The 576,716-nt window shown below is 43.6% G+C and overlaps 6 protein-coding genes across 7 annotated transcripts; 3 read left to right on the top strand and 3 right to left on the bottom strand.

The window, feature by feature from the left end:
- Window positions 1-125,219: 125,219 nt before the first annotated feature.
- On the top strand, window positions 125,220-384,174 carry LOC140186436 (uncharacterized). Its single transcript, XM_072240706.1, has 22 exons — window positions 125,220-125,285; window positions 144,865-144,971; window positions 151,424-151,633; window positions 153,306-153,486; window positions 158,709-158,959; window positions 160,317-160,441; window positions 166,532-166,703; window positions 171,539-172,612; window positions 175,420-175,605; window positions 194,166-194,325; window positions 198,045-198,211; window positions 204,344-204,563; window positions 212,901-213,122; window positions 342,471-342,618; window positions 345,002-345,168; window positions 346,775-346,918; window positions 355,006-355,272; window positions 361,069-361,154; window positions 364,454-364,611; window positions 369,349-370,138; window positions 378,976-379,167; window positions 383,787-384,174. The coding sequence occupies exons 2-22, from the start codon at window positions 144,879-144,881 to the stop codon at window positions 384,015-384,017; spliced, it is 5,244 nt and encodes a 1,747-aa protein (XP_072096807.1). The 5' UTR covers window positions 125,220-125,285; window positions 144,865-144,878; the 3' UTR covers window positions 384,018-384,174.
- On the bottom strand, window positions 215,000-263,331 carry LOC140186157 (RING finger protein 224-like). 2 transcript variants are annotated; one of them, XM_072240078.1, is made up of 2 exons: window positions 263,278-263,331; window positions 215,000-215,793 (listed from the first exon to the last, which is right to left on the bottom strand). In XM_072240078.1, the coding sequence occupies exon 2, from the start codon at window positions 215,791-215,793 to the stop codon at window positions 215,284-215,286; it is 510 nt and encodes a 169-aa protein (XP_072096179.1). In that variant the 5' UTR covers window positions 263,278-263,331; the 3' UTR covers window positions 215,000-215,283. The 2 variants fall into 2 exon arrangements, with proteins under 2 accessions (XP_072096179.1, XP_072096178.1); XM_072240077.1 differs by lacking the exon at window positions 263,278-263,331 and adding an exon at window positions 259,192-260,052.
- Window positions 321,397-324,126, top strand: rnf208 (ring finger protein 208). The gene has a single exon (XM_072240570.1). It carries the CDS (start codon window positions 322,413-322,415, stop codon window positions 323,148-323,150), a length of 738 nt encoding a protein of 245 aa, XP_072096671.1. The 5' UTR covers window positions 321,397-322,412; the 3' UTR covers window positions 323,151-324,126.
- On the bottom strand, window positions 333,579-335,671 carry LOC140186156 (uncharacterized). The gene has a single exon (XM_072240076.1). It carries the CDS (start codon window positions 335,632-335,634, stop codon window positions 334,024-334,026), a length of 1,611 nt encoding a protein of 536 aa, XP_072096177.1. The 5' UTR covers window positions 335,635-335,671; the 3' UTR covers window positions 333,579-334,023.
- A 14,260-nt stretch (window positions 384,175-398,434) lies between the features above and the next one.
- LOC140186151 (cholesterol 7-desaturase nvd) lies at window positions 398,435-440,377 on the bottom strand. The gene is made up of 7 exons (XM_072240072.1): window positions 440,013-440,377; window positions 414,276-414,464; window positions 413,741-413,919; window positions 411,895-412,020; window positions 406,923-407,042; window positions 401,710-401,886; window positions 398,435-398,923 (listed from the first exon to the last, which is right to left on the bottom strand). Exons 1-7 carry the CDS (start codon window positions 440,359-440,361, stop codon window positions 398,762-398,764), a joined length of 1,302 nt encoding a protein of 433 aa, XP_072096173.1. The 5' UTR covers window positions 440,362-440,377; the 3' UTR covers window positions 398,435-398,761.
- A 12,681-nt stretch (window positions 440,378-453,058) lies between these two features.
- LOC140186435 (glutamate receptor ionotropic, NMDA 1) lies at window positions 453,059-554,062 on the top strand. Its single transcript, XM_072240705.1, has 21 exons — window positions 453,059-453,574; window positions 467,063-467,197; window positions 484,317-484,493; window positions 496,884-496,946; window positions 497,527-497,627; window positions 503,403-503,524; window positions 504,418-504,592; window positions 505,154-505,298; window positions 508,038-508,121; window positions 509,523-509,658; window positions 514,283-514,416; window positions 517,092-517,256; window positions 519,207-519,325; window positions 520,272-520,384; window positions 523,293-523,441; window positions 525,650-525,807; window positions 527,410-527,571; window positions 528,942-529,051; window positions 532,376-532,521; window positions 548,919-549,032; window positions 553,994-554,062. Exons 1-21 carry the CDS (start codon window positions 453,059-453,061, stop codon window positions 554,060-554,062), a joined length of 3,093 nt encoding a protein of 1,030 aa, XP_072096806.1.
- The last annotated feature ends 22,654 nt before the right edge of the window (window positions 554,063-576,716 follow it).

The following is a 576,716-nucleotide window of genomic DNA, read 5'->3' as shown; positions in this document are numbered from 1 at the left end:
AGAGGAAGTATTAACTAATTGTAAAATCTGCTCCCAGTCATCCACAGAAATGATAGAACCCGATTCCAGTTCCCAATCTACCCTAATCTTATCAAATGGAGCTTTCCTAAGTTTCATAATAATATTATAAATCATAGCCAATGCACCTTTCTGACATGGATTAAGATTAATTATAGTATCTAAAATGTATGTAGGAGGAAGCATTGGAAAAGAAGAAAGTATAGTACTTAGGAAATTTCTAACTTGTAGATATCTAAAAAAATGTATTCTTGATAAATTATATTTATTAGATAATTGTTCAAAAGACATAAGGGAACCATCTAAAAATAAATCCAAAAACCGTGAAATACCCTTAGTCTTCCAAATTTGAAAAGTACGATCCGTAAAAGAGGGAGGAAAAAATATGTTACCTAAAATAGGAATCGCTAGCCCAAATTGGTTAAGATCAAAAAATTTTCTGAATTGAAACCAAATACGTAAGGTATATTTAACTATCGGGTTAGAGACCTGTTTGAGGCGTTTCAAATCAAAAGGAAGAGAGGAACCTAAAATAGAGCCAAGTGTATAGCCCTGAACAGATTGTAATTCCAATGCTACCCATTTAGGAATGGATAGTATATCCTGGTCAAGTAACCAAAATTTCATGTGTCGAATATTAATTGCCCAATAATAGAATCTAAAGTTAGGTAATGCTAAACCTCCATCTCTCTTAGCTTTCTGTAAATGTATTTTACCCAGTCTCGGGTTTTTATTTTGCCAAATAAATGAAGAAATTTTTGAGTCAACTTTATCAAAAAAAGATTTTGGAACAAAAATCAGTAATGCCTGAAATACATATAAAAATTTTGGCAGAAAAAACATCTTAACTGCATTAATACGACCAATCAAAGTTAAATATAATGGAAACCATTTAGATGAAAGTTGAATAATATGGTCAATTAAGGGTAAAAAGTTAATCTTAAATAAATCTTTGTGACTACAAGTAATTTTAATCCCAAAATATAAAAAATAATTATTAATCAATTTAAACAGAAAGTTATGATATAAGGGAAGTTGTTTATTAATCAGGAAAAGTTCACTCTTACTAAGATTTAATTTATAACCTGAAAAAAGACTAAATTGTGCTAATAACTCTAAAGCAGCAGGGATGGATTTTTGAGGATTAGAAATATATAGAAGTAAGTCATCAGCATAGAGTGATATTTTATGGGACTTTAAGCCCCGAGTTATCCCAGTAATATTTGGAGATTCTCGAATGGCAATTGCAAGTGGTTCTAATGCAATATCAAATAATAAAGGACTAAGAGGACAACCTTGTCGAGTACCTCGAAAAAGAGGGAAAAAAGGTGAGCTTAGAGAGCTAGTACGGACCGAGGCCACAGGAGAATGATATAACAGTTTGATCCAGGATATAAATTTCGAGCTAAAATTAAACATTTCAAGCACCTTAAATAAGTAAGGCCATTCTACTCTATCAAAAGCTTTCTCAGCATCTAAAGAGATAACACACTCAGGAACATTTTGTGAGGGGGTATAAACAATATTTAACAGTGTGCGAATATTATAAAAAGAGTAACGACCTTTAATAAAACCCGTTTGGTCTTCCGAAATAATAAAAGGAAGTACTTTTTCTAATCTGTTTGCTAATAACTAAGAAAAAATTTTAGAATCAACATTTAATAAAGATATTGGTCTATAAGATGCACATTGAGCAGGATCTTTATCCTTCTTTAATATTAGAGAGATTGACACTCTATTGATAGATTCGGGAAGTTTACCAAGTTTTAATGAAGCCTCGAAAACCCTACAGAACCAAGGGATTAATGAAGGTGCAAAACATTTATAAAATTCTGCGGTAAACCCATCAGGGCCAGGAGCTTTCCCCAGGTTCATAGAGGAAATAACATTCTTAATCTCATCAGTGGTAATGGGAGTATCTAGCATAGAAGACATATCCTGTGAAATCTCAGGAAAGTCTAGGTTATCTAAAAAATCATTCATATATTTAGAGTCTCGAGGAGACTCTGATTGATATAAGGAAAAATAAAAATCAAAGAAGGTTTGATTAATCCCCCCATGATCAAGTATCAGTCGATCATTTTGATTGTAAATCTGATTAATTTGAGATTTAGCATAATTAGACTTCAATTGGTTAATTACTTCCCATTTTTCTATTTTCTATTTATGATTTATAATTTAAAATTTTAATATTTACTAATTTTAACTATTTTTAATATTTAATATTTGTAATCCAAGGAGTGTGAAGTGCAGAATCAGATATCGCTATGATGATTGTACGTTCTAGTACCAATTGTTTGGCGACAATAAAGTATAAAGTATTACTCTTTTTGTGTTTGCTCTGTTCATGACATCCTCGTTAGATATTTGTTTTGTCCATGATATTCTTTGCATCCTCCTCAAAAACCACATCTCTGCTGCTTCAAGCAACGCACACAAAATGCTGGTGAACGCAGCAGGCTAGGCCACATCTATAGGAAGAAGTACAATTGACGTTCCAGGTCAAGGGTCTCGAACCGAAACATCGATTGTACTTCTTCCTATAGATGCGGCCTGGCCTGCTGCGTTCACCAACATTTTGTGTGTGTTGCTTGAATTTCCAGCATCTGCAGATTTCCTCATCTCTGCTGCTTCAATTCGTTTCCTCATGTTATTAGATATTGTTAAACATTCTGAGCCATAGAACATACGTAACTGGATAAACGTAACATTTCAGTGCTCTGAGGCAGGTTGTCATGCCTAGTTTAGTGTTGGTCAGTATACTCTTCATTCTCATAAAGGTGTCTTTTGCCATCCCTATTCTTCTTTTGGTGTCCATGTCACACCTGCCAGCTGATGTCACCCAGCTCCCTAAGTAGCAAAAGTTCTGTACGTGTTTTATGGCTTCCCCGTTTATTCTCAGCCTGAAGATAGGATTCTCCTTCTTTTTGGATATCACTATACATTCTGTCTTTTTGCAATTGATAGGTAGACCCATTTTTGCACTTTCTTCAACAACTATATCAATTAAGTCTTGTAGTTCTTCCTCCAACATTGCTTATCTCTATTAAATCCATCAATAACAGTAATCAGCTGGAAAAGTTGCAGCCCTCTCCCCTCCTGTGACCCTCCCACTTTGCCCCCCCCACCACCCCCACTCTGCCCCATTGCCACCATTCCCAGTCCAGAGAACCTGTAAAAACATTACAGCAAAAGACTGAGTGGCGAGACAGAGTTGCAGAGTTGCAGAGCTCCATCCCCCAGCCACAGACAGAACTGAGAGCTGCCAGCAGGGCTGGTTGCTAGGATTAACCTTGAGCCTTTGCCAGGCACATTTTTCAACTCCAAACAAGATTGTTACAACTAATAAATTAAGTTGTCCAAAGAAAATAACAAAAGAACAGAGAATCCTCAATGCTCCAGTGACCGGAGCTCAATTCTGAATTCCCAGAACCACCTGGACAGGGCCCATGACATTATTATAGTCAGTCTGAGGTAACATGGGGTTTGTCAAGGAGACACTCATTTATATTCAAGGCTGCTTTCAGCTGAAAGAGGATTATGCTGCGTTACTGTGACTTGATTTACAATCAGATTGCCGGTTTGATATGACATCAAGGGCCTGCAGGCAGTACTTGAGTAATTTTATGATCTGACTTACTGCGCACAAAGTTTTGATTGTACAGTTAACAGTCTGGCAGGGTAGTTTGTGGTGAAGTCCCATCCAGTGACATCCTAATTCACCTGGAAGGGGTACAGATACTAAGAGACACGTTGGCTCCAGAATAGAAGCAAGACAGCATCTACAACTACGATTCCACTTAGCTAGAGTTTCTAGACAAGACAGAGCTTGTGATCATAAAGTTGGACTGAGCTTTGCGTGGCAACAGGAGTGGGAAACTAGGGGGGAGGGGAACGTTGACTCAGACCATGAGAGGCCAGCGTCGGGCATTTTCATGCCTTACAAGGCGCAGATTGGAAGTCTGTGTGGGGAGCCACTCCTCGCACAGACTAGAGCAACGTGTGATTAAGTGCCTTGCTCACGGGCACAAACACGCTGCCACAGCTGAGGCTCAACCTAGCGACCTTGAGATAACTAGACGAATGCCTTAAACACTTGGCCACGTGCCCAACACTAGGGAAATGAGGTGTAGGGATAATGGCTGTGATCAGGGCAGGCGTAGGGGAAATGACTATCAACAGGGGCAGGAAAAGGGCCAAAGACTGGAAGCAGGAGCAGGGACTGTTTTCTGGTTAAGATGGCGCTGCCGAATGCATGCCAAATACTACCAGACTGGTAGTTCAAAGGGCAAGAAATTACTCTAAAAGTATCACTAAAAACACTTCTTCTGGGGTAAGTTATCACTGCAAACAGTGAGGGAGCAAGCGATGGCGAGGCGGGCTCGGGAGATGAGCTGGGCTGCTGTGCTGCAGAATTGTTGCAGGTGGAGTGAACCATTGGGAGAGGGAAGTCGGGGCTGGGTCGGAGGAGTTCTGATGCCTGTACAACTGGCCTGGGTGTAAGGTTGGATTGCTCTGAGTGCTGAGCTGATCTGAAGAGCTTGAGAGTGCCTTCGGGCCGAGTGACGAAATCTGGGCCTGGAGCGAGTCGCTGGGCAGGGTGGTCTAGGCCCTGAGCACTTCGCAGTGACTGGGTCCGAGTGCAAGGCAAGATCCACTCTTTAGACAGTTTAAACGCTGGCCCAGATCAGGGAAGAAGGCCAACTTTGCTTGCTGTCCTCAATGTTCACTCCTCTTTGCTGGGCACCAGAGCCTTTCACTGCAGTGGCTCCCTGGAACAATGCAAAATACGATCCATTGTTTGGTCAGTTCAAAAGCCGGCCCAGATAGACTGAAAAGGCAAGGTGTCGGGATATGTGCTGAGAGATGAATTTGCTCACTCTCTGCATTGGTCACTTGCCTCTCCATGGCACTGAAGCTATGAAGACTGCTGCGCTCCATGCCCGCTAATATGATGAACTGATAAGTGAGGCTTTGGGCCTACTCCGGGCTACTCCAGGGTTTGGATCTCCGGACTCAATTTGCTTCTGAATGTTGTTGTTTGCTTCAATTGTTTGCATGATTTGTACTTTCCCCCCCTTTCTCTTGCACATCAGGCCTTTTTTTTTATTATTTCTTTAATTGGGTTCTTTCAGGTTTCTTGCTTTGTGGTTACCTATAAGCAAACAAATTTCAAGGTTGTATAACTTATACATTCTTTGATAATAAATGTACTTTGAATCTTTGAATCTTGGCCAGGGTAAGAACCAGGGGCAACAGCAAGAAGCAGGGTTGGGGGAGAAATAGGGTCAGGGGCAGAGCCAGGAGCAAGGCAGGAACCAGGGGTAGAGGCAGCAGCTGGTCCCTTGGTATAAAGTGGAGAGGGACGGGACGAAGTATAATCACACAACAGGTTTAAGTGGTGAGTTGGCTGCCAGTCAAGCTGCCTGGTTTGTCCTGGCTAGTTTTGAACTCCTTGACCTCTTTCTGAACTAGACTCATCTAAGCCAGTAAAGAGTGTCTGATCTCACTCCTAACTTGTTCCTCATTGATAGCAGGAAGGCATTGAGAGGCCAGGAGGTGAGTCACTTGCTGCAGGGCACGCAGTTCCTTGTCTGCTCTTGTTTTATATGGCTGGGAAGTACTGAGTCCCAGGATGCTAATGCTAGGGAAATTGTTGGTGGTGGTAATGCCACAGAATATCAAGGCAACATAGTGAGGTGCCCACTTGTTAGAGATAATTATTGCTTGGCACTTTCATGACACAAACGATGAAGTTATAGAGCAGGGAAACAGGTCCCGTGGCCCAACTTATTAATGCTAACCAAAATGCCTCTCTAAACTAATCCTATTTACCTGTGTTTGATCATATTCCCCTAAACCATTCTTAGCCATGTACCTGTCCAAGAGTATTTTAAACGTCATAATTATACCTCTCTCTATCGCCTTCACTGGATTCTTGTTTCATATCCTCTGTGTGGAAAAATTGCCCTTCAGGTGCCTTTTAAATCTTTCCCCTTACCTTATTCCTGTCATTTAACACCATATGGACCATAAGATAAAGGAGCAGATTTAGGCTACTTGGCCTATCGAGTTGTCCACCATTTCACATTGGCTGATCCATTTCCCTCTCAGCCCTAATTTCCAGCCCTCTTCCTGTATCCCTTCATTCCCTAACTGATCAAGAATCTAACAACCTCTGCCTTAAATATAATGTGTTGGCCTCCATAACTGCCTGTGGCAATGAATTCCACAGATTCACTGCTCTGTGGCTAAAATAATTTCAATCCTGGAATCATTTTCCCTATCTGTTTCCCTATCTGCTTCTTGATATCCCTGGGCGGCCTATAAAAAACACCCAGTAAAGTTATTGACCCCCTCCTGTTCCTGACCTCCACCTACAGAGACTCCGTAGACAATCCCTCCATGACATCCACCTTTTCTGCAGCCTTGACACTATCTCTGATCAACAGTGCCACGCCCCCACCTCGTTTTCCTCCTTCCCTGTCCTTTCTGAAACATCTAAAACTCAGCACTTGAAGTAACCATTCCTGTCCCTGAGCCATCCAAGTCTCTGTACTGGCCACCACATCACAGCTCCAAGTGCTGATCCACACTCTAAGCTCATCTGTTTTGTTCACAATACTCCTTGCGTTAAAATAGACACATCTCAAACCGTCAGTCTGAGCGTATCCCTTCTCTATCACCTGCCTAACCTCCCTCACACACTCTCTCCAAGTTTTCTCTATTTGTGAGCCAATCGCCTCTTCCCCAGTCTCTTCAGTTCAGTTCCCACCCCCCAACAATTCTAGTTTAAACTCAGTAGCCTTAGCAAACCTCCCCGCCAGGATATTGGTCCCCCTGGGATTCAAGTGCAACCCATCCTTTTTGTACAGGTCACACCTGCTCCAAAAGAGGTCCCAATGATCCAGAAATCTGAATCCTTGCCCCCTGCTCCAATCACTCAGCCATTCACTTATCCTCCACCTCATTCTATTCCTATACTCGCTGTCACATGGCACAGGCAGTAATCCTGAGATTACTACCTTTGTGGTCCTGCTTCTTAACTTCCTTCCTAACTCCCTGTAATCTGTTTTCAGGATCTCTTCTCTTTTCCTACCTATGTCATTGGTACCAATATGTACCACGACCTCTGACTGTTCTCCCTCCCACTGCAGGATATCGTGCACGCGATCTGAAACATCCTGGACCCTGGCACCTGGGAGGCAAACTACCATCTGAGTTTCTTTCCTGCGTCCACAGAATAGCCTGTCTGACCCCCTAACTAAAGAGTCAGTCCCCTATCACTACTGCCTTCTTCTTCCTTTCCCTACCCTTCTGAGCCACCGAGCCAGACTCTGTACCAGAGGCACGGCCACTGGTGCTTCCTCCAGGTTGGCTATCCCCCCTAACAGTACTCAAACAGGAGTACTTATTGTCAAGGGGTACAGCCACAGGGGTACTCTCTAGTACCTGACTCTTCCCCTTCCCCCTCCTGACTGTAACCCACTTGTCTGCCTCCCATGGCCCCGGTGTGACCACCTGCCTATAACTCCTTTCTATCACCTCCTCGCTCTCCCTGACCAGATGAAGGTCATCAAGCTGCATCTCCAGTTCCCTAATGAGGTCCCTTAGGAGCTGCAGCTCAACATATCGGGTGCAGATATGGCCGTCCGGGAGGCTGGGAGACAAAATTAGCCACAAAGCCATCAATTCCGTCATCCAAATCGTTGATAAATAATGTGAAAAGCTGGATTCCTAATACCGACCCCTGGGGCTGAGATAAACATACTCCAACATCTATTTTCTAAATGTAAAGAAAATTCGAAAATCAGAGGTGCAGAGGGACTTGTGTGTCTTTGTGCAGGATTCTGCAAAGGTTATCTTTCAGTTTGAGTTGGTGGTAAGGAAGGCAAATACAATATTCACATTCATTTTGAGTAGACTAGAAAATAAGAGCAAGGATTAATGCCAAGGCTTTATAAGATGTTGGGAGCAGTTATAGGCTCCTTATCAAAGAAAAGACGGGCTGGCATTGAAGAGGGTCCAGAGGAAGTTCACAAGAATGAATCCAGGAATGAAATGGTTAACATGTGAGGGGAACTTGATGGCTTTGGACCTCTGCTTGAGGGGAGATCTCACTGAACCTATTGAATATTGATAGAGTGGATGTGGAGAAAATGTTTCCTGTAGTGGGTGAGCCCAGGACCAGAGGGCACAGATTCAGTATAGCGGAACGTCCATTTAGAATAGTGATAAGGAGGAATTTATTTTGCCAGAGGGTGGTGAATCTGTGGAACTCACTGCCTCAGATGGCTGTGGAGGTCATTGAGTAAATTTAAGTATATCAACATCGGAGGTGCAAAGGGACTTGGGAGTTATTGCGGAAGACTCCCAGAAGGTTAACTCTCAGGTTGAGTCTGTGGTAAAGAAGGCAAATCCAATGTTGCCATTTATTTCAAGGGGCATAGAATATAAAAACAAGGAGATAATGCTGAAGCTTTGTAAGACACTGATCAGGCTGCACGTGGAGTATTGTCGACAGTTTTAGGCCTCTTAATTCAGAAAGAATATGTTGTCATTGGAGAGAGTCCAGAGGAGGTCTACGATGATGATTCTGAGAATGAAGGCATTAACATATGAGGAGCGTTTGGCAGCTTTGTACTCACTGGATTTTAGAAGAATGCATGGGGATCTCAGCGAAACCTACCGAATGTTGAAAGAACAAAAGATAAGGTGGATGTGGAGGGGATGTTTCCTCTGGTGGGGGTATCCAGAACTAGAGGACATAGCCTCAAAATTCAGGGCCGACCTTTCAGAACAGAAGTAAGGAGGAATTTTTTTTAGCCAAAGAGTGGTGAACCTGTGGACGTCTGCCACAGACTGTGATGGAGACCAAGTCCATGGGTATATTTAAAGTGGGAGTTTATAGATCACAAACAAGAGAAAATCTGAAGATGCTGGAAATCCAAGGTAACACACACGAAATGTTGGAGGAACTCTGCAGGCCAGGCAGCATCTATGCAAAAGGGTACAGTTGACATTTCGGACCAAGAGCCTGATCGGTCAGGACATCAAGGGATATGGTGAGAGGACAGGTGTATAGGGTTGAATGGGATTTGGGATCAGCCATGATGAAATAGCAGAGAGGACTTGATAGGTGAATGGCCTAATTCTGCTCCTATGAATAATGGTCTTATGGTCTTATATTTAAAGCGGAGGTTGATAGGTTCTTGATTAGACAGGATGTTAAGATTTGCAGGGAGGAGAATTAAATTGAATTGACTTTATTTCTTTTATCACATACATGAGGAATAAAAATCTATACGTTACATCTCTGTCTAAATGTTCAATGTACAAACATATTAATTTATAATAATTTATAATAAATAGAACAGTCAATGTAACATAGAATATACATTCAAATCAGCGTGAGTTAATCAGTCTGATGGCCTGGTGGAAGAAGCTGTCCCGGAGCCTGCTGGTGCTGGCATTTATGCTGCAGTGCCGTTTCCCAGATGATAGCAGCTGGAATAGATTGTGGTTGGGGTGGCTCGGGTCCCCAATGATCCGCATACCTGTCTTTGTAAATGTTCTGAATCTTGGGAAGTTCACAACTACAGATGCGCTGGGCTGTCCGCACCACTCTCTGCAGAGTCCTGTGAGTCCTGTGATTGCAGGAAGTACAATCCCCATACCAGGCAGTGATGCAGCTAGTCAGGATGTCAGTAGGGGTTAGCCCATCTCCATTCCTCCTGTAGTCCATAACCAGCTCCTTTATTTTTGTACGCAAACAACAGGAATTCTGCAGATGCTGGAAATTCAAGCAACACACATAAAAGTTGCTGGTGAACGCAGCAGGCCAGGCAGCATCTCTAGGAAGAGGTGCAGTCGACGTTTCAGACCGAGACCCTTCATCAGGACTAACTGAAGGAAGAGTGAGTAAGGGATTTCAAAGTTGGAGGGGGAGGGGGAGATCCAAAATGATAGGAGAAGACAGGAGGGGGAGGGATGGAGCCAAGAGCTGGACAGGTGATAGGCAAAAGGGATACGAGAGGATCATGGGACAGGAGGTCCGGGAAGAAAGACAAGGCGGAGGGGGGACCCAGAGGATGGGCAAGGGGTATATTCAGAGGGACAGAGGGAGAAAAAGGAGAGTGAGAGAAAGAATATGTGTATAAAAATAAGTACCAGATGGGGTACGAGGGGGAGGTGGGACATTAGCGGAAGTTAGAGAAGTTGATGTTCATGCCATCAGGTTGGAGGCTACCCAGACGGCATATAAGGTGTTGTTCCTCCAACCTGAGCGTGGCTTCATCTTTACAGTAGAGGAGGCCGTGGATAGACATGTCAGAATGGGAATGGGATGTGGAATTAAAATGTGTGGCCACTGGGAGATCCTGCTTTCTCTGGCGGACAGAGCGTAGGTGTTCAGCAAAGCGGTTTCCCAGTCTGCGTCGGGTCTCGCCAATATATAAAAGGCCACGTCGGGAGCATCGGACGCAGTATATCGCCCCAGCCGACTCACAGGTGAAGTGTTGCCTCACCTGGAAGGACTGTTTGGGGCCCTGAATGGTGGTGAGGGAGGAAGTGTAAGGGCATGTGTAGCACTTGTTCCGCTTACACGGATAAGTGCCAGGAGGGAGATCAGTGGGGAGGGATGGGGGGGAAAAATGGACAAGGGAGTCGCGTAGGGAGCGATCCCTACGGAATGCAGAGAGAGGGGGGGAGGGAAAGATGTGCTTAGTGGTGGGATCCCATTGGAGGTGGCAGAAGTTACGGAGAATAATATGTTGGACCCAGAGGCTGGTGGGGTGGTAGGTGAGGACCAGGGGAACCCTATTCCTAGTGGGGTGGCGGGAGGATGGAGTGACAGCAGATGTACATGAAATGGGGGAGATGCGTTTAAGAGCAGAGTTGATAGTGGAGGAAGGGAAGCCCCTTTCTTTAAAAAAGGAAGACATCTCCCTTGTCCTAGAATGAAAAGCCTCATCGTGAGAGCAGATGCGGCGGAGACGGAGGAATTGCGAGAAGGGGATGGCGTTTTTGCAAGAGACAGGATGAGAAGAGGAATAGTCCAGATAGCTGTGAGAGTCAGTAGGCTTATAATAGACATCAGTGGATAAGCTGTCTCCAGAGACAGAGACAGAAAGATCTAGAAAGGGGAGGGAGGTGTCAGAAATGGACCAGGTAAACTTGAGGGCAGGGTGAAAGTTGGATGCAAAGTTAATAAAATCAACGAGCTCTGCATGCGTGCAGGAAGCAGCGCCAATGCAGTCGCCGATGTAGCGAAGGAAAAGTGGGGGACGGATTCCAGAATAGGCACGGCACATAGATTGTTCCACAAAGCCAACAAAAAAGGCAGGCATAGCTAGGACCCATACGGGTGCCCATAGCTACACCATTAGTTTGGGGGAAGTGGGAGGAGCCAAAGGAGAAATTATTAAGAGTAAGGACTAATTCCGCTAGACGGAGCAGAGTGGTGGTAGAGGGGAACCGATTAGGTTTGGAATCCAAAAAGAAGCGTAGAGCTTTGAGACCTTCCTGATGGAGGATGGAAGTGGCCACACATTTTAATTCCACATCCCATTCCCATTCTGACATGTCTATCTACTGTAAAGATGAAGCCACACTCAGGTTGGAGGAACAACACCTTATATTCCGTCTGGGTAGCCTCCAACCTGATGGCATGAACATCGACTTCTCTAACTTCCGCTAATGCCCCACCTCCCCCTTGTACCCCATCTGTTACTTATTTTTATGCACACATTCTTTCTCTCTCTCTCCTTTTTCTCCCTCTGTCCCTCTGAATATACCCCTTCCCCATCCTCTGGGTCCCCCCGCCTTGTCTTTCTTCCCGGACCTCCTGTCCCATGATCCTCTCGTATCCCTTTTGCCAATCACCTGTCCAGCTCTTGGCTCCATCCCTCCCCCTCCTGTCTTCTCCTATCATTTTGGATCTCCCCCTCCCCACCTGCCACTTTCAAATCCCTTACTCACTCTTCCTTCAGCTAGTCCTGTCGAAGGGTCTCGGCCTGAAACATCGACTGCACCTCTTCCTAGAGATGCTGCCTGACCTGCTGCGTTCACCAGCAACTTTTATGTGTGTTGTCTTTATTTTTGTGACATTGAGGGAGAGTTTGTTTTCTTGAGACCACAGTGTCAGAGAGATGACTTCTTCCCTGTAGGCCACCTCGCTATTATTTGAGATAAGGCCGATCAATGTAGCAGATTAGAGCTGTGGGTGGGATTGAGAGGGATAATAAATCAGACATGATGGAACAGTGGAGCAAAGCATGTGCTACCGGGCCTGCGAGGAAACGATATGATTTGGCGATATGAAACGATATGAATCAGCTGCACCTTTCCTCATTCCCTGTCACGCACTGTTGAACTTGAACACCCACCCGCTGTCGGCCAGTCCGCAAGAATATTGTCAATATTAAACTGGTCTGTGGTGCAAAAACGGTTGGGGACCCCTGGGCTAAGTGGTTTAATTCTGCTCCTATCCTGATGTTCTTATGGTAATCCCTAAGTCAAGAGAGTTTTGGAAGAATATGGAGACCAAAGAGCCTGAAAATACTGTAATATGGAGCAACAAAACAAATTGCAGGAGGAATTCAGTAGATCAGGAAGCATCTGTGGAGAAAAACAGATAGTGATGCTTCAATGGAGACCATTGTTTAGTCTCAGCCTGAAATGTCAAACATCCCTTTGATCCCACAGATGCTGTCTCACACACTGACACACTCCAGCAGTTTTTATTGCTCTGGAGGAGTAAGCTTATGGAATAGATTAATGGTCACAAGGCCAGACTAAACTGTGGAGTTCGAGAAGGGAGGCGAGATGACTCAAGGCATTGAGTGTTCTATAACCAAATGGATATCGCTGGAAAAAGACTCTAAAGACCAGAGTCACACCTTGCACAGGGGAAGGTGGCTGTGGATGTTAGAGCATATTTATCTCAGCCCCAAGACATCGGACAGAATCCCTCAAAGTAGTGTACGAGCCTAACCGGATTCAATGACCTTCCTTCCATCACGAGGTCAGAATGGGGATGTTCACTGATGACTTTGTAATATTTCATCCCACTTACAGCTCCTCAGCAAATGAAGAAGCCCACAGGTACATTCGCCAATGCCTGCTCGCCATTCAGCTATCGGCTGACACCATCTACAAAGTACGTTGCAGTAACTTCGTTCAGCCTCTCCGACAGCACCTCCCAGCCATGACCTCTACCACTGAGGAGGAAAAGGGCGGCCAGCCCACAAGAATACCACCAGCTGCAGCTTCACCTCCAAGTCACACGCCATCACAACTTGGAAATACGTCGCCAGGCTTTCACTAGTTCTAAATCCTCTCCGACAGCCCAAAGGCACTGTAGGATCACTTTCACCAGGACTACAGTGGCTTACCGTCTGCTTCCTGAGGGCACTTAGGGATGTACAACAAATGCTAGTTGTGCCAGTGATGTCTAGAAATGGAGAAATGATTAAAAACAAAAACAGACAGCCTCAATCTTCAGGACCACAGGAGCCAAAGCAACCTATAGCTCTTAAACCAATCAATCTCTCACAGGGTGGTGCTGTTATATATGCTGTTATTCTGTCCTACTGAAGAATACATTGATTTCCAGACAATAACTTCCTACCTTATTGAACACTTCTGCACCATTTCCACCAGTATTGACCCTTGAAAACCCTACATAAGGCAGTGGATTTGGCCCAGTACATCACAGGTAAAGGCCCCCCAACCATTGAGCACATCTACATAAAACATTGCCGTAGAAAAGCAGCACCCATCGTCAGAGATCCTCACCACCCAGGCCATGCTCTTTTCTCACTGGTAGGGCTCGCACCATCAGGTTCAAGAACAGTTACTACCCCTCAACCATCAGACTCTTGAACAAAAGGGGATAACTACACTCATTCTACATCTGGTGTTCCCACAATCAATTATCTCATTTTGAAGGCTCTTCACCTTGTTATTTCATGCACTTCTTATTTATTGCAGTTTATTTATATTTCCATTTGCACAGTTTGTTGTTCCTTGATCCTGTTTACAGTTCCTGTTCTATAGATTTGCTAAGTATGCCAGCAGGAAAAGACTCTCAGGGTTGTATGTGGTGACATGTATGAACTCTGATAACACATTTTACTTTGAACTTTTGAACTTTGAACTTTGATGCAGTCTTCCATTCAGTTGCATAAGTATGTGTATGCATGAGTTACACTGAGAAATTTACATGTAGCAAAATCACAGACACATGGTATCATATAAGGAACATTCACAAGAGTGCCATAAACATAAAAAGACAGGTTGTTTTTTTTAATGAGAAAACACAATTAAAACAAATGAAGTCCAAAAGTGATCAGAGTGTTCACAGTCTCAAGAAAATCTGCAGATGCTGGAGAAATAGTAACACACACAAAATGCTGGAGGAACTCAGCAGCTCAGGCAGCATCTATGGAAAAGAGTAAACAGTCGACATTTCGGGCTGAGACCCGTCTTCAGGACTGGAAAGGAAGGGGATTATGATTATGACACGTAGTCCTCTTTTACTGTCATTTAGTAATGCATGCATTAAGAAATGATATATTATTTCCTCCCGTGTGATATCACAAAACACAGGACAAACCAAGACTGAAAAAACTGACAAAACCACATAATTATAACATATAGTTACAAACAATGCACAATACCATAACTTGATGAAGAAGTCCGTGAGTGTAGTAAAGTTCAAAGTTTCTCAAATGTCCCACATCTCATGCAGACGGGAGAAGGAAGAAAAACTCTCCCTACCATGCTGACCACAATCCGATTCTGAGTCATCCGAAAACTTCGAGCTCTGATCAGCTCTCCGACACCGAGTACTGAGCGCCATCTCTGTCCGAACGATTCGACCTCCTTTTCGGTCGCCAAAAGCAAGCAAGGCCGGGGACTTTGAGGCCTACCCTCCAAAAGATTCACGACCATGCAGTAACGACAGCAGCGAACGAGCATTTCAGAAATTTTTCCAGATGTTCCTCTGTGCTTTCACGTCCATCTCCATCAAATCAGAAATGTCCATGGCCTCTATTTAACAGATACAATATCATTTGCACCAGAGAGCTGCGCACGCGCGGCGCGTCGCCATCTTCTCCTCCCGCCTGAGTCAGAGAAGGAAGGCTAAAGAAGGTCTTGGCCTGAAACATTGACTGTTTATTCTTTTCCCTAGAGGCTGCCTGGCCTGCTGAGTTCCTCCAGCATTTTGTGTGTGTTACAAAGTGTTCATAGTGATGTTGAACTATAGCGATTAGGGCTATGCCTGTTGGTTCCGGAGGCAAACGGTTGGGGGGAAGTAGTTGTTCTTGAACCTGGTCAAGGCTGCATCATTATAGAATCATAGAGTCATAAAATCTGGAAACATGCCCTGCCCCGCACTGAATCTGCACTAACCACCGATCACCCATTTACACCAATCCCATTTTACTCCCCCAAGTCCTCACCCTCACCTGCACACTGGGACACCTTGCAGAGGCCAGTTAACCTACCAACCTGCCTGTCTTTGGGTTGAGGGAGGAAACCAGAGCCCCTAGGAGAAACCCCCTCAGTCACAGGGAGAACATGCAACGCTCACAAAGGCTGCACTGGCATTCAGGGCTGAGCCCATGTCTCTGGAAATTTGAATGGAGCTGCTCTAAAACCTGCACCACTATGCCGGCTTTGTGAAGGGGAAATGTTTCCGGCTATCTGAAGCAAATCATTTCCCACTTCCCATTCTCTGTAGCATGAATTGCGACCGACAATTCTATTCTCAAGGCCAAGAGCCCTTCTTTATTAATTTGGAGCTGGACAATATTCTCTAGCCTAGACATTTGTACTCCATCACCTGGATGCTTGTTAAGGTATTTGCAAAGGAATAAACCACACTAGTGTGGGCTTGGGGGCTGTGATAGTAATTCTGGTATCAATTAAAGGAGTCACAATTTTAATTTTTTTAATTTTTATTTTATTTAGAGATACAGTACAGAATAAACCTGCCAGCCCTTCAACAACCCACCAATTCAAACCCAGCCCAATTACGGGACAATTTACAATGACCGTTTAACCTACTAACTGGAATGTCTTTGGATTCAGGAAAATTTCTTCCCCTCTGCCATCCGATTCCTGAATGGACTTTGAAGCTTTGGACACTACCTCACTTTTTTAAATATACAGTATTTCTGTTTTTGCACATTTTTTAATAATCTATTCAATGTACGTAATTGATTTACTTGCTTATTTATTATTATGTTTTATTTTATTTATTTTTTTTCTCTCTCTCTGCTAGATTATGTATTGCATTGAACAGCTGCTGCTAAGTTAACAAATTTCACGTCACGTGCCGGTGATAATAAACCTGATTCTGATTCTGATTCTGACTGTGCAAAGGAACCACAGGAGAATGTACAAACTCCTTACATACAACATCAGGATTGAACTCAGGACTGATGTCCCGAGCTGTGAGAGCATTGTGCTGGGAGATGGGGGTTATTTGGAAGATAGTGGATAATTTGCCTGCCAGTAATCCATTGCCTTACAAGTAACCTGTGTTGGCACGTGGCCAAGCGGTTAAGGCGTTCGTCTAGTGATTTGAAGGTCGCTAGTTCGAGCCTTGGCTGAGGCAGCATGTTGTGTCCTTGAGCAAGGTACTTAACCATACATTGCTCTGCGACGACATCAGTGCCAAGCTGTATGGGTCCTAATGCCCTTCCCTTGGACAATATCGGTGGCGTGGAGAGGGGAGACTTGCAGCATGGGCAACTGCCGGTCTTCCATACAACCTTGCCCAGGCCTGCGCCCTGGAAACCTTCCAAGGCACAAATCCATGGTCTCATGAGACTAACAGATGCCGATAGAACAAGTAACCTCTATCCCTCGACATTATTTCATTATATTCCCTTTTATTTAATTTCCCTGTAAAGTGAATACAGTTTCCATAATCGTTGTAAATAATAATTGCTTACTTCAGAATTGTCACCCCTTTTAAGTCAGTACATGTGACTAACTGCTCCTGTACTGAAAGCACAGGAATGCTAAGAACTGAGAGATATGGTAGGGGTTGGGGCACGATTCTACACTTCCTGAAAGTGGAAACACAGGTGGACAGGGAGGTGAAGAGTGCACGTGGCATTCTTGCCTTCGTCAGACGGGGAAGTGAGAACAAAGGTGAATGTTGCAGCTATAGGAGACAGTGGTGAGAACACGCCGCGATTATCTGTTTGACTTGTTATAGGAAAGATGAGATTAAGCTTGAGCGAGTGCAGAAAAGATTCATAGGGATGTTGCCAGGACTGGAGACTTGAGTTGCAAGGACAAACTGGATAGGGTGTGCTGTTTTCCCTGGCATGAAGGAGGTGACCTTATCAAGGTTTATAAAATCATGAAGGTCATCAATAAAGAGGATGGGTCACAGTCTTTTCCCCAGGGGAGTCTAAAGCCAGAGGGCACGAGTTTGAGGTGAGGGTGGAAAGATTTAAAAGAGGAGCAACCTGCCCCTGAGTGCGAGGAGCAGCTATTCACACTGAGAGTGACTGGTATATGGAAAGAACTGCCAGAGGAAGTGGTAGAGAGGAGTGCAATTATGATGTTTAAAAAAAAATATTTCGTCTAAATGCAGGCAAATGTGGGTAGCTCAGGTGGACACCTTGGTCGGCATGTAAGAGTTGGGCTGGAGGGCCTTTGTCCATGCTGTATAATTCTATAATTCTATTCAGTTTAAACACCTAACCATAGCTGTGGCTATTCAATTTCCTAAATCACTGGCCCTAGCTCTCTTCAAGTAAATTCCGTTCAAGTAGCACAGCTCTCTTTCCCCATTAACTGGAACCCTTTTCACCAATCATAGAGCCTCAGATCAATAACGCAAACACAAGGAATTCTGCAGATGCTGGGAATTCAAGCAACACACATAAAGTTGCTGGTGTCGGCCTGCAACGTCGACTGTACCTCTTCCTAGAGATGCTGCCTGGCCTGCTGCGTTCACTAGCAACTTTGATGTGTGTTGTTCAGATCAATAAGTTCAATCTTTTATCTCATTGACCTGAGCCAGTTTTTTAGATGATTCAGAGTAATCCACTGATTGCTGTCTTTTAATTTGGGCTCAAGTTCTCCCCTCTGAGTCACTGGATGTTTCCGTCCCCTCTCCAAACCACTTTGGATATTGTTGCGGGGGGCTACCCGGGAGAAACAGCAGCAAGCAGGTCTCTGGCACTTGATCTGTGGCTCAGCAGAGAAGGGGGGAAAGAGGCAAGCTGTAGAGACAGGGGGTTTGTTGGTTAGGGGAACGGAAAGGAGGTTCTGTGACCGAGAATGAGATTCCCAGATGGGTTGTTTCCTCCTGGCTGCCAGGATCAGGGACATCTCGGATCAAGTCCATAGTATTCTTAAATCAAGAGTAAGCAGTCAAAGGTTGTGGTCCACGCCGGTACCAAGGACATAGGTAGGTATGGTGATGAGGTCCTGCAAAGTGAGGTCAGGGAGTTGGGTGCTAAGTTAAAGGACAGGAGTGACAGGAGGAGGGGGAAAAGCTTTCTGCCTACATTTTTTGGCTGGAGAGGCAGCTAAATTGCTTTTAGAGGGGCCATTCTGAAGTGGATCAATTAAGGCAGCTGAGGTGGATCAATTAAGAATGGACCAAATAGCGAAAGGCACCCAGTCCCAGAACCTGATCGCTTGGGGTCTCCAACTGTCTCGTAAGACGTGCCCCCCTCCCTTGTTTGTTGAGCAAGTGCACTAGGATTCTTTCAGTTCAAAAGGAAGACCCAAGGTATATCGGCAGCTCCTGCGACCTTCCAGCATGTCATGGAGAAAATGGTGGGGAATATGAACTTGCTTCAGGTATTGGTGTATCTGGATGACCTCATTGCATTTGGGTCCACCTTGGAGGAAGATGAAGCAAGGCTACTGAAGGTGCTGGGCCACCTGAAAGTTGAAGGGTTAAAACTTTCCCTGCACAAGTGCCAGTTCTGCAAAATGTCTGTCAGCTACGTTGGGCACACAATCTCACAGATGGAATAGCTGTAGACCCATCTAAGATAGAGGCAGTGACCACATACCAAGGCCCCAGACTGTGAGTGCTTTGCATTCATTCCTTGGGTTCTGTCGTTACTATCGGAGATTCATGAAGGGGTAAGTGAAAGTGAGTCACTCTTTAAATCAGCTTATGTGTGGTTACCCTCCCTTGGGGAAGAAAGGGAGGAGGACAGAAGGAGAGGAGGGTAAAGAGTATCTTAGCCCTTCGGAGCCTTTTGAAGCGAGGTGGGATGGAAATGTGAAGAGGCCTTTCAGTCGCTGAAGAAGTTGCTGATATAGGCACCTGTGCTGGCTTTTGCAGATCCCTGATTGCCGTATGTACTGCACTTGAATGCCAGCAGAGAGGACTTAGCGGGTGTCCTGTTTCAGGATCAGGGCACCGGATTGAGACGCGTTGTGTTTGTCAGTTAGAGTCTGTCGCCCTCTGAGAAAAACTATCCCACGCACAAGTTGGAGTTCCTGGCATTGAAATGGGCTGTGGTGGACAAGTTGAGTGATTACCTCTATGGTGTCAAGTTTAAGGCGAGGACGGACAACAATCCCCTAACTCCTATCCTGACCTCGGCGAAACTGGAGCCACAGGTCATCGTGGTTGGCGGTGTTATCTGCCTATGATTTCAGCCTGAAGTATCGGCCAGGAAGTAGGGACATTGATGCTTGATGCTTTGTCCTGACATGGGCATGAAGGGCTGGACAGGGACAAAGAGTGGGCGAGCGTTCCTGCCCTGGGAGTGAAAGCCATGTGCCATCACAGTGAAGGCAGAGAGAAGGCAAGGGCAGGATTGAACGGTAGATCAATTGAGAGCTTCTGATGACACCACTCCACAAGCTTAGTGTAACCTGACTGCTCTGGAGACAAGCCAGTTACCAGAATTGAGTCCTGGGGAAGTGGCAGCTGCTCAGAGAGATGACCAAGGCATTGATACCAATTGGTCAGCAGTCGAAAAGGGAGACAGGCCCCAAGCGGAGAAGATGAAACATGATGTGGTGTCTCCATTACTGAGAGAATGGCCCAGATTGGAGTTGAGGAACCAGATCCTATACTGGGTCACATCCCCTCCGGACCGACCTCAGTGTTCCCAGCTGGTTCTGCCACAGGAGTATCGGAGGATTATGTTGAAGTCACTTCATGATGATTCTGGACATTTGCGGGTTGAAAAGACCTATGGATTGCTCAGAGGCCGGTTTCACTGGCCCTGAATGAAGCCAGAGGTCAAAGAATACTGCAAGTCATGCATTCGATGCATATGGAGGAAGATGATGCCTATGAGGGTCGTTCCGTTGTCTCACTTGCAGATTGCGGGGCCCCTTGACCTGGTGTACATTGATTTCCTGTCAATAGAGCCAGATGCCAGCAACATGGCGAGTGTCTAGGTCATCACAGATCACTATACCAGATATGCGCAGGCTTTCCCTACCAAGGATCAGAGGGCACCTATGGTGGTCAAAGTGCTATGGGAGAAGTATTTTATTTATTATGGCCTCCTCAGGTGGATCCATAGTGATCAGGGCTGGGATTTCGAGAGTAGGTTCATCCATGAGTTACTGGGCATGCTTGGAGTCGAGAAGTCGAGGACTATGTCTTATCACCCGCAGGTTTAATCAGACCTTGCTAGACATTTTCAGAACCTTGGAAATCAGCAAGAACAAGTGGACTCAACATACTGGCCATCTGGTCCACTGCTACAACCGTACACAAAATGAAGCTACCAGGTACTCGCCATATTATCTGATGTTTGGGCGCAAGGTGAGGTTGCCATTGACCTTTGTTTTGGGACTGGCGAAGAAGACTTACCACCGAAGGCTTATCTGAGTATGGTGTCTGATATGAGAAGGGAGCTGAAGAGGGCTTATGTATTAGCTGAGGTTGCAGCCGCCAAGCAAAATCAAGGAAATAAGAGGAGGTATGATCAAAAGGTTAGGTTCTCCCAACTCCTGCCAGGAGACCGAATCCTCATAAGGAATTTGGGGCTACCTGGGAAGCACAAGTTGGCTGACCGCTGGGCAGCTATACCCTATGTAATGGAGAGTCAGATGCCAAACGTACCAGTTTTCTGGGTGAAATCAGAGAATGGGAATGGGCCTGTCAGGATTCTCCATTGGAACCACCTTCTGCCTCTGGGAGAAGAGGTGCAGGTTGACCCAGCACCCGACCTGGAACCTACACCTAGAAAGAGGACTCTGCGACAAAGTAGAGCAACTGAAGGATAACAGCTGGAGGGGTTAGGCCGGGCCCCACCTCTGAATGGGATACGAACTCGGAGGATGAGGAAATGGGGGTGTAGTACATGCTGCCTTTTGCTAACTCCCACTGATTAAGGAAGAGATTCGCAACCCTTCTCATGCAGAGTCAGGTGAACTCGGGGAGACTATCTGTGGACAGACTGGGTTTCAGCAGGACCATGAAAGGGATGAAGCGGGGCTCAGTCAAGGGACATAGCAGTCCAAGTTGCAGGAGGGCACGAGTGATAAACCAGGGGCGGCCTCGTCATGAAGACCAGAAGTATCCCAAGGAGTGTCTGAACCTGAAGGAGTAAATGATGGGGTAAGGAGATCTCAAAGAACCAGGAGACCAGCAGGTAGGCTGGCCTATGTAGCACCAGGGGAACAGAGTGTGGCCCCTATCCCCTTAGTGAGCTATGACACTGCCATTTACACCTGGGTTGGACATACGTGCTTTGTATGAAGGGGTGGCAAGTTATCTCAATGTCATGAGGACATGGCCAATTTGGGTGGGGGGAGAGTGTAACACTCTGGGAAAGGTTTCACTGCTAATGCAATGATCTTTCTGTAGAAGCAGTGTTTGGGTTATGGTTAGAGATAACGGGTGCCTTGGAATGTGATCTGTCCAATGAAGGGAGTGTGTTTTCGTGTTGTGTGCCTGACACCGGGGTGAGCTGGGTCTTTAGTTTGGCAGGAGTTGAAGAGAGGAGACGCTGGAGAGAAGTGATCGTAGGAGCCATGATTTGACGAAGCCCGGAGAGATCAAAAGAGGATTGGCGAAAGGAAAACTGTGAGCTCCAACTTGTGCACATCAGACTGTTTCATTAAAATGGGCCCTTTTCTTTTTTTCGCTTTTTCTTTACCAACCCTTTAGTCAAATTAATAACTATAAAGCTAAATTGTTTAATTGTCTGCAGTGTACTGCCTGTTATTTTGTGGCCCTTATTTGTAACAGGGTAATGAATCACGCAGCGTCCACACAAACAGGGGGTTCGGGCTGGGCTCGCACCTCGAGCTCACATTTAGCGGGGCCGGAGATTGTCTTCCCCAGACTTACACAGCCGACGGAACCGGAGTGTTCCAATTGTGGGAATATTGTCTGGGATCTGGTGTTTCGGAGTTGAGTATACAGATGCATAATTCCTCGATATTTTCATAAAGAAACCTTCTGGCACATTGTATCGAGTACAGGAGTTGGGATGTTATGATGAAATTGTGTAAGATGTTGGTGAGGTCTAATTTGGAGTATTGTGTGTCATTCTGGTCACATACCTGCAGGAAAGATGTATATACAATTGAACTTTACAAGGGGTTGCCGGAACTTGAAGACCTGAGTTTTTGGGAAAGGATGAAAAGGTTAAAACTTTTTTCCCTGGAAACTAGAGGATTGAGGGGAGATTTGATAGAGGTATACAAAGTTGTGAGGGGTATAAATAGGGTAAATGCAAGCAAATTTTTTCCACTGAGGTTGGGTGAAACGATATGGGTTAAGGGTGAAAGATGAATTATTTAGAAGGACCCCGAGGAGGATCTTCTTCACTCAGAGGACAGAGAGAGTGTGGATCGAGCTGCCAGCACTAGTGCATGTAGAGATCATTTCAAATTTTAAGAGATATTTAGATATGTATATTGATAAGAGGGGTACGACGGTCTATGATCCAGGTGCAGGTCAATGGTACTAACCAGATTAATAGTTTAGCACAGACTAGATGGGCCAAAAGGCCTGTTTCTGTACTGTAGTGTTCTACGACTCTATGACTGAGTTTTAAATGTCTGTTAAGAACTATTAGTCTAAATTTGTATTATTTCAAAAACTGTGTTTAAACTACTTTGTTAGCTGGAAGTATAGGTTCCCTGCCATGGAGGAGATACTTCCAGCAGTAGGTATTGGCAGCTATATCTTGCTGCAGAGACTAGAGAGGGAAGTAAACTGTCTTTGAAGAGCAAGTTGATACAGTATAACCTCCTTATATTAAGTTTACCTGTAGTTATCTATATTGGGTAGGGCTTAAAGTCTCCTTTTGGGCTTAGGGCTTTGTGGACAATGAAACCAATATCATCATAGAATACCACATGAAGGGTGGCAAGAGCACAGACTGTACCCAGGAGAGGAGACCAGTCCATCACTACGAAAGGATTAGTACTATCACTGCTGTCTCTGTCTGTGCTATTGGACTGCTGGAGATCACAGCTATCAGAGTTGAAGGGTCATCAAGAGGTGTTTTGACTCGAAGGCATGGCTGTAGCTTTAAGTTTGCACCTCTTTAAATTGAGTTGTTCTCTGGGTCTGTGTGGTAGTGAGCAGGAGATTTCTGAAGTTATCTCTCAAACTTATGCAGGATTGCACAATGGTGCTGTGCTGCACTCCTGCTGTGTGAAACTATTCATCTCCTCCCCAACAGGGTGACCCAAAGAAGCCAGCCATGGGGATGGAGCCAAAGTCAGCTCAGAACCTCAGGAACACAAGGGAAGTGAGCTAGCCGAGACATAGATTGTGGACTTCAAAATGGGAGAGATTACCGTCCAAACACAATACATACACCAGCAGGTTAGGGACTCAACATGAAATTGTTAAAACATTTGGTACCTAATTGGAATGCATGGAATAGATCTTTCTGGTCAACGATACTCCAGAGCAAACTTGAGCCAAAGAGAGTGATAATGCATCCATTTGGGAATGGCTGACCTTCCAGTGAATATGGGCCCAGATATTTTTACCACATAAATTAATCCATGTCAGCTTTCCCCTACTCAATGCTCAGTTCATCAAAACTCTTGCAATGCTGTATACACATATCAATTTTGGAACTTATAAATTTAAACCAATCTCAAATTCACTGTGGAATTAAAGAACCTACTGCCTTCTTCCATGCCATCTCCCCACAGATGTTGTTGGACCTGCTAAATTCCTCCCACTGATCGTTCGTCGGTAATGCTTCCAGACAGCTTGGTCTCAGTCAACTCATGAAATGGTCATAACGTGGAAAGAAGGCCATTTGGCGTGGCATGTCCATACTTGTCCCTCTCCTCACAGTGCTGAACTTCATCTCAATTCAGATACCTATTCAGTTTTATTATTGTTACAACTGGACTGCCTCCTATCCTCCCCAGTGGTTGATACCAGACCCAAACACATGCTACATAAAAATGAACTTGGCTCTTTTGCCAATCACCTTCATTCCACATCACCCAGTCCTAACTCTCCAATGATAGTCGCAGGTTCTCTCTGTATGCTCTCCTTAAAACCTTTGTGATTTTAAACCCCTCTTCATTCTCCTTGCAACCTCCTCTGTTCCAAGGAGAACTGCCCCACGACATCTCTTCTCCACTCATAACCAAATCCCCTCAGGTTTGGTAACTCTCTTCTGCACCTTCTCCCAAGCCTTCACAGCTTTCCTAAAGTGCTCTGTCAGAACTGGGCTCAGCACTTGACTGAAGTCAAGCCAAAGTTTCATCAACATTCATCAATACCTCCTTGTTCTTGTGCTCCATAACTTGATTTACGAAGCCCAGGACCTCAAACATTCTTTAACCATTTCTCAATCTGTCCTCCCACTTTCAAAGGATATTGAACCTTGTTTATAATTTTGTCTCCAATTTACATTTCCTCGTTTTCCTTCCTTGCAAGTACGTAATACTTCATATTTCTCAGCATTTCATCTGCCTCCCTAATGCTCATCCCACTAGCCTGTCTATTCAATCCTAGTGGATTGCTATCCACCTGCCAGTGCATGGCATCTCCATGTTTCGTATGTGGCCTCTTTGCCAATAAACATAGTCAGCCTAAGGTCTGCAGTAGACATTTGACTATGCTGGGGCACTTCAGCTGCCACAAATGTCACATCTAAAACTGCCAGGGATCTAATGAGCATCAAGAGGCAGACTTGCATGTGTCTACTGTGAGCAAAACAGCCCATAAATGGCAGCACCTCCTGCAGCAGTAGAGGCTGGTAGCAAATGCTCACTCTTGAGTTGAAATAGATATTTGTGCTGTGCAATGCACTCAGCTAGGACACACTCTGAGCCCAGCCGCACCATGTCCAGGAGCCTGGAGACTAAAAACCCTCACTGAAATTCTAGACTGATGTCTCAAGCTTGTGCTCTCTGAGAGGAAGACAAGGATGCTGCATATGATTCTACACCAGCACATGAGAGACCAGGGGCAAGCAGGGTAAAGGGTAAAGCTGAGAAAGTACAAGATGGAAAGAAAATATAAGAGAAGCAGAATGCTTTGCTGCACGCTTGAGTGCTCGGTGGAGGGTGTAGATGCTTTTTTGCTGGTGGGGAGGGGGAGTTTGTCACTTTGTTGCTGCTTATGCATGGGACGGGGGAGCTGGGGGGCTTTGGGGTTCTAACATTTAACTGCCATTCAATCTTTAGGGCACTCCTCTGTTTTCGTGGATGTTTGCAAAGAAAAAGAATTTCAGGATGTATATTGTCTTCAGTTCTCTGACATTAAATGTATTTATTGAAACCTCAACCCAGGCTAAAGGTAGAAGACAAGCTTTCTCTGCTTTTTGGAAACCAGTGCTTCTGAGCAACTGAAGCAGACGGTGAATGATTCCCTCCCTGGAAAGGAAGGATCAGTTGTTGATGTCAGAATTGTGCCCAGTAACAAATTTGGTTCTCCCAGACTTAAAACTGCGCACGGGATGGATTTGGACCTCAGTGGGAGCAAACTGTTGAAGCACAAACTCAGTGCAGGAAATCAGGCAGTAGGAGAGTAGGGTAAAAGAAGACCGAGGCATTGTATAACATTGTTTTTTAACAAGCTTCCACAGGAGTGATGCAGGATTGTTTCAAAGACATTTTTATTGCTACTCGCCTCAGGATACTTGTCACGGGAACACAAGGCATTCTTTATGTTGCCCTTGGAAGCAAAGGGGCTGCAGAAAAATAGTGATAAAGAAGCAGGGTACTGAGGTCAAGGTCATGGTTCACTCCCCTGGCAGCAGAAATTATTCAATACAAAATGGTGATCTAATGAGACTAATCCCTGTTATGTTTTGTAACTCCAAGACACAGAACTAGTTGCAAGAAAAACAAGGGAACTCAAGAGATGTGTGTCTTAGTTTTGGCTTTACTTTAAGTGAGGTCTATACTTATGACGCAGTGGTGTGATGATGTATGACACATATAATCATAGCATATTATATAAACAACAAAGAATGCTCAATCAAACAATATATTTACGACATTACTTAAATATTAAATACATGACACTGCTTACCCTTGTGAGATAATGTTTTTCCTGACAAGGGGTATCAATCTGCTTGGCAGGTGAGATTTGAGGCTGTAAAACAGTCCTAGGTTCTGGGACCTCCTCTGTGGTGGCTGTGGGAGTTGCCACTGGGGTTGCAGGAAGCAGTTCTGATGCTCTGGACAACTTTCTTCTGGACGTACATGGCAAGCTTCACTGGACGATGTGCGAGTACAGTGTCTGACGTCACAATGCTGGCTCTCCTGTTTTTACCACATAAAAACTCAATGTGGCTTGTTGGATTTTTCATTTCTTTGTTACAAATGTCACTCCCACAGAAATTATCTTTACTCCAGTTTAAGTTCTCAGTTAGATATCTGCAGGCCTCAGTTCATTATCCTTGAAATGCCATTTAAACTTATTTTGTGTATCAGCCAAGTCAGTGTCCAATTCCATTTTAATTAATTTGCCAATCACTTCTGGTGTAAGCCATATTACTTATCTATTGTTAGTTTTCATATCTTAAATCTCAAGGCTTCTTAGTCTTGTATCACATTCAGCATTATCAAATTTTTCATCATCAGCATGCAGATGAGTGCTCTTTTTGAAACTGCAATAACTTTTTATCTTTATCCCTTTCCTGTGCTGTCCATTTAGTTTTGTTGACCCAACATGCACTTTGTATGTGTCCTACTTTGCTGCGTTTTCTGCAAGTTTTATCTTTAAATCAGCCTTGGTCTGGTGTATGTGAGCTCCTGCCACAGTGCTAACACAATTTGCTTGGCCAGGCAGGTTTCTGTTTAGAAGTTGAAATTTTGTTCACACTCATTTTCGGTCCTGACTGCAACTCAGTAAAGTCTCTGTCTGTTGTTTCCATTGATACAGTTATTTCAACTTCTCTTTTAAATGTAAGTATTGTCTCAGTTAGGAGTCACTTTAGAATGCTTTTTTTTAAGATTCCATAAACTAACTGATCTCTCAGTGCATCATTAAGCTCATCATTGAATTAACAAAGTTCAAACAGCTTCTTCAATTCAGCCATGCATGCTGACATGGACTCCATTTTCTTTTGATTACGCTTATGAAACCTAAAGTGTTCTGCAATCAACAATGGTTTTGGTTCTAAATGTTCCTGCATTACTTTCATGATATCAACAAAGCTCATTTCAGCTGGTTTGGTTAGAGCAGCCAAACATCTAAGCAAACTGTATGCCTTTAAACCCAATGCATTCAGCAAAACTAGCACTTGCTTTTTATTGGCTATTTCACTTGCTTTAAAATACTGGTTAATTCGCTTAGTCTACATATACATTTATCTTTTTTTTGCAATTGAACATGTGCTTTCTTCTGATGTAGCCAGCAATTTCTACTTAAAAAAAAGCATGATTATTATCCCCCGGTAATCATTGTTTAGGAACCCGTGAATTTGTCCATTTTCTGCCTTTCTTTTTAACTCGACTGTGTCTGTCCCTTCCCAAAGTGCGGCACTGTTTTTTAACTTGAGTGTTAAACTCGATCTTCTCACTACGTTTTAACAGGTAGGTAGTTGTCTTAGGTTTATTTTAAAATTTCTTGTCATTACTGTTTTGTTTTGTAATTCCAAAACATAAGAACTAATGAAGAGAAAAAGACAGGAGCCTGAGAAATGTGTGCCTTAGTTTCATTTTTACTTTAAGCGAGGCACGCATGATGCAGTGGCCTGGTGACATTTATCATTTACGTACTTCATACTTTCAACCAGAATGAATTATATATACAAACAAAGAAGGCTTACTCAAACAGTGTATTTACAACATTACAAATATTACTGAGTTATTAAATACACAACAATCCCCAATACTAAGTGCTGATTCATTCTGCTGCAGGAATTTGGCTCCCCTTGTAAAATCAGAAGTTACTAGCTTGGATGTCATCCTTTATTCAGACGTCAATTTTAAATCCCACATAAAGAAAGGAACCAGGGCAGCATTTCTACACTTCCAAAATATTGCAAAGGCATGGGCCTTTCTGCCACATAATGATACTGAAAAATTAATTCATGTCTTTATATTGAATAGACTAGATTACTGCAATGTACTTTTCACTGGCCTTCCAAAGCAATCTATTGAAAACTTCAACTCATTCAGAACGCTGCTGCTAGACTTTTAACCAAAACCAGGATGAGGGAACATATCACTCCCATCCTAAGTATACATTTGCTACCTGTATCTTTTAGACTGGATTTTAAAGTTCTCTTGTTTGTTTTTAAAGCTCTCAATGGTCTGGGACTGGAATGCATCAGAAAATCGCTTTTGTATTATTACGCTGCTCGAGCTCTCAGGTCTTCTTCTGCCGGGCTCTTAAATTTAAACAACCTCCCTCAAAAGATAACTGGCTGCACATACAAAGTGCTGAAGGAACTCAGCAGGTCTCTCTGTCTCGATCCCTGGATTTCATTATTTGATTATCATTGTCTATTGTCTATTGTCTATTGACAGTTTATCTACTGATATCTTTTACAAACCCACTGATTCTCACAGCTACCTGGACTATACCTCTTCCGACCCTGTCACTGGTGAAAATGTCATTCCCTTCTCTCAGTTAGTCCATCTTCACTGCATCTTCTCTCAGGATGAGGCTTTTCATCCTAGAGCTAATGAAATGTCCTTCTTCAAGTACAGAGGCTTCCCTTCCTCCACCATCAACGCTGTCTTCAACCACATCTCTTCCATTTCATGCATGTCTGGCCTCACCCCATTCTCCCGCCACCCCAGAGGGTTCCTCTTGTCCTCACCTACCACCCAACCAGCCTCCGCGCCCAGCACATAATTCTCTGTAACTTCCATTATCTCCAATGGGATCTCACCACCAAGCACATCTTTCTATCTCTCCTCCTTTCTGCTTTCCAAAGACATTGCTCCCTACATGATTCCCTTGTCCATTCTTCCCTTTTGATACTTATCCTTGCAAGTAGAACAAGTGCTACACCTGCCCCTACACCACCTCCCTCACTAGCAGTCAGGATCCCAAACAGTCCTTCGAGGGGAGGTGACACTTCACCCATGAGAGCCTGTTGGGGTCACCTACTGTATTCAGAGCCTCCGGTGCGGCCTCCTGTATATCGGTGAGACCTGACATAGATTGGGAGACCGCTTCGCCAAGCCAGAAAAAAACAGGATCATCCAGTGACCACCCACTTCAGTTCTACTTCCCATTCCCATATGTCAGTCTATGTCCTCCTCCACTGCTGTGATGAGGCCGTACTCAGGGTGAAGGAGCAATACCTTATATTCTGTCTGGGCAGCTTCCAACCAGATAGTTTGAACATCAATTTCTCAAACTTTCAGCAATTCCCCTCCTCCCCCCGCCCCACTTCATCATTCCCATTCCCATTTCCCTTTCTCATCTCATCTCCTTACCTGCCCATCACCTCCCTCTGGTGCTCCTCCCCTTCCCTTTCTTCCATGGTCTTTTACTCTCTCCGATCAGATTCCCAGCCCCCCTTCTCCAGCCCTTTATCTCTTTCACCAATCAACTTCCCAGCTCTTTACTTCAACCCTCCCTCTCTCCCAGTTTCACCTATCACCTACTGTCTCGTACTTCTTCCTCCCAGTCCCCCACCTTCTAGCTCTAACTTCTGATCAATTTATCCAGTCACGATGAAGTGTCTCAGCCTAACACCTCGTCTGTTTACTCTTTTCCACAGATGCTGCCTGGCCTGCTGTGTTCCTCCAGCATTTTGTGTGTGTTGCTCAGATTTCCAGCATCTGCTCATTTTCTTGTCTGTGAGCTAATTGGCAAGTCAGCTTTTTTGAACTACACCCCTGAACTGTTGAATTCAATACCTAAAATCATAAGGGATGAAAACTCAGTTGACACTTTTAAACGCCAGCTCAAAACCTATTTACTTAACTTTGCTTTTACTTACATCTTTTTGTCTTTTTTCATGTTTACTTTTATTTTTAATTTTTAGTTTATTCTTATGTGTGTACTTTTAACCCATTGTAAAGCACTTTGAACTATATCATCTGTATGAAAAGTGTTCTATAAATAGTTATTATTCTCTGTCGATATTCTGAACAATAAACCCAAAGGGAAAACAGAAATGATCTGCAATTGTCCTTTGTCAAAGCGACACTGCAGGATTACTGTAGTAGAGCAGTAGCTGGTCTGTGAGAATGGAGAGCCTTGGGTGAGGATGTCTTTCTCACCATTTAAAGTAGATTTCCCCTTTCTATTCAGGGTGGCCTGGCATTTGTCCTGTTTTATTCAGACTTTCATGAACTTGCCTATCTATATCCCCCTCACAGCCCAGACTACCATCCAGTCTTGCGTCAACAAAAAACCTAGATTATATCACGAAATCAGCTTTGTAATCACTGAAACAGACTTTAAACAGCTAGGACCCAGCACGGATCCTTCCAATTCCCAACCCAAACATTGCTTGTTTGTTTCTATTCCCTGTTTCCCCAATCTATGCCAATGAAAATCCACTTTTATTGAATCCATTTATTGAACAGGATCCAAGAATGAAAAGCCTGCAAAGCAGATGCCACGATTCATGCATATTATGTTACAAGAATGCAGTTACACAGCGGATGATGATGCCTTTGGTTGTTCTTGGCAGTCTGATGTTGGACAGCCTGGTCCAATTCGATCGTGATCATGCAATTCATAGAAAACTTATACAAAGGTGATTTGTGCAAATGAGAGAGAGAGATAGAAGATTGAAGATGCCAGTTACATTCCAAATACATGTTTGAGAAGGGCGTTATTGGCCAATATGAGGATTCAGAGGAAGATACAACAAAGGTCCAGTGAGACTCTGGGGAATGTCGAGGAGGGTGAGAGGACGGGGGGATGGAGGTCTAAGGATCAGGCAGACTACACCAACCTTGATACAGAAGTTTGAGGAAATGCCAAGACTCATAAAATGGTTAAAACTGTAATTAGAGTTGCAAAATATGGACACATTGAGCCTGCTTTTCACTGACACACTTGGCTGAATATACAGTAACCAAACAACCTGTCTAACCTAATATCTATGGGAAATGGGAGGAGCACCCCGAGGAAACCCGTGTGATTCCAGGGAGAACATACAAACTCCACATAGAGAGTTTAGAATTGAACGTGAGTCACTGAAACTGTAAGGCAGTGGCTTCACTAGCTGTGCCAGTGAATGATATTGTGTGAATGCTCTTCTAATTTTGCTTCCCCTTTCAAAACAAGTTGTGGCGCGTTCAGTTTTACAGAACCTGTGGCTTTGAGGATGCTACTTCATTAGCTACAGAAGTATTAGATCAATTGTTGTCAGGCGAGCATCACTTTCCACAGGGATTTGCTGAATTAATCTGGAGAATCCCTTGAAACAAACATTGTGTGTTGAGCCTTAGGTCCTAGTCCCTCACCTACAGTGTTTTCCAAGGAACCCAGCACACGCGGTTAGCCTCAGAGTTTCCATGGTAAAGAGGTAGAGCTTCATCTTCAAAATTCACTCCTCATCAAAATGTGTGGAATTATTGTCATTCTGAACAAGATATACTCCCACTGGATTAGGCAGCTCAAAATTAACCAACCAATGGGTTACAAATGAAGGAAATCTTGAGCAACACACACAAAATGTTGGAGGAACTCAGCAGGTCAGGCAGCATCTATGGAGGGAAACAAGCAGTTGGTATTTCGGGTCAAGTTCCTCCAGCAGGTTGCTTGCTGAATGCAGGGCAAAGTGCATGAATAGTCATCATTCGCCACTGCTTTCATCCAGAAATCCACCTTGTCTCTCTTGGCAGGGCCTCCGACTAGCACTGGAACTAAGCTTCAGCCAATTCAACAGATTCAATGGAGCAATGGAAACAACAAAGGCTGTGGGACTGGGTAACATCCCAGCCATAGTGCTGATGACCTGTGCCTCAGAACAAGCTACACTTCTTGCAAAGCTTCTATGGTACAAAACCCCCATCTACCCCACCAAGTGGAAGATTGTCCAGGTATGTACTGTTGTTAGTACAAAAAAAGTCTAGTCTTCCTTAGTAATATCCAATCAGGCTACACCAAGTAATCACCAAAGGATGGAAGGTGTCTTTGATAGTGTCAACAAGCTCGATTTACTCAGATGGATCAGGAGCTTTACTGGGGTTCCGGAACTCATCACATCCTTGATCCAAACACAAACCAAAGAACTGAATTCCTGAGGTAAGGCAAGAGTGACCTGCCTCGATATTAGTCAGGAGTGAGATGGAATTCTCTCCATTGGCAGGATGAGTAGAGCACCGATGATGTTTAAGCCCAACTCCGTTGTGGAGAAAGCAGCGCTGCCAACACGTGCCCCTTCATCATCCTACACATTAGATCCTCAGCAGTAGGTGCAGTATTCAATATGCACAATAGTTATCCCCCAAAATCTGCTCTGACAGCACCTCCCAAGCTACATCTTCTGTGGCTAAGGATGACGGCAGCAGACACGTAGTGGTTTAAGAAGAAGGTTTATCATTCTCTGTTAATGGCAATGGGAATATTCAACAAATACTAGCCTTGTTGGCTAGTCTCCGTAAATAAATGAAGAAAGAGAAGGCCAGTCTGCCTTAATAAATGCCAGGTGCTTATCATAGGCCCAGAATTCAGATAGATGGCATTTTTCAACAGGCCCAACCCTGACAGTGTGTCTGATCTGATACTGACTTTCCTTGGGCTGGACTGTCCCAGTGTAGAGATCCAAACGAGTAGCCTAATGGTGCCTTACGTTTTTATGAGTTTCTCTCTGATTGGATCTGTCCTGCTGAAGGGTCTCAGCCCGAAACATTGACTGCACTCTTTTCCATTGATGCTGCCTGGCCTGCCTAGTTCCTCCGATATTTTGTGTGTGTTACTTGGGTTTCCAGAACCTGCAGATTTTCTCTTGTTTGAGCTCGGATTGGATGACTTGGGATGGTTCACATCATGAACCACACCTGGGCTTAAGCAGAAACAAAAAGCTGCTTCCCGGAAGACTAGGCAGTTCTAGATGATAAGAGGGGTTGTCTAAGCATTTATAGGTTGGTCAGCGCAGTATCATTATTGGCAAATAATCAGCAAAAAAATTCTGGGGGAGCAGTGGAAATGTACAAAAACATATAAAGCTGAAGTAAGCCATTCAGTCCCTCAAGCCTGTTTTGTTATTTGAGGTGAGCAACTCCTTCCTGCACTAAGACACACATATCTTGATTATTCAATATCTAAAAGTGTATCAGTTTTCATCTTGACTATAATCCAGGTTGGAACCTCCATTGTGCCCTTGGGAAGACGGTCCCAAAGATTTACTACCTTCTCGATGAATTTACCTCTGTCCTGAGTGAACAAGCATTTGTTTTGAGATGGCAGCATCTGGTTTTGTACAGAGGAAGCATCATCCTTGCATCTACCCTCCCAAGTCTGTTAAGAATTTTGCATATTTTAAGCCAATCAACACTCACTGATCCAATCTCTCGATATTATAGACCCAGTTTGTTAATCTGTCTCCATTTGGTAAAGGCATCTCTGACCCGGGAATCAACTGGTGAACTTTCATTCCACTCCCTCTACTTGCAATAAAGCATAAGTTAGGGATAGAGACTGCACTCCTATAACAATATCCAGTTTCACCAGATGCTATGCAATGCTCATAAGATATCGCTAATCTTGCATTCAATCCTCTCACAGAATAGGCTAACGTACTATTTGCCTTCCAGTCCTGAACAACCGTCTCAGCCCAAAATGTCGACTATTTATTCATTTCCATTAATGCTGCCTGTCCTGCTGAGTTTCTGCAGCATTTTGTGTGTTGCTGTGCCTGCAAGTTAGTGACTCCCAGTCACCAGCACCTTTCATTATCTCACCACTTAAAGATAATCTGCCTTTCAATTTTCACCATCACACTGAATAGTTTCACACTTTCCATATTGCACTCCACTTTCTATGACTTCATCCAAGCATTTTGTCTGTTCACAATCTCTGGAGGCTCTCTGCAATCTTCGTACAATTCACATTACCAGCCAGCTACATTTCATCTGCAGACTTAGATATCTTATTCTCCATTCCCTCATTTAGGTTGTAAACAACTGGGGCGCCAGCACAGAAACCTGGGCCAAATCACAGGTCACAGCTCCCATCCCTAGAATAACCCATTTCTTCCTCCTCTCCATCAGTTAATCACCAGTCAACACAAAGACTGTACATCAGCCCCAATCTCATGTGCTCTAATTTTAATTTAATAAACTCTGCTTGAAGATATTGCATTTAGAAAGGTGGTCTAATTAAGTATTTGTTTGAGAATGTTCACTTTGGATTAACTTGAATAAATAGTTTGTGGAACCAACAGGGGAAGTGAATTAATTTATTATATTTGATACAGCTGAGGCAGTGGGGTTTGAGAAAGTCACTGCGGATGATAGTAAAAGCCCATGGGAACCAAGGTGGATTCCTAATTAGCCAAGGGGTAGAAAGTAAGGAATAGCCACTGAGTGCTTGCCATGGAGATTCCTGAGGTTCAGTGACAGGACCCTTGCTGCTCCTGGCACTGTTGAAAGACCTGGGACCTGGATTATAAAAACTGTAATTTGATTTTGTTTACTTTGGTCGCTTGTCCTGGGATACAATGAAAAGCTTTGATTTGCATTCTATCTGACAGATCATTGCTGAAGTAAATACACTGAGGCAGAGCAAAGAGGAAACAAATAGTGTGCGGAGTAGAGTGTTACAGTTACAGAAATCGTACAGTTCAAGTAGGCAAATGAACTTCAAGGCTGTGCTGAGGTAGATCTGCTGGACAGTGGGGGAATCTCATCCACTGCATACAACTCTTGTGGGGAAGCAAATCTGCCATTATTATAAGACCATAAGGCATAGCAGCAGAATTGGGCCATTCAGCCCATCATGTCTGATCTGCCACTCGATTAATTTACCCTCTCAACACCATTCTCCTGCCTTTTCCACGTAACCTTTGACATGGCTACTAATTAAGAACCTATCAATCTCTACCAACATGGTACCGGGATCCTCTACAGCTACGCTGACAATCCTCTGTACACTGCACAGCGGATTGCCAATGTTGGTCATGTGCTTCAAAAAACTAGAGGCATTGTCTCATCGAGTTGATTGGAGACCAAATTTGTGAAATAGCTTTGCTAATCCAGTCTTGGACTGCACAATGGTTGGTTGTTTGTGTGTCTGGTCTCATACTGGATTGTGTCACTCTGGCAGAGCTGTATCTAGACAGGAAGCTGTGGGTGTGCCAAATGGTTCAAAACCTAGGATGTTTTCCAGTCTCTCCAACTAAAAGCTGCTGTGACATCAGGCCAAGACTCGATCACAGGCTGCACTTGACGATACTCACAACTCTCTCCCGACACATCCCCCCCAGTCACATCACTAACTTGTGAGCCACATACTCTCCAGCAGGACGTTTGGATAGTACTGTGGAGTCTGCAGGCATTCTCCTGTTCACCGTCACATATGTGTCGGTGCAGCAGAATGAGTACTAAACTAACACTCTGCAAGTTCCAGAGTGAAGCTAGTAAACATCATCGTTAGGGGTTATTGGAGAAACATTCCCTGCTGGGAAAAGAGGAAGGGAGAGGGGGGGAGAGGAAAGGAGAGAGAGAGGGGGGAAGAGGAAGGGAAAGAGAGGAGAGGAAGAGAGAGAGAGAGAGGGAGGGAGGAAGAGAAAGAGAGGAGGAGGAAGAGAGAGAGAGGAGGAGAAAGAGAGAGAGGGGGAGGAGGAAGAGAGAGGGTGGGCCTGTACTCACTGGAGTTTAGAAGAATAGGGGGGTGGGGGAGTCTCATTGAAATCTACTGAATAATAAAAGGCCTAGATAGAATTGATGTGGAGAGGATATTTCCAGCAGTGGGTGAACCTAGGACCAGAGGGCACAACCTCAGAAGAGAAGGGCAGAGATGATGAGGAATTTCTTTGCCGGACAGTAAATCCATGGATTCACTGTCACAGATAGTTGTGGAAGCTATGTCACTGGGTATATTTAAAGCAGAGGTTGGTAGGTTCTTGATTTGTAAGGGTGTCAAAGGTTGCAGGGAGAGGCAAGAGAATGAGGTTGAGATGGAAAATAGTCAGTCATGATCGAATGGCAAGCAGTCTTCATGGGCTGAGTTTTGCTCCTATATTTTATGATCTTATGGCCTTATAATATGTCTCATGATGTCAACTGAGGGATAAATGTTGACTGAGGAAACCTCCCCTGCTCTTTTCCCAGTGGTATCTGGAGATCCATTCCATCCACCTCAGAGGGCCGAAGGAACCTTGGTTTAAAATCTTCTTTTAAAGCCAGTGAATTTGTCAGTGCAGTAATTCTGCATCCCAAAAACTTCATTCACTTCTTCAAATTATTCCATACTCCTTACATTCTGTAACACAAGAGATTCCACAGATGTTGGAGATCTTGAGCAACACACACACACAAATTGCTGGAGGAAATCAACAAGCCAAGCAGCAACTATGAAGGGGAATAAAGAATCAGCATTTAGGCTGAGTCCCTACTGGAGTATCTCAGCCCGAAAAGTCAACTGGTTATTCCTCTCCGTAGATACTGCCCGACTTGTTGTGTCCCTCCTGCATTATTGTGGGTTTGCTCCTTCCACTCTATATAATTTCAAGATACAGTAAACTCCAAAATCCTAGTTCTTAATTGTTGAAAAATACTAATGATTTGGAATCAGGATCACTCATTAGTCTACATTATGAGCCTGGACTCCGAACGTTGAGGAGCTTGGGATCTGAATTACAGAATGGGTAAGTAGCTGGATTCACGATCAGGGTTGGGGTCAAGAAAACTAGGAGTCAGGACTATGTCTAAGGTGCTTGCAAGTTTCAGCTTGGTTTGACCAATTTAAACTTGATGGGGTCCATTTCCTGTCCACTTTGAACTTACTGGGCTCATTGAAAAATTCATTATTCTTTAGTGGAACACGCAAAGCAAAAACTGCTTCTGTGCTTTATAACCTTATGACTCCAAGGCATTGTGTAGAGTTTGGCTCTTCTTCCCTAAAGAAACAGTACAGCGTTGATTAATTGGACTCACTCCTGGAGTGAGGGTTATCTCACATGGGAAGTCTTCAACTCATTCCCATCCAAAAGGATGAGAATTATTGAAATTCTGAGAGGGATTGGAAGGGATTGGAAGGCTGCTTCCACAGGCTGGACACTTCAGAACTTAGCAGCAGAATCTCTGAACAAACAATTTCTGTTAGACCCTTGACCTAAATATATTTCTTCACTTGGAGACGAGCAAGATTTTAGAATATTTTAGCAGTCACTTAGAATACAAGGTAGATTTATTCAATGTGGAGAACATACCTTTGGCACTCATTTTTGGGATTGAGAGGTAGAAAAGGGAAGTCAAAGACTCAGAGCAACACACACAAAATGCTGGAAGGACTCAGCAGGCCAGGCAGCATCTTTGGAAAAGAGTAAACATTGAAGTTTCAGGCCAAGACCCTTCATTAGGACACCTAAAGAATACTCAGTCTTTTTTCAGTTCAAACCTTTGATTTAGAAGTAAGGAAGACTTACTGCATTGTACAAGAGGACTGTGGACATTGTACAAGGCTTTGGTGGACTGTACCTAGAGTACTGTGGACATTGTACAAGGTTTTAGTAGGGCTGTGGACATTGTACAAGGCTTTGGTAGGACTGTACCAAGTGGACTGTGGACATTTACTCTTTCCTTACATAAAAGGACATGTTTATCATAGCAGGCGTGCACTAGGGAAAATGGCTATGTTCTATAGGGAGAGAATGAGTAACTGGGACAATGTTCTTCAAATCTTTGAAGAATGATAAGAAATTTCTTCAAGGCACACAAAATTCTTACAGGGGTTGACAGGCTGGATGCAGGGTGGGTGTTCCCCAACTCAGGGTCTAGGATAATGTAAAGAGTCTCAGGATAAGGGCAGGTCATTTCAGATTGAGGGGAGGAGAAGTTTCCATCTTGTCCCATTCATCCATGCCAACCATGAAGCCTATCTGTAGTAATGCAATTTTTTCACAATAAGTCTTTGTCATTCCTATCTGAGTACCTTTCCAAATGCTTGCTAAACATTGCATTTGTATCTGCCTCCATCACCTCCTCTGGCAGCTTGCTCCAGATATTCATCAACCTCTGTTTGTAAAATTTACACCTTGATCTCCTTTCACTTTCAACCTGTGCCCTCTATTTCTGGACTCTTGAGCCTTGAAAGACAGATTCAAATTATATCCTATTTATGCCTCTCATAATTTTTATAAACTCTGTAAGGTCGTCCCGCAACCTACTATGTCCCGATGAGAGTAAACCCAACCTATCCAATCTCTCCTTATAACTATAGCCTTCCATTCCAGGCAACACGCTGGCAAATCTCTTTTACATTCTCTCGAGTGCTACCTCATCCTTCCCGTAGGGTGGTGACCAGAACTGTACATAATGCTGTAACTGCAGCCTAACCAATGCTTTGTATAGCTGCAACAAGATACCCAAGTCTTACACTCGATGCCTCAGAGTATGAAAACAAGCACACCAAACATCTCCTCTTTACCCTATCTACTTGCATTACCATCAAAGAGCTATGGGTTTGCATCAGGGAACTATGTACTGTTTCTTGTAATCCAGCAACTCTTCCCCCACCCCCCACCTTCCCACCTATATAAAGACCAAGATACTTTGTTTTTTTTAGTCCATTATGTTTTACATGTTGGTGTCTACTGATCTGTACATCACATTTCCTAGTCCCTCATCATTTTAAGGATATTCCAGTTGTGTTCCTCTGACAACGGCAAATAACCTTATGTTTTCTTACATACTTTAAAACTTTGAGTTTTGTCCCCATGCACCTAAATGTTTCAAATTAACAGAGAACTTTGGCTAGAAATTGGAGCCATTTGCTCCATTTTTATAGGTGGATTATGTAGAGAAACAATACTTTATTCCAGTTTTGCTTGCTTGCTCCCATTTACTGCTAACCAAGAAATCATACTGGGCGTTTCTGATCTGAATGAAATTGCTAATCCACACCCCACCCCCACCTCGCCATTTGTTGTGCATGTTATTCTGTCATCACAATGCATTGGACCATTGGATGCAGTTAATTATCAACGTTCATAACCTACATACAGGTTATTTTTTAAACTTCCAATAAAACAAGAAGTATAATATGCCTCCCTGACAGTCATACATCAAACACGTACTCATGGGAGCGTAGAAACATATGAAGTAAAAGCGGGTAAAGACCATACAGTCCTTTGTAGCTGCTTTCCAAAGTCGATAGAATCCCAGTACTCTTTGAGCTCAGCACCACTTTTCTGCACAATTCCTTGATTGCCTTAATATCTAAAACCCTACCTAATCTCAGATTGTTTGTGTAATTTGTCAGTTTCCTGAACTCAATCATTTTATTTTGTTAAAAAAAAATTGATGGCTGCACTGAGTGCAGATGGAAGCTGTTGAGTCTTGCTATCAGCAGGTCACAGTAGCTCCACTGGTTTCTGTCCAAGGGGAACTGTAAATGAAGCTCCGTGTCCCAGAGCTGGTCTCAATCTGGAGACCTGTATCACATTACCTAGTTACTCCCACCTCCCAACATCTATCCCCTCCATTTTATACTCATTTCCAAAACTGTAGAGAATAACATGGCAGCCACCTGCTGAATTGACTTGACAGTTTCCAAATGAAAGGAACCGTGCTAATTATCTAAAAGCAAATCCAACTTTGCCATTCTTTTGGTGAGCCTGATTTAACACCAAGACAAAAGATATCGACTGCTAATTGCACCAAAACTGGCTAAATATATTTTTAGGCATTTTTGTCAATATATTTGTACTCCCAACCAGCTGTTTATTTCTGGCAAACTTGAGTACTATGCATTCCATCAGCTTTTCTAATTCCATCACCCCTGTGCAGCCAATGCAGTTTCTAAATCAGGGGTACATGAGATCATATCATATTGTATGCAACATTTCTTTTGAAGTATGGCAGTAAACTGTCACAACTTAACTAGATTTTCATAATGATTAGTACTGCGGAAATTAATGGAACTGAAAACTGATAAATCCCACGGCACCTGATGATCTGTAACCTACAGTTTTGAGGGAGGTGCCCATGAAGGTGGTCTTTCAGAGTTCCATAGATCATAGAACAGCTCCTGTAAATTGGAAGGCAGCAATATCCATTCCACTGCTTATGTGGGGAGTGAGAAAAATACAGGGAACTACAGGCCAGTTAGCCTGATGCCAGTGGGAGGGAAAATGTTGGAATTTATTGTGAAAACTATACAAAAACTATTGTTTAGTGTCTTCATCATTTAGGTGGTGGTTCCCAACCTGTGGTGTATTATACACTGCAGGGGTGAGGCAGTGGTGAATGCAGGTCCTTGTGATTTTAATGATACAGTATTAAAGTAAAGTTCACAGAAAAAAAACCTGACTGAATAGTTCAGTTTGCCATCTGATTCAGTCATACTGCTGCTCACAGTTCCTGAAAGCTCCTTGTCAACTGTCTAAGCATGTTGTAGCCCTTGGGATTCAACATTGAGTCCAACTATTTCAGATCACCTGCTTCTTCAGAATAGGTCTGAACTGACAGTTCTGCTGTGAGTTCATCCACCTGGTGACATTAATTCTGTTTTCCTCTCCCTATTGTCGTTTCCAGATCAGCTAAGTTTTACCAGCATGTCATGCTTTTTTCCCCTCATTTGCTATTTTTCTCTCTCATCTGCTCTCTGTCTGTCTGCAATCCATCCACTCAGGTTAGCTGCCAGTACAACCCTTCACCCTTTCTCTGTCATGATGCATGCTGGCAAATGACTGTGTGGCTAGGTATAGCTCAAATACCACCTATAAATTTGCTGATGATACAACCATTGTTGGTAGAATCTCCCCATAAGGAGCAGCCTGAAAAGGTAAGCCTGTTTCTCTCTCTCCTGATGCCGCCTGACCTGCTGAACATTTTCTGTCATCTGTATGGACACAGGCCTCAACGTTGCATTTCAGAGCGTCCCCTCCCAAAACTGGGCATCCCTGTGAAGAGATTGACAACGACTCGTGGGAACTACTGGGTAGATCAGATGATTCATTGTGGAGCCTACCACACATTATCCCAAGGCAATTTGCAAAAGAAGCATAAAATTTTCCTTGGGGTGGTAATCCCAAAGGGATTTCCACCAGCCAGAAGGTCTGTTAGTTTTAAGAACCTTCATAATATACAGCACTGATGGTCCAAGGAGCTCAGTACACCAACTGATAACCTGGTGAAGAGTCGCAATAACAAAAAGTTCAAGGCACACTGAGCATGGCTAAGAGTGAGAGGCACTACAACCCTGGAAGAGGGTGTTTGCAGACACAGGTTAAACGATACTCTCCAAGAGAATTGTAGATTCAGCCTCCAAGTAACTGGGTCCACGTCGAGGTATCTGAGCCAGGCAACCTGTCTGCTGGAGCGGAATAACAATACCTCTCTCTACAGGCCTTTCCAACCCAAGGTGCAACAGATTCATCAAGTCCTCAATAATGAAAAAGAGGAGTGTGTGAAACAGTAAACACAAGAGATTCTATAGATGTTGGAAATCCAGAGCAACACCGGCAACTTGTAAGAGGAACTCAGCAGGTCAGGCAGCATCTATGGAAAGGAATAGACAGTTAATGTTCCAGGCCAAGACCAAGGTTTATTCCTTTCCATAGATGTTGCCTGGCCTGCTGAGTTCCTCCGGCATTTTGTTAGTGGGATAAACAGAATGTGCTTAGTAAAGACGAAGGAGTGGATTGAAACTTACATCCATTGCAAGTCCTCATGTAGAGCATCAGCAAGAGTATGATAAAGACACTGCAGCTCAAAAGTCGAAAGTAAATTTATTATCAAAGTACATATATATCACTATATGCAACCCTAAAATTCATTTTCTTGTGGGAATAAACAGTAAATTCATGAAATCCAATAGAATTAATGAAAACCATACCCAATAAGATGGACAAACAACTAATATACAAAGGACAATAAACTCTGCAAATACAAAGTAATAATAAATATATGAGCAATAAATATCAAGAACATGAGATGAAGAGCTCTTGAAATTGAGTTCAAAGGTTGTGGGGACGGTTAAGTGATGGACAAGTGAAGTTAAGTGAAGTTATCTCCTCCGGTTCAAGGGTACTAACTGTTTTTGAATCTGGTGGTGTGGGTCCTGAGGCTCCCGTACCTTCTTCCTGATGGCAGCAGCGAGAAGAGAGCATGGCCTGGGTGATGGTGATCCTTAATGCTTTTCTGTAACTGCTTCATGTATATATGTTCATTGATCGGAAGAGCTTTACTCATGATAAATTGGGCCATCACTACTGCTTTTTGTAGGATTTTCCATTCAAGGGCCATGAGCGACCAGTCAATATATGCTCCACCATGCATCTATGGAAGTTTGTCATAGTTTTAGATGACATGTTGAATTTTCTCAAACTTCTATGGAAGTAGAGATGCTGCCGTGCTTTCTTCATAATGGCACTTACAAGCTAGGCCCAGAACAGTTCATCTGAAATTATAACAATGAGGAATTTAACATTGCTGACCCTCTCCACCTCTGATTCCCCAGTGAAGGCTGGCTTATAGATCTCCAGTTTCCTCCTCCTGTAGTCAATCATCAGCTCCTTGGTCTTGCTCACATTGAGTGAGAGGTTGTTGTTGTGACACCACCACCCAGCCAGATTTTTAATCTCCCTCCTATATGCTGATTCATCACCACTTTTGATTTGGCCAACGAAAGTACTGTCATCGGCAAACCTGAATACGGCATTTGAGCCGTGCTTACCATCACAGTCATAAGTTTCAAGCGAGAAGAGCAGGAAGGCTAAGCACACAGTCTTGTGGGCACCTGTGCTTAAGGAGATTAAGGGGGAGAAGACTTTGCCAGTCCACACTGCAAGTGAGGAAATCGAGGACCCAATTGCACAAGGAGGTATTGAGGCCAAGGTCTTGAAGCTCATTGATTAATTTTGAGGGGGTGATAGTATTGAATGCCAGGCTGTAGTTGATAAAGAGCATCCTGATGTACGTATCATCACTGTCTAGAAGTTCCAGGGTTGAGTGAATGAAAAGGCATCTGCTATGGACATATTATGATGATAGACAGATTGGAGTGGATTCAAGTCACTTCTCTGGCAGGAGTTGATATGTTTCATCGCCAGCCTTTCAAAGCACTTCATCACTATGGATTAAGTGGTCCTGGATGATACTCATCGAAGCAGGTTACCATGTTCTTCTTAGACACTGGAGTAATTGAAGCAAGTGAGCACCCCAAACTGCCAAAGGGAGAGCTTAGAGATATCACTGATATTGGTTGACCAGCACAGATCTTTAGTACGCAATCAGGTACACTCTATCTAGGCTGGATACTTTCTCTGGACTCACACTCCTGAAGGACGTTTTCACATCAACCTCAGAAACTGAAATCACAAGGTCAATAGTAACTGAGGGAGTTGGAGAAGATTCCTATATGTTTTGCCGGTCAAAGCAAATGTTGAAGGCGATAAACTCATCTGGAGGTGAAGCCCTGTTGTCACCGACAGCAGTTGATTTCACTGTAAGTAGTAATAACATTCAAGCCCTGTAACACAGCTGCCAAGCTTCCTTCATTGATTTAAGTTTAGTCTGGAATTGCCATTTCGCCCTTAAGATGGCTTTCCAGAGAATGTATCTGGATCCCTTGTACCTTAATTGGTCACCAGACCTGAATGGCTCTGATCTGGTCCTCAGCAGATTGTGGATCTCCTGCTTCATCCAGGGTTTCCAGTTGGGGAAGGCTGAATGAATTTATGAGAACATGTTCATCTACAACATTTTTTTTTTATAAAGTCCGTGATATTCACATCCACTGATGAATCCTTTAATATGGCCCAGTCCACTGACTTGAAGCAATCCCATATTTGCCCCAATGCCCCCTCAACCACCTCTTTGTTGGCCTAATCTCTGGAACCTTGCACTTTAGCCTCTGCCAGTATGCAGGTCGGAAAAGGACAGCCAAGTGATCAGATTTTCTGAAACACGGTCTAGGCAAAGAATGGTAGGCATTCCTAATCATAGTATAGCAGTGGTTTAGTGTGTTGGGACTTCTGTGCTTCAGGATGATCACTGGGCAGAAATTTCTTCAAACAAGCCTGACTGAAGTCCTCAACCAAGGTTTGAAAGGTGTCAGTAGGCAGTTTCTTGTTTGGTGATGGCAGCATTCAATATCTCGAGTGTCTGTTTAACGCGGCTTTTAGCAGTGTGTAAACTGTAGTCAGGATCACAGAGCAGAACTCTTGGTTGCACTTAATCATTTGATGTTCCGGTCAGGGGAATAAGAGTCTGAAAAGACCACTGTGTCCAAGCACCTCAAAGAGTTTATGAGACACAGACCCCCACCTTTTGCCTCTCCGAATCAGCAGTCCAATCCATCCTGTGCATCAAGAAGCCCTCGGGTCTTACTGACATATCCAGTATGTCCAAAGTGAGCCATATCTCCATGAAACACTGAATGCAGCAATTCCTCATTTCTCTCCAGTACAACATCATGTCTTTAGTCCTCAGTCTTGTTCTCCAGCAACTGCACATTTGCCAACAAGATGCCGGGTAGAGGAAATTTCATTTCTCAGCATTTCAGTCAGGCTAGGAGTTCTCCCTTCCTTCCTCTCCTTCGGCCATGATGTTGTACCTTCATCCGTTTAAAGGTTGCATACTCACACGCTTGAGAGTTAAATCTATTGAGTCCTTCAGAAGATCGTCAAATTTTTAGTTCATTAAGATAGTTCAAAAATATGTTGCTTAAAGGGAAATTACAGGCTGCAGATTATAGTGAGATTAGTTCTGAAGAAGTGTATTTAGAAGTTTTGAAGGCAGCTTGCAACTCGTCATCATCTTGCCTTGAAGCTAGACAGTTCAATCTGCCCAACCAACTGTATCCTGAAAGCCAAATCTGTTCATGATGTCTCTAATCCATGCTTGGCCTCTCAGTTGGGTTGAAGCCTCACTCCTTGACCATAAGACAATAAGACATAGGAGCAGAATTGGGCTATTCGGCCAGAGGCTGCTCTGCCATTTCATCATGGCTGATCTCCGATCCCATTCAACCCCATTCACCTGCCCTCTCACCATATCCCTTGATGCCCTAACCAATCAGGAATCTATCAACTTCCACTTTGAATATACCCACGGACTTTGCCTCCACCGCAGTCTGTGGGAGAGCATTCCACAGATTCACCACTCTAGCTAAAAAAATTACTCCTTACTTCTGTTCTAAAAGGTCACCCCTCAGTTTTGAGCCTGTGCCCTCTAGGTCAGGATACCCCTACCAGAGGGAACATCCTCTCCACATCCACCCTAGCTAGTCCTTTCAACATTCAATAGATTTCAATGAGATGCCCAAGCAATCTTCTAAATTCCAGTGAGTACAGGCCTAAAGCTGCCAAACACTACTTACATGTTAACCCCTCATTCCCCGAATCATCCTCATGAACCTCCTCTAGACTCTCTCCAATGACAATATATCCTTTGAGATAAGGAGCCCAATACTATTGACAATACTCCAAGTGCAGTTTGACTCATGTCTTAAAGTTTCAGCTGTATCTCCTTGTTTGTTTTCTATTCCCCTTGAAATAAATGCCAACATTGCATTTTCCTTCTTTACCACAGACTCAACCTGTGAATTAACCTTCTGGCAGTCTTCCACGTGGACTCCCATGTCCCTTTGCACCTCTGATGTTTGAACCTTCTCCCCATTTAAATAATAGTCTGCACTATTGTTCCTTTTGCCAAAAAGCATTATCATACATTTCTGAGCACTTATTCTATCTGCCACTTTTTTGCCCACTCTTTCAACTTGTCCAAGTCCTGCTGCAATCACATTGCTTCCTCAGCACTACCTCCCCTCCACCTATTTTCTCATCCTCTGCAAACTTTGCCACAAAGCCATCAATTCCACTGTTTAAATCATTGACAAACAATGTGAAAAGTAGTGGCCCCTGAGGAACACCACAAGTCACCAGCAGCCAACCAGAAAAGGCTCCCTTTATTCTCATTTGCTGCCTCCTGCCTGTCAGCCATTCCTCTATCCATGCTCGTATAGTTCCTGTAACACCATAGGATTTTATCTTGTTAAGCAGCCTCATGTGAGGCACCTTTTCAAATGCCTGCTGAAGATCCAAGTAATTGACATCCACTGCCTCTCCTTTGTCCACCCTGCTTGTTACTTCCTTGAAGAATTCTAACAGATTTATAAGGCAAGATTTCCCTTCACAGAAACCATGCTGACTTTGACTTATTTTATCATTAGTCTCCAAGAATCTTAATAATGGACTCCAGCACTTACCCAACCACTGAGGTTAGGCTAACTGGCCTATAATTTCCTCTCTGTTATCTTCCTCCTTTCTTAAAGAGTGAAGTGATATTTGCAATTTTCCAGTCCTTCGGGACCATGCCAGAATCAAGTTTTTCTTGAAAGTTCATAACCAATGCTTCAGTTATTTCTTCAGCAATCTCTTTCAGGACTCTGGGATGTAGTCCATCTGGTCCAGGTGACTTATTCACTTAAGACTTTTCAGTTTGCCTGGCACATTTTCCTTTGTAGTATTAATGGCACTCACTCTTGCTCCCTGACACTCACAGACCTCTGGTACACTGCTAGTGTCTTCCACAGAGAAGACTGAAGCAAAGTACTTATTAAGTACATCTGCCATCTTTCCCCCATTACTACCTCACCAGCATCATTTTCCGGTGGTCCAATGTCAACTCTCACCTCTCTTTTATTCGTTATATAACTGAAAAAAAACTTAGCATCCTGCTTTATATTATCAGCTAGTTTGCTTTCATATTTCATCTTTTCCCTTCTTATAGCTTTTTAGTTGTTTTTTGTTGGATTTTAATAGCTTCCCAATCATCCAACTTCTCACTCACTTTTGCTACCTTATATGCCCTTTCCTTAGCTTTTATGCAGTCTGTAACTTCCTTATCAGCTATGGTTGCCTACCTGTGCCATTTGAGAACAACTTCTTCTATGGGACATACCTATCCTACATCTTGTGAAATAGTCCAAGAAACTTTAGCCATCTCTTCTGCCCCACCTGTCCACCTGGGCAAGCCCTCTCCCATGCCTCTGTAATTATTCTTTTGTGATACTAATACACATGACTTATGCTTCTCCTTCTCAAATTGCAGTATAGATTCAATCACTGCCTCCTAAGGTTTCTTTACAATAAGCTGACTAATAAAATCTGGGTTATTACACAACACCCAATCTAAGATAGTCTTTCCCCTCGAAGGCTTGAGCACGAGCTGCTCTGAAAAGCCACCTTGTAGGCATTCAACAAATTCCCTCTCTTGTGGTTTTCCCAATCCCCTTGCACTCCTGACAGACCCTGGTGAGTGGAGATTTGAATATGACCTGTGCCCTTTCAAAAAAAAATGCCCTCCTGTGTATTCTTTCCAGAAACACATTCGCAGATGGTTGGGTCTTGATTACCCTTGTTAGTATGCTTTGAATACTGGGTTTACACCCAGATGATATCCTTGCTCACTTGACACTTCCCGTAACATCTCCTACATATTCCTCCCCTGCTCACATGCTCCAAATTAGGAGGGTCTCTTTTGGACTTCAGTCTGTCTGGAAGGCAATGTGACAATAAAACCTGTGACAATCAAACCTGCGACAAAGTCAATAGGAAACCTCATTATCTGCTTTTCTCCAGTCAATTATTTTACAATCCCTTGTGTGAGACTATAGATAGGATTACAAAAATTAGACAAATGGAAGTCTTCATTAATGTGTTTAATTATTTTGTGTTAATCTCTATAATTGACATGCCATTGTCAGCCCTCAGACCACTTCAGTGAGATATAGGAAGAAACAGGAGATTGCCCCAGAGGTAGTGATGAAATTAGGGAAAGAAATTTCAGAAAAAGGTATTGGCAGATGTTCAGTGAATGAGAATGCTGGCCTTGAGCAGCTGTTGCATAAATGTAATTAAACTTAAATACATATTATACGTATTTACCTTCTGTCCTCTAAATACTTGCAGGGGGCGTGTGTTTGGAAGAAATGATGATTGCAGTGACACCAACAATAGGTAAGGGGCAGTGAGAAGTAGCTAGAATGGGCCAGTGGTCAGCCTCGCGCACACCCTATGTGTGCTGTGTCCCTCTCTCAATTTGGTACCATGTTCCTCTTTTACAGCGCCGTGATCCTCCTCAAAGGCATTCTAGAGAAATAGGAGCATAGCAAGAAATGCAAGTGTACACTTGCAGCTACTTGTATCTTCAGCATAGGTATTTCAATAAGCCTGCTTTCATTTCATTCTGTCTTAAATATTCCAGAGTAACGCTTACAAACATTACTTTTATATTTGCTGCCATTCTGTTCTCCTTGACTCACTGTCATTCTCTCTCTGCCTCATCTCCACCATGTGTACTGGCCAATGGGTGGGTACAGCTGCTAGTAGTTCATGGAATGCAAGATCTATTCAGTCCTGACCCCCACATTGGTTCATCCTGTGTTTAGGGGGTTCTCTGTCCTGCTACCAGTTTACTCCAAAAATAAAATACTGCCTGAGAAAAGCTTATCAGACAGTGAGAGACAGCAGCCAAACACATCGCACAGTGTGATCCAACTACATCAGTCAGTACATCAAGACTGTGCTTCAGTCTCCATCCAGCCATGCGCTTTTGAGCAGAGGGATATCATCATTTTTACATATTAATTCCATTAATCCACCTCCCTAAAAACAGAACAAAATCTATTTGCCCTGCTGTACTTTCCAACCCTTTGTTCTCAGGCCCACTTTTCCTCTTCTCTTGGGATTTACCTGCGAACTGCTCCCAGGGAATGAGAAGTCTGGAATCAGGGAATTCCTGGTAACCTGACTCGGTGCTAAAGAGTTAAGGGGTTTTGAAGACTTCACTAAATGACCTACTGCTTTGTGAAGTATAATTACCTGACAATACCTCACAGAGAGAGGCAGGGGGGCACTGTTGCTTAGCAACACTGGCTACATCCAAACAGTGCGTTGCTGCACTGATCCTGATAAGGAGTAGAGAGACACATTTCGGACATGCACCATTATTCAGAGAATGCTGAAATAGCCAATAACAATGACTAGGGGCAAGAGAGACTGCAGATGCTGTATTCCCGAGTGAGAAACAAGCTGTTGAAGGACACATGAGATTCTGCAGATGCTGGAGTTCTTGAGCAACACACACACAAAATGCTGGAGGAACTGAGCAGGTCAGGCAGCATCAATGGAGGGGAATAAACAGTCGACGTTTCGGACCAAGCTCCTTCGGCGTGACTAGAAAGCAAGGGGGCAGTGTAAGAAGGTGAGGGGAGGGGGAGGAATAGAAGCTGGCAACTAAAAGGCAAGACCAGGAGAGGGGGAAGGTAGGGAGTGATGTGAGAAGGAAGCGGGGGGGGGTGTTGGTGAATGAAATAAAGGGCTGAAGAAAGAATCCTTTAGGAAAAAACAGTTGACCATGGAATAAAAGGATGGAAGTGAGAACCAGAGAGAGGCAACGGGCAGGTCATGAGGATGGGAGAGGAGAAGAGAAGGGGTGAGAGGGCCAGCAGAAGTGTTGGAGGAACTCAGCAGTTCAAGCAGCATCTGTGAGCAGAAAAGGAATTGGTGGCTTTTCAGGCCAAGTAACTCACAAGACCACCTGAGTGAGATTGTTCAGGAGGATCCATCCAACACACACTGCTGACATCCATGGGAACTGGTGATTCTGATGCAACTGGACCAGTTTCTGAGAGGCTTCTGTGTCAGTGGATAGAGGTCAGGATGGTTCTGATGAATGTGCATTGGGTCATGCAGTTATCCATGCCAGTGGACAGGACTTGGAGTGGGCCTAGTGCCCTGGCTGAACAGCCCGGTATTTAGAAGCACCCTCGGGTTTCCAAGGAAAACAGTAATCAGGTTTGCATCTCTGAGCATAAAAAAATGGATGTGTGACTGAGGGGTTACACCAATTAAATCTTAAATAAGCTGAAATGCCGTGATTAGGTCACATTATAATCATCCATCATCACCCTCCTCTGTCTGGCAGAACTGGTCTTCACCCTCAATTTCTCCTCCAGGTCCTCATAATTTCTCCAGACTCAAGAGTAGGCATGGGCACCCACACGGGCCTCAGCTAAGCCTGCCTTTTTGTTGGTTATGTGGAACTGTCCATGATCGAATCCTTCCCTGGTAATGCTCCCAACTCTTTCTGCACTACATTGACAACTGTATTGGTGCTACTTCATACACCCATGATAAGCTCATCAATTTCATCCAGCTTTCACCCTGCCCTTAAATGCACATGGTGCATTTCTGACAGCTCTCTCCCTTTCTCGATCTCTTTCTCCATCTCTGAAGACAAACTGTCTATGACATCTTCAATAAACCTACTGATTCCCGTGGCTATCTTGACTATACCTCTTCCCACCCTGTCTCCTGTGAAAATGCCATTCCCTTTTCTCAGTTCCTTCATCTCCACTGCATAGGTTCCAAGGATGAGGTTTGTGTATTTATTAACATAATACTTGAGCACTCTTATTTCAAATGATGCACTGTGGATTATTAGTAAAAGTGCATAAATGATTTACATCAGCATGCCACCACATGATATGTGCGCGCCTCACTGGAAATAAAAATGAATTACGTCTCACATATTTTGGCTCCCTTGTTTTTCTTCCAATTAATTTTTTTATGTTTTGGAATTACAAAACAAAATAGTGATGACAAGGAAGTCTTAAGTAAACCTGAGGCAACTACCTACCTGTCGAAGTGCAACTTTACGCTTGAGTTACGAAAAAAGCAAGTGAGAAACGGCTGAGTGAAAAAAACAGCACAGCACATGTTTCTTTTAGAGGGACAGAAACCGTCAAGTTTTTAAAAAAAGCAGAAAACAGAAAAACTCATGGGTACGTAAACAGTGGGTACTGGGTGAAAATAATCATAATTTTTTTTTAAAAATAGAAATTGCTAGCTACATCAGAAAGACTGACATGTTTTGTTGCTCAAAGGACAACTGGTTCATGTATACTTAGCTAACTGAGCAGCATTTTGAAGCAAATGAAAAAGCCAATGAGAAGCAAATGCCAATTTTGCCTAGTACATTGAGTGTAAAGGACACAGTTTGCTTACCAACCAAACCAGCCAAAGTGAGCTTTGCTGATATCATGAAAGTAATGTAGGAACATTTAGAATCAAAATCATTGTTGATTATGGAATGCTTTAGTTTTCATAATCAGAATCAGACGGAAGGGGAAGACATTTCAGTGTGCATGGCTTAACTGAAGAAGTTCCCTGAGCATTGTCATTTCAGTGATGGGCTTAATGTTGTACTGAGAGATCATTCAATTTATTGTAATCTTACAAGGAAATGTTCAAAGACGGCTCCTAACTGAGCACAACTTGCATTTAAATGTATCAATGGAAACAGCAGAGAGAGATGCAACTGAGTTGCAGTCAGGAACGAAAGTAAGTGTGAACAAAACTGCAATGTCTAAACATAAACCAGTCTGACCAAACAAATTACGTTACCGTTGCGTCAAGGGCTCACATACACCAGCGCAATGCACATAAAAGGTGAAACTTGCAAAAAATGCAACAAAGTAGGACACATACAAAGAGCACGTCAAGCAGACAAGAGTAAACGGACTGCACAGAGAGGGGTAAAATTAAAATCTGTTGCTGTTTCAAACAGAACACTAATCTTCATGCTGTTGATGAAAAATCTGATGATGATGATGAGAGTGACAGAACTGAGAAGCCTTGAGATTTGCAAAGTGAAAATTAACAGACAAACAATATAGCTTACACCAGAAGAGAACAGCAAATTAATTAAAATGGAATTGGACACTGGCTTAGATGTTTCAGTCATTCCACAAAATAAGTTTGAATGGCATTTCAAAAGCACCAAATTGAAACCCTACAGATATCCAACTAAGAACTTATACTAGAGAAAAGATCCCACTGTGGGAATGACATTAGAAATGGTGAAATACAAAAACCAACAAGCTACATTCAGCTTATGTGTGGTAAAAACAGGAGGTTCAGCATCATGGAGGTGTGAGTAGCTGAGACAATTTAAACTTGACTGGAGATCCATCCACCATTTGCATGCCACATCCTCTGCAAAAGAGTCAACTGAAAGTGAATTAATAAAGGTACTGGATGATGCCACAGCAGTATTTAAGGATGGCATTGGGAAACTCAAACATATCAAGGAGAAAAACATGTTAAATTAAAATACCACACCCAGGTTTTACAAAACTTGTCCGGTTGCTTATATTATTTGTGATAAATTAGCCAGTGAACGCGATTGCATGGAGTGAAGCCCATGAATAATGACGTTGGTCCCAGTAGCCAGGATGAATGGGTCTGTCAGAATTTGTGGTGTAATTAAGGCCACCATCAACCCAGTACTGAAAGAAGTTCAATGCCCTCTGCCCAGGATAGAGGATATCTTTGCAAACCTTTCTGGAGGGAAACACTTCAGCAAAGTGGGCTTAGCTGAGGTCTACCTACAGATGGAGATGGAAGTGTCCAGGATGTTTCTCAACATTCACAAAGGGCTTTATCTGTATAGTAGGCTTATTTTTGGAATTACATCTGCATCTGCACCCTGGCAGAAAGCTATGGACCAGATACTGCAGGGCTACGCAGGCACTCAGTGTTACTGGGATGACATCATTGTTACTGGTAAGAACAACAAGGAACATCTCCAAAATTTCAAGACGTTGTTTAAAAAGATTAGAAGATTATGGGCTCAGAGCAGAACGCAACGTGCGAATTGTTTAAACCAAGCATGACTTACTGTGGTCACACACCACTGACACACAAGCATTACACAAGTGTGCTGAGAAACTTTAAGCAGTGGTGGATACACCAAGGCCAAAGAATGTGTCACAGTTGCGGTCTTTTTTAGGATTTGCCAATTACTGCCAAACCTGGCTACAGTGCTCCACCCCTTGAACTCATTATGACAGATTGGCAAGAAGTGGTAGTGGACAAAGCAGTGTGAAGTAGTATTCCAAAAAGCAAAGGAAATGGTGACATCAGACACTGTACTCACACGTTACGATCCATGTTGTCCAGTGAAGCTTAACAGAGATGGAGTTCCACTTGTCCTCACCTAGCATCCTGAGCCTCTGCATCCAACACATCATTCTCTCCAATGGGATCCTACCACCCACTCCACTTTTCACAGGGATTGCTCCCTCCGTGATTCACTTGTCCACTTGTCCCTCCTGATTAATCTCCCTCCTGGTATGTATCCCCGCAAGTGAGAGAAATGCTACACCTGCCCATTCACCTCCTCCCTCACTTCTATTCAGGGCCCCAAACAGTATTTCCAGGTGCGGCAACATTTTGCCCGCAAATCTGCTGGGGCCATCTATTGTACCCTGTATTCCCGAGGTGGCCTCCTCTACATTGACGAGACCCATGGTAAATTGGGCGACTATTTTGTCAAGCTTCTCTGCTCCAGCTGCCAAAAACAGAATTTCCTGATGGCCAACCAATTTAATTCCTATTCCCATTCTCTTTCCAACATGTCGGTCCATGTCTTCCTCCTCTGCCACAATGAGATCACTCTGAGGGTGGAGCAGCAACATCTCTTATTCCATCTATATAAGCTCCAAACTGGTAGACATGAACATTGATTTCTCCTTCCAGTAATTCTTTCCCTCTCCCTTTCTTTTCTCTTCCCTCTTTTTCTATTCTCCACTCTCGCTTCTTTCCTCTTCTCACCAGCCTTTCATCTTCCCCAGGTGCCCTTCCTTCTTCCCTTTCTCTCATGGTCCACTCTGCTCTCCCATCAGATTCCTTCTTTTCCAGCCCTTTACCTTTCCCACTCACCTGACTTCACCTATCACCTTTTAGCTTGTCCTCCTTCCCCTCCTCCCATCTTTTAACTTTAATGTTTTCCCTCTTCCTTTCAAGTCCTGATGAAGGATTTTGGCCCAATACATCAACTGTTTATTCATTTCTGTAGATGCTGCCTGACCTGCTGAGTTCCTCCAGCATTGTGTGTGTGTTGTGCCATTTGTTGTGCCTGTTTCGCACAATCGAATTTCCCAAGTTAACCTTTACTCTTTTAGTGAAAATTCTTCGCTCTTTTCACCTTCTGGTGTTACAGGAAATATCAAGTGCTAGCCGAGCTGCCAATATTTGAGTTCAAATAGCCTAATCTCAGGAATCTGTCTGATAAACAAACTGCTGAGGGCATAGAGAGTACAGATAGTATGAAACATTTCTCTGAGATGGTGTGTCTGGAGTGAGAGGGCACAGGTTTAGGGGTAAAGGGTAAATGAGCAGGGGTTTACAATCTTTAAAGCTTTAAGTTCCTCAGCATAAACATCACCGAGGATCTCAAGTGGTCTGTACATACCGGCTGTGTGGTGAAAAAGGCACAACAGCACCTCTTTCACCTCAGACGGTTGAAGAAGTTTGGTATGGGCCCCCAGATCCTAAGAACTTTCTATAGGGGCACAATTGAGAGCATTCTGAGCTGCATCACTGCCTGGTATGGGAACTGTACTTCCCTTAATCGCAGGATTCTGCAGAGTGGTGTGGACAGCTCAGAGTGTCTGTAGATATGAACACTCACTATTCAGGACACTTACAAAGACAGGTGCGTAAAAAGGGCCCGAAGGATCATTGGGACCCGAGTCACCCCAACCACAAACTGTTCCAGCTGCTTCCATCCGGGAAATGGTACCGCAGTATACCACCAGGAAATCATAGAAACCATAGAAAAACTACAGCACAGGCCTTTTGGCCCTTCTTGGCTGTGCCGAACCATTTTCTGCCTAGTCCCACTGACCTGCACACAGACCATATCCCTCCATACACCTCCTATCCATGTATCTGTCCAATTTATTCTTAAATGTTAAAAAAGAACCCGCATTTACCACCTCGTCTGGCAGTTCATTCCACACTCCCACCACTCTCTGTGTGAAGAAGACCCCCCCTAATGTTCCCTTTAAACTTTTCCTCCCTCACCCTTAACCCATGTCCTCTGGATTTTCTCTCCCCTTGCCTCAGTGGAAAAAGCCTGCTTGCATTCACTCTATCTATACCCATCATAATTTTATATACCTCTATCAAATCTTCCCTCATTCTTCTACGTTCCAGGGAATAAAGTCCTAACCTATTCAACCTCTCTCTGTAACTGAGTTTCTCAAGTCCCGGCAACATCCTTGTAAACCTTCTCTGCACTCTTTCAACCTTACTAATATCCTTTCTGTAATCTGGTGACCAAAACTGAACACAATACTCGAGATTCGGCCTCACCAATTCCTTATACAACCTCAACATAACATTCCAGCTTTTATACTCAATACTTTGATTAATAATGGCCAATGTACCAAAAGCTCTCTTTACGACCCTATCTACCTGTGACACAACTTTTAGGGAATTTTGTATCTGTATTCCCAGATCCCTCTGTTCTACTGCACTCCTCAGTGCCTTACCATTTACCCTGTATGTTCTATCTTGGTTTATCCTTCCAAAGTGCAATACCTCACACTTGTCTGTATTAAACTCCATCTGCCATTTTTCAGCCCATTTTTCAGCTGGTCCAAGTCCCTCTGCAAGCTTTGAAAACCTTCCTCACTGTCCACTACACCTCCAATCTTTGTATCATCAGCAAATTTGCTGATCCAATTTACCACATTATCATCCAGATCATTGATATAGACGACAAATAACAATGGACCCAGCACTGATCCCTGTGGCACACCACTAGTCACAGGCCTCCACTCGGAGAAGCAATTCTCTACTACCACTCTTTGGCTTCTTCCATTGAGCCAATATCTAATCCAATTTACCACCTCTCCATGTATACCTAGCGACTGAATTTTCCTAACTAACTTCCCATGCGGGACCTTGTCAAAGGTCTTACTGAAGTCCATGTAGACAACATCCACTGCCTTCCCTTCATCCACTTTCCTGGTAACCTCCTCGAAAAACTCCAATAGATTGGTCAAACATGATCTACCACGCACAAAGCCATGTTGATTCTCCCTAATAAATCCCTGTCTATCCAAATACTTGTAGATTCTGTCTCTTAGTACTCCCTCCAATAACTTACCCACTACTGACGTCAAACTTACCGGCCTATAATTTCCCGGATTACTTTTTGATCCTTTTTTAAACAATGGAACAACATGAGCCATTCTGCAATCCTCCGGCACCTCACCCGTAGACACCGACATTTTAAATATATCTGCCAGGGCCCCTGCAATTTCAACATTAGTCTCCTTCAAGGTCCGAGGGAATACCCTGTCAGGTCCTGGGGATTTATCCACTTTAATTTGACTCAAGGTAGCAAGCACCTCCTCCTTTTCAATCTGTACAGTTTCCATGATCTCACTATTTGTTTCCCTTAATTCCATAGACTTCATGCCAATTTCCTTAGTAAACACAGACGCAAAACCCATTTAAGATCTCTCCCATTTCTTTTGGTTCCACACATAGCCGACCACTCTGATCTTCAAGAGGACCAATTTTATCTCTTACAATCCTTTTACTCTTAATATACCTGTAAAAGCTCTTTGGATTATCCTTCACTTTGACTGTCAAGGCAACCTCATGTCTTCTCCTGATTTCCTTCTTAAGTATTTTCTTGCACTTTTTATACTCCTCAAGCACCTTATTTACTCCCTGTTTCCTATACATGTCATACAACTCTCTCTTCTTCTTTATCAGAGTTGCAATATCCCTTGAGAACCAAGGTTCCTTATTCCTATTCACTTTGCCTTTAATCCTGATAGGAACATACAAGCTCTGCACTCTCAGAATTTCTCCTTTGAAGGCTTCCCACTTACCGATCACATCCTTGCCAGAGAACAACCTGTCCCCATCCATGCTTTTTAGATCCTTTCTCATTTCTTCAAATTTGGCCTTCTTCCAGTTCAGAAACTCAACCCTAGGACCAGATCTATCCTTGTCCATGATCAAGTTGAAACTAATGGTGTTATGGTCACTGGAAACAAAGTGCTCCCCTACACACACTTCCGTCACTTGTCCTAACTCGTTTCCTAACAGGAGATCCAATATTGCATCCCCTTTAGTTGGTACCTCTATATACCGATTTAGGAAACTTTCCTGAACACATTTTACAAACTCTAAACCATCTAGGCCCCTAACAGTATGGGAGTTCCAATCAATATGTGGAAAATTAAAATCCCCTACCACCACAACTTTATGTTTCCTGCAGTTGCCTGCTATCTCTCTGCAGATTTGCTCCTCCAATTCTCGCTGACTATTCGGTGGTCTATAATACAACCCCACTAATGTGGCCATACCTTTCCTGTTTCTCAGCTCCACCCATAAGGACTCAGTAGACAAGCCCTCCAATCTGTCCTGCCTGAGCACCGCTGTAACATTTTCCCTGACAAGCAACAGGCTCCGGGACAGCTTCTTCCACCAGGCCACCAGACTGATTCATTCATGCTGATGCAACTGTATTTCAAAGTTATATTGACTACCCTGTTGTACATAATATTTATTATAAATTACTATAAATTGCACATTGCACATTTAGACAGAGATGTAACAAAGATTTTTACTCCTCGTGTATATGAAGGTTGTAAGTAATAAAGTTAATTCAATTCAATGTGGAGCACTCTGTCTGAGTGGCAGAAACAAATCCTTTCAGGAAAAACCTTTTATAAAGCTTTAGTATTTGGACAGGCACTGAATCACAAAGGCATAGAAGGCTATGGACCAAATGCAGGTACATGGGATTAACACTGATGAGCAATTGCTGACTAGTATGGAGATCGTGGGCTGAAGGGCCTGGTTATGTGCTGTGGGTCTCGACAACCCATTGGTAATACAAGACTGGAACGTCAGGTACACAGCGTTGTTTTCAGAAACTGATTTTTTTTTAATGGGTAGAGCACAACTTTGAGTCTCTCAGAAAATCACGTCCTTTCATCTGTTGCCCTCATGACAGTGTGAGATGACATAATTCACCAGGCAATCTTTTGAATATTCTTTGGGCAAACTGAACCACACTGCTCGAAGAGCTGGAATGCCTGACCTTACATGGTTAGCTCCTGAAAACCAACCTAGGCCACCCATGGTTAGGTGCTATATTTGACTAACTGCCTGGTACCCACCCCTGCATTAAAACCAGCCTCCATCCTCCCTCACAACGCCTGATCTCCAGGCAACACCCTATCCCATCTTTGGGCCTCTGGTCTTTGCACCTCCTCCAATTCCCAGTCTCCCGACACTTTCACACCCAATACAACGTTGCCAATGCAGTCATATCCCTCTTCACACCTTCTTCATCACCCTCCTACACCACCAGGGACCCTCCTCCATCCTCACGCGCCATCCATGAGGCCAGAATAGCAAGTCAGATCTGGAGCTCCCCACTGTGAGCAGATTTAGAGAACCAAAGACAAAAAGGGGACTCTCATGTGTGACTCTCTGAGCTTAATCTAATATTAGCATATAGGCCCACCAGAGATTATATTAAAATGGAAACAAAGAAACCAAAATGAAGGAAACAAATCCTAAGGTGTTTAAAAAGCCTTTTACCTGCCTCATTGATTCTCCATCTTTCTAATGCTATCCATCTTCTGTAGCATCCTGTTGAGGCCTGGGGTTGGGGAGCAACACTTCATCTTCTGCCTGGGTATGGTGCAGCCCCATTATTGTTGGATTGGACAGTGTTGGATGGTTTGCTTTCTCGATTTGTGTCAGAGCTGACCATTCCTGTCTCAGATTCTCCATCGGTAGTGTTGGCCTGGATTTCCTCTCTCCATTAACACAGCACAACCTGCTTAGTATCAGCAACTACTTCTTCCTTGAGTTTTTACGGCACTTGGCATCCACACTGTTGCATTACTGCCAACTACAGGATTTATTGTCCCTCATTGCCCATTCACTTTAAAGCCGTTTTTCCAGTCCCGTCGCCCTTAAAAAACTGAACAACCATTTCCTCCCCGATCACTCTCCCCACATTCCAATAAACCTTTAACACTGTTCTCTACCAGTCCTATTTTGCGTAATTGTAACATTTGTTGTCTTTCCTGTGCAAATTTCCTGCATGAAATAAGGATATGCTCTACTGTTTCAGTCTCCTGACATAGATCGCAAAAACCTGTTGGATGTTTATTTATGATGGCCAGAGTACCATTAAGGTTGCTGTGCCCAATTCTCAGTCTACTTATAATTGCTTGCTCTTTCCGCTTTACTCCCCTACTTCTTCCCATATCTACTCTGTTCTGAATTGAATGTAAATGTCTTCCTTTTATTGCTCTGTCCCAGTGCTGCTGCCACTGTTGATTTATCCTTCTCCACACTATGCTCTTCCCCTCTGATTTTGATAGTTTAATATTGACCTCTATAGATCCTTTTTTGACGGCTGCTTTTGCCAGCCTATCTGCTGTCTCATTTCCCATAATACCCGAATGTGCTGGAACCCACATGACCACGATATTTTTGCCTTGTCTAGCCAGTCTTGAATTTGCAAACAGGATTTCATAAAGCAGATCCTGGTGACCTCTAGCTGTACCCGCCTTAATGCTTGCAAGGGCCAATACAGAATCGCTACATATCATAATATTATTACAATCAACCTGCTCACTCCATTCTAGTGCTAACAATATGGCAAACATTTCAACTGTATATACACTCGAGCAATCAGGCATTCTCTTGCTAATTTCCACTTGATCACTTGGCACAGCAATTGCAGACCCTGTTGCACCTGTTTCTGGATCCTTTGATCCATCTGTAAAAATCTGTATGTCTTTATATTTACATTCCCTATAACTATGATATTCACTGAGTATACTAGCCATCTTATTACTGTGTTTAATCTTAAGCAATTCCGAATCTACAGAGGGATTTCCTAATACCCAAAAAGGTCTGACAGGCCAAACCACACTTGGACAAAACCCTTTATCGCATACACCCATATCTTTTGCTGTTTGAAACATAGAAACATAGAAAATAGGTGCAGGTGTAAGCCATTCGGCCCTTCGAGCCTGCACCGCCATTCAGTATGATCATGGCTGATCATCCAACTCAGAACCCTGTACCAGCCTTCCCTCCATACCCCCGATCCCTTTAGCCACAAGGGCCATACCTAACTCCCTCTTAAATATAGCCAATGAACTGGCCTCAACTGTTTCCTGTGGCAGAGAATTCCACAGATTCACCACTCTCTGTGTGAAGAAGTTTTTCCTAATCTTGGTTCTAAAAGGCTTCCCCTTTATCCTCAAACTGTGACCCCTCATTCTGGACTTCTCCAACACCGGGAACAATCTTCCTGCATCTAGCCTGTCCAATCCCTTTAGGATTTTATACGTTTCAATAAGATCTCCCCTCAATCTTCTAAATTCCAATGAATGTAAGCCTAGTCGATCCAGTCTTTCCTCATATGAAAGTCCTGCCATCCCAGTAATCAATCTGGTGAACCTTCTTTGTACTCCCTCTAAGGCAAGAATGTCATTCCTCAGATTAGGAGACCAAAACTGCACGCAATACTCCAGGTGTGGTCTCTCCAAGGCCTTGTACAACTGCAGTAGTACCTCCCTGCTCCTGTACTCGAATCCTCTTGCTATGAATGCCAGCATACCATTCGCCTTTTTCACCGCCTGCTGTACCTGCATGCCCACTTTCAATGACTGGTGTATAATGACACCCAGGTCTCGTTGCACCTCCCCTTTTCCTAATCGGCCACCATTCAGATAATAATCTGTTTTCCTGTTCTTGCCACCAAAGTGGATAACCTCACTTTTATCCACATTAAATTGCATCTGCCATAAATTTTCCCACTCACCTAACCTATCCAAGTCACCTTGCATCCTCTTAGCATCCTTCTCACAGCTAACACTGCTGCCCAGCTTCGTGTCATCCACAAACTTGGAGATGCTGCATTTAATTCCCTCATCTAAGTCATTAATATATATTGTAAACAACTGGGGTCCCATCACTGAGCCTTGCGGTACCCCACTAGTCACTGCCTGCCATTCTGAAAAGGTTCCGTTTATTCCCACTCTTTGCTTCCTGTCTGCCAACCAATTCTCTATCCACATCAATACCTTACCCCCAATACCGTGTGCTTTAAGTTTGCACACTAATCTCCTGTGTGCGACCTTGTCAAAAGCCTTTTGAAAATCCAAATATACCACATCTACTGGTTCTCCCCATCCACTCTACTAGTTACGTCCTCAAAAAATTCTATGAGATTCCTCAGACATGATTTTTCTTTCACAAATCCATGCTGACTTTGTCTGATGATTTCGCCGCTTTCCAAATGTGCTGTTATCACATCTTTGATAACTGACTCTAGCATTTTCCCCACAACCGATGTTAGGCTAACTGGTCTATAATTCTTCAGCTTCTCTCTCCCTCCTTTTTTAAAAAGCGGGGTTACATTAGCCACCATCCAATCCTCAGTAACTAGTCCAGAATCTAAAGAGTTTTGAAAAATTATCACTAATGCATCCACTATTTCTTGGGCTACTTCCTTAAGCACTCTAGGATGCAGACCATCTGGCCCTGGGGATTTATCTGCCTTTAATCCCTTCAATTTACCTAACACCACTTCCCTACTAACATGTATTTCCCTCAGTTCCTCCATCTCACTAGACCCATGGTCCCCTACTATTTCCGGAAGATTATTTATGTCCTCCTTAGTGAAGACAGAACCAAAGTAGTTATTCAATTGGTCTGCCATGTCCTTGTTCCACATAATTAATTCACCTGTTTCTGTCTGTAGGGGACCTACATTTGTCTTAACCAATCTTTTTCTTTTCACATATCTATAAAAGCTTTTACAGTCACTTTTTATGTTCCCTGCCAGCTTTCTCTCATAATCTTTTTTCCCTTTCCTAATTAAGCCCTTTGTCCTCCTCTGCTGAACTCTGAATTTCTCCCAGTCCTCAGGTGAGCCACTTTTTCTGGCTAATTTGTATGCTTCTTCTTTGGAATTGATACTATCCCAGCCATGGGTGCACTACCTTCCCTGATTTATTCTTTTGCCAAACTGGGATGAACAATTGTTGTAGTTCATCCATGCGATCTTTAAATGCTTGCCATCGCATATCCACCGTCAACCCTTTAAGTATCATTTGCCAGTCTACCTTAGCTAATTCACATCTCATACCTTCAAAGTTACCCCTCTTTAAGTTCAGAACCTTTGTTTCTGAATTAACTATGTCACTCTCCATCTTAATGAAGAATTCCACCATATTATGGTCACTCTTACCCAAGGGGCCTCTCACGACAAGATTGCTAATTAACCCTTCCTCATTGCTCAATACCCAGTCTAGAATAGCCTGCTCTCTAGTTGGTTCCTCGACATGTTGGTTCAAAGAACCATCCCGCATACATTCCAAGAAATCCTCTTCCTCAGCACCTTTACCAATTTGGTTCACCCAATCTATATGTAGATTGAAGTCACCCATCATAACTGCTGATCCTTTATTGCACACATTTCTAATTTCCTGTTTAATGCCATCCCCAACCTCACTACTACTGTTAGGTGGCCTGTACACAACTCCCACCAACGTTTTCTGCCCCTTAGTGTTATGCAGCTCTACCCATATCGATTCCACATCCTCCCGGCTAATGTCCTTCTATTGCGTTAATCTCCTCTCTAACCAGCAATGCTACCCCACCTCCTTTTCTTTCATGTCTATCCCTCCTGAATATTGAATATCCCTGATTGTTGAGCTCCCATCCTTGGTCACCCTGGAGCCATGTCTCTGTGATCACAACTACATCATATTCATTAATAACAATCTGCACTTTTAATTCATCCACCTTATTGAGAATGCTCCTTGCATTGACACACAAAGCCTTCAGGCTTGCTTTTACAACACTCTTGGCCCTTATACAATTATGTTGAAAAGTGGCCCTTTTTGATTTTTGCCCTGGATTTGCCAGCCTGCCACTTTTACTTTTCACCTTACTACTTTTTGCTTCTACCCTCATTTTACACCCCTCTGTCTCTCTGCACTTGTTCCCATCCCCCTGTTGTGAACTAACCTCCTCTCTCCTAGTCTCTTTAATTTGATTCCCACCCCCCAACCATCCTAGTTTAAAGTCACCCCAGTAGCCCTCGCAAATCTCCCCGCCAGGATATTGGTTCTCCTAGGATTCAAGTGTAACCTGTCCTTTTTGTACAGGTCACACCTGCACCAAAAGAGGTCCCAATGATCCAAAAATTTGAATCCCTGCCCCCTGCTCCAATCCCTCAGCCACGCATTTATCCTCCACCTCATTGCATTCCTACTCTCACTGTCGCGTGGCACAGGCAGTAATCTCGAGATTACTACCTTTGCAGTCCTTTTTCTCAACTCTCTTCCTAACTCCCTATATTCTCCTTTCAGGACCTCTTCCCTTTTCCTACCTATGTCATTGGTACCTATACGTACCACAACCTCTGGCTCCTCACCCTCCCACTTTGCTCTCCTGTCCAGCCAAAACTTTCTTTTTGTGTCCTCTCCTTCTCCCAGCATGTCTGCAACACCCTTTTTGTAGGATGGCTATCACCATGCCCCCTTAAATTAATCCAGTAATTGGCCTCCAGCTGATTACGCCGCAGCCCCAATGGCATTTCATTTGCTTCAACTTGGAGTGCATACATTGGGGAAGTTCTAACCGCTCCCAAACACAGCCTTAGGCACCGAGCTTGCACGATATCCAGTTCTGCTAGCACAGATTTTGCTGCTGACCCGTATACAATACTTCCATAGTCTAATCTTGATCTTAATAACGCTACATAAATATACTTCAGTGATGCAAAATCAGCACCCCATTCCAATCCAGCAAGACACCTCATGACATTTATCACATTTTACATTTAGTAACTACATATCTAACATGTTCTCTCCATGTTAATCTCAAGTCAAAGTGCACTCCCAAAAACCGAAAACTTTCAACTCTCTCCAGGTTACTTCCATACAGATTCAAATTAAGTCCCCTGAGCTTTTTCTTTGTAAAGAACATGGCTTTTGTCTTCTCCACTGAAAATTTAACACCCCACTTTGTCCCCCACTCTTCAACTTGATTAATTCCATCTTGCACTTTCGTAACTATATGTTCAATATTTCTCCCTCTTTTCCACAAAGCCCCGTCATCAGCAAACAATGACCTCCCCACTTCCATTGGAATGTTTACGAATATATCATTTATCAAAATGGAGAATAAAGTTGGACTCACTACACTCCCCTGAGGCGTCCCGTTTTCTACAACATACTGGCTTGATAGCTCTAATCCTATCTTCACCTGAATAGTTCTCCCGTTTAAAAAGTCCTTAACCCTTGAACATCGCCCCCCCCCGCCAATTCCCATTAAATGTAGCTTGATTAGGAGCCCCTCTTTCCATAACGTATCATAAGCTTTCTCAACATCAAAAAAAAATGCAACCACTTTCTCTTTATTTACTTGAGCTTTTCTTATTTTGTCCTCTAGACACAACACTGGATCCATAGTATTCCTTCCTTTCCTGAATCTACTTTGATACGTAGCCACCATACCTCTACTTTCCAAGAGGTGCACTAACCTCTCATTTATCATACGTTCCATAAGTTTACATACATGTGATGTCAAGGCAATTGGTCTGTAATTTCCTGGCCTGCTGGCATCTTTTCCAGGTTTCCTTATTGGAATAATTATTGCCTTTTTCCAGCTCCCTTCAATTCTCCCTTCCTAACTTTGTTATACAGAAGCAGTAGTTTTTCTAGACTTCCTTCACTCAAGTGTGTTGTAATACTATAACATATTTCATCTTTACCTGGTGCAGTCTTTCCTGTTTTATCTAGTGCCCTTCTTAATTCTCCCATGCTGAAAGGGACATCTTGCTCACCGTCAAGGTTAGTTTTCCTACATAAAGCCTCCATATTTTCAGCTTTTGTTCTCTCTCTACCTCTTCTTCCCTTCTCAGATAGATTATTCTTATTTGTTACTGCAGTCACATTTCCATCAACCAGAACTGGGTACCTCCACTCTCTCCTGTCCCCTCCTATTCTTTTTATCATCCCCCACAAATCTCCTACTTGAGTTGTGTTTCCGATTGAATAGCAATACTTTCTCCAGTACGTCCTTTTAGCATGTCTTATTGTCCTCCTTACTACTGCCTGAGCTTGTTTGTACTGAATCATATGTTGGAAGTTCTTTTAACCAGTTTAAATGCCTTATTTCTATTTCTCACTGCTTCCTTACAATTATCATCCCACCATGGTATTACTCTTTTCTTTGCTCTTCCTTTACTTTTAGGAATGGATTCTAATGCAGCTGATATTATACCTTGTTTTAATATGTTGTCAAGTGTTTCTATGTCCATTCCATCACTGACCTAACTTAGATATCTATCACTTTTTTCCAGAAATTTCTCCCGATTGGCTTTCTCAAGGATCCATTTCCCACCTGTATTCTCTGTGACCAATGAGGCAGAAATATTTATCTTGCACCAGATTGGGTAATGATCACTCCCTACAGTTCCTTCTTGGTGCACTAACCAATCACACACTGATGCAATGGAGTTTGATACTAATGTAAGATCAAGCACAGATTCTTTACCTGTATTAACATCAATTCTAGTACTACTGCCATCATTTAGGCACACTAAATACTTCTCATCCAGCAACTCCTCTATAACTTGACCATTGATGTCTGTTCTGTCACTCCCCCATAATACATTATGTCCATTAAAATCACCACACCAAACAACGTTACTATTATTCTGCCCTTCTATCTCTTCAAGCTTGTTTAACTCTAGTCTTTTGCATGGATTATAATAATTCACAATCACCAACTTTCCTTTCAGCCCATACTTTTACTACCACATACTCTTGTTCACTTCCTATACCTAGTATTCTATAAAGAATACCTTGCTTTACATAAGTTGCACATCCTCCTCCTCCCCCCTCTCTCCTGTCTCACCTTACTGCCTCATAACCATATAAAACAAAATCTAAATTAGGTTTTAACCAGGTCTCCTGGATACACACAATATCTGGCTTTTCTTTCCTACTAGCTATAAACTACTTGAAATCTTGTCCGTTAGCAATCAGGCTTCTTGCATTCCATTGAAGAAGTAAAATTATTAGTAATATCAACCCACACATACTGCCTCTTGACTTGACTGTACCCTGTGTTCATCGTTTACTTCTTCCCATTTTAATCCTATCATACCCAAATGGTGCTCTGCAGCTTTCACAATAATCTGAATCCTTCCAGTTTTAGATTTGATCTCATAAGTTGCGTTTACCACTCCTGCCATAAAGGTCACCAATTTCTTCTTCTCTATCTATGCACTATTCTTATCTTGTCTTTCTTTAGCTGCCGATTGCTCTTTGCTACACCCTCCCTCATTCATTTTCTTCTGTCCTGCCAACCTGACTGCCTCAGCATACTAGACTTTTTCCTTCACCCTTATCTGCTGCACCTCGACCTCTTTTTTCAATACTTCACATCGCCAGTACGCTACACTATGGTTACCTCCACAATTACAGCACTTTGGTCTCACTCCCTCTCCACATTTTCCATATTCATGTTCCCCACCACACCTTGCACATCTTCTCTTTCCTTTGCACACTTTGGCCACAGGCCCAAACTCCTGGCAATTGAAACACCTCATAGGTTTTGATATATATTCTCTTACACTATATCTTAGGAATCCAAAATATAACTCCTTTGGAGGCACCTTATCCTCAAATTCTACCAGAACAGTTTCAGTCTCCCTTTTCTCTGCTCCCCTTGTCATTCTTTTCACACTCTTCACTGAACTATTCCTCACCCTCGAGTTCTCCACTAGCACCTTCATATTAACACTGAGGGGAACCCCAGAGATCACCCCCTTTCAACCATTGACCCTTTGTGCTCCAACTCTTACAACCCTGGACACTTTGACTTTCCCAACATTAGTCATCTTCGTTGCCTTCTCCATCTGCTCTTCGGTTTTACATCCTATCAGCAGGTTTCCATCTCCTAAAATTCTCACATGGTTCACTTCCCCTACTTGCCCCCTGATGATTTTTGTTAGCTTAAGTGGATCAATTTCCTTTACTCCCCCTTCCCCCTCAAATCTTACCACTACATTTAGCAATTTTGCCCTCGGGTCCTTCTCTTCAACTTCTCTTTCCTCATTTTCCGATCCACCTACACTAGACCAACCTCCTTTCTTTCTCTTCTGACCCTTCACCTTCCTGTTCTTAGTCCCTCTCCCCACCTCTTCCCACTCAAACTCTCTGTTGTTGCTGTCACCATCAGTCTCCCTCCCTGCCATCCTATCAGAGTTTGCAAGGAACCGTGTACGAATATTGTTCCGGACCTATACAGGCCGTCGGTCAATATTCCCACAGAATGTCCCCCACAACACCCCACGCCAGCCGCAGCCCTCTTCCCAGCACCAGAACCAAGAGCCGCACCCTCCCGCCCACCGACCCTCCATCAGCAACTACTCTGCATTTCACAGCCTTTATATTCCATTGCTTGTGCTTTCTCTCAAACTAATCTCATTGGCTCATTAACCAATAAGTTAATGAGTCAATGAATTTGTGGAATTTATTACTACAGGCAGCTGCGGGGGCCAGGTCATTGGGTGTATTTAAGGCAGAGCTTGATCAGTTCTTGATTGAACATTGCATCAAAGGTTACAGGGAGAAGGCTAGGGAGTGGGGTTGAGTGGGTTGGGGGGGGAAGAAAAAAGAAGGATCAGCCATGATTGAATGGCAGAGCAGATTCGATGGGCCAAATAGCCTAACTCTGCTCGTACGTCTTATGGTATTATGGTCTAACTTCATTGGCAATACCCACACTGGCCCTGGCCCTGGCTATTGGAGATATTTCCTTTGCCCTGTCCATTCCTCTGTGCAACTTGAGACTGGCTTGTTTTCTCTCTTTCCCTGTTCTGGCAAGAGGTCTTTAACATGGGATGTTTCTCTTTTCACATATGCTGCCTAAATTTCCAAGCATTTCCAGTGATTTATGTTTGTCTTTTAGAGGCATTTTGAAATTTATATTTAGCATTACTGTTCATTTCTCATGCTTTATAAGTACTTGGAATTCAGAAAGAGATATGTAGAGTACAGTACACAAAATGGTTTTGCGCTCTTGTTATAGTAACAGATGGCCATGATAATCTTTCAGAATGGGTTGGTGATTGTAAATGAACTGAAATGGAAAATTATGAATTGCAACATATCATAAGAGGCGAGAAAACCACCTCCTTCTTGGAAAGTAAGAATTTAAACAGTGTAGCATATGGACTGGGTGTATAAGTTACACAACTGGCCAATGGTGGCAGATAGATCGACAGAGCCAGTGGGGTGGAAGGATTCGTTGAAGAGGGGTGGTATTGAAAAGCAGAGATCTCTTCAATATCTATCAAACCTTCACAGAATTTGAAAAAGATCATCTATCATATGTTTATGGAAAATGATAAAAAGACACCACAGAATCTGCAAAGAAGCTTTATCAAGTGGGGTCTATAACTGTCAGGAAGGATAGAAGAGACTGGTCTACCATATGCTATTATGAGAAAAATTATTCTGCTTTAAATTTTTATTTGTCTTTAAACCTAGTTTACACAGTACCTGTGTGCTGTACAGCAGCTTCACTATCAATGTGATCCTTGAGCTTGATGGTTTTTTGCAAGAGTTGAAATACTTGGTTCAAGTTGTGACAGCAAAAGCCTTAAGTCCCCACATGTAACAATGTCCAAGCAATCTCCAAACTGATGGCATGAACATTGACTTCTCAAACTTCGGCTAATGTCCCACCTCCCCCTCGTACCCCATCCATTATTTATTTATATACACACATTCTTTTTCTCTATCTCCTTTTTTCTCCCTCTGTCCCTCTCACTATACCCCTTACCCATCCTCTAGGCTTTCCCTCCCCCCCCGCTTTTTCTTTCTCCCTAGGCCTCCTGTCCCATGATCCTCTCATATCCCTTTTGCCAATCACCTGTCCAGCTCTTGGCTCCATCCCTCCCTCTTCTGTCTTCTTCTATCAATTTGGATCTCCCCCTCCCCCTCCCACTTTCAAATTTCTTACTAGCTCTTCTTTCAGTTAGTCCTGACGAAGAGTCTTGGCCCGAAACGTCGACTGTACCTCTTCCTAGAGATGCTGCCTGGCCTGCTGCATTCACCAGCAACTTTTATGTGTGTTGCTTGAAATTCCAAGATCTGCAGATTTCCTCGTGAATGTCCAAGCAGTTTCTGTTTTTTTGTCAATATGTGGTTCACTGCATTGAAGCCTCTTTCAACAAGGTAGGAGGATGGAAGCACAACAAAAACCAGTTTGGTTCTTCTACAAAGACCAGGAAACTTTGTATGGCGGTGTAGCCATATACTACAAAAGCCAACATTTTTGAAAAGCATTTTGCTTCTCCATCATTCAGAATTTCGATAATTTCTTCTTGCAAGCTCTCTTCTTGTTCTTCCACCTTGCAAAGAAATGGGTTAATTACCCAATCTGAAATTTCCAGATCGTTCAAATCCTTGAATCAATTCTGAAAATCTTTCTTCAATGACTGCAGATGTAAGCAGTACTCTTGCAGATCACCTTCTGTGAAAGAGAACGCCATACTTTCCATGCAAGGAAACTGTGAGAACATTCATGTCCCAATGTTTTGCTTATATATTTCCAATTTTCCAATAAAAGTGCACTTTTTGCCAGAATTAAATTGAAATTCTCACCTGGCAGTTTCATATTTAGAATGTTCATTTTGTCGTACAGGTAGGCTATGTATGCCACAACTCCACATACAAGTTCAATCTTGTTTCCCAAGCTCTTGTCGACTTTGAACAAAAATTCAACCACAGTGCCAAAAAGATCAAGGAAACTTTTTAAGCAACAGCCTTTTGACAGGTAACACACTAAGTGTGAAGAAGCAAGCATTCATCATTATCTTGGCATAACTGGCAAATATTCTGTTATTTAATGGATGAACTATAATTTTGTTGATAGCAGGTATTGCATGAGTCATGCTTGAGAAAATCCGCTGGCTGAGCTTTTTGACTGCAAGACATTGATGATAAATTACAGAATGCATTGCAAGCAGACTTGGAATTTCTTTTTTCATGAACCAGCATGGCGACCTGTCATATATGGTGCTCCATCTGTCACACAAGAAATCATGTTCCTAATGGGAATGCTTTTATCCTCCGTATATATTTTGAGCTTGTTGTAGATTGATTCTCCATTGATCTTTGTTTTTAACCTTTTACAAAAGAGAATCTCTTCATAAACTTTTCCATTTTTGATAAACAATACATATGCCATTTGTAATGCCTCATTGTCTCTCTCAGTTGATCCATTCAATTGTATCCTAAATTCTGTTTTTTGTAGCTCTGTGCATAGTTGATACTTGATGCCTTCACTTATTTCTCAATAGAACAAGCAACAGTGTTATTACTCAGAGGGGTTGATTTTAACGGCCGATGTGAGGAAAACTCTATGCAGGGTCAACCCACGGAAGGCTGCTGGACCAGACAATATTCCTGGCAGAGTGCTCAGAGGATGTGCAGACCAGCTGGCAGATGTTCTCACTGACATCTTCAACATCTCCCTGAGCAGCACCATAATTCCTATGTGCTTCAAGGTTGCCACCATTGTACCCGTGCCAAAGAACTCTTCAGTGTCCTGCCTCAACGACTACCGTCCCGTTGCTCTCACATCGGAATGTTTCGAGAGGCTCGTCATGAGGCACATCAAGACCCTGCTGCCCCCCTCACTGGTCCCCTGCAGTTCGCATATCGTTCCAACCGTTCAACAGATGACGCCATCGCCACCACCCTCCACCTGGCCCTCACCCACCTGGACAAAAGACACACACGTTCGAATGTTGTTCATAGACTTCAGTTCAGCATTCAATATAATCATTCCTCAGCACCTGATTGGAAAGCTGAAACTGCTGGGCCAGAACACCTCCCTCTGCAACTGGATCCTAGACTTCCTGACTGGGAGACCTCAGTCAGTCCGGATCGGGAGCAGCATCTCCAACACCATCACATTGAGCACAGGGCCCCCCAGGGCTGTGTGCTCAGTCCACTGCTGTTCACTCTGCTGATCCATGACTGTGCAGCAATACACAGCTCGAATCACATCATCAAGTTCGCTGATGACATGACCGTGGTGGATCTCATCAGCAAGAACTACGAGTCAGCATACAGAGAGGAGGTGAAGCGGCTAATAGACTGGTGCAGAAGCTACAAACTGTCTCTGAATGTGAACAAAACAGAAGAGATGGTTGCTGACTTCAGGAGGACATGGAGCAACCACTCTCCGCTGAACATTGATGGCTCCTCTGTTGAGATTGTTAAGAGCACCAAATTTCTTGGTGCTCACCTGGCGGAGAATCTCACCTGGTCCCTCAACACCAGCTCCATAGCCAAAAAAGCCCAGCAGCGTCTCTACTTTCTGCGAAGGCTGAGAAAAGTCCATCTCCCACCCCCCCCCCCATCCTCACCACATTCTACAGAGGTTGTATCGCGAGCACTCTGAGCAGCTGCATTACTGCCTGGTTCAGGAATTGCACCGTCTCAGATCGCAAGACCCTGCAGCAGATAGTGAGGTCAGCTGAGAAGATCATCGGGGTCTCTCTTCCTGCTATTACAGACATTTACACCACACGCTGCACCCGCAAAGCTAACTGTATTGTGAAGGACCCCACGCACCCCTCATACAAACTCTTCTCCCTCCTGCCATCTGGCAAAAGGTACCGAAGGATTCGGGCACTCACGAACAGATTGTGCAACAGTTTCTTCGCCCAAGCCATCAGACTCCTCAATACTCAGAGTCTAGACTACATCATTTATTATTATATTGTAATTTGTCCTCTACTGTGCCTATTGTCCTGTTTATTAATTATTGTACTGCTCTGCACTGTTTTTAGCACTTTATGTAGTCCTGTGCAGGTCTGTAGCCTAGTGCAGTTTTTATGTTGTTTTACGTAGTCTAGTGTAGCCTTGTGCTGTCTCACATAGTCTAGTGTAGTTTTGTGTTGCTTCATGTAGCACCAAGGTCCTGGAGGAACGTTGTTTTGTTTTTACTGTGTACTGTACCAGCAGCTTATGGTTGAAATGACAATAAACTTGACTTGACTTGACTTAAAATTCTGGTACCAATTTTGAGAACAATGGTGAGCACTCCTGATGCAGCAGGCATTATTAACGTTTCACCAATTGTATGAGATTTTCCACACTCTGCTATCATTTTGGAAATGTTATAAGAAGCAATGAGACCGCTATGGTCATTTTCAGCTTTCTTGGCGAATGACTCGAGTGTACAGCGTGTTTCAAGTGCTTCTTTCATCTTCAAGTGTCTTTTACGGAAGTGTTCCTACAATCTTCATTAGACAGTACAATATTACAAGTAAGACACATGGGGCATCGTTGATCAGAGGGGAATGGAATAAAAACCATACTCCAGGTGTGTCACATTGAATTAGATTAGATTAGATTATGAGGACACACAGTCCTCTTTTATTGTCATTTAGTAATGCATACGTTAAGAAATGATATAATGTTTTTCCAGAATGCTATCACAGAAACACATGACAAACCGACTTAAAAACTAACAAAAACCACATAATTATAACATATAGTTACAACAGTGCAAAGTAATACCGTAATTTGATAAGAACGTACCATGGCACGGTAAAAGTCTCAAAGTCTCTCGAAAGTCCCATCATCTCACGCAGATGGTGAACCTCCAGCGCCACCAACTTGCCGATGCAGCATACTGGAAGCATCAACTCTGAATCCGCCCGAAAACTCCGAGCCTCCAACCAGTTCTCCGACACCGAGCACCATCTCTGCTGAGCACTTCGACCCCGGCCACGGCAACAGGCAATAGGCAAAGCCGAGGATTTGGGGCTTTCCCCTCCGCAGATTCTTGATCACACAGTAGCAGCGGCAGCGAAGCAGGCATTTCAGAAGCTACTCCAGGTGTTCCTCCTTGCTTCTCATGGCTGTCTCCATCAAATCAGGATTGAGCACGGCCCCCTAGTTAACACATATCGATATCAATTCGGAACGGCCGCACGCGCTGTATTACGCCACCATCTTCTCCTCCCCGACTATTGACGCACTTTCTGCAGTTTCTGTTTCTTAGCATGATTAGAATTCAAGGCTTCACCACCTTCAGACTCATCGAGATCATATGCATTTATCCATCATTAACAGGGCTAAATTAAAATAAAAAATGAACACAAACTGGGAATGCCTCTCGGATGTTGATGATGGCAGCAAGTAGTCACGGTCAGTCAGGTCTCGTGCATCAGGTTAAGGTGATGCTTACCATCCCCTCCCCCCAAGAATATTGAATGCCACCCCAAAGACTTCTATTTCCCCTAATACCTCTTAGGACACATAATCACCCCACTTTAGGAACTACTGGTCTAGCCTGTTAGGCATATCCCACACTCTTACTAATTCAACATGTTATACTGCCTTTCTAGCTCAATATGCTGGTAACTTCCCTCCTTAGCCCATTTGATCTCACCCTATCTGAGGTAGTCCCCTTTTATACCCATCCCTTCCCCATTATCTCTATCACTGAAAGCAAATCTGTTTTTTTCCCCAAGTTCAAATGAAGGGTCCGGATTTGAAATATAAACTGTCTCTCTCCCGTAGATGCCACCTGACCTATTGAGACTTTCCAGCATTACACACACAGAATACTGGAGGAACTCAGCAAGATAGGCAGCATCTATGAAAAGGAATAAACAGTCAACCTCTCAGGCTGACACTTGAAACATTGACCGTTTATTCTTCTCCATAGGTGTTCCCTGTCCTACTGAGCCCCTCCAGCATTTCATATGTGTTACTCTGGATTTCCAGCATCTGCAGAATCTCGTGTTTATAATTTCCAGAACTTCCTATTTTTTATTCAGATTATTCAGTCTGCATATTCTTGATTTTCTTGTATCGGATTTAAAATTGGCTTCCTAGTGGCAAGTAAAGGATTATGATGGACTTGTGTTCTAAGACCAGATGGTCTGGGGTCCTTTGTAACATACAGTGGATTCCAGTAATTGGGACATGGGGACCAGTACATTTTGGCACCTGCCCCAAAAGTTTCATGAAAATAGTTTAAAAGGTATTAAAAGGACAAACTATCATTTAACTGAGAAACAAATTATTCATTTAAATGAAATATAGAATAAATCAGAACACTACCAATTTTATTAGTGGATGTCCATCACATCCGACTATGATAGGAAACTGTGTGGGAGAGTTTTAAAGTGGAAAAGCCATTTCACTGGGGCAGTTCCACTCTCTTCACCTCAGAAGTCCAGGTCCAGTGCTGTGAGTACATATCACATCTGGGTCTTTCCTGTTTGCAGTGGAGGACCGTGACTTCTTCTGTACCTCATCATGCCCTTTGCTCTCCACGGAGCATTGCAGAACCACCTTCCTGGTCATAAGACAGCCATATCCTTATCTCTCCAGGATATGAGACCTGCCGGCTACCCTCACCTGCTTTAGCCAGCCTGTTGAAGCAGGTATGGCTGCTGTCGCATAAACAAACAGCTACTTGGAACCACAGGTGAAAGCTGAGCGTCCAGTGGGGTCCACAAGTAACATTCAAAATAATTGTCGATACTTTCAAATACTTTGTAGTTCCCAACTTGTTAAAGTAGTGAAATCATTTCATTCTCACTCTCGTCCATTTCTGACATTTCCAAGCCTGAATGTTTGAAACTGCAGTGAACAAAATAGTTTGAATTGTCTTACTGCTTATTTTTTGTCAACTGTCAGTGACAAATATCACTGTTTTTTTAACACAAACACACACTATTTAAAAACTGTTTGCTTTCAGCATGGTGCAGTGTCTAGCAGCCACACAAGCACATGAGACTGATGCTAGTTAAACTGTTCAGCAACAGTCTCCTGTCTCAAATAAGTGGCACCATGTCCCAAATAAATGAAGAGAATCCCGGCTATTTTCCCAATTAGTTTTCATTCTTTAAAAGTTGTCCCAAATGAATTTTTGGACAATGTTCTGATGGCCAATTAATCAGAATCCACTGAATATATTAATGATTTATGTAAAGTTTATTAAAAAAGATAGCAAATCATACAAGATAACAGGTTCAGGGAAGCCTGGCTGACAAGTCATATCAAAGCTTTGATAAGGGAAAAGTAGGAAGTGTACGTTGTGTTAAGGCAGTTAGGTATGAATGATATTTTACACTGGTGAATATAAAAAGTTTAAGACCAGGCTTAAGAGGGAAATCAGGCAGGGAAAAAGAGGCTATGAGGTGGATTCAGCAGGCAGGGTTAAAATTAAAGTGGGAGGAGGTATTTGCAGCCTTGGAGTGCATTAAGGTGGGCAAATCCCCTGAGCTTCACCAAATGCAACCTCCAACCTGATAGGAAGACAGGAAAGAAATTACAAAGACTCCTAGAGAGATAATTGCTTCATTAGCCACTGATGAAGTTGCAGAAGACTGGAGGGTGGCTAATGTTATTCCATTGTTCAAGAAGAGTAGCAAGAACAGGCCAAGGAAACATAGGCCGATGAGTCTGACTTCAGTTGTAGGGAAAAGTTACTGGAGGGAATTCTTAGGGACAAGATTTAGTGTCATTTGGATAATCCAGGAATAGTCAGTATGGTTTAGGTGTGAGAACTCATGCCTAATCAACGCTCTGGAGTTTTTCAAAGAGGTAACTAAGGGGATAGGTGAAGGATGTTGTCTATGTGGACCATTCAGTGAAGGCTTGGCAGATTGATCTGGATAGTTAGCTCAAATGGGATTCAGGGTAAGTTAGCATGGTGGATTCAGAATTGGCTCAACAATAGGAAACAGAGGATGATGGTTGAAGGTCAGTTGGCTGACTGAAGGCCTGTGAGTAGTGAGGTGCTAGAGTGGTCAGTGTTGGGACCTCTGTTGTTCATTAGTTGCGTAAATGATTTGGATATGAATGTGCATGGCGTGATCAGCGAGTTAGCTGGTGGTACTAGATAAGGGGGTCTTGTTAAGAGTGAAGCAAGTTACAGTGAATTGTGAAGAGATCATGATCAGTTAGGGAGATGAGCCGAGGAATGGAAAATTGACTTCAACTTAGATAAGTGTGAGGTGATGCCTTTTGGACAGTCAAATCAGGGTGCGACCTATACAATAAATGGCAGGTTATGATAAGTGTTGTGGAAGAGAGGAGCCCAGGTGTACAAGCGCACAGTTTGCCGAATGTGGCCACGTAAGAAGACAGGGTGATGAAGAAGGGGTTTAGCATGCTGGCCTTCATCAGTTAATGCTGGTGAGGCTGCACTCAAATTATAGTGTACAGTTTTGGTCACCCAGGCTGAAGAGGGTGCAGAAGAGATTTACAGGAATGCTACCCACACTATAAGGCCTGAGTTAGAGGGAGAAGTTGGCCACCCTGGATCATTAATCCCTGAAGAACAGAAAAATGAGGGGCAAACGCACAGAAGTTTATAAAATTATGATGGAAATAGATAAGGTGATCATCATTGACTTTTCCCCAGGGTTGGTGAGCTCAAAACGAGAGAGCGCAGATACAAGCGAAGCCCAAGGGGTAACTTCACACAGAGGGTTGTGAGTATCTGAAAGAAGCTGCCCGAGGAAGTGGGTACAATTGCAGCATTTAAGAGGCTTGTGGCTAGGTACTTGGAAGGGGAGGGGGTTGGAAGGACTGGGGCCAAACAGAGGTAACTGGGACTAGCATGGACCATCAGACCAAAGGGCCTGTTTCTGTGCAGTATTAATCTGTGACTCTAGGCTGTGTCAGAGGAGAGAAATTTTAGACTGCAGGAATGTACAGGTGACTGCAAGAACTTAGAGGTAATCAGCTCAGTTGGGGAAAAAGTGGCAAATGGATTTTAGTCCAGAGAGGTTTGCGATGCAGCAAGGTAATAGAATGTGGCATTGGGAGGCACAGTGACTAAAATATCAGAGGGTACACCCAAGAATGGAATTTACACCCAGTAACCATAGTGCGTTTGATGTGGGATGAAGTTCTTTACATTCCGGGTGAGGCAAACATCAGAGAAGTTTCCCTTTGATTGAGCTTTGTGATGCAGTCCCAGGCAGATTTGCGGAGTAAAAGGGTGGGAGTTGTTAGCTCACAGTTGCCTAAACATGTTAAAAATAGCTACAAAGGAGAGTGAGCTTTTTTTTAACCTGCTCTTTTTCCATATCAGATGAACACCAGCCCAGTCCTTTCCCCATTCCATGAGGCACTGGCTGTTGAGTTCTGGGTTTGACAAATATTAACAACTAGAAGAAAGAATTGAAGCCTTCCTGCCTTAAGCATGGCATGCCATATGATAAAATTACAGTGGATCCTGCTTCTCTTTCCTGCAGTTCCCACCGCCTGATTCTATGGATGTCCAAACGGTTAGCAATTCTCAGTGAGTGAGGGTCCTTAGGTTTCCAAGATAAAGTAAATCAAAAACTAACAACATTCTGCACAGCTCCTCAACTCCCACAGCTACCTTGACTACACCTCTCCCACCTTACCACTGACAAGGACACTGTCCCTTATTCTCTGTGTCCCTCCCATCTGATTTCAAGATGAGGCATCTCCTCAGAGTCATCACCTGTGGTGCTCTCCTTTTCTCAGCCAACAAACCTTTTTCCACTGTTATTGATGGAGCTGTCACCCAAATCTCTATTTTCTAGGTCCAGCACCAACCCCTCAGGAAGTACAGGGATAGAGCTTCCTTTGCCCTCACCTGCCACCCCAGCAGCCTACACATCCAGCATATCATTCTTTGCGTCTTCCACCACGTACAACAGGATCCCAGCACCAACTCCACTCTCTGTGAGGATCACTCGCTCTGTGACTCCTTGATCCGCTCGTTTCTCCCCTCTCCCCTCCCTGGGAACTCTGCAACACCATGTGGTGAAACACCCTGCCCTACACTTCCTCCCCCACCACTATCCAGGGCAGGGCAGGCCAGGACATCCCTTCCAAGTGAAGCAGTCTTTCACATACAATTCCCCTGGAGCTGTTTATTGCATCCAGAGCTCCTGTCATGGTCTCTTGTAAATCAACGAGGCCAGATGCAGATTGGGAGATTGCTTCACTGAGCACTTGGTCATCAAAACTGCCTAGATCTCCGTGTTGCCCATCACTTTACTTCCCCCCATTCCCGCACCAACCTGTGCCATCTTCAGCCTCCTTGAGCGAGGGCACCACCCCATCCCGTGTAACCATCAACCTAGCAGCATGAACAATGAGTTCTCAAATTTCTAGAAACTTCTCCTCCTCCATCTCTCTCCTCCAGATCACCTTGCCCACCGCCCCCTCCATGACCATGTTTCTTTCCACACCTCCACCCTCTCCATCTCTGCCCTCCCCACTGGTCCGCACTGCCCTCCACATCTCCCTCCATTTACTCCATGCTTCTTCTTCCTCATTTCTCCTGAACTTGGTTCAGTGTCAACACTTGTTTGATAATGTCTTTTTGATGCCCGAGAGACCCTGCTCTGTGAGAAGTGATATAATATTAAAATTGTTAATATGATTCTTTACAAAGAGTAAAGGAATACTATTAATGGATTATTGGCGCTCCTCCTTGAGGGTGTGGTGATAATAGTCATAGTCATAGTCATAGTCATACTTTATTGATCCCGTGGGAAATTGGTTTTCGTTACAGTTGCACCATAAATAATAAATAGTAATAAAACCATAAATAGTTAAATAGTAATATGTAAATTGTGCCAGGAAATAAGTCCAACACCAGCCTATTGGCTCAGGGTGTCTGACCTTCCAACAGAAGAGTTGTGAAGTTTGATGGCCACAGGCAGGAATGACTTCCTATGACGCTCGGTGCTGCATCTCGGTGGAATGAGTCTCTGGCTGAATGTACTCCTGTGCCCACCCAGTACATTATGTAGTGGATGGGAGACATTGTCCAAGATGGCGTGCAACTTGGACAGCATCCTCTTTTCAGACACCACCGTCAGAGAGTCCAGTTCCATCCCCACAAAATCACTGGCCTTACAAATGAGTTTGTTGATCCTTTTGGTGTCTGCTACCCTCAGCCTGCTGCTCCAGCACACAACAGCAAACATGATAGCACTGGCCACCACAGACTCGTAGAACATCCTCAGCATCGTCCGGCAGATGTTAAAGGACCTCAGTCTCCTCAGGAAGCGGTTGGGGGGAGCAATGGAAAAAATCGGAGTGAGCATTTGCCAGAATGATAACGGTAAGACAAGTCAGTGAGTATCAGACTGGGTGGCAGAATCATCCATTCTAGGACTACTCCAGGTCTGATGTTTCTAGCTTAATTTCTTTTTTCCTTCCAGGGAAATAGTTTTGTGAAAGCTTATTACTCTGTGGTTAACCTGGTTTCCTGGTCTAAATAACTGTTCTAAAGCGAGTTGGTCCAATAATGTGCTCTGTGTAGAATAATTCAGAAGGCAAAGCAACATGCATTACATCCAGTCCCACTGTCAGCAGCTGGGCTGGATTGTAAAGTAATCTCAAAACAACATGACTCCGAAACTCACATGGATTAGACTTTATGGGGGCGGAGGGAGTACCCAAGTCTGAATCAGTTACTTACAGGTGTTGCCTTAGATTCACAGCAGAGTTGATTTTTTAAAATAGATCACTCACTTTTAAATTATTGTTTTCACTGAGTCATGCATGACATAGGATTATCTCTGAGCAATTCACAAGTCTACAATGTGGTTATCCACATCTTGGAAGCACCTTCTGGTCCGCAACCACTACTGCTCTGGGCCTGTACTCTGTGAAATTTAGAAGAATAAGTGGGGGGGGGGGAGGGGGGGGATGTCGTTGAATCGAATGTTGAAAGGCTTCAATAGAGAAGATTTGGAGAGGATGTTTCCTATGGTGTGGGAGTCTAAGACCAGAGGACACAGCCTCAGAATAGAGGGACGTCCTTTTAGAATAGAGATTCTTTAGCCAGGGAGTGGTGAATCTGTGGAATTTGCTGCCAAGGGCAGCTGTGGAGGTCAAGTTATTGGGTATATTTAAGGTGGAGGTTGATAGTTTCTTAATTAGTCAAGGCATGAAGGAATACAGGGAGAAGGCAGGAGATTGGGGCTGAGAGGGAATAGATCAGCCATGATGAAATGGCAGAGCAGACTTGATGGGCCAAATGGCCTAATTCTGCTCCTATATCTTACAGTCTTATTACATGGCACTATGTTGTATTAGACCTTTTTAGCATTAACGTAGTCAGTCAGTTTGTGGATGACACCAAAATTGGTGGTATAGAGAAGTTAAGGTTTATCTAAGAATACTACAAGATCTAAATTATCTGAGAAAGTGAGCTATGAAATGGCAGATAGAATTTAACTCAGACAAGTGGTAAGTGGCAAGACTCTGAAGAGCAAGGGGTACCTAATTTCACCTAATTTCTCGGTAGTGGTGTCACAGGGTAGTGAAGAAGAGTTTGGCACTCCTGCCTTCATTGGTCAACACATTGAATACAGGAGTTGTACAAGTCCTTGGTGAGACCACACATGGAGTGTTTGAACATGTCTGGTCATCCAGCAATAAGAAAGATGAGATTAAGCAGGAAAGGGTGAAAAAAACATTTACAGGGATGTTACTGGGGCCAGAGTGCTTAAGTTATAATCAGAGGCTGAACAGGCTGGGACATTTTTTTTTTCCCTTGGAGCATAAGAGGCTGAGGGGTTATTTTATTCAGGTATATAAAACGTTAAAAGGTGTTGATAAGGTTAATTTCCTTTTTTCCTTCCATGGATAGACACAGTCTTTTTCCCCAGAGTAGGGGAGTCTAAAGCTACAGAGCATAGACTTAAGTGTGACGGGAAGGATTTTAAAGGGGGGGGCAATATTTGTATACAGAGGGCAGTGGGTCTGTGGAAAAGCTTTCAGAGGCACGCACAGTTACAGTGTTTAAAAGACATACGAACAGGTAGGTAGATGGATGTTGGCCAAACACAGGTAGATGGCACTAGTTTGTATGGACATATTGGTCGATTGTATGAATTGGGCGAAAGGGTCTGTTTCATTCTATAAACAGTTTAAACAATGTAATAACATAATTAATACTGACAGCATTCGATCGCCATACAAATTTCCAAACTGACAACATAAATGCAGAGCGAGTCCAGCATTACATCTGTGAAATGTTTGGTTGATACATCAACTCCTGGGCTTCAGGTCATGTCATTATTCTCACATTTCACCATCTTTCATGCTGTCATGGTTGAATTCTAACCAAATGATGTAGCTGAAGAGTGGCATCTCCTTTCTGTTCTTGTTATAGCAGTAAAGTTTTGTTTTTCTCTCTTTTCTCTGCTTACTCCTGCTGGAACTTTAGAGCAGCAACCCTGCAGTTGTTGTTTTTGCTCAGCGGCTCACTGTTCCCTGGGCTAAGGTGGGAGGGAGGCCTCACACCAGTGCTCCAGAGCCTGAGCTATGGTCAGTGTGCAGGCCTCTTCTGACTGTCTTACTCACCCTTGAATTAGGTACAATGTGATGCTCAAGCTATAGGAGTCGATTACCATTTCACCACAACTTGCAAAGATTGACAGCAAATGCGTGCTGTTACTTTTTTTTTTAACAATGAAACTGGAGTAACGTATCTGGCAAACTGAGCTTTCACCTTGTGGGTCATGGTTCCGTCAAGGCTGCCTGCTTCCACAAAGTTGTTACAATAAATAAGACATCACCATGTCAGCTCAGGCCTTAATCACCAGAAGATCACCAGCCACCTTTGTTTGAGGTTCACAAGGCACCTTGCATTTAAAGGCTCCTTCAGATCCTTAGCCTGCAGAGGTTTGCGTACATCATGTTCTTCACTTTTGATGCCAAAGGTCCATTCCGAGTATCCAACTCACTGAACCTCGTTTTCAAATCCATTCATTCTCAGGATGAGAACATCACAGACAATGTCAGCACTTCTTCTCCATCCTTAACTGCACCTAAATCGAGAAGGGCATTAATAGTGAACTATGTTGGTGGGTCAGGACTGAGTGGGTTTCCTTGACTGAAAGAAATGAATGAACCAGATGAGATTTTACAACAATCTTATGGCTTCATGTTTATAGTTACTGAGATCTGCTTGTTAATGTTATCCCAGAGTTGCTGAATTTCCTGAATTTAGTTTCCATCAAATGTCTCTTGCTCAAAGGTGCAAGTCATTGGTTTCTACTCCACTAACTTACCCACTTCACTGATCAAACAGGATATCTTCAAGTAATGGTCCCTCTTTTAGTGCCTTTACTCAGACCATACAGATCCCCAGCTCTGGAACAAAAAACTGCCGATCCAGAGACACAGTACTGAACAAGTCCTTCTAGCCCAATGAGACACTCTGCACAGCAACCCATCTAATTAACCCTAGCCTAATCACAGGACAATTAACCACGATCAATTAACTGACTAACCAAAACATATTTGGATTGTAGGAGGAAACCGGAGCTCCCAGAGGAACCCCACATGCTCATGGGAAGGATGTACAAACTTCTTAAAGATAACATTGTAACTGAACTCTGAACCCAGACGCCCCAAGCTGTCATAGCCTCACGCTAACTTCTACGCAGCCGTGGTGCCCCACTTGACGCTGGATATCTGAAACAAAACCAGAAGCTGCCAAAAGGACACAGCGGGTCAGGCAGCATTAGTGGAGAGAGAAATTGATGCAATGTTTTGGATTAAGGATCCTTCACCAGACTTGAAAAAGTGCGAAAAGAAGCATGCTCAAGTTTCAGAAAGGTTAAGTGATGATGAGAGTTAAAGGAATGTTTTGTGATGGATTAGGGATCAATGTTGTTATCAGAACAGTGGGTAATTAGAGGTGCGTCAGAAAGCAGGAGACAAATTGAAGTTGATACATGAGTAGGAAGAAAACAGTTCGCTACCTGAAATCGCTGAACTTAATACTCAGCCTGGGACTACAACAAGATAAAGTGCTGTTCCTCAAGCCAACGATGAGCATCAGTGCAGCAATGAAGGAGACTGAACACAGATTCTGAAATGGGAATAGAGCAGAGAATTAAAGTTACAGATGAGTGTGAGCTTAAGGTCATTCTTGTGGACTGAGCAGAGATGCTGTGCAAAACAGTCATCCAACCTGAATTTGGTTTCTCCAGCGAGGAGGAAGTCTCACCATGAATACTGCAGCAGGTCACCAGATCACCTGGAAGCAGGGATTGGGCCATGGATGGTGGGAATGGAAGAGGGGAAAGCACAGGTCCTCACGTGGACTGTGTGGTGATCACTTCTACCAAGATTAGCGTGGACAGGTGCAGCTGCTATAGGTGGATTGGTGAGGATGCGGTCAGGTAGGTTTGTCCCTCATGCTGGTTCACTTGCTCCCTGCTGCAGACTGAGCCTTGTGCTTATGTCCTTCAACCTCAGCCAGTGTGGTCTGTGAGTTAGTTACCACATCCCAGTATGTGTGGGTCTTGTTCTTTCCTACAACGCTTTCAAGTCTCAAAGGCTATTGATTCATGGAGGGGTGGGGAGGGGGATGTCCCTGATAAGTTAAAACCAGGGTGACACAAGAGACTGCAGATGCTGGAATCTGGAGCAAAAATCAAACTGCTGGAGGAACTCATGGGTTCGGCTGGATCTGTGGAGGAAAATGGACAGGTGAAACCCTCCACCTGGACTGAAAGAAGGAAGGTTGCTAGCATGAAGAAGTGAGGGGAAAGGGATGAGGCATTATCTGGAAAACAATAGGTGGATCCAGGTGAGGAGGGGAAATAGCCAGATGGAGGAGGGAAGTGTGGAAATTTCACCTGATGCTGCAAGGTGACAGGTGGAGGCAACAACGGGCTGCTGATGATGGAATCTATTGGAAGGTGGAGCATGGAACCAAATAACGGAGGTGGGGTGAGGAAATGCAAACAGCGGGGGAAATGTGGTTCATGGGTGGATGGATTAATAGGAAGAGGAAAGAAACAGGGCATTTGGGGGCTGGGGAGGGAGTGGAAGAATTGGGCAGATCAGGAGAGAAATGGACAGCAGGGAGCAGGTTACCTGAAATTGGGGAAGCCAGGGTTATTATGGAGTTAAACACTCAACACTCAATGATTCAGGAACAACTTCTTCCCCTCTGCCATCCAATTTCTGAAAAAATATTGAACCCATGAATACTACCTCACTACTTTTTTTAATTTTTGCACTATTTATTTAACTATTTAAAATGTATATACATAATTAATGTAATTCAGTTTTTTCCTCTGTTACTATGTATTGCATTGCACTGCTGCTGCAAAGATAACAAATTTTACAACATATGCCAGTGATATTAAACCTGACTCTGAACTAAAAATAAGTGTATTTGGTCAATGAGTGAATGGGAGCAGTTAGAGCGTGAGAACATGGACAGAAGAATGTAGAAGCTATGAAGTGCAGAGCCGGAAGTAATGCTCAGCAGGTTGGTTTGGCTGGTCCTCCACTCCCAGAGAAAGGAAAAGAAACAAGCTGATGTAAATTCATGAATGACAAGTTCAGACAGAGCCATCAATTCACCTAAAATTGGTACCTACTATCTATCCGACCTATCCACCTCATAATATTGTTCACCTCTATTAGATCCCCTCAGCCTATTCCACTCTATGAAAAGCAAACCCAGCCTATCTTCATAAATGAAACCTTCTATCCCAGACAACATCCTGGTGCCATCCCTCTGTACCCTCTCCTGTGGAATCCTATCCTTCATAAAGCATGGTAACCAGAACTGTATACAATTCTATCCCTTACGATCCTTTTGCTCATTACATATCTATAGAAGCCCTTAGAATTCTGCTTCACTTTGTCTGCTAGAGCAACCCCATGCCTCCTTTTTTCCCTCCTGATATGGCAGTTCCTTCTCAGCCCTGCTCACCAGACCTGGAAATTCTGGCAGTCAAATTTCATCCTTTTTTATCTACTGAGGGAGTTTTCCACCATCATCCTGGTAGTAGTAGACATTCCACCTCAGGTTAATGTCAGGCAGACACTGGAGGAGCTAAGCATCATAATCAGCTGGCACGAAACAGCGCACCCTGATGCCTTCCCTATTTTTGCAGGGACTTCAACCAGGCCAGCTTGAAGAAGCCTCTGAACAACCACCACCAACACATCACCTGTGGAACCAGAGAAGCCAACGCACTTGACCACTGTTATACCACCGTCAAGAATTCTTACCATGCCATCCAATGCCAACACTTTGGAAAGTCCAGTCACCTGTATGTACTTCTACTCCCAGCATATAAGCCAAATCTAAGGACCGCAGCACCAGTGGTGAGGACCAAGAAGGTATGGTGTGGAGGAGTGCTTAGAGGACTACTTTGAGTTGGTGCATTGAGCAATGTTCAGGAATTCATCTTCAAACCTGAATGAATATGCCACAGTTGTCAGCAACTTCATCAGGACCTGTATGGATAAGTGTATGCCTTCAAGAACATACCAAATCAGAAGCCGGGGATGGGATGAACCAGGAGGTTCATAGTCTGCTGAGGGCCAGATCTGTGACATTGAAGACCAGTGTTGTGGAACTATACAAGCAATTCAGGTATGACCTACGAAAGGCTATTTTAAGAGTGAAAAAGCAATTCCAATTGAGGTTAGAGACAGAATAGGATGCATGTCAGCTCTGGCAGAGTTTGCAGGCCATTACCTCCTCCAAGGCAAAACCTAACATCATGAATGGCTGTGATGCTTCACTCCCAGATGAGCTCAACACCTCTTAAGCATGCTTTGAAAGGGGGAATAAAACTACACCAGTGCTAACTGCTGCAGCATCTGGTGACCCTGTGATCTCTGTCTCAGAGGCCAACATAAAACATCTCTCAAGAGGGTAAACCCTCACAAGGTGTCAGGCCCTGATGGTGTACTTGGTAAGGCTCCGAAATGCTGCACCAACCAGTTGGGAGTGTACAAGAACATCTCCAGTCTCTCACTGCTGCAGTCAGAGGTTCCCACCTGCTTCAAAAGAGTGATAATCATACCAGTGCCCAAGAAGAGCAGGGTGAATTGCCTCAATAACTGCCTTCCAGTGGCACTCACATCCACATACTATGATGAAGTGTTTTAAAAGGTTGGTCATGACCAGAATCAACTCCTGCTTAAGGAAGGATCTGAACCCACTGTAATTTGCCTATCCCCACTATAGGTCTACAGCAGATGCAATCTACCTATTGTCCTCTCAGCTTTAGATCACCTGGACAGTAGCATACCTACATCAGGGCTGCTGTTTATTGATTACAGCTCAGCATTCAACACAATCATACTCTCAGTTCTAATCAACAAGCTCCAAGGCTTGTGACTCCCTCTGCACCTGGATCCTTGACTTCCTCACCACAGTCTGTGCAGACTGGAAATAACATCTCCTCGCTGACTATCAACACTGGCGTACATCAAGGATGCATGCCTAGCCCACTGCTCTATCCTTTCTGCACCCATGACTGTGTAACTAGGCACAGGTCAAATGTCATCTATAAATTTGCCAATGTCATAACATTATGTTGGCAGAATTTCAGATGGAGGCATATAGGAGTGGGATAGATCATCCGTTGAGTGGTGTTGCAATATCAACCTTGCACTCAACGTCAGTAAGGCCAAGGAATTGATTGTGGACTTCAGGAAGAGAAAGTCAAGGGAACACACACCAGTCCTAATTGAGGGATCAGCTGTGGAAAGGGTGAGCAGCTTCAAGTTCCTGGGTATCAACATCTCTGAAGATCTATCCTGGGCCGAACATATTGATGCAATTACAAAAAAGGAATGACGGTGGCTATATTTCATTAAGGATTTGAGGAGACTTGATTGGCCACCAAAGACACTTGCAAATTTCTACAGATGTACCATGGAGAACATTCTAACTGGTTGCATCACCACCTAGAATGGCGGGGCCGCTCCACAGAGTCAGAAAAAGCTGCTGAAAGTTGCAAACTCCATCATGGACACTAACCTCCCCAGCATTAAGAACATACTTAAAAGGTGATGCCTCAAAAAGGCAGCATCCATCATTAAGGACCCCCATCACCCAGGACATGCTGTCTTCACATTGCTATATATATATATTTACTGTAATTTTAGACTCTTGAAAAAGGAAGATAATTATGCACACCTATTGAGGTGTTCCCACACGTGATGATCTCACTTTAAGGACCCTACATCTTGTTATTTCACACCCTCATTATTTATATTTGCATTTGCACATTTTGTTGTGTTCCATGTTCTTGCTCTTTCAGTCATCCTGTTTATAGTTACTATTCTATAGATTTGTTGAGTATGCCTGCAGGAAAAGAATCTCAGGGTTGTATATGATGACATATATGTACTCTGATAATAAACCTTACTTTGACTTTTATAGTATTTTTATTGCTCTGTTTTGCAATGTATTGCTGCCGCAAAACAACAAATTTCACGAAATATGCTAGCGATATTAAACCTGATTCTGAATCACCCTTTTGAACTTTCTTTCCATTTCAATACTAATCTGCATTTTGATTCCTCTTACAGAAGTGCATTAAATTGTTAAACTCTACTTGCCAAATTCTGGCCCACTCAGTAAATCTGTCTATATCTCTTTGCAGTCATAACATTCTCAATATATCTTGCCTTTCCAGTTTTCATCATTGTATCAGAAAACCTGGAGTTGCTTGCTCCTCCACCTCCTCTGTGTCTATAGCATATAGTACACAATGCATGAAAAACATTTTGTATATTCTGTTACGATCTATGCTGCAGATTTTCTTTATTAAAATAAAGTACATCATGTCACGTTCTCTGGTCATTACTGTAGAAGATTATTTCTGGGCGCCTTACAACACAACTGAATGTTGAAAGGACTATATAAGGTGGATGTGGAGAGGATGTTTCCTGTGGTGGGGGTGTCCAGAACTAGAAGGCACAGCCTCAAAGCTGAGGGGCGACCCTTCAGAACAGAGTTCAGGAAGATATTTTCTCAGCCAAAGAGTAGTGAATCTGTGGAATGCTCTGCCACAGATAGCTGTGGAGGCCAAGACGATGGGTATATCTAAAGGGAAGATTAAGAGTTTCCTGATTGGTCAGGGCATCAAAGGATAGGGCGAGAATGCAGGTGTGTGGGGTTGGGGAGTGGGATCTGGGATCAGCCATGATGGAATGGTGCAGCAGACTCAATGGGCTAAATGATCTAATTCTGCTCCTGTGTCTTGTTGTTTTATGGTCTTCCATCATGGCAACACTGTCTGTCCTGTGACATTTAATGACTACCATGTCACCATAACACTCGACAACACTGCATCTCAAATAATAGAGAGAGGAGAATTGGGAGGAAACACAGAGTGAATGGGATAAGATGCTTATTTAGAAACCTGCTACTATAATACTTAATACACACACACACACATATATATATATATATATATATATATATATATATATAGTAACTAAACAGTAGGTTTAATCTTGCAGAAAATATCAGAGATCACAATTCCACAACCACAATAGCTCTGGTTAACATAGTGTTATCAGCACAGGCACGCAATGACCATTTCAACTAATGGACTGCAAATGTCAATGTTCTAATCCCCAAGATCACGATGAATGTTATCGTTAGCTTTTTTTATTCTGTACACAATAAGGCTTTTTGTATGTGTGATTATGCAAGCATCCTTTGAATTGCAGAGTGCTGTTCTAGGGTCTTTCGATGTCGCTTTATACAATTACTGATAGTGTTCTGACACATAAAAGATGTCTACTTTTTCAGGCAGCTGATGTCAACTTTTTGCATCGTGCATAGATCTAAATAAGAACATAATTCAAAGCAGTTAATTATTTTGCCAAGATGGCAAGACTGAAGTGGCAGAGATCACTAAATCCACAACCAATGAGTTGCCGATTGTAGGTTTCCGCAAATAAAACAAAGTGAGGCGTTTTATGTTGGACGAAACGTGTAACACATTTTATTGAACACCAAAACCTGCAGAACAAAAGTGTGCTGAAACTCTTTATGTAAAAACATCATCACATCAGACCAGCCACTGAAACCCCAACTCGGTGTCAGTGGTTATGAACTATGTACATTTCTCCCAATTACATTACCCTGCGCAATGACTTGAATCACAGGAGTTGCAACGTTTGGACAGAACTCTTTAAGTGACCCCTTAAAAGCAGAAGCAGATTGCTGAATTGGATGTTGAATGGTGCAGCAGATCTAAAGGGCTGAGTGGCCTACTCTTGCTCCTGTTTCTATGATTGTACTTTTATTTACTAGTTGAACAATTAACCCTATTTTATGCACAAAGTGATAGATTAATAAATCTCCACTTTGCCTTTTGCAAAGTTAACACTATCCTACATACCACATCCTAATGTTGAAAACAATATTTCAAAGTGAATATCATTAACTTTCTAAACAGCTGCCATTATCTGATTAATGTGAAGTTTTCACTTTAACATTTTTTTACTTTATTTATTGGGAATGTGATGCTGCTGAACTCCTAAGTCATATGACAAATAGTCAAATGAAATTTTTGTTTCTTGTACAATAGCAAGACTGTTGTGCAGAGAAACAGCAGGTCACAGATGAGGCTTCCTCGGGGAATAGAATCAATCCATACCATCTGAAAACTTCTCCATTCATTGTTCATCTCATTAAGGTCATTTGGTAATCACCACAAATATCCAGAATGACGGTAAGGTTTTAAGGAGATCGGGGATTTAGAATGCTAGAACACTACACCACAGGAAAAGGCTGGTGTGTGCCAAACTATTAATCTGCCTAGTCCCATCAATCTGCACCCAGACCATAGCCCCCCACCCCCCCATGCTTCTCCCATTCATGTGCTTCCCAAATTTTTCTTAAATGTTGAAATCAAACCTAGATCCATCACTTCCACTGGCAGCTCGTTCCACATTCCTACCACCTTCTGAGTGAAGAGTTCCCCTTAAACATTTCACCTTCCACCTTAGCTCTATAGCCTTTCCCCATAACTCAGGTCCTCAACTCCTAGCGACATCCTTGTAAATTTTCTCTGTATGCTTTCAGTCTTATTTATATCTTTCATAAAGGTAGGTGACCGGAACTGAGCACAATACTCCACATTAGGTCTCAACAATGTCTTATACATCATCAACATAATATTTTAACTCCTGTAATTAATACTTGGATTTATGGCCAATGTGCCAAAAGCTCTCTTTATGACCCTACCTACCTGTGACACCACTTTCAAGGAATTACGGATCCATGTTCCCAGATCCCTCAGTAGCTTACAGCTCACCGTGTAAGTCCTACCCTGGTTTGTCCACATAAAGTGGAATGCCTCACACAAAGTTTTCTAGGCTTCCTTTGGGCATTCCCTTAGTTGACGTTCCCTTCCTTTGGGCTCTATAGCATGGAACAGGCTTTTCGGAGCAATTTGTCTATGCTGACCAGGGTGCCTACCCAAGCTAGTCCCAGTTGCCCGTGCTTGGCCCATCAGACCATAAATAAGACCAAATAAGATTTGCAAGGATGGTCAATGATAGACTTGGCTATATTGGTGAGAGCTATAGATGAAAACAATAACTGATATACTGTATATTTCACTGTACACCCATGATTGTGTAGCCAAGTTTCCATCAAACTCAATTTATAGTTTGCTGATGACACAACAATTGTAGGCCGTATCTCGGGTAATGATGAGTTTGAGTACAGAGAGGAAATTAAGAACCTGGTGGCATGGTGCGAAGATAATAACCTGTCCCTCAACGGCAGCAAAACTAAGGAATTGGTTGAAGGAGTAGCAGACTGCACGACCCAATTTACATTAGTGGTGCTCAAGTGGAACAGGTCAAAAGCTTTAAGTTCCTCGGGGTCAATATCACAAATGACCTGACTTGGTCCAATCAAGCAGAGTCCACTGCCAAGAAGGCCCACCAGCGCCTTTACTTCCTGAGATAAACTAAAGAAACTTGGCCTGTCCCCTGAAACCCTCACTAATTTTTATAGATGCACCGTAGAAAGCATTCTTCTAGGAGGCATCACAACCTGGTATGGAAGTTGTCCTGTCCAAGACCAAAAGAAGCTGCAGAAGATCGTGAACACGGCGCAGCACATCACACAAACCAATCTTCCGTCCATGGACTCACTTTACACCGCACGCTGTCGGAGCAGTGTTGCCAGGATAATCAAGGACACGGCCCACCCAGCCAACACACTTTTCGCCCCCCTTCCCTCTGGGGGAAGGTTCAGGAGCTTGAAGACTCGTACGGCCAGATTTGGGAACAGCTTCTTTCCAACTGTGATAAGACTGCTGAACGGATCCTGACCCAGATCTGGGCCGTACCTTCCAAATATACAGATCTACCTCTCGGTTTTTTTGCACTACTTTACTTCCCATTTTTCTATTTTCTATTTATGATTTATAATTTATTTTTTTTAATATTTAATAATTTAAACTATTTTAATATATTTAATATTTAATATTTGTAATCCAGTGAGTGTGAAGCACAGAATCAAACATCGCTGTGATGATTGTACATTCTAGTACCAATTGTTTGGCAACAATAAAGTATAAAGTATATAAAAGTATATTTCATATGTAATAAGCTGCCAGTGGAAGTGACAATAACAATTACAACTTATAAAGGCATTTTGTAAGCTCTCCATCTGCCGAAAGCAGAATTTCTCAGTGGCCAGCCATTTTAATTCCTATCCAATTCCTGTCTTGACATGTCGGTCCATAGCTTCTTCTTCTGCCATGATGAGACCACTGCTAGTGTGGAGGAACAACATTTCATTTTCTGTCTCAGTATACCCCAACTGGATGGCATGAAAATTGATTTCTCCTTCCAGTAATTTTTTCCCTTCCCCTTCCCTCTTTTTCTATTCATCAGTCTGGCTCCTTACCTCTTCTCCTCACCTGCCTATCATCTCCCCCTGGTGCCCCTCCTTCTTCCCTTTCTCCTGTGGTCCACTCTCCTCTCTTATCAGATCTCTTCTTCTCCAACCTTTACCTTTTCCACACACCTGGCTTCAACTTTCATCTTCTAGCTAGCCCTCCTTCCCCTCACTCATCTTTTTATTCCGGCATCTTCCTCTTTCCTTTGCAGAACTGAAGAAGAGTCTCGACCCAAAACATCGACTGTTCATTCATTTCCATAGCTGCCTGAACTACTGGGTTCCTCTAGTACTTTGTATGTGTTACAAAGCATTTGGACAGGCACTTAGTTCAGAAGAGAGTTGGATACGAGCCAAATGCAGGTAAATGGGATTTGCATAGGTAGTCATCACAGTCAGCATGGATGCTGGGCCAAAAGGCATATTTCTACACTGTACAGCTCTGTGATCCTATGACACTTCATTGTTGGATGAGGCAGCACATGCAGTAGTTAGGCTTATCAATATCAAGTTCCCAGATTATACAACTGTAATGGTGGTGTACTAATCTAAGACTAAACAGCATATACAGCACAAACATGAGGAATTCTGCAGATGCTGGAAATTCAAGCAACACACATCAAAGTTGCTGGTGAACACAGCAAGCCAGACAGCACCTCTAGGAAGAGCAACACACATCAAAGTTGCTAGTGAACGCAGCAGGCCAAGCAGCATCTGTAGGAAGAGGTGCAATCGACGTTTCAGGCCGAGACCCTTCGTCAGGACTAACTGAAGGAAGAGTGAGTAAGGGATTTGAAAGTTGGAGGGGGAGGGGGATATCCAAAATGATAGGAGAAGACAGGAGGGGGAGGGATGGAGCCAAGAGCTGGACAGGTTATTGGCAAAACGGATATGAGAGGATCATGCAACAGGAGGCCCGGGGAGAAGGAAGGGGGGGAGGGACCCAGAGGATGGGCAAGGGGTATATTCAGAGGGACAGAAGGAGAAAAAGGAGAGAGAGAGAGAAAGAATGTGTGTATATAAATAAATAACGGATCAGGTACGAGGGGGAGGTGGGGCATTAGCGGAAGTTGGAGAAGTCAATGTTCATGCCATCAGTTTGGAGGCTACCCAGATGGAATATAGGGTGTTGTTCCTCCATCCTGAGTGTGGCTTCATCTATACAGTAGAGGAGGCCGTGGATAGACGTATCAGAATGGGAATGGGATGTTGAATTAAAATGTGTGGCCACTGGGAGATCCTGCTTTCTCTGGCGGACAGAGCATAGGTGTTCAGCAAAACAATCTCCCAGTCTGCGTCGGGTCTTGCCAATATATAGAAGGCCACATCGGGAGCACCGGACGCAGTATACGGCCCTCTAACTTTGGATTCCAGACCTAATCAGTTCCCCTCTACCACCACTCTGCTCCGTCTAGCGGAATTAGTCCTTACTCTTAATTATTTCTCCTTTGGCTCCTCCCACTTCCTCCAAACTAAAGGAGTAGCTATGGGCACCCGTATGGGTCCTAGCTATGCCTGCCTTTTTGTTGGTTTTGTGGAACAATCTATGTTCCAAACCTATTCTGGTATCTGTCCCCCACTTTTCCTTTGCTACATCGATGACTGCATTGGCGCTGCTTCCTGCACGCATGCTGAGCTCGTTGACTACATTAACTTTGCCTCCAACTTTCACCCTGCCCTCAAGTTTACTTGGTCCATTTCCGACACCTCCCTCCCCTTTCTAGATCTTTCTGTCTCTATCTCTGGAGACAGTTTATCTACTAATGTCCACTATAAGCCTACTGACTCTCACAGCTATCTGGACTATTCCTCTTCTCACCCTGTCTCTTGCAAAAATGCCATCCCCTCCTCGCAATTCCTCTGTCTCCGCCACATCTGCACTCAGGATGAGGCTTTTCATTCCAGGTCGAGGAAGATGTCCTCCTTTTTTAAAGAAAGGGGCTTCCCTTCCTCCACCATCAACTCTGCTCTCAAACGCTTCTCCCCCATTTCACACACATCTGCTCTCACTCCATCCTCCCGTCACCCCACTAGGAATAGGATTCCCCTGGTCCTCACCTTCCACCCTACCAGCCTCCTGGTCCAACATATTATTCTCCGTAACTTCTGCCACCTCCAACGGGATCCCACCACTAAGCACATCTTTCCCTCCCCCCCACCCCCCCGGTTCTCCACAGGGATCACTCCCTACGCGACTCCCTTGTCCATTCGTCCCCCCCATCCCTCCCTACTGATCTCCCTCCTGGCACTTATCCTTGTAAGCGGAACAAGTGCTATACATCCCCTTACACTTCCTCCCTTACCACCATTCAGGGCCCCAGACAGTCCTTCCAGGTGAGGCGACACTTCACCTGTGAGTCGGCTGGGGTGATATACTGCGTCCGGTGCTCCCGATGTGGCCTTTTATATATTGGCGAGACCCGACGCAGACTGGGAGATCGTTTTGCTGAACACGTACACTCTGTCCGCCAGACAAAGCAGGATCTCCCAGTGGCCACACATTTTAATTCCACATCCCATTCCCATTCTGATATGTCTATCCACGGCCTCCTCTACTATAAAGATGAAGCCACACTCAGGTTGGAGGAACAACACCTTATATTCCGTCTGGGTAGCCTCCAACCTGATGGCATTAACATCTACTTCTCTAAATTCCGCTAATGCCCCACCTCCCCCTCATACCCCATCCATTATCTATTTATATACACACATTCTTTCTCTCTCTCCTTTTTCTCCCTCTGTCCCTCTGACTATACCCCTTGCCCATCCTCTGGGTTTTTCTCCCTCCCCCTTTTCCTTCTCCCTGGGCCTCCTGTCCCATGATCCTCTTATATCCCTTTTGCCAATCACCTGTCCAGCTCTTGGCTCTATCCCTCCCCCTCCTGTCTTCTTCTATCATTTTGGATCTCCCCCTCCCCCTCCCACTTTCAAATCTCTTACTAGCTCTTCCTTCAGTTAGTCCTGACGAAGGGTCTCGGCCCGAAACATCGACTGTACCTCTTCCTAGAGATGCTGTCTGGCCTGCTGTGTTCACCAGCAACTTTGATGTGTGTAGCATATACAGCAATGACTTTTCAAGATAACAATCTCTTCTTCTAAGATTTACAGAAGATATTGTAGGATACAGTGCTCATGGGGAACTCCCGTTTGGAAGGTCTATGTTTCAATTATGACACTGTGTTAACTGCAAGTACAGAGGAAGAGATACAAAACCTATTGATATAGTTGTTGAAAAAAGTGCAAAAATGGGTCTACCTATCAATCGCAAAAAGACAGATTATAGGGTGATATCCAAAAAGAAGGAGAATCCTATCTGCAGGCTGAAAATAAATGGGGACAACATAAAACAAGTACAGAACTTTTGCTACTTAGGAAGCTGGGTGACATCACATGGCATGTGCGACATTGACATCAAAAGAAGAATAGGGATGGCAAAAGACACTTTTACGAGAATTAAGAGTATACTGACCAACACTAAACTAGGCATGACAATCCACCTCAGAGTACTGAAATGTTATGTTTATCCAGTTATGTTGTATGGATCAGAATGTTGGACAATATCCAGTAACATGAGGAAACGAATTGAAGCAGCAGAGATGTGGTCTTTGAGGAGGATGCAAAGAATATCATGGACGAAACGAATATCTAACGAGGATGTCATGAACAGAGCAAGTACAAAAAGAGAAATAATGTATGAGATCATGAAAAGGCAGCGTGACTTCATTGGGAATGTGATTAGGAAAGAGGAGTTAGAATGCACAATAATTATGGGAAAGATTGAAGGGAAGAAAGCAAGAGGAAGAAGAAGACAAATGATGGTAGAGACAGCGGCCAAAGAACTGGAAATAAATACCAATGAATTGATCCACTTGACCCGAAACCGGAGTGTGTGGGCCATGGCAGTTAAAGCTCGGCACTTGATGATGATGATGATGTTTCGATTCTTGCTTAACTACATAAAAGCTCTGTTTCTGATGGTAATTTGTTGAAAAGCTATATGTGACAAGGTATTGTTGCATCCCTCAGAGTTTGTGCTGAACTAATTAAGCTGATAACAAATAATTAAACTAATTCCTTCTGGTTGCATTTGATCCATACATCTCCATTCTCTGCACATTCATGTGTCTATCCGAGTCCCTCTTAAATGACAGGCTCTTAAATCATATCTGTTTCTACCAACACCCTTGTCATGCATTCCAGGCACCCATCACTCCCTGTGTTAAAAGAAATCCTGCCCCATACATTTCCTTTGAATATAGCCCCTCTCACCTTAAATTCATGCCCTGTTATTGATAAAAGATACCAGCTGTCTACTCAGTCTAAGGCTCTCATAATTGTATTAACTTGTATCTTGCCTTTTTCACTCCAGAGAAAACAACTCAAGTTTGTTCAACCTCTCTTTATTGCACATGCCCTCAAATCCAGCGAGCATCTTGGTAAACCTCTTCCAGATCATTTTAGGTATTGAGTTCTACAGTTTAGGAGCATAGTTAAATAAAAAATGACCTGCCAATTTTCTCTTGAGGGAGATTGTTCAAATTTAAGAGATGAGTGGAAGAAGACCGAAGATCTCGAGCAGGATTATAAAACAAAAGCATTTCCGTGATGTACTCCAGTCCCAGAACATAGAGACCTTTAAATACAAGTAAGAGAACTTTAAAATAAATTGTAAGAGATACACGAAGCCAATGTAAGGTACTTAGGACAGAATTTATCCTGACTTTAGTAGTATTCTGAATGAGTTGAGGTTTATTAATACATTGCTTTGGAAGACCAATAAAAAGCACATTTCAGAGTCTGCAGTAGTCTATTTGATACAAGGGCATGAATTAATTTTTCTGCGTTATTACATGACAGAAACAGACATACCTTTGCAATATTTCTTACGTAGAAATGCTGCTCTGGTATTGAAATTTAAATTTGAATCAAGGATAACACCCAGGCTTCTTACTTCTACTTTTACAAGGGGAGCCAATTTCCCAAGTTTATCAAGAAATTATCTCTTTTGGCTTTAGGACCAATTAGAAGTATTTCAGTTTAAACTTTATTTGATTTTCGGAAGTTATTGGGTTGGCCAGAAAGAACTAGAATCTGCAAATCAGCTAATAGGAATGAGGCAAGGCCAGTGGAAACAGACAACGCAAAAGTCTTTGTTCTTGCATATGGTTGCAGTGATGAAAGCAGCCATTTTGTGAGACTGTCTTTGCAGCTGCCATTTTGTGAACTGCTTGGTGAACTGGTTCCTGGTCAGGGATAGATGAATTGGAGCAACTGAATGGGGACACAACGAGTTTCTGCTAATGATCTATTAAACCTCAGACCGTTTTCAGCTAAGAAGCTATTTATTATGTACAATAACAGGCTTGTAGAAGGAACAACCTGTGATCTGGTTATCTCAGTTCAATGCTTGGCTGACCTGGTTGGACTGGTTTGAACTGGACTGTGTTGGAAAGAACCAAAGACATGACCTAGGGCACAAGTCTGGAGGAAACAGCCATAAAGCAATACTGCTTGTAGCCTTGGGCCACATTCAATCAGAAGCACACTGGGCCACATGTCAAATGAGCTTCAGCAAACAAAATTGAAATATTATAGATTGATCTAATAAGGAAAAGAATAAGAATGGAGAACTTCAGGAGAATAGGCAACAACAACTCTGTGGGGACCAACCATCACTGAAGTGGATGACCCACATAAGAAATCTGGAGATTATGTCAGAATCAAGGAGAATGCCTGACCAGTGTAGATTTCTTTTCCTAGGTATTACCTTTTCTCTTCTTTGACTGTTCATAGAGGGTCAAGGACACCTAGTGGATGTGCACACAAGTATCTAGTTTTGTAAATTCATGTGTTTGTTAATTGAGACAATAAAGGTACTTGTCAGTAAATACAGATTCTCCCTGTGCCTAACTGATCATTATTATTGAGGATTAATACTTGCAACGATTGCACATCCATTTGTTTATTGCAGCCACACGAGAAGTCAGAGAAAATAGGGTGTTATCATCATCAGGCTTGACCAAGATATACAACTGTGTGTCATCTGCATAACTGTGGGAATCAGGTTTATGCCCTCTAATGGGGAACATGTATAAGGAGAAGAGTAGTCGATCAAGACAGCTTCCCTGAACAACACCAAAAGTACATCATATCTCTTAGCAAAATGGTTTCTAAGACAGACAAAAAAACTTCCCTCTGAGATATGTGGGTAAAACCAATTAAGGGCATTACCAAAGAGGCCTACCTGGTTCTCAAGGTGATCCAGGGGAATGTTGTGGTCAATTGTGTCAAAGGCAGTACTTAAATTTAGGAGAATTAGACTTGAGACCTTTTGGCATCAGTGCTGAGCATAATGTCGCTGACAATTTTGGTAAGGACTGTCTCCCGTCCCTTAGAATCCTTTCCAATAACTTCCCCAATACAGATCCAGGCTGACTGGCCTGTAAAGGATGTCTCCTGTCCTTTCCATCGCTATCTTAAAACTAATAGAATTTTGGTCACAAGAGCCAAGTGCTCGCTGATTGCTTATTCCTTTCCCCATCTTAAAACTTAGAGTTGCGATCAATTGTTTCACAATGTTGTCCCACTGTAAGGTCAGTCACTGGGCATACTCATTTCTGACTACAAGTTCTAGCATGGCCTGCTACATACTGTTTTAAGAAACTCTCTTGTTCATACCTAACAAATTCTATCTCATCTAGCTCTCTTGCACTAAGGAGGCCCCAAGTTATATTGGGGAAGTTGAAGTCACACACTACAACAACCCAGTTGTTTTTGCATCTTCCCCTAAACTGCCTGCATATTTGTTATCTGCTCCTCACTGTCTAGTGGCTTAGCTGTGGCATTGGGGAGTCTGTAGTATAACCCCATCAGAGTGATTCCACCTTTCTAGTCCTTGAGTTCTATTCATATGGACTCAGTGGATGAGCCTCTCATTTTGTCTCCTCTGAGTCATCTGTGATAATGTTGCTGATTCATCATGAAAATTCTCTTTTATTATTTTTATCTCTCTCTGTATCTCCTCTATACATCAAAACCCTGGAATATTAAGCGTCCAGTGCTGCCCTTCTCTCAGTCAAGCCTCTGTAATTGCCACATCTTCTTAATTTATCTTGGACTATTGATCCATACTCTAAGTCAAAGGTTACCAACCTGGGGTCCATGGTCCCCCTCAGTTAATGGTGGAGGCCTTTGGCATTAAAAGAAGTTTGAAACCCTGCTCTAAGTTCACCTCCCTTATGTACACTGCACATGATCTCGTCCATCTTTCTACCAATGTCATTGGTGCCAATGTGTACCACAACCTCTGGCTGTTCTCTCTCCTTGAGAATACTCTGCAGCCATTCTGAGGCATCCTTGACCCTGGCATCTGGGACACAACACACTATCCTGGCATCCCTTTTGCAGTCACAGAATCTCCTACCTGGCCGCTTAACTAAAGAATCTTCTCTAATTGTTGGCCTGACTCCTCCTTTCCTCACTGAACCTCAGAACATGCCACCATGCCGCCAACCTGGTTGCTGCTGCTCTGCCCTGAAAGGTCTTCCCAACAACCAGCAGTATCCAAAGGGGTGTTCCTATCACTGAGGGGAATGGCCACTGGCAAACTCTGCACCACCTGCCCTTACCTTTTTATCCTCCCGGGGCGCCACGTTAGCACAACACTTTACAGTACAGGCACCCTGGGTTCAATTCCTGCCGCTGCCTGTAAGGAGTTTGTACGTCCTCCCCGTGACGGCGTGGGTTTCCTCTGGGTGCTCCCACATTCCAAAGACATACTAGTTGGTAGGTTAATTGGTCATTGTAAATTGTCCTGTGATAAGATTAGAATTAAATCGGGGGATTGCTGGGTGGCTTGAAGGGCTGGTAGGGCCAATACCATGCTGAATCTCAATAAATAAATAAAGTAGTCACTCAACTACCTGTCATATCTAAATGTTGCTATAAACTTGTGTATCTCATTGTTAAAATACTGCTTTGATCTTGAGTTTTGATGTTAGTTGTTGGTTGATGGCTGTAGGCACTCCCAGACGGAGGGACTATTAATGTGGCATGTATTAGCACTTTGCCATGGTAAGGATATGGAGAGACCCGCGAGGACTGAAACTATATTTGTGGCTGATCTCTACATGGCTTGTGTAAATGTAATACAACTGAGGGATCCGTAATCCACAATGAAAACCACAGGCTACAACATACAGTACAACTATGTCATAACAACAAATCCTGGTGTCTTGCACCCATATATATCCATTCAAGTGTAGTGATGACCAGCAAGGCTGTGACAGAGAATAAGTTGCTGGGCTACATGGAAATGAAGGGAGATTAATAGGGATAGCATAAACCTGATGGGCTGAATGGCCCCTTGTGTGTATAGGGAAGTCTGAAAATTAATCCTACAGTTTTAAACAATTGTGTATTTAAAACTATTTTCAATACTTAGCTATAATTCTTTAGCATTATTTCTCTCTAACATTCAAAATTTCCTCTTTTCAGTCGATCTAAAAAATTCCATAGAGATGAATTCTGGAAACAACTCAGAAAATGTGGAATTAATTCTATCTTAATTTTTTTCAAAATCAGTTCCTCGATGGACTTTTTGTGTGGCACCAGCTTTAAAACATTACGTAGTTTGAAGTCTGAGAAAGCCCTGATCTTTCCAGTTTACTCCACCCACATACAATGTTGTTTCCAATGTATCTGGGAGGTAGTTCCAAAACTGTTCTGTCATGAAGGAGACTACATTCTCCAAATTCCAGGACCATTTACCTCTGGGTACAAGAGCTACCTGGAATTGAATTAGAACTCCAGTGTCACATTACAGCTGTGCAAATGCCAAAAGGTAATAAGCTCATTATTTGCTTCTTACAACTAAACCTCCGCACACCTCCGTGCAGCACGTTTGCAATGTCTGAGCTTTGTACACGTGTTTGTGGGTGAGTGAATGGAACAGGAATAATATGTATACTACGATGCTCTTTACTCTTTCCTTTGTCCTTGCAAATATGCAAGCCCAAAGAAAACACAGCACAATTCAACACCGCCGTTTGCTTGCTAACTCATCTATTATTGTTAGCTAAATGCTACAGCTGTTTCCTCTAATATATTACTAATAGAGAAGGGGTTAAGTGGAAATTTGACTATAATGTGGATGTAAACGATAACAGTAATAGTTTCCATCAACTTGATGTGACCACAATACTCATGCTGGGTCAGTCCAACAGCAAGCAAAGTTGAGTGGTTTGTTTGCAATAGCTGCTGCATGATGATAATATTTGTTAAGTATGCATACAACTGAAGCCTATTTATCTGCACAGTATTTTGTTCCATTGAGATTAGTGGCAATGACTAAAGCTCTGTTGACATAGCTACCTCTATGATCGTCCATGGTTTCTGTTGTTAATGTTGACCTACAGCTCTGTCACTCCTCTGGCCAACGAACTATCTCATTTTGCTTGCGATCAGTTGCTTCTTTGGCAATTTTCATTCTTTTCCGGCCAGAAATATTTGTTTTAAAATTGAATAATGGCTATTAAATCACAAAACTATAAACCCAGTAATCTATGATAGGAAATCAATTTGCATTATCATGTCTTTTGGTACATCACAATCGGCATTTTTGACACATTGCCACTACTGTAATTAGACAGCCTCTAGCAAATGAGGAGGACTTTCTTCCACTCCAGTTCTGAAATGTTTAACGAAGGGGCCATAGACTCTTCCACAGATGGGGCTGGGGGTACTGATGGAGTGGGTGAATGAGTGAGTAGTTAGGCAGGTGGATCAGTTCCTCTGTTATGCTATTTGCGCTCAGATATTCCATGTGCTCTCTGTCCTCAAGGGATCTGCGTTCAGTGTCTTCTGGGTTCTCTTGCTGCTTTTTGAATAGTCATCAGCCTGGAATTTCCAATAAAAGGTTACTGTTTTTCAAGAAGGCTTTGAGAAAATTCTGGAATCTCCCCTGTCCACTCAAAAATCTCTTGCTGTGACAGAGCTCAGGACACAATATTTGTTTCTGGTGCCTGGTATGGTGGCCAGTGAATTCCAGCTTTCAGAGCTAATAGAGTGTAATTACAGCCTCATTTCTGGGGATATTGGCTTAGGAGAGGGCAGTAATATTTCGTTTAGTTATTCTGCTAGTGAATTTGAAGGATCTTGCAGTGATAGTGTTGCAAAGTGTTGAGGTTCCATATCTCTGAAGAGTACAGAAGGGCAGAAATTCTTACAGACCAGTAGACCATGAGTTGGGTCTTAAATACTGATATTTGAAAGCCCCTTCCCTCAGATGGCCAAAGGCTGTAATGGTGCACTGAAAGTTTCCTGATACTAACTAGACAGTCGGTCAAGATAGTGAAGAAGGCATACAGCATACCTTCATCAGCCAAGGTATCAAGTACAAGATCTGAAATGTCATGTTACAGCAGTAAAGGATGCTGGTGGCTCTGTGGCAGTGGACTCACTTTCTGGGACGTTGCAACTCATGTTAGCTGTATTATTTTCTTTTTTTTATTGTTTGCATGGTTTGTTCTTTTATCGCACATTGGATGTTTGAAGGTCTTTGTTGTGAAAGGTATTTTGGGGATTCTATTGCGTTTCTACTTTTGTGGCTGCCTACAAGTAGATGAATCTCGAAGCTGTGTATGGTATACATACTGTTACGTACCCCGTAACTGCGTTGCCAAACCAGCAGAAATGGACCACTCAGTTGGAGTCTGGATTACTGGAACTAAGAAAGTTTTATTAAAGAAATAAGCAACATAGTACTCTAATCAAAAGGATAATAAATGCAACAGTTCAGCAATGATAAACACACATGTACACAGAACTAGGATAGTAGGATCAATCAAGCTCTATTGTCATCTAGGGGTAAATGACCAGTTTCAAAGTGACGCAAAGTTCAGTTCAATTGAGTTCAGTTTAGTTCACAGTAATCACCGCCGTGCCGGTGGACGGGGTGGGGGGGGGGGAGGAGAGAGAGAGTGAAAGCGAATGAATATTCAAAACGGCTTCCACACAGACCTTCGATATTCCTCACAGTCAGCTTTCGGGTGAGCCCTTTGTAATGTCTTCTGAGGTCACCGATTGTGACCCCTCCGTTTCAGATACGATCGTTCCTCTGCAGTGAACCTGGCACCCAGGCAAGGGCGGACACACACCAGGTTCCCGCCGATGGTACCTCTCCACCCTGTGCGTCTATGGCTTGGTCCCACGAACAGCCCTCCAAAACTCCCTTGTGGGAGGTGCACCGCTTCCAGGGTCTCGTTACCTTGTGGTGTCGTGTGTGTCCTGCCTTAGCGAACCTGTCCCTTTTTATCCCCCTGCTGGGGTATTGCCTGTCCATCACACTTCAAACAGTTCAGGGTTCAAAAAGGAGCCGATCTTGACAGTTCTCAGACCGGTGTCTCCTTCCGTTAAACTCTCTTGTCTCTTCATTAACATTTCCAAATGCTGCTCCATTGTCTTCCTTATTTCTCTTTCTCCTGAAGACAGGTGGCAGATCAACTGCTGATCCCACTGGTGCTAGCACAGGACAGTTAACATCTTAGTCTATGTGTACTTTTTGTAACCCTCTTTCGTCACAATACTTAGATAATAAAGTTACTTTGAACTTTGATAAAGGTCACACATGGAATATTAAATGCAGTTCTAGTCGCCTAGTTATAGGCAAGGTATCATTAAAATTTAAAGGGTGTAGAAAAGATTTTCAAGGATGTTGTTAGAACTAGAGGGCTTGAGTAAAAAGGAGTTGTGATAGGTCAGGATAATTTTTTTTCCCCTGGAGTGATGGAAGCTGAGAAGTAACATTATAGAAGTATTTAAAATCATAATGCACATAGATAAGGAGAAAGCCACAGCCTTTTTCCAAGGGTATGGGAGTCTAAAACTAGAGGGCAAAGATTTGTGAGAAGGGAAAGATTTAAAGAGGACCCAAGAAGCAGGTTTTTCCACACAGAGGCTGATGGTCATATGGACGGAATTGTCAGAGGAAGTGGTAGTTCAGGTACAATTACAACACTTAAAAGGCATTTGGACAAGTTCATAAATTGGAAAGGTTGGGAGGAAAATGGACCAAACTAGCTCACACAGGTAACTTATTCGGCATGGACAAGATGGGCTGAAGGGCTGTTTCAATGCTGTGTAACTCCATAAAGGAAATGATAGATTTCATCATCAATCCTTCATTACTGAGAGGTGGCTCCTGAGATATGGAGCCTGATCCAGGTATTCCAAAGTTATTGGTAGGTTGGTGCTGTGCAGTGGGAGCAGGTAGAAAGAGAACCTTTATTTTACACATATTTCAGGTAAAGCATGTCCTCTCATAAGCATCAGTGAACAAGTCAGTAAATTAGAACTTGGCCTCCAAGTATGAACGTACACAACTATCATCCGTGTCCACAACTCAGTGACTGAAGTTGGATATCTATGGTTCTGGAATGGAGGTGAGAAAGATATCTGCTTGCCACGTCAGTTATTCGGACTCCATTGGTGTTGGAGCTGAGTTGAATTTGGCAAGGAAGACTGAGCAGAGGTTTGTGGCAATAAGTTAGCCTTGTTTTACCTGGGATTAGATCTGCAGATAGATCACAGCTAGAATACTGAGGACTTTCTGAAAGCAGCAAATTTCAGAAGGATTATCAACAACATTTCTCAGTTGCCAGGGTCAAAGGCTTCAAAAAGATCCAAAAAAAAGATAGTAGTTGATACTGCGCTCCTCATGTCTGCTGGAGATATGAAAATGTGGCAGTCCACAGTTAGCAGTGGGAGAATAATCAGATAAAAATTTTCACTAATATTGGCTGAAGGACAAATAATCACCAGGCAATAATCTTCGCCCTAGGTTTTCTTCTTGGGTGGTGAGGTGGAGTTAGTCTCTACCAAGGAAGTGTAAGGCACTTCCTCATTCCGTTAGCCTGCAGGTCACCCTTGAGCAAAGTGTATCACCTGCTTATCCCCCTCCGATCAGGGTCATGTGAAGCCACAGGAGCAGGTGGTGGGTTGCATATCACAAGTCCTGGTTATGCAATCACATATGCCAGCAGGCAGTCTCTGGAGAGTACTGATAATGGCTGGGATCAGCAATCTTGTAAAGACACTGCCCAGAAGGAAGCAATGGCAAACCACTCCTGTAGAAAAATTTGCCAAGAACAATCATGCTCATGGACCTTGATCACCCCTGTGAGATGCCACAGCACATAATGATGATGACGATTTTTTTCTTCAAATAGAGCACTATGAGTGAAGTCTCGGGAATCTGTGACCTTTTGAGAAAATAGTTTCAGATACACTGATGACAGAAGTCTCAGTCTCTGAGGTTCTATTTCTCTATCTAGCGATGCTCATCAGTGGAGCTACTTATGGCAAGTTAGTTCTTTGTTTATTTGTCATGTATACATTGATAATCAGACTTGTGTAAAGGAACAATGTGATCTTTTTTAGATCAGAATGTGGTGAGAAAGAATTTAATCCCTGCACAATCCGAATAAACAGAACATTAATACCACATGTATATCTGACGATATCATCTGGCATTACTCTATTTGACTAACTGAGTGGCAACTCTACTAATGTCATCAAATAAGGAGATAATGTCTGTGCTCTCTCTAACAGCATCTTCTGCGTTGCTCTACAAATATTCTTCTTAAAAGGAAGTAGTGAATTCCCTTTTGAACAATGATTATTAGTTGGCATTTACCATCCTTTTGGACAGCATATTCCCCATCACAACTCAATACTAACCAACTTTGTTCTCCTTGGCTTGCCAGATCACAACGCCAGGTCAAGGTTCCCTGTCTCTGAGGTCCCACAATGAGATGTCATAACATTTTAGGAAGATACAACACCAAAACGATCCCTTTGACCCACTGAATCTGTACTTAATATCAACTACCAACTTTTACACTGATCCATTTTGCTCTCTCCACATTCCCATCAAGTCCTTCCCAGATCTTACTACCCACCTCCATACATTCTAGGGACAATTTACAGTTAACCCATTCACCTACCTATTTTGCGACCTGGGTGGAAAGCCACAGTGTCACACAGGGAACACACAAACTCCTCACAGACAGACTAGTGTTCAGGATTGAAACTGCGATGCTGAAACCATAAGGCAGAGCTTTACCAGCTACACAACTATATCAGTGAAGGTGTGAAATGAAAATGTCAGACCAGCTGTACTTTCTGGCCTACAATGAACTGGAAGCATATTTGGAAAAGAAGGAAATGATAAAATATGAAGAAAGAGGAAGAAAGAGCAAGTAAGTGAATCCAACCAACTACCTTTCAAAGAGTCAGTGTAAGAATGATGGGCTGGATGGCTTTCTTTTCGGATGTAATATTTTGACTCTGTAGTACAGGTGCAGGGCCTTTGGGGTGAGGAGCAGAAAACGATCTCTGAATTAGTGCACATCTATCCTTCGCTATTTGGCTCCCTCCAAGGGAAGGCCTGATGGCACCTGGAATTAGTAAAGAAAATCTATTATTGTTAAAAAAAAGAGATTCATTTTCTTGTTGGCATTCACAGTAAATTTCAAAAGAACAGGACAGAATCAATGAAAATTCACACACAAGACAAACGAACAACCAATGCGCAAAAGACAACAAACTATGCAAATACGAAAATAGATAACAATTATAATAACATCCTGTAGCATTTTAACTCAATTTGATCACTTAAACTAGCACAGTAAAATGGCAAATATCCTTTATCAAAATCTTTCTTTATAATACAAACTCATAAAAGAAATCACACCCTACTATAAATACAAACCACATCCAGTTTTAGAGTCAGAATACCACAATTTATATTATGCCCAATCAGCTATTACAGCTAGGACAATGCATAATAACTGTCCAGATATAATAATACAGGATAAACAAGCAAGAGCAACTTATTTAATAGATATAACCATTCCAAATACACATAACTTACAGAAATCAACATGTGAAAAATGCCAGGAATATGCTGAATTAAAAGAGGAAAGTGAAAGACTTTGGAACATGAACAAGGTATACATTGTCCCGAAAGTAATATATACAACTGGTGTTATCCCAAAGTCACTACACAATAGCATTAAACAATTAGGGCTACACAGTAATAACTGTGTAAATCTTCAGAAAGCTACAATGCTAAACATCACTAGAATAGTCTGAAAGCCCTTAGCAACTGAGAAATGAGAGTGCTTGGCTATGCCTGTACCTTAGGTTTTATCAGCTTGAGCTGAGAAAATATAAATAATCATAATAATCAAGGAAAAACTTTCGACACAATTTACTTTAAGGCTGAAGAAAATCTGCCAAACAGAGCTCAACAGTAAAAATATAACAAAGGCAATACGCACTTTTTCTATACCCATATTAACGTATTCTTTTGGCATAAAGTCTTGGTCTGAAACCAATCTGGAAACTTTACAAAGAAAAATAAGAACTGAAATGATAAATTTTAGAAAATGCTATGTACACTTGAAAGTACTTAGATTAACATTACATAGGATAGAAGGATGAAGAGGAATAACAGACAAAAAAATTACACAACATTCGGATAAAATTTCCAAGGATACAGTTTCATCAATAGAAACAGGATTCAGCACGCCTCATGAGTATATGCAATTCTCATAAGAAGCACACACCACTAAACTTAAATAAAAACACAACCCAGAAAAAATTAAGAAATTATCACTACAGAAGAAAAGAAACAGTGGTAGAGCATGACCCTCCACGGAAAATATTCCCATGACCTGAGCAAACTAGATGGTGACAAGGAAGCATCGAACACCTGGCTCGGAGTTGGAGATCTCTTCCTGTGGCAATACAGGACCAGGTGGTTAACACAACAAATGATCAAAAATACATAATAAAAGACCAACAAATTCAAGACAATAAATGCATAAAATCCCAAGAGAAACCAGAAAGAATCCCACACATTACCGATCCTGCAGCAGTTTAACTCAATCTGATTACTTACACAGGCACAATCAAGTGACAAACATCATTCACCAAAATTTTGCTTTTTCTCAGCTTGAGTATAAAAAAAAGTAAAAATAAAAATAATAATAATAAATACATAAGCTGCAAATATCAAGAGTATGAGATGAAGAGTCCTTGAAAGTGAGTCCATACATTGTGGGGACAATTCAGTGTTGGGGTAAGTGAAGTTGAAAGAACTTATCCCCTCTGGTTCAAGAGCCTGATGGCTGAGGAGGAATAATAATTACACAAGAAAATGGCTGGCTCTTTGAGATCCCAGAACATTATCAATACCTATAGGATTATTTTGACCTCCCTCCCCTATGACTCTAGTTGAAATGTTGCTTATTCTGGGCATGAAGAAATGTCTCCACATATCAGACTTAAATTTTGAGTTGGAGGTTAAGTTATCAAATTATGAGTGCAGATTGTCTGAATTTACACTATTTTTTTCCTGAACTTCAAAGACTGAAGAAGCATTATTTATATTAAAAGAAAGCAGACATAAAGGATCTATTTCTTTGATGGTGGAATTAAGAACATGGGGGTATTACCTTCTGACAAGATGTGGACCATTCAAGTGTGAAAGCAGGAAATAATGTTCCACACAATGTGCAGTAGAAATTCAAAATGCTCTTCCTTAAAAGGCCAAAAATTGGGACTTAGATGGAAGTTTCAAGACAGATCATTAACTCTTTTATTGAGTTAGCAAACCAGGACATGTGAAACAAAGGCTTGTAAGGAGAAATGAATTACAAATTATCTGTGAGCGGATTGAATAGTGAAACAGAGTCAAGGAGATCCTGCTTCTATAAATCTCTGCCTCCTTGATCTCATTACCTTATTTATTGCCTTTCTCCTTTCCACACCTCTGTGATATCACCTTAGTGGTTCCCTATAAAGAAAGAAGCCTTCAGTTCTCAATGGGCTCTCCAATGAATGGAGCTATGTGAGCCTTTGAACAGGAACTCTTTAATTAGATGAGAAGATGGTGTAAGGAGAAGATAAAGATCAGGTGGACTGTCTTACTTTTGATTTATTGAACCGTAAAATTTACTGCTGGTCAAGATGGATCATCTGATCAGCAATTATTTCTGAAATAGCTGTAAATACTTTAATCTCCACTTTTGCATTCATTCACTGAGCTCCACCATGGTTACAGGGTCGGAATGTTTATGAGAAATCCTTCTGCTGGAATTTAGTGTTGCAGAAAAGTCAAATAGTTCTTCCAGCCCAGAACATCATTTAATTAGATCAATGCTGATCAGCACTGTAGTTACATTTATCCTGAATAGTTCTACATCCCTCAACATTTCAACAAAAAATGTGACACTCGGGCTTTAAGTACTCAACACCAATATCCTGAGCCTGTTTTGGGAAGAGAGATTTTCATATCTCCATGGGCCTTTGTCTGATGTGCACTGAGTGCAGATATCAGACATTCTACATTGTGGAGAAACAGTAATCCTCATACTGAGTCAGTGAGCTACAGGGAGATTGGTAGCTTCCTAGTCACACCATGCCAGCCTGGCTTTCATTCATAATGATTAACTGATCTCTGAAACTCTCAGCAAAAGAGTATGATACCATTGTGCAATGTGGTAGCCTACCCCTGGATATAGTGATTGGGAGAGGGATCTTGGGGTGTAATTTATTTTCCAGATCTGATAATACTAGAAAAGTTTTGAGGAATTTCACAATGGCTTTGATCCCTTATTTACAAAAACCCACTTGCCCAGAGTCATTCAACATCAGCTTCATGAGTGTTGGGGGCCCCAGCTGGATCTGACTCAACTGAGAGCCCACAAGCCTAGAATGAACAACTCAAACTCCATAGTTTCAAAATACAACAGCCCAAGACCCATTAACTAAAAATCCACCAATGTAGGTCTGGGAGCTCAGAGGGATACAGAGTGACAGAGTCTATGTTAAGAGATGTGGACTGATACAATGAGAGGTTAAGAAAATAGAAGGGGTAATAGAAGATGGATAAATAGCTAGACTGAGAATGCAATGAGAGAAATAGATAGGAACCAATGTAAAGGAAACTGCATAAGCATCAGAGCAATATAGTACATTGAAAGATTACTAGTGTGCAATTGATAGCCCCCTGTTCTGTTATGGTAGAGGGAAAAGCATGGTCACAGAAAAGGAAAACTACTTCAGGACATTGGTTTGGAAAACATCATCAAAGCAGTTAAATGGAAATGGAGAAAATGAGAGAATGGAACGTTCTTACAGGAAGCAGAGTGGGCGAAGGTGTAATTGAGATACTGATGGAATACGGTGGGTTAATAATGAATGTTACATCACAGAATCAAGAATAATTCAAGAAATAGGCTTTTTAGCCCATGTGTCTATGCTGATTTTTACACTAGACCCATTTACCAGCACTTGGACTGTAACCTTTTGTTCTTGGTAACTGAAATACTCATGTTGATACTTCTTAAATGTTGTGAGATTTCCTGCCTTTGACACCATCTACATTCCAAATTCCAAATAACCTTTGAGTGAATAAGGTCTCTCAGAGCCCTCTAAACCACTACCCTTATCGTAAACCTCTGCCCTTTAGTTTTAGACATCTCTGTTATGGGGGAAGAGTTGCCTGCTAACCACTCTATCCATTCCCCTTTTATGGTCCATCCCTTCTTCTTTGCTTCAAGAAAAACAAATCATCCAACGTCCTAGGGAAATTCCTGTACACTCTTCTGTGAAATCACATTCTTTTTGTAATTTGGCAACTGTAACTGTTCACAGTACTCCAGCTGTGGTCTAACCAATGTTTTAGAAGGTTTTACTATAAGACCATAAGACATAGGAACAGAATCAGGCTATGTGGTCCATCATGGCTGATATTTTTCTTCTCCTCCTCAGTCTCACACCCCGACCTTCTCCCAATAACCCTTGATGCCATGGCCAATCAAGAACCTATCTATCTCCGTCTTAAGTACACCCAATGAACTGGCCTCCACAGTTGCATGTGGCAACCACCCTTGGCCAAATAAATTTCTCCACATCGCTGTTTTAAATGAAGACCCTCAATCCTGAGGCTGTGCCCTCATGTCCTAGACTCACCCACTATGGGAAACATCCTTTCCACATCTACTCTGTCTCGGCCTTTCAACAATCAAAAGGTTTCAATGAGATCTCCCCTCATCCTTCTAAATTCCAGAGAGTACAGGCCCAGAGCCATCAAATGTTCTTCATTTGATAACCCTTTTATTCCTGGAATCATCCTTGTGAACCTCCTCTGAATCCTCTCCAATGTCAGTACATCTTTTCTTTGATGAGGAGACCAAAACTGTTCACAATACTCAAGGTGAGGCTTCACCAGTGCCCTGTAAACCCTCAGAATCACATCTCTCCTCTTGTATTCTAGACCTCTTGAAATGAATGCATTTGCCTTCCTCACCATCAACTGTGCCTGCAAATTAACCTTTAGGGTGTTTTGCATAAGGACTCCCAAGTCCCTTTGCATCTCAGATTTTTGGATTTTCCTCCCACTTAGAAAATAGTCTGCACATTTATTTCTTCTACCAAAGTGCATGACCATGCATCTTCCAACATTGTATTTCATTTGACTCTTTCCTGTCCATTCTTCTAATTAAAGTACGTCTGCAGCCTTCCTGTTTCTTCAATACTATCCGCCCCTCCAACAATCTTCATATCACTTGAAAACTTGGCAACAAAACCATTTACTCCATCATCTAAGTCATTGATAAACAGCATAAAAAGAAGCGGCCCCTGCAGAACACCACTAATCACTGTCATCCAACCAGAAAAGGATCCTTTTATTCCTACTCGCTGCTCCTATCAATCAGCCAATGCTCTAATCATGCTAGTAACTTCCCTGTAATACCATGAGCTCTTAACTTGGAGTGGCACCTTGTCAAAGGCCTTCTGAAAATCCAAATATACAACATCCACTGCATCCCCTTTATCCATCCTACTTGTAATCTCCTCAAAGAATTCCAACAGGTTTGTCAGGCAAGATTTTTCCTTTAAAAAACTGTGCAGTCTTTGTCCTATCTTGTCCTTTGTCACCAAGTACTCCATAACCTCATCCTTAACAATTGACTCCAACATCTTCCCAAACACTGATGTCAGGCTAACTGGTCTATAATTTCCTTTCCACTACCTCCCTCATTTCTTACAGAGTGGAGTGATACTTGCAATTTTCCAGTCCTCCAGAACCATGCCAGAATCTAATGATTCTTGAACGATCATTTCCAATGCCTCCATAATCTCTACTGTTATCTCTTTCAGAACCCTAGGGTGTAGTTCATCTGGTCTGGGTGACTTATGTACCTTTAAGTCTTTCAGCTCTGTGAGCACCTTCTCCCTTGTAATAGTAACTGCACTCACTTCTCTTCCCTTACACCTTTCTACACCTGGCACACTGCTAGTATCTTCCACAGTGAGGACTGACGGAAAATACTCATTTAGTTCAACTGCCATCTCCTTGTCCCCCGTTATTGTTTCTCTGGGCTCATTTGCTGGCAGTCCTATATCCACTCACACCTCTTTAATTTTTTATATGAAAAAACTTTTTCTATCCATTTTGATATAATTTGCTAGCTTATTTTCATATTTCATCTTTCGCCTTTTCTGTTTCCTGTTGTAATATGTGGTCCACATCCCAGCTACTGTTTGGAGGCCTGTATATAACTGCCATCGGGGTCCTTTTTTTTTACCCTTTCAGTTTCTTAACTCAATCCACAAGGATTCAACATCTTCCAATCCTATGTCACATCTTTCTAATGATTTGATGCCATTTTTATCACCCCCTCTGCCTACCTTCCTATCTCTCAATACAATGTGTAGCCGTGGACATTCAGCTTCCAACTACAACCATCCTTCAGCCACGTTCAGTGATGTCCACAGCATCATACCTGACTATCTGTAAAAGTGCAACAAGATCATCCACCTTATTTCTTATACAGTACTCTGGGCTTTGAGATATAACACTCTGAGTACTGTACTTGCTACCCTTTTTGATTCTGCATCCCTAATGCACTGATACTCAGTTGCTGGCTGCAATTTTGTCCTGTCATCTGCCTGCCCCTTCTGACAGTCTGACTGCATGCTATCCTTGCTTTTTAACCATCCATCCTACCCTGAGTCCCCTCACACTGGTTCACATCCCCCCACCAAATTAGTTTAAACCCTCCCCAACAGCTCTAACAAACCTGCCCATGAGAATATTGGGCCCCCTTGCATTCAGGAGCAACCTGTCCCTTTTGTACAGGTCATACCTGCCCCAAAAGAGATCCCAATGATACCATAACCTCCCTGCTTTTACATTCCATGTCACAACTAAGGAAGGAAAGAATCCCATATGCCTTCTTCGCCACCTTCTTATAACAATCATTACAGCTTTTCCATTTATTATGTATTCTTAGGCTTATTAGTCCTCCTGGAGTGTATCACCTCACTCTTATCAGTATTAAATTCAATCTACCATTGCTTTGCCCATTCTACTAACTTATCAATATCTTCCTATAACCTATGACTACTTTCTTTACTGTCAAAACACCACTAAATTTTGTGTTATCTGCTACACCACTAAATTTTGTGTTATCTGCAACTTAGTAAATTCATCTTGAACATTCAGATTCAGATTCATTCATCAGATGTCTCTACCTCCACCACTACCCTTGGCAGAGCATTCAAACCACCCAGCACTTCGTTGTAAAAGACTTTGCTTACACGTCTCCTTTGAATTTACCCCCCTTATCTTAAATACATGTCCTCTGCTATTCAACATTTCAACCTCCAGATAAAAAAGATACTGGCTATCTACTTTATCTATGCCTCTCATAATCATATAAATCTCTATCAGATCTCCCTACATCCTTTGCTACTCTGGAGAAAACAACTCAAGCTTGCCCAACCTCTTATAGTAAATGCACTCTAATTCAAGCGGCATTCTGGTAAATCGTTTCTGCACCCTCTCCAAACCCTTCCTATAACTGAGTGACCATAACTGAATGCAATACTCCAGATGCAGCCTGTTACCTCTTTGAAAAATTCATTCAATTTGATTTTACAGGGCCTCCTCCTATAATAGGAATGGAGACTTTCCAAATGCACTATCCTCCTGTCCCTCAGAATTTTTTTCTAATAACTTCCCTGGCAGTAGACCCACTGTCCAGAATTCCCACCTTATCTCTGCTGCCCTTCTTGAACAAGGTTAAAGATTTGTTGTCTTCTTCACTGCCCTGTGAGCCTCTGCATCCTCTTTTTGTCCTTTCACCTTTCCAGCTCTAGTCCTGGAATTATTCATGGCTGCTTTCTTCTGCCTCCTCACTTCAATCTTGTGCAACATTTTAGCTGAGATCCATTCTTCCTGCTGGTTCTTTTTGGCACCTAGTTCTATTATGAGAAAAACCTTCAACAGTATAGGCAGAGAGACCCTGTGGAGAATCCTATGGCACTATGGAGTATCAGGCAAGATGGCCAGGCTAATCAAGAATTCTTACGAGGGAATGTCCTGCAGAGTCAACCGCAGCAGATAGTTCACCAGCAGCTTTCAAGTTAAAATCAGAGGCAGACAAGGGTGCCTCATGTTCCCTTTCCTGCTGCTTTAGGTAATAAAATAGATCATGAAGACATCTACACCACGGAAAAGGAATGGGATCTCATAGACGCTGTGGAAACAGCTGGATGGCCTGGACCTCTGGTGATACAGCTCTCCTGTCCCATACCCACAAACAGATGCAGGAAAAAGCAACAGACCTGGCAACCAAATCAGTGCAAGTTGGCCTTAACATCCACAAAGGGAAAACTAAACTCCCCAAGATCAACTTAACCTGTGTCGACCCAGTCACCCTCGAGGGAGGTTGACTTGAGGATGTAGAAGCATTTACCTACCTGGGTGGTGTCATTGACAGACAGGGCACCATTATGGATGCCAAGGCAAGGATCGGCAAAGCTGGGGCAGCCTTCATTCAGCTCAAGAACATCTGGTCCCCCAAGGGGCTGTCACAACACACTAAGATCAGGCTGCTCAACTCCAACATGAAGTCAGTTCTTCTGCACAGGTCACAGACCTGGAGGACAACAAAGACTATCATCAGGAAAGTGCTGACTTTATTAATAGCTGTCTGAGAAAAACCCTCTGGATCCGCTGACCAAAAGTATCAGCAACACTGATCTATGGCAGAGAACAAACTAGCTATCAGCAGAAGAAGAATTAAAGAAAAGATGGGGATGAATAGGGCACATGTTGCTTAAGCAAAGTACCAATGTCACTAGGCAAGTGCTAATGTGGAATCCCCAGGGAAAGTGGAAGTGAGGCTGGCCAAGGAACACCTGATGACACAACCTTGAAGCTGACACCAAGAAGATGGGCTGCACCTCAGGACAATTTGAAAGACTGGTCCAGAACAGAGGACCCTAGTGAGCTACTGTCAGCGGCCTATGCCCCAGTAGGGTAATGGGCTAACTAACTAACTATAGATCAGTTACAGATATGGATAGGGAAGTGGAAGATGGAGTTCAATCTGGGCAAATGTGAGGTGTTACACTTTGAAAAATCAAATGAAAGGAGAAAGTACACAATTAACAGTACGCTCCTTAATAGCATTCAGGTACTGAGGATTTTTGGATTCCAGGTTCATAGTTCACTGAAAGTAGTTAAACAAGCAGATACGCGGGTAAAGAAGGTGTAAGGAACCCCTGCCTTCACTGGTAGGGGGTGTTGTGAGGGATATGGATGATACACAGCAAGACATTTAGTATTAATTGGCACTGAGTGGCATAACAATACAGACTGAGAGGCTGGCCCAGTGCTATACTGTTCTATGTTCTTATCCAGGACACACACATCCATTGAACAGGACACATGTAACCCCCAGGTACTGCTGAGGAAACCAGTGGCCCACTTGTCCCTGAACCACAACTGTGATACACTCATCCTGAGCGTACCTGTGGCCAACTCATTGCTGAGGATTTTCATGGCCTATTGATTCCCGAGGATATCTGCAGTCTGATTGGATCATGGTTTAAGAAAATGCAAAGGGTCTGGTAAAAGTCCTGCTGCAGACATACTGAAAGAGAGATTACTGTGACTGGGTATCTTCAAATTGGCTAATAGATTTGGGAAAATGAGAAGTTTAAGGATGTGGCTCATGTAGAAGGGTTTCCATACATAGATTTATATAACAGAGATGGCCAGTTGGCCAAAATATATAGATTCTTTACTATCCAAATTAACCCTCTGCTATAATATCATTTTGACCTATCAACTTTACCGTCTGATCCTTTCTCCCTCATGTATTTATCTAATTGCCTTATACATATCCGCTTATTTTCCTCAACCATTCCAGGGATAAATACCATATTCTCACCACTGATCCATTGGGATTGTCATGTTGCAGATCAAGGGAAAAGATTAAATGAGCTGTGCAGGGCAAGACAAGTCACACACCAGAGTAAGCATAGGCCTAGACTTTAGTCACAGTTCAAGAACTTCCTCTAAATAATTTTAAGCCAAGGCCTCATTTGAGCTCCTTGGGGAATATGAAAGATTCCACAGCAGTGTTGGAAATGATCCCAATGTCCTGGCCAATATTTAAATCTCAATCAATCCCTAAAACAATCAACAGGTCAATCTTCGGGAGATTTCTATGTTCTAATATCTAACTAGTACAATAGTGGAAAGTTGGTAGAAGATCTTTATCTCATGGATATTGATAATAAGGCCTGTCCTCTAATATGCTTTAGTGAACGAGTATACACACTACTGAAAATCTCGTGGCAAAATGCTGGAAAATGTGAACTACTTCTCATATCTTAGAAATCACCTCTCAGCAAAGGTAGACATTGATGATGAAGTTCATTTTCACTTTCAGAGCACTAGTACAGCCTTTGACTGATTGAGGAAAAGACCAGGTCCCCAAGCCTGATCATTCAAAGAGGACTTGTAGTGCCCGAGAGATGTCTGACATTTTGGTTTGAGACACTGTACATCAGGGTCTCAACCGAATAATTTACTAGCCCTGTACCTCCACAGATACTGCCTGACCTGCTGAGTTCCTGCAGCAGTTTATTGCTCCAGTGTCTAGAATCTGTAGTATCTTGTGTCTCCACTCCAAGTAGATTTTGGAATTCACAGAAATGGAAAGAGTGCAAATCAGTGAATCCTCAATCCCAAAGCATTGCCTACAAAGAGGATTTCACAAACACACACAGTGTTTTTGCACTGATTCACGTATTAATTGCTTCAACTACATATATTAACAGATCATGCTGGAGTCCTCCACCATCTTTTCTTCTTTAGTATTGTAAACTTAACTTGTAAACTTAGCACAGTGCGACATACAGGGCAATTGCTCCATCTCCTGGCCATTATCTGTGCCTTCATACAAGTTACCACTGAAAGAATGCTGGGGAGAAATTGGACTGCACTGGTGAAACATATAATGGATTTAGGCTCTGATTCCCTGTATCCATTTGATGTGGGGCATTATATCCACCTAACTCAGAATTAAAACTGTCAGCAGATATTTTGTTATCTGAAAAGGATATGATCATTTTATTGAGAAAACCAACTCCATCTCTTCCACAAGGAAATCTGCAGATGCTGCGATTTCAAACAACACACATAAAAGTTGCTGGTGAACGCAGCAGGCCAGACAGCATCTCTAGAAAGAGGTACAGTCGACGTTTCGGGCCGAGACCCTTCATCAGGCCGAAACGTCGACTGTACCTCTTCCTTGAGATGCTGCCTGGCCTGCTGCATTCACCAGCAACTTTTATGTGTGTTGCTCCATCTCTTCCATTAACTTTGCATAAAACCTTCCTGGCTCTATTCCTGCTGCTATGATAATGACTTTGACGTATCACTGAGGTCAATATGATCCACCAAAGCCTTTATCAAGAATACAAGATTTCCTTTTACTGGAGACACAAGGAAGACTGTTGATGCTTCAAATCTGAGCAACATGCAACACCGGAGGAACTCAGTGGTTTGGACAGTATCTATAGGAGGATTTTTATTTCTGTACTTCAAAATGAAATTTTATTCATAATAAAAACATATACTAAAGAAAAGAACAGTAGCATTGGCAGCATCAAGAGGTAGTGCATTCCTCAGCACATACTCCTGCAGTCCGGATTGGAAGCAGCATCTCCAACACCATCACACTGCGCACGGGGCCCAGCAGGGCTGTGTGCTCATCCAGTGCTGTTCACTCTGCTGACCCACGACTGTGCTGCAACGCACAGCTCAAACCACATCATCAAGTTCGCTGATGACACAACCGTGGTGGGTCTCATCAACAAGAACGATGAGTCAGCAAACAGAGAGGAGGTGCAGCAGCTAACGGACTGGTACAGAGTCAACAACCTGTCTCTGAATGTGAACAAAACAAAAGAGATGGCTGTTGACTTCAGGAGGACACTGAGCGACCACTCTGTGCTGAACATCAACGACTCCTCCGTAGAGATCGTTAACAGCACCAAATTTCTTGGTGTTCACCTGGCAGAGAATCTCACCTGGTCCCTCAACACCAGCTCCATAGCAAAGAAAGCCCAGCAGCGTCTCTACTTTCTGCGAAGGCTGAGAGAAGTCCATCTCCCACCCCCATCCTCACCACATTCTACAGAGGTTGTACTGAGAGCATCTTGAGCAGCTGCATCATTGCCTGGTTCGGAAATTGCACCATCTCGATCGCAAGACCCTGCAGCGGATGGTGAGGTCAGCTGAGAAGATCATTGGGGTCTCTCTTCTCGCCATTAGAGACATTTACACCACACGCTGCATCCGTAAAGCAAACAGCATTATGAAGGACCCCACGCACCCCTCATACGAACCCTTCTCCCTCCTGCCATCTGGCAAAAGGCACCGAAGTCTCACGACCAGACTATGTAACAGTTTCTTCCCTCAAGTCATCAGACTCCTCAATACCCAGAGTCTGGACTGATACCAACCTACCACCCTCTACTGTGCATATTGTCTTGTTTATTATTTATTGTAATACCTGCACTGTTTTGTGCACTTTATGCAGTCCTGGGTAGGTCTGTAGTCTAGTGTAGTTTTGTGTTGTTTTACATATTTCAGTGTAGTTGTTGTATTGTTTCATGTAGCATCATGGTCCTGAAAAATGTACTTCAGTGTGAGGCACCTGCACACGCCAGGTAATTCCCAGGATGCGCTGAAGGCAGCTTATGTGGAAGCGCTCCAAAGACTTGATGTGACGGCTATAGGTTACCCAAGCTTCACACCTATAAAGGAGGGTGGTGACACAGACCGCTTGGTATACGGCGACCTTTGTGGAGGGATAAAGGCTCCTGTTCTGAAAGACTCTACGCTGAAGTCTCCCAAAGGCAGCTGATGCCTGTTTAATGCGGCCCTGGATGTTGTTGTCAATGCCGCTATCCTCAGAGAGAATGCTCCCCAGATATTTGAAAGATGGCACTCCTGACAGCTTTTCATCACCAACAGTGAAGGCAGGTAGAGTGGGTGGGACACTGGTACTCCATTGGCAAACCACTTCTGTCTTGGTGGTATTGACAGTCAGCCTCATCCTGCTGTACGCTCTCACCGCCACAGCAAGGACAGTCTGAAGATCCTCTGGAGTATGGGCCACAAGAGCACAGTCGTCTGCATACTGCAGCTCCAGGACCCGCTCTCTATGGAGTTTGGTGGTTGCGTGGAGCCTCCTGATGTCAAACAGGTTGCCATCTAATCTGTCGTCCACTGCCACACCAGTGCTGTCTTCAATCTTGTTGTGGAGAAGCTTGGTAACACACAAGAGGAAGATGTTAAAGAGCACTGGAGCTAGTACACCCCAGTGCATACAAAGAAGGGCTCAGACTCTTGTCCTCCTATGTGTCACCCAAGCAATCATCCCATCGTGGAACTGGCGGAGGGTGTTAACAAATTTATTGGGACAGCCAAACCTAAGGAGGACATCCAATAAGAACTCTCTTTGCACAGTGTCGAATGCTTTGGAGAGGTCGACAAAGGCCATAAACAGCTCCTGATGTTGCTCCCGGCACTTTTCCTGAAGCTGCCGGGCTGTAAAGATCATGTCGATATTGCTCCTGTTCTTCCTAAATCCACACTGCAATTCAGGAAGCATTGACTCAGTGATGTTGCTAATGAGTCTCTGAAGCATCACCTTAGCCAGGATCTTTCCAGCAATAGGAAGGAGTGATATGCCCCTACTATTGCCGCCCTTGCTTTTATAAATGACAATGATGTTTGCATTTCTCCATTGCTGTGGGATGTTCTCATCAGTCCAGGCCTTGGTGATGTACTGGTAGAGGGTGTGCATACACATGTACCTTCCATTCTTCAGTAACTCAGCAGGGATATTGTCAGTGCCAGAGGACTTGTTGTTCTTAAGGGAATGGACAGCTGATAGAACCTCCTGGAAGGTTGGTGGTAGACTGAGGTCATGGATAGGAGGAAGTTCAGGCAGTTCGTCCAGGATGGTGGGGTTTGCGTCAGAGTCCTGATTACACAGGGTGTTAAAATGCTCAGCCCACCTCAGCAGAATGGTATTCTGATTCTTCAGAAGTGTAAGACCATCTGCTGTTTTCAGGGGAGTAACGCAGGGACAGGGCAGTAAAACCAGGGACAGGTAAACAAACGTAGTGACAATTGGTGCCCATGTATTTTGGGTCCACATATCAACTGATAGAGCCACGGGTGAAGGTGAGCATCATCATGAAGACATGTTGATACACTTTAGATGAGAACGCATATTTTGGGAACAGTTTCTACCATGCCACCATCAGCTATCTGATCCTATGAACAATACTTCACTATTTTGCTCTCTTTTCGCACTATTTATTTTTTATATACTTCTTGTAACTTACAGTATTATAATGTATTGCACTGTACTGCTGCAGCAAGACAAATTTCATGACAAATGTCAGAAATAATTTTGTCTGGAAACTTATGCATTGTGATCTGCTTAGTCTTCACAGACGTCTACAAGAAATAGAAGAACCCAAAAGAATGAAGCAGCAGCAGAGCATCAACACATCAACCTCCCCCCCAAAAGAGCGTCAGCACCCACCACCCTCCAAGCAATAGCAAAGCACCCAAAAAGAGACCATGATCTGCAACAGAAACTATTGATCACTCGACAGTTGGACTAACAAGAGACAGAGAGATGTCCCCCATTTCACAGTGAAAAGGGAGACTAACGGTCACTATTATGATATTACAGTCTGCTGTGTCACTTTTAGTTCCGAGATTCTCTGACTTGAGAATCCGCAGTAAACTCTCCCCACCAGAGAAAGAGAGAGCGTGGGATTGCTTGACTAGAGACCTCCGTCTGTAGATTCGTGACAGCGAATCCTGATGTTCCTTCTCCCGCAACGTCTAAAGGCTGATTTATACTTCTGCGTAGTCTCTACACTGTTGCCTACGCAAATGGCCCACGCCGTTGTGAGCATTTATACTTGTGCGTTGGTGTGTCCGCGTCGCTCTGCAATCCACCGCCAAAACGCTAGTTGGCGGTGGGGTTTCCATGCCACTGTGTTGAGTTTCTTTGTGTACTTCAAACAATGGCGACTGAAACTGAGCGCATCACGTTGGAGTTGGAGCTAATAAATGTTGAACAATAGTTACTTTTATTGAAATTACTGCAACGCAGAAAAGAGAGAAGACATTGGAGGAGATACTGTGTACAACCATTGAACGGATTGAGGCAGAAGGAGGGTGAATTTTCTGTGCTTGTCTGGCCACTGAGAGACATGGACGAGGAAATGCATTTCAAATATTTTTGGATGCCGCCAGGTAGATATGACAATTTGATGAGAAGAAGCAAGCGGAAATGCGTAGGAGGAAATACGATGCTACCAAGTGGACCCATCACAGTTGTTGCGGTCTGTGTCGCCACAACATGTAGTTACATCTTTGGGGAGGTGTGTGTCAGGCTACGGGGTAGGGTACGCGGCTATGGCGTAGATTTGATGCAGAAGTATAAATTGGCCTTAAGTCAGCAACACCGGCCTGGAATCGGTCGTTCACAGGGAGGAGTCATCTTCCAAATTGTGCCAAGAGAATGTCGGAAAATGATCAGCCATCGAGCTCCAGAAGCGGGAAGCTTATCTGCTGTAAAAAAAATGCAGTTTGAGTGCCAATGGAGATCAGGACCTCGATAGAACCCCAGCCACCTTGAAAAGGAAACAAAGAGATATTAAAGATAGGATTTAAGCTGTTTCTGCAGATGAACTCAAAGAGGTAGCCATCTGACACCATCTTAACTCTCTCCAGAAATCATCTAACCTAACATAGCTAAAAAGTTAGGCGGACAGTTCAAAGTACATACACTATCAAAGTATGAATACCATATACTGTACAATTTTGAGACTTGTCTCATTACAAGTAGCCACAAAACAAAGAAATTGTGCAAGCAATAAAAGTAAGCAAATAACATTCATTACTGAAGTTCATGAAAATGAGTCCACAGCCTCAAAGTCAGTCATTATTGCAGCCAATCCAGAAGCCCGTTAGTTGCAGGCCACAGCCTCATTTCAGACAGAAAAATGACAGTAAACCTTGTGGAGCATTGAGCTAAACAATGGCCCATCCCTCTCCTCCAGCCCCAACCCCCTGATCTTTTCAATCTGGCTCGTTGCTTCAATGGGCCAAACCTTGTTCTCAGATCCGGGCCCTGTTGCTTCAATTTACTCATGGGCCCGGGCCTCAAAGTACCTGACCTTTCCAATCTGGCCTGACACTTAAAAGGTGTTGACATTTTGGACTGAGGCTCTTCATCAGGACAGGAAAGAAAGAGGAGAGAAGAGGTGAGGGGGTGGAGAAAGAGCTGTTGGGTGATAGGTGTATCCAGGTGAGAATTAGGCAGGTAGGGTTGGGGGGTGGTTAGTAGGAATGATTATATTAGTTGGGACATGATAAGTAGCAGTGGCAAAAGCTTAAGAAGATGGAATCTGAAAGGAGAGGACAGTAGACCATGGAATATGGGAAAGGAGGTGGGAGATGGGTCGATTGAGAGGGGGAGGAGGGGAAATAGATTGGGTGAAGGCAAACAGGCAGACTGAACTGCCTGATTCTTGCACTAAATATGGGAAATCAGCTAACATAACATACTGTAGTTAAAAAGTCAGAAAATTTTAAAAAAGCTATTGAATTTGTAGAAGCATATTTTTACTTCTTTGATCAATTTATCATCAGTTTGTCAAGCATGATGCTAAAGACCACATAAGCTACATCAAATTAACTATCCACATCAACGAGCTCTCTTTAATTTTCCGTTCATTGGCTGTGATCAGAGGCTGAAATGATCAATGAGATAAAATGGTGCAATAAGGATCTTTTCTACAAATATTTTTACTGTTGCACGATGCCTCTCAACCCTATGTCCCCATCATGAAAGGTGGCAATGGGTAAGAGTTTGCGCAAGGCTGGCGCTGGCCAACAGGGCTATGGTGAAATTGTACAGGTGTCCCCTGTCCAGTGGATACAATGGAATGCAGAAACATCGATGAACTCCAACCATATCATCAACTTTGGATGATGGAGAAGGGAGGTTGTCAATGGCCTATGCTCCACTAGGAGCTAAGGGCCCAAGAAGAAGAAGTGGAATGCAGTAGACATTTAATGTCCATCCCTATTTGTTCAAGAGAAAATTATGAATCCTTTTCTTGCACTTCAGCCCTGGTGAATACACTTACTGAAGGGTGTACAGTGTGAAATTCCAGACATTAGACCAAGCCTTTTGTTAGAATGATGTTCTATTTCCCAGTCAGATCAATGCACAATTTGGAAGGGAACCTTTAGACATAAGATCCTTCTTGAGATTTGGCAGCCCAAATCCTTCTGGCTGACAAGAGATTCTGAGTATGAAAAATGCTCCTTAGGAAATGTTGGCATGGACTTCAGTGTACTCTGTACTTGGTGCACACTTAAGCCATGGTACGCTGGTGGAGTGGCTAGGAACGATGGAAAACGTGCCACTTAAGTAGGCTGTGGTGTCTTAAATGGCATCTTGGATATTGAAGAAGTGTACTGCAGTTCCATCATGGGCCACATCCCTTCCGGCCAGAGGTCATCGTCAAGTGGTGATGCCCCAAGAAGGCAGCATCCACCATTAAAGACCCTTACAATCCAGGAAATGCCCCATGTTGCTACTATCAGGGAAGCGAAACTTAGGCCTGAAGACCCACTCAACATTTCAGACATTGTTTCTTCTCCTCTATCAGATTTCTGAACACTCCCTGAACCCATCAACACTACCTTATTGTTCAAGTTTGCACTATTTATTCTATATGTAACTTATAAATTTTGTATTGCACTGTACTGCTGCCACAACACAACTAATTTCACAATATTAGTGATAGCAAGCCTGACTCTGATTATGAAAAGCAGTATGTCACAATCTTAGCTTGTACTTTATAGTGAAAAGGGTCTGTAGGGTGCATACTTGCCATAGAATGCAGAGTTCTTGCTGGTATTTATGTGCCTGGTGTAGTTAACTTTATGTTCAATACTGCTCCACAAGGAATAAGTCTCTTTTTGACTTCTTTCTCTTGTTGACTTTTCATAACCACTGTTGATGCCTTCAGAAGTGGCTTGCACCTCAAGGGCTGCTCTCATCTCTGGGCGTGGGCAAAAACCTTGTGTGCTCGTGTCAGGGTGCCTCTGTGTGCATTTAAGGAGCTCCCTCAAAGTGAGTGTTGAAGAGGGAGGGGTTGGGATATTGAGAGCGGATTCGGGGACAGGAGTTTAAAGGGATGATGAAGGAGGAGGTTCGGGAACAAAGGGAATTGACGCTGAGAAGGATCGGTGAACTGTAATAAAAATGATGGTCTCCAATCGCTACGTAAAGTGTAATACTAGTCTGGATTATGGCAATAACCTATGACTGGGCGGCTAGCGTTTAACCTCAACTCATTCCCCTTCGGTGTCCTCACCACTTTCGCTTCGCGCGCTCAATTCCAGCCATCTCCCGCCGCCGCACAAACGTGCTCACTGATTGGACAACGCTCCGAGCGCTCGTCTCATTCTCGACGCCCACCGGTGACGTCACCGCGTTTCTGCGCTCCAACATTACCGCCGGTTGCCCTGGCGACGAGGCCGCCGCGTCCACACAAGTGTGAGGCCACAGGTGGAGAGCGGTGAAGCCTCAGGTGAGGCAGGGTCCGGGAAGCGCTACTCCCACTCTTTACATCGATCCTTAAAATCAACTGTATCTGTTTAGTCTTTTGGGTGATATAATAGAAATAAATCCTTGGCAGTGGTTTGTCAGGCAATTTTGATTTTACTAGGCTTGGGTTTGCATGAACTGAGTGGTCGATTGCAAAGTGGGTGAATGCTTTGTAATTGAAAAACGTTGGATGTGATGGCGCATCTTTTCTTCGGTTAGGTATAGGAAGAGGCCGTTTGCATCGGTTTTACTCCGCTGGTTATAACCTCAGGGCATTCCCATCCACTTGCAGTAACCTTTCACCTTCTTTGTTAAGTTTCTATCTTTGCCTTAAAATGTTCAAATTTTCTGTTTTTACTGCCCTTTGAGGTGGGGTATTCCAAACAGTCACGACTTTGAAAAAATAGATAAGGGTTTATCACTTTCTTAATTAAAAACGGGACGGGATGTATCCCAAACAACAGGAATTCTGCAGATGCTGGAAATTCAAGCAACACACATCAAAGTTGCTGGTGAACGCAGCAGGCCAGGCAGCATCTCTAGGAAGAGGCACAGTCGACGTTTCAGGCCAAGACCCTTTGTCAGGACTAACTGAAGGAAGAGTGAGTAAGGGATTTGAAAGTTGGAGGGGGAGGGGGAGATCCAAAATGATAGGAGAAGACAGGAGGGGGAGGGATGGAGCCAAGAGCTGGACAGGTGATTGGCAAAAGGGGATACGAGAGGATCATGGGACAGGAGGTCCGGGAAGAAAGACAAGTGGGGGGGGGGACCCAGAGGATGGGCAAGGGGTATATTCAGAATGGGAATGGGATGTGGAATTAAAATGTGTGGCCACTGGGAGATCCTGCTTTCTCTGGCGGACAGAGCGTAGATGTTCAGCAAAGCGCTCTCCCAGTCTGCGTCGGGTCTCGCCAATATATAAAAGGCCACATCGGGAGCACCGGACGCAGTATATCACCCCAGTCGACTCACAGGTGAAGTGTTGCCTCACCTGGAAGGACTGTTTGGGGCCCTGAATGGTGGTAAGGGAGGAAGTGTAAGGGCATGTATAGCACTTGTTCCGCTTACACGGATAAGTGCCAGGAGGGAGATCAGTGGGGAGGGGTGGGGAGGGATGGGGGGTACGAATGGACAAGGGAGTTGTGTAGGGAGCGATCCCTGCGGAATGCAGAGAGAGGGGGGGAGGGAAAGATGTGCTTAGTGGTGGGATCCCATTGGAGGTGGCGGAAGTTACGGAGAATAATATGTTGGACCCGGAGGCTGGTGGGGTGGTAGGTGAGGACCAGGGGAACCCTATTCCTAGTGGGGTTCCTCTAGGAAGAGGTCCAGTCGACGTTTCGGGCCAAGACCCTTCGTCAGGACTAACTGAAAGAAGAGCTAGTAAGAGATTTGAAAGTGAGAGGAGGAGAGGGAGATCCAAAATGATAGGAGAAGACAGGTGGGGGAGGGATGGAGCCAAGAGCTGGACAGGTTATTGGCAAAACGGATATGAGAGGATCATGCAACAGGAGGCCTGGGGAGAAGGAAGGGGGGGAGGGACCCAGAGGATGGGCAAGGGGTATATTCAGAGGGACAGAAGGAGAAAAAGGAGAAAGAGAGAGAAAGAATGTGTGTATATAAATAAATAACGGATCAGGTACGAGGGGGAGGTGGGGCATTAGCGGAAGTTGGAGAAGTCAATGTTCATGCCATCAGTTTGGAGGCTACCCAGATGGAATATAGGGTGTTGTTCCTCCATCCTGAGTGTGGCTTCATCTTTACAGTAGAGGAGGCCGTGGATAGACGTATCAGAATGGGAATGGGATGTTGAATTAAAATGTGTGGCCACTGGGAGATCCTGCTTTCTCTGGCGGACAGAGCATAGGTGTTCAGCAAAGCAGTCTCCCAGTCTGCGTCGGGTCTCGCCAATATATAGAAGGCCACATCGGTAGCACCGGACGCAGTATATCACCCTAGCCGACTCACAGGTGAAGTGTACTTCCTCCCTCACCACCATTCAGGGCCCCAGACAGTCCTTCCAGGTGAGGCGACACTTCATCTGTGAGTTGGCTGGGGTGATATACTGCGTCCGGTGCTCCCGATGTGGCCTTTTATATATTGGCGAGACCCGACGCAGACTGGGAGATCGTTTTGCTGAAAACCTACACTCTGTCCGCCAGAGAAAGCAGGATCTCCCAGTGGCCACACATTTTAATTCCACATCCCATTCCCATTCTGACATGTCTATCCACGGCCTCCTCTACTGTAAAGATGAAGCCACACTCAGGTTGGAGGAACAACACCTTATATTCCGTCTGGGTAGCCTCCAACCTGATGGCATGAACATCAACCTCTCCAACTTCCGCTAAGGCCCCACCTCCCCCTCTTATCCCATCTGTTACTCATTTTTATGCACACATTCTTTCTCTCACTCTCCTTTTTCTCCCTCTGTCCCTCTGAATATACCTCTTGCCCATCCTCTGGGTCCCCCCCCATTGTCTTTCTTCCCGGACCTCCTGTCCCGTGATCCTCTCATATCCCCTTTTGCCAATCACCTGTCCAGCTCTTGGCTCCATCCCTCCCCCTCCTGTCTTCTCCTATCATTTTGGATCTCCCCCTCCCCCTCCAACTTTCAAATCCCTTACTCACTCTTCCTTCAGTTAGTCCTGACGAAGGGTCTCGGCCTGAAACGTCGACTGCACCTCTTCCTACAGATGCTGCCTGGCCTGCTGCGTTCACCAGCAACTTTGATGTGTGTTGCCGGGATGTATCCCAGTTTACTACAGGAAGCGCGGGGAGCGATTACTGCGTCTTTGCACTGATCTTTGAGTCCTCACTGTCCGCAGGACTAGTTCCTTGAAGGATGGCAAATATTATTCATTTATTTCATGAAAGGTTAATAGGGAAATAATGACTAGTGAGTTTTGCATCAGTGGTAGACAAACTATTAGAGAGGGTTCTTAGAATCAACGTTTAGAAGCATTTGGAGAAACATAATCTGAAGGGATAGACAGCATGGCTTTGTGAGGGGCGGGTCATGCTTCACGAGCCGGATTGACATTTTTGAGGAAGCGACAAAACAAATTGATGAAGGTAGAGCAGTGTATGTGGTATATATGGATTTTAGTCAGACGTTTGACAAGATTCTCTGGCAGGCAGAAAATCAGGAGGCAGGGGATTCATGGAAACTTGGCTGCGTGGGTGTCAGAACTAGTTTACCCATTTGTCCCTAATAAGGAAGGCAAATGCAATGTTAGAATGCATTTTGAGAGGACTCGAGTATAAAAGTAAAGACGTAATGCTGAGGTTTTATAAGTCATTGGTCAGATCAGGCTTGGAGTTTTGTGAGCAGTCTTGGACTTCTTAACTAAGAAAGGATATCTTTGCTTTGGAGAGTGTCCATAGCAGGTTCATGAGAATGAGCCCAGAAATGAAAGGGTTAATGTATAAGGAGCATTTGTTGGCTGTTTCCCACTGGAGTTCCGAAAAATGATAGGGGATATCATTGAAACCTATCGAATATTGAAAGACTCAGATAGAGTGGATGTGGAGAGGATGTTTCCTGTAGCGTGTGGACCTAGAACCAGAGGCTACAGCCTCAGAGTAGAAGAACCACCTCTTTTGAACAGATTTCTTCAGCCAGGGGATGGTGAATCTGTGGAATTCATTGCCACAGATGGCTGTATAGGCCAAGTCATTGGATATCTTTTAAAGCGGAGGTTGATAGGTTCTTGATTAGTAAGAGCATCAGCATTTCTGGGGAGAAGACAGGAGAATGAAGTTGAGAGGGATAATAATCAGTCATAATGGCTGAGCAGACTCGATTGGCTAGATGGCAGAGAGGTTGTATTGATGGAGAGTATTCTGCCTGGAGGTTGGTGCCAGTGGTGTTCCACAGGAATCTGTTCTGGGACTCATGCTCTGTGTGATTTTTATAAATGACTTGGATGAGGAAGTGGAAGGATGGGTTAATAAGTCTGCAGATGATATGAAGGTTAGTAGTGTTGTGCATAGGGTTGTCGTAGGTTACAACAAGATATTGACAGGATGCATAGCTGGGCTTAGAAATGGCAGATGGAATTCAATCTGGAAAAGTATGACATGATACATGTTTGGAGGTTGAACTTGAAGGCAAAGTACAAGGTTAATGGCAGATTCTTAGCAATGTAGAGGAACAGAGGGATCTTGGGGTCCCAGTCTATGGCTTCAGTTACCATACAAATTGATGGGGTGGGGGAGTTAAGAAGGCAGGTGGTGCATTGGTCTTTGTTAGTTGGGGATTGAATTCAAAAACCACAAGGTAATGTTGCAGCTCTTTAAAACTCTGGCTAAACTACACTTGGAGTATTGTGTTCATTTCTGGTCGCCTCATTATAGAAAGAATATGGAAGCTTTAGAGAGGGTGCAGAGGAGATTTACCAGGATGCTACCTGGATTAGAGAGCATATCTTTTGAGGAAAGCTTGAGTAAACTGAGGCTTTTCTTTTTGGAGCAAATGATTATGAGTGGTGACTTGATAGAGATGTATAGGATGATAAGAGACACATTTAACACCTTTTTCTAGTATTGTAATGACTAATACAAGAGGGCATATTTTTAAGGTAATTGGAAGGAAGTATGGGCAGATGTCAGGGGTCGGTTTTTTACACAGAGAATGATAGTTACATAAAACCCACTGCTGGGTTTTGGTAGAGGCAGATACAACAGGTATATTTAAGAGATTCTTAAATAGGCACACGGATGAAGGACATATGGAGGGCTATGTTGGAGGGAAGGGCTAGATTGATCTTGGAGGAGGTTGAAAGGTTTGTACAACATTGTGAGCTGAAGGGTCTGTATTGTGCTGTACTGTTCTATGTTCTATAAGTAACATTTGAGGGATGCATCATGGCTTGGTATGGCAACTACTATGTCTGTAACTACAAGAAATTACAGGCAGTTGTAGACACAGCTCAACACATCATGGAAATCATCCTCCCCTCCATGAACTCTGTCTAATACTTCTTCCTGCCTTGGCAAAGCAGCCAACATGATCAAAAATTCCACCCACCCCAGATACTTCTTTTCTACCTGGATGTGGGCGTAGAAGGGTGGGTTGGCAAGTTTGCAGACGACACAAAGGTTGGTGGTGTTGTAGATAGTGTAGAAGATTGTCAAAGATTGCAGAGAGACAGTGATAGGATGCAGGAGTGGGCTGAGAGGGGGCAGGTGGAGTTCAACCCGGAGAAGTGTGAGGTGGTACACTTTGGAAGGACAAACTCTAAGGCAGAGTACAAAGTAAATGGCAGGATACTCGGTAGTGTGGAGGAGCAGAGGGATCTCGGGGTACATGTCCACAGATCCCTGAAAGTTGCCTCATAGGTGGATAGGGTAGTTAAGGAAGCTTATGGGGTGTTAGCTTTCATAAGTCGAGGGATAGAGTTTAAGAGTCACGACGTAATGGTGCAGCTCTATAAAACTCTGGTTAGGCCACACTTGGAATACTGTGTCCAGTTCTGGTCACCTCACTATAGGAAGGATATGGAAGCATTGGAAAGGGTACAGAGGAGATTTACCAGGATGCTGCCTGGTTTAGAAAGTATGCATTATGATCAGAGATTAAGGGAGCTAGGCCTTTACTCTTTGGAGAGAAGGAGGATGAGAGGAGACATGCTAGAGGTGTACAAGATGATAAGAGGAATAGATAGAGTGGATAACCAGCACCTCTTCCCCAGGGCACCACTGCTCAATACAAGAGGACATGGCTTTAAGGTAAGGGATGGGAAGTTCAAGGGGGATATTAGAGGAAGATTTTTTACTCAGAGAGTGGTTGGTGCGTGGAATGCACTGCCTGAATCAGTGGTGGAGGCAGATACACTAGTGAAGTTTAAGAGACTACTAGACAGGTACATGGAGGAATTTAAGGTGGGAGCTTATATGGGAGGCAGGGTTTGAGGGTCGGCACAACATTGTGGGTCGAAGGGCCTATACTGTGCTGTACTATTCTATGTTCCCCATGCCTTACTGGGCACAAGATAGAAAAAAGCCTAAAAGCACATGTCACCTGGCTCAAGGGAAATTTCTATCCAGCTGATATAAGAACGGTTTCCTTGAAGGAAAAGGTGGGCTCTAGACCTTACAATCTACTTTACATTTCATTGAAGTCATTCCTCACTCTTTCTAACTGCAGTGAATACAAGTCTAGCCTGTCCATTCATTCCTGATAAGACATCGCCTTCTCTTGTCATTCCAGCTTTATGTCAGGTGAACCTTCTTTTTACTGACAGTTTAACATCCTTCCCTAAAGTAAGCAGATGAGTACTGCAGAGGTCTCATCCATACCTTACATAGTGAAAACATAATCCTATTTTTGTAATCAATCTTCTTAACCCAGATGGCCTGCCTCACAGCATGGACAATAAAATGTAATAACCTTTTTTCTTGTGCATTTTCTCGGCTTGCTGTGACAGCAGTGATAGAATATAGAAAAATATGAGCAGCAGTTGGCTGTTCTGGCCTGCTCAGCTATTCAATATAATTGCAACCAATCCTTTATCTCAGTACCACATTCCTATTGCTCCCTCTTTGTGTCCAGAAATCAATCTATCTTTAAATATAAACAATAGGAATTCTGCAGATGCTAGAAATTCAAGCAACACATATCAAAGTTGCTGGTGAACGCAGCAGGCCAAGCAGCATCTGTAGGAAGAGGTGCAGTCGACGTTTCAGGCCGAGATCCTTCGTCAGTCCTGACGAAGGGTCTCGGCCTGAAACGTCGACTGCACCTCTTCCTACAGATGCTGCTCGGCCTGCTGCGTTCACCAGCAACTTTGATGTGTGTTGCTATCTTTAAATATATTCAGTGACCTAGCCTGCACAACTATCAGTGAAAGACAATTACACAGGTTCGTCACTTTTAAGTGAAGAAATGTATCCCCGTTGCAGTCTTAGATGTCTTGTGCCATATCCTCAAATACTGACACCTAATTCTCATTGTCCCAGTCAGGGCAATGTCCTCTTCTGTATGTTGAGTCCAGTCAGAATGTTTTACGATCCAGTGAGAGCTCCTCTCATTCCTCTACTTTCTCAGTGAATACCAGCTGTTGACCTAAAATTAATATATAAAACATTGCCGGTCACTCAACACGGGGGGTCATCTGGGTCTGTACAAATGTCTCACCATCCTGGCTATCAGTCAGTGAACCTTCCTGATGAGTACTGTATAATATCTTTCCTTATGTACGGAGACCAAAGCTACACAAGTATGCTGAACTTGGTCTCCCTAAGGTCCTGAACAACTTTAGCAAGATAATCTTGATCCTCTACTCATCATCTCATGCAATGAGTGGAGTGTCAACATGCCATTTCACTTTTTAACTACTTGCTGCACTCATTAAACTTGTATAAATCACCTTGATGCTCTTTGTATCCTCCTCACAACTCTCAATTCCTCCCATTTTATGTCATCAGCAAAATTAGAATCATTACATTTGTTACCCTCGTTGATAAAAATTGTGAACAGCTAGGACCCAAGCCCTGATCATGAGGTACATCACTGGTTTCCTGTCTGCTGACCAGTTTTTAAACCATGCCATACATTACCTCTGTGGGACATTATCAAAGGCCGCCTGATAATCCAAATTCACCACACCCACTTGTTCTCTCCTATTTATTCTATCAGTTAAATCCTTCCAAAAGCTCTGATTGACTTGACACAGTACTTTCTTTCTGTAAATTCATGTTGATTTGTCTAATCCCATTGATAGTTTTTGTGTCCTGTTATCATCTCATATGAGGAATAGATATGCAGGCAGATTAAGGAAAAGTGTAAAAGCAGAAGGGTTGTTGTCATGGGCAACTTCAACTTCCCTAATCTATACTGGGACTTTCAAGAGGTTTAGACGAGGCAGAATTTGTTAGGTGCATCCAGGAGGTTACTTAAGTCAATTTGTAGGTCGTCCAACAAGAGGAGGGGTGGCGTTAGACCTGGTGTTGGGTAATAGTCATAGTCATAGTCATACTTTATTGATCCCGAGGGAAATTGGTTTTCGTTACAGTTGCACCAACCAAGAATAGAGTATAAATAAGGCAATATAAAACCATAAATAATTAAATAGTGATATGTAAATGCCAGGAAATAAGTCCAGGACCAGCCTATTGGCTCAGGGTGTCTGACCCTCCAAGGGAGGAGTTGTAAAGTTTGATGGCTACAGGCAGGAATGACTTTCTATGACGCTCAGTGCTGCATCTCGGTGGAATGAGTCTCTGGCTGAATGTATTCCTGTGCCCAACCAGTACATTATGTAGTGGATGGGAGACATTGTCCAAGATGGCATGCAACTTAGACAGCATCCTCTTTTCAGACCCCACCATTAGAGAGTCCAGTTCCATCCCCACAACATCACTGGCCTTATGAATGGGTTTGTTGATTCTGTTGGTGTCTGCTACCCTCATCCTGCTGCCCCAGCACACAACAGCAAACATGATAGCACTGGCCACCACAGACTCGTAGAACATCCACAGCACTGTCCGGCAGATGTTAAAGGACCTCAGTCTCCTCAGGAAATAGAGACGGCTCTTACCCTTCTTGTTGACAGCCTCAGTGTTCTTTGACCAGTCTGCTCAGGTGATCAACTTTTCAACGGTGAGCAGTTAGGGAACAGTGACCACAGCTCCTGAAGTTTAAAGATAGCAAGAGATAAGGATAAGTATGAAGCTTAAACTGGAGCAGGGCAAGTTACAAGCGCATTAAGCATGAACTAGGGAGAGTTAATTGGGAACTGCTGTTTTCAGGCAAGTCCACATGGGACAAGTTGAGGATGTTTGAAGACCAGCTGCACAGAGCACAGGACAGGTGTGTTCCAGTCAGAATGAAGGACAAGGATGGCAAGGTAAGAGAAGCTTGGATGCCAAGGGAGGTGATGAAGTTAGTCAAGTAGAAAAAGGAAAAGTATAAAAAGCGTAGGAAACTAGAGTCTAACAGAACTCTTGAGGAATATAAAGAAGTCAGAAAAGAACTCAAGAAAAGAATTAGGAAAGTCAGGATGGGGCATGAAAACTCCTCGTCAAGTCAGGTTAAAGAGAATCCCAACTTGTTCTATATATACATCAAGAGCAAGAAGATATCTAAGAGATGGGGTAGGACCACTCAAGGATAAAGGGGGGGGGGAATCATTTACTCTGATGGAGAGGATGTGGGTTAAGTCCTTAATTAATTCTTTTCATCGGTACTTACCAAAGAGAAGGACATGGAAAATAGGGAGATCAGTGCCCAGCATGTTAATATACAAGGGCATTTTGAGGTAATGGAGGAGGTACTGTTGTGTCTGTCAAAGAACATTAAGGTGGATAAGTCCCCAGGGGCTGATGAGATGTACCCCAGGTTATTGAGACAGGTAAAGGATAAAATTGCTGGGGCCTTAACCAGTATCTTCATGTCTTCTCTAGTCACAGGTAAAGTTCCCGAAGACTGGCAAGTAGCTAATGTGGTTCTATTATTCAAGAAGGGAAGCATGGAAAACTTGGAAACTATAGACTGGGTGAGACTTACATCATTAGTAGGGACGTTAATAGAGAGAATTCTTAGGGATAGGATTTATTAGCATTTGGAAAACCATGGGCTGAGTTGGGAAAGCAAGCATGGATTTGTGTGAGGCAAATCATGTCTTACTAACTTGATTGAATTTTTTGACGAGGTGATGAGGGTGGTTGATGAAAGTAAAAGGGCGGATGTTGTCTGCATTGATTTCAGTAAGGCTTTTGACAAGCTCTCCCACAGGAGGCTCATCCAGAAAATTAAGGTGCATGGGATCCATGGTTAATTGGCCATTTGGATTCAGAACTTCGATCAGTGATCGAAGAGACTTATTCGAGCTGGAGGTCTGTGATTAGTGGTGTTCTGCAGGGATCTGTGCTGGGACCTCTGGTGTTTGTGATATATATAAATCACCTGGATGAAAATGTAGATGGTTGGGTTAGTAAATTTGCAGATTGGTGGTGCTGTGAATACCATAGAAGACTAGCAAAGAATCATCATCATCAGGTGCCATGCCCAGTTTGAGCTTTGACTGCCATGGCCCACACACTCCTGCTTCAGGTCAAGTGGATCAATTCATTGGTATTTATTTCCAATTCTCTGGCTGCTGTCTCCGTCGTTGTTTGTCTTTGACTTCCTCTTGCTTTCTTCCCTTCAATCTTTCCCATAATTACCGTGCATTCTAACTCCTCTTTCCTAATCACATGTCCAATGAAGTTACATTGCCTTTTCATGATCTCATACATTATTTCTCTTTTTGTGTTTGCTCTGTTCATGACATCCTCGTTAGATATTCATTTCGTCCATGATATTCTTTGCATCCTCCTAAAAAACCACATCTCTGCCGCTGCAATTCGTTTCCTCATGTTACTAGATATTGTCCAACATTCTGAGCCATATAACATAACTGGACAAACATAACATTTTAGTACTCTGAGGCGAGTTGTCATGCCTAGTTTAGTATTAGTCAGTGTACTCTTCATTCTCGTAAAGGTGTCTTTTACCATCCCATTTCTTCTTTTGATGTCCAAGTCTCACCTGCCATCTGATGTCACCCAGCTCCCTAAGTAGCAAAAGTTCTGTACTTGTTTGATGTCTTCCCCGTTTATTCTCAGCCTGCGGATAGGATTCTCCTTCTTTTTGGATATCACCATACATTATGCCTTTTTGCAATTGATAGGTAGACCCATTTTTGCACTTTCTTCAACAATTATATCAATTAAGTTTTTTAGTTCTTCCTCTGTACTTGCAATTAACACAGTGTCATCTGCGTATCTGAAATTATTGATGTTTTCATGGCTAACTTTGATACCCAAGATGTCTCTTATTTTTTGTAATATTGTTTCACTGTACACATTAAATAAATCGGGGAGAAAAGACACCCTTGTCTAACGCCTCTCTTGATTTTCGTAAACTGACTCATTTCTCTATCTATCCTTACAGCGGCAGTTTGTTCCCAGTACAGATTTCTGATTAGGCAGAGGTCTTTCGAATCTAGATCTAGAGCTTTCTGTAATATTTCAAATAACTTATTGTGCTTCACTTTATCAAATGCTTTTGTGCAGTCGATAAAACAAACAAACCTTTTTGCACTTGAATAGCTCGTTCTGATGGTATCCTTAACATCAATATTGCGTTTCTTGTACCTTTGTCTTTCACAAAACCACATTGTTCTTTGCCTGTTTCAGCTTGTATCTTACTTTTAGCTCTTGTCATCAAAATTCTTAGAAGTATCTTGGTGATATGACTCATTAAACTTATGGTTCTATGTAATTCACAATCTATTGCTCCAGGTTTCTTAGGAAGAGTGATAAATACTGATTTTTTTCATCTCTTCTGGTATTATTCTAGTCTCATAAATGTCATTGATTAAATCAGTAAGTTTTTCGATTCCATAATCTTCAAGGGCGATAATTTGTTCTATTATTAATTCATCAGGACCTGCTGCCTTTCCTTTCTTCATCTTATTTATTGCATTACGAACTTCAGGTTTTAAAATACTTGGACCTTCAATGTTTTTCTTAATTTCTGGTTTTTCGCCTCAATCGTCTTCAAACAATTCCTGAATATACTCAGTCCATCTGTTCATAATCTCATCTTTTTCCATGATAATGGTACCATCCTTTGCTTTCAAACATCCACCTGAAGAACAGAGGAGCTTTTTACCAGTGATATTCTTGATTTCTTGATGTAACCTTTTTGGATCAGTAATAGGGATTCTTTCTATCTGCTCACATTCCTGGTTTAACCATTCTTCTTTGGCTTTTTGACATAAGCTTTTAACTTTTTTATCTAAGGACTTATATTCTATAGGATTTGCTTTCTTCTGTCTCCTTTCTTCCATTAGATTTTTGATTTCACCTGTCATCCATTTATTCTTTATACTTTTTTTCTTTTTTAGGAATCACTGACTTTGCTGATTCTACCAAGGCATCCTTTAGAGAGTTAAATTTCATTTCTACATGATTGCTATCATCTTCAACAGATTCTATTTCTAGACTTTGAAATCTATTCCTTACTTCAATTGTAAATTTTTGTCTTAAGTTTTCTTCTTTAATTAATTGAAAGTAGTCAAGGGTTGCAGTTTAGAGTCATACCCAGGACTATAGCAAAGAATACAACGGGATATTGATCAGTTGCAGATAAGGGCAGAGAAATGGTAGATAGAGCTTAACCTGACCAAATGTGAAGTGTTGCACCTTGTAGGTCAAATGAAAGAAGACAGCACACTGTTAAGGTCAAGACCCTAAACAGTGTTGAATGACAGAGGGATCCTGGGGTACAAGTTCATAGCTCCCTAAAAGTGGCTACACAGATTGATAGGGTGGTTAAGAAGGCAAATGGCATGATTGTCTTTACTAGTCATGGCACGTTGATTTTAAAAGTCAGAAAGTTGTGTTGCAGCTGTATAAAGCTCTAGTTAGGCTACATATGGAGTATTGCATACAGTTCTGTTCACTCCATGATAGAAAGGATTGATGTAAAAGAGGTTTACCATGCTCTGTATTAGAGGGCATGTGCTTTAAAGAGAGGATGGACAAACTTGAGTTGTTTTCTCTGGAGTGGCACGTGCTGAGGGGTGATCTGATAGAGGTTTGTAGGATTATTAGAGACATAGATAGAGTAGAAAGACATTTTTTTGCCAGGGTTGGAATGTCTAATACCAGAGACCATGCATTTAAGGTGAGAGGCAGTAAGTTCAAGGGGCATTGTTCTTACACAGAGGGTGGTGGGTGGTAGAAGCAGATACATTAAGGACTTTTCATAGACCTTTAGATAGGCATATGAATGTGAGGGAAATGGACATTGTGTAGGCAGAAGGGATTAGTTTAGTTATCCATTGATGACCAATTTGATTTCTTTGGCACAATATTGTGGACTAAAAGGCCTCTTCCTGTGCTGTACTGTTCTATGCTCTATATTCTTTATTACATTTTCCTCACTACCGTTCGTCTTTCTAGTCTGTAGCTCTCTGTTTTCTAAATAGAGAGGGTACATTTGGCATCCTTCAATATGTAGGACCTGTTTTACTAATTGTATAATTTTGGAATATGGTAACTAATAACCCATTATATCTATGTTTATTTTATTTGAGTACGTACAAATTATCAGGTCATGGGGATTTATCAGATTTTAAAGCCATTAATTTCTCCAGCACTCTCCTTTAATTCCTCCTGTTTCCCCAGCATTTCTCTTATCTGTGTTATCTTCTGTGAAGATCAAACCAAAGTATTTGTTTAATTGCTTTGACATTTTTTCCCATTTCCTCCCAGTTCAAAATTCAAAGATCAAATTAATTTTACTATTACAGTACGTCTGTGTCACCATATACTATGCTGAGATTCATTTTTGCATGCGTTCAAGGTAGAATAAAGAAATACAATAGAATCAATGAAAAACTACTCACAAAGACTGACAAACAACCAAAGTGCTAAAGAAGTCAAACTGCAAATACAGAAAAAAACCCCACCAAAAATAATAAATAAATACATAGATATTAGTGAGAATATGAGTTGTATGTGGGCACGTGGCCAAGTGGTTAAGGTATTGGACTAGCGACCTGAAGGTCGTGAGTTCGAGCCCCAGCCAAGGGAACGTGTTGTGTCCTTGAGCAAGGCACTTAACCACACAGTGCTCTGCGACGACACTGGTGCCAAGCTGTATTGGCCCTTGCCCTTCCCTTGGGCAACATTGGTGTCGTGGAGAGGGGAGACTCGCAGCATGGGCAACTGCTGGTCTTCCATACAACCTTGCCCAGGCCTGCGCCCTGGAGGGTGAAGACTTTCCAGGTGCAGATCCATGGTCTCGCAAGGCTAACGGATGCCTTTACTTTTATGAGTTGTATAGTCCTTGAAAGTGAGCTCATAGGTTATGGCAACACACATCAAAGTTGCTGGTGAACGCAGCAGGCCAGGCAGCATCTGTAGGAAGAGGTGCAGTCAACGTTTCAGGCCGAGACCCTTCGTCAGGACTAACATAGGTTATGGAATCAGTTCACTGTTGAGGTGAATGCAGTTGTCCATGCAGGTTAAGGAACCTGATGGTTGAAGTTCCTGAACTTAAGGCTCCTGTACCTTCTCAATGGCAGCAGTGAGAACAGTGATCTGGCTGGTGGGGGTGGTTGATGATAGATGCTGCTTTCTTGTGGTAGTCCTTTTGTAGATGTGCTGAATGGTGGGGAGGGCTTTTCCTGCTCTGACTATAAGGGACGTACATATGCCTTCGCATTTTCTTTTTAGGAACTTAGAGAAGCTTTTACAGTCTAATATTCTTTTCAAGTTTACTAGGTTTTTTTTATAGCTCTCTTTGCCAATCTCTTGGTCCTATTTTGTTTTATCCTAAAATGCTTCCGATCTCAAGCTCGATTTTTTCTGGTAACCTTCTAACTCCTTTTCAGATCTGGTCCAACCCTTACTGCGTTCTGTTAGTCATGTTTGAATAATCATTCCTTTTGTGTTAGAAAGGAAATACATTTACTTTAGTCCTTAAGTGATAACATTGTCTGGTGACCCTCATGTCTTTCAATGTGCTGTAGCTCTACAAACTATCAGACCAACCAACTGACTGCACAGACTTTCCTAATTTCCTTTGTTTAGATTTTGGATCCTAGTTTCAGATCGAAGCACTCCAATTAAGTCTTAATGAAGAATTCACTCATGTTGTAGTCACTCTTTTCTAAAGGACCTGAGACAGCAAGATGACTAATCAACCCTTCTCGTTGCACAATACTCAATCTAGGATCATCTGTGGCCTAAGTGGCTACAATAGGTATTGGTCTAAAACAAACATCCTATTCACATTCCAGAACTTTATCCTGTCCAGTATTATTACTATTTAGATTGACAAGTAAAATCAACCATGGTTACTTTTGTTACACACAACTCAAATTTCTATTTTCATTCCATTTTCTTCTGTCTGGAAGCCTAAAGTCAGTTTTCTCTGCAATTGTTCCATTCAATTCTAATTCAGAATAAAAATAAAGTAGCTAAGCAACAAATGAATTGATTTCAAGTGCAAGGTTCTATTTAATGTAATTGACGCATTTGCCCAGATTTTGTGTTTTTTTTTAATACTGTCTCATAATATACAGAGCTGTTCAAAAGTCATAGGCGCATATATGTAGCTAGGGTGCTTAAGACTTTTGCACAGTACTCTATTTGTCAATGTGGAGAGGAGAGCTAGTTTGTAAGTCTGGCAGGAGCAACAGATGCTGGGAATGGCGAGGGATGGGTGTGGGATAGGTGGCAGAGAAGGAGTGCCAGGGATGAGAGGTGGCACGGGTACAGATACACTCAGCCTTGAGACACCAAGTAAGGTCACTGGATTCCAAACACTTGGTTTATTGAACATTGCAGAATCTCTCTTTAGTGCTTCTCGGTCCTTCCCCTCTCCCTCCCCTTTTTATCCAACCACGATTCCCCTCTCCCTGCCCCCTTCCCATGCTCAGTCCACAACAGAGACCCACATCAGTATCTGGTTTATTATCACTCACATATGTCATGAATTTTGTATTTTTTTTTGCAGCAGTACAATGCAATGCTAATAATTAACTGTGCAAAAGTCTTCGGTACCCATGTAGGGATGGAGCAGGTAGAACTTTTGATTGGAAATTGGTATCTGAATTTGGAAAGGCAACTGGAATTTGGAAATTTATGGAGAATGCAGAAAGACATTAGTTTTTATAGGATTAGCTCTGCAGTTAAGAACAATGTTCACCGTGACCCAACAGAGATCTCTGGATGATACTACCTCCCCTTTCACGTTGGAAATGAAGCTCATCCTCAAATCAAAGCATGCCTTGGCTGCAAGCAATGTTCCTCTAATTTGTAATGACAAGAGTGCGCAAAAATCTTCTACTGTGCAATTTTTTGCTCAGTGACAACAACATGTGCGTACTGAATTTTGTACAGAGAGGTATTCATTTTAACAGCTAGCAATACCTGTCAATAAGAACTTTGATCTCTGGGTTTGATTATTTTAGCTCTGGTTCATCTGCACTTTCACAAAGCATACATAGCAGGCCTGTAGAGGGTAGTGAAGGATTTTCTCACCAGAGCTTTTGCACACCATCCATATGTGATTTGCTAGCTAAACGATGCTTTAAAAAGTCAAGTTTCCAAATGTCACTCCACTTCTCCCCACTTGAAAATTCTCCAGCAACTTTTGCATCGCAACAATATATGCAGGTAACACCAGTTTCTCTATTATGCATAAATATTCCTTGCAGCTGCACACTCCTGACCTCATGAGCTTTCGGTGTCACAGTGTCTACTCTTTCATCAAGCCATTCTGTTTTAAATGAACTAACAGTTCTTTTGCACTTCATACCCTTTGCTTTTTTGAAATTCAACGTAGTGAATCAATAATTTCTTCAAAAAAAACAGTATAGATAAGCCAGTTCCAAAATCCGCAGAAAAACCTTCTGTGCCAAAACTGTCCGCATCAGAAACCGGAAAAGGAAATGTGATTGTACATGATCGTGAAATATACTTAACATGCCAACAAAGTAGAAGGTGACAACCTTTTGTTCACAGTTTTAATTCCTTTGTGCGCTAGTAGCAAAAGATATGTGCGTGTGCACATGCGTGCACTTTAGAGGGAACATTGGCTGCAAGGTGATGGGTACCCATAATGTATACAAAGTGACATAATTCCTTTATACGTGGTTGGAAACAGTATCAGGTGCAAGGCAAATAGCTAATTTTTGCAAACATTTCCATCAAGTACTCATATTATTTGGGCTATATTTATTTCCAATCCACAACTGCTTTGAGAGTACAATTGTTTTAGGCCTTTTCCCTAAATAATACAGTATTCCATTAGATAACGCATGATCAGTTTCTTATAGGTTGTCATAGCCAGCGGAGGTAATGGAGATAAGCTCCACTACCCATTAAATGCTCACAATGGTGTGCATCTCTAATAGCCTCTGACAACCAGTCCAGCTCTTGGACTTCATGTGTGACTTAACTACTAATCCCAGTGGAACTGTTTCTACTGTCAGGAGAAGGGGCAAAGGCATGTTTCCGGTGCCTTAAGAACAGTTGCTTCAGTCAGATGGAGCTCATCAACCATGGTTGGCAGCTCATCTAGGAGAAGGAAATTTCTGATCTCAAACATCCACTCTTGTACTGTATAAGATAATTTGGCTCCCACCAGAAAGCCAAGAAAATCTTCCAATTTTAACAAGAAGGGAATGTGCTAGTTCTCATGCACTTAGTTCCATTTCCTTTTAAGACATAGATAACATTTTCATAACTTATTTTTATAAATTTTAACACGTTTTTAGGCAAGCCTTGAATTTCAACCATGAAAGAGAACGAAATAAATTCAAAGAGTAATTGTACATGTAAGTCAATGAAATAAGTAAACTAAAGCCCTTATGTACATAGTTAATTTCAGTCATATTTATCTCTCTCTCTCTCTCTCTGTCACACACACACACACACACCTCCACCCACCCACCCTCTTTATTTCCCTCTCCCTCGCTCTCTCTCGCCCTCTCTATCTCCCCCTCCTTCTCTATCTCCCTTTCTAGCTCCCTCTCCCTCTCCGTCCCCCCTCTCCATCTCCGTCCCCTGCCTCCCCGTTTCCCCGCCCCCCCATCTCCCTCTCTCCCTCTATTTTCTCTCTCTCTCTTTCTTTATTAGGCCTTCAATCCCCAGCAATGAGATTCCTAACTTTCAGTGTTCTATCACTTCCACGTTCAACTATTATTCTGGCATTTTATGTATACCAGATGCCCATCACCTCTTTCCATGCAATAGGTGCATGCTTTATGTGTTGCAAAAAATGACATACTCTTTAATATATTCTATTTCTTTGCATTGTTGCTCAAAGCTCAAATTTCAAAATACATTTATTATTAAAGTATGTAGGTATACAACCTTGAGATTCATCTTCTTGCAGGCAGCTACAAAACAAAGAAACACAGCAGAACCCACTAAAAAAACCCACACAGCAAATACTTAATGTGAGAAAAAAAGTACAAGTTATGCAAACGATAAAAAAAAACACAGAACATGAACTGCACAGTCATCAAAAGTGAGTCCACAGCCACAAGGCCAATTCAGCACTGCAGATTGTCAAGGAGCAAATGGCTGCAGGCAACATCCACAGAGCCAGTTCAGCACTGAGGTGAGTAAAGCCTCTCAGAGTAGTGAGCAGAACACTGGTTCATCTTCAGCAGACTAAACATAGTTTGTAGTCTATTTTCGGGACACCTTTGTTCTGTTGCGTCTGTAAATGTGATCTTGAGCTCCCAAACCATACCATAATGCTGCATAGAAGTTGGATCATACACCTTTGTTTTATTGTAGTACCATGAGGTCAGTATCGATGTAACCTGGTGTAAATTGCATTCGCAGTCACTTCCTGCTGAAGCTACAAGACTGAACAAGGAGTTTCCTGGCAGGGTTCACACTATGGTAGCCAAAATTTTCCTAGTGTCAGACACACACCTAGTGATGTCAAACATCTTCCAATGTATGTTTGAGCCTTTATGACTTAAACTGGAGCCCAAGTCCAGAAAATGACAGTCACAAGAAACAAGGAGCACAATTCATTGAGTTATGCATTTAAACACCATTTAAAATGCCACTGGCTTCACAATGGAACATTCACAAGGCAGCCCCAAAGATCACTGAAGTGTGTTCACATGCCTCCAAAAGAGCTACGATTGTTCAATCTATCAAAGAGAGTTTACTCTTGGATGTTATTGCAGAAGGGTCTTGGATCTGAAATGTTTGCTGTTTCATTTTCTGCCTCACCTATAGAGTGGTTTCAATATTTTCTGTTTTCAGTGCATACAATATTTTGCATTCATTAAAAAAAATACAAATTCTGGGCAAAAGTCTTCTGCCACTTTGTAATCTGACCACAGTCTTTGTTTCGAAGACCAGCCTAAATTTCAAAATTTTATCCTCCTGATCATCAGTATACAAACTTCTGCTGTGGGAATTTAATGAATACCATTTTCATCTTGTCATCCCCTTCCATATTAGGCTTGTGTCTTCCTTTTTACCTGTCCAACTCACCCCTTGGAAATAATCTTTCTGTTACTCACATGTAACTCATCTGCTTATAAGTTTTGTGATTAGATATTGTGCACCTCATTTGTTCATTCCTATAAAAATACATGCATTTCTCCCAGTTTCCACCCTTACAAACTTAAAGTATCTTTTAATATTATAATCCTTGTATTTTCTTCTATGTACAATCAATGCCATTCTTTCATGTTAATATTTATTGTACATAAAAACAGAAAATGCAGGGATTACTTATCCTAGTCTAAGTGTGTAACAATACATGTCTTGGAAGCAGCTTAATATATAATGTATAGACAGCATTATAGTGAGGCCATATACAGTCTGGTTGTTGAAAAGAAATCATGAGATGTGGTCTAACAATACCCTGTTGTCTCTTGCACAAACTTGCATCTCCCATACTAAGCCTTTGAGCATACTGCCCCGTACTCTTGTAAATGCTGGCGATGCTGAGGACAGGAGTTGAAAACATGAAGTGTATCTTCTCAGAATTCTGCGATTGAACTTGTTTTTTGATCCCACAGACCCATGAGTGAGGATGATTGTGACTGTTGACCAGACCAATATGCTAATGGATGCTCCCCATAGTCAAGACTTGCCTTCTGGAAGCACAATCACAGACTCTCAAAAGGTAGGTATCATATATTATTCCATTAAATGACAGGACTAATTGGATTTGTCCTCAATGTTGCGTGTTTAATAAAATCAGGTATGGACATTATAGGATTAATTTTGCACACTGTGTGGTTTCAATCTTGTGTCAGGCCTCTAGGACATAGTATTGGAAACACGAAGTGACCCAGTGACATGTTGCAATCAGTTGATGAGTCTATCTGAGAAATGTTAGCTGGTGGGAAAGGAGCCAGGAATCACTTATTGCTTGCTTCAGTTGCAGAATCACAGAGTCAGAGAGTTAGAGCACAGAAATGGGCCCTGCAGCTTAGAGTCTGAACTACCATCAAGCGTCCATTTAACTCTTTCCAAGCCATTTTATTGTCCACATGTTTCTACCAGCACTCCCGAATTTCTACCACTTTACAGAGGCCAGTTGCTGTACCTAGTTTGTAATATGGAGGGGGGAAACTGGGGGATTTTGCTGTGGTCATGAGGAGAATGTGCAAATTCCACATCAACAGTACCAAAAGTCAGGACTGAACTGGGCTTGTAAGGGACCATTCCAGCATTAACTAGATATCAAAGGATCTCTCTACTCATACTGACATCCATTACGCTTTCCAACTACTGAATGTGACATAAGCTTGATGTACAAACTTCTAGTCGCACATTAATAATTGTTTCTTGTAAGCAACTTGCTTTTCTTCTCCCTGTCTCTTGTCAGAACCTGATCACACCATTTTTGTCAGTTACTATTTCGATTCAGTTTTATCTTTTTCTTATGTATAGTCTGGTCTGCTGAACATTCCCCACAACAACAAAGCGTAATGTGTTGTTACTAATCTGATCCTATCAGTCAGTCTACTGCTACATTTACTCATTTAATTTCACCCTGAAATAAATATTCACTTCCACTCATCCTTCCACCATTTACTTTGCTGCTGAAAGCAAACTTGTTTTCTGATTAAGAGTCCTGGACCTGAAACATTAACCGTTTCTCTTGCCTCAGATGCTGTCTGACCTGCAAGTGTTTCCAGCATTTTCTGTTCTTATTTCGAACTTCTGGCATCTGCAGGTTTTAATTTTCTTTCCTTACATTGCCCTACAGCAGCAGCAACAACAGTTAATACACAAAGATTTATATTTACACAGCGCTTTTCATTATCTTAGGATAACCCAAGTGCTTTGCAGCCAGATAAATGCCTTTGAAGTAGAAACATAATACCCAATTTAAATATAAAGGAAGACCTCGTTAGAAACTAGCAAATTCCTTGGTTTATGAATGTTGACTGAAGCATAAGTATTGGCCAGGACACTTTGAAAGTTAATTTGCTCTTCTTTGTTTCATGCTCTTGGATTTTTCCCGTCTACTTGAATGGGCAAACTGGACATTGGTTTAATATCTGGTCTAAAGGATAAGTGCAACATTGGATTAGTCCTAAACTGGATGTATACTGGATGCAGGCTCAAGTCTCAGGAGGAATTTGATCACACAGCCTTCTAATTTTGAGCTGTAATGATTCCATCTGTGTCTCAACTAACTCTAATCAATTAAAGATAATCTTCTTACGGATTGTGATTTTTTTTGGAGTCTGTTTTCAAATAAAAGATCAAAGGTTCAAAGGGATCTCCAACAAAAGTGGTTTAACCTTTAACCTGCCAAATTAGATTAAAGATTCTTTCAGTCAGAAATAGTAAAACTAACAGTTATTGTAAGTTTTAGTGACTGGGGATTTGGATGCAGTGGCTTTTCCTGGCACATTAGAACAAGACCCCTTGCGAATAAACTCTTCTCGGGCATCCAGCCAGGTACAGGTATTGCTTACGACAGACGTTTCGATGACAAACTCCACCATCTTCATAAGGAATGAGGGTGGAGTTTGTCATCGAAACATTGGGTATAATAGATACCTGTACTTGGCTGGAAGCCTGAGAAGAGTTTATTCGTCATATACACAGGGAAAAGAATAGATCCTTTTTCAAGACCCTTTGCCTTTCCTGGTATTAATAAATTATTTGGATTCAAATATCTGGGTGATGATTAAGAAGTTTGCTGATGCTTCAGTAATTGGCAGTATGGTTGAAAGTTAAAGTTCTTGGCTGCAGGAGCACATCAATAGGCAACCACAAGGCTATGAGCAAAGAACTTGGAAAATGCACTGAATGGCATATTTCTGAGTTAAAATTACAGTTTTTCCAAATAAGCAGTGTTTAAGACCAAGGAATCAATATAACATTCAAAATGCAGGAATAAGAGAGCTATCAGTAGGTGGCATATTGATGACTATCATCACATGGCAGGAGCAACACTGAGAGATCACACTTTCTATGATTTTCTGAGGTTTTTTTTAGTGAGCGTTCAACTGACCTTACTTATCCTGGAATTGGTGTACAACAGTTACCAATAAAACCCTACATTAGATATAGAATAGTACAGCACAGTGCAGGCCCTTTGGCCCACAATGTTATGCCGACCCTCAAACCCTGCCTCCCATAAAACGCCCCATCTTAAATTCCTCCATATACCTGTCTAGTAGTCTCTTAAACTTCACTAGTGTATCTGCCTCCACCACTGACTCAGGCAGTGCATTCCACGCACCAACCACTCTCTGAGTAAAAAACCTTCCTCTAATATCCCCCTTGAACTTCCCACCCCTTACCTTAAAGCCATGTCCTCTTGTACTGTGCAGTGGTGCCCTGAGGAAGAGGCACTGGCTATCCACTCTATCTATTCCTCTTATCATCTTGTACACCTCTATCATGTCTCCTCTCATCCTCCTTCTCTCCAAAGAGTAAAGCCCTAGCTCCCTTAATCTCTGATCATAATGCATACTTTCTAAACCAGGCAGCATCCTGGTAAATCTCCTCTGTACCCTTTCCAATGCTTCCATATCCTTCCTATAGTGAGGTGACCAGAACTGGATACAGTACTCCAAGTGTGGCCTAACCAGAGTTTTATAGAGCTGCATCATTACATCGTGACTCTTAAACCCTATCCCTCGACTTATGAAAGCTAACACCCCATAAGCTTTCTTAAGTACCCTATCCACCTGTGAGGCAACTTTCAGGGATCTGTCTACATGTACCCCCAGATCCCTCTGCTCCTCCACACTACCAAGTATCCTGCCATTTACTTTGTACCCTGCCTTGGAGTTTGTCCTTCCAAAGTGTACCACCTCACACTTTCCTTTCTTTCTCTTCGTGAACTTTTTCCAACTTTGAACTTTTTTTAATCTTCATAGTCACTACTTACTGCTGACTATTCCAGCATTTTCTATTTTTGTGTCCAATTTCCAGCATCCATTTATTTTTCTATAAAATAGACTATATAATTATATTCATACTGACTTTACTGTATGTGAACTGACTGTGGGAATTTTGGCTTCCAGCTTTCTAGTAACACTTACAGTTCAAAAGTATTCTGGAAGGTACAAAGTACTTTGGCATATCATCAGGTTGTGGAAGTTTCTGTTTCATAGAAATCATTCACTCACCGGTATCAGTCAAAATACTGAATTGGTTAGATCATATTACTTGTTTGAATAACAAACTGGAAGAAAATTTTGATGTAAAAGCAAGTTTGAGAATGTGAATTTTGAATCACAACCTCTCTCAGAAGTGTGCCAGGTCCTACATAAGAACCCATGATTTTCAATGGATTTAATAGATCAATTAGTTTTTTTGTCACATGTACATCAAAACATTGAAACCTGCAGTGAAACGTGTCATTTGTGCCAAATCAAATTGGTGAGGATCGTACTGGGAGCAGCCCACAAGTGTTGCTATGCTTCTGGCTCCAACATAGCACGCCCACAACTTATTAACCCTAACCCTAACCATACATCTTTGGAATCGGGGAGGAAACCAGAGCACCCGGAGGAGACCCACGCAGACAAGGGGAGAATGTGCAAACTCCTTCCAGACAGTGGCGTGAACAAAATCTCAATCGGTGATTGCACTAACGTAAAGCGATTGCACTAACCGCTACACTAATATGCCTGCCTCCCACATTTCAAGTCAATTATAAAGGCTCTCTACCTGAAAAAAGTATGAAGACTAAATAAACACAGAACAATTACCACATGGAGGAGGGCACTTGGGACCTCTAGTTGGATTTTACTCCATGCCCTTTTTTCCAGTCCTTGTAGGGGTTTTTTCTTTTGATCCTTGTCCAGTACCCTTTGAACACTACAATTGAATGGGCCTCCACTCCTTGTAGACGTGCATTCCACACCCTAGCCACTGTAATAAAGTTGCCTCCTGACACTTGTGGTTCTTTTGCAACTTGACCTGTTGTCTAGTTCTTTACCCTTCTGCCAAGAGATAAGTCTCTCACAATCTACTCAATCTCAATCTGCTGCTACTTCAGAAATATTTCGGTCTGCTCTGCTACTGACAGTGTCAATGCACATATCTCCCCAGATCTCTATCTTCTTTTACAAAATGTAATACTTCACCTTTCTCAGGATTAAGTTTCAAATGTCATCCATTCTATCAGCTTGTCAATTTCTCCTTAAAGTTTATGACTAAGCTCCTCACAGTTCAGTGCACCTTCAAGTTTGTGTTTATCTGTAAATCTGGAAAACATGTCATGTACACACAGGTTGATGTGAAATATATAGCTGAAGAAAGTAAATGTTTCTTTTACTGTGGTCTAGGGAATTCAGTACACACATTCTTTCAGTTTGAAAAACAATCTTTTGCCTCTGCTTCTGCTCAGTGGCCACTTCATTAGTTACACCTGTACACCTGGTCACTAATGCAAATATCTAATCAGCCAATCATGTGGCAACAACTCAATGCATAAAGGAATGCAGAAATGGTCAAGGGATTGGTTGTGGTTTAGACCAAACTTTAGAATGGGGAAGAAATGTGATCTAAGTGACCTTGACCATGGAATGATTATTAGTGCCAGATAGGATGGGTTGATTATCCCAGGAAATGCTGATCTCTTGGGATTTTCCTGCACAACAGTCTCTAGGTTTTACAGAGAATGGTGCGAAAAACAAAAGCATCCAGTGAGTGGCGGTTCTGTGGGTGAAAACACCTTGTTAATAAGAGAGGTCAGAGGAGAATGACCAGACGGGTTCAAACTGACTGGAAGACAACAGTAACTCAGATAACCACATTACAACAGTGGTGTGCAGAAGAGCATCTCTGAACACACAACATATTGAAAAACACACTGGGTTCCACTCCTGTACCTAAGAAAGTAACCACTGAGTGTATGTTCCTGTTATATAGTTAATTTTCTACTCAAGTTATTAGAGCTCATGGTCTTCAATCTTGATGACAAGCCTGTTCTCTATCAATTCATCACATCTTTTGAAGTACATACAGTGTATGATACATTAATGTTACTCATTAACTCTTTCAATAACTTCATCAAAAAATTGTATCAACAGATGCACTTTGTCTTTAACAAACTCATGCTGGCTTTTTCTAATCAATCCACACTTATCTAAATGGCTGATATTTAACATTGTAAATCAGTGAGTCGTTTGTTATGTCTCCCCTCTCGCTGTGAAATGGGGACATCTCTTTCTCCCTTATTAGAGAGAGCCAGTGGTATGTCGAGCTGCTGGGTGAACAAGTAGTTTTTGGAGTACTGCAAGTCTGTGTGTTTTTATTGCTGCTCGCTGCACGCTTGAGTGCTCGGTGGAGAGCGCTGATGCATATTTGCTGGTGGGGTGGGGGAGCTCATTGCCCTCTGCGTGGGATAGGGGGAGTGGTGGGGGGGGCTTTGGGGTTCTAACATTTTAACTGTCATTCATTCTTTGGAGCACTCCTCTGTTTTCGTGGATGTCTGTAAAGAAAAAGCATTTCAGGATCTATATATCGTATACATTTCTCTGACATTAAAACCTATTTTTTCCTGAAAATTATTTCTAGAATTTTCCCCGCTACCAAGGTTAAATGACTGATGTGTACATTTCCACAGTATTTATTTAAGATGACTCCCTCAATACAGGCCAGAGTGCCAGTGCTTGTTTGTCACTACCTTAGCTAAAAAATGGTCCCATATGTTCCTTTCAGATCTGCTGTGCTCTAATCAGTGATCTGTAAAAGAGTTGCCTGCAGAAAATGAAATCACTTATTTCAACTTTTGTTCCTGCAGAGCATGTGTGTGTACCTTTCTAACACAGCAAGATCAGTGAGCTGCTGGCAGCCCAAGCCTGAGACTGACTGCTTGTGTATTTTTTAGGGTGTGGATATGATGTGTGCTTGAAATGTATCTGATATTTGGAATGTGTTGTCATGTTTTCCTTGATTTTTTGGCTTGAATATTATATAATAACCTCTTTTCATGAGCAGTACAGTTTAATTATTGTATATACTCTGTGTAGGGGCTGGTGTCCTTCAGCAGGACATAAAGGTTGCTTGTAAACAGTTGGTCCTCCAGCCTTTGGCCAGAGATTTTGCAAGTCTTCTGCTGAATACCTGTTGCTAACCATGTGTTTGTTGCAGGTTGCGTGCCTGCAGGTGCAGGGAGATGAAGCGTTGAAGAAGGCAAGTTACCAGGAGGCAGTGCATAGCTACACCCAGGGTCTCATGTTGGATCCGAAGAACTGTGAGCTATTATCCTGCCGGGCAGTGGCATTCATCCAGGTGAAGCAGTATGAGGATGCAAGATCTGACGGAGAAATCCTGATTCAAATCCAGCCTGACGTTCCACAGGTAAAGCTTGTGGGAAAACCCACCCATGCAATCTAGCCAACTCAATACTGGGGGGTGGGGGGAGAAGTCTACTAATAATACTGAGTGTGCAGAAATAAAAAAACACATTTATTTCTCTTATATCTTGGACTTAAAAGATCTGTCTAAATGTCTTTATTTACCAGTACAAGGAGATTGCAGTTATTTGTAGCAAACCACATCCACAATGCCATCAACAGAGTGGTCATGGGTTTGGAAATTAAACTGCCCCTATAAACATGCACTCTAATAAAAGAATGTTCGGGATTCTCACAGACTTTTCCAATGCCATTAGTGTATGATGTTTGTACTGCTGTATACTCAGTCGGTACCAATCGTGTTGGTAACCATTAACTGCAAATAATCTATAAAGGTCAGCACAGCTGTTGAAGTTGACCCTAGCTAACTGACAACATGCCAGTAACCCTTGAAGTAGAAGTGACGACTGAATCCCGCCACTGCTCGAGGAGAAATGGCGACAACAATGGAGATACAGAAGCAGGCATCCCATTTCACCGTTGTCAACCTCAGCATCTGCTGCAAGTGGTAGGTATCAGAGACAGGACTTCAATATTCGGGAACTCAAATAACCACCAAAAGATAAAATGAACATCAAAGAAGAGCACGTGCTAGAAATCTGACTGAAGTTCTGGATTAGATAGGATAGAAAATGATTTCATGATTGTTGCATGAAGTACACTGAAATGATCAGTTGCAGAAAGGCAGTGTATCACAATTATCAATAAGAGATTCTGCTGGGATATCAGCATTTGCTACTCAGTCCTAATAAGGCTGCTGAGGCATTCACTTACTGACCTGTTACAGTAATTATAGTGAGGATTTGCTGACATTATGTGGACTGGTCAATGTAAGGAATGAACACACACACCCATACAGGAAAGGGAACTAAAATATAATAGATGCTGGAATCTGAAAGCATTCAGAAAGAAAAACTGAGATTGATAATGTTACTGGCCAGTTCTAATATACACTCACTAGCCACTTTATTAGGTACATCCATACACCTGCTCCTTAATGCAGTGGTGTGCAGAAGGGCATCTCTGAATGCATGATACATCAATCCTTGAAGTGGATGGGCTGTAGCAGCAGAAGACCACAAAACATACACTCAGGAGGTACAGGGAGCACCTAATAAAGTTCCACTAAGTGTAAAATATCAAGGCTTGTTATCTTAATTGTTGACTTCCATATTACGTCCCAAGGGCTGCAAGCTAATTTTGCTTAATTTTCGGGATCTACCTGTCATCAACATAGCCGGCATTCATTACTCAGCCCCTTTCGCCACTTCCACTTTATTCAAGTGCTGAAGGGGGAACTTCTGCCTGATCCCTCAGACCAGAGGGCCTGAGAAAACCAGCTGCAAAGCACACGCAGACCACAAAGGTATTTGCTTCCATTCTTGCAGAAGACCTCCAAAAGTTCTTTTAAATCCTTTGCCTTATTTATTAAGTGTTTGGTGTTTCGCAACTTGGCTCATTAAAAATCTGAGGACTGCACATTGGGAAGGCGAGGAGGGAAACAGGTTTAAGTAACAATGAGAAGATCTCTGTAGTTGAAGACGGGGGAGTTAAATGAATAGTGAAATTCGTTGTGCTTTGTTGTGCTAAAAATTGATGATTTTATTCCATTACAGAATTATTACTTGTTATCTCTGGCTAATGGGTGCCTTGGTAATTTCCATAAGGCTTTCTGGTCCATGCTTCATTGTCTGGAACGTGATCCAGTGCATCAGAATGATCTTGTAAAAGAACTTTACAAGATCACCAAGAAACTATGTAACAATGAATCGGAGGAGAATTACTGTGATGACAAAGGTACTCCATTTCCAAACTCCTGTTCTAAAGAGCCCTTAAAGCCAGAATCTTTCACTTAGTTTTCCACTCTCTGCCTAAATTTACAAAAGGTTGGCAATTGACTTATTTGTGCAAAAGTCTCAACCAGTGGTGCAATGAACAACAAGAGACCAGTATTTACCTACCTGTGGTGCTATACCTTTATTTCAAATTGAACAATTACAGTACCCTAATGGAGCAGCTGGCAACATCTTTCTTTCTCTCCCTACCACTCTATGCAATGAGATGAGCAGAGACACAGCAGTGTTTCTATGGTATCTCATTGTTTGCATGCTTAAATGCTCCTCTAGTGATGTTTCACTGAATAGACTTTGATTATTACCATCTCCAAAGGCTTTGACAATAAAGACCACATATCTGAAGCTACAGAGTGTCAGAGAAGTAAAGACATGATTAAAATTACAGCTCTCTCGTTTCAAGTCTATTGTCATAGGAAGCATACAAAGAGGATAAATATTTTGACAATTTTTTTGCAGTAGCAGCACAGTACATTATTAATATGACAAACATGATTTAATATAAATTTAAGTTAACATAAATTTTATGTAACTTTCATGACAAAATAATCATAACCTTAGTGTAAGTTTAACATGCTGGCATATTAAACTTTCAGTCAATAGTCACATTCAGAACATATTGGCCACCAACTGCTTTCTCTGTACAGTTACCAGGTCCTGATAATGTAGGTACAGATAGAATTCTTTCCTACAGGTATGTCTGGCCACAACAATGCTTTCAACATGTAATGGTACAAGGACAAAATTAAAGATAATATCTAGCAGAATATTGAGGTTAGGTTTTACTGCTCAACTCTGCAGTACCAGAAATAAATTTTCACTGTCTATGAAGGATTGTACAATATTTTCAATATAGAAAGATTTGTCTTTGAACTGAGAAAATATCCTTCTGTTTTAAAGCTCATTGTAATTAGTTTACTGTAAAGGGTTCACTGTTGTGCCCAGAAATTGCATTGCATGGCACCATATTCTTTAGCACCATGCCACTGAATTTCAGTGAAACAAAAAGGAAAATCAAAGGTTTACTCCTACTGCTCCAGGTGCAAGATTTTTGTTCTAGATTAATGGTACCTGTGATGTAGTAATCGTACATGGTAGTGTCGGCAGGCATGCTTTACACACTGGGATACAGTACTACTTTGGCATTTTTGTGTACCAATGCATGAGTTACTCATACCGGCACAAGGCTTACGGGTTCTGCTTCATCCTTATTGACAGTGGGCCTATCTGAGCAGATCTTGCCTGGAAACCTTCCTCAGCTGAGTACATTTATGTTTTACTTACCTGTGTTTCTATTAGATACTCCACTGTCTGTATCATACCATTCTATCAATCCTCAGTATAGTTTTTTTCTGACTTCCCTATTAACTAACTGAGCAGAATTTCATCCTGATCCCTGTTCTAAATCCTCTACTGATATCCCAGCCTGACCCCATTTCCAGTCCTAGCATGACCTTCCCTTACCATTCCAGCCTGTTGTCTCCATTTCAACCTGACAATCCCAGTTGCTCATCCTCTTGTCCACCCCAGTCTGATGTTCTTTCATTCTCTCTAGCCAATGTCCTTAACATGTTTCCTCACCTAATCCAACCCCAAATCACCTTGCGTAATCTGCTGTCTTCTTACTTATTCTAGTCCATAATTTTACCCATCCCTAGCTCAACCATCAAGGCATATTCTCTGCAATCCTTTCTCTCCTAATGGAAATGTTCCCCTTCTACTGTAATTCTTCGATTCCATCTAGAGATGGAGAAAGGGTTGCATCTCTACAAGAGACAGGGTGGAAAGAGGTGCTGTGTAGTGCCTGTGGGAGTATGTGGGCTTATAGTAAATGTTAATGGATAGTTTGTCTCCTGAGATGAACTCAGAGAGATCCAGAAAAGGGAGAGAAGTGTCAGAAATGGTAGTAATGAAGATAATAAGATTGGCAAGTTCTGAATGGGTGTAGGAAGTGGTGCCAATTATCATACACCTTACTGTTTCCCAACTCCACCCTTACCCCACTCTTCACTTAGCAGCAACTGTTTCTTCCCTCCTCTGTTCACCTGGCACCCACCAGACCCCGTCTCATCTCTCCCTCTCTCATCTTTATACTGGCTGTCTTCCCTCTCCCCTCTCAGTCCTGAAGCAGGATCTTGACCCAAAATGTTGACAGTTCTCTCTCACCACAGATGCTGTTTGACGCTCTGAATTCCGCCAGCGGTTTGTTATTTTGTAAATTTATTTACACAATTAAATTATGCAGCTGGTTAATACTTAGATTATTATAGGTTTCCAAATTCAAACAATATAACAATTCGATCTTTTGATATCTTTGCAGCAAGCTGTGCATGATGTTCCTAAAACGGCCTCTCCAAGCTCTAGTAATTCAAATGGATCACTTTTCTAGTTCAGTCTCATGCACATTTAGCCTTGCCTTCTGATTTTCAATTGTTGCTTACATAAAATTACCTTATGATTTTAAGTACACTATACTCATTCTTCCTAATCACTATCTTCTCAGCTACTTGTATTCTGTTACAAAATCAGCCTCTTTGACTTTTTTTTGTAATTGTTTAAGTCTGTCATGTCTCACACTTCGGCAAGGCTGAATAGTCTCTGTTTTATTATTTTCTACATTATTGTTGCACACTATTGCAAATTATTGCTCATTGGTAAATTATTATTATGTATATTGTTATTCTGTTCTTTATTATTAAAGTCTACACACTGCTAAGTGTGTTTTTAAATGTTGCTTCTGTGATGAAAGAATTTCCCACTCGGAATCAATGGAGTATTTATTATTATTATTATTAGGTTGATATGAATAGCTCTAATGCCAGCCAATTAATGGATAGCATAGATTTAGAGAGATGTGGGCTAAATGAAGGAAATTGGGGGTTAGATTAAATAAACATCTAGTTTGGTATGGATAAGTTGTACCCACAGACCTGTTTCTCTGCTATATATCTCTCTGAATCTATAATCCTTCAGAGGATCGTCAGAGTTTTGGTTATGACCTCACAATTCAAGGCTGCTCCCTCTTAAAGCATTCAACTTAATGTGTCAAAGTTGCTGGTGAACGCAGCAGGCCAGGCAGCATCTCTAGGAAGAGGTACAGTCGACGTTTCAGGCCAAGACCCTTCGTCAGGACTAACTGAAGGAAGAGTTAGTAAGAGATTTGAAAGGTCTGGATAGCCTCCAACCTGATGGCATGAACATCGACTTCTCTAACTTCCGCTAATGCCCCACCTCCCCCTCGTACCTCATCCATTATTTATTTTTATACACACATTCTTTCTCTCACTCTCCTTTTTCTCCCTCTGTCCCTCTGACTATACCCCTTGCCCATCCTCTGGGTTCCCCCCCCACTTGTCTTTTTCCCCAGACCTCCTGTCCCATGATCCTCTCATATCCCCTTTACCAATCACCTGTCCAGCTCTTGGCTCCATCCCTCCCCCTCCTGTCTTCTCCTATCATTTTGGATATTCCCCTCCCCCTCCCACTTTCAAATCTCTTACTAACTCTTCCTTCAGTTAGTCCTGACGAAGGGTCTCGGCCTGAAACGTCAACTGTACCTCTTCCTAGAGATGCTGCCTGGCCTGCTGTGTTCACCAGCAACTTTGATGTGTGTTGCTTGAATTTTCAACATCTGCAGAATTCCTGTTGTTTGCGCAACTTAATGTGTGTTTGATTCAATAATTCTGTTAATAACAAGGGTCATGTAGATTGTGAATTGTTCACTAGAATTTGTGAGAATATTCGCTCTTTTTACATGAGATTCGTATTTGTATTTCATGTCTTTAACCACCATCCAATATCTGATTGGCCCTACTACCAGCAACAAAATCACATATTACCTCATTTTCCTGTTCTGTGTCCTTCTCCAGGAATCAATGATGTCACTTCCTCCTATGAAAATTTCCATTCTTTTCACATAAAGGGCTAGATGGGCTAGACTGCTTGCAATGTTCACCTCAAGCCATTGTCATTTCTTTATCTAAAGAACCCCATTCTCTATTTTCTTTGTACTTCCTCGAGAAAAATTATTGCATCTTCATCGTCCATGTACTATCTATAAATTTCTTTCTGTTGCTAGTTGTATAAGCAAATAAATAGAGGTAGAACAATAAACAGAAGGTAGTTAGTCTCAGCAACCTAGGGTCGAGTGTTACCGATGGAAGAAAAACTCATTCTAAGTATTGGTTCCTCTTTATAAAGGGAAGCCACAGGGAACTGTGAAGGAGGAAAAAACTAACCTTAACCAAGAAAATTGTTTCTTCCCTATTCCTTTGATCTGGAATGTTAATATTCCCAAAAGAAAAAGTGAACAGAGGCTATAGAAATGGGTCAGATCTCCAGGCTAACTACAACTAAAAGGAATAGTTGAAAACATTATCAATCATTTACAAATGTATGAATCCAACTAGGATGCTATGAAAACTACGACTGAAATCGAGGGAGGGGTGGCTTTTGCTATTGCCTCCCATGACCCTCTCTACCCCACATTTCCTATGCCCACTTGGGTACACCTTTGGGAACAAGTCAGGCCTGGCCCCAGGGATCAGACTAGGCTTGGTTCCTAAGAGAAGACTGGATCTTGCTTCTCCAGTCCGTCCGGGTCTCTATCCTGAGAACATGCTTGGCTGATTCTGGGAACCTGACGTGTATGTTATTTTGAAGGATTTTCTGATAAAGCTGATACTTCAAAGTACAGTCACTCAAGATAGACCAGGAAGAAATTCCTATGCGAGATCAGTAGAATTGTACAAAATTTTGAGACAGATACAATTTGTTGGATAGATAGTAAGAATTTTTTTCTCTCTCGTGGTTGGAATGCCTAAAATAAGAGATAAGAGGGAGGCAGTTTAGTGAGAATCAGAGAGAATGTTTTCACAGAAAGGCTAGTTGGAAGATGTTACCTGATAAGATTCTATAAGAGTCATTTGAATTTCCAAAACAAATGAGAAACAATCTTTTCAAAAAGTATTCTTTCATTCATGAAACGCCTAATTCTGATACCTGGAGCACTAATTCTGTTTCTCTATAGATGCTGCTTGACCTGATGAGTGTATCCAGTACCTTCTGTTTTTATTTTAGATTTCCAGCTCAGCAATTTTTTGTTTTGAAACTTTTGAATTACGACAGTCTTGACGTTGTTAAGGTAACCATATATCTACTGTTTAGGATTGGATGAGGTGCTTCTCAAGATTGGGACACTGCTGTTTGATGCATCATTGTATGATCTCTGCATTCAGTTGGCCAGCTCAGCCATCCAGCTTTATAATTCAACAATGAGCGATTCGATCAGAATGCAGTTCTACCTGATCCATGCTAATTCTTATTCAGCACTCAATGAAAACAACATGACCAAAACAGCCTATGAAAACTGTCTAAGATTAGCAACGAAGCTGAGCAGCACTGAAGTAAAAGTCAAGGTACAAAACAAGGCAATGTCGGCCTTCAGTTTTTCCTCCTGATTTATCATGGGATGCAGTAACATAGGGAAGGGCAGGACCCAGCATTGTAGCCAAAAAGCACGCATTCACTGCCAAGGTCATCTAGCCAAACTAGATCAGTTGTGAATTTCTATTCCCAGGAATTGTGATCATGCCAATTGGCAAGAATGTTTCTTGTATACAGTACTGTAATAGATGTAGTAAAATTAATCAGCAAGAGCTGCACAATTATTATACCATATTGTTTTAGCCTTCACTGGTGTTCTGAGGAGAATGTCTGATGTTCTGTCACTTCCAGGTAGTCAAGTCCACAGTTACCTGGGCTGGTTGTTGGTACAGGGTGTGCTGCGTAACACTTGAACTCTGATCCATTGCTGGACCATATAGAGTCCAACAACAGAGCCTGTGCAGAGTGGAGTCCTATCTCAGAACAGAGACTCCTGGCCTAGAGATTAGGAGGAAAAAGTGTTAATCTATTGCTAACTAATTTATCTTTAGATTTTAATCATTAAATTATTTCTAATTTTAATGCTTTTACTCATTTTCAGTAATTTTAATAGGTTCTTAATGCCCTAAAATTAAAGGCATATAAAAACTGTAAAAATGTTAAAAAATACCCTGGAGATTTTACAGTCTCCAAGTTTTTACCTCCAGTTTTGCTTCCTATTGAGGACATCTGGATGCTCCACCAGCAGGGGCTGAGGCCTTGCTATACCTTGATGGAATTCTCCCAACAGTAAAGGGTCAACTTGATTAGCCTCTGCACCTGGCACAAGGGACCTGCCAGGTTGGGATGGTGAGCCACATCCAGTTCAACCAGCACAACGTCTTACATTCAAGTAACAATCAGATAACAGTAGTATTCTAAAATGTATTTATTATGAGATGGCAGAGGACCAATTATAACAGAGATGCACTGAAGGAGAATGTAGGGATTACACAAATATTCTGACAGTGCAGAAGGGAGAATATGTATCATCCTTAAAATGGACACCTGGAGATCAAGTCCCAATGCTTGGTGTTTCAGTATATCACATTCAATGTAAGAGCATTGCTTTACATCTCACATGATGTAGCGCACCAGGATGGCTCTTCGCCCATAATAATAAACCAGAAAATGCTGGAAATAGTTGCAGGTCAGATTGCATCTTATTTCAGACTTCTGCAGTTCTATTGATTTATATATTAGTCCAATAAATAGACACTTTAGTTAGTGTACAACAATGAATTTCCCCATGCTACCTTCCCAAGTTGAAACCTATTCTGGTCTTAAATATTAAAGTTTTTGTTTGAAATTGAAGAGTTGTGTAAGATGTTGCTTGGGTTGTCATTGCAGTGCTGTGAAGGTCTGGCAGAGCTACATAGGAAAATTGGATGTCCTGAAGAAGTCATCCGGTACCTCCTTGAACTACTAGCGATTTGGGAGCAAAGTGAACAACAACCAGATAACTATCAATCCAGGTATGAAAGGCAACCTTTATCTACAAGGTAAATCACTGAAGATTCCTCATTGGATTAAAGGCAGGCAAGTAGATATAGAAATAATTAATACAGATTGAGTACCCCTCATCTGAAAATCCAAAATCCAAAAACCTCCAAAATCTAAAAATTTATTTGAACGCTGACATGACGTTACAACTAGAAAATTCTACAAGGAGTAGAGAACATTCTAATAAGTTTGCTGATGACGGGTTAGTAAGTTTGCTGACGACATAAAGGTTGGAGGTGTTGTGGATAGTGTGGAAGACTGTCAGAGGTTACAGCGGGACATCGATAGGATGCAAAACTGGGCTGAGAAGTGGCAGATGGAGTTCAGCCCAGATAAGTATGAAATGGTTCATTCTGGTAGGTCAAATATAATGGCAGACTATAGTATTAATGGTAAGACTCTTGGCAGTGTGGAGGATCAGAGGGATCTTGTGGTCCGAGTCCATAGGACACTCAAAGCAGATGCGCAGATTCACTCTGTGGTTAAGAAAGCGTATGGTGTATTGGCCTTCATCAATCGCGGAACTGAATTTAGGAGCCGGGAGGTAATGTTGCAGCTATATAGGACCCTGGTCAGACCCCATTGGAGTACTGTGCTCAGTTCTGGTTGCCTCACTAGAGGAAGGATGTGGAAACCATAGAAAGGGTGCAGAGGAGACTTACAAGGATGTTGCCTGGATTGGGGAGTATGCCTTATGAGAATAGGTTGAGTGAACTTGGCCTTTTCTCCTTGGAGCAACAGAGGATGAGAGGTACCTGACAGAGGTGTATAAGATGATGAGAGGCATTGATCATGTGGATAGTAAGAGGCTTTTTCCCAGGGCTGAAATGGTTGCCACAAGAAGACACAGGTTTAAGGTGCTGGGGAGTAGGTACAGAGGAGATGTCAAGGGTAAGTTTTTTGACGCAGAGAGTGGTGAGTGCGTGGAATGGACTGCCGGCAACAGTGGTAGAGGCAGATACGATAGGGTCTTTTAAGAGACTTTTGGATAGGTATATGGAGCTTAGAAAAATAGAGGGCTATGGGTAAGCCTAGTAATTTCTAAGGTAGGGACATGTTCGGCTCAAGTTTGTAGGCCATAGGGCCTGTATTGTGCTGCAGGTTTTCTATGTTTCTATGTTCCCAAGCGATGTGCAAGTCTCTGCACACTACAGACAGTTCAGAGAAGTAACCTCACATATGTGATGAATAGAAGTTAATGAAAATAAAGCACGGCATAAACTGAAAAAATGAAGATCTTACTCATGTATTGAAAGAGTGGATTTGTCAGCACTGGAGTGAACACATGATGCTTAATAGTATGCTGATCATGAAACCCACAAAGTTTATCATGGTTAACTGAAAATTGAAGATACTATAATTGTAGGCTGGTTGCATAAATTTCAAAAAAAGGCCCGGCATTAAATTTTTAAAGTGTCTGCTGATCAAAAATCAGCAGAGAAGTTCATTGAGCTTATCAAGATCATCGCTGATGAAAATCTAACATCAAAACAAGTCTGCAATGCTGACTGATTTTATATCTTACATAAAAACTAAAAAGTGTAAAATACAAATACAGTTTACTGGAACCTTTTAATCAAAACATGGCAAGTTGGGTAGAGACTGAAAGTCTGTTGTTGTTTGTTGTTATTCGACAGCTGATTGGGGTATTCTCCCGATGCTGCTGTGCTCATTCTGTTACCCTGCACACATTATATTCTCATTATATAAATGGTATGTAATAGTTTTTACTGTTAAGTACATATGTGTGACGGCAAGCGTAAGACAAAGATTGCTAAAATCAGAGTCAGAAATGATGGTGATCTCAAGCTATCTCATTATATATTCCGAAATCTGAAATGCAAAACACTTCCATCCCCAAGCATTTCTGACAAGGTGTACTCAACTTGTACTGTACATTTTTATCTTCACTGCATTCAATCTTTAACACCAATGTCTTTCCTTTGTCTTTCCATTTGTACGAAAGTCTTTCCTTTAACTCCATTGTGTGTCCTTGCCCCAACTCCAGCATGCTTCCTTTAGCAGACTGCAACCTTGGCTTGCTTGCAATGTCTACTCTTACTCTCATTGCATTGTGTGTCCTTGTTTTGACTGACATGATTGTTTGTCTAGGTGAAGCTTATGCCCTTCGTATTCCCGCCATTTGCTTCACTATCTTTAGCTTTTGCTTTTCACTTCACAATAACATGTAACGTCCATGGTACTGTACCTAACCCTTTCCAAAATGTAAGGATCCATTTCCCCCTCTTGACACTGGTCTATCAATGAGAGCATGAATTTAGATAGATAGATAGATAGATATACTTTATTGATCCCGAGGGAAATCGGGTTTCATTACAGCCGCACCAACCAAGAATAGAGCATAAATATAGCAATACAAAAACCACAAACAATAAAACAACAAAATACAAACTATGCCCGATGGAAAATAAGTCCAGGACCAGTCTGTTAGCTCAGGGTGTCTGACCCTCCACAGGAGGAGCTGCAAGTTTGATGGCCACAGGCAGGAATGCCTCCTGTGCCGCCCTGTGTTGTATCTCGGTGGAATGTGGCCGAACTCCAACAGTAAAAAGTTCAATATCCGGTCTACAAACACGTACCTCGATCGTAATATGACCTGGATTTAAGTTAAAAGCTGTAAGGATTAAATGAAAGTAAAACTAAAAATTATTTCACATAAAGATTGGTGTAATTTGGAAGACAATTTATGGGGATTGAAACTCTCCTCAGGTATGAGAAGTGTTTTAATGAGCTTTTTACGTGCTGCAACATACGAGGGGTGATTGATAGGTCCGTGGCCTAAGGTAGAAGGAGTCAATTTTAGAAAACCTAGCTCATTTATTTTTCAATATAGTCCCTTCCTACATTTACACACTTAGTCCAGCGGTCATGGACCATACGGATCCCTTCTTTGTAGAAGTGATCCACAGCAGGGGTGATTGATAAGTTTGTGGCCTAAGGTAGAAGGAGGTGAGTTATACAGCTCTTGTTACACACACGTGCAGTTCAACTAAGTTTGAAGTTTCTCCTCATCTCCTTCTACCTTAGGCCACGACTTATCAATCACCCCTGCTGTGGACCACTTCTGGAGGTCCAAGACACTGACTTCTACAAAGAAGAGATCTGTACACTCCATGACCGCTGGACTAAGTGTGTAAATGTAGCAAAAACTAAATGTGCTAGGTTTTCTAAAATTGACTCCTTCTACCTTAGAACTTATCAATCACCACTTGTACAAGCTATTGACCAGGAGTTTGCAAGTGTGATCAGCCTGAATATTGCTCTTTGTTTCCTCAAACTGTCAATTGAATCTACTTCTGTGTTGAACTTCTAAAAAATTCTGTAGGAATTTTGTTAACTGAAGGTTCAGGATCATAATCAGGTTTAGTATCACCGGCATATGTCATGAAATTTGTTATGCAGCAGCAGTACTTTGCAATACATAGTAATAAAGATTGCGAATTACAGTAATTAAGTAGGTGGTGCAAAAAAGTGAGTTAGTGCTCATGGGTTCAATGTCCATTCCGAAATCGAATGGCAGAGTGGCAGAAACTATTCTTGAATTGTTGAGTGTGTGCCTTCAGGCTCCTGTACCTCCTCCCTGATGGTAGCAATGAAAAGAGGGCATGTCCTGGATAATGGGGATCCTTCGTGATGGATACTGCCTTTTTGAGGCATCGCTCCTTGAAGCTGTCCTGGATGCTAGGAAGGCTAATGCCCAAGTTGAAGCTGACTGAGATTACAACCTTCTGCAGGTTGGGGGAATTTAGGAAGGTAGGTGTATGACATCTGATCACTGGTTAGCTCGGAGCGTATTGAACGACAGAACAGAATCAAGAGTACCACAGTGGTGTAGTTGGCAAATCCACTGCCTTACAGCCCCAGAGAACCAAGTTCAATCCTGTCCTTGGCCACTGTCTGTGTGGTGTTGCACCTTCACCCTATAATTGAGTGGGTTTCCTCTGGCTACTCTGGTTTCCTCCCATATCCCAAAGACACGTAGGTTGGTAGACTAATAGGACTACTGTAAAGTGTGCCTGATGTTTAGATGAGTCAAAGTATCTGGGGGAATTGATGAGACTGTGGCAGGAATAGAAATGGGATTCATATATTTAATATTTTTAACTGCATCAATAGATCATAATATAATAATATGTAGTTACAGTTAATAACATTAATATCTAGTTCATAATAAATTAGTGTAATTAGGTGACACTTTCAGTTTCGGCCCTCACCCCATCCTCCCGCAACCACAACAGGGACAGAGTTCCCCTTGTCCTTACCTACCACCCCACCAGTCTCCGGATCCAGAACATTATCCTCCGCAACTTCCGCCACCTTCAACAGGACTCCACCACTAAGCATATCTTTCCCTCTCCACCCCTCGCCGCTTTCTGCAGGGATCAGTCCCTCCGTGACTCCCTTATCCGCACGTCCATCCCCACGGATCTCCCACCAGGCACTTATCCCTGTAAACATAAGTGCTGCACCTGTCCCTACACCTCATCTCTTTCAACCATTCAGGGCCCCAAACAGTCCTTCCAGGTGAGACAACACTTCACTGTTGGGGTCACCTATTGCATCCAGTGCTCCCGGTGCGGCCTCCTCTACATCGGTGAAACCCGATACAGACTGAGGGACCGCTTCGTCGAGCACCTCCACTCCGTCTGCCACAACAGACAGGATCTCCCGGTAGCCACCCACTTCAACTCTGCTTCCCATTCCCATTCAGATATGTCCATACTTGGCCTCCTCTACTGCCATGATGAGGCTAAACTCAGGTTGGAGGAGCAACACCTCATATACCGTCTAGGTAGTCTCCAGCCCCTTGGTATGAACATAGAATTCTCCAACTTCGGGTAATTTCCTCCCCCTCCCTTTCTCTATCCCTATTTCACTCTACCCCCTCCCCCAGCTCCCTCATGGTTCCGCCTCCTTCTGCTACCCACTGTTTTCAGGGCTATAACATCAATGCTTCCCCTCCCCCACCCCTTTGTCTTTCAAATTACTGGTCTTTCAACTGAAGCTACAAGCATTCTTCAAATCCTTCCCCATCTTTCATTCTTCAGTCCTGACGAAGGGTTCCGGCCCGAAACGTCGACTCATCACTTCTAACTGATGCTGCCTGACCTGCTGAGTTCATCCAGCGTACTGAAAGTGTTGCTTTGATCACAGCATCTGCAGATTATTTAGTGTAATTAGGTGGTTGGCGGTTAGCACAGTAGGCCTAAGGCCTTTTTCTGTGCTATGTGCCTCTATGAGAAGCCAAATGGTCGGCTGGCTGGCGGCGCAATGACATCAGCGCCGGACCCCGGAACGAAGGTTCCCGGGTTCGAATCCAGTCGGGTCCACTCCCGAGTACGCTTTCCATCCGTGCCAGGTTGAGTGTCGAGATCGCAACTTGACCTCGTAAAATAAAGGGAAAAAATACTGCGAAATGTCTGTGGGAGGAGTGGCGCGCCACACAGTCATTCTCTCTCGCTACGTGCCTTGTAAAGGCATGAGAAAAGACATCGTACCGCCAACATCGCACACTCACGCACACAGATGCACACACACGCACACGCCAAAAAAAAAGAGAAGCTAAATGTTCTACACCTGTTCCTAAGTTCCCATGTCAGTCACTTTTACAGATGGTGGAAGTGTTACATAGGGTTGGATATTTTTGTTCCAGAGACCAAATTTCTCTGGTGCACGGTGAAAACCTCCTTGCTTTTAAGACTTGCCCCCTCCCAGAAGTACACTAATATGTCAGCCATGCTTTGTGAGCTCAGGATCTGGAGAGGGGCTGAGGAGCTTTGCACCCTCCCCCCCACCCGACTCAAAATGAGCATACAACAAACTGAGCCAAACTGTACTCATTCTTTCATGAATTAAATGACTTATGTAATTGTGGATTACTGAAGTTATCCAATGGTAAGATGCTCTTGATATTCAGTTGTAATGCTTGGCTACCACATCAACCTTAGTTGCTCTTGAGTCTACGGTTTTTTTCCTAATGAGTTATGTCATTGCAATAAATCAGTGTGATGCTGACTTGCCCTGTTGTTTCCGAGCTGCAGAGAGTTCTGGAATTCAGAGAGCAAAAAGGCTGTCTACTTGAACCTGACTGAAGCCTATTGCGTTATTCATCAATACCAGAAAGCACTGATATTTGCGAAGAAGTACCTGGAACACTTACTAGGGGGACCACCTAGTGACTGCAGACAGGCTATTACACATGCTTATTATCAGGTGGGTAGATTTTTAATGGAAAATATTTACTCATTGTTGTAATGTAATGGCTCCATCTGTCTAAGTAGACAGTGGATGCGCCCAGCTTAGGACTCAGTTTGGTTTTGCTGCTTAATGGCAGCACCGGAATGAACCCTCCGGGGCGCCGACCTGGGCGATGAATATGAAGATCCTGGGCTGCCCAGACATCAAGATCCCCCTCTCGGCCTTGCAGATGTGATCCAAAGGAATGCGAAGCAGTACATTTGGCATCAGCTTGGCTGCAGGAGCTGCTGGGAGGTGACGTGATACGTCATCCAACCGCCTTAGGGGCTCCACTCCGGATTAATGTAGGGTTTACTCCTTAGCCCTTTCTTCTCCCGAAGATACTCACAAGGCGGTGGGATTTGTAACCCTGGATAGGGGCCCATACCGGGTACTGTCAGCCAGAGCCAGCTGAGCCTGGGACTCGTGTAAGGAAGGGTCATCACACCCTGTAGTAGTGACATATGGAGCCACTACCCACTACCCACACTCATTGTTGAGGACTGAGAATAATCTAAACACTGCAAGATATACAGGCCCACCCTCGTTCGTGTGTTGTTGAGCCACGAGTGGCTGAAATTCCTGCTGTGGGAATACAATCAACTTCAGTCACAGGAGTTTCCTGCAGAAGGTTACGTGGTGGAGCTCAAAATAGTTAACAGGAATTGCTAAAGAAGGGTTAAATGTTAAACCAATGTAAATGCTTTTAAAAGCAGGGAGCAAACAATATCCTGTGGTTAATATGAGGAATTCTGCAGATGCTGAAAATTCAAGCAACACACATCAAAGTTACTGGTGAATGCAGCAGGCCAGGCAGCATCTCCAGGAAGAGGTACAGTCGATGTTTCAGGCCGAGACCCTTCGTCAGGACTAACTGAAGGAAGAGCTAGTAAGAGATTTAAAAGTGGGAGGGGGAGGGGGAGGGGGAGATCCAAAATGATAGGAGAAGACAGGAGGGGGAGGGATGGAGCCAAGAGCTGGACAGGTGATTGGCAAAAGGGATATGAGAGGATCATGGGACAGGAGGCCCAGGGAGAAGGAAAAGGGGGAGGGGGGGAATAAAGGGTTTCAACTTTCATTTTTATAAGCTCCATGGAGTACAGGCCCAGTGTGCTTATTCTATTGTCACACGACAAGCTAGCCGCACAGGGAATCCATTTGGAGAAACTTTGATGTACTTCCTTTATCATGAGTTAAATGGTGTTTATCTGTTACCTGCTATAGAAACTGCTACCGTAGATCTTAATATCATAAGAGATTGTGCCATACTGGTTGTGTCATACCTCTATTTCATTTAACCATGCTCAAAGTAAGTATCTAAGGAAAAAGGAATAGAGTTAATGTTTCAGACAGGTGAGTATTTGCCTGAACAGTTTAGTTGAAGGGTCTCAGAGCTGAATCTTTTAACTACTTTTCTTTCCACAGATACTACCTGATTGGCTGACGGTTTACAACATTTTTGTTTCAGATTTCCAATGTCTGCAATAGTTTTATTTTCCTTTAAATTAGTTCAATTTAATCATGTCCCGATTCTTGACTGGCCAGGGCATGAATGGATACAGGGAAGAAGCAGGAGATTGGGGCTGAGAGGAAAATTGGATCAGCCATGATGAAATGGTGCAGCAGAATCGATGGGCCTAATCCTGTATCTTGTGTCTTATGGTCTAATAATAATAATAAATACTTTATTGATCCCAAGTGGGGAATTCTTTCGTTACAGCAGCAACATTTAAAAAACACTTAGCAGTGTGCAGACATAACTAATAATAAAGTACACGCTAATAATATACACAATAATTTACCAATGTGAAATAGTAATCTACGAAATAATAGAGACTGTTGTATCATGATGCGTGTTCTCCTGTTGCACAGAGATGAACTGTTGTATATGCCTATTGCATCTGGTAGGAAAAATTTTCCATAACGATCCTTGTGACAGTGGAACGGAGTGAGTCTGTTCGAAAGGGTGCTCCACTGCTTATTTAGTAGGTCATGGAGAGGATGTGCCTGATTGTCCATAATGGATAACAGTTTGTTTAGTGACCTCCTCAAAAGAGTCCAGGTGGTAGCCAAGGATGGATCCAGCCTTTTTGATGAGTTTATTTAGTCTATTTGCATCAACAGCACCGATGCTCACCCAACATAAAGCATCAAAGAAGACTGCAATCGCTACAACAGACTGGTAAAAGATCTCCAACCTACTGCTGCACACTTGTAAGGATCTCAGCTTCCCTAGAAAATAGTCTGCTCATACCCTTCTTGTAAACAGCCTTGGTGTTGGTTTTCCAGTCAAGTCTGTGTTTATTTTATGCTCCTTCTAATGTGTAAGAGTGATATCAGCTTGGGAGACCAGTTCAGGTGAGCAACTTGGAATATTTTCCAGGCTATGTCACTATTTAGAAATGAAATTAGGTCTGTCCTGGTTTTTCAGTCCATAGGAATAGTACCTTCCTTGACATAAATCATTTATATTTCAACTAGAAAGCAGAAGACCCCGACTTAATTTAACGAATAAGCACCTAACACTACCGTTATTGAGTTGTAATCTAATAGTCTCACGATATAGCTTCAAATTACTAATCCCACACTCCATACCTTTACAATAGAATACTACTCAGACACAGCACAACACAAAATGTGCTTTGTAACTGGTTTGGACTTTCCTGTAGCCTTTGGGTTTACAACCCGCTTGTGTCTGTATTACAGCAGCCAGAACTAGAACTGGGAGAAAAGCTACATTCTGGCTACTGCTGAACACTGGTTTTCGATCTCAAGCAATGCCGTTACAATGATGCAAACATGAGGAAATCTGCAGATGCTGGAATTTCAAGCAACACACATCAAAGTTGCTGGTGAACGCAGCAGGCCAGGCAGCATCTCTAGGAAGAGGTACAGTTGACGTTTTGGGCCGAAAGCCTTCGTCAGGACTAACTGAAGGAAGAGCTAGTAAGAGATTTGAAAGTGGGAGGGGGAGGGGGAGATCCAAAATGATAGGAGAAGAGAGGAGGGGGAGGGATAGAGCCAAGAGCTGGACAGGTGATTGGCAAAAGGGATACGAGAGGATCATGGGACAGGAGGTCCGGGAAGAAAGACAAAGTGGGGGGGGACCCAGAGGATGGGCAAGGGGTATATTCAGAGGGACAGAGGGAGAAAAAGGAGAGAGAGAGAAAGAATGTGTGTATAAAAATAAGTAACAGATGGGGTACGAGGGGGAGGTGGGGCATTAGCGGAAGTTAGAGAAGTTGATGTTCATGCCATCAGGTTGGAGGCTACCCAGACGGAATATAAGGTGTTGTTCCTCCAACCTGAGTGTGGCTTCATCTTTACAGTAGAGGAGGCCGTGGATAGACATATCAGAATGGGAATGGGACATGGAATTAAAATGTGTGGCCACTGGGAGATCCTGCTTTCTCTGGCGGACAGAGCGTAGGTTTTCAGTGAAACGATCTCCCAGTCTGCGTCGGGTCTCGCCAATATATAGAAGGCCACATCGGGAGCACCGGACGCAGTATATCACCCCAGCCGACTCACAGATGAAGTGTCACCTCACCTGGAAGGACTGTCTGGGGCCCTGAATGGTGGTGAGGGAGGAAGTACACTTCACCTGTGAGTCGGCTGGGGTGATATACTGCGTCCGGTGCTCCCAATGTGGCCTTCTATATATTGGCGAGACCCGACGCAGACTGGGAGATCGTTTCGCTGAACACCTACGCTCTGTCCGCCAGAGAAAGCAGGATCTCTCAGTGGCCACACATTTTAATTCCATGTCCCATTCCCATTCTGATATGTCCATCCACGGCCTCCTCTACTGTAAAGATGAAGCCACACTCAGGTTGGAGGAACAAAACCTTATATTCCATCTGGGTAGCCTCCAACCTGATGGCATGAACATTGACTTCTCAAACTTCCGCTAATGCCCCACCTCCCCCTTGTACCCCATCCGTTATTTATTTCTATACACACGTTCTTTTTCTCTCTCTCCTTTTTCTCCCTCTGTCCCGCTCACTATACTCTTTGCCCATCCTCTGGGTTTTTCTCCCCCCTGCCCTTTTCTTTCTCCCTAGGCCTCCTGTCCCATGATCTTCTCATATCCCTTTTGCCAATCAACTGTCCAGCTCTTGGCTCCATTCCTCCCCCTCCTGTCTTCTCCTATCATTTCGGATCTCCTCCTCTCCCTCTCACTTTCAAATCTCTTACTAGCTCTTCTTTCAGTTAGTTCTGACGAAGGGTCTCAGCCCGAAACGTCAACTGTACCTCTTCCTAGAGATGCTGCCTGGCCTGCTGCATTCACCAGCAACTTTGATGTGTGGTCCCTTACAATGATGTTTCTTATTTCATTAATATCTCCAGCCCACAAAACCCTCAAGTCTCTGCTCCTCCAGTTCTAGCCTCCTGCACATCCAAGTGCTACACTGTCTACACTTCAGTCATCAATGGTCTATTCCCCTTAAGTTATTGCCTCTTCACATTTTTTCCTTTCTTTCCTCCTTACAATCTGTTCCTCTCTGGAGTTTTATCTTAATTTCTGCTTAAGTGGATTGGTGTCAAAATGTACTTGCCAACATTTTAGTGAAATGCTTTGGACATTTTACTACAATAAAAAACTAGAACTACTAACTGTTACTCTCAAATCTTGGGTACACAATAAGGATATAGAGGAGGTTTTGTGGGACTGCAAGCCATTCTCGAGTTAGGTTTTTGATGATGCAAAAAATCTTTCCAATTTTTCCATTGCTATTGGTTTTTAAATTAGATTGGGGGTAGGTGGGAGTGTCAGTAAAAGATGATAATTCACTGTGTTTGTCTTGCAGGTTGCCAAACTACAAGAGAAGCTGGGGCTTTACAATGAGTCTGTGAACAATTACCAGCAGTATTGTGATTTAAGCAAGGTACTGGGCAACAGCATAGCTGCAGCTGAGGCCCATGGAGCAATGGGTTCAATTCATGCAGCACTTGGAAATTATGACCTTGCCATGAGTAATGCTCTCCAGGGCCTCAATTTGTCCAGAGCTGTCGGAGACCGACAACTTCAATTAGCAGCACTAATTAGACTTGGCAACGTAAACAGGATGATGGAGAGTTTTGAGGAGGCAACAAGTTGGTATGAACAAGCATGGGATCACAACAGGATGGGAGATGAGCCCAAACTGAAGTGTCGGACTGCACTAGGTTTAGCGGAGGTTTACGAAGGGACAGGTCTTTGTCAGCATGCCTTGTACTTCTATGAGCAGGCACTGGAGGCTGCAGAGGAGATTGATGAAGATGAGCAGATCTACAAATGTAAATTCAAAATTGCATGTCGCTGTCAGTTTTCCTACTCAGAAAGGGAACTGAAGAAAGGATATGAAGCCTTTAAGGATGTGATAACGCATTACCATTGGCTTAGTAGGAAATACAGAGTGGAAGGAAATGTGCTACCTGAAGAAATCACTGATGTTCTTCTGGAGAGTTATGATGGGATCCAGGCAATCCTTGAAAAAATGGGTGACCATTTAAAGGCACTACAGTATGCAGAGGCCGGGAGGAGACACAGATTTCTAATGTATACATTCATGAAAGGGGAACACTCAGCAGGGAATGGTGTGATGGATCAGACATTGTTATCAGCCATCCCAAGCCTGGAGGAACTTTACAGCATCCTGGATGCCATCTCTGGATCTGTGTTGTGCTACTCATTGGTGGAAACAGGCCTCTTTGTCTGGATGCTGAAGGCAAAGGAAGGACTAGTTTATTTTCATGCTACCAACAGCGCTGTGTCAGAAGCTGTCCATGAGCAGATCTACCAGTTCCTGCACCTACTGAAGAACAAGTCACTGCTTTATGAGACTGAAGCCAGGAATATCCCAAAAAGGCTGAAGCAAAACACTATTGACAAACAAAGCAAGGTAATCTTGCATTGGAGTGTGCACTGTGGCCGACTGGATATGTGTTTCTTCTCCTTCATTGGCTATCACTGTCAACCCTAAATCAGAAAGCTATAGTTCAGTGTCTTTCCAGGGACTTGTGTATACAATTTAGGAAGACATTTGAGTGTATCGTGACAATTTTCTGTCTGAATCTTAGTGCGGCCTTGTAGCCGCCTGTTACGTTGCTGGCTTTTAGGCCAGCCGTGAAGGTCCTCCATCTCTGTCTGTCCATACCATCACACCCAGATATAGAAGGATCCTTCATTGCTGTTTCCATAACAATTTTTTTACTAGTCAGGGTTGAACCTGACTAGTAAAAGCTGAACCTCAGGATCTGGAGGACCAGTCGGCCACTCTTAGTTTGTCCTCTACCTTTTGACCTGTTTGGCATGGATGACCCTATCACGAGCCAAAGCACAATGCCCTGACTTCAGCCAACATAGCTCTCCAGGTCATTGAGGCACACAAGCCTCCAAACCCTACAACAATTTTGTTGTCCTCTTGGAGGTTAGTGCAGTCTTATAGATAACATATTGAGCCAAGACCATGCCTGACCTTTCAGGCATCTATAAAATATCCAATGACACTATTTCAAAGTAAAATGGGGAGTTCCCCTGCATCTTCATTGGTGCTTGTTCCTTATGTGACTTCACTGAAACAGGTAGTTGGCTCATCATCTCACTGCTGTTTGTGGAACTTTATTGTGCACAAATGGACTTTATTCAATCCTGATACAGGATGACACAGGCCAAGGCAAGCATTGCCTGATTGCACTTGACAACATTCGGGATTGATACACCACCTTGTAGAGCTGCTGCTGTGGTTTTGGAACAAGTGATGATAGGGATGTACTTCAGGTTCATGAAGGTGTGTTATTTGGAAGTGAGCTTGCAGGTTATGTCTCTACACTTTATTAACTTTGTTGATCTGGATGATACAGCTGAAATATCTGGGGAATACTTAGTGAGTTGTGGCCATACATTTTGCTGATGGTGCAAGACATGCTGAAAAAGGAAGTGGATCTTTAAGCTGACGGTAACACAAGACACTGCAAATGCTGGAGTCTGGAGTGAAAAACAAACTGTTGGAGGAACTCAGCAGTATCTACAGGAGGAAATGGACAATTGACGTTTTGTGTTGAGATGCTTCGTCTGGACTGAATGTAGAGGGGAGGGGGCTGTTATAAAGGGGTGAGGGAAACGGTTAGCGTAAGACCTCAACGTGGATTCAGGTGAGGAGGAAGGAAAGGTGGAACTAGTGGCAAATACTGGGAGGAGAAAGGTGGAGGCAGATGGTGGAATCTGGTGAGGAAAGAAGCTGCAGCATGAATCCAAATAACGGTGAGTAGATGGAACAGTGAGGGAGAGGACTGATTGGGAAGGATATGTGGATGATTGGCAGGTAGATGGGTGGAGAAAGAAAAACAGATTGGTTAGTATGGGGCTAGGGGTGAGGGCTTGTGTATGGGGATCTGGGTAGACCAGAAGGAGAGAGAGAGAGAGAGGGACCAGGTTACTTGAAACGATGATGGATGGATTGGCTATAAAGTGGACTGCTTTGTCTAGTCAATTTTGAGCTTGTTGATGTCATTACAGCTGTTCTCATTCAGGCAAGTGGAAGGTATGACTGGATCCAGACTTTTCAACTAGTGGTAGCTGTGGGGAGTTAAAATGTATGTCAATTATCAACCTCAGAGTTGTTCTTGCAGCCGTAATGTGGAAGTTGATGGTGAAAATAACGATAACACAAATGAATATCGAGGTAAAGTAGTTATACTCTCTCTTGCTGGCAGGTGAGTACTGAAGTTAAAGCAGTAGAGTTCTCGTTAACCCAAAATAATTTGAAGTGTTCCAGAGGAGTATGAAAATTGTATTGCAAGTTAATATGATGAAGTGTCCAATGGTCACTAGCATAATTAGTTACTAAGTGTGCTAATGAGCTATGTTGTTAGGGCTGACCAGAATTTCCTTGGGCTTGAGAGAAGTACGAGCACTCAAGATTTTTATTTCCAATTGATCCAAAATGCATAGGCCTGTATTTGCTGAACGAAACCTAGCATGGGCACTATAGATAGTCACTTAAAAAAACAGAATTGTATTTACAAAGTCATAAATTGCATTATGAATCTCTCCTCTACGACTCTGCATTTTCCCAAGAAATAGTTTAGCTTTTATCAGGCGTCTTTTTCTAGTAGTTTGAAAGTGAAATCTCAAGATAAATTTTGTGTAGTGTTTAAATTGGATGTCTATTCTGGTTGATCCTATACAAATCCCATTCCACCTCAACACATTGGGACATTGGGAGATAATGATGAACATACACCTGTTGAAATTAGAGATATGTGGTCATTTATCATGGAACCAGGATATGCCAACCACCTCTGCACCAATCCCATTTTACTCTCCCCCACATTCCCCTCGACTCCCCCCTACCCTCCCAATTCTCAACTCCACACCAGGATCAATTTGCAGTGACCAATCAGCCCACAAACCTACATTTCTTTGGGATTTGGGAGGAAACTCAGTGAACCCAGGGGAACAGAGAGGGCATGCAAACTCCACACAGACAGCACCGGTGGTCAGGACTGGACCCCGGCTTTTGGAGCTGTGAGACAACAGCTGTACTAACTAAGCCTGTGCCACCCAGATAAGGAGGAACTTGAATAAAAGTAATGCATTCGTAAATTAGACTATGGAATGTGAATAGTTTTAAATTCAGAGCTGATGCCTGCATCTAATGATGATTAAATCTCACTCATCTCATACTCTGATGTCCTTTTGCTGCAGAGGCTGTGGATTTCCCATTCATCACGTAAGAATCCTGGGGCAACCTGCAGACTGCCAGAGGATGAGGAAGAGACTGAACTCTGGAAGCAGATGTACCTGCTGCTGTTTGGACCTGTGAATGAGTTGCTGGATGATTTACAACAAGGCAGCACCATTTTGATTATACCAGACAAGAATCTCATCCAGGTGGGTTTGAGCAAGGTGGGGCTGTTGAAATGTTGGAGCAGATGGGATTGTTTGAAATTGTAATCAGGAGATTCTATAATAAAATATCTCTGAAAGTTATGATATTGTTGGAGAGGGGATTATGAAGGGCATAGACAAATTAGGAACCTATATAAATATGTGAAAGGAAAAATATGAAAGTATATGGGTGAAATATGGGACTCGCAAATTTGCTCCTGCACTGAGCTGACATACAATGAACTGAATGGCCACCACCCAGCTGGATCATTCTGTGATTTTGTAGCTGAGGAATCACATGGAAGTAATGCACACAATACAGTGAGTATCTGCTAAATAGAATAGCGATAGAAATTTAGTGGGAATGGGAATTCAAAGCGAAGATGGAAGGGTAGGCAGTGCACTTGAAACCAAGGGGCAGGATCATGGACACAATCAAAGTTATTTGGATGTATAAAACAAGCATTAAAATAGAGTAAGAAGATGGAATATTTAAAAGATCAATACTGAATTAAACAAAAAAAGTATATGTACATAAATAGAAAAATAAGAGATTTTAAGATACCAAAATTAAAGCATATGCCAAATAAGATTTTAAGCATTAAGTGAGCAGCTGACTATAATCATTCAGGATCCTTCAGTTTTCCTGGGAAACTGAAGCACATTATTTCAAAGTTCAAAGTAAATTTATTATCAAAGTACATAAGCAACCCTGAGATTTGCTTTCTTGCGGGCATACTCAGTAAGTCCAAGAACCATAATAGAAACAATGAATCCTAAAGGGTACGGAGGAAATGCCTTGAGTTACTTAATCTCAGACTCAGGTTTCTGAGTTTAAGAAGCAATAAGAAATGGAGCAAATCATATGGGAAGCTGGAGACATCTTGATTCTGGTCACATAGAAGAGTTCAAATGAACATTATTTAATGTAGATAGCAGGATACAAAGAGACACCTAGCACAGAAATCCCCCAAAACTGCAGTACTCTGATAATAATTATGGGTGCTAAAGCTGACAGCAGTTTGAGCAGAGTGCAGTCTTAAGTATGTTGATAGTACTGTGGAACAATGACTGTACAGATAAGCACAGTGCAGAAATATGGTGATTACAGAGTACTTTAGAACAGGGTGACAGGCACTCATTGATACAATTCCCACATTAGTTCAAAGTTCAAAGTAAATTTATTATCGAAGTATGCAAATGTCACCATATACTACCCTGAGATTCATTTTCTTGCAGAAATACTCATAAATCCAAGAACCACAATAGAAACTATGAAAGATTGCACCTAGCAGAACAAAATAACAGTGTGCAAAAGACAACATATTATTCAAATAAAAAAGAAAAACATAATAATAAATAAATAAGCAACAAATACCAAGAACATTTTAGCCAGAGGGTCGTGGATTTATGGAATTCGTCGCCACATACAGCTGTGGAGGCCGGATCATTGAGGGTGTTTAAGGAAGAGATTGATAGGTATCTATTTAGTCAGGGTATCAAGGGATATGGGGAAAAAGCCGGAAATTGGAACTAGATGGGAGAATAGTTTAGCTCATGGTGGAGTGGCGGAGCAGACTCGATGGGCCGAAGGGCCTAATTCTGCTCCTTTGTCTTGTGATCTTGTGAACATGAGAGAACTTGAAAGTGAGTCCACAGGTTGTGGGAACAGTTCAGTGATGGGGCAAGTAAAATTGAGTGAAGTTATCCCCATTGGTTCAAGAACCAGATGGTTGAGGGGTAATAACTGTCCTTGAATTTGGTGGCGTGAGTCCTGAGGCTCCTGTACCACCTTCTTGATAACAGCAGCAAGAAGAGAGCATGACCTGGGTGGTGGGCGTCCCTGATGGTGGATGTTGCTTTCCTGCGATAGCGCTCCATGTAGTTGTGCTCAATGGTGGGATTGGGCTTCACCCATGAGGAGTCCATCACCTACTACTTTTTGTAGGACTTTCTGTTCAAGAGCATTGGCGTTTCCATACCCTGCCCTGATGCAGCCAACCAATAGATTCTCCACCACACATCTATAGAAGTTTGTCAAAGTTGTAGATGTCATGCCAAATCTTCACAAACAGAAGTAGACACGCTGCTGTGCTTTCTTCATAATTGATCTTATGTGCAGGTTCTCTGAAATGAAATCTCTGAGAAATTTAAAGATGTTGTTTCCCTGACACCAAGATCTAAACTGTCGGGTAGAGGGAGCAGATGTTTTAAGAAGGGTAAAAACAACAGGGAGAAAAACCCTGTATTCTGTAGGGAAATAAGTCATTTGGAGGGAATTTCAGGAGCTTTAAGGGCTGACTCAATGTGCTATATCTGATAAATTTAGGAATGGTAAGGTAAAGTTGGTTAACAAGCAGAAATGATACAGGAAAGAGAAATTTCTGGCTTCAATGTTTCAAGCAACCATTAGACGTTCTGTACTGATAGTGCAAATAGTTCTTTAGAGAAAAGTAATTATTATCTGATCGATTTTCCCTGTAATTAGAGGCAATTCAGTCAGAATCTTGAACAAAGACAAAATCAAGTATGAAGGTGTAAATTTAAATTTAAAAAAATAGAATATACGTTTGTAGATATTGCTAAAAATTCCACAGTGGTTAAGATAAATTTAGATTAATAAAAGGAACTTATAGTGTTGCCAAAGGTCAGAGTAGAGAATAGGGAGAGTTACAGGAACTGACAATGATTAACCAAAACAATTGGTAAATTGAGAGATAGTTTGTTATCAGAATACATTAGTAAGAACACAAGAGCTTCCACAGCTTTGGAAAAATGAGAAGAGTAACAAAATTAATTTATCTATCTAGCTATTTATATCTCTGCTTTTTTTTGCATTGCACAGTTTGTCTTATTTTGTACATTGGTTGTTTGTCAGTCTTTATGTATGGTTTTCATCGATTCTGCTTAATTTCTATGTTCTACTGTGAATGCCTGCAAAAATGAATTTCAGGGTAGTGTATGGTGAGGTAAATATGTACTTTGATAATAAATTTACTTTGAACTTTGAATTATTATGGAGCACAAAGAAAAAACAAATATTAAATATTTTACACCACACTTTACAGCAGAGGGCAGTATTGTTGCATACCAGCTGATTCTGCAATCTCTCAGCTCCAGTGGCCCACATTTGTTCCTGACTGATGCTGTCTGTCTGTGTAGAGCTTACACATTCTTGTGACTACGTAGATTTCCCCTGGGTGCTCTACTTTGATCTGCATGAACAGCATTTAAGACAGGCCTTTCACTGTATGTCAGTACATGTGACAACACCCAATTCCAAGTCGAATTTAATGGAAGGTTACTGTAAATTATCCCTTGTTATGTAGGTGGGTATTAGGAGGATCAGGAGAGAGTTAGTGGGAATATGCGAAAGAATAAGTTACAGGCAAATCAGGGGAAAAGTTATTGAGATAGATTTGTTCTGAGAGTCAGCACGGATTTGACAGGCCAAATGCTACTTTCCATGTCATAAGACAATATGGAAATGGAACATAATAAATGGTACACTAAAGAAGGTAAAGCAAAGGTCTGATAGTACGAGCGAAATGAAGAAAATTGATATTGCTAAAATAAAATGGAAAATACAAGCAACTGAAGCCCATTAAATAACGCAAATTCCATTTTCACACATCCCGTAATTATGAAAGAAATAGCTACGGAGACGGCAAATGCATTAGTAACTATCTCTCAACAACTTATTAGATGTTATGAGAGACCCAGCAAATTGGAAGGTAGTGAATATAACACTACTACATAAAAATGAAGAGAAAAAATATAAAACTGGGCTAGTCATCCTGTCATTGGTTGAAAAAATGCTGTAATCTACCCTTAAGAACATAGAAACAAGGCATTTAAGTTTTATAATAATGATTAGAAAGGGTTTTTCTGAAAGGAATATCATGTTTCCCAAATTTTATAGTTACTTAATTATATAGCTAAACAAGTGGGCAATCATTTGAGGCATTATATGAATTTTCAAAAGATATTTGATAAGATATTAAATAAATTATGTCATTTCAAAAGAATCCTAAATGCTTCCAAATGACTAAATAGATTAAGAAAAATGAATTTGGTGCACAGTTAATTCAAACTACAATGATGAGGAAAGAGGAAATCGAAAGATAGAGGTCTCAAGATGAAGATAGATTTGGAGATGAGACAGAAATAGGAAGATCATTACAAGTGTAATGCAGCAGAAACTAGGCTGAATATTGAAAATACAGAGGCAATATAAAATAGAGAATAAAAGAGCAAAAAGCCATATTTGATAATGAATTTGTTGTCAGCATTGAATGGAATTGGAGAAAGATAAACAGGTGAAGGATTTACCAATTGGAAAATCTTCTTGTAGAGGCAGAGGGCATAGCTATCCAACTAAATGAGCACTTTTCATTACTCTCTATTAAAGGTGTTGCTAATGTTGCATAAAATAAGAGGCATTTGTCAAATTGTACAAGGTAGAAATAGATCTAGAAAAGGTACTTGAAAGGTTGGTAATCCTTAAAGTAGGAAATTTCCTGGGTCCAAAGGGGATGCATCGAAGGTTGCCTAGTGTGGAAATCTTGGGAGCTTTGGCTACAATTTCACAATTTTTCCTGGATATAGAGGTAGGGCCAATGAAATGGTAAGTAAAGGCATCCATTAGTCTTGCAAGACCATGGATCTGTGCCTGGAAAGTCCTCACTCTCCAGGGTGCAGGCCTGGGCAAGGTTGTATGAAAGACCAGCAGTTGCCCATGCTGTAAGTCTCCCCTCTCCAAAACACCAATGTTGTCCAAGGGAAGAGTGTTGTTGCAGAGCAATGTATGACTAAGTGCCTTGCTCAAGGACACAAAACGTTGCCTTGGTTGGGGCTCGAACTCACGACCTTCAGGTTGCTAGTCCAATGCCTTAACCACTTGGCCATGTGCCCATATGGTAGATTTGAAATATTACATGCCTGCTTAAAAAGAAATGAAAGATGATCCTGCTTAATGTCAATAGTAGGGAGCTTTTAGAGAACGATTTGAGGTAAAATAACTGGCTTATTATAATAATTGTTCGTCCCATTTGTCTTAGTGGTGATGGAGGACTTTAATAATGTAATTAAACAGACTGATTTTCAATATAGTGATACAAGCTCAAACATTTTTGAGGAAGTGCCATTTAATAGACTTTTTGGTAAAATTAAAAGGCAGTGGCAACTTGGATGCAAAAGTTGCTAAGCTTTGGAAAGTGAGCTGTTGATTTGCTAAAGAATTGTTCTTTCTTGGTTGGAAGATAGTGTATAGCAGTATTTTGTGGGGTTCCTGTTGGAAGATATATAACAACAACTTATATTACCACTCTTTAAGAAGGGAGGGAGGCAAAAGAAAGGAAATTATAGGCAGATTAATCTAACCTCAGTGGTTGGTAAGATTTTAGTGTTCATTACTAAGGAAGACATTTTGGGTTACATGATAAAATAAACAGAAGTCAGCATGGTTTCTTTAACGGAGATCTTGCCTGATATTGGTTTCTGGTGTTTAAAACCAAGATTGTTTTAGAAGTCAGGAACAAGGCACAAAACTTGTTGCTTCGTGATCATTTTATACGAGTTGAAAGAATAAAGATAACAGGTGGTCTTGCTACTTGAAGAAGAGAGGATCTAAAGAAGGCGCTTAGCATAAAATATCTACTTTTATAACTCAAAAGGTAAGAAAATTCCATAGATAAGAGACAACCAATTAGAATATACTTATTCAATCCTGAATTAAAAGGTTAACCAATGAGAAAAACACTTATTTACTTAGTGGAACAAAGCTTACAGGATTATATTTTATATAGCCACTAGAGGCATGTGGAACTGATATATATATAAACACGAGGAAATCTGCAGATGCTGGAAATTCAAGCAACACACATAAAAAATGCTGGTGAACGCAGCAGGCCAGGCAGCATCTATAGAAAGAGGTACAGTCGACGTTTCGGGACAAGACCCTTCGTCAGGACTAACTGAAAGAAGAGACAGTAAGAGATTTGAGAGGTGGGGGGGAAGATCCGAAATGATAGGAGAAGACAGGATTGGGAGGGATGGAGCTAAGAGCTGGAAAGTTGATTGGCAAAAGGGATATGAGGCTGGAGAAGGGAGAGGATCATGGGATGGGAGGTCTAGGGAGAAAGAAGTGGGGGGGGGGTAGCCCAGAGGATGGGCAAGGAGTTATAGTGAGAGGGACAGAGGGAGAAAAAAAACGGGAAAAGAAAATAATAAATAAATAAATACATACATACATACATACATACATACATAAGGGATGAGGTACAAAGGGGAGGTAGGGCATTAACAGAAGTTAGAGAAGTCAATGTTCATGCCATCAGGTTGGAGGCTACCTAGACGAAATATAAGGTGTTGTTCCTCCAACTTGAGTGTGGCTTCATCTTGACAAATGTGTGGCCACACATATTAATTCCACGTCCCATTCCCACTCTGATATGTCTATCCACGGCCTCCTCTACTGTCAAGATGAAGCCACACTCGCGTTGGAGGAACAACACCTTATATTCCATCTGGGTAGCCTCCAACCTGATGACATCAACACTGACTTCTCTAACTTCCGTTAATGCCCCACCTCCCCTTCGTACCCCATCACTTATTTATTTATTTATTGATATTTTTTTTTCTTTTCCCTTTTTTTCCTCTCTTTTTTCTCCCTCTGTCCCTCTCACTATACTCCTTTCCCATCCTCTATGCTTCCCCCCCCCCCACCTTTCTTTCTCCCTAGGCCTCCCGTCCCATGACCCTCTCCCTTCTCCAGCCTCGTATCCCTTTTCCAATCAACTTTCCAGCTCTTGGCTCCATCACTCCCCCTCCTGTCTTCTCCTATCATTTTGGATCTCCCCTTCCCCCTCCCCCTCCCACTTTCAAATCTCTTACTATCTCTTCCTTCAGTTAGTCCTGACGAAGGGTCTCGGCCCGAAACGTCGACTGTACCTCTTCCTAGAGATGCTGCCTGGCCTGCTGCGTTCACCAGCATTTTTTATGTGTGTTGCATATATATATATATATATATGGACTGCTTAAAATACAAGCAGACAGCTGATTGCCAAGCTGCAAAGAAAATGTTAATTAAAATTAAACAGTCAGGTCCAACACTGACAAATCTGTTGGAATTCTTTGAGGAAGTAACAAGCAGGATAGAGTATGTGGATGTTGTTTACTTGGTTTTTTCAAAAGGTCTTTGACAAGGTACTGCACATAAGGATGCTAAACAAGACAGGAGTCCGTAAGTACTAAAGAAAAGGTACTAGCATGGAAGGAAGATCGACTGATTGGCAGAAGGCAGAGAGTACAATAAAGGGGACCTTGTCTTCTATTCCGCCAGTGACTTGTGGTGTTCTGCAGCAGTTGGTGTTGGGTTTGCTATTTTTCACACTATATACTAATGATCTGGATGATGAAGTTGATGGCTTAGTGGCCAGTTTTGCCAATGGTACAGCGATAGGTGGAGGGGTAGGTAGTGTTGAATAAGCAGTGAATTTGGAGAAGGACCTATACAGATTGAGACAACGGGCAAAAAAGGAGCAGATGGAAAACGGTCTAGGGAAGTGCACCCACCCTGCTCATGGATCATCTGCTGCATTTCCATCAGGAACATCCACACCAGGACCACCAGGACCACAACAGTTACTTCCCTCAAGCTGTCAGACTGATCAACTCATCCACCCACTAACCCATCCCACCACACTCCCCGCCACCACTACTCTATCGTTTCCTGTCAGAGTCACCGTATGTACAACCACTCCTGTACTTAGCATCACTTTATGTACATACAATAAGCTAATCTTATGTATGTATATTATTGTGTTCTTTATGCTTATTGTACTTGTTTATGCTGCATCAGGTCTGGAGTAACAATCCTTTTCTTTTACACTTGTGTACTAAAGTATACCAATAAACAATCTTGAATCTTGAATCCCCATCAAATCCCTCCAGATCAGGGGTTCCCAGCATTTTCATGGCATGGACCAACACCATTAAGCAAGGGATCTGTGGACCTCAAGTTGGGAACCCCTAGTCTGGATTCTATCACTCTAATAGTGGTAATTTACAGTGGCCAATTTGCCTTCAAACGCACATCACATTGGCATGTGTGAGGAAACCAGGGCACCTGGAGGAAACCCATGGTATTGCAGGAAGAATTTTCAAATTCCACGCAGACAGCACACAAGGTCAGGTTTGAATCTGGAACTCTGCACCTCTGTTCTGCCCGTAATTGTAGCAGGTATTTTTGTGTGTATAACACATTAGCACATAGAGGTTGCTCAGTACGTACAATAATGTTTAGTGCCATACACCATTCATTAAAGGTCACTTGTGAAATTCTGTGACAAACATCTGGCACAGAAAGGGGCAGGCCTTGACACTGAATCAAGTCTTAATTGAGGATGAGGTCTGCTTTGACCTGATCTAGGTCAGGCATCCGAGGAGTTCCAGATCAATGTGTTTTGTAACTTCTCTCCCCTTTAAATCAGGTTCCTCTTACCCACTTAGTTGTTGATGGCCTTGGAGCATGCCCTTATCACTTACATGCATTGCAACCAACATAATTAATACGCAATAGACAGAGTTAAACAATTCCATAACTGATAGATCAGTTTAAAGCTCTCTGGCCCTGCCCAGCCACATCTAGCCAAAAGTGGTGAAGGACCATTAACCAGATTAAGGGAGAAGGAGCTGAGAATTACTGACCTTGATATTAAGGCAGTACTTGATCAACTGTGGAATCAGGAGTAGCTTGAATTGAAATCCATGGATAATAAGGAGAAAGCACTCCATATCTGGAGTAATTCTGTGCAAAAAAGAAGTTGGTTGTGATTGCTGAAAGTCATTCATTACTAATGATCTTGGAATTGAAAAGGTTAGCCTATAACATTTGATGACTCTGGGCCTATACTCACTGAAATTTAGAAGAATATTGGGGGAGGGGAGTTCTCATTGAAACCTATCGAATATTGAAAGGCCTAGACAGAGTGGACGTGAAGAAGATGTTTCCTATAGAGGGGGAGTCTAAGATTACTAGGCATAGCCTCAGAATACAAGTACATCCCTTAGAACAGAGATAAGGAGGAGTTTCTTTAGCCAGACAGTGGTGTACCTGTAGAATTCACTGTCACGGACGGCTGTGAAGGCCAAATCCTTGGGTATGTTTAAAGCGGATAGGTTCTTGATTAGTAAGGATGTCAAGGGGTGCAGGGGGAAGGAAGGAGAATGGGGTTGAGAGGTATAATAAATCAGCCATGATGAAATGACAGAGCATAGGCCAAATGCTGAATGGTCTAATTCTGCTCCAATGTCTTAGTCTTATGGTTTAAGACATTACCATGTAAGTTCTTCAGAATTTGTCATAGACACAAGTTTCAGCTGCTTCATTGGTGGCCTTCCCTGAATAAATTCAGAATCAGAATGTTTATTGTAGATGGCTCAGTATTTGTTCCATTCAGAACTCTTCAGCAAATGAAACAAGCAGCAAGACCAAGACAACATTGAGCCAGGGGCTGATAAGTGGCAAGTAACATTTATATAACATATAACCATATAACAATTACAGCACAGAAACAGGCCATCTCGGCCCTTGTAGTCCATGCCAAACTCTTACTCTCACCTAGCCCCACCGACCTGCACTCAGCCCATAACCCTCCATTCCTTTCCTGTCCATATATCTATCCAATTTAACTTTAAACAACAACATCGAACCTGACTCAACCACTTCTCCTGGAAGCTCGTTCCACACAGCTACCACTGTCTGAGTAAAGAAGTTCCCCCTCATATTACCCCTAAACTTTTGCCCTTTAACTCTCAACTCATGTCCTCTTGTTTGAATCTCCCCCATGTTACAAAATCATGTTACAAATTCATGCTACAAAAATATCAGGCAGTGACCTTCTCTAACAAGTGAGAGTCTAAATATCCATGCCTGATATTCAATGGCATTACTATTGCCCAGTCCTTCACCAGCAATGTCCTCCTGATCAATATGACCAGAAACCAAGTGGGCCCACTGTATTTATATGGTTACCCTGATGCTCCAAAGCTTTTGCACTACTTGTCCTTGTTTCAAGTCGTTGAGACCCTCAACAGCCCATGCCTGAATATGATCCAGATCTTACTGCATGTAGCCATGGTTGCTTCATTTTCTCTTGAGTTGTAAATGGACCTGAATTTTCAGCAATTATCAGTACGTATCACATTCATAAACCAATGGAAGGGAGGCCACTGATGGAGCAGTTGAAGATTTTGGGCCTAGGATACTGCACAATAAGTTCTTGCAACAGTCCAGAGATTGAGATGATTGACCTCCAATAAGCACAATATTTTCCTTTGTGTGATTGGCCAGGTTAGATGTGTTACTTTATGTGGATGGAGTACACCTGAAATTCTTCCACACTGTTGGGTTCTACCAGTGTTGTCACTTTAATTGTACAACTTAACAAAGTCTGCTGGAATACAAAACATACTTCCAGGATAAGTTGCCTCTCTGATGCTAAGGTCAAGGATATCACTGAGTGGCCAAGAACATTTTGGAGGAGTGGGAAGGGTGAACAGATTATGTCCACTTCAGCTCTAAGAACATAAGTTAAAAAAAAGGAAATTGTCTTTTAAACTCATGAGAGAGCATAGGCCATCAACTTTTTGCTGTTGATGTTTCTGTAGCAGGCAATTTATTTTTTACAAGGCCGAGTTGCTAGCTCGACGCTCAACCCAGCACGGATGGAAAGCGTGCCTGGGGAGCCGGCTGGGTTCGAACTTGGGAGCCTTCGCTCCGAAGTCCGGCACTGATGCCACTATGCCACCAGCCGGCCTAAGAACATAAGTAAAAAGGGTAAAATTCTGCAGGCAGATTTTAAGGAGTTAGGAAAAGGATTAAGAAGCAGGAGCCCAAATATAATAATAATAATAGGCATCCGTTAGTCTTGTGAGACCATGGATTTGCGCCTTGGAAGGTTTACAGGGTGCAGGCCTGGGCAAGGTTGTATGGAAGACTGGCAGTTGCCCATGCTGCAAGTCTCCTCTCTCCACGCCACTGATGTCATCCAAGGGAAGGTCACTAGGGCCGATACAGCTTGGCACCAGTGTCGTCGCAGAGCAATGTGTGGTTAAGTGCCTTGCTCAAGGAAACAACATGCAGCCTCAACTGAGGCTCGAACTAGCGACCTTCCGATCACTTAACCACTTGGCCACACGCCAACATATAATAATATAATATAATAATCTTCATATTATTCCCAATGCCACACTTCAGTCAGTATAGAAGCAGGAGTATAATTTAAGATGAGTGTATGTCTGGGGAGATAATACAGGAAGAGGGGCTTGAGGTTCCTGGGGCATTGGGACCAGTTCTGGGGCAGCTGGGACCTGCAATACAGACAGGATGAACCTCCAGAGGGCTGGGACCAATGTTCCTATGGGCAGCTTTGCTAGTGCTATCATAACAGTGTGTTGGAAATAATTTGAGGTCAATCTTCTATTAGACTGATAAATAGATTAACAGCTTCTGTAATTTTTTGTTTCCCACATTTTCTAGGGTGTTTGGAGAGGATTTGTAGGGACAGGGGCAATCAAAAGCTGAGTAAAGATTAGGAAAGGAGACAAGCAGAACTGGAAAAGAAAGGCAGAATATTGGTGAGGAATGCAAAGAAAATTAAGGTTAGGAAATGGACAGAAACATAATCTGGCTGTGCTAAATTGTGCACGTACACCAAACAGCTAATGGGTATTAATTCATGATTATGTTTTTTTTATTTCATTTCAGATTTCCAGCATCTAGAATGTTTCTGATCTTCATTTTCTGATAAATAATGCAGTTGAGCTGAAGGCACTGATGTACCAAATGAAGAGTGATATTTTAACTGCTGCCAAAATATGTCCTAAAGAAAGGCAGGAGGTCTAGCTTAATGTTTCTGGTTATGAGGCTTTCAGATGAGATAAAGACTAGGAGATAAAAGAAATATCAGATTGGCTGAAGGAACAATCACAAGTAACACGAAGGGAAAAAGTGCTCTGTCCTGCTGACAGATTTTAAATAGTTAAAAATTAATATTTGCAGGTATGCTTGAATAGTTAAAGTAAAAGAACAATAGAGTGGCATGGCAGTGTTGAAGTGTGCTATTGATGTCCAAACACTCCTATGGTGGTAAAAGAGTAGGTCTCTTATGAATATTTCTGACAATAGCCAAGGCACTAGGGTATGAATCAGGGAAAGTTTTTAATTATCCTCAAATCAGCTGGGTTAGTAAGTTGAGAATTCTCGACAATGGCGATGTGGAGAAGACATTTCTTTAATGGGTGAATGTAGAACTAAGTGTCACTGTTTAATCAACACACAAGAGATGCTGGAGGAACTCAGCAGGCCAGGCAGCATCTACGGAAAAGGGTACAGTTGATGTTTAGTCTGAGACCTTTCTGCGGGACGTCCTGATGAGGGGTCTCGGCCCGAAACGTAGACTGTACCTCTTCCTAGAGATGCTGCCTGGCCTGCTGCGTTCACCAGCAACTTTGATGTGTGTTGCTTTCTTTTCTATAGATGCTGCCTGGCCTGCTGAGTTCCTCCAGCACTTTGTGTGTGTTGCTTGGATTTCCAGCATCTGCATATTTTCTCTTGTTTGTCACTATTTAATACTTCAGAGATTAGGTGAATTATTTTCTTTCAGATAGTTATAAATGTTTGGAGATCCCTCGCTCAAAAGTGGTTGAGGCAGTGTTTTTCAACCCTGTGACACTGTTTCTCTCATTTCAGAAAACTGACTTCCTAAGTAAAGGTTGGGTTTATGTCTGAGCAAGTGCATGAATGACAAGTGGTCCTCAGATCTGGAGACCGGTTCATAGGGGCCCAAAATAAACCACATGGTGACATAGCTGGGATGTACGAAAGTTGTAGGTTTTAGAAAGTATGACATGTTGCATTTGCAAAGTTGTAAAAGCATGGTAAATCAAAAGGTGTTCCTTAGAGCTAGAACATGATTGGCACACAGAAAAATAAAATGGAAGATCAATGCAGGTGGCAGAAACAGCACAAGTGGGATATGTTGGAAAGTCTGGGGGACTGTGCAAGAGGCACAAAGCATTTATGTGGCACTTGTACATACTTTTCAAAGCTAAAAATATTATAGATGCTATCAGTGACGATCTTGCAGAATAAAGTATCTGTGAGCAGAAGGCAGCCATTTTATAAGAAGTGGGCATTGACACTTGCGTAATGTTAGCGAACTTGTTATCACTATTGAGTGTGATGAGATGTCCCTTTTGATAAAATTATTGCAAAACTAAAGTACACCACCCCAGCAGCAATTAAGGTATTTCAGAATGATGTTACACATAACCAGATGCCATAGTAGGTATCTGGGGATTACAATGTCTGAAGGACTCATGTGAACAGTTTAATTTTTAGAAAATTCTTGAGCTACAGGCTAGATTAGTATGTGAGCCAAGTGACAAAAGAAACTCCAAACCTGTTTATGTGCAGAAGGTGATGAAAACTGTGATTTTGATGGAAATGTATCTGAGAAACAGAGTTTGGGAAACTCGTAGTGGAGATGTGAAGTTGTCAGGCACAGCTAAGAGGCTGTAACGTTGACAACTACCTTGTCTTTTCCACCTGGACCTGCTTACATGGATGATAAGAACAATTTTGATGGGAACAACAGGTTAACCAATAGATGTTGTTACTCCTCTAGTTATACAGGGAGGTTTTATGGGAAGTGGATGACTTACATTGGACATTTTGTCTCAGAGGGAGCAGTCCCTTCAGATTGCTTACAGGGAAGCGTAACGGTGGGACCGGTATATTTGGAAAATTTTAAGTCAATGACATTTCATCATTGATGACCTAATATTGTCCTTGCTATTTCAGTAGTAGTAGTAGTCGTAGTAGTAGTCATACTTTATTGATCCCGGGGGAAATTGATTTTCATTACAGTTGCACCATAAATAATTAAATAGTAATAAAACCATAAATAGTTAAATAGTAATACGTAAATTATGCCAGGAAATAAGTCCAGGACTAGCCTATTGGCTCAGGGTGTCTGAACCTCCAAGGGAGGAGTTGTAAAGTTTGATGGCCACAGGCAGGAATGACTTCCTATGATGCTCTATGTTGCATCTCGGTGGAATGAGTCTCTGGCTAAATGTACTCCTGTCCCAACCAGTACAGTGTGTAGTGGATGGGAGACATTGTCCAAGATGGCATGCAACTTGACAGCATCCTCTTTTCAGACACCACCGTCAGAGAGTTCGGTTCCATTCCCACAACATCACTGGCCTTATGAATGAGTTTGTTGATTCTGTTGGTGTCTGCTACCCTCAGCCTGCTGCCCCAGCACACAACAACAAACATGATCTCACTGGCTACCACAGACTCGTAAAACATCCTCAGCATCATTTGACAGATGTTAAAGGACCTCAGTCTCCTCAGGAAATAGAGACGGCTCTGACCCTTCTTGTAGACAGCCTCAGTGTTCTTTGACCAGTCCAGTTTATTGTCAGTTCGTATCCCCAGGTATTTGTAATCCTCCACCATGTCCACACTGACCCCCTGGATGGAAACAGGGGTCACCGGTACCTTAGCTCTCCTCAGGTCTACCACCAGCTCCTTAGTCTTTTTCATATTAAGCTGCAGATAATTCTGCTCACACCATGTGATAAAGTTTCCTACCATGGCCATGTACTCACCCTCATCTCCCTTGCTGATGCATCCAACTATGGCAGAGTCATCAGAAAACTTCATGTGGTAACTAGTAAATATTAGAGAGATCCAGACTGAAATCACCTCCTTGATTTGATTCAATATCCCATCTTACTGGGCATTTATCCGCTGAGCAATTGGAATAATAGCTTTGCATTCCTAAAACCAAATAACATATAAAACCATATAACCATATAACAATTACAGCATGAAAACAGGCCATCTCGGCCCTTCTAGTCCATGCCGCACTCTTACTCTCACCTAGTCCCACCGACCTGCACTCAGCCCATAACCCTCCGTTCCTTTCCTGTCCACATAGCTGTCCAATTTAACTTTAAACGACAACATCGAACCTGCCTCGACCACTTCTGCTGGAAGCTCATTCCACACAGCTACCACTGTCTTAGTAAAGAAATTCCCCCTCATGTTACCCCTAAACTTTTGCCCTTTAACTCTCCACTCATGTCTTCTTGTTTGAATCTCCCCCACTCTCAATGGAAAAAGCCTATCCACGTCAACTCTATCTATCCCCCTCATAATTTTAAATACCTTTATTAAGTCCCCCCTCAACCTTCTACGTTCCAAAGAATAAAGACCCAAGTCGTTCAGCCTTCCTCTGTAACTTATGTGATGAAACCCAGGTAACATTCTAGTAAATCTTCTCTGTACTCTCTCTATTTTGTTGACATCTTTCCTATAATTTGGTGACCAAAACTGTACACAATACCCCAAATTTGGCCTCACCAATGCCTTCTACAATTTCAACATTACATCCCAACTCCTATGCTCAATGCTCAGATTTATAAAGGCCAGCATACCAAAAGCTTTCTTCACCACCCTATCCACATGAGATTCCACCTTCAGGGAACTATGCACCATTATTCCTAGATTATTCTGTTCTACTGCATTCTTCAATGCCCTACCATTTACCATGTATGTCCTATTTTGATTAGTCCTACCAAAATGTAGCACCTCACATTTATCAGCATTAAACTTCATCTGCCATCTTTCAGCCAACTCTTCTAAATGGCCTAAATCTCTCTGCAAGCTTTGAAAACCTACTTCATTATCCACAACTCCACCTATCTTAGTATCATCTGCATACTTACTCATCCAATTTACCACCCCATCATCCAGATCATTAATGTATATTACAAATAACATTGGACCCAGTACAGATCCCTGAGGCATACCACTTGTCACCGGCCTCCAATCTGACAAACAGTTATCCACCACTACTGTCTGGCGTCTCCCATCCAGCCACTGCTGAATCTATTTTACTACTTCAATATTAATACCAAACAATTGAACCTTCCTAACCAACCTTCCGTGTGGGACCTTGTCAAAGGCCTTACTGAAGCCCATATAGACAACATCCACCGCTTTACCCTCGTCAACATTCCTAGTAACCTCTTCGACAAATTCAGTAAGATTTGTCAAACATGACCTTCCCCGCACAAATCCATGTTAACTATTTCTCATTAGACCCTGTCTATCCAGATAATTATATATACCATCTCTAAGATTACTTTCCATCAATTTAGCCACCACTGACGTCAAACTCACAGGCCGATAATTGCTAGGTTTACTCTTGGAACCCTTTTTAAACAATGGAACAACATGAGCAATACACCAATCCTCCAGCACCATCCCCGTTTCTAATCACATTTGAAATATTTCTGTCAGAGTCCCTGCTATTTCCACACTCTACTTCCCTCAAGATCCTAGGAAATATCCTGTCAGGACCTGGAGACTTATCCACTTTTATATTCCTTAAAAGCACCAGTACTTCCTCTTCTTTAATCATCATAGTGTCCATAACTTCCCTACCTGTTTCCCTTATCTTACACAATTCAATATCCTTCTCCTTAGTGAATACTGAAGGGACCAATTTTATCCCTCACTATCATTTTGCTATTAATATAACTGTAGAAACCCTTGGGTTTTATTTCCACCTTACTTGCCAAAGCAACCTCATATCTTTTTTTAGCTTTTCTAATTTCTTTCTTAAGATTCTTTTTACATTCTTTATATTCTTCGAGCACCTCATTTACTCCATGCTTCCTATATTTATTGCAGATATCTCTCTTTTTCCGAACCAAGTTTCCAATACCCCTTGAAAACCATGGCTCTCTCAAACTTTTAACCTTTCCTTTCAACCTAACAGGAACATAAAGGTTTTGTACCCTCAAAATTTCACCTTTAAATGACCTCCATTTCTCTATTACATTCTTCCCATAAAACAAATTGCCCCAATCCACTCCTTCTAACTCCTCTTGCATCTCCTCAAAGTTAGCCTTTCTCCAATCTAAAATCTCAACCCTGGGTCCAGACCTATCCTCCTCCATAATTATATTGAAACTAATGGCATTGTGATCACTGGACCCGAAGTGCTCCCCAACATAAACCTCCATCACCTGACCTATCTCATTCCCTAACAAGAGATCCAAAACTGCCCCTTCTCTAGTTGGTACCTCTATGTATTGCTGCAAAACACTATCCTGCACACATTTTGTAAACTCCAAACCATCCAGCCCTTTTACAGTATGGGCTTCCCAGTCTATGTGTGGAAAATTAAAATCTCCCACAATCACAACATTGTGCTTACTACAAATATCTGCTATCTCCTTACAAATTTTCTCCTCCAATTCTCACTCCCCATTTGGTGGTCTATAATACACCCCCTTAAGTGTTACTACACCTTTCCTATTCCTCAAATCCACCCAAATAGCCTCCCTAGACGAGCCCTCTAATCTATCCTGCCAGAGCACCACTGTACTATTTTCTCTGACAAGCAATGCAACACCTCCCCTCTTGTCCCTCTGATTCTATCACACCTGAAGCAATTAAATCCAGGAATATTTAGTTGTCAATCACACCCCTCCTGTAACCATGTTTCACTAATAGCTACCACATCATACTTCCAGGTATCAATCCATGCTTTAAGCTCATCCACCTTTCTTATAGTGCTCCTAGCATTAAAATAAATGCATTTAAGAAATTTTCCACCTCTTACTCTCTGTTTATCACTAATGGTGCAAACAACTTCAATATTTTCTTTATCTTCCTTCTCCCCTACACCTGTTCCTACACTCTGTTTCCCCTCCCCCTTGTATCTAGTTTAAATCTATCGGAGCCTCTCTAGAAAACCTAACTGCAAGAATATTTGTCCGCCTCCAGTTCAGATGTAAACCGTCCCACCAGAATAGGTCCCACCTTCCCTGGAAAACTGCCCAATTATCTATAAATCTGAAGCCCTTCCTCCTGCACCATGTCTTCAGCCACGTGTTGATCTGCGCTATCTTACTATTTCTAAATCCGCCTGCACGTGGCACTGGTAGCAATCCTCAGAATGCTATCCTGGAGCTCCTGTCCTTCAACTTGGCACGTAACTCCCTAAACTCACCTTTTAGGACCTCCTCATACTAACAGAAACTAAACTTGGTTAAAACATAGCAACACACACAAAATGCTGGTGGAACTCAGCAGGCCAGGCACCATCTATGGAAAAGAGTACAGATGACTGTGTCCTGCTAAAGGCTCTCGGGCCAAAATGTTAAATGTACTCTTTTCCATAGATGCTGCCTGGCCTTCTGAGTTCCACCAGCATTTTGTGTGTATTGCTTGGATTTCCAGCATCAGCAGATTTTCTCTTATTTGTGATTGGTTAAAACATACTAAACTCTAAATATAGCACCCTTTATAAGTTACAGTCATATGTTGCGCATTCTGCAGAATCTGTCAGTTCATTTTCAGTTGGTGAGTTTACCCTGCAATAGAGGTTATTATAGCTTTGCTTGTTTTTATCTAGCTCCCTTACTTCCTGCTTTCTAAATCTGATGGAAATCTTTTTTTTAAATCCAAGATTCCCTTTGCAAACCTGCCGGATTTGAAGAATAAAACGCTGGGAGAGAAGTTTTGGATTACCCTTGCACCATCACTGTTTGCTGTTGAAGTTATAGCTAATTTAGTTGAAGTTTCGAAGAATAAAACAAAAAGTAAATTTACTTCAGATGTAAGATCAGGTAATTAATTTCTTTATGCAACAATTCCAATACCTTATATCACACTTCATTTAATATATTACATTTCATTTATTTAGCTTGAGAATACTAAATTATGTCTCTCCCAAATATCACTGATTATACCTCCAAGAAAACACATCTCTTCCATTGTAAATGTCATAAACACATTCAAAAGACATATTTGTCATGGCTCAGTGGCAGGTCACCTGTTTCAAAGTCAAAGAGGGACATTTTTTATGACAAATGTTATAAGTTGGTCTCTGATGCAAACAAGCATATTAATGGGGCAAGTTGTGCTACAGAATTCATTAATCAGGGCCAACAGGTGGTCAACTGCTGCCCATTGGAAATCTGGGCAGTTGCAGATTCTGGTGCCAATAAATGTAGGTGACATTGTTAACACTGGATTGATTTAACAGAGAAGGACGCCACTCACTCCATTAAATTGGTACTATTTCTTTGAAAGATAGTTCCTGTTATTCTCTCCCTGTCTATCACTTCAACATTTCTTCCTCAATCACTTATCCAACTCCCTTTTGATATCTGATATTGAATCTGTATTCCCTATCCTATCAGCCACTGAACTCCAAATTCCATATTTCACAATAAAGTAATTCTTTATCTCACCTCTGATTCCATTGCCCACCTGTGCTTTCTGATTGTGAACCCTTTGGTTATTGGGATGTGGTATTCCTTACTCAATTTATCAAAACATGGCACAACTTGAAGGGCATAGCTTTAAGGAAAGTGGGACAAAGTTTAAAGGACACGTGCAGGGCAAGTTCTTACAAAGAGTGGTGAAACCTGCTGACAGAAGATGCTGGTGGAAGTAAATAGAATTGGATAATGGTTTTCAGATAGGCAGAAGAATATGTAGTGAATGGAGGTATATGGTCATGTGCAGGCAGAAGGGGTTAGATTAATTTGGCATCTTGTTCAGCACAAACCTCATGGGCTGAAGGGCTTTTTCTTATTTGTCTTTAATGAGCACAACCCCAGTTTCCACAGACAATCTACATCACAAAAAAAATCATCTTGAGAGCCGTTCTAGTTAGCCTTTCATAAACTCTACAAAGATCTACTTTATGCTAACAGTATACTAACCAGGCCAAACTTGAAAATTTTAAAAAGGTCTGAAGGTTGATGCCTGAGGGGAGCTGACATAGAAACAGGTCCTCAGAGGGAACAACCACGATCATAATGAATGGGGCAGGCTTAAGGGGCAAGATGGTCGACCTTTTTCCTAGCTTCTTGTGTTCAATTCTCATTTGTTTAACAGCCAACCTTTTTCCTAGCTTCTTGTGTTCAATTCTCGTTTGTTTAACAGCAGATATCTTATTTGATTCATTGATTGCTTTATTAATCTGCCTTGCTTCCTTCAATAATGTGAGCAAGGTACCCCCATTGAAATAGATCCATTTAACACGTATTAACATAGGAATGCTGTTCTGCAGAGCATTCTGAGCAGTACATAATTGAATTTTATCAATACAATATTGGCTACATCATTCAGTTTAGTTTGGTCTTTTATGCCTAAGGCATACAAGTTATAAAATACTTGATTTATGCAGCAAAGAAATGGCCCTTTCAACCCATTTCATACATGCCAATCATGATGCCTATCTAGACTCTGCAGTTGAACAAATGTTTTGTACAGCTTCAATATAATATCCTACCTCTTATTCTCAATACCTTGGCCTATTAAAAGTAACATTGATGTAAGGCTCTCAGTTGGTAGTCTACAGGCTTATCTCTACTGCTTTCATTGAATAGGGGGGCATTAGTGATCTTTCAGTGCATCATCCATGGCTAGCAAAGATGTAAAAATCTCTTTCAGAGCCCCAGTAATCTCCTCTTTTGCTTTCCTAAGCAAAATAGAATAGATCCTGAGCAATGCACACAAAATGATGGGGACAAGCAACACACATCAAAGTTGCTGGTGAACACAGCAGGCCAGGCAGCAACTTTGAAGAGATACAGTCAACGTTTCGGGCCGAGACCCTTCATCAGGACTAACTGAAGGAAGAGATAGTAAGATATTTGAAAGTGGGAGGGGGAGGGGGAGATCCAAAATGACAGGAGAAGACAGGAGGGGGAGGGATGGAGCCAAGAGCTGGGGGAACTCAGCAGGTCAGGCAGCATATATGGAGGGGAATAAACAGTTGATGTTATATGCCAAGATCCTTCCCAAGCATTTTGTGTATGTTGCTCAGGCTTTCTGGCATCAGCAGAATTTTGTGTTTATGTCTGGGATGTATTCTGTAAGGCCTTGGAAACTTTCCACCCAAATGTGCTCCAGAATTTCTCTTCCTGCTTACCATCAGTTAGGAGTACAGAAGCCTGAAGGCACACACTCAGCGATTCAGGAACAGCTTCTTCCCCTCTGCCATCTGATTCCTAAATGGACATTGAACCCTTGGACACTACCTCACTTTTTTTTAATATACAGTATTTCTGTTCTTGCAGGATTTTTAATCTATTCAATATACGTATACTGTAATTGATTTACATATTTATTTACTACTTTTTTCTTCTATATTATGTATTGCATTGAACTGCTGCTGCTAAGTTAACAAATTTCATGTCACATGCCGGTGATAATAAACCTGATTCTGATCTGATTCTGATTCTGATGTACTCAGGAATATGAATGTGCCCCCCCCCCCCTTAACTCCCCAGCCTGCCCATCCTTCTCCCTGGTGAATGCTGACATGACCGTTCATTCAGTACATTATTTACATTTCCTGGCTGCACACATAGATTACCTCTCTGGTCTATCAGGGGACTTATTCTTTCTTTAACAACCCTCTTGCATCTAATATACTTTTTAAAGATTTTTGGATTTTTCTGAATACTAATTGGCTAGGTCATTTTGCCCTCCTTTTTTCTTTCTTACATTCTCTCCTATATTCCCTATAAACCTCAAACGACTCATTTGATACGAATTTTCAATACGTGATGCAACGATTTTTTCTTTTCCCCTGATCAAATCTTCAATATACTTTGTTAACCAAGGTTCCCTAATCTTACCACCTTTGTTTCTTACTCTTACAGGGACATGCTGACTCTGAACTCTTTGTACCTTGCTTTTAAATGCCTCCCACATAATGAACACACATAAAAGTTGCTGGTGAACGCAGCAGGCCAGGCACCATCTATAGGAAGAGGTACAGTCAACGTTTCGGGCTGAGACCCTTCGTCAGCACTAACTGAAAGAAATCTCTTACTATCTCTTCTTTCAGTTAGTCCTGACGAAGGGTCTCGGCCCGAAACGTCGACTGTACCTCTTCCTATAGATGCTGCCTGGCCTGCTGCGTTCACCAGCAACTTTTACTTGTGTTGCTTGAAATTCCAGCATCTGCAGATTTCCTTGTGTTTGCCCACTTAATGAATGTTGTTTCCCCTCCAGCAGCGTGTCCCAGTCTACATCCATAAGGTTCTGTATAACACTTTTGAAATCCACATTTATGCAAAGGCCACTGTACATGCATAGTGATGTTAATTACTGAGCCAATAAGTCTTTGTCACGGCCGTATTTTGATCAATTTTAATGAAAATTAATAGAAGTTTTGGACAAGTGTGCTTTGCATGTTTTGAATCATGCTCTCCATCTTGAGGACAGACTCCTGTCAGTTTTAAAACACTAAGCTTTGCTGCCGAAGTTAAATCCTTCATTTGCTTCCAGTTTTCCAGGATTTCTCTTTTTTTCTGTGATTTAGGGTCTGTTTCAACAATGACTATGTTGGAACATATGGGTGGTTCTCAGCAGGAACTTTGTGGTTTGCAGAAGGTGGGACTCATGGACACTGTGAGTCACCTGGTTCACTGCACGTCCACCAACACAATTGTTGCCAGCTCACCATACATCATTCTTCCATTCAAGCAGGCAAGTATGTGAACAGAGGCTGTATTACCTTTTAGTCTGGTTCTTGATATTAACCCAGTAAGGTTTTGTTCAACATTGAATGAAATTTGGTTTTTATTTAGAGAAAGTTGTATTTAGACTATTTTACAATCACATTCTGTGCAGACTATACTTTAAATAGCAAACCTTAAGCCTCACATAAAATAACAACAGTTTTGGAGAGAATGGGGAACGGTAATAAATTAGAATTAGTAAGAAAAGAGAGTTGGAAAAGTGAATTGATTTGAATGCCAACTAATCCCCAGGATCTGCAAAATGACAAGTTCAAGTTCAGTTTATTATCATTCATCTGTACACATATATACCTCCAAAGGAAACAACATTCCTCCGGACCAAGGTGCACAACTCAGTACGTATAACTCACACACATAACACATACAGTAATGTTACCACTAGTAAATTAACAAATAATAAAGTGCATTTATGACACAAGCTTCAGAAGTAAACAGTATCATTGTACTGGTTCTGAGTCCTGGGCAGCGGTAGAGCGTTCAGCAGTCTTATGGCATGGGAGAAGAAGCTGTTTCCCATTCTAACAGTTCTTGTCCTAATGCTATGGAACCTTCTGCCTGAAGGTAGGGGGGGTCAACGATATTGTTGGACCTATGGGAGGGATCATTGACAAAGCTAAGGACTGTGCATATGCAGCACTCCTGATACACCATGGTAGCGTAACAGTTGGCACATCACTATGACAGCTCAGGCCATTCCGGACTTTGGAGTTCAATTCTGAAGCTCCCTGTAAGGAGTTTGTACGTTCTCCCTGTGAGTGCATGGGTTTCGTCCGAGTGCTCCGGTTTCCTCCCACAGTCCAAAGACGTACCAGTTAGTAGGTTAACTAGTCATTGTAAATTGTCCTGTACTGTGATTAGGCTGGTGTTAAATATAGATGGGCTGCTGGGTGGTGCATCTCGTTGGGCCGGAAGGTCCTGTTCTGTACAGTGTATCTAAATAAATAAATATCTCTTATGGGAAGATGAGAGACTCCGATAATCCTCTCAGCAGTTTGGAAATACTTTGTAGGGACTTGCGGGTCAAACGCCTTGCAACTCCGGTACCAGATGGTGATGTAGCCAGTCAGAACATGCAGTTATGAAAGATTTGGCAATTAGATAAAAAGCTGAAGATGCTGGAAGTCTGAAATATAAAATGCTGGGGAAACTCAGCAGAACAGGCAGCATCTGTGAAAAAAGGAATAGATAACAATTCAGGTGCGAAGAGTAGCAGAAAAGATGATGGATGCACTTGCTGTCATCTTCCAAAATGCAGATGAAATGCTGAATGGAATGTGTTATTCCCTACAACCTGAATATGATAAGGCTTCTAGCAAGAAAATTTATCCACAGATCTAGAAGCTCTTTGCATTTGTAAAGGACAAAGGCGCCAAGACCAGAACATAGAAGTAGGAGCAGGACATCTGCCCTTCGTGCTCCTGCAATAAGATCATTGTTGATCTTTCACTACAGTGTAATTTTCCTACAACAATCTCCTATGCCCTCAGCACATCCTTGGGTATGTTGGTTGTAAATGCAAACTCTGCATTTCTCTGTATGTTTCGATTTACTTGTGACGGATAAATGAATACGAATCTGATTTAACATCTAACTATTTTTACAACAATCAGAGGTAGGGAAGCTATTTGTAGAATTCTTGGGACTGTATGAGCCTTTAGAAAGCCATGCCCTAATTAGGAACAGTTAGCATAGCTTTTGTGCAGGGCAAGGAGATTAATGAAGGTACTGTTGTGGATGTTGTCTACAAGAAATTTAGTAATCCCTGATGAGAGGTTTATCCAGAAGACAATGATGTATGGGATCCACTACTGTGAATTGGCCATTGGCCATTGGCCATTCAGATTCAGAGCTGGCTTACTCATTGGGAGACAGAGGGTAGGGTCGATGGGACTTTTTCTAGCTGGAGATCTGTGACTAGTGGTTTTCCACAGAGATCTGTAGTGGCACCTCTGCTGATTGTGATAGATATACAGTTGAAGTCAGAAGTTTACATACACCATTTAAACTCAGTTTTTCACAATTCCTGACATTTAAACCTAGAAAACATTCCCTGTCTTAGGTCAGTTAGGATCACTGCTTTTATTTTAAGAATGTGAAATGTCAGAATAATAGTAGAGAGAATGACTTATTCTGGAGGTCTGGAGGAATGGAACAAAATTCCAGCAACTTGCTGTGAGAAGCTTGTGGAAGGCTACCCAAAATGTTTGACCCAAGTTAAACAATTTAAAGGCAATGCTACCAAATACTAACAAAGTGTATGTAAACTTCTGACGCACTGGAAAAGTGATGAAAGAAATAAAAGTTGAAATAACTCATTCTCTCTACTATTAGTCTGACATTTCACATTCTTAAAATAAAGTAGTGATCCTAACTGACCTAAGACAGGGAATGGTTTCTAGGCTTAAATGTCAGGAATTGTGAAAAACTGAATTTAAATGTATTTGGCTAAGGTGTATGTAAACTTCTGACTTCAACTGTAAATAATTGAGGTGAAAATATAGATGGGTGGGTTAGTGAATTTGCAGGTAATATGAAGATTGATAGTGTTGTAGATGGCTAAGAATACAGGAAAAGGATACAGTGGGATATAGATCATTTGTAGATATTGGTGGAGAAATAGCAGATGGAGTTTAACCTGGCCAAATGTGAAGAGTTGTACTTTGGGAGATAAAGTGTTAAGACCCTTATCAGTGTTGATATGCAAAGAGATCGTGGTTGCAAGTCCAGTGCTCCCTGAAAGTGGCTACACAGATTGGTAAAGAAGGCTCAGGATGGTAAAGAAGGCATACAGCATTTAGTCAATAAAAGGAGTTCAAGAGTCAGGAAGTTAAGTTAAAGCTTTATAAAATTCTAGTTAGCTTGCATCAGGAGTTCAAGTTTAATTGGCATCAACCATATATGTGTATACAGCTAAATGAAAAACTAGAGTACATACAGAACACAGCACATATAGTTATGATAGCAGATGTAGTCACAGAATTATATTAGTACAACTCCCTGAGTGGTTTGGCCTGAAGCCATGTTTCTGCAAGAGCAAGCAAGCAGCAGTTCTTCAGCTTGTGCTGGGTCAGCTTCAGACAAGGGCAATGCAGCTTGTCTTCCAGGAAGCGAGTATTAAAAGGCAGTACCGACAGGAGAGCCGGCCTGCAGGGACCAGCCCTAACCCAGCACGGATTCCAGCGCACCCGCAACGCCTCTGTTGTCTCCCACACCACCTCCCCGGGCAGCTGTAAGACATGATGCCACTGCATGAGGGTTTGGTTCATGCAACAACCAAAGCCACGCAGCTCCCCCGAGTGTTGGTCCCGACAATGAACCAATGAACTGGACTTGCGATATTTTGTATTACCAATGTCCAATAGGATCTTACGATCAAAAGAAAAACATTTAAGACAAACTTCTGTACTACTTGTTGGATCCAGTCGTCCCATTATGGGAAGCTTTGGAGAGGGTGCAGAAGTGCTTTACCAGGTTGAGGCCTGGATTGCAGGACATGTGCTATAAAGAGATGGGACAAATTGGGTTGTTTTCTGTGGAGTGACAGTAGCTGAGGGGAGATCTGATAGAGGTTCATAAAATTATGAGAAGCATAGAGTAGACAGCTGGTTTCTTTAACCCAGGGTTGAAAAGTCTAATACCAGAGAGTTTGCATTTAAGCTGAGAGGGGGTAACTTCAAAGGAAGCATGCAGGTCAAGTTTTTTTTACACAGAGTGATGGGTGGCTGGAAATCAGGGCTGGTGGTGGAGGCAAATACTAGGCTTCATATGAACGTGCAGGAAAATGGAAGGATATATTTGGGAATTAATTACTAATTTAATTACTTTGGCACAACATTGTGGACCAAAGGGACTGTCCCCGCATTCTACTGTTCTGGGTTCTTATCAACATATACTGTAGACAGGTTATCTGCTCATTGCTTGTAGAGGGACCTTGCTGTGTATAATTGGCTACTGCTATTTCATGTGTTAGTTGTGATTACACTGTAAGAAATTTTATTTGCTGTAAAGTGCTTTGGAACATCATAAGTTTGAAAGCTGCTATAAACATCCAAAAGCAAAATACTGTGGATGCTAAAAATATGAATTAAGTGCCAAAATAATGCATAAATACTAGGGTAATCAAGTTCAAGTTTAATTATCTTTGAACCATACATGTAGGCATGAACACAGCCAAACAAAACATCATTCCTCCGCGGCCGCAAGTCAAAACACTGTACAGTCACACACAGCATAATGCACAGATAGCACATATTACAGGCGGTTTCCAGGATGCAGGGCTGGGCAAAGTTGTATGGAAGACCAGCAGTGGCCCATGCAGCAAGCCTCCCCTCTCCATGCCACCGATGTTATCCGAGGAAAGGGCATGAGGACCCATACAGCTTGGCACCGGTGTCGTCGCAGAGCAATGTGTGGTTAAGTGCCTTGCTCAAGGATGCACACGCTGCCTCAGCCAAGGCTCGAACTAGCGAACTAGCACATATAAAATAGCAAGTAAACATAGAGTCACACAAAAAATATATATGCGTGACAGGCATGATCTATGAAGAGAGAAGCAGAGTGATCATTTCAGTTGTTAGTATTTTATCTGAATTTACCTTACAAATGGTCATTGATCTGAAACTGACCAAATTCTCTCTCCACGGACTCTGCCTGAAATTTTCTGCTTTATGTATACACAAATCTCATTATTGCCTTCCTTCAGTAAAAGCTGAACAGACATATCTGATTGGGATTGAAGGTTATTGACGTCTAATTTACTGATTGGAAATCTGTTGCAGTAATGAAATCTGGTGCAGTAAAAATAATGTTTGACAGAAAGCTCTTTCTCTGATAAACCTTAAATAGCTTTAAATTCTTTGGCATTAGCGTATCCAAAGACCTCTTCTGGGACCAAATGCTAAAAAGAAGGCATGGCAGCTCCTCTTATTTCCTAGAAGTTTGCATAGATTTGGCATAGCACCTAAAATTTTGACTAACTTGGATAGATGCACAGTGGAGAGTATCCTAACTGGTTGCATTATGACCTGGTATGGAAACACCAGTGCCCAGGAATGGAAAGATCTACAGAATGTGGAGGATACAGCTCAGTCCATCACAGAAAATGCCCTCCCTACCATTGAGCACGTTTACATAGAGTGCTGCCACAAAAAATCAGCATTCATCATCAAGGAACCTCACCATCCTCTCTTCATGCTACTACCATCAGGCAGAAGGTACAGGAGTCTTTGGTCCCACTTCGCCAGGTTAAGGAACAGTCATTACCCTACAACTATCAAGCTTTTCAACCAGTGTGGATAACTTCACTCACCACAACTCTGAATTGATTCCATAATCTACAGGCTTGCCTTCAAGGACCCTACAATTCATATTAGACCATACAAAATGATCAACCTCCACTTTAACTATACCTAGTGACTTGGCCTCCATAGGTATCTGTGGCAATGAATTCTACAGATTCCTCTGACAAAATGAACTCCTCTTTATCTCTGTTCTAAAGGAACATCTATGTATTCTGAGGTTGTGCCCTGCAGGAGGACTCCCAAGTTCCTTTGCACCTTTGATTTCTGAATTTTCTCTTTGTTTTGAAAATAGTCCGCACCTTTATTCCTTCTACTGAAGTGCATGACCATACATTTCCCTACACTGTATTCCACCTGCTGCATATTTGCCCATTTTCCTAATCTGTCTAAGTCCTTCTGCAGACTCCCTGCTTCCTCAACACTTTCTCCCCCTCCACTTATCTTTGTATCGTCCGCAAACTTGGGCACAAAGCCACCAATTCCATCATCAAATCAATGATATATAATATGAAAAGAAATAGTCCCAACACAAACCCCTGCAGAACACCACTAGCCACCGGCAGCCATCCAGATGTTCACAGTATTATTTGTTTTCATTTCCAGAATTTGTCTTCTTTTTCATGTTGCTTGTTCGTCAGTCTTTGTTTATGTATAGTTTTCATAAATTCTATTGAATTTCTTTAGTTTCTTGTAAATGCCTGCAAGAAAATGAATCTTAAGGTAGTATAGGGTAACGTAAATGGACTTTGATATTAAACTTACTTTGACTTTCTGTTCAGGTGTTTGGGAGATCTCAGGCTCTGGTTGTGGGAAGTCCACATTTCCCTTCAGCTTTGTCCTTGTGGGGAAGCACTTGGAAGCCCTGGGGCCCATTAGTTGGAGCTCAGAAGGAAGTTATCAAAGTGGCCGAGTACCTGCAAGCAGAGGCTGTCATGGGTGAACAAGCTAATAAGAAACATGTTCTCAGCGAACTTCCACGGCTGACTGTGGTGCATATTGGTAAGTGGGCTTTCTGTTGTGCTGGGGCAAATCACAAAACTGGTTTGTACATATTGTGTTGACAATCAGATGGTGACCTGTATATGATTTGGTGGGTTTGACTCCTTTGCTAACTGATATCAAAATTCACTCAGGACTAATATCTATGCTTGTGCCCTGGATAAAAATACTTCTGTTTATGCTCAGTACAGCACCTCAGGAGCTGTTTGAATGATGTTGCAAAGATGGTAATAGAGTCATAGAAAAGTACAGCGCAGAAACAGGCTCTTCAGCCCATCTAAGCTATGGCATATAATCATATAACAATTACAGCATGGAAACAGGCCATCTTGGCCCTTCTAGTCCGTGCCAAACTCTTACTCTCACCTAGTCCCACCGACCTGCACTCAGCCCATAACCCTCCATTCCTTTCCTGTCCATATATCTATCCGATTTAACTTTAAATGACAACATCGAACCTGCCTCAACCACTTCTGCTGGAAGCTCGTTCCACACAGCTACCACTCTCTGAGTAAAGAAGTTCCCCCTCATGTTACCCCTAAACTTTTGCCCTTTAACTCTCAACTCATGTCCTCTTGTTTGAATCTCCCCCACTCTCAATGGAAAAAGCCTATCCACGTCAACTCTATCTATACCCCTCATAATTTTAAATACCTCTATCAAGTCCCCCCTTAACCTTCTATACTCCAAAGAATAAAGACCTAACTTGTTCAACCTTTCTCTGTAACTTAGGAGATGAAACTCAGGCGACATTTTAGTAAATCTCCTCTGTACTCTCTCAATTTTATTGATATCTTTCCTATAATTCGGTGACCAGAACTGTACACAATATTCCAAATTTGGCCTCACCAATGCCTTATACAATTTCAACATTACATCCCAACTCCTATACTCTATGCTCTGATTTATAAAGGCCAGCATACCAAAAGCTTTCTTTACCAGCCTATCCACATGAGATTCCAACCATTTAAACTGCCTCGTCCCATCGACTTGCTTCTGGACCATAACCCTCCATATCCCTGCCATCCATGTACCTATCCAAACTTCTCTTAATTGTTGAAATCTAGTTCTAGGTTTAGACTGACACAGTGTTAGAATGGAATGGAGTGATTGTAGTGCTTGTTCCAGGGAGATAAAGACCAAGAAAGGAACAAGTGTTTAGTTACTAATGGAGCATCCACAGCAAACAAACTAACATTACTAGTTGGTCTCTTAATATGAGATGTGTGCATATTTGTTGTCAGAGTACACAAAAGGGGTTCTTGTCGCTGTGATCACTGGAATTGTAACGGATTGACTGCTTTGTCAACAGCTGAGAAGTGGGAGGGTTAGAGCTAATAAAGAGAATTTATTAATAAACTGTGAAAGGATGGAGATAACAAAAAACTGAATTAGTAGACAGTGTTAGGTCAACTAAGGGAGAGTTATTTGCAGTTGAACTGTCTGCAGGAGGTAAACATAGGGAGATGATCTGGATAGAGAAACTTGCTTAACATTTAATTCACCATTCTGTTCCCATTCTGATTTTTATGCCATTGATCTCTTAGCTTGTTCTAATGAATCCTAATTTAAGCCTAAAGAACAGCATCTTAACTTGCATCTGGAAATGTAATAGTCCATGGGACTAATTTAATTTAACAATATCAGAGAATAAGCCTTTCCAATTTGTGTGAGAACGGGCTAATGCCTCTGATCTAAAGTTATCAGCCTCAAATGTCAGTTGTTTCTCTTTCAATAGATGCTGGTTTACTTGTTGCGTATTTATAGCACTTTCTCTTGTTATTGTCCGGGACTGTTTTAGGCTTCTTGTGTTTAGTTGGAACTGCACTTTCAGAAAGAGCTGTGTATCGGTTACGTTCCTGACATACTAACATATGAATTACTCACGTAAGTAAAGCACTTGTCTCTTTGAGGCTACTCCACCATTTGATTACATCATGGTTGATCTCATTGCAACCTCAAATACTGTAAGTAGTATGCAAGATATTCTAAAAAAATTCTGAGGAAGTGGATTAATAATCATTTAGGAAGCAGGGACTACTCAGAGCAGCCAACATAACTTTGTGAAAGGCAAATTAGATTGAATTCTTTAAAAAGGTAACAAAGTGTATTGATGAAGTCAGCACCGTAGATGTTGTTTTTGCAATTTGATGCCCATGACTACTGGTGTCCCATAAGATTCAGTGCTGTTACCCTTGTTGCTTGTAATCTTTCTGAATGACTTGGATGTGAGTGTGGGAAGCAAGATCAGCAAATTTGTTAATGACACAAAGAACGCCAGAGTAGTTGACTGTGTGGGCTGCAGAGTGATATCAATATATTGCTGAAACAGGCAGAAAAGAGGCGGATTGAGTTGAATCCATGTGTGAGGTATTGCATTTTGAAAGCACTGATGAGGCCAGGGCGTACACCAGGAATGATAGAGCCTTAGGGAGTATTAAGGAACAGGGGAGCATGAAGATTCTAACACGTTTATATAATATGGTTAAGAAAGCACATGGGATACTGGCTTTCATGAGGTTACGCTACAACTTTATTAAACCTTGGTCAGACCTCAGCTAGGTTTGTCCTTCCTGGACCAAAGGAAGTTAAGAGACAACATGTCTGAGACACATAGATTTTTGAGGGGAAAAGATAGATAAACTGCAGGAAACATCCCATATCATGGGCACATGAACCTAGAGAACATAGGTTTAGGGAAAGTGGGAAGGAGGTGAGAAGAGAGTTGAACGGGACCTACTTGACTCAGAGAGTGGCAGGTATCTGGAACACACTACTCGAAGAGAGTGACTGAAACTGTATCGCTGACAGTATTTGACAAGTGTTTAGATGAGCACTTCAATTGGGAAGTCATGGAACACTATAGACCAAGTTCAGGGTTGGGATTCAAGTAGAAGAGTGCCCACGGGTTGATGTGGATGACCTGGACCTAATTGTTCCACACTGAGTGATTTTATGAACATCTGAATCCTGTCTACCCAAAATAATCTTCCATCATCTTACTCACCAAGAATCGTTCCACCTTTGCCTTATAAATATTCAGAGACCTTGATTCTACTATTCTCTAAGGAAGTGAGCTCCAAACACTCATGACCCACTGAGAGAGAAAAACTGCTTATATTTATTAAAATAGTGGCCTCTAATTCTAGAGAAACATTAAACATAGAAACATAGAAAAACTACAGCACAATACAGGCCCTTTGGCCCACAATGCTGTGCCAAACATGTACTTACTTTAGAAAATATCTAGGGTTACCCATAGCCCTCTATTTTTCTAAGCTCCATGTACCTATCCAGGAGTCTCTATCATATCCGCCTCCACCATCATCGCCAGAAGCCCATTCCACGCGCTCACCACTCTCTGCCTAAAAAACTTACGCCTGATATCTCCTCTGTACCTACTTTCAAGTACCTTAAAACTGTGCCCTCTCGTGATTGCCATTTCAGCCCTGGGGAAAAGTCTCTGACTATCCACACGATCAATGCCTCTCATCATCTTATACACCTCTCTCAGGTCACCTCTCATCCTCCGTCACTCCAAGGAGAAAAAGCTGAGTTCACTCAACCTATTCTCGTAAGGCATTCTCCTCAATCGAGGCAACATCCTTGTAAATCTCCTCTGCACCCTTTCTATAGTTTCCACATCCTTCCTGTAGTGAGGTGACCAGAACAGAGCACAGTACTCCAAGTGGGGTCTGAGCAGGGTCCTGTATAGCTGTAACATTATCTCTCAGCTCTTGAACTCAGTCCCACAGTTGATGAAGGTCAATGCACCTTATGCCTTCTTAACCACAGAGGCAACCTGCGCAGCAGCTTTGAGTGTCCTATGGACTCGGACCCCAAGATCCCTCTGATCCTCCACACTGCCAAAAGTCTTACCATTAATACTATATTCTGCCATCATATTTGACCTACCAAAATGAACCACCCCACATTTATCTGGGTTGAACTCCATCTGCCATTCTCAGCCCAGTTTTGCATTCTATCAATGTCCTGCTGTAACCTCTGACAGCCCTCCACACTATCCAAAACACCCCCCAACCTTTGTTTCATCAGCAAATTTACTAACCCATCCCTCCACTTCCTCATCCTTTATAAAATTAAGGGAAACATTATTCCATATCGCCTTGTCAAAACCCCTCATGATCCTATAAGACAAACAGATCAATCGTGGATGCCTTTTCCATCACTCTCCACATTGTACTGGAACATCTGACGCATAAGGATACCTAGACCAGAATGCTTTTTATCAACTACAGTTGTCTTCAACACCATACACTCCAACAACTTGACCGTTAAACTACACAATATGGCACTGAATAAATCAATTCACTCTGGATTCTGGACTTTCAGACCATCACGTGGAGCAATCAACATGATCTTCACAATGCGACAACTACAAGAAAAATGCTGTGAACAACTTCAACCTTTGTACATGGCATTCATTGACCTCACCAAAGCCTTTGACTCGGTATCAAGGGAAGTCCTATGGGATGTCCTATCCACCTACAGATGCCCTGAAAAGTACATTCAAATCCTGAGACTCCTCCACGATGGCATGCTTGCCACAGTCATGGTCAGCAACAGTAACTGTGAGCCTTTTCAAGTTAGATCAGGAGTAAAACAGGGGTGCGTGATTGCCCCAACTTTGTTCACCATCTTCATTGTGACAATCATCCACATTATCAAGGACGACCTACCCCAGGGATCGAAATTGTCTGCAGAACAGATGGCAGACTTTTCAGTCTTGCCCCTCTCAAGTCCAAAACAAAGACATCCACGAGTTCCGTCATCGAGTTCCAATATGCAGATGACAACAGTGTTGTAGCTCTTTCAGAAAACCACCTACAACAAATTCTGACTGCCATCAACTGTGCATACACGAAACTTGGACTTACCATCAATTCCAAGAAGACTCAGATCATCTATCAACCATCACCAATTGAGACAAATTGGATAGAACCATCAATTCAACTTGGCGAAACAACCTTGGAAAACGTGGACCACTTTCCATATCTTGGAAGTCACCTCTCCTCCAATGTCAACCTTATTGACGAGATCCAACATTGTCTTAAATGCACTGGAACAGCTTTTGGATGTCTCTGAACAAGAGTCTTTCATGATCGTGACATCCGAACAGACACCAAAATGTTAGTGTACAAAGCAGTGGTAATCCCAATGCTCCTGTATGCATCAGAAACCTGGACAACATACCGATGACATCTGAAGGCACTTGAAAAGTTCCATCAACGCTGTCTTCGAAACATCTTAAATATCAGCTGGCAAGATAGAAGAACCAACGTCAGTGTGCTAAATGAAGCAAAAACAATCAGCATTGAAGCCTACATCATCAAGAACCAACTAAGATGGAGCGGTCATGTTGTTCGGATGAAAGATGAACGTCTGCCGAAACAAATCTTCTACTCCCAGCTTAAAGAAGGCAAACGTAAAAGAGGCGGACAACAGAAGAGATTCAAAGACATCTTAAAAGCCAACATGAAGAAATGTAACATCGACATCAACAATTGGGAAACCAATGCCAAGGACAGGAAATTCTGGCGAGCCATCATCCAAGAAGGAACAGCAACTTTCGAAGCCAACAGATGTGCAGTATTAGAAGAAAAGAGAAGAAAATGGAAAGAAAGGCAGCAACAACCAAAGCCCGATCTGCCACATGGAACTACCTGTCCTGAATGCGGAAGAACTTTCAAAGCTAAGATTGGACTCATAAGCCACTTGGGAGCCCATAAGTAGATCAACAGAACGAAAACCATCATCATCGACCTCAAGGGATAGCCACGACGATGACAAATTGAATCGCCAGTATGTTGTTTTGCACTGAATGGAGTAGCACTGTAATCTTGTTGTCCTCAGCAATGACAATAAAGCTCTAACTAACTAGCTAATTTACTTTCTTTATCTACGTACTTGCCTTTTGTGAACCAGGCACTAGGCCAGTCAGTTCCACCAGCATCTTAGAGCTTTGCAGTCCCTTTCCATTTAAATAATGTTTTATTCTATATTTCCTGTCAAATTGGGCTATTTCATAATTTCCATTATTCTCTCATACCTTTTCGTTAGCATGGAGATGTCAGAAGGTAAATTATTTGGCACAAAAGATCCTTAGTCTAGTGTTTACTTGTAGTGTGGTGCATGTGGTTGTCCCAGCAATGGTGCCAATTAATATTAAAACTTCTGTACAGAGTTCAGTGATAGAGAATCAGCAATAATGAATTATATCAAAAAAGAGACCATTTAATTCCAAAAACAGTCCTTTTCAAAAAGTGAAACAATTTTAGAAATAAGGAATCTTACAAATGTTTCCTGCTGGTTTTCATCACTGCTTTTATTGCCTAATAGAGTCTGTTGTTGATAATTGAAATGATTTTGATGTGCGGGAACTCTGTTATAGTTCGGGTAACTCTCAGGATGTGAAATAGATAGATTTTTTCTTCATCTAATGTTTTTCACCTCTACAAGAGCTTAATGGAACACATTTCACTTGTATCTCCAACAACACTCAATCCCATCAAAGCGAGATAGTCTGCTGGTCTGGCATACCATCTACCTGGTCTTTAGTCATTCACCATCTTCTGAAAGGCAATCAGAGATGGACAGTAAATGCTGGATTGCCATAATACACACATGTCTGAATATGTTTAAAAACATTCATTTTTGCTTATAAAGCATCTCTATTACAAATCTCAACTATCAGAAAGTGAAAAACAATTAAAGGAATAATTTTGTTCTGGTTTACTGAGTATCTGACAATGCCAATATATTCTATTACCTTCTTTACATCTTCTTTGATAGCTACCATCACCATTATACTGTCCCTTTATCTAGTCCACTCTGTGTGCTCTCTCCAGATGTTCTGATGTCTAGAGATATTGGGCATGGGTCCACCCAACCAAGCTTTGTTAGCCGCAGACTGTGCTGCTTGAAATTAACAAACCAAAGATGCACAAATTACTAGAGCAAGAATTGGCCAACTTTCTGAGGTTTGTTGAGATATGTTTATCCTCCACATTGCAATTAGGTCTGCCTGTATTTCTGAAGTGGTACAGATTTATTAGTAAACAAGGCCAGCCGATCTGTTCTCAGCAATATCTACTAGCAGTCCCATCTCACCTACTGGATTATTAAGGAGATTGATTCAGGAAATTGTTCATCCAGTCCTATCAGATGCACATTAACCACAAATTTAATTCCAGTTATGTCTTCTTACCCAATCAAGGTACTCACAGGTTGGTAATTAACTAACAAATCTGATATTGAGCCCCATAACTGGCCAGGGATAGATGATTTTTCCATGGGCATACACATTTGATCTTAAACGCAGGGTACAAATTGTTTAAAAAGAATAAAACTCTTTACTCACAATCACTCAAGCTAATCACAGACAGCTTCAATCAAGTTTTTGAATAAGTGACTGAAATAATTTACCCCAATCCTGTACTGCAGCTTTTAGGGTTACATTCTTCTCCAGGCACTAAAATTCACTTCTAAGCCATCTCCAGTTGGAACATCTAATTCATTATCAATCTACCATAAACCTCACCTTCCTTACAGCAATTAAGATTTTCACATGTAATGATTACACCTTCCAAGCTAATGCCCTGATACCTAATAATGGCCTATAATAATCCCATTAACTTCATTATTGTTGGCCAAAGGAAATGAATCTTAAACTTGAGTACACCTAGGCACAAATCTCCATTCCTCACCCTTAAACAACCACCAACATCCTGATCATAGCAAAGGCACATATGTCTCTGTGCAAACAAGTAAATGTGTGTGAATTCACTCACAGTTTCTTGCTTCACTGTTACCCAAAACAACATGATCCCTAACTGGAGGTGTGTGCCATGATCTCCTAATCAGCTCAAATAGTAATTTCAAGTCATATAATTTCCTAGACATCAAGATCTAATATTGTGTCCTTCAATCTACTTAACACAGATCCGGATCCTTGTGTAAGTGACTTAGTAAAAATATGTTGCAATAGTACAGCTGGTTCATGGGCTCAAAGTGACAGACTGGTATAGTCTGTAAAGAAATGGATAGAAATTGGAGGTTCTAAGTTACTGGGCAATTCCATCACCCCAGTGAAAATAAAATACTCCATTATTGTACAGTGCAGAGAGATCTTTATTGTGTATCTATCTTGTGCAGTACCTATATTGACAGAGGGTAGAGCAAGCCTTACTCTGTATCGAACCTGTGCTGTACAAGACCCTGGGAGTGCTTGATAGGACAGATGCTTTTTATCAATATAAAGGATATTTCAACAGTGAAAAGGCAACCTGCCAATGATGAACTTTTCTGACTTTGCAGCAACTTATGGTAGCTGGGAAGAAGGTGTTTTGCTCTTTACTCCTCATCCATATCCAGCTGCCGGAGAACTTGTGGAGGAGCGTTCCTATTTACTGACCATTCCTGAGATCCTTGAGTTGAACCTGAAGGCCAAGGTTGTAGTCCTGTCTAGCTGTGGAGATGGAGGTACTTCCCAGGATTCTGTGCCACCTCTGATACTGCCCACTGCCTTCCTTAGAGCAGGTAAGCGTATGTTACTTGGCTGACATTTCAAAATTAAAGCCAACTTACGAGTTGACATCTGCAATTGCCGCAGTAGGGTGGGAATTCTAAAGTGATCTAGACCTCTGTGTGGAGTGTGGAGTGCTGAGTGGATGTCTTTGATGTGAAAAGAAATACAAACTCTGTGGGACAAAACGCACAAGGTAACTATATATCAAAAATTTGTGACATATTATTCCTGGATCTCATGCAAAAATGCACAGTAGGATTGGAGACCACATTCTTAATCTGAACAAGGTTACTGGACTAATAAATATTATACCAAGGTACAGGACAAATATAGGATAAACCGTGGAGTCTGCAGGCTGAAGGCTAGTCCTGGAGCTGGAGGACAATCCATGTAGGTAGGTGGCTGGGAAGGAAGAAAGGGACTTGTTTTGTTGCTTATTTCTTTCTTTTGTGCTCTGTTCTGTATTGTTCTTCCAAGCATTGTTTGCATGCCATGCTGGCACCGGAATATGTGGCAATGCTTGCGGGCTGCCCCCAGCACAACACGAGGTTGTGTTGGTTGTTAACGCAAATGGCCAATCTCACTATGTGTTTTGATGTACATGTGATAAGTAATTCTGAATCTGAATTCCATTTCATTTTAGTCCTGCAAACTTGAAGTTTTGTTATTTATATACATTAGCACAATATCAGTGATTTATTAATGATTACTAGACAGTAAAAGGATTCCAGACAAAGGTGCTCATTTATCAGGTTGTTGCAGAAAATTAAGATTAAAGTGTTATAAATTATGAAGAATATGTCAGTGGAGAAAATTGGTTTAGCAAAAGTAGTGAATATAAATGCGGTAAAGCAAACATACAGTCTATCTGGAGAAATATAAAACTATGGGGATGTCAGAGCATCTTCTGGTGCTGGGAGGACTGAAAATTTAGTGTGATTATTTAAATATCTTGCATCTGAGGCCCACTCTAACCTGCAATTTTGCACAAATTGCCCATCAACAATATCAAGTCTGTTCCACACAGGCTCAGATTGTATAGCCAACTCCCACTTCGCAGCTTTCTGACCTCTCTCTGCACCCCTGCTGGGTTGCTGGGTGTGCACACCATCCAATTTCTGTACTGTACAACTCTACGACTCTAATGGTTAAAGGTTGTAAAGCCATCTCATCACCTGTGTTTGAAATTATCCACCAACCCCACGGCTCTTACCAGCATTTTCAACTACCCATCCAACATCAAGATTTACTTGAGTCAAGATTTTTGGGAACTTGATCCCAAACTCTTGAAGCTCCCACAAATACCTGAAGACTTTTGATCCTGCACAGTCTAAAGCTTGAATCAGACATCTAGCACATTGGCATACCAGATCAGATTCTTTCCCTCAACCAATCCATCACTGCTTTCTTTCAGCACTATAACAGTCCCTAGCACTGTTCCTATCTTGATACTAATATAGTGAACCTATCACCTCTTCTTTGCAGTGACTTCCCAATCATATCTTCGTTAGGGTCCCAAATTCCACCATTCAAACACCACTAATCATTTGACTGCTATGGCACCATTCTTATTGACAGTGACGCTCACATCGTGATCGTCTTTGTTATTGCTGGGGTATGCTCTTCCACATATTCATGTGCCTTACTTGCGAGATTTCTAAAGGTGAAGTGTACTCTGTACAGAACCACACTCCAAATCACGTTTCCAGTGGAGGAATCCAAGTACAATTGATACTCCCAAAGTAGAAATTCTCCCTCCAATTGACACTCCCAGAGAGAATCACACACTGAGAAAAATACCCATCATGTTGAAGAGTATAATGAAGTTTGCATTAGTTTACATCAATTGTTTATTTTTTTACTATATTGTTTTCAAAAACCAGTGCAATTCAATATTGTTATACTGTCCATTACTTAGCAATAATGACAGGTGCCAGTGTAACACGCTGTTACGCTCACCCAAATCCCCTTATAACACACAATCTAGTACATGGAGTCCCCTTTGTGGCACACTGTCCATTTATAATGCTTCTGGATATCCATTTGTATTGACGTCAGATAAGGGACAGTGTGATGTGTAGCTTTCAGTGATGCATTGTGGTGACCATCCGAAGTTATGTTGGTTTCCTCTGTTCACGTCCATCGATTACCGTATTCTCACGAGCAAACAGGTTAACCACAGCAGCAGCCCGCACACCAAGTACAGCAGGGACTTCTGGAAAAGTGAGGTTCTTGTGGGGTGTCTTGACATAGAGCTGCAGGCTGCTCAGTGATAATCTGTGAGCCGAACTGCCCTTTGGATTTATGTTGTAAATCCGTGTCAGGTCTCAATGCTGTTTTTACCGACTCTGTTTCTGCTTTAAGAACCAAAAAAATGCCCAAGTCTAGTTCAAGCATGACGACACCACCACGAGGGCATGGGGTATTCTGACGGCACTGAGGGCATGGGATCCATTTCTGCCCATTTAACATGGTATCTAGTCTCTGCAGGCAGGCCTGGCAGAAGGTATGCCCGCAATAAAGCTTCCGAGGCAACCTGTCAGTTAGGTTATAGCTAGAGTAGCAGATAATGCATTCGGTATTCTTATGGTGAGTTGGAATACAGCCTGATAAATCTCCGTCCGTGGTGTGACTCGTATCCTTATGGTGGGTAGCCTCAGCTAGATCCTTCCTACAGAACATCTGAAGAGAGGTTAGAAAGACACAGCTCATTAACTTTGAAACAAAATAGGTCTCGAGTTACATAGCCACTTTTCTGATCCAATTAAGTAGTTTAGAATAGGGAAATACAGCAGCTAATTCTGCCCATGGCAAACTCTCAGAGGGATAATAATGAGGTAATTTGTTTTTGGTGATATGCACTGAGGAATAAATATTGGCAAGGATTACAGTGACAACATCTCTACCCTTGTTCAAAGTGCTGCCCTGGGAATTTTTATATTTCTCTCAGAAGGCAAAAGTTTTACTAATTGAAGGTACCTACAACTTTACTGTGCTGCTGAGCATATGGTCATGTCCCTGAACACAATATACATACATGGATAACATACAACATGGGCTTTTCAGGTGAACTATTTAGATCAGAGAGTGAAATGGAACTTGTGGAAATAAAACTTAATACCATAATTGCTATACTATGCTTCTGCTCAATAATTAGAGCGCTCTACAGCAGGGGTGCCCAACCTTTTTTGCACCGCGGACCGGTTTAATATTGACAATATTCTTGTGGACCAGCTGACCGGGGGGGGGGGGTGGTGTTCAAGTAGGGTTAAACTCAGTGGGAGTCGGCTGGGGTGATATACTGCGTCCGATGCTCCCGATGTTCCTCCTATATATTGTCGAGACCCGACGCAGACTGGGAGATCGTTTCACTGAACACCTACGCTCTATCCGCCAGAGAAAGCAGGATCTCCCAGTGGCCACACATTTTAATTCCACATCCCATTCCCATTCTGATATGTCTATCCACGGCCTCCTCTACTATAAAGATGAAGCCACACTCAGGTTGGAGGAACAACACCTTATATTCCGTCTGGGTAGACTCCAACCTGACGGCACGTACATTGACATCTCAAACTTCCGCTAATGCCCCACCTCCCCCTCGTACCCCAACCATTATTTATTTATGTACGCACATTCTTTTTCTCTCTCTCCTTTTTTCCCTCTGTCCCTCTCACTATACCCCTTGCCCATCCACTGGGCTTTTTTCCCCCCTCCCCCTTTTCTTTCTCCCTAGGCCTCCTGTCCCATGATCCTCTCATATCCCTTTTGCCAATCACCTGTCCAGCTCTTGGCTCCATCCCTCCCCCTCCTGTCTTCTCCTATCATTTCGGATCTCCCCCTCTCCCTCCCACTTTCAAATCTCTTACTAGCTCTTCTTTCAGTTAGTCCTGACGAAGGGTCTCGGCCTGAAACGTTGACTGTACCTCTTCCTAGAGATGCTGCCTGGCCTGCTGCGTTCACCAGCAACTTTGATGTGTGTTGCTTGAATTTCAAGCATCTGCAGAATTCCTCATGGTTATGTCTTTTACAGTTAAGGTTGCCAACTTTCTCACTCCCAAATAAGGGAGAAAAGTAGCAGTCAAATCTCGGGACACTTTACCCCAGGAAAGACTACCATGACCATGAAGCCTTGCACGGGCACCTGTGTGCGCATGCGCGTATGTGCTGGTCCCACAAATCGGTTTTGCCTTCATCTTCCCGACTACACTGTACACACATTATTTCTACTTTATATAGGCTGTTTATTTATCATATCATTCCTGTTTTTACTATATGTTAGAGTTATTTATTTTTAGTTTTATTTGTTATTTGGTATGATTTGTTCGGTTATTTTTTGGGTCTGGGAACGCTCAAAAATTTTTTCCATATAAATTAATGGTAATTGCTTCTTCGCTTTACGCCATTTCGGCACGAAAGGTTTCATAGGAACGCTCTACCTTAGTGGGGGAAATACGGGACAAGGGCGGTCCCATATGGGACAAACCAATTTAACCCAATATACGGGATGTCCCGGCTAATATGGGACAGTTGGCAACCCTATGTTCAAGTTCAACAGTGCGTGACAGGGAATGAGGAAAGGTGCAGCTGACTCATATCGTTTCCTCACGGCCCGGTGGTTGGGTCCGCTGCTCTACAGCACATTTTCCTAGTACAAATTTGTCTTGATTTCCTCAGGCAAATAGCTCAGACCCATTGTACTGGCAGTGACAAGTCATGGGTGGTCTGAGAGGCTTTTTCTGGAGAGGTGCAATGGTTTCCAACCTAGGGGCCACATAACTAATGGTATTGGTCCATGGCATAAAAAAGGTTGGGGAACCCCTGTGTGAAAATAAAATTTGATGAAAATAGAATTAGATTGATGGGGAGTCAGGTTCATCAAAGTCATGTAAGTTTTTAAAACACAAAGCTGCATTGAAAAGCTTCGTTCAGGCTTAGGGGAGTGATAGACAGGAGGGCTATTGATTTGTTCCAAGTGAACTAGGGTTACTGCATTACACAGTCTTTTTATTTAATATTTTTATGCAAAATCAAGATGTGCATCCTGAACAAATTGAGCTGAATCCTGTTTATATATCAATTTGTTCTGAAACAATGCAGCTCAGTTGTTCATAAATGGCTTGTCTTACCATTATTTAGTGACACAGTGTGGAGTAGGCCCTTCTGGCCCTTCGAGACATGGTGTCTCAGCAATCCCCAACAAACCCAAATAATTCTAACCTAATCATGGGATAATTTACCTGGTATGTCCTTAGACTGTGGGAGGAAATCGGAGAACCTGGAGAAATCCCACGCATCCCATTGGGAGGACACACAGAGGCTCCTTACATAATGGTGCAATCTCTGAGGTAACACATTGGCAATGGTCTCACCAATAGCCCATATATCTGAACAAAGCCTCCCTAGTATTATATTCGGTTCCTTTAACAATAAACAACAGCATTATGTTTGTTCTCCTAAATCTTAGCTGCACCTGAATACTAGTCTTTATTGAATCAGGCTCTTGAACTCTCAGATCCTTCTGCATTTCAGAACTCTGCAATTTCTACCCATATTGACAGTATACTTCTATTTTTATGTCCAAGTGGATATTTTCACATATTCACACATTATACTGTGTTTGCCAGATCTTTGCCCAATCACTTAACCTATCAATATCCCTTTCTAACCTCCTCATGTCCTCTTCACAATTTGCTGTCCATCATTGGCAGATTTAGCATCCATATGATCAATGCCTTCACCCAATTCATTTATCCCAACACCAAACTCTACACCACTCATTATATCTAGCAACCATTTCCTGTTAGCCAGACTATCTCCTCTTCACACCAATGTACACTCTGCTTTTATTTTCTGCCATAATCTTTGATACAGCAGTTAATCAAATGCTGACTGGAATTCTAAGTATCATACATCCATCCCTCCAATAAATTGGTGATACATTATTATCTTTTCACAAAATCACTCTGACTTTGCTTGATTATCTTGCATTTCTTAGTGTTTTTCTAATATTATCTAAAACAACATGTTAAGCTAACCGCTTATAGCTCCCTGCTTTCCTTTGTGAATAAAGGATTGCATTTTTTATTTTCTAACGTAATGTGACGACTAACCAAGTTATCAGAAGATTGATGCTGATGAGAAAGAGATAAGGGAGACAATGGAGGAACGTTCAAAATGTTAATGAGAGAGAAGAGAGAGATAACAGAAAAGAAACACAGTTCAGAATATTGACAGACCGGTTGCTTTGAACCTGAACTGTTTGAAGTTTGATGGACAGGCGATACCCCAGCAGGGGAATAAAAAGAACAGGTTCGCTAAGGCACGACACACACCACGAGATCACGAGACAACCAGACCCTGGAAGAGCGGTGTGCCCCCACAAGTTGGTGGGAGTTTGGAGGTCAGGTTCGAGGGAACCGACCATAGGCTCACAGGGTGAAAAGGTACGATCGGCGGGAACCTGGTGTGTGTGTCCGCCCTTGTCTGGGTGCCGGGTTCACTGCGGAAGAACAGTCGTATCCGGAACGGAGGGGTCACAGTCGGTGACCACAGAAGACATAAAAAGGGTCCGCCCAAAAACCAACTGCGAAGAACATCAAAGGTCTGCTGAATCAGATTTGCATATCTCTCTCTCTCTCTCTTCAATGGCACAACAGCGATTACTGCGAACTGTACTAAGCTGAACTGAACTCTGGATCATTTTATCCCTGGACTGCGATAGAGCTTGAATGATTCCTATTATCCTAGTTCTGTGTGCATGTGTGTTTCATCGTTGCTAACCTGTTGCATTTATATCCTTACAATTAGAGTACTGTGTTACTTATTTCTTTAATAAAACTTTATTAGTTTCTGTTAAACCAGACTCCAATTAAGTGGTCCATTTCTGCTGGTTTGGCAACCCAGTTACGGGGTACATAACAATAATTAATCTTAACTATTTGATGAGGTGTCATTGACCTGAAATACTAACTCTGTTTCTCTTCCTTCCAATGCTGCTTGACCTGCTATATATTTACACCACTTCCTGTTTTCAGTATCTACAGATTTCCAGTATCTACAGTTTTTCTCTTGAATTTCATCAGCAAGCCTTTAGGTCTCTTCTTTTCACACCAGGAGATGCGTAAAGCCCCCAGCTCCAATGATTTGTTTGGTATCACTTGTTTAATGATTATAATCTTCCTGAGTTTCTTCCTCCCTTCCAATTCCCAGTTCACAGCTGTTTAGTGCTTTACAGCATGGAAAAAGTTCCTTCAGCCCAGCTGGTCCATTCCGGACTAATATGCCTTGTCCAAGCTCATCCTATTTGTCCGTGTTTTGGCCCATAACCTTATAAACCTTTCCAATTTATGTACCTGTCCGAGTGTCCCTTGAAGGTTGTTATTGAACCTTCCTCAATCACTTCCTCTAGCAGTTCATTCCACATAGATACCACACTTTGTGTAAAAAAAAAAAGTTCCTGAAGTTCCTATTAAATCTTTCCCTTCTGACCTTAAACCTATGCTCACTAGCTATTGATTCCCCAGCTCTGGGTACAAAACACTGGGTGCATTCATCCTACCTATGCTCCTTGTGATCTTTTAGAGGTGCATAAAATCATCTCTCAGCTCTCTTTCCAAACTGTTACTTGTATCCTCTGTAGTGAAGACTGATGCAAAATAATGTTGAATTGGACAATAAGACATCGGACTAAAATTAAGCCATTTGGCCCAATAAATCTGCTTTGCCATTCCATCATGGCCAGTTTATTATTTCTATCAATCCCATTATCCTGCCTTCTTTCCGTAACCTTTGACGTTCTTACCAATCAAGAATCTATCAACCCCAACTTTAAATATACCCAATGAATTTACCCTGTGGCAATGAATTTCATAGATTTCCCACTCTCTTGCTAAGGAAATTCTTCCTAATCTCTGTTCTAAAAGGAGGATCTTCTATTCTGAGGCAGTGCCCTCTGTTCCTAGACTCCCTTACCATAGGAAACTATGTTTTGTTAGAGCTGTTGGGAAGGGTTTAAACTAATTTGGTAGAGTGAAGGGTTTCAGGATAGGACAGATGGTAAAAAAGCAAAGATAGCATGTAGTCAGACTGTTAGGGAGGGCAGGCAGATGATGGAACATAATTGCAGCCAGCAGGGTGAGTATCAGTGCATTAGGGATGTAGAATCAAAAAGTGTAGCAAATACGGTACTCAAAGTGTTATATCTCAATGCAGGGAGTATAACAAATAAGGTGGATGATCTTGTTGCACTATTACAAATTGTCAGCCATCACTGAATCGTAGCTGAAGGATGGATGTAGTTGGGAGCTTAATGTACAAGGTCACACTTTGTATCGGAGGGATAGGAAGGTAGGCAGAGGGCTGGCGTGGCTCTGCTGGTAAAGAATGGCATCGAATCAGTGGAAAGATGTGACATAGGATCAGAAAATGTTGAATCCTTGTGGATTGAGTTAAAAAACTGCAAAGGTAAAAGGACCCTGCTGGTAGTTATATACAGGCCTCCCAACAGTAGCTGGGATGTGGACCACAGATTACAACAGGAAATAAAAAAGGCATGTCAAAAAGGCTCCCATAGTCATGGCAGATTTCAACATGATTGGGAAAAGCAGGTTGGAAATGGATCTCAAGAGAACGAGTTTGTTGAATGCCTAAGTGATGGCTTTTTAGAGCAGTTCGTCATTGAGCCTACTACGGGTCATCTATACTGGATTGGGTGTTCTGTAATGAACAGTGGGGGTATGATTTGTGATAAGGTAAAAGAACCCTTAGGAAACAGTGAGCACAGTACGATTGTGTTCAACTTGAAATTTGATAGGGAGAAAGAAAAGTCTGACATAGCAGTATTTCAGTGGAGTAAAGGAAATTACAGTGGTATGAGATAGGAGTTGGCTAAAGTAAATTGGAAGGAGATGCTGGCAGGTATGACAGTACAGCAACAATGGTATGAATTTCAAGGAAAAATTAGGAAGGTGCAAGATAGATGTATTCCAAAAACAAAGAAATACTGAATGGCAAAATTGTACAACCGTGGCTGACAAGGGAAGTCAAAGCTAATGTAAAAGCAAAAGAGGGAGCATACAACGAAGGAAAATTATTGGGAAGACAGGGGATTGGGAAGCTTTTAAAACCCTACAGAGAGCAACTAGAAGAATCAATAGAAGGGAAAAGATGAAATATGAAAGCAAGCTAGCAAACAATATCGAAGTGGAGAGTGAAAGCTTTTTCAAGTATGTAAAAAATAAAAGAGAGATGAGAGTGGATGTAGGACGTGACAAAATGGGGTCAGAGAAATAATAACGGGAGCCAAGAAGATGGCAGATAGACTAAATGAGTATTTTGCATCAGTCTTCAATGTGGAAGACAGTAACAGTGTGCCAGATGTTGAAGGTTGTGAGGGAAGAGAAGTGAGTGCAGTTACTATTACAAGGAGAAGGTGCTCAAAAGGCTGAGGGACCTAAGGGTACACAAGTCACCCAGACCAGATGAACTGCACCCTAGGATTCTGAAAGAGATAGCAGCAGAGATTGTGGAGGCATTAGTAATGATCTTTCAAAAATCATTGGACTCTGTCATGGTGCCAGAGCACTGAAAAATTGCAAATATCCCTCTACTCTTTAAGAACGGAGGAAGGCGGCAGAAAGGAAATTATAGACCAGTTAGTCTGATCTCAGTGGTTGGGAAGATGTTGGTGTCAATGTTTAAGGATGAGGTTATGGACTACTTGATGACACAGGACAAGATAGGACAAAGTCAGCATGGTTTCCTTAAGGGAAAATCTTGCCTGACAAACCTGTTGGAATTATTTGAGGAGATTACATGTAGGATAGATAAAGGGGATGTAGTGGATGTTGTATATTTGGACTTACAGAAGGCCTTTGACAAGGTACCATGCATGAGGCTGCTTACCAAGTTAAGAGCCCATGGTATTACAAGAAAGTTACTAACATGGTTGGAGCATTGGCTGATTGGTAAGGGGCAGCAAATGGGAATAAAAGGATCCTTTTCTGGTTGGCTGCCAGTGACCAGTGGTGTTCCGCAGGGGTCTGTGTTGGGATCACTTCTTCTTATGCTGTATTTCAATGATTTAGATGATGGAATAAATGGCTTTGTTGCCAAGTTTGTGGATGATATGAACATTGGTGGAGGAGCAGGTAGTGTTGAGGAAACAAGTAGACCATGGAAGGACTTGGACAGATTAGTAGAATGGGCAAGAAAGTGGCAAATGAAATACAATGTTGGAAAATCCATGGTCTTGCACTTAGGTAGTAGAAATAAATGTGTGGACTATTTTCTAAACGGGGAGAAAATCCAAAAATCTGAGGTGCAAAGGGACTTGGAAGTCCTCGTGCAGAATAACCTAAAGGTTAACTTGCAGGTAGAGTCGGAGGTGAGGAAGGCAAAGGCAATGTTAGCATTCACTTCAAGAGGACTAGAATACAAGATCAGGGATGTGATGCTGAGGCTTTATAAGGCACTGGTGATGCCTCACCTTGAGAGCTGTGAACAGTTTTTGACTCCTCATCTAAGAAAAGATGTGCTGGCATTGGAGAGGGTTCAGAGGAGGTTCACAAGGATGATTCTGGGAATGAAAGGGTTATCATATGAGGAACGTTTAATAGCTCTGGGTCTACTTTTGCTGGAATTTAAAAGGATGAGGGGGGAACTCATTGAAACCTTACAAATGTTGAAAGGCCTAGACAGCTGATGTGGAAAGGATGTTTCCCATGATAGGGGAAGTCTAGGACAAGAGGGCACAGCCTCAGGATAGAGGGGTGTCTATTTAAAACAGATATGCAATGAAATTTCTTCAGCCAGAGGGTGGTGAATTTGTGGAATTTATTACCACAGGCAGCTTTGAAGGCCAGTTCATTCAGTGTATTTAAGGCAGAGCTTAATAGGTTGTTGAATGGACACGGCATCAAAGGTTACGGGGAGAAGGCCAGGGAGTGGGGCTGAGGAGGGGAGAAAAGGATCAGCCATGATTGAATGGAGGAACAAACTCAATGGGCCAAATGGCCTAATTCTGCTCCTATGTCTCTGGTCTCAGGGAAACATTCTCTCCATGATCCTTCAATATTTGATGGGTTTCAATGAGATCCCACCGATTCATCTAAACTCCAGTGAGTATATGCACAGAGCCATCAAACGCTCCTCAGATGTTAACCCTTTCATTGCCGGGATTATTGTCGTAAACCTTCTTTGGGCCCTCTCCAATAGCTGCACAAACTTTCTGAGATAAGGGGACCAAAACTACTCACAATATTCCAAGTGCAGTCTGACCAGTGCCTTATGAAATCTTAGCATTACATCCTTGCTTTTATATTCTAGTCTTTTAGAGATGAATGCTAACATTGCATTCATGTCAGCACTAGGCTTGTATCCTCTTACTCCTTTCCTCTCTAATGCTTTGTAATGTGTTTGTTACATGCATTCTGACAGATCCTTCTTATACATTAGCTACTGCATCTTAACTAGATTGCCAGATGAGGGGTCTTGACTAGAAATATTAACTATCCATTTCTTTCCATGGATGCTGCCTGACCTCCAGCATCTTGGGTGTTACTTCAATTAAATAGTGATTGCTGCTCTCCAAGGCTGGTTTGACAATGAGGTCATTAGAAAGTCCAGTATTGCTCTGCGTAATCAAGTCTAGTATAGCCTGGTTTCCAGTTGGATCTAAGAAGCTATCCAAAAGTTTACCATGAACTCCTCTTTTAGGCTTTCACTATTTCACTTTTGATATTACGGTGATATAAATCTTCACAAATTCATTGGAATGACATTTGTTTTCATGTAATGCACAATCTCTCTGTCTCCCCGTGGATTGTTTCACATATATCCGAAGTGGGCCATGCACAGAAAATTGGGTCTAACCAAAAAAGGAGAAGTGTTCTCTAGCTATTTAAAGGGATTATAAATTACTTGCAGCTTTGCCATGATAGGTTTATGTAAACATTAGTAACTGCAGCACATCTTAAAATTGTGAGTATTTTGGAAGAGAAGCCTTAATGTTTGCTTGCTAAAATGAGCACTTTAATCATGGGCTTATCAGATTGACACAAACAGGAAAGGGAGGAGAAGAGCCAAGATGCCTCTTTAGCAAAGGAGTATAAAGAAAAGGAGATATGCTCTGACCAAAATCGTCTTTATATTTGGTTCTCGTTCTTTCCAAGATGCAATGCATCCAGAAACTACTTTCTATGCTGATGGTGGCAGAGGTTTGCCACTTTTTACAGGCAGAGCTCCAGCTGCATAGTGGGGGTTAGGTTGCTCAGCAGGGTTCTCAAGCATGCAGGACTTCTATCAGGGTGCCCATTCCTGGACTTGTTTGGCTTTTTCAAGTGCTCTCTGAGCTGCACAACTACTTCCAGGAGCGAATGCTACAAATACCAACCTCCCTTTTAAAGGCCGCAGAGACACTACCTCTAATATGATATACTATAGAAGGAGCATAATTAGATCATTTGGCCCATTAAGTCTGCTCTGTCATTCAGTCATGGCTGCTTTTCTTTACCCCATTCTCTCATATTCTTCCTGTAACCCTTAGCCCACTGTCAATCAAGAACTTATCTGTCGTGCCTCAAGTAAATTAAGTGACTTGCTCTGTGGCAATGAATTCCACAGATTCACCACCCTTTTGACTTAAGGGTGGGTACGTGACTAAGTGGTTAAGGCGTTCGTCTAGTGATCTGAAGGTCGCTAGTTCGAGCCTCAGCTGTGGCAGCGTGTTTGTGTCCTTGAGCAAGGCATTTAATCACACATTGGAAAGCAAAGAGTGTCTGTGTCTGTGCGAGGAGTGGCGCCCCACACGGACTTCCAATCTGCGCCTTGTAAGGCATGAAAATGTCCGACACAGGCCTCTCATGGTCTAAGTCGACGTTCCCCTTCCCTCTGACTTAAGGGATTTCTAATCTGCTCAGTTTTAAAGGGACATCTCTTTATTCGGAGATTCTAGAGTTGTCTACCAATGAAAACATTCTCTTCACATCTACTTTATTGAAGCCTTTAAGTTTTTGATAGGTTTCATTGAGATTCCCTCCCCCCTCATCTTTCTGAACACCATTAAGTATAGGCCCAGAGATGTCAAGTGCTTTTTATATTTTAAGCATTGCATTCCTGGGATCATCCCTGTGAACTTACACTGAACTGTCTCCAGCCCAGCAGATCCTCCCTAGATACAGGGACCAAACTTGCCAGTTTCCCAAATGGGATATGACCAATGCCTTAGAAAGCCTCAGTAGTACATCATTGCCTTTATATTCTAGTCTTCTTGAAATTAAAGCTAACGTTGCATTTGCCTTCTTTATTACCAACTCAAACTGCAAGCTAACCTTGAAAGAATGCTGAACCAGGGCTTTCAAAAGTTTTTGCATCTTTGATTTCCAAATTCTATCCCCATTTAGAAAATAGTCTACACCTTTATTCTTCCTACCAAAGTGCATAACCCCATACTTCCCTAAATTTTATCCCATCCGTCATTTCTTTGCCCATTCTCCTAATCTGTCAAAGTCCTTCAGTACACTTCCTGCCTTGTGACTCTACCTGTTTCTCCACCTATCATGATAGTGTCTACAAACCTGATGATAAAGCCATCTATTCTGCCATCTAGATCATTAACATATAAAGTGAAAAGTAGTGGACCGAACGCCGACCCTGGAAACCTCCACTAGTCAAGGCAGCCATCCTGAAAATGTCCATATCATATCCACTCTTTGCTTTCCACTATCAATGCTGAGACTTATGCTGTAATACCATGGGCTCCTATATTATTTAGCAGCTGTGTGTGAGATATGTTATCAAAGGCCCTGTGAAAATCCAAGAAAATAACATCCACTGACTCTCCTTTCTCTAACCACCTCCTCAAAGAATTTTAACAAATATTTCAAGCTAGATCTCCCTTTGATGAAACTGTGCTGACTTCATCATATTTTTCATGTACTTCCAAGTACCCAAAAGTTTCAGCCTTAATAATGACACTAAAATCTTACCAACCACTGAGGTCAGGCTAACTGGCCATTAATTTCTTGTCTTTTCCCTCCCTCACTTCTTCAACAATGGTGTCACGTTTCTGATTTTTTGCTCCTCCGGCACTATACATGATTCCAGTGATTCTTGGAAGTCCACAATCCTTTCAGCAACTTATTTCAGGACTCTAGGATGTTGTCAATCTGGTCCAAGTGATTCATACACCTTCAGGCCTTTCAGATCCCTCAGCACCTTCTCCTTAGTAATGGCTCCTACATTCCCCTCTGCCCCCAGCTCTCTTGAATTTACTCGTGTCCTCCAGTGTGAAGACTGATGTAAACTACTTACTTAGCTCCTCCACCATTTCCCAGTTCCCTATTACTAGTTCGTCAGTTACATTTTCAAGCAGTCCAATATCCACTCTTGCCTCTCTCTTACACTTTCTGTATCTGAATACATTTATGGAATTTCCTTTATATTATTGTCTTATTTACCCTTGTATTTCATCTTCCCCTTCATTGTAGTGTTTTTACTTGTCCTCTGTTGGCTTTTAAAAGCTTCCTAATCTTTCAGCTTCACACTAATCTGTCCCATATTATATGCTTTCTTTGTTTATGGTGGCCCTGCCTTCCTTGTCAGTCATGGTTGCCTCCTCTTCCCCCATGTGCTTTTTCTTCATTGGAATGAAATTCTACTGTGCCTCCTGAAGCTCCTGCCATTGCTGATCCACTGTCTTCCCTGCTAGGGTCCCTTTCCAGTCAACTTTGGCCAGTTTCTCTCTCATGCCTCTATAGTTACCTTTACTCAATTGCAATACCGTTACATCAGATTTCAGCTTCTCTTCTCAAACTGCAGGTTGGATCCTACCAGATTATGGTCACTGCCTCCCAAGGATTCCTTCACCTTAAGCTCCCTGATCAAGTCTGCCTCATTATACAACACCAAATTCAGAATTGCCTGTTCCTCAGTGGGCTCTACCTCAAGCTGCTCTAAAAATGTATGTGCCTCTTTAAATGATCGGGCAAGTCATACACTGTGGCACTGGAGGAAACTGCCTGGATCCACTGCTTCAAACTGTTTCAGCTCATCCAAAAAGCCAATTGATTTCCAGGTCCACCTGTCAGATACTCAGTCCATATTTATGAATCTTTATCACTACTGTACACAAGAGTATATTCAGAATATAACTCTAAAGCTGTAATGGTTACATCAGTCACAATGTTTATCACTTAATTATTTATTTTGTTTTTACTTAGAAGTACTGAGTGGAATAGGCCTCTTCCGGTTCTTTGAGCCGCACTGCCCTGCAACGTCCAGCAATCTGATTTAAGCATAACATAATCACGAGACATTTTATAATGACCAGTTAACCTACCCCGTATGTCTTTGGAGTGTGGGGGGGAAACCGGAGGACCCAGGGAAAACCCACGCATTTCACATCGAGGACGTTCAGAGACTCCTTACAGAGGACACCAGAATAGAACTCCAATGCCCCAAGCTGTAATAGTGCCACACTAACCGCTACACTACCATGACAGAGTAGTAAGGATTTGTTTAGACTTTAGTTGTCAATACTTGCCAGTAGCAAGCAGATAACTGTAAACTTTTTACAAAGTTTGTAAGTTAAAGACACATCTTTGACAATAGAAGATTTAGTTTCTTGTTGACAGTTGTGCAAGGTCTGAAATTATTCTGCATTAATAATTCAAAAATGCACTTGCATAAAAAATTAATATGCAGCCATACGGTAACTTTAGAGAAATGTTATCTTGAACTACAGCTATTAATGTAGCTTTAACAATGGTATGAAGTTGGAAATTCTAGGACCTTTACCCTGTGATGATAATGGAAAACTAATGTATATTCATGTCAAGAACTAGTACAATTCTATTGCCAAGATCTCTGGGGTGGGGAAGGTTTCTGGTTTGGGAGGTCTGATTGCTGCAGTTCTGTAGATAATATGGGATTAGAATAAGCACTAGAAAGTTTTGAATGTGTTACCCTAGTTCATAAAGGATGGAAGGCAAAAGCAAAGGTGACTTTAGGTCAGTAATGTCTAATGTCCATTATTGGGAATTGTTAGAATTGACAATTAAAGAAGATAATTGAACATTTGGAAAGTAACAATTTGATCAAATAGGTCAACATGGCTTCATGAAGGGGAATTGATGGCAAGATGGCGCTATTTGTTGTTTTATTCGTGCGTTGGGTGTTTGGTGTTTTCTTGAACGGGTTCCATGGCATTTCTTTGTTTCATGGCTGTCTGCAGAAGAACAAATCTCAGACTTGTATTCCATATACATACTTTGATAACAAGTGTACTCTGAATCTGTAAAGCTTGACAAATTTATTTGAATTCTGTGAAGAAATATTAATGGGAATTGTGGAAGTGGTAGATGTAATATAAATGGATTTTCAAAAGGCATTGAACAAATTGCCACATATAGACAACTTTGAAGGATATGAGCACATAGTGAAGGAGGTAATCCAGTAATATGGATGGAAAATTAGCTAGGTAGCAGGAAACAATAAGTAGAAACAAGAAGATCACACATGCAAAATGTTGGAGGAACAAACAGTTGATGTTTTGGGCGAAGATCCTTTTATGAATCACTTTAGGTTTGCCTGTGGGAGGTCACAAACCTGTAGCCACTTGTAATAAATATGAGTGATTTTGTAAAATGAAGCAAATATACTGTAACCAATTTTGCAGATGGTATTAAAGTGGGGGGAAGGTAATCTGAGAGAAAAATATTGAATGATACAATCAGCCGAATGGCCAGATTCTGCCCCTTTTGTTTTATGTTCTTGTAGACAGAAGTAGACAAATGGAACATAATTTGAGAAAATGGCTTACTTTGGAAGAAAAAAAGACAGATTATTAGATAAAGAAAAAACTAAGGGATTTGGAGACTCATGAAGCATAGACCTGTCTGTGTGCTAGGTCTTCATGGTGTTGGAGGCAGTCTGAACACTGCCGGTGTGAGACCCAGTGCAATAATACCTCATAATTGCCTGGGTAGTCTCCAATTCAATGGAATGAACATTGAATTTTCCAATTACAGATAACAGATGTAACTCCTGCCCCCTGGAAGCAGGGGCACCAGTGGAGAAATGGGGAAGAGCAAACAGAGAAGGGAAAATGAAAGAATAGGAGGGTAGTTGGGACAGAAAGAATAAAGGAAAGGGGAGAGGGAGAAAGAAAAAGAGAGTCAGAGAAGATGTATTGCCCTCTTTTCCTTTCCATTCTCCTTTCTTCTTGTCCCTTCCCCCATGTCTTGGAACCATAGACCACTACAGCACAGAAAATGAGAGTCTTAATGAGAGTATTTTCCTTTTACACTAATCAAAAATATTGGGGCATTCATTATAATTAAAAATGCAAGTGAAATGGCAATTAAGTTAACTTTGTAAATGTTATTTTTATAAAAGCAACATATTTTATTGATTTGACAGTCCTAATTATGTTTTAAGGATGTTAATGGTTAGCTTTTGTTGAAATATTAGCATCTGAGACAATGTTTTTGCAGATAACTATTGCTGCAGTTTTATATTTTTACTATTTTTATACCATTATTTTGTTATTGTTATAATCTGTTTAAAGAGTTGGAAACCATGCATAAAGTTGAGAAAATTCTTGTATAAGGTTTGGCATCTGCTGCACTGCTGCTCATCGTGAACCAGCAAGAGAATGCTAGGTATGCATACAGATTTTGCCCAGGGTTTCATTCCTGAGAACTGTTCAAACCTGAAATACAGCCATCTAGTAATATATATGAATAAAATAAGCCAACCAAGGGCAACATGTACCATTTAATAATTATTCATATTTCTTTGAAAGATGCAATGATATTGTCATAAACTGAATTAATGTGTGGCAGAAGATGGCTGCAGCTCCACACAACATGCAAATCTATCTGGCTGGTCTCCCAAATAATTGTTCTTATATACAGACTGTTCATGAATTGTCCCTGTTTGTAACCTGGAGAGAATAAGTGTTGATAGGAATGAGGTACTAGGGGCTGTTTCATTACTACAGGTCTGTACCTAGGTTCATGAGGTGAGATGCATGGATGTTAAAACAACTGGGCAACTAAATCCTACATGGACACTCTGCTGTGCAATTGTGATGCCTTGATTGTATTCACTTTAATGAGGTCTTTCATTGACATTGAATGAACAATGGCCCACAAAGATGCCCTATGAATTGCAGTTAGAGAGTGTTTCTAATGTGGATGAGGGCCAAAGAGTTTCTCAAATGGATGCTGAACCAAGGCAATGTGATTGAAGTGTATTGGAAGGGGGCAGTAATATGAGAGTGATAGGGGTAAAAAATATCATCGCTTTGGCACCAGTCACTAACAGCAATTGCACCCTGTGCCTGAAAGTTTGCACCTGTTTTGGTTGGAAGGAAAATGATGTTAAACTATCCAGGAAGGGCAGCCTGAGGCAGGTTTAGAACTAGCCAGTTTATTAATACACCCTGCCAGCCTCCACACCCGCAAACACACACACAGTGTATTCATAACTGAACTGTTTTAAATTTATTAAGTTGGAAACAATTAACCCATGCACCTTTCCAATAGTCTATGTCTACACCTTCAGCAAATGTAGGAGGGAGCTAATTTTCAGAACAAAATGGGAAGTTGTTCAACCTACACTGTAGAACTAATGTTACCAAACCAAAGTGTTTGAGCTGCAGAAGGACAATCAGTCACTGTACAGTTTTCATTATATAAACTCCAGTATTTAACACTTTAACATTGTGATTACTCTTGAGTAGCCTGCCTGTTTGAATTACACAATTATAGAATAAAAATTGAAGCATATGGGACTGTAAGACAGTAAACCATTCATACTCTTTGTGGTCCTGAACTTCACCACCTTTACCTCTGAGTAATGTATTTCCTTCCGCCACTGCTCAGAATGTGGGTGATACTCACTCCTTTGCACTTTATCTTCAACGCTTGTTACTGTTGTGTGGCTCATCACAAGGTGCAATTCACATGGACTATACGGCTGCCGGCTGTACAGTTTTACTCTCGGTGTAATTGCAACAGTCAAGGCTTGCAGACAAACTTCATGGTCGCACATTAGAAGTAGTCACCGGCATTTGCCATTATGTGTGATCCAAGAAACTAATATTTTGTAATAATTCAGCCCTTGGAACGTGGCACTCAGCATTCATGGTTCTAGTACCAAAGTGGAACCTCTCAATCTGTAAATCCTGTTATAACCATGGCAAAGTAGAAGTTAGTTCCAATCGTGAGCATTATCGGAGAAACACTCTTCGAAATGTGATCATATTGCAGTTTATAAACTAATGCTCTAGTTAGAAAGCAATGATTCTGATCCAGCTTGCCAGCAGGAGTGCATTCATCTATTTACATTCTCTATCTATGCCTTTGTGTCCCTTTTTGTCTCTCAGAGATAAGGGTTTCAAGTTTCTTTTTAACTGTCTTTTGTACCATTGTTCCCCAGCAGCTGATCATGGATTCCTGGTGTTGGATAACAGCCCTTATTACATCAACAGCAGAGAGCCAAATGCATTGGAAAGAAAATACTGTGACTCTGGGTTAAGGAGGAGTATAGTATTCATTATGTTAACTTCAGTGTTTAACCCTTTAATGTCATGATTACTCTTGAGTGGCCTGCCTGTTTGAATTACACAATCATTGAGTATTTACAGCACAGCAGCTGTACACAAAAATAATCCACCTAGTCACTTTCCTTGGTATTCACCCCTTAGCCCCGCAATTTCTTTCAGGCTTTAATTATACCGGTGTCCAAGAAGAAAGTGGTAACCTGCCTCAGTGGCTATTGTCCAGTAACAATTACATCCACGGTGATGAAGTGCTTTGAGAGGTTGGCGATGAAACATATCAACTCCTGCCTAATGAGCATCTTGGATCTGCTACAATTTGCCTACCGTCACAACAGGTCAAAATCAGATGTCATTTCATTGGCTCTTCACTCATCCATGGAACATCTGGACGGCGAAGACACATACATCAGGATGTGCACTGACGACAGCTCTGCATTCAACACTATCATCCCCTCACAACTAATCAATAAGCTCCTAGACATAGGCCTCAATACCTCCTTGTGCAACTGTATCCTCAATTGCAGACCCCAGTCAGTTCAGATTGGCAACAACATCTCCTCCATAATCACCATCAGCACAGGTTCACCACAAGGCTGTGTGCTTAACTCCTTGCTCTACTTGCTTTTTACTTATGACCGTACAATTCCAAAGCTATATATATGTTTCCCGACAACACCACTGTTGTTGGCCAAATCAAAGGTGGTGACAAATGCAGTAGCTAAGAAGGCTATAGCAGTTACTTGGAAATCTGATTCGTATTTAAGTGTGAATCGTTGGAACAATGAAATGGCTAGTTCTATTCCACTCGAAAAAATTACTTATAATTTAAGAGATAAATATGAAACATTTTTGAATATTTGGCGCCCTTATTTACAAAAGATAGGATGGCATATTTAGTTGCTCCGATGATAAAGATCTTGGTCCCTTGGGGAAAGTAACGAATAAATATACTAAATTTATTTTGAATCCCATGGAGCATGTGGAAACCTTCCAATATCCAGGCGGTTCTTCTTTTTTTTTCTTCTTTCTTTCTTTTCTTTTTTAGGTAGGAGTATATATGGGAGGCGAGGGTTAAGGGGAGGGGGGATGGTAGATATTATCTTTCCATGTATTCACTTTGAAAACTTAATAAAAATTATCTTATAAAAAAAAGGTGGTGACAAATCAGCATATAGGAGGGAGATTGAAAATCTGGCTGAATGGTGCCACAATAACAACCTCTCACTCAATGTCAGCAAAACCAAAGATTGATTATTGACTAAAGGAAGAGGAAACCAGAGGTCCATGAGGCAGTCCTCATCAGGGGATCAGAGGTGGAGAGGGTCAGCAACTTTAAATTCCTCAGCATTATAATTTCAGAGGAGATGTCCTGGGACCAGCATGTATCTGCCATTACAAAGAAGGCATCACAGCACTTCTACTTTCTTAGAAGTTTGCAAAGATTTGGCATGTCACCTAAAACTCTGACAAACATCTGTAGATGTACATTGGAGAATATGCTACTGTCTTTGCGGCAGCAGTGCAATGCAATACATAATAATTGAGAAAAACTGTGAATTGCAGCAGTGCTAGCATGGTGCGAAGAAAATAACCTATCCCTCAATGTCAGCAAGATGAAGGAATTGGTTGTTGACTTCAGAAGGAGTAGCGGATTGCACGACCCCATTTACATCAGTGGTGCGCAAGTGGAACAGGTCAAAAGCTTTAAGTTCCTCGGGGTCAATATCACAAATGACCTGACTTGGTCCAACCAAGCAGAGTTCACTGCCAAGAAGGCCCACCAGCACCTTTACTTCCTGAGAAAGCTAAAGAAATTTGGCCTGTCCCCTAAAACCCTCACTAATTTTTATAGCTGCACCGTAGAAAGCATTCTTATGGGGTGCATCACAACCTGGTATGGAAGTTGTCCTGTCCAAGACCGGAAGAAGCTGCAGAAGATCATGAACACAGCCCAGCACATCACACAAACTAATCTTCCATCCTTGGACTCACTTTACACCACAACGCTGTCGGAGCAGTGCTGCCAGGATAATTAAGGACACGACCCACCCAGCCAACACACTTTTCGTCCCTCTTCCCTCCGAGAGAAGGCTCAGGAGCTTGAAGACTCATACGGCCAGATTTGGGAACAGCTTCTTTCCAACTGTGATAAGACTGCTGAATGGATCCTGACCCAGATCTGGGCCATATCCTCCAAATATCTGGATCTACCTCTCGGTTTTTTTGCACTACCTTACTTCCCATTTTTCTATTTTCTATTTATGATTTATAATTTAAGTTTTTAATATTTACTATCAATTTGTACTCCAGGGAGCACGAAGAGCAGAATCAAATATCGCTGTGATGATTGTACGCTCTAGTATCAATTGTTTGGCGACAATAAAGTATAAAGTATATATAAAATAGATAAGTTAAATAAGTAGTGCAAAAATAAAAATTTAAAAAGTAGTAAGGTAGTATTCATGAGTTCAATGTCCATTCAGAAATTGGATGGCAGAGGGGAAGAAGCTATTCCTTAATCATTGAGTGTGTGCCTTCAGGCTCCTGTACCTGCTCCCTGACAGTAGTAATGAGAAGAGGGCATGTTCTGGGTGATGGGGGTCCTTAATGATGGATGCTGCCTTTCTGAGGCTTCACTCCTTGAAGGTGTCCTGGATCTTATGGAGGATAGTGCCCATGATGAAGGTAACTAACTTCACAACTTTCTGCAGCTTCTTTCGATCCTGTACAGTAGCCCCCCCCCATACCAGACACTGATGCAGTCAGTCAGAATGTATCGATCTATATCAACCAAGAAATTGAGTAATTCAATTAGATCTCCATACAGCCTCACACATCAAAGTTGCTGGTGAACGCAGCAGGCCAGGCAGCATCTGTAGGAAGAGGTGCAGTCGACGTTTCAGGCCGAGACCCTTCGTCAGGACTAACTAGTCCTGACGAAGGGTCTCGGCCTGAAACGTCGACTGCACCTCTTCCTACAGATGCTGCCTGGCCTGCTGCGTTCACCAGCAACTTTGATGTGTGTTGCTTGAATTTCCAGCATCTGCAGAATTCCTGTTGTTTCCATACAGCCTCTTTTTTTTTCCAAAGGAGAACAACCTCAGCTTCTCCCGTGCATCTCAGAACTAAGGTTCTTCATCCCAGATAGTTTTTCTCTGCAACTTCTCTGAAGACTTTAATCCTTCCTAAATTGCAGCTCACAGTACTGGTCAGGAGATGCCAGTTGTGTCCAAATCAGTGCTATACAAAGTTTCATCACGACTTCCTTGCTTTTGTATTTGCTTCTGTTTACAAGTTCCAAGATCCTGTGTGCATTTTAACCACTTTCTCAACTTGGCCTGCTAAGGAATATGCATAAATGTGTCCCAAATCTCTTTTCTTGTACTTTTTTTTCCAGAATTGTGCTGTCAGATTTATATTGCTGCTTCTCATCCTTCCACCAAAATGTAATCCTTCACATTTCTCAGAATGAAATTTCATCTGTCTCCCATCCACCCACTCCACCCGCTTTCATTCCTTTCCTAAATATTTTATTGCAATCATCCTCTCTGTTCACTGCTTTTGTGTCATCATCAAACTGGAAATTGTGCCTTGTACATCCAAGCCCACATAATAATTATGTATGGAGAAAAGTATTGGTCCTTGTATCAATCCCTAAAGATTTCTAGCATACACTTTCCCTCTAGTGCTAAAAAAGCCTTATACTGCTGACCTGTATTTCTTGATATGTAGGTAGTTTTTTTTCCTTGCTATGTGACTCTCTCATTCATTCCATGGTCATCAGTTTTAGAGGATACCAAAAGGCCTTTTGGAAGTCCAATTATGCTACATCAACAGAATTTCTCTCATCAATTCTCTCTGTTATTTCATCAAGAAGCCCCATCTATGAAAGGCAGGGGTTCCCAGATCCCTTGGTTAAAGGTAGGAGTCCATGGCATTAAAAATGATTGGGAACCCCGATCTATAGCTAGCCATGATGTGCCTGCTTTTTCTAATCAATGCACTGTCCAACTGACTGCTATTTCTCCATCACAAGACAGAACTGACAGGACTTATCCCTATTTGTTCCTATGGTTGTCATTAGAATGGACATAGTCAGAGTGGAGATCTTAAGGCTTTGGCTCTTGGAGGTTTCAGTAAAGTGGGGCTTCACTCAGAGAAAGCAAAGGAAAGAAAAGCTCAAGTATTTTTTTTCCCTTCTCTTCTTTATATCTGCACAGCTCGGACAGTAGAGGTGCCAGGCAGGATGGTGAAATGCTCCCCTTACGGGATGTGGGAAGGCAGGGAAATCTCCAGTGTCCCTGATGACTACAACTGCGAGAAGTGCATCCAGCTTCAGCTTCTAACAAACCATGTTAAGAAGTTGCAGCTGGAACTGGATGAACTCCAGATCATTTGGGAGGCTGAGGGGGTAGGACATATAGAAATCAATTACACCCAAGATGCAGGACACAGGAAACTGAGTGACAGTCAGGAAGGGGAAAGGGGTTAAGGAGCCATTGCAGAGTACCCCTGTGGCCATCCCCCTCAATAACAGTTATATCACTTTGGATGCTATTGGGGGGGGGGGGGGGTGGTGACCATAGTCTGCCTCTGTGACTTAGAAAGGAAAGGGGGAGAAGAGGCATGCTGTGCTGATAGGGGATTCATTAGTTAGTGGAAGAGACAGGAGGTTTCTGCGGGCGAGAACAAAATTCTCAGATGGTATGTTGCCTCCCAGGTGCCAGGGTCAGGGATATCTCAGATCAAGTCCTCAGCATTCTTAAGTGGGAGGGTTATGGTCCATGTAGGTACCATTGACATGGGTAGGATGAGTGATGAGGTTCTGCATAGGGACTTCAGAGAGTTAGACATAGAAAACATAGAAAACCTACAGCACAATACAGGCCCTTCGGCCCACAAAGTTGTGCCTAACATGTCCCTACCTTAGAAATTACTGGGGTTACCCATAGCCCTCTATTTTTCTAAGCTCCATGTACCTATCCAAAAGTCTCTTAAAAGACCCTATCGTATCCGCCTCCCCCACCTTTCCTGGCAGCCCATTCCACGCACTCACCACTCTCTGCATAAAAACACTTACCCCTGACATTTCCTCTGTACCTACTCCCAAGCACCTTAAACCTGTGCCCTCTTGTGGCAGCCATTTCAGCATCTGACTATCCACACAATCAATGCCTCTCATCATCTTATACACCTCTATCAGGTCACCTCTCATCCTCCATGGCTCCAAGGAGAAAAGGCCGAGTTCACTCAACCTATTCTCATAGGGCATGCTCCCCAATCCAGGCAACATCCTTGTAAATCTCCTCTGCACCCTTTCTATGGTTTCCACATCCTTCCTGTAGTGAGTCAACCAGAACTGAGCACAGTACTCCAAGTGGGATCTGACCAGGGTCCTATATAGCTGCAGAACTACCTCTCGGCTCCTAAATTTAATTCCAATTCAATTAAGTGCTAAGTTAAAGGGCAGAACCTCCAGGGTTGTGATTTCATGATTGCCACCAGTGCCAAATGCTAGTAAGCCCAGAACTAGGAAGATTATACAGTTTAATATGTGGCTAAGGAGTTGGTATAGCAGGGAGGTCATAAGATTTTTGAATCATTGGGCTCTCTTCCAGGAAAGGAGGAACCTGTACAGAAGGGACGGTTTGCACCTGAACTGGAGGGGGACTAATATCCCAGTGGGAAGATTTGTTAATGCTGCACTGTGGGGTTTAAACTGGAGTTGCAGGGGGTGGGAACCAGAGAGCCAGAACAGGCAGTGGAAAGGTTGTGGAGGCAGATGTTGATAAGACCTCAGACAAAGTTAGGAATCAAAAGGTTGAGCATGGTGTGATACTGAGCAGCCTGTATTTCAATGCAAGAAGCATTGAAAGAAAGGTGGATGATAGTGATGAAGATGAGGTTGCTGGTTTACAAACAGAGGCAATGTGTAGTGAGGAGAGGATGCTGATAGGGCAAAATTGCAGTCAACGGGATGAATTACAATATACAAGGCGGACAAAATCAAAGAGGGTGAATACAAGACTGAAGTTTTGTATTTGAATGTGCACAATTTACGGAATAAGGTAGATGAACTTGCAGCACAATTGAAGATTGGCAGGGATGATGTTGTAGGCATCTTGGGAAACTGAAAGGTCTGAAGGAATGCAAGTCAACTGGACCAGATGGTGTACACCCCAGGGTTCTGAAAGAGGTGGCTGAAGAGATTCTAGAGGCATTAGTAATGATCGTTCAAGAATCACTAGATTCTGGAATGGTTCTGGAAGACTGGAAAATTGCAAATGTCACTCCACTCTTCAAGAAGAGAGAGAGGCTGAAGAAAGGAAATTATAGGCCAGTTAGTCTGACCTGAGTGACTGGAAAGATGTTGAAGTCAGTCATTAAGGATGAAGTCTCAAGGTACTTGGAGGCACATGATAAAATAGGCCGTAGTCAGCATGGTCTCCCCAAGAGAAAATCTTGTCTGACAAATCTGTTAGAATTCTTTGAAGAAATATCAACCGAAAATCGGCTGATGTTGTGTACAGTACTTGGATTTTCAGAAGGTCTTTGACATGCTGCCGCACATGAGGCTGCTTAACAAGCTACGAGCCCATGGTATTACAGGAAAGATCCTTGCATGGATAAAGTAGTGGCTGATTGGCAGGAGGCAAACAGTAGGAATAAAGGGAGCCTTTTCTGGCTGGCTGCCAGTGACTAGTGGTATTCCACAGGGTTCTGTGTTGGGGCCAATTTTTTTTACTTTATATGTCAGTAGTTTGGATGATGGAATTGATGGCTTTGTTACGGTTTGTAGACTATATGAAGGTAGGTGGGGGGGCCAGGTAGCTTTGAGGACATAGAGAGACTACAGAAGGACTTAGATTAGGAGAATGGGCAAAGAAATGGCAGATGGAACGCAGTGTCATGAAGTATATGGTCATGCACTTTGGTAAAAGTAATGAAACAATTGACTATTTTCTAAGTGGAGAGAAAATACAAAAACTGAGGTGTAAAGGGACTTGGGAGTGCTTGTGCAACATTCCCTAAAGGTTAATTTGCAAGTTGAGTCTGTGGTAAGGAAGGCAAATGCAATGTTAGCATTCATTTCAAGAGGACTAGAATATAAAAGCAAGGATGTAATGTTGTATTGTGAGCAAATTTGGGCCCCTTAGAAAGGATGTGCTGAAACTGCAGAGCATTCAAAGGAGGTTCACGAAAATGTTTCCAGGATTGAATGGCCTGTCATATAAAGAGCATTTGATGGCCCTGAGCCTGTAGATTTCAGAAGATGAAAGGTGATCTCATTGAAACCTGTCAAATGCTGATGAAAGACCTTGATAGAGTAGGTGTGGAGAGGATGTTTCCTATGGTGGGAGAGTCTAACACCAGAGGACACAGTCTCAGAATAGAATGGTGTCTTTTTAGAACTGATATGAGGAGGAATTTCTTTAGCCAGAGGGTGGTGAATCTGTGGAATTCTTTACCACAGGCAATTGAGGAGGTCAGGTCTTTATGTATATTTAAGGCTGCAGTTGATAGATACTTGATTGGTCAGGGCATGTAGGGATACGGGGAGAAGACAGGAGATTGGGGCTGAAAGAAAATTGGATCAGCCAAGGTGAAATAGCGGAGCAGACTTGATGGGCCAACTGGCCTAATTCTGCTCCTGTATCTCATGGTCTTGTGGGTTTTTTTCGAACAAAGATGTAACATCTGCAATTTTCCATTCCCCAGCATAATTTGCTCCATTGCTTTCCTCAGTAACCAGGGGGTTTTATTCACTCTATGCGTAGCTAGCCTTTCTAGTACCTTTTCTTTGTTGATTTTAGCCCATCCAGAATCCTCCTTTGTGTTAGAACTCCAGAATCAGCCTCTTGTTGAAAATTGAGCAAATATCACAGCCACATCTTTGTCTCCATGTGTACCTGGCCTCATAGCCTTGATGATTTCCAACCAAACAGGCTGTGTTTACTTTCCTTGGAGCAGAGAAGATTGAAGGGAGAACCGATATAGATGTACAAAATTATGAGAATCTAAGATAGGCTAGATATTAAAAAATTATACCCCTGACAGACCAAGCAACAGAGGTTTAAGGTGAGGAGCCAAAGATTTAGAGGAGATCTGAGGAATAATTATTTCACTCAGAGGATATTTGCAGTCTAGAACACAGTGCTTAAGAAAGCAGGTTCCTTAAGAAGCTTCTGGACAAGCACTTGAATCATATTAATTGTGGACCAAGAGTTGGTAAATGGGATTAGTACAGATAAGTACTTGACGTCAACATGGACAGTAGGCTGAAGGATCTGTTTGTGTGCTACATGACTCTATGTCTCTATAAGTTGATTCTGGGAACTAGGGACTTCTTTGGAGAAGTTACGGTGATTGAATGTAGTGTTATGCAGTGACCTTCCTGTCATTCACTGACCTTACTGCCAGTGTTTGCCTGTCTGTGCTTAGCACGTTGCTCTGTCTGCCACTCAGTACCATTGTCTGTCACACCACTACCTTTACTACTCATTTATTCGCTGCATTTCATTGAACTTATTCCAGTGTTTTCTCTTTCTTACAATCAGTGATGAAAAACCAGCATATGTTGTGTCAAACTCACTGCCCATCCCGCTGGTCTACACATTGAGCGTCTTTCACTATCTATTAATCAATGTATGTATTGTCTGTCATGCACTGGCCTTACTGCCGATGTTTGCTTGATCTATTGCACACTGTTCTTCCTGTTAGTATATGTACCATTAAGAGTCATAGGGTCATACAGTAAGGAAACAGGCTAATTGGCCCAACTCACCCATGTCGACCTAAGTGCCTATCTGAGCTAGTCCTATCTGCATTTAGCCTGTATTCCTTAAAAACCTTTCTTATCCATGAGCCTGTCCTAATGTTATAATTGTACCTCCGTATGCCATTTCCTCTTGTTCCACATACCCACCACCTTTTGTGTGAAGTACCTGCTTCTCAGGTCTCCTTTATATCTGTCCCCTTTCAGCTTAACCCTAAGCCCTTGGTTTTAAATTCTGGGAGAAAGAATGTGACCATACACATTATCTTTGCACCTCATGAAGGACATCATTGCTCAGCCTCCTAGGCAAGACAGCTGCAGCCTATCCTCTTTCTCCTCATAATCCAAGTCATTCAGTCCTTCTAACATCCTTGAGAATCTTTTCTACACCCTTTCCATCTGGAAAAACATTCTTCCTACAGCCAAATGACCAGAACTGCATGCAATACTTCAAGTCCAGTTCCTTAGTCTGGTCTCCCTCACAAGTGGAAGTATGTTCTGCATAACTACTTGTGTTTTATTTGTCAGTTGGTGAAACTAGTGTGGTCCCATATTCAAGTCCCATTTCAAAGATTTGAACACAAATCCTCAGTGAAGGCTCCTGTGCAGTACTAAGGGAATGCTGCAAGTTGATGCAAATTGCCCTGTGAAACTGCCTTGAAAAGAAGTGAAGTTGAAGTTGAAATTCATTGTCCTCATTATCAAAAGGTAACAGGTTCTGCTAAGAAGTACTTCATGGTTGATGTAGATTAAGGAGGCTGGTCCCTTGTGACGTGAGAGCTGTACTTTACAAATGATTGCTCAATGAACTGGAATGAGCGTCAGAGAAAAGGCTCATTGTAATATGCAGTTCATCAAGTGAGAATCAGACAACTTCACTCTAGTATCAGTTATAAGGTGCAGATCCCAAGACTTATGCTTAAATCATCCATTTTCCCACATGTCTGAATCATAAGATACAGGAGCAGAATTTGGCCATTTGACCCATCAAGTCTGCTCCACCATTTCATCATGGCTGATCTATTTTCCCTCTCAGCCTCAATCTCCTGCCTGCTGCCCGTTTCCCTTCATATCCTGACTAATCAAGAATCTATCAATCTCTGCCTTAAATATATCCTGTGATTTGGCCTCCACAGCCACTTGTGGCAATGAATTACACAAATTTACCACTCTCTGGCTTAAAAAATTCCTCCTGACCTCCATTCTAAAAGGACACCCCTCTATCTGAGGCAGTGTCCTTTGGTCTTAGGAAGCACCCCACAATGGGAAACATCCTCTCCACAGCCACTCTATTGAGGCCTTTCAATATTCGATAGGTCTCAATGTCAGCCCTCATTCTTCTGTATTCCAGTGAGTACAGGCCCAGAGCCATCAAACACTGTTCATATGACAAGCCTTTCAATCCCAAAATCAATTTTGTGAACCTCCTGTGAACGCTCTCCAATGTCAGCATGTAAAGGGCTCTAAACTGCTCACAGTTCTCCAAGTGAGACGTCATCAGTGCTTCATAAAGTCTCAACATTACATCCTTGCTTTTATATTCTAGTCCTCTTAAAATGAATGCTAATATCACATTTGCCTTTCTCACCAACTCAACCTGCAAATTAACCTTTAAGGAATCCTGTACAAGGAATCCCAAGGCCCTTTGCACCTCGGATTTTTGAATTTTCTCTCCATTTAGAAAATAGTCTACCCTTTTATTTCTGCTAGTAAAGTGCATGACCATACACTTTCTGACACTGTATTCCATCTGCCACTTCTTTGTCCATTCCCCTAATCTATCTAAATCCTTCTGTTGCTTCTCTACTTCCTCAAAACTACCTGCCCTTCTACCTATCTTCATATTGTCTGCAAACTTTGCCACAAAGCCATCACTTCCATCATCCAAGTCATTGACAAAAAGAAACGGTCCCAGCACAGGCCCCTATGGAATACCACTAGTCATTGGCAGCCAACCAGAAAAGGCTCCCTTTATTCTCACTCCTGGTCTCCTGCCAATCAGCTACTGTTTTATCCATGCTAATATTTTTCCTGTAGAACCATGGGCTCTTAACTTGTTAAGCAGCCTCATGTGTGGCACCTTTCCAAAAGCTTTCTGAAAATCCAGGTACACAACATCTACTGATTCTCCTTTGTCCATCCCACTTGTTATTTCTTCAAAGAATTCCAACAGATTTGTCAGCCAAGGTTTTCCCTTGAGGAAACCGTGCAAACTATCTTCTGTTATCATATGCCTACGAGTACCCCAAAAACACATTCTTAGCAATCAACTTCAACATCTTCCCAACCACTGAGGTCAGACTAACTAGCCTATAATTTCATTTCTTCTGCCTCTCTCCCTTCTTGAAGAGTGGAGTGACACTTGCAATTTTCCATTCGTCTGGAATCATGCCAGAATCAATTGATTTTTGAAAGATCATTACTACTGCCTCCACAATCTCTTCATCCATCTCTTTCAGGACCTTAGGGTATATATCATCTGGTCCAGATGACTTACCTACTTTCAGACCTTTCAGACCAAGAACTTTCTCCCTAGTAACAGCAACTTCATACACTCTGCGCCCTGACACGCTTGAACTTCTGGCTCACTGCTCGTGTCTTCCATACTGAAAATTGATGCAAAATACTTATTCACTTTGTCCATCATTTCCTTGTCCCCCCATTACCTCCACTCCAGCATCATTTTTCAGTGGTCTGATACCCACTCTCGCCTCTCTTTTACACTTTATGTATCTGAAGAAACTTCTGGTATCCTCTTTAACATTATTGGTTAGCTTACCTTCATATTTTATCTTTTCCTTATTAATAATTTTTTAATTTTCCTTCTGTTGGTTTTTAAAAGCTTCCCAATCCTCTAAACTTCCCACTAAGAGAGGGTCTATTATATGCCCTCTCTTTGGTTTTTATGCTGGCTTCGACTTCTCTCGTTAGCTGCGGTTCTGTCACCTTGCTGTTCTTCCTCTTTGGGATGTATATATCCTGCACCTTACAAATTGCTTCCAGAAATTCCAGTCATTGCTGCTCTGCGATAATCCCTGCCAGTATTCTTTTTAATCAGTTTTGGCCAGCTCCTCTCTCATGTCTCAGTAATTCCTTTACTCCACTGTAATACTGATACATCTGACTTTAGCTTCTCCTTCTCAAATTGCAGGGTGAATTCTATCATATTATGATCGCTGCCCCCACAAAAGGGTCCCTTTATCTTGTGCTCGCTAATCAATTACAGTTCATTGCACAACACCCCAGCTGATTCCCTATTGGGCTCAACCACATGCTGCTCTAAAAGCCATCTCGTAGGCATTCTAAAAATTTCCCCTATTGAGATCCAGCGCCAACCTGATTTTCCCAATCTACCTACATATTGAAGTCCCCTATGACTATTGTAATATCGCCCTTATGGCAGGTATTTTCTATCTCCCATTGTAATTTGTAGACCTTATCCTTTCTATTGTGTGGGGGTCTGTATATAACTCCCATCAGAGTACTTTTACCCTTGCAGTTCCTCAGCTCTACCCGCAATGATTCAACACCTTCCAGCCCTTTGTCACCTCTTTCTAATGGTGTAATTTCATTTTTTACCAGCAGAGCCACACCACTCCCTCTGCCTACCTGCCTATTCTTTCAATACAATGTGTATCCATGGATGTTAAGCCCCCAGATTCAGTGATGCCCACAATGTCATCCATGCCAATCTGTAACTGTGCTACAAGTCCACCTACCTTTTTCCATATACTGGACACGTTCAAATGCCTTCAGTCCTGTATTCACCCTTTTCAAATTTGTCTACCTTTTACATTCCAACTCATCCTGTTGACTACGATTCAGCCCTATCATCAGCTACTCCTTGCTAGCAGTCTCACTACACACTGCCACTGTTTGTAAACCAACTACATCATCCTCAGCACTATCACGACAATTCTCATCTCCCTGCCAAATTAGTCTAAGCCCTCCCAAACAGCTCATGCAAACTTTCCTACAACTACATTGGTCCCCCTCATGTTCAGGTGTAACCCATTGCCTTTGCTGAGGTCGTACCTTCTCCAGAAGAGATCCCAATGATCCATAAATTTGAACTCCTGCCCCTCGCACCAGTTCCTCAGCCATGCATTCACCTGCCAATTTATCCCATTCTTACCCTCACTGGCATGTAGCACAGGCAGCAAGATTATTACCCTGGAGGACCTGTTTTCAGCTTTCTACCTAACTCCTTTAAATACCTCTCCAGGACCTCCTCACTTCTCCTACCTATGTCATTAATGCCAATATGTACCAAGACTTTCTGGCTGCTCACCCTCCCCCTTTAGAATACCATGGACCCAATCCAAGACATCCCTGACCCTGGCACCTGGGAGGCAACACACCATCCAGGTGTCTCTATCGTGTCCACAGGAACTGGTCTCTGTTCACCTGAGTATGGAATCTCCTATCACCACTGCCGTCCTCTTCATCTCTCTTCTGAGCCACACCACCAGACTTAGTGGCAGAGACCCAGTCACTGCGGCAACACCCCCTCCCCTCCCCAGTGGTAGGTTGTCCACACTCAACAGTATTTAAAAGTTGTACACTTATTATTGAGGTGAATGGCCACAGGGATACTCTGCATTGTCTGTGCATTTCCCATTCTTCTCCTGACAGTCACCCAGTTACTTGTCTCCTGCTACCTAGTAGTGACTACCTCCTTGTAGCTCCTCTCTGTCACCTCCTCATTCTCCTGTATGAGCCAAAGGTCATCGAGCTGCATTCCAGTTTCTTAATACGTTCTCACGGAGCTGCAGCTCAGTGCACCTGGTGCAAATGTGTTTATCTGAAGGACCAGAGACTTCCCACAACTCACACAGTACAAAACACTGCCCCTGGAGCCATCCTCAGGATACTACTAGGCCCTGACAGAAGAGGAATAAAGAATTAAGAACAAAAAGAGGGATTTACCAGATACTTTACCTCACCCAAGCCTGATGAGCTAAAGCCACTCCAAACACTGACCCACTCATAACGATGGCCAATCTGCTTGCACAATCATTATTTTTGTTTGTCCTTTCCAATTAATCCTGCTCGGTGATTGGTCGCAGTCCAACTCAAGTTGATCACTTGCAGAATAAATCTGCCGTGCACTTTGAACCTTCTCATACATTCCAGATATGTTATAACGCTCAAGGTATTGAAGAAAGGTTTTACTATTGGTCTGTGTATGATCAATCATTTTAGTTGTAGCTTGGATTTGAGAAGGGTTTGGTCAGAATAAAAATCAGCAGTGTGCATTTATCATATGTGTGTAAGTCATTGATACTTATGTTAGTGGTGAGGTGATCATTATGATTGCTGTCTGCAGATTAGGTGTTTGAGAACTTCTCCTTTAGAATAGAATGGCCATTTTCGCTGAAGCTACCTGTTGATTATTCATGTGTCCTTGTGCTGCCAGTCCTTACTTAATTATTATAATTTATTCACTACAGAATGTAGACAATTTTGGCAATCCTAGCATTTATTGTCCACCTCTAGCTGCCTCTGAATTATTAAGAGTCAATCACACTGAAAACAGCAAGTGTACTGAAGTGTATTGAGGTAATAAAAAAACACCTTATAATTGCAATCTGTTTTATTATGTTAAGCCCTTCCATTAAACCGGATCTGGATCAGATCAACTGTGGGCCATCTCTGGTTTTGTTTTTGATATTGGTGAAAATTGGAAAAGGAAATTTGAGACCCTTGTGCCAGAAATCATATTCCTGATATAAAATTCTGAGCCTTGCAGTGAATGATTTCATAAGACTATAACACATAGGAGCAGAATTAGGCCATTTTGCCCCTCGACTCTGCTCTACACTTTGATCACGGCTGATTTATTTTCCTTCTCAATCCCATTCTCTTGTCTTCTCCCTGTAACCCTTGACACCCTTAAATCAATTACTATCGACCTCTGCTTTAAATATACCCAATGATTTGGCCTCCACAGCCATTGGTGGCAATAAATTGCACAGATTCACCACCCTCTAGCTAAAAAAATTCCTCCTCATCCTTGTTCTGGAGGGAATGTCCTTGTATTCTGAGGCTGTTGCTCTGGTCCTCAACTCTCCCATTACTGAAAACATCCTCTCCATTTCCACTTTCATCTTCATGTATCCAATCCTTTCAATATTCAGTGAATTTCAATGAGATTCCTCTTGATATTTCTAAACTCCAGCAAAGTACAGGAACAGAGCCATCAAACGCCTCAAACATTAACTCTTTCATTCATGGGATCATTCTTGTAAACCTTCTCTGGACCCAATCAAGTGCCAATACATCCTTCCTTAGATACAAGGCCCAAAATTTTTCACATTGTTTCACATGTAATCTGACCAATGCCTTATAAAGCCTCAGCATTACAACCTTGCTTCGATCCCCTTGAAATGAATGTGAACATCGCATTTGTCTTCCTTACTACCGACTCAACCTGCTAGTTAACCTTTGGCACTAGTACTTCCAAGTCACTTTGAACCTCTGATTTCTGAATTTGCTTCCTATTTAGAAAATAGTCTAATGCTTTGATTCCTTCTACCAAAGTTGCAAGATCATACAATTCCCTATGCTCTTTCCATCTGCCACTTCACCCTAATCTCTCTGAGCCCTTCTGTAAATTCCTTGATTCCTCAGTACTACTTGCTCCCTTCTTTGTATCATCTGCAAACCTGACCAGAAAGCCATCAATTCTGTCGCTCAGATTATTAACCTAAAACATAACGTAACGGACCCAACACCAACCCCAGTGGAACACCACTTGTCACTGATAGCCTACCAAAAGAGTCTCACTTCATTTCCACTCTTTGCCTCCCGCCAGTCAGCCAATCTTCTAGCCATACCAGTACTTTTTTCTGTAATACCATGGGCTCTTATCTTGTTTAGCCATCTCATGTGTGGCTCCTTTTCAAACGTCTTCTGCAAATCCAAGCAAGCAACATCCACTGACTCTCCTTTGTCTATCCTGCCTGTTACTTCCTCAAAGAATTCCAGTGGATTTGTTAGGCAAGATTTTCCTTTCAGGAAACTATGTTGACTTTGGTCTATTTTATCATGTGCCTCCATGTACCCTGAAACCTCATCCTGAATAACGGACCCTAACATCTTACCAAATACTGAAATGAGGCTAACTAGCCTACAATTTCCTGTATTTTGCCTCTCTCCTTTGTTAAAGGGAGGAGTGACATTTGCAGTTTTCCAGTCCTTTGGAACTACAGGTATTCCATAATATAATAATTTTTGAAAGATCACCACGAATACCTCCACAATCACTTCAGCTATTTCTTTAATAACCCTGGGGTGTAGTCCACCTGATCCAGGTGACTTGCCTACCTACAGACCTTTCAGCTTCTCAAGCTCCTTTTTCTTAGTAATAGTGACTACATTTATTTCTACCCCATGACTCTCTTGAGCTTCTGGCATACTGTTGCTGTCTTCCATAGTAAGGACTGATGCAAAATGTTTATTCAATTTTTCTGCCATTTCTTTATTCTCCATTACCAGCTCTCCACCATCATTTTCTGGCAACCTGATGTCCACTCTTGCCTCTCTTTTACTCTTTATATCTCTTTATGAAAACAAAACTTTTAGTGTCCTCTTTTATATTATTGGCTAACTGACCTTCATATTTCATTTTTCCTCCCTGTATTGCTTTTTTAGTTGTTTTCTGTTGGTTTTTAAACTTCTCAATCCTCTAGCATCCTACTAATTTTTTTGCTATACTGTATTATATGCCCTCTCTTTAGCATTTATATTGTTTTTTTCAATTCTCTGATCAGCCATTCTCTCTTTAGAATGCTTTTTTTGGGGGGATGAACTGATCTTACATCTTTATACTTTATTGTTGCCAAACAATTGATACTAGAACCTACAATCATCACAGCGATATTTGATTCTGCGCTTCCCGCTCCCTGGATTACGAATTAATAGTAAATACTAAAAATTTAAATCATAAATCATAAATAGAAATAGAGAAATGGAAAGTAAGGTAGTGCAAAAAAACCGAGAGGCAGGTCTGAATATTTGGAGGGTACGGCCCAGATCCGGGTCAGGATCTGATTTACTCCAAGAAGCTTTGGCCACTGCTGCCCTATGTCAATCCTGCTAGTGTCCCCTTCCAACCAACTTTGGCCAGCTCCTCTCTCGTGTCTCTGTAGCTACCTTTATTGAACTGTGATATTGATACACCCCGTTTTAGCTTCTCCCTCTCAAACCGCAGGGTGAATTCTATCATAGTACGACCACTACCTCCTATGGGTTCCTTTACTTTAAATTCCCTAGTTTAATCTGGTTCATTGTGCAACACCTATTCCAGAATTGCCTTTCCTCTAGTGGGTTCGACCACAATCTGCTCTAAAATGTCATCTCATAGGCATTCTACAAACTTTTTTCACTTGGGATCCAGCCTGATTTTCCCAATCTACCTGCATACTGAAATCCTCCAAACTTTTGCAAATTTGCCCTTTTTATATGCCTTTTCTATCTCATGTGGTAATTTGTACTCCACATTCTGGCTACTTGTTTCGATGCCTGTATATAGCTCCCGTCATTGTCTTTTTACCCTTGGGGTTTCTTAACTCCACCCACAAGGATTCTACATCTGACCCGATGTGACCTCTTTCTAAGGATATGATTTCATTTCTTATTTACCAGCAGAGCCACCCAGCCCTTCTAACCACTTGCCTGTCCTTTCAATAGAATTTTTAATGCTTGGATGTTTAGCTCCCACCTATGATCTTTCAACCCCAGCTCTGTGATGTCCACGTCATACCAGCCAACGTCTAGCTCTCCATAAAGTTATCTACCTTGCTTCATGTATTACGTGTATTCAGATATAACAACTTCAACCCTGTGTTCACCAACCTTTTTTTCAATTTTATCTCCCGGTTGCCTGAAATTAAATTCTTATACCTTTCTAAACTTAGGGTTGTACTCCTTAATCAGTAACCTCTTCTGCACTCTCCTTCCATTTCACTTTATCCGTATGTTCCCAAGATGTTGAACCTACCCTCTACTATTTAATATACACAAACACGAGGAAATTTGCAGATGCTGGAATTTCAAGCAACACACATAAAAGTTGCTGGTGAACGCAGCAGGCCAGGCAGCAACTTTTATGTGTGTTACTATTTAATATACATGCCTTACAGGCCTATATATGCAATTAATTAGGACCATGGTCCCAGCATGGAGCACAACCATCAGGACGGCTCCCTCTTTCCCCAATACTGGTGCCAAAGTTCCACAAATTGAGGCCCACTTTTCCCACACCAGACTTTGAGCCACACATTTAAGCCTTTGATTTCATTAACTTTGTGCCAATATGCATGTAGCACAGGTAACAATACAGAGATTAATCCCAATAAACAACACACATAAAAGTTGCTGGTGAACGTAGCAGGCCAGGCAGCATCTATTGGAAGAGGTACAGTCGACGTTTCGGGCCGAGACCCTTCGTCAGGACTAACTGAAGGAAGACCTCGTAAAAGATTTGAAAGTGGGAGGGGGAGGGGGAGATCCAAAATGATAGGAGAAGACAGGAGGGGGAGGGATGGAGCCAAGAGCTGGACAGTTGATCGGCAAAAGGGATATGAGAGGATCATGGGACAGGAGGCCTAGAGAGAAAAGGGGGCAGGGGAGAAAAGCCCAGAGGATGGGCAAGGGGCACAGAGGGAGAAAAAAGAGAGAGAAAAAGAATGTGTGTATATAAATAAATAACAAATGGGGTATGAGGGGGAGGTGGGGCATTAGCAGAAGTTTGAGAAGTCAATGTTCATGCCATCTTGTTCCTCCAACCTGAGTGTGGCTTCATCTTTACAGTAGAGGAGGCCGTGGATAGACATATCAGAATGGGAATGGGACGTGAAATTAAAATGTGTGGCCACTGGGAGATCCTGCTTTCTCTGGCAGACAGAGCGTAGGTGTTCAGCAAAACGATCTCCCAGTCTGCGTCGGGTCTCGCCAATATATAGAAGGCCACATCGGGAGAACCGGAGGCAGTATACCACCCCAGCCAATTCACAGGTGAAGTGTCGCCTCACCTGGAAGGACTGTCTGGGGCCCTGAATGGTGGTGAGGGAGGAAGTGTAAGGGCATGTGTAGCACTTGTTCCGCTTACAAGGATAAGTGCCGGGAGGGAGATTGGTGGGAAGGGATGGGAGGGACGAATGGACAAGGGAGTCACGTAGGGAGCGATCCCTGCAGAAAGCAGAGAGAGGGGGGAGGGAAAGAAGTGCTTAGTGGCTGGATCCCGTTGGAGGTGGCGGAAGTTATGGAGAATTATATGTTGGACCCGGAGGCTGGTAGGTGAGGACAAGGGGAACCCTATTGCTTGTGGGGTGGCGGGAGGATGGAGTGAGACCAGATGTGCGTGAAATGGGGGAGATGCGTTTGAGAGCAGAGTTGATGGTGCACCAGCTTCAGAAACCCATCACTGATGCAATATTAATGACATAGGCATATTGTAGATGGTGAAAGTTGGAGGCAAAGTTAATGAAGTCAACGAGCTCAGCATGCGTGCAGGAAGCAGCGCCAATGCAGTCATCGATGTAGCGAAGGAAAAGTGGGGGACAGATACCAGAATAGGGTTGGAACATAGATTGTTCCACAAAGCCAACAAAAAGGCAGGCATAGCTAGGACCCATACGGGTGCCCATAGCTACACCTTTAGTTTGGAGGAAAGTGGGAGGAGCCAAAGGAGAAATTATTAAGAGTAAGGACTAATTCCGCTAGACGGAGCAGAGTGGTGGTAGAGGGGAACTGGTTAGGTCTGGAATCCAAAAAGAAGTGGAGAGCTTTGAGACTTTCCTGATGGGGGATGGAAGTATATAGGGACTGGACATCCATGGTGAAAATAAAGCAGTGGGGACCAGGGAACTTAAAATCATCGAAAAGTTTCAGAACGTGAGGAGTGTCACGAACATAGGTGGGAAGGGATTGAACAAGGGGGGATAAAACCGTGTCGAGGTATGCAGAAATGAGTTCAGTTGTGCAGGAGCAAGCTGAGACAATTTTCTCCCCCTCCTCCTTTTCTTTCACCCTAGGCCTGTCCCATGATCCTCTCATATCCCTTTTGCCAATCAACTGTCCAGCTCTTGGCTCCATCCCTCCCCCTCCTGTCTTCTCCTATCATTTCAGATCTCCTCTCCCCCCCCCCACTTTCAAATCTCTTACTAGCTCTTCTTTCTGTTAGTCCTGACGAAGGGTCTCAGCCCGAAACATCGACTGTACCTCTTCCAATAGATGCTGCCTGGCCTGCTGTGTTCACCACCAACTTTTATGTGTTGCTTGAAATTCCAGCATCTGCAGATTTCCTCGTGTTTGCGTTAATCCCAATAAATGTAATTCTTTCTGTTGAGACTGCTATAACTCTTTGGTCTTGCTAATGAAGTAATAAAGCTCCCATTCAGTACTGATCATTTTACTGCCATTTGCAGGTGCTTGCTGTTAACTACAGACTTTACTAATAGGCTACTCTCAGAATCAGACTGACATGTGTCAACAAATTGTTGTCTGTGCTATTGTTTCTGCTGTTGCTACAGAATTCAGCCTGCTAGTACCACGGACTTTATTCTGCTGTTCAGCTCACAAACAACATACTTGGAAAAAGACAATGCAGGCTTCCAGTCTGCAGGGACAGCAAACCAGGGCAGCAGGTTATGCTGGTCTCTCTCAAATCCAGTGTCCTGTTTTCATCCCGTCCTGTCTGTGTGGAGTTTGTATCACCTTCCTGTGATTGAATGGGTTTCTCCTGGGTTTGAGGACTGAATGTTGAGGGAAGCTAACCAGTAATGAGGTGAGAGTGAGGGGTGAGACTGGGCCGAGATGAGGTGGGAAATGATTTGCAGATGGAGCCAGGTGGGTGGTAAGTGGAAATGAATGAAGGAAACAAGAAGCAAGCAGATGGAGACAGATTGTGAGAACAGGAGGTGGAAGGTAGGGACAGAGTCCGGAAGGTGATAGGTGGAATCAGATGATGGAGGAAATGGGAAGGGTAGCCAAGGGAGAAGAAATCCAGGTGGATTAGTTTCTTCCAGTATCCTGTTCTTTTGTTGGTGGGGTATTTGGCCAAAGTAACATGCTCCCAATGTGTGAGTGAACAGAGGGAGCATCAAGTGTGAGACAATGAGCATATAAGGAAGAATAAGATACAGGGATATAAGCAAGGGAATGGAACTGATAGCTGAGAATTGGCAGAGATTTGATGGGAAGAATGGCTTCCTATGAAAAATTAATGAGAATATGACCCTGAGCTTCCAAGTTGCCTGTCACTTGAATTCCCCATCCATTCCCAGTCTGACCTATCAGTCTGTAGTCTCCTTCGCTGTTCCAATGAGGCACAATGTAAGCTTGAAAAACAGCACCTCCTCTTCTATCTGGGCATGGGAGTCTTCAGGACTCGGTTTAGTAATTTCAGGTAGCTGGATTTTTCAGAACTGACCAATGTTGCTGTAAGTTATCCATTCTTATCTTCAAAAATTCTTAGAAGCATTAAAGGAATGTTTGTTGGCAATGAGCTGTTCACATGCATTGTTCAAAAATCAGTGGCAGCCAATGCAGCAGTAACTTTAAAAGGAAAATGTGGCATGAAAATTGCTGGACCATGGGGGAAGTAGTCAGGATTGTGGCACCAATTGAATTACCTTGTTAAATAGCCAGCACAAGCATGCATGTCCCCTCGTTCTATGCCTGAGTTGATAGAATTCCCTCATTAGTTCACCAAATAAAAAAATTGACTAAATATATATTCTTTTTAAACATATACTATGGTTTTATGTAATGTCCTCACAGCCAATATGTGCACATGTGTTTTTAAAATTTATCCTTACATTTTTCCTTGTTATTTAATTGATGGAATGTTGCACCAATGGAGATGACAACAACATGATGTCACGGTAAATGGAAAATCACAAACGAGGAAATTCCCACAGTGCCCTAGTTAATGTTTATCCCTCAATCAATGTGATTGAATCAAATTATCTGGTTACTCATCCTGTTGTTCATAAGACAATAAATTCTGACAAGAAATCAGAAAATGCTGCAAGTACCTAGCCTACCAATAAGCATCTACCAAAACAAAGTCATTAGCCCTCAATGAACTTACAAGCTCTCACAGCACGCTGGAGGAACTCAGCAGGTCGGGCAGCATCCGTGGAAATGATCAGTCAACGTTTCGGGCTGGAACCCTTCGCCGGAAACTTTGATCGTTTCCACGGATGCTGCCTGACCTGCTGAGTTCCTCCAGCGTGTTGCTTTGACCCCAGCATCTGCAGAGTATTTTGTGTTAACTTACAAGCTCTGTCTATTCCTATGTGATAACTAAAACTGTCAGAAACAATAGTTCACCAGTTAAATTATATTTTGCTCTGTGGTAGTGGATGGACCCAGACCTGCTAGAAGTGTTGAGTATTATGTTTTTGCTGCCAGCATGTCAGAATCCAAAAGGGCATCATCACCTTTATCTACCAGCAGAAGAAAGAGAGGGAAGAGATTGAAAATAATGAATCTACCCAGTCAAGACTGGCATCATACCTGGGCAAGAGTATACTTAACTCAATTGGCAATGGCATTTAATGAATTTTCTTCTGATTTCTGATCTTTTCCTTTCTGCCACTACTTGTGCTGTTCCAGGGACATGATCATTTATTATGGGACAGAAGATGAATTAAATGCTGATCTTTCAGGGAGGGAATCCATAATTGGATATAACAACTTTACACAGGTATCAGTAGTCCAAGTTAACAGGTGAGAAATGGAAAGATTTTCAAGTCAGATAATACTTCCCACTCTCCGGTCTTGTCTGTGTTGCAGCAAGCATTTTGCTGAATCCGTTAGGAAAGACATGAATGCACAAGGTGTGAAGTTTCCAACAAGTGAAGGCATTTCTGTCAAAGCCTCCCTATACAAGGCAATATTGCTGTCTTCTGCCTGGACCAGCATCTGTGACCCTCAAGGAATTAAAGTAATTTCATCAGAAGCAACTGAACCAACCAGTCATCTGTTCCTTTCCATCAGGTCTGATCACCTATGGATGCTGGAAGCTGAGTGCACACCAGGAATAGGCTCGTGAGTAACCCCAGTGAAAATGTTAAGAATGTGGGCTCAGCACTCCTCCTCAATGGCAAGCAAGAACCTGATCAGATGCACTTGGTATTCATACATATAGGGCACACATAGTCCATACCCCTCTCAAACTTCCATTTCATCTGGAGATCCAAAACAGATCATGAGTATCGGGACATGTAAAGATCTCTAGGGAAAAAGGGGAAAGACATGTATCCAACAAATCCCTTATCCTGATGGCCACTTCCGTGTGTAGCTATAGAGCCGAGGTATGCAAACACCCAAGTGTCACTATGTGCCCCCCTCTCTCTCACTCAGCTGAACCATCATACCTTTCTTACACCACTGCAACCCTACCATATACTCCCCTCAAACTGAGAAGGGTCATCCACCTCCAGTATACTGTATGTTTGCCAAGGTCAGGTAGGGGTCTTTGTTGAGGTTCTCCAGAGCAGCTGTGTAAAACAGGACTGCTCCAAGGGACGTGCATGGAGGCAAATCTTGACTGCTGCTGGAATACCATTAGCTTTTGTCTGCTGAAACTTTGTTATCTTTCCTGGATATGCTGGAGCCTATGCTGAGAGATGCATTGAAGCACAATGCAGTCACTGTTTTGTTGGAAAAGACCATAGTTTGAGTCCTGCCACTATTGGACAGCAAAGGTCTGGACCCTGTGCACCAGCTTCAGAAACCCATCACTGATGCAATATTAATGACATAGGCATATTGTAGGTGAATGTACTGAACTGCTTGATGCTGCAAATGAAGCTAATGACACACTGCATATACACAATATTTTCTGAAAAAGATTACATGAAGGAACTTTCCACTCAAACATTTCCATGTCTCCAGCAGCTGCACTTACTGGCCAGCTAAAACTGCCTGATCATTTCTTGGTAATTCTTTGGTGTCAAGCCCTAATGGCAGATAGGGTTTGAATCTCTTCATTTTTATGGACATAGGGGTGACCTCATTGAAACCTATTGAATGTTGAAAGGCCTTGATAGAGAGGATGTTTCTTACAGTGGGGGAGTCCAAGAGCCTCAGAATAGAGGGGCATCCTTTAAAAAAAAAAATCCTCCTTTTCTCCTTTTTAAAGCCAGAGAATGGTGAATCTATGGAACTCATTGCCACAGGTGCCTGTGGAGGCAAAGTCATTGGGTATATTGATAGATATACTATCAATTGATAGATTCTTGATTGGTCAGGGAATGAAGGGATATAGGGAGAAGGCAGGAGATTGCGACTGAAAGGGAAAATGAATCAGCCAAGATGAAATTGCAGAGGAGACTCAATGGGCCAAATGGCCTAATTCTGCTCCTGTATCCACAAAATAATCTGCAGATGCTGGGATCAAAGCAACACAAACAATACGCTGGAGGAACTCAGCAGGTTGGGCAGCATCAGTGGAAACGATGAGTTGGCGTTTCTACTGATGCTGCCTGACCTGCTGAGTTCCTCCAGCGTACTGTGAGTGTTGCTCTGCTCCTGTATCTTATGGTCTTAAACTACTGCACCAAAAAATACTGATTTCAAAGAAATGACTGATTAACCTTTGTTGGAATTACATTCTATATGGCATTTTATGTTAAGTACATGATTTTATAAAAAAGTATCAATCCTATCAGTAGCCTATGGAACAATTTTTTTGTAGCTCAGAAAAACTCAGACTGCAGACCACAGTAACTACTTGAATGTGCACATTTTATTTTACAGTATTAACAGGTTAGTTGCATTAAAACTAAAGTTAATTAATTTGCTTTTTTTTTTTTAAGTATTTCAAAAATTCTGACAAAAGCAAAATTACAGTACTCAGAAACTGAACCAACAAAAAAAAGTGAAAATAATTCAGGCACTGTGTCTCGTCTCCCAAGTTAAGTCGCTGTGAAAGATAGATTCCGGAAACTTGGGCACCTCACACAAGCTGATACTTCAGTGCAGTCCTCAGGGCCTCTTGGCTTTTAGGTGAGGTGCAGTATTGAGAGACATCTGTACTGTGGGGAGTACTGTTTGTCAGATTGTGATAATCCAAGGGGTCAAATGAGATGATAAATTTAATGCATCATTACCTTCCCAGACAGATGCAATGGAATCTCACAGTGCTGTTCAAAGTAGGGGATTCACCCAAAGACTTAGCTGATATTTTGCCCAAAACCAACTTCAGGGAAACTTTTTTTTCCCAGTATTGTCATATTGCTGTTTCAGTGGAAGCTTGTTGCCTCATGCCATGCAACAGTAACAGGCCACAGGTTCTTAGTGGGGAGCGCCATAGTAGTATAGTGGTTAGTGCAACACGATTACAGCTCAGGGTGTCAGAGTTCAAGCCCGGAGTCTCTAAGTCCTCCCTGTGGAATGCATGGGTTCTCTCCACAGTCCTGAGACTACTGGGTAGGTTAAATGGTCATTGCAAATTGGCCTGTGATTAGGTCAGGGTTGAAGCGCGGTTGTCAGGGATTGCTGAGCAGAGCAGAGCAGCTCAAAGGGCTGGTAGGGCGTATTCCACACAGCAACTCCAAATCAAAATAAAATAAAAAGGCTAGATTAATTCTTAGTTTGCACTCTATGGATGCAAGTCCTTCCTCTAAATCTGGACAAAGTTTGGCAAATTAAGAGACTTTATTAGCATACAAAGGGAGCAGTACAAATCAAGCTGAAAGTCAGTAGTGATCTGCTTGAAAGGTGGAGAGCCCCACTCCACTTCCAACACCTCTCCCCCTAAATATCAGTTATCACAGACTTAATTTTCATTCTTAACCACCCCCCCCCCCCATTTCAGAATGATTCACATTGTGCATATGTTATTCTGGTTGTTCCTGCCACTCCTTCATTCTCAAAATTCCTTACGCATTTTCCCAACAAAGGCTATTTTAACTCATTGACTCTATGCTGACAGTCACATCCATCCCATTTCACTCCCCCCCCTCCCCCAGTTTCCCTAAATTGTTCTTCCAACCACATCACTTTTCTCTCCCCCACCCTCCTCTTAATGCTGAGCCAAGACTCGCCAGCGGCACCATCTTGTGTCTGATCTAAGCAGATAAGGCGCACGACGGAGCTGCAGTTCAAGGAGCTCACCTTCACTTACACAAACCACCTTGGACAGGGGTCAGTATAGGATGCTGGGATCTTCACTGCCAGGTTCAGGGGCTTTTGTAGCAACTTCTCAGCTTCTGCGGTGAGAAGCCGGTCATCGCCTGCTTCCTAATGAACGAGGCTGGAGTTTGGGAGGGGGCGGTCTGATCTAGGTGGTTAGATTGAATAGGCTGACAAATCCGAAGGTTCTCTGACCAGAAACTCATAGCCCGAGTTTACAATTCTGTTATAATCTTAAAACAGCGGTTCCGTTACAGAAATAGGACCATAATTGTCAAGTCTCACATTCATTATTATGAGCATGGATTGGGCAGTTACAACAAACCGATCAATTCAGACTATTTGATCGGAACACACATGCCACCTTATGGGTGTCGGCAACTCCAACACCGACAGGGAAGTAGTCATCAGAGGCGACTTCTCTTAAAACCGGGCCAAGAGCCAACTTAAACTCGATGGGCCAAATGGCCTCACTCCGCGCTATTGAAAATGAGACAAGGGTGAACGGCGCGCCAATGCTTGCAGAAAACGGTTGTACACAGCACAACGTAAGATTAAGACGAAGGGCGCCATCTTTACTCACAGTGCTATTGGCACCATAAACACCATGGTTCAAAGTTTAACAGGCATAAGACGACCATCTTCGAAGAGCAGCGTGTAGACGGGTTTAATGGGGCCGGTTAGTCTGTGCAGTTGGGTAAAGTTGAGAACGGCGGGGCAGGGAATGTCCGAGGCAAGCACCCGCCGCTTCATCCCGACCTCGTTGTGCCCCGTTTCAACTACTGTACACTGGCCGCAACCACTCCCTTGCCCCATCAATTCAACATGACCTGTAGCCTCGACCTCTTCTGGCCGAAGCTGCGAATCGGGTTCCGAAGGGAGGCAGCGCCGAGCCGCTCAGGAGATGAGGCAGTGTCGGAAGCAGGAACAGCATCCGCCGCGCCGACAGCACGCCAGCGGGCACCGGCCGGAGTCCTCCTCTTCCACCACCTGCGTGGAGCCGTCCGCCGAGCGGTAGATGGAACCGTAGGGGTTGGCGACTGACACCGGCCGCGCCTTCGTCGCAGCCCCGTTCTGCTGGCTGGGAACTTTCTCCTTCAGTTCGCTGTTGGTGGTCAACCCAGAGTCAGCGTCGTATTCAAACCCCTCGTTGGAAAAGTAAGGCTTGACCGAGAGGTTTACGTCTGAGTAAGGGTTCTGCACGCTCATAGCTCCGGCAGTCCCTGAGGGAAGATATTAGTCGGTGCCCACGGCCATCTGAGTCGTCCGATCAAGATATCATTTACTGTGGCCCAGCCACCTGTTCTAGTTTTGACTTATCTTCTTGCTGTAAGTGACACGCACGATAGCAAGATCTCAATACCACACACATCCACTGAAATAGCCAAATTATTTCCAGGTGTTATACAAACTTTTAGGAGTGCTGGACACGCCCATTGGTGCCTGCCCTTCGTTCCCACACGACTGAGTCAGTAGCAGGAATTTGTATTAAAGGTGAAGTGAGACTGGATTTGTCCCAGGTGCCGTCCACGGCGCGCCCAGCCCTATCTCATAAACTCCAGTAGTACTAACACCGGGTGCAGCTGTCAGTCTGTATTCCTACCTTTACCTGGGGAGAAATTAGTAGAGAGAGGGGGTGTAATTTGCACTTTGGGTCAGATTAACTCAGGTAAGAAAAGTAATGTATGGAGCATATACACCTGCGCACACCTGTTGATCCTGTTCCCTTAATGTAAATACAAAGCTCTTCACTGCCCTCTCAGGCGTTAGACCCCCAGATGCACAACTGGGATTTGTTCCTGGTTGGGGTTTGACTTAAAACTTGGTCTCTACGGCATTGGGTGAAATTTGACGTCGGCAACATCAGCTTTGTACAGGGGTTTATTCTGATTTCTGGTGTGGAAAGGAAAGGGTTCACCAATCGCTGATCTCCTACAGTGCAACAGTTTTGTTGTAGCAGATGCAGCAGCCGATTCAAGCGCACAAGTTCCTCTAAACAGCAATTTGATGAACTCCACCTAATTTGTTTATTTGTGATGATAATTGAGAATAAATATTGTCCACCTTAGCACCTCTGTGGAGTTGAAACTAAACTACGAAATGTGCAAGAATGGTAGATTTCACAGCTGACTCCATATTTAACACTTCTATTTGCCAGCAAATGCCAAGAATCTATTAACACATCCAATGCAGTCTATTATGCACCATCTACCTTCAATGCAACAAACCCTCCAAGTTCTTGGTCTTTATTTAATGTTTATTTTATTAAGCGATACAGCGCAGAACAGGCCCTTGGCAACCCACCAATTAACCCTAGTCTAATCACAGGACCATTTACAATGACCAATTAACCTACTAACTGGTATGTCTTTGGACTGTGGGAGGAGAGTAGAGCACCCAGAGATGTCCCTTGCTGTAATAGTGTTGTGCTAACTGCTACACTACCATGCCTCTGCCCCCCACCCCCCAGGACTGGTTCTACCGAGGGAAGGAATGGGAGGAGCCTCTGTTTGCTTAAAGTGGTTCCTGATGCTGATGGTGAGTGGGCCCCTTCATCTTGATTTGGTTAAAAGATTATTCTCACTCTGACCCATCCACTGAAGTTTCTTGCCCTCCACTCATTCCATTATGGACTCTGGTTCCCCCCCCCCCGACAAAGATCCTCCTCCTATCACCACTCCATTAACCTCCCTTGTCTTCACTTGAATCCCATCTTCCTGAATCAGCCTTTCGAATCAAGGGTGCAGTTGACTGGATCTGAGTGGAGTGTTAAGCAGATGGGAAACAGAACGTCTCAGCCTGAATGAATGAGCCTCAGATATGAGTCAAGTCCAGGAAGGGCTGGGAGAGGCTAGAGAGAAGTCATTGGCTATATTTAAGAGGGAATTAGATATGGCCCTTGTTGCTAAAGGGATCAGGGGTATGGAGAGAAGGCAGGTACAGGGTTCTGAGTTGGATGATCAGCCATGATCGTACTGAATGGCAGTGCAGGCTCGAAGGGCCGAATGGCCTACTCCACCTTTTTTCGATGTTTCTATGAAGTCCTGTTGGCTCTTAGTGACAGGGTCAAATTAACCTTCACTAAAGGCTGAACCAGGAGCTTGTGAGTTTGGGCAGTATCAGATAACTTGCTGGTCCCTGTGAGATCCCTGATCGATCTATTGCGTAACTCAGTCGCACAGTGGTGCAGCTAGTTAGAGTCAGTGCCCCTCAATGCCAGAGATTCAGGTTTAAATCTGTGTGAAATTTCCACTCTCGCCCTGTGATCATGTGGTCCAATTTCCTCCCACATCTCAAAGATGTGCTCGTTGGTTGGTTAGTTGGCCACTGTAGATGGGTGGGAGAATCTGGGAAGAATTGATAAGAATATGGGGAGATCTTTTTAAAAATGGATTAATGTAGGAATAGTAGAAATTGATGGCCAATGCAGATCCTGTGAGCCAAACGAACTGTTTTTGTGATCTGTTTCTCTGTGATAATGTGAGAAAACCATTAACTCACATCCTGGTCAGCTTGTAACAAATCCAATATGGACTCTTGCCAGTTTTAACCATATAATTAGTACAAGGCTTTTCAAGTTATGCCAGGGATCACGTTTCACTGATTGCAATGGAAATTTGTATTTACATCAAAGTTCAACTTAAAGTTTAATTATTATTCAACCATACATGAATATAGCCAAACGAAACAGCGTCCTCCAAGGCCAAGGTACAAAACACATTACCAACAGCACATGGAACATAGCACAAATAGTTATGAAGCAGAAAAACATATAGTCAAAAAATTATATATATATATCGCCCATCTCCAAGTGGCATGGCATGTAGATTGATGATAAGTTGTCCTGGACTAGCTTGCTCTTACACTGAGTGAACACCGGAGGGCAGCAGCAATGGGAGCGGTCAGCCCCCAAACCAGTACAGATTCCAGCACACCCAGAGGCCCCTGTTCTCTCCCACACTGCCACTGTCGTCTCCTTCCCTGGACAGCTGCAACAGGCAACCCTGCTGCATGAGGGCCTGGTCTTCGCCACATCCAAGGTCTCGCGAATGAACCAGTGAGCCAGACTTGCAATATTCTACATCGCCAATGTCCAACGTGGTCTTGTGGTCACAATAAAAACATCCAAGACAATCATTCGCACCACATTAACACAACAGCAGAATGCAAAAAGTCCAGCTCCATCACTATCAAGCGACTTGCTGATGTTAAAGTCCTGCAGTACTTGATGTTCCTAGTGTCCATCAGTGTCTTGTGATTGTAAAAAAGATGTAAAACATGAACTATGGATTGGGCCTGTAGTGGCAGCTGCATCTGAATGCACTGCCATCGTACCAGAACAGACTACATTAGTGTTTCTCTGTTTCAGTTCCACTCCAATTTGCCTATTGGCACAACAAGTTCGTGGCAGATGCCAATTCACTGGCTGATCACTCAGCCCTGGAACATCTGGACAGCAAAGATGCATACATTAGGATGCTCTTTATCAACTACAGCTCGGCATTCAGTACTTTCATCCCCTCAAAACTAACTAATAAGCTTCAAGACCGTGGTCTCAATACCTCCTTATGCAATTGGATCCTGTATTTCCCAGTCAGTTTGGATTGGCAACAACATCTTTTCTATCAGCATAGGTGCACCACAAGGCTTCGCCACCTGCTCTACTCACTTTATACTTACGACTGTGTAGCTAAGGACAGCTCTAATGCCATACAGTGCTGATGACACCACCGTTGTTGGTCAAATCAGCTTATAGAAGGGAGATTGAAAATCTGGCTGAGTGTTGCCAGAACAACCTCTCACTTAACGACAACAAGGCAAAGGAGCTGATTATTAACTTCAAGAGGAGGAAACCAGAGGTACGTGAGCCAGTCCTCATCAGGGAATCAAAGGTGGAGAGAGCCAGCAACTTTAAATCCCTTGATGTTATGATTTCAAAGGACCGGTTCTGGGCCTACCACATAACTGCAATTATGAAGAAAGCACAGTGGTGCCTCTACTTGCTTAGAAGTTTGTGAAGATTAGGCATGACATTTTATAACGACACATTTTTTATAGGTGTGTGGTGGAGAGTATATTGGGATGTTTGCAACACAGTTAGGTATGGAAACACCAATGCCCTTGAATAGAAAACCTACAAGACAGTAATGGATAAGGCCCAGTCCATCACAGGTAAAGCCCTCCCATCCATTGAGCACATCTACACAGAACACTATTTTAGGAAAGCAGCATCCATCATCAGGGACCTCCCCACCACCCAGGACATGCTGTCTTCTCACTGTTGCCAGCAGAAAGAAGGCATAAGAGCCTCAGGACTCACACCACCAGGTTCAGGAACAATTATTACTTCTCAACCATCAGACCCTTGAACCAGTGGGGATAATTTCATTCAACTTCACTTGCCCCATCACTGAACTGTTCCCTCAATCTATGGACTCACTTTCAAGGACTTCTCATCTGATATTCTTGAAAATTACTGATTATTTATTTATTTATTTATATTCACATTCTCTCTTCTTATTTGCACAATTTGTTGTCTTTTGCACATTGGTTGTTTGTCCATCCTGTTGGATGTGGTCTCCCGTTGATTCTATTATAGCTCTTAGATTTACTGAGTATGCCCACAAGAAAACGAATCTCAAGGTTGTATACTGTGACATATGTACTTCAGTAATAAATTTGCTTTGAACTTTGAGTGACTTACAATTTTTTAAACTACAAGATTGTCTGACTCTTGTAAGTAAGCACAAGATATAGGCAGATAGCAGCGTTATGGGGGTGTTGTGATTTGTCAAGGTATTTGGTCAAATTTAGGCCCTGTCCATCATCTCACACCGATACCACAGCACTACCTGAAGACAAGCAGCGGAGTACTCCCCAGTCAATATTTATTCTTCAGTCTACATAAGCTCTGCAGATTACTTAGTTGTTACCACATTGCTTTTTCTATTTTAATTTTACTTATATTTATAATTTTACTTATTTTGTTTAGAGCTACAGCACAGAACAGGCTCTTCCAGCTCACTGAGCCACCTCATCCAGCAACGCACCTATTTAATCCTAGCCTAATCACAGGACAAATTACAATGACCAATTAACCTACCAACCGGTACGTCTTTGGACTGTGGGAGGAAACCAGAGCACCCGGAGGAAACCCACCTGTTCACCGGGAGAACATACAAACCCCTTGCACACAGCACTAGAATTAAACTCCGAAGTCTGACACCCCAGGCCATAATAGCATCTTGCCAACCACTATGCTACCACGACACCCCCAATTTGCTGCCATATTTAAATCCAGGACAACTATATCTACCCTTCAGAAACAGTTGGTTGAACGTGAAGATTTTTTTTGGATATTGTAAAAACATGCCTGGAATTGTAAAACATGCAAGTATTCCCTTCAACTTAAAGAAACTTGCAACAATGAAGATTAGCACTGAGTCGCATCATGAAAAGGGCAGGAGAGCATCAGGGACTTGAAACAATCTATCCAAGACATTTTCTGGGACCGATAGAACAACTGGTCATTTTCTTTGTCTTGTGCAATAAACTGATCAGGGCTTCCTCTTGGTCATGATAACCTGACCATAACTCTGAGATATAATACGTTACTAGAGAGTCTATCTAGTAAACTTATTATATGTGTCTTCCTTGCAGCTGCCATACCAAATGATCATTTACCTGCACTGCACTCTTCCGGTAGTTTTTGCAATTTAATCTGTATTGATATTGTTTTACCTCATTCTAGCTCAGTATACTGTGTAATGATTTGATTTGTATGAGCAGTATGCAAGACAACTCTGCTCGCTCTTCCACAATGTTCACTCCTCCTTCATGGCACTGAGGCTGTGTGACTGCTCCGGCTGCCACGCACTTCGTGTCAGTGAGATTTGTCGCGATTTCCTCCGCTGTGTGATGAACGGAGACCGAAGCTATGGGCCTAATCCGGCTGCTACAGGCGCTGGGTCTATGAACTCAGTTAGGTTCAGAATGCTGTTGCTTGCTTTCATTGTTTTCATGATTTGTGTTTTTTTTTCTCTTTCTCTGTGCATTCGGTGTTGGTCTTTTTTAACTGGGTTCTTTCGGGTTTTTTATTCTGTGGCTGCCTTTAAGCAGGTGAATCTCAAAGTTGTATAATTTATACATTCTTTGACACTAAGTGTACTTTGAAACCTTTGAATCCAGTACCAATGTACTAGTGCCAATGTAATCAGGTAGCTTTTAGTTTATTAAGGAAAAGAGTATTTGAAAATCAAGACCTTAAATGATGATCCTTGCCTGAGACCTGGACTACATACAGAAGGTATCTCAGGCACTTGAAAAATGCCACCAACACTATCTCCACACAGTCTTCCAAATTTGCAGGTAGGGTAAGTGAACCAACATCAGTCTGTGCTCACAGGTTATGGCAGCACCCATTCAGGTGCTTTGAGCAGGCCTTATCATTACCAAGACAATGACAGGGCTTGGAATAGACAATCCTGAAGCAGACACTGTATGTTAAGCTATGTCATGGGAAGAGGTTATCATGCATACAGAGAAAAATGTTCAAGGATGAGCTCATGGCCTCTTTGAAGAAATACAGTGGCTCTACTGACTTCTTGGGAATCTCTGGCCTAGAGTGGAGAAGGAGACTTGGATGGTATTGAAGACCCTGAGGCCAAGTGTGGTACCTCCCGCTCCATCTGTGGAAGACTCTGCAGTTTCCACATTGGCCTGATTGTCCACTTCAGAGCATGCAAAATTGGAATGATAATGTTATCCCTGATTCCAAGGCACCGCCAAGAAAGAAGAATCAATACATGTCAGTGTGAAGCAGTCATTAATCTGCCGCGTGTTGCTTGCAGCATTGCCAGAGGTCACTCTATGAAGAATTAAGCTCAGGAGACCAGTTTGCTTGCATTAAGCAAGGAACTCATGATTCTAATGTGGCCTCGGAGGCAGCAGTATTGTTTAATAGATGGAGTAGTGGACGACATATGTGGAGCTGGGGCATCTTCCAGTATTTCCAGTGGATCTCTGGTATTGTTAATGAAGGGCAAGAGGGTCATTCAGTTTATTTAAAGAAAATTTTTTGTTCATTCCTGGAATTTAGACTGCTGTTTATTGTCCATCCCTAATTGCCTTTGAATTGACTAGCTTGAGAGGTTATTTCAGAGTGCATTTGAGGATCAGTCACGTACACAACTATGTCTCTAGGCCCACAGTAGGCCAATCGAACAAAGGACAGTAGATTTCCTTTCCTGAAGAACTTAAGTGAAGCAGATGGGTTTTTAAGAAAGAACTGGAACAGGAGTGGGCACCTGAGACCTCTTCCATCAGCTCTGTGGGGTAGAGAATTCCAAAGACATAACCTTCTCAGTGAAGAGCATCCTCCTCACTGTCTAAAATGGGTGAGCTGTGCCGCCGCTGGGCAACTCCACAAGGGGAAATTTCCACTCAGCCCTTAACTTGTCAAGACTCCTTAAGAACCTTACACTTTTCAGCCCTACTAGATATTACTTAATTCCAAATTGTTTAAATATTTAAACTTAAATTCCACAGTTCCCTGATGGATGTGAACCCATTTTTCTGTATTGTTAAACCAGGCTTCAGCCTACTGCTCTATGGGACCATGGGCTCGGTCATTTTGATGCTCTCTGTGATCTAGCTTGATATAATTTGCTGGCGATTGGCAGCTAGTAGGTGTAGTAGGACACTTTGTCTTGCTTTGTAGAGTTTGATTGTTGCTTGGGCGTGGCCTGGTTCATATTGACACTTGCTGGAGCAAGGAATGGTTCAGTTTGATGTGAACTTTCACTGGGGTGTGGCTTGTGTTTTGCCTTCTTGTTTTCATGGGTACACCACCGGTTGTCATGCAGCTGATAAAATCAAGCACTATTGTTGGGGGAGGGGTCAGATGATTAAACAAGGAAAATGCCGAGCAGCTTAGAAATCAATTTAAGCAGGTGGTTATGAATTTTTTAACCAACTCTGGAAGCAATTAATTGAAAGCTTACTAAGCCTAGAATGGGTGGATTCACTTCAGAGAAAGGTTGGACAGGTGAGGTTGAATCCTTTACAATGTGGCTTTACAATGAGTACACTGTGGCTTGAATTAAAACCAAATGGGGTGTTGACTGAGTAGATGTGAAGAAAATGTTTCCTATGGAAAGATGTAAAATTAGGGGTCTCTATTTAAAAATTAAAGGTCATTGGTTTCAGATAGAGATGAGACAAGATTTTATTTCTCAGCAGGTTATGTTGTTTGAACTTTCTTTTCCAAAAGGTGGTAGAAGTCTTTGAATATTGTTAAGGCTGGATAGATAGATTCTTGATAGATTTGTGAAAAATTACAGCAGGCATATAGGTTTTCAGAGTTGAGGTTGCAGTTAGATCAGCTATGATCTTATAAAGTAGTGGAGTAGCCTTGAGAGGCAAACTCCTGCTCCTAATTCGTAGGTTTGTATATATGTGTGTTATGTTAAAAGCTGAATACAGGGCAATTCTTCCTCAGCTTCAGCTGGGCCTCGTCTCTGTCCTGGCTTCCACCTCAGGTCCAACCACAGAAGCACATGCTAAGTTTTATCATTCTGCTGTGGAGATTGTGTGGTGTTTGCATCGTGACCATAACACTACAAAGGTCTGTGCTGTGTGCAGTTAAATGTCGTGCATTGTGCCTTGGTAGATATGTCTTTGACCTCCCTCTCACCTTGCTTAAACACGTCATGTTTACAGCCAACAATGTAAGTAAGAAACTTATTTCCAAAGTCACCAGGGTGGTATACCAAGGTAAACAAGTAAATATCTACTGTTTAAACTATGACAATCTGATTTATATCAATAACATCAATGGAGCCAACAGTATTATGAACTATGTTATCTAGGGTTTGGTACAAGAACCACTTCATATATATTAATGACTTGGACTTCAGGGTGTAAGCAGCATCATTTTCATGTTTGCAATTGGCTCAGAACTTGTAACCATTAGAGGATAATGGTAGACTTCAAAAATTCAAGTTTGTCTGTGGAACAATGGGTAGCAGATGATATTTAGTGCTGAACATTATGACGTACTACATTCTGAAAGGAGAAACAGAGGGTGATTGTGAAAAGGAATCCTGAAAAAGCAGTTCCAAGTGAAGTTAGAGATGCACATCAGCTAAGGTTTGTAAGCCATTATTTCATACAGGGTGAAATATAACATCATAAATGGCCATGATACTTCATCCCCAATGGTCTAACCATCTTTTATTCACATTTTGAAAAAAGTAGAATAAAGCTGTAGCTGGGTGAATCCTTGCAGCATCTGGCCACCCTGTGATATCTGTCAAAAAGGCCAATGTCAGAACATCTTACAAGAGGGTAAGCCCTTAAAAGATGTCAGGCTCTGGTGGTGTACCTGGTAGGGTATTGAAAGCCTGTGTCAACCAACTGACTGATGTTCAAGAACATCTTTAACTCTCACTGCCGCGCTCAGAGGTTCCCACCATATCAACCATACCGGTGCCCAACAAGGGTAGGGTGAGCTGCCTCAACGACTGTTACCCAGTAGCATCCACATCTACTGTGATGAAGTGCTTTGAGAGGTTAGTCATGGCTAGAATTAACTCCTGCCTAAGCAAGGACCTACTCCTGCTACAATTTGCTTACCACCACAATAGGTCTACAGTGAAGCAATCTTTCTGGCTCAATGCCCAGCCGTAGATCACCTGGACGACAGCAATACTTACATCAGGCTGCTGCTTATTGATTACAGCTCAGTGATTAACACATCTCCTCAGTATTAAGCAACATGCTTCAAAACCTGGACCTCTGTACCTCCCTCTGCAACTGAATCCTTGACTTCCTCATCAAGAGACCACAGCCAGTGCAGATTGGAAATAACATCTCCTCCTCGCTGATGATCAACACAGGCGCTCCTCAAGAATCTGTGCTTAGTCTTCTCTCTCTCTCTCTCTCTCTCTCTCTCTCTCTCTCTCTCTCCGTCCATAATACAGCACAAACACCATCACTGAAACAACAGTTCTCAGCAGAATCTCACATAGTGATGAGGAGGCATACAGGAATGAGGTATATCGGCTGTTTAGGTGGTGTCGCAACAACAACCTTGCCTTCAACATCAAATTCAGGAAACTGTAGACTTCAGGAAGGGGAAGTTCTTAGAGCACGCACCAGTCCTATCAATGGGTCAGCAGTGGAAAGGGTGAACAATTTCAAGTTCTTGGATGTCAAAATTTCTGAAGATTTTTCCTGAGCCCAGCATATTGATACAATTATAAAGCAGGTACACCAGTGGCTATATTTCATTAGGAGTTCAAGGAGATTTGGTATGTCAGAAAGAGCAGTAAATTTTGGAAGATGTATCACGAAGAGCATTTTAACTGGTTGCACGACCGACTGTTATGGAGGCACTAATGCACAGGATTGGGAAAAGCTGTAGAGGATTGTAAACCCAGCTAGCTCCATCATGGGCAGTAGCCTTCCCACTGTCAAGGACAGCTTCAAAAGGTGATGCATCAGAAAGGCACCATCCATCATTAGGGACCTCCACCACCCAGGACATGCACTACCATTAGCGGGGAGGTATGGGAGCCTGAAGACACATGTTCAAAGTTTTAGGAACAGCTCCTTCCCCTCAGATTTCTGAGCAGTCCATGAACCGATGAATATTATCTATCTATTTTGCTCTCTTTTTGCACTGTATTTTAATATATTTTTATTGTAACATAGCTTTTTGTGTATTGCACTGTACTGCTACAGCAGAACAAATTTCACGACTTACAGTATGTCAGTGATAATAATTCTGATTCTGAAAAGGGAATACAAGGGGACAGGAGTAGAGACATTTGCAGTACATACTCAGTGGCCTCTTTATTAGGTAAACCTATACACCTACTCATTAATACAAATATCTAATCAGCCAATCATGTGGCGGCAACTCAATGCATAAAAGCACACAGACATGGTCAGTAGGTTCAGTAGTTCAGAGCAAACATCAGAATGGGGAAGAAATGTGATCCGAGTGTCTTTGACTGTGGAATGATTGTTGGTGCCAGACAGGGTGGTTTGAGTATCACAGAGACTGCTGAACTCATGGCATTTTCACACACGTCTCTAGATTTCACAGAAAATGGTGTGAAAACCAAAAAAAAAAGACATCCAGTGAGCAGCAGTTCTGTGGGCATTGTGAGAGATCAGAGGAGAATGGCCAGACTGGTTCAAGCTGACAGGAACTCAAGTACCCGTGTGTTATACAGTGGTGTGCAGCAGTGATTCTCTGAATGCAAAACATGTCAAATCTTGCAGCGGATGGGCTACAGCAGCAGAAGACCATGCATATACAGAAATTCCACGTCTATGTGCATAGTTCATTGACAACGACAGGGCAGATTGAGAAAACTTAAAATGCACAACCTGGGCTTCATAAATGCAGACATAAAGCACAACAGCAAGAAAAATGATGAATTTTTATAAACCTCTGGTTTTGTCATTGCTGGAGTACTGTGTCCTTTTCTAGGCAGTGCACTTAGAAAAGATGTGATGGCGTTGGACTGGCTACAGAGCCTAGGCCAAGCAGAGTCAAGGTGGCAGGGCCCAGGCCTGAAAGTGAAGAACCAGCCGGTATTTGTCTGATTTAGGCGCTGGATCAGATTGGAAAGGTCGGAGTCGGGCCAAATTGAGGCAACAAGGCGGGGCCCAAGAGCGTATCGAGCAGCAGGGCCCAGGTCCGAAAGCAGGGAATGAGCCGAGGTTTGGTCGATTTAAGCACTGGGCCAGATTGAAAAGGTTGGGGTGTCAGGGCTAGAGGCAAGATGGGCCGGTGTTCAGTTTGCTCCTCAGTGAGGTTCACACGTCTCTACGCAGAACTGAGGCTGTGGCCTGCAACTAATGGGGTCCTGCACCGGCTGCGGTGATGACTGGCTTTGTGGCTGTGAACTCACTTTCGTGAACTTCTGTTCTGAATTTTAATTGCTTATTTTTTATTTTTTGCCAGATTTGGGGTTTTTTTTGGCTCATTAGGTGTTTATACTTTGATAATAAATGTACTTTGATCTTTGAAGATTTATTAGGACAATTCAGGGATGATGGATCCTAGCATTCTGGACAGACTGGAGAAGCTGGGGCTGTGGGGGTTGTGAGGGGAAATGGGATAAAACTGTAAATTCATGAATGATATAGGCAGAGCGGTTATAGAGAAACTTCCCGTTGGTGAATAAATGAAAATATTGTTGGGGGGGGCGGCGGTGAATGAAGGTGATTGATCAAGAAGCAAAAGCAACAAGAGGAAAGATGGTTGGGTTCTGGAATGCCCTCCAGGGGAATGCTGGACACAAATGAAGTTATAGCAGTTGAAGGGAACCGTGTCCATATCAGAGAGGCCATAATTTTCAGAGCAATGGAGGGAGGGAGGATGAAGGTAGGAAGTCATGGGATTGCTATTTTATAGAGTCAGTATGGAGTGAGCATGAAGAAAGGCCTTCCTTCAAGCTGTAACCATAGTGTGATACCGTGATGTGCTACTTACTAATAACCAACTATCTAATTTTCACCAACACATTTCTGCCTCAGGCCTCATTACAGTGCTGGTTGGAACTTGGATAAAATGGCTGATTTCCTGAAGTGAGATGAGAGTGACTTTGAGATTATATTTGACTGGTTGTAGCTGCGAGGGCTCTTACTAAAATTGAAGCCAATGAACAATAAGGGGGAAACTTTCCTTTAAAGTCAACATGAAGGAAGATGGTTTATTTTCACCTCAGTCCCAGGGTAGACAAATGGCAAAAGCTCAGGCATGTTCAGCTGGTTTGATCATGACCTTGAATTGGGGATGTTAGCTGATGATTATACAGAAGTAATAGACCAAGGACCTTCTGCTGGGCTGTAGAGAGGGAGTTTTGTTATCACCCTGTGGTTTTCAAAGGCATTACTATCTCTGAAACTGTACAACTAACATCTTTGCCACATCTAGATCAGCTACTCTACTGTGGTTAGGTATCACAAAGACTTCTCACTATCTACAAGTCTCCACTTGGCTCCTAGGTGAATACAGTCAAGAAGCTCAATGTCATTCAAGAAAAATCAGAACGTTTTTACTGGTATTTCTTCCCGCACACTTAACATTTTGTTCCTCCACTGTTCTTGCAGAGGACATTAACTACTCCAAGGCTTCGTCAGCAGCACCTCCCAACATCTGACCTCTGGCTCCAAGAAAGATAGACGCAGTAGATGCATGGGACCTCTGCCACCCCGCCCTTCCGTACCTACCCCTCCTTCCACACTTCTCTTCAAATCACATGCAATCCTGGCTTGGGAATATACTCTTTTCCTTGGTTAAGTGTATGCACTGGAATTCCCTTTGCAACCAGACTGCAGATACATCTTCACCGCATGGATTGTATCACTTTAAGGATGCAGTCATGATCACCTCATCAACAGCAACTGTTAAGTAATAAGTGCAACCTTTGTCAGCAAGACTCACATCCTGAGACCACATGTTTAAGCGGATACAGTCGATGTGTGAATTTTACAAAGCTGAAAATGTAACATGACAAAGGCTTGACTCTATTACAACCACTGCCTTAAAGATTCACTCAGTCAATGCACTCTCCACTGGCTGGAAACAGAGTGGAACAACTTCACTTGTTACAGTTGATGTTCTCCACTGTCGCACCGTGTGCATAGCCCCTGCTCACCAGAGTCACAAGGCTGCGCCTTCTTGTACAAACTCCCTTTGTTGTACAAACACGCTTATGGTGGTTTCTTTTTACAGCCCCATTCCACATCACGAAGGTGGTCTTCTCATGTACACATATTCCCTGCTACATACAGTATACACAAGCAGTCTGTATGCCCAGTACCTGATTGTTGTTGCACAAACCTGCCGTTCTTTAGTTAGAGTCGCTGTTCCAACGAAGTATAACCAGTATATCTTATAATACACTATACAGACAGAACAATGAGCGTACTCTAGCACACACCTCATATGTACTTGCTTTCCTGCACACACAGGCCTTAGTTCAGTGTTACCCAGGTAGAGTTTCCTAGCACATATAGCCACCATCATCAGCAGCAGCGGTACTTCTGTTTTATGTTACCAGGCTATAAATACAGATCTAGAGACATGGGTTCAAAATCCCACCATGGAAGTTAAGATATTTAAGTGTAAAAATGAATAATGTAATAAAATACTAATAGCAATAATGGTGACTTTGAAAATATCAGATCTTATCCATAAAAAAGCTGGTTCTATGATACACATCAGGAGAGGAATTCTGAGGCCCTAGGTCTGTATGTGACACGAACTCCATAGCAACATGGTTAACTGTTAACTGTCCCAGTGGTTTGTAAAGAATAGTTTCTTGCGCCGATTTCTGCAATTGCATGTTCAAACATGGAAAGCAGACAAGGATGAGAGGTCTGATGTATCTAATCTCTCACTTAATCTTGAGTGTCTTAAGATTTTCTTTACATAGCAGGTTCTATTTCTAGAAGTATTGTCTTCTGTATCTGAATTGAAAGCCTTTCAAGTTCTGAATTTGTGCATTTATTAAAGGGTACATTTCTTCAAACTAAAAACTCAGACAATTGGACATTAACTTGGAGCATTAATATTGTAGAGCTAATAAAGGCAGAATGAGCATTGGACTTGGCCAGACAGACTGCAGGTCATACAGACCTCCTCAGGGAAGAAGCTGTTTTCTTTTTCAGTGGGAAATGCAGCTTTTGTATAGCTCTGCTAGTGTAGTGGTTTTTGTTGTCTGTTTAATACATCAGTAATATTTGATTAATATTGTAAATATATTGTTTGATTAAGCATTCTTTGTTTAAATAATTAATTATGGTTATACTGTACGTACAAAGTACGTGAGTGGCATACGTCATCACGCCATCGCATCAAACGTGCGCACCTCACTTGAAGTAAAACTAAGTTAGATTTGCATTTCGGGCTCTCCATCTTTTCCTTTAAATTTTTTTTATGTTTTGGAGTTACAAACCATAACAGTGGAAATGAGGTATTTTTAAAATGAACCGAGATGACTACCTGCCAGATTGAAGCGCAGCAAGACATTCAAATTAAGAAGAAATCGAGCAGAATTCTCAAGTAAAAAAAGCATCGTAGCATGTGTCTCTTTAGAAAAGGAGACAGAGTTGATGGAGTTAAAGGAAATGCAGAAAATGGAAGAATTGACAGGCTCGTAAACAGTGAGTACTGGGTGATAGTAAACATAAAAAAAGAGAAGAAGTGGCTGGCTACATCACAAAGATTGACACGTTTGATTACACAACAGATAATGTATACTGAACTAATTGAGCATTATTTTGAAGCGAATGAAGTAGCTCATGAGAAGTGAGAGTCGGTTTTGCTGAGTGCATTGGGTTTAAAGGCACACAGTTTGCTCAAGGGTTTAACTGTTCCAACCAAACCAGCTTTGCTGATATCGTGAAAGTAACACGGGAACATTCAGAACGAAAACTATGGTTGATTGCAGACAGTTTGGGTTTCATAAGTGGAACCAAAAGGAAGAAGAGTCCATTTCAACATACATGGCTGAATTGAAGAGATTATCTGAGCATTGCCAGGCCCACTTGGCCAAAAAAATGATGTTACCATTGTGGCAGGGGCTCACATACACCAGACAAATGCAGATTTCAAAGCAAAATTTACAGAAAATGCAACAAAGTAGGACACATGCAAAGAGTATATTGGGCAGACAATATACTGCACAAGGTAGAGAAAAAGATAAAAAGTTAAGCTGGAGTTTCAAAGAGCACTAAACTGCACGCTGTTGATGAAAAGAATCTGATGATGAGAGTGACACAGGAATGAATTGACTTTATTTCTTACATCCTTCACGTACATGAGGAGTAAAAATCTTTATGTAACATCTCCATCTAAATGTGCAATGTGGAACCATAGTAATTTATAATAAATAGAACAGTCAATGTAACATTGAAATATACTCAAATCAGCCTGAGTTAATCAGTTTGATGGCCTGGTAGAAGAAGGTATTAATGGAGATACAAAAACAGAGGATTCATCAGAAGATATTGTGGATGAGGAAACTAAGAAGAGAAATCAGATTGTGAAGGGAACAATAGAAGGATTAATAAGAGAATATCCAGTGAACTAAATGCCCCTCCCCAAGATCACGATGCACATCCTAGAAAGAAGAAAAAGGAAAAGAAATTAAGAAGGGAAAGAAAGAAGAAGATGACATGGTAAAGGGGATCTAATTTCTCAAGAAATTAGTGAATTCATAGATACTCGAATTCGCTAATTTCTTGAAGAAACTAGAAGAAGAAAAAGGAAGGTGAGAAAAAGAAAGATACGTAGGAAAGGAAGGAAGCGAGGATTGAAGTAGATCCAGAGAGAAAAGCCGAGAAAAGGAGAAGAAAGGTGTTCAGAGCTGATAGAACCACTTCCTACAGTCAACTCCTATAACCACCATGGAGGAGACGCCAGAACCTGAGATTGTTCTCACAGCTGCAAGTCTCACCGGCCGAGCAGTGATCCCCCTTGTCAGGAAAGATGTTATACCACAACGGTAAAAAATCCTCCTCGGCAATCACATCTTTAGGCCTGAGTGGGGCAATTTGACATTTACTATACTGTGGATGTCTATATGGTAGTTGTATTATTTAGTATACTATATATATAGTTGATATGTATTCTATATTAAGTTGGAATTTATAGCTAAGCAGGGAGGAATGTTGTGTATTTAATATATCAGTAATATTTGAGTTATATTGTAAATATATTGTTTAATTAAGCATTCTTTTCATTTAAATGATTCATGTACGAAGTATGTATTACGAAGTATGTGAATGGCATATGCCATCACGCCATCACTTCCTACATGTATGCTTTGCTTAAAGTAAAACTAAGTTAGACCCACATTTTAGACTCTCAGTCTTTTTTTAAATTAGTTCTTATGTTTTGGAGTTACAAAATGTAACAGTTTTATTATCATGAAAGGACTCTGAAGACCTGGTCTGGTAATCCAGCGAATATGATTAAAGCTTGTCACTCCTGAACTAATTACTTTTAAACAATCTATATAAATAATTGATATGATTAATGATGGCCATGAAGCTATTTTTGGACTGTTGTGACAAACCCAATGTATTCATCGCTGTATTTGGGGGAAACATCCAATTGCTGCCTTCATCTGGTTGTCCTCTTTGTAACTTTGGTCTCATGCCAAATGTGGCTTCTTCGCATAACTTATGAAGTGGCGTAGCAAGTTATTTAATGATATTACCCAAGGCATTAAGTGTTACTGCTACACCCACATCTCAAAGATAAAATGATGTTCTTTGACTTAGACACAAAGAAGTGCAAATTCAAATGTTGTACAGCTTTCTACAGCCTCTCCCTAATCTTGAAAGCAGTGAAATAAAACGTACCAGTAGAAGGCATGCTGCAGCCAATAATATTCTGTCCAACCTGTTTTGCCAAGAATGATTGATTAATGTTGTGGTCCAATGGAGTTCAAGCCAAGGAGCCAACCAGAGTCTCTGGATGACTACTTAACCCTTTTGCTGGTCAGAAATGTCCTTTCTCTTGCAGGCCCTGTGCATTATGTCAGATTACACTTCCAAACTGGTGTTTTCAGGATCCAACCAATATAAAATGGGTTCATACGAGTGCAGATCATAATGACTGTTTTCAAAAAACTACCCTAATTCAGCTTCAGTACATGGACTTATCTTTACCAATGACTTTTGAGCAGGTATAACTCTATTGTTTGAAAGCACTGATGTGCATTCCAACACATTCCCTAATTCACACACAGAGCACTAGCAGTTGTACCAGCATCTACTATATCAAGGCCTTGCATTAACATTTGTTTAGTTAGTAGTGACTGTACTTTGGAAGTACTTTTGAGGCAGCATGGCATACAGAAATGACCAGCACTTGTGGAAGATACTTCAGGATTGCAGATTATTTTTCATAATACCCTGTCCATAACATGCTATGTCCTGAAATCTGTTTTCTTTAGTGCTGGCTTTCTTCTCCCTAATCACATAATTTTGTACATAACTATAATTATCCCTTTGTTCATCAACCCATCCCAGTAAAAATGATCTGACCATTAACCTCATCCTGCTCCTGAGGCTTTGGTTAAAAGTTTGTTGTAGATGCAGTGATTTATAAAGACTGGGGAATCACATTACTTTATGTGCAAGAAATCTGATTTTAGTGCAAAATGTTGATAAACTATTTATACACTCATGGCTGCATGGACACAGTCTGCTCTAAATCCATCTATAAGTTTACAGTATCTAGCACTGGGGTGTATCTCAAATTATGATGAGTCAGAGTACTGGAAAGAGATAGAGAACTTAGTAACATGGTGTCATGACAACAAGCTTTCCCACAATGTCAATAAAACAAAAGAGCTTATCATTGATTTCAGGAAGAGGGTGGTGCACATGCTCCTGTTTGTATCATTGGTGTTAAGGTTGAAAGGGTTGAGAGTTTCTAATTCCTAGTGGTGAACATCACCAATACACTGTCTTCGTCCAAAAACGTAAATTTCAAGCCAAGAAAGATCACCAACACCTTTACTTCTTTAGGAGTTTAAAAACATTTGGCTTGTCCCTATCAACCCATAACTAAGTTTTAACAGTGCACCATCCTATATGGATGCATAACAGTTTGCTGAGCAACTGCTCTACAACAACTCAGAGTTGTGGACACTGTTGTGACTGTGAATGAAACCACTGGGAGACACTGAATCTGGTGGACATAGAAGTCTTCATTCAGCAGAACAAGCAGGCATCATACTGGACACCCTCAGAGAAGAGGCCTCCCTGATCCCATATTACATGACATTTCTATATGCTGAAGGTCAAAGGTAATGGCAGGACAATTCTATAGTTACAATTCCTTTTAATCACATATATTTTTCAAACTCCTAGATATTCACACCAACACTCTAGATACCCAAAATGAATGCTAATCACTGTTGTTACAGAGTTGCATTCATACATATGCAGACATCTCAGGATCAATGAATGTTTCTTGGTTTGCAATCAATGCCACTCTGCAACTCCCAAAAGACCATTGTCCTGAGCTGCATTTTAAACTTAATCTACAATCCACATTCAGATCTGAAGACTGGTTGCTGTTGAAATTAAATTTGCTATATTCCATAACTCCAGAATACACCCTAACAGTCCTTCCACTTTGCCCTCCCGGACAAAGGTAAATTTGATGCAGGAAAGGCTAAACTTTAGGGAGGATCTAATCAAGCAACAAAAATGCCCTGTACTTCTGACCCCCTTCCCCATTTATCTATCATAACCCTACATATATCTACATCTACACTATCATCCCTAATGGCTACCTACAAGACTCTAAGAGATTGTTCCAGAAATTTGACCAACGGTCTTTAAAGTGCAGCTTTGTCATTTGTATGCCTGTTGCCTAGATCCCAGCTGGCCGATTGCAGTTTAATCACATTCCTTATCTTCATCACTTCATTCTCTAAGTTAAAACTCAGCAGTGGCTATCAGTGGTAACTGTCTGGTCAGGGACACCAGCAAGGTAACTGTATCAGGTTCACAGACAACAGTTCACACTCCATGCCATGACAAAAGATCATCAGAATGATGTGACAAACTAGCCTCCCAGACACCTTCATTGATGTGGGAAGGGTTGAGGTGGTCTCTGTTTGAATGGCTGTAAGGACATCACCCCCTTCTGGACTGTCCATTCGATCACTGGCCCAATTACTGAAAGGGCCCAGCTCATTTGTATTCACTCCCCATTCAGGCTGGGGTGACTGCCTTCAGACGCTGTGTGCAATTTCTTCTCTTTCTCAGTCTGCCATGCCATCAAAGTTGTGGAACTGATGTCTCTGCTGTAACTTGGATCCCTTCCCAACTATTTTCCCCAATATCTTTCTGTTCTAACCTATACAACTAATCATTTACCTTCAGGAACCACCCTTCATTACAGAATACAGTTGCTGTTACTCCAGCACGCTGTCCTTGGCTTGTTGTCACACTCCCTTGGTGTCCTCTGCCTTTGCGTTTGTTGTGGGTCCTCTTGCATCAGAACTGATGCAGCCAGTTAGGTTCTCTCCAGTGACATTGTCACCAGCTACACTTGATCTCTCGTTCTATCATTGAGGGAGGTGAGAAGGTGAGTCGTACAGTTTAATCCATGTCCAGTGTTTCCATTGGCTACCTCGCCAGGTCCCAACACCAATTCAGGAAATATTCATCCAGAGCACCACCTGTGGTCCTATCCATCTGTGAGCAAAACCTGTCTTTTCAGGCAGCTCCCTTACCATGACGAGATCACCCGACACTGGAAAGTCTGTCTCCTCTCCTTCTGGCTCTCTGATCAGCAATGTCTTGTTGCTGTTTTGCCCTGATTACAAACGTCCTTCACATCTCCATATGGTCTTACTAAATTGTCATTTGTAGTTCCTTGCTGTACACTTGTCTCCCGTTCTTCCACTGCCCTCCTCGCACTGATGTCCGCCCACTTGTTCCATTTCTGGCGACCCTTTAATTTAATCACTGCTACCTCTGCAGGCAGCTACACTACTTCTAACAGTTCCTGACTGTGCTTGACCCTTACCCTTGAAACCTATTGACACGATTCCCACATGTCGCCCTCCCTGCCTGGGGCTGCTGTCATTCTGTGGGCTATTTTTTTTTGCTCTGTGGGTCACACATGTTTGCTGTACCTGTCTTGTTCATGTTATTTCTCCTTTTCTTGAGTCTATGATAATGCCTGCCTTACTTAGTGTGTCTATTCCCAGGATAGTATCTTCAATGTTTGGGCACACCCAGAAATCTATAGGAAGCTGCACTCCCTCAAACTCAAGTACCCAGGGCTGACTTCTCTCCATCTTCATTGCTTCACCTCCTGCACTGGTAATGTAAATCGTCTCTCCGGTCATGGGCAAGGGTTGATCAGTTATCAATCCTGATGACCCTGTCCACTAATATTCCACATTGCTGGCCCCCTAGTAAGCCTCTTCTGTTCATCTGTGGATGACCACCACTGGCAATAGAGGTGGCCGTCGGCCATTTGTCTGACCTCACCAGCTCTGTAATCTGGTCAGCAGCTAAATTGGAAACAGAGAGCGCTGCAGTGGATTCTGCCTGCTTTGGTGGGTGATTTTCACACCTTCCTCACTTTTTAGGACACTGCCTCCAACCATGGCCCAAGTAGCTGCAGTTGTAACAAATCTTCCCCTTTACCCTTCCACATCTATTCCAGCAGTTCCTTGCTAGCTGCCTTGGTTGTTGACACACAGAGCAAGTCCTCTGTGATGTTACAACAGCTATACCCACTACAAATACTTTATGACCTCTCTTCAACTCCCCTGGTCCATCTCACTGGCCCATGATACTTTCATAGAGTAGGGATCACCACTATCCCCAAATCTAAAACTTCCAGGTGGGCTGAGCTCAGGCGTTCCTTCAGTATTTTCAGGAAGCCTAGGTTATCTAGGCTAGGTCATCTAGGTCATCATGTCTGAATGGAGGGAGGAGAAGATGGCAGAGCGATGTAGCTCACAGCGGCCACTCCGGTGGTGATGTCTGTTATCTGTCAAGTAGGGTGCCGTGCACAATCCTGATTTGATGGAGACAGATGTGAGAGCACGTAGGAACATCTGGTGAAACTTCTGAAATACCTGCTTCACTGCTGCTGCTACTGTGTGATCCAGAATCTCCGGCGGGGAAGGCCCCAAGTCCTTGGCTTTGCTTGTTGCTCGTGGGCCGGGGCGGGGTCAAAGTGCTCGTCAGAGGATGGTGCTCGCTGCCTGGTGTCGGAGGGCTGGTCGGAGGCTCGAAGTTTTTGGACGGACTCAGAGTCCACTGTGGCAGGGTGCTTCCAATGGTGCTGCATCGGCAGGTTTGCAGCGCTTGGAGGTTCATGGCAGGGAGAGTTTCTCCCTTCTACCATCTGTGTGAGATGATGAGGCTATTGGGACTTTGAGACTTTTTTTTACCGTGCCCATGGTCTGCTCTTTATCAAGTTACGGTATTGCTTTGCACTGTTGTAACTATATGTTATAATTATGTGTTTTTGTCAGTTTTAGTCTTGGTTTGTCCTGTGTTTCTTGTGATATCATTCTGGAGGAACATTGTATCATTTTTAATGCATGCATTTCTAAATGACAATAAACAAGGACTGAGTGTTCTCATAATCTAATCTTCCCTGGATTATGAGAAGATAATACTCCTCATACATTGATATTTATGTTTTGCATAATCCATGGCAGGCTCATCAGCTGTTTGAACCACCGTCATGATCGTTCCCCCAGTTACTCTTACCTCCGCCTCCCCCCCCCCCCGTCACAGCCTCACTTCCCTTCTAAAGAAGCAATATCTCTCTTCATTGCTGGCTGTTGCCCATGTACCATCCTGCACCCCTGGGCCGTACTGTCCCACGTATTCCTCGGGCACTTCACTTTTACCAACACATGTATACCTTTGGGGTGTACCTGGTGAATTTCAGTCATTTCCTCGAGTTAGACAAAATGCTTCTCCCTAAGGGTGAAGGGCTGATAGATGGCCATAAACAAGGTCAAGAGCTGGCTCGAGTTGTCAGGATTCTTGACCTGACATTGCCTGACTTCAATAGATGCCATGATAGATATATCTGGGTATAACCTCAATTATCTCCACACTAATTCCCACGCTACGCAAAATATAAGCGATGGATAAAAATTAAACAGTACATACTTAGAACCGTAGATTCTGTACTCTTCAAACTGCCACTTATGTGTGTCTGAAGTCATAATGCCTGTTGTATTCCTTTGCATTTAAAAAACTGTTACACCAAAATTACAGACATTTATAAAACACACAAACACACTCGTAAACGAGTCTGCTACCATACAGTTCCCCAAATGAGTACACACACACCCCACTGGCATCCTGAGCAGTCAGTAATCACTCTTCATAACTGGTGGCCCTGTCTCACCAAATTACCAAAATGTCTAGTCTCTTACATAAACACACATGCACGCAAACACCATACTACCTTTATACTGTATCTACCAGTTCAGCTCTCCACCGTGTTTGTGATACCTCGTGATCCCATGATCACTGACCCAAACAGATCCAAGTGTGAGTGCTGATATTTAAAATACTCACCCACTTAGACTGCTGAGGTCGCTTGCCACACAATGGATCACGAATCTATCCCGGGCAAGCCCCCAAATGTGTCTGTAAATGAAGCCACCAGGAGACACTGAAGCTGGTGGACATAGAAGTCTTTATTCAGCAGAACAAGTGGTATCATACTGGAGACACTCTTAGAAGAGGCCTTCCTTATCCAATATTACATGACATATTTAAATGCTGAAGATCAAAGGTCATGGCAGGACAATTCTATAGTTACAATGTATCTACAATGCTTCCTTTGAATTACGTATAATCGTTGAATACCTAAATCTTCACATCAATGCTCCAGACACCCAAAATGAGTGCTACTTACCATTATCTCTGAGGTGCATTCATACATATACAGACATCTCAGGTCAATGAGTGTTTCTTGGTTTGCAGCAGTTCTTGCAGCTCCAAGAACTGTTCTGAGCTGCATTTTAAACTCAATCTACAATCCACATTCAGACCTGAAGACTGATTTTTGTTCAAATTAATATTTACTATATTCCACAACTCTGAAATATGCCCTAACAGACACAACTCACCAATCACAGGAATCAGTCTCCCTTTCATTAACTCTGTCTAAATTTCTCACTGCATCAGTAAAGCAGCCAGCTCAATCAAAGACCCCACCCACCCTGGCATTCTTGCTTTTCCCCTCTTCCATTGAGCAGGAGATACAAAAGCCTGAAAGCATATCCCACCTACCTCAAGGGCAGCTTTTAGCCTGCAGTTAAAGGATTAATAAACAGTTCATAGTATGATAAATTGATTTTTGACCTCACAATCTATCACGTTATGATCTTGGTCCTTACTGTTTACTTGCCCAGCCCTTTCTCTGTAGATGGTATAATTTATTCTGCATTGTTTTTATTTTACCTTGTTCTACCTTAGAGCACTGTGAAATGATCTGATCTGTGTTAACAGTGTGCAAAACAGGTTTTTTACTGTATCTCGGTACAGGAGACAATAATAATTCAATTCCAGTTCGAAGGTAGAAGTTCATTCATGACCTTATTGAAAGGTTTTTTTTTATTAAGCACAGTCGTGAACAATTGCCAGATCAGAAATGCTGATCAAGTCAATTAGTTCCCAAAGAGAACTCTGATAGGCCAATCAGATGGTTTACTGCTGGTCAGCGATAACAGGCACAAGGGTTGCTAGCCTCTGTACCCCAGAAACACACCTGAGCGGTGCGGCGGAGGTATGTGCTATGCATGACCTGATCTGAAAGCATCATGTTGACTCATAACAGATAGTGTTCACTGTGGGACAGCTTAGTCAAAGATGGGGTGATCAACACAGATGGACAAATTATACCTCCACTACCCCCGTAAAGGTGGTGCAAGGAATGAGATTTCTATGACCTGCTCCTTTTGCTGTTTCTTATTTTCCTATATATTTTTGCAGCTGAGATTGATCTGTGTGTTGGCTAATCTGTCATAGATGATAGCATTCTGGATGTTATATCCAGTCAACTACCTGAAATTTATTCTCTGTCATTATCTGAGGTCAATCAGATGTTATTTTCAACCCAGAGCAGGTTCTTTGAAACGAGTGGTAAGTTGTTAGAATAAAAATGGAATACTGGACTGACAGTATTTGTGTTGTCCTTCAGTACAGAAACAGTGAGAAACAGTTTAACATTTCTAATCACTCCTCCTAATCTTTTTCCACCTTCCCTTCCTTTTGCCTATTCCCCATCCCCTACCCCCATCTCTATATTGCTTCACATCTCAAGGGAATTCCTGGTTTCTTTCTCAATCTTAACATAATTTTTATGTAGCTGAAAATTTATACTTGTGTGTCAGTTGTACAGTACCTTATTATACAGCTGTGTTCATCAGCGGACCTCCTGCAGTGTGGATTAGAAAATTGGCTGAAACGAACAGTAAAGTTACAGATGCTATTAATCTAACAGAAAATGTTGAGCTTAATCAGCAGGCCAGGTAACATCTGTGGAGAGAGAAAGAGTTCATGTTCTTCCAATTTAAGTTGGCACTACTGAAGGCGAGTGACAACTTACTGGTAGTTCAAAAGACAGAAATTCCGCTAAAAGCATTATTAATAACACCTTTTCTGAAGTAAATTGTGGTAAACTATTACCGCAAACAATGAAGACGTGAGCAAAGGCGAAGCAAATTCGAGAGATAAACCATGCTGTGCATTGCAAAATTCACACAGATGGAGTTGAGTGAGCGATTCGGGGAGGAGAAGTCAAGGCAGGGGAGTTTCAGTGTCCATCCAACTAACCCAGGTGTGAGGCTGGATTGCTCTAAGCATGGAGCCAATTTGGAGAGATCGAGAGTGGATCCAGGCTGGGTGACGTGGTCAAGGCCAGGAGTGTTTTGCTGCAGCAGGGCCCAGGTATTAATGTGAGGCACAATCTGCTGTTTGGACAATTCAAATGCTGGCCCAGATAGACTGGAAAGGCAGGGTATTGGGACTGAAGGCAAGAGTCAGGCTAATTTTGAGGCTGTGAGTCTGCACCAGTTGCTATGCTTCCTGCTTGCAAGCCTCATGGCGATTTGCCCTGCTAATATGATAAACTGAGCCCAAGACTTGGGCCTATTGAGGGCTGCTCCAAGGATTCAGATCTAAGGACTCAATTTGGTTCGGAAATGCTGTTGTTCACTTCTATTGTAGGAATGATTTGTGTATTTTTCTCTTTCTCTTTGCATTGGGTGTTGGTCTTTCTTTTTTAATTGGGTTCTTTGGGGTTTCTTGCTTTGTGGCTGCCTGTAAGCAGACAAATCTCAAGGTTGTATAATTTATATATTCTTTGATAATAAATGTACTTTGAATCTGTGTTTCAAGTCACTGAGGCTTCATCAGAAATGAACAAGTGAGAAATAAATGTGCAGACTGAGAAAGTGAGAAAGAAAGCTGGAGAAAAAGCGATGGACGGAGACACTAAGGGAAAGGGCAGGATGACCCTTGGTTCAATACATGGTCCGAAGTGTTAGAGCCAAAGCATCGGAAACTAGAATGGTGTTCTGAGGAAGAACCATTGCACTTTGCCAGAGAATCCAAGTGACAAATGTGAGAGTGAAACAGGGATTACTCTAACATTCCCGACGTGACTGTCTCTGGGTATGGGAACAGTTACTTTCACTGCACCGTCGAGTGATTGGTGTCCTTCAGTACAACTTGAGAAACACCAAGTCTAGCCCCTTTTAAAAATTAGAGTGCTTCAACAATGAAATCAAGATTGAAAAGGCTGGAAACACTCAGAAGTTCAGGCTGCATTAATGGAGAGAGAAAAAAAACAGAATGAATGTTTCAGGTTGGCGACCTTTCATCAGAATTGGAAAAGGGAGAGCATGATTGTGGCGAGCAGTAGGGTGAAAGTAGGAGTGGGATGAGGAGAATACAGGGGAAGTCTTTGACAGAATGGAAACCAGGATTGTCTGAGTAATATAAATTATGTGGTGTGGATGACATTCAAGAGAGCTTGGTGAATGGTTGCTAATTGCAGTTGATCTGTCTGGAGGAGGTGCAAGCAAAGGGAGATGAATGAAAGCAGAGGAATGAAAAACACAATGTTGGAACTGTGAGATGCAGAACACAGTCATTGCTAGAAATCTGAAATAACAGAGAAATGCTAGAAACAACAAAAAGATAACATCTGCCCAAAAAGAAAAATTAAGTTGACATTGTCTGAAACTTGGCTGACTGGTTGTTCAGTGCAGTAGTGAGTCAAGCACCGAAATGTGATTACAGCTTACATTGGGCTTTGTTGAAAAGGTGTAGGAGGCAAATGCAGAGCGGTCTGAGTGGGGGTGAGATGGAAAATTGATGTGGTAGGTGACAGGAAGTTCAAGGTCACTATTAGAGATGGAACAAATGTACCCGACAAAGTGGTTGCTCAGTCTACGTTTGATTTCCGTGAGACAAAGTAGAATTAGGCCATTCAATCTATCGAGTCTGCTCTCTAGTGTAAAGGAAATCACATCGTGAGCTCTGAACACACTAACTCCAAAATAGGGCAGGTTAGTTGCTGCTTCACCTGCAAGACTACTTGTCTCTCCAGATAGTGGGAAGGGAAGGGGTAAATTCACAAATGTTGTTTCTCCAGAAAAAGCATATGAGTAATGGAGTGGGTGGTGAGAGATTCACTAAAGGAAGAGTCTCTTCAGAATGCTGAAAGGATATGAGAGGGGGAAGTACCTTTCCTGACTCCTCGTACAATTCCAACTGCTCTGCTTTTGGGGGTCAGACGCTGCCAACTGTTGGAACATCAAGGACCCTCCTTGACCGGCAGTTCTGCAGTTCAGGTTGTCCTCTGGCCGATGCCGTGGACAGACATGTCGGTGTGGGAACGGCACGTGGAATTCAAATGGATGGCCACCGAGAGATCCTGACTGTTGAGGCGGACAAAGCAGAGGTGCCTGACAAAGTGGTCTCGCAATCTGCATCGCACCTCACTGATGTAGGGGAGGCCGCACCAGCAATACCAGATATTATAAATGACCCCAACAGATTTACTGGTAAAGTACCACCTCTCCTGGAAGGACTACTTGGGGCTCTGAATGGTGGTGAGGGAGCAGTTTTAGGGGCAGGTGGAACACTTAGCACATTGCCAGGATAAGTGCTGGGAGGGAGATCAGTGGGGAGGGATGAGTGGACAAGTGAGTCGATGAGAGTCACAATTCTTGTGGAAAGCGGAGAGGAGAGGTTAGGGAAAAAGAGCCCTGGTGATTGGACACTGTTAGAGATGGTTGAAGTTGAAAGGAATGATGTGTTGGACGCAGAGGCTCATGGGGTGGTAGGTGAGGACAAGTGGAACCTTTTCTCTGTGATATTGTGGCGGGGGTGGGGGGGGCAATGCGGTGAGGTTAGATCTGCAGGAAATGAAGGAGATACGGGTGAGGCCAGCATTGGTAGTGAAGGAAGTGAAACCCTGCATTCTGAAATCTTGGATGTCCTGGAATGGACAGCCTCATGCTAAGAACAGATGTGGCAGAGGTGGAGGAACTGAGAGGAGGGAATAACATTTTTATAAGTGGTATGGTGGGAAGAAGTATAGTGCAGGTAACTGTGAGTCAGTGGATTTGTTAAAGTTGTCAGTAGATAATATGTCTCTGGAGATGGAGACGGAGCCATCAAAAAAGGGGAGAGATGGACCAACTGAATTCGAGGGCAGGGTTGAAGTTGGAGGCAAAGCTGATGAAATTGACAAACTCAGCATGGGTGCAGGAAGCAGCACCGGTTCAGTCACCAGTGTTGCGGGAAAAGAGTTGGGGAACATTGCTGATGTAGACAAGGAACATAGATTTTCCATGTAGGCGAAGAAAAGGCAGACATAGCTGGGACCCATGTGGGTGCTCATTCCTACACCTTTGGTCTGGAGAAATCTCCTCCCACTAACCTAGTAAACCGTATTTGCCACTATCCTGCCAGTTTGCTTAATTCGCATTTATCCCTATGCAGACTCTGAATACTCCCCATATTTCACTCCCTTTGTATCATTTGCAAACCAGAATATACCACCAAATTTGTGGAAGTCTGAAACCCCAGTACTTTTTCCTGTGGCAAACACTAGTGACAGTCTCCCAATCTGGAAAAAAATTTTATTCTTGCAAATTGTTTTTCTTTTTTCAGATTAGGATGTTCATCCATGACATTCTGCATCTAGTATCTGATCATCTCTCATTCTCCTAACCTTTAATGGAAATAAACCAATTTTAATACTTCCTCATGGAAGCATACCCTCATCGCAAGAATCAATTTAGTGAACCTGCACTGTATCATACAAACACACTCAAACCTTTGAGATTGTTCCACCATTCAACAAAACTATAGCTGATCGTCAACTTCCCATTCCCACCAACATCAGGTAACCTTTTATCCTTTTGTTTATCAAGAATCTATTCACTTCTGCCTTACAAACACTTTACACGCTATCCTTTGAGGAAGAGAAATCCAAAGATTCACAGCAAATTGAGAGTTAAAAAATGCCTTGTTGCTCACTCTTAAATGGGTAACCCATATTATTTTGGCAGTGACAGTTCTTAACACTCCCACAAGAGAAGCATTCTCTCTGCATCCATGTTGTGAAAACTTCTTAAGATCTTGTGATTCAAACAGGAAACTTAAACTTCAGTGGATATAAGCCCAGCCTCTCCAGCCTATTTCCTCATAAGCCAAATTTCCCATTCCAGGAATCAGTCTAGTTGTCATTGTAAAGAACAGTTCAGTTCACATGTTTAGTAGCCTGAAGTAGTTCCATTCACACCCTTACTGAGACTGCCTTTTATTACAAGTTTGGTTAATTGATTTTAAATTTCCCAATTCACAATAGTTGGGATGACGCCAATTCTCATCATTCAAGTGAAACTGCAAAACTGCAATCTTACCTGCCTCTGAGCCAAAGCGTCACATCCGTAAACTAATTTCATACATCATCTATGTAAAATCTTGCTGTACACATATCGGGCTCAGGGTTCATTGGAGGGGCCCTATATTGACTGTGAGGAGCTTTGGAATGTCTTGAGTGGAGAAGGGAGTTGGAGAAATCCCTTTTGGGATACTGTAATGTACACTGGCATTAGTGGGATGTGTAAGGTTTCACTGATGGTTATGTGATTCCTTGCTGAGCTCAGTCAGAAGCAAGGGCAGGGAAGTGTACAAGCTGTGGTTAAGATAACACATCAGAACCACTAGGCGTGAAGAATTGTCACCCTCTATATTCTACAGTATGTCAGCAAGTCTCAGACTCTCAAGATCTTCAGAGTGTCGATGTGTATGTTTCTTTCTCCTTCTCTCCCTGAGTCCATTTCCTGTGAGCGTGGGACTCATTTGTAGTTCTGTGTGTGCCTATATATGTCTGCATGTTTGTGAGTGAGTGAGTGTGTGTGTGTGTGTGTTACACACAAAGGCGAATGTTTCCAATCTTAACTAAATCTGCTCACATACTGCTTGCCATCTTGAGGACAAGCAGCACTTGCTTGTTAGCATTCTGCTTTACATGAAGTGGCACACCGAGATCCTTCCGTGCACCTACATCGACAACTTTCTCACCATTTAAAAATGCAGTTTTACAGTTCTTCCTAACCCCCCATTTCCCACACTGTCCTCCCCCCACTCCTTGTTCATATGGTTAACTTTTCTAAATACCTGCACAGACATCTCACTTGTTACATCTCACTTTTCCCACCTGGCTTTGTATCACTTCCAAACAGGAATGTGTAATACTTTCTATGTACAAAGTAAGTCATTATGTTGTACGTAGCACAGCCCATTTCCAATTCCAGTCATTTCTTAGAAAACATGACTAATGCATCTGCAATCTCTGCAGTCATCTACTTTAGAATTCCAAATGCAAGTTTGGAAGGAACTTTGTTCCTTTCAATTTCCTTAATTTCTCCAGCAATTTTTGTTCAGTGATTGTAGGGACTGTAAGTTAATAACATTAGATTTCTGGTTCTCCATTTAGTTCTGCTATTTTTACGATATTTGCTACCATGAAGACGTACAAATTACTTGTTTGGTATCCATGCCTTTTGTAAATGCCCCATTAAATTTCTTCCTGTCTTTGCAGCTCAGGGGCACTTTGTTTCTGTTACCCCCTGCCTTTCCTAAGGCATAATTGCTCATTTAATTGAGCTAAGTTGTTCTCTATCTGAATTCTATCTTCTCCCTCTGAACTGTTTAATCACTCATTACTGTTTAAAATGCCGCACATTTTCATTTTTAGGTTTGCAAATCTTTTTGGAAATGGTTGTTTGTAGGGTTGTTTGCCGAGCCTGGAGAGTAGGCCACGAACGTTTCATCACCAGTCGAGATGATATCATCAGTGCGCAATTAAGTCCTGTTTCTGCAGAGTGCTTGCATTTATATTGGTCCGACTGGCCGCCAGTCTCCGCTGGGTCCCACCCAGCCGGATAGCTGAGTGATATTTTCACTGGCCTGTATCCCTGGTTATCAGTCAACGTGAGTGTTGTTTCCTCAGGCGTCTTCTTGGAGATACTGTAAGGCCTTTCCTTCATTGAAATATGTTACCAGATTGTAGTATATACACTGGATGGTGTTGATTCATTCTGGAATGTGCACTGAAAGTTATTGATCTGATACTGAAACATTAACCAACTGAGTTTGATCCTTTGTATCACACTTACTGATCCAATATAGAAAATTATTCTTACTGCTTTTAGTGTGCTGCAACTATGAATATCAATGGCTATTTATCTGGAATTGATATATAAACTGATTCCTAGTAATCCTTTCCAGGAATATAAACTGACTGCTATTGATCCCATATCATAATATACACTTACATTATTGATCTGATACTGGCATATACACTGGTGTTTATCTTATATTGGAATAAACATTGGTTGCTATTGACCTGAATCATTGGGTCACAGAAGGGAATCATTTGTCACACTTCATAAGTACGTCATACACTGGCTGGGCAGGATACAAGGATATACTGAGACTAAATAACTTTTCATGCACGTCACCTTCCCACCTGATCTTGTGCACATTACCCCGCCTATTGGATGAATGAAGATTGCAAGTAATTGCAATTTCCTGATAGAAAAAGTGGATTTAATGATTTGCAAGGCATTTCTTCAACATGTGGGTTATCCTCAATGTAATTGTGATTGAGACTGTTTAAATGAGCATATAATGTTACACTACTGAGTGTTACTTTTCAGTCAGGTTGTAAGTAAATCTTCTATCACTCTATCATTTAATTATTATGATATGACATTTGATGGTTAAAGAAGACTAACGCTTGAATTGTTTCTGCAAAACCTGTCTGTCTAGATGCTTCCTGTTGTAGCAGTGGAAAGAATTTGCATTGTTTATATGTTTTACTGCTTGCCAAGGGAGGGCCTTGTATTGCCCAACCTCACTTGCAACAATGACAAGTGAAGATCCTGACTTTGTCATTTTGCAGCAGAAAAATCTGCTTATGCTGCTTTCTTTTCCCTTGAAAGAGAAGACTGACTGATGGCCCACCAGAAGCCTGCAATACCAACTAAAGATTAAAAAAAAATAATCCTCTCACGGCCAAGTCCAAGCTGGGTGCTGTGAGTTATAGTTATAATACAGCTATTAAAATATTGAATAAGGTATTCAGAATAAGCTTACTTATCCAGAAGGTTAAAAAAAAACAGAAATTAGTGCACGCAGAGCACATAGGATGAATAGGGTTGATGCAGGTAAGAGGAAGCTTGAACAATACACAGGGGAGAAAGTGCACTGCAATTAATTCTGCTGTCTCGCAGCTCCCGTGATCCAGGTTCAATCATCACCCAAGGTGCTGTTTGTGTGGAGTTCGCATGTTCTCCCTACGACTGTGTGGGTTTCTTCTGGATACGCCTTCCTTCTACATCCTAAAGATGTGCAGGTTTCTATGTTATTTGACCATTATAGTTTACCCCTCGTGTTGACGGATAATATGAGAAGCTGCGGGGGAGGTGAGGGGGCAGGTGAGAGAGGTTAGAGTATAGAAAAATCGATGCGGGGATGGTGGGATTGCTCAGGGGCCGTCTATAGACTCGATGGGTACATGATCTCTTTTGTAATGAAGTTTGAAATGTAACTAGGCAGCAAGCATATATGAACACCACCTTCGCAGTTTTCCTTCCAGGTTACACACCATACTTGGAAGTGTGTTGCTAATGCTCTATTATCTAGAACTTCACTTGTTCCATTCACAGATCATTAGATTACCACCTGAACCACATTCAGTCCACTTACAAAACCATCGCTATTTGATTCTGTGTAAGTATGCTACAACATAAGCACATTTTTGGTGGCACAAGCTATGCGTAAGCAGTTTGGATTTTGAAAATTACTCTGAGCTCTACATTCTGTGGCTAGGCAGAAGTCAAAGTAAGGCTTCAGTCCTTCAAGACACACTCCCCATGGTTGGTTGGCATCCATTTGTCATGAAGGACAATGGGTGATGGTGATCATCATCACAAGCCTGGGCAGAAGGTATGGAGATCCTGAGATGCCCAGATGTCAAGATCCCCCTCTCGGCCTCACCAGAGTAGTCCAAAGGAAAGTTTATGAAGCAATACGTTTGGCCCCAGCTTGACTGCAGGAGCTGCCGGAAGGATGTTCAATGACGGCCAGCCTCCTTAGGGGCTCCACTCTGAATTTGCTGTCTGGGTTTCCTCCCAGAGCCTTCGTCTCTCCCGAGGCTGCCCATGAGACAGTGGGGCTAGTTACCCATAGCTGGGGATCTGGTTCATGAGCACCAGGGCGTGTCCACACACCGGTGGACCTGCGTGCTATGTTTGCAGGGGCAGACTTCCTCCCAGTCCTCTGTAGTTCATCTTGAGTCTAAAAGGAGCTCAGTTTCTGTGTGTCGCCAGCGAGGAGGCGCTACATGAAGCTTGCTGTTGGAGAGGCTACGTACTGGCAGGCAGAGACTTACACATTCAGCTCTCCTTTTCACAAGACCGCTAGCTAGTGGTGGAAGCTGAAAGTGAGCGCAACAAGCACTACCCACTACACTATCACACTAACCACACTAGACGCATCATAACAACCATTGTGACACCCCCATGGTGGGCAGACAGGAACATCACACATTATAGAGACCCCAGAGGAGGAAGGAGTTTTAGGGGAACGGGAGGGTCCATAGTTCTACAGAGGAAGATCGATTGATGAGGTCAATGCTGGAACAGAGGTATTGCACGCAGAACTAGTGGGAGGAGCAGGAGCAAGAAACCATTCAGGGTTAGCATGAGAAGATGACAAGAGTAGGCTGAGATTCTCATCTGCAGAAGTGACACACCAAAGTGCATGGAGGCAGGTAGAGAGATCCACAAGCAGTGTTGGAGGAAGCTCAGTCCTTGAGCCTGTCTGACAGGTCTAAGGTTCTTATTCCCTGTGAGGATGGGAGTGGGGACTGTAGGAAGGATGAGTAACGGAACCGTGGCATTGTGGTTCAGGAAGGTGGAGAGAAGGGAAATGTATCTGTAGTTGCCGACAGCAGAGTCAGTGGAATAAACACAATGCTCTGTCGAATAGATCAAGAACCCTGAAGGCTACGTTGCCTTCCTGATGCCCAGATTTAGGACATCTCCTCTGACCTGCAGAGGAATTTGGAGTGGCAGGGGAAAGATCTAGTTGTCATGGTCCATGTGGGTACAACGATGTAGGAAGAACAAGAGATTCCGCTGAAGGAATTCTTGGGGCATTGGCACCAGTATTAAGGAAGAAGATTCAAAGCACTTTTATTATCAAAGTATGTATGCGGTATACAACCCTGAGATTCGTCTTCCCACAGATAGTCACGAAACAAAGAAAACCATGGAACCCGTTCAAAGAAAAACATCAAACACTCAACGTGCAAAAAAAGAACAAATCAGGCAAATAATGAGCGATAAACACAGAATAGAAAACATCAAACTGCTAAGACGTCAAAACAGTGCAGGAATGTTCAGTTTCAGTTCAACCTATGCTGTGTTGTTTGTTGACTGCAGACTGCAGAGCCAATCTGCCCCGATCAAAATCCCACAAATTAGCAAAGAGAAAAGGAGCAACCAGAAACATATCCTAAGATGAACTACAGAGTCCGATCTACAAGCCGCATCAGTTAAACCTTCCCCAAGAACCAAAACTCCAGCAGCAACAAGAGAGAGAGAGAGACCGATCAAACACAACCACCTACCTCTGGGAGCCGCGAGAGAGAGACCAGTCACTTGCAGGGAGGCGCCTCCGAACACTCGCTCACCTTCCGCTCTTGTCCTCATTGACTTCAATCTTCCTCGATGCTTTAATCAGCGGGATCAACAAGAAATGGAGTTGATTGCAGGCTTATGCTCGGTCTCCGGGGTTCTTGGCATCCAGGTCACACAGTTTGCTTGAAACTTCACCAAACTCCCTAGGAGACAGCAAAGCTCCAGGCTGCAGTATCAGCTGAAAAAATCCCTCAAAAATGTAGATCACAGGCTCCACTAGTAGCTGAGTCATATTGGAAAAAAGAAGTAAAGGAGGTAAAAGAAGTAGCTCCGTGAACTGTCTGAAGGACGTTGCCCTTGTCCACATTGTTTGCTTGCGCCAGCCTTATAACCTCTCCTTTATTTTTACTTTATCCATATATTTCCAACATGTGGATAAAGTAAAAGGGAAGGTGTGTGCAGGAGAGGTTACTGAAGTCTCCAGAATAAAGAATTAGACTGAAACTTTAGAAAGGGATAAAAATTTAACTGCAGAGAACATGGAGACAAAATTGAGAAGGTTGGTGAATACAGGACGGAAGGTGTTATAAGGTTGATGAGTTTATATCACAGCTAGAAATTGGCAGGAATAACGTGGGCATCACGAGTCGTGGTTGAAAGAAGGTCACAGCTGGGAACCAGACTCCAAAGATATACAGTACCTGCTATCAAAAAGACAGGCAGGTGGGCAGAGGTGGGTGGAGTACCTCTGATAGTAAAAAATAATTTACATCCTTAGTAACATAGGATCTGAAGATGTAGGATTCTTATGGACAGAGTTAAGAAACTGCAAAGGTAAAAAGAACCTGGTGGTAGATATATAACTAAAGATGGCCCTGGTAACTGGCGACTCTGTGCGTGCTCTCCCGAGTAAACTGTCCTCTACACTATCCTATACCTGAGAAACCTTTCTAAACCTCCAATCTGCTCTATTTATGATTTATAATTAATTTTTTTAATATTTACTATCGATTTGTACTCCAGGGAGCGGGAAGCGCAGAATCAAATATCGCTGTGATGATTGTACGTTCTAGTATCAATTGTTTGGCGACAATAAAGTATAAAGTATATACAGGCCTCTGAATAGTAGCCACAAATTGCAATGGGATACAGAAAAAAGCATGTAAAAAGGGCAACGTTACAATGGTCATGGGGGATTTCAATATGCAGGTAGAAAACCAAGTTGGTACTGGATCCCAGGAGAAGGAATATGTAGAATGCTTATGAAATGACTTTTTAGAGCAGTTTGTGGTTGAGCCTACTAGAGAAAAAGCAATTCAGGACTTAGTACACTAGAAGGGATGATGGTAGAACAGCAATAGCTGGAGTTTCTGGGGCTAATTCAGAAGCCACGTGATCAGTTCATTCCAAAGAAGAAGAAGCATTCTAAAGGACGAAGCATCCTTGGCTGACAAATGAAGTTGAAACCATCACAAAAGCAAAAGAGATGGCATGTACTCAATGGCCACTTTATAAGATAAATCCGTACACCAGCTCATTAATGCAAATATCTAATCAACCAATCATGTGACAGCAACTCAATGCATAAAAGCATGCAGAAATGGTCAAGAGGTTCAGTTGTTGAGACCAAAGATCAAAATGGGGAAGAAATGTGATCTAAGTGACCTTGACCCTGGAATGATTGTTGAGGCCAGATGGGTGGTTTGAGTATTCCGGAAAATGCTGATCTCCTGGGATTTTCACACAAAACAGTCTCTAGCGTTTACAAAAAATGGTATGAGAAACGAAAACCATCTCTGAACTGCAGTTCTGTGAGTGAAAATGCCTTGTTAATGAGAGAGGTCAAAGGAGAATGGCCAGACTGGCTCAAGCTGACAAGAAGTCGGCAGTAACTCAGATAACCATGCGTTACAACAATGGCATGCAGAAGAGCATCTCTGAGCACACAACATGTCCCACCTTGAAGTAGATGAGCTACAGCAGCAGGAGACCACAAACATCCACTCAATGGCCACTTTATTAGGTAAAGGAAGTATCTAATAAAGTGGCTACTGAGTGTACATTAGTGGGGAGCTGGAGGATTGGGGAGCTTTTAAAAAACCAACAGAAGACAAATAAAAAGCATTAAGGAGAGAAAAGAGAAATATGCAAGTAAGCTACCCAATAATATAAAAGAGGATACCAAAAGTATTTTTCAGATATACAGAGTAAAAGAGGTGAGAGTGGACATCAGACCGCTGGACAATGATGCTACAGTGGTAGTAATAGGAAAAAAGAAATGATGGACAAACTGAATAAGTATTTTGCATCAGTCTTCACTGTGGAAGACACCAACAATATGCCAGAAATTCAAGCAAGTCGGGGGCAGAAGTGAGTGTAGTCATTATTATTGAGGAGAAGATGTTTGGGAAGCTGAAAGGTCTGATGGTATACAGTACTGTGCAAGAGTCTTAGGCACCGTAACTATATATATGTCCCTAAGACTTTTGCACAGTATTGTAGTAATGTTATGTATTGCACTGTGCTGCTGTCACAACAAAATAAAAAGCAACCTTCATGATATATGTGAGTGAACATGAGGTTTCAAAATACTTTGAGACATGATAAAATAGGCTGAAGTCAGCATGGTTTCCTTCAGGGAAAACCTTGCTTGACAAATCTGTTGGAGTTCTTTGAGGAGGTACCAGGCCGAATAGCCAAGGGAAAATCAGTGGATATGGTTTACTTGGATTTTCAGAAGGCCTTTGACAAGGTACCACACATGAGGTTGCTAAGCAGATAGGAGCTCATAGTATTATAGGAAAGATACTAGCACGGATAGAAAATTGGCTGAATGGTAGAAGACAAAGAGTGAGAATAAAAGGAGACCTTTCAAGTTTGCTACCAGTCACTAATGGTGTTCTGCAGGGACTGGTGTTGGGTCTGCTGTTTTTCGTGTTATATGTCAATGATTTGGATGATGGAATTGACGGCTTTTTGGCCAGGTTTGTGGATAGGCGGAGGGGCAGGTATTGTTGAGGAAACAGAGGCTGCAGAAGGACTTGAACAGATTATGAGAAAGGGCAAGGAAGTGACAGACAGAATAGTGTAGGGAAGTGTATGGTGCACTTTCGTAGAAGAATAAAGGCAGGAACTCTTTTCTAAATGGGGAGTGAGTTCAGAAATCAGAGGTGAAAAGGTACTTGAGAATCCTAATGTAGGATTCCTTAAAGGTTAACTTACATTTTGAGTTAGTATAAGGGGAGGCAAAAGCAAAGTCAGCATTTATTTTGAGAGAACTAGAATATAAAAGCAAGGATGTAATACTGAGGTTTTATAAGGTGTTGGTCAGAAACACACCTGGAATATTTTGAGCAGTTTTGGGCCCCATATCTAAGGAAGGATATAGTGACATTGGTGAGGGTCCAGAGGAAGTTTACAAAAATAACCCCAGGAATGAAAGGATTAACATATGAGGAGCATTTGATGCTTCTGGGCCTGTACTTGCTGGAGTTTATTAGAATGAGGGGGGAACTCATTGAAACCTATTGAATATTGAAAGGCCTGGATGGAGCCAACATGGAGAAGCTGTTTCTAATACTGGTAGAGCCGAGGAGCAGAGGACAGCCTCAGAATAAAAGGACATCCCTTTAGAAACAGAGCTGAGGAGGAATTTCTTAACCCAGAGAATGGTGAATCCGTGGAATTCATTCACACAGACAGCTGTGGAGGCAAAGTCTTTGGTTATACTTAAAGGGGAAGTTGATAGGTTCCTGATGAATAAGGGTATGAAACGTTATGAGGAGGCAGGAAAATGGGGTTGAAAGGGAAAATAAATCAGCCATGATCAAATGGCGGAGCAAATGGATCAAATAACCTAATTCTGCTCCTACATCTTATGGTCCTGAAATTGACAATAAGAAGAACAAGGAATAAGGATGTAAGCTCTAATAGTTCCATTAACAATAGTCTAATATTTAACAAAACATCAGTCATTTCTCACTGCAGCCTTAACAATCCAAAGTGATACCGTATCATACTGAGTACTGCCTTGGTGAACCAATCCATAGATAAGTTGTTTTAAAATGTGATCAAGTGCTGGGTTCCACAACTCAGTGTCGGTCACTTTCCATACATAAGTCAATTAGCCACTGATGTAAACAAGACCATGGACTTTAACTAGTAAGTTAAGCAACTTACTCTGCTCGAGACTCTGTCCTGCCTGAAGCATGAAAGGCCATATGTTGATAGGTTATCAAAAACGTTATAATGATTGAGAGAAAATTTAATTTTCTCCAAATCGCATTATTGCCATTGTTTCTGTTTGCGTGTATGACATTGAATTGCACATTGGAAATTGTGAGATTTCTTGATTTGATAATGATTATTTTGTGTGGTGTGACATTTTCTTTTCTTGAGCTGCGCTACATGAAACAATTACACTGTAATTTTTCAACCCACTCAGCAAGACTTCACTTCAGTTGTTTTTTTATTGTTAAATAGGGCATAGGCAGTTTTCAATCTGTATACTCTTTAGTGCTGAACCATTAGCTTTGATGCTGGTTTAAAGTCCATCCCTACTCCAGAGTAAGAAGAATCATTTGATTGGTCCTTAGACAGTAAAAGCTGATGGTTGATCTCCTTGCCACAGTGATCTCCCTCACCCGCCTTTACACTTCGTGCCCTGGGAACTCCAGGTTCCCTGCAGAGGTAGTACTTCTCAGCTCCTCCACTCCAGTATTGGAAATCCAGGGAACATGCCTTGCCGGGGAGTGATTGATAGCTTGCATGAGTTATGAAACTCTGGATAGGCCGTATCTAGAACACTGCATTCAGTTCCGATCGCCCCATTATAGGAAGTGTGTAGAAGCTTTGGAGAGGATGCCGAAGAGGTTTACCAGGATGGTGACTGGTTTAGAAGGCACATGCTATAAGGAGAGGTTGAACAAAGTTAGGCTGTTTGTTCTGGAAATGTGGAGGCTAAAGGGAAGTCTGATAAAAGTTTATAAGATTATGAAAATCATAGATAGAGTAGAGAGCTGGTATATTTTTTCCTGGGTCAAAATTCTAATACTAGAAGGCATATATTTAAATTAAGAAGTGGGTAGCAGAGGCAAATACAAAAGAGGCATCTGAAAGGCTCTTAGATGGGCACATGAATGGAGAGATATGGACATTGTGAAGGCAGAAGAGGTTAGTCTAGCTCGGCATTTAATTACTCTTTTAATTAACTTAATTTGGCCCAACATTATGAACCAAAGGACTGGTTTCTGCGTTATACAGTTCTATGTTCTATGCCCTTTCTACTCATGAATGCCTCCAGTTGTGATTTATCCTATTTGGCTTTTTCTACTCCCATACTAATGCTGTGCAATATTTGGAACCAGTCCCTGTGCAAAATGCTCTATTTGTTGGTACTTAAAGCATCAGATGCTATGAGTCCAGGTAACCTCTTGCTTCTTACGCCCACATACAGCCTTTGGCTTTTACATGACCCGCTGGTTTCTGAATGAGCCCACTTTAGTGTCCACATGATGCAGCTCGAAAGAAGACCCTGTAGCTGTTACCATTTATACTTTATACTTTATCCTTTATTGTTGCCAAACAATTGATACTAGGATGTACAATCATCACAGCGACTTTAACCAGGCCTACCTCAGAAAGGCGCTGCCAAAGTTATACCAACATGTCTCCTGCCCCACTAGAGGCCCGAATATACTTGACCACTGCTACACAGCAGTCAAGGATGCCTACCGTTCCGTCTCACGACCTCACTTCGGAAAATCAGACCATCAGGTCGTACTCCTCCTCCCGGCTTACAAACAGAAACTGAAGTGGGAGATCACAGTGTCAAATGTAGTGTCACGTTGGATGGAGGAAACGGATGAGGTCCTCCGTGACTGCTTCGAATTTCTGGTTGTCCATTCAGAGCTTGCATCTTGGAATCATGCGCAGAACAAAATTATGCCAAATTTTCATGAACCATCTTCATTATGATTATTGTTCTAAATACACCTTTCAAATGTTGGTTCCAGCATGTTAAGCAGTTTAGTTTGAGTTCTGTGGTTTGCCAAACCCAAATGACCTCGTAGCATCCAATCTAAGAAGGTCTGAAAATTGCATCTTTTATCTTAGCAACAGATAACAGGGATGGAACTACTAAATAAACAGGTTTTATTAAAATCAGACAGCACCAGTATCACTTGTAGCTGGTACAACATTGTTTCAAAATTCATCTATTTCACTTTGTGCAAAGGATTGCCAAACACATTCAATATATCCCTTCTCAGTGATAAGAAACAATTTCTGCTTAATATTTGAACCCTCACCTACACCAGCCAAATGTGTAAAATCACTGAAGGTATGAATAATCTATCCTTTCTAAACATTTATAGTGCCCCTGAATAACAGGCTATTTCCTGTACAATACTCAGTCCTGCACTCTTTGTTGTGTCCATGAATGATTTGGACCAGGGGTTCCATGGGTTCCTTGCTTAATGGTATTGGACCAAGCATAAAGAAGGTCAGGAACGCCCGATTTAGAATTAAATATAGGAGGCTGATAAAAAAGTTTCCTTGAAAGGCCAGTGGTTGACAGTGAAGAGGAAAGATTTAAGCTGTAGGATCTAATCCCAGGTTTGTAGTGTTCATAAACATCAATCTATGAGATGTCCCTGGCCTTCTGTCAGCTACAGTGCAGCTTCCTCTTTTCATGTAGGACAATGTTTCACTGTCCTGATCCCCCTCCCATGACAATGTTCACTCTCAGGAACATCTCCGACTATTCCATGTGTGGAACAATGGCCGAGTTGGCTCAGGATTCTGCTGTATTCACTGCCTAACAGCATCATCAGCCCGTCTACAGAGCCCCATTCTCTTTGCCACATGCTTCATTACTTTCACTACTTTCTCATCAGAAGATCTCAAACTTGTAGCTTATGTAACCATGGGATCTACCATTTCCTGCTTTGTAAGGGATGGAACAAGCATGTCAATTAGCAAACGTTCTTTATTAAAGCAAATGCTCAACACCAATAGCCAGTGCATCTTAAGACATACAACGTGCTACTTGTACAAACACACTCTATGTTTTGTCTCGTTGACAAATAATAGGTAAGGATTGACTGGTGTTTTGCAGATGAAAGGCTGTTTCCAGTGGATTTCCACAGAGATTTCTTAAGTACTTTCTGGTATATATTAATAATTTAGACATAAATACAGGGAGCATGATGAAGAAGATAATGCACTGGTGAAGGAAGTTTCTTATATTTAGGGAAGGTTCAGTTGGATTGGAAGCTGTAACTCCTTTATTGAAAAGGGGAGGGAGACAGAGAGCAGGAATCTACAGAACAGTAACAGCATCTTTAGTAAGGAAAATATCAGGAGCTATTTACTAATGACAGGAAGCTTCAAAAAAGTTGAGAGTCATCAGACAAATCTAACATGATTTTGTGAATCAAGAATTATGTTTATCAGTTTCTTAATGTTATTTTAAGTAGTAACAGACTGTGGATAAATGGGACAGGTGTAAGTAACATATTTAGATATTGTGCAGCCATTTGATAACATGTCATATCAAAGGTATTGTGAAAATTGAAAGATCATGATCTTAAAAGTAACATTTGGTTGGGGAGAGGAATGACTGGCTGACACTGAACAGGAGGTTGAGATAAATGGGCCCTTTGCTAGTTTTACAATTATCTTGTACAAGGAATTGTATTGCGCCTTGTAAGGCATGAAAATGCCCGACGCAGGCCTCTCATGGTCTGAGTCGACATTCCCCCCCCCCACCTCCCCTGTACAGGAACATAGATCCCTAAAAGTGAGTAGTAGAGTAGAGAGGATGGCGAAGAAGGCATGTAATATGCTTCATGGATCAGGGTATAGAATACAAGAGTTGGGACATGATGTTACAGCTGTACAAGGTGTTAGTGAGAAAGAACTTGGATATTGTGTGTGGTTTGATCATTACAGCATTTGACCGGGAGGGTGTCATTAGGCTGAGAAGGAGGTGCAGAAAAGATTCACAAGGGGACTGAAGGATTTGAGTTATAAGGAGAGACTGGAAAGGCTGGGACCATTTTCCTTAGAGCGAGGGAGGATTAGGGTGACTTTATCAAAGTTTATAAAATCATGGGCCGTAGATAAGGTGGGTGGTTATGGTCTTTTTAAGGAGAGTAAAGTCTAGTTTTAGACTTCCATGGTACAGAGTCTAAGACACAGAGGACAAATGCTTAAGGTGAGGTGGGGAAGATTTAAAGGGAATCCGAGGGCAAGATTTCACACAGGGTGATTGATATATTGAATAAGTTTCCAAAGACAGAGTTGCTAGAGGCAGGCACAATCACAATACATTACTTTTAGATATTTAGACACGTATATGGCTCAGAAAGGCAGTTTAGACACTTGGAGGTTTGAGCCAAAGGGCCTTTTTCTGTGCTGCATAACTCAGTGACTCTGTGAAAAATAGCATAAATAAAGCAACTGAAGTTCCTCTTGCTAAATTTGCTGAGGACACAAAAATAATTGAATGTAAGTTGGCAAGAGGTATATGAAGGCTACCAAAAAGAGGTTAAGTTAGAGGGCAAATTGCTGGTAAATGGAGTATAATGTGAGAAAAAGATGTTGCCCACTGTGCAAGAAAAATCAAATGGAAGCATGTTATATCAACGCTAAGGGATTGCAGAGCTTCAGGCTGAATTTCAGGTTGTATATTGTGTACAATCTCTGATGTTAAAGAGAACTATTGAACTTTGAGATGTAGGAGGATCTAGGCACTCTGGTGCATGATTCATAAAAGGCCAGTTTTTCAATACATTGTGCATGATTAGTTAAGCCAGCATTTATTGCTCATTTGTAATTCCCCTCTAGAAGGTGGTGGTGAGTCACCATCTTGAACTGCCGTAGTCTTTCTGGGGAAGGAGTTTCCATGGTACTGTTGAGTAGGGAATTCCAGGCGTTAGACCCAGTGATGATGAATGGCCGGCAATATATTTCCAAGTTAGAAGGGTATGCAGCTTAGAGGGAGCATGCAACTTTCACACCACCCAACCTTCAGCGTTCTTGATTGTAGATATTACATGCTTAGTGGATGTCAGGGTAGTCAATAATTCCAATGCGTGTGCACTAGTGATGGAGAGAATGAATGTTCGGGGTAGGTTATGGACTGCTTCATCCTCAAAGTCGTGAGTTTCTTGAGACTTGTTATAACTGCTCTTATCAGGACAACGGAGAATATGCCAACGCACTCCAAACTGTTGCCATACACTATACATGGTAAAATGCTTAGAGGTGTCAGGAGATGAGTTATTAGTTGCAGGATACCCAACCCCCAACTAAAGTTTGTAGTCATAGTATTTGTGTCTGGTCAAGTTGAGCTTCTCATCATCTGTGATGCCCAGGATACCGGTGGTGGGGGATTCAGTGATGCCTATTGTCAATACTCAATTATTTGATTTCTCGGCAGGGATAGTCACTGTCGTAGTGCAAATGTTGCTTACAAGAGGTGGTCCATGTCTTTGATAAGTCTTGCTGCATGGGCTGCTTCCTTTCCTGAGGAACTGCAAAAGGAATTGAATATTGTGCAGTGATCATCTTCCATCTGTGATCTATAACTTTAAGCTGTTGTATTTCCTCACTGACTTCACTTCTACAGAACTCCTTGATATCAAGGCCAGGCTCCCTATCTTACTTCCAGAATTAAATTGTCTGGTCTAGTAAAACCAAAACAAGGTACCTAGATGCCTCCTTACCTCACTGTCAAAGACAGTTTGCATGATTTTGCTAATTATTTACAGCTCATTGTTTATCCAGTAATTTTCCAGACTAGGTTTGTCCTATGAACATACCTGAGCCATTTTTCATAATATGAGGTAGGCGCCAAAGCTGTACTGGGCCAGGTAGATTAAAGGAACAGCAAGTTCTGGAGCATAGCTGCCAACTTTGTTTGGCCTAATAGTCTTTGCTTTATTCAGTGCTCTCAACCATTTCATGACTGAGGCTTTATAAGGTGCTGGTGAGGATTCAGTTGGAGTATTGTGAGCAGTTTAGGGCCCCTTGTCTAAGGAAGGATGTGCTGACTTTGGAGAGGATTCAAAGGAAGTTCACAAAAATGGTTCCGAGATTGAAAGGGATCATGTGAGGAATGTCTGATGACTCTGGGCCTCTACTCACTGGAATTCAGAAGAATGAGGGAAGAATCTCATTGAAACCTATTGAATGTTGAAAATTCTCGATAGAGTGGATGTGGAGAGAATGTTTCTTATGGTGGGGGAATCTAAGACTAGAGGGCATGGCCTCAGAATAGAGGGACGTCCTTTTAGAATGGAAATGAGGAGGAATTTCTTCCACCAGAGAGTGGTGAATCTGTGGAATTCGTTATCACATGCGGCTGTAGAGGCCAAGTCATTGGGTATATCTAAGGCAGAAGTTGCCAGACTCTTCATTAGTCAGGACATGAAGAGATATGGGCAGAAGGCGGGAGATTGGGACTGAGTGGAAAAATGGATCAGCCATGGTGAAATGATGGAGCAGATTCAATGGGCCAAATGGCCTAATTCTGTTCCTATATCTTACAGTCTTTTAACAGCGATGGTGGGGCAGAGCGAAGGGTATGACAATGTTAATATCTTTGGTTTGGTAAAACAGTGTGGTAGTTAAGGAGCAGGTAAGATCTGATAAAACTTCTTTACCTCAATGAAATGTTGATAGTGTTGTCTGTTCAGTGTTGTGCAATTTGGCCTACTGAGGCATGCCTCATCCAGACCATTATAAATAAAAGTGATGGCAGCCAAAAATGGCCGGTACTCATTCAATAAAAAGAAAGAACAAATTTTCAGAGTTGGAGAAATGGGTGGGTGGAAGACTGAGATGTGCCCAGATGGAAGGTGAGATACTGTCTCCTAACCTACTATTGTGCCTCATAAGCAGAGCGGTTCAAAGGGATAGTGAAGTAAAGTGGGAGAGAAGCTGGAGCTCAGGTGCTCAGCAAAACGAGCATCCGATCTGTGTTTGTTTTTGCCTGTGTAGAGCAGACTATATTATGAACACCAAATGCAGTACCATAGTTTGCAAAGAGTGCTTCACCTGTGTAGTCTGTTAGGGTCTCTGGGTGGTGGGAAAAGAAGTGAAGAAACTAGTGGTTCTTCTTGTGTGATTACATGGGAAAGTACAGTGATTGGGCAATAGTAGATGAAGATAGAAGAACGGACCAGGGAGTTGCAGAATGTACAGCCCTTTTGAAATTCTTGAAGATGGGGAGGGGAAGAAGAGGAAGAAGAACATGGAGGAGAAGATGGCAGTGCAACGCAGCACGCGCGGCTGTTCCGAATGATATCGTATTTCTGAAGTAGGATGCCGTGCACAATCCTGATTTGATGGAGACAGACATAAAGAAGCATGGAGGAACACCTGGAGAAACTTCTGAAATGCCTATTTCGCTGCTGCTGCTACTCTGCGATCGAGAATCTCCGGAGATGAAGGCCCCAAGTCCTCGGCTTTGCCTATTGCCTGTTGCTGGGGCCGGGGTCGAAGCGCTCGGCAGAGATGGTGCTCGGAGCTCGGTGTCGGAGAGCTGGTCGGAGGTTCGGAGTTTTCGGACGGACTCGGAGTCAGACTGTGGTCGGATGCTTCCGGGATGCGGCATTGGCAAGTTGGCGGCGCTGGAGGTTCACCGTCTGCGTGAGATGATAGGACTTTCAAGAGACGTTGAGACTTTTACCGTGGCCATGGTGTGTTCTTATCAAATTACAGTATTGCTTTGCACTGTTGTAACTATATGTTATAATTATGTGGTTTTGTCAGTTTTTAAGTCGGTTTGTCCTGTGTATCTGTGATATCATTCTGGAAAAACATTGTATCATTTCTTAATGCATGCATTACTAAATGACAATAAAAGAGGACTGCGTGTCCTCATAATCTAATCTAATCTAAGAGGGAAATATGCATCCAGTGGTGGAAACTTGTAGCCTGAAAGGGTGTTAAAGGCTGAAGCTGTGGTTAAAGACTAGGCACCCTTGATCAGTCCATCTTTGGACAGTGCTGAAGGTGGCAATCTTTCTGAGAGGCACAGACACACAGACTCTTTCTACATCATATGTTTTCTATGAGTTGTAGAAGTGTTTTACAGATACAGCTCAGAGAGTCTTAGAAGCTGTGGCTGCGGTGTATACCATCTACAAAGCACGCTAAAATTACTTGCCTTGGCAATTGAAACAACATCACCTAGACTCTGATTTTCACTACTTAGGACAAGGTAGTAGATGCATGGGAACACCATCTCCTGCATATTCCCCTCCAAATCACACCCTGTCCTAACTTCAAAAAATTTGCTGGTCCTTAGTCATCAGAAGGGTTAAACCTGGAACTCATCCTCCCCCACCTAAGCACTGTTAAGCACTTTCACCAGAAAGACTTGGAGCAGTTCAAGAAGTTGGGTCACCACCACTACCTTTTTCAAGAGCAATTAGAAATGGAAAATAAATGGGAAATAAATTTTGATGTCACAATGTGCACTGGCAGTGTTGGAAACCAAGCGCAGAGGAAAGACAGACTCCAATGTAGAGACAATGACCAAAGTTTATTCCTAAGAATTGCAACAGAACATCAGTGACTCAGCTGAGCGATACATAACATTCTCAAAACTAGGACACAGTAATTAGTGCTAATCCGGCATCTGCTTAAGTAATACAAGTAACACGGAATCCCCAAGCCTGTCAAAATAAACTTAACAAGTTTAAACAAAAAAACACCAGGAAAATGTATTACAAAGAGTGAGTCGCTCAAGAAAAACACAAGGGACTCTAAACGATTAACTGCTATCGTTAAACAACAATTAACCATTTCAGGGGCTCTGAATACCACAAGCCCACTGCTGTTCAGCTCCCCGCACAGGCCTGAAGGGCTCATTACACCTGAAGAAGGTATAAATAAAGCAACGTTGGTGTAATGTTTTCCATATTTATTCCTAACTGTTTCTGTTTGGTGTCCTGCCCAGAAATTAGACCCATTTGCATGTGTTCATAAGTCATGCATGGGAAGGAAAATTTACTTGACCCCAAATACCAAGATGAAGATGTAGCACACAAATAAGAAAGCGAATTTTTATTATGAAAAGATGAGATTGCAGGATTAAATTCTATACCACCTTGAAGAGTGCGCACCTGGAGTACAAGGTGTCCTTAACTGAAAAATGATATGCTTGTCTAAGAAGGAGTCCAATAAACCTTCAATAGAATAGTTCCAGATGTGATGGGTTTATCGTAAACGAGGAGTTTGAGTTGAATGGGAATGTACTCCATATCATTGACAGGGCTTTACCAGGATGGAGATAGGGAGGATGTTTCCACTGGCTGTCTTCAATCACAAGTTACAGAATAAGGGAGAATTTATTTAGGACTGAAATTGTTTTAGGAGATTTTTCCACATAGAGGATGGTGAATCTTTGGAATTTTCTACTCTGAGGGACTGTGGATATTCAGTCACTGAGTTCACAGATTAATGCAATTCTGGATTTAAAGAGCTCACGAGAATTAGGGTTAGTGTAGAAAAATAGTTTTGAGGTAGCTCACATGTGATTTTGATGAACTGTGGACAGGTTTTTACAGCCAATGCCCTACTTCAAGTCCTATTTCCTAACTTTATCCTAATGAAGGTTTCAATTGTCCATCACATTAGAACATAGAACGTAGAACTGTCGAGCACAGAAAGAGGCCCTTCGGCCCATAGTGTCCGTGCTAAGTAGATACAAAGTTAAACTAATTCTTTCTGCTTGTACATGATCCATATTGCCCATTTATGACAATATCACACATCTCTATAGATTATTTTATTCATTTAGTGACGGAAATTAGAAAGGTAAGTCATGACCTATAGACTTCATTATTCACCCAATGTAAAACAGCATAGAAATCCTGAATTATGCATAATCCTAAAGTGTCTCTCAGAGATGTAATTTTATGTTTAAAGAAATCCTCCCTTAAAATTGTTGTCAGTAAAAGATTGGAGCCAGCTCCCTGGAATAAAGATGGAAGATTCTGATAATGGGTGTGTAGTTCTTAGGTCCCTCGGTTTGGGTCTGATGCTGCTGATGATTGTGGAGGTTCTAGGGGCCGCCTGGAGTCTTGGCATCCAATGGGCCTGCTTCTCTGTCAAGGGTCACAACCCCTCTCACCTCCCCCATTTCCCTCTCCTTCAGTTTTCCTGAACCCTCCCAAATGTTCTTTGAGAGTAATAAAAACACTGACCTACTTTCCACAGGTCAAGTTCTAACACTCTTAAATGAGAACAAAATGACTAAACAATTTTTAATGCAAAGTATCAATTTCATTTCTTTTTGTGATTTCAGATTATATGCAACCCCCAAGCACCCAGTGCCCAAATTCCACAGATGTTGTCTCTGAAAATCAATGAGAACATCTGGATCTCAATTGGTTAGGTTGTTCATTCTTTAATCTGGTGGATCTAAAGGCGTACATCTTTTCATAATTAATCCTTTGCATTCCAGTCTACCTGCAGTAACTTTTCAACTCTTTGTTTATCACAAACTTGTCTATCTCCGTCTTACCAGGTTCACATTAACTGACTGTGTCCATACTAATTTTCAGTGATGTCTGGTGGTTTCATTCTGGTTTCTCATTCAGCCACTACTCATTTTATTGAATTGGCTCATTGTTTATATGTTTGATTCTAATTGATCAATAGTGTAGCTTCTCTATACATTATTATCATTGGTTCACTGGATATACAACTAGTTTTCATTACATTAGAGGTATAATTATAAATTATAAGTATTCTCTTGTTTTAAGCTGTATCAATTACTCCCCCGTTCATCACTCTCTCTCTCACACACACACACACACACACACACACACACACACACACAATCTGAAAGGTATATTTACTACTCAATAGCTTATTAAAACTCAACACAATACAACTACAGTAGCAATAAATACTGTTGTGCTTTTGCCATCACCTATCTTCTTGAAAGGTGGGTGAAAGACCTCTAATTAAGAGGTCACTGCAAACCAAATGGCTTATTTTGCAGGACATTTATGAATGAATAGAACACCATTTTTCACAAGTGAAAATTGATTTACTATCACTCCTCAAATCCTCCTATTAGTGGAAGTACAGTATTTGACTTCCTCAGCTATGAGCTAAGTGCAATTTACGAATGACCTCCCATCTGAACAATTTCTAACCTTATGATGCAAACGGAAAGCCCTGCATTTGTGGAACACCATGCAAACATCTCTCACTGCCTCAGAGCCCTGGAAAATCTTTCTGAAGGATTACCATTGTTGTAGTGCAGAAGATGCAACAATCAGTGCATTCACCAATGCAGACCCATATACTCAGAAAGCTCAAAGTCCACATTTCAAAGTAAATTTATTATCGGTGCTGTACGTATATGTCACCATTTCATTTTCTTGCAAGCATTCACAGTAGATCAGAGAAAAACAACAGAATCAATGAAAACAACACACAAACACTGACAAACAATGAACCTGCAAAAGAAGACAAACTGTGCAAATAGTAAATAAACAAATAATTAATGCCAAGAACAAGGGGTATAGTCCTTGAAAATGAGCTGGAATAAGGTTTGAACCTGTATCTTTACAGAAGGGGCAGCTGCCAGAGCAAGAATAATTTAACCTTTCTACTCGAGACTCTGGGCTGAGCAGGGCAACACTCCTTTTACAGTGCAGGCTCTACTGATGTTGCTGGTGTACAAGATAAGTCACAAGAGATGCTGCACTTGGAATACTGTGTACAGTTTTGGCCACCTTAGACCAAAGTTAAACCTTCAAAGTTCAAAGTAAATTTATTATCAAAGTACAAAGGCTGTTGTAAATCCAGTCAAGAAGAAAGAAGAGCTTGCGAAAGGTTCAAAAAACTAGGTAATGATAGAGATCTAGAAGATTATAAGGCTAGCAGGAAGTAGTTTAAGAAAGAAATTAGGAGAGCCATTAGAAGGCCTTGGCGGACGGGATTAAGGAAAACCCCAAGGCATTCTACAAATATATGAAGAACAAGAGGATAAGACATGAGAGAATAGGACCAATCAAGTGTGACAGTGGAAATGTGTGTATGGAACTGGAGGAGATAGCAGAGGTACTTAATGAGTACTTTGTTTCAGTATTCACTATAGAAAAGGATCTTGGCGATTGTAGGGATGACTTTCAGCAGACTGAAAAGCTTGAGCATGTAGATATTAAGAAAGAGGATGTGCTGGAGCTTTTGGAAAGCGTCAAGCTGGATGTCACCAAGACCGGACGAGATGTACCCCAGTCTACTGTGGGAGGCGAGGGAGGAGATTGCTGAGCCTCTGGTGATGATCTTTGCATCATCAATGGGGACGGGAGAAGTTCTGGAGGATTGGAGGGTTGTGGATGTTGTTCTATTATTCAAGAAAGGGAGCAGAGATAGCCCAGGAAATTATAGACCAGTGAGCCTTACTTCAATGGTTGGTAAGTTGATGGAGAAGATCCAGAGAGGCAGGATTTATGAACATTTGGAGAGGTGTAATATGATTAGGAATAGTCAGCATGGCTTTGTGAAAGATGCTTGGAAGTAGGTACAAAGGAGATGTCAGGGGTAAGTTTTTTTTTTACGCAGAGAGTGGTGAGTGCGTGGAATGGGCTGCCGGCGATGGCGATGGAGGTGGATATGATAGGGTTTTTAAGAGACTCCTGGATGGACATATGGAGCTCAGGAAAATAGAGGGCTATGGGTAACCCTAGGTAATTTCTAAGGTAAGGACGTGTTCGGCACAGCTTTGTGGGCCGAAGGGCCTGTATTGTCCTGTAGGTTTTCTATGTTTCTATGTTACACCCATATATATATATATATATATATATATAATAAAAATCTATATTAGAATAATAACCAGAGTAGAATCAATGAAAGACTGCACAACTTGGACGTTCAATCAGTGTGCAAAAGGCAACAAACTGTGCAAGTACAAAAAGAAATAATAATAATAAATAAAGAAGCAATAAATATCAAGAATATGAGATGAAGAGTCCTTGAAACTGAGTCCATATGTTGTGGGAAGATTTCAGTAATGGGGTGAGTGAAGTTGAATGAAGTTATCCCCTGTGATTCAAAAGTTTGATGGTTCATGAGTAATAACTGTTCCTGAACCTGGTGGTGTGAGTCTTGAGGCTCCTGAATTTTCTTTCTGACAGCAGCAGTGAGAGGAGAGCATGCCCTGGGTGGTGCAGATCCCTGGTGATGGTTCAGTGGTTCCATTTAATATTGGAGAATGTATACAGTATACAACCTGAAATTCCTGCTCTTCACAGACATCCATGAAAACAGAAGAGTACCCTAAAGAATGAATGAAATAAAAGGTTAGAACCCTAAAGCACCCTCTCCCCTCCCACATAGAAGCAACAGCAAAGCATCAACCCTTCCCCTCCCCACTTATTTCAGCAGGAAGCTTCAGTGCTCACCACTCACCAAACAAGCAATAGCAAAATCCCCAGAGGGAGCCCATGATCTGCAATCCTACAAAGACTAGTTGTTCACTCAGGACAGAGAGGTGTCGCCCCTTTTCCACAGTGAGACGAAAGACTAACAAAACGAAACAGCTTGCTGATTATGATGTTACAGTCTGCCGTGTCGCTTTTATTCCGGGTTCTCCAGCTCAAGAATCGGCAGCAAGCTCTCCCCCACCATCGGGGGAGAGATCACCTGACTACAGAGGCCTGCAACAACCGATCCACTGTTAGCAGTGTTCCATTTCTCCCACGATTCCTCAGTCGGCAACACTGGCATGGAATCGGTTTGTCACAGGGCCTTACTCGGAAGGCACACATCTTCCAGGCTGCATCCTGAAGATATCGATAAATGGCTGGACGGCAAGCTCCAGAAGTGCCATAAAGAACCGCAGTTTGAGTGCAGCTGTAAATCACGGGCTCTGACAGAAGGACGCTGCTTTCCTGTGACAAAACTTCGTGTAATTGTGCTTTGTGGTGGGGAGGGCTTTGCCCTTGATGGACTGGGCCGTACTCATTACTTTCTGCTGTAGGATTTTCCATTCAAAGGCATTGGTATTTCCATATCATATTGTCAATATACTCTCCACTATACATCTATAGAAATTTGTCAGAGTTTTAGATGTCATGCCAAATCTTCGCAATCTCTGAAAGAAGCAGAGGTGCTGCCGTGCTTCCTTTGTAATTGAACTTACGTGCTGGGCCCAGGGCAGGTCCTCCAAAATCATAACAGCCAGTTATAAAAAAACGAGTAGAGCAGAGGGCGAAGTACACAGCCTCGAGGTGCACCTGTGCTGATGGATATTGTGGAGGAGATGTTGTTGCCAATCTGTACTGACTGGTGTCTGCAAATGAGGAAATTGAGGGGACCTAAGTTTAGGGTGAGACGAAAGATTTAAAGGGGAACTGAGGGACATCTTTTTCACACACAGGGTGGTGAGTATTTAGAACAAGCTACCAGAGGATTGGCGAGGCCTGGAGGGACATAGGCCAAACACTAGCTTATGGGCACCATTCTCACATGAACTGGTTGGAATGAAGAGCCTGTATCTGTGTGGTACTGATCTATGATTCTACGTCTTCTAAAAAAGGAAATCCAAACCTTCACTGCCAATTGTTTCTTACCACCTCTGTCACCGAGTTATCAAGCAATGCTTTCTTCTTAAATGATATCCAAGCCCTACCCCCACATCCTGTGGTTTGTCAGCATAGGTAATTATATTTACATTTATCTGAATGCTCTCTGTGTAACATTCAACACTGAAGGTGCAGGCATATCCACTAATCAGATCATTTGTCCCAAAACACCTCCAAAAGCTGAGCTAGAGTACTCCCTTGGGAACAAAATCTAATTTCACAATTGTATCATAATGAACTGTAAATTCAGCCAAAGTTCCTGTCAAGAGCAAATACTGCTGGTAAAAATATCAAGATGTCTATATCCAATTTGTGCAGCTGTATTCCTGAGTGTAGTAGTGATTGGTTCTATCACCCAGTCAGAGTCAGAATCGGTACACAAAAATCTGAAAGAGGCCAATATGAACTACAGCCCAATCCATAAATCTCAAAATTTTCTTAACATATCCGAGAGCATCGGGACCCAGTGGCTACTCCAAGGGCAGTAACACAAACCAGCAGCCTCTCCGAGGGTAGTGACTCCAACCAGCAGCCTCTCCGAGGGCAGTGACATGAACTAGCAACCCCTCCAGCGGCCTCTGCGAAATCCACTCACTCTCCTCTGCATTTGGCTTGATATTTCAACCTTCCTCAACGCCTTAGCCGGCATGAAATGTAGTCGATCATGGCCTCTTGTTTCGTCTCCGGGCTTCTCCTCGAGGTAGCTCGTGCTCGCACTGCTCTCCAGGAGTCTTCTCAGGGACAGCAGAGTGCTGGCTCACTTGATCAAACTACAGACTGTAAGTCACAGTCACCAACAGTTTCAAAAACAAAATAAAAAGATAAAGAGAGTAAGTAGAAGACTTAGAATAGCTGAAATGATCGACTATCTGGAAGGTGTTGCCCGAGGAATAGTTGATCGCTTGACCAGAACCAGTTCTTTATTGCCTCAGAGTATTCTGTATTTGGTTCTCATTGGCATGATGTTTTAATCCCCAGTTCGGGAAGGGTAAGATGAGGGAACACAAACCAATCTTCATACAGGGATCAGAAGTGGAGAGAGTGAGAAATTTCAAATTCCTGGGTGTCAGTATCTCTGAGGACCTAACCTGGATGCAACATATTAATGCAGCTACAAAGAAGGCAAGACAGTGGCTATATTTCATTAGGGGTTTGAGGAGATTTAGTTTATCAACTAAAACACTCGGAAACTTCTACAAATATACACGGAGAGCATTCTGACTGGCGGCATCTCTCTTTGGCATGGTGGGGGTGGGGGGAGGCTACTGCACAAGATCGAAAGCAGTTCCAGAAACTTGTAAAATGAGTCAGCTGCATCATGGATACCAGCCTCCATAGTTTCCAAGACATCTTCAAGGAGCAGTGCCTTTGGAAGGTGGTGTCCATCATAATTTCCCACTAGCCAGGACATGCCCTCTTCACACTGTTATCATCAGTAAGGAGGTACAGAAGCCTGAAGACACACACTCAAATAATTCAGGAACAGCTTCTTCCCCTCTGCTATCCAATCTCTAAATGGGCATTGAACCTAGGAACACTACTTCACTACTTTATATACTTCTGTTAGTTTTGCATTACTTAATTTAACTTATTTAATAGACATGTATATATTTAATGAAAGCAATGCACACAAAATGTTGGAGGAACTCAGCAGGCCAGGCAGCATCTATGGAAAGAGTACGGTTGATGTTTCAGGCTGAACCCCTTCAGCAGGACTGGAGAAAAGAAAAGATGAGGGGTAGACTTAAAAGCCGAGGGAAGGGGAGAGAGAAACACAAAATGACAGGTGAAAGCGGGAGGGGGAGAGGTGAAGTAAAGAGCTGGGAAGTCAATTGGTGAAAGAGGTACAGGGCTGGAGAAGGGGAAGTCTGATAGGAGAGGACAGGAGCCACGGAAGAAAGAAAAGGGGGGAGGAGCACCAGAGGGAGGTGTTGGACAGGCAAGGAGATAAGGTGAGAGAAGAAAAAGGGGATGAGAAATGGTGAAGGAGGTGGGGGCCATTACCGGAAGTTTGAGAAATCGATGTTCATGCCATCAGGTTGGAGGCTACCCAGACAGAATATAAGGTGTTGTTCCTCCAACCTGAGTGTGGCCTCATCGCGACAGTAAAGGAGACCATAGACTGACATATCGGAATGGGAATGAGAAGTGGAATTAAAATGGTTGGCCACTGGGAGATCCCGCTTTTTCTGGCAGAAAAATACCTACTGTAACTCAGTTTTTTCTCTATTTATTTATTTATGATGAATTTAATTTTACTGCTGCCATTAAGTTAATAAATTTTATGACATATGCCGGTGATATTAAATCTGATTCTGATTTGATTCATTGGGCCTTTGAGTACGTTAGTTTATTATGGCTTCTTATATTCTTTTTTGTTACATTTTTGTTCCTCGTCATTCTCGTTATTTTAATTATGTATCTTTGGGGATTTGTAAAGCACTGGATGTGACATGGCAATACAACACTGAAGATTTGCATCTAATAATTCAAGTTACATACAGGGCATAGCTCTCTCTACACAGTGTCACAAGGCATCTTTAGCTCAGCTTGGGTTATTGTCCTTCGTCACCTTCACTGTTTTATCAGGGATTCTCAGTTCAGCCCGAAATGGATACTACTGTAGCCCTTCTAGCAGCGCTTCCCAAAATACCAGTATCATACATTGTATATCTTCTGGATACCGACTAATATGATAATTTTCTGTTCAAAGCCAAATTACCAAATTATGCCAGTTTACAAGTACTCTTGTGTAGCACTCAAAGTTCAAAGTAAATTTATTATCAAAGTACTACATATATGTCACCATATACAACCCTGAGATTTATTTTCTTGCAGGCATTCAGAGTACAAGAAACACAATAGAATCAGTGGAAAACTGCCCACAGTAGGATGGACAAAAAATAAGCATGCAAAAGACAACAAACTGTGCAAATACATAAAGTAAAAAAGAAATAATAATAATAATAACCGATAGAAGAGCATGACCCTCCATGGAAGACATCCCCACGATCAAAATTGGAGACCTCTTCCCAGAATCAGAGGGGTTCCCTGTAGCAATACAGGACCAGGTGGTTAACATAACAGAATTACCAAAAACATATAATTAAAAATCAACAAAATGAAGACGATAAATGCAGAAAATGCCAGGTGATACCGGAAACAATCCAACACATAACAGGATCCTGCAGCAGTTTAACTCAATCTGATTACTTACACAGGCACAAGCAAGTGGGAAGCATCGTTCATCAAAATTGTGCTTTAAAATACAAACTCATAACAGACACCCCATACCTAACTATAAATACAAGCCTGATCCAGTTTTAGAGACAGAGTCCTACAAATTATCTTATGGCTGATCCATATTACAAATAGGACAATCCATAATAACTGTCCAGATATAATATTACAAGACAAACAAGCAAAACAAATTATTTATTAGATATAACCATTCCAAACACACATAACATTCAGAAACCAATAAGTGAAAGCCATCAGAAATATGCTGAATTAAAAGAGGAAATTGAGAGATCATGAAACATGAACATTGTCCTGATAGTAATATTTACAACTAGTATCATCACAAATTCACTTAACAATAGCATTAACATGATAATAAATAAATAAGCAATACATTTAAGGAACACGAGACAAAGAGTCCTCTAAAGTAAGTTCATAGGTTATGGGAACAGTGCAGTGATGAGGCCAGTGAAGTTAGCCCCTCTGTTTCAAGAGCCTGATGGCTGACGGATTCATAACTGTTCCTGAACCTGGTGGTGTGACTCTGTGTAGATGTGCTCAATGGTAGGGAGGGCTTTACAAGCTTTTCCATTCAAGGGCATTGGTGTTTCCATATGAGGCCATGATGCAAACAGACAATATACTCCCCACAATACTTCTATAGAAGCTTGTCAAAGTTTTTGGTGGCAAGCTGAATCTTCGCAAACTTCTAAGGAAGTTAGTGCCCTGCCATGTTTTCTCCGTAATGGCCCTTGCACACCGGACCCAGAACAAATCCTCTGAGCTGATTTAAATTTGCTAAGCCTCTCCACGTAAGATCCCCTGATGAAGACTGACTCAAGGATCTCCAGTTTCATCTTCCTGAAATCCCTAATCAGCTCCTTGGTCTTGCTGACATTGACTTAGAGGTTGTTGTTGTGGCATCATTCAGCCAAATTTTCAATCTCCCTCATATATGCTGATTTCTCACCACCTTTGATGCGGCCAATGCCAGTGGTGTCATCAGCAGATTTAAATATGGCATTGGAGCTGGGCGTAACCACACAGTCATTAGTGTAAATCAAGTAGAGCAGGGGGCTGGGCACATGGGCATGTGGTGCATCTGTGCTCATGAAGGTTGTTGAGGAGATGTTGCTGCCAATCTGAACTGACTGGGGTCCGCAAACATAGAAACATAGAAAACCTATGGCACAATACAGGCCCTTCAGCCCACAAAGTTGTGCCGAACATGTCCCGACCTTAGAAATTACTAGGCTTACCCATAGCCCTCTATTTTTCTAAGCTCCATCTACCAATCCAAAAGTATCTTAAAAAACCCGATTTTATCCGCCTCCACCGCCATTGCTGGCAGCCCATTCCACGCACTCACCACTCTCTGAGTAAAAAAACTTACCCCTGACATCTCCTCTGTACCTACTCTCCAGCACCTTAATCCTGTATCCTCTTGTGGCAACCATTTCAGCCCTGGGGAAAAGCCTCTGACTATCCACACAATCTATGCCTTTCATCATCTTATACACCTCTATCAGGTCACCTCTCGTTCTGTGTCGCTTCAGGGAGAAAAGGCCGAGTTCACTCATAAGGCATGCTCCCCAATCCAGGCAACATCCTTGTAAATCTCCTCTGCACCCTTTCTATAGTTTCCACATCATTCCTGTATTGAGGTGACCAGAACTGAGCACAGTACTCCAAGTGAGGTCTGACCAGGGTTCTACATAGCTGCAACATTACCTCTCGGCTCCTAAATTCAATTCCATGATTGATGAAGGACAATACACCATATGCCTTCTTAACCACAGAGTCAACCTGCGCAGCTGCTTTAAGTGTCCTATGGACTCGGACCCCAATATCCCTCTGATCCTCCACACTGCCAGGAGTCTTACCATTAATACTATATTTTGCTATCGTATTTGACCTACCAAAATGAACCACTTCACACATCTGGGTTGAACTCCATCTACCACTTCTCAGCCCAGTTTTGCATCCTATCAATGTCCTGCTGTAACCTCTGACAGTCCTCCACACTATCCATAACACCTCCAACCTTTGTGTCATCAGCAAACTTACTAACTCATCTCTCCACTTCCTCAACCAGGTCATTTATAAAAATCATGACGAGTAAGGGTCCCAGAACAGATCCCTGAGGCACACCACTGGTCACCGACCTCCATGCAGAATATGACCCTTCTACAACCACTCTTTGCCTTCTGTGGGCAAGCCAGTTCTGGATCCACAAAGCAATGTGCCCTTGGATCTCATGCCTCCTTCCTTTCTCAATAAGCCTTGAATGGGGTACCTTATCAAATGCCTTACTGAAATCCATATACACTACATCTACCGTTCTTCCTTCATCAATGTGTTTAGTCACATTCTCAAAAAATTCAACCAGGCTCGTAAGGCACGACCAGCCCTTGACAAAGCCATGCTGACTATTCCTAATTATATTATTCTTCTCATTTCAAACATTTTTATTGTGGAAGCAATATCGGCTTACCACAACTGACAATGTCCTAAAGTACAATGCTTCTTTTTTCTTTTCTTTCTTATAACAACATAATGAACATCAAATGAATGTATGTGTAGTAAACAAGCAAAACGCAAAGGAAACCCTACCACCCCGTCTCTTTTCCCCTTCCCAGTCCTACCCTCCCTCACCCCTCCCGTATGTGCTGTTTAGGTCCTACCCCCCCCCCCCGCACTTAGTTCAGCTGTCGGTCTCTTCTAGATACAACAGTAATGGTTGCCAGATTTTTTCAAGTTCCTTGAGTCTGTCCTTGATAATGTATCTTATCCTGTCTAGATGCAGAGTATCCATTAATGCAGCCAGCCATTGTCTGAGTGATGAAGTTTCCTCCTTTTTCCAGAACATCAGTATGAGTTTCTTTCCATTAAGTATGCCATAGGTCAGGAGTTGTTGCTGGGTAGCCTGGAATTTATATGACCTCGCGGAAGTTCCAAGAATTATTAAAATGGGGTCTGGTGTTATCTGAACCTTTAATACCTTCGAAAGGACCTCATATATTTGCTTCCAATACTCTTGTATCCTGGGACATAAAGCATAACTATGTAACAAATTTGCCTCCGAGGACTTGCATTTCTCACACGTTGGGGACACCTCTGGGAATATTTTATGAATCCTTACCTTAGAGTAATGTAGTCCATGTAGGATTTTAAATTGTATTAAACAATGCCTGGCATTGATGGAACAGGAGTTAACATACTCCAAAGCCTCATTCCATATAACCTCCTCTATCTCTGTACCCAACTCCTTTTCCCACTCTTTTTTAATACTATCCATTGTTGTATAACACTTGTATGGCATCATACAGATAGGCCATTATGTGTTCTGTCCCTAAGCATGATCTTAAATGATTATCTAATTTATCAGGTTCTGCCTTCTCAAAACCAGAAAGATGTGATCTTATATAGTGTCTTAGCTGGAGATACCTGAAAAAATGACTCTTTTGCAATCCGAATTTGTCCTGAAGCTGCCAAAATGATGCAAAATCCCTTATATGTGTATTATACCATTCCAAATGTTCATAAATCCTATCTCTCTGAATCTTCTCCATCAACTTACCAACCACTGAGGTAAGACTCACTGGTCTATAATTTCCTGGGCTATCTCTACTCCCTTTCTTGAATAAAGGAACAACATCCGCAACCCTCCAATCCTCCGGAACCTCTCCCGTCCCCATTGATGATACAAAGATCATCGCCAGAGGCTCAGCAATCTCCTCACTCGCCTCCCACAGTAGCCTGGGGTACATCTCATCTGGTCCCGGCAACTTATCCAACTTGATGCTTTCCAAAAGCTCCAGCACATCCTCTTTCTTAATATCTACATGCTCAAGCTTTTCGGTCTGCTGCAAGTGAGGAAATTAAGGATCCAATTGCATAAGGAGGTATTAAGGCCAAAGTCCTGAAGCTTATGGATTAGTTTTGAGGGGATGATAGCATTGAATACTGAGCTGTAGTCGATGAAGAGCATTCTGATGTATGCGTCATTACTGTCTAGAAGTTCTAGGGTTGAGTGAAAAACCAACGAAATGGCATTAACTGTTGACCTGTTATGACGGTAGGCAAACTGGAATGGATCCAAGTCACTTCGAAAGCAGGAGTTGATATGTTTCCTCACCAACCCCTCAAAGCACTTCATCACAGTGGATGTGGATATAAGTGCTACTGGATGACAGTCATTGAGGCAGACTATCACTTTCTTCTTAGGAACCCCTATAATTGAAGCCTGCTTGAAGCAATTGGCTACCGCTGAAGCGAGAGGTCAAAGATATTAGTGAACAGTCCAGCTTGTTGAATAGCACAGGTCTTTAGTACTTGGCCAGGTACCCCATCTGTCCTCTCACCTCTCTCACTAACAAGGCGCTTTTGCCCACAGGACTGTCGCTCACTTGGTATTTTTCAAACCATTCTCTGCAAACTCTAGAGACTGTTGTGCATTAAAATCCTAGGAGTTCGGCAGTTTCTCTGATACTCAAACCACTCTGTCTGGCACCAACAATCATTCCACAGTCAAAGTTACTTAGATCACATTTCTTACCCATTCTGATGTTGGTCTCAACTACTGAACCTCTTGACCATGTCTGCATGTTTTTATACATAGAGTTGCTGCCATATGATCGGCTGATTAGATATTTTGCATTAACGAGCAGGTGTACAGGTGTACCTAATATAGTGGTCACTGAGTGCTTGTGTCTCACATTTGTTCTTATTGGCCCAAACCTCTGTCTTATTGAACCGAAGGGCATGTTTCCATGTCTGAGGGCCTCAGCTGTAGGGCGCTACTAAACTTCGTCAATCTTTCACTCATGTTATGATGTAAGTGTTTGAAACATGCTTAGAGTTCAGCTTCACAGATTCTCTTTCTACCTTTGTTTATTCTGCTGATCTTTGAAAACCGTGGCCCTTCTTTCCCTCTCAATGAATTACTGTTAGCTTTTATTTCTCTTTGTAGTACTCACGGGATTACACCACTTCAAGCCCATTACATTTGAAATTCTAATGTTCACAAATGCTCAGTAAACGTCATTGTGTCAGGAAATTTTGAGTGTAAAATACGTCAATCAGTCTGACTTCTAAGGTGCCTGGGAACAAATATACTGTCTTTTCACAATTGCCTGTTACCAGAAGCTGAGATAGTGTGTGTGCCAGGAGAAAGCAATAAACACTGAGCACAGAGGAGAATGGAGGGGTTAAGTGCGAACTATCCAGAGGTGACCTCGCAGACGAGGAGGGTGTGAAGTGCTCGGGGGAATAGCTGGTGCTGCCTTCTCTTGCAGTAACAGCACCGAGCCACTGTGACTCAGGAAGGAAATGGCAACAGCATCATCCTCTGCTTTCTCAGCATTGATTGCACCACAGCAAGAGCTCTTTGAAGGTTAGACAGATGAATGAAAAGGCAAGCCACAGAGGTTTGCTTCAGCTGCAGAGCTAGCCTGTGCAGGAGGACTGGGGCCTGAATCCCTCGCACGCTGCTGAGTGAGAGAAATGTGAGCTCGCTGCAGTGCTGCGGTGCTGCTGCAGACAACACTGCCATCCGAGGTAAACAGAGGGCTCAGAGAGACAGAGCCGGAGCGAGGAAACAAACTGCAGAGCAGCCACTGCCCTTACTGTCAGCACGGAGACGCGCACCTCGCTGGAGGAGAGGAGGCTGGGCTCAGCTCAGAGCTGGAAGCAGCGGATCGTCGCCGAGTGCAGGTAATGTGATTCGAGCAAAGCACCTCCAGGCTCCCTGCTCCCTGCCCGAGCAATTCCTTCAGTGGGAAAGCGTTACTCGTTCAGTGCTGTCACACAGGCTTCATCTGGAACATGCTTGCACTGCGTGCTCCATATTGCAGCACTCGCTGCCATTAGGAGGGCGAGAGAAAGAGAAGTCAGACTTAGCTGTCGTGAGGTTGACACTGACAGCACCTGTCAGCCCGACTCGGTAAACATCAGAGCGTTTGGAACTGATGAAGGCTGTGCAGAAGGTTCGCGATGCTTCCTGCTGACTGTGTTGCAGCCTGACTCTGTTGAATGGAAAGCGCGAGGTGCTGGAGAACAGGAACGCTGCCAAGGTGCAGACATGGGTAGACGGTGCGGTGAGTGCAGCCCCAGCCTGTGAATCAGGCCACCCAGCTGCAGCGCGGACCTTCACCTCCTCCCCTATGGCATGCCTGAAGCAGCAGCAGGCCGCCATCAAGATGGAGGCCGTGAAGATCGCGCCGGCGGAGAAGTTTGCAGATTGCCCGACCTCGCAGGCCCGCTACGGGCCCTCACAGTGCACCCGGGACCCCCCGCTCGTTGGCAAGTGTGCCTGGCCCCTGGAGTCGGAGATCATCGCCAACCAGGCCTGCGCCGAGGTGTCGGCACTGGAGAAGTCGCGGAGCCCCAGCGGGCTGGCCAGGACGCCGCCGCGCACCGAGAAGTTTAGCCAAGGCCACCGCAAGGCCAGCGCTGAGATGTGCTTCCACCGCCAGACACCTTCGGACGAGGTCATCGTCAACCAGTATGTGCTCCACCAGTCGGCCACTGCAGAGCCTCTGGAATGCCCCACCTGCGGTCACGTGTACAATCCCACCAACAAGCGCCCGCGGATCCTCTCCTGCCTGCACTCGGTGTGCGAAGAGTGCCTGCAGATCCTCTACGAGTCCTGCCCCAAGTACAAGTTCATCTCCTGCCCCACCTGCCGCCGGGAGACCGTCCTCTTCACCGACTATGGCCTGGCCGCTCTGGCCGTCAACACCAGCATCCTAGCCCGACTGCCGGCCGAGGCCCTGACCGCCAACCCGGGCCAGTGGGGCGGAGAGGCGGACCGCAGCTGCTACCAGACCTTCCAGCAATACTGTGGGGCAGCCTGCAGCTGCCAGCTCCGGAATCCACTCTCCTCCTGTACCATCATGTAGAAGGCCTCACTCCCAGAGTAGCACTGACAACCCATGGGAGAAGGATTACTCCAAGACTGAACAACTTGCTGTGTTTTCTCAGCACCTTTATGGTAAATTACCTATGACTGAATTATCTCATCTGGGAATTTCTGTGTTTTCTGTGAAATCAAAGATATCCAATTCAGACTGGCAAGTATTATGCGGTCCTGATAATTTTGCTTGAGAGCAGCATTGCTAAGCTACCTGCACAAACTTGAGTCTGACCTCAGAACTGCTTTCTCCACCCCAGTATTATACAATGCCTAAAACCATCGCCAAAGCATCGTCTTAAAATGATGCCTGCTACTGTTCAGTAAAGCTTAATATGTTCTAGGTCCATGCTTCAGTATTCAGACCCATTCCAGCCCAGGCTCAGCCCTGTGTGCTTAATCCTTAACCAGGATGCCAAGTCTGCAAGGGCACTTTTTAATCTAAATTTTAGATTTTGATCTTTAGATGGAAAGGAAAGGGTTTCACAGCACTTAATTTTAACTGCAGACGTCCTGTCTAAGCCACAAGCTTGTGGCTAACGTCCCTGACGTCAAAAGCACGTTGTAAGCTTTTTTTGCAGTTTCAGCCCAAAGTCGCACTGTGGGTGAGCCCGCCCAGCAGCCTATGGCTCTGGCGGTGCCAAGCAGCAAAGGGTTAACGTCTATTTGTTTCCAGATCAGCCATCAGTCCGAGTATCCAGATAATGAAGTCAGCTTTCACCAGAGGACTGTGATTATTTTAACTCCTTCCCCCACTCCAAACATCTGGTCCTTGACTCCATGCCACCACTGACACATCTAGGGCACAACATGATGGACAGGTCCTTGTTTTTATCATTAACCAATGTGTATGGAGCACCTGCTGCCAAAGGTAACAGTGCTTGGAGTAACCATGAACAGCACTAGGAACATAAAGAATGTTTCTTTATTGATTGTATTCTGTGAATAAACTATATCAGACCTTCTTACTTGTATTCATACTACTTAAGTGATAATGCAGGTTAAGTAGACAATGCTGGCAAATCTTCTGGCAAAGGATTAAACTTGTGGCAATGACTGGTGTACACTGGTGGGATACACTTACACGGCAACATGGTGGGATATCTAAGGGGTCCTCACTCCCTGCTCCTGTTTCACACCGCATGCCAAATAATCATTGGGAATTGTGTTACACAAATGTTGCTGTGTGGTAGAACGCAAAAGATACTGCTTAAAGTCCGGGGGTTGTGGTGGGGGGGCGGGACAGGAGATTCGGGCTAAACATTGGAGAAAGCATGGTGAACATCACAGGCACTGGGGTGAGAGCCAGTAGTCATTGGTTCTGTAATGCAGGCCACACTCGGGATACCACAGATACATTTCACAGTGTGCTAGTTGAGCCTTGCAAGATACAACTACTTCTTCAGGGTTTATCATGCAGGATGGGAATGGCAGGGTAAAGCTTAGAGTGTGGTTTAAATGTTTCTGAACATTGTTTCAGTATCTCAGGATGTTGTTTGATCACTTTCGGATATGGTGGGGCATTGTAAGGCTTCATTTGAATATTCGTGTTGTAGAGTGCATAGAGAGCAGAATGACCACTAACTGGACCAAGAAGTGCCTCAGGGTGAGAAAAGCAGGGCACCGTACAAGTACTGTGGGTACCAACTAATAATACAAGATGCAAGTTGTGTGGAAATAGTTGAGAATGCTAGCCAAACAGTACAGGAAGTACAAAAAAAAACTTCAGAGCGCAGTTTGATTTATGTCGGGTAGAAAGTACCCCGATATAAGTCATTCGATATTTAATTGGAATTTTTCAGAATACAGTCCGAGTACTTCAGGGACATTAAATAAGAGCTGGAATATTTCTGGGTGCAATTTCAGAATATTATTGAGAATTTCAAAACAGCTTAATTATTGTCAGGTTTGGGTTTGCTCCTTTAAGATGTAATTCAGTAATTCAGCGTAAAGTTTAAATCCATTTCGAGTTTGTCAAAACACTTTTCAATATTTGAGGGGGTAGATTGGGTCAATAAGGTAAAGGCAAGTATTACAAAGTGCAGGTTAAATATTGCAAGGTCTAAGCTGTGTATCAGGAGAAGGAGGGTAAGCCTAGCATGATACAGTTTGAGCATTTCAGAAGACATTATGCACTTTTCATATTGCATGTTGGAAATCTTAGAGTGCACACAGAATTTCAGAGGCTTAACAAAATTCAGGATGATATTTGACTATTTTGGAGTGTTGCTTGAGGACTTCAGGATAGAAGTTGAGTATGTTAGGATTTTCTTTGAGTGTTATAAAGCTAGGCTTTTGGCATTCAACATGTGGTTTCAGTATTTTAGGGTAGAATCTGAATGTTTCAGCATTTGTTGAATATTCTAGAAGGGAGTTTAATTATTGTGGAATTAAACTTCAATATTTCAGGATGCAGTCCAGAGATTAGTTTGCAATGTGTAGTCGGGTATATCAAAGTACTATTGAAGTATTTAAGTTTTTCATATGTGAGTGATTACTCTAAAGTTAGCTTTTAGTATTTCAGTGGTTTAATGTTTCAAGATGTAATTTGGGTTTTTTTTTAGGTATTTATTGCAGTTTGAATATTTTATGGTTCACCCTAAGTATTGTAAAATATGAAATAAAACCAGAAATGCTATAAATATTCAGGATGTCAGGTAGTGCATGCAGAATCTTTAACAAGAGTTTGACTGAAGTTACTTCTAAGAAAAAGTAACAGAATTCCCATTACCTCAGAATTCTTCTGGAGATGCAGCCTGACCTCCTGAGTATTTCCAGTTTTTATTTCAGATTAACACCATCTCAGTGTATTTTGCTTTTCGATTATAAGAAATTGGGAGTTTTTCCCATATTGTTTGTGTTTAGTCTGGGTGTATTTAAATTGTTTCTGCTTTTCATATAGTATTTTAGACTGAGAAATGTCTCATGGAGTTTGAGCATTTCAAAACCTATCCTGAATTCTCTGAGCTGCAGTTTCAATATTATAGGGTGCAGTTGATACTGCAGTATATAATATTGCAAGTCACTGATGTGTTCTGTGGGTGTACAATAAATATGGCAGAGTATAGCTGTATACGTCCGGTGCTCCCGATGTGGCCTTTTATATATTGGCAAGACCCGACGCAGACTGGGAGACCGCTTTGCTGAACATCTACGCTCTGTCCGCCAGAGAAAGCAGGATCTCCCAGTGGCCACACATTTTAATTCCACATCCCATTCCCATTCTGACATGTCTATCCACGGCCTCCTCTACTGTAAAGATGAAGCCACACTCAGGTTGGAGGAACAACACCTTATATTCCATCTGGGTAGCCTCCCACCTGATGGCATGAACATCGACTTCTCTAACTTCCGCTAGGCCCCACCTCCCCCTCGTACCCCATCTGTTACTTATTTTTATGCACACATTCTTTCTCTCACTCTCCTTTTTCTCCCTCTGTCCCTCTGAATATACCTCTTGCCCATCCTCTGGGTCCCCCCCCACTTGTCTTTCTTCCCGGACCTCCTGTCCCATGATCCTCTGGTATCCCCTTTTGCCTATCACCTGTCCAGCTCTTGGCTCTATCCCTCCCCCTCCTGTCTTCTCCTATCATTTTGGATCTCCCCCTCCCCCTCCAACTTTCAAATCCCTTACTCACTCTTCCTTCAGTTAGTCCTGACGAAGGGTCTCGGCCTGAAACGTCGACTGCACCTCTTCCTACAGATGCTGCTTGGCCTGCTGCATTCACCAGCAACTTTGATGTGTGTTGCTTGAATTTCCAGCATCTGCAGAATTCCTGTTGTTTGCAGAGTATAGCTGATAGGTTTTATATTCAAATTGAAAAGTTAATATTATTTTTAAAAATCAGAAAATGTAAACTAACTAAAAGTAAAATTAGTTTAAAAGCTTAAAGACATTAGGCTAAAATTATGTAAAATCTATCTAACAACTTTTCCCTTGTTCCCTAATTTGATGCTATAAACGCCACTGAAGTGAAAATGGTCTTGATGCCGCATCTGACATGGACCCCAGGAGTTATTGTCTAGTGCAGTGCCAGTGAATCCCAGCAAGACTGAGCTCTCGTGCAAGACTCCATAGGGAATGGATCAGACATCACCAACAACAGAGCAAGCTGACAGATTCACTCCCACTCTGCTAGTAGGTGCCACACTTCAATGTGTCACAGCACACACAAAACTACTGAAGCTTAATAGCTCTGTGCCAGCTGTTCCTGTTGGTGAATTTCAGCATATCTCGTCCTGGTATTGAAGAATCCTTAAATATTTAAGGGACATCTAAATCTTTAAGTGAGCTGATATTTCTGAGCTCATCCGGCAATTCAGGGATCATTCAGTATTCTTTTTTTAGAATTTGAGTATTTCAGTGTGTACTGTATACCCAATACTGTGTCGTGTAATTAGAGGATTATTGTGCAGATTGAATATTAGGGACTCCTAGATTATGAGGGAAGCTGAAAATTCAGAAGTCATCTAGCAATTCAGGGATAATTCAATATTTTGGTTTAAAGTATACTCAGCACTGGGTACTGGAATTCTGCAGGTGGAATATTTCAAGGATAGTTCTACAGAATACAGGAAGAGTATTACAGAGTGTAGTCTGATTATTACAGCATGCAATTGTGTTTTGCAATGTTAATTTTCACTATTTAAAGAAAAAGTGTACTTCAGGAAACATTGGGCGGGGCTGTACTGGGGCCTGCCTGCTGTCTATATCCACTACCTGCTGTGCCCACCCAACCACACTAACCCATCTGCAGATGAGCAGGCCGGGCTTGAGGTCATCTTGCAAAGTAGAGGTGAATACTCGGCCCCAGCTCACCGGTGTCAGCAGCCTTTGAAATGCTTATTTAATAAACACGAGGAAGTCTGCAGATGCTGGAAATCCAAAGCAACACACTGGCATCTTCCCCCTTCCTTCTCAGGCCTGAAGAAGGTCTCAGCTCAAAACGTTGCCTGTTTATTAATATCCACAGATACCCCCTAGCCTGCTGAGTTCCTCCAGCATTGTGTCTGTACTGCTCATTTAATACATCTGATATTTTAAAAAGTCATAGGTGAATAGAGAATTGATTCATCCAGGACAGAAAAAGTCCATTTGGCCCATCACGCCCAGGCCAGCTATCAAGTACCCATCTGTACTAATCCTATGTACCGCATAAAGCTTAAATAATAAAAACATATAAAATTGTATTTCCTTGCAACACAAAAGGAGGAGATTTAGCCCTAAAGGAAGTGCCCAAATCCCCGTTAGATGCTGTAGTTAGAAAATTTCTAGAGTTTCCACAGCACATACGGTACAATTGGACCATGTGCTGCCCAGCACAAAACTTGGATCACGTAACACAAAGTTTCTGTGCAATGGCCATGTGATGCGATTTCGGTGGTGATTCAAACTTTAAAGGCATCAGAGCAGTTAGATTGCCATCAGATGATCATGGGCTCCTCTGTAGAGGTGAGGTACTAAACATAGAGCCCTGGCAATGACCACTGGTGACCAATGCCATCATGTTCGGTGGAGAACATCTGGCCTACACATCTGCAGATCTCACAGGCCTGGGAAGACTGCATCTTCACAACCTTAAGGGATCTCTCTGAGCACAAGCTAACAAACTACTTCCAGTGAATAGATCAAAATTTGCAAGAAGGATTTTCTTTTAAATCACATGGCGCAGCTGTGTAAACAAGGATCATTCTGTAGGACAGTGCACTGCAGTGAGCCACTTGACGTAAGTAGTCTGGAAACTGGTCACCATATTAATACCGACAGTGACTACTTACTCAATGTATACAGGCATATATACCTCTACGCTTTGATTCACCGACAAACTAGAAAAAAAAATTTGCAATGGGGACCGAAAGCAAATGATCATATAGATCTGTGGAAAGTAATAAGCAGAAAACAAGGACTTAGCGTATACATTACCCAGAATACTGACCTCCATCCCCCATCCACAATGCCCAAACCTTTCGTTTGCAAACCACAGCAGCCCATTTCCCAACATCCGACCGCAACCACTGAGTCAATGACTCCCACCTCCCAGCACTCAATAACTGCCCATGCCACCTTCCTTGGCTGACTGCTACACCCACCAAAGCCCCTCCACCAGTTTCAGAAATTAGCCCCTAGCCCAGCCTAAATGCCAGCTCCTCTCTGCAACTGCAGGGGCAAAACCCCACGTCTCCAGTCTCACTGTGCTATGTAGTTACCTAACTTTCACTGTATGACCTGTATGAATGGCAGAGCACCCGGTAGCGTGGTAGCCAATTTGTGGTACTGACCTCTCCATAAGCAGGCTCCCAAAATCTCATGGTGCTTTCTGTGTATTTTAGGATGTGGTCTGTGTATAGCAGGGAGCAGTTTGTATTTTTCTAATTGCCTTGCCCACCTTCTTCTCTTCAGACGCATCAATATTCTTCTCAAAGTCTCTGCCTCCCCTTCGTGGTGAGACAAGAGGCTGTATTCCTTTGCACGCTTGCTATGTAGTCCCCAGATATGGTGAGAAAGAGACTGACAAATTCTACATTTTGTGTACACGTGAGCCAGGAGGTTCCTGCCAGTGCCATTTCTCCATGTCTTGCACAGACGTGCCTCACCTGCGTGCTCTGGAGACAGAACAATATCAATACCATCCCCATTCAAGCTCTCAATTCTAGGCGCTGTTTTGAAATCTAGCTCTAGTGTATTTGGAAGCACGAGTAAATACAATCAGTGACCACTTTATTTGGCACACCTGTACACCTGCTCGTTATGTAAATATCTAATCAGCCAATCACATGACAGCAACTCAGTGCATAAAAGTATGCAGGCATGGTCAAGGGTTTCACTTATTGTTCAGACCAAACAACAGAATGGAGGAGAAATATAATCGAAATGACTTTGACTGTGGAATGATTGTTGGTGCCAGAGTGTTTTGAGTATCTCAGAAACTGCTGATCTCCTAGGATTTTCATGCACAGCAGTCTTTAGAGTTTATAAAGGATGGTGTGAGAAACTAAAAAACATTCAGTGAGTGGTAGTTCTGTAGGCAAAGATGCCTTGCTAATGATGGAGGTCAGAGGAGAACGGCCGGACTCGTCCAAGCTGACAGGAAGGTAACTCAGATAACCATCCATTACAACAGTGGTAGGTATAAGAGCATCTCTGTGCGCACAACATGTTGAACCTTGAAGTGGAGAGGCTACAGCAACAGAAGACCACAAATATACACTCAAAGGCCACTTCATTAGATCAGGGAGGTACTGACTGTGGAAAAACAGTCCCATGGCATAAGGTTTAGAACATCTAAACTGACAGCCACACATTGGCTGAGGGAGTGTGTGATAATATATCATCTCCCTTGCCACAGGGTGCATATGCAGGGATCAAACTTCGGAAGATTTTTCAGTTACAGGACTGAAATTGTTTGATAAAACTTATGTGATCTCATTAAATTATAAGTTGACTAATTGAAATGGCATTAACAATCAAGCAACGCTGCATTTCTAACAGAGCTAACATGCAGCAAAAGAAGAGCTTTTTGTTGTTCACACCTGCATTTTCCTCATTTTCCTCATTTTTACCTATAACTGTGACAGTTTTGTTAACCATTCAGAGTAGATGTCAAATATACTTTACAGCCAGCCAATAACTCCTCAATCTGAGTGATGTTGCCTCCATTCTCTTCACCAGTGTGAACACACACAAAATGTCAGAGCAACTCAGCAGGTCAGGCAGCAACTACAGAGGAAATAACCATTTAATGTTAGGGCTCAGATCGTTCACCTAATTGTGACCTGCTGAGTTCCCCTATTTTATGTGTGTTGATCCAGATTTACAGCATCTGCAGTCTCTGAGTCCTTCGTCTCTGTGGTGCGTTCTATATCTCCGGCTCTCTGTAGTGGTATCATATAACTCACTTGGACCGGGAGGGTGGCAAACATCTGTTTATTATGACAGTCAGACAGGACACCTGTACTGCAAGATCACTGTGCGACACAGTCATAAGAGGAAAGGGGCACACCAACCTTCAGTTACCCAATTACTGGTGCCACAGTCCAATAACACACCAACTCGGTTTTGTACTGTTGTTGCTCTCAAAGCTTGATAAACTGAATATTTCACTAATAAAAAATAATAAAGGAAAATCTTCAGATCTTGGAGTTCTAAAATAAGATTAGAAAATCTCAGGAAATATTCAGCAGGTCAGGCAATTCTAATGAAAGGTCATTAGCCTGGAATGATAACTTCCTTGCTCTTTTCACAGATGACTATTTTCGGCATTTTCTCTTCTTTTATTATAGACATTTATGTTCAGTTATGCTATATTATGGATTAATGTTAAGGTACCAGCTAATGAGAAACAACAGTAGTTGCGCAGGTCAGAGCATGAGGGGAAAGGTGCACACGGATTGCCAGGAGATTGTCCCAGACAATGGCCTAGTGGAGGAGGTGTCTCCGGAGACTGAGTGTGGGTAAGAAATAGAGAGTGAGTCTGACAAGTTCTCATTCCTACTTGTGGAGTATGAGGATAAGTGTGCCCCAGACCTCCCGAGTACCTTCTTTTGAATCCACAGCACCAGACAAATCTGACATAGTCCTGGGATTGTGGGTTTCTCAGTGTGCTGGTGAATCAGTGTCATTACAGCACAGAATGAGGTCTTCTGGCCAACTGATTCCATAATGTGCTTCTATACAGCAACCAGACTCCCGTCCTTCATCCGTGGCCCTGCAAGTTCTGATCCAATTTCATTTTGACATTATTGATCATCTTTCATCACCCTCATAGACAGTGAGACCCAGGTCATCACAGCTCACCACGTAAACAGCTTCTTCTTCACATAAATATGCTAGTCAAGCCTTGAAAGGATTGGGGTTAATTAATATATTGGCATGGGAAGTGAAGGGGAGGGGTAGCTGACAGACTATAGAGTGCCAGGGTCAATTGCTTGTTTTTGGATTGGCACTAAGTTAGCGCCAGACTTTGACTATTTATATTCCATGTTCATCACTCGACTGAAGGGGCTCAGTCACACATTAGGGAGAAAGCCTCACCGTGCCTGTGCCGGCCATCAAATGCTGATCTATACTAATCGCATTTACTTCCGTTTGGTCCATACTTCTCGATACCTTGGCATTTCAAGTGCTTGCCTAGATACATCTGAAATGTTGTGAGAGTACCAGCTTCCTCCACCCATTCAGCCAATAATACAACCATCCTCTGGGTGGAATGGTTCTAGCTCAGATTCCCACCAACCCCTCTACACCTTACCCTAGCTCTGTGCCCTTTAGTTGTAAACACGTCCGTGATGCAGAACAGTTTCTATTACCTTCCCTATCAACGTCTCTCACATTACCATAATTTTATAGACATCTACCAGACCTTGCCCTCACGCTGTGCTGTTCCAGTGAAAACAAACCCAGCCTATCCACTGAAACATTTTATCCTCGGGTATATATTAGTGATTCTCCTCTGTACCCTCCCCCATGCAATCTCATCCTTCCAATAGTGTGGTAGCCAGTACTACACTCAGAACGCATTCTTCACTACCTTATCCCCAGTGCTTCTGGCATTCTTGAGCTTGTACACTTAGCTCCCTCTTTTTCCTCCCATAACCCCACCTTGCCCACTCTATCCCATAACACCCCTTCCACCCACTCCATCCCATAACCCCTCTTGCCCACTCTGTCCAATAACACCACCACCCATTCCATCCCATAAAATGTATTGACCTACGCATTTCATCCTCTGTTCTCTGCACACCAAATCCTGCTAACATTCCCTAAGCTTGCTGACACGGCTATCATTCAATTCCTATACACTCCTTCTAAGCCAGCACACTCCTTCACAACCCAGCTATTAACATAAGCAGCACCAAAATTCCCCAACCTAACCCATGACATCAATCTGTAAACACGAGGAATTCTGCAGATGCTGGAAATTCAAGCAACACACATCAAAGTTGCTGGTGAACGCAGCAGGCCAGGCAGCATCTCTAGGAAGAGGTACAGTCACGTGTTGGACCAAGACCTGACGAGTCCTGACGAAGGGGCTCAGCCCGACACGTCGACTGTACCTCTTCCTAGAGATGCTGCCTGGCCTGCTGCGTTCACCAGCAACTTTGATGTGCGTTACATCAATCTGTCCTTGTTTCAAGGCTCATTTATTAAGAAAGTGTTTATGCCATATACAACTCTGAGATTCATCTTCTCCAGGTAGCCACAAAACAACAAAAACCATGGAAGTTAGTCCAAAGAGATACAGTAAAGCCACCCACCACACACAAAAAAAGGCAACACCATCATCACCTGCCCCCCCCCGAAACTCCCTCCCTCCACAGAAAACGTAACAACAACATTGGCCCTTAAATCCTCCTCCCCTGCACAAAACACAAGAAGATTGACCCCCAAACCCTCCCTCCCCTGCATAAAACCCGACAAGATCATCAATCCCAAACCCCCTTCTCCCCACATAAAACAACGAGAAAGAACGAGCAAAAGCACAGAATATAAAAACCAATAGACGAGTTCATAGTAAATAATCCAAATCCATAAGCACAGAATCTCGGCGACACCATCAAAGGAGAGAGACGCTGAGGCCTATCCTCCAGGTTCAGCGATGGGACACACAGGCTCCTTCCCCGGCAGCAGAGGGATCCCATCAGTGATCAAAAGGCAGGTAGTCAGCTCACTTGCCTTCTACATTCCCCAGATTCGAATCCATCCACCAGAGGAGCTGGCCTCGCCTACCACCATGGCACTCCTGTGATTTCCAGTGTTTCTCTGGTCCAGCATTCCTGTGCCATGTCTGAATTCCAGCACAGCATCACTTCATTGCCAAGGTGTTAAGTACAAGAGTGCAGATGTGCTGGCCGTGGCCCAGGCCTCACTCTTTGCCCAACAAGGTGAAGAGCAAAACGAGTACGATCACAGGGGTGAAGATGAGAGACAGGCAGAGTAGTTCCAGCCCATACAGGAGGAGGATAGAGCACAGGTAGCAGCACGAACAGGTTTGATCACATCGTGCCAGTGCATTCACGAGCCACAGTGGGTAACGTAGACACGGCAAGTAGCCACAGCGCCGCGTGGTCCGCAGCCTCTGTTGGAGGCCCTGCTCCAGCCAGCTGCACAGCCCCCTCTGGGATGCGGCGTGCGCTGGCACCTCAACCAGCCCGTCAGTTCTGCCTGCCTGTGACTGGCTCAGGAACGTCATTTCCTCCTGAAGCTGGCGGATCTCCCACTCGGGCATCGGGGTTCGCTGGCGGCACACAGGGCACCGAATCTGGCTACTGCTCCTCGCGGCCGCTTTCTCCATAATGGTCTTCACGCAGCTGTCACAGAAGCTGTGGTTGCAGTTCAGCTGGGCCTGTTTGTGAGCATCCGTGTCAAACGGCTCGGTGCAGACGGGGCATTCCCGATCCATGTCACCACCGCCAGCGGTTGGAGCCACGACAGATGCATTGCAGCCCAGCTCATCATTCCCTGCCCGGAGATCACCGTTTGCGGCCCAGACCTCTGCCTGTCCTCTTCCAGCAGCGAGGCCCACCTCTCCAGCCAAGGACACCTCGCAGTCAATAACAGAGAACTCTCGCAGGTCTTTCCCCATGGCAGGCAACAGGGCTGTATCATCAGAGTCCATGAGGCACTCTCTTAAGCCAGCTGCATTCCTTTCCTGCCATCCCCTCTCATTTGTTGTGGGATTAGACTGGAAAGAAAAGCAGCCCTGGCCCTGGTTTTCCACTGACAATGCACTGATTAGAGTATCTTCCTCACCAGCCTGTTTCTCTATAAGATAGCCCACACTGGAGGGGATAGTTATATTTACTGTTGGCAATGTGTAGACATCTCTTTCGATGGCATTGTCTCTGTAACTCTCAGATACACAGATACCTTGGGCTTTCTCTTTCTCTCGAGCGTCATTCTGCTTGGCTTCAAATCCACGTACCTTGGTGGTTTGTCTCATTGCCTCATGGTCCCTACTTGGTGCAACGATCCACCTCCTTAATTCCTGTTTCTCAGGAGGGTCTGGCTGGTGTGAAGGTACTGCTTCTTCCTCAGTCCTCTTCGGATAAATCCATTCCTTAAATATTGCACTCCCCTCTCCTTCACTGTTAGGTCCAGTCGCTTCTGCATGTGTGTTGGAAGTCGTATCGTTGCGCACTCCTGTATTCCGGTGAGCCCCTGCGATGTCAGCTTTCACCAGGGCTCCTTCCTTCTGATCCAGAGACTGGCTCACAGCTCTGGCTCGCCCAGCCCTTCTCATGTCAGCCCCTGGCCTCGGACCCTCGGTGTCCTTCGGCCCATTGCAACCTATTGTATTCACGGTCCCTCCCAGCAAGCTGGCCTCATTTCCAGACTCACCAAGGATCTCAGCGCTCGCCTGTGTCACTGGGTAGCTGCCGTCGGTCAGGGTCTCGCTGTTAAAGCTCGAGGACTCATTGTGCATTGCATCTTCGAATATAATCAGCTCGTCCATTGTTACAAACTGTCTCCTCATGGAATAAACTTATGTTCAGTTCACCAGGCTTTGGCTGTATTAGCTGACTCCGTGGTGTGGCTGTGACTCAAAGACCCTGTGCCTACTCGTGCTTTGTCCTAGATAAGCAGCATTCCTCAATCCTTGATAACAAGCACCACAGCAAATCACAGCACGAAGGCGCTTCTCAGCAGCCAATGGAGAGAGGCCCAGGGCCTGAGTGTGCTGAGACTGAGCGAGCGACCGATTGTGTCAACAGGTTTGGTGCACTGTGCAGCTCTGCATTTCCATTAACTCTTAAAGTCGCGCACTCCCTTACCGTTCCACGTGCAGAACTCAGCAATGGGGACCCTTAAAGTAGGTACAAGGACAAAAATGGTAGTGCAACGGGACCCTGCTGTATATGAGACTCCCAGTACCAGCCCGTAGCACTAGCAAGAAACCATCACACTTCATGGAGGAACAGCACCTGAAGAGCTAGAGCCTTACTGAGATAATGGCAGAGCCACTGTGAGTTACTTTGTCAGGGGAGCTGTTACTAGTAGGATAATAAAGAGTCAGGGCTTATTGAGTAACAGTACTTGGGGAGCTCACTCTACTGTTGGAGATCTAGTAGTTAGAAACATAGGAAACCTACAGCACAATACAGGCCCTTCAGCCCACAAAGCTGTGCCGATCATGTCCTTACCTTAGAAATTACCTAGGTTTACCCAAAGGCTCTATTTTTCTGAACTCCATGCACCTATCCAAGAGCCTCTTAAAAGACCCTATCATTTCCACCTCCACCACCGTCGTCAGCAGCCCATTCCATGCACTCACCACTCTCTGTGTAAAGAACTTAACCCTGACATCTCCTCTGTACCTACTCCCCAGCACCTTAAACCTGTGCCCTCTCATGCTAGCCATTTCGGCCCTGGGAAAAAGCCTCTGACTGTTCACACGATCAATGCCTCCCATCATCTTATACACCTCTATCAGGTCACCTCTCATCCTCCTTTGCTCCAAGGAAAAAAGGCCCAGTTCATTTAACCTATTCTCATAAGGCATGCTCCCCAATCCAAGCAGCATCCTTGTAAATCTCCTCTGCACCTCTTCTATGGTTTCCACATCCTTCCTGTAGTGAGGCAACCAGAACTGAGCACAGTACCCCAAGTGGGGTCTGACCAGGGTCCTATATAACTGCAACATTACCTCTCAGCTCCTAAACTCAATGATTGATTAAGGCTGTATGCTTTCTTAACCACAGAGTCAACCTGCACAGCACCTTTGAATGTCCTATGGACTCGGACCCCAAGGTCCCTTTGATCCTCCACACTGCCAAGAGTCTTACCCCTAATACTATATCCTGCCATCATATTTGACCTACCAAGATGAACCACCTCACACTTATCTGTGTTGATCTCCATCTGCTACTTCTCAGCCCAGTTTTGCAGCCTATCAATGTCCCGCTGTAACCTCTGACAGCCTCCACACTATCCACAACACCCCTGACCTTTGTATCTTCAGCAAATTTACTAACCCATCCCTCCACTTCCCCATTCAGGTCATGTATAAAAATCACGAAGAGTAAGGGACCAAGAAGGGATCCCTGTGGCACACCACTGGTCACCGACCTCCATGCAGAATATCCTGTCCCTAAGAATTTTCTCCAGCAATTTCCCTACAACTGACGTGAGACTCACACGTCTGTAGTTCCCAGGATTTTCCTTTGCTCCCTTCTTAAATAGAGGCACATTAGCCACTGGGCAGTCCTTCGGGACCTCACCTGTGGCTGGAGAGGACACAAAGATACTGGTCAAGGGCCCAGCAATCTCATCTCTTGCCTCCTTCAATAACCTGGGGTTAATCCTATCAGGCCCTGGGGACTTAACAACCCTAAATACTCATTAGGAGACCCAACACTTCCTCCTTGACATCTAAATGCCCTATTTACTTATACACTCAGTACTGATCTCCTGGTCCTCCACATCCTTTTTCTCGGTCAGTACTGAAGCAAAGTACTCATTAAGTATTTCACTCACATTCTCTGCATCCAAGCAAATGTCCTCCCCCTCCTTTATCCTTGAGTGGTCCCACCCTCTCCCTATTTATCCTCTTTCTCTTGATGTATGTATACAATGGTTTAGAATTCACCTTAATCCTACTCGCCAAGGCCTTTTCATGGCCCCTCCTGATTTTCCTAATTCTTTTCTTTAGCTCCTTTCTGGCTTCTTTATACATCTCATGTGCTTTGTTTGATCCTGATTTCCGAAGCTTTACATACTTCTCCTTTTTCTTCTTGACTATATTCATCACCTCCCTGGACACCCAAGACTCTCATATCTTTCCATCCCAGTCCCTCCTTCTAACAGGGTCATACCTTTGCTGTACTCTGTGCAATTGATCTTTAAACACCTTTCTTAGAAAAATAGAGGGTTATGGGTAACCCTAGGCAATCTCCAAGGCAAGGACACGCTCAGCACAGCTCCGTGGGCCTTCCATGCCTCTATGTTTCTATGTCTGATGCAGACTTGCCAGAGAAAAGGTGTTCCAAATTAACTCTTCTTAGTCCCTGCCTAATGCCCTCGTAATTTGCCGTACTCCAATTTAAAATCTCCCACAAAGACCATACCTCTCCTTATCTGTTACAGAGAAACATAGAAAACCCACAGCACAACACAGGCCCCTCAGCCCACAAAGCTGCGCCAAACACGTCCTCACCCGAGAAATCACCCAGGGCCACCCATAGCCCTCTGTCTTTCTGAGCTTCACTGTGTAATGATTCAGAAGAGCCTGTACCTAGTGGGATGATAATAAAAACAGTTGCTGGGGAGCTGGCACCTTGGTAATAAGAGGATATGGGCAGAGAAAAGGCCGATGGAATGCAACCTGGCCAAATGAGAAGTGGTCCACCTTGGTAGGTCAAATTTAAAGAGAAGAGCAGGAGGATCCTGGAGTCCAAGTTCATAGCTCCCTGAAAGTCGCTTCACAGGTTGATAGGGAGGTTAAGAAGGCATGTGGCATGCCTACCTTTATTAGTCGAGGCATTGAGCTTAAACGTCAGGAAGTTATGTTGCAGCTTTATAAAACTCTAGTTAGGTCGCATGTGGAGTATTGCATACAGTTCTGATCACCCCATTATAGGAAGGATGTCGAGGCTTTGCAGAGGCTGCAGTAGAGGTTTACAAGGATAGTGACTGGATTAGAGGGCACGTGCCAAAACAAGAGGTTGAACACACTTGAGTTATTTTCTCTGGAGCAGTGGAGGCTGAGGGAGATCTGATAGAGATTATGAGAGGCATAGGTAGAGTACACAGACAGTATCTTTTTCCCAGGGTTGAAATACCTAATACCAGAGGGCGATACATTTAAGTTGAGAGGGGGTAAGTTTAAAGGAGGTGTGAGGGGCAGTTTTTTTTACACTGAGAGTAGTGGGGGCCTGGGGTGGTGGTCAAGGCAGATACATTAGGGACTTTTAAGAGACTTTTAGATGGTTACATGAATGTGAGGGAAATTGAAGGATATGGACATTGTGTAGGCACAGGGGATTCGTTTAGTTGGCCATTTAATTACTCATTTAATTTGTTCAGCACAATATTGTGGGCTATGGGGCCTGCTCCTATGTTGTACTATGTTCTGTACTCTAGGATCTAGTACATCACTGAACGGAGTACAGGAGTTAGTAAACTTGTAACAAGAGGAGCTGGTACTGAGGAACCATACCTGGAGATCAGGTTCTTAACTGGAGTAATTAATATATTAGAGAACTCATATCTCACTGAGGTACAAAGCAAGGGAGCTAGTCCTTGAATGACACAGAAACAGAGGTTCTAATGCCTTACTGGGGTGGTAACAGGGAAGCCAGTGATCTATTGGGGTATCAGAGTACTGTACAAGAGGTGATAATGGGTACAGCGTCAGGCGAGCTCATACTTGGAAGTACAACACCAGTGAACCTAGTACTTTGAGGAACAATAGTAATGCCTCCTGCCTACTGATACTCGATAGCAGAAGAGTTAGTACCTCACTGGGACACATAGTTGGTTGGTGTTTGGTACTCAATGGGATAACGGGATAATGACCTACAGGAGCACAAACTCAAAATAAAAACTGCAGATGCTGAAAATCTGAATTAAAAAAACACATTCACCCGGGGATTGCCTGGGATGGAACACTTCATGTTACGAGGAGAGACTGGATCAGCTGGGTTTGTTTTACTTTGAATGCAGGACGCATATCAACCAACAATGCAACAGATAAGCACTTGGACAAAGTTGTTAGCTCCTTTGGAACTGTACTCCAGTAAACTTCCAGAAACTGCTGTAGTAAACAGTCAACTCCTGTAACAAAAGACGCTGGAGAGGGCAGCCTGGTGGTGGTGTATACAATTATGGAGGGCACAATAAGATAGGTAGTAGGAAACCTTTCCCTTAGCATCTAAAACTACAGGGCATAGGTTCAGAGGTGATCTGAGCAAGTATTTTTATTTTTACCCATAAGGTGGTTGCAATCCCGATTCTTGCTGCCTGAAAGGTGGTGGAAGCAGATACTCTCACAACATCATGTATCCAGACAACAACTGAATCACCAGGGTGGGGAGGTTATGGATAGGGTGCTGATAAATGGCATGAATTTAGATGGGTACTTGATGGTTGGCATGGACATGATCTGCTGTATAACTCGTAAGTCAAGCAGCATCCATGGAGAGAGAAGAACAGAGTTAAAGTTTCGGGTCAACGACTTTTCGTCAGGAGAGGAGCAGTTATGTTTTAAGTTGCAGAGAGGGAAGAGGGAAAGAGAGAACAAACAAAATGTCTGCAATAAGGTAGGGACCAAGATCACCTGGGTGGTTGCGCCCTCTAAGAGAAGGTAATAAATGCTCATTAATCACTGCAATCTGTCTGGAGGAGCTGTGGAGTGAGGGAGACAAATGTACAAGAGTAAAAAAAGAACAGTGTTGGAACAGTGAGATAAAATACATAATAGTTCCTGGAAAACTGAAATAAGAGAATTCATCTGGGTAATCTTGGTCTCCATCCTGATCATAGACTTCCCCTTTGTTCTCTCCACCCTCCTCCTCTCTTTCAAGTTACAATATGCTTGTTTCCACACTTCCCCAGATCTGATCAGAGATCATCAGTCAGAAATGTTAACTGTTTCTCTCACCACAGATGCTGCCTAACCTGCCTAATCTTTCCAGCATTTTCTGTTTTTATCCTGTATTTTCGGCTCTCCAGCGTCTGTTTGCTACAGGAGGTGACTATTTACCACATGCCATAACTTCTGGCAGCTTAATGAAATCCCATTCCACAAGAGCTATCAATGTTGCCTAAGAGTTTGCCTGCTGTGGGTTGATATGTGTACGGAAGTTTCTCAATTACAGTGAATGACTCTGTTTCGGTCACTGAATGACACGCTGCCTGACACAGAAAGAGACTTGATTGAGACATTCAATGATTATAGCTTCCTGTCAGGCCATTTCATTGGATTTGTTCCCAGAGGAGGTCTTAGAAAACAAAATATTAAATTAGTAACAGAGGTAGGTCAACCAAGGGTTCTGTGAGGGGACATGAGCTGGGCAATTTGCCAGTCAACATCCGTGTACCAGGCGTACGGTATATTACAACAGAATCTATCAGAAACACTCAGCAGGTCAGGGAGGAGAGAGGAACTGATACCTTAGACATGGACTGGGCTGTTTTGATGGTGAAACCACAGTTTTAATGAGGGGCATATCATCCCAAGTATTCTCTGATACAGCATTTTACAAGTTTAATACTTACAAACTCACCTTTCAAGGTGAAAGGTTACTAAATTTATGCTGGAGGTATTACATGTGTGCACCCATCCCACGTTAATGGAGGAGTGTTATGAGAAGGCACATCAGAAACATGCACATGAAAGCAGGGCAAATCCTTAAAAAGAGAGAAATGTAAGGGTGTCAGGAAAAGTTGGGAGAGCAGAAATGGTTGGAGAGACAATTCCTACTGCAGCCATAAAGCAGAGTGGGTCTGGTTAGGTCCATTGATCATTCTCCGGTAAAATGCAGCAGATCCCTTCTGTAATCTCCAACTGCATAAAGGTGGGGCCGCAGTTGCACCACATTTCACCCTGCTGTCCAAGTGGAACAAATTAAGTATCAGGACGATGGAAGCAATTGTCCCATCCACACTCTTTATGTCACTGTCCCATCTTCAAAGGCAAGGGGACAATCCTGGATGATCTCCAGAATTCCACTTGCTGTTTTGCCAAGCATCATGGAACCTGGACTCCAGGAGTAGGTGGTGTGCTGTTTTATGCTTCCTGTATTTCTTATGAGGCATTAATTGTCCAAGGTTTAAAATCAACAGAAGGTTATAATCATTAACCTGACTGCAGCCCAAGTACAGAGAGGCCATTGTGAGATAGGAGAGTGTTTCTGCTTATGCCAACCCTCATGAGCACATTTGTTGTTCAAGTGGGAACAAATTAAGTTCCAGGACGATGGAAGCCCAGATATATGAAAGCCCCTGTGCCGCAAAGAAAGAACATTCCATTCACTCACATTTCCAATGCGATATCCTGTACTTATTGCCCCTCCTAAACCAGGACATCCAGGCAGACTGACCATCCTGAATGACTAGATTGTCCATGGATGAATACCCTGCTGTTTGTTTCTAGGGCCAAGGAAATGTTTATCCAGACTGTTTCTTCAGTAGCATAAGTGGGTGGAATGCAGTAGGCAATAGGCAGGTGGTAGTCTGTGTGAGAGATAGAGCTTTGACGATCTGGGAGGCTTTCTAATGTGGTCTGTTTACTTAGTGCCCTTTCCTGTAATAAGCCAGTCAGCTGGTGTAGGCAGGTGTTGTACATTAAAGACTTCTCTTCTCTTTCTACAGGAGCCTCGACTGTGCTGATGCAGATTAAATCAGTTCCTCTGCAGGCCTCTCTCACCTTCTATCACCACTTCTACGTTGCCCTTTGGTATGGCTCTTTTGTCAGTTATGCAGTGGAATATGCAAAGCACCAGATGCAGAACGATGACAGGTACATAAGATCTACACCTTAACCAGATCCCAGTCACTGGTCCAGTTGGAACAGTATGAGGCCCAAGAATAGCTACAGTCCTGGCATCAGGGACCCATTGTCACACTGAGGTTCTTTAATAGGGAGACCTTCAACAGCAATCATCCCAGTGGCCGTCAACCTGCTCTATGTCCAAAGCACACCCGCGGTGGCGCATACTGAAGGATGTGATCATAGAACATCCAGGAAGAATAACAGGGGAGAGTCATTTTCTGAAATCATGTTCACCAGTATCTCAGAGATCTTTCATTATGTGACCAGGATATGATATTTCTAGATTCTGAAAAAGCTTTCAGTCAGGTCACACACAGGGGGGCTGTCAACAAGTTTAGACCACGTAGGACTGGGGGTGATATAGTACTTGCATGAAACGAGATATAGTTAATAGGCAAAAATCAAAGAGTTGGAAGTAAACAGGACTTCCCCTGGTCTTTGCAGGCTGTGATTAGCGGAGCACTAGAGGGATTGGTGCTTGGGTCCCAGCTGTTTACAAACCATTTCCTTGAATTGCAGGAGGAGACCAAGTGTCATACTTATATAGTATTGATGATACAGATTCCAATGAGGTTGTTGGTAGGGAAGATGTAAAGAGCAGATATAGACAAACTAGGTGTGAAGGAACACCTGACAGATTAAACATAAGGTGAAAAAATGTGTCATGCACTTTGGTGCAGAAAACAGAAAACCAATTTTTTATACAGTGATTGATTAAGAAATGTTGATATTCAAAGGGATGAAATTGTCCTTGTACACAAGACATTGGAAGATAATGTGTCGGTATAGTAAGCAGCTGGCTCCAAGGTCATGGCTATTCCAACCTTGACCTCGACATCACCTTGCCACAGTTTCCCATACCCCTTGTAGTTTAACCATCTGCTGGTCTACACCTTCAAAGTGTTCATTGACTTTGCCTCCACCTTTCTCTTGGGTAGAGTTTCAAGATCATGAGTGAAGATATTACTCTTCATCCCCGTCCCAAATGGATGACCCCTTATTGTGAAGTGATGCTACTGGGTTCTAGACAAGCTTTCAAGAGGAACTATCCTCTCAGCATCCATGCTGTCACTTTCCCTTCATAAAATATTCTTCAATAATTAATCTAATTTTTCTTAACTCCAATGAGTAAAGGTCTAACCTATTTCAAAGCTTCTTAATAGTACAAGCCTTTCATTGCAATAATCAGGCATTTGTGCACTGCCTCTCATGCAACTACAGGAATATCCTCTCCTAAATGTGGAGGTTAGAACTCTAGTTATAGTCAAGGTATCACCCTGTAAGGTCCACTTCCCATCCATACCCATTTCCTTTATCATGCTAAGCTGCAGTTCATCAGGACAAAAGAATCTGTTGTCTTTTAGGGCTGTCAGTTTTCCTGGCAATTCTTCTTTTGTTCTTTTCTACCCTGCTCGATTATTTATTATTGGAACATTTCTAGCGTGGAGCAAGTTGACCACACTCAGCCCTTGAACCTATGCATCAGCAACTTGCTATTCCCTGCTTCCGTCACTGACTCATGGGACAGTGTAGGGCAACATGGAATGTACTGGGCAGTGCTCTTCCAAATCTGATCCTCCATGATCCTCCTAAATTTGATGTCTGCTGCCCAGTCTGGAAGTCCCTTGATGAAACATCTCCCATCCCAAAAGAAATAAGCTTTGCAAAGTAAGTTAATGCAAGAAAGGGGGAGAAGTGGAAGGATTACAGGATGGAGTTTCATCACTTTGGACTTCGACAGCTGAAGTAAGCAAAGTGTGAGATTGGAGGCTTGCGGGTATCGTAAAAATTCCAAGTGAAACACTGCAGGTGTGGCCTCCGGTATATTGGTGAGACCCAACGTAAATTGAGAGAACCTACACTCCGCCCACTAGAAAAAGTAGGATCTCCAAGCTCTACTTCCCATTCCCATTCCGACACGTCAGACCGTGGCCTCCTCTACATTGATTTCTCAAACCAGGCAATCCCCACCCCACCCCCCACCTTCACCATTCCCCATTCCTGTTTCCCTCTCTCACCTTATCTCCTTACCTGCCCATTACCTCCCTCTGGTGTTCCTAATCCTTCCCTTTCTTCCATAGTCTTCTCTCCTCCCCTATCAGATTCCCCTTTCTCCAGCCCCTTATCTCTTTCACCAATCAACTTCCCAGCTTTCTACTTCACCCCCTCCCCCTTCCCTTTCACCTACCACCTCCCTCCTTCATCCTCTCCCCCAACATTCAGTTGAGAACCGTGCCTGTTCTCTCCACACATCTGCCGAAGCTGCTGAATGCTTGCTGCACTCTCTGTCTGTGTTGCTGTTTCCAAGGACTGTGTTCTGCTGGTTGAGTGAGTGTTTGTGTCTCTGCAGATTCAGGAAGCACTGGAGTAGCTTTGTGCTACTTGGATTGGATGCATTTGTCAGTTTGCAGGACATTAAACATGACATGTTGCACCAGAACGTGGAGAATGCAGAGCAGGAAGTGGCTCGAACAGATAAAAAGGACTGGCTGAATCCTACACCATATGTGCCTCCAGGTAAGCTGGTCCAATTTAGAGCAGAGCAAGTTAAAATGAACATTGACTTCTCTAACTTCCGCTAATGCCCCACCTCCCCCTCATACCCCATCCGTTATTTATTTATATACACAAATTCTTTCTCTCTCTCTCCTTTTTCTCCCTCTGTCCCTCTGACTATATCCCTTGCCCATCCTCTGGGTTTTTCCCCACCTCCCCCTTTTCCTTCTCCCTGGGCCTCCTGTCCCATGATCCTCTCATACCCCTTTTGCCAATCACCTGTCCAGCTCTTGGCTCCATCCCTCCCCCTCCTGTCTTCTCCTATCATCTTGGATCTCCCCCTCCCCCTCCCACTTTCAAATCTCTTACTAACTCTTCCTTCAGTTAGTCCTGACGAAGGGTCTCGGCCCGAAACGTCGACTGTACCTCTTCCTAGAGATGCCGCCTGGCCCGCTGCGTTCACCAGCAACTTTGATGTGTGTTGTGTGAAAATCATTTGTACTATTAATGGAAGAAGCATGGGAAACTCCTTCCAGTGACGGAATTGTCAGTGAGGAGAGTTGACATATTAAAGTCATTGGTAGATGGACCAGAAGTGAGCCCAGAATAATTTTTAACAGGAATGCACAGCCTGAAAGGGTGGTGGAAGCGTATGCAACAATCCCATTGAAAAGATAAAAGCCCCCAGAACCATGGCAGCACAGAACAGGTGATCCAACCTGCAGAGTCCATGTCATCATGACGCTGAATTCCAGATTATGGTTAGCTGATGTGGCTTTCTGTCTTTCCTTCTGCCACTTTTGGTCTGTTAGCCAACCCACATCCTCTGGCTTTCAACTCATCTCACTAGTTTGGACCCTTCCTGACTTTGTACGATTTCCATCCAACTACTTCCCAAGCTTTACGCCGTGGTGATCCGGTGCAGGTAGCACCAGGTAGCTCAGGACCATTCGGGTAAACCCCTCCTGCACCATTCTACGGTTAGGGTATTAGCTCTGGAGTGCAGTGCCCCGTTTGCACACTGTTCACTCCCACAGTAGCTGATTTGCGTCTTTATTGATGTTCTTTATTGTAATCTCTTTGCATTTGTTATTTTATGCTTACAGTTATGAAACAATAATCCCATTACGATCTCTAACTGCTTCCTCAACCTGTCCTGCTATCTTTAAAATATTCTGTATATATCTGCTTGGAGCATTCTGTTCCTGCAGATTATTTAAAATTGCACCATATGGTCTCTGTTTATTTTTCCGGCTTGGCCAGTTTATTGCATATCTATGGGGAAGAACAAGGAAACGAGACTAAAGAGCTATATTAGCATGATATAACGTACACCCTGAGACAAGTTACTGCAACGTACAATGAGACAACATGTTCAACCTTGCATTGGCAGCCACACTGAATGAGGCACATGACTTGCTAAGGAGACTGAGCGTTTTACTGAATTTATATGGTACAGATTGAGGCTGAGCACCTGACCTGCTTAAACACAAGAGCTGGCTGAGGTATGGCATCCAGCCTAGTTGTAATCAGCAGAGACTAAGGATTGACACCAGGTCTGCATGTAGGCACCTCTAGTGAAGAACTCTCCACAGCAGCTGAACTAACAAGGTCTCTGCTACTTCAGTTCCAGATCAGGAGGAACTCTCTATAAAGATGCAAAAAAGTGTAGAAGAACTCCTTGTGAATCAAGGCACTGTCACAGCATTATTAAAGCTGCTTCAACTCCTGATTGGTGAAGCAGCCAAGCGACTCTCTGACACTAACACAGGTAGGTGGTTTTGCAGCTATCCTCTGACACCAGAAGCCATCTTTGGTTCAAATCACAGAGGCAACTTGTTTGAGGTGTGGCTGCTGACCTTTTTAACTCCTTGTTGAACCATAGTTGTATCCCTGCCCCAGCATTGAAAGTGACGGAAGGGATATGACAGATCTTTACTGCTGCTGATAATCCAGAGAGTCCATACAGACCTCATGGACGGCCAGTCTCAAGCTGCCAGATCTACACTGAGTCCACCCCATATGATATGATTAACATGAGCGTATCCTTGTTGTGGCAACAGCACTCTGTCTCCACCGGAACTGTGCAGTGGTTACTTTATTATTATGGATAGCCATTTGCCACAGGTAAATTGGTAAGGATAAGATCAACCTTTTATCCCAAATGTCACGCCATTTCCTGTTCAACATCCTCCAATGTCCCACCACCCCATTCTACTGTTGACATGATCCACCCAGCTCTCTAACTGAAAAATGCAGCCCTCCAATTTCCCCAGATCCAGCTGGGACTTTGGGTAACCTCCCCTGTCCACCCCTGGGAGATGATGGCCAGGTAGCACTATTTTTGACTGTAAAATAGGTAAAGTCTAATAATTTCCAGCTGATACCAAAACAATCATTGTTCCTCATTGTTCCAAAACAATCATTTTGTGAATGCAAGCAGGCTTTTTGTGAATGCATGCAGGCTTTTTCCACTGAGGCAAGGGGAGAAAAAAACCAGAGGACATGGGTTAAGGGTGAGGGGGGAAAAGTTTAAAGGGAACATTGGGGGGGGCTTCTTCACACAGAGAGTGGTGGGATTGTGGAATGAGCTGCCAGACGAGGTGGTAAATGCGGGTTTTTTAACATTTAAGAATAAATTGGACAGATACATGGATGGGAGATGTATGGAGGGGTACGATCTGTGTGCAGGTCGGTGGGACTAGGCAGAAAATGGTCTGGCACAGCCAAGAAGGGCCAAAAGGCCTGTTTCTGTGCTGTAGTTTTTCTATGGTTTCTATGGTTCCACCTCAGCTTCACCAGTCCTCTAGAGAGCACCCAAGTATATCCAGCAGAGCAGCAATGGTTGGAGTTTCTGGGTGCAATTCGGAAGGTACAGGATAAATACTGTACATCCCGAAGAAGTGTTCTTAAACAGAGGATGAGGCAACCGTGGCTGAGGGAAGTCAAAGACAGCATAAAAGCAAAAGCCAAGGCATATAATATGACAAAAAACAGTGGGAAGCTTTTCAAAACCAACTGAAGGCAACTAAAAGTTCAATAAGGAGAGAAAGGATACAACATGAAGGTAATCTAGCCAATAATATAAAAGAGGCTATGAAAAGTTTTTTCAGATATATGCAAAGAGTAAAAGAGATGTAAGAGTGGATATCGGACCACTGGAAAATGACGCTGGAGAGGTAGTAATAGGAGACAAAGAAATGGCAGATGAACTTAATAAATATTTTGCACCTGTCTTCAATATGGAAGATACTAGCAGTATGCCAAAAAATTGAGAGTGTAATGGGGTAGAGATGAGTGTAGTTGCTATTACTGAGGAGAAGATGCTTGGGAAGTGAATGGACCACACCCAAGGGTTCTGAAAGAGGTGGCTGAAAAAATTGTGGATGCATTAGTAGTGATCTTTCAAGAATCACTAGATTCTGGAATGGTTACAGAGGACTGGAAAATCATAAAGGTCACTCCACTCTTTAAGAAGGGAGAGAGGGAAAAGACAGGAAATTATAGGCCACTTAGCCTGACTTCAGTGATTGGTAAGATATTAGAGTCCATTATTAAGGATGAGGTTTCAGTGTACTTAGTGGCACATGATAGAATAGGCTGAAGTGGAAATCTGGCCTAACAAATCAGTTGGAACTCTTTGAGGAAGTGGCATGCAGGGTAGACAACAGAGAGTATACAATGGTGTATGCTTAAATTTTCAGAAGGCCTTGGACAGGATGCCACACATGAGGCTGCTAAACAAGGTAAGAGCCCATGGTATTACAGGAAAGATACTAGCATGGGTAGAAGACTGGCTGACTGGCAGGAGGCAAAGAGTGGAAATCAAGGAGATCTCATCTGTTTGGCTGTCAGTGGCCAGTGGTGTTCCTCAGGGCCCACTTTCAGAACCGCTTCTTTCCAAGTTACATGTTAGTGATGTGGATGGTGGCAAATCTGTGGAATTTGTTGCCACTGTCGGACGAGGAGGGCAAGTCATTGGGTATATACTTTATTATACTTTATACTTTATTGTCGCCAAACAATTGATGCTAGAGCATACAATCATCACAGCGATATTTGACTCTGCTCTTCGTGCTCCCTGGAGTACAAATCGATAGTAAATATCAAAAACTTAAATTATAAATCATAAATAGAAAATAGAAAAGGGAAAGTAAGGTAGTGCAAAAAAAAACTGAGAAGCAGGTCCTGGTATTTGGAGGGTACGGCCCAGATCCGGGTCAGGATCTGTTCAGCAGTCTTATCACAGTTGGAAAGAAGCTGTTCCCAAATCTGGCCATACGAGTCTTCAAGCTCCTGAGCCTTCTCCCGGAGGGAAGAGGGATGAAAAGTGTGTTGGCTGGGTGGGCCGTGTCCTTGATTATCCTGGCAACACTGCTCCGACAGCGTGCGGTGTAAAGTGAGTCCAAGGACGGAAGATTGGTTTGTGTGATGTGCTGCGCCGTGTTCACGATCTTCTGCAGCTTCTTCCGGTCTTGGACAGGACAACTTCCATACCAGGTTGTGATGCACCCTGGAAGAATGCTTTCTACGGTGCATCTATAAAAATTAGTGAGGGTTTTAGGGGACAGGCCAAATTTCCTTAGCTTGCTGGGTTGATAGATTCTTGATTAGTAAGGGTGTCAAAGATTAGAGGGAGGTCAGGAGAATGGGGTTGGGAAGGATAATAAATCAGCCATGATGGAATGGCGGAGCAGACTCAATGGGCTGAATGGCCTAATTCTGCTCCTGTGTCTTAGGCACAATTGTGTCAAACCCTTACCCTGTTGAATAATAAAGGATGTGCATTATCATAAACTGTCCTCTTTAACCAGGTGATATCAGAGATGGGTGGCGGGGTGGATGTATGTCTTTGCCAGAGGAGGTGTAAATCGTTCCATTCATCTGCTAGCCTGCAGGTCGCCTTTGGGCAAAGTGTAGCTTCTGCTTAGCACCCACCAATTAGGACCACATGAAGCCATGGGAGCAGGTGGTGGATGATCATATGAGCAGCTGGTACATATCGCATGTTCTGGTTACCATGTACCACTGGCGTCAGACAGACACTCTCTGAAGAGTATTGATCATGGCTGGGGTCACCCATCTTGAAAAGACACTGCCCAGAAGAAGGTAATGGCAAACCACTTCTGGAGAACAACTTGCCAAGAACAATCATGATCATGAGACCATGGTCACCCAATGCCATATGACACCGCACGTAATGATGGTGATGGCTATCAGAAAGTTACAAACCCTATGCTCGTGAGTAATTCTGACTGGTGGCCGGCTGGCAGCGCAGTGACATCAGCGCCAGACTCCAGAGCGAAGGTTCCCGAGTTCCAGTCGGGCCGCTCCCGGGCGCGCTTTCCACCTGTGCCGGGTTGAGTGTTGAGCTAGCCACTCAGCCTCGTAAAGAAAACTGCGCTGTGAGAAGGACGTGAGGAACAACTCACAGAATCTTTCCTCCAAGACAACCACTTGGAAAAGTGGTTGTCGAGGCTCTGACAGAGTATGACACACAAAAAAAAAATACAGTGAGGACACCCTCGCCTTTGCTCAGCAGAATAAACTGTAAAATTCTGCAAATACACTGTGAGTAACCTTTACCTAGCTGAAGTTGCAAAGGATGCAACTCATTCTCCATGGCATAAACAGTGAGCCAACCAGCTTTTCCATTCAGATATGCCACCAGGCATTCAGCAGCACTCTCACTTAGAAGGTCCCAGAGGTTAGATGCCATGCATTGTAACCCCACTATGGCCCTTTGGAGTAGCGATGTTTTCTCCTGCCTTTCTACGTTATAATGGGCCGGTGTGGAAGTCCTGACATGGAATTTAACAATTGACAAGAGACCAGAATTCCTCATTGATGAAAACCCCTTACTTGATGCTGAGAGATTACAGTAATCTTAATGTGACACTACAGTATCTTTCCCTTGGTCTCAATGCATCTATTCACAAGTGTGGTGGGATCAGTCTGCTGACAACCCAAACAGGCACGACTTCTGATGATTGGCTCTGTCATTCTTCCCTGAAGGCAGTACCCACATGGGTGAGAAGTTTCACTTTTAAGATGATGATGAATTGACTTTATTACGTACACCCTACAAATACATGAGTAAAAATCTTTACGTTACGTCCCCGTTCAAATGTGCAATCATAGTAATTTATAATAAATATTATGTACAACAGGATAGTCAATATAACATAGAAATACAGTTGTGGCAGCATGAATTAATCAGTCTGATGGCCTGGTGGAAGAAGCTGTCCCGGAGCCTGTTGGTCCTGGCTTTTATGCTGCGATACCATTTCCTGGATGGTAGCAGCTGGAACAGTTTGTGGTTGGGGTGACTCGGGTCCCCAATGATCCTTCAGGCCCTTTTTACACACCTGTCTTTGTAAACGTTCTGATTAGTGGGATGCGCTGGGCTGTCTGCACCACTCTCTGCAGAGTCCTGCGATTGAGGGAAGTACAGTTTCCATACCAGGCAGTGCTGCAGCCAGCCAGGATGCTCTCAATTGTGCCCCTATAGAAAGAATCCGGGGGGGGGGGGGGCATACCAAACTTCTTCAACTGTCTGAGGTGAAAGAGGTGCTGTTGTGCTTTTTTCACCACATAGCCGGTATGTACAGACCACGTGAGATCCTCAGTGATGTTTATGCAGAGGATCTTAAAGCTGCTCACCCTCTCAAACCCAGATCCATTGATGTCTATAGGGGTTAGCCTGTCTCCATTCCTCCTGAAGTCCACAATCATTTCCTTTGTTTTTGAGATGTTGAGGGAAAGGTTGTTTTCTTGACACCACTGTGTCAGGGTAATGACTGCCTCTCTGTAGGCTGCCTCATTATTATTTGAGATTAGGCCAATCAGTGTAGTGTCATCAGCAAATTTAATTAGTAGATTGGAGCTGTGGGTGGTGATACAGTCATGGGTATACAGAGAGTAAAGGAGGGGACTCAGTACGCAGCCCTGAGGTCAAAGAGACAGAGGTGAGGGAGCCCACTCTTACCACCTGCCAGTGATCTGACAGGAAGTCCAGGATCCAGCTACACAAAGCAGGGCGAAGGCTGAGATCTCTGAGCTCCTTCTCGAGCCTGGAGGGAATTATAGTGTTGAACGCTGAACTATACTCCAAGAACAACATTCTCACATAAGCATCCTTCTCCAGATGTGTAAGGATGGTGTGTAGAGCTGTGGCTATTGCATCTTCTGTCGATCGGTTGTGTCAGTAGGCGAATTATAGGGGTCCAGTGTGGATGGTAGCATGCTGCAGATGTAGTCCATGACTAGCCTCTCAAACCATTTGCTTATTATTGAGGTGAGTGCGACAGGACAACAGTCATTCAGACATGTTACCTTGGTCTTAAGGAACAGGGATAATGGTGGATAAAACAATGTTAGTCATTAGCACTTCACATTGCAGTTTTCCCTCTAAACTAACACTGTTTCACACTCTCCCCTCCCACTTCCTGCCCAAGCCAATAGGGGCTGAAGCTCTTTCCCTTCTATCTGCTGCACTCTGTTCCTCCTGTACGTAGTAACGGTGGCCACTGAGTCTATGTTCATGGTGTTCTGCAGCTGTAGCCCATCCATTTCAAGGTTCAACATACATGCTCAGGGATACTCTTCTGTGTATCACTGTTGTAACACGTAGTTATTTGTGTTACTGTCACCTTCTTGTCAGCTTGAACCACTGGCCATTCTCATCTTCTAAGCTCTTCATTAACAAGGCATTTTCACCCACAGAACTGCCACTCACTGGATGATTTTGTTTTGTTTTTTGCATCATTCTTTGTAAATAATAGAGACTGCTGTGTGTGAAAATCCCAGGGGATCAGCAGACACTCAAACCATCCTGTCTGGCACCAACAATCATTCCATGGCCAAAGTCACTTCAATCACATTTCTTTCCCTCCATTCTGATATTTGGTCTGAACAACAACCCTGCCTGCATGCTTTTATCCACTGAGTTGCTGCCACATGATTGGCTGATTAGATATTTGCATTAACGACCTGGTACACAGGTGCACCTAATAGAGTGGCCCTTGAGTGTAATTGCACTAATTTATGTCGATAGCACTGGTTATGGACTTAGGTGTTTATCCTCAAACTGCATTTGGATGTCTTTCATATTGTGGCCACCACTCCCTTGGGGATTTTTACCCATAGGGTACCTATTAATCAGTCCTCATTCTGAAAGATCAAATCAAAATAGCTTGTTCCTGGGCAGGTTGCACAATGTACTGCTCCCTGATGTAATCCACAAATTCTTCTACTACCATACCCTTGTTATGTTGGTTCATCCAATCTCCCATGGCTTTTGTCAGTTTCCTTCAAACATGCCCTTGATATTTCCCCGTTTATGTTCTGAGCTAGCAAGTGATCTCATTTTGGGCATCTTTGGGCTACTCCCACCCGTGTCTACCGTCCCCTGCCGTTCTTGGTTTCAACACAAACCAGTTTCACATCACTCTCCACTGCCTTCATATTACAACTCAGCACTTTCCTCGACTAAAATCACCATTCCACCTCCTCAAACACGAGAAAGCATGCTAGAAGTCCAAAGCAACACACACAAGATGCTGGAGGAACTCAGCAGGCCAGGAAACGAATAAGCATCTATGGAAACGAATAAACAGTCGATGTTTCAGGCTGCGACCCTTCTTCAGGACTGAAAAAGAAGGGGGAAGATACCAGAATAAATAGGTGGAGGAAGGGGAATGAGAATAGCTAGAAGGTGATGGATGAAGCCAGGTGGGTTGAAAATATAAAGGGCTGGAGAAGAAGGAATCTGATAGGAGAGGAGAGTGGACAATAGGAGAATGGGAAGGAGGAGGGGACCTGGGGAGCTGATAGGCAGGTGAAAAGAGGTAAGAGGCCAAAGTGGGAAATAGAAGAAGGGGGGAGCAGGAGCAAAAATATTTTTTTTACAAGAAGGAGAAATCGATATTTACGCCATCAGGTTGGAGGCAACCCAGACAGAATATAAGTTATTACTCCTCAACCCTAACAGTGCCCTCATTGAGGTACAAGAGGAGGCCATGGACCGACATGTTGGAATGGGAATGGAAATTGGAATTAAAATATTTGGCCACTGGGAAGTTCTGCTTTTGGCAGGTGTAGCAGAGGTGCTCGACACCTGTCTCCTTTGGTCTGTCTTTTGGAATAATGTGTAACCTGGAAAATTGAGCTCCATGTCCTGGTCACTCTGCAATTACGTGACAGTATTTCACTTCACTTCTTACTCTTATTCTGTCATCTGTGCTGTCAACTAATTTATCTCATCGCAAATGTTACGTACATTCAAAAAAGAATAATAGACTTTGATTTTTTACAGATATTTACAGCTCTGAATTTTTTCTGTATAGCATGGTTTTGTTTACATCTTCTTCCCTGGACTGTCACACAATGGTTGTCATTTCCCCCCTCATTATCTGGTGCCTCTGCTCTTTTACTTCCTCCTGAGTTATTTAACTTACCTTCCCCTTCCCAGTTAGTAGTCCTGCCCTGTTCCAGTTGTCCGTGTCTAAAAGGCCTTTGTCTAAAGGCCAGTGAGACAGTCCAGTGTAGAATAGTGGCAGCCACACAAATGCAGTGTGTGTGTGTGTGTGTGTGTGTGTGTGTGTGTACGATGCACAGGGTGATCCCAAGGCAAGGGTCGAGCATGAAAGGCTCCGTCATTCTACAGCTACGGAGTGGTTTCCCTACAGCAAAAAGGGTGAGGGGTAGGGAGTGGGGGGCAGTGAGGAAATAGCAGCAATTGAACACTATTGATTGTGGGTGAGTTTGTGACTCACAGTTTGATCAGTGAAATGTGAACAGGTAATATTGGTTAATCTGATGCAGGTTCTGATTTTGTCATCTTTTTGTCCCCCACAGATTGCTGCACAGTGAAGTTGACGACAAATATAATCAGCGTTCCAGGAATATATTCCATGCTCCAGTTACTGAGATTTCACTTCCAGCCATTCCCATCACTCCCACCCAAAGTGGACAAGCTGACCAGGAGAAAGGCAGCAAATGCTGATGTTGTGAAGGACCGTGCGCCAACCTTTTCCCATGCCAGTCCGCTGGCCATTCTTTTCCCACACTGGAATCCAGACAGGCTGATTCAAACTGCACAACAAGTCATTGCCGCCCTTATTGGTCAGTCCCACATCAACCGTGCTCAATTCTCAGCAAATCTGATGTAGGTTCTAACAACACATTACCGGTTGAACTAATCAGTCACCAACACCCTCACTCCCTCCATCACACCAACACCATCTCTCCATTCATCACACCCACACCCTCTCTGCATTCATCACACCCACACCCTCTCTCCTTCCATCACACCTACACCCTCTCTCCTTCCATCACACCCACACCCTCAATCCCTCCATCACACCCACACTCCCTCTCCCACAATCACACCCACACTCTCTCTCCCTCCATCACACCAACACCATCTCTCCATTCATCACACCCACACCCTCTCTCCCTCCATCACACCCACACCCTCTCTCCCTCCATCACACCAACACCCTCTCTCCCTCTATCACACCAACACCATCTCTCCTTCCATCACACCCACACCCTCAATCCCTCCATCACACCCACACTCCCTCTCCCACAATCACACCCACACTCTCTCTCCCTCCATCACACCAACACCATCTCTCCATTCATCACACCCACACCCTCTCTCCCTCCATCACACCAACACCCTCTCTCCCTCCATCACACCAACACCCTCTCTCCCTCCATCACACCCACACTCTCTCTCCATTCATCACACCCACACCCTCCCTCCCTCCATAACACCCACACCCTCTCCCCTCCATCACACCCACACCCTCTCTCCCTCTATCACACCCACACTCCCTCTCCCTCCATCACACCCACACTCTCTTTCCCTCCATCACACCCACACCCTCTCTCCCTCCATCACACCAACACCATCTCTCCCTCCATCACACCCACACCCTCTCTCCTTCCATCACACCCACACCCTCTCTCCCTCCATCACACCCACACTCCCTCTCCCTCCATCACACCCACACACCCACTCCCTCCATCACACCCACACTCCCTCTCCCTCCATCACACCAACACCATCTCTCCATTCATCACACCCACACCCTCTCTGCATTCATCACACCCACACCCTCTCTCCTTCCATCACACCAACACCCTCTCTCCTTCCATCACACCCACACCCTCAATCCCTCCATCACACCCACACTCCCTCTCCCACAATCACACCCACACTCTCTCTCCCTCCATCACACCAACACCATCTCTCCATTCATCACACCCACACCCTCTCTCCCTCCATCACACCCACACCCTCTCTCCCTCCATCACACCAACACCCTCTCTCCCTCCATCACACCAACACTCTCTCTCCATTCATCACACCCACACCCTCCCTCTCTCCATAACACCCACACCCTCTCCCCTCCATCACACCCACACCCTCTCTCCCTCCATCACACCAACACCATCTCTCCCTCCATCACACCCACACCCTCTCTCCCTCCATCACACCCACACCCTCTCTCCCTCCATCACACCCACACCTTCTCTCCCTCCAACACCCTCCCTCCCTCCATAACACCCACACGCTCTCTCCCTCCATCACACCCACACCCTCTCTCCCTCCATCACACCAACACCCTCTCTCCCTCCATCACACCAACACCATCTCTCCTTCCATCACACCCACACCCTCAATCCCTCCATCACACCCACACTCCTCTCCCACAATCACACCCACACTCTCTCTCCCTCCATCACACCAACACCATCTCTCCATTCATCACACCCACACCCTCTCTCCCTCCATCACACCAACACCCTCTCTCCCTCCATCACACCAACACCCTCTCTCCCTCCATCACACCCACACTCTCTCTCCATTCATCACACCCACACCCTCCCTCCCTCCATAACACCCACACCCTCTCCCCTCCATCACACCCACACCCTCTCTCCCTCTATCACACCCACACTCCCTCTCCCTCCATCACACCCACACTCTCTTTCCCTCCATCACACCCACACCCTCTCTCCCTCCATCACACCAACACCATCTCTCCCTCCATCACACCCACACCCTCTCTCCCTCCATCACACCCACACTCTCTCTCCATTCATCACACCCACACCCTCCCTCCCTCCATAACACCCACACCCTCTCCCCTCCATCACACCCACACCCTCTCTCCCTCTATCACACCCACACTCCCTCTCCCTCCATCACACCCACACTCCCTCTCCCTCCATCACACCAACACCATCTCTCCATTCATCACACCCACACCCTCTCTCCCTCCATCACACCCACACCCTCTCTCCCTCCATCACACCCACACTCCCTCTCCCTCCATCACACCCACACTCCCTCTCCCTCCATCACACCCACACTCCCTCTCTCCATCACACCCACACCCTCTCTCCCTCCATCACACCCACACTCCCTCTCCCTCCATCACACCAACACCATCTCTCCATTCATCACACCCACACCCTCTCTGCATTCATCACACCCACACCCTCTCTCCTTCCATCACACCAACACCCTCTCTCCTTCCATCACACCCACACCCTCAATCCCTCCATCACACCCACACTCCCTCTCCCACAATCACACCCACACTCTCTCTCCCTCCATCACACCAACACCATCTCTCCATTCATCACACCCACACCCTCTCTCCCTCCATCACACCCACACCCTCTCTCCCTCCATCACACCAACACCCTCTCTCCCTCCATCACACCAACACTCTCTCTCCATTCATCACACCCACACCCTCCCTCTCTCCATAACACCCACACCCTCTCCCCTCCATCACACCCACACCCTCTCTCCCTCCATCACACCAACACCATCTCTCCCTCCATCACACCCACACCCTCTCTCCCTCCATCACACCCACACCCTCTCTCCCTCCATCACACCCACACCTTCTCTCCCTCCAACACCCTCCCTCCCTCCATAACACCCACACGCTCTCTCCCTCCATCACACCCACACCCTCTCTCCCTCCATCACACCCACATCCTCTCTCCCTCCATCACACCAACACCCTCCCTCCCTCCATAACACCCACACCCTCTCTCCCTCCATAACACCCACACCCTCTCTCCCTCGATCACACCCACCTCCCTCTCCCTCCATCACACCCACACCCTCTCTCCCTCCATCTCATCCACACCCTCTCTCCCTCCATCACACCCACACCCTCCCTCCCTCCATAACACCCACACCCTCTCTCCATAACACCCACACCCTCTCTCCCTCCATCACACCCATACCCTCTCCCCCTCCATCACACCCACACTCTCTCTGCCTCCACCACACCCACACTCTCTCTCCCTCCACCACACCCACACTCTCTCTCTCCATCACACCCACACCCTCTCTCTCCATCACACCCACACTCTCTCCCCCTCCATCACACCCACACCCTCTCTCCCTCCATCACACCCACACTCTCTCCCTCCATCACACCCATACCCTCTCCCCCTCCATCACACCCACACTCTCTCCCTCCATCACACCCATACCCTCTTCCCCTCCATCACACCCACACCCTCTCTCCCTCCATCACATACCACACTCTATCCTTCATCCTACACCAGTGCTTCAGTATGCTCACTGCCACACATCAGAAACATGATGCTGTCTGCCAAGTTGTACTGTTAACCTATTAACTGAGGTTGAATATCTGCTTTGAACACAATCGCCAATTCATGACCCAGCTGCACAAAAATTATCCTAATCTGATATCTTTTGTTAAGTTTCTTCTCAAAGACTATTTTCATATTTTAGAAAATAACATTCCTCATGAGCTAATGTTTTAATATGAATTTCTTTTTTTCTCAGAAAATTTGATCAATTAAACAATGTTTGATTAATCTAGTTTTAGTTAACATAGTTGCAGTTTCAGTTGCTGCAACATGTATTTTCTATTGAACATAATTTTAAATGACAGAGAATAACCTTTCAAAATATTCAGAATCATTTGCTAGTATATTGAGTTCCAGTCAGAACTTAAAAAATCTAAAAGTACTTATGTTTAGAAGTGTATAAATCCTGTCTCTCTGTCCGTTCAGCAAGCTTGAAGCCCCACAGACTGGAACAAAATATTGCTGAACGTCAGTTTACTCTGAAAGTACTTTGTGCTCTAAGTTTTAGGATCTCACGTAGAGTCTCATCAGGCCAGGCATCAGGCTCAATGTGCCTCAGTGTTACCTGTGACTAATTTGAACACCCTCCCTCAGTGTTACCTGTGACTAATTTGCACGCACTCCCTCAGTGTTACCTGTGACTAATTTGCACGCACTCCCTCAGTGTTACCTGTGACCAGTTAACACACTCCCTCAGTGTTACCTGTGACCGGTTAGCACACTCCCTCAGTGTTAGCTGTGACCGGTAAACACACACTCCCTCAGTGTTACCTGTGACCGGTTTGCACACACTCCCTCAGTGTTACCTGTGACCGGTTAACGCACTCCCACAGTGTTACCTGTGACCGGTTTGCACACACTCTCTCAGTGTTACCTGTCACCGGTTAACACACTCCCTCAGTGTTACCTGTGACCGGTTTGCACACACTCCCTCAGCGTTACCTGTGACCAGTTAACACACTCCCTCAGTGTTACCTGTGACCGGTTTGCACACACTCCCTCAGTGTTACCTGTGACCGGTTAACACACTCCCTCAGTGTTACCTGTGACCGGTTTGCACACACTCCCTCAGTGTTATCTGTGACCGATAAACACACACTCCCTCAGTTTTACCTGTGACTGGTTAACACACTCCCTCAGTGTTACCTGTACCAGTTTGCACACACTCCCTCAGTGTTACCTGTGACCAATTTGCACACACTCCCTCAGTGTTACCTGTGACTAATTTGCACACAGTCCCTCAGTGTTACCTGTGACCGGTTAACACACTCCCTCAGTGTTACCTGTGACCGGTTAACACACCCCCTCAGTGTTACCTGTCACCGGTTAACACACCCCCTCAGTGTTACCTGTCACCGGTTAACACACTTCCTCAGTGTTACCTGTGACTGGTTAACACACTCCCTCAGTGTTACCGGTGACCAATTTGCACACACTCCCTCAGTGTTACCTGTGACCGGTTAACACACTCCCTCAGTGTTACCTGTGACTGGTTAACACACTCCCTCAGTGTTACCTGTGACCAATTGCACACACTCCCTCAGTGTTACCTGTCACCGGTTTGAACACACTCCCTGGGACCCCAGGGTTCTGCAGTTTCTTCCCACTTCCCAAATATTTGTGGGCTGTTGCATTAATTGGCCACTGTAAATTACCCCTCGTGTGTGTGGGTGGCAGTATCTGGAGTGGGTTGATGGGATTGTGGAGAAAATAAACTGGGATTGGTGTAGGATAGTGTAACTGAGTAATTGATGGCTGGTGTAGACTTAGTGGCCTGAAGGTCCTGGACCTCTCTGTGAATATAATAGATGAACAGTTTTTACACAAATTCAGAGTTGCAGATTGCAAGGGAAGAAGAATTAAAGGGATGCTCTGTTGCAGTGCTGAGGGCTGGCGTGATTAAGTACAAACAAAATGAATGTGCACAGAAAGAGATGGATAAAGAAAATGTAGAAAGAATGAAAATCTCTCTGGATTGATTTTTAAAGTGCTCATATTCCAATTTTGCATGTGTGTGTCACATCACTGCAGCATTCCATTTGGAGCTGTCAGCTTTCTCATTTTTCAGGATATGGTTCCTACACCCTGTCCTGCAATGGAGAACTTTACGAGGCTGGTATGTTGATATGTGATTTGAAAAGCATAATAAAGTGACATTTAGAAAGGCCTGGCAGTGGGAGATGCGATGTGCCAAACACTGGTGATTGAAAAATGCGGATGATGGAAGATTTTCTTCATCTGATTCATGCCTTTGTATGATTTCAGAGCTCAGTGCCAGTAATCAGTGTATCAATGCGTTAATTTGGATCCTTCCCCTGACCTGGGACGTATTAGAGCAGCTCATCACTTTGGTATGTGTGATTTCACCTCTTGTTTCTTTGAAAGATTCTACAAGACCCTCGCTCTTTGTTCCAGCCTGTCACTGGGACACAGTCTAATTTTAGCCTTCAATGTTGTCCTTCCACCATTTCCTCTTTACTCTTGACCATTCTTCTTTCATTTTGCATTCCTCCCCGATAGACTCTGTTACCATTACCAATTATACCACCCTGCATTAGTTTTCTAAATTTCCTCTCACCAGAACCCTCCCCGCCATTCTTTAGTTTAAAATTTCACCTATAGCATTAGTTTGTTTGGGTTGGAAAGACATTGGTCGAATCATATTAAGCCGAAGCCCACCCTGTGACCAGAGCAGACGTAATGGGCTGAATCGCCTCGTTCTGTTCCTACATACTATGGTCTGGGAAACAGCTCCCTCTTTCCCCAGCACTGCATAAAAATCTGAAGTGCTGCTTGTTTCAAGGAGGAATCATGATGAACACTGTTAGATTTCCCAGTATTGTATTACCACCGCAAAGTTCAGGTTAGCACTGCACAGCATTGCTTTTTAAAGTGTTCCTGAGGATGGTGTCATGACTGCCTTGCAAAGGTGGCATTTCACTCCTGAGTACACGTTCCAAAAGTGGGCAGTAGTAAAGAGTTAATTTTGTTATCAACGATCATGAATCCTCACATATACAGGACACCCTTGGACACAAGTTTTGCAGGCACTTTAGTTTTTTTTTGGGATGGTTAATTCTGAGAGTAAAATGAACAGGCTAAGTGGTGCTGGTCTCAAAAGTTTTACATAATACATGTAATTGTTTGTAGGTGAGCTCTGCCACGTGTAAACTCATCTACAAACACAAGGCAAAAGATTTCACATGTCTGCTTAGCACACAGTCTCCCAGAAACAATTAGGTTTTATTCGAAAGTGCCTTCAGAATGTTTCATATTGCACTGTAGGAATGATTTTGGCAGGTTTGAAGATGCGAGCGTAGCACTAATATTTATATGATAGGAGGAAGAGGAAAAAAAAGGAAACTTTATACAATTAGCCTGACAACTTTTTTCATCAAAATGCAAGAATCCATCATTATGAACTTGAGAACAGAGCAGTAAAATAATTAAATTATTATTAAGCAAAGTCAACATGAGCTTACAAAGGGAAAATCATGTTTGGTAAATCTACTGTGCAAAAGTTGTAGGCACATATACGGTGCCTTGAAAAAGTATTCAGGCCCCAAGCCATTGTTCACATAACTGAGATTACAACCAAGGATTTTGATCAATTTAACTGAGATTTTTTTTATGTGTGAATCAGATGCTCCTTTTTTCACAGAAGAGCCCAAAAAACAGGGAAAATTGTTAAGCATGAAAAACTAAAAATTCAAGAACTGAAATGTTAATAGTTCAAAAGTTTTCATTCCCCTTTGCTCAGTACTTGGTTGAACCATCTCTCGCAGCTATCACAGCCAGTTGTCTTTTTGGATAAGTATCTATTAGCTTTGCACAACATGATGGAGCAGGATTTGCCCATTACTCCTTGCAAAATTGCTCAAGCCATGCCAGGTTAGTTGGAGAGCAGCGGTGGACATCAGCCTTGAGGTCTTGCGAGAGATGTTCGATTGGGTTAAGGTCAAGGCTCTGACTAGGCCACTCAAGGACATCAATTTTCTTTATTTCAAGCCACTTCATGGTTGCTCTGGCAATGTGTTCTGGGTTGTTGCCCTGCTAAAAGACAAACTTCCTCCCTAGTTTAAGCTTTCTAGCAAATGCTAGCAGGTTTTTATCCAGGATCTCTCTGTATTTAGCAGCATTCATGGTCCCATCATTCCTGAGCAGATTTCCAGCACTACTGCTGACAAGAATCCCCATAGCATGATCCCTCCACCACAGGGATGATAGGGATGGTGTAAACTGGATGATGCACAGTATTATATTTAAGCCATATGTATGCTTAGTGTTGACTCCAAAAAGTTCCTCTTCAGTCTCATCCAACCACAAGACTTTCTCCAACATCTTTACAGTATCTGCAAAGTAACACTTTGCAAAGTCTTTACAGATAAGAATATGTTTTTTTAAAAAATACTCTTTTTATCTTCATTTTGGTTTGGTCTGTTGAAAATCTACCACACTTTTGGACCTTCCAGAGAGAGGGGGTATTTATTCTTATGAATTGATTGAAAACAGATAATCCTCCAATTTTCAACATTAACAAATTGGGTAAGTTGATAAGGTAGGGAAGCTAGCATAGTAATTACAAAGGGGATGAATACTTTTTCAGTATCACAATTTTGGTTTTTAATTTTTAGTAAATTGTTGACAGGATTTGGAATTTTTCTTTTGATTTGACAATGTTTTGTAGATTAGCTCAAAAATCTAGCTTCAATATATTTACATTTTAAAAATGAGACAGTAAAATGTGAAAATAGTTGTGGAGGGTGAATACATTTTCAAGGCACTGTATTTAGCTAGGGTGCCAAAGACTTTTGCACAGTACTCTAGTAATTTTATGTATTGCTGTTCTGATATAGGTCTCTATTGTGGATTGAGAGTGGCAGGGAGAAGGGAATCATGGTTGGGAAAAGGGGAAGGGAGAGGGGAGGGAGCAGGAAGCACCGGAGAGACATTCTGTAATGATCAATAAACCAGTTGTTTGCAATCAAATGACTTTGTCTGATGTCTCAGGGCTGGATGTGTCTGCACCCACATCAATCCCATCCCTGGCACTCCTTCTCTGTCACCTGTCTCACACCTCACACCCCTCCCACGATGCTCCACTCTTGCCATTCCCAAAATCCTTTGCTCCTGTCAGAATTACTGCTCTACATTGACAAGTACAATACTTTGCAAAAGTCTTAGGCGCCCTAGCTTTTTATAGGCCTAAGACTTTTGCACAGTCCTGTAAGTGTTTTTTTTGCCGATAAGAGTCAGAAGATTGCTTTACCGCGATCTTGAGGAGAGTGTACAATGCCAGGGTGTTAGACCAGGATAGGCTGAGCCAATTAGGAGTCAGGCAGGAGTTTCTTTATGTAAGGGAGTTGTAGGTCTTTGGAATTATCTTCCTCAAAGGGCTGTGGAAACTCAGTTGTTGAAAAGACTTAAAGTTGATAAATTGATGCTTGAATACTAGGTAAATTGGGATTTAGGGCCAGCCAAGAAAGTGAACTGGAGACAGAATCAAACGTAGTTTTATTGAATGGTGGAACTGGCTCAATGCAACTAATCCTGTTTCTTAAGTTCTTACAGAAGAATGTGGATGTCACTCAGTAGGTTTGTGGTTTCGCTCCTTCTCCCTCGATCTCTTCTCTCTTTTGTTCTGTTACAGCTGGAAAACTCTCAGTCGTCCACCATGATGTGTCCTAAACTGACGGAGAAGGGAGTTGCTGCACTTTGGAACCAGCCGCACCTCAGAGACTTTTTGCAGGTCATTGGATATGAACAGGCTGGACTCTCCTTGGTCCACAACCCTAGGACCCCAAACAAGTGCGTACACCGCAGGAGAGAACCCTGCATTATACTGATTAACACACTGAGTACTGAAGGAGCCAGCTTCCTAAGCTGCTATTCCAACATGGCCTTTGGAGCATTTGGTTTAAGTCAGTGTCATTGCAAGATTGAGACACACTTGTTTCTCTCCTCATATGATCAGCCTGATTTGTGTTGCCAGGAGCAGAAAATCCTGGAGGTCTCCCTACACTATCAGTTAGTGATTCTTTTCACAAAGCCTTATCTATTGATGAACCTGCAGTTAACGTTTCCCATTGAATGCTCCTGATATAATGCAAAGGGAGAAGGTGTTGAATGCCTGCAAAGGGAGATACTATGCACCAAACACAAAGGGAGGGTCTTACTTGAATCTAAATAGAAGCATCTATTTCCACTCGTCCCAACAGCGGTAGGAGCAGATAGGTACTCAGTGACTGTGCACAAAGGTTTCCTGGAGTGATCACACACTTAGTGATGTGAGCCCCGGCAGGGGCTACAGCCTTCGACTGGGACTGAACCCATGATAATCAGAGAACTTCTTTTTCCCATGTCGGGAAGGTAAGAGAAATGGCAGCACGGTGACATAACGGCGCAGCGCTATTACTGTGGCTGCAACCTGCCTTCAGTTCCGCTGCTGTCTGTAAGGAGTTTGTACGTTCTCCCCGTGACCACGTGAGTTTCCTCCAGGTGCTCTGGTTTCCTCCCACAGTCCAAAGACGTACCGTTTAGTAGGTTAGTTCATTGTATGCATGTAATTGGTGGCATGGGGTTGCTGGGCCGTGCTGTATCTCTAAATGAAATATAATGAGAAATCTCTCCAGGATAGGGTACATACACATTTCCCAGTCCAGTAGCCCTTTCCTGGATAGGATACGCACAGTCCAGTGGCCCTTGACCATGAAAAGGCATGCAGTGCTATAAAGATTAGTAGCAAATGTCTAAATAAAATAGTTATATGAGAGGAAACTAGCAAGAAATATAAAACCAGGCAGTCAGAGGATGAGAGTGGCTGATGCACATGCTGACCCTTTCAAGGTTGAAGAGGGGAAATTGATCATTGAAAATAAGGAAATAGCAAAGACTTTGAACAAATATTCTGTTTTCTCAGTAAAAGAAAGTAAAGGTGTTCATAATGTCATAGAAAAGTACAGCATAGAAACAGGCCATTTGGCCTGTCTAGTCCATGCTGAACCACTTAAATTGCCTAGTGCCATCGACCTGCACCCGGACCAAAGCCCTCCATGCCCCTCCCATCCATGTACCTATCCCAACTTCTCTTAATTGAGATTGAGTTTGCATGCGCCGCTTGCACTGGCAGCTCATTCCACACTCTCACGAACCTCGGACTGAAGAAGTTAACTCATGTTCCAGTTAAACTTTTTACTTTTCATCTTTTCATTCCAATTATAGTAGAAATTTTGGGGCTAAAAGGGAGGGAAGAACTTGAAACAATTATAGTCAACAGAGGAAAGGCAGCAAGCACATGACTGGAGCTCAAGAATGGCATCCCTTGCACCTGATGGCCCACAACGGAGGTCTTAAGAGAAGCATTTGCAAAGGTAGCGGACACATTGGCTGTGAACTTACAAAATTCTATAATTCTTGGAAAATGTACTAGCGAATTAGAAAATCACAAGAGGTTCAAGAGAGGAGGCCAGAAAGCCAGAAACTATAAGTCAATTCATCTTGCATCAATTACCGGGAAACTGATTAAAATGTAAAAGCAGAGAATTTAGCACAACACAATCAAGCAGAGTCACTGTGGCTTTATAAAAAAGAAATGGTGTTTCACAAACTTTCGAGGATGTCACAAGCATGGTGGTGAGAGGGGAACCAGGAAGTAGATTGTATTTGGATTTCCAGAAGACTTTGGAGATAGCACACCATAAGAAGTACCAGAATTAGACCACAGCAACAGCTTTTCTGAATTTACTTTTATGAAGGAGTCGAGTATACTAAGCCAGAGTGCTAATAGTACAAAGGAAGACGAGAAAGCAGGTTGTAGAAGAACCACCAAAGGGTTGGCAAGGAGTACAATGTCAGCCATCTTGCATTCCATGCAACTAGACCCTGACACTGATCTGTCAAAGTTCATGTGGTTTCAGCCGCCCCACATTAAACAAAGTCACACACAGGCATTCTCCGTTAAAGATTAAATATGTGGATCCCGGATTGGCCTCTACAGCCACCTGGAGACCCCCTGTAGACAACCCCTTAGGAGAACATCGTACTCGACTAAAGTGATTTCACTACTACTTCAATGTCAGCAAGTGTAAGGCCATCCACTTTCCAAGAATAGAAAGGCAGAATATTGTTTGAGTAGGACCTGCTGCACGGAGGAATCTGAGGGTCTTCACACATAACTGCACAGGCAGCAAGTAATTATTGAGGTAAATGAAACCGAAAAGAGAATGAAGTACAAAAATAAGGAAGAGTTGATACGTGTACTTGATGTTGGTGAAGCCAACCTGCAGTACTGCATAAAGCTTCAGTCTCTTTATTTAAGGAGGGAAATGTTTATGTAGGAGAGAGAGCTGCAGAGGTTCACTAGGGGTTGGTTTGGGTGCTGGGATGCCTTATAGGAGGTGGTTTAGCGATTGGGTCTGTTTGCAGATTAGAAGAACAAGAGGTGACTTTCTTCACGCTGAGGGGCATTGGCGGTGCAGATGTTGAGGGGATGTACCCCTTCGGGCAAATCTAAAACTGGGAGGGGTACATTCAGAACAAGGCCACAAACATGAGAGAAACTACAGATGCTGGAACTCCAAGCAACACACACAAGATGCTGGAGGAACTCAGCAGGCCAGGCAGCATCTACGGAAGTGAATAAACAGTTGACTTTTCGGGCCAAGATCCCTCATCAGTCCTGATGAAGCGTCTCCGCCCGAAACGTCAACTGTTCACTCTTAAAACAGCCCACTCTAGCAGTAGGTCAGATTTACTTCTGGAAGCTCTTCAAACTTTACTTCACATTCAAGGTATTGGTCTACATGTCTCTGCTTATGGGTTCCTGCACATAGAGGTGTTGAGGGGAACGAGCGGGTTGATTGTTTGACCAAAGAAGCTGTTAAAAGTTCATCTGTGGATATGGACCTTCCACTTAGCAAATCAGAAGCTAAGGGGTTGGTGGGGCTAAGAATTAGGGGATTGTGGCAAGACCTGTGGGGTAATGGGTATAAGGGGAGACACCTTTACAGAATACACAAAACTGTTGGATTGATGGGAGAAGGGGGTAAGACAACAAGGGGAGGAATTATATTGACTCAACTTAGAACTGGCATATACTATGCTTAATTATTCCCTATATTGTGTTGGAAAACATCACTCTGGGGTGTGCAGGTTTTGTCATCATTATGAAGCAGTTGAACACATTCTATTACAATGTGAAGATACAAGCTTGAAAGAAAGCAAATGCAGTCTGCAGTACTGGCTTTGGGGTTTTTAAGTTTTCATTTTAAAAATTAATTTATGGAAGTGACTTTAACTTAATTCACAATATTGTCTTTCATTATTTAAAATTTATAGGCTTTTTGGGGTAATTTAGTTTTCATTTGATAAAGAACAAATGGGGTTTATTTCCAACTCTCCACACCACACTCCAGTCCAGTTGGTGGTGGTAACGCACCTTTAAGCTGGAACGCTGACCGCCATTAGAAGTCAGAAGAAGAAACCAGAGTGGGGAATAAAAGAAGAGGAGAGGGAGGAGGGATTTTTATTTTAACCAGAAGGAGAAATTGACATTCATGCCATCAGGTTGGAGGCTACCCAGACGGAATATAAAGTGTTGCTCCTCCACCCTGAGTGTGGCCTCATCGTGACACAAGAGGAGGCCGTGGACCAACATGTCGGAACGGGAATGAGAATCGGAATTGAAATATTCGGCCACCGGGAAGCTCTGATTTTCGCGGATGGAGTGGAGGTGCTTGACAAAGCAGTCCACAATTTACAGTGGGTCTCCAGAGTGTAGAGAAGCCCACGTCAGGAACCCCAGCAGCTTCACAGCTGGAAGGACTGTTTGGGGCCTGGAATGGAGGTGAGGGGGGAGGTGAATGGGCAGGTGTAGCACTTTGGCCACGTGCATGGATAAGTGCCTTCTCATTCCTTCTGCGGATGCTGGAGATTTCCAGGCACCTGGCACAGAGAATGCACTGCCAGGGGAGGTGGTGGAAGCAGTTAGAATAGCAACATTTAGGAGACATTTATACAGACAGGTGATGGAGGGATGAAAACCACATGCAGGAAGATACAGTCTAAATTTAAAATGGCTGTGTGGTCAGCACATTCTTCACAGGCTGTAGTGTCTGTTCCTGTGCTGTGTTGTTCTATAATCGATGTAAGAAAGGCCATTAATCTAACAGCTGAATAAGGTCGACTCCAGGACTCTGGGATGATTGTTTTTCAACAACTTTAAATGTATGACCTCAATCACTGAGTATTTTCCCTTAATTCCCATTGATTTTAGTTGTTTCAAAGCACTTTGATAGTATACGCTGTCAAATTCTTCCTGGATTCAAGAGCTGTCACACTCACCTGATCTGGCAAAACCCAGAGTGAGCATTTGGGAGCAGGTTATTGATAAATAAGTACTGCTTCATAGCATTGTCGACTCCTCTCATCCCGCTGTTTCAGCTAAACTGACTAGATTGGGCAGTAAATTAGCTGGATGAGATTTTGCAGTTGCAGATGGGACAAAATATCAGTTTATCATCACAGAAACTTTCCTCTATTCCACAGGTCGTTGCTACTGGGGAGTCTCAAACTGTTCCTAGCCCTACGCCCACAGTCTCCACGTAGATGCTCTGAGGTGGGCCCTCAGGATTGTTCTTCAACTGCTGTGAGAGTACAAGAGTTTACACAAGTTTCACAGGAAACTCCAGCACTGAGAGAAGATCAGTCCGCGCAGAGTTCCCAGGAAACTTCCTCACTGAAGAAGGATCAAACCACACAAGGCCTTCTGGAAACTTCAGCGCTAAGAGCAGACTGGTCCGTACAGAGTCCTCAGGAAACTTTGGCTCGGAGAGAGGATCAGTCCACACAGGGTTCCCAGGATAGTTTGGCACAAAGTGAGGATCTGTACCTGCAGGGTCCTCAGGGAACCTGGACATTGACATATGAACAAATGAAGCAGGGTTCTCAGGGAAGTTTGTTACCAGCAGATGAAAAGTCTAGTCTAAGATCTCAGAAAAGCCCGGCACTAAGGGAGGAACAATCTTTCTTGAGAGGCAAGAAGGGTGGAATAGGCTCACAGGACACCCCTTTTGAGAGGACTAGTAAAGACAGACAGGGTCCTCGGGAAGCCACTGGAGACACTGTAAGAGACAAGAAAACCAAACAAGATCCTCAGGAACCTGCTGCAAGAAAAAACATGAGGAACAGACACAGTCCAACAGAAACTTCACTGGCAAGTGATAAACCATCTGAACAGGAAGCTCAGCAATTGACAGGAAACGCTGAGAGAAAGGCATCTGGAAGCTCAAAGGTCTGCCTAAACACTCTGAAACCACTGCTAGTACTGAGGCACCAGGTAATGATCAACCCACCAGAAAAAAGAACAGCATTTGGGCTATTCTGCAATCCCAACATAGGCACGATCATTAGACATGGATAGATGTCAATAACTACAGGAATATAATAGTAACTATGGATAACTACCTCCAAATGAGACAGTAAGAGGGGATAATGAAAGAGAAAAGAAGAATTCTTTACAGCATGCAGAAGGTTTCTTACTTAGCTTATCCTTAAGAAACCCAAGAGAAAAGGGAAGAATCTGATAGCAGGAAGTCAAGAAGCATGGATCAGTGGTTGGGGGTGGTGAGAAACAACTTGGAAATACCAGTCACAGTATTGGAAACAATTACTTAGCAGTTACTTAGGTAGTCAGATATAACTGGTAACTTGGTAATTCTGTCAGTAGAGGTTGAACCAGTACTTGGAAGTTTCATTGTATCTACGGAAAGGGTATTGTACGTAACACTCAGTGTCAGGGTGAGGGAACCCTGGTTGACAAGAGATGTGGAACATCTAGTACAGAGGAATAAAGAAGTTTACTTAATGTTTATGAAGCAAGAATCAGAGGTGTATGCTTTGTTGGGCTTCATTAGTCAGAGGATTGAGTTCAAGAGTGCAAAGTAATGTTGCAGCTCTATAAATCGCTGGTTAGACCACACTTGAATGTTGTGTTCGGTTCTGGTCACCTCATTATAGGAAGGATGTGGAAGCTTTAGATAAGGTGCAGAGGAAATTTACCAGGACGCTACCTGGATTAGAGGGCATGTATCATGAAGATAGATTGAATAAATTAGTGCTTTTCTCTTTGGAGTGAAGGAGGTTGAGAGGTGACGGTAGAGGTGTACAGGATGATCAGAGGTGTAAATCAAGTGGATAGCCAGAGACTTTTTCCCAGGCAGAAATGGCCAATTCGAGGGGGCATAATTTTAAGGTGATTGGAGGATAGGGGCACATCGGAGGTAACTTTTTACACAGAGAGTGATGAGTGTGTGGAATGCCTTACCAGGGGTGGTGGTAGAGGCTGAAATACTGGGGGCATTTTAGAAACTCTTAGGTAGGTACATGGATGATAGAAAAATAGAGGGCTATGTAAGAAGAAAAGGAAAAAATACATCCTCGTTTTCCATGACTACCTTAGGAAGTAGAACATGGATCATAGGAATTTATTGCTGATCAGTGCCACTAGCTTGTCAAGCACTATTTTCCTACAAATATTAATTTCCTTCAGATCCTCACCTTTATAAGATACCTGGTTTCCTTACAACTTTTGAAGAATTGCTCAGGTCCTCCTTTGTGAATACAGAACCTGTGTATTTGTTTGCTTACTCTGCTATTTCCCTCATCCTCTTCATCATGTTTCCATTTCTGCCTGTAGGGGACCACTCCTGATTTCACTAATCTCTCTTTTACAAATATGCAGAAGCTATTGTCCACTTTTACCTTGATTGCAAGCTTCCACTCAGACTTTATTTTTGCTGCCTTTATCTGAAATCTAAACTGTCCCCAATCCTCAGGCCTGTTACTTTATCTGGCAGCCATGTATTTGGTCATCTATCTCCCATTGACTGTTTGGGTGCTCAAAGAGAGCCTCCTCTTTATGTTTCTTATACGACAATCATTTCTGGAGCACCATCGGTACCAGGCACCGGTGAGTTCAGAAATAGGAGGATAATTGAGATCACAACAGAGAGGTTTAGATTCCTGGTGGATCTGGGCCAGACCTGGGGAAGGTGGGACTTAGGCAGGTCAGAGGTTTGTACATCAATCGTTCCCGGAGAAATGCAGGAAGGGATTCTTGACTTGGTTGTGAGGGGGAACTAACTGGACAAGTGGAAAGTGAAGCTGATGGTATTTTTAGGGCAAAGCTGGATGTAGATGATGGCTCAGTTAATGAGCCTGGGAGGCAAAGGAATCAAAGGCTAGGAGAAAGAAAATTTAATGACGACTTTATTCTGTACTCTTCAATGGTCTTGGAGATAAAGACAATGACAACAGAGAGAGAGAGAGAGAGAGGTTAACAAAGGAGGCCATTGGGACTCAACTGAGAAACAAATATGGGGCAATTACATTTCTGGGAGTGTACTGTAGCTGTCCAAATATTCAGAGGAAGATAAAAGATCAAATATAGAAGCAGGTTCTGAGAAGTTTACTAAAATGTTGCCTGGGTTTCATCTCCTAAGTTACAGAGAAAGGTTGAACAAGTTAGGTCTTTATTCTTTGGAGCGTAGAAGGTTGAGAGGGGACTTGATAAAGGTGTTTAAGATTATGAGAGGGATTGAGTAGAGTTGACATGGTTAGACTTTTTCCATTGAGAGTGGGGAAGATTCAAACAAGAGGACATGGGTTGAGAATTAGAGGACTAAAGTTTAGGGGTAAGATGAGGGGGAACTTCTTTACTCAGAGAGTGGTAGCTCTGTGGAACGAGCTTCCAGCAGAAGTGGTTGAGGCAGGTCCTATGTTGTCGTTTAAAGTTAAATTGGACAGCTATATGGACAGGAAAGGAATGGAGGGTTATGGGCTGAGTGCAGGTCGGTGGGACTAGGTAAGAGTAAGAGTTCGGCACAGACTAGAAGGGCCGATTTGGCCTGTTTCCGTGCTGTAATTGTTATATGGTTATAAGTTTCAACTAGCAATTCAATAATTGTAATTTTACAAGGTGCAGAAATCTAAGTATTTCAAGAAAATTTTTAAATGTAATCATCAAGTCCATTGAGGGAGGGGAACATGATTAATTGTAGGAAATTAGTTTAGGCATATTGAAGATATTTTGGATATAATTGAGTTGGATTTAGTATAGTTATGGGAAAGAGGTAGATCTAGAAGCAAATTGGGCTAGAGTCAATTCTACCAGGTCATTTTATAAAGCAGAAAATGCTGGAAATCCTCAGTAGGTCAAGCAGCACCTATGGAAAGAGAAGCAATTACTTGTTTAGGTTAAAGACTCTTTATCAAAGAGAAACCAAGTTAGTTTTAAGTAGCGGCATTCAGGAAGGGCAATGGGTGAGACAGAGGGATGCAGCCATTAAATAGGCAGTTATCTCATCTGTGTTGCTAATGTGAAGTTTGGCTGATGTTGTATGGTCTGATTTTCTAGGAACTGTGAAACAGACTAGGGATCTGGAAATGCATCTTCAGTGATCCCTGAAAGTAGTGGACTCGACAGATAAAATGATTAAGAAGCAATATGGGAGAAACTGTAGGGTATGCAAACATTTAAGAATATTAAAATGCACAGTCAACAGAGCTATGTGAAAGTGGGCCCAGGTAGACCAGAGGATAACTCGTAAACAGCAGAATTTAGTACAGTATATGCAATTCAGTGTAAACATGTCAGATACAAAGGGAGACAGGCAACAGTCAAACTCACAGAGCACCTCAGGATTATTGCAAAAGAAGCCAGAACAGACCTGTTAAGATATATCCAGCAGCATGGGATCCAGTCTTTAGAGATCCTGGGCCTAGAAACTAAGATGAAATGGTCAAAACTTCAAAGAAAAATAGCAGGGAGGAAATAGATTGAAACATTACAAACTTACTCCCCAAACAGCCTAAGTGAAGCCTAATAACTAGGCTTAAAAACAAATCCTACTCCCCAAATGGTCTAATGAGGCCTACAAATACTGATTGGATCTATAAAACTGGAACATTGAGAATAGGATGGCACGTTCCCTGTTAATTTAATCCAGACTGGGGTCTCCCACACACACACACACACAGATACAAAAGAGATCACCAAACACTACACAAAGCAGGGAAGGTATGTCTTCTTTGAGCTCACCTACAACCCGTACATCCCCCATTACAGATCCACCCCAGGCAGACCAAGGGTCACCCACCCCATCCCGCAGAAAGATACACAGCAATATGGTGCTCTGGAACAACCACTCCCCAAGCACGCCAGGCAAAAACCTCTGCCAGGTCCCAACTTTCTTCCCACTGTGCCCCCACTCTCTCTCCCCTCCAGCCTCTCATCTCCATCCGCCAACCCTACCCATAACCCTAACCTCAACAACCCCACAAACCCTAGCCTGGCCAGGCTCCCCTCTCTCTCCCCGCCAGAACCCCTCTCCCCTTCAGACCTTCATCTCCATCCTCCAATTCTACCCCTAAACCTAACCTCCACACCTTTCTACCGACCCACATCCCCACAACCCATCCCACCATTTCCTTCTCTCCCTTCCAGGCCCTCACCTCCATCCTCCAGCCCTACCCCTATCTCTAACCATAACCTCCGCACCCCCAGACACCTGGACCCACACCCCACAAAAACCCAAGCACATATTCCCTACAATCCATCCCCCAACGCGTCTTTCTATGCAACTTCTGCCACCTCCAAAGGGATCCTACCTCCAAACACATCTTTACATCCCTACCTCTCTCCACTTTCCACAGGGGTTGCTCCCTCCTTGATTCCCTTGTCCATTCATCCTTCCCCACAAATCTCCCTCCAGACACTTAGCCCTGCAAGGGGCCAAAGTGCTACCCCTGCCAATCCACCTCCTCCCTCGCCTCCATTCAGGGCCCCAAACAGTCCTTCCAGTGAGGCAACACTTCACCTGCGAATCTGCTGGGGTCACCTATTGTGTCTGGGGCTCCCCAGGCTGCCTGCTCTGCGTTGGTGAGACCTGTCATAAATTGGGGAACTGCTTCATCAAACACCTCTGTTCCATCCGACAAAAGTGGAATTTCCCAATGGCCAAACATTTTAATTCCTCTTCCCATTCCCATTCTGACATTTCAGTCCATGGCCTCCTCTTGTGCCATGATGAGGAAATCCTCAGCATGGAGAAGGAACACCTGAAATTCCATCAGGGTACCTGCTGACATAAATATTGATTTCTCCTTCTGGTAAAAAAAATTCCTTCCCTCTCCTCTCGTCTTCTGTTCCCCACTCTGGCCTCTTACCTCTTCTCACCTCCCCCGGGTCCCCTCCTCCTTTCCTTTCTCCTGTGGTCCACCCTCCTCTTTTATCAGATTCCTTCCTCTCCAGACTGTTATCTTTCCAACCCACCTGGCTTCCCCTATCACCTTCTGGCTAACCTCCTTCCTCTCCTCCCACCTTTTTATTCTGGCATCTTTCCCCTTCCTTTCAAGTCCTGAAGAGGGTTCTCAGCCCAAAATATCGACCGTTTATTCACTCCCACAGAAGCTGCCTGACCTACTGAGTTCCTCCAGCTCGGGAGTCTCAGCATCTGCAGAATGTCTCGTGTTTAATATGGGATAGGTGCCTTTACTGAGTGCTGAATACAGGAGCAGAAAGGTCCAGAGGGACCTGTATAAAACAGCAAGAACACCAGAATCGAACATGAGGCTGCATAGAAGAAGTGTATGGGGATGTTGCCAAGCTTGGAGAATTATAATTATGAGTGATGATCTATACTAGGATTATTTTCTTTGCAACATGAGAGACTGATTGAGAGTGTAACCAGTGTGAAAGACAATGATAAGCTTGATCAGTATAGACAGGAAGGACCTCTTTCCCTTGAGAAACAAGGATTTAAAGCTGAGGGGGAAATTGATGAGACTATTTTTTTTCACCCAAAGGAGTGATGGATCCAGACCTCACTGCCTACAAGGGTAGTGGAGATGGAACCTCACATTCAACAGGTACCTGTATAAGGTCCTGCCTGACGCAGTGGGTAATACACACAAAATACTGGAGGAACTCAGCATTGTCCCATTAAATTAGGGAAAGGATGGTAGGGTACTTTAATGTAGAAAATCTAGATGTGGACTATCTAGTCAAAAAGAATAAAGAAGTTTACTCCAGGTTTAAGAAACAAGGATCAGAGAGGACTCTAGGGAGTTACAGGGAAGCCAGGAAGGAGCTTAGGATCAGACGTTGGAGAGCTAGGAGGAGGCTTCAGAGGCCTTAGCGAGTAGGATTAAGGAAAACCCCAAGGCGATCTACACGTATGTGAAGAAAAGGAGGATGATGAGAGTGAGATAGGACTGATCATGGATAGAAGCGGGAACATGTGCCTGGAGTATGAGGAGGTAGGGTAGGTCCTTAATGAATACTTTGCTTCCATATTCACCGGTGAGAGGGACCTTGACATTTGTGAGAACATCGTAAAGCAGGCTGATGTGCTAGGACATGTCAACCTTAAGAAGGAGGATGTGCTGGAAGGTTTGTAAGATATTAAATTAGGTAAGACCCTGGAGACAGGTGGGATATATCCCAGGTTACTACGGGAAGCAAGGGAATAGACTACTGCATCTTTGGTGATGATCTTCGTGTTCTCACTGGCCTCAAGCGTATTGCCAGATGATTGGAAGGTGGCAATGTTTAGTGTCCAAGAAAGGGTGTAGTGATAACCCTGGGAATTATAGACCACTGAGTCTTACTTCAATGTTAGGCACATTATTGAAAAGATTCTTTGAGACAGGATCTATGAGCCTACAGAGGAGGATAGCCTGATTAGGGACAGACAACCTGGCTTTGTGAGGGGCAGATCATGCCTCACAAGCCTGATAGAATTCTTTGAGGATGTGACAAAACACATTGACAAAGGTAGAGTGGTGGATTTAGTGGATATAGATTTTAGTAAGGCGTTTGATAAGCTTCCCCATGGTAGGCTCATTTAGAAAGTCAGGAGGCATGGGGTACAGGGAAAATTGACTGTGAAGACTTAAAATTGGTGTGCCCCTAGAAGGCAGAGGGTGGTTGTAGAGGGAGTGTATTCTGCCTGGTGGTCAGTGACCAGTGATGGTCTGTTCTGGGACTGCTGCTCTTTGAGATTTTTATAAGTTACTTGGATGGGGAAGTGGAAGGGTGTGTTAGTAACTTTGCAGATGACACGAAGGTTGGTGGTGCTGTGGACAGTGCTGGTGGTTATCAAGAGTTACAACAGGCTGGGCTGAGAAGTGGTAGAGTGAGCTCAGCCTGCAAAAGAGCGAAGTGATACACTTTGGAAGGTCGAATATGAAAGCAGAATATAGGGTTAAGGGCAGGATTCTTGGCAGTGTGGAGGAACAGAGTAGTTTTGGGGGTCCACCACCATAGTTCCCTCAAAGTTGCCATGCAAGTTGATAGGGTTGTTAAGGTGTAGAGTGTGTCGGCCTTCATTAGTCAGGGGATTGAGTTCAAGAGCCACAAGGTAATGATGCAGCTCTCCAAAACCCTGGTTAGACCACACTTGAAATACTGTGAACACCAGAATATCTACAGATGCCGGACATCCAAGCAACACACACAAAATGCTGGAGGAACTCGGCAGGCCAGGCAGCACCTATGGAAAAGAGTGAACAGCCGACATTTCGAGACAAGGTCCTTCATCAGGACTGGAAAAGAAGGAGAAAGGTCCAAGTAAGAAGGTAGGGGGAGATGAGGAAGAAGTACAAGGTGGCAGGTGACAGGTGAAACTGGGAGGGGGAGGGTGTGAAATAAAGAGCTGGGAGGTCGATTGCTGAAGGAGATAAAGGGATGGAGAAGGGAGAGTCTGATAGGAGAGGACAGAAGACCATGGAAGAAAGGGTAGAGTGAGGAGCACCAGAGGGAGGTGAAGTGCAGGCAAGGGAAAAGGTGAGAGAGGGAAAAGGGGAATGGTGAAGGAGTGGTGGAGGCTACCGAGACGGAATATAGGTGTTGTTCCTCAACCTGAGCGTGGCCTCATCGCAGTGGTAGAGGAAGCCAGGGGCTGACAAGACAGAATGGGAGCAGAAAGTAGAATTCAAATGTGTGGCACTGTGGAGATCAAACTTTTTGTGGCAGACGGACCAAAGATGCTCGATGAAACAATCACCTAATCTACATTGGGTCTCACTGATATACAGGAGGCCACATCAGGAGCACCAGATACAGTAGATGACCCCGATAGACTTGTAGCTGAAGTGCTGCCTCACCTGGAAGGACTGTTTGAGACCCTGAATGGTAGTGAGGGAGGAAGTATAGGGGCAGGTGTAGCACCTGCTCTGCTTGCAGAGGCACTCCACTTAAAATATTGTGTTCATTTTGGGTCGCCTCATTTATAGGAAGGACGTGGAAGCGTTAGACAGAATGCAGAGGAGATTTACCAGGACGCTGCCTGGGATGAAGAGCTTGTCTTATGGCGATAGGCTGAGCGAGCTAGGGCTTTGCTGTCTGGGATGAAGGAGGATAGGAAGTGACTGGACAGAGGTGTTCAAGGTGATGAGACGCATAGATCATGTGGGCAGCCAGAGACATTTTCTCAGAGTGGAAATGATTAATACGAGGTGGCATGATTTTGAGTTGATCGGAGGAAAGTCTCGGGGGTGAAGTCAGAGCAAAGTTGTTTACACAGAGTGGTGGGTGCATGGAACCTGCTGCCAGGGATGGTGGACAGATGCATTAGGGACATTTAAAAGACTCTTAGAGAGCCACATGGGTAGTAAGAAATTGAGCACTACATGGGAGGGTTGGGTTAGATTGACATTAGAGTAGGTTAGAAGGTCAGCACGTCGCGTAGCGAATGGCCTGTACCATGCTGTAATGGTCTATGTTCTACGTTCTATAAGCTGGCAGGAAATAGCTGAGTCCAGATAAGGGGGGGTGGGCAGTCCTGCCTTTTTATTCTTATTTCTGCCTTGTTCCATTCTTGTCTTGATGAATGGTCTTAGCCCAAAACATAGGCTGTTTATTTTGCTCCATGGAGGGTGCCTGAACTGCTGAGTTCCTCCAGCATCTTGGGTGTGTTGCTGAAGATTTCCAGCAGAATCTCTTGTGTCGCCGACAAGGCAATGGATAACCCACAGAACCAATCCCCTGTGGTAACAGGCCTGGATCAGGCACCTCGCTCCAGTAACACAGATGCAGTAGCTGTGCGAGAGTTGGAAGTGGGTTGTCGTGTTGAACACATTGTTCTGAATTTCCCGTTCATCTGTCTCCCACAGATCATGATGCAGGCTCCGTGGTTAACTGTCAGAGCTACTGCAGAGGAAGTGCAAGTTAAGCGTGGTCTGGCACACAGGTTAACTTCCCTACGGTCACAGCAGCAAGCTCACATACGTAACATGGAACTGTGGCACAAGAAAACCCTGGAAGACCTGCAGTGTAAACCAGAAGAGAGACGAAACAAGACCCAGGTACCAAAAGAAAATAATTCATCACAGTCATTCTATTTTGGATACTATGTGTTCACTATCAACCACAGTAACACCCATGATAAACTAGATAAACCCAGCTGTAGCGGCCTGATGAACTAGATAAACCCAGCTATAGCAGCCTGATAAACTAGATAAACCCAGCTATAGCAGCCTGATAAACTAGATAAACCCAGCTATAGCAGCCTGATGAACTAGATAAACCCAGCTATAGCGGCCTGATGAACTAGATAAACCCAGCTATAGCGGCCTGCATACAAGAAAGTGAGACGGTCACCATCATGAGTGATTGTTTCATTGTTATACGGTGTGACCATAGGATTTCTGCATCTCAGTATGACATAGAAAGAGGTCATTTTCAGCTCGTTGACTCCATGAAGATCTCAGGGACAATAGACAATAGGTGCAGGAGTAGGCCATTCGGCCCTTCGAGCCAGCACCGCCATTCACTGTGATCATGGCTGATCATCCACCATCAGTATCCAGTTCCTGCCTTATCCCCATAACCTTTGATTCCGCTATCTTTAAGAGCTCTATCCATCTCTTTCTTGAAAGCATCCAGAGACTTGGCCTCGACAGCCTTCTGGGGCACAGCATTCCATAAATCCACCACTCTCTGGGTGAAAAAGTTTTTCCTCAACTCCGTTCTAAATGGCCTACCCCTTATTCTTAAACTGTGGCCTCTGGTTCTGGACTCACCCATTAGCGAGAACATGTTTCCTGCCTCCAGCGTGTCCAATCCCTTAATAATCTTATATGTTTCAATAAGATCCCCTCTCAGCCTTCTAAATTCCAGAGTATACAAGCCCAGTCGCTCCAATCTTTCAACATATGACAGTCCCACCGTCCTGGGAATTAACCTTGTGAACCTACGCTGCACTCCCTCAATATCAAGAATATCCTTCCTCAAACTTGGAGACCAAAACTGCTCACAATACTCCAGGTTGTGGTCTCACCAGGGCCCTGTACAGCTGCAGAAGGACCTCTTTGCTCTTATACTCAATTCCCCCTGTTATGAAGGCCAGCATGCCGTTAGCTTTCTTCACAGCCTGCTGTACCTGCATGCTTGCTTTAAGAGCAATCCCATTCTCCCACTCAGTTCTCTGGAACCTATTCTCCCTCCAGATTCTACCACCTAAGCAACATTAGGACTAATTTATAGTAGTCAGTTAGCCTACTGGCTCATCTTTGGGAAGGGGGATGAACTGGAGTGAAACCCAGGCAGACACAGGGAGAACATGCAAATGCACATATTCACCACTGGAGGGCAGGAATGTACCTGGGTTACTGTGAAGCAGCGGCTTTACCGACTGCACCATGCAGTGTTGTGCCTATCACTACCACTAGGTGTCACTGCTAGTCCAGCCGCAAAAGCAGAATTTTCCCTCTTCTTCTGTGCCCGACTCTGGCTTTTTACCTCTTCTCACCTGCCTACCACCTCCCTTTCATTCCCCTCCTTCTTCTCTTTCTCCTATGGTCCACTCTCCTCTCTTATCAGATTCCTTCTTCTCCAGCCTTTTACCTTTCCCACTCACCTGGCCTCACCTGTCACTTTCTAGTCATCTTCCTTCCCCCCCCCCCCACCAGACCTTTTTATTCTGGCGTCTTCCCCCTTCCTTTCCAGTCCTGAAGGAAGGTCTTGGCCCAAAACGTCGACTGTTTATTCATTTCCATAGAGGCCACCTGACCTCCTGAGTTCCTCCAGCATTTTGTGTATGTTGCTTTGGATTTTCAGCATCTGCAGAATTTCTTGTGTGCAAGTGTCACTGCTGCTGGATCTATCACTGCCACGGGATATCACTGTTACTGGGACATCACTGCCATCGGATATCACTGTTACTGGGACGTCACTGCCATCGGATATCACTGTTACTGGGACATCACTGCCACCGGACATCACTGTTACTGGGACATCACTGCCATCGGATATCACTGTTACTGGGACACCACTGCCACGGGATATCACTGTTACCGGGACATCACTGCCATCGGATATCACTGTTACTGGGACATCACTGCCACCGGACATCACTGTTACTGGGACATCACTGCCACGGGATATCACTGTTACTGGGATATCACTGCCACGGGATATCACTGTTACTGGGACATCACTGCCACGGGATATCACTGTTACTGGGATATCACTGCCACCGGATATCACTGTTACTGGGATATCACTGTTACTGGGACATCACTATTACTGGGACATGACTGCCACTAGAAGGATTGATTATAGCTGGAATCAGAGAAGTACAGGTTCACTAAACTACCCTTATCTTGCTTCAAACAAAACTCCCAAAAATTGTAGCTTTTGGAAATCTGAAACAAAAGCAGGAAATGTTAGAAACACTCAGCAGGTCAGGCAGCACCTGTGGGGAAAGAAATGGTTAATGTCTGAGACTGAAGAATCCTTCTTAGAATTTGGAAAGAGGAAACAAGTTACACAGAGTATGGGAGGGTGGATGGCACAGGGAAAGTAACTTAGCTTGGTCGTAGCCAGGGTTACCATGGTGATAGCTTTTGAATTTTTCTGGCTCAGAAGTTAGTGAGGAATATTAAGGCGAGAATGAACTACAAAGGAACATGAAAGGTGTAAAGTACAGAGCTGAACAAAATAGCTAGTGGAGAAAAAGAAAAAAAATACAACATTGCAAATAGATAACCTGCTCTAATGCAGAGGGAACAAGATGCCTGCAGTTGATAAGTTCTCTACTGGGGCTGGAAGACTGCGAAGTGCCCAGATGGAAGATGTGCCTACATTGGCCTGATTATGACAGGGGAGGAGGCCACAGGCAGATAGGCCAGAGTGAGAATGGAACGGAGGTAGGGAGGCAGAGATCACTCCTGTGGACTGAATACAGCAGCTCTGCAAAGCTGTCGCCCAGTGTGTGTTCACTTTCTCCAACGCAGGGCAGACTAGACTGGAGGAATTGCCAGTCAATCGCTGCCTCATCTGGAACATAGGGTGTCTGGAGTTGGGAAGGAAAGAGGCGAAAGGGCAGGCATTGGATCTGCTGGAAATATGCCATGAGAAGGGAATCAATTGTAGAAAGGAAAAGGACCAAATCACCATGAAAGAACGGTCCCTTGGGAATGCTGAAAGTGGGGAGGAGGAGAGGTGTGTCTAATTGTGGAGTGTGATGATGTAAACTGTAGAGTATGCTGTTAAATGTGGAGACTGGGGGATGAAAGTGAGTATCTGGGAACTCTAACCCCTCCACCCCACTCTAGCCCAAAAGCGAGAGAGGAAAAGTGCAGGAAAGAGATGACGTGCAGACAAGAGCTCAGTTCACCTTTATAGACGAGAAGCCAGAGCCGAGAAGAAAATACCTCATCACCAGCGTAGATATGACGGAGGCAGAGGAACTGGGACAACGGGCAACTGAAGATCTGGAGTAAACCTTCATATTGTTTTAGTCGTTATCCTCCAGATTATTTACACACCTGATTGATTTAACACTCCTGTCAAATGGAATCAATTGATCCTTAAAAGTGTGGGGCAGTGGAAGTGATAGCACCCAATATTGCTCGAGGTTTTCTTTCCCTGCCTTCAGTACAAAATAGTTACTGTCTTTGCTCATAAGCATCGGTGAGAAGGCCAAGCAGTTTGGTTCAAAACATCCCAGAATGAAGTGCAGAAACTCCACGTTATGGGAACTGCTGCCTGTGCTTAAAGAGATGCAGCAAGCTACTGCCAGAATAGTAATAAGGGTAGGGGAAACACTCAGCAGGTCAGGCAGCATCTGTGGAGAAAGAATGAGTTAATATTCCAAATATAAGAATCAGAGTTTAATGAACTTTTAACAGGCTATGCAGGTTTTTTTTTTGCTTTGGATTTGATGACAGATAAAATTTCAGTAAATTACCCATTCTGGAATGCATTAGGTCTTGCATTTGTCGGGTAGATAGTTCTCATGTTTCAAAGACACTCCACCTTTTTTTTGACAAGTGAGCCATTATCAAATTGACAAATGCTCCCACCATCTTTATATTAGCTTAAAATTTACCAATTTTATTTAGAACAGTAAATTATTGTAAAATGGAATATATTTACAGAAAGTAGACTCAATGATAATTATGGAAAGAAAATCATATAAATGCTTAAAAAGGGGATTTTTGTCGCACTGAGGTAAAAGCAGGGAATTGAACAGATTGGAAAAGTTTGTCACTGAACAGATTATGGCTGATGGGCCACATGGTCTACTCCTGATTCTTTAACTTCATTCCTAACCATAACGCCACATTACTTCTTTGGAAGCTCATTTTAATTTAATAAAAAAAACAACCTGACATTTGGAGCCCCCCCCCCAAAAAAACTAAGAGCAGTTCTCCTGCAGCCCCACCCCAAAGCATGGAGACAGTCCTGATCCAGAGTTTCAATCCAAAATGTTGATGCCCTTCCCCCACTCCCTTTCCCCTCCTCTCAACATGCTGTTTGACCCGTCGAGTTCCTCGAAGAGTTTCTTTTTGCTCCCAAACCACGCCTCGGTGCAGCCCTGACACATGACTGAGATTGCTCCCGTCAAGCTGGGGCACGTAGTGTCGCGATTCACCGCCCTGCTAATGCTCAGCTGACCCGTGCTCCTTTGTCTCCACAGGCCTGCAGGGTGAAGAAGGTGAAAGTGAAAGGGCTCAGCACCCCAAGCTCCAACCGCACCCCCTTAGATGCGCCCGCACCGGTTTCGCAGACTGTCGCACACAACCTTGCTCTGCGTTCGGCAGCTCGCGAGGTCATAAAGGAACGAGAGGCAAGCGTGCAGCATCAACACCGAGCTGAAGTCGGCAACCTTTTCCTGCCTTTTGTTGATGCAGTGCCTGACAGCGTGTGACCGCGTGTGTGCATACCACCCAGTGCTGCCTACACATTACATTGTCTTTAAGCAAGGAAATACAGACTGCCTCGTTTGATAAATACTCGTCCAAATGAGTGCCCAGCATGTCACAGACACGGACTTAAAATCATTTGATTATTCGAATAAACTCAGCAGCCCATTCCTCAGCCTGCCCGTGTGATTAATGAGTAGTTACCGTGCACGGGGACCAGGGTACAGCGTAGATACTTATACTGTATACTTCATTGTCACCAAACAATTGATACTAGAGCGTACAATCATCACAGCGATATTTGATTCTGTGCTTCCCACTCCCTGGATTACAAATCAATAGTAAATATTAAAAATCTAAATTATAATTCATAAATAGAAAATAGAAAAATGGGAAGTAAGGTAGTGCAAAAAAACCGAGAGGCAGGTCTGGGTATTTGGAGGGTACGACCCAGATCCGGGTCAGGGATTGGTTTGTTATGGTCAAACGCACAGAGGTACAGTGAAAAGCTTAGTTTTGCATACCATCCATGCAGGCCATTTCTTCCCATCAGTATATTGAGGGAAAATCAATATGTTTTAGAGTTATTAGACTACCAAAGGAGGGGTGGGATGGAGGGAGAAGGACAAATGAGGGGTGGAGAGGAGGAGAAAGAGGGGAGGGAAAAGGAAGGAAGAGAGAGTTGAGGGGAGGCAAGATGAGAGCAGAAGAGAGGAAGGGAGTAAAGGGAAGTTGAGGGTGAAGGGAGGACAGGGAAGGGAAGAGGAAGGTGTGGTGGTAAGTGGAGGGTAGATACGGCCTATCACTTGGCTTCCTAATGGCTTTGAGGAACTCTGTACCCCTCATACAGAAGCTGAGAAGGGTTTGGTAATGCGACGTACGCCCTGAAGGTGTGTGCCCAAGGGCCTCACCTCCCTGCTTGTCCTGCTGGAAGGGTGGTTGTACCTATGGGAGAGGGCGGGCTTGGCTTTCCTGCTGCAGCTTAAACAGACCGGACTGTTCACTGTTTAACTTTTACCAAGCAGTTGAGGGTGACGAGAGGGACGTGAGGCAGTGACTCCAGCAGGCGAGCCTGTGCCTGGCAATGGTGCTGCAAGGTAGCCGGCACATTGGGTTCGCACCACCACCTCACAGCTCCAGTGGCCCCACTTCAATCCCGACCTCGGGCACTGTCTGTGTGGAGTCTGCAGGCACTCTCCCTGTGGCCATGTGAGTTTTCTCCCACACCCCAAAGACAGGTGGTTTGGTAGGCTGACTGGCCTTCGGAAAGTGACCCCAGTGTGTGAGAGTGAGAGTAGAGTCCGGGGGAGTGGATCGGAGTGTGGAGAGAGTAAAATGGAAGAAGTGTAAGATTAGTGTAAACAAGTGAGTGATGGTCAACATGGACTGCGCCCAATCAGTGAACGAGAGCATGAGAGGAAGCAGTGTTTCCACTTAAGTCCATGGTTGAAGATTTAACAGGCAGCACTTTGCAGCAGCTTTTGGAGTGGGACTGCGCCCAATCAGTAAATGGGACAGATAAAAATAAGCCAGGGGCAAGCAGAGTGGCCATTGTGTGACTGGGCCAGTGTCGGAGTGGCTTTGGCTCATCAGGCTTCAGCGAGATCAGGCTTGGGCCACATAAATACCTGGTTTCTTCTTCTTTATTCTCATCTGTTAGGGCACAGAGCAGTGAGAGTGGCTTTGGGGGCTGTGTGGTGACGTAAAAGTTCTGGGAGACCTCCAGCCTCTCCGATAACCACATCTGCACCAGATTCACTGAGCTGCAGCCTGTAAGAGGTTGTGTTAAGGACCTGGAGCTGCAGCGTGATGACATTCAGCTCATATGGGAGACTGAGGTAGTGCTAGATAGGAACTACCTATCAACATGAGAGAGGTCTGGAGGGCGATGAGGACCATCACTGGGTTCCGGCAAACTAGCAACAGAGGAGCTGAAGGCAGTGTGGACAGGGCCAATGAACTTAATCTGTTCTTTAACAGATTTGACATTGTGACCCCTGCCCATCCCCCACGAGTCATCTGTTGTCGGCCCCCAACCAACACACATTCCACTTTCCCCTCCTACCCCTCCTCACAGTCCCCCACCCTGCTCTCATGACTATACCCCTTCCCCACACGAAACCACCACGGTGGGCTTCACAGCTGAACAGGTGAGAAGACAGCTGAAACGTCTCAACCCAAGCAAGGCTGCAGGACCGGATGGTTTCAGTACCAGGGTGCTCAAAGACTGTGCCCCTCAGCTATGTGGAGTACTTCGCCATGTATTCAACCTGAGCCTGAGGCTCCAGAGGGTTCCTGTACTGTGGAAGGCGTCCTGCCTTGTCCCTGTGCCGAAGACGCCGTGCCCCAGCGGCCTCAATGACTGCAGACTAGTGACATTGACCTCCCTCATCATGAAGACCCTGGAGAGACTTGTTCTGGAGCTGCTCTGGCCTATGGTCAGGCCACACTCAGATCTCCTCCAGTTCACCTACCAGCCCCGACTAGGAGTTGAGGATGCCATCGTCTACCAGCTGAACCGTGTCTACGCCCACCTGGACAAGCCAGCGAGCACTGTGAGGGTCATGTTTTTTGACTTCTCCAGTGCGTTCAACACCATCTGCCCTGCTCTGCTGGGGGACAAGCTGACAGCGATGCTGATGGATGCTTCCCTGGTATCATGGATTCTTGATTACCTGACTGGCAGACCACAGTACGTGTGCCTGACAGAGTGATCAGCAGCACTGGGGCTCCACAGGGGACTGTCTTGTCTCCCTTTCTCTTCACCATTTACACCTCGGAGTTCAACTACTGCACAGAGTCTTGTCATCTTCAGAAGTTTTCTGATGACTCTGCCATAGTTGGATGCATCAGCAAGGGAGATGAGGCTGAGTGCAGGGCTACGGTAGGAAACTTTGTCACATGGTGTGAGCAGAATTATCTGAAGCTTAATGTGAAAAAGACTAAGGTAGACCTGAGGAGAGCTAAGGTACCGGTGACCCCTGTTTCCATCCAGGGGGTCAGTGTGGACATGGTCGAGGATTATAAATACCTGGGGATACGAATTGACAATAAACTGGACTGGTCAAAGAACACTGAGACTGTCTACAAGAAGGGTCAGAGCCGTCTCTATTTCCTGAGGAGACTGAGGTCCTTTAACATCTGCCGGACGATGCTGAGGATGTTCTACGAGTCTGTGGTGGCCAGTGCTATCATGTTTGCTGTTGTGTGCTGGGGCAGCAGGCTGAGGGTAGCAGACACCAACAGAATCAACAAACTCATTCATAAGGCCAGTGATGTTGTGGGGATGGAACTGGACTCTCTGACGGTGGTGTCTGAAAAGAGGATGCTGTCCAAGTTGCATGCCATCTTGGACAATGTCTCCCATCCACTACATAATGTACTGGTTAGGCACAGGAATACATTCAGCCAGAGACTCATTCCACCGAGATGCAACACTGAGTGTCATAGGAAGTCATTCCTGCCTGTGGCCATCAAACTTTACAACTCCTCCTTTGGAGGGTCAGACACCCTGAGCCAATAGGCTAGTCCTGGACTTACTTCCTGGCACAATTTACATATTACCATTTAACTATTTATGATTTTATTACTATTTATTATTTATGGTGCAACTGTAACAAAAACCAATTTCCCCCGGGATCAATAAAGTATGACTATGACTACAGGAAGGTAATCACCCCTAGGCTAGAGGAAGCAGACAACTGGGTGACTGTCAGGAGAAGGAAGGGAAATGGACATCCAGTGCAGAGTACCCCTGTGGCTGTTCCCCTCAATTATAAGTGGACCACACTGGATTCTGTTGAGAGGGCACAACCTGCTGGGGTGAGCCACAGGGACGGGGTCTCTGGCACTGAGTCTGACGCTGTGGCTCAGAAGGGAAGAGAGGTGAAAGAGGGCTGCAGTGGTGATAGGAGGTTCACAGCTGTTTTGGGCCCCCTATCTAAGAAAGAATGTGCTGACATTGGGGAGGATTCAAAGGAGGCTTATGAAAATGTTTCTGACATTGAAAGGTTTATCATTGGAGGAGCATTTGATGGCTCCAGCCCCAGGGCCTGGAATTAAGAAAAATGAGGTGGAATCTGATTGAAGCCTATCGAATGTTGAAAGGCTTCGATAGAATAGATGTGGAGAGGATATTTCCTGTGGGGGGGATTGTAAAACCAGAGGACACGGCCTCAGAATAGAGGGTCATCCACTTAGAAATGAGATGAGGAGGAATTTCTTTAGCCAGAGGGCTGTGAATCTGTGGAATTCTTTATCACAGGCAGCTATGGAGACTGTCTTTATGTGTGCTTAAGGCAGAGGTTGATAGATTCTTGATTAGTCAGGTCAGGAGATTGGGACTGAGAGGGAAGAGGATCAGCCATGATGAAATGATGAGCCAGACTCGACGGGTCAAATGGCCCAAATTATGGCAATATCCGGTCAGGATGAAGACAGCGAACAATATTACCTCATGCAACTTCTTCCAGATAGTCCACAAAACTGTTTCTTTCACCACTTCTCCATCTTCATTTTATTTTAAATGTGTTTCTGGTATTGTTGGAGCCTGTGATCTCCAGTATGAAGGTGTCTTTTTGGGCCAGATGAACGACCTGGAATCTTGCTGTCTCTGAGAAGATTCCAGGAGGCGAGCGACTCTATTTCTCGCCGATAAAGGCTTGTGGAAGACTGGAATGTCAAGGCAAGTGCGGATGGAGGGTGGGTATTCAGTGCCGTTTACTAGCCTCTCGCTCACTGCTGCTGGGGGAAGGTGTCTGTGTGTGACGGTCTCCTGCTCACTGCTCCTGGGGGAAGGCCCCTGCTTTCGAATGTTCTCTCCCCACCAGTGCTGTGAGATGATGGTACTGAGTCCTGAGTCAGTGATTGGACTGTAGTTCACTTAGATTCTTCCAGTTTTATGTTTTTAATATTCTGATTTTCACCCGTTCTTTCTTGTTGCTGTTTGCATGATTTGTTGCTGTTTTTTGTGCATGGGGGTTGGGTTCTTGTTGCCATTTGCACGATTTGTTTTTTCTTCATGGGTGAGGTTGATGTTTTTCTTTCGAATGGCTTCCATGGTTTTGTTCCGTGGCTGCCTGGAAAAGATGAACCTGAGGTTGTATACTGCATGCACACAGCACTTTGATAATAAATACACCTTGACTCCTGAACCTTATGACGTGGACGGGGTGAGCTGAAGGAACAGTTTCTGCCCCGCGTGGGGAACGGCTGGACTGGACTCCCACTCCTCCATGGAAACACAAAGTGAGCGGAGGGCAGTGTGGGTGGCCACAGCTGCTGGGCCCAACCCACCCTGTGCCCCAGTCCTTATGACTGCTCTGCATATGACCGCAAGAAATTGCAGAGAGTCACAGACACAGTTCAGCACATCACAGAAACCAGCCTCCTCTCCATGTCTACACTTCTCACTGCCTCAGTAAAGCAGCCAGCATAATCAAAGATACCATCCACCCAGACTTTCTTCCCCCCTCTTCACTCAGGCAAAAGCTATCAAGGCCTAAGTGCACATACCATTCGATCAAACCCAGCTTCTACCCCACTTAACAGACTTTTAAATGGTACCTTAGAATGATAAGGCAAACTATTGACCTTACAATCTACCTCATTATGACCATGTAACTTATTGTCTGCCTGTACTGCTCTTTCTCTGTAGCTACCACACTTTATTCAGCATTCTTCTATTGTTCATAGAAATCTGGTCATTACAACAGTGTAGAGAATTGATTGGTCTGCACTCTCCTATTGTTCATAGAAATCTGGTCATTACAACAGTGTAGAGAATTGATCTGTATGAAGAGTATGCAAGACAAGCTTTTCACTGTACCTCAGTACACATGACAATAATAAACCAATTCCAGTTCCTGACAGGCAGCTGCTCCAGACTGTGAGGCCTCACGAGACACAGATCCCTTCCAAATGGCACTGGCCTTCGCCACCCAGTGGGCCCTCACCCAGTTTCCCTAGTCACTGCCCCATGACAGCAACTCCCAGGAGGGAGGACTGGTTTGGCTCAGTGTTCAGGGTCTGTGAGGTAACATTGCAGGTTTATAAACCTCTGGTTTGATCACGCTTGGAGTGTTATGTCCAGTTCTGGTCACCTCAGTTCAGGAAAGATGTGAAAGAGGGTACAGAGGAGATTAACCAGGATGCTGCCTGGATTTCAGAACGTGTCTTATGAGGAGAGGTTGAGTGAGCGCTTTGGAGTGAAGGAGGATGAGAGGTGACTTGACAGAGGTGTAAAAGATGACAAGAAGTATAAACAGAGTTGAAAGTCTGTGACTTTTCCCCAGGGCGCACGTAGCTAACATGAGAGTGCATAATTTTAATAAGGTTGGAGGGGGATGTCAGTAATTTTTTTTAATCTAGAGAGTGGTGGACGCATGGAACACCCTGCTGGGGTGCTGATAGAGGCAGATACATTGGGGACATTTAATAGAATCTTAGACAGGCACATGGATGAAAGCAAAATGGAGGGCTATGTGGGAGAGAAGGGTTAGATTGATCTTGTACTTGGCTAAAAGGTTGGCACACCTTCAAGGGCCATAACCCTGTACTGTGCTGTATTGATCTATGTTCTACTGTATATTTCTCCTCAGCCAGGGCTAACACCAATGGTCTTTCCTCATCTGTGTGACCAACAACTCAGCCCCACACCCGGAAAGTCCAGGCCTTCAGCATGCACAACATGGACCCTGCCTCTATCCCTCTGCACCACTTCAAGTGGGCACACTGGCACTCACCCTCCAATCCACCCATGCTCAAGTCAATTAATCGGTACACGGAAGGTCCCTCCCATTCAAACCTCAGCCGACAATCCACCAGTAAATTTAAGGAGCTCCCTCCCCTTGTTCTGAGTTCCTGTTGTTTCCCCTGTGCCCTGTTAACGAGCTCTCTGCAGCAAAACGTAACTATGTGTGAGGCAGCTCCTCTCTGAGCCTGGAGAATACAGCCTCCACAGGATCCGCCACCCCAAGGTCCGGCCTGTGGAAAGCATTCACTGGCACAGCCCACAGGTTTTGCTGGGACTGGCCCAGGTCTGGCTGTGTTGCCTGGTTTACCCGAGAAAGAACTCATTCCTTCCTGTGGGACGAGGCAAGAGGTGCGGAATGAGCCGTATTGGGATTTGACCCGAACGGATTGGGATGTTTAGTCCGGGGGAATACTGTACACATGTCATTTCAGTGACATCCACATCCCGTGAACTAATGGATCAAAACTGCAAAGCAGGTGGTAACCGAACCACCGAGGGGATGTTCCTGGGGGAAGGTTGCCTGGATACAGTCACACAAAGCAGGTAAGGACACGGGACACAAGCTCACTGGATGGGAGATATTTCTGCAGGGTTTCCATTGAGCTCTGCTGTTTTTCTCAGCCCGTTTCCCCCCAGAAACCTACAGAAAAGAGAGATTTCTAGTTTCAATCCCATTTCCACCTTCTAAATATATCACCTCTCTCAATACTAAGCATCTTGTAACAATAATAAAAATATATGCTAAAATATTTAAAACCTGTTCAATATTTAAAAATTACTTGTGTATAAATGAAACGGCGATTATTTCCAGTTTAAAACTGAGTTAAATGGCATAGTGGGCCACCCATCACAAATGATGAACTTCTTGTGAAAATATACAATAAAATTGTGCCAGATTGTTCCCTTGAATGCATTATGCAGAATATTTAATATATGGAGAAAATTTATACTCGAAGTGGTGTCTGATTATTCTGTCGGCTTGAAGTTTTGATTGTACAAATAAATTTGATTGGAAACTTAATCCATAACTTCACCATGGAAAACAAATGCAGTTTTTGCCCAAATTGGCTCTGCACCCAGAGCGGGAATTCCCAACTTTGGCTGATTCAAACACAAAGGGGTCACAACTCCAAACACAGTCAATGAGATCCAACTTAAAGGGGGGGGGGGGAGGAGAACGACAGTTAGAAGAATAGAATTAGAGGGGCAGTTGGAAAATTTCAGCTTAGATCAGCAATTAAAATGGGCTGCAGCAGTGTTTTGTGAATGTATAAATAGTTTGTTTCAGATGATTAATAGCAGAAGCGACATACAGAGTCAAGCAATCCCACATTCCATAAATTCGATCCTGGTGTATACCGTCATGATGAAGGTTTACAATTAAACAATTCACAGGAGGACGATGCACCTCCCATCACATTACTGATCTTTGTAGATATTGGAAAGGCTTTGAGGAGACAGGAAGGGATTCATTGGCCATAAAATACCAGTCCATGACCTTCTCTTGGGAGTTGATGGTGGGCGTTTTGATGATGGTAATACTACTGAATGTTATGGAGACGTGATTGGATTTCCTTACGCTTAACGGCCTAGATAAAATGGACGTGGAACGGGTGAGTCTAGGACTAGAGAGGACACCTCAGAATACATCCCTTTAGAACAGAGGTGAGAAAGAATTTCTTTAGCCAGAAGGTAATGAATCATTGCCACATGACGGCTGTGGAGGCCAACTCATTTGTATATTTAAAGCGGAGATTGCCGAAGGGTCTCGGCCCAAAACGTCGACTGCACTTTTTTCCCCCATAGATGCCGCCTGGCCTGCCAAGTTCCTCCAGCATTTCGTGTGCGTTGCTTGGATTTCCAGCACCTGTAGATTCTCCCTTGTTTGTGAGTTGGTAGGTTTTTGATTGGTAAGGGTGTGAAAGGTTGTGGGGAGAAGGCAGGAGGATGGGGGTTAAGAGGGAAAGTTAATCAGCCATGATAAAATGGCGGAGCTGGCTCGATGAGCCAAGTGGTCTAATTCTGCTCCTGTGTCTTAAGGAGATGGTCATTGCCTGGTCACTGTTATCACTCATCAGTCCATGTGTGAAAGTTGTCCAAACCTTGCTCTGTGAAGACTGGGACTGCTGGGGAGCTGTGAAAACAAGTACACATTGGGCAAGTATCAGCCTCCACTTCTGACCTTATGGAAGGAAGCTCATTGATGAAGCAGCTGGGCAGGTCAGGTTCAGCATACCGTCTCGAAGAACTCCATGTCCAGGGACTGGGATGATTTATAACATTGTTTTCAATTTACTAGGCCCAAACTTGGTCAAGTGTGGTCTAATATCTGAGGTCGTCACTCTCACCTCACCTTGGGAAGTCAGCTGTCAGAGATGTAATCTCTGTGTTGGCAGAACCTGCAGAATTTGTATCTGCTTGATAACCATGCCAACGTCACTTCTTTCATGTTGCTGATAACTTCAATTAGAGTGCAAGGTGCTGAGTGACCACAAAGAAATAGATGTGTTTTGTGAGGACATTCTCAGCCCAATCAGCAATGCTTTGTTTCCAGCACGTTGGTAGACAGGCAGACAGCAGAGGGCAGTGTTGGACCAGATCACACACACCCTACCCAGGCACTGGGTCCAGTCCACTAATAATTCCACTCTATCGCCCAACTAAAATATGAAATATCCTATTTTTTAAGTCTCAAAAAGATGATCATGCTACCTGCATCCACAGTCACATGCCCATGTTAAAAAAATTCTGTAAAGTGAAGATGTTTTCAAAATAATGAAATGAAAAGTTTCTAACTATCAAAAACAATAAAGAGCAGTAAACAGTAAAAAAAAATTAAATCAAATCAATACTTAGAGTCACCACTCTTTGCCTTTAAAACTGCATCAATTCTTTTAGGTATACAGTCCTGTAGGTTTATAAGAAAATCGGCTGGGAGGTTGTTCCAAGCATCTTGGAGAACTTGCCATGGTTCTTCTGCAGACTTTCACTGTCTCCCTTGTTTCTGTGTCTCCAGGTGATCCCTGACAGCTTCAGCGATGTTGAGATCGGGGCTCTGTTGCAGAACACCTTGTTCTTCTTTTTGCTGAAGAAAGTTCCTTCTGGCCTTGGCCGTGTGTTTGGGGTCATTGTCCTGCTGCAGAATGAAGTTAGGATTGATCAGATGCCTCCCTGAAGGTATTGTGTGATGGATGAGAATTTGCTTGCACTTCTCGGCATTGAGCGATCCATTAATTTAGATCAGATCACCAACTCCATTTGCAGGAATACAGCCCAAATCTTTGCCGTCATTCACTGTTAGTTGCAGACACTCACCCATGTAGTGCTCTCTAGTTCTTCTACGGACGATCTGTCTCCTGCTTGAGCGAAAAATTTCAAATTTAGACTCGTCAGTCCAGAGGACTTACTGCCATTGTTCAGAACTCCAGTCCTTGTGTTTTTGTGCACACAAGTCTCTCGGCTTTGTTTCTACTTCGGGGGAATGGCTTTTTGGCAGTAACTCGTCCACAAAGACCACTTCTGACTTCGGACTAGAGGGGTGTACTTGGGTTCCAGTGAGTTCAGAGCGGATAGCAGTGCTGGATTTGCTCAGATTTAGAAGGGACGTCAGTTTGATGTATCTCTTGTCTGCTGGATTTCTTGTCCTAAACTTTGCCCATTTCTTTGTGCTTCTTCAGAAGACCTTGTACTGCACATCCCGTCTGCCATGAAATTTCTGCTTGAGAGAGACCTTGCTGTTGCAGGGTGACCACCTTGTGTCTTGTCACTATGCCCACTCTTGCTATGGTGTAAGAATTGATTTATTTTTAAATTAAATTGTCACATCTGTCACACCCTTACCCTTTAGTTTGGTCACTCTTCATCCGATTTGATCCTTCTACACCTGTTTCTATTTTAGCTAATCAGTTTTGTTCATTTGACTCATTATGTCATTGATCATTAGCAATCTGTTCGTTTCCTTTGTTTAATCATCCACTGGGCTGTATACTACAAATAAGGCTTTTATTTGAAAAGTGATTTATTACTTGATATGTTACATTTTGAAATACAAAAAAAATTCTCTGTAACAGTTAATTTTTTGGAAAATAAATGTTTCAAAATCTAAAATTTGCTCTTTTCTACTAACACACTAATACAGAAGACAAAAAAAAAATCTAAAACAAAATTTATATTAAAAATCTGCAGTTCTTAAGACTTTAACACAGTACTGTAACAAATCCTTATTCAGTATTATAAACAAGGGCCCCAGCACCAATCCCTGTAGAACACCATTAGTAATAGGCATCCCATTTCCAAAACAACCCTCCACCATAACCTTCTGTCTCCTGTTGCCAAGCCAATTCTGGATTCAATCTGACTTTTCCTGGGTCCCAGAGGTCCTCACCTTTTGGACCAATCTTTGCTTTGCAGCTTCTGCCTCTCACCAGTTCTGAGGTCCGTACTTGATTTCCACCACTGTCTGTGAAGAGTTTGTAAGTTCTCCCTATGATAATGTGGATTTCCTCCCACATTCCAAGGATTAGTGTTAGTGAGCTGTGGGCTTACAAGGTTGGCTCTGGAAGCAACAGGTGCGAGCTGCCCAACACGATCCTCGCTGATTTGAAGCGTATAACATATTTCACTGGATGTTTCGATGTACATGTGACAAATAAAGCTATTCTTTCTATCTTTACCTCCATGCTGGTAATTGCATCTCCTCCACAGGTCCCTTTGCTTCAACCTGCCCAGCCCTGGTTCCATTCTTTCTCCCCAGGTCCAGTCCTTTCCCATTTAACAGCCTCCTTGTTGGTTTCCAATTTACTAGTTGACTTAGCTTCACCATCCACCCCAAACCAGGAGGATCTTTCACTTCCCCTTGAACTGAGGCCCAGCCAGTCCCCCTCCTGCACCACCCCTTCCCCAGACTGACCGCGTTCTCATGGTGAATCCGATCTTCGACTCCACTTATTTTTACCAACAAAGGTGCAGCTTTGGGAACCCATCTGGGCCTCCACAGTGTCCCTCTCTGTTGGCGTGGCACGGTAGTGTAGTGCTTAGCAAAACACTTTACAATGCCAGCGACCTAGGTTCAGTTCCTGCCTCTGCCTGTAAGGAGTTTGTATGTTCTCCCACCGTGACTGTCTGGGTTTCCTTTGGGTGCTCCACTTTCTCCCACAGTCCAAAGATGTACTGATCGGTAGGTGAATTGATCACTATAAATTGTCCCGTGATTAGACTAGGGTTAAATCAGGGTTTGCTGGGCAGTGTGGCTCGAAGGGCCGGAAGGGCCCATCTCACTGTATCTCAATAAATTTTTTACAAACGGTTGTAGAAATATGCCTAACAGTCCTTGCTCCAGGCCAGCTCAAGCTTCTTCATTCTCCATCACACTGACAGCTTCACGAGTTCTGCTTCCTGCACCTGTAGAACCCTGAAACGTCATCAACACTGCCGTCGTCCCACTGTGCCCTCACTTACGCACGGTCCATTTTGGAATCTTCCCTTCCTTGTATCACTTCAAGGAATGACCTTATGGAGGTGCATAAAATTATAAGGCAATAGATAGGATTGAAGCACACAACCTTTTTCCCAGGGCTGGAGAATCAAAAACCAGAGGGGTGATTTGGAAGTGACTTGAGGGGCAATTTCTTCATGCAGATAGTGGTGGATACGTGGCAGCTCATTCCACAGAAAGGAGTTGATGCAGGTACAATAATATTCAAAAGCACTTGGACTAGTAGATGGATAGGAAAGGTTTAAAGGAATATGGGTCAAACACAGGCAAATGGGTCTGGTTTAGATGGTCAGCTTGGTAAGTATGGACAATTCTGGCCAAAGAGCCTGTTTCCACACCAGTAGTTCCAGATCTCTTCCTATTTCCTTAACCGAGGCCTCCTCTCCACGTTAGTCGGTGTGACTCTCCATCACATCAATTCTATCTCCAGCTCTTTTGCTCTCTGAACCTGTCCCCCAGCCTGAGACAGAACAACCCCCTCTCCCGTCCATCCACTCGCCCCCAAAACCAGGTCACACCTTGGACCACCCTTCGCCTCTGCATTCCAAATGGGCCTTTCCTTTCCACGATTCCAGAGTTTGCCCTTCTATCCCTAGCAACACGTTTACCTGTTGTTGCTTTTCCATGTCACCACAGGACATGCAGCACCTCTTCCCTTCCCGCTGTCCCGTGGCCCAAACATCATTCCAGAGGAAGCAGGAACTTGCCTGCATGTCGAGCATTGTTGGGAGTGGGACGTTGTTGAAAGCTATCCCTGTGGTGATCTTTACACAGTCAGGCTCTCTGTACACAGGGAATGAGGCAGCACAGATTGTCCCCTGACCTCAGCCAGCCCACTGCCACCACCAGTCAGAGTTCTCCCTCCCACGACCATTCCCATTGCACGCTCTGCATCTGGAGACTAGGAGCTTGTTCTCCAGCCGCAGAGGAACACCAGGGGAGGTTCTGATGGAGAACCCTCTCCAGTTGGACAACTCAGCATGGTAAATCATCCAGCTAGTGTCCTGGGGTCTGATCGAGATAAACCACGGTTGTGTGGTGATGGGAGATCAGGGTTACAGGAGAAAGGAGATGACAAGGGGCACAGTGACATCATCAGAAGGTGGTGATCAGGGTCTGTTCCAATTTAGTAACAGTAACTGGCAACATACGGCGGCCAGTCTGTGAGATGTGGGAGGAAACTGCAGCACCCATTCAGTCACAGGGAGAACCTGCGTACTCCACACAGACAGCACGCGAGGCCACCATTGTCCCCGGCTCTGTGAAGCTGCGAGGCAGCAGCATTACTCGCTGCACCACCGTGCCACCCACCAGAGCTGTTATCTCAGACCTCCCAAACTTTGACCCAGCTCCACAAAAATAGCTCGAGTCTGGCCAGTCCTTCCCTAGGCTAAGTACGCCCCAGCCCCAGGGGCAAGGATCCTTATCAATCCTCTATCAGTGGCACCTCCTCCTACCCGTGGTGGGAGTGATCACACTACGTGTGGAGCCTCACCAACGATTACTGCACTACCCCCCACAGGACCACTGAAGGTGCTGCTGCTTTCCAAAGGTCCCAGAGTCTATCTCATGATAACCCATCTAATTGTCCTGAGGCAGGAAGGAGGCTGATGGGCCAGCTGCTCTGATTTTTATGTAAGTCACACAGTATTAAGGTTTATTCTAATTCAATGATAAAAACAATTTTGGTGCAGGAATTTAAAAAAATAATGATCTGGATCTCTGTCGGAGAGTTGGCTGGAGCCAAGGCACGCACTGTCGGCTCTGGCTGCTTGGTGCAGGCTTGTGCAACAAGCTGGCGATGTCCCTGGGCAGAACCACAGGCAACCAGGTTCCTCTGGGGGCACAGGATGGGCATACGAGCACAGCCCCTCACCACGGCACACACTGCCGCTACAGGTCAAAACCAACTAACCCTCCCTCCCTCCCCCACCATGCGCACACACACACACACACACACACACACACACACACACACACACACAAAGACACGCAAGTGCACAAACGCAGACACGTAAAGACACACACACACCCACAGAATCCGATCTCACCCCATACAGCTGCAGAAGCAACTTCCGGATGCTTGTGTAACAGCCCCTGCCCTCCCCCAATCGGTCACAACCTCCGGCCCCTTCCCCCTCCCCCCAACAGGAGTCACAACCTCCGGCCCCTGCCACACCACCGCCCCAGGAGGCTTCAGCCCGCCCAGTTCCACTCTCCAGCAGAGGCCCTTCCCTGGGTCGCAGCAGCCCCACCAGTCAGTAAGTCTGTCCCCCTGCTCCGGCCCGTGCTAGGAAAGGTGACTCAAGTCTCTGTGTATACAGTGAAGGTAAGTACAAGTCCTAGAAAACTTCTTGTGAAGATGCAGATGGAATCACTCCCCCGAGAAGAGTGGGGAAGCCCCATCTGTGGTGAGTGCGGAGATCTGAGTTTGCCTTAAAACCCGGAGATGGGAGAGTCGCTGCGTCCTCAGCAATCTCTACTTCAGTCTGTCCCTGCCCTCACCAGTCCAGGCCATCCTTTTGGGCTGAGAACCGGGGGCTGTTCTGCATGTAGAACTGGGCGTACCAGTGGCGGTGGCGGACGATGGCCGAGTCCTCCTTCACCAGCAGAGGTTTTGACACATACTTCTTGTTATTCCAGATCATGATATCCCGTTCAAACTGCAAGAGAAAGCAAGGGAATTCATCCATCTTGACAACGGGCTGCCCTCGCTCTGTGACCTCCCACCGCCTTAATCCAGCTGATATTCTGTTCCCAGCCAGTACTGCCCCTGGCTTTTACCAGGTGCCACGCCCTTCAACAAAATATTCTATCCTCGCAGGAGGGAGGTGGTTAAGGGAAGGACCAGCCAAAGCCTCTCCCTTCCTATAAGCAGCACTTTGAAACCTTCTAACCAGTCACCCCGGTCAGCACCCCTGTAAAATTTCATTTTAAAATCACCCCATTGGTAAATTTTGTGTGCAAGTGATCCCACTGAGATAAGGGAACGTACTTATTGGCTGTGTTAGTTTGGTGCAGAAATTGGCCAAAGGTTTTGTTCCCCGTCATACTGTGCTTAGGAAGAATAGCAAATATTGTCCAAAGTGGAGCAGGGGACAGAGAGGAGAGCAAGTTGGATTGGGAGGAGTTGGCAGGGGGTGGGGTGTGGGAGAGCTGGAGAGTAGTGGGGTGAGGTGAACTGCTCGATGCCCTCATGCATGTCCTGTCAGGGAGTGGCTGTAGCAGTGGGCAGCGACGGCAGATAACTCCGATCTGGGAGACTTCGGGTTGGTTTATTAGATTTCCCCAGTTGAGCAGCTGGTTCAAGTTCAGAGTAAGGGGTCCAGCCATTGCAATGCACAGTAACACAGGAGGCTGTAAAGTGTGGCCCGGTTTAATATGGGCACACCACTGACAGCATCTACAGGAGATGTCTCAGGAAGGCAGTATCTATCTTCAAAGGTTCCCACTATCCAGGGCGTGCCCTCTTTTCCCTGCCAACATTGGGCAGGAGGCGCAGAATCCTGAAGTCCCACACCACCGGGTTCAGAAACAGCTACTTTCCTACAGCTACCAGGTTCTTGAACCAAACAGCACATCTAATTCTACATCCGCAATGGTACACCTCCAGCACCAGCATAGACTTGTCTCTGATTGTGATTTTCTTGTACTTATGTTCTAATTTGAACTTTTTTAAAGTTTACTGTCGTGTTTAGTTTATGTACAATTTATATTCTGTGTGTGATGTCTTTGCCTGTGGCATTGCTGCAATCATTGTACCTGGACCAGCATAGTACCAGCCATTAATTTTCATGGTAGCTGGACCTCACCATACTTGTGCAGATGGCAGTAAATTTGACTTGATATTCAGGGAACCAGGGTGATGAGGATGGTGCAGAAAGTGCTGCCGAGGGAAGTCAGCCAGAGACGGGTTGCGAGACCGATCAGTGATGGTATTCCACAAAGACTATTACGATCATTGTAACTTTTATCAATGATTTAGGTGTAAATCTGCCAACATCCTGTTGAAACACAGGCTGAGCAAGTGTTAGGGCTGAAGACAGTATTTGCTTCAGTCGGGTTTCTCAATCAACACCCAATACTGGAGAAACCGTCCTGAAGAAGGGTTTTGGCCCAAAACATCGACTGCCTATTCATTTCCATTGATGCTGCCTAACCTGCTGGGATCCTCCCACATCTTGTGTGTGTTTGCTTTGGATTTCCAGCATCTGCAGACTTTCTTGTGTTTAGGGTCTCTCAATATCCTGAGCTGGTGCTGGGTAAACCACTGCTCAATTTGAACTCTCCTCCACTGTGGGGTGGGGGGAGAGAGGGGAAGAGTTCTCTGTGACACCCACCCCCCCGGACAACGATGGGGTAGATTGTGCTCTTGGTGACAGTTCGTCCTAATTGAGTGGGCTGGGAAAGACCAGAGTGGTGAATTTAGGTTGGGTTAGACATCAGGGAATGGTTCTGGTGTCAGCAACAGGAGTCTCACACAGACGGTGGACGTTGATGCTGACAATGTGTTGGTTATCAAGCAAAGGCTCAGGCTGTGTAGGCTATGGACACCAGCAGGCAGCCCAGGGAGACAGACCTCAACATAGTCTGTTTCCATGACCATCAAGCCCGGTGATGCCGCCAACATCCCAGCCCCACAACTGAAGACAGAGGATTTTCAAGCAGCCCTTTCACCATGGTCAATGGTCCCCGAGTGTTTCAGAACCAAGGAGGAGCTGTTGCCATGAGAACCCAGAGGCAGGAAATAGGAAAAATTGCACAAGAAGATCCAACTAATAGCAATGCAATATTGGAGAAGGGAGACTGAAGCCAAGATGGAGGGACTCAGCAGGTCGCAAGGCGACATGGATTATGAACATTTCAATTTGAGACCTTTCACCTGAACTGAAAGACAGAGGGGAGGTGGCCAGAATGAGGAGGTGAGGGAAGGGGTGGAGCAAGAGCTGGCAAGCGATAGGTGCATCCAGGTGAGGAGGGGAGATAAGCAGTTGGAGAAGGGATGAGTGGGCATTGTGACAGAGACTGGGAGGTGACAGAGGTCTGCCATTGGCGGAAAGTGGAGATAGAGCACGGAACGAAGATGGACAACGTAATAATACTTGCTAATCAGTGAGTTTGATGATATTCATTGAGGTATACGTGGGCTGGAACACCACCTACCAACCAACAAAGCACCTTTCACTCCTCCCAGCATCTCATCCGAAATATTCTGTCTCCGTCTCTGGCCAGTTCATGCAGTGCTCAAATCCAAATTACTGAGCGGATACAGCCCACAATTCCCGACTCAGTGAGTGTTGGTTCCTGTCCTCACTACTAACCCACCCCCCTCCCGACCCACGGCACAGGAGCTGAGTGACAGTGGTTGGAGGGGAGCACTCGCCCTTGAGTAGGAACTTGGGGACAATGGCAGAGATGTTGCTCCGGTAGATAGGAAGGGAGCACTCACCTGGATACACTCCCCCTTGAGTAGGAGCTTGGGAATGATGGCGGGGGTGTTGCTCTGGTAGTAGATACAATGGCTGACGCGTTGCAACAGGGGTTCCACAGGGGTCACGCATTGCAGGATGACTCCTCGGCCCAGGAACGAGTGGTTGAACAGCAAGTAGACCAGACCAGGCCCCACCTTCAACAAGACACAGAGAGGGTGAGAGCTTAGCGAGAATGTGGCCATGGGGGAAGAGGGCGAGTGTGCTGGGGAGGGGAGCACAGAGTACAAGGGGTGAACTGAAAACACAGGTTCAGCAGCCATCTCGTCAGTGGTATTAGCCCCGGAGAAACAGCCACCATTTCGGGACATAGAATGAACTCTGTCTATTGGCCAGAATGATGGTACAACCCAACAAGTGAGCCACTGATGTCACAGGACCTTCAGTTCCCTGAGATAGATCTCCAGGCACACAGACAACCCAGAATGGGAGATGGGAGGTTCATAGACACAGGATGGGAGTCCAGAGGCTTTGTAAAAAAAATACAAAGACATAACGTGTTCCTTCTTGCAAGAATTGTGTACAATTTATATTTTTTGTGAATATTGTGTATCTGATGCTCTGTGCCCGTGATGCTACATGTAGCTTTCCACTGCTCCTGTGCACACACGTACTTGTGCACGTGGCATTGAACTCAACTTGACTGGAAGGGCGGTGGTCCGCACACAAGGAAGAGATCCATTCACCTTTACAGACACCGTGCAGGAAGGGCGGTCTTATCAGCAGTTTGTTAGGGCGAGTTTGCAGAGGGCGCATGAGAAAGAGAAAATGTGATGTCCAGTGTTGCTGGTGGGCAAAGAGATGCAGGAATGTCTTGTCACAGGACACTCCCCACAGTCACTGAAAGCATCCAACGTTCCTGACCCAGCTTCCGTCATTAACATCAATCAGCCACCTTCTCAAACACCCTCATCTTCCTGATCCAACCCACCCCAAACACATTACCCAATTCTTCCCCACCCCCTTGTCTCCCCAACATACCCCAACAGCTGCAATCCACTCTCATCTCCCCACCCACCATCACCCGCCCCTTACACAAACCCATCACTCCACCCAACCCAACCCATCCCTGTCCATTAACCTCAGACACAGACTCCTCCACATCCCAAATACTCCAATTCCATCTCACCTACTTTTCCTTCAAATCCTCCCCATATTGCAATCAGATGAAACAACTGTTAATAACATGAAATAAAAACTATTGCCAGCACCATGATATCCAGGAAACCCAGGATCCCAGGCATCTGTTCTGGAATTTCTCTCTGCCCTTCACTTTATCCCACCAGCTCTCAGACAAGGAAGTTCACCTTAAGTAGATGCCAAGGTCTTGAACACTGGCTTCTCAGAATGGGATTGGGTTGAGCAGCATTTATGTCAAGAATTTGGGAACTGGGAGATCAGAGAGGTTTCAAAGAGTAACAACTGAGAAGCTGGACAGACTGTTTTTGAATGCGAGAAATGTCAGTAATCAGAGAACATCCAGAATCCGAGAAAGCTAAAGAACACCGTTCACCACTGGTTGCAGTTACCTGGATATACAGCCTGAAATGGGGGTGGGGGGGAGGAAGGGTGGAAAGATGATTCATTAGAAATTCAGATACTCAAAGATAATGAAGGCCCAGGGTTCTGGGCAAAGCGGGGAGAGTGAGTCTGACAAGATCTCTAGCCAGCCTGTGACTCAGATCAGTTCTCCTTCTAACTATCTCAGGACCTATCAGGCAGTGGCTCACCAGCCGGGCTCAGTAACCTGCCTCTTCATCAGTGAGCTGGACTCTTCCCACTCTGGCTCCGTCTCATCGGCCGCACGGGCCACCCAGGATGGGTGGTTGCAGCTCCATAAAAGAGTGACATTGGGAAATTTCAGCATTGACTGAATGCCCGTGAAGTCTCTTGAGATGGGACAGGAACCTTTTCCCTGAAGACTACTATCATCTTCTCTCAGCTGATGAGGGAAGATGTTGGACAACACTTGGAAGAAAGTAGCAAGGACACTTCTGGGTGGGGGAGCTAGGATGGATTGGTAGCCCCACGACTGAAGGACAGAGCTGCCAGACAGGGTCAACAGTGGGCAGAGAGCGAAACAACACCAGGAACAAACGTGCCTCACCACATCCTCACCAACGCCCATGACCACACTGCAGTCAGGACCAGGCCACACTCTTTGAATAACAAACAGCCCGTTGGAAGAATTCGACGAGTAAAAGCACCATCTGTGTGGGGGGAGAAAGACTGGTCAACGGTTTGGCTGGAAGCCCTGCATCAGACATCTCCTCACAGATGCTGCTCGAACCAAAAAGTTCCTCCAGCCACTTGTTTGTTGCTCCAGATTCCAGTATCTGTAGTGTCTTTTGACTTGACTTTATGAATGAGATGGTTCAGCCAGAACGCAAGATCACAGTGGATCTCAGTGGGCTAATGGACTCCTGTGCTGTGTGACGGTGAGAGTTGGGTGAGGGATCTCCTCCACAATGGATACTTCACCATGCTCCTTCAAGTAATGTGTGAGGAAGTGGTTTTTGAAGTCAGCCCAAATTCACCATGGCTGGCCCTACCAAATCCTCCAGTGTAATCCCATTAATGAGATTGCCCTTTGATCTGTGGAAAAGAGAAGAAATTTCTTACAAGCAAAGGCTGAACGAGCTAGAGCTTTTTCTCTTTTGAGTGAAGGAGGATATGAGGCGGCTTGATGGAGGTGTATAAGATGCTAAGAGGCATAGTGGCTTTTCCTCAGCACGGCAATGGTTAAGATCAGAGGACATCCTTTTAAGGTGGGTGGAGGAAGATTTAGGGGAGATGTCAGAGGCAGGTTTTTTTCACCCCTGGAATGCACTGACAGGGGTGCTGGTAGAAGCTGATTCATTGGTGACATTTAAGAGACTCTTAGATAGGCACATGGATGAGAGGAAAATGGAGGGCTATGGGCTTTGCAACACTCACAAAATGCTGGGAGAACTCAGCATCTATGGAAAAGAGAACAGTCAATGTTTCAGGCTGAAACCCTCAGCAGGACTGGAGGGAAAAAAAAATGAGTAGATTTAAAAGGTGGGGGGAGGGGAGGGAGAAACACAAGGTGATAGGTGAAACTGGGAGGGGGAGTGGTGAAGTAAAGAGCTGGGAGGTTGATTGGTGAAAGAGATACAGGGCTGGAGAAGGGAGAGCCTGATAGAAGAGGACAGATGTTTATGGAAGAAAGAAAATGGAGGGAGGAGAAACACCAGAGGAAGACGATGGGCAGGCAAAGAGATAAGGTGAGAGAGGGATAGCAGGATGGGAAATGGTGAAGGGGGGGGGGAGTGGGGCGCATTACCGGAAGCTTGAGAAATCGATGTTCATATCATCAGGTTGGAGACTACCCAGATGGAACATAAGGTGTTGTTCCTCCAACCTGAGTGTGACCTCGTCATGACAGTAGGAACCATGGATTGACATACTGGAATGGGAATGGGGAGTGGAGTTAAAATGGATGGCCACTGAGAGATCCCACTTCTTCTGGTGGATGAAGCGTTGGTGCTCAGCGAAGGGCTCTCCCAATCTACATCAGGTCTCACCGATATACAGGAGGCCACACCGGCAGCACCAGACACAGTATATGACCCCAACAGACTCACAGGTGAAGGACCGTTTGGGGCCCTGAATGGTAGTGAGGGAGGAGGTGTAGGGGCAGGTGTAGCACTTGTTCTGCTTGCAAAGTTAAGTGCCAGGAGGGAGATCAGTGGAGAGGGACGAATGGATAAGGGAGTCGTGCAGGGAGCAATCCCTGCAGAATGCAGAAAGTGGTGGGGGGTGCAGGGGGAGGAAGATATGCTTGGTGGTGGGATCTTGTTGGGGATGGCAGAAGTTCCAGAGAATTATGTCCTGGACATGGAGGCTGGTTGGGTGGTAGGTAAGGACAAGAGGAACCCTATCCTGGTGGGGTGGCAGGAGGATGGGGTGAGAGCAGACAAGCGTGAAATGGAAGAGATGTGGTTGAGGGCAGCATTGATGGTGGAGGAAGGGAAGCTCCTGTCTTTGAGAAAGGATGATACGTCCTTCATTCTAGAATGAAAAGCCTCATACTGAGAGCAAATGCAGCTGAGACAGAGGAATTGAGAAAAGGGAATGACATTTTTATAAGTAACAGGGTGGGAAGAGGTATAGTCCAGACAGCTGTGAGAGTCTGTAGGTTTATAACAGACATCAGTAGGTAAGCTGTCTCCAGAGATAGAAACAGTGAGATTGAGAAAGGGGAGGGAGGTGTCAGAAATGGACCAGGTAAATTTGAGGGCAAGGTGGAAGTTGGAGGCAAAGTTTATGTACTCAATGAGTTCTGCATGGTTGCAGAAAATAGCACCAGTGCAGTCATCAATGTAGCGTAGGAAAAGTGAGGGACGGGCACCAGTGTAGGTTTGGAACAAAGACTGGGACCCATGCGAATACCCATGGCTCCACCTTTTGTTTGAAGGAAGTGGGAGGAGCCAATGGAGAAATTATTGAGAGTGAGGACAAACTCTGCTAGGTGGAGAATGGTGGTGGAGGGGAACTGGTTGGGCCTGGTGTCCAGAAAGAAACAGAGAGCTTTTAGGCCTTCCTGGAGGGGGATGGAGGTATATAGGGACTGGGCATCCATAGTGAAAATAAGATGATAGGGGCCAGGGTACTTGAAATCATTGAAAAGATCAAGAGTGTGTGAAGTGTCACAGATGTAGGTAGGAAGGAACTGAACCGGGGTGGATAAAACAGAGTCAAGGCATGCAGATATTAGTTCAGTGGGGCAAGAACAAGATGAAACAATGGGTCTACCTGGACAAGCAGGTTTGTAGACCTTGGGTAGGAGGTAGAAACGGGAGGTGCGGGGTGTGGGATCTAGGAGGTTGGTGGCACTGGATGGGAGATCTCTAGTGCTAATAAGGTCAGTGATGGTGTGGGAGACAATGGTCTGGTGCACCTTAGTGGGGTCCTGTTCAAGGGGCAAGTAAGAGGAGTTGTCTGAGAGTGGGTTTTGGGCTCTGTAGGAGAGAAAGTTTAGGTTGATCATGGGGTCAGCACATCATGGGTCAAAGGACCTGTACTGTGCAGTACCACTCTATGTTCAAAATTACATTAAAGTTCCACAGAGTTTTAATTCTGGATCTGTTCAGAGAGTGCCCATTTCACCGATGTGGCTCCCCCTGCAGCTCATCAGGTTAGTGCGTACCTGTCTGGCAGTAATGTGCAGGTCCAGCAGGGGGCAGTGCCAGCCCAGGATGTGCAGAGCATGGTTCACCAGCATCCGTGAGCAGTGTTTGTCAGGCTTGGCCTCGGGGCTCCACTGCACCTGCAGACGGGTAGCAACAGTGTCAGTAAAGCTGTCGGGCACCCCCTTGGGCTGCCCTCCCTACCGCCATCATCCACGTCCCTGTGCAGGAGAGATGTACACATCTTCAGTACTGGGCAACCTGTTCCTATTCCTGGAAACAAACAATGTGAGAGAAAGGTCAGGCTTATTTTTAAATATGCCGGCAATCGAACCGTTCCCTGTCTAGCCCCACCACCCCCCCCCCCCCACTTATGCTGGCTGCCTTCAAAGTAAACTTATTTTCAAAGTACATATATTTTCTTGCAGGCATTTACAGTAGAAATAATGAAATACGATGAAATCAATGAAAAAACTACACACAAAGATTGACAAACAACCGATGAGCAAAAGACAATCTACACAATACAAAAATTATAATTAATAAATAGATAGTATTGAGAACTTTGAATTGTAGTCCTTGAAAGTGAGTCCATAGCTTGTGGAATTAGTTCAGTGTTAAGGTGAGTGAAGTTATCCACGCTGGTTCAGGAGCCTGACAGTTGAAGGGTAATAACTATTCTTGAATAAGGGGGCGTGCAACCTTAGGCTTTTGTACTTTCTTCCCAATGGTGTCAATGAGAAGAGAACATGGCGTGGGTGGTAAGGGTCCTCGATGATGGATGCTGCTTTCTTGTGGCTTTGCTCCTTGCAGATGTGCTCAATGGTAGGGAGGGCTTTACCTGTGATCCACTGGGCTGTCACAAACAAGAGAAGATCTGGACATGCTGGAAATCCAAGCAACACACACACACACACACACACACACAAAATGCTGGAGGAACTCAGCAGGCCAGGCAGTATCTATGGAAAAGAGTATAGTCAACATTTCGTTCCTGAAACATTGACTATACTCCTTTCCATAAATGCTGCCTGGCCTACCGAGTTCCTTCAGCATTTTGTATGAGGTGGGCTGTATCCACTACTTTTGTATGATTTTCTGTTCATGGACATTCCCAGTCAGGATACTCTCTCCACTGTGCATCTATGGATGTTTGCTACAACTTTAGACGACATGCTAAATCTATACAAACGTCTAAGAAAGTAGAAACACTGTCGTCTTCTCAATCCCAACTTGCAATTTCTGCTCCAAACTCACTGCTCTTTCACGTGTTCCAACCCATTCCTGAAAACATTCAACAAACATCATTCTTCCTCCCCCACCCCCGTCCCTTTTACTAAGCTGCTGATGGAAGAGATTTGTTCTTGTTCGTGAAAGGAAGAGGTTTCATCATTCTGAACCTGCCCATTCACTGGAAACCTCCATCCCCTGGAATTAGAATGTCACCACGTGGCACCCAGAACTGAAGGGAACTGGCGTAGCATCTGTGTTACTGAGTGCCTGATGGTCAGCAGGGACTCAGAGGACCGAAGGGCCTTTCTCCATGGTACATGACTCTGTAGCTAAGTGATACCACATCCCGTGCTTTTCAAAGGTTTACACATATTCCATTCCCTCCTAGCAGAATCATAAAGCCAGAATTGGCAATGTCTGACATTCCGTCTGGGTAGCCTCCAGCCTGATGACATGAATATTGATTTCTCCTTCCAGTATTCCCCCCTCTCAATTCCCCACTGACCTTTTACCTTTTCTCACCTGCCCATTACTTCCCCTGGGTCTCCTCCTCCTCCCTTTCTCCTATGGTTGACTCTCCTCCCCTATCAGATTCCTTCTTCTCAGAGGACCGAAGGGCCTTTCTCCATGGTACATGACTCTGTGGCTAAGTGATACCACATCCCTTTACCTTTCCCACCCACCTGGCTTCACCTGTCACCTTCCAACTATCCTCCTCCTCCTTCCACACCTTTTTTATTCTGGCATCTTCCCCCTTCTTTCTCGATCCTGAAGAAGGGTCTCAGCCCAAAATGTCGACAGGTCTATCCACTTCCACAGGTGCTGCCTGACCTGCTGAGTTAGTTCCTCCAGTATTTTGTGTGTGTAGTAATGTCCAGTAATTCCCCATGTTTATTATTGATAGAGACACTCTGCCGTTATGCCCAGGAGTCAGACAGTCACAACCGCACAACACAGGAACAGGCTCTTCAGCCCTTCACATCCTTGCTAGCCCATCTACATCAATTCTATTTGCCTGCTCCAAGTCTGTATCCCTTTTTGCTCTGCCTATTCAGGCGTCTGTTTAAGGGCCTCTTAATCATGGTATTTATCTATGATTCCACCTCCCTCTCTGACAGCAAGCTACAAGTAACTTATCGCTCTGTTTCTTCTTCTCACTTTCAACCAATGCCCTCTTGTTTTAAACACTTCTACTACGGGCAACCTGTAGCTCAAGGACCGTTTCTATACTACTGTTATAAGGTTCTTGATCAGACCTCTCGTACAATAAAGATGAACTCTTGAACTCAATCTGCCTTGCACATTATTTGTCTCCCTGTATGGCACGATTTGTTTATTTGTTTATTTAGAGATACAGTGCGGAACGAGCCCTTCCAGCCCAACAAGCTGCACCGCACAGCAACCCACCTCAACAGGTACACTTAATATCAGAGAAATATATACAATATACATCCTGAAATTCCACAAAAACAGAGGAGTGCCGCAAAGAACGAATGACAGTTAAAAGTTAGGATCCCAAAGGCGCCCCAGCTCCCCTCCCAAGCATCAACAGCAGCGAAGCAATGACCCCCCTGCCCCACCAGCAAAAAAAAAGCATCGTCCCCCCCACTGAGCACTCAAGAGTGCAGCAAAGCATCAATAAAGACACAGACTTGCAGTACCCCAAAAACTACTCGTTCACCCAGTATTCGACATACCACAGGCTCTCTCTCTCCCTAATAAGGGAAAAAGAGGTGTCCTCGTTTCACAGCGAGAGGGGACACCTAACAAAACAACTTGCTGATTTGTAGTGTTCAAAATCTGTTTTCTGAGCTCTGTGCCCAAAGAACTCAGGTCTCTGGGCACACAGTCAGCTGCCAGCTTGCTGCTTTTGACTTTCCTTGTACTCCCACGACACTCTTTAACCCTAGCCTAATCACAGGACAATTTATGGTGACCAATTAATCTACTAACCAGCACATCGTTAGACTGTAGGGGAAACCCATGCAGTCACACAGGCAGAACGTACAAACTCCTTACAGACGGTTGTGTTGATGGGGGTGTTGTCATTGGACAGCGTCCAGAGGAGGTTTACAAGAATCATTCCAGGAGTGAAGGGGTTAACATGTGAGGAGCATTTGGCAGCTTTGGGCCTGTACTCACTGGAATTTAGAAGAATGTAGGGGGATCTCATTGAAACCTACCGAATGTTGAAAGGACTAGGTGAGGTGGATGTGGAGAGGATGTTTCATATGGTGGGGCTATCCAGAACTAGAAGGCACAGCCTCAAAATTGAGGGAAGATCCTTTAGAACAGAGGTAAGGAGGAGCTTTTTTAGCCAGAAAGCAGTGAATTTGTGGAGTGGTCTGCCGCAGACTGTGGTGGAGGCCAAGTCCATGGGTATACCCAAGGCTGAAGTTGATCGATTCCTGATCGGTCAGGGCATAAAAGGATATGGCGAGAAGGCAGGTTTATGGGGTTCCGCGGAATCCAGTATAAGTCTTTAGGAACGGCGGAGCATACTTGATGGGCTGGATGGCCTAATTATGCTCCTATGTCTTATGGTGTCAGAATTGAATTCCAAACTCCGGAATATTCCAAGCTGTAAGAGCATCACTCTAATTGCTACGCTACCTCGGCACCTCTCTTCGGACGGTAACACGATGTTCTGCATTGTCACTTCCTTCCCCTTGCACTACCTTGATGTGCTTATGTTTGGAATGACAGTATGCAGAACATTGCTTATCACTCTATCTCAGTACACGTGACAATTATAGACCAGTTACCAATTACTCCCTCAGCCCCTTTCACTCCTGTGAAACAACAAGCCCAGGCTGTCAAATAGAGATTTAACGAGAAATTACAAAACATGCTTCTCTCAACCCATTCACACTCTAGAATGCAGCAGTCTTGTGAAAGCTAAATAAATGGTATTTTTCACCATTTTGTGTCCTGCCTTCAGCTGGTCCCAAAGATTTCTGATCATTTATACCTGCCTGGATGTTCAGCTCACTGCAAGGGTTCATAAACACAAGAGGTTCTGCAGATGCTGGAAATCCAGAGCAACACACAGAGGGTGCCGGAGGAACTCAGTAGGTCTACGGAAGTTAATAAACAGTTGACATTTTGGGCCAAGTCCTACTGAAGGGTCTCGGCCCGAGACATCGACCGTTTGTTCCTCTCCATAGATGCTGCCCGGCCTGCTGAGTTCAGTGTTTCATTACTCCCTAAGCAGAGGGGGAGTGAACAAGATTTGACATGAACCTATGTAGTTTCTTGCATTTTATACCATGGTGGTCTCCTTCCCACAGCACCACTGTGAGGAAAGGAAAGGCTTTAAGGACCAATTCAGCCCACTTTATGGTGCTTTTAGTTAAGCAAGGTATATTGTAACCTACATTGGTCTGCCTGCAAGTTTGGCTTCTTTCTATCTGTATCTCATCTGGAGCTGCGGATTTGACAGAAAATGAAGTCTGAAACAGACAACAGAGCGTGTTCCCACTTGCAGATGAGTGCTGGTGCAGGCCGTTTGCCCCCAGCACAGAGAGACTGTGATTAACCCCAACTATCGGACGGGTGGAGGACCATAAGACATTCCTTGAAGTTGTAGCATTCCATTTGCTACACAAAGCTCAATGTTACTTTAACAGTCCTCTCTCACCCTAGAGGGTCTGAAACCTCTCTGCAGCCAGGAATATCAATCAGTCGAGATCACAGTACCCCCACCCCCCGCCTCCCTGGGACTTTGAGGGTCCGCAGCTGGGTACCAACACTTCTCACCTTCCAGTCATGCTGCACGAAGCCCCAGAGCCTGGTCCTGGTGTTCCGGAGGTCGGACCCGCTCAGGATAGCTGGGCTGTGGAGATGTGTGAGGTGGGCCACATCCGCTGCGTTCTCGGGAATGTCCTGCGACGCAAACACAGTGAGGACAAGTCAGCGGAGGTAGGGGCAGATGAGGGAACGGCTGCAGGCTACTCAGCTCAAACTGCAGCCCAACTGCTCACCCACCAGGGCCCTAGAGACTGGGAAATGTTCCTGCATTTCAGCATTATTGGAACATGGTTGCACAGAATACATTGTAGTATCCAACATCTATACCGTATGGAAGTGTGTATTAATACAGTGTACTGCACGATATTCAGAATCAGGATCAGGTTTAATATCATCGTCATATGTCATGAAATTGGTTAACTTTGTGTCAGCAGTACAATGAAATACATAAATATACAGAAAAAAGTTACAGTAGGTAGATATGTATATTAAAATAGTTCAGTTAAAATAAGTGGCGCAAAAAAACAGAAATAATAAAAAAAAGTAGTGAGGTAATGTTCACGGGTTCAGTGTCCATTTAGAAATTGGATGGCAGAGGGGAAGAAGCTGATCCTGAATCGCTGAGTGCGTGTGCCTTCAGGTTTCTGTACCTCCGCCCTGACATTAACAATAGAAAGAGGGCATATCCTGGGTGACAGGGGTCCTTAGTGATGGACGATGCCTTCCTGAGACACTGCTCCTTGAAGATCTCTTGGATACTACAGGAGCTTGTACCACGATGGAGCTAATTTTCCAACTTTCTGCAACTTTGATCCTGCACAGAAGCATCCCCCCACCATACCAAGCGGTGATGCAGCCTGTCAAAATGCTCTCCACAGTACACCTGTACAAGTTATCAAGTGCTTTAGGTGACAAACCAAATCTCCTCAAACTCCAAATGTAGTATAGCCGCTGTCTTGCCTTCTTTATAACTGCATCGATATGTTGGGGCTAGGTTAGGTCCTCAAAGTTATTGGCACCCAGGAACTCGAAATTGCTCACCCTTCTCTATGAGGATTCTGTAATATTGTCCATAGAATACCGTATTATACTATGGTACACTCTAACTACATACATAGTATACTGTCTTATGCCCTCTGAAACGTGCTATAGTATAATTTCATCTGTATTGTAGTTTACAGTAATATCATTTAGAGTTTTCAGTTTCGTTAGTATGTATTGTAACACTCTATAGTGTAATATAGTTTATCAGCAATGTATTGTAACATTATCTGTAGTTTACAGTAATCTTATTTGTATTATACTGTAATTCCTTTGTAGTAAACTGTTATCTTGTTGACAAGAGAATGCATAATCTTCTCTGAGTCATTCTGAGCCAGGGATGCTGACAGAGCGAAGATGATATTGAAGGTATGAGAAGGTTGGAGGGAAGGGGGCGTGAAGGTGAGGGTGGGGTGGAGTTTGTCAATGGTCTAATGTTCTGGCAAGGATGTACTGTCTGAAGGATGACAGGACTTCCTCACAGTTTGTAAACCAAAGCTGCCTGACGTGGAACTGCCACTGACTGAGGCTGGGACCTTCCTGCCTACAGAAGGGGATGGTGGGAAGCTCCAGCCAGGCTGCTGCATGCTCTTCCTGAGGACACACACATCCACTGGGGGCCGTAGTTACACACTGGGATCAGGTCGTATCAGCAGAGGAAACTTCCAGGAGCAGTGCTGACAGACAGTTCTGCTGCTGCTGGTCAACATACGGTGTTGGTGGATCACTGGTCCCCTCCAGGTCTCCTGCTATACAGATCGGCCCGCCCCCTTCCCCGTGCCGCTCTCCGTTACTCAGCAGGCCGTACCCTTACCTGAATGTGGCAGTTGATGTAATGCTCCGTGCAGCCACGGAACACCCACTCTCCGGACTGGATCTCGTTCTGTACCGGGATGTTCCAGCTAGGGTCCAGGCTGTCACAGTGATACCACACGTACACCGCCCCATTCAGCTCGCAGCAGGGCCACGTCTTAATCTTGGCAAAGTCCGGCACTGGGGAGGGGGAGAGGAGGCACTCCCCAGTCACCAGGATCACATCACCACCCCCTCATTTTACTCTATCCCTGTGCGCAGCAACAGACCCATTTCCTGATGCCCCTGCCCATCCCACAATGCCCACCCCTGCCCATTCTGATGCCCCTACCCATCCCCAATGCCCACCCTGCCCTTCTCAAATGATCCTGCCCATCCTGCAATGCCCAGCCCTGCCCATTCTGATGCCCTTGCCCATTTCCTGATATACCCTGCCCATCCCGATTTCCACCCCTGCCCATTCCGATGCACCTGTCCATTCCCTGCTGCACTCTGCTCATCCCCTGATTTCCACCCTCTGCCCATCCCTCACATACCTTTCTCTACGTATGGTATCTCCGTGCACTTGCCGTCCTCACCGCGGAATTGCCAGCCATGGAATGGACATTCGATGCAGTTGCCAATCACCCGGCCACCCACAGCCAGGTTGGCGCCCAGGTGGGGGCAATATGCATCAACCACGTAGGCTGTCCCGTCCTGGCCACGGTAAACAGCCACCTGCTCACCTGCAAGAAGACAAGTATAGAAGAAGGTGGTCACCAGACTTTGTTCCATAATCCTGGGTGGATAACTCACATCAAGACTCCTGTTTATCGATACTGCTCCTTCTTCAACTCCGTAATTCCAAACAAACTCGCTGCCAACCTCCGAGATACAAGGTTCAGCAGCTCCCTTTGACTTCTTAAACAACTGACTGTAAGGATGGGCAGCAACACCTCCACCTCAATACGAGTGCCGCTCAGCCACCTTTATTCCTGATATACTCACGTATCTGTGGCCAGATTCTGTTCTAACTCTATGTTTAATGTTTGTGATGATACCACTGTAATGGGCCAGTTCTCAAACAACAATGAGATGGCGTACAGGATAGAGATCAGAATCAGATTTAATATGTCATGAAATTTGTTGTCTTTTTGCGGCAGCAGTACAACGTAATACATAATAATAGAAAAACATGAATTACAGTAAATATTATATGTATATTAAATAGTTAAATTAAATTTATTGAATTGACTATTACTTGCATCTTTCACACACGAGTAAAAATCTTCATGTTACGTCTGTCTAAATGTGCAATGTACAATTTATAGTTATTTGTAATAAATAGTATGTACAACAGGACAGTCAATATAACATAGAAGTACAATTGTATTAGCATGAATTAATCAGTCTGATGGCCTGGCGGAAGATGCTGTCCCAGAGTCTGTTGTTGGTCCTGGCTTTAATGCTGGGATACCGTTTCCCCCAATGATCCTTCAGGCCCTTTTCATGCACCTGTTTCTGTAAGTGGCCTGAATAGTGGGAAGTTCACATGTACAGATGCGCTGGGCTGTCCGCATCACTCTCTGCAGAGTCCTGCGATTGAGGGAAGTACAGTTCCCAGACCAGACAGTGATGCAGTCAATCAGGATGCTCGCAGTTGTGCCCCTGTAGAAAGTTCCTAGGATTTGGGGGCCCATACCAAACTTCCTCAACCATCTGAGGTGAAAGAGGCACTGCTGTGCTTTTTTCACCACACAGCCGGTATGAACAGACCACATGAGATCCTCAGTGATGTGTATGCCAAGGAACTTAAAGCTGTTTACCCTCTCAACCCCAGATCCATTGATGTCAACCTGTCTCCATTTCTCCTGTAGTCCACAACCAGCTCCTCTGTTTTTGTGACATTGAGGGTGAGTTTTTTTTTTTTGGCACCAAAAAGAGACCAAAAGTAGTGCAAAAAGAGAAATAAGAAAGTATTGAGGTGGTGTTCATAGATTCAATGTCCATTCAGAAATCAGATGGTAGAGAGGAAGAAGCTATTCCTGAAATGCTGAGTGTGTGTCTTCAGGCTTCCGTACCTCCTTCCTGACAAGGCATGTCCTGGGTAACGAGAGTCTTTAATGATGGATGCTGCTTCTTTGAGGCATCGCTCCTTGAAAATGTCCTGGATACTACAGAGGCTATCGCCCATGATGGAGCTGACTGAGTTCACAACTCTCTGCAGCTTACTATGATCCTGTACAGTAGCCCTTTCCCCTCCCCACCACCGTACCAGATGGTGATGCAACCAGTTAGACTGCACTCCACAGCACACCTTGTACAGGTCCACAATCCCTTATCCGAAATCATTGGGGCCAGTTGCATTTCGGAACTCAGAATTTTTCAGGTTCAGACCCCCCCCCCCCCAACCCCCATACCAAAAAACACGTATGCTCAAGTCCCTTATTTAACCTGTCTCAGTGCGGTGGACTTTAGGACACAGCGCCGCACCAAACCTTCGCCCATCCTCCCGTATACAGTACTTTAAATCATCTCTAGATTACTTATAATACATAATACAATGTAAATGCTATGCAAATAATTGTTATACTGTATTGTTTAGGGAATAATGACAAGAAAAAATTTTATTTCTAACGAAAACATTCAATATAACATAAAAATATACAGCTTCAAACGAACCGAATCAAACACATGGTAAATGACTTATTGGAATAAGTGTAGAACGTCACTGTCACTGTCAGTATAAAACATCAGTAACTTGACTTTGTTTATTTAAATCATATAAAGTGGTAGTTCCGACACTATTTTCTTCAGTAAGACGCCGCACAGACACACCAGGATCAAGGTTCTGCAATAACTCCACTTTCTGCATTATTGATAGAGAAGATTCCTTCTCTTTTTCCTCATTGTTACCCATAGGGGTATCTGCAGCTCTTTTTGACATTTTCACAGTGAAATTAAACACAAAGTCAACAGTGAACACAAAATATCAGTGAACAGCAAATGCACGTGTAACCAGTACCAGCACTGAGCCACAACTGACGTCAGGCGGCCTGTGCTAGTGCTGCCACATCACACCTGAGTGACGTCAGTTGTTGGCGAAGAAAACTTCGGTTTTCCGAGCTTTTTAGATTTCAGAATTTCGGATAGATTTCGGAATGTGTACCTGTAGGAATTTGCGAATGCCTTCAGTGACATACCGAACCTCCTCAAACTCCTAATGAAATATCGCCACTGTCGTGCCTCCTTTGTAACTGCATCGATATGTTGGGCCCAGAATAGATCCTCAGAGATATCGACACTGAGGAACTTGAAATTGCTCTCCCTTTCCACTGCTGACCCCTCTATGGGGACCACTTAACAGAGTTTAGAAGACTGTTAAATGGACTTCTTATACGATAAAGGTGAACTCTTGACCTCTCAATCCACCTCATCGTGGCTCTTGCACCTAATTTGTCTCCCTGCACTGCACTTTCTCTGTAAATGGAGCAGATGGCAATGCAAACAACAACTTTTCACGGTACCCCAGTCCATCTGACAATAATAAAACCAATTACAAGCATATTTGTTATGACAAGCTCAGAAAAATCATCCACACAAATCAACCAATTGCCAATTTCCCTGCCCGTCCTACATCACAGGCCTCTGCTCTGTCAGGAACTTTTCGTTTGCTTCTTTTTTTGCTATAAAATAACATTATTTTGAACAATGACATGCAAAATGTTTTCTTTGTCCTGGTTACACTCCTGCACCTGCAGCGCCCATTGGTCCCACAAAGACTTCAGCAAGCCAGCAGACACCGCGTGCTCCCTCTCCGCGGCCAAACCCAACCTTGGAAGAGGAGCAGGCAGTCAGTTCAAGTGGCCTATTGCTTGTACCTGTGAATGGGAACTTGGCCCCAGCTCAGGAACAACCTCCTGAGGAGATCCCCCAATTAACGCCACACTGAGTGCCCAACAATCAGGAGCTGAGGGCAGAACTGGAAGAAAAACTCGAGGGGCAGCTCATTCAAATACCTGAAGGGGAGCCGTTGCTCAAGTTCTTCTTCCATTTCAGCCCTCACACATTACACACAGAACACCGGCTGTTCAGGACAGTTTTGCACAGCTTTCCCACCTTGCGTACCCAATGTAGAATCTGAGGACTCACGTATAGAGACACCTCCCTCACTGCCAGGCGTGTCTGGATGGGAGACAAGGGCAAGGAAGTGGAGGGTGTGCAAGAGTATAGAATACAGGAATGGTACAGAGGATGCATCCAAAAAAAATAATCACAACTTGCTTGGGAGCTGAGGAAGGGTTTAAAGTAGAAAACCAAGACATTATTAAACTGTTAGAGGTTGGTTGGTACTCAAAGAGACCACAGTTATTGAGGGTTAGTGTGCAGGTACAACAAGCAATGAGGAGGCAAAACATATGTTGGCTTTGGCTGCAGAGGAATTTAAGTTCAAAATTGGAGACGATTTTACTAATTATGTATGGCCACATCTGTGTACACGTCAGAGCTCCCTACCCGAGGAAGGAGATAGTTGTCCAATCACAAACAACGGAAAATCTGCAGATGCTGGAAATCCAAGCAACACACACGAAATGCTGGAAGAACTCAGCAGGCCAGGCAGCATCTATGCAAAAAAGTACAGTCGACATTTTGGGCTGAAACCCTTAGGCAGGACTGTCAAAATGAGGCCGTACTCAGGTTTAAGGAACAATACCTCATATTCCACCTGGCTAGCTTCCAACCTGATAGTATGAACATCAATTTCTTGAAAATCTGGTAATGTCCCCCCCTTCACCATTCTCTCACCTTATCTCCTTGCCTGTCCATCGCCTTCCTTTGGTGTTCCTCCCCCCCCTTTTCTTTCTTCCATGGCCTTCTGTCCTCTCCTATTAGATTCCACCTTCTCCAGCCCTGTATCTCTTTCACCAATCAACATCAACTTCCCAGATCTTAGCTTCGTCCCTCCCCCTCCCTGTTTCACCTACCACCTTGTGTTTCTCATTCCTCTCCCCCAAGCCTTTATATCTACTCCTCATCTTTTTTTCTCCTGTCCTGCCGAAGGGTCTCTGCCTGAAACGTCGACTGTACTTTTTTCCATAGATGCTGCCTGGCCTGCTGAGTTCCTCCAGCATTTTGTGGGTGATGCAAGGAGATAGTTGTGATGGGAGTGAGAAGGTTCACTAGACGGAGTCTGGGGTCAATGGATTTGTTGTAGGGTAGAGATCTAGAAAAGAGGGTCAGTACTTGACAGAGTGGATAAGAATAATGGTTCATTGAGTGTAAAACCAGAGGCCACAGTCTCAACATAATTGGTGAATTACTGTCACGTGCAGCAAGATTTTTTTTTTATTTCAAAATATACTTTATTCAAAAATAAATATATACAATAAACCATTCAATAACTTTTCATCCTTTACATACGCTTCCATTATATTCAGTAAAATATCCGTGTTTATAGCCACCCACGTGGCACTCCAGTAGTTCAGCTTAGCATCTCATTGTTGAGGGGTATACTCCTCGCCCACCGACCCCTCCCACTCCCCCGGGTGGAGAAACCTATACTGTGGTCCTTCCGCACCGGGCCCTTGCGGTGGCTGCACCAAGTTTCAGTGCGTCCCTCAGCACGTACTCCTGCAGCCGAGAGTGTGCCAGTCGGCAGCATTCTCCCACGGACATCTCCATGTGCTGGTAGATCATCAAGTTTCGGGCTGACCAAAGAGCGTCTTTCACCGAGTTGATGATCTGCCAGCAGCACCGGATGTTGGTCTCCGTGTGCGTCCCCGGGAACAGCCCGTAGATCAGAGAGTCCTCTGTTATGCAGCTGCTGGGGATAAAACGTGACACTAGCCCGTCCATCCTCCTCCACACCCTCTCTGCGAACTGACAGTGTGCAAAGAGGTGGGTCACAGACTCAGCAAGATAAAGTGAAAAACTTTTGTTTTGCATTCCATCCATACTGATCAATTCATCACATCAGTACTTAGAGGTAGTACAGTGGAATGAATAACAGTGTTATGATGACAGAGAGAGTGCAGACAGACAGCAAAGTGCAAGGGCACTCATGGGTTCAACCGTGAGGTCAAGATTTCATCTGATTGTACAAGGGGCGTAATTAGGGTATAATGAGAAGAAGATAATTTTTTTCATGCAGAGGACGTGAATCTTTGGAATTCCTTGCCTTGGACAGCTGTGTTGGCTCAGGATTCAGAACATTCAAGACAGAAGGGTGGAGTTTTGTCCACTGAGGGAATTGGAGATTGGGATAAGTGCTGATCTTATTGAATACCCAGCCCTCTTTGCATTTCTTATGCTCTCCTGTTGTGATAATATCCAAGACAGGGACCAGGTAATCTGCTGTAGGGATATAGTGGGGAAAAAGACCAAGAGGAATGAGATGTTTTTGTTTCACCAGTCTACATCTCGTGGGCAGTGTTCATCATTGCACTGAGAATGGCAGCTTTCTCATCTGTTCAATCCCCAATACCACTAAACCAAGGTGGACACCAGTTCCAGTTCACTGGAGTTAGGACACATGCTGTGTGCCAATTATTGACCTGGGCGATCCAACACTAAGCCGATTGTCAGGGTGGCCTCCTCGTCCTGATGAAAGAAGGGAGAGGCAGTGAAGGAGGAGGGTGGGAGGAGAGGAAGTGGTGGGGGTGGTGGAATGAAGTGGAGCGGATGGCTGGGTGGCTCAGAGGACAGGGAGATTGGGGTGATGATGACTGCACTTTCTCCTCCCCTGGTTACCAGGCTGCATTCAGATAAAACATGGCAGGTACATTGAGCACGAGCAGCTACGCACACAAATACCACTGAGTCGTAGGCGATGACAGAACAGTTTTTCCCAGGACGGCCTGGGACACTGGTGGTGCCCACAACACACCCGATGAAGTGCTTCCACCCAAAAGCACGCCCAGCTCCAGACTGAGCCCACGGCTCCAAGCAGTGCGCCTGTCCCACTGAGCAGCCGAGGCTGGCACTCACGGAGAACGGAGTCTCCATGCCCCAGATCAGGTGCAGCACTGAGGGGACGTGGTTCGAAACCAGGCCGGGGCTCCCAAAGTTGAGGGGGTCAGTCTGGAGAGCAGTAATGGGGGAGGGAGTAGAAAGAGGAAGATGGTGAGGGTGGTAGTGAGTGAGAGGAGAGTTCTGGGGTGGACACACACGAGGGGAAAGTGAGGTGTGAGGGATCGAGGTGGTGTAAATGGTTGTCGGCTCTGCGTGTAAAGATACTGCAGAATTTCTCACATTACAGCGGGTGACTGCGCCACACAAGCAAATTTCTGCTGGGAAAGAGAATCCAGTCTTGATCATCCAATCAACCTCAGCAAACCTCAGCTGGAGGACAGAGGCTGAAGGCCAACAACCTGAATGTGCTGGTGGTTTGGGATTGTTGTGCATCGCCTCAGGACTGGGTGTGCATGGTACACTGAGAATGTTGTGCATCGCCTCAGGACTGGGTGTGCGTGGTACACTGAGAATGTGGACTAGGAACATCAGTCCTGTGGTCAGATCAGGGGCTGCAGGTTGCCCAAATGCTACTGAAACAGAGTGGATATCAATCACAAATTTACCCACAGTACCAGGCATCACACACTATCGGAAAGAGACCCCAGTCAATCTACACAGAGCTCCGGTCAGCTGGCGCCTGAACCCATGTGGTCACGAGGCCTGGGGCCAGTGCAAGGCCTCACTGGCTGCCTCAGTACTGGGGAAGAGACAACAGTGCCATGGTTAGACACCACGGGTAGAGAGAGATTTGGGCTTTTCTCTCTGATGGAGGTGCCAAGGAGCGAAGCTTCGTAAACGAAGTGGGATGGCTAATTGGGTGTTGCATTAAAGAAGGTATGGACTCGAGATTGTCAGGTGCAGGATCACAGTGGCAATATGCACAATTTTAATGAGACAGTCAAAACAATATTTTTAAGAGAGTGACCATTCAGGGCCCCAAACAGTCCTTCCAGGAGAGGCAACACTTCACTTGTGAGTCTGTTGGGGTCATCTATTGCATCCGGTGCTGCCGGTGCGGCCTCCTCTACATCGGTGAAAACCGACGCAGATTGGGGGACCGCTTCATCGAGCACCTCCGCTCTGTCCGCCAAAACAGACAGGATCTCCCAGTCGCCACCCACTTCAACTCTGCTTCCCACTCCCATTCAGATATGTCCATACATGGCCTCCTCTACTGCTATGATGAGGCTAAACTCAGGCTGGAGGAGCAACACCTCATATTCCGTCTAGGTAGTCTCCAGCCCCTTGGTATGAACATAGAATTCTCCAACTTCCAGTAATTCCCTCCCCCTCCCTTCCCCTATCCCTATGTCACTCTGCCCCCTCCCCCAGCTGCGTATCACCTCCCTCATGGTTCCGCCTCCTTCTACTACCCATTGTGTTTTCCCCTATTCTTTCTTCACCTTTCCTGCCTATCACCTCCCTGCTTCCCCTCCCTCACCCCTTTATCTTTCCCCTTACTGGTTTTTCACCTGGAACCTACCAGCCTTCTCCTTCCCATCCTCCCCCCACCTTCTTTATAGGGCCTCTGCCCCTTCCCTCTACAGTCCTGATGAAGGGTTCCGGCCTGAAACGTCGACTGATCTTTTCCACGGATGCTGTCCGACCTGCTGAGTTCCTCCAGCATGTTGTGGGTGTTGCTTTGACCATTACATTGTTGAGCTCACCAGAGTACTTGAATTTGACTGATTTGACTTTGTCATCACTCACACTCTGCATTAAATAACCTGGCACAGTGTACAGATCATTTTGCCTACCAGAACACAGAAGGGGGGAAACTCCAACATTCCCTATAATTTGTTTTTAAACAGATGTGCAGACCAACCATTGCTCTGAGCAGAAAATGTTTTACACGGCCAGAAAACTGCACAGCACTTTAAATGTGTTTTTTTTTTGCAATATGCATACAATGAATATTTAGAATGAGAATCGAAAAATCACATTCTCTTGATTTTATTAATTGAAAGGTATAATGAAATACAGTACAACAAAGAAAATCTTATACATTGTGTAAACTTTTTCTTGTCTATCTTTATTCCAGCTGCGTGGCAGCAAGGGCTATGGGCGTGGGAGCATTTCAGTTACTGTGTGGCTGTGCACCCGCGCAGTTTAGAGGGAAAAGTGATCAGCTCTCAGGACAGCAGCCCCATCAGTCCCACTTTCTTTATCCTTATTCCCTGCAATCCTACATCTTATTTTATCTCTCATCGGCTCAGCAGCTCTGCCGTTGATTCCTCGGCCACTTCTCTACTCTAAGGGGTAGGCAATTAACCTGTCTCTAGTGTGTGGGAGGAAAGCAGAGCACCCAGTGTAAACCTTCTTGTAGTCATAGAGGGAATATGCAATGTCCACACAGACTGACCCTGGGACCCTGAAGCAGCAGTCCCAGCTACTGGGACAACATCCACCAGGTGCCTGAGGTTGGCACAAATAGAAGTTTCAGATTTCTGGACCATTGGCACCTCTTCTGTAGAAGGTACAACCTATTCAACAGAGAGGGTTACACCTGAACCCGAGGAAGGCCATGTCCTTGCGGACAGATATACTAGAGCTTTTGGGGTAAGTTTAAACTAATTTGGCGGGGGATGGAACCAGAGTGATAGGCCTGAGGATGGGGCTGTTGGTTTACAAGCAAAGATAGTGTGCAGTAACACTGTCAGGAAGGACAAACAGAAGACAGGGCAAAATTGCAGTCAAAGGGATGAGTTGCAGTGTAAAAAGGGGGACAAAACTGAAAAGGGTGATGGATACAGGACTGAAGGTTTTATATGTGAATGCACACAGTATACGGAATAAAGTAGATGATCTTGTACCGCAATTAGAGATTGGCAGGCATGATGTTGTGGACCTCACTAAGTCGTGGCTGAAAGAAGGCTATACTGTAATTGGGAGCTTAATAACCAAGGACACATATTGTATCGAAAGGACAAGCAGGTAGCCAGTGGGGGGGGGGGGGGGGGAATGGCTCTGTTAGTAAAAGATGAAATCCAATCCTTAGAAAGAAGTGACATAGGATTGGAAGATGTAGAATCCTTGGGGGTAGAGTTAAGAAAATGCACGGGTAAAGAGACCCTGATGGGAGTTTTATTCAAGCCTCCAAACAGTAGCTATTATGCCGGCTACAAATTACAATAGATAGAAAAGGCACATCAAAAGGGCAGTATTAGGTTTGTCATGGGGAATTTGAATATGCAGGTAGATTGGGAAAATCAGGATGATACTGATTTTGAATCCCAAGAGAGGGATTTTATAGAATACCTAAGAGATGACTCCCTAGAGCAGCTTGTGATTAAGGCCACTAGGGATCATCTATTCTGGATTAGGTGTTATGTGATGAACTGGATTTGATTAGAGAGAAGATAAAGGAACCCTTAGCATTGATCATAATATACTAGAATTCACCCTGCAATTTGAGAGAGAAAAGCTAAAGTCAGATGCATCAGTATTACAGTGGAATAAGGGGAATTAGAGAGAGAGAGGAAACTTCAAACATTTTGAATACTGAATTCTCCAACTTCCGGTAATTCCCTCCCTCCATTCCCCCATCCCAGTTTCACTCTGCCCCCTCCTCCAGCTGCCTATCACCTCCCTCATGGTTCCACCTCCTTCTACTACCCATTGTGCTTCCCCCTATTCCTTCTTCACCTTCCCTGCCTATCCCCTCCCTGCTTCCCCTCCCCCACCCCTTGATCTTTCCCCTTACTGGCTTTTCAGCTACCTGCCTTCTCCTTCCCACCCTCCCCCCACCTTCTTTATAGGGCCTTGCTCCCTCCCTCTTCAGTTCTCACGAAGGGTCTCAGCCTGATACGCTGACTGTTCATTTCCACAGATGCTGCCCGACCTGCTGAGTTCCTCCAGTGTGTTGTGCGTGTTACAGAGAGATGGCTAAAGTTGATTGGAAGGGGACACCAGCAGGGATGATGGTAGAGCAGGAATGGTTGGAGTTTCTGGGAGCAATTCAGAAGGCACAGGATAGATACATCCCAAAGAAAAAGTATCCTAAAAGCAGGATGATGCAACCATGGCTGACAAGGGAAGTCAAAACCAACCTAAAACCAAAAGGGAGGACATATAATAGAGCAAAAATTAGTGGGAATTTAGAAGATTGTGAAACTTCTAAAAACCAATAGAAGGCAACTAAAAAAGCTATGGGGGGGCGCAGAATGATGAACTATGAAGGTAAGCTAGCCAACAATATCAAAGAGGATAGCAGAAGTTTTTTGCAGATATATAAAGAGTAAAAGAGAGGCGAGAGCAGATATTGGATTGCTGGAAAATGATGCTGGAGAGATAGTAATGGGGGACTGAGAAATGGTGAACAATCTAAATAAGTGTTTTACAACAGTCTTCACTGTGGAAGACGTTAGCAGTATGCTGCAAACTTGAGACTGTCAGGTGGCAGAAGTGAGTGCAGTTTCTATTACTAGGAAGAAGATGCTTGGGAAATTGAAAAATATGCAGGTAGAAAGGTCTGAATGACCAGATGGACTACACTCTAGAGTTCTGAAAGAGGTAGCTGAAGAAATTGCAGAAGTATTAGTAATGATCTTTCAAGAATCACTAGATTCAGAAATGGTTCCAGAGAACTGGAAAATTGCAAATGTCACTCCAGCTTCAAGAAGGGACGGAGGTAGATGAAAGGAAATTATTGGCCTGACCTCAGTGGTTGGAAAGATGTTGGAGTCAATCTTTTTTTGGGGTACCTGAAGGCACATTATAAAATAGGCAAAAGTCAGTATGATTTCCTTAAGGGGAAATCTTGCCTGACAAATTTGTTAGAATTCTTTGAGGAAATAACAAGCATGATCGACAGAGAGGAAATCAGGTGAATGTTGTGTACTTGGATTTTCAGAAGACCTTGACAAGGCGCTGCACATGAGACTACTTAACAAGAGAAGAGCCCATGATATTGCAGAAAAGATACTAGCATGGATAGAGCATTGACTGATTGGCAGGAGGCAAAGAGTGGTAAAAGAACCCTTTTCGGATTGACCATCGGTGGCTAGTGGTGTTCTACAAGGGTCAATGTTGGGATTTTTTCTTTTTACATTATATGTCAATGATTTGGTTGACGGAATTGATGGTATTGTAGCCAAGTTTGCAAACAATACGAAGATAGGTGGAGGGGCAGATAGTGTTGAGGAAGTGAGGAGGCTGCAGAAGGACTTGGACAGATTAGGAGATGGGGCAAAGAAGTGGCAAATGGAATACAGTGTCAAGAAGTATATGGTCACGTACTTTGGTAGAAAGAATAAAAGCATAGACTGCTTTCAAAAAGAGGAGAAATTTCAAAAATCAGAAGTGCAAAGGGACCTAGGAGTCCTCGTGCAGGGTTCCCTAAAGGTTAATTTGCAGGTTGAGTCAGTGGTGAGCAAGGCAAACACAATGCTAGCATTCATTTCACAAGACGATTAGAATATTAAGGCAAGGATGTAATGTTGAGGCTTTATAAGGCAATGGTGAGGCCTCATTTGGAGTATTGCGAGCAGTTTTGGTCCCCTTACTTAAGGGGGGGATGAGCTGACAGTGGAGAGAGTTCATAGGAGGTTCACCAGAATCATTCCAGGAATGAAAGGCATATCGTATGAGGAGCGTTTGATGCCACTGGGCCTTTACTTGCTGGAACTTGAAGAATGATGGAGGATCTCATTGAAACCTATTGAATACTGGAAGGCCCAGATAGAGTGGGTGTGTAGAGGATGTTTCCTGTGGTGGGGGGAGTCTAGGACCAGAGGGCACAGCCTCAGACTAGAGGGAACAGAGATGAGGAGGAATTTCATTAGCCAGAAGGTGGTGAATCCGTGGAATTCGTTGCCACAGGCAGCTATGGAGGCCAGGTCATTGGGTGTATTTAATGAGGAGGTTGATAGGTTCTTGATTAGTCAGGACATGAAAGGTTACGGGGAGAAGGTAAGAGAGTGGGGTTGAGGGGGAAATGGATCAGCCATGGTGAAGCAGACAACAGGCCGAATGGCCCAATCTGCTCCTACTCTATGTCCTGAGAAACTGAGTTGTTGATGATACTGAGACGATTACTTGTATCTGATTGCAAAATGTTTCAGATCTGGCTCCTGGGCTCCGGAGTGCAGTCCCGCCCAGCACAGCCATTAATCTGCCTAGGCGGCACACCCAGTTCTTGGTTAGACAATCCCATCACTCAGAAAACCCTCCACTCCTGCAGCCACAGCAGTAACTAGCTGAGAGTGAAGTGTGACTGTGGCCACTCTCCTTCCCAGCACCATCGACGTGCACTCCAGCTCCAACCTGACTAACGTCAGGTCCCCACCCAACTCTATGAACAAACCAATTGTAATTGAGTTTCAAGAGCTCACTCTCCCTGGTGTGCGAGTCCGGAACACTGAAGCTCACTGTGGCACTGAGGGTGTAAGGCCATGGGGCAGCTCCCCTCTGATATGAACTCCAACATCCCATCCTAGATCAAAAGCTTCTTCCCTTTACCCACCAATATTTAGCCCCTTCAGATTACCACAAAGAACGGAAGTGTTGTGAGAAATTGGATCTGTGTGTCCAGAGGTTCAGCAGTTGTTGAAACTCTTCAAAGGACAGTGAAAGCAGTCCCTGAATGTTTTTAAGGCAGTTACTAAATGGCTGTGGGAGCGAGGGAAGAACCCACACGCAGAATGTGAGTTTGAGGTTACAATCAGACCAGCCAGGAATCACCCTGATAGATTGTTTCCCATTGACCCAAACTCTGTCACTGACCAATCAAACAAGCGTTGCGTCTTGTTTATGAAGGACATCATCAAGATGCCATGCTTATTTTGATTGGTCAGTGACAGAAGATGGGTGATTAGCTCACAACCTACAACCTTCAAAGTTTCCTCGGTAAAATGAGGGGAACTGGTGACTTACTCGGAGATCACCGCAATATCACAGTTATATTTTCAAACCACCTAAACTTTCCTTTAAACTTCGTAACATCATGTTTGTTACCCACTGTGATTTCCCCCTCCCGCCCCCCCACCGACTCTGCTCACGGCCCAATTGAACTGCTCAGAGCTGTGTGGCATTAACGTTTCCCTAATCACCCTTCCCCCAACATCGTTTTCCCCATATGAACCCCCCCTCCCCATTTACATCATCTCTGGGGCAGTGCTCGAGGAATGGCCAGCCTGACTTTAAACAGCGCAGGAGGGAGAGAAGGGCAGCGGACAAACTGAGGGGAACCTGGGAGATACTGCTTTAAACTACACCGCCAAACACCGGCTGCAAAACGTTGCGACCGGTCCCGAGCCGCCTCTCTGCAACTGAACAATGAAGGTACGATTGAAGAACGCTTAGCTCACTCCTTAAAAATGCAGAGCAATTGTGAAAGAAAAGTCCCTGCGTGAGTTGTGGCATGTCAGGAACAGGCAGTGTAATCCACTTTATCTGGGACACCAAGGGCGATGTTAGGGAGGGCTCGGAGGGCAGCTGTTTACTAACACACTGCCCGCTTAGAGCTCACTGCAGCTTTCCCCACCAGAGAACGGTTTGTGGAGCTCTGTGCACGGTCACGGGCTGCCTTTCTAGACACTCACTGCGCAAAGTCAAGGGCAAAAGTCGAACGTATTGTCACATGCACGAGTACAACTAGGCAGTGGAAAAACCTGGCAGCAGCGTCTCAGGCACTTAGTAAAAGCTTGATAGCACAGTGAAACTTTGCTCATGGACAGACAGATGCTGAAACCGCCGCAGGGAACGGCATCAGGTTTGTTAGAGATATGTTTACACAACCCACCGGAATAAATTGTCAGCAGTAGCTTCCGAAAAAGGGAATAGAATATTCAGCATTGTACCTACTGATCTGTAATTTGTGAACAGAGTCACAGAGAGATACAGCATGGAAACAGGCCCTTCAACCCATCGAGTCCATGCTGACCATTTACACCAGTTTACATCAATCCTATTTATTCAGTTAGAGATACAGTGCGGAATAGGCCCTTCCAGCCACACCGCCCAACAACCCTGAATTAACCCCTAACCTAATCACGGGACAATTTACGAACACCGGTTAACCTACCGGGTACGTCTTTGGACTGTGGGAGGAAAGCGGGGCGCCCGGAGAAAGCCCACGCATTCCGTGCACAGAGCCGCCTTACAGAGGATGCTGGGACTGAACTCTGAACTCCGAACTCCGATGACCCTGCTCTATAGCAATGTCCCGCTGCCATGGCGCCCAATTCTCCCCGCATTCCCAATCACTCCCCCAAGATTCTACCCCTCACCAACGTACTAGGGGATATACGTAGCATACTGACCTGCATGTTGAAGGAAATTAGGGCACCTGGAGGAAACCCGTGTGCCCACAGGGAGAACATGCAAACTCTGTACAGATAGGAGGGGAGGTCAGGATTGAACTTGGGCCCCTGGCACTACCAGCTGAGCCACTCTGTTACCCAAAAACTGTCTCCCTAGTTACTGCGCTAACTTGAAATATGTGGTAACATCAGAAACAGTGAATTATACAGCACAGAAGATATGGAGGGATGGGTCACAGAGCAGGCTGTTGCTTCCACAACGGCCTGTTTTAGCACGTTGCATAGCAGCTTCGCAGGGTAGGGGAATCGGGGGGCATTGAAGGGGCAGATCACTGCACTTCCATTCTCTCCCAGCCTGAGGTCTGGTCCCACTCAAGGCCCTGCCCCATTTGCACGTACTAACACAACCTCCTTTGGGCGCCAATGCAGCACAGCAAGTTAGTACAATGCTATTACAGCTCTGGGTGTTCCAGAAGTCAGAGTCAATTCTGCATTGTATTGCTAAATACATAAATAATATACTTGAATATCTTTGAATATCTTTAATGTCATTGTTGTGGAGCAATGAAACACAGTTTAGCAGCTCAATGTTTTGCAGCATGACAAAGAATATATACATAAAATCTCCTATACTCCAGACATGATGCACCCACACTCCTGAGGCCCAACCCAATCTTACTCCAGAACAAGCCCATTTCCTCACCCTATCCCAGAATCCATGACATTCCCCTTCACTTTCCAATGCCTTTCCACATGTGCACACTAGAACTGTTTCATGCAACCACACGATTTCCTTCCTATCTTTTCATTACCGTATTCTCCCCATAACCCATTACACATCAATGTGGCCAGTTCTCAGTTTACTCTCCACACCCCCCCCGCCCCCCCGGTGCCAGCAGTCAACCTGGACTCTCTACACTCTGTCCCTTCATCCAAGTCACTGGTACATGAACACTCAGAACTCTCTCCATTCCACACTGCCCAGAAATGTCAGCGGCCACTGACCAAACTGGATGATAATTTTAAACAGCAATCCAAGAGTACGAGAATCCCTAACCAACCTCCGCGCAACTATAAATAAATGCCAGAGCTGTACCTACATTTAGAATCGGGGCAACATGAAGCTGGACCCAACAGGTTGCAGAGGTAACCTTCTCCGCACCAGGAGACTTATTCAGAAGTGGTGACGAAGGTTAAACCCACTTGAAGGGGCAACAAGAGGAGGTGAGGGTAAGGGGAGGATCACATGACTCGAGCCTGCTCCTGAACCTGCGCTCTCATCACCTGCCGCTCCCCTGACCCTCACAGGACTGCCCCCCCATCCCCGGAATCATCACACATATTTGTGCACATCATTCCCTAGACGGTGCAGGTTTTAGGGAAGAGGACATTCTTTCCTCCAGTTCTGTCCTTTTCCTGTGCACTAGGAGGTTGCCTATCCCTACAACCAGAACCACAGGTCCCCAAGGAGCACACAGGACACCATCCACTCACCAGCCTATCCACCGCCATCACCACCCCCAGATCCAGAGACAACAGCTGCCCTCACTGTTCCCATGTCACTCCCACCCAACCCTGGGTCTGGTTCCACTCTGCACCCACTTCCCTTCTCTGCCCTCAGATGGAAGGTCCAGTCCTATTCCCACACACTAACCCATCCATTCTCACACTAGTCCATGCTAGTCTAGGCCTAAGGTTGTACCATGCCAAATCAAGGGTCCAACCTTCCCTCGTGGACCACAGCTGCCTCCATAACCATCACCTCCACTTGTAATCTGCTCTTACTCCCATCTCTGACTCCATCCCAGTTCACACCCTCCTTCTCCCTAAACCACCACCCATCTCCGCCTTGCCCCCCCACAACCACGACCCACCCACCTGGTTCCTGGTCAAGATCCCTGTCCCACTTGCACCTCATTCAAGCTCTACAAGACAAAACCCCATTTCACTCCCATTTCCTTACGAGAACCTAGATCCCAATCCGACAGTCCAACACTCCATGAAAAGGTCTGGTCCCACATGTTCCTTCCACACCCACTCAGACCCACTACCCAAACCCCTGTCCCTGTCCCACACCACCCAGCTCAAGGTACAAACCATCCACTCCCCTCTCCATTGCTGGCAGTACTCGCACTGTCTCCCTCCACTGTCCCAGAGTCTGGTACAGCCTCTACTATGAAAGTTCTCACAGCACTTCCTCTCACCCTGGACTACATTCCCACTTTCCCAGCAGCATCCTTAATAGAGGGCAAGCTACTTACAATGGGCTAAACTCCGAACCCCAAAGTATTCGCCACCCTGCAGATAGGAAATGTGGGGCAAATGGGAGCAAGCAAAGTCCCAATGGGCTGAATGGCCAAGGACTATCACAAGGAATAAGAGAAAATATTAACTGAGAACAAGGAAAGAGGTATTGGAGAGATCAGGTTGCTGAGAAGTCAGCAGAGCCACTCTGAAACAGTCAACAGGACAGAATTCAAGTGGTACCTTCAGCCACAGCAGACCAGATGGAAAACCCCCAGCAGAAGGAAGGAGATGGAAGCTACAGGCACAAGGATGAATTTATCACAGGGGCTCAGGAATGGTACCTAATGGGCCTCACAGATCCACTGCTGGCAGTTAAATCGTTTGGAATAATTAAAGACTCACAGCAAAATCAAAATGTTGGGATTAGGGAGACGAGTGATAACGTGTCTCTTTCTGTGCTCCATCACCTTTAACCCATCTTTAATTTTCAGTATTATTCATCCCTCCTCCCCAAAATACTGACCTTGCCTCTCCCTCACACCACCCATCCAGTCCTTCCCTCATCCCTCATTACCCCACCCCACCCCCCCCAAACTACCCATTCCCTACCTGGTTCCAAGTCCGCAGTATCAGCCTTAGAACTAACTGTAGAAATGTTTCAAACATCGTTTTAACTACCCTGACCCTGGCTAATATCTATAACCAATATTATTACCTTTTTTTGTTAGTACAAATTGGCCATCACAGTTCCCAGGTTACAATAGTAATTAAACTTCAATAATATGTTAGCAGGCTCCAAAGAGAGTTTGAGAGGGTGCGGCTATAGCAAGTTACAGTAGGAATGTAAATCTTCCTTTCCTTTTATAATGAATAAAATTGGTTTATTATTGTCATATTAACAGCGAAAATTTGCCTTTTGCCTTGCATACATTTCCTACAAATCAATTCATTGCATCAAGGCAGGACAAGGTAAATGATAGGAATGCAGGATTAAGTGTTACAGTACAGAGAAAATACAGTGCAGGGAGGCAGCAAGATGTGAGGCCATAACAAGGTAGAATACGAGGTCCAAAGTCCATCTTATCACACAACAGTTTTTAACAAAATAGAAGCTTTGACTTTCTACCATCAGGCAGGAAACTACAATGCATAAAAGCAAGGGTGATCAGGATGGGAGACAATTTCTTCCTCCAGGCCATTAGGCTTCTGAACTCCCAGCTGCATCATTTTCTGCCCCGTAGCTTACAATATTTAATATTAATGCACTTTAGTTTGTTATTTATGTGTGATTCGCCTGTAGATTTTATCCATACCTTCATAAGTTATGGTGTGTTATGTGTATTACTGTGCTTTACACCCTGGTTCGAAGAAACGTTGTCTCGTTTCTATGTACATTATATGGTCGTACACATGTATGTAGTTAAATGACAATAAACTTCACTTGACTTGAAGCTGTCCTTGAGTCTAGTGGTATATGCTTTCAGGTATTTGTATCAATGGAAGAGGGGAGAAGAGTGAAAGAGATAATATCCAAGAATGATCAATCGAGAATCTATCAACCTCTGCCTTAAATATACATAAAGATGTCCTCCACAGCTGCCTGTGGCAAAGAATTCCACAGATTCACCACTCTCGGGCTAAAGAAATTCCTGCTCATCTTCATTCTAAAAAGGTACCCTCTGTTCTGAAGCTGTGTCCTCTGGTCTTAGACTCTCCCATTATTGGAAACATCCACTCTGTCAAGGCCTTTCACCATTCAATAGGTTTCAATGAGGTCACCCCTCATTCTTCTGAATTCCAGCGAGTACAGGCCCAGTGCCATCAAACACTCTTCAGATGATAAGCTGTTCAATCCTGGAATCATTTTTGTAAATGATATAAATTTCATAAATTATATAAAAGAAAATCCCATCTGGGCAGCAACAAAGGCAATGTGCTTAGTACATTTCAGTTGCTGTGCGCAATGCAAAGTGTCGAGGAGTCCATGGAGGAGAGGTCAGTTTTCATGATGCGTAAAGTCGGTGAGCTCCCTTGTCCTTGGCATGTTGAGGTTGGCCCAGCACAGCTGCAAACTTGCAGATGGGGTTAGAACAGAACCTGACCATGCAGTTTCAAGTGTACAGGGAGTAGAACAGGAGCTGAGGAGACAGCATTGTGGGGCACCAGTATTGAGAATAATCGAGGCAGAGCTCCAGCTGCCTACCTTTACCAATTGCAGTCTGATGGCCAGGATGTCAAGGATCCAGTTGCAAAGGTGTTGAGTCCCAGATTCAGGAGTTTGGAATTTAGTTTTGAAGGCAGTGCTATGGCCCATAAACATTTGTCTAACATAGGTGTCTTTATGGTCCAAATGTTCCAGAGATGAGTGTAGGGCAAGGGAAAAGGCTTCTACTGTAGACCCGTTTTGGCAGTGGGTTGAGGTTTTCTGACATGATGGTGGATGTCAAAGCTACTGGGCAGTGGTTGTTTAGGCACAGCATCTTGATATGCTTAAATATAGGGATGATAGTGATCTTCTAAAAGCATGTAGGAAGCTGAGATTGAAGGAGGGAGAGGTTTAGAATATGTGCAATTACCCTCGCCAGTTATCTGGGCAGGATCTGAGGATACCACCAGGGACGCCATCCAGGTCAGATGTTTTCTACGGGTTCACTTTCCAGAAGATTGAATGCGTCTGCAATGATAACTATGGGGTTCAGAGGCGCTGGAGACAGTTAGGATGGGTGGTGATAGTCCAAACCCCTTCTTTTCAAAATGCACATAGAATGCAATAAGCTCATTGCAAAGGGGCGTGTTGCTGCCTGATTTTGTTTTGTACCCTGTTATAGCACGCGAGTCCTGCCACAACTGATAGCTGGTCTGGGATTTTATTTTGTACTGGTATTGCCTCTTAGCATCTTTGATAGCTTTATGGAAATCCTGTCTCAAATTCATGTACAGATCAGGGTCACCTGGTTTAAATTCTGCCGTCCTAGACTTCAGAAGAGTGTAGATCTCCAAGTTCATCTATGGTTTCTGGTTTAGGATCACCTGGGTTGTCCTCCACACATTTGAAGTCCATGACAGAAGTGATATATTTATCTAGGCTGGCTGTTAAGTCTTTGGACATAGACTAGTCTACTAACTCAAAACAGTCAGATAGAAACTCATCTGTTTTGTCAGACCAGCTCTGAATGACTTTCTGTATCAAATCTTCGCGTTTCAACTTCTGTTTGTTGGTAGGGAGAAGATCAGCCTGGTGGTCTGATTTGCCAAAGATGAGGAGGGGATGGCTCAGTAGGCACCTTTAATAGTTGCGTAGCAAAGGTGCTTGGGTTCCTGTCGGGACAGGAAGGTGCTGGTAATAGTTTGGTAACACACTCTTGAAGTTGGCCTGGTTGATGTCACAGCAATGATGGACAGAGGGTTTCCCGTTTCAAGGAGCATAGTTCATTGAGTGCAGGCTTCGTGTCTGCCGGGGCTGAGATGTAGGCTGCCATCAGAATAGCCAAAGTGAACTCCGATGGCATGTCATGTGGGCAACGCTTCACCATTAGATGAGTGAGCAGAAACTTGCCAAGACCACGATTAGGAAGCAGACTCCTGCACCTCGAACTTTACCTGAGTATGCTGTATGATCCCATCTGGTGAACTGAGAAGCCATCAGGTTGCATTGGAGCAACCAGGCAAAACAACCAAATAGCAAATATTGGGAAATAGGTCTTTAAAGAAAAACAGAAAATGTTAGAAGCACTCAGTAAACAGACAGCATCTGTGGAAACAGATGTTGCTTGACTAGATGAGTGTTTCCAGCAAGTACACAACCAAAAGTGGATCGTAATAATATGGGAGCTTCTAAGTTTATTGGAAGCAAGAGCTTTTGAGAATGCATCTATAGATACAAACACAGGACCACAGTCAGCCACTGAAGGCTGGAGAGAAATAACCCACTCAGAATTATCCAAGGCAGGTACAGAAAGGGAAACTGGAAGGACAGGCCCGGGGAAGGTTTCCTGCTCTGTGGTGGCACGCAGGTATTCATCACGGCTCAGTCAGCAGAATTTCAGAGGCTTGAGCACATAAAAATCAAAACTGACACAGTGCTGCAATGCAGGAGATACCGGTTTTCGGATCGGACGTTAAATCTGCTCTTTTAGGTGGCCGTGAGGAGAGCTGTCAGGCCTGTGTCTTCACTCCGCTATAGGTATTTGGGTCACTATCAAGTGATGCTTTGGTGGGGGACATAGTTTATGGTAGCTATCGATCAGCCATCACTAAAGGTGTCAGACTACAGCTTCAAGTTCAAGGTCTGACCACGGTCACCGTCACCCACGTGTTCACACGATGTGCGATCAGGAAGTGATAACAGACAGAACATCAGTACCCTTTCCCTCCCTCCTCCCATTCACGTCTGTGGGTCAATGCAGGCCAATGACAGGCTCGAGCTTGTGGCAAATTGCACGTCTGACTCGCAGATTCAAGAAATGAGTAATTGCTGTAACCCTTGTATCCCTGCTCCACCTCCTGATACCTGCTCCATAGGAGCACGCGAAGCTTGTGAGCTCGTTGATAAAACTGTCAAAAGCAAGAATGTGCATAATCATTGTATGTGCCAATTAATCTGATTATGAAATCTGATAATGAATACACAAATTGTATTCATCACCAGTGGGAGTGCTGTGATGCACCCCAAACCCCTGATACCTCCCCCCATCCAACTGTTCCCTCTGATCTGCGCGGGTTGTGGCCGCACAGTAACTAAAATGTACCAAGCACATTGCCTTTATTGCTGCCCAGATAGAATTTTCTTTTATATAAGTTATGAAATTTATATCATAGAAACATAGAAAATCTACAGCACAATACAGGCCCTTTGGCCCACAAAGCTGGGCCGAACATGTCCTTACCTTAGAACTACCTAGGCTTACCCATAGCCCTTTATTTTTCTAAGCTCCATGTCCCTATCCAGGAGTCTCTTAAAAGACCCTATCGTATCCACCTCCACCACCGCCACCAGCAGCCCACATCACTTACGAAAATGATTTCAGGATTGAACAGCTTCTCATATGAATAGCCTTTGATGGCTCTGGGCCTGTATTCACTGGAATTCAGAAGAATGAGGGGTGACCTCATTGAAACCTGTAGAATGGTGAAAGGCCTTAATAGGGTGCATGTTTCCAATAATGGGAGAGTCTAAGACCAGAGGACACAGCCTCAGAGTAGAGGGTGCCCTTTTAAAATGGAGATGAGCAGGAATTTCTTTAGTCCAAGAGTGGTGAATCTGTGGAAGTCTTTGCCACAGGCAGCTATGGAGGACTTCTTTATGTATATTTAAGGCAGATTCTTGACTGGTCAGGGCATGAAGGGATACGGGGAGAAGGCAGGAGATTGGGGCTGAGAGGAAAATAGAATCAGTATTGATGCCGGAGCAGACTCGATGGGCCAAGTGATCTAATTCTACTCTTATATCTTATGGTCTTATAATGTTAATACAAAGTGCGTGCAGTTTTCAGGCTATGTAAAAATTTTCCACTCAGAGTAATGGTTGTGCAGCTATAAAAATAAATTAGAAGGAACATTGTTGGCCCCAGTGCAGCCACACCAATGTCTATGCATATTGCCATAAGCATGTCTGCACTATATACATACGCTCCCACACCCATGCACCCCAGTATGCACACCCACTCTAACTGTTCCATTGACCATACCTGCACATTGACTTCACCGGCCCTTTGCACCACTGTCGGTCGCATGTCTGATTGCGCAGGTCAACACTGCGCAAACTTGGTCTTGTCTTCCCTCAACGTTCGTGAACATGAGCATCTGCAAACAAACACAGCTGATCCCCTCTCCCCAAAGCCAGCTTATCCTCAGGGGGGCCCCCAGAAATAACCAAGGTGCTTCCGCCACGAATCTATCTGGGATCAGGTGATGGCAGAGGTCTGGAATGGACGACGACCCAGGAGGAACGTACAGCTGGAGCAACAAACAGTCTGCTGGAGGAACACAGCAGGTTGAGAAGCAATGTGGGTGATACAAGATTTTGAAGTTTCAGGACTTTATGGTGGGTTTCAACTCAAAATGTCAACATTTCCTCCCCCCCCCCCCATAGATATTGTTTGATCTGCTGAATTCCTCCACCAGATTTTTTGTTGGACCGATTAGATTGACCCAGATCTTCATTGATACATTAGTTCCCTCCTCTATTTAACAGTCTCAGCCTCAGACCTTAAGCTAACATTACTGGCAAAATCATTGGGGGAATCATCATTTAAAACATTTATATTCAGACTGTTGAAGAACAAATCAGCTTCGGTCTTTTCTAAATTAATATCAGAGTCCTCTCCCTCATGATCAAAACCATCAGTGCACTTGAATTGAAAATCCTTCCTTATCTACAAGATACTACTACTTTCATAAGGGGTGTTGTTACCAGCATTGAGCTTTATTAGTGACATATCTGAATGGTAGTGAGATATTCACATATCCTGACACCTTATGATCACTAAAGAAAGCCAGCAGGATGAATCCCCTCTCCCCCACCCACCAACCTTCCCCCTCATCTGGTCTCACCTATCATCTGCCATCTTGTATTTCCTCCTGTCTCCAATCAGATCTCATCACCTATGATGCACCAGTAGCGCTATACTGTTTATGTTTAAATTTGCGTTGTAATGCACCTTATTATTCGTTAATTTATTTGGGGTAATATTTCTTTATGCGTTATGTGTGTGATTTATATGTACGGTGTTGTGCACCTTGGCCCAGTGGATCGTTGTTTTGCTTGGCAGTATACATGTGTACAGTTGAATGACAATAAACTTGAACTCTTCCCCACCTTCTTATTCTGGTTTCTGCCCCCTTCCTTTCCAGTCCGGATGGAGGGTCTGACCCAAAGTGTTGACGGTTTATTCCCTTCTATAGATGCTGCCTGACCTGCTGAGTTCCTCCAACATTTTGTGGTGGTCAAGACTTCCAACATCTGCAGAATCTCTTGTGTTCAAGGTGATCATCAGCCTTGCAACTTGCTCAAATGTCCATAAATTGTGTTGGTAGTTGCAGAAACACATTAGGTACATAATTACAATAAAATGCAATTATGGAACACAGTTTTTAGAACATGCTTCCAAAAATAACTGAACCCATGTCAATAACAAGTCTTACAATACATGTCAAGTAAAAGCCTCGGCTATAAAGAAACTAAGATTTCTGTGTTAACTCAGAATTGAGTGATGCTCAGGCATTTCTTGACTTAAGTCATAAATGTTCGAGGGAAAACATCTACGGAAAGAAAGTTGTGATGATAGATGGAAATTAAATGAGAAGGAGGCTTGTAGGGAGCTGGTGGGGTTGCGAGCAGTGACATGCAGTTAGTCATTGCTTCTCCTGTCTAATACCTTGATGTATTTATGTTTTGCCTAATGTACATATTATTTCTCTGGGTAGTTTGCAAAACAAAGATTGTCACTGTATCTTAGTACTTATGACAATTACCAATTCCAGTTAATACAGATAACACTGATATTAAAGTCACAATAATTCCTTTACAAAAAGGAACGATATTGACGGTCATAAACATATAAACATGCCTATCCCACATCACCCTGGACCGATTCTCCCTCCCTGGAGCCCATTGATTTTCCATTTCTCACCGAAGTGTTGCCTGTTGCACAATAAGTTTGATTTTCTGCAATAATCTTTGACATGACACTTCAATCGAGCACCTTTTGGAAATAGCATCACTGCTCCAAATCCTAAACCACCCCCTTCCACTACTGTAGCTCAGACACCTCTGCACTGAGAGAAGTTCCTGGTCATGAAAAACAGGGGTGCTGCATTAAGATGGTTACTACTGGCTCCATTTCAGGAAGCAATAACATTCCCTTCACAATCTGGCCCTTTCACAAATCACAGCAGTGGCAATGGCATTACTATAATTATTGATATTCCATCCAGCAATATGATCTAAACGCCACATTGTGTATCGCCATGACAATAGTTTCCCATTCCTAACAGAACGAAACTTCAGGAGGAGGTCACTCAATAAGTGAAACCCAATCATTCATGGATTCCACAAACCATCTCTACCCAACACAGCACAAACCTCCAATGCTTTGCCATCCTCCACTGTTCTCCTGAAGCCCCCCCACACGTATTTCTGTTTCCAGTTTACATGTAACGCCAGCTTGGAGGCCAAACAACACCAGCAGGCCACTGACACAGCGGTCTCCACCGACCCACAGGTATCAGCCCGGTCGTACTCTTTATTTTCCCCACCACGCGTACTTCAGCCCTATCAATGTCCCGACACCCAAATCCAGCTCCCCAAAAATTCTCACCCCACTGAGGCTAGAACGAGAGGTTAATTGTGAAAGATGAAATGCTTATGGGGAACGTGGGAGGGAACGCCTTCACTCTGAGGGTGGAACGAGCTGCCAGTGGAAGCGGCAGGTGGTAAATTTCAACATTTAAAGGAGTTTTGTTTAGCTACTTGAACGGGAGGGATATGGAGCGAAAAATAGTTCAGCACGAACTAGACGGGCCGAAGGGCCTGTTTCTGTGCTGTAGTGGTCTATAATTCTATAACCCACCTTTCACCTATTGCACATCGTCCTGACTGACCTTCCCCTTTTTGCCCTCGAACCCAACCCCTTTCACCGCCAAATGAGTGGGTAGTCGATGGGCCGAATGGCCCACTTCTGCTCTCAATGACTACCACCACCTTCCTCAGGCCCACTCCATCCCTCTTTTACCCGACTCCCCCTCTCTCCCCATACGCCTCCCTCTCCTTACCGAAGATGGTGACATTTTTCACATGAGCAACCGGCAGCTGGCGGGAGTCCAGGAGTCGGTACCAGCCATTCGGGTAGACCGGGGGTAGCTCCCCTCGCTTGCGCCTCCGCCTCACTTCGTTGGCCTTGTGGCGGCGACTAACGCCGGGGTCGAGGGTATAGCCTACATCGTGCAGCTCCCGGAAGAGCTCCAGAGGAACGAAAAGAAGGCGGTATAACCAGATCAGGACGAACAGCAGCGGCAACAGGAGCAGGAGCAGGAGCAGGAGCGGGAGCGGCGACAGCGGTTCCTCTGACAGGAGCAGCAGGAGTCCTGAGACAGGCAGCCAGCAGCTCCCGGCCCACTCCATATCCACCGCAATACGCTCTCCGTCACCCAGCTTAGCCCCAGCTCAGATAAACCACGGGCACCTGCCCCGCCCCCCTCGCACCTGTCTGCCACGCCCCCGCACGTGCCTCAGCACCACACCTGTAAGCCCCGCCTCTACACCTTTTAGCCCCGCCACCACACCTACCCCTTTCCGTTTCCCGCACCTGCTTCAGCTCATCACATCTCCACCCAGCGCAGCCACGGGCAGGAATGAGGATCATAAACTTCCAACCCGATTCCACCTTCGGACATAATTTCCAAATGCACTGCCTTGTACCATTCACACAGGACTAAGGCTACGGTTGTGAATGTTGGATTTGTTACATGGAAGGCACTCCTGTTCCCGGCATTAACAACTTGAAGGGCCAAACCTGTATTCCAGGTTGTCAAATTGTGCGAAGTAAATCCACTGTCAACCTCCCCAGCATGTTCTGTTTTTAAATCGATCTAAGGAAATCTCACGGCAAATTACAAGGGCTCAATAAGGAATACCGCGTTTCGCCAATTTATTGGACCCATAGAATCATTCAGCACGAAAAGCGGGCCGTTCGCTCCATCGATTCCGCACCGATCACCAAACTTCCATCCACGCTATTGCCATGTTTCGTTCTCCCCATGTTCCGTATACTCCATATCGATCGATAGCATCCGTGCCTCTAAGGACAATGCATGACGTCACTGCAGTGACCTCTCCAGGGCACAGGCATGGGCGGAAGATAACGGAGATCCTGGGATGCCCAGTGGTCAAGATCCCCCTCTCGGCCTCACCAGTGCGGTCGAAAGGAAAGGGAAGCAATACGTTTGGCCCCAGCTTGGCTGCAGGAGCAGCCGGAAGCATGTTCAGTGTCGTCCAGCCGCCTTAGGAGCTCCGCTCCGGATTTGCAATCTGGGTTTACTCCCGTAGCCTTCGTCTCTCCCGAAGCTGCCCACAAGGCCGTGGGGCTTTTTACCCATAACTGTGGTTTATAAATCGTAAACAACCCTAGTTCCTACCGCTCACCGGCAAGCTAGAAACCAACCCAAACATCGTTGGGACGTGGGGGTGGGGGCGGTGGACCCAGGGAAACCAAGATCGTCAGCCAGCACCCGAGATCAGGATCGAACTCGTGTCTCCGGAGCCGCGAGGCAGCAATTCCACCAGTTGCCGCATTGTATCACCCAAGAGGAGAGCAGTTCGTTTAAAACAGGCCATGGAATTTAAAAATTGCATTCAATTGAGTGTTGAGTTTGAACTCATATCGTTGAGAGAAAGTTACTGACATTAACTAGATTTTCATTCTTTTTTCTGAAGCCGTAATGCAGGAGAACAATCTGTCCAGAGTAATGGACAGATTTTAACTCAGAACGCAAAATATGTATTTTATCTTGTTAGTCTCACCTCTCTGCCCCTTTATTAGGGAAAGAGGGAGCCTGCGGTATGTCGAATTGTTGGATGAACGATTAGTGTTTGTTGTACTGCAGACCCTGGTCTTTAGTGGGGGATTTGCAATTGCTTGTTTGGTGGGTGGAGAGTGCTGATGCCTTTGTGTTGAAGTAAGTGGGGGATGGGGGGGAGGTGCTTTGCTGCTGCTTGTGCGTGGAAGGAGGGAGTGGGGAGGGGGTGAATTTGAGGTTCTAATGTTTCTCCTGCCACTCATTCTTAGGGACACTCTTCTGTTCCAGTGGATGTCTGCGTAGAACAAGAATTTCAGGTTGCATATTGTTTACATTATCTGATATTAAATGAAGCTATTGAAGATATTATAATATCAGAAAATTTGTTTGCGAATTGGTCCACCGAGGAGAAACAAGTGGAGAAATTCTCAAGATACAGGAGAGAGCAGGTACTGAAATACAGAGCACATGCCAAACAAAGCAGTGCTGGAGGAACTCGGCAGGTCAGGCAACAGCTCTGGTGAAAACGGACAGTCGATGTTACGGTCGAGATCTGCATCTGGCCTTGGCTTCTCAGCACTGCCGTTCTGGGGCAAACAAAGCTCGATCTAAGCACCTGTTTCAACATTGCCTGGCCAAAACCTAACTAAAGCGGAGAAAAATTAATTTCGTCTAACACAGGAGAGATTTATAGTTCATTGCATCAAGACTGTGCTCTTCATATCTTGAAGAATCCGCTAATCACTGGATTGATATCATTCTAACATGCTAACGGTGCTTTATGTGAAAAGCGCGCTTTACACCAAACAAGGTGATGTGAAAGGCAGTCCTGGCGAAGGGTCTCGGTCCGAAACGTCGACTGTACCTTTCCTAGAGATGCTGCCTGGCCTGCTGCGTTCACCAGCAACTTTAATGTGTGTTGCTTGAAAGGCTGTTTACCTAGTTTTAGAATATTGCAAGTGAATCGCGTTTTACTTTCGTTAATCAAGAGCCCCCAACTGCACCGAGACAGCACATGGGTCGCCGTCTCCAATGAGCCAGGCCCTGATCTCCGGGACAGTCTGTATGGGCTTTTTATTTTCTCCCTGTGACTGCACAGTTTTCCCTCAGATACTCTGGTTTCCTCGCGCATCCCAAGGGCGTGCTGGTAGGGCGATTAACTTAAAACGTTAACTCTCTCTCTCTCTCTCTTCACAAACTTGCTGAATAATTTCTTTTAGATTCCCAGCACCTGCGGTTATTTTTATTTTCAGAATCAGGTTTAATGTCACCGGCATAAGTCATGAAATTTGTTAACTTAGCGGCAGCAGTACAATGCAATACATGGTAATATAGAGAAAAAATAAATAGATAAATCAATTACAGTAAGTATGTATATATAATAGTTAAATTAAAAATAGTGCTAAAACAAATAATCTAAAAAAGAGAGGTAGTGTAGTGTTCATGGGTTCAATGTCCATTCAGAAATCAGACAGCAGAGAAGAAGCTGTTCCTGAATCACTGACTGTGTGCTTTTAAGCTACTGTACCTCCTTCCTGACAGTAACAATGAGAAGAGGGCATGTCTTGGGTGATGGGGGTTCTTAATGATGTCTCGGATACTACGGGCATTTACTGGATGGTTGTGCAGTTGACGTTGGACAAGGAGATGTACAATGGAATGGGAGGAGTATCTATTGCAGGATGAACCATGCTTTTTCCTCCGGGATCCCAGGTATTGTTTTGGCTAAACTATTCATGAAACAACCAAAATGTTGACCTCACAATAACCGCTAAAGATTTTCATAAACACGAGAAATGATTCGATGAAATAACTAAATAAGTTGAATTGTAATGTTAGAATGGCAAGGAAAAACACTCTTCTACCCAACTCAAAACCTATTATTTAACCTTGCCTTTACCTGAGATCTTTTATTTTCATCTTTATTTTTATTTTTGTTTTTTTTTAAATTTTGTTTTCATGTTTGCGCTTCATCTCTTTGCAAAACACTTTGAACTATATCCTCTGTATGAAAAGTGTAGAAATAAGTTATTAACTCATCCATGCTGTCCAGGTTACCCATCTGAACCAGTCCAATATACCCATCTGAATAGTCCAAGGCTTGTGACCTGTACCTCTCTAAATCTTTCTTATCCATGTATATACTGTATCCAAATGCCTTTTGAACATTGTAATTGTACCCAGTTCTACTTCTTTCTTTGGCAGCTTATTCCATATATCCACCACCCTCTGTGTGAAAAACATGCTGCTCACTTCCCCTTTAAAATATTTCCCTCTCAAATCAAAACCCTCTAACCTTAACCCCCACCGCACCATCACCACCAACCCTGGGGAAGTGTTATCTATCTATACGCCTTATGGTTTATAAAGATCACCCCTCAGCCCGATCACTCTTGGGTAAACAACCCCAGTCTTTCCAGCTTCTCCCTATAACTCAAGCCCTCCAGTTCTGACAATGCCTTTGTGAAACTTTTCTGCATCCTCCATAGCTTATTCACATTCTGCCCAGAACTGTGCTCAATTCTGGTCGCCTTATTACAGGAAGGATGTGGGAGCCATGGAAAGGATGCAGAGGAGATTCACAAGGGTGTTGCCTGGATTGGAGAGCATGCCTTATGAGAATAAGTTGAGTGAACTTGGCCTTTTCTCCTTGCAGCGACGTAGGATGAGAGGTGACCTGATAGAGGTGTACAAGATAATGAGAGGCATTGATGGTGTCGATAGTCAGAGGCTTTTTCCCAGGGCTGAAATAGCTAGCACGAGAGGGCATAGTTTTAAGGTGCTTGGAAGTAAGTACAGAGGAGACGTCAGGGGTAAGTTTTTTATGCAGAGTGGTGAGTGTGTGGAATGGGCTGCCGGCAACGGTGGTGAAGCCGGATACGATGGGGTCTTTTAAGAGACTCCTGGATTCATACTTGGAGCTTAGAAAAATAGAGGGCTGTGGGTAAGCCTAGGTAGTTCTAAGTTAAGGACATGTTTGGCACAGCTTTGTGGGCCAAAGGGCCTGTATTGTGCTGTAGGTTTTCTATGTTTCTATGAGGCAGAGATTCTGTATCTAGCTCAGAACTGTACAACCAGAACAATGCAACACTCCAGGTGCCATCTTACCCAAGTCTTGTAAGGCTGCAAGATGACATGCCAGCTCCTGTACTCGAGTCGTGTTGCCTTGGGCCAGGAGAGACAGGTGAAGAGCAAAACCTCAGCTGCTTCAGGTTTCAAATAGCTGTCAGGCGTTGCCTTAAAAGTAAATGGAAAAAAACACTGCAGATGCTGGAAATTTGAAATTTAAAAAAAATGAAAATGCTGGAAGGGCTCAGCAGGTCAGGGTACTTGTGTGGAGAGTGAAATAGTTTCAAACCCTCATTAGAACCAGATCCCTTCTGAATTTGCAGCACCCACTTCATTAGGAACTAACCCAAATTCTGACTAAGGATTTTTGATCTAAAATATGAATGCTGTTTCTCTCTCTATGGATGCTGCCTGACCTTCAGACTATTTCCAGCTTTTTCTATTTTGCTGTAGATCGTAGAGCAGTACTGCACAGCAGAGGCCCTTCAGTTCATACTGTCTGTGCTGAACACAATGCCAATTTACTTTGTACATCTGCCTGTACATGGTCTCCATTCCACTCCAGCTTGTTCTTGTCTCTGACTAAATATCTCTTAAACAGATTATTATATGAATGGTTGCCGATTAGGAAAAGGGGAGGTGCAACGAGACCTAGTCATTGAAAGTGGGCATGCGGGTACAGCAGGCGGTGAAAAAGGCGAATGGTATGCTGGCATTCATAGCAAGAGGATTCGAGTACAGGAGCAGGGAGGTACTACTGCAGTTGTACAAAGCCTTGGTGAGACCACACCTGGAGTGTAGTTTTGGTCCCCTAATCTGAGGAAAGACATTCTTGCCATAGAGGGAGTACAAAGAAGGTTCACCAGATTGATTCCTGGGATGGCAGGACTTTCATATGAAGAAAGACTGGATCGACTAGGCTTATACTCATTGGAATTTAGAAGATTGAGGGGGGGTCTTATTGAAACGTATAAAATCCTAAAGGGATTGGACAGGCTAGATGCAGGAAGATTGTTCCCAATGTTGGGAAGTCCAGAACGAGGGGTCACAGTTTGAGGATAAAGGGGAAGCCTTTTAGGACCGAAATTAGGAAAAACTTCACACAGAGAGTGGTGAATCTGTGGAATTCTCTGCCACAGGAAACAGTTGAGGCCAGTTCATTGGCTATATTTAAGAGGGAGTTAAATATGGCCCTTGTGGCTAAAGGGATCAGGAGGTATGGAGGGAAGGCTGGTACAGGGTTCTGAGTTGGATGATCAGCCATGATCGTACTGAATGGCGGTGCAGGCTCGAAGGGCCGAATGGCCTACTCCTGCACTTATTTTCTATGTTTCTATGTTTCTAAACCTTTCTATGTATTTTCTGCCACCACTTCCCCTGACAGACCAAGCACTTATCACCCTCCATGTACAAAAACATGCCTTGTAAATTTCCTTTAAACTCATGCCACCTCCACCTCACCTTAAAACTAAGCCCATTAGTAATTGACATTTCCATCCTGGAATAAGGTCGCTATCTACCTTATCTATGCACTTCATAATTTTATACATTATCAGGTTGCTACTCAGTCTCTGATGCTCCAGAGAAAACAATCCCAGTCTGTTCAACTTCTGCTTATAGCTACTGCTCTCTAATCTAGGTAACATTTTGGTGAACCTCTTCTGCACCCTCTCTAAAGCATCCACATTGTTCCTGTACTGTGCACAATATTCCAAGTGCTGCCTAACCAAACCTTTATACCATTGCAATATGACTTTTATACTCAAACTCCCGTGCAATAAAGGCAAGTAACGCTGCATGCCAACTTTACCACCCTATCTAACTGTGTTGTAATTTTCAGGGAGCTATGGGCCTGCAGCCAAAAACCCAAGATCAAGATATGTACACCTTAGAGTTAGGACAAGGGTGCTACAGTCAGGCAAGGGTAATCTGGTCAGTCATCAGAAGCCATACCTCACTGGATCATCACTGATATCTAAGATGGTTGTGGATACATGGGCTCAGGTCATAGTACAGAGGGGAAGCAAGAAAGGATAAGGTGTCATAATCACAAGAAAATCTGTAGATGCTGGAAATACAAAGCAACACACAAGAAATGCTGGAGGAACTCAGCAGGCCAGGCAGCATCTATGGAAAACAGTTTCAGCCGAGACCCTTAATCAGACCTGGGAAGAAAAAAAAAGAAAAGTTAGAGAAAGAAAATGGGAAGGAGGGAGCGGAGGAAGGTAGGTGATAGGTGAAACAGAGAGGGGGAGGGATGAAGTAAAGAGCTGGGAAGTTGATTGGTGAAAGAGATAAAGGGTGAAAGAGAAGGGAGAATCTGATAAGAGACGGTGAAAGAACATAGAAGAAAGGAAAAGGGAGGAGAACCAGAGGGAGGTGATGGGCAGGTAGAGATAAGGTAAGAGTAGGAAATGGGAATGGGGAATGTTGGAGGGGGCGGGAAATTATCGGAAATTCTATAAATTGATGTTTATGCCATCAGGTTGGTGTCATGGTCCAGTCCATGAAGTCCGTACTCCGGTTCATGGTCCGGTCCATCGACCCTTGCTCCAGGTTTTCCTGTCTACCCTGTTTCTGTTCTTGTTGAGCTCTAATTGAGTCAGCTGATGCTTGTTGGGGCTGGCTGCATAAATACCTTCAGAGACCAGGGCATGGCTGCTGGATTGTTCTTTCCTTACTCCTTGTATCTCTTCCTCTGCCTTCTGTTTCCTCGCCTGAAGCCTTGCCTTGCCTTGCCTTGCCTTGCCTTGCCTTGCCGGTAACTCTCGCCTTGCCTGAAATTCTTATCTCGCCTTGCTTTTCCAGAAGCCTTGCCTTGTCCTGCCGGTAACTCTCGCCTCACCTGAAGTCCTTGTCTCACCTTGCATTGCCTGAACCCTTGCCTTGTCTTGCTGGTAACTCTTGCCTTGTCTCACCTGCAGTCTTGTCCTGGGGCCACCCTGTACCTAGCTCCCTTCCCGTCCCTTGCCTCCACCCAAGTAAGCCAGGCCGTCTTGCCGTTACCTGTGGTTGGTTCTGTCCCTTCCTGTCCCTTGTCTCCGTCGGGTAATCCAGGCCGTCTTGCCGTTACCCACGGTTGGTCCTGTCCCTTGCCTCCGTTGGGTAAGCCAGGCCATCTTGCCGTTACCTGTGGTTGGTTCTGTCCCTTCCTGTCCCTTGCCTCCATCGGGTAAGCCGGGCTGTCTTGCCATTACCTGCGGTTGGTTCTGTCCCTTCCTGTCCCTTGCCTCCGTCGGGTAATCCAGGCCGTCTTGCCGTTACCCACGGTTGGTCCTGTCCCTTGCCTCCGTCGGGTAAGCCAGGCCATCTTGCCGTTACCTGTGGTTGGTTCTGTCCCTTCCTGTCCCTTGCCTCCATCGGGTAAGCCGGGCTGTCTTGCCATTACCTGCGGTTGGTTCTGTCCCTTCCTGTCCCTTGCCTCCATCGGGTAAGCCAGGCCATCTTGCCGTTACCTGTTCTGTCCCTTCCTGTCCCGTGCCTCTGTCGGGTGGTGATCCGCGCCCTGCCCAGGAGGAGCCTACCTAGCCTCAAGCCTGAAGACTCCAGCCTCCTGCCTCCTGCCAAGCTTCGCCTCCAGCCTCCTGCCAAGCCTGGCCTCTAGCCTCAAGCCTGAAGGCTCCAGCCTCATCCTGCCTGCCTGCCAAGCCTCGTCCTTGCCTAGTTCTGGGGTCCAAGCCAGAGGCAAGACCCAGGTACTGGGTCCTTGTCCAGTCTCTGGCTTGGAGTCCAAGCCCGGGCTCCTAGCTCTCTTGTCCAGTCCTGTTCCGGGTTCCCGGTTTTCGTGTCCATGTCCTTGCCCTCAGCCTGTATCCTAGTCCTGTCCCTTTTACTTCACTGTCTGTGTCTTGCACTTGGGTCCGTTCCCAGCCATCGCCTTATGACAGTTGGAGGCTACCCAGGTGGAATATAAGGTGTTGTTCCTCCAACCTGACTGGGGCCTCATGTCAGCAGTAGAGGAGGCCATGGACTGACATGTTGGAATGGGAATGGGAAGCCGAATTGAAATGAGTGGCCACTGGCAGATCCTGCTTTTTCCGGGGGATGGAGCGTAGGTGCTTGGCAAAGCGGTCTCCCAATCTATGTTGGGTCTCACCGATATACAGGAGGCCACACCGGGAGCACCGGATACAGTAGATGGCCCCAACAGATTCACAGGTGAAGTGTCACCTCACCTGGAAGGACTGTTTAGGGCCCTGAATAGTAGTGAAGGAGGAAGTGTAGGGGCTGATATGGCACTCATTCTGTTTGCAAGGATTGTGAAACCAGGAGAGGGGGAGGGGTGAAGTTGATTGGTGAAATCTTAGCTGTAGTTGTAATCTCTTAATTTCAAGTAAAGGAATTCTAATCTTTTGTTATTTACCCTAATCCCTAGTCAGGGAATCTATACAATTGACAGTAGTTCCATTACCAGTGTGTTGTTCGGCAGTATCGCTGACAACTGCATGTCCTTCTCCAATGAGCTCAGTACATTCTATACACATCTTGAAGAGAAAGTCAGCGAAGTGGCAGCACCCACCCCGAAGCACAGGGTGCCATGGTGTATGGGCGTTAGTGCAGCACTTCACAGCACCTGATCAACATTTGGGGTTCAATTCCTACTGTCACCTGAAAGGATTTGTATGTTCTCCCTGTGACTGCATGGGTTTCCCTCAGCTGATCCAGTTTCCTCCTACGTTCCAAAGACGTATGCGTTAGGGTTAGGGTTAGTGTTTGTAGGCATGGCAGAAGCATGGCAACGCTTGCAAGTTGCCCCTAATGCATAGTCGGATTGTGTTGGTTGTTGACATAAGTGACACATTTCACTATGTTTCCGTGTTTTGATATACATGTGACAAATAAAGCTCATCTTAAGCTTTTGACACACCTGTACCCATGGCCACCGTTGCAGATGTCAGATCAGCATATTTCAGAGCAAACCTGTGGAAAATTACTGACGTGGACAGAGTTCCTGGCCATGCTCTCAGACCTGCATGAAGCAGTTGGTGGGAGCATTGTAGACATCTTTAAGCTCTCGCTACTCCAATCTGAAATTGCCACCTATTTTAAGAAGATCTCTATCATCTCAGTGCCAAAGAAAATCAAGGTAATATTCTGTAATGACTACTGTCTGACATCCATCAACATGAAGTGCTTTGAGAGGCTAGCACACATTAACTCCAGCCTCCCTGGCAACCTTAATTCACTGGCATTCACCTACCACTGAAACAGGTCAATGGCAGACTCCATCTCCCTGGCCCTGTGTTCATCTTTGGAGCATCTGAACAGTAAAACCACCCATGTTAAACTCCTAACTAATGACCAAGCTCTATCTCCAATGCATAACTCATCTCCAAACTCCTCTACCTAGGACTCTGCATCTCCCTCTGTAACTGGACCATTGACTTCCTGACCAACGGGCAGCAATCAGTAAGGATAGGCAATAATGTCTTCTCCATGATTATCCTAACACTGGTGCCCTGCAATGTTACATCCACACTCCCCTCAGTCACAATTGTTTGGCCAGTTCCTGCTCTATCTCTACAGTTTGAGATAAAGAGCCTGGTGGCATGGTGCCAAGCAACACCCTTCCCTTCAACGTCAGCAAAGCAAAAGAGCTGCTCATTTACTTCAGGAAAAAGGGCAGAATTCATACTCCGGTATGTACCAATGTTGCTGAGGTAGAAATGGGGTTGAGACCATAAATTGCTAGCTGTCAATGTCAACAACAGCTTGTCCTGGTTCAACTACCGTAAGACTATAAGATATAGGAGCAGAATTAGGCCACTCGGCCTGTCATGTCTGCTCCACCATTCCATCATGGCTAATTTATTATCCCTCTCAACTCCATTCTCTAGCCTTCTCCCTGTAACGTTCAACACCCTTACTAATCAAGAGCCAGTCAACCTCAGCTTTAAATATGTCATATGGCTTGACCTACACAGTCATACGTGATGATGAATTCCGCAGATTCACCACCCTTCAGCTAAAGGAATTTATCCTCATCTCTGCTCTAAATAGACATCCCTTGTTCTGAGGCTGTGCCCTCTGGTGCGAGACTGGTGCAAAGTATTTATTATGTTCATCCTCCCTTTCTTTGTCCCCCATTCCTACCTCCCTAGCATCATTTTCCAGTGGTCCAATTTCCACTCTTACCTCTCTTTTATCTTCATATATATGAAAAAAACTATTGGTATCCTCTTTTATATTATTGGCTTCATATTTAATCTGTTCTCTCCTAATGGCTTTTCTGGTTCCCTTCTGATGGTTTTTAAAAGCTTCCCAATCCTTCTAACTTCCCATTTTTTTGTGATATTATATGTCCACTCTTTTCCTTTTCACTGTCTTTGACTTCCCTTGTCAGCCATTGTTGCCACATCCTCTTTTTAGAACACTTCTTCATCTTTGGGAGGTATCTATCCTGCATCTTCTGACTTGTCCCCAGAAACTCCTAGTCATTGCTGTTGTGCCATCTTCCCTGCTAGTGTCCCCTTACAATCAACTTTGGGCAGCTTATGCCTCTATAATTCCCTTTACACCACTGTGATTCTGATATATCTGACTATAGGTTCTCCCTCTCAAATTTCAGGGTGCATTCTATCATATTATGATCACTGTCTCCTAATGTCTCCTTTAACTTAAACTCCCTAATCAAATCTGGTTCATTACACAACATCCAATCCAGAATTGCCTTTCCCTTAGTGGGCTCAACCACAAGCTGCTCTAAAAAGCCATCTCATAGGCATTCTACAAATTCCCTCTCTTAGGATTCATCACCAACCTGATTTTTTTCACTCTGTTGCATACTGAAATGCTCCGCAACTCTCATAACATTGCCCTTTTTACATGCCTTTTCTATCTCCCATTGTAATCTGTATCTCACATGCTGGCTACTCTTCAGAGGCCTGTAAATAACTCCTATCAGGGTCTTTTTACCCTGGCAGTTTCTTAACTTTACCTACAAGGATTCACATCATCTGATCCTATATCACCCATTTCTAAGGATTTGATATCATTTTTATTAACAGAGCCATGCAAAGCCCTCTGTCTCCCTGCCTGTCCTTTTGATACAATGTGTATCCTTGGATGTTAAGCTCCCAACTATGATCTTCTTTCAGTCAAGTTTCAGTGGTGGCCACAACGTCATACCTGCTAATCTCTAACTGCGCTACAAGATTGTCTACCTTATTCTGTATACTGCGTGCATTTAAATATAAAACCTTCAGTCCCATAATTGTCGCCCTTTTTGATTTTGTCCCCCATGTTGCACTGCAGCACATATCACAGGCTGCAATTCCGCCCTATCATCCTTACTGTCCTAACTCACTGCCCTACTACACACCGCACCTGCTTTTATACCAATTGTCCCATGTTCAACCCTATCACCCCGGTTCCCATACTCCGATTGAATTAGTTTAAACCCTTCCTACCAGCTGTAGCAAACCTGCCTGCAGTGACATTTGACACCTACAGGTGCACGTGTACCCTGTCCTTTCTGTAGAGTTAATATCTTCCCCAGAAGAGATCCCAATGATTGAGAAATCAGAAACCCTGGTGCCTGCACTAATTGCTCAGCCACTCATTTATCTGGCAACTCATCCTGTTCTTAATCGCACTGGCATGTGGCACAGGTAGCAATCCAGAGACTGCCCTGCAGGTCCTGCTTTTCAGCTTTCTATCTAACTCCCTATACTCTCTCTCCAGGACCTGCTCGCTCTCCCTCTTTACAATGCTGTGGATCAAATCCGTGACATCCCTGACCCCAGCACGGGAGAATCTCCTGTCTGCTCCTCTAACTATGGACTCCCCTACCACTACTGCACTCCTCCTCTGCCCTCTCCCCAGGGTCAAACTCAGTGCCACAGACCTGACCACTGTGGCTTTCCTCTGGTAGATTATCTCCCCCCCCCCCCAACAGTATCCAAAGTGTATACCCGTTTGTTGGAGGCAACAGCCACGGGAGTACTCTGCACCTGGGGATTAATTTCCGGCAGGGATGCAGAGGACTTTAGTTAGGGACGGTGGTTGTTAGTTCGAGACTAGCTATTGTCAAGACTTCAGGGGAACGGTGAGCTAATTTTGTGAATATTGGGGCTGCTGAACGATTTAGTGGAGACGGTGGGCTAGGGGACACCAATGAGACGGATAGCAGTGGAAAGAGACTGCATTGGAGTTGGAAGCTCATCTAAGGGTAAAATAAGAAGCCCAGTCTGGGTACCTTGGCAGAAGGTGCCATGGCAACCGGATGAGAAGGAATGAGGTTTGAGATTGCGAATGCCAAGCCAATGAGACGGGAGGTGGGCGAGCTCTGGCACGGCTGGGACCAATGGGAGCGCGGATCTCTGCACCAACAGCAGCGCCAATCAGACGGGACTGAATGCAGCATTGCAGCAAGCGGGAGCCGGCGAGGGAGCGCATCCCCGGCAGCTGAGCTGCGGCCGGCCGTGGCGGAGCATCGCTCGCCCCAGCGCCTTTCGCCCCGGCTACCACCGTCGTTCAGGGTCCCGAGCAGCCGCAGGATGAAGTGCCTCCTTCCGTTGTTCCTCGTCGGCGCCCTGCTCCCGGCTGGAGCCGGCGCCGTGCCCAGAGTGGTGAACATCGGCGCTGTCCTCAGCACCAAGAAGACGGAGAACATCTTCAGGGAGGCGGTGGCTCTGGCCAACCGCAAGCACGGCGCCCTGAGGATCCAACTCAACGCCACGGCCGTCACACACAAGCCGAATGCCATACAGATGGCACTGGCAGTATGCGAGGATCTCATCAGCAGCCAGGTAAACCGCTAACTACCAACGCGCATCACTAACTACTACCCCCAACCGTGTACTTCTCATCATTAACCACCTCCAATTACAACCAGATCTTCATTTATTGTTAACGAATACTAATCAGCGACGTTTTCTATTAACTAGCAACATCTGTCATAGAATACTAAATAGCGATATTTTCAATAAATTAACAATATCTACTGTTAACGAATGTTGATCAAAGACGTTTTCTATTAGCTAGTAACATCTATTGCTATGGAATACTGATCAGCAGCATGTTCTATTAACTAGTAATATCTATTATCAAATTCTGATCAGTGACACTCTCTGTAAACTAGAAATACTTACTGTTATTGAATACTAATCATCAATAGTTTATATTAACTAGCAATATCTACTGTTATGGAAATTTAATCTGCAGAATTTTCTAATACTTATTAATAACATTTTAGTACTAACTATTAACTAGCAATGCATATTAATTTAGAATACAAATCTGCAACATTTTCTCTACTAATATTAATAATGATATACAGCAATATTGAGTACTGGTTGTTGATATTTTATAGTGTTGACTATAAACCAGTAGGATTTACTATGATTAAATTAGCAATTTTATTTTAGTACATACTATTAACCAGTAGCATTTTCTACTGTAGGAGAGGGAGTGGATTATTGGTGCCAACACTGTGCTTGATTGGGGTGGAGGGGAGTTGGTGACGGGATGGGGCAACACCAGAGACGGCGTTGAAAAGGCTTTTTAACCCCTGATGTGTGTGTTCCCCCATTCATGGAGAGCATGGCTGATGTGTGACAACTCAATGTGCTTGCCTATCCCCGTACATATTGATATTTACAGTTAATAAAAAATCTGTTAGTATCAAAATTTATTCTCTCATTTTTTATGGCTTAGAAGGAGAATGTTTGGCCCTTCTAGCATGTGCTGGCTTGCATTCCAGTGCCAATTCCATTACCCCATTTATTTCCCTGTAACCCATTTTCTCATGCCCGTATTCTCCCCCAACACACCTGCCAACCACCTATACAAAGAGGCAATATTCAGCAGATAATTATTCCTATCATTTACAACTGACAGGCAACCTTGAATCGATGACAATTTGCTGAAAGAAGCAGTCAGTCTCTCTTGTCCTCTGTGTGTGGAGTGTTTCTTGACTTCACTGCAGAACCCTCTGATTTTTAAATATCCTCCAACCACTGGAAACAGCTTCTCTCTGCAAAACAACATATTTCACAACATACAAGACAGTGGTAATAAATCTGACTCTGATTCTCTCCATCAACCCTTATAGTTCTCATTGATATCTAAAATCTTCAAGTAGATCGCAATTAACCTTCTAAAGCACAAGTTTTGTAATCTCTTCTAATTTAAGCTCTGGAGTACAGAAATCAGTCTGTTAAACACCTATTCCACCTTCTCCAAGTACAATGTGTTCTCCCCATTTTATGGATTCCAGAAACACTGCTGGTGTTACAGGTGTTGTCCTGCCAGGCTCTGTGGGTGATGTCCACACTTGGTACACGTGGAGATGCTAAGTCCAACCTCCTGTTAACCTTTGTGAATATTTTCTGTAGATGTGGTAATACCCTGAATTGGATTTATGTGGAATTCTAAGTGCATAAGTGTTTCCATTGTCTTGAGCTTTTCCTTTATAGTAAGTAAGCTGGTTTATTATTTTATGGGTCCAAAGTGGGTGAACAAATGTATCGTAAACTGGAAATTAATTTCAGATGATATTTACAACTGATGGGAGATGTTTCTGGGGTGAGTGCTCAGATCAGAGGGTTGCTAAGTGCTGAGATGTGGTGTGATTGCGCTGTTTGTGTGAAGTGTTGTACAGACAATGGAAATGCCGATAGGGGTGGGAGATAGAGCAGGAAGCTCGTGATTGCCCTTGTTAACACAATGAGTGTTTTGCAAAATGATCACCCAAACCATATATGCTTTTCTGAGATTTTCAGGAATTACAGTGTTTTGCAGTGTTTATGACTCACAGTTCTGGTGTTTTATTCTCTCTCTTTTCTGACCTCTTTTTTTCTCCAAATACTTACACCTCCCCCAGACAGATTGACTACAATGAACGGGACTTCCCATTGCCACTAGCAATGCTGTCTGCATCATTCATTCTCTCTGGTTCTCTGGACAACCCCTCTTATCCCTCTGTCTTTCCCAATCTCTGCAAATTAAAACATGCCTTTTTTCTAAAATTTTCCATGTCTGATGAACCTGCTGGGTATTCCCTACCTTCCCCCTTGCCATTTCTCAGTGAGAGTGCAGCACAATGTTATTTATGCTCAAAGAAAAGATTCCTCTCCTTTCTCTCCAGCAATAATCAAAACAGTGCAGTGTTGTTATACCTTGTACCTGGCTTGTAACACTCAAAGCTAACCATTACCTAACCTGCAGAGGACCAATGGTCAGAACTAAACATTCCATTCCTCCTTGTGCTTTTTTTTTTCTGGATGTTCTGGGCATGACTTGTGAGATGTTCACAACTGAACCAGGTTCCAGACGGCAGCAACACAGGATTGGTCTCTAGGTGTTGAAGCTCTTGATTCACTGCAGCCCCGACTTGCACCTCACGTCTCAGTGGGGCAGGGATGATATATGAGGTGGAACAAGTGCTGTAGCTACTTTGATGAGTGATTCCTCCTACCCTTGCCCCTTTGCAGCCGGGAGTAGGGGAATGTGAGATGCGGCAGAGATCATCACGAGTAGCCTGGAATGGTTCTGAGGCCAAGAAGCAGAAGGTGACTAGGTCCTGCTTCCAACCACAAGAGCAGGCTTGTTGTATAACCTACATGAACATTGGTTCTTTGGGAAGTGTAGATATGGGTGAAAGTCTCTACGAACTCTGGATGAATAAGGTTTTAAGTGGTGTGACCTTCCACACCTTTCTGGCTGCCTGTGGTCCCTCTGTGGTCAGTGTCTCCACCAGATCTGCTTGTGAAGGACAAGACTGCTTGAGTGCATGGATGAGGCATTTACGCTGAAAAATGCTTGTGAGTGATTGGCCCTTTTGAGTATTATGGCTTCAAGGAACCAGCATTAGGAGGAGTTGCCTGATCTGGGGGTGGACAAGGGCCGTTGAGGTGCTGGATCAATGTGGGTCAGCATCATTCTGGAAGATTAGAAATAGGTCTCAGACTATTGTGAATATCTTTAGGGCAGATCTAACCTTGGAGGTGCAGTCCTAGAGTTTAAAAAATTCCCTAAGGAAAGGTGTAGACTTTCTCAGCAGGTGACTGGAAAATGTTTCTTTCCTCCATGTTAAACCCTTTCTCCCCCCAGCAGCACAATTGTTTTGTTTTTCTTGGGGTCGTGATAATAAATTTCAAGGCCATTCTGCTGTTTGGTTATTGGACTACAGAGGTAAAATACCATGAGACCATGTCATAAGAGCAGAATTAGGCTATTTGGCCCATCGAATCTGCTCCACCATTTCATCATGGCTGATCCTTTAATCTCTCAACCCCATTCTCCGACCTTCTCCCCGTAACCTTTCATGTCCTGATTAATCAAGAAATTTTCATCCTCTACCTTAAATACACACAATAACTTGGCCTACACAGCCACCTGTAGCAATGAATTAAACAGATTCTCCACTCTCTGGGTATAGAAATTCCTCCTCATCTCCATTCTAAATACCCCTCTGTTCTGAGGATGTGCCTTCTGGTCCAAGACTCCCCACCATAGAAAACAACCTCTCTACATCTACTCTGTCTAGGCCTTTCAACATTCAATAGGTTTCAATGAGATTCCCCCCACTCCCTGATTATTCTTGTAAATTCCAACGAATAAAGGTCCAGAAACATCAAATGTTCCTCATATAGTCATAATCATAGTCATAGTCATACTTTATTGATCCTGAGGGAAATTGGTTTTCATTACAGTTGCACCATAAATAATTAAATAGTAATATGTAAATTATGCTAGGAAATAAGTCCAGGACCAGCCTATTGGCTCAGGGTGTTTGACCCTCCAAGGGAGGAGTTGTAAAGTTTGATAGCCACAGGCAGAAACGACTTCCTATGACGCTCAGTGTTGCATCTCGGTGGAATGAGTCTCTGGCTGAATGTACTCCTGTGCCCAACCAGTCCATTATGTAGTGGATGGGAGACATTGTCCAAGATGGCATGCAACTTGGACAACATCCTCTTTTCAGACACCACCGTCAGAGAGTCCAGTACTATCCCCACAACATCACTGGCCTTACGAATGAGTTTGTTGATTCTGTTGGTGTCTGCTACCCTCAGCCTGCTGCCCCAGCACGCAACAGCAAACATGATAGCACTGGCCACCACAGACTTGTAGAACATCCTCAGCATCGTCCGACAGATGTTAAAGGACCTCAGTCTCCTCAGGAAATAGAGACAGCTCTGACCCTTCTTGTAGACAGCCTCAGTGTTCTTTGACCAGTCCAGTTTGTTGTCAATTCGTACCCCCATGTATTTGTAATCCTCCACCATGTCCACACCGACCCCCTGGATGGAAACAGGGGTCACTGGTGCCTTAACTCTCCTCAGGTCTACCACCAGCTCCTTAGTCTTTTTCACATTAAGCTGCAGATAATTCTGCTCACACCATGTGACAAGGTTTCCTACCGTAGCCCTGTATTCAGCCTCATCTCTCTTGCTGATGCATCCAACTATGGCAGAGTCATCAGAAAACTTCTGAAGATGACAAGACTCTGTGCAGTAGTTGAAGTCCGAGGTGTAAATGGTGAAGAGAAAGGGAGACAAGACAGTCCCCTGTGGAGCCCCAGTGCTGCTGATCACTCTGTCGGACACACAGTGTTGCAAGCACACGTACTGTGGTCTGCCAGTCAGGTAATCAAGAATCCATGACACCAGGAAAGCATCCACCTGCATCGCTGTCAGCTTCTCCCCCAGCAGAGCAGGGCGGATGGTGTTGAAAGCACTGGAGAAGTCAAAACACATGACCCTCACTGTGTTCGCTGTCTTGTCCGGGTGCGAATGAAATATTAATCTTTCATTCCTGGAATCATCCTCGTGAACCTCCACTGGACCCTCACCAGGGCAGCACATTTTTGCTGAGATAAGGGGCCCAAAATTGCTCATGATACTCTTAAGTGTGGTCTGACCAAAGCATCAGTATTATATCCTTGCTTTTATATTCTAGTCCTCACAGAATGAACGCTGGCATTACATTTGCCTTCTGCACCACCAAGTTAACCTAGAGATTAACCTTTAGGAGATCCAACATGGGGACTCCCAAGACCATTTTCAACTTGGATATTTTGAATTTTCTCCCCATTTAGAAAATAGTCTATGACTTTACTCCTTCTACCAAAGTGCATGACCATACACTTCCCAACACTGTACTCCTCCTACCACTTCTTTGCCCATTCTTCCAATCGGACCAAGTCCATCTACAGCCTCCCTGCTTTCCCAACACTACCTCCGCCTATTTTTGTATCATCCACAAACCTGGCCACAAAACCATCAGTTTCTTCATCCTTTGACATGTAACGTAAGAGGAATCAGTCCCAACACTGACCCCTGTGGAACACCACTAGTCACCAGCAGCCACACAGAAAAAACTCCCTTTATCCCCACTCTTTGCCTCCTGCCAATCAGCCGCTGTTCTATCCAAATTAATATCTGTCCTGTAATACCATGAACCCTTATCTTGTTAATCAGCCTCATGTGAGGCACCTTGTCAAAGGCCTTCTTAAAATCCAAGTACACAACATCCACCAATTCTGTTTTGTCTATCCTGCTTGTTATTTCCTCAAAGAATTCTAACAGAGTTGTCAGATAAGATTTTTCCTTAAGGGAATTATGCTAGCTTTGGCCTATTTTATCATGTGCCTCCAAGTACCCTGAAACCTCATGCTTAATAATCGATTCCAACATCTTCCCAACAACTGAGGCCAGACTATCTGGCCCATAATTTCCTTTCTTCTGCCTCACTCCCTTCTTGAAGAGTAGAATGATATTTGCAACTTTCCAGTCTGGAGCCATTCCAGAATCTATTGATTCTTGAAAGATCACTACTAATGCCTCCACAATCTTCTAAGCTAACTCTTTCAGAACCCTAGGGTGTATTCCATCTGGTCTAATTGATTTATCTACCTTCAGATCTTTTAATTTCCAAAGTGCCTTCTCCCTAGTAAAAGCAACTACACTTACTTCTGCTCTCTGACAGTCTTGAACTTCTGGAATCCTGCTAGTGTCCGCCATAGTGAAGACTAATGCAAAATACTCACTTCATCTGCCATTTCCTTATCCCCCATTATTGCCTCTCCAGCATCATTTTCCAGGGGTCCGATATCTACTCTATATTTTACTCTATATAGCTGAAAAACTTTTAGTAGCGTCTTTGATATTGTTGGCTAGCTTACTTGCATATTTCACCTTTTCCCCCCATATGGCATTTTTAGTTGCCTTCTGTTCGTTTTTAAGTTTCCCAATCTTCTAAATTCCCACTACTTTTGCTCTATTATAAGTCCTCTCTTTTACTTGTATGTTCGTTTTGACTTCCTTTGTCAGCCACGGTTGTGTCATCCTGCCTTTAGAAGATTTCTTCTTCTTTGGTAGGTATCTATCCCATGCCTTCCAAATTGCTGCCAGAAACTCCAGTCATTGCTGCTCTGCCATCATCTCTGCTACTGTCCCCTTCCAATTAACTTTGGCTTTCTCCTCTCTTTTGCCTCTGTAATTCCCTTTACTCCAATGTGATATGATACATCTGACTTTATCTTCTCCCTCTCAAATTGCAGGGTGAATTCTATCATATTATGACCACTGACTCCTAAGGGTTCCTTTGCCTTAAACTTTCTATCAAGTCAGGTTCATTGCATATCACCCATTCCAGAGTAGCTGATCCCCTAGTGGCCTCAACCACAAGCTGTTCTAAAAAACCATCTTGTAGGCATTCTACAAATTCCCTCCTGGAATCCATCACTGACCTGATTTTCCCAATCTACCTGCATATCGAAATCCCCCATGACTATCGTAACATTACCTTTTTGACATGCCGTTTCTATCTCCCATTGTAATTTGTAGCTGACATGATGGCTACTCTGTGGAGGCTTGTATATGTTTGCTACCAGGGACTTCTTACCCTTGCAGTGTTTTACCTCCATCCACAAGGATCCAACATCTTCTGATCCTATGTCACCTCTAAGGATTTGATTTCATCTTTTACCAACAGGTCTTGCCACACCCTCTGCATACCTGTCTGCCCTTTTGTACATTGTCTATCCTTGGACATTAAGCTCCCAACTATAATCTCCTTTCTGTAACGACTCAGTGATGCCCACAACATTATACCTGTCAATCACTAACCGTGCTACAAGTTCATCTACCTTATTCCATATACTGCGTGCGTTCAAATATAGCACCTTCAGTCCTGCGTTCGCCTTTTTTCATTTTGTCCCCCTTTTATACTGCAACTCAGCCCACTTACTGCAATTTTGCCATTTCATCTGCCTGTCCTTCCTAACAGTCTCCCTATACACTGCCCTTCTTGACAGCCTCTGCTTGTAACCCAACAGCCCAGTCTTCAGCCCTATCACTGGATCCTATCCCCCTGCTAAATTAGTTTAAATCCTCCCCAACAGCTCTAACAAACTAGCCCAGAAGGATATTGGTGCCCTTCGGGTTCAGGTGTAACCAGTCCCTCTTGTACAGGTCATACCTTCCCCAGAAGATAGCCCAGTCATCCAGAAATATAAACTCCTGCCCCCTGCACCAGTTCCCCAGCCATGCATTTATCTGCCAAATGTTCCTATTCTTACTCTGACTGGCACCTGGCACAGGCAGCAATCCAAAAGTGAGTGTAGTTGCTTCTACTAGGGAGATTTTAAGGTCTGAAGGTAGGTAAATCAATTAGACCAGATGGCATACACCCTAGGGTTCTGAAAGAGTTAGCTGAGAAGATTATGGAGGCATTAGTAGTGATCTTTCAAGAATCAAGAGATTGCTGGAGGTCCTGCTTTTCTGGTTTCTACTAGCTCCTTAAATTCTCTCTTCAGATCCTCCTCGCTTTTCCTGCCTATGTCATTGGTGCAAATATGTACCAAAACTTCTGGCTGCTCACCCTCCCCTCTTAGAATATCGTGGACCCAATCCGAGACATCCCTGACCCTGGCACCTGGGAAGCAACGTGCCATCACATCCACAGAGTCTTGTGTCTATTCCTCTACCTATGGAATCCCCAGTCACTACTGTGGTGCTCTTCTCCCCGCTGCCCTTCTGAGCCACAGCGCCAGATACAGTCTCAGAGAGCCAGTGGCTACGGCTCCCTCCCGGTGGGTCGTCCCACTCAATAATACCTAAAACAGTAAATTTAAAGAGGGGAACAGCCACAGGGTACTCTGTACTGGCTGCCCATTTCCCTTCCTCTCTTGACAATCACTCATTCACCTGCCTCCTGCAATCTAAGGCTGACTACCTCCTATCGATCACTTCCTCACTTCCCCGTATGAGCCGAAGGTCATCAAGCTGCAGCTCCAGTTCCTTGACGTGTTCCCTTACACGTTCTCGCCAAAGGAGATGATCTTGTTGTCTTCCGTGACATCTTCAACCTTGGGCACAAGTAACATTGTGCTACACTCTCACCAAGAGACGCCGAGGGGGAAAACAGGGAATATGCTGCAAGTTGAGCAGCATCTGTGGGGACAGAAAGCATTTCAGGTCAATGGTCCTTCTTCACAACTGGAAAATGTTAGAAAAGAGGCTCAGTTTAAGTTGTAGAGATGGTGAAGGACGAAGGGATCAGAACAACTTTCTGGAAACCGGAGAGAATGTATATTATAGACAATTATGGAGATGGCAGCAGGAAGTTTTGTTAGTTGTAGCTGGTCTGCTGGGATAAGTGTGAGATAGGTAACTAGTGGGAAAATGAATGAGGTTGGGGCAGAGAGAGATAAATGCCGGTTCTGTGAGTCATAAACACTGCATTTGCTGGAAATCTTCATTTGATACTCAGAATGTGGTCTCCTTGATATTGAGAAAAGCGTACATGGTTTGCATGGCCATTTTGCAGAATACTCATCAGGCTCACAGAGGCAGGCAGTCGTGAACTTCCAATTACCCTCCCCACCCTACTCCTTCTCTGTTCTCCCTGTTAAACTGAATCCCAACATAAGCTCAAGTATCAACTAGGTGCAATTTGAGAACCTGAGGTCACAACATTGAACTGAACTGGTTCAGACAACCAGATTTTCCAGTTTATATCAAAACTATCAGACACTGGGTATTTCCTGCTTTCTCTTTATAGCTATAACTTCCTGCAGCTGTTGTGTCCTCTGTCACCCTGTTCAACACAGATATCTCTCTCTCTGCCCTTCCTTTCCCGCACACTTCCAAGTGTTGGATGATGGAACTGAGCTAAAACGGAACCAGGGAATGTTGAAAGTGCCCCTTGTCGTCCAGGCTGCTTCTGACAGTGACCACACTGGGGCCTCTGCCCTAACTCTGACTGAGCAGCTGCCAATTTGCCAGTTCATTTCCTGAAAGTGCTGGCAAAGTGTCCTTCAGAGACACAAGGTCGGACACGAGAAATTATAAGACAGTGTCCCAGGAACAGTGGTGAGAACAGCCGGACTGCTTTCTGTGATGGGAGCTAGACAGTGTTTGTCCTTCAAAGTTCAAAAGTTCAAAGTAATTTTTTTCATCAGTGTATGCATATGTTACTGTATATTACCTTAAAAATAAATGAGGAAAAAAGAAATACAGTAGAATTTTACATAAAAGTTAAAAGCTAACAAACAACCAATGTCTGAAAGAAGACAAACTATACAAATAAAAATAATACTGAGAACATGAGTTGTAAAGAATCCTTGAAAGTGAGTCTGTAGGTCATGGAATCAGCACAGAAGAGTGGTGGATGAAGTTCTTCATGCTGGTTCAGAGCCGGATGATTGTGGAGTACAAACTGTTCCTGAATCTGGTAGTGTTGGACCAAAGGCTTCTGTACCTCCTGCCCCATTGTACAGTATTAGCAAGAAGAGGCATGACCCGGATGGTGGGGATCTTTGATGATGGATGCTGCTTTCTTGTGGCAGTGCTCCATGTAGGTGCACTCAGTGGTGGGGAGGGCTTTGTCTGAGATGGGCTGGACGGTATCCACCACTCTTTGTAGGTTTTTCCACGCCTGGGCATTGTTATTTCCGTACTAGGCCATGATGCAACCAGTTAGGATACCCCTGGGATTTTCTTGGGAGAGCAGATCCAAGAGGATAGGGTTTACATGATGAGAGATGATCCTTAGTTTCACTGCAGTTGTGTCTCCAGTGCAGTGGTTGGGAGGAGCACCAGTTCTTGTGTTAATCTTTCTCCGTACAGTGGATGAAGGCAGGGCTGGATCACAGAGGAGGGGCTGATCCCAAAATGTGTGTCACACACATTTTGGGAAGTCTCTCTCCTCCTTTCTTTCTGGCTTTGCTCTTCCCATTGTACGGTTCTCCCAGCCGACAGCAATAATAACCAAATGCACTTTGGTTAAACATGACCTTAAGCAAATCATATTACAGCCAGTTCTACTACGCTTTTCTAAAGCATCTGAAATCTGACCCATCAGGGTAATTGATACCACTATAACTTAGACTGTGTGGTTGATAGAATCAAGATCACCCTATTCGAACTAATGCACAGCACCACTGACCCAAGGACAAGCAAAGACTGCTCCAGCTCATTGAAAACTCTTTCCTCCCATCACCTCCACTATCTTAATTTCCTTAATAATGCTAACCCTTGCCCTGCCACCCCTCTATTTCTCTCTGTATGTCCAACCTATCTGATGAATTATATCTCCTCCAGTCTAATTCCTCCGTCACATAGAGTTGTAGAGTCATACAGCAGAAAATGGGCCCTTCAGCACAACTAAACTAGTCTGATTTGTCCTTGTCTTTTAAATGTAATTAATGTACCTGCCTCGACTGCTTCCTTTGGAAGCTCATTCCATATATGGACCACACTCTGAGAGGAAAAATATTTTTGTCGCTCAGGCTCCTATTAAATTTTTCCCCTCTCACCTTAAACCTACACCCTCTAGTTCTTGACTCCCCAATAGAGCGCATTCAACCTGTCTAAACCCCTCATAATTTTATACAGCTCATTCTCCTATACTCAGATGTGGAGTCCAAGACTATTCAATCTCTCTCTACACTTCAGTCCCTAAAGTCCTGTATAGGAGGTCAGGTGGAGAAAACTTTGGGTCGGACGATGGAGCTGTGCACCGGTGGAACAGGCAGGAGACCCAGGTTCAATTCTGACCTTGCGGTACTGATGATGTGTCATCCCTCTGACAGAGCGGGTTTCCTCCAGACACCCTGGCTTCCTTCCACATTCCCAAGCCTTATCCGAGATGGTGATGAGTCTACATACAGACAGATGGTGGAATAGCTGGCCCTCTGGTATGGTCAGAACAATCTGGAGCTAAATACGCTCAAGACTGCGGAGATGACAGTGGACTTCAGGAGGAGCCCCCCCAATACTCCACCCACTCACTATTCTCAACAGTATTGTGTATGCTGTGGAGACCTTCAGGTTTCTGAGTGTCACAATCTCCCATAACCTGAAGTGGACACCCAACATGGATACTCTTATCAAAAAGGCTCAGCAGAGGTTGTATTTCCTACGTCAACTCAGGAAGTACAATCTGCCTCAGGAGCTGCTGATTCAATTCTATTCAGGAATAATCCAGTCTGTTCTCTGTTCGTCCATCACTGTCTGGTTTGGATCAGCTACCAAACAAGACAAGAATAGACTCCAAAGTACCGTCAGGGCTGGTGGAAAGGATTATTGGTGTGAAGCTGCCCTCGATCCAGGACTTATATGCATCTAGAGTCAGGAAGCGAGCAAGTAGCATCATTGTAGACCCATCACACCCTGGACATCACCTGTTCCAACTCCTTTCTTCTGGTAGGCGCTTTAGATCACTGTATGCCTGGACAAATAGGTACAAGAACAGTTTCTTTCCATGTGCCATCAGTCTTATGAACACTTGAATTTTAGTCTATTATAAACCAAGTCCACCTGTACATACACAGGTATACCTCATTGTATATAGTTCACGATTATTTGCACTATTGTTTTGTTTGCTTTTTGATTTTGTACAGCGAGAGCTCAGGGAAATCGGCATCAAATTCCCTGTACGTGTCTACAGACTTGGCGATAATAAAGGATTCTGATTCTGATCCTAAGGCATGCAGGCAGATGGGTTAGTGGTCCACTGTAAATTGCCGCAATGTATAGATGAGTGGTAGAATCATAAAACCACAAGATCATAAGACATAGGAGCAGAATTAGGCCATTCCCCCATCAAGTCTGTTCCACCGTTCGATCATGACTGACTTATCTTCCCTCTCAATTCCAGTTTCCTGCCTTAACCTTTCCCCATACCCTTTTGGTGCCTTTGCTAATCAAGAACCTATCTGCCTCTGTCTTAGATATACCCAATGACTTGGCTTCCACAGCTAAATGTGGCAATGGATTCTGCAGACTCACCAGCCTCTGGCTAAGCAAATTCCTCCTCATCTTTGTTCTCCTCATATATTTTTTTTATTCCCAGGATCATTCTCATAAACCTCCTGTGGGGAGATGGTCAGAATGTGGGAATTTTTTAAAAATAGGTTAATATAGGCTTAGTGTAAATTGGTGATTCATTTTGGACAGGTTGGGACAAAGGGCCTGGTTCTGTACTGTGTGGCTCTACGATTCCCTATGCTTCTGCAATCAGTGCTTTCAGGTTATTTTTTTTTATTTGAATTGGGAAAGTTTAGAGGTGTGGTGACAGAGAAAGTGGGGAAGGAAGAATTGGACAGGACAGAAAGCGTGTGATGGGGAAGGGGAAAAGAAGAAGAGAGAAGAGGCAGCAGTGTGAAAGAGGAGGGTAAACTCACCTGGGAAGGAGCAAGAGATGGGCATGGAGGTTTGGACATTGAAATTGTTGGTTAGTGCTGACTCTGGGATCTGAGAGAGAGAGAGGGGGAGAGAGGGGAGAGAGAGAGAATGAGAGAGAATGTTAATGTTAGCAATTCTTTATGTTTACGTAAGGAGCATACTTCACGTACTATGGGTAAAGTGAAATTAATCCCTCAATTTCAGTGACTACTATTTCAATTCAGTTATATGGACGAGAAGTACATACCTAGTTTTTTTTTACCAAGTAAGGGAGATGTAGTGGTAGTTAATCATGTTATGCCAATGCTACTCAGCTAGCCACTCCTACAGAGTTCTCATCCAGTACAAGTAGGGGGATCAATAAAGCTCAGTTGAATATCCTGCATGCCAGCATCCTGGTGTGCTCTGCACCCTCCCTCAATAATGAACATAACAGTATGTACTTTCAGACTTTTGTATGTTCTGCCCAATGGAGGGGAGAGAGGAGAGAGGTCTTTGTCCTCCAGGCTAATAAGGCCCAGAGGAGGGGAGGAGGGGAGGAGGGGAGAGGTGGACACAAGTCCTGTGTGGTTCTCATCCCTTTGTGCATTTTTATTCCAGGTGTATGCAATATTGGTGAGTCATCCACCTGGCCCTAGTGACCACCTCACTCCAACACCAGTCTCCTACACTGCTGGCTTCTATCGAATCCCAGTGATTGGCTTGACGACACGTATGTCAATATATTCTGACAAGGTAAGGAGTACCCAGACAAATGGAGCAGCTCACCACATCTGTCCTGGGGCAGAGACATTATTTACGTCAATTTTACCTCACTGATAAAATGTGTAGTCTCCTTCATACCACAGATAAGCTTCACAAGTCATTTCACCATGTTTAAAACTGGTATTTAATCTACACATCAAGTACGGAGTTGCCAAGTTGAATTCTGATCTGTGACTCAGTCCTGGAGCTCTACTGCATTGTCTTAATACCTCTCCTGTACCTTTGCTTCTACAAATCTTTGTTAAGATTAAATATCCAAGGGCATCATATGCAGATTTAAAAGGGCAGACATCCTGCTTCGGGTTTGATTCGAAGAAGGAATCTGAGAGTCTGAGTGGGAGTGCCGAGAAAGACATTTTTGAAATTTTCGTTATTTTTTTTCTCCAACGGCGTTCTGAGAGGCGGGACTGCACAGGCGTGTGACATCGGGCAGTGCAACGCGGCAGGTTTAAAAGGAACAGAGCCTCATAGAGCGGGCAGCGTAGTTTGCGGGCTGCGGAGTGAGCCGGGAGCAGACTGAAGGCTTAAGGGCTTCGGCTCAACGGGCTTAGGCGGAAACGGGCGAGGAAGGTTTGGCATTCATTTTCTGTTGTTATTTGAGGAGAGGGGCAGTATGAGTGTGAGGGCAGTTTGCTGTTCTCGGTGTCGGATGTGGGAGGCCCTGGAGTCTCCAAGCCTCCCGGACGTCTACATCTGCGCCAAGTGCATCGAGATGCAGCTCCTAAGGGACCGCGTTACGGAACTGGAGCTGCAGCTCGATGACCTTCGTCTGGTCAGGGAGAGTGAGGAGGTGATAGAGAGGAGTTGCAGGCAGGTGGTCACGCCGGGGCCATGGGAGGCAGACAAGTGGGTCACGGTTAGGAGGGGGAAGGGGAAAAGTCAGGTAATAGGGAGTACCCCGGTGGCTGTGCCCCTTAACAACAGGTACTCCTGTTTGAGTACTGTTGGGGGGTTCAGCTTACCCGGGGGAAGCGACAGTGGCCGTGCCTCCGGCACAGAGTCTGGCCCTGTAGCTCAGAAGGGTAGGGCAAGGAAGAGGAGGGCAGTTGTGATAGGGGACTCGATAGTAAGGGGGTCAGATAGGCGATTCTGTGGATGCAGTCTGGAGACCCAGATGGTAGTTTGCCTCCCTGGTGCCAGGGTCCGGGATATTTCTGATCGTGTCCAAGATATCCTGAAGTGGGAGGGTGAGGAGCCAGAGGTCGTGGTACATATAGGTACCAATGACATAGATAGGAAAAGGGATGAGGTCCTGAAAGGAGAATATAGGGAGCTAGGAAGGGAGTTGAGAAAAAGGACCGCAAAGGTAGTAATCTCGGGATTACTGCCTGTGCCACGCGACAGTGAGAGTAGGAATGCGATGAGGTGGAGGATAAATGCGTGGCTGAGGGATTGGAGCAGGGGGCAGGGATTCAAGTTTTTGGATCATTGGGACCTCTTTTGGCGTAGGCGTGACCTGTACAAAAAGGACGGGTTACACTTGAATCCTAGGGGGACCAATATCCTGGCAGGGAGATTAGCGGGGGCTACTGAGGTGACTTTAAACTAGAATGGTTGGGGGGTGGGAATCAAATTAAAGAGGCTAGGCGTGAGGAGGTTAGTTCACAACAGGGGGATGGGAACCAGTGCAGAGAGACAGAGGGGTGTAAAGTGAGGGTAGAAGCAAAAAGTACTAAGGAGAAAAGTAAAAGTGGCAGGCCGACAAATCCAGGGCAAGCATTAAAAAGGGCCACTTTTCAGCATAATTGTATAAGGGCTAAGAGAGTTGTAAAAGAGCGCCTGAAGGCTTTGTGTGTCAATGCAAGGAGCATTCGTAATACGGTGGATGAATTGAAAGTGCAGATTGTTATTAATGATTATGATATAGTTGGGATCATAGAGACATGGCTCCAGGGTGACCAGGGATAGGAGCTCAACGTTCAGGGATATTCAATATTCAGGAGGGATAGACATGAAGGAAGGGGAGGTGGGGTGGCGTTGCTGGTTAAAGAAGAGATTAACGCAATAGAAAGGAAGGACATAAGCCGGGAAGATGTGGAATCGATATGGGTAGAGCTGCGTAACACTAAGGGGCAGAAGACGCTGGTGGGAGTTGTGTACAGGCCACCTAACAGTAGTAGTGAGGTCGGAGATGGTATTAAACAGGAAATTAGAAATGTGTACAATAAAGGAACAGCAGTTATAATGGGTGACTTCAATCTGCATGTAGATTGGGTGAACCAAATTGGTAAAGGTGCTGAGGAAGAGGATTTCTTGGAATGTATGCGGGATGGTTTTTTGAACCAACATGTCGAGGAACCAACTAGAGAGCAGGCTATTCTGGACTGGGTTTTGAGCAATGAGTAAGGGTTAATTAGCAATCTTGTCATGAGAGGCCCCTTGGGTAAGAGTGACCATAATATGGTGGAATTCTTCATTAAGATGGAGAGTGACATAGTTAATTCAGAAACAAAGGTTCTGAACTTAAAGAGGGGTAACTTTGAAGGTATGAGACGTGAATTAGCTAAGATAGACTGGCAAATGACACTTAAAGGATTGACGGTGGATATGCAATGGCAAGCATTTAAAGGTTGCATGGATGAACTACAACAATTGTTCATCCCAGTTTAGCAAAAGAATAAATCAAGGAAGGTAGTGCACCCGTGGCTGACAAGAGAAATTAAGGATAGTATCAATTCCAAAGAAGAAGCATACAAATTAGCCAGAGAACGTGGCTCACCTGAGGACTGGGAGAAATTCAGAGTTCAGCAGAGGAGGACAAAGGGCTTAATTAGGAAGGGGAAAAAAGATTATGAGAGAAAACTGGCAGGGAACATAAAAACGGATTGTAAAAGCTTTTATAGATATGTAAAAAGGAAAAGACTGGTAAAGACAAATGTAGGTCCCCTGCAGACAGAAACAGGTGAATTGATTATGGGGAGCAAGGACATGGAAGACCAATTGAATAATTACTTTGGTTCTGTCTTCACTAAGGAGGACATAAATAATCTTCCAGAAATAGTAGGGGACAGAGGGTCCAGTGAGATGGAGGAACTGAGCGAAATACATGTTAGTAGGGAAGTGGTGTTAGGTAAATTGAAGGGATTGAAGGCAGATAAATCCCCAGGGCCAGATGGTCTGCATCCTAGAGTGCTTAAGGAAGTAGCCCAAGAAATAGTGGATGCATTAGTGATAATTTTTCAAAACTCGCTAGATTCTGGACTAGTTCCTGAGGATTGGAGGGTGGCTAATGTAACTCCACTTTTTAAAAAAGGAGGGAGAGAGAAACCGGGGAATTATAGACCGGTTAGCCTAACGTCGGTGGTGGGGAAACTGCTGGAGTCAGTTATCAAGGATGTGATAACAGCACATTTGGAAAGCGGTGAAATGATCGGACAAAGTCAGCATGGATTTGTGAAAGGAAAATCATGTCTGACGAATCTCATAGAATTTTTTGAGGATGTAACTAGTAGAGTGGATAGGGGAGAACCAGTGGATGTGGTATATTTGGATTTTCAAAAGGCTTTTGACAAGGTCCCACACAGGAGATTAGTGTGCAAACTTGAAGCACACGGTATTGGGGGTAAGGTATTGGTGTGGGTGGAGAATTGGTTAGCAGACAGGAAGCAAGAGTGGGAATAAACGGGACCTTTTCAGAATGGCAGGCGGTGACTAGTGGGGTACCGCAAGGCTCAGTGCTGGGACCCCAGTTGTTTACAATATATATTAATGACTTGGATGAGGGAATTAAATGCAGCATCTCCAAGTTTGCAGATGACACGAAGCTGGGTGGCAGTGTTAGCTGTGAGGAGGATGCTAAGAGGATGCAGGGTGACTTGGATAGGTTGGGTGAGTGGACAAATTCATGGCAGATGCAATTTAATGTGGATAAATGTGAAGTTGTCCACTTTGGTGGCAAAAATAGGAAAACAGATTATTATCTGAATGGTGGCCGATTAGGAAAAGGGGAGGTGCAACGAGACCTGGGTGTCATTATACACCAGTCATTGAAAGTGGGCATGCAGGTACAGCAGGCGGTGAAAAAGGCAAATGGTATGCTGGCATTTATAGCGAGAGGATTTGAGTACAGGAGCAGGGAGGTACTACTGCAGTTGTACAAGGCCTTGGTGAGACCACACCTGGAGTATTGTGTGCAGTTTTGGTCCCCTAATCTGAGGAAAGACATCCTTGCCATAGAGGGAGTACAAAGAAGGTTCACCAGATTGATTCCTGGGATGGCAGGACTTTCATATGAAGAAAGACTGGATGAACTGGGCTTGTACTCGTTGGAATTTAGAAGATTGAGGGGGGATCTGATTGAAACGTATAAGATCCTAAAGGGATTGGACAGGCTAGATGCAGGAAGATTGTTCCCGATGTTGGGGAAGTCCAGAACGAGGGGCCACAGTTTGAGGATAGAGGGGAAGCCTTTTAGGACCGAGATTAGGAAAAACTTCTTCACACAGAGAGTGGTGAATCTGTGGAATTCTCTGCCACAGGAAACAGTTGAGGCCAGTTCATTGGCTATATTTAAGAGGGAGTTAGATATGGCCCTTGTGGCTACGGGGGTCAGGGGGTATGGAGGGAAGGCTGGGGCGGGGTTCTGAGTTGGATGATCAGCCATGATCATAATAAATGGCAGTGCAGGCTCGAAGGGCCAAATGGCCTACTCCTGCACCTATTTTCTATGTTTCTATGTTTCTATATCAATCCCAAACTTTATCACCAGGATTCACCTGATTTCAGGATTAACAGTCTAACAAACAGCATCCAAAGTCCTACCCTGGGGAAAAGACGGTGACCATCAACCTTACTTATGTCTCTCAAGATTTGAAAAACCTCGATAAGATGACCCCTCAGCCTCCTGTGCACTAAGAAAAACAGTTCCAGCCTAACCAGTCTCTCTTTGTAACTCAGGACTTCCAATCCCATAACAGGGTAATAGGGCAGGTTGAGAAAGTGGTTACAAGGCCACTTGGGCTGCTGGGCTCTGTAAATAGAGGCATAGACCTTTTTACATTTATAGGCATAGGTATTACTTTATATTTATGACTGTGAAGCTAAGAACAGCTCCAATGCCATATCTAAGTTTGCTAATGATACCACGATCATTGGCCGAAACAAAGGTGGAGACAAATCAGCCTACAGGAGGGAGGTTGGAAATGTGGCTGAGTGGTGTCACAACAGCAATCTCTCACTCAATGTCTAAAAGACCAAGGAGACGATTACTGACCTCAGGAGAGGGTCAGCAACTTCTAATTTCTTGGTGTTATCATTTTAGAGGCCCAGCGCATAAATGCCTTTACAAAAAAAGCAAAGCAGTGCCTCTACTTTCTTAGAAGCCTGTGAAGATTTAAGTCATTTAAAACTTCTATAGACGTGTGGTGGAGAGTATATTGACTGGTTGCATTACATCTTGATATGGGAACACCAAAGCCCTTGTACAGAAAAGCCTATAAAAAAGTAATGGAAGCAGCCCAGTCCATCATAGGCAAAGCCATTCCCACCACAGAGCACATCTACACGGAGCATTGTCACAGGAAAGCAGTATCAATCACCAGGGATCCCCACCACCCAGGCCATGCTCTCTTCTTGCTGCAGCCATCAGGAAGAAGGTACAGGAGCCTCAGGACTCACACCACCAGGTTCAGGAACAGTTATTACCCCTCAACCATCAGACTCTTGAACCAGAGGTGATAACTTCACCCAACTTCATTTGCCCACTCACTGAACTGTTCCCATAACCTATAGACTCACTTTCAAGGACTTTTCATCTTATGTTCTTGATATTTATTGCTTATTTATTTATCTATTTATTATTTTTAACATTTCTTTTTGTATTTACACAATTTGTTGGGTTTTTTTGCACATTGGTCATTGCCCGTTCAGTTAGGTGTGATCCTTCATTGATTCTATTGTGCTTATTTGAGTTACTGTGAATGCCTGCAAGAAAATGAATCTCCACGTTGTATATTGTGACGTATATGTACTTTGATAATAAATTTACTTTGAACTTGGAGCGTTGTTCATTTCTGTATCTAAGCACAGCCATGGTCTAAACATGAAACAAGATGAACAAATCCAAACGTTAATGTACTTTGATCATAAATTTATTTTGAACTTTTGAACTTTAGAGGAAGTCATGATGAGCCTTTATAGACACTGGTTCAGCCATAACTGGAATATCATGTCTAGTTCTGGCCTTCACACTTCAGGAGAGATATGATCTAGAAAAACAATGCAGAAGCGATTTACTGAAATGACTCTGTGTTGGAGGGACTTTAAGTCTGTGGATATATAGGGGCTGGGACTGTTCTCAGTGACAAAGGGTGAGGAACAAGGGATATTGAAGCAAGACGATTTGTAAAAGAATCCCAAGGGACCTGAGAAAAATCTATTTATGAAGTTATTGGTAATGGTCTGAGATGCGCTGCTAGAATAATAGTCAAGGCAAATTCAAATCTAGTCATAAAACGGGAGTATCAGCTGAGAAAGAATTTGCTGGGCTCTTGGGAGAGGGGACTGAGACCAGCTGAATTAATTCTCAATGGAGCCAGCATAAAATTGGTGGGCTATGTAACCTTCATCTGCACTGTCCTGTGATTCTCTGTTTTTGAGAAGTTACGAGGTAGTCAACCAACCACGCATAGATTTTCCAAAGTGAAGGAGGCCAGTTTGTGGACAATGAATACATTAAACTGGAAGAAGTGCAGGGCAATTGCTGTGTCCCCAGGGCAATTGTTTTGCAGATTGGATGGAAAGGAGGAAGGCAAATGCATTAACTGTCCATTCACGTCTCTTCCCTTCACACAGCTGCGGACTCAAGTTTACTTCCATGCAAAGCAGTGTGCTTCCGCATTCCTGCTGTTTTGCAATTTCACCACTCCCAGGCATTTGCAACCTTGCACTTTCTCTCCTTTTGTCAGTTCTTCTCTTCTGCATTCTTTCACTTCTCTCCTTCCCCTTTTCTATCCATCCTAAATCTGTTCATCCCTCAGTGGATGTCAGGGCATTGGAAATGCCAGCTCTCTACAGATACTGCCAGATCTGCCCAGTAATTCCAATCATCTTTAAGTCTTTATCTGTCACTTTGTAAATAAAGGCCATATAGCTGGATCAGATTCCATCCAACAAATCACTCCAGGCTATCTGTGCTCTAACATATCAATCATTCAGATCATATTCCAGTAGTATCTAGTTTTCAAGGTACTCATTTGCTAATGACACAAAGGTTGATGAGAGGGCCTGCTGTGAGAAAAGTATTTGGATTCTACAACAGCACAGGTAGAATGAGTGAGCAAAATCTTGAAAAATCCAGTTTACTGTCGGAAAGTGTGAGAAAAATTAAAAGGTGGACTATTATCTAAAAGGAGATTCCAAATGAGTGGAGTACAGAAGGATGTACAAAGTTCAAAGTTCAAAGTAAAAATTTTTATCAGAGTACAAACACATCCCCACATACAATCCTGAGATTCTTTTCTGTGGGTATACTTAGCAAATCTATAGAACAGTAACCGTAAGCTGTAAACAAACTGTGCAAATGCAGATATAAATATTAGATTATGAGAACACTCGGTCCTCTTTCTATTGTCATTTAGAAATGCATACATGCATTAAGAAATGATACAATGTATATCCGGAGTGATATCACAGAAAACAGGACAAACCAAAGACTAACACTGACAGAACCACATAATTATAACATTTAGTTACAGCAGTGCAAAGCAAAATCATAATTTGATGAAGAACAGACCATGGGCACGGTAAATAAAGTCTCAAAAGTCCCCAAGTCGATCGACTCCCGAGTCCCCGAAAGCAGGCGGCAAAAGGGAGAAACTCCCTGCCATAAACCTCCAGGCACAGTCAACTTGCCGATGCCTTGGAAGCAGCCGACCACAGCCGACACTGAATCCATCCATCTGAAAACTTCGAGCCTGTGACCAGCCACCCCCCCCCCCCCCCCCCGATACAGCCTCCCGAGTGCCATCCTCTGCCGAGCACCTTCGACCTAGCTCTGGCTGCTGAAACAAGCAAAGCCGAGGATTTCGGGGCCTTCTGCTCCAGAGATTCCAGTTACCACACAGTAGCAGCGGCAGCGAAGCGGGCATTTCAGAAGTTTTTCAGATGTTCCTCCGTACTCTCACATCTGTCTCCATCAAATCAGAATTGTGCACGGTACCCTACTTGACAGATTACAGATATTCATCACCGGAGAGGCCGCCAGCGCTGCAATAAATAGCAATAAATAACGAGCATGAAATGACAATATAACAGAGTTCTTAAATAAGTGTGTAGTTATCCCCTTTTGATCAAGAGCCTGGTGGTTAAGGGGTAGTAACTGTTCTTGAACCTGATGGTGTGAGTCCTGAGGCACCTGTACTATCTATCTGATGGCAGCAGTGAGAAAAGAGCATGGCCTGGGTGGTGAGGATCTTTGATGATGGATGCTGCTTTTCCATGGCAACATTTCACGTAGATGTGCTCAATGGTTGGGAAGGTTTTACCTGTGACGCACTGGGCTGAATCCACTACCTTTTGTAGGATTTTCTTCTCAAAGGCATTGGTGTTCCCATACCAGGCCATAGTGCAGCCAGTCAGCACACTTTCCACCACACATCTGTGGAAGATTGTAAAGGTTTTTGATATTATGCCAAACTGGGGAAGTAGAGGCATTGTTGTGCTTTCTTCACAATAATATATATATAAGATGGGTCCAGGACAGGTCATCTGAGATTGTGACACCCAGGAATTTAAAGATACTGACCCTCCCTACCTCTGATCCTCCACTGATTACGAACTCATGGACCCCTGGTTTCCCTCTCCTGAAGTCTACTATCATTTCCTTGGTCCTATTGACACTGAGTGAGAGGTTGTTGTTATTACACCACTCAGCCATGCTTTCAATCTCTCTCCTGTATGCTGAATCATCACCTCCTTTGATACAGCCCACACAGTGGTGTCATCAGCAAACTTGTATTTGGTGTTGGACCTCTACTTAGTCACACAGACATAGGTGTAAAGCGAGTAGAGCAGGGAGCTAAGTACACAACCCAGTGGTGCTCCTGTGCTGATTGAGATTGTGGAGAAGATGTTTTTGACATTCTGAACTGACTGGGGCCTACAAGTGAGCAAATCCAGGATCCAATTGCACAAGGGGCATTAAGGCCCAGGTCTTGGGAGTTCATTGATTAGTTTTGAGGGAATGATGGTGTTAAATGATGTATGCATCTTTGCTGTTCAGATGTTCCAGGGCTGTGTGAACAGCCAATGAGATAGCATCTGTTGCTTCTGTAGACAAACTGGGAAGGATCCAAGTCGCCATTTAGACAGGAGCTGATATGCTTCAACACCAGCCTCTCAAAACACTTCATCACTGTGGATGTGTCATTGGGCGAATGTCATTTAGACAGGTTACCAAACTCTTCTTAAGCACTGCCGGAGCGAGAGGTTGAAGATATCCGTGAACACACCAGCCAGTTGGTCGGCACAGGTCTTCAATACTCGGCCAGGTACTCCATCCAGACTGGATGCTTTCCTTGTATTCACTCTCTTGAAGGCAGCCCACAAGTCCTCTTCAGATACTGAGACCAAAGGATTATTGGGAGACTGGGAGGGTGTGCGGTAGGTACTCCCTGCTCTCGTGATCAAAGCCAGCATAGAAGGCATTCAGCTCATCTGGAATAGAAGCTCTGCTGTGCCCGATGTCACAAGATTTAACTTCGTATGAGGTTACGGCATTCAAACCCGGCCACAGCTGTCGAGCATCCCTCGTTGATCCCAGTCTAGTCCACTTCACCTGATAGATGGCTTTCTGAAGATCCTACCTGCACCCCTTGTAGCATCCTTGCTCTCCAGTCTTGAATGTCTCTGATCTGGCTCTCAGCAGATTCTGGGTTTCATTGTTCAGCCAGGGTTTCTGACTGGGGAAAACCCTGAATGATTTTGTGGGGACACACTCATCCACGGCTGTTTTAATAAAGTCTGTAATGACCCTGATGTGGCCATTTTTTTTTTTGTTGGTCCTCAGATGAGTTCTTGGACGCGGCCAGTCCACTGACTCAAGGCAATCCTGTAACTGTTCCTTAGCCTCCTGCGCCCACCTCTTGGTTGTCTTGATCTCTGGAGTCTTGGTCTTTCGGCTCTGTCTGTAAGAAGGTAGTAGGAGTACAGCCAAATGATCTGACTTGCAAAATGCAGTCTTGGAAAGGAACTATAGGCATTCCTTATGGTAGTGTAACAGTGGTCTAGTGTATTGGGACCTCTGGTGCAACATTTACATGCTGGTGATAATTGGGCAGGGTTTTCATCAAACGGGCCTGATTAAAGTTAAAGTTGAAATGTGTTGGGATGGGCCATTTCTTGTTTACAGACAGCATCCTGCAGTTTTATGAGTGTTTGATTATAATCAGCCACTGGTGATATGTAACCTGTGGTCAGGATCACGGATGAGAACTCCCAAAGCAAATAGAATGGTCTACATTTAATCACTCGTTGTCCTCAGTCAGGAGAACAAGGTAACACCGCCCCAACATCCGCGCACCAATGAGAACTGAAAAAAGCATACTAAGCCACCTTTTCCCTTACCAGAGTTCAAAGTTCAATCCATTCTGAAAATCATCAAATCTTCTGGGCGTTTTTGTGCATGAAACATAAAGAACAGGTGCATCAAATAATGAATGGCTTTTATTGTTAGGGGGTTTGGAGTTTAAAAATTGGGAAGTGTTATCATGCAGGGTGATGGAGAAACTGTGCACAGTCTTGATCCTCTTATTTAATTCCTGTATTTTATTTTTGAGTGCCGCTCGGTAACAGGCCCTACTGGCCATACAACCCCATGCTGCCCTGTTACACTGTGAGTGATTAGGCTACTAACCCGCACATCGTTGGAATGTGGGAGGAAACCCCAGGCGGTCACGGGGAAAAGCAGCGGGAACTGAATCGGGTGTCTGGTGCTACACTACTCTGCCACCCTCCTTTTGGCACCGGAGGAGGTCTTGAACAAGATAACACAGAAATAAGATGAGGGGCCAGTCTTTAAAATCTGAAGTACGGAGGGATTTCTTCTTGCAGAGGGTAGAATTTTCAAACCTGGAGGGTTCTGGAGGCTAGTTTGTTGGAGTAGGTAGGGACATTTATGGAGGATCACGGAACTGAGGGCTGTGTGGAACTGGCACTGAGGTAGAGATGAGGCCTGGGGCAGATCAGACACGATTATGGCTGCTCCTACACCTGTTTTACTATGCTTACTCTTCGTCTGGGTGTGTTCCTCAGTTATGTATGTCGTAGTGTGATATAGCACACTGTATATGACAGAATCAGTGTGATATAACACACTGCATATCACAGAAGCAGTGTGATATAGCACACTGTATATCACAGAATCAGTGTGATATAGCACACTGCATATCACAGAATCAGTGTGATATAACACACTGTATATCACAGAATCAGTGTGATATAGCACACTGTATATCACAGAATCAGTGTGATATAGCACACTGCATATCACAGATTCATAGTGTGATATAACACCCTGTATATCACAGTGATAGAGTGACATGGTGGCATCTGTTAGTCTTGCAAGACCATGGATCTGTGCCTGGAAGGTTTCCAGGGCGCAGGCCTGGGTAAGGTTGTATGGAAGACCGGCAGTTGCCCATGCTGCAAGTCTCCCCTCTCCACGACACCGATGTTGTCCAAGGGAAGGGCAAGGGCCGGTACAGCTTGGCACCGGTGTCGTCGTAGGAGTTGCCAGAACAAGGTTGAAGGCAACGTCGGATTGCCTTAGGGACTCCAGCTCCGGATTTGTCCTCGGGGTTTACTCCCGAAGCCTTTCCCATGAGTGGGTATGGCCGCAAGGCAGCGGTGGTTTGAAATCAGAGTTTTCCCTCTCCTAGGTAGACTGCCTTCCCAGGCTGACAAGCTCCATCTACCCGAAAGAGTGATCTAGCACACTGTATATCACAGAATCAGTGATATAGCACACTGTATATCACAGAATCATAGTGTGATTTAACACCCTGTATATCACAGTCATAGAGTGATATAGCAGAGAAACAACACTTAAACCTATGATATACATGCCTCCAGCAAGTATCCACCTATACTAATCCCACCAGCACATGACCTCTGGGCCGTTGCGATTTAGATTCATGTGGGAGCCCCTGTATTCATCAGCTGCGCAGTGCACTCCAGGTAGCAACCACCCACGGGATGAAGAAATTCTTCTTCAGATCCCCTCTAAGCCCATTTCCTCTAGTGTTAGACACCTCTACTACAAGGGGAGAACCCTTTAACATTTGCCCTACTTTTAAGACCATGAGATATGGGAGCCGAATTTAGGCAATTTGGCCATCAAGTCTGCTCCACCATTTCATCCCTCTCAGACCCAATCTCCTGCCTTAAATATACCCGGTGACTTGGCCTCTACAGCTACCTGTGGCAATGAATTCCGCAGAAACATTACTCTCTGGCTAAGGAAATTTCTCCTCATCTCCATTCAAAAGGACATCCCTCTATTCTGAGGCTGTGTCCTCTGGTCTTAGACTCCCCCACCAGAGGAAACATCCTCTCCACATCCACTCTATCGAGGCCTGTCAACATTCACTAGGTTTCTATGAGGTCACCCCTCATTCTCATTCTGAGGTCACCCCACATTCCTCATATGACAAGATGACAAGCCTTTCAATTTTCATTTTCGTGAACCTCCTTTGAACCCTCTCCAATTAAACCTCTCATAATTTTGGATATCACTGTCAAGTCAACCATCGGATTCCTCCACTCAAGGGAATATAAACCCAGCCTATCTATAGCTGAAACAACCTATCACAGGCAACGTCCTGGTGAACCTGCCCTCTAGAGGATCTCAGCGGGGGATGCATCTGCGGGAGGAAAGGAACTGGTGACATTTCAGGATACAAAACATTTACAGTTCCAACCCCTTCAACCCCACCTCCCTCCACCTTACAGGTGCTGCTGCACGCACTGGGTTCCTCCAGCAGACTGCCAATTGCTTTACAATCCAGCACCTATACACCCATAGTCTCTTGCACCTCCATCCTGGTGAATCTCCTCTGCGCCCCCTCTGGTGCAGTCTCATCATCCCCATTGTGCAAAGGATAGAAATGAACACAGTACTCCAGTTGTGGCCTAGCCAATGTCTTGTAAATCATCTACACAATATGAGCTGCATGCTATAGCAAGCTTCTGAAGATCTGCCAAGCTACAGGCAGGGTGGGGAGGCACGTCTTGTGTACAATGGGCCTGAACTGTGGATCTCCAAGTGAGAAGTGTGTGTGGGAAGTGATCCTTCAGTCACTGATAATGTTCCATTGCAAACGTGATCTCGAACCACAAAACTGGCAGGTTACATTATAATTAGTACTGAACATGACTTGTAAGCTGCCTTAAGTGGGCGTATGAAACATTTCTTCACTGCAGAGATTCTAAGCCTTAATTTACTTCCTGCTGAATTAATTTTGGCAACTATGCAGCCATTAGCTGCCATTCAGCAGAACTGGCTCTACCTGTTCATCCAACAGCTCTGATCAGAATGCAAGTCAGCTCTATCTGCAGTCCAGTGAGCAGCGTGAGCAATCTTGCTGCCTCCATGAACATGAGCGATCTTATTTCTGTCACAAAATGCCAGAGGAACTCAGCAGGTCAGGCAGCATCTATGGAAAAGAGTAAACAGTCGACGTTTCGGGCCGGGTAAATGTAGACTGTTTACTCCTTTCCATAGATGCTGCCTGGCCTGCTGAGTTCCTCCAGCATTTTGTGTGTGTTGCTTTGTTTTCCAGCACCTGCAGATTTTGTCTCGTTGGCGAATCTTGCTTCTGTAAATGGTGAAGAACCTTCAGCTTCGAAGGAGAGTGAGGCCCCTCACTGCTGCCATTCTGTGTGGGAACTTTGCTGGTCCCGTGTAGTGTGAGGACTCTCTCCGCCCTCGTCTAATGCACGTGTTGCTGTTTGGCATGGTTCTTGGCAGCCAGTAGTTTCAGGACATCTTCCACTTCCTCGATTGTTTATTCCGGCTCCTGTCTCCCTTGTTTATTGAGCTGAAGATGAACATCGAGCCATTTGGGGATGACATGAGCAAACACCTTCCCAACAGCTAGCTATGCTTGTTGAGAGTGCTGAAGCTGTGCTGGGTAGATTGCTGAAAATTAATTACGTGATACAGAATGTGGTTAGTTCCTCTTCGCTCACCTCGACGAATGGCGAAGGGCTACACACTCAGCAACTTCTCCACCACTAGACTTGTCATCCCCTGCACCACAGTTTATCACTGTTCTGTGTGTGTGTGTGTGTGATCTACAAGATGCACCATAGCAACTCAGCAGTGTATCCTTTGCAGAATCTCGGCAACACGTGTCAGGTCAGGGGTCACAGTGAACAATACTGCCACCATCTTTAGGAGCCATGTCCGGTCAATGCCATCCTGAAGCAGAACTAAATCTCCATTCTCCCAAGGCACTCTCTAATCCTTGACCGTCAAAGCTGACCCTTCCCGGCATGAAGAAAATGGCTCACAGTCATGAGGCAGGTTGATAACTCCAGCCCCGGCTCAGGGCTGTAAGAAGCTGAAATCTTCAGAATACTCATCTTCAAAGTGTGAACTTGCTTCCGGACACCATTGAAGCTGAAGTCAATACATTTCTGAGCATTAGGAGTGTCACCGCAATGCAGAAGACAGCGCAGTCTCACCGCTAGTACACCCACTATCTCACATTTCCAGGGACCTGGCTTTGACCCCAACCTCCAGCGCTGTCTACGTGGAATTTGTGCACTCCCCCCTGCAACTGTGCATTTTTCCACTGGGTTCTCCGGTTTCCTCTCATATCCCAAAGATGTGCAGGATGGTGAGTTAATTGTTGCTGCAAATAGGGCCCTAGGGTGTGGGTGAGTGATTAAAAAAGGGGTAGTTAATGGGAAGGTAGGAAGGATAACATGGGATTAGTTTACTACTGTAAACGTATGTTGTTAGATCTCTGTTTAATACCCGGTCCTCAGGGTCCTAATTCCAAGATTTCAGTTTATTTTAGACTGCAAATGAAGATAGAAATACCGAGCAAACTAAATAAAGAGCTGAAGCTGAAAAATTATGCTAAAGGGACTAAGACAAAGGAATAAAGGAGAAGTCAAGAAACCGAGAAGCCAAACTGGGACCTCTGATCATTTTCATCACTTTTATAGATAAGATATTCCTTAGATAGGAATAAACTAGTTAATAGGCTGCATAATTAAAACAATTACATCATGTGGGTAATGTGCTAATACTTAGCCAATGAAAGATGAGCAAAGTAATAAACTATTAGTTTAGATGCTATACTGCTTTCTGCCAATGAATGTGAAAAATACATGAGTTTGTTAAAAAGTACAAATCTTATAAAAATATTATTACAAAAGTAGTAGTTTCCAATAATGGTCACTGAACTGAATGAGCTGAAAGGGCGTGGGGAGCTGGGGTGAGTATGGACAAAGAGCACATTGTGGGCTGTGGCTTCATTAAGTACCAGAACAGTCATGATGGGCCAAATGGCCAGTTCCTATTTCTACCAGTGTTCTAAAGAAGAAATTAGGCAGCTGGCTGTGTTGACACACTGAAATGGACAGAGCTGCCAAGAGCCGAATGTTTATCAATGTTTCAGAAAGTTCAAACAGAAAAAAAAACTCTTAAAATATCTTATAATCCTATGAAGAAATGGCAAACAAGAAGAAAAGTAATTGAAAAACCTTTATATTTAAAATATTGAAACCTTGTCGGAAAGCAGGAGGTGAATGGGGCAGGAACCCCATGCTATGTGATATTCCACCCCCCCCCCCCGCCACGTTAGACTCTCAGCAGTGTCGAATGCAGTTGGAATAATCCCAGTGTAGTGCTAACAGCAATACCATTCACATTCCCAGAGCTCCAGGGACTGCCGCTGGATACCACAGAATGAGAAATGTGCAGTGCAGAGGGAGGCCTTTTAACACACTGTGTCCATGTTACTGTAAGTGGATTTAGGTTAATCCTATCTCCCAGCTTCTGTCTATGGCCCAAAGACGTTATCTGGACATCCTTTTTAAATGTGATGAGGGTTTCTGCCTCACAAGTGTGTCAGGCAGTGAGCTCTAGACTCTCACCATTCACTGATGAAAACATATTTTCTCAGCTCTTTTCAGATCCTCTGCCAACGAGCTAACATCCAGGTGTCCCAGTTACCCTTTGCTCTGCTCATGGATCTATCTTCCCTGTTTACTATTTTCATTAAATGCCCTCGCTGTCTCCTTTGCTGCAAAGAAATTATGCCCATTCAACGCAGCTTTTCTTGAAAACTGGGAGCCATCCCTCAAGGCCAAAGTTACTGGGAACCCGGCTCTCTAAGCCTAGATTTACTGGGAGCCTAGTTCTCTAATCCCTGTGTTACTGGGAGCCCAGCTCTCTAAGCCTAGAGTTACTAGAGCCCAACTCTCTAAGCCCAGAGTTAATGGAGTCCTGCTCTCTATGCCAGAGTTACTGGAACCCAACTCACTAAGCCTAGATTTACTGGGAGTCCGGCTCTCTAAGCCTAGATTTACTGGGAGCCTAGTTCTCTAATTCCTGTTGTACTGGGAGCCCAGCTCTCTAAGCCCAGAGTTACTAGAGCCCAACTCTCTTAGCCAAAGTTACTGGAAACCCAGCTCTCTAAGCCTAGATTTAATGGGAGCCCAGATCTCTAGCCATCGTGTTACTGGGAGCCCAACTCTCCAACTCTGTTTTACTGGTATCCCAGCTCTCTGAGCCTAGATTTACTGGAAGCCCAGCTCTCTAAGCCCAGAGTTACTAGAGCCCAACTCTCTAAGCCAAAGTTACTGGAACCCAACTCACTAAGCCTAGATTTACTGGAAGCCTAGCTCTCTAAGCCAAAGTTACTGAGAGCCAGCTCTTTAAGCTCAGTTACTGGGAGCCCAGCTCTCTAGCCCCTGTGTTACTGGGAACCCGCTCTCTAAACCAAAGTTACCAGGAGCGCACCTCTTTAAGCCTAGATTTACCAGGAGCCAGCTCTCTGGCACTGAGTTACTAACATAGGCTTGGCCTCTCCAGATATGGGAGCCATTCTCTGACCTGTATTTCTTTTCCCCGCAGAGTATCCACCTCTCCTTCCTGCGCACTGTGCCCCCCTATTCTCACCAAGCTCAGGTCTGGTTTGAGTTGATGAGGCGCTTTCGGTGGGGTCACATTATTCTGGTGGTCAGCAATGACCACGAGGGCCGAGCCGCACAGAAGAAGCTGGAGACGCTTCTGGAAGAAAAGGAGTCAAAGGTTAGTGTGTCACCTCTCTGTCACCTCCCGAGTGTTTTATGTGTGTAGATATCTGTACGTGAACACATTCTCTCTTCATTATGAACATGGCTAACATATTGCTTGAAGCATCTACGGTGTCTTGAGTGGTACCTGACAAAACTTGTATTTATCATTCCACGTGCTTCACCATAGTCAACATGTGATCAGCAGCAGGATGAGAGCTCGTACACTGGAGCTGTGCAAAAAAAAACAACCCGCAGCTCTTTCTGTAGTCAGACTAATTCGCCTGTCAATCAGTGACAGCAGACTCCAGCACCAGCGCTGAACAGCTCAGGTGTAGTGCCCAATGCCAACGTTATGCTGGGCACTCCACCCTAACACATGGTCCACCCATCCCCATTCCTGGTCCTGCTCTTGGGATGGACATTGGTGAATTCCTCTCCTCCCATTTCCTTCATCCTCTGCCTGGCTCTTTCATGAGGTGAGCAAGGAGGTCCTCCTACCTCTCAAGCTTTCAGTAAGATCATGGCTGACCCATTACCTCAGCTCCATCTCTAACCACCATCCACTGATCCCACCAATCTAACCATCCCAGTGACTGGGCATCCTCATCCTTCCACAAGCCATCTTTCCTCCTTTCAGCCATAATTGTCTGTCCTTTACCCTAGGGTGCCCTGAGAACTATATCCTCTAGCTGGAAGCAGTTGCTCAGATTTTTCCTGTCAATTCTTCACAGAATTTTATTTTCTCAACGAGCCTGCCTCTCTTTCTCCTGTGAGGAGCACAGAATACTGTTAATCTTTCTCTGCACAAGAACAAATGCCCCATTCCAGGTACATTCTTCAGTGAGTAGATCTCCCCTCATCTCCAAGGCAAAAGCTGATGTGCTCTGAATACCTCCTGAGACAATTATGGAATGGATCAAAAAATGCAACACAGCATTTGCCTTTCCAATTATTGTCTGTCTATGCCAGTTAATTACTGTTTTTCACATCAAAAGGCGCACTGATTCTCACACAAACCCACGCCTGATAGTTTTTCACTATTTAAAAATAAACCTGCTTCCTGCTGGTTACATATTCAAACATTTAAATAGATTTGTCAGATATTGTTTCCCTATTAACTGCTGCATGTTAACTAACTTAGGCTTTTCCTGTGAACATATCATCAATAACTGGTTCTAACACTTTGCTGACATTTCACATCAAGCCAAATGGCCCGCAGGTGCTATTTCCCTTCTCCCTTCATTCTGAAACAGCAGGGTAACATTGGCACCTCACAATTTGCTGTGATTCCTGCAGATTCTGGGCAATTTTGGAATATTTTATCATAATTACCCAGTGCCACTACAGCAATCCCTAAACACATATCTTGCCCAGTTGAGGACTGGGCATTCTTTGTCCCATTATTTTTTCTGTCTTTAATAGTAAGTTTTTCACTTGCTTTAGAACTTTGCTTTAGGATACAGTAGGAGTGGTGGGAAGAGGATTAATTTACCTTCCTATGGCCATGAATTGCCTCAGACAGAATGCTGGACTAATTTAACATGTTTGTTTGGCAGTGATGGTCATAGCCAATTGGACCAGGATCAACAAGCACATTCAAACATCAAGTCGATGACACACCAATTACATCACTGAAAAATTTCACTTGAGAATATTTTCTGCCTCCCTCTTCCCTTCACGTATTTCCTTCTGCCCTGCCCTCCTCTTCCTTTCTCCTAACACATTTGTTTTGTTTCCCCATTCTCACTTTTTCTCCCCTTCCATCTAAAAATCCTCATGCATACCTCTGCCCTCCCATTCCCTCCTCCATGTCCATAAGGTCATAGACATAGGAGTAGAATTAGTCCATTCGGCCCTTTGGGTCTCACCTGTCATTTCATCATGGCTGATTTATTTTCCCTCTTAACCCCATTCTCCTGCCTTCTCCTTATAACCTTTGATGCCTTGACTAACCAGGAACCTGTGAACCTCTGCTTTAACTATACTCAATGACTTGGCCCCTACGGCTGTCTGTAGCAATTCATTACCCTGTGGCTATAGAAATTTCTCCTCATCTCTGTTCTAAATGGACATCACTGTAGTCAGAGGCTATGCCCCCTGGTTCTAGACTGCCCTGCGAGAGGGAACATTTTATCTAGGCCTTTCAATATTCAATAGATTTCAATAAGATTTCACCTCATTCTTCTAGCGAGTACAGGCCCAGAATAATCAAACACTCCTCATATGCTAACCTTCTCTGGACCCCTTCCAATGCCAGCACTCCTTTTCTCAGATAAGGTACCCTAATCTGCCCATAATACTCCAAATGTGATCTGACCAACGCCTTATAAAGTCTAAGCATTACATCCTTGCTCTTATATTCTAGTCCTCTCAAAATGAATGCTAACATTGCATTTGCCTTCCTTACCACTGACTCAACCAGCAAGTTAACCTTGCAGTAGGACTCCCAAGTCCCTTTGCACCTTTGATTTTTCAATTTCTCCCTGTTTAGAAAGTAGTCTATGCCTTTATTCCTTCTACTAAAATGCATGACTATACACCTCCGACACTGGCTTCCATCTGCCACTTCTTTGCACTTTCTCCCAATCTCTCTGTCGTTCCGCAGACTCTCTGCTTCCTCAACACTACCTGTCCTCCATCTGTCTTCATATCATTCGTAAACTTGGCCACAAAGCCATCAATTCCATCATCCAAACCATTGACATTTACTGTGAAAAGAAGCGGTCCACACCGAGCACCACAAAAGAACACTTATTACCAGCAGCCAACCAGAAAAGGCCCCTTTATGCGACTGTTTGCCACCTGCCAGTCAGCCAATCTTCTATCCATGCTAGTATCTTTCCTACAATACCATGTGCTCTTATCTTCATGCGTGATATTATGTCAAAGGCTTTCTGAAAATCCAAGTAAGCAACATCCACTGACTCCCCTTTGTCTATCCGGCTTGTCAGTACTGATGCTTCCATGGTCTCTTCAGCTACCTCCCTCAGAAACCTGGGGTGTAGTCCATCTGGTTCAGGTTTCTACCTTTCGACCTTTCAACTTCCCAAACATCTCCTTGGTGATAGCAACTACACTCACTTCTACCCCCTGACACTCTCAAATTTCTAGTATACTGCTAGTGTCTTCCATAGTAAAGACTGATACAAAATACTTATTGAGTTCATCCAACATGTGTTTTGTCTCCCATTACCACCTCTCCAATGTCATCTCTCAGCGGTCCGATACCCACTCTTGCCTCTCTTTTAATCTTCATTTATCTGAAAACACCTTTAGTATCCACTTTGATTGTCTATATTTTATCTTTTTTCTCCTTGTGTTTTTTTTTAGTTGCCTTCAGATGGTTTTTAAAAACTTCCCAATCCTCTAACTTCCCACTAATTTTTGCTATCGTATATGCCTTCCCTTTTCCATTTATGCTGTCTTGAACACCCCTTGTCAGCCACAGCCTCCCTTTAGAATAGGTCTTCATCTTTGGGATGTTTCTATCCTGTGCCTTCCTAATTGTCCCCACAAACTCCAGTGACTGCTGTTCTGCCGTCATCCCTGCTAGTCTCCCCTTCCAATCAACTTTAGGCAGCTGCTCTCTTATGCCTCTCTACTTCCCTTTATTCCACAGTAATTTTGATACATCTGACTTTATCTTCTTCCTCTCAAATTGCAGGGTGAGTTCTATCATATTATGATCACTGCCTCCTAAAGGTTCCTTTACCTTAAGCTTTCTATCATGTCCGGTTCATTAGTCATCACCCAATCCAGAATGGCTGATCCCCCGAGTGGCTTCAAACGCAAGCTGTTCTAAAACACCGTCTCATAGACATTCTATAAATTCTCTCTCGGGATCCAGCACCAACCTGATTTCCCAATCTACCTGCATGCTGAAATCCCCCATGACTATCACAACATTGTCCATTTTGCATGCCTTTTCTATATCCTGTTCTAACTTGTATTCTACAACATGGCTACTGTTTGGAGGTTTGTATATAACTACCATAATGGTATTTTAACCCTTGCAGTTTCTTAACTTTACCCACAAGGATTCTACATCTTTTAATTCTATGTCACCTCTTTCTAAGGATTTGATTTCATTTTTTACCAGCTGAGCCATCTCACCCCCTCTGCCTAGCTGTCTGGCTTTTTGAAACAACGTGTATCCTTGGATGTTAATTCCCAACTATGGTCTTTTTTCAGCCATGACTCAGTGATGCCCACAATGACGTACCTACCAATCTCTAACTGTGCTCCAAGATCATCTACTTTATTCCATACACTGCATGCATTCAAATATAACACCTTCAGTCCTGTATTCATCACCTGTTTCAATTTTGCTTCCATGTTGCGCTTCAACTCATCTCACTGACTGCAATTTTGCCCCTTCATCTGCCTGTCTTTCCTCCCAGTCTCCCCACACGGCCTCCCTTTAGAATACGTCTTCACATCAACTTGTATACCAACTACCTCATCTTTAGCCCCGTCACTCCAGGTCCCACCCCACCCCTGCCAAATTAGTTTAACAGCTCTTGCAAACCTGCCCGCAAAGATATTGGTCCGCCTCAGGTTCAGGAGAAACCCGTTCTTTTTTGTACAGGTCCTATCTTCACCAGAAGAGATCCCAGTGATCCAGAAATCTGAAGCCCCACCCCTTCACCAATTCCTCAGCCATCCATTCATTTGCCAAATCGTACTATTCTTACCCTCACTGGCATATGGCACCGGTAGCAATCCGGAGAATACTACCCTGGAGGTTCTACTTTTCAGCCTTCTGCCTTACTCTGGATGCTCTCTCTTTAGGACCTCTCTCTTATATGTACCATGACATCTGGCTACTCACCCTCCCCTTTTAGAATGCTGTGGACCCAATCCGAGACATTCCTGACCTTGGCAATTTGGAGGCAATATACCATCCAGGTGCCTTTTTCACATCCAAAAAGCTGCCACTAACCATGGAATCCCCTATCACTACTGCTGTCCTCTTCTTCCTCCATCCTTCCATCCCTTCTGAGCTACAGAGACAGAGACTCAGTCCCTGCAGCTTCCCCCAGTAGTTTGCTCCCCGTAACAATATCCAAAGCAGTATACTTATCATTGAGGAGAACGGTCACAGAGTACTCTGCACTGGCGGCCTTTTGCCTTCTGCAGATTAGAGGTTGCTACATCTCTGTAGCTCCTAACTCACCCCCTCATTCTCTCATATGAGCTAAAGGTCTTTGAGCTGCAGCTCCAGTTCCATAACATGGTCTCTAAGAAGCTGCAGCTCAATGCACCTTGGCCAGATGTAGTTTTCAGGGACATTAGAGGTCTCCCAGAGTTCCCACTTCTCACACAAAGAACATGCCACTAACTCTGGACCCATTCGCAGAGCACTAGCTATGTAGTGTTAGACAAAGGAAGAGAAAATAGAACTTACTAGAAACATACTTAGAACTTCTGCCTGTGCTTGCCCAAGACTGATTGAGCCAAAGTCTCCCACTCTAACACTGGCCCACTCCAACAATGGCCACTTCACTTACACCTCTCTTCCTTTTATTGGCTCAAATACAGCTCACTCCCAATGAGACTTGTTCTTTTCAACTGGCTCTTACCTTGCAATGATGTCTCTCTCTCTCACTCACTATAAATTATGACACACTCCTGATGAGATGTTTTCTTTTCTCCTTCTTCACCATATCTCTGATTTTCCTTTAATAGATCTCCCTTCCATTTCCTTCTCCCTCCTTTTTCCATCCTCCCTCTCCCTTCCTCTTCCCTCCCCACCACCTCCTCTTGCCCCCTTCTCCCCAACCAAATACCTCCTTACCTTTCCTCTTTGCATCGTTCCAACCCCTATCCTCATCCTCCCGAACTGTGTCCACCTGTATCAGACAGCACAAGATCCATGAGTGGGTATTTTGTTCCTGTCTGTCATCCTCTAATTGTCCCTTTGGTTCATCAGATCATCACACCAGTGATCAAGTGAGCTCCGAGCTCAGGGAGGGGTTAATTTTGGTGTGTGTGAGTTCTAATGGGTAGTGTTGCGAAACTGCAAGGGTAAAAAGACCCAGATGGGTGTTATATACAGGCCTCTAAACAGTAGCCAAGATGTGGGGTACAGATTACAATGGGAGACAGAAAAAGCATAAGTTGAGAAAATTAGGTTGGTGCTAGATCATAAGAAAAGGAATTTGTAAAATGCCTACAACGTGGCTTTTTAGAGCAGTTTCTGGTCAAGCCCACTAGGGAAAAGACAATTCTAGATTAGGCATTGTGTAATGAACCAAATTTGACTAAGGATCGTAAGATAAAGGAACCCTTAGGAGGCAGTGATCATAATATGATAGAATTCACCCTGCAGTTTGAGAGGGAGAAACTAAAATCGGATGTATCAGTATTACAGTAGAGTAACGGGAACTACAGAGGCACGAGAGGAAGGGGACACCAGCAGAGATGCTGGATTTTCTGGGAGTAACTTGGAAGGCACAGAATCAGTTCATCTCAAAGAAGAAAAAACAATCTAAAGGGAGGGATGACACAATCGTGACTGACAAGGAATGTTAAAGACAGCATGAAAGCCTATAACTAGAAATAGTGGGAAGCTAAAGGGTTAGGGAGCTTTTGACTAGACTACGGAAGGCAACTAATAAAACAATAAGGAGAGAAAAGATGAAATATGAAGGCAAGCTAGCCAATAATCTAAAAGAGAATACCGAAGTTATTTTCAAATTTATGAAGAATAAATGAGAGGCAAGATCTCATAATCCTTGATTGTTCTGTGGTGGAGAAACCTGTCCTCAGGCTTGAATCTTCTGAGAGAAAAAAATGTTCTTATTTCCCATTTTAGAGCTTGATGCCTTTTTCTGAGACCCTGGCCCTTTGTATAATTATTGCCAGCTGGATAATCATCTCCACTATCTCAATACTCTCTCTTGAGGTTTAAGATATTCCAATAAACAGCCTAGTCCATTCATACAACTATCCCTTCATACTAGGAATCAGTTCACTGAATCTCCACCTCTGTCTCTCCCTCTCTCAACAAGGAGGCCCACCCTGTACCCAGTGTCCAGATGTGGTCCCACTATTGTGTCAACCCCCTTTCCTTCTTGACAATGGTCGAGATTCTGTTCACCTTCCGAATTAATTACACCTTTCCTGTATATTTTGGCCAAGACGTTCATTTATCTAAATACCAGCTTCAAAAAGTTCACAAACTTTAAAGAATATTTGTGCATTAAAGCAGATATCTCCTTAATTTCAAAGGTACTCTGCTCATTAGGTTAATCTGCCCATGTTCCTTTGCAGACGCTTTGTCTTCATATCCTTCACATCTTACTCTTGCAGCATTTAATATCAATTCGTCCCTTCAGCCGGGTCAGAATAATGTAAGAGCAGAAGACAGTGTGTAGGAAGAGGCTTTTCAGCCTACCTCAGCACATTCCCCTGCACTAGATAGCTCAAATAATCATAAATTTATCAGTCTCTTCGCTGCGTACACTCAGTGACTGATAAGAGTCCAAATCGATGCAGGAGACTCCAGGTGTTCTCACCAAGACATTCTTTAATATAGAAAGATACAATCAGTCTAGTTCTCAACTCTTCCTACAATTAAGGCCAGTGGCATTCGCCTTCCCTGGATAATAGGCTTCAGTGAATTGTGCAGATCTACACCTCTCTGTCATTCATATTTCCCAATCTGTCACCATTTAGAAATTACTCAGCTTTTCATGTTTTTCTCCGTTCATCAACATAAGCTATGCATGGTTGGGCTTCTGCCAATGTTCCTTGAGTGAGTCCAATCCACTAACTTGAAAATGATCTATTCATCACTATGCTTTGCTTTCTGTATAAAACAATCTATCTGCACCATGTCATCCCTGACCCCATGACTCCCATGTGCAATAACCTTTGATATAGATCCTTACAAATGTCTTTGGAAAAGGCAGACATGCCACACTCACTCTTCTTCACTACCTGCTGGTCACATCCTGTAGGTTTGCTTAGACCACAATAAATTTGAAGGATTTTGCAGAGACACCACTGGTGGTATCTCTTCAGCACCTTGAGATGTCCACACAGGGTAGCTCATCTCAGAAGCCTACAGAAGGGCAGGGAATGCAGCTGCCCAGCACCCCACCAGCTTCATCTTCCTCTTCTAACATTTTCATCAAACAGCTGGAAGGTTTGCTCTCGACCAGGAGTCAATTGTGAATTTTATCATCAGCAGCTGCTGTGAGATGGGAAGTAGCCCATGTTTCTACAATCTTGTGGATGTTTATTCTCAGGCAGTGATGTACAGGGAAAGGCTGATAGACCACCTCTGCTTTGTGGATGTTAAGGTCAAGGTGCATGCTTCTATTTATTTCACTGAAAAAAAAAGTTGACGAAGATCTAGAGAATTCAAGACAAAACTGCAGCTGAAGTCGGGGTGACTTTATTTCTGGTGTCAAGGAGTAGGGTGAACAGCTTCCATCAACCTAATAAGAGAGCTTCACTTTAGTAGGAAGGTGGTTGGGAGAGAGGCACAAGATTGTTAAAATCATGTCTGGCACAAGTCTGTACTGAGATGGAAATCCTTGTCAATCTTTAGTGGAACCACACTTCGCATGCCCCCAGTAAACATTGATAAGGAGATGTATTTCTGTGGGATGATACATTTGAGGAGGATGCATCACAGTTTCTTTCAAATGACAGATTTTGTGGAGGCCATGTCTGCATTTTGTGACAATCATGTCGGCCGAGTCTCTGGGTGGAGGGAGCCCTCACTGCATTTCCAGGATCAGCTGGTTGAGGTGGAGCCAGGTGGTGATGTTTCCTGTGGCCAATGTCTCAGAGAGACACCTCTCTAGCCAGTGTAGGTGGATGCATTTCCCTCTGTGGAGCCTACCATGATTTCAGGATCCCTGAGGTTCCCTTCACATCCTCTGTCTAGACATGAGCGATTAGGTTGTGTGATTGTGTCCAAGAATCCTCACCAACAAGTTTGAATCTTCAGCAGAGATTCCTCAGGAACTTATTACTTCAATCTGATGAGTGAGAATTCCACTCACTTAAGGAGCGAGGGATTGCAGATCTGGTAGGGTCAGGGGTTGGTGATTTAGTGGAGTAAGGATTCAGTTATTCTGAGTGAGTTGTCAATACACAGATCTGGGAGGGCTGACACGTAATTGAAGAAATTTATGAAAAGTTTGTTAAAAATACATAACAAAATGCACCAGGGGTTGCAAAAAAATAAGAAAGCATTAGTTTAAGATCAGAGGGGAGAGATTTAAAAGGGACATCTGTGGCAGCTTCTTCATGCAGAGGCTGGTGCATATTGGGAATGAGCTGCCAGAAACAGTGGTTGAGGAGGGCACATTTGCAATGTTTAAAAGCCATTTAGATAGGTACTGTAAGTAGATAGGAGAGGTTTAGAGGACTATGGGCCAAACACAGGCAGAAGGGACTAGCTTACGGGCCAACATAATCAGCATCCACAAGATGGGCTGAAGGGCCTCTTTCCATGCTGGATAAGCTTGATTCTAAATAATCCTGAACATTTCTTCAGAGGAAAAAAAAGAATGAGAGACAAGGATTCCTTGGGAAGCACTTCTTCAGAGCAGGATGGCTGGAATTTGGAATTTTATTACCCAAAGTGGTTTGGGTGTGATGACAGAAGGAGTTTTCAAGACCTATCTGAAGCCTGTGAGCTTTTCCCTACCAGTGTATCAGTTAATGATGGTGAGGGACTGTGGAAGCAGCGTCAACGGGGCACGACCATGGCGAATAGCAGGACAGGCTGGTGGGGGAATCATGGTCTTCTCCTTAAGTTTGGTGTCTGTGGGTGTTGGATGACGTGCACTGCCCCCTCTCGTGGGCTGATGGATTTGCACGGCAAGTGATTAGAGAGATGGTAAGGTCATGATCAAGATTACGACGCGACAGGAACCAACCCGGACATATATTTACCGCAAAGGCCCCATTAGCCTGTTGTCTTGCTGGTCGTTTCACAATGAGAACTTTCTCCTGCAATGGCGAAATCTCCAGGCGAGCAAAGTGATTGTGTTTTTATGTCAAAGCAGAGTGCTGTGTGAGGAGTGAGAGCCAACAGAGTGAGTCCACATGAGCAGAGATTGACCCCCCTCCCCGGTCCCCTTCTACCACCAACAAAGAGGCGGGGTCAGCAGTGTGACAGAACACCCTTTACCCATCTCCAACTACAGCAAACTCTCCAATCACTTCTTACCTCCCAGAGCAAAGCAGCCTGGTGGATCGATGGCCAGGCTGTCACCCATTCCCTGACGCCCTATTGTAAGATGCAGCCACACTGTCATTGAAACAACTTCTCAACACCATCAAATTGTTAATGGGTCTACATCCCTCTTACCAAGTCATTGGGATAGGAGACCCTTGTCATCAGTTGGTTATTGGGTAAACTCACTCAACAGACCTGTAGGAATGGACAATTCCTCCCATGAGATTGACAGTGCTTTGCCTAACAAAGGGGACAGCTCATGCAGAATAACAAAAGTCTCTCATTTGGACTGGATAAATAAGAGATTATTCTCTTTCCGATGGCATAAAAGCGGGATTTCTGGGGTGATGCCAACACCCTCACTCAATCAACAGGATGGGAATTGTGGGAACGATTCACTGTCAGGGAAGGTAGTGAAGGTAAATATGAAAGAGAGTGTTAAGAGGCTGTTAGATTGCCACAGGAATGTGCAGAGAATGGAGGGATATGGACATTATATTGGCAGAAGGGATTAGTGTAGTTAGGCATCTAATTACCATTCAGCACAACGGTATGGGCTGCACTGTTTGTACCTTCTCTGACTCTCAGCTGAGACAGCAGAATGTGAATACTCTCACTCAGAGCAGACGCAAGTCCTGCATGGAAAGTGTGAGAAGTCCTAGTGTGAGCTCAAGGGGAACGAATTATCTCCTTCAGCAGGGCAACAGGATATGGTCCCCTTTTACACAGAAAAGACGGACCATGAAAAGAGGGAACACCGCCACACGCAGGTTCCCCTTCAATTTCTGCCCCATCTAAACTTTTAAACGTACCACCAAACCTCACCCTGCAAGTGTGCACACACCACTGCGGGAACACCTTCACCAGCAGTTTTTAAGGGCAATTAGGAAGAGAAAATGTGGTCCTCCCCAGCAGCTCACATCTGAAAAATAAGTCAGCAAACATAACTGTAAGAAGTAATCCCTGGAATAAGACACCTCAGTTGATCAGAGTAAATCGATAAGGATGAGAGGCCCCTCTCGTCACTCAGTTGGACTGAACCTTTCTCTCTTTGGCCCAACATGAATGGATTACAGAATGTACCAAACACCCATCAGGTCAGGCAGCACCTGTGGAGAGAGAAAGAGTTAATGTTTCAGGCTGAAAATCCTGCATCAGGTCTGACGCTGCTTCTCTCTCCATTACTGCTGCCTGACCTGCCGAGTGCTTCAGATTTATTTCAGATTCACAACGTCTGCAATTTTTAGGAATAAACTATCCCCTAGGTCAATAAAGGCCTCCCCCATAACAAATATCAATCACTTATGGAGTTACACTTTTTTCCAAATAAATGGAATTTCTTTCTGGCATTAGACATTTAATCCCACAAGCTCAGCCCTACTGCTTCAGCAGGGACAAACCATTCCTTCCTCTGGGAATGAACGTTTCCCTCGTGTGCTGCTTCACATTCTGAGATGAGATGTCTAATCACTCTACATCCCTCTGGAGGTAGAGACGTTGCTGTCTGCAGTTTTCACAGAACTGAGGCGATCCTTTTTCAGGGCATCCAAGAACAAGGAAGTTGCCTGTACCCACACCAGCTCGTTAGACCCCTAGTCCCTCCCTCCCCCACCCAGTTGTCCCCAGAAACAAAGAGGAACCCCAGCAAACACAGAGAGGGAGACATTGCCAGTCTCCATCCATTGTCTGCAATACCCCGGGCACCCTGGCAAAAGCTGATCAAAATGTGCAGAGCTCACATTCTGGACCCGCAGAACCCGGAGTCGCAGAACTGACCTCACTGTGCCAGTGTAACAGAGGGCTTCTCACAGCTTCAGTGTCACGCAGCTAGCACCATGGAGGCCGTGTCCTACTCCAGCTTTACAGAGCCAGACTCAGGGCTGGTGTCACAGAGCCTGCGTTAGGCTTGCCCAGTTAGCCACCCCGCGCCAATCCCACAGAACCAGCCGGCCAGTCAGAGCGCCACAGAGACGGTGTCACAGACCCTGTTTCGCTGAGAAGGGTGGCTGTATCCATGTCACCGAGACAGAGCCACAGAACTTTCAGTCAAATGAGGAGCAGTTTTTTATTTGCAAGCTCCAGTGTTACGTATTGACCCTGAGGAGGAGAGAGGGTTAAATTGCTTACTACACGTCATTTTCAACTGTTTATAATATTCTTCTGTGTCTGCATATTTTCTCTGTGCACATTACTCATCAGAATAAAAAAAGGAACTTTGAAAACAAGGACCAACATTCGTATGACAGCAGGCGAGGACCAAAGGTATATTTGCATGTAGAATGCACGAGCCCACCAATCTTAAACTAACGGAGTAGCCTAGCCGCAGTCACAGTATGACCAATGAGACTGTTCTGGTAGCACGCTGTTAGTTTCAAACAGATTATTTGGTTTGTCAATGAGAATGGTTAAAGAACTTGAGTCGCCCTACCTAACCAAATCTTGTCATAAGGACACGTGCATGTTGAATAAAGACTAACTTGCAAGTTTCTTAAAGTACATTTTAGAATCAAGCCATGACTTTTTCCCGAGACTACAATCCCTTTAAGACGCTATTTTGTTTTTTTGAAAGACCGACCAACTCCTTCTCAGGTTGAGATGCATTTTTTCTCGTCTATTCTACTCTGTCAGCTGCACGCACCCTTTTTTGGTCTTGTTCTATCTTAGTTTGCATGCCCAGTACAGAGAACCTATAGCTCACATTGGCTCCAGACGGGGCCTAGTTCTTCCATCGCCTTTAAGATGATCTTTGCTGGAGATCAAAGGCGACGTTGGTGGAAAGAGCCTGCAGAAGAAGGTTTTGGACAAGTTGTATAGTAATTCTGAATCCCTGCACCAACTACAGGCTGAGAAGGTCCTGCAGTTTGAACCAGGCACCACAAACATGACATCAATGCTGCTGGAAGCCAAGGAACTGGAAGCCAGAGTCATCATTCTGTCAGCCAGGTAAGTGCCTAACCATCGAAAACTGTCCCACCGCTCACCCTGTTCTGTGCTTACCCCTCTTTCCAGGTGCAGTTCACATGAAGGTGCCGTGCATCCTTGAGTTTCTGCTAAACTCAAAACTGTTCCTCAGAGCCCGACCTTAGCCAGTTCTGCCCGCCCATCTCCGTCGGCACACACCTCCTCTCTACTCATCCTACCCAGTTCTGATGAAGAGTCTTCAACCTGAAACACTAACTCTGCTTCTTCCTCTGCAGATGCTGCCTGACCTGCTGAGTGTTTCTGGCATTTTTTTTATTCTTAGAATCTGTTGTTTCAATTCCATTCCCACTCAATCCCCTTCCTTATGTCCATCTGCAATCAGCTCCCTTTTCTATGTCTATCTGTACTCAGTCACCTCCCCCTGTAACTGGCTGCACTCAATCTCCTTCTATGTGTCCATCTGCACTCAGTTCCCTTCTCCTTACATTTGTTTGCACTCAGTTCCCTCCCCCAGGTACTTTCTTTGATTCTCTCCCTCCCACCTCATGTCTCTCCTATTTGCAAAGACTGTCCATAACTAGCGGTGGCTGTGTCCCTCACCATCTCTCAGATCACTCAGTGTCCATCTGCATTCCCCGGTATCAGTTCGTACCTGCGTTCACTCTCCCAGGGATGCTACCAAGGAGCTTCACTCTCACTGTGACTTCCCCTGTAAATCTTCCTTGCCACTGTGTCTGCCTACACTCAGTACCAGTCCTCAGAACATATCTGTACCCAAAACTCTCTTCCCAAAATGCCTGTACCCTTCTCTTTCACCCAGACTGTCCCCATCTCTTTCACCCAGACTGTACCTGCATCCGTATCTTTCACCCAGATTGTACCTGTCCCCATATCTTTCACCCAGACTGTACCTGTCCCCAGCTCTTTCACCCAGACTGTACCTGTCCCCAGCTCCCTTTCCCCAACCTGACAGAATGGACATTGATTCTCCAATTTCAGATAACCTTCTTCCTAACTGTCCCTTTCTCTCTGCTTCTGATCTCCCCTGTTCATCCTACACACCCTCTTGTACCAAAAACGAGCTGCATTATGATTGATCTTTCAACCTGTGTGTACACATTCCTTTCCCCACTGCCTGTCTGTAAGCAGTTTACTTTGTCTGTCTGTCGCCCGCTGCAAGTACCCTTATTCTGCCTGAATGTGCCCACTTGTCCCAGTTCTGTATGCACCTGCTTCGATTTCCCTCAAGCCAGTCAGTGACCAGGTCCTTGGCACCAGTCGGATTGTGGTCTGCTCCATTTCCTGCCTGGGTTTACTGAGAGCTTTCCCCAGACTGAGCCAGACCTGTTGCTCACAGGCAGAGCTCACACCCTCCTGAAACAACCCAACGTGCTCGGTTCCAAGGCTCTTCTGGGCCCTTTTGATGGTAGATAAGCCTATAGCCAGGCTCGTCTCTCCCTCCCACAGTAGGGTCATTGTCCGCAGCAATATGCAAGCTGTGACCTGAAGGTAATGTGTTTCCCGGACACTGGAGCCGAAGCCACGGGCTGACTCTGCCCATCAAAAGAAGCCTCGTCCGGAGTGAGGCCTCGAAACCTGTCCTTCTGTTTGCTGTCACACCCGGGGATAGTATATGCAATTCCCTGCTGACCCAGGGACAGGGCTGTGCTGGGGGGGGGGGGCTTCCTCTCCGATTGAGGGTCAGTCAATTCTGGGGGAGCTCCCTCCTTGATCATAGGTCAGTCAGTTCTGGGGGAGCTGCCTCCCTGATCATAGGTCAGTCAGTTCTGGGGGATTTCCCTCCTTGACTGTAGGTCAGTCAGTGCTGGGGGAGCTCCCTCCTTGACTGTAGGTCAGTCAGTGCTGGGGGAGCTCCTTCCTTGATGTAAGGTCAGTCAGTGCTGGGGGAGCTCCCTCCTTAACCCTGACTCTGGAGTGGTGGTGAGGGAACTCCCTTCATGACTCAGACCCTGGGGCCATTCCCTAGCGTCCCCCTTCCCCTGAGCCTAGCCCATGGGTGACATTATGCCTGGACCAGCGCAAGTCCTGGACTGTTGTCTCCCATTATGTCGGGAGGTCCCATGGGCCAGACCAGTGGGCAGGGACCCAGTTCTCCAACTCTCACCCGATCCTGAGATGTAAATCACCAGTTCCTCCAGCAGCCATTCCACAGTTCTCCAGTCTACAAATAAAGTCCATGATTGGATCAAGGCAAACTTTGAAGGTATTGAACAGGACATTACAAAGGTTGAATGGGAGATGCTGTCTGCTAGTAAAGGGACACTTGGCAAGTGGGTGACTTTAAGAAGTGAGTTCAAGGACAGCATGTTTAGGAAGGATGAGAGAATCCCAGTTGGTGAATGAATTTGAGACCCTTTTCCCAGAGCAGAAATGATGAAGTGATTGGAGGAAATTATAAGGAGGATGTCAGAGGTACGTTTTTATACAGAGAGTTGTAAGTGCACAGAACGCACTACTGAGGGATGGTGGTAGAAGAAGATATGACAGAGGCTTTTAAGAAAGTGTTAGGAAGGCAGATGGATGAAAGACAAATGGGGGGCTATGCGGGAAGGAAGGGTTAGATTGATCGTGGAGTAGGTTGAAAGGTTGACATAACATCATGGGCCAAAAGGTCTGAACTGTGCTGTACTGTGTGATGGATATTCTCTGTCCTGGACTGGGGGTGGGGGGGAGTGGTTTTTCCAAGCTCAGCTTTCTAACACAGCAGCTAACAGTTCTAGAGATCAAAGAGTTGTTTTTGAGTGTTAAACTTCCAACCACTATTTTTTGTTCAGCTTCCTGTCATAAACAAGAACCAGTCTAATGTAAGTGCCAAGCAATAATCAGTCTGAAGTTAAAAGGACAACTTTGCAGACAAACAGCACTGTCTACAGAGCACAGACTGTTGGCCCACTGCATGGGGCTGTCTACTCAGGAGATGCAGTGTGAGACAATGGGGTTATGTTAATTGGCTTGTATCAAACCAGACCACACTGGGTAAGTTATTTAGTTCAAGAAAGCTTGCGGACTAGATTGCACCTCAAATATCTGATCTATCAATAGTTGGAAGATTTGTGTACTCAGAAGTCAGCAGTAATTGTGGGTGTTTGGGAACTCTGTCCCCAGAAGTTTTTAGACCACCTGTGTGAAAACGTATCTTAAAAACATTTCATGTGTGTGAAGTAACCCAAGTCGAACTAAAATCAATATAAATGTAAGATAGCGGTCAGCCTTGTTAGGAATGATCAAGGAACAGTGAGAAAACTGACAGAAAATTGGGGCAAACTGGAATCCATTTCTCTGCCTTCAATTTCTGCGATGGTCGACTCATTCATCTGTTACTCAATTGTACCTGTGTTTTGGAAACATTTTGTGTTTTAGAAATCATTTGTAATTTGGAAATATAGAAATCCTCTGAGAGCTTTAAATGTGTTTTAAGAATTTTTGTCTAAATTTAAACAGGTACCACTAAAAATTTATGAACTGTGTTGAAACTACCTTGTTAGCTGGAAATATCTCCTCCTTGGCGGTGGGTGGGATCCCACCACTCAAATAGTGGGTTTTGACAGCTAAACTTGACATGGAGGATAAATAGGGAAGTGATCTAGCCTTTGAAGAGGAGGTGGCTATACTATAACCTCCCTTTAGTGAGAGTACCCATAGATATCCATATCAGATAAGGCTTAAGATCTTTGTTTGAATTTGGAACTTTGCAGTTGGCAAACCCAATACTATTACAACCGTCTGGAGTTCTATGTTCTTTCTTGGTCGTGATGAGAAAAAGATGAATCACGACCGGCGATAGGTGATCTCAAACCCAGAAACTTGAAGTTCTCAAGCATCTCAACCTCAACATCGTTGATGTGGACAGGAGCGTGTGCTCAGCACGACCCCCCCCCCCCCAATACTTTCTAAAAGGAGACCTGAGGGGCAACTTCACACGGAGGGTGGTGGATATCGGGAACAAACTGTTAGAGGAAGCTGCTGAGGCAGGTTCAATGACAGCATAGAAAAGACATTAGGGCAGGTATATGGATAGGAAAGGTTTAGAGCAGGAGTTCCTAACCTGGGGTCCTCAGATTCCCAAGGAGTCTGTGGATAGATTCCAGGATGTCCATGAACTTAAATGGGGAAAAAATTACATCTTTATTTTCACTAACCTCTAACTGAAATTCAGCATTTCCTTCAATTATTTGTTTTTTTATAAATATTTTGATAAATTTCAATATAATTGGTTTCTTTTGCAATCCTATGTATTTGATTTTATATATTGAAATACATTATTCTGAGAAGGTGTCCGTAGGCTTCATCAGACTGCCAAAGGGGTCCATGGCATAAAAAAGGTTAGGAAGTCCTGGTTTAGAGGGATATGGGCTGAAAGCAGGAATAGATGAATCAGGCCATAGACTCTGTTTCAGTGCTGTGACTCTAACCCGTAGGGAAAGCCGTAGCAGTAGGCATTCTTCATTAGACACCCAGGTCACCATCCGCACGTTTACATCGAAGTAAAGCAGTAACTCTGCAAAGTGAATGCCCCCCAGAGTCAGGTGATAAGATACAGATGAAGTACAGCCAATGTCAATCTGCAATGCGAAGCACATTGTGTTATCACAGTTGGAGAATTTGTTAGACAAGACTTGGAGTATTGTGTTGTCACCTCACTATAGGAAGGATGTGGAAGCTTTAGAGAGGGTGCAGAGGAGATTTACCAGGATGCTGCCTGGATTAGTGAACACGTCTTATGCGGAAAGGCTGAACAAGCTAAGGTTTATCTCTATGGAGTGAAGGAGAATGGGGGGGGGGGTGACTTGATAGAGGTATAAAAGTGGCAAAGCAGAGTGGACAGCCAGTGCTTTATTCTTTGGGCCATAATGGCAAATACCAGAGGACACCCTTTTAAGGTGAATGGAGGAGTGTTTGGTGGAGATGTCAGAGATGGTTATTTTATACAGAGCGCCTGGAATGTACTGCTGGGAGTGGACATAGAGGCTGATATAATAGGGACATTTATAATATTTTTATATAGGTACACGGATGTAAGGAAAACGGAGGGTTATAGGCTGTGTAGGAGAGAGGGGTTAGGTTGATCGTGGAGTAGGTTTATATAGATTAGAACAAGACCACGGATGAGGGTGGGAGGGACAGTTAGCAAAGAAGAGCTGAGATGTCCACCTGGAGTTTGTGGCTTTGGGCTCATGCAAGTCTGAATTCTATCCCCCTCCCCGCATCCCCCAGATGCCTGAATACTCAGCACTGATCTCACTCTGTGCCAGACGTCCTCATCAGAAGACGTCTGGCTGCCTCACCTGAGCCTCATTCCCATTTCTTAAAGCCAGTGATACTGTATGTGTTGCCAAAACTGAAATCTGGCTAAAATCTGGAACGGCCAGATTTTATGGGAAAATGATGCTTTCATTTCCCAGGAAAGCGTGGTTGCTTCCTCTTCACTTTGATGGAAGCCCAAGGCAAAGGGTCTCACAGAGTGAGGAGAAGCCTCTTAGTGAGGCAACCGCAAGGAGGCAGATTCCAAGTGGAGGACGAAATGAGTTTGGGAACAGAAACATGACTGGAATGTCCCCAACGAACTATCCTTGAGTCAGTTAACCCCTTGTCTTCCTGAACCCATCGATTTCCTCTCTACTCATTTCAGTCAATCAGACCAAGCAGTGACTGAGTTACTGATGCTGAGTTTCGATGTTTCAGAGATATGAAGTGACCTGACCCAGGATCGTGGACATTCTGAGGCCGTGTGGAAGCTGTTCTTATAAATGTTAACGTGTCCCTCTTTTCCCCCAGTGAAGACGACGCAGTGACAATGTACAAGACTGCAACACTCCTCAACATGACTGGGCCCGGTTATGTCTGGCTTGTTGGAGAAAGAGAAATATCTGGGAGGGCTATGCAACATGTTCCAGAAGGTATGGTCCCAGAAAAGCATTCCACATACCTCTGGAAGCCACTTTCACTCCATCCTCTGGTACAAGGGGGATTTTATTGATCAATGACTGTGGCTCCCATAGAACTCATATTCTTCACTGTCCCACACACCCCATACCCTCAGTATGTAACTTAAAGACCTCACAACTGTCACTGTGTCCCATAAACCCCACACCCCTCAATGTGTCCCATAGACCCCACACCCTTCACTGTTTTCCATACACCCCACACCCCTCACTGTGTCCCATAGACTCCACACCCTTCACTGTGTCTCATACACCCCACACCCCTCACTGTGTCCCATAGACTCCACACCCTTCACTGTTTTCCATACACCCCACAGCCCTCACTGTGTCCCATAGACTCCACACCCTTCACTGTGTCTCATACACCCCACACCCCTCACTGTGTCCCATAGACCCCACACCCTTCACTGTGTCCCATACACCCCACACCCCTCACTGTGTCCCACGGAGACCCCACACCCCTCAATGTGCCCTCTACTGAACCCACAGACCCCAGTGTAACTCCCACACACCTCACACCCCTCAGTCTGTCCTTCCCGCTCCCCACACCTCTCTGTCTCTGTGGTCTAATACTACACTACATCCTTCTGTGTGCCCCGCACATCTTTCTGTTGTATTGTACCGAGAGACCAGTCATCATCATTGTGTCATCTTGTGGCCTTACTATGATTACAAGACTGTGCCTTCCTTCTGTATCCTCGTTCACTCCTGCGCCCCTCTGTTGTGTCCCACCGTGTTGTACTCTGTGCCCTTCCACTCTGGCTCTCTGTTGCCCCCCCCCCCCACTCTGTGGCACCCAGCTCTCCGTACCCTTTGATCTCAGGTATGGTGACTTGTTTCCCTTCCAGGTGTAATTGGTTTGCAGCTCATTAATGGTAAAAATGAAACAGCCCATATTAATGACGCAGTGGGCATTGTGGCTCAGTCCATCCACGAGCTCTTTGAGAAAGAGAACATTACCGACCCTCCCAAAGGCTGCGTGGGGAACACCAACATCTGGAAGACTGGACCTCTCTTTAAAAGGTAAACACAGAGGCTGGTGTTTGGGACCCTCAGTAGGTGATTACAGGACCCTCACATGTCATTATTTTCTTCTGAAATGATTCAGGTTAGATGCACAGGAGTGGAATTCCTGTCCTTAACCTATTGAGAGAGCACAAACTAGTCTCCCCCGTGGTTCCCCTGGTCTGCTGAGTCTGGGGCGGTTGGAGACAGCAGTGCCGGTTGTGACTGAATCCGATTATAACAGAGGTCAGAACTTTCACGCAGAGGTCCCATTGATAGTAGCTACCCATCTCCAGATGGACCAGAAGCAGCCAATTGCTTCCTGGCAGATTGATTAGGTTCCCACCGGGGCAGTGATCCTATTGACCAATGACCCTGTGGATGTGATCATGTGGATCTGTGTTCCAATGGGCCTGTAATCCTATGGATCAATTATCCTGTGGAACTGCGATCCTCAGGACCCGTGATCCCGTCTGCCACTGCCACTGTTTTTTTTCAGCACCTGGAACTGCGTAACCGCATAAATCCAACTTATGGCAGTGGCGCCTTGACTGAGAGTGTGTCTGTCTGTTTCCACAGGGTCCTGCTGTCCACCAAGTACCACGAAGGGTACACTGGACAAGTGGAATTTAACGATGAAGGAGATCGGAAGTTTTCTAATTACAGCATTGTGAATGTGCAGAAGGGAAAGCTGGTGCAAATCGGAGTTTACAACGGGACTAATGTACGTATGCAGAAAAACATGTCAATCCTTGCAGAGGCTGACCATTATATTAACCCCTAACCTTGACTGTGATGTAACGCTAGTACGTGCTGCAGAGAAATCTATTGTGTTGCGTTTCCAAAGGCAGTGGTGCCAAGCGGCACCACAGGAAGAGGTGTGGAATTTGAAAGGTGCTGCATAAATGCATGTCGTTCAGGAAGTAAAAATAACCATGACCACTTGCACCCCCTCAATACAAAGGCCCTCTCCACCTCACACCTGGTGCCGAAACCATTGTTCATGGCATTTTTGTATCTGGATTCAACTATTCCAATGAAAATTCAAACACCGCAGATGCAGGCAATCTGAAATAAAAACAGAAAGTCCTAGCAACTCTTGGCAAGTCAGGCAGCGTCTGTGGAAAAAGAAAAAGAGTCAATATTTCAGGGTGGAAAGAGGAAAGACAAGTTGGTTTTAAATTACAAAGTCAGTGGGGAGCAGATGGATAGGTCAAAGGCAATACCCGTGATAGAGGGAGGCCAGGGTTGTCACAAAGATAAGCTGTATTAGTGAAGTGACCTGGTTGATAGGGTAATGAGTGATGTTAGAGGGACAGAGAGAGAGAGAGAAGGTGGAGAGGTGGGGGGAGAGAGAAAGGGGGAGAGAGAGGGAGATAGTAGGAGAAGAAGGGGAGGTAAGAGAGTGAGGGGGAGAGGAAGAGAGGGAGGAGGGTGGAGGAGAGTTAGAAAGGAGGGGAGGGGAGAGAGGGGGAGAGAGAGGGAGGGACTGAAAGAGAAGGGGAGGGGAAAGATAGAGAGGGGAAGAGAGAGAAGGAAAGGGGGAGAGAGGGGCAGGAGAGAGAGGGGGAGAGATAGAAATAGTGGAAAATAATAGGAGAGAGAGAGAAAGGGGGAGGGAGAGGAGAGTGAGAGGGAGGGGAGAGTGAGAGAGAGGGAACAAACAAATGCACATGTAAAAGTTGTTAAATGCAGAGCACATCTTTAGGATGCACAGAAGCTCAGCCTGCTGGCGAAGAGAAGAAAAACATGTTACAAACAGACAGATGGATAGTCCGCAGGAACCGTTATCCAAAGCAACAGACACAAAATGCTGGAGGAACTCCAACTCTTTACCAGCTTGGTGAAAAATCCTGTCAGGCAATACTCCAGAGAATTACCTGGGCATATCCACTCCACTCTTTCTGCCTGAGTGCAGCTCTCTGCTGCAGGTTCTGTGGTACGGGAGGTACTCTCTACATTTCAGCACTGAGAGGTGGAGGTGAGTGGCAAGCAGCTTGACTGGATTCAGAAGTTTCAAAGGCGCTCCCTGTCTCCACTACCTGGTGACCGCCAGCCCATCTCTGGACAAGAAGATTCAAGTTCAGGGTGAGTTCTGTTCCCTCGGGGTTGCCATCTTCAACATCTGTTAAAGTGCGGCAGTGCCTGCCCTGTCTTGTTAACTGGGAAGACCTCAATTCAAAGAAGTGCTTAGGAGTTCTAGTCAATGTTTTTGCCTTAGGTAACACAACCCAAATCTACTCTGTTCATTTTACATTGGTGTCTGTGGCAATTAAATAAAGCGGTAGATAAAAATAAGACAGTAATAGAAAAACAGTATTAAATAGATACGTAGCAGAAAATAAGTTGCAGCAGCACCAGAATATCACAGTAATGCACTAAGTGCCGCTAGTGCAAGTATTTGAGTCCTGTGTGTGCTCACAGTTTCAGTCATTGTTCTGTGGGAGTGGTGTGATGGAGGCCACAGCTCTGGGACAGAAGCTGTTCCTCAGTCTATTAGTTCTGGTTTTTAGTGTCCTGAACCTTTTGCTGGACGGCAGCGGGTCAAACAGGGAGTGGCCGGGGTGTGTGGTGTCTCTGGTTATGCTGATTGCTTTCCTCCTGAGTCTGCTGGAACAGATGGTGTCCAGTCCTGGGAGCTTCATCCTGACAATCTGCTGGGCCGCCTTCACCACACGATGCAGGTCTTGTCGCTCAGCGGCTCTGCAGCTGGCATACCACACGGTGGCGCTGTTGGTCAGGGTGGTTTCAATTGTGCTTCTGTAGAAGTTAAGCAACAGCTTTTGTGGAAGTTTGGCCTGTTTCAGCTTTCTGAGGAAGAAGAGTCTTTGTGGTGCCTTTTTCACAAGCAGCGAGGTGTTGGTGGTCCATGTCAGCTGTTTTAACATAACTCCAAGGAACTTTAGGTTTTCCACACTTTCCACTACCTCTCCATGTACATGGAGGGGCGGGGATGTACTCTGTCCTTTGATCTCCTGGAGTCAATGATCATCTCTTTTGTTTTAGAAGTGTTAAGGACCTGGTCGTTGTCCTTACACCACTCCGTCAGATGATCCACCTCAAGCCTGTAGGCTGTTTCATCCTCGTCCGAGATCAGGCCAACCACTGTGGTATCGTCCGCAAATTTAATTATGGGGTTGGAGGTGCAGATGGGGGTGCAGTCATGTGTGAAGAGTGTGTAGAGCATAGGGTTCAGCACACAGCCCTGTGGGGTGCCTGTTTTTAAGATGAGGGTGGTGGAGGTGTGCTTACCAATTCTGACTTGCTGTGGTCGGTCTGTGAGAAAGTCCATGACCCATGAGCACAGGGAGGAACCTCGGTTTTCCCACAAGTTTTCCTTGCTGTTTGCTATCTACGCCCCATCGCGAAGAGAAGCTGGAGGAGTCGGGGAGGAGCACACAGACCTTACTCTGCTATTCTTATGTGTGCAATGTTCTGATTCTGTATTTGGTCCATCCCACAGGTACTGCTGAATGACAAGAAAATCATCTGGCCGGGCGGTGAACTGAACACACCTAAGGGGTTTCAGATGTCAACAAAACTAAAGGTATAAAATGAGCTGAAGGAGCCTGTGAGCAGCACAGGACACAGCGAAACGCGGACTGCTGACGGAAGGCCCACGCTCTCAGTTTCATTGGCACAGTGAGCAGCGGGTAGTGCTGCTGCCTCCTAGGCTCCACTGACCCTGGTTCAGCCCTGGTCTGAGGCGCTGTCTGTGTGGAGTTCGCATGTTCTCCTGAAAGATGTGTGGGTTTTCCCCTGGTCACCAGGTTTCCTCTCACATTTCAAAGACGGAGGGTAACTGGATGATATAAGTTACCCTGGCGTAGGTGGGTGGGGTACGGAGAGCTGATGGAAAAATGACAGTAAGTTGGAGGGGGTTAAGTGGCAAGATGCAATTCGTGAGATTGTTCTGAGAACCAGCATAGACTTGAAGGGCCAAATGACCCCTGTCCATGTTACGAGGACGATAGTCAGTCACCACTCGGGGCCGCGTCTTCAGTTCTCCACTCAGCGGGTAGAAGTGTTGCTCTTGCAGTACGTTAGCCGCAGATCCCTGTCTATTTATTTCCATCAGTGTCGCTGAAGGATGAAGTGGCCAACAAGCAGCCGGGAGCAAGAGGACACATGGAGCGTCCGTGGCCCCGCTGGAGGGGAGCTCTACCCAAAGTGACAGAGCGGAGATTTGTTTAATGCTGAGAGTTAGCACCGGGAAAGGCAGCACTGTCCTTTGCCTGAAGGTTAACCAAAGCTCATGAGGTTCAATAAATGGGTGTAGTAGTCAATAGTAGAGTAATTATTAGCATAGCGGTCATTAGTGTAGTGTTATTAATGTAGTAATCATTAGTGTGGTCATCATTAAGTGTAGTGGTCATTAATATAGTGATCTTAAGTGAAGTAACAAGCTGGGGAAGGGTGGCTGGTGTTCGCGAGTCACCAGGACAGGTACATTCTGTGAATAGGGAAGAGTTCTGTATTTCAATCTGAGCCTGACACTTATAGGATCTGTTATCAACACAGAGTAAGGAAACGACTAAACCTGCAAGAAGTCTGATCATATTTCATCTGGTGTAAGATAAATTACTGGTAATAAACATGGAATTCCTTTACTCATTGTGACATCTCGACCGGCTGTGGAAACTAATATGCAGAGCTGATGTTGAAACTCGAGTTCAAATTGCATGTTGTCAGGCCCGGAAGGGACTGCGTTTATAACTTCCCTCCACAGACTGTACCTTAGACTGGCCCAGCTTCAACCCAAAGCTCTTGGGATATAAAAACATTTCTTACTGCATCAGGTCAGAACTGTTGCCTCATGAAATTGTAGTTGCATCTGAGAACTCCAGTGAAGGAACTGAAATATTGTTCAAGAATATACAGTCATGGAAAAGATTCATTGCTACACCTTATTCAGTGCCATGTTGGGTTTGTTTTCCTTTATGCACAGATTGTCACTATTTACCAAGAGCCTTTTGTGTATGTGAAGCCAACGCTACCGGATGGTACATGTCAAGAGGAGTTCTCCATTAATGGAGAGCCCATTAAGAAGGTGATCTGCACAGGCCCGAACTCTACAGTACCGGGTGAGTTTCTGGACTATGTCTGGGAATGATGCCGCACAGTTCTGGTCCAATCAGTGCCACGTGTCTGTACCTAATATCTGGAGGAGAATGTGATTGGTCCCATCCCCAGCCTAAAGTCATACAGGGCTCAATCAGGATATCACAGGTCCCCACTGATGCCATTTGCACACTAGTCAGACCTTCTCCCCGGCTGGGAGCTTGTGGGTCACATTGTTCCCGCCAAACCTGTAGCATTTCTTTCCCTGCATTTTAGAGGCATCACTTACATTATGTCTCCTGGAACCCAGCCCAGAAACATCTTCCCCTCCCACCGTCCGGCCCCATTTCCTCTCCTCAGGAAGGGATCGGAGAGTATGGTCAACTGCAATAGGAATCAATGTGAAAGGTGAGGGGAGTAAAAGTATTACTTTAAATGGATTAAAATTATTATATATGAATGCACGGAGTATAAGAAATAAATTGGATGAGCTTGAGGCTCAGTTGGAAATTGGCAAGTATGACGTTGTAGGAATAACAGAGACATGGCTGCAAGAGGATCAGGGCTGGGAAATGAATATTCAGGGTATACGTTCTATCAAAAGGACAGACAGATGGGCAGAGGGGGTGGGGTGGCTCTGTCGGTGAGGAATGAAATTCAGTCAATTGCGAAGGGGGACATAGAATCAGGAGATGTAGAGTCAGTATGGATAGAACTGAGAAACTGTAAGGACAAAAAGACCCTAATGGGAGTTACCTAGAGGTGCCCAAACAGTAGCCTGGATATAGGGTGCAAATTAAATTAAGAGTTAAAATTGGCACGTCGCAAAGGTAATACTACGGTTGTTATTGGGGATTTCAACATACGGGTAGACTGGGAAAATCAGGTAGGTACTGGATCCCAAGAAGGGAGTTTGTGGAATGCCTCAGAGTTGGATTCTTAGAGCAGCTTGTATTAGAGCCTACCAGGGAGAAGGCAATTCTGGATTTAGTGTTGTGTAATGAGCCAGATTTGATAATGGAACTTGAGGTAAAGGAGCCATTAGGAGGTAGTGACCATAATATGATGTTTTAATCTACAATTTGAGAGGGAGAGGGAGAATCAGAAGTGTCAGTATTACAGTTGAACAAAGGGAACTATGGAGCCATGAGGGAGGAGTTGGCCAAAGTTGACTGGAAAGATACCCTAGCAGAGATGACAGTGGAACAACAATGGCAGGTATTTCTGGGAATAATACAGAAGGTGTAGGATCAGTTCATTCCAAAGAGGAAGAGAGATTCTAAGGGGAGCAAGGGGCGACCGTGGATGGCAAGGGAAGTCAAGGACAGTATAAAGATAAGAGAGAAAGTATAACATAGCAAAGATGAGCGGGAAGCCAGAGGATTGGGAGACTTTTAAGGAGCAACAGAAGATAACTAAAAAGGCAATACGGGGAAAAGATGAGGTACGAAGGTAAGTTAGTCAAGAATATAAAGGATGATAATAAAAGCTTCTTCAGGTATGTGAAAAGGAAAAAAATAGTTAAGACCAAAGATGGGCCCTTGAAGACAGAAACAGGTGTAATTATTATGGGGAACAAGGAAATGGCAGACAAGCTGAACAGGTACTTTGGATCTGTCTTCACTAGGGAAGACACAAACAATCTCCCAGATGTAATAGTGGCCAGAGGACCTACGGTAATGGAGGAACTGAAAGAAATTCACATTAGGCAGAAAATGGTGTTGGGCCTGATGGTCTGCATCCCAGGGTACTTAAGGAGGTGGCTCTGGAAATCGTGGATGCATTGGTAATCCGTTTCCAATATTCTATAGATTCAGGATCAGTTCCTGTGGATTGGAGGGTAGCTAATGTTATCCCACTTTTTAAGAAAAGAGGGAGAGAGAAAATAGGCAATTATAGACCAGTTAGTCTGACATCAGTGATGGGGAAGATGCTGGAGTCAATTATAAACAATGAAATCGCGGCATATTTGGATAGCAGTAGCAGGATAGGTCCGAGTCAGCAAGGATTTATGAAGGGGAAATCATGCTTGACTAATCTTCTGGAATTTTTTGAGGGTGTAACTGAAAATGGACATGTGAAAGCCAGTGGATGTAGTGTACCTGGACGTTCAGAAAGCCTTTGATAAGGTCCCACATACGAGGTTAGTGAGCAAAATTGGAGCACATGGTATGGGGGTAGGGTACTGACATGGACAGAAAATTGGTTGGCAGACAGGAAACAAAAAGTAGGGTTTAACGGGTCCTTTTCAGAATGGCAGGCAGTGACTAGCTGGGTACCGCAAAGCTCGGTGCTGGGACCGCAGCTATTTACAATATACATTAATGATTTAGATGAAGTGATTAAAAGTAACATTAGCAAACTTGCAGATGACACAAAGCTGGGTGACAGTGTGAGATGTGAGGAGGATGTTATGAGAATGCTGGGTGACTTGGACAGGTTGGCTGAGAGGGCAGATGCATGGCAGATGCAGTTTAATGTGGATAAATGTGAAGTTATCCACTTTGGTGGCAAGAACAGGAAGGCAGATTACTATCTGAATGGTGTCAAATTAGGAAAAGAGGAAATACAACGAGATCTGGGTGTCCTTGTTCATCAGTCACTGAAAGTAAGCATACAGGTACAGCAGGCAGTGAAGAAAGCTAATGGCATGTTGGCTTTCATAACAAGGGGAGTTGAGTATAGGAGCAAAGAGGTCCTTCTGCAGTTGTACAAGGCCCTGGTGAGACCCCACCTGGAGTATTGTGTGCAGTTTTGGTCTCCAAATTTGAGGAAGGACATTCTTGCTATGGAGGGAGTGCAGCATAGGTTCACTGGGTTAATTCTAGGGATGGCGGAAATGTCACTTATTGAAAGGTTGGAGCGACTGGGCTTGTATACACTGGAATTTAGAAGGATGAGAGGGGATCTGATTGAAACATATAAGATTATTAAGGGATTGGACATGCTAGAGGCAGGAAACATGTTCCCGATGTTGGGGGAGTCCAGAACCAGAGGCCACAGTTTAAGAATAAGGGGTAGGCCATTTAGAATGGAGTTGAGGAAAAACTTTTTCACACAGAGGGTTGTGGATCTGTGGAATGCTCTGCCTCAGAAGGCAGTGGAGGCCAATTCTCTGGATTTTTTCAAGAAAGAGTTAGATAGACCTCTTAAAGATAAAGGAGTCAAGGGATATGGGGAGAAGGCAGGAACAGGGTACTAATTGTGAATGGCGGTGCTGGCTCCAAGGGCTGAATGGCCTACTCCTGCACCTATTGTCTATTGTCCTCATAAGCCTGCTGATGCTGGCTTGTGTCCACGTGTAGGCCATTCCTGTTGAAGATTTACCTCACCCCCCCCCCACTCACTATCCTTGGCTCTGCCAGGTTTCTGACTGCCAGTGATCTCTTCCCATCCTCCCCACCCTGCCCTCCCCCCCCCCAAACCCCAGATCCAACTTCGACCTGGGCATTTTGTCTGTTGCTTCAGGTGAGGTGACTTGGGAAATTGAAAGCCTGAGGCCTGGGCCTGAGAAGCCAGTTTCCATGCCGATGGGATTTCTGTGCCTCCCAGACACTCAACGTAATGCAAACGATTATATTGGAACACATATTATTGTCTCAAACCATTAACAAGCCACAGCATAAATCTACAATGTGATGGCCACTCATCACACCCACACGTCATACTTATTCACCACACCATCACAATCAAGTCAAGTTTATTATTATTTAACTATATACATGTATACTATCAAAGGAGATGTTTCTCCAGACCAGGATGCAAAGCACAGTATATAACACACAATAATTTAGGAAATTAAGGATAAAATCTACAGATGAATTATGCATTAATTATCAAAGTAAAGTGAATAAATTAAGTATTATCGGATACAGAACAGATTAACCGGCGGCACTTTAAATGTGATGCGGCAGGGAGCTCAGAAGTCTGAGGGGAGAAGCTGTTTCCCAGACTGACAATTCTTACATCACAGTGTCCAGCCTGATGGCAGAAGGTCAAAGAGGATGCTGGATGGACGAGTAGGATACTTGTTAATACTAAGGGCCCTGCGTACGCAGCCACTCCTGAAAAATGTCCCTAATGGATGGTAGGGAGATCCCTATGATCCTCTCAGCTGTTCTCACAGTCCTTTGTAGGGACTTCTAGTCCAATGTAACTTTGGGCAGTTGGAAGGCCTACTCCTGCTCCTGTTCTTTGTGTTCCAAGACCCTTCTCAATCAACTGAGAGCTGGTCCTGGGTAAACAAGTTATTTTTGATGTGTTACAATGAAGAAATATTACCACATGGGGGCAGGAAGGATCCAACTCTAGGACAGAAGATTAGAGACACAAGAGATTCTGCAGATACTGGAAATCTCGAGCAACACACACAAAATTGTGGAGCAATTCAGAAGGTCAGGCAGCAACAACGGAGGAGAATAAATAGTCGGCATTTCGGGCTGCACCAAACTTGGCCCAAGATGTTGACTGTTTATTTCCCTCCACAGATGCTGGGTTCCTCCAGCATTTTGTGTAGGTTCTTTGTTGAAGATTACGTGTTTTGTTCGTGGATTCCGTGCTGTACATCGCCTATGTAAGGGTGCGATGCTGTGCCTGACTACCAGAGGCATTAACGATGAACCCTGTGCTCTCTGCATTGCTTGGCAGGTCGGCCTATCGTCCCTCAGTGCTGCTACGGGTTTTGTATTGATTTACTCATCAAGCTTGCCAGCACCCCCGCACTGAACTTCACGTACGAGGTGCACCTAGTCCATGATGGGAAGTTCGGGACGCAGGAGAGAGTAGGTATTCCGCCTGTCAATGCCGGCCCGTTATAGATATCCCAGTGGGAGCAAGGCTTGATCCGGTGGATGTTGCAATGTAAGAGCAGTGACCCTGTGAAACGTCAGGTTCAGCAGATCACATAGGGGATTACCACAAGCCTCTCTTCCATCAACAGAGCACAAGGTTCAGACAGGAGGTGATGTTACTGAATTTCCGTGGTTGCAACGTATTCCCAATTTGCATGAAGCAAGAAGGATAAACACAAGAGGTTCGACAGATCGTGGAAATCTAAAGTAACACACACACACACACAAAACGCTGGAGGAACTCAGCAGGTCAGGCAGCATCCATGGAAAGGAAGAAACAGGGCTGAGACCTTACATCAGAACTGGAAAGGAAGGGATAAGACAGTGGAATAAGGAGGTGGGGGAGGCAAAGTACTACAAGTTAGAAGCTGATAGGTGAAGGCAAGTGGGTGGGGTAGGGGGGATGAGGTAAGAAGCAGGGAGGCGATTGGTAGAAAAGGTAATGGAGGTGAAGAAAGAATCTGATAGGAGAGGAAAGTGGAAGGGGAAGGAGGAGGGGCACAAGGAGAAGGTGATAGGCAGGTGAGGTGAAGCAAAGTGGTAATTGGGAAGCCAGAGTGGGGAATGGAAGAAAAAGGAAGAGAGAAGGGGGAGAAATTACTGGAAGTTAATGCCATCCGGTTGGAGATTACCCAGATGGAATATGAGGTGTTGCTCCTGCACCCTGAGGAATATGAGGTGTTGCTACTGCCTCATTGTGGCAGTAGAAGAGGCATGTCAGAATGGGAATGGGATTGGAATTAAAATGGCTGGCCACTGGGAAATCCTGCTTTTTTTGTGGACAGTGTGAAGTTGCTCTACAGTCCCCAATCTACTTCGGGTCTCACCAATGTGGTTGAGATCACATTTGGGAGCACCAGATACAGTAGACGACCTCAAAGGTTTGCAGGTGAAGTGTTGCCTCACCTGGAAGGACTGTTTTGGGGGCTCTGAGTAAAGGTGAGGGAGGAGGTGAAGGGGCACGGTGTAGCAATTCTGCCGCTTGTAGGGATAGGTGCCAGGAGGGAGAGGGATGAATGGACAAGGGAATCATGGAGGGAGTGATCCTTGTGGAAAGTGAAGAGCGAAGGATAGGGATGTAAAGTTGTATTTGGTAGTAGGTTCCCATTGAAGATGGCAGAAGTTGCACAGAGTGATGTGCTGGATGTGAAGGGTCATTGGGTGGTAGGTGAGGTCGAAAGGCACTCTATCCCATTAAGGCAGCAAGAAGATGGGGTTAGGGCAAATATCCGGGAAATGAAGGAGAGGCGGGTGAGGGCAGCATCAATGGTGGAGGAAAGGAAACCCTATTCTTCAAAGAAGGACAACATCTCCACATTCTGGAAAGAAAATTCTTACCCTGAGAATAGATGTGATGGAGAAATGGGACTGAGAAAAGTGAGTAGCATTTTTACAGGTGATGGGGTGGCAAGAAGTATAGTCAACATAGCTGTGAGAATCAGTAGGAAGTGAGAAGGAAACGGGAAGGGTCTGGGATGGGTTCTGGCTGGGAAGAAGAGGATAGTGAGGGGCAGGATAAACTGGGGCACTCACCATATGGTTGTGGATTCACACTCTCCAGGGGTTAGAAAACTTTCTTTCAGGGAGGGGAAGTGCCTCTACGTTGGTCTGGTGTACATGGTGGATGTGTGTGTGTATGTGAAATATTTGTATTGTATTTCTGCACATACACATATGTATGTTTGACCCGTCAAGAGAGGACAGAAGTGAGTCATCTCCAACACCAGCACCGGGGACAAGTATTGGAATTGCATTATTATTGTCACATGCACCAAGACACAGTAAAAGCTTGTATTATGTACTCTTCACACAGATCAACTCATTAGTGTATTGAGCTGCCTGTGTTGGCATTCACCTGTCCTGAAGGACAATGGGTGATGGTGATCATCATCACAAGCTTGGGCGGAAGGTATGGAGATCCTGAGATGCCTGGATGTCATGATCCCCCTCTCGGCCTCACCAGTGTAGTCCAAAGGAAAGCTTATGAAGCAATACGTTTGGCCCCAGCTCGGCTGCAGGAGCTGCCGGAAGGATGTTCAATGATGTCCAGCCTCCTTAGGGGCTCCACTCCAGATTTGCTGTCCGGGTTTACTCCCATAGCCTTCATCTCTCCTGAGGCTGCCCACAAGGTAGTGGGGGAATTGAGCTAGAATAAGGTAAAGCAGCAATGGAGAATAAAGTGTAAAAGCTACTAAAAAAGAAGTGTAGTGTAGGTAGACAATAAAGTGCAAGATCATAATGAGGTAGATTGTGAGGCCAAGAATCTATCTTATTATATAAATGAGTCCATTCAAGCGTCTGATAACAGTGGGACATAAGCTGCCCTTGAAATGGGTGGTAGTGCTTTCAGGCATTTGTATCTTCTGCCCGATGGGAGGGGGGAGCAGAGAAAAAGTCTAAGGTGGGTGGGCAGAGCTACCAACAAGCACATAGACAGGGGCTGTTCATTGTGCATCCTTGTACAAGACTGCAGAAGGCTGGTACTAAAGATGACTCTAGTTTGCACTGTGTGTTGAGTGGGAAGAGTGTGGTTTCTACCAACTTTCTCCCACTGTCTGTGTCACTGTAGCCCTGCCAAAACTCATGGAAACTTTCCATATTTCCAGGTGAACAACAGCAACAGGAAGGAATGGAACGGGATGATGGGGGAGCTGCTGAGTGGGCTTGGTGACATGATTGTCGCCCCTCTCACCATCAATAATGAGCGAGCCCAGTACATTGAATTCTCCAAACCTTACAAGTACCAAGGACTCACCATCTTGGTGAAGAAGGTATCACTCCAGCCATTTGCTCATCTAACCATCATCATCAAGAAATCAGGACCAGTCATCCAGTATCAGGTCCCTGCCGTCAGACAGTAGGGAGCTTTAGGAGCAACACACACAAAATGCAGGAGGAACTCAGCAGGCCAGGCTGCATCTGTGGAAAAAAGTACGGTTGACGTTTCGGGCTGAGACGCTTCAGCAGGACTGGAGAGGAAAAGCTAAGGAGTAGATTTGAAAGGTGGGGGGAGGGGAAAGAGAAACGGTGGGTGATAGGTGAAACTTGGAGGAGGAGGGATGACACAAAGAGCTAGGAAGTTGATTGGAGAAAGAAACAGAAGGCCATGGAAGAAAGAAAAAGGGGGGCAGGGAGAAGGAGCACCAGAGGGAGGCGATGGGCAGGCGAGGAGGTTACATGAGAGAGGGACAAGGGGATGGGAAATGGTGAAGGGGGGATGGGGAAGCATTACTGGAAGTTTGACAAGTTGATGTTCATGCCATCAGGTTGGAGGCTACTCAAACAAAATATAAGGTATTGTTCCTCCAACCTAGGTGTGGCCTTATCCCGACAGTGAAGGAGGCCATGGATGGACATATCAGAAGGGGAATGGGAAGTAGAATTAAAATGGGTGGCCACTGGGAGATCCCGTTTGTTCTGGCAGATGGAGCTTAGATGCTCAGCGAAGCGGTCTCCCAATCTAAGTCGGGTTTCACCAATAAGGCCACACCAGGAGCACCCAACACTGTATATGACCCCAACAGACTCACAGGTGAAGTGTCGCCTCACCTGGAAGGCCTATTTGGGGCCCTGAATGGTAATGAGGGAGGAGGTGTAGGAGCAGGTGTAGCACTTGTTCTGCTTGCAAGGATAAGTGCCAGGAGGGAGATCAGTGGGGAGGGACGAATGGACAAGGGAGTCATGTAGGGAGTGATCCCTGCTGAAAGCAGAAAGTCGGTGGGGGGGGGGGGGAGGAAAGATGTGTTTGGTAGCGGAATCCAGTTGGAGGTGGTGGAAGTTTCGGAGAATTATGGACAGGGAGGCTGGTGGGGTGATAGGTGAGGACAAGAGGAACCCTAAGGGAGCTTTAGCATATCATTACAGGCCAAAACAATGAATCTCTCCATTCCTAGAGGGTTGGACACTGGACTGCAATCCTTCAGGCTAGCTACTGGCTGACAAGTATGGGTTAAGAATGGTAGAATTCCAAAATAATCTCTCATCTCACTTTCCCTCCTCCTGACATGGCCATCTCTGTCAGGGAGTTCTCCTCCTGACCCTTGCTCATCTTGCTTATCCTCACAGGGCACTGCCTTCTACAGACAACTGCAGAGCAGCCCTTAGTCTTTCCAGGGTACAGTCCTTCACTGCTGGGTAAAAGACAATCTTCTTCCCTGTTTTATTTCTCTGCCAAGAAGTTTGAGGATTGTCCAGAGATGAAGTTTTAAGCCCTGGTTTTTGGGAGCCTCTCCTGCCTTTTGCCTTTCCTCTCTGTCAAAGGTCAATCCCATTAACGTGGTCCAGAGTTGCTCTATCAACATCAGGGTTATAGAGAGACAGGATGATGAAGAAGGGACATCAGTTACCGAGACAGGTATATGAGTATGTGTGTGAAAACAGACCCCTGTCAAGCTCACAACTCACATTGAAACAGCTTACTAAGATAAAGGATAGAGATTCCAGTTAATAAGAGTTTGTGAGGGGGAGAGATGCCTGTTATTGAGAGAAGGTGTCAACCGGAAACAGAAAGGGAAAAACTATTGAGATAGAAAAGCAGTAGATGATGAATGAGGCTACCAGTTAGTGAGTTATTTGGGAGCTTATTGTCTTCAAGGAGACAGACAAAGGGAGGGGAAGTGTGCTGATACCAGACATTCAGACCAGATGTGAGATTGTTATTCTCACATGGATTATAATCCCATTTCATTTGCTCATGGTAGCATTTTTTCTGCTGTTAACAGGAAATTCCCCGCAGTACACTGGACTCCTTCATGCAGCCATTCCAGAGCACGCTCTGGCTCCTGGTGGGGCTTTCTGTACACGTGGTGGCAGTGATGCTTTACCTCTTAGACAGATTCAGGTTTGTGCACCTCAGTTAATGTCATTTCTCCGCTTCCTTGTGTAATTAGCGGAGAAGTTCTTTGCTCAATGATCTGAGAACATTTTGACAATGAGCAGGTGTGTCATTACTGACCCTTGGTCACATCTCCAACAACGTCCAGAATTCTTTGAGCTTGTGGACTTGGAAAGGATTTGATGAAGCTTAGTACGGGGGTTATTGGGAAGAAAGTGAGAAGCTGCTTCAGACTGTAAGTGTCATTATTCATCAGAAGGGCTGGCTGCGGGAAGTTGTGATGTCAGCATTGAGACTTAGGCCACTTTCTTATCCGTCCCCCCGTGGTCACTCACCTGCTTCACTCTTGGACAGTCCCAAAAAATCAGTTTAAGACACTGACTCATATAACTAACAAATGGAAGTTACCTGCCTACGTCCTTGCAGCCATTCTTTGGCAGGAGCCCTGTGCCTCCAGCCGGATAGACCATCCTGAATCAATGGGATGATTCCGAGGACTGCTCTGCTGGACTCCACACAGACCCAGCAGGGTAGCCTAGGGGCAACTGGAGCTGAGGGGTGGTGGTGCAGGCAGAAGGTGGAATATGAGACCCGGGATGGTGCTGTCAGCAGTGCAGAAAGATGTCCCATAGTACTGCTGGACTTCTATCCCAGCAGGTGGACAGGCTGGGGTGGAACTATCACCATATCTCCCATGGATTACTCCAACATTCCTTCCCAGCTAAGCCACCTGTAACCTTTCCATCTCGTAATGGGGGCTGGTGTGACTTACACAGACCAGTCTCCATCCAGGATCAGCTCGAAAGAGTGAAGTGACCACCTCTTATGTTTATTCCTCCACCAGTGTTACTCTTGTGCTGGTCATGTGCCTACAATTCTCCCACACCCCACATCACGAATCTGTCCTTCCAAGAGTTACCTCTCCTGTAATACATGAACCTTCTTCCCCCAGTCCTTTTGGGCGATTTAAAGTGAACAGCGAGGAAGAAGAGGAGGATGCTCTGACCCTGTCCTCGGCCATGTGGTTCTCCTGGGGTGTGCTGCTAAACTCTGGAATTGGAGAAGGTGAGAGAACAGACGGTCCGGTACTGAGAATCTCGGCCTCAGGCAGCAGATCCAGATTTGGATCCAGGACACCGTACTGTTAAATCTAGAAAAGTAAGCAAGCAGGTTACAGTGACACAAGCGACTGCAGATGCTGGAATCTGGAGCAGCTGTTGCAATGCCAATCCCCCTTCCCCTACTGAATAAATAGTGATCCTTCCCAGTAACATAGTTGGGGGAACTTTTTTATTAGAACCAGAATCAGAATCAGAATCAGGTTTAATATCACTGGCATATGTCATGAAGTTTGTTGTTTTATGGCAGCAATACATTGCAATACATAAGAATAAAAAACTATAAATTACAATAAGAATAGTGCAAAAAAAAGAAAAAATAGTGAAGTAATGTACATGGGTACATTGTCCATTCAGAAATCTGATGGTGGTAGGCAGGAGCTGTTCCTACAACATTGATAGCTTGTCTTCAGGCTCTTCCTTGACGGTAGCAATGAGGAAAGCCACCGTTGTGGTTATCGTGAGACTATTACAGCTTGGGGCATTCCGAAGTTCACAGCTCCATTCTGGCACCGTCCTGTAAGGAGTCTCTAAGCATCTTCCTCGCGGAATGTGTGGGTTTTCTCCGGGTCCTCCGGTTTCTTCCCACAGTCCAGAGTTGTACCAGGTCGGTTAGTTGGTCATTGCAAATTGTCCCATGATTAGGTTAGGGTTAATTGGGCTTATTGGGGCTCAATGGGACAGCATGGCTCCAAGGGACTTCAGAGCCTATTCCACACTGTATGGAGAAATGAAAAGGGCATGTCCTGGGTGATAGGGTGGTGGGGGGGGGGGGGGTCCTGAATGAGGGATGGCGTATTTTTGAGGCATTGACACCACGGAAATGGGTGGCTTCAGCAGTACTGAGTCATCAATGTGGAAGCTTTTTGCAAATTGGCTGCTGTGCTTCCCAAAGCACCGCCACACCCAGAAACCCTTGAAAATATTAAAAGTGGAAAGTGCAAGAAATACTCAGCAAGTCAGACAGCATCTCTAGAGAGAAATAGAGTCAGCATCTGAGGGTCAATGACCTTTCATTGTAAGCAGTCTGATCTGGCAATTTTTTTTCAAATTTCTTTATCTCTTTGAATCCCTTTAGGTCGTTTCAAAGTACTGGGAGAGACTTTTCTCACTAGGGGAGTTCAAGGTCTTATACATTATGGCACAGAGGGAGGCCATTTGCTCTACTGTGTTGATACTTGCTCTAAGAAAAGTAATCTTAACCCCCGCCCCCAACTCCACAATCCCAGTCACATTCTTCTAACTCCCCTGTGCTCTTGCAACTTGTTGATGGACCACTTGCCCATCAACTCCTCCATTATTTCTTCTGCCATTCACCTACACCAAGATTATTTACAATAACCAATTAACTTCCTTCTGTGAGCCAAGCTTTGCTGTATGATTATCAGTCTTGAAAATGGCTTAATCAGCCTTACAACATGTTGTGAAGCTGACTGGGTCATTTTCACCTCTCCAGTGTGGTGGTTTTCCAAATACTTGGAAAGTAATGCCTGCAGACCAACAGTGATTTAACAAAGTTATACTTAATGTTGAACAATGTAACTGTAGTAATGGGTGATAACTTCTAGTTGTCAGATATTTCTTTGTGTAAGAGTGTCAAAATGTGGAAGAGGAACAGCAGGGAGTCTTGCTTAAGTATAGCAGGATCACCTGTGCAATCATTTCTGTTAAAATCTCTCTCACAAAGATAGCACGCTTTGGTAATTTCCACCAGAATCATTCAACGCGTCTCCATAACATCGCCATTACTGCTGTCTGTTCAAAACCAATGAAGATTGACTAACAAGTAAACCTCGATAGGTGACTGGCAGAAATGAGCAGCTCTGATACAGACTGAAGGAAATAACGAGTTGGAGGTAACGAGTCCGGCAAACTGAAGTGTCCAAATGGATGAGGTGTTCCACAAGTTGGTAACAGTCTAGCAGTGTGGAGGCCACGGTCATAGAGGTTAGCGTGGGAGAGGGATGGATGGTATTGGTCATGGTACTAGTTTATTATTGTCACCAAGATGCAGTGAAAAGCTTGTCATGGAGTCATGGAATATTGCAGCTCAGGGACAGGCCCTTCAGCCCATCTAATCCATGCCAAACTATTATGCTGCCCAGTCCCATTGACCTGCACCTGGACCATAGCCCTCCATACCTCTCCCATCCATGTACCTATCCAAGTTTATCTTAAATGTTGAAATCAACCCACACCCACCACTTCCACTGGCAGCTCGTTCCACACTCTGAGTGAAGAACTTTCTCCTCATGTTCCCCTAAACATTTCATCTTTCACCCTTAGCCCATGAGCTCTCCTTCTAGTCTCGTCCAACCTCAGTGGAAAAAGCCTGCTTGCATTTATCCTATCTATACCCCTCATAATTTTGTGTGCAGTACCGAAATGCAAAATTATGCATACTTCTCACATACTGCTCAAACAGATCAAACCATTATACGCAGTACATTGAGGTAGAATAAGCTAAAATCGTAACAATGGAGAATAAAATGTAAAAGCTACAGTGAAAGTGCAGGTAAACAATAAAGTGCAAAATCACAATGAGGTGGATTGTGAGGTCAAGAGTCTATCTTATCATACAGAAGGTCCTTTCATGAATCTCGTAACAAGGGAATTGAATAGCAGAATGGATTTGCAGTCAGTTTCCCTGATATGTACAAAAATCTCCCAGAAAATAGTATGGGTGTGGAAAGAGGGAAGTATACATCAACCCAAAGGAGCAGTGTGTGTGTGTGTGTGTGTGTGTTTGAGAGAGAGAGAGAGAGAGAGAGCGAGAGAGAGAGGGGGGGAGGGGGAGATGGCAAAGACAATGTTCCGAAGCTCTAACATGCTGCCTCTCCAACCTATGCTTTTAGGGGCTCCAAGAAGCTTCTCCGCTCGAATTCTGGGCATGGTTTGGGCTGGATTTGCTATGATAATTGTTGCCTCTTACACTGCCAACCTGGCAGCTTTCCTAGTGTTGGACAGACCCGAGGAGAGAATCACAGGAATTAATGATCCTCGGGTAAGGTCACTACTCCCAGTATAAAGTATAAAAGTATAAAGTATAAAGTACTCCCAGACATTCCCAAAGGCCTCCAATACCTTCTCCTTGCTAACTTGTATGTAGTACGAGGCAATACCACTCATCTCCCCCATTTCCTTAACTTCCATCATTTTCTCCATGGTAAAAACTGAAGAGAAACTTTAAAAATCTCACAAACTTCCTTTTGGTTCCACACACAGATGGCCATGCTGTTCTTTAATGGAACCTGTTTAATCCCTAGACACCCTTTTAATACACCTATAGAATGTCTGGGGATTTTTCTCTTCTTGCCCTCCTAATTTTTCTCTTAAGCGCCCTCCACACTTGTTGTAGTCATCAAGCAATTCACTAGACTAGCATAATGTTTTATAGTACAGGTGACCCAGGTTCACTTCCCACTGCTAACTGTAAGGAGTTTGTACATTCTCCCCATGACCGCATGGGTTTCCTCCGGGTGCTCCTGTTTCCTCCCACCAGTTGGAAGGTTAATCGGTCATTGTGAAATTGTCGCCTGATTAGGCAAAGATTAAACTGAGGGATTGCTGGGTGACTCGGTTCTGATCTCAATCAATCTTAGTGGCATCCGTTAGTCTCGCAAGACCATGGATCTGCGCCCAGAAGGTCTTGCTTCATCGATCAATCAGTAAATAAATAAATAGACAAACAAACAAAGTAGATCACAATTGCTGATGCACAGTTTATACTTCCCTCTTTTGTTAAACCAGATCCTCAATATGTCTAGTCAACAAGGGTTCCTTAAACCTGGCACTCTTGCCCTTCCCTCTCACAGGAACATGCAGGACATGAACTTTTGACATTACAATTTTAATTGCCTTCCACTTGGCAGATACTCCTTTTTCTGCAAAGAATTTCGCTCAGTCAACCATTTCAAGATCCCATCTAATGGTTCTAAAATCTGCTCTGCCCCAGCTCAGAACCTAAACTGACTGCACCCTTCTCCACAACTATTTTAAAACTAACAGAATTTTGCTTACTGGACCCAAAGTGCTCTCTGACAGACCACTTCTGGCACTTGCTCTGCCCACGAGAAGATCCAGTGTCCCACCCTCTCAAGGAGGTCCCTCAGCTTGATCAAGAAGACTTTCTTGGACACATTTCACAAATTCCACTTCATCCAAGCCTTTCACACTATGGTTGACCCAGTCAGTATTAGGGAAGTTAAAGACTCTCACAAATACTACCCTAATATTATTTTTTGTTCCAATCATGTTTTTCTTGGATAATTTTGTATAATTTATGTTTAATTTGTCTTTTTCTTGTGAATGTAGTGCCTCTAATTCTTTGTGCCCGTGATGCTGCTTGCTACAAATACATTTTAGATTGTGCTATGCATACATGTATTTGTGAATATGACAATAAGCTTGACTTTGACTTCGTCACATACACACACATCCACCCCCACACACATATGTGCATCCATATGTACATATATACACACACAACCTATGAGAATTATCATGAATTCAAAGATCAAAGATTCATTTATTATCAAAGCCTGTATCCACATACAACTCTGAAATTTGTCTTCTCCAGGTAGCCAAGGAACAAAGAAAGAACATGAAAGTCATTCAGAGAGAAACATCAAACCCACCCACCCCCCTGCACAAAAAAGAATGACATCCTGATCACCAACCCCCAAAACCCCCTTCACCCTGCACAAATGGAACAGGAACATTGATCCCCAAAAAACAATCCCTTCACCACACAGAAAACTAACGGAACACATCAGAACATCAACCCCCAAACAGCCTCCTCTCGCACAACAAAATGGAAAAGGAATGGGGAATAAGGAAACATAGAATATAAAAACTATAAGTCTGAAAAAGTCCACAGTCCATAAACACAATAGTCCAATCCATGACCGCAGAACCCAAAATACCATCCTTTGACACCACATGTGGCAGAGAGGCCTACTGGCCTGGGCCCAAGAAAAGGTTTAAATGTCAGGAGCAGCCATGGGCAGTGAGTGGTCAGGGTCTGGGAATCTGATTGCATTCAATGACCTGTAACATGATGTTCCCATCACCACATTAATTCCCACATCTGGATCCAGGACGGTGCACCCATATCTACATCTTAGAGAACATTCCATGTGGATGCGTGCTGTCCTGTGAGACGCCTCGCCTCAGATGTCTGGGTTTGAAAATTGCTTGTGTTTGCTTACAGCTGCGGAACCCCTCGGACAAGTTTATCTACGCCACGGTGAAGCAGAGCTCGGTGGACATCTACTTCCGGCGCCAGGTGGAGCTCAGCACCATGTACCGGCACATGGAGAAGCACAACTACGAGAATGCAGCTGACGCCATCCAGGCGGTGCGGGATGGGTAATGCTCTCCACACCCTCAGAGTAATGGCACCTGCAGCAATTGCTTCAGAGGCTGTTCACCCCAAATCGATCTGGAATGGGGCTGTTGCGGATTCATTAGCAAAACCTAACAAAGTGAACATCACAGTGTGTCTCTGGTCTGCAGTTGGACTGGTCAGGTGCAGGGGCTGATGCAATGATCACTGGATAATGCAGTGCTTAGTTCAGTTATCAATGGGGGCTGTGGGGATTGATACAGTGATCACTGGACAGTCAAAAACACAAGAAATTTTGCAGACGCTGGAAATCCAAAGCAATGGACACAAAATAATGGAGGAACTCAGCAAATCAGGCAGCCATTCCATTTGTTGATTTCCATAGGTGCTACCTGACCTGCTGAGTTCCTAAGCATTTTGTGTGTATCCCTGGATAGTGTAGGGGTTTTCAGTGATCACCAGAGGAGCAATGGTTGACACAATGATCACTGAATGGTGCAGGATTTGAGGCAGTTATCGCTGGATGATGTAGCATTTGAGGCAGTGCATGTTGTTGATCGGTCAATGCATGCAGTGGACCAGAGTGTGAAGTGCAGAGAGCTCGCAGGGTTGGTCTTATATATCAGTAAGTAAGACAAGGTTGGATAGATTTTTACAAAGTAGGGGAATTAAGGGTTATGGGAAAAAGGCAGGTAGGTAGAGATGAGTCCATAGCCAGATCAGCCATGATCTTATTGAATGGCAGAGCAGGCTCAATGGGCCAGATGGCCTACTCCTGTTTCTATTTCTTATGTTCTAATGTTGGTAACATTGTCCATCAGAGGTAGCACATGGAATGGGCACTGAATGCCCTTCAGGATCCGAGGTGAGAGGTGTAGAGAAATGATGCAGGAACTGTGGTGCTGCTGAGTGATAAAATCCTCTTGGTTAAAGCATTGGCAGCCTGCGCCATTGGTACACACGGCATGATTTGAGATCAATAAGCTCCAGAGCTGAAACTGTAGGAGAGAAACATATACATTTATAGAGCATCCCAACCCTTACCCTCCAGCAACCACCTTTAAAATGTGAAACTCCGAATCATTAAGCAGATGTTCTGAAGAAACGTTGTGAATGCTCAGATATGCCCGCTTCTTGCAGTGGTGCAGGTTGATGGATTGGACCCCAACCAATACTAAGTGAAAACAGAAATCTTTTATGATTTACAAACTTTTTCAACATCTCAAGAAGGTATCTCATCACATTACAGGCAGTGCTGTTAGGGTTCTGCACTCTTTTTGTACAGCCACCCATCTCACATGAAGTATATTTTACATCCAAATGTTCAGTCTGTGATGTGGAAGGTCAGGATTAGGCTGACCACCTTGACAGTGTTTTGTAGGGAAAGACCACACAGGAGACCAGCTGGTGCCTGTGAATCCCATCAGCGTCCAACAACATTCGGTGTTATAATATTCAGCATTACTGGATAAAATAGCCCAAACAGGAAACAAATTTGAGCGGTGTTTGGTATGGAAAGCTTCACGGCAGTGCTGGGAGCGATTTGGTGGCTTGTAGCTGCTCTGCCCTCCGGTTCTGCATGAGACAGATACAACCACTGCTCACCAGGAGCTGTTTCATTCCAGGAAACTGCACGCATTCATCTGGGACTCCGCAGTGTTAGAGTTCGAGGCTTCTCAGAAGTGCGACCTCATCACCACAGGGGAGCTCTTCTTTCGGTCTGGGTTTGGTATTGGGATGAGAAAGGATAGTCCATGGAAACAAGCCGTGTCACTTGCCATCCTGAGGTAACATCACCATCCTAACATTGTTAGATTTTACCCTCTTCTCCAAGAAAGAAGACACTGTTTTGGGACTTTATTAAATTGCTCATTATTTTTAACATGTTTTATTGTTTAAAAGTTCTGAAATGTTTCCAGAGAGAATCAGAATAACATTAGCTTTGTCCAGATTTTCCAAGCTAAGCTGTCATCCATTTTAACATTTGATAACTTCACTTGCCCCATCATTGAAATGTTCCCACAACCAGTGGACTCACCTTCAAGGACTCATGTTCTCGATATTTATTGCTTGTTGCTTTGTTTGTTTGTTTATTTATTATTTTCTTTTTGTATTTGTACAGTTTGTTGTCTTCTGCACTCTGGTTGAACACCCAAGTTGGGCAGTCTTTCATTGATTCTGTTATAGCACTTATTCTATAGATTTATTGAGTATGCCTGCAAGAAAATGAATCTCAGGGCTCTATGTGATGACATATATGTACTTTAATAACAAAATTACTTCGAATTTTGATCTTCTGAGTATAGTAGAGGCTTCCTATAGTACAGTAAACTGAAAACATGTTGTATTTCACTTGAGTGGAAAGAAGGCGGGAAGAGGGCAGGTTTTGCTTTTCTGGGACATGCTTTGGGAGGGAGTGTAAGGAGCAGATTAAGAAGAGAGTTAGATAGTGGCAGAGCTAAGGAAGCAACAAGAAGTGCGACAATTGTTTCTCTCCTTGTGCTCAGTGAATACTCAGCAGCAGAAATGAGCTGTATTCTGTGTCAGAGTAGGAGACAGCCTGAAATCTCCCCACTGGAAATTCTATACAGTGTGGGGGGGGGCGGGGTTCTAATGCTTAGCATATATGTCCTTATTAAGACAGAGCAATAAGGAGAAACCCCCATGAAGGATCAGTTTAAATATCCTCTCCACCGACCCTGAGAGAGGAGGACTTTGGCAATGGAGCTCAAATTCTCCTTCCTGAATTAGAGGAGTTATCATGAGGATCGGCCAAGTTAAAGTTGATATAGTCTCACCCCAGACCCCTCATCATCACCATCTAGACTCTTCCATTTTGTTCTCCTTCATGTACCTGCTACCATCTAACCATCATATGCAGCTACAGTACTTGCCCCCAAGGATCCAAGGCTTAACCCCTCAGGCTAAGTGCCCTTCTCCAGAATACTTTGGTAAATTTATCACTGACAATTTACTTTAATGATACATTGAATCAAGTGATGGGCCACAGAGGATATACTGAGAAATCTGCCATTTAAGGTACTGAAGGTTAACTCCACAGTTTCTCAGAACTTCCTGACACTTATCCAGGTCTCAGACTTGGAATACCAGATTTTCTGAGAACCCTCAGTGGCTGATTATTTTCCATGTCTTTCAGTTTCCATGAGAATGGCTTTATGGAGGATCTGGACAAGACATGGGTCAGGTACCAGGAGTGTGACTCTCGCAGCAATGCCCCAGCAACTCTCACCTTTGAAAACATGGCAGGTAATTGTCCCCGCAACATGTACCTCAGAGAGTGCTGCATAGTGTATGAGTGAAAGAGACAGTCACGGATCCAACCTGCCATGGACTGGACTGGATGGCTTGAGAGGCTGGATAGGCTGGGACTGTTTGCGCTGATTATGTGGGGAGCCAAGGGGTAACTGCACAGAGGTCTATAAAATCACAAAGACACCAAATGATGAATGGTTGCAGGCTTTTCCCCAAGATCAAGGAATCAAAAACTAACAGACACAGGTTTAAGGGGAAAGATTTTAAAGAGGTTTCGAGGGGCAAATTTTTCACATGGAGCACATTATGTTTATGGACCAAGCTGCCAATGAGATACAATAACAACATTTAAAAGGCACTTGGACAGGTACATGGATAAGAAAGGTGTAATAGGATAAGGGTCAAATAGGATAAGGGTCAAATGGGATAAGCTCAGATGGGCATCTTTGTCGGCATGGACCAGATGGGCTGAAGGACCTGTTTCTGAGCTGTATAACATCATACCTCAATGAATGTGAGGATCTATGCAGGAGTGAAGCCCTCTGACCTCACTGACAGCTCAGGAGTTAGTTCAGGGCCACATCTTCAGCCGGCAAGCTCAGGGTGGTTGGGTGACAGCACCAGACACTCCCCATTGTTGCTCCTGATGGTGGTAACCTCAATAACTGCAGGCAGGTCACTTAGTATTGAGGGGCTGATGGGGTAACTTGGATTAACTTTTGGGAGACTGCATTCTGAGCAGAGAGTAAGTGATACTGTATTGGAAGTGCAGAGTATGGCAGGAATGTTTGGTTCCACATCCAGTGGGAAGAGAAGAGTTCGTATTGCATCTCCTATTCATCTCATGGGAGGGTGCTGGGGAAAACACAGGGTGATCGGACCAGGACTATGGGAGAGCTGCACCTTTGGACTGCAGGTGGGTGTGGAGGATGAAGGGGGTGTACAGTGGTGTCCAAAAACCTCAATCTGAAGCCACAGTGGAGGAGAAGGTGAGGACAAAGGGAACCCTATCCTTGCTTTGAGAGGAGAGTAGGGTGACGGCAGGAAGTAAGAGATGGAATGAATATAGGCAAGGGTCCTGTCAACTCCTGTGGAGCCACAGCATGGTTCAGGAAAATAGATGATAAACTGGAACCAGTGATGAGAATTTGATCACCAGTGAAAGTGACCAAAGGTAGAGGAATGGAATCATTGTGCAGCGAAGGTCACAGTGGTCTGGGTTAATGTGAAAGGGCGGATAGTACTGGTAACCTAGACCCAGACACTGAATTTGTGAAAAGCACAGGAGCAGAAGAACCATTTTACAGCTGGAACCAGTGCCACTGGTCTGAAGATCAAGCTGGATCCAATGCCACAGGTCATCAGGTCACAGCTGGATCGAGGATCACAGGTCAGCAGATCACAGGTGTATCCAGGGTCACAGGTCAGCAGATCACAGCTGGATCCAGTGCCACAGATCAGTAGATCACAGCTGGATCGGGGGTCACAGGTCAGCAGATCACAGCTGTATCCAAGGTCATGGGCCTGTGAGTTTGTGAGATTGGACACAGCATGATATAAATGAATTCAACCACACTGATGTTCTTAGTGAGATGGTAACTTGTAACCACATTGAGTGAACAATTAGTTCTGTGACATCCTGATGGTAATAAGAAGATTTGACAGAACAAAGTTGAGTCCCTGAAGTGGGCAAGATGTCAAGTGGCTGAAGCTTCATCAAAGAGGTGGTTTCAAAGCAGTTTTGACAGATGGTATCAGATCTGTGTTACTTCCTATGGCCAAGCTTCATGGTGGGGAAAGATTGAACCAGTGATGAGAAGAGGTGGAACAGGAAAACTCAGAAAAGTATTATGTAATTCACTTTGGAAGGTGGAATTTGAAGGCAGAATACAGGTTGATGGCAGGATTCTTGGCAATGTGGAGGAACAGAGGGATCTTGGTGTTCATGTCCATAGATCCCTCAAAAGTTCTGGGCATGTTGATAGGGTTGTTAAGAAGCTGTGTGACATGAAACATGGGATCCAGAGAAACTTGGCTGTGTGGATACAGAATTGGCTTGCTCATGGAAGATAGAGGGTGGTTGTTGATGGAGAGTATTCTGCCTGGAAGTCAGTGATGAATGGTGTTCCACAGGGATCTGTTCTAGGATTCCTGCTCATTATGATTTTTAGAAATAACTTGGATAAGGAAGTGGAAGGGTGGGTTAGTAAGAATGCAGATGACCCGAAGGTTGGTGGAGTTGTGGATAGTGTGGAGGGTCGTTTTAGGTTACTGCAGGCCATTGATAGGATGTAGAGTTGGGCTGAGAAATGGCAAATAGAGTTCAACCCAGAAAATTCTGAAAGTAATTCATATTGGAAGGTTGAAGGCAGAATACATGGTTAATGGCAGAATTCTTGGCGGTGTGGAGGAACAGAGGGATCTTGCAGTTCACATCCATGGATCCCTCCAAATTGCTGAACAAGTTGATAGGGTTGTTAAGAAACTGTATAGTGTGTTGGACTTCATTAATCAAATTAAGTTGAGTTCAAGAGACGTGAGGTAATGTTGCAGCTCTATAAAACCCTGATTTTAGACCACTTTTGGAATATTGTGTTCAGTTCTGGTCACCTCATTATAGGAAGGATGTGGAACCTTTCGAGGCGGAGCAGAGGAGATTTACCAGGGTGCTGCCTGGATCAGAGAGCAATCTTATGAAGATAGGTTGAGCGAGCTGGGGCTTTTTCTCTGGAGTGAAGGGGAGGTGATTTGATAGAGGTGTACAAGATGATAAGAGGCATGGATTGAGTGGATAGCCAAGGAGTTTACCCCAGGGTGGAAATGGCTAATATAAGGGGGCATAAGGAGATTGAAGATAAGTATGCGGGGGGGGGGGGGGATGTTAGAGGTAAATTCTTTACACAGAGAGTAGTGGGTGCATGAAATGCCCTGCAGGTGTGGTGGTGGAGGCAGACATATTAGGGACACTTAAAAGACCTTAGATAGTTACATGGATGAGAGGAACATAGAGAGCTGTGTGGCAGGGAAGAGCTAGACTAATCTTAGTGTAGGTTAAAAGGTCGGCACAACATCGTGGGCCAAAGGGCCTGTACTGTGCTGTAGTGTTCTGCATTCCATGTTCTGTGACACACAGTTCCATTATATCTGTGCAGTGTGTGCCTGCAGATCAGAAGCAGGTCAGCCCCTGCTGCCCTAGGCACCCGTTGGTCGGTCTCACACACACACACACACACACACACACGCGCGCTAAGTCATCTCTGATTTTAGGAATTTAAAGCCAGAAGCCATTGAACTCGTGCCTTTATTCCTGTCCTGCAGGAGTCTTTATGCTGGTTGCTGGAGGGATTGTGGCAGGAATATTCCTGATATTCATTGAGATCGCCTACAAGCGTCACAAGGATGCTCGGAGGAAACAGATGCAGTTAGCCTTTGCTGCTGTCAATGTGTGGAGAAAGAATTTGCAGGTATGTTTCAGGGGAAGGTCCCAGAACCTTTGAGACACATCGCTGAGGTACAGTAATTCTAGGGCTGGTTTCAAGAACCGTCAGAAAGCAAGAGGGCTGCATTGAAACAGCCTGAGAGTTACACACTCACAACTTCAGCCAGTGCTGCAGGTACACTGTAAGTCATGGATCTGTGATTGCCTGTTTCGTCTGCTTGCAGACAACATCATCACATAGAAAATATGACAGTGAAGACACATTTGCCATTTAAAAAAATGTGGATGAAGAAATGTGCAAACCATTCAGAAATGAAAATAAGTTCTACTAGTCACAATGTAACAATAACTTGGATGAAGTAATTTATGTGACTGTTTAGACACATTGCACTCTTTAAACAGGATGCTGCCCTTGAAACACATTAACTTCATTGGCTGGCAGTTGTCTCCGCACGGTTTGGTTAATCCTGTACCCCCTGCATGTTGCTCCCTGATCGTGGCCTTTTTCTACGTGTTCTGCATCTTGGCCCTCACTGGCTTCAGTGCATGACTGCTGCCCCTGCACTAAGAACACCTTATGGCTGCCAGTTTATGTGCAATGCATGAGCACCTTTGGGCCATCTATAGTACTCCGAGCAATCCTTGTGCATGCTGCGAGCATGCAGAGGAGGCAGAGCACAAACAGTGCTGCTAGTTTAGCTCTCGACTATGTGACACGAGAAGCCAGCGTTTGGCTGCTCGAAGGATGCACCTCCAGCAGGACTCGAAGGACGGACACTTACCTGTGGGTTTGATGGTGAGTTCTCGGAAGCACGAGTTGCTGATTGGTGCGTGGAGAATATCGGATTTTTGGAAGTCTTCAGGGAGTGTGTGCTTTGAAGTCTGACCTCTGAACTTTAGCCAAGATCTGAGGCAACTTGAACTAAGCTGATGATATTCCTCTTGGTCTACAGGCAAGGCAGGGAAGGTAAGTAGAGGGCTTGCAGAACAAGACCACCCATTAGAGGAAGAGTGGAATGCTAGTCGCCAAGGACATTCAGGGAATAGATCCCCACATCCACTGCAGCAAGGAGCAGTGGGTCCAGTAATGCAAGGAGGCATTAACCAAGACATGCAGATGCTGCAGGCACAACTGCGGCCAGGGAGCATGGCCAGGCCTGTGTTGTCAGTGGCAGTGAAGGAGACTGGATTTCTTCACCTCTGCGTCTTCCAAAGCTTGAGCCACATCAGTGTGTCAGATGTCCGAGAACCATGAGGCATCTCAGTCTCTGTTACATCCAGCTGGTCTGCACCATTCACAGATGTCCACGAAGGTCAGTACTCAAGACCAACCCCCCCCCCCCCCCAGAGCAGCCATGATCTGTATGTAGGTGAAACCTGTGTATACAAGGGGAGCTGTCAGACAGGGGGAGCAAGGAGCAAGCATGCCCTGCTTGAGGGCACAAGAGGTCCCCTGCTCAAGGCGTTGGAGGGAGTTTCCAATGTATTTCCACCAAACCACCCCTCCCCCTGCCAGCCCTTACCAGCAGCTGTGGAGCAATAGCTGGAGGGTAGGTAGAACAAAGAGCAGGAGAAGACAGGAGTGTCGATGGTAAATACCCCTTTCGGGTTGGCAAGTGAAGGAATAACTGATTAGATTGTGAGCAAGTATTTGGTTTGTACGCAAACCCCTAATCCACTTGTACAGAGCATTTAAGAGAAATCTCTCTGTTTTATTTGGTATTTTAAGGAACCAAAGGATCTCAGACTGATTGACTATACAGATGTTGACATGTTTTGGGTCAAAAATCCTTCAAGAAAATGGGAATAGTGGGGAAATAAACATATTTTAGTTTACAATGGACAGCGTGAAAGGAAAGAGTGGGGAGGGAAGAGAGGGTGGACACCAAAGATATTAAAATAACAATTTAAATACTGACAGGAAAATTTAAAAAAAAATTGAAACTGAAAGTAAAGATTTGTGGAGAATAACAGGCAGCATATAAGGAATTCACAAATATCTTATGGACATGTGATATGCAACCTCCCACAAAATTTCTCTGTTATTTCCCAATGTTAAATTCATCTTTCGTCTGGGCACACTGCAGCCTTAGAGGTCTAATATTAACTTTAACAATTTCAGGTAATCGCCACTTTTTTATTTCTCTCCACTGTTGTGACTGTACCCTTCAGTTTGTTTATTTTTAAAAACTATTTATATCTAACTGGCAATTTTTAAAGTGATTATTACCTTGACACGTTAGATCTCCACCCTAAGCACAAACATTCCCTCTCTACAATTCCCACTTCCCCCACCCCAACACCTTTATTTCCTTACTTTTTTAGTTCTCTGGAAACTTACTAGTTTTCCACACTCCTTTAAACTTGACAGTCAAATGTGCAACATCTTAAAAGCAATTTAGTAAAAGTCTGTTGGAATACTAATATAATAAGTATAATTAGCATCCACTAGACTGAAAAATATGTTTGTACAGCATCATAAGATCTAGAATTTGCCGGATGGTGGCTTTACTATATTCTGCCCAGTGCCCTGTGCTTTCTGTGATTATTCTGTCCAGTGCATTGTGTTCTCCCTTATATCTACTCACTGAGTTTGGCCTGGATGTGTCTGGTTTTGGTAAAATCACCAAAGATCATAAAGCAGGGAGGGGAGGGGGGAGGGAACATTGACTCAGACCATGAGAGGCCTGCGTCGGGCATTTTCATGCCTTACAAGGCACAGATTGTGGGGCGCCACTCCTCGCACATACACAAAGGCAATGTGTGGTTCAGGGCCTTGCTCAAGGACACAAACATGCTGCCACAGCTGAGGCTCGAACTAGCGACCTTCAGATCACTAGACGAACGCCTTAACCCAATGCAGTGTAACCCAGCACTTTGGCTCTTTTAAAGCTCATTAAAATGAAATGTACACTACAGCTAATACAATACAGCACAAATAATATAAAATAAAATATTACAAGGAACTACAGGATAATTATTTGATAATTTTGAGATTTTTTTAAGCTTGAGATTTTCTTACATATTGTAATACTGTTTAGCCATATTTAGCTTGAAATGCAAAATGCAAATAGATATTTATTTATATACTTCCTGCATTATCTGTTTTTATTTACAGTATCTATAGAAAGAGAAACAGAATTAATGTTTTGAGTCTGACAAAGAATCCTGGCACAGAAATGTTGACTCTGTTTCTCTTTGTACAGATGCTGGCTGATCCTTGAGTATTTCCAGCATTTTTAGCTTTAATTCCATATTTCCAACATTTGCAGTTTTTCACATATCAACAAAATGCCATCTTTATGTAACACCCCCTACCTTCAAAACTAAGAAATACGTTTATTTGGTGAGAGGTTTTCATATAATATTGGAATCCATCCTGTCACCTTTGGTCAGTAGCTTTAAATATTCGCAACCCAGTGAACACTCGCTGGCCTATAGAAAATTCAGAGATACACTGATGGGGACATTCCAGCAAAGGAATTCTGCTGCAGCTTCAACAAGTGCTTCCTTAAAATAAAAAAAAGGCATGTGTGTTTAAAAAAAAATCATTCAGAAAACTCCAAAGAAACAGCACTGCACCACAGAAAATCTGATTAACTTGGAGGAGATTTATTTTAGCTCATTTCTTGGTCCCAAAACCTGGTGGGAAACTCATTTAATTTCTCAGCAGCAATTCTGTGTTCCCTATCACTTTACTTTCTGTGTCAACAGAAGTACCATGGGCAGAATTAGTCTGCTGTGAGATTTTAAACCTCATTGGTCTGATAGGGAACCATTTATATTTACCCACCCTGTTTCTCTGGAAACCATTTAAAGGGCTTCTCAAATGCTCATGATTCATTCTTTGTCTTCGCTAAGATGTGACCATGTATAAGAATGGCTCTCCTGGTCTCCGGATCATTCCAATTGGCCGCTGTTGATCTTTGCCACATCTCACACCTTTCTACTTCCCCCAAACTCCATATTCAGGGAGGGGAGACTTTATCTACATGGGCTTCAGACCACAGGAGCAGTCAGAATGGGCACAGAGGGCAGGCATTCAGGAATAGCACTCATATCCTTACCGGGACCTTCTCAAGGAGCACCTGGTGTAACTTTGGAGGTCTCCATATCTCCTTGCACATTGGTCATATCCTCTATGAGCACTACTTTTCACTAGGCCATTCAGGCTCCCCTTAACCTCTCTGAGAGCGCCCTTCACTCCCTCCCATCACTGCAATATCTGATCAAGTGGTATCACTCTGCAATAGCTGGAAATGTGTTGCTAGGATTGTGGCATGTCCCTTTAAGAGCTGGCTATGTCTATTAGGTTAAGTACTGGCCATTTACTGCACATTCATAGGGGATATGATATGTTCTCACACTATCAGTGAAAGTGCTCTTCTGTAAATGTTCACAGTGAAGTTTTGGCTCTTTTACAAACAAAAGTAGGTCAGAGTAAGTCATGAAAGTCTAGTCATAACCCAAACATTGCTGCTACGGAGAGGCCATTACATTAGCAGAGAAACCTTACAGCATGTTACACTTGTGTAGCCCAGTAACATAATCATGAAGTTGGACAGCATAGGAATAGGCCCTTCAGCCCACTGTGTCTGTACTGACCACCATGCTTATCTGTGCTAATCCCAATGAGACTGCAGTTGCTGGAACCTAGAGCAACACATAAAAAGCATGTCAGACAGGATCTCTGGAGGGAAATGGACATTCTACATTTTGGGTTGATCATCGACTCCAGGTGTCATCACAGCTTTGAATTCCAGCAGTGAGGTGAGAATGTGATGTCAAGGAGCCCCAGCAAAACTGGATAGCAAGAGGAAAACAGTTATGTGCCTTGCATAAAGGTAAACAGTTGTGGTGTTGAGGGTCAATCAATTGAGGCTCAGGATATCATTGCAGAAGTTCCTCAGACAGTTTCCTAGCCCCACCATCTTCAGTTGCTACAATCCTTCTCTGTCTTCCTTCCATCACCAAGTCAAAAGTAGGACTGTTTGCCAAAAATTGCATACTGTGCTCTTCCATTTGCAGCTCTTCAGGTGGTAGTCCAGATTTGCTCATACCTCAACCATTGGCAGAGAAGTTTCAGGTAACCTCTGTGCCACTAGGCATTGACCATCTTGAAAGAGAGAGCTTGAGCACTTCCCCTTAGTATTCAGTGGCTTTGCTGTAGATGATTGCCTCCACTATCCCAGCCTTCGGGCCAGCACTGGCCAGAATGTTGGTCTCAATAAGGCAAGGCTCATAAATACTATGGTGATAAAGTGGTGGAGTATACTCGACAAGTGACTTCCCAAAGCCTTCTGTCATGGATCAGACACAAGGTTGGTAGAGCACTGTAGTTCTCCTGCCTAACTTGGTTGAGTGATTCTTCAACAGCAATGAAGAAACTCCAAACCATCCAGGACAAAGCAACCACTTGATGGACATCCCATCCATCAGTTCCTAGGGCCACTGTGTACTGTCTACAAATTGCACTACAGTAACTCTGTAAGGCCACTATAAACTCTATAAATATGATTTGCATTATTTTATTTATTTATTTATGCTTAGCGATACCATGCATCTGGTGGGTTGATGAGCTGTACTGCCCATCAACCCACCTGTTTAACCCTAGCCTAATCACAGGACAATTTGCAATGACCAAGTAACCTACTAACCGGAGTGTCTTTGGACTGTGGGAGGAAACCAGAACATCTGGAAGAAATTCATGTAGTTCACAGGGAGAAGGTACAAACTCCTTACAGATGGTGCTGGAATTGAACTTCAAACTCCGGAATGCCAAGAGTTGCACTGACCACTATATCACTGTGGTGCCCATAATTCTATGGATCAGAGAAATCCCATGCAAAACCTTCCCACAGGAAATTTAAGGTGCTGGCAAGAGTTTGTGATAACTGATGGTTCTAACTTTTAGTTTGTGCTTTCTTTAGTTTTGACTGTGGAGTGCCCAGCAGTGAGATATAACTGTCAGATGAAATAGTTTCCGTCCACTTGGGTGAACTTCTTAGTGTCTCTAAAGTCATTGTATCTCATTAGAAATAATGCAAAATATCATGAATATTGTGAGAATATTTCAGAATGACTCCTAAGTATTGTTAAGAATAATAATTTTAATAAGTTACTAAATAAATAAAAACTGTGCATTGTATACATGGAGAAAAACATACCAGAACATTTTGGAAGCATTACCAAGAAAATTTTCACAACACTGGGAGATATCAGGGCAGATCCTCGGATCAAAGGAGTAGATTGCAAACTGCATCTGAAAAAAAGACAGGCAGAAAAGTTAAGTAGGTGAACTTTAAGGGCTTAGTCAGCTATCAATTAATTTTAAGGATAATAAAGAGGGCAGAAGAAGAGTAAGGATAAAGTTGAAGGCAGGAGGAGAGAACAGAGAGGCTACCGTCATGCTTTGACACCGAACCTGCCTAACTGCAGTCATTGCAGGGCTCCACATGCAAGATTGTAATAGAAGGTGGGAGTAAGGACAAGGACAGGAGAGGACTGGATAAATAGTTTGTGGAGAGGAGGGCAACTATGATATACTGAAACAAAGGCAAGAAAAGAGTTCCAGCAGTGATCATCGGTGGCAGGAACTGAGTGTGCTGATGTGATAGTGGTGGAAATAAGAGGCCCTAGAAATGCTGTGGGCATGTGCTCCGTAGACAAACATATGGCAAACACCCATAGTTTAACATACAGCAAACAGCCTGTTTAGTTTCATTCAGGTGGTTGGAGAGGGATGGAGACGACAGCTAGGGAACAGTTTCGTAAAACATTGGTGTCAGCCTTCTAAGTATTTAATTGAGGAAACTTCAGCCTGTCTGGAAGAGACTATTAGTCAAGCAGTCAGCCAGAAGAGAGGCCTAGGGATGTGGGGACCAGTCAGAGGTGAGAGTCAATAATTAATATGGAAGCTCATTCTGTTTACAAATTACTGAAACAAACAAGTAGTTGAGAAATTCTAATTTGTCAATAATAATGTAAGTTTTACAACTGCAAGGCTGCTTTATAGGAAGGCATTTCACCTTGTGATTGAATTGGAATTGGTTTATTGTTATTACATATACACAGATACAATGAAAAGTTCACACAGATCAAATCACTATGTAGTGCATTGAGGTAAACAATAAGAGAATGCAGACTAATGTGTAACAGCTGCAGAGAATGTGCAATACAGATAGACAATAACGTGCAACATCAGAACAAAATGAATTGTGAGCTCCAGAATCCATCTATCACACTGAAGCATGCATTGAAGAATAGGTTAGGTGAGAGTAAAGGAGAGATGTCAGACAGTAGTTTGTGGAGAATACTCATCTAAGTAAACTGGCTGTGTATGTGGCCCATTTTTGTACTGATGCATCTATGCCCAGTGAGCAAGAAAGATTATATGGAAGAAAATGGCCAAAAATACTAGTTGGGGCTTTAGAAGGAATTAAGGCTACAATGGAAATAAGCTAGTTTACATTTGAACCTGGTACAGTTGAATGAATATGGCATTTTTCAACATAAATGTAAAGAAAATTACAAGTCTGTATTCTCCACATTCTCTGTCTTTCTCCATATTCATCCCTTCTCTCAGAAATAAAACCTATGTGCTACAACTGGAGGCAAGTTTATGTGGCAGCTATCAATGAAAGGGTGCAACTAATCCTTACTGAGAGAGCATGCAATTTCTGTAGGTCTGTGAACTGTCTTTAGTTTTATTCCACTCCGGCAGTATAAACCTGTTAATGGAAGGGGATGTGGGATGGGGGTTTGTGAAGAATGGTGGTAGTGAAAGGTGTCAAACCATGACAATATGCAATATGGAGGCTTATTGTTACCATTTTATGGGACAAACAGGGATAGGTAAAATACTATGCCAGAGGGGATGATATTTTACAGTCTTGTTGAAATGTGTGTATTGTCATGATAAGGACATAGATATCTTCAAATGATAAACTGTGATAAATTCTACCCTTGCAATAATATCATTGATAAGATCATGTTTTAAATGGCTTTATGAGCTTTAATGAGAGAAAAAAATAACAATTTCCAATCCCCACATATTGTGTAAATGTGAACATTACATAAAGTTTGCCTTGTTCACTGCTCTGAAGAGTCTGGCTTCTTCAGCTTGAGACCTGCATGGACACATGCAGGTTACAGGAAGTCAGCAGCCGGAGTGGAAGCTGTCAGTCATTTCATACATGACGTGTGAAAGGAATCATTATTGTTAAATGTTATGTCATGTCATCTTCATAACTTGTACATTATGAACAAAACAAATCTTGACAGGCCAAGGGGTAAAGACAGATTCTGAGAAATGGCCACTGTTAGAGGAGGATATTTTTTGTACAGAATGAGAGGAGTAGGGCCATTCAGCTTGTGTTGCCAAAGTTCTCTGAGCAGTTCTATACAGCTCTGACCAAAGTGAACACAAAAAAATAGTTGAAATAAATTTAAATAATTAAAAAATACTTAAAACGGTGATGCAATGTACACTTAATTGAAATGAATTAAGTAAACTATTGATAGACCATTAACATGCAAAAGAAACTTCCTTCACTTAGCATGCTCATCCAGACCAGTGACCCTGTTGAAGTGAATGGGAATCCACCCCATTGTCAGCCTTGGTTGGCACAAAGCTCAGGAGACAAACACAGAGTATCCTAGCCCTCTGCTCACTACAGCACCTCCACCCAGCACGGTACTGAGTCCACAGGCAGAAGGGAGACCAGATATCACAACATCTGATCCCCAGCACACTCCTAAGTTCCGTACTGCATCAGAAGGTGCAGAAGAGCGGGACGTTTCCAAGTAGTGAAGAGGACATCACTGGCAAATCTCCCCAAGTACCAGTGAAAGGTAAGCACATTTCAGCCCAATACCGTGCCCATTTGCTGCTCAATGTCAAAGAGAAAAAAATGACCTACATGCAGAGGAAGAAACAAAAAATATGGCTGAGGAACAGAGCTTGTGTAGGGATTAACGTCCAACAGTACTGAGATCATGGCCCTAAATCTTTCCAAATGTCCTAAGAACAATGCTACTCACAGAGTCAGTACTTTAGAGCCAAGACATATGAATTTCACTCTGACTCTCAGTGCATCATCATCCTGGGCACTGAATTGACAATCAATGTAAACAAGTGAGCTTTAAGGCTGCAGCAGTTCACGATGCTGGGCACTTCAGCAGTAGTAGATAATCAAGTTATAGAAATACATGAAAATTGTAATGACTTCAATGAAATGATAATAACTTGCTTCCAGACAGAGTTTGCATTGACATGGCCATATTACTGATAATAATTGGAGCTCAAGGTGCAACCGACAGCAAGTGTGACAGATCAGCACTGGGACTTGCCAGTGTTGCTGACTTACAATGAACACTGGCCCTGTTGTCAGCTCTGGTGTGCCCACTGTGTTTTCCTTAGTAGCCTCTTTTATGCGCAGGAGAGGTTCCATTCCCTTTGCATGGGACCCGCTCCTTGAAGAATTTCCTTATGGTGAATGCTGAGTACCCTCACCCCAGGGTGCGTGGGGTCTGCAGTGCATGAATCCAGGGCCAGGGTCATCCTCAGTGCTCCTGACTCCTCATCCTCATCCCAGGTTCTTTGCTACCACAACAGACATGTGCAGACATAATGAGAGCCACTGAAGCATCAGGATTGTAGTGAGAAATGATGTTCGTCCCCAGCAGCTGGTGTCAGAAGGAGAACAGCAAAGAGACCTTGAGCCTGAGGCTATGTGGTTGAGCAGGAGTGAGAAAGTGGTGACTGGGAGGTGTTCCTGCTCAGCATCCATGGTCTCAGCTCCCTCTGGGCTGAGAAAGCCATTATCCACATACAAGAATCACCCTCATTAAGAAATTATACTCACAAGGTACCTGCAAACAAAGTTCCCCACTACAAATCAACTCATCATGTACAATTTAGAAACACAAAGCACATCAAAAGCAGAAAAATCATCTACCTGAAACTTTAACTGTTTTTCTCTCTCTCTAGACGCTGCTTGACCTGCTGACTATCTCGAACATTTTCTGTTGCACCTCAATTGCATTTGCAGTTTTTGGTTTCAGCTTTCCACATACAAATAAGGCAGGGAAGCCCAGTTGCTGTGCTGATTCCCCAACCTGCTCTGCAGATCCAATTGCACAGGTTACAGTGGATGGATGAATGAATCCCAACTCCAGAAATTTAAATGGCCTATTGATAACATCTCTCTACTTCCTGATGAGTGGCACCACATTTGGAACTCAGCAAAAAAAATCTTTTCCTGATGAGGGACCCCACTCTGCAGATGGGATATCCAGTGTGCAATCACCCTGATTTATCTTGTGAGATCATGAATTTTCTTTCCGTATCCCTCCAATGTATGGGGAATCTCACGCTCAGCCTCTATCTCATTGATCAGGTGGCCCTACGGGTCCTGTTTCAGGATGTTAACTACCTCAGCACTGCACTTCAGCCAACTTTGGTATTGGCTTATTATTGTCATGTACCTAGATACAGTGAAAAACTTGTCTTGTATGCTGTTCATACCAATCTCATCATTACACAGTGCATTGAGGTAGAACAAGGTAAAACAATATCCATTGCAGAATAAAGTGTAACAGTTACAGAGGAAGTACAGTGCAGGTGAATGATAAGTGCAAGATCATAAGGAGATAGGGTGTGAGGTCAAGAGTTCTTAAGTAGAATCCAATCCAATACCATTACCATAGCTAATCCCTTCCATAGCCTACAGAATCAAAATAAAAATGGCAGATACTGAAAATCCAAACTGAAAAGTGAAAATGTTGGAAACACTCAGCAACTCAAGCAGTGCTCGTGGACCTGCTGAGTATGTCTAGCTTTTTGTTTTAAGCCCCAAACCGAATGCCTTCTACCACACAGTGAATAATAAATATCGATTTTTTTAATGTCAACATTGCCCATAATTGCCCTAGTGTTATTATGGGCAAAGCCTATCTGCAAAGGCCACAATACAGACTGTGAAAACCATTTAGATGTTGGAAGGATGGACGGAGAAAACAAAGGCAGATCTTACAGCCTCTGTCAGAGGAGCATCCAGAACAAATGTCTGTGGGACTGGGTGATAATCCACAGTGAAGCACAGTGCTGTTCAATCATCCCACTTGCAGCACTCACTCGGAAATATTGCCAACACTTGATGCAGTGCCTACTTCATCTTTATATATTCAGGACACTTCAGCTACAGATCCTCATGTTTCTGTTTTCTATGCCTCTCAGCTCACTATCTAGGAAGGTTTCCTACCATCTGCTGCTCCTGTTTGTTGCTGGCTAATTTACAGGGAACATTACGGGAAGAGGCCAAGGCAAAGATAGGAAGAAATTGAGGAAGATTTTTTAATCACCTTGATCTTTATTAGTGATGAACTCATGAGATTTATATGTTGGACCTGATTGGGAGTTTGGTTTGGACATCTTTCACAAGATTATAATTTAAAGGGAGATAGTAGGGCAAGCAAATGTTAGCCTCTTGAACTCTGAGGGAGCATGAGGAGCAATAAGCAAGATCTGATAATTTATGTATTTAACCTTCATTTTGATTTCTCTTGGAGTTTAACTTGCCATCTTTTCACAAGACTACAAGTTATTGATTCTTGTTGCTAAGAATAGTGTTATTCTTAGTAAGAATGTATAGTATTGATCAACTCTGGCTCTCTGTTATGCTGAGTGGTCTGAGATTATCTCAATCTGCATCTCACAGTTTGTAGTGGTTCATTTCTACTAGGAATTGACTGTTCCCCTTTATTGGTAATGCATATGGTATGTTATATAAGGATCTTGTGAATTGTTCCATTTACCAATCTTCAGGCACGAAACAGTGCACTTTGATGCCTTCACTATCATTGCAGGGGACTTCATCAACCAGGTCAACTTGAAGAAGTTTCTGAATAACTACCACCAACATATCATCTGTGGAACCAGAGGAACCAACACACTTGACCACTGTTATATCACCATCAAGAACACTTACTGTTCCATCCCATGCCCACATTTTGGAAAGTCTGATCACCTGGCTGTACTTCTACTCCCAGCATATAGGCAGATACTAAAAATCAGAGCACCAGTGGTGAAGACCAAGAAGATATGGTCAAGGGAGCAAAGGAGTGCTTACAGGACCATTTTGAGTTGGTGGACTGGACAATACTCAGGGATTCAACTTCGAATGGAATAAATGTGCAAAGTTGTCACTGACTTCATCGAGACCTGTGTGGATGAGTGCGTGCCTTCAAAAATATACGGGACATATCCAAACCAAAAGTTGTGGGTGAACCAGGAGATCTGTAGTCTGCTGAGGGCTACATCTGTGGCATTAAAGACACGTGATCCAGAACTATACAAGAAGTCCAGGTACAACCTACAGATAGCTATTTTAAGAGCTAAAAATCAATTCCAATTGAAGTTAGAGACTGAATTGGATGCACGCCAGCTCTGGCAGAGTTTGCAGGCCATTACTTCCTACAAAGCAAAACCTAACATCATGTGTGGCTGTGATGCTTCACACTCAGATTAGCTCAATGGCTTTTTTGCATACTTCAATATGGAGAATAAAGCTACACTTGTACAAATCCGTGCAACATCTGGTAATTCTGTGGTCTCTGTCTCAGAAGCCGACGCCAGAATATCTTTCGAGAGGATGAACCCTCGCTAGGTATCAGGCACTGATGGTGTATCTGGTAGGGCACTGAAAATCTGTGCCAACAAACTGGTGGGAGTGTTCAAGGACATTTTCAATCTCTCACTCCTGCAGTCGGAGGTTCCCATCTGTTTCAAAAGGGTGACAATCATACCAGTGCCCAAGAACAGGGTGAGCTTCCTCAATGACTATTGCCCAGTGGCACTTACATCTACTGTGATGAAGTGCTTTGAGAGTTTGGTCATGGTTAGAATCAACGCCTGCCTAAGCAGGACTTGGGCCTGCTGCAATTTGCCTATCGCCACAATAGATCTACAGAGGATGCAATCACACTGGCTCTCCACTCGGCCTTAGATCGCCTGGACAATAGCAATATCTATGCCAAGCTGCTGTTATTGATTACAGCTCAGCATTTAGCACAATCATACCCTCAGTTCTAATCAACAAGCTTCATAATCTGAGCCTCTGTACCTCCCTCTGCAACTAGATCCTTGACTTCCTGACCGGGAGACCATAGTCTATACAGATCGGAAATAACATCTCCTCACTGACAATCGACAATGGCACACCTCAAGGATGCAGGCTTAACCCACTTCTCTACTCTCTCTACACCCACTGGTCTGTGGCTAGGCACAGGCTCAAACAGCATTTATAAATTTTCTAATGACCCAACTATTGTTGGCAGAATTTTAGATGGTGACATGGAGGCATACAGGAGCGAGATAGATCAGCTGGTTAAGTGGTGTCGCAGCAATGTCAATAAGACCAAGGAATATGCTGTGGACTTCAGGGAGGGGAAGTCAAGGGACAACACATCAGTCCTTATCACAGGGTCATCAGTGGGAAAGGTGAGCAGTTCCAAGTTCCTGGGGATCAACATCTCTAAAGATTTATCTTGGGCCCACCATATCGATGCAATTACAAAGAAGGCACAACAGTGGCTATATTTCATTAGGAGTTTGAGGAAACGTCATACACTCACAGATTTCTAAGGATGCAACGTGGAGAGCATTCTAACTGGCTGCATCACCATCTGGTATGGAGGGGCCACTGCACAAGATTGGAAAAAGCTACAGAAAGTTGTAAACTCGGTCATTTCCATCATGGACACAAGCTTTGCCAGCATTGTTGACACCTTTGAAAGGTGATGCCTCAAAAAGGTTGTATCCATCATTAAGGATCCTCATCACCGAGGACAGCCCTCTTTTATTACCATCAAGGAGGTGGTGCAGGAGCCAGAAGACACCCACTCAACATTTCAGGAACAGCTTCTTCCCCTCTTCCATCCGATATAAGAATGAACAATGAATCCATAAACACCACCTAATTTTTTTTCCCTTTTGCAGTAATTTAATTTTTAATATGTACTTACTGTATTGTAATTTGTAGATTTTTAATGTTATGTATTACAATGTAAAGCTGCTGCAAACCAACAAATTTCATGACATGTGCCAGTAATATTAAACCTAATTCTGATTCTGATTCTGATACTTTTTTTTCAAAAAAACTGCAGATGCTGAGATAATTTCAACAGAAAAATGCAGCAAGTCAGGAGAGGCTGTAGTGTCTGAGGTGTAGATACGTAAGAATCTGCACTGATGCAACTTAATCAGCTGAGCACTGCACGTATTTGTTGTTTATTAAACAAAATATAACTAGTACAAAATGTGCTCTATGTATCCATAATTTTTACATCATCTGAAAAGCACCAGAAATAGTCTGATCCACATGAGCTGTGATTTATATTGACCGATTAAAGGAGAATGTGAGGAAATTTTTAAATCCTAAATGAAAAATGACATTTCTCTCTGAAGTTATGAAATGAATTGTTGCATTGTGCAAACAGTAATAACAATGTCAACAGTATGGGCAGATATTTTTAGAAAATTATATTAAGCCCTTTTGAATTATACAACCGTTTTCACTCGGGTGGGCTTATATTTGCTACACTATTTTAAGTGCCAGTTTTCAAATCATACTTGGACTGAACCCCATTAGCTCTTGGACAAAGAAATAAATATCATCCTTTTTTTATTAGCTGGCACACCTGACTTCAATGCAGGGCAGTATTAGATATTTAGATGACCATCTTAGGTGACAACTAGGTGATCCATCAAATTTTCATTGAATTAGTCCAGACAGAAAAAAAGAGCAATGGGTTTAAGGGAATATTGTCTAAATTGCCTGATACAATACTAGTAATCAATATGTTGACATACTGCATTTGCTTCAGATTTCTATGTACGGTGTTTTAACAATATTAGCTCATTTATGATAAAATATTCTATACCCAATTAAAATAGTAGTTGAAAGAATTTCATATGAACATATTCATTGCTTATATTGTTCTGTGCAATTTCCAACTTGGCTGTTTCATATTACAACCTTGGATACTGTCAGTAGAAGCGGGACCAACATGACTGTGGAAGGTATGAAGGTGTCATGATCTCTGTTACTGTTTCTGCGACTCTTTTATCACACAGGATTACCATCCAGCCATTGATCTGACAAATGAGGAAATTAAAGAAACAGTGGGATAACAAAAAGACTGTTTCCTGTTTTTCTTTATTGTTGGGTTTATTGTTGAAGAGATCATACCCTAGAATGTAAATACATCTTTCACATATGTATATTGTCTTTCATCCATGGTGATAGAAACCCATTTTACCCAAGGTTCTTTTGTAAGTGTTTTTTTTCCAAAATCACTTTTCTCTTATGTTGCTGTTTTAGCATCCTGACTGTGTCACTCCACATGTCTGTTTTCCAGCATTTGTCTCTCTCCCCAAATCTTTTGGAATTTAGATGGATTCAGATTTGCTTCTAAACCTGTCTGACATCATCTACATTGGTGTGCTTCATTGTACTCTGGATTCCGTAGTTCAAAACTCGAGATTAGAAAGTTCTTGCTTATGTTTCTGTTTTGGTTCAAATAAATATTTCAACTAATAATGGATCAATGTTAATGAAGAGTCTGGTCTCCACACAGGAAGTAGTGACTGCTGACACCTCGGTCTTATATAGATGAACTGGAGCCTATAGGCTCCTTCAGTCATGTTTATTAAATGCATCCTTCTGTATTCTTTGAAAAGGACTCCACTCTTCAGGACATCAAAGGAGGAATCAGTTTGGACCATGAGTTTTTCAATGAAAGAGTCTGTTTGTCTTGGCTCAAAATAATGTGTCATTCATGGCAACAAAAGAGAAACAGTTTTTAAAAGAATAGACATTGTTGAACTGGATATGAAAATTATACCTAGTATTTTAATAGAAACGTTTAGATATTACTTATTTTGCTTTAAGTTTATTTTAGATTGAAGTAATTTTTAGTTTTTTTAAAACTTTTATAAATTATTTTGGAAATCATACAAAAACACTAGTGTATTAGTGACTAGTGCACTACATACACGAAGGTTCATGCATTCTCATCTTCAAGATCTGAGTCACGTTCATTAGATTCACTGCTCTTTCACAAATCTCAGCTTGTGGTGAGATTTTTCCTTTGATTTACCATTATTGCTGCTTGACAATTAGGCCCTCCTTTGCCAGTTAACAATGTGGGACCCTCAAAGTGATTATTCTCATCCTTTTCCTGTCAGTTTGTTGGAACTGCCTTTCTTGGGCCAGGTTGCCACAGAGGTTTGCCAAGCAAATTATCTGTAGTGTACATCTACTTGATTTCTTCTTGCCACTACAAATATTAGACAAAGGTAGATTATAAATAGCTATTATCAACAAAAAAAGTCAATAACATCAAATATATCTGTTCTAGGATAGAAAAAGTGGTAGCGCAGAGCCTGACCCTAAAAAGAAAGCAGCACCTTTTAGATCGCTCACTTCAACACTGACCTCCAGCTTCAAGAGACGTAGGTCTTCCAAAGACACGGTAAGAGGATCTGGGACTCCTTTCACCATACCATGAGTCCATTAGCCCAAAGCTCATTCAGTACTATTACATATCCACATCACCACATGCCCATGTGAAACAGCTGCATTACATCCTTAACACTGGGCAAAGGAATAATGTGGGAGAACTCCTAAAGTGTTGATAACATCCTTGAATGTTTATGTCTGACACTTGTTCTTGCTCTCATTACCATTGTTAGTTGCCCTGGTCTTGAGCTCTGTTCTAAAGAAAATTCCCTATGCTTATTGCTGATCCATTCATGATGAACATAACCTTCAGTTAAATCTCACAACTGCCACAGGAGTCTAGGTTCATTGCCAAGATCCATGGATTTCATCATTCCTCAGCTTCATGTCTTCTGCCATTTCTAAGCATTGATATTTTATATACTTCCTGCAAATCATGTTCTTTATCATTCCAAAGAATCATCCCTCACCATTTGCAAGGATCATGTTCTTTCTGCTGCTTTTTGATGATGGTGATGATGAGGATGAAATTTCTAAATTAGATCACTGACATGACCTTTTTATGATATATTTGTTGACTGTGATGATGTAATGATGTTTTGACTTTGTCTTTCTCTCTGCAGACACTTGTTCTTCCTTTTAGATTTCATCTTTTTCTTAACCAATTTTTTCAAGCTCTTCTTGAAATTCATCTTTATCTTGACTTCTTACTGCAAGTTCATCAATGATACATAATTGTCACACATTTTCAACAACTAAAGTCCTTTATCTTGGCATTTTTCACTTCCTTTTTTTAGATATATTTTTCATGTATTTAGTAATTGATTTATGATCCTGGCGATAGTCCCACACAGAAATATTACTGTTTAAAATGATTATTACATATGTGGGGGAGAAAGGGAGAATTTTGCTAGTTTTAGTGCTCACAGAGTTTAAAAAATAGAAGCTGGAACCCTTAATAAACATGTTTTCTTACAAGATGGATCAAAACCATCATTAAGAATACATTGTATAGGACAGCTGGAATTCTGCTTGTACACTCATACTAAGTTCAGTCACCTCATCACAAAATCAAACTCAGCTATATTAAACGCAAACAACATGGGTTATATTAAACATGGGTTTGGCCCACCAAATTAGATTTAATTTGCAGCAATTAAGCTGCACACAGAGATACTTTCAGATTGAAATTTCCCCAATAGAAAGAGCAGAATGAGTCTTCTCTACCATTAGCAACAGACCTACAAAACAGCAGAAATGCCCAGCCCTGACACGAGATATCCGAGAATATATTAACACACCCGTTTAGAAACATAAACGCACTTCCCACTTTTCATTACAGTGATCATCTACATAATAGCACCATTAAACCATTTTAGCCATTCAGCCTTTTTGTGGTTCTATTGTAATTCATCAGTGTTCTTTTCAGTGTTTATTTTCACTAAAGTTTTTGTTTAGTATCCTTGTTTCCCTATGAAAGAATCAATGTAAAGCCAATAAATTATATCCAAATCACAGCCCCTGGAACCATGGTTGTAGCTAAAAACTTTAAATAAGTATACTATTAGGGACTGGCTCTGTAACCTTGGTCATGACAGTTGAGTAGCAGTAAAAAGGTAGCTAACTAATAAAGCACAAATTTTAAAAACCAGCAAGACATGGCTAGGAAGCCAGGAAACACTGGTTGAATAATAAGAGTAACATGAATGATAAAGCCAAATTTCTAAAGTCAGAATTTCTATTAGCGATGATGCTGATACAGTACAATGCCTTTTTCAAGGACTGTTGGTATATTTCAGATCTGAGAATTACTCTGGCCACTTAATAATATAAATAGGATTTAGTATCAACAGGAAAAATATATGAGGCAGGCAGTTTTGGCATATTGCCAAATGAACTCATGTTTTTTCCTTATAACTGAGCAACAAGGCCAGAGGGTAGCATATACAATTTTCAATTTTGGATGTTTACTCTCTCCGGGGTTTGGTTTGCCGATATTTTAATCTTGCTCGTCTAACTTTCCTAAGCCAACTGTGAAGTGAACAACGTCTTCATTACACAGTTGGATTATTCTTGACGACTATCAAGTCAGTAATAATTTAAAATCCAGTTTAAGGAATATTGCCTCAACTATTTATCCCTGCATTTCCTGAGGGCATTACTTAGAAATTAGTCTTTAATTCCTTTAATTTGAATGGTTAGAACCCTTCTCCTTGAATGTGGCATACTCCCATTGCTTCTATTTATGAAAATTTCTCATTTGTTAGGATCTTTCCCTTCCTTTTAAAAAAAAAGGCATAGCTTAGTTGGCATTTTTATTTCAAAGGTATGGCTACCCCTTGTCTTCTGTCATCGTCTTGTCTGCCTTCTCACTTAGAAGCACATGTTTTATTTGCGTCATTTCATCAGTGGCACCTTAAAATAATTTTGTTTCTACAGTGTTTTGATCTTCACAAAGTCAGACAAGATGACATTTCAGAAAAACTGCATGATGAATTCCTTTCCCATTCCCTCTAATTGTACATTGTGCTCTAATCCTTTCAGATCTTGTTTTCAGAATTTTAATGTACATTTTTTATTGAACAGCATTTTACTTTCAAAATAAAATAGAATGCAAACTGATGTGTCTTGTCTGTCAGTCTGATTTTATGTGCTTTCCTGTTCTTTGATATGCACTGAATAATTTCATCTTTAATGAACTCCAAAGTTGCTAATTTCATACAGTATGTTCCGCTCCATTGTGCAATATGCCTGCCAACTGTCATTTCCCAGCCACTGTGGCATTCCTCAAAAGAACCTTTGTATGTATTGCAGTTATTTAATCTGTTGTTGTACAAGAAACTGTATTTTCCCTCCTGCTTTCAGATGGAACAGTGATGCTTCTTCCTGCTTCTTCTTCTTTTGATTAGAAACTTAACTACTCAAGTAATAATGAATATGGATCTTGAGAAATTGCTTCTTCATTTTAGCCTGGCTGTGTAGGATTAATGCAAAGGCCAGAAAGCTAAGCTTGATAAAATCCATATTCATGAAAATATAATTTGATTATTGTTTGTTTTTAAATGTTATTGTTTGATGAATTTTGCATGATAAGGTTGCATGGAAAATAGTGACCTTACTAGATCATAAGTAACTGCACTATTTGTAAAGGGGTTAAAGTTCTTGCTTTAATCAAGGAAAAATACTGATGCCACAGATTCTGGTTCACATTTCCAATGAGGTTATCAAAATCAGTGAGTGCTCACTTGTGTAACACAGCAGCTGAATCTTATATTGGCTCTGAATGAATTGTATTATGGGTCAAAAACTTCATAAAACAAGCTTTAATTTAATAGATAACAGTTTTGTAATTTGTATTTTTAAATTAACATATTATTCTAAATGCAGGTGAGCACACTTATGTACCATGATATGACAAGAAAAATGAATTTATTATTATTAAAGCAAAAACAATTCATGAATAAAAATACATCTTTACTAGCCATATTCCTAACAATGTGTAAAATATAGATGCTTAAATGAATGCAGTGAGAAATAAGAATAGATTGAACTGAATGTGTTTATTTGGGTGATGTACCATCTTATGGCAAAGGCTTATTGCCTCAATAATGACAGAGGAACTTTAGCCTTTAGTAAATGGGAGTAAACATAGCAATCAACATCTTTTTCTAACTTTACTGAGTATGTTCTAGTTTCTGTAGATCACAAATTAAAAGCATTTGTGGATAATTTTGTACCTTGTTTTATGAAAGGAGCTGGGGCTGAAAATGTAAGCATTGGGCTCTGAGATTGGAGCATATGACCTGGGAAGTTCCACAGAGAAAAAGAAAAAATCTTTCTGTGCTTCTTTTCAATACATTTACTTCACTAAATAATTATTAGTAGCAAGTTTAGTGACAACATGTACTGACTGGACTTAGTGTTGTTTGGTGTTACTTAATTTACACTGTGACAGCACTTGAAAAGCTCCACTTTCTGGAACAATTTGCAAGGATTTCTAGGTTGCAGATTGATCCTGAACCACCATCATGACCCCACCTTCTCACCCTCGACCACTGACCATGAAATATTGATTTGTCAAAAATATCAGACACTTGATTAGCTTTGTGTAGTTTTGTAGTAGTTATGAAAATGCTGGCACTATAACAGTTTTCCATGTTATAGAGATAGATCAGAACATAAACTCTGAGAATTGTCTCTTCAGGAAGCTTTTAAAAGAGTTACAATCAATTACAACTTTTTCGGAGAACATGAATGGCTGGTGACAAGCTTATTTCCCCAGGTTGTGAGACACCTAATCAGCAATCCTTAAAGGGATTGCTGGAACCTCATCCCAAAAGTTAAGATTTCTGGTAAGCTCTGAAGCAGCACTTGCTTCTCCCCCCCAAAGTATAAACTGCTGGCTGGTTAGCTGAACAATTTCTATCAAAATAAATCTTTTACCTGCAGCAAGCTGACTAACTGATGCCCACAGCTCATCAAGAAAGTACTAACAGGAACTGAACTTGAACCTGGTTCTAGTTTTGTAACTCTGTTTAAGCAAGCACCAAGCCAGGATATAGTGCCTGACTGAGCAACACACACAAAATGCTGGAGGGACTCCTGATAAAGGGTCTCGGCCTGAAATATTGACTGTTTACCATTTTCCATACGCTAGATGCTGCCTGGCCTGCTGAGCTCCTCCAACATTTTGTGTATGTTGCTTTGGATTTCCACCATCTACAGATTTTCTCATATAGTGCCTGACTGATGTGCAACCTCTATTTCACCATTCATGAGTGCACCTGAATGCTAATTTAATCTCACTTTCCATTTTCCTACAACAATAAATAAAGTTAATCTTGACAAATTCAGCCTATGTGTGGTAGAGTTATTGAGCAATGACCATTAGACATCTAGGGTGAAGGGCACGCTGATTCTTCCGTGTCCTTGTGGAAGACTGGTTCTAATTCCTCTCTCTTTCTTATTTTACAGCAATACCATCCTACTGACATAAGTGGGCAACTGAACCTCTCAGACCCTTCTGTCAGCACTGTAGTGTGAATCTGCCCAGAATACTGATGTTTTAAACCAGAATGAATTAAGCTACTCAAGAATTATTATCCAACAGCACTAGACTTTAGAACACCAGCAGTACGCAGATTGAAAGAAGAATCAAAAGATACAATGGAATCACAACAAAATTGTCAGCATCTTTTTCTGCAAAACTTCAATGTTACTGAACCTTGTGTGGCCTGATCAGAGGAAAGTTACTCATTCTGTAGGTGTTTTATTTACTTACCAAACTTCCAGTATTAACCATCCATCAAACTTCTATGAATCAGTGAAGTTTCAGTATTCCTCATTGACTGTCAGTATTATTTGGAAGAAATTGAACAGATCAGTAGCTTAGTGTCATAGTCCGTTACCTTGGGAGCATACCAAAATTCTGCCCAAGAGTAGTGGAATGATAGTGTCTGGCTGTTGGGCGCAGAAGTAAAATGACTTTGGTACACTTTTAAGTGTCTAGTAGGCATCAAACCACAACAACATATTACCCATAGGTCTGCAAAAATGGTTCTTTACCTGACAGAGTTAATCAGGGAGGACACAAAAACTGCAAGTATGAAAGAGGAAAAGTATGACACTGATGCAGTAGGTGGTATGTTTCTGAAAAGCTAAAGTGTATAATGAGCTGGAGGAGAAGAGAACAGACTTGTTGTGTTTTTAATAGTTGTGCCAAATCTACACAAATTAATTTTAAAGAGGGAAAAGCCATAGTTTTGTGGGAACAAACTTTGAATTCACACTAATTCACTAGGTATGTTTAGTAAGTAGACATGATGGGTATAACTTTTTACTTTCTAACAATTTGTAGAAAATTCCATGCCAATGTATCATGAAATGTACATCAAAGATGAAGTAAAACAATAACAAAATTTAAAAGTTATAGTTCTGAAAAAAGACTTGAAATGTATTTTCTTGGAACAGTACAGCAGAGTTATCTTTAGTGTTTGGTGAATTACTAATGAGGGACACATTCTCAGCAGATGATTAAAGGGGAATAAATGGGGTAGAGGGAGAGGAGTTTGATGAGGTATTAAAAGTCTTTAAAGAGATGATTATTTTCTTAAAAACAGCTATTAACGCACAAATATTTCATACATAACTGCTTACCTAATTAAGGAAATATATAAAAGCAAATAGAAAAAGTGTGATTCAAATTATAATTCTAGTTATAAACAAAACTATTACTAGCATAGAACCGTTGAGCCAAAAATTCCCTTTACTGTTATTTCTGTGTAAGTTAAGAAAACCTCAATAATTATGTCAATTCCTTTGCTAATATTAAAAATAGAAGAAACAACAAAAAAACGTGTTCAGATCCGTTCATACAATGGAGAAAATGGAAACACCCAAAAAGTGCCACTGACCGTTGGCACTTCATCCATTCATAGCAGTTTGAGAACATGACAATGGAAGTGCAGTGCTATTTCAAGAAAGATATAAATAAACCAATATTTTTATTTTAACAAGAAAGCCAGTGTATTCCAGTTTAAACAGGCATTATATGTCTGGGAGCAAACTCAAAAAATGCTATCTTAATCAGTTTTCTATCCATTGTTTTACCAACTCAGTGGACAAATTAAGGATCTGAACATATACTCAGTCTGTGTTGTCTGTATGAGACTTCCTTTCAATATGCCACCAGTGTAAAGCAATGTAACTGTATTGGGAAGATTCTGGTCTCTTCACCGCTATGTTTGTTCCCAAAGAGGGGAATCTGTGGCTGGAAAATTCAGTGAAATTTTCTGCTGATCATTGTGTGCCAGTTTTCTAGGCCACCCAAGTGTAACAGGGTGGAGAGGAAGGGATACTGAGATGTTTTACCTTAAGCATTCACATACGGTATTTAAAGTTGCACAACATAATTTCATTAGATTTTTACTATAATTTCCAAATCTATGCACTTAGTTAATATAATTTCCCAGAATTATTCATCACCTGTAACAACAGAAGGCAGAAAAAGGTTTCAGACACTAATTACACAGCTCTGAAATATAGAGTCAGCCCCTATTTAGTCAGCCCATCCTTTTTCCATGTGGAGTAAAATCTTAGAATCATAGTCTGGAAGGACAGACCCGCAGCTAAAGATTTAGCCCAGATGCCATATTTAGCATGATGGCAGTGGTAACAGACATCCAAGATCTCCAATCTTTCTCCTTAATGTGCCAATTATTTTACAGGTCCAGTTACATCCATGGACTAGGCTGCCAAAATGCTCCAATGACTTGATAAAGATATTCAGAATTATGAGGGATCTAGTTTTTACACTGAATTATTGTCATCGATATAAAGCTAAAGATCCAGAATAACATGAGAAAACTTTTTTGATCCGAAACTCCCAGCTGGAATGGGTGGTGAAAAAAGAGAACTGGATTGGTACTTCAGGGAAGAAAATATGGAGAATGAGCTGGCATTCTTTGGGATGCAACATCATGCTTTCAAGCTTTGTAAACGAAAACATCCCACACTAACTTAATTACCATAGTCTTCATGCACTGCAAAAACTTATTGCAACTTTTTTCTAAACAAATTTTATGTGCACAACTTTATACATCAAAAAGTTATTAAAAATTATCATGACTCAAAGAGTAGACAGGATATGAGGTACAAATATTGATACACCTTGCCCAAGAATATGTATGAAATTAAACAGAACAAGTTATACAGATTGCACTTCGTTACTTGAGGAGCTACACACATTAACAAATGCAATCCTATACACACTGCATATTTCTTCTCAACTGCACTGCCCAGTAAGCTGCTGAAACTATAAATCTTGCTTCTTCTCAAACATAATTAATAATTAGTTCAGATCTGTGCCTGGGAGAGGAATGTATAGAGAGATACTTCGGGCTCTATATATGGGACTAAAATCTCTTGGGTGTTCCTACATGATGAACTGCCAAAATATTTATGAATAGAAATTTATTATTGCAGTTTTCCATGTTGATGAATAGAGATCCATTGAATAATTTTATATATTTGATTTGAAAAATACTAATTTATGATTGTAAGTCAACACTGCAGATTTATTATCATACATGCTTTGGGAAATTCTTGTAGTGCACTTAACCTCACTGTTGCAGGACATTGTAAAGGATTCAGCCTGTATTATTCCCTGTGCAGTGGATAACGTGTAATAAAAACAGAAAATGATGGAAGATCTCAGCAGCCCAGGAAACATCTATGGAATGCTAAACAGGATTAATGTTTCAGGTCAATGAACTTTTATCGGAACTAGGAAGTAAGTTTAAATTTGCAGAGAGGGAGAGGGGTTGCTAGAACGAAAGGCAAGCTTAGTCGTAGGGTGGAAACTAAGGAGAGGTTGAAGGACATAATTGTGATGGTGCACATAGAGAGAGGATGGCAAAAGTACATCTTGGAGAGGTTTAACTAGGAGCAGATAAATGAAATCTGAAATATCGGAGGAGGGAGGGGAAAATACTGAATACCAGAAATGTGAGATATCCATCTGCAATGGCTGGTCATATGAAATTGTTGTTCAGTATTAATTCCTGGAAGCTCCTATGTGATGTTGGAAGATGGTTTCCCAAGTTTACACTGAGCTTCATTAGAAAGTTTTGAAGTCAAGTTACTTTGATCTGAATGCAACTTCAAGGACTCCCACAGTCAATTTGACCAGATTTCCTCTCAATCTGCTTCCAGCAAGAAACGTGTTTCTATGTCTCCATTGCATCAGTTGTGACTGTTGTGTCACCTTTCACTCCAATGGTTCCAATACGGCTTTCACCTCAGCAATAGTATACAAGACTCTCAGGCATGTCTCTTCCAGCTCAAAGAACAGAAGCCCCTCTTGTAATTTACAACAGGCACCCTCTTTCAGTTGGCATCACCACCTGTCTCCACCCAATTACACAGGCTCCTTTTTTGTTGCGTCTCCCTCTCTCCTCATTCTTCGTAACAAAACTACAAAATTTATTTCATTTCTAACTCTGCCTAGTTCTGATGAAAGATCATTAGCCATTAGCCTTTTTTGAAATCCACAGATGCTGCCTGATCTGAAGAGCATTTCCATTATTTTATTAGTATTTCAGATTTCCAGCACCTCCAGTATTTTGTCTATGAGTAATGTTTAGTGCCTAAGATAGTTTATGTAAATTCTTACAAATTTGTTTTTGAACTGGTTATAGATACTGCATGCTATTGAAAATAGACACACTTTTTTCAACAATTCTGAAATAATAAAATAATTTTAAAAGGTGTTTGTCACTTATGTATTGTTCAAATGTGAACACTTTGGTTCGAGGACTGTTTTTATTTGGATATAATGGCTTCCATTCTGGAAAACATGTAACAGTGCCCATCCACATGGAGCATTCGTAGATTATACCAGAATTTCACGAGATTGACAGAGCAAGCTTGGAGCTCATCCTCATGTGGTAATGGAAATAAAACACGATGTTGTCAATTCAGATTACCTGAAAGTGCTGGTTTGGATGGGACGAGGCATGCAACAAGAATTGGCTGTATTCTCAATAACTGGTAAGAACCTGGTCATCAGGTGGGAAGTGCTCTCAGACTGCTATATTTGGTGCAGGTGGGGCCTGACCCCTGCTCCTCCAGCTTGGAAACCACCCAGGCCAACTGGCGGTTTATCTAGGGATACAAGATGGTGTGGGTTAGATGAGTTATGATGCAAGTTCCTGGAACCGAGGGAAAAAATGTCCCCAATATCACCCTCATCCTGATGACCACTTTTGTGTGTGGCTGTAACAGGTTCTGCATGGAACCTAAGTGTGTGGGCACCAATACCACTACATGTTGATGTTTTGTCTGTGGTGTTGTGAAACATAGGTCTATCTCTTTAGCTGCAAAACATCCCGGTCATCTGGATACTGCCACACTACCTTCGTGGGAAAGTTCTTCACCTTTGATCTGGTCCATCAGGCAGTGGTCAGCATGGAACGTCCAGCAAATACTACAGAGACAGACTCGATGGACACAGTGAGGTGGTTCCCTCAGCAGACTGTCCAGACCAAGAATACTTCATTGTCAGACCTCACCAACAGGCACCAAGACCTTGCCCAGTTGATGGTGGTAAGGGCCTTCCCAGTCAAATCCCTCCAGCATGTCCGAATCATCACCCCTCCAACAGGCTACCCTTTGGATGATGTAGTGGAGACAAGATAGCTGCTCACCTCTTTGCAGACTGTAGGTTTGCAAAGAGGATGTGGAGAAAGATGCAAGGACCTCTGTCATGGTTCATCCCAAGCAGCTGTTGATCGACAGCTCTCTCACCTATGCACTGTTCCTAAGGACACCCACACATATAGACATCAAATGCTGCTGGTTGATCATCAACTTGAAGACACCTTTTGGTTTGCCTGAAAGTTGTTGGTCTTCCAGCACATCAAGATGCCTGTAGAGGAATGCTGCTGACGGGCATATTCCAGGGTGGTGGAGTATGTACTGAGGGATGCACTGAAGCTTGGTGCAGCCACCACAAGGACTCTTTGGTTAAGAACCACAATATAGGGTTCTTCCACACCTGGACAGTGAGGGGCTGGTTGGATGAGGAAGCCCCTCAATAACTGTAGTAGTGTACTAGTCCAGGAAGACAGATAAGTGGCAAAAGTCCTACTGGTTTTATGTAAAAAAAAAGTTACTTAATGTATTGACTGTGGACGCAAGAATGAAAAGGCATTGCACAGTTTATTCTTGTAAACACTTTTTTTAATGAATAAAGTTTAATTTGAGATTTAAAAAAACTAGAGGACAGGAACTAGGGATCTGGTGAGTGGAACGGGAGCACCAGAAACCTGCTGAGCAGAAATAAAAAATGGGGATTAGGGCCTAGGTAAGCAGAAAGGGAGCAGGGTAAACATCACTTGTTCAGGCCAATGTCAAATGACTGGCATTTCCAAACAACTGAATAATGAATTATCAGAGTTCTAGTGTATATAATAGTATACAAGTCATTACTTCAAGTTAACATATGAACTTATTTACAGATGATCTCAGAATATAAACAATTTTCTGGAAAAGTACTGACAGTTCCACATCTTCATACCAGAAATGGTAACTTCTGACATCATTCTTTGAAATCCAATAGATGTTCGTATTTTGTTCAACTTGAAGTATAGTTTTCATTTGTACTGTCAGTTATAATACTTCCTGCCCATGTGCAAATAAGCACAAACAAAATTATTTACTCTTTGGTAACAGAGTGGAAACAGTGGGCATGATTCAATGGCAACTACCAGAGACTTTCTTACATCCTTAGTGACATTTCTGCACTCAAAGCATACTTCAAATGGCTATATATCTACACTTATGGCTTGCTGGATGACTTGGAAATGAAACACAGGTGTCAAGGCACCTGTCGAAGCAGGTTCATCTAATCCAGTGTAGACAGGGACCTAGGCAGTCAATGAATCAGGCAGCACAAAAGCAGCTCGAGGCCCAGCTGGTCCATGTCAACCATATACTTCAATAACCAAAGTCAAAAAGGACAAGGACATGCAACTTTAAGCTGGGGAAGTAGATTGCAGATTATAAAGAAGAACCTCTAAAGTTGTAATTTCTGGTGCCATGTGAATGTGAGTACAGGACTAGGTGGTAAGGTCAAATGGCAGAGTAGCAGCGCAAGAAAGCAGGCTTTAGGCTGATGCATCACAAGGACTCTTTCTGAGGAAGCTGGGACCTGTTCAAGCTGGACCTAAAATGGAACAGGCCAAGATCTAGATCCTTGTGGGGGTGCTGAGGAGGGTTAAACTAATCTGGTAGGCTTGGTCTCTGATGCTCTAAACAACTATTATACACGTTTCAAGGCTTGCAACACAATGCCAGCCACGAAAGCTATCCCTCTCCCAGGTGAGCAGCTACTGTCTGTAACAACAGCAGACTTGAGAATGACTGTGCAGAGAGTCAACACCCCCACCCCCACACCCCGTAAGATGGCTGGCCCATCTTTTCCTGTCAGTCACCTTATGTATAGACACTTCTGTGCTTAGTGTCAACTTTATGGACATGAAATCAATCTACATACATAAGCTATCTTATGCATTTATATGTATTGCATTTTTATTACTGTGTTCTTCATCTTATTGTGTTTTTCTGTGCTGTATCAGATCTGGAGTAACAATGATTTTGTTCTCCTTTACACTTCTGTACTGAAAATTATGTGAAACAATCTTGAATCTTAAATGGGCCATTGCATAGGAGCACAGCAGAGTTTGAGGAACAGCCAAATATAGAAAGCAGATTGTACATGGAGTGGATAAGGCACACGAGAGAATGTTCTAATGAAATAAGACTGAGAAGTAGGTGAGTCAGGGTTTTGATGAGCACACGTGTAGCCAGGTGGAACAGAGAACTGTGCCTGTTGTTTCCAGCTGGAGGAAAAAATAGCATGGACCTTCCTCCCCAGGTGGTGTTAAAAGCATGCTGCCCACACCTGCTTGGGCCAGTGTCTAGTGGAAGGCGAGTGACAGCATTGTTGATCTGTTCGGTTGATTTATTCTAGTGACCATGTGTACCTGAGTGAGGTATGTTATTTATGCAGCTGCTTTTGTACATTGCAGGACAGGGTATGTTTTTGTGTGAGTCATTGCTCCAGCCTTTTATTTAACTCATTTTGCTTAACTTGAACTTGTGGTATTTGTATGGCTAGTCCTAAATCTCCATGTGAACCCAAAGCACTAATGTGCTTTATTGTACTGGTGTAGTAACTTTACCTAACACACTTTATTCGATCTGTTCGTAACTCAGGAGCTGTATTTTATTTGAAATTTTAACCTCTCCCTCTCCCAGTGTAGAGTGCCTTCCTGCTTCAAAACATCCAGCATTGTTCCTGTACCTAAAAAGACCAAGGTAGCATATCTGAACCACTGCTGTCCTGTTGCATTCACCTCAATAATAAGCAAATGCTTTGAGAGGCTGATTAAGGACTACATCTGCAGCGTGCTACCACCCACACTGGATCCCCTACAATTTGCCTACCGATACAACCGATCGACAGATGAGGCAATAGCCACAGCTCTACACACCATCCTTACACATCTGGAGAAGGATACTTATGTGAGAATGCTGTTCTTGGAGTATAGTTCAGCATTCAACACCATAATTCCCTCCAGGCTTGACAAGAAGCTCAGAGACCTTGGCCTTCACCTTGCCTTGTGTAACTGGATCCTGGACTTCCTGTCAGATCACCGGCAGGTGGTAAGAGTGGGCTCCCTCACCTCTGTCTCTCTGACCTTCCACACAGGTGCCTCTCAGGGCTGTGTACTAAGCCCCCTCCTTTACTCTCTGTATACCCATGACTGTGTCGCCACCCACAGCTCCAATCTGCTGATTAAATTTGCTGATGATACTACATTGATTGGCCTAATCTCAAATAATAATGAGGAAGCCTACAGAGAAGAAGTCATTACCCTGACACAGTGCTGTCAAGAAAACAACATCTCCCTCAATGTCACAAAAACAAAGCAGCTGATTGTGGACTACAGAAGGATTGGAGACAGGCTAACCCCTTTAGACATCAATGGATCTGAGGTTGAGAGGATGAACAGCTTTAAGTTCCTTGGCATATACATCACTGAGGATCTCACCTGGTCTGTACATACCGGCTGTGTGGTCAAAAAGGCACAACAGCAGCTCTTTCACCTCAGGCAGTTGAAAAAGTTTGGTATGGGCCCCAAAATCCTAAGAACTTTCTACAGGGGCACATTTGAGAGCATCCTGACTGGCTGCATCACTGCCTGGTTTGGGAATTGTACTTCTCTCAATCACAGGACTCTCTAGACTGGTGCGCACAGCCCAGTACATCTATAGATGTGAACTTTCCAGTATTCAGGACATTTACAAAGACAGATGTGTAAAAAGGACCCAAAGGATCATTGGGGACCTGAGTTACCCCAACCACAAACTGTTCCTGCTGCTACAATCCAGGAAATGATACTGCAGCATAAAAGCCAGGACCAACAGGCTCCAGGACAGCTTCTTCCACCAGGCCATCAGACTGATTAATTCATGCTGACACGACTGTATTTCTATGTTATATTATTGTACATACTATTTATTATAAACCACTATAAATTGCACATTTAGACGGAGACATAACAAAGATTTTTACTCATGAATATGAAGTATGTAAGTAATAAAGTCAATTCAATTCAAACTTACCTCTCTATGAACAACATTTTTGACAAAACTTGTTTGTTAATAAAATTTGTTACAACTTCAAAACTACATTGTTGGACTGCCTGCCTTAAAGTCGTCCAGATCCTGCCTCTACTACTGGCTCTATAGTTACACATGAGAATATAATTCTGTTATCACAGAAACATGGAGAAAATAAAAATGAAGAGGACTGAAAACTCAATATCCCAGAGCATAGATACCCTGGAGTAAGAGGGGGATATGGAAAGAGGAAATGGCATCACTAGCGAGGAATCTATTGTTGTAGTAAGCAGGGAGGATCTTAGAAGGAACAAATCATCATTCAGGAAACACCTAAATAGTTTTTCACCCCTTTCCAAATACCCAGTCACTGCAGCTGAGTACTGCTATAATGACAGCTATTATATTACCACTGGGAGCTTACTGAAAAACATGACTGAAAAGACTGATTAGAAAACATGAAGAGCATGTTTGGCCTCCATAATATGGTATTTCCTCGAATGTATCACGGCATTGACGCACCTGGATATTGTATCTCATAATCAGTTGATACTTAACCCATGATGTAGCTATCACACCAATACTGCCATTACTTCAGAACTTAGAATAAAGTTAGAACCAGTAAAAGGACAGCAGAAACACCAGGATAATGGTGATCACAAGAATCAGGAAGAAGCTATACTAATGATTAACTCAATAAAGTTCACTACTACGAGTCTTCTGCTCAGCTGGACCTAAGAAAGCCTATTTCTAGATGTGCTTTAATAAGACTCTAATTTAAGAAGGGTCCAAGTTTCAGAAGCAGCATATTAATACAAAGTCCTTTTAAGGAATTGCAGTATTTAGGATATTGATAAATACCGTTGCGTACCACCTCAATGGAAAAGTTTCAACAATAGCAATAAATGATTCATCAAATTTAATACCCTTTGAAGACCCTTTTAAAGACCCTTACACCCCCCACCATGCCTCAAACTCTCTTTCCCCCTTCAATCCCAGCTTTAATCTTTGCTGTGTCCCTACCATTCCCACTGACATACCCCTCTCCGAGGCAAAAACATTCTGTCTTCAGCAAGAGCCTTACCTTTGCCCCCCTTTGCCTGCACCTCACTGAGTTTTGTGTTGACCATGGCACCAAGCTCTTCTTCCATTGCCTCCATCTCCAAGCTCACTCCTTCTGCAAAAATTCCCCACCCCATACCGATGATCCCTTCTCCTATCTCCAACACTCCTCTTCTTGGACACCCTACAATGGTTCTCCGCCCATCCTGGACATTGTCTCATAGGCAAATAGAGATGACATCAACCAGCTTAACATTAGCATTCTTCATGCCTCCTCGAACCTGACTCCCTCAAAACACACTGCCTTTCACTCTCTCCACATTAACCCCAACCTTACCATCAAGCCAGCAGACAAAGTGGATGCTGTTGTGGTGTGGTGGACTGAACTCTACCTAGCTGAGACCAGGAGGCAATTCTCAGACACCACCTCTTACTTACCCCTTGAAGAGGACCCCAGTCTGGACCATCAGAAAACTGTCTCCAACATTATCACTGACCCCAGTTCTCAAATTCCCATCCACTGCCACAAAACTCATAGTTCCCTTGCACTACAAGGCTCACTTCGACCTCCTAGTCCACAAACTTGACTGTCTAGGTAGGCCCATTGTCTCTGCTTACTCCTGCCCCACAGAACGCCCTCATACCTCGACTCCATTCTATGACCCTTGGTTCAGTCTCTTTCCACCTACATCCACAACACTTCTCTCTTCACTATCTTTCAATTCCCTGGCCCTGACTGGCCCATTTTCAATTGGACATCCAGTCCCTAAACACTTCTATCCCCCCATCAAGAAGGACTTAAAGCTCTCCACTTCTTTCTCAAAAGAACCAACCAGTTCCCCTCCTCTGTCTGGCAGAACTGGTCTTCATAATTTTATTCAGCTCCTCCTACTTTCTCCAGACTTGAGGGGTAGCCATGGGCATCTGCATGGGCCGCACCCATGTCTGTCTTTTTGTTGGCTACGTAGAAAAATCCATGTTCCAAGCCTTCCCTGGTATTGCTCCCCAACTTTTCCTCCACTACCTTGACACCTGCATTGGTGCTGCTTCATGCACCAATGCTCAGCTTGTCAATTTCATCAATTTTGTCTCCAACTTCCATTCTGCCCCTAAATTCACTTGGTCCATTTCTGACACATTCTCTCCCCTTTCTTTCTCTCTGTCTCCATCTCTGGAGACAAACCGTTGACTGACATCTTTTATAAACCTACCAATTCCCATTGTTATCATGACTATACCTCTTCCCACCTTGTCTCTTGTAAAAATATTATTCCCTTTCCTCAGTTCCTTCATCTCCACCACATCTGCTCCCAGGATGAGGCTTTCCTTTCCAGTCCTCCTTTTAAAGAACAGGATTTCCCTTCCCCTACCATTGATGCCGCCCTCACCTCCATTTCCCAGACATCCACACTGACCTCATCTTCCCGCCACATTAACAGGGTTTAGTGTTCCTCTTATCTTCACCTATCATCTCATGAGCTTCCAAATTCAACACATCATTCTCCACAACTTCTGCCAACTCCAAAGGGGCCCTACCGCCAAACGCATTATTACCTTCCACCCACCCCACCCCATTCTCTGCTTTCCACAGGAATTGTTCCCTTTGTGATTCCCTTGTCCACTTGTCCTTCCCCACTAATCTCCCTCCCAACAGTTATCTCCACAAGCAGCCAAAGTGCTAAACCTGCCTATTCACCAACTCTCTCACCTCCATTCAGGGCCCCAAGCCGTCTTCCCAAGTAAGGCAATACTTCACCTGTGAATTTGTTGAGTTTGTCTATTGTATACTCCCATTGCAGCCTCCTGTATGTTGGTGAGATCCAGCATAAATTGGGGGACTGCTTCGTTGAGCACTTCTGCTCCATCTGCCGAAAGCCGAACTTCCTAGTGGCCCAACATTTTAATTCTGATTCCCTTTACTATTTTGATATGTTGGTCCATGGCCTACTCTTGAGCAACGATGAGGCTACTCTCAGGGTGGAGGAGCAACACCTCGTGTCCTGTTTGAGTAGCCTACAAGCTGATGGCACGAATATTAATTTCTCCTTCCAGAAAAAAAATTCCCTCCTCCCTTCTTCTATTCCGCACTCTGGCCTCTTACCTCTTCTTACCACATATCACCCCCGGGTCCCCTCCTCCTTCCCTTTCTCCGATGGTGCACTCTCCTCCCCTATCAGATTCCTTCATCTCTAGCCCTGTATCTTTCCTACCCACCTGGCTTCAGCTATGACTTTCTAGTTTTTGTTCTCCCCCCCACCCCAACTTTTAGATTCTGGCATGTTTCCCCTTCTTTTCCAGTCCTGAAGAAGGGTCTTGGCCTGAAATGTTGACTGTTGGTCACTTGCATGGATGCCGCCTGACCTGCTGTGTTCCTCCATCATTGTGTGTGTTGATAAGGAAATACCCAGTTTATAATGGATACAAATATTCTTCCCAAACACAGAAGCGCGAAGCTCCTAACACAATCCTGTTTCTGGCAAAAATTACAAGGGACAACTCAGAACACTGAACAGCACCAACAGTCGGTATTGTTTTCTCAAAGCTTATTTCCATAAGTGAATATAATTTAGTTATCTTCAGGGCCCCAGACAGTCCTTCCAGGTGAGGCGACACTTCACCTGTGAGTCGGCTGGGGTGATATACTACATCCGGTGCTCCCGATGCGGGCTTCTATATATTGGCGAGATCCGACGCAGACTGGGAGATCGTTTCGCAGAACACCTATGCTCTGTCCGCTAGAGAAAGCAGGATCTCCCAGTGGCCACACATTTTAATTCCACGTTCCATTCCCATTCTGATATGTCTATCCACAACCTCCTCTACTGTAAACATGAAGCCACACTCAGGTTGGAGGAACACCACCTTATATTCCGTCTGGGTAGCCTCCAACCTAATGGCATGAACATTGACTTCTCAAACTTCTGCTAATGCCCCACCTCCCCCTCGTACCCCATCCATTATTTATTTATTTATATACACACATTCTTTTTCTCTCTCTCCTTTTTCTCCCTCTGTCCCTCTCACTATACCCCTTGCCCATCCTCTGGGCTTCCTCCCTCCCCCTTTCTTTCTCCTAGGCCTCCTGTCCCATGATCCTCTCATATCCCTTTTGCCAATCAACTGTCCAGCTCTTGGCTCCATCCCTCCCCCTCCTGTCTTCTCCTATCTTTTCAGATCTCCCCCTCCCCTCCCACTTTCAAATCTCTTACTAGCTCTTCTTTCAGTTAGTCCTGATGAAGGGTCTCGGCCCAAAACGTCGACTGTACCTCTTCCTAGAGATGCTGCTTGGCCTGCTGCATTTACCAGCAACTTTTATGTGTGTTGCTTGAAATTCCAGCATCTGCAGATTTCCTCATGTTTGCGTTAGTTATCTATTCACTAGCTTCATGACCTTAAATTAATCTCATCAGATGTTACTGTCCTAATAACAAATTGGTCTGCATAGGCAGGCACCTTCCAGTCTGCACCCAGCTAACAGGAATCACCTGCTACTTGTTTCAATCTCATCACCTGCAGCCTATTTAAACCCAAGCCCTCATCCACAGTCCTGGTTCACCCATCGAACCCTAACTCTAATGCAACACAATCGCCTCTGATCTGGGCCGACATTACTTGCTGGGCGGCACCTAATTAATTAGCTTGTTTATTTCGGCTTTTTTCTTAAAGATGTGCTGGGTGCATCCCAGCTACCGCTGCACCACTGCACGCTTCGCAGACCGGTATCGGTCGGCGGACTGGAGGTTGAGGACCACTGCACCACCCCAACCTCCGACGACTCAGCCTAACACACCATCATCAGTGTGCTCGGTGCTGTCTTCCCAATTCCGGTAAGTGATACTACACTGTACATACATTATTTCTACTTTATATAGGCTGTGTATTTTTATGTGTTATTTGGTATGGTTTGGCAGCTTCATAGCTTAAAGGTTACTGGAGAGAGTGTTTCTGCCAAGAGCGCTTGCGTGAGATTTTCGCTACGGAGAACAGTGCGGCAATGATTGTAGAAAAGTATTTCTACTTTATATAGGCTGTGTGTTTATCATATCATTCCTGCTTTTACTATATGTTATTGTTATTTTAGGTTTTATGTGTTATTTGGCATGATTTGGTAGGTTATTTTTTGGGTCTGCGAACATGCACAAATTTTTCCCATATAAATAAATGGTATTTGCTTCTTCACTTTACAACATTCCGGCTTACGAACCATTTCATAGGAACGCTCTACCTTCGGATGGCGGGGGGAGCCCATACCTGGCTTTTGCCTGCTTCCTCTTTTGAACAGTGGCATGACATTCACCATCTTCTAATCCACCAGGACCTGCCCAGAGTCCAGAGAATTTTGGTAAAATTTAACAATTGAAGTTATTGCTCACCGTGAAATTGTCTCTGCTGCTCTGCTTTTGGATCGAGCCTCCTCTACGTTTCCTGACAGGATGTGTGAACTATTGATTGACCAGCAGAATATGCTCACCTAAAGGAAGTCATCCATTGACGACATAAGGACATGATCCAGAAGCAGCAGGAAACCATTGACCGTCTGCTTGCCACTCTCTTCCAGATTGGCAACTTGATACAGCAGCCCTGTGACAGTCAACTCCCTCCCTCTGAGCCCTGAATTCCAGTGCACAAATGCTTCACCGGATCCCCAACCTGATTCTGCAATTCCCTGTCCCAGTACATCTTATACTTCAAGCTTCAGCCATCTATGTATTCCATGGACTAAGCCAAAATTGCCTTCATCATCTCTTGACTGAGCTCTGATATGGGCTGCTGCCAAATGGGATAATAAAGCCACATGAGTTAGGGACCCACATATTGGACCACCAGCCTGCAACGTCAGTTGACTTCACCTTGTAACTCTGTGGAAAAGGAAGAAACACTCAACCTCATTAAACTCCCACAGGAATACCATGACTTAGCTATTGCCTTCAGTGAAAAGGAAGCCAGCACTCAGCTGCATCACAGACCACATGACTGCAAGATCAACCTCTGCTCGCGCATCGCCCTCCCTGAGGACACCTGATCTCCCTCTCCTCTCCTGAGCCAAGCCATGAATGACTACATGGCGGAAGCGCTACAGCATGGCTTAATTTGACTATCCAGTCCCCAGCTGGTGCAAGATTTTTCTTCAACAAAAAGGACGATGGGTACAGCTCTGTGGGTTGAATGCTCCGATTAATTTTTCTTTTATACATAGAAATGGTTGGCCTGAGGTTTTACAGTGGGAGGGTGAGGAGGACACTAATTTTATATGAATTTATTTTGAGTGACTTTTCCTTATTGTCTTGAATTATATATTGGACACGTTTGTTTTGCACTGTATACATCTCCATTTCATTGATGGTTTTTTTTGTTGCATTGTAGAAACGCATAAAAAACTAACAAAATAAAGGAGGATGGGGGAGGGGGGTAGTCTCTGTTCCTGTAACAAAATCACCATTTTAAAAACTGCTCCCCTCTCCTCTTGGTGGATAGCATAGGGCCCAGATTTCACCAAACTGGATCTGCAGAGCACATTCAACCTGATCCACATCCACCAGGGAGATGAGTGAAAAACAGTGTACTTAACCCCCACTTGCCACTACAAATACTCGGTGATGCTTTTTGGACTTTCCAGAAGTCCAGCCGTTTTCTAACCCTTCATTAATGAGATCCTCCGGGACTTGCTACACAGGTATGTATTGTCTACCTCGACAACATCTTCATCTTCTCTAAGGATCGCCAAGACCATATCTGTCATGTCCATTCAGTCCTTCACTGTCTCCTTGAAATCCAACTGTACTGCAAGTTAGATAAGTGCATTTCAACACCACAGTCATTTCCTTCCCAAGTTACATCCTCTCACCCCAAGGCACAACCAGAGAACCAGCGAGAATGTGCGCTACCATTGAATAGTCTAAACCATGCTCCCTCAAACGGCTACAGTGCTTCTCCAACTTCTACCAACGATTCATCAGGAACTAAAACCAAATCACCACTCCTTTCACCTACCTCATGGATAACCTAGTCTGCTGCCGCAGATCATGCTTTTGAGGAACTCAAGATACACTTCACCATTGCTCCCATACTCCCCCATCAGAACCCCTCTGGATCTTTTGTGGTAGAGGTGGATGCATCTGAGCTAGCTGCCAAGGTGAGGACTGGATGGGAGGGCACGTACTTGTGCTGCCTTCTCGCACAAATTCAACTCTACACAGAACAGTTATGGAGCAGGAGAAAGGGAGTTACTTGCCATTAAATGGGACTTGGAAGAATGGAGACATTAGCTGATGGGAAACACAGAGCCCTTCCAGATCTGGACTGACAACCAGGACTAGAACCTCATATCCATACAACAGACCTGCCAAGTCAACCTATGTCAGGCTCACTGAGACCTCTTCTTTGAGCAATTCAACTTCACTGACCCAGCTCCGGGTGAAATGGAGAACAATTCTCACCCATCAATCCATCCTTGCAGGTCCTCACCCCATTAGTCTCTGATCTTGAGAACTAGATCTGCCAGGTATTACAGCATAAGCCTGCTCCGACTGTCAAACCTGACAACCGCATGTACGTGCCAGTGGCTGGGTGCTCTGAGGCACACTAGTGGTCCCACTCCTCACCCATCTCCAGCCATTCAGGTGCACAACGGACTCTGGATTTTCTGTGATGTAAAAAGAATCAGTCCCAACACAGATCCCTGTGGAACACCACAAGTCACCGGCAGCTAATCTGAAAAGGTTCCCCTTTATTCCCACTCTTTGCCTCCTTCCGATCAGCCACTGCTATATCCATGTTAGAACCTTGTCTGTAATACCATGGGTTTGTAGCTTGTTAAGCAGCTTCGTGTGGCACCTTGTCGAAGGGCTTCTGAAAATCCAAGTACACAACATTAACCGATTCCAACAGATTAGCCAGACAAGATTTTCCTTTGAGGAAACCATGCTGACTATGGCCTACTTAATCTTGTGCCTCCAAGTACCCTGAGACCTCATGCTTAATAATCAACTCCAACACCTTCCCAACCAGAGGTCAAAATTAACTGGCCCATAGTTTCCTTTCTTCTGCCTCTCCCTTCTTGAAGAGTTGAGTGACATTTGCAATTTTCCAGTCTTCCGCAACCATTTCAGAATCTAGTGACTCTTGAACGATCATTACAAAATGCCTCCACAATCTCTTCAGCCATCTCTTCCAGCACTCTGGGGTATACACTATCTGGTTTTGGTGATTTATCTACCTTCAGACCTTTCAGTTCCCCAAGAATCTTCTCTTCAGTTATGGTAAATTCACATACTTCACGCCCCTAAGACCCAGAACTTCCACTATACTGCTAGAATCTCCCACAGTGAAGACTGATGCAAAATATTTATTCAGTTTGTCCGCCATTTCCTTGTCCCCATTACTACCTCTCCAGCATCATTTTCCAGTAGTCCAATATCCACTCCCATCTCATTTTTACACTTTATGTATCTGAAGAAACTTTTGGTATTCCTTTTAATATTATTGACTAGCTTACTTTCGTATTCCATCTGGCCAACTCCTCTTTCATGCCTCTGTAATTCCCTTTACTCCACTGTAATACTGATACATCTGACCTCAGCTTCTCAAATTTCAGGGTGAATTAGATCATATTATGATCATTTTCCCCTAAGGGTTCTTTTACCTTAAGCTTTTTAATTAATTCTGGTTCATTGCACAACACCCAATCCAGAACAGCTGATCCTCGAGTTGGCTCGACCATGAGCTGCTCTAAAAAGACATTGGCACTCTATAAATTCCTCCTCCTGTAATCCAGCACCAACCTAATTTTCCCAATCTACTTGCTTATTGAAGTCCCCCATGATTATTGTAACATTGCCCTTGGGGTCTGTATACAACTCCTATCAGGGTCTCCCAACCCTTGCAGTTCCTTAGCTCTATCCACAATGATTCAACACTTTCCAACCCTATCTTGTGTGAATGGTTTTTCTTTCTTTCTCTCAAGTCCATTCAATAATTTTGCAGTAACACTCAATGCCTCTGTCAAATTTTTCACATTCAGCCTATTTTGCCTATGAATCAATAACCTTATCGGCAAAGAAAAGTCCTTGCACTACAACACAGCTACTGCAAAGAAAGAAGAGAACTGTATCTCCACACCAATGTGCTCCAGCCAAATATATTGATCTGTAGCTTGTTAGTCTTCTACAAACAAAGACATGTAACACAGACATTTCTTAATTACCTCATTGAAGGATACCATGCCCTTCTGGAGTCTGACATCTTACTATGTGCTAAACAATGAACGTCTGCTAATCTGAACATGACCCATCTATTGCTTCCTTATTTATTCTGTGTACATATCCTCAATAAATATAGTATTTTAGCCCCAATATCATGCATTCCAATTTTGTTTAATCATCTCTTGTGTGACATTAAATCAAAAGGCTTCTAAAGGTCCAGATATACCTCTTCAATATATTGGGCTTTAATCTATTTTGCAAGTTAAAACCTCAACAATTCCAACAGATGAATCAAAAAATTATTTGCCTTTTCCTGCTTTGTGTTATTTTTCTTTGTCTCTCTCAATAACAAATTATAGCATTTTCACTATTCCTAATGAAAATTTAAAAAAAGCTCTTCAAATGCCAAAGATCTTAAATAAAAACATGAAAATACTGGAAATGTTTAGCAGCACCGACAGCATCTGTGGAAAGAGAAACTGTTTAGATTTCAGGTCTGGGCACCTCATAGGAAAGAGAAGTAATAAAGTTAATTTTAGAAGAAGTTGAGGAAGGGGTGTTACGAGAAACAAATAGGCTAAAACAATAGTATGGTAGTCAAAGTCTGATTAAACTTCTTTGTCAGCATGTGTTGCTAATGGTAGGTCTGTGCAACATGCCCAACAGTCTGGATTATTCAAACAGAAATATAGAAAAACACTGAACAAAAGTGATGAAAGCAACAGACACAAAATACTGGTGGAACGCAGCAGGCAGCATCTATTGGAAGAGGTACAGTCAACATTTCGGGCCAAGACCCTTCATCAGGTCTAACTGAAAGAAGAGATAGTAAGAGATTTGAAAGGGGGAGGGGGAGATCCAAAATGATAGGAGAAGACAGGAGGGAGAGGGATGGAGCCAAGAGCTGGGATGTGGATTGGCAAAAGGGATATGAGAGGATCATGGGACGGGAAGCGTAGGGAGAAAGAAAAGGGGGAGGGGAGCCCAGAGGAAGATGGAGAGCAGGCAAGGAGTTATAGTGAGAGGGACAGAGGGAGAAAAGAGAGAGAGGAAAAAGGGGGGGGGAAATAATAAATCAATAAATAAGGAATGGGGTAAGAAGGGGAGGAGGGGCATTAACAGAAATTAGAGAAGTCAATGTTCATACCATCAGGTTGGAGGCTACCCAGACAGAATGTAAGGTGTTGTTCCTCCAACCTGAATGTGGCTTCATCTTGACAGTAGAGGAGGCCGTGGACAGACATACCAGAATGGGAATATGACATGGAATTAAGATGTGTAGCCACTGGGAGATCCTGCTTTCTCTGGCGGACAGAGTGCAGGTGTTCAGCGAAACGGTCTCCCAGCCCGCGTCAGGTCTTGCCAATATATAGAAGGCCGCACTGGGAGCACCGGACGTAGTATATCACCCCAACCGTCTCACAGGTGAAGTGTCGCCTCACCTGGAAGGGCTGTCTGAGGCCCTGAATGGTGGTGAGGGAGGAAGTGTAAGGGCATGTGTAGCACTTTCAAGGATAAGTGCCGGGAGGGAGATCGCTGGGAAGGGATGGGGGTGACGAATGGACAAGGGAGTCGTGTAGGGAGTGATCCCTGCGGAAAGCAGAAAGGGGGGCGGAGGGAAAGATGTGCTTGGTGCTGGGATCCCGTTAGAGGTGGCAGAAGTTACGGAGAATTGTATGTTGGACCCGGAGGCTGGTGGGGTGGTAGGTGAGGACAAGGGGAACCCTATTCCTAGTGGGGTGGCGGGAGGATGGGGTGAGTTCAGATGTGCATGAAATGGGAGGGATGCGTTAGAGAGCAGAGTTGATGGTGGAGGATGGGAAGCCCCTTTCTTTAAAAAAGGAAGACATGTCCTTCGTCCTGGAAAAGTGATGAAAGTCTGTTTTGATACAGTCACTTAAAGTTAGAGAAATTGATATTGAGGCCTGCAAGCTATAATATATATAGACAGAAGCTGAAAGTTCCCTTTGTCTTTTTCTTCCTTTCTACCAGACTCTGCATTCAATAGATCACCCCTGATAATTTCTGCCAGCTCCAACAACATTCCACTACTTGGTACTTAATCCTTCCCCTCCACCTGCAGCAACTTGAGAGGATTGCTCCTTTCACAGCTCTGTGGTCTGTTGTTCCACCTCCATTTGCCTCTCACAGTCTTGGTGCTATAGAACATGGTAAAGGTGTCTTTGGTGTGAAGGTAGAACTTTGTCTTCACAGAACATATGTTGTAGTTATTCCTACCAAAACTATAATGAACAGATATAGTTACAACAGATACATTGGTGGCAATGAGTATTAGATCCTTGTTATTTCATCACTTGTTGTAGGACAGGTCTGACAGCTATGTCCTTCAGTACTCACCAGTTTTATGAATGATTGTATTACCAAGCCAGTCATAGTGATGTACATTGGAGTACCTCACCCTTGTTACATCTTGTATCTTTGCAACTTTCAGTGTTCCTCTAAATATTCTTCAAAAGGGACTGAATCATCAGCTAAGTGTGGATGACAGATGGCAATGGCCATAAGTCCAAAGTCAAGGTCATCTTTCTTATAGTATACCACTGCTTCCAGTGGGTCGAAAGGATGTTCAAAGTGATACAGGAAGTTTTCCTGGTGCCTTATAATCATTTCTCCAATGATCTGTACCATCAAAAACAAACTGGCTAGCTACTATCATTTGCTTTGTGTAACTACGTTGGAAAGAAAATGCTAGTATAATTATTTCACTGAAATGTTGATGGGCAGGTTGCCCTCCTCCAAAAATTGTGTACTGGAATGGCAAATGGAACAGCTTTCTTCTTTCCTAGCTCATGCCACTGCTGGATTAGACTGTATAATTACTTTCTTAGCAGCTTAATTTTTATAGCTGGTTGATATTTTGTGTAAATACCTATATTCATGTAACTGTTTAGTATGTTTCCTAGTGGTCACAGTATGTATATGCAATTGTTCAGTGTGTTCCCTAGTGGTTAGTTTGCCTACTCTTTGGAAGCATCTTGGTATCACATTATTTGAACAGGGGCTATTAAATTGGTTAACTCTTATCTACAAATTTGAATGGAATGTTTGTTTATCTGGGATACATGAAGGGATGAACAAGTTGGACCACCATCATCTTTCCTTCCACTGCTTCTTCCCATTTCCCATTCTCTTTGTTCTATTAGCACTTAATAAAACAATCATAAAACACAAATTTTATGCCTCTCTCCTGACTTCTGAAAGAACCTTGGATCAAAAACATCAGAATCCAACACTGCCAACCATTTTATTCGGATAATGAGTGTTGCAATACCCCATCCTTTTCCAACTGATTCCATTTTGATCTTTCCCCAACCTGACTCATCTCTGTAATAGCTGAAAAGCACAATGAAACTTTATAAAATATCAGACTAGGTTCAAAGTAAATTTATTATCATAGTACATAAATGTCACCACATAAAACCCTGAGATTTGTTTCCTTGTGGGCATACTTTTTAAATCCAAGAACCATAATAAAATCAATGGAAGACCGCACCCAACAGGATGGACAAACAATCAATGTGCAAATGGCAACAAGCTGTGCAAATCCAAAAGAGAAAGAAAATAAGCAATAAATATTGAGAACATGAGATGAAGAGTTGTTGAAAGTGAGTCTGTAATGATGGGGCAGGTGAAGTTGAATGAATCACTGGTTCAAGAGCCTGATGATTGAGGGGTAATAACTTCCTGAACCCGGGTTGTGTGGTTTATATGCAAATATTCAATTTACCAGTATGCCCCATGACAATATTTGATCTACAACCATGCTTTATTCCAGCAATACAGCCACTTACCTTAAGTTATCCACACCTTTCAAAAATTTCAAACTCAAGATTTTCCTGCTTGCACTGAAGTTCAACCTACATGGGGAAATTTTAAGCTCAGGAAGACAAATTTCAAGGTTGTATGCGGCATACGTACTTTGATAATAAATGTACTTTGAATCTTTAAAGAGTTGTACAAATGCTGTTGGCTGATTTTCACTCTGATTGTTAAACCTACTGTATACCAGAGTAATTCAAACTTACTGTGGTAGAATCAGACAAGACGTAACTATTTCTTTTCGTAAAATACTTTAATTCCATCAAGATAATTCTGGTCATTGATAGTTAGAGTAGAAGCACCTCCAAGAATCCTTTTCATTACTGCCATTACCATTAAAGCCTCTTCCGAATTCAAAACCTCTTCAGCATTATCTGAGGAAGTAAACAAAAAAAAATCACATAGGT

This window comes from Mobula birostris, chromosome 22 (genome assembly GCF_030028105.1).
Source record: "Mobula birostris isolate sMobBir1 chromosome 22, sMobBir1.hap1, whole genome shotgun sequence".
NCBI classification, from domain to species: Eukaryota; Metazoa; Chordata; class Chondrichthyes; order Myliobatiformes; family Myliobatidae; genus Mobula; species Mobula birostris.
This window is presented reverse-complemented; position numbering and strand designations above follow the sequence as displayed.

Coding starts and splice junctions, on each gene's coding strand:
- LOC140186156 (XM_072240076.1), bottom strand. CDS start 335,634: ATGAGGAGACAGTTTGTAACAATGGACGAGCTGATTATATTCGAAGAT.
- LOC140186151 (XM_072240072.1), bottom strand. CDS start 440,361: ATGGAGTGGGCCGGGAGCTGCTGGCTGCCTGTCTCAGGACTCCTGCTG. Junction 401,887..406,922: donor TGCACATTACTGCCAGACAG/GTACGCACTAAC, acceptor GTCTTGTTGAAG/GTGGGGCCTGGTCTGGTCTA. Junction 398,924..401,709: donor TCAAGGGGGAGTGTATCCAG/GTGAGTGCTCCC, acceptor TTTCTCTTGCAG/TTTGAACGGGATATCATGAT.
- LOC140186157 (XM_072240078.1), bottom strand. CDS start 215,793: ATGTTCTGTAGGAAGGATCTAGCTGAGGCTACCCACCATAAGGATACG.
- rnf208 (XM_072240570.1), top strand. CDS start 322,413: ATGGCATGCCTGAAGCAGCAGCAGGCCGCCATCAAGATGGAGGCCGTG.
- LOC140186435 (XM_072240705.1), top strand. CDS start 453,059: ATGAGGTTTGAGATTGCGAATGCCAAGCCAATGAGACGGGAGGTGGGC. Junction 508,122..509,522: donor AGATGTCAACAAAACTAAAG/GTATAAAATGAG, acceptor CTTTATGCACAG/ATTGTCACTATTTACCAAGA. Junction 519,326..520,271: donor TACCTCTTAGACAGATTCAG/GTTTGTGCACCT, acceptor TTCTTCCCCCAG/TCCTTTTGGGCGATTTAAAG.
- LOC140186436 (XM_072240706.1), top strand. CDS start 144,879: ATGATTGTGACTGTTGACCAGACCAATATGCTAATGGATGCTCCCCAT. Junction 160,442..166,531: donor CCAGATAACTATCAATCCAG/GTATGAAAGGCA, acceptor TCCGAGCTGCAG/AGAGTTCTGGAATTCAGAGA. Junction 379,168..383,786: donor AGAGACGAAACAAGACCCAG/GTACCAAAAGAA, acceptor TTGTCTCCACAG/GCCTGCAGGGTGAAGAAGGT.